Genomic DNA, 408,068 nt, shown 5'->3' on the forward strand with positions numbered 1-408,068 from the left:
TCACACCAGGGGTACGAGACAGGGCTGCCCTCTTTCGCCTCTGCTCTTTGCCTTAAGCATCGAACCTCTGGCCATCGCGCTGCGTGAGCAGGAGCTGATAAAGGGACTCCCCTTCTCGGGGGAACAACATAAAATCTCCCTTTTTGCGGACGATGTGCTAATCTCTGTGGGGGACCCGGGGCAATCTCTGCCGCACATTCAAACTCTACTGTCCAGCTTTGAAGAGGTGGCCGGAGTTAATTTTGATAAATCCTACATCTTGAACTTGACACTCCCGCCGGCCGAGTTAGAGCGATTGCGAACGCTTACACCGTTGGCATGGGCGCCGGCCTCCCTCCTCTATTTGGGGGTCCGATTGACACCTTCTATTAGCTCCCTGTTCGCAGCGAACTTTCCGCCTATGTTATCAGCTGTGAGGGGGGAACTGGATCGATGGAAGCCAAAATACATTACCTGGCTGGGCAGGATCCATGCCATCAAGATGGTCCTCCTCCCTAAATTTCTGTACCTTTTCCAAGCCCTCCCCATACCAATGGAGATGGATTTCTTCTGACGGCTGAAGACCCTCCTGCTGAAGTTCATCTGGCAGGGTGGACGGGCACGCCTCTCCTATACGACTCTGAGGCGCCCGAAGGAGGAGGGAGGAGTGGGCCTCTCGGATATGCACCTGTACTATAAGGCCGCACAACTGCGGGTCTTGGTGGAGTGGTCGCAGCAGGAATCTGAAAAACACTGGCTGCACATGGATAGGAGTGTGGCTGGGAGGTCGATCTGGGACCTGGCTTGGAAGCCCAAGCCAGACAGGCCTAGGAACGCTTACATCAGCACGCCCACAGGCACTGTTCTAAAGGTGTGGGACACGGTGTCGGGAGACGAGCGCTGGACGTCGTTCCCCTCCCCCTTCACTCCTTTGCACTTCAACCCGGCTTTCCCGCCGGCGCTGCAGGAGGGGCCATTTCGGGCTTGGAGGGAGGGCGGCTGTAGGGCCCTTACGCATCTATTCCATGGCATGGAGCCCCTCACATTCGCTAATTGCATGCGGGACTATGGCCTGCCACCCACGGAACACTTCCGTTATGCCCAGCTGATCCATTGGGCTACCTCGCCCGGTCTGAGCGAGGCGGCTACGAGACCACCCTCACCTTTCAAGGCCTTTATTTTACGGACCGCCACGATGAAGGGAACGATCTCCTTTTTATATAAGCTCTTGCTTGGCACAGTGGTCTCCCCTCGTCCCCGCTATCTGGACCACTGGGAAAGTCAGCTGGGTAGGGACATAGCGGAAGGTGAATGGAAAGGTCTCTGGCGGGACATTAAAACCCACAATCACTCAGCGGATCTACGAGACGCCCATTTCAAAACTATGTTTGATTGGTACCTCTACCCCTCAAAACTCCATCGCATATTCCCGGTGACCTCGGATCGCTGCTGGAGGGGCTGTGGCTTACTGGGTGACTTTCGCCACATCTGGTGGGACTGTCCAGTCATCCGTCCTTTTTGGACCGAAATTTTATCTCATATCAAAGACATGTTGGGATACCCGATCCCGGACTCCCTATCCTTTGTTATCTTGGGTCTCCGAGATCCGTTATTGGAGCATCAGACGAAAGCAGACAAACAGATTATGTGGCTATGTTTGGGAGCGGCTAAGCTCACACTGGCTGCGGCATGGAAGAGACCGACGGCCCCGGCTATGTCGCTATGGCACGCGAAGTTATGGAGATTGATGAGCATGGAGAGAATGGTGGACATCTTCTTGGGCAACTTTAAGAACTTTATGTTCCGGGGGGGCCATTAGTCAAGTTCTTATCGAATGGTTTGCCATCTGCTGTCTGTCCATCGGCCTTACGAGCACTCCACCTTTTCCAGGTCTAACTACCCGAGTGATGTGAATGCGTAGCAAAGAGAGAGACTGTGAGTTGGCGCCACCACCTGGGGGAGGGGGGGAGGAGGGACAACGGGGAGATGGGAAGGGGACATAGTTGGGGGGAGTTCTGTATTAGTTGCGGCACTGCATGACGGAGGAGGAACTTGCCTACCCGGGAATCCCCCGAGGTATTTAGTGTAACTGGATTGCCCTTACTCATGGGAAACTCAGCAGAGACATTGAGGATCGTCTGGCGGTTGAAACCCTTAGCCGTCCTTCTTTTACCGGACTCCGCTTTGTGCGGTTAGCTGTAGCTCGAGGCTTCCACTGGGTACGTCGGACATATTTGCAAGACAATTCTTCATTTGACACCCACAAAAGTGAGGTATCATTTTACTCGGGAGACTCAGGGGAACGCTGTGTTGTAGGACACCTGTGCCGTTACAGTGATTCCACACAAAATTATGTGGAAAATGTGGTTTTTTCAGCTGCATTTGAGGTTTGCATGGCATCGTGGGTATGAAAACATTGGGGTGATCCACGCAAGCCCTACCTCATTGGATGCCCCCAGGAGTCTAGTTTCCAGAAATGTTTGGGTTTGGAACTTTCCCAAGATGGCCACCAAGCCATGTTATTGGTAATTTTGAAGTCTCCACAGTACAATTTGGGCCATTTCCTATATCTGAAATTCATTTCACCCTGTGACCTTTCTGTCGCCCCCTGGTGAGCTCCATGTTATGTATTGAAACGACCGGACTCCTTATGAGCCATTGTTTAATCCATCTGGGTGGACCTTCTCCCTTACAGTAGTCCATTTCCTGTTGCAGCCACAATGCCTACCCACACAAGTGAGATACCAATTGTATTGGGAGACCTGGGGGAACGCTGGGTGGGAGGGAATTTGTGGATCCAGGCACATTCCAGATTTTCCCACACAAAAATTTGAGAAGAAAGTGATTTTTTCAGCAAAATTTGAGGTTTGCAGGGGAATCTATGTACTAGAATGTTGGGGAACCCACGCAGGCCATACCTCGCTGAACTCCCCCGGGTTTCTAGTTTCCAGAAATGTATGGGTTTGGTAGGTTTCCCGCGATGTCCACCGAGACCCGGGCCAAAAACCCATGGGACTCCCCTGGCAAAACCAGGTTGGTTGGTGATAGGTACTTTTGATGTCGCCTCAATAGGTTTTGGGCCCTTGCCTGTACCGGGTACTTGACCCACCCATACAAGTAAGGCACCATTTTTCTCAGAAGACTTTGGGGAACACAGGGTGGGTGGAATTTTGTGGATCCACACAGATTCTAGAACTTTCCACCACAGAAATGAAAGGAAAATGTGTTTTGTTTTACACGTTTTTAGGTTTGCAAGGGATTCTGGGTAACAGAACCTGGTGAAAGCCAGTCAAGTCACCCCATCCTGAATGTCTCTGGGTGTATAGTTTTCAAAATTGTATAGGTTTGCTAGGCAGATCTAGGGTTAACAAACTACAGCTAGGCACTTTGCAAAAAAAGGGTAATTTTTCACTGTGAAAATGTGGTGTTTCCACGTTGCGTTTTGGACCGTTTCATGTCGCAGGCACTAGGCCTACCTACACAAGTGAGGTACCATTTTCTTGGAAGACTTTGGGGAAAGCGGGGTGGGTGGAATTGTTTGGAACCACGCATATCCCAGAACTTTCCACCACAGAAATGTGAGGAAAATGTGTTTTTTGACAATTGTTTAGGTTTGCAAGGGATTCTGGGTAACATAACCTGGTGAGAGCCAGTCATGTCACCCCATCCTGGACTCCCCTGGGTGACTAGTCTTTAAAAATGTATAGGTTTGCTTGTGTTCCCTAGGTGATGGCAGAGCTAGGGTTAAAAAAAAATGCAGCTAGGCACTTTTCAAAAAAAGGGGTAATTTTTCACTGTGAAAATGTGGTGTGTCCACGTAGCGATTTGGGCCATTTCCTGTCGCGGTGATGGAGCAAGATAGAAAATAAAATTTTGTTTAAACTCGTGAAGTCACACTTCCATAACATAAATTAATAATATTAATGATTTGTGATGTGTTATGCTAACTCAACCTAGATTAAACTTTACACACGGGGACATTAACATGTGTGCTCATAAACGTGCATTATTGTTGCATCTTTTGTTCGTGCAAAAATAATAAATTAATTTTGTCGTTTTAATTTTGTCATTACTAACTGCGGCAGATTTAAAAGTGGCATGTGCTTATTTTGCTTTCCTTGTCTATGTGATGTCATTTCCACTATTATAGGTGCATATAAGATTTCATGGATTCTTGAAGACTGGTAGATATAAAATGCTGCTTTATTTGTTTGCTTCTTGCTAGGTAACACTAGACTAATTGGGTGGTTTAATCAATTAGTAAACGAAGGGTGGAAACAGAATGAATAATATTTCTTTCATTAATACTTTCCTTGTGTTTGTTTTATACTAGAAAAATAAGTTGCCTGCTTTTGGGCCTAGTTTGCTCGAGTTGCTAAAAGATGAATTTAATTTCTGCAAGAAGCACGAGATGTCCACTCTAAAGTTTTCCATGAAAGTTACATTCACTTAACAATGAAGAAGCGCTGTCACTATTTTGTCGGACGTGGCCAAGGTCAGAAACCGGCAGAAAGAACATTTGATAACTTGGCCTCCGAGGAAGTGAAATGAAACTAGTGATAACTCTTGTTCAAATTTGTTGCAAACTAAGGAAGCTTTGGAACACGTACAATAAAGACAATGGTCTCAAAGAATATGACGAAATGGAAGTTTTGAAATATGGGGTGACATGTCACTTGTCACTCTCGGACCAATGGGACATCGACTTTTGCAGAAAATTTTCCTTTACTTAGAGTAGCTAGCGTAGAAAGGTATAAAAAACCCATGCCCTATGGTTGGCTCTGGCTGTTGCTTTTCAACTTTCGGATGAGGGTGTCGTGCTGACGGACTTTGCTTGGAGCACGTAAGGACCCTTAAAGACTTTACTTTATTTCCATTTATTTAGCTTAGCTAGGGACTTAGGATTTTAGAAATGATAAACTTATAATTTCTTACTTAAACTGTAATTTTCTATGATGTTTCCAAACATGCTTACTATGATTCTAATACAATTTCATTTATAAATTTATATTCTCAACAATCTAAAAAACTAGTTAATAAAATCTTACTTTTGAAACAAGCTGGTCTTGGTTATTCAGGAGCGCAGGTTACTATTAGCTAGATGCCATCGCCATGGTGGTCATTTAAATAGTTAGGATTTGTTCAAATGATGTCATCTTTTACCGCGGTTGTATATAGGTTGTATATAAGTTGTAAATAAGTTGTATATAAGTTTAATTTGGCCACCTGATTCAGTAGGTCAAAATATGTCATATTTGATTAATGGGTCCATGAGTTAGAGTAGTGTTTTATGAAGTAGGTTATAGAGTTAGGTAGCGTTGTTTATGACATATTTCCTATAGGCCGCTGGATCAATTCTTCTGGTAGCAGAGATTGATGGTTGCTAAAGGTAACCAATGTGTTATGGTATGGATATAGGATCGATGTTTAACACATGTTGAGTTCGTTTTTGTGCTATATGTGAGTCGTACCGGTACAGATTGTGTGATGAGAAGGTAGTCACACAGGGCATTTGATCTGTTTCAGAGTAGTGATATCGCCGTGTATCACAAGTGTTGTGGCCGTGCAACACATGCTAGGGCTAGGTGTGAATGTTGTATAGTGAGGATTATCTAAGAAATTTGAACAGCATGAGTATAGGGACTGAGAGCCTGTTATAAAACTCACTGCGATAAAAGTATTAGTATATATTCGAGCTCGAGTGAAGGGTAGGGTAACGTCGGTGCATGATTATCTATAAACAGGTGAGAGTCCTGTACGGATAACGTCGTTATTTCTACTAACGGTGCATGATTTCTATAAACAGGTGAGAGTCCTGTACGGATTTCATGTGTGTTTGAATTTAGGGACTTTTTCCGTGTGAAAGTGCGAGTTTGTTTTGTAAGATATGTTCAAGTGGAACTTTCGAACAGTCACTTAGTTGTGCGTTCTGAGTGAAATGAGTTCATAATTACTTGTTTGAAGGGTAGAGTAAAAAGATTACTGTACTGACAAATGTATATTCTATGGGAATAGCGCCTTCTATTCCGAGCAAGAGAATACTTGAGTGATTGAAATTCTGTCACTTATTAGAGAAACAGACAGATGAGTCTTTATTGTCGTTGTTAAAATTAATTTTCACTGAAAAAGCGTTTTCAAAATGGCGCTGTGAAAAAATTTTGTGAAGGAGGGGTGAGCGCTAAGAGTGAGAAGTGAGAAACCGCAGCTGCTGTGTACGTCACAGAGCCGCGCTGTGATTGGGTGATTTACGTCACAAACTGCGTTCTGATTGGTTCTCAAATTTCTGACGGACTGTAAGTCGATTGGTTTTTCAGAAAATCTCTATTTCTATTGGTTGAGTAAAAAGGTGACGTAGCTCAACTCTCATTGGCTTGTTGGTGTGTTTCGCGCACGGATTGGCTGGCTTAGTGGAACATCCCGGAAATATTTTACGAACAAATTTGTTAATTGAATTTAACTTTAAAAAATGAGTTATCATTTTAAACACGTTGAGAAAAAGGCAACGTTGTTTCAGAAACTTAAAATTTGTATTTCACCTGACAAGAAAATCGAGACGCGAGGTGGTAAATTACTTCATAAGTACAAAACACCTGCAGCGTCTATGGAAGGTGAATATGGTTATCATACTGTTTTGTGGTTTGATATTTGGAAACACTACACTAAGGATGATGGTGTTTTGGCTTGGCCTGACGATGGTTCGTTTAATGTAAAGGTTTTGAGAAATTTGAGGGAGAAAATGAATGCTCTTATTCCAAAACCGAGACCTACTCAATTTGAAGCTTTGGTTGAATGGGAGGATGAGATGTTTCAGTTACAAAGAGAAGCAAGTGGAATTAAAAGACCTCCTAAAATTCCAAGTTATAGAAGGGAGACACATGAAGACAGGATGCGAATGTGGAGACAGAGAAGCATGAGTGAGGGACTCTATTTAATTAGAGAGATGGTTTTAGGTTCTCCTGATGGAAAAAGAACTGAAAAGAAGAATAATGCCCCTGTAGAAAGTGAAACTGAAGATGTAGTTTTAGAAGAAATTTACACTTCAGATAAAAGGAATGAGCCTTTGAGACCTCCTAGGTCATGGTCTACTCCGATGGTTTCTACAGAAACCACACCGAGTGCACCTCCAGTTAATGAAACTTCCAAAATTTACCCAAATAATTCTGAATCTTTTGAAACTCCAAGAAAATCGGAAACTGAGACAAATGCAAATGTCTGTATTGGAGGTAGACATTTTTCACTAATTCCTAGAGAAAGGGAAGCTCCAAAAAACTATGTGAGAGAAGTCAGAAATGTGGAAGCTGAGAATTCTTCTGAGTATTTACGATCAAAGGAAGAATTAATTCGACAAATAACAAAAAGCATGGAAGCTGTGACAGTTCCAGTAACGATTGGTCCTGTTCAACCTGTTTTTGAACAAAGAGAGGTTAATAAGCCAGGTTTGACTGTTCCTTTAAATGCAGAAATTCAAAAGGTTGCTGAAAATTTTTACACAGACATATCTGAAATTAATTCTTCAAAAACGAGAATGCCTGATCTGACTTGTAATGAGGGCTCATTTCAAAATTCACCGATGGGTGCAGAATCTGATGCTGAGTGTTCTGAAGTCAGAGTGTCAAAACCTAAACTTGATGTTGCAAAATTAAAAGCAAATTTGGAGGAATTAATAATTGGTACAATTGGTCCTGACAGTTTAAAATTTTATCGAGATGATGAACTACTGTTCATTTGCAAGAGTATTCAGTGGAAAACAAAAAACAAATATGATCAGTTGGATGAACTGGCAGCAGAACTTCAAATTGATTTGAGCAGGCAAAAGAATTTTGCAAAACATTACAGATTAGACTTTTCAGAAGGTGACATTGAGAATTTGAACTCAATGGGAAGGATTATGCACATAAAAGATTTGATTGTTTACATAAAAAAACTGGGAGAGTTGAGTAAGTGGAGAGTGAAATGGACAAGAAAGAAGGAAGATGAGAAATTGGAAAAATTGTCAAAACAATTTCCAATGAGAGAGATTGCAGGTGGAGGATATGTTCATGTCCCTTGGTCAAGACAGGACATATTACTGTTTACAAATGATTTTCCAAGACTGATAGAGAAGCCTGTTGAGTGGTACAGACAGGTAGACAGGTTCATCAAAGTTTCAAAAGTTCTGTGGATTGATCTGGATGGATTTTGTTGACATTGTTGTCCCATCAGATCTTTGGACAGAGTGTAAAATAGCCATAAGTTGGCCAAAAGTAGAACCTGAGCGAATTAAAGAAACAGGTGCTCCTAATCCAATTGTAATGGACTTTTATGGAAAAGTGATTTACTGGTTGAAAAACAAAATTCCACCAAAAGAGGTTGATTGGGTTAAAATTGAAAGAACAAACCAAGAACCAAAAGAATCAGTTCATTCATTTTACGAAAGGTTACTGTTGATTTTTAAACAATACAGTGGCTATGAAAAACTAGACGAAAAAGATATGAGTCATTTCGTCTACAGATTTGTTTATGGTCTGAAGCCAGAAATTGCAGATATGATTAGGAACAGCATTGTTGGATGGCAAGCACTTTCTGTTGATGACATTTTGAGAAAATCAAAATACTGCAGTGATGAGTTAGAAGTGAGACAGAAGAAGCTCAAGGAGAAAGCAATGTGGGCTCAAGTAAAAGTGGCTGAGCAACAGATTGCTAATCTTGGAAATAAAAACACAAATTTTGTTCAGACTACAAATTTGAATCAAGGTCAAGGAAAATTTAAAGGTAATAATATTATCAGGAAATGTAATCCCAAAGTTGAAGAGTTAAAGCAAAAATTACCTTGTTTTAATTGTGGCGAGATTGGACACTGGAGGGACGAATGTAAGAAGCCACCCAGAAATTTAAAAAATCCATGGTTAAATCCACAGATGCAGAGTGATGTTGATCTGCAGCGACAGCTACAGTTGCGACAGAATATAAACGAATTAAGTCTTCAGCGACAGCTGCAGCAACAGGTGAATCACCATCAGAGTCAATTGCCACAGCCTCCGTTTCCTAATTGTGGGGGAACTCAAAAATATAATTCTGGTGTGGGATTTCAAGGAGATGATCAGGTAATAAAATCCCAAAGGCAAATTGTGCAAAATGCTTCACAACAGTGGGCCATATGTAGGTAAATTGCCAATACCGAATCCTTAATACCGATTCATACCGAATCGGTATTAAGAATGAGGTAAACGTGATGTAGGTAAAAAATCGGTAAACATTACCGATTCGTAGCAAATCGGTATCAAATACCGATTGTGAACAGATCGGTAATAAAAATACATACCGAAAGGCTATTACCGATTCGGTGTTACTGAATCCACACCCAAATTCGGTATTACCGACTCGGTAATTCAAAAAATAGTGTTTTGGTGAATCAGCCAATCCTGATACACCCATTTACTTCCCAAACAGGAAGTTGCCACACCCAGCCAGGTGCACAGGGCCTGGAGCTCACTGTGAGGCAGGCAGGCAGGCAGGAGAGCTGAGGAGCCAGCACCAACACATCCAAGAAAAAAAAAAGGAAAACCACTGAACAAGCATTGAAATGGCAAGCCAGGACAAGGAGAAGGAGGCCGGTGAAAGAAAAAGAAAACTCAAGTTCAGCGACAAGGAGCTTGAGATCCTGATCGAGGATGTCACGCAAGAGTACCACAAGCTGTTTGGAGCCCAGTCCCAACAAGTGCCAGACGCACAGAAGAGGCAAATATGGAGTGGCATTCGGGACAAGATCAATGCCATAGGTGTGACCCTGCGCACCATAGAGGACATCAGAAAGAGGTGGTATGACCTCAGAAAAACAGCAAAACAGAGGATGGCAGAGAGACATAGGCTGGCAGGGAAAACTGGAGGAGGAAAAAATCGAGCCCCAGTACCAACACCACTGGAACAGATGGTAGAGTCCACCATCCAGCGGGAGAGTGTGAGTGGCACAGGAGACGCAGACAGCTCCGCCAGAGCAGCTAGAAAACAAGGTAAGAAGCATGCCCAGCATGCAGCCCTACCCCCTCCCCCACCCCAACCCCCATAGTGGTAAATGTGCTCCCACTCCACACCATGTCTTACTGCTTACCTGCAATGCATTCTGGGTGATGTAGTCAGTGTGAAATCATGATCAGGACTGTCAGAGCAGCTAACACAATAGCATGGTAATAGATTTCGATAGGTCAGGATAACCACTGTGCACTGTTGGCATGTACTTTAATGCAGTGGCAATGCAGACAGAGCATTGAGAATATTTACATTTGTGTCATTTCAGGCGAGTCATCTCGCAGTGCAGCAGAGGGCAGCAGAGGCAGGTCAGCCAGGCCAGAGGGGAGTGGACGGGATGAAGACAGCATGCCTGCAGGGAACACCAGCTCTGCGCCATCGCAGCCAGCCAATCCTCCACCACAGCCATCACCACAGCGCCAGGGAGGTCCGCAATCCCCTCTCACTCAGTCACCACTGCGACGTTCACCAACACCACCACCACCACCACCACCACCACAGTCAGGCAGGAGGCATGCCGTGAACACCCTCCAGCAGATGGAGGCGTCGGACGAGGAGATCAGCCAGCGCGCACAAAGTCCTATCGTACAGAGATCCAACAGGGTGCGGGCAGGTTCTGCATCCGAGGGTGCGAACATCTCATCACGACGCCGCAGGGCAAGGCCAGACAGTCCAGTGGCAGTTGAGCAGGGTGACAGTGTGTTCGATGGACTGGAAGGCAACATGCTGAAGGTCCAGTGCCTGCAATGGAGGGAGATGAAGTCATTACACAGGGAGGTGGCAAACATTAACAGACATATGCACAAGATGGAGAAGGGTATCAGTGCCATGGGGGAGAATATGTCTGCAGGGATGGAGAGGGTAGCAACCTCGGTGGACAACCTCTGCAGCCAGCTGGAGCAGGACCGTGTTGGCATGCGCCGGGAGAGACAGAGACTCCAGGACTATACCAAGTCGGTGAACCGGCTGGCCACTACGACATCACTGATGTGTCGCCGGTCCATCGCCATGCAGGAGGAGATGGCGCATTGCAGCAGGGATGTGGCCAGGGGGATGGTGTCCATGACCTCAGTGCTAGAGCTCATGCAGAATGCAAAGGCCTCTAATATGGAAGGGGGGGGGACAGTGAGGAGGCTACCAGCCGTGGTAGCATTACACCCTCACCCACCGAGTGCAGGAGGCGTAGTGGACGTAATGTCCCAGCACAGGAACGGTCGGACTCACCAGTCTGTGTCGATGGGGAACAAGCACGTGCAGCACGGGGACGCAAGAAGTGAAGGACACTGGCTGTCCACATGCATGTGATGGGTGATGTAACCCATGTCCAATTGGACTATGCTCACAATGCTGGAGGTGTGCCAAATAAACACCTCTACATGTAATTTGAAATGCCTCAGTGTCGTTACTCACTCAGAAATAGTGTGATGTGATCTCTGCCCGTCTATGTCTCCCATCATGTTCAATTGCAGCACCAGCCGCGCTGGGCTCTGGCTGAGGGTTGTCCTCGTCCTCGTCCTCTGACTCAGTTAGTTCCACTGCTGTTCCTTTTTTAGTGGCCAGATTGTGTAGCATTGCACACGTAGCAATGATCTTGCAACATTTGATGGGGCTGTACAGACGCGCACCTCCTGTTTTGTGGAGGCAACGGAATCTGCTTTTGAGCAAACCAAAAGTGCGCTCCACCACGTTGCGTGTGCTCCTATGTGCCACATTGTATCTCCTCTCCCTTCGGGTGGTTGGGTTCAGATATGGTGTGAGGAGAAAAGGCCGGAGGGCATATGCGCTGTCACCTATGATGAGAAGTAAGTTGCATTGATTGGTGTGACCAACAGCTTGTGCCAGGGTGTACATCAGGGTGTGTGACATTTACTTACCAAGTATGTATCCGTCGGCAAATTCACCAGCGAGCAGACGTGTATGTATGCCACTGTTCCTGAAGATGTAAGCATCGTGGGTACTCCCGGGGTATTTTGCCACGATGTCTGTTATTATGTGTTTAGCATTGCAGATCACCTGCACATTGATTGAGTGGGTGGATTTGCGGTTCCTGTAAATATATTCACTTGCTGCAGGTGGGCAGATGGGAATGTGGGTCCCATCGATGCAGCCGATCACGTGGGGGAAGTGGGCAAGTTGATAGAACTCCAGCTTGGTTCTCTGCAGCTCCGCCTGCATACTGGGAAAGGATATGTAATGTTCCATTCTGTCCATCATGGCGTCTAGGAAGGTGTTGAAGAACCGGGATAGGCAGCTCTGTGATACTCCACCCACTACTGCTATCACACCCTGGAAACTTCCTGATGCAAGGAGGTGCAGGCAGCAGAGTACCTGGACATGGGTGGGGATTGCGTGGGCCCTTGGCGTCTGGTGCTCCAGATAGGGTCTTAGGTCCCGTATTAGATCCAGGATGGTTTGTGGGTGCAATCTGTATCTCTCGTGTATTTCTGCCTCTGTCAACTGGAACAGAGTGATGCGTACTCTGTACACCTGCTCCTCACGTCCCCAGATCCTCATTCCTGCTGCTCTCAGGCGTAGCCGCCTTGCTATGAGATAGAGGCCTGCCATAGTGTCCACAGTGATGCATTTTGGGTCTGTTTATATAGACTCCTCCTGTTTACCACATGCTCCTGAAACGTGGTAATTAACGACTCGGTATTACCGATTTTGGTCAAAATCGGTATTACCCGGGTTTGCTACATAGCATATTTGGGGTTATTACCGAATCGTTTATACCAATTCGGTATTCATTGTTTCGGTAATTCCAAGTCGGTAACTAATGGTTATTACCGATTCGTTATTATCGAACCTGTTCGGTATTACCTACATCTCACATGGCTACATTTTTGTCGGTAACACCGAAAATGACCCTTTTTCGGTGTTAGCGATCGGTATTTGGCCACCTACATATGGCCCAGTATTTGTTAACAGAAGGACAGGAAAGTGACTCTGATGATTATTTCTGACGGTGCCCGAGAGAGGGGGAAGAGTGTGTTGTTGGAGCCACTCTTGAGGTTGACCAGTCTGGTCCATTCGTAAACGGGAAAGTTAATGATGTAGACATCACTTTTCTAGTGGACACTGGTGCTACCCGTTCTACTGTTAGATCAGTGGAAATTGAAAACCTACCTCTCTCTGGGGAAACCATCCAAGTTGTCGGAGTAAGCAATCAACAGATCAGAACTGATTTGACTGACCCAGCACCAGTCGAAATTGGAAATTTTAAAGACAAACACAGGTTTGTGGTTTGTAACAGTAGTCCAGTAAATCTATTGGGCAGAGATATATTGTGCAAAATGAATTTCAGAATATATTGTTCTCCTGAAGGAGTTGAATTGCAAACAATGAAGGAAGATGGCTTGTACAGAATGACAATGATGTTGATGGAATCAGAAGAAACAAAATTGTTTCCTGCATTTGAAAAAGAAAATCTGCCAGAAGAGCTCAAGGAAACAGTGAAATCTGAAATTTGGGATTTGACTGGAAATGAGATGGGTCTGATGAAACATGTCGATCCAGTCAAAATTACACTGAAACAGGGAATAGAATTTCCAAATATTCCTCAGTACAAGATGAAAGCAGAGACAATCGAGGGAGTTATACCTGTGATTGAAAAATTCATTAAACAAGGTGTTTTAAAAGAAATTGAGAGTAGCGCTTGTAATTCACCGATCATGGGAATTAAAAAATTGAATGGAACGTACAGGATCGTTCAAGATTTGAGAAAAGTCAATCAGATTGTTGTTCCATGTTGTTCTGTGGTTCCAAACCCATCAGTCATTTTGTATCAGATTCCACATGATGCAGAATGGTACACTGTCATTGATCTTTGCAATGCATTCTTTACTGTTCCTTTACATCCAGAGAGTCAGGAAATTTTCGCTTTCAGATTCCAGAGTAGGACCCTCGCATGGTGTAGAATTCCTCAGGGGTACACAGAGAGTCCTTCAATCTTTAATGAGCTGTTAAAAAGATCTTTGGAAGATTTAGATTTACCTGGCAGGTCAACGTTGGTGCAGTATATCGACGACTTGTTGATTTCTGCTAAAACAAGAGAAAATTGTGTGACAGACACAATAATACTTTTAAACCATCTTGCAGATGAGGGACATAAAGTGTCTCCAGCAAAATTACAGTTTTGTAAACAAGAAGTGAAATATCTTGGACACAGAATTGCTAAAGGAAAAAGACAGGTGACAGTTGAGAGAATAAAAATGATTCAAGCAATGCAACCACCAAGAACACAGAGACAGGTCAGGATGTTTCTGGGGATGGTTGGCTACTGTCGACAATGGATAAGTGGATTTTCAGTAATTGCAAAACCATTACAGAGATTGACAAAATCTGATGTAAAAGATCCAATTGTTCTCAATGAAGCTGAGTTGGAGTCTTTTGAAAATCTGAAAAAGAGCTTATGTCAAGCTCCTGCCTTAGGCATGCCAAATTATGAGAAAGGTTTTGAACTATACTGAAGTGAGAGAGAAGGATGTGCATTGTCTGTGTTAATTCAGAGACATGGGAATCTAAAGAAACCCATTGCATACTTCTCTGCAGTTCTTGATCCTGTTGCAAAAGCCTTACCAGGTTGTTTGAAAGCAGTTGCAGCTACAAGTGTAAGTCTTGAGCAAAGCGAAGGAATCATAATGGGATTTCCTGTTAAAGTATTTGTGCCTCATTCAGTTGAAATACTACTGACGAGAGGTAAAACTCAACATTTAACCAGCAGCAGGTTGACGAAGTATGAGAAAATCATACTAGGAGCAGACAATGTTTCCATTTCAAGATACTTGAATTTAAATCCTTCCACATTATTACCTGATTCTGAAATTGTTGATGAAAATGAAGTGGAACATGAGTGTCTGGATGTCATGGAATTTTGCACAAAACCAAGGCAGGACATTAAAGATGTACCTTTGCCTGAATCAGATGTGGTCTACTTTGTGGATGGCTCCTGTCTGAGGACAGAGGGAGTTGTTTTGAAAGCAGCGTACTCAGTCTGTACAGTTGCAGATGTTGAAGAAGCATCGTGTCTTGAAGGAATTCGTTCAGCACAAGTGGCTGAATTGATTGCTTTAATTCGTGCTTGTGAAATATCAAAAGATTTGAGAGTTACCATCATTACTGATAGTCAGTATGGGTACGGAGTTGTGCATGATTATGGACAGCTTTGGTCTCAGAGAGGCTATTTAACTTCAGCAGGGTCACCAATTAAAAATGCAGTTTTTATCAAAAGACTAATTGATGGTATACAATTGCCAAAAGAGATTGCAATTGTGAAATGCGCAGCACATACAAAAGGAGTGGATTATATGTCAAAAGGCAATGCCTATGCAGATGAAACAGCAAAATACTGTGCGAAAAATTGTCGTGCATACAATCAGGAAAAGAGTAAAGAATGTGATTCAAATTCATTGATGCTAACAACAGCAATAGAGACATGGCAGGAAATCAGGGACTTACAAAACGAAGCAGATGATGAGGAGAAAGATTTGTGGTTAAGAGCAGATTGTAGACCACGTGATGAGGATGGAGTGTGGACTTACAAAGATGGCAGAATAGTCTTACCAAATTGTTTGATTGCTGACATGGCCAGATTGTATCATGGTCCAGCTCACCTTGGAAGAGATTCCATGATCAGACTTTTCCGAGAGACTTGGTTTAATACGAAATTTAGAACGATTGCAGAGTCTCTTTGTCAAAGGTGTTTGTCGTGCCAACAAATGAACCCCAACAGAAAATCAGTTGTAGGTACAGGAGTAATTGGTCGAGAGGGTGGTCCCTTTACCAGGTTGCAGATGGATTTCATTGAAATGCCTCTACACAATTGTTTGAAATATGTTCTTGTGATTGTTTGTTTGTTTTCAAGATGGGTGGAAGCATTTCCTACAAGACATTGTGATTCAATTACAGTAGCAAAACTGCTGCTCAGAGAAATTATCCTGAGGTACGGTTTTCCAGTCACTATTGAGAGTGATGAAGGAAGCCATTTTGATAACAAACTTATGAAACTGATATGTGAGGCATTGAACATTGAGCAGAAAATACACTGTGCATACAGACCAGAGGCATCTGGGGTGGTTGAACAGATTAATGGGACAATAGAAAAACAGGATTGGAAAAATGTGTCTAGAAACAGGTGTAAAGTGGACCGATGCTCTTCCACTTGTTTTAATGTCATTGAGAAGTACACCTGATAAAAAGACAGGTTTAAGCCCACATGAAACACTTATGGGCAGAGTCATGAGGCAAGCTTTTGTACCTGTAGGCAAATTGTTAAGCATAAATGACAGTGCTATTTTGGATTACTGTAAGAGGTTATCTGATATAGTAACTTCTGTGTCTAATCAGCTGGGAACTGAAGCACAATCAGATGAGAAAGTTCAGACACATGATTTGAGACCTGGTGTTTGGGTCAGAACAAAAGTACATCGAAGAAGAAATTGTCTGGTTCCTAGGTGGCAGAAGCCTAGACAAATAATTCTGGTCACTACAAATGCAGTGAAATGCAGAGGATTGAAAAGGTGGATCCATCCTAGTCATACTATTCCAGTGCCTACTCCTGAAAATTCTGATGAGGAGAGTGATTCTACAGAAGATTCTGATTCTGAAGTAGAAAGTGAGAGGAATCCAGATTCAGAAGATCGACAGAGAAGTCGACATCTGGAACCTGTGCCTGTGAATGGAGAATTGACAAGAAAAGATTTGGAAATTATTGAAATAGATTCTGGAGATGAAGAGAATCTGTTAGAAAGAAAAACAACTGAAGATTCAGTTAAGAAGAAAAGTGGAGTAAATTCTATTGAAAATTTTGAAGACAGAGAAGCTGAACCAATTGAAATTTCTGACCAGGAGAGTATCGAAAAGCAGAAGTCAAGCTCTGAAATAATGAACAGAAATCCTGAAACTGGGAAGTTGGAGGTAATTGAAGAAGAGGAAGAAGACGAATTACCGAGTACCAGTGATGGAAGACAAAGTATAGTTCCTGATGGAGTTAAACTGCTGAATAGAAAAATTCCTGAGTCAATCATTGAAGTTTCAGACTGCGAATCTGAAGAAAGTGACGTGGATGGTGAAAGTGGAAGTGCGAAGAAAAGATCTTGGAAGTCAGAAACGAATGTTTCTGAACCAAAAAGAAAATTCTTGAGAAAAACAGATTTTTGGCCAGGTGGAAGATTGAGAGTCAGGTTAATCAAAAAACCAAAGGAGCAGGTGGAAGAAATCAGTAGTCAAAAGGGTTCTGAAAAAGAAGTTGGAGTTGGAAGGAAAATTGAAGTAGTGACAAAGAAGACAAGGAGGATTATAAAGCCAAATCAAAAATATAAATCTCCTGAGTGGACTTATCTAGTAATTCCACCTGTTATTGATATTTACGGTAGCAGTCAAGAGGAAGAAGAAAGTGAAGAGATTAGTGACAATGATTGAAGTACAGAAATTTTAATTGGGGTTTTTGGTTTTTAATTTTGGCAGAAGGCCGAAGAAAACTTGTTAGGTGACACAAGGTCGAAGAAAATTTGTTTAGCTGGAAAAAACTTACTTGTGACATAAGGTCGAAGAAACACTGTTAGAGTTTAAAAAAAAAAAAAAATCTTTTAAAAAGGGGGGTGTAAATAATTAGTAAATAATTAATCATTTTTAAAATAATTTTTAAAATAATTTTTGTTGTTTTCTTTTGAGGCAAAGCTAACAAAAGATGCCTTACGTCAAGGAACAGAGTACTTCAAGGTGTTCCATTTTTAAGAGATGCTGTAAGATGACTCTGGTGTGTGTGCTCATTTTGATTCTGCTCTGGTTAGTTTTAGCTGTTATTATTCCATTTGAAATTAACAAAGATTTTCACAAAGCCAACATGACAAGCAAAGCTTCAGTTAGTCAAAACAAACATAGTGCAACAGGCAAAGTTATTGATCATCGACCTAACATTCACCAGGACAAATCTATTAGTGATTTTTCAAGCAATACATTCACAAGGCTTTTGAGTGAATATGTCAAGGTAATGGATGCAAAAGATTGCTACGTCTGCGTTAAATTACCTGCTTCTGTTTCTGAGGGAGTGACATACAATATGCTTCCTCTTACATATGGTGTGACATGCAGTGTGTTAGCTAGCTTGTTCTATCAAACTGGATGCTTAGAATATTATTATTCAGATTTTCATGAAATTTTTGCAAATTTAAAAATTGAGGGTGCTTTGAATAAGCATAAAAAAGATAAACAGATGAGGGAATTTTTCCTTGTCACTAATGAACTCACTTATGAGTATGCTTACAAGAACAATCTAACCTGCAAATTAAGTGTTGAAGGAAAGAAAATTTTGAACCTAGTTGAGGAGAGGAGAGCAATTTACAAGAGAAATGAAATAGTCAAGCAGACTAAATCTAGGTTCTGGCAAATAGAGGATGAGAAGTTAAATGGCAAAACACTTGATAATGTTGCAATTCACATAGACAAACCAATTAGTGGTAAGCTTTGCATTAGAAGAGACAATACACTTTTTGATCATTATTTTGTGGGTGCAAGCAATTGTGAAGATACATATCAGATCATGGGAGGTTGGGGATTCAAAGGTGGAAAAGATCCAATTTTCCCTGGGATTTATTTTGTTTGTGGTGACAGAGCTTACTACAACCTTCCTGACCACTGGTATGGGACTTGTTATGTTGGGATTGTTTTTCCTAAAATCTTTCATGTTGACAGAGATAGAGAAGGATTGTTCAAAATTAATAATTATGTAAATAGGGCTAAAAGAGAAACTTTCACAGAGATTTTGGGAGATATTTTTGAAGCAGTGATACCTTTAGTAGGTATAACCCTGAATGCAGGAAGAATCAGAAAATTATCCACAATTGTTGACAGATTGTCAACAGATACAGCTGATGGTTTCCAATTAGTGAATGTTGAGGTCATTGCAATCAGATCCATGGTGATTCAAGATCGCCTTGCTTTAGACATACTCCTAGCAAAAGAGGGAGGAGTCTGCGGCATTTTACATGTGCAACATTGTTGCACCTATATTCCCGACGAAAGTAAGAACATTGAGATGTACATTAAGAACATTACAGAAATGCATTCAGAGATAATTCCATTAGAAGAAGAAGATTTTTCAGAAAAACTTTCAAAAAGATTCCAAACAATTAAAAATTGGTTTCATGACATTGGAAGTTCAGTTCTTGGCAAGATTTTGGCACCTTTGATTGTGATAATATTCATATTTGTTCTGACAAAAATTGGTTGTTTGTTGCATAAGAGAAAGAAACAAATGAAGGAAAAGAGAAGAATTTATAAAATCAAAAAAGAAGAAGAAAGGGAGATTGAGTTACAAGAATTACACAGAGCACAATATGACAATTGCAGGGATTTTGCAGAAACAAATTTCTAGAAATACTAATTCAAATGAATTTGAATCATTTTCCAAGAAGTCTAAATTTTCCAAATTTTGGGTTGTGGTGTGGTGATTTGTTAATCACCAGATGAGGGAGTTGATGGAGCGAGATAGAAAATAAAATTTTGTTTAAACTCGTGAAGTCACACTTCCATAACATAAATTAATAATATTAATGATTTGTGATGTGTTATGCTAACTCAACCTAGATTAAACTTTACACACGGGGACATTAACATGTGTGCTCATAAACGTGCATTATTGTTGCATCTTTTGTTCGTGCAAAAATAATAAATTAATTTTTTCGTTTTCATTTTGTCATTACTAACTGCGGCAGATTTAAAAGTGGCATGTGCTTATTTTGCTTTCCTTGTCTATGTGATATCATTTACACTATTATAGGTGCATATAAGATTTCATGGATTCTTGAAGACTGGTAGATATAAAATGCTGCTTTATTTGTTTGCTTCTTGCTAGGTAACACTAGACTAATTGGGTGGTTTAATCAATTAGTAAACGAAGGGTGGAAACAGAATGAATAATATTTCTTTCATTAATACTTTCCTTGTGTTTGTTTTATACTAGAAAAATAAGTTGCCTGCTTTTGGGCCTAGTTTGCTCGAGTTGCTAAAAGATGAATTTAATTTCTGCAAGAAGCACAAGATGTCCACTCTAAAGTTTTCCATGAAAGTTACATTCACTTAACAATGAAGAAGCGCTGTCATTATTTTGTCGGACGTGGCCAAGGTCAGAAACCGGCAGAAAGAACATTTGATAACTTGGCATCCGAGGAAGTGAAATGAAACCAGTGAGAACTCTTGTTCAAATTTATTGCAAACTAAGGAAGCTTTGGAACACGTACAATAAAGACAATGGTCTCAAAGAATATGACGAAATGGAAGTTTTGAAATATGGGGTGACATGTCACTTGTCACTCTCGGACCAATGGGACATCGACTTTTGCAGAAAATGTTCCTTTACTTAGATTAGCTAGTGTAGAAAGGTATAAAAAACCCATGCCCTATGGTTGGCTCTGGCTGTTGCTTTTCAACTTTCGGATGAGGGTGTCGTGCTGACGGACTTTGCTTGGACCACGTAAGAACCCTTAAAGACTTTACTTTATTTCCATTTATTTAGCTTAGCTAGGGACTTAGGATTTTAGAAATGCTAAACTTATAATTTCTTACTTAAACTGTAATTTTCTATGATGTTTCCAAACATGCTTACTATGATTCTAATAAAATTGCATTTATAAATTTATATTCTCAACAATCACAAAACTAGTTAATAAAATCTTACTTTTGAAACAAGCTGGTCTTGGTTATTCAGGAGCGCAGTTTACTATTAGCTAGATGCCATCGCCATGGTGGTCATTTAAATAGTTAGGATTTGTTCAAATGATGTCATCTTTTACCACGGTTGTATATAGGTTGTATATAAGTTGTAAATAAGTTGTATATAAGTTTAATTTGGACACCTGATTCAGTAGGTCAAAATATGTCATATTTGATTAATGGGTCCATGAGTTAGAGTAGTGTTTTAAGAAGTAGGTTATAGAGTTAGGTAGCGTTGTTTATGACATATTTCCTATAGGCCGCTGGATCAGCGGGCACTAGGCCTACCCACACAAGTGAGGTACCATTTTTCTTGGAAGACTTTGGGGAACTCCAGGTGGGTTGAATTTTGTGGATCCAGGCAGATTCCAGAACTTTCCACCACAGAAATGTGAGGAAGATTTGTTTTTTTGAGAATTGTTTAGGTTTTCAAATGATTCTGGATAACAGAACCTGGTAAGGGCCAGTCAAGTCACCCCATCCTAAAATTCCCTGGGTGTCTAGTTTTTATAAATGTATAGGTTTGCTAGGTTTCCATAGGTGCCGGCAGAGCTTGGATTCAAAAACTACAGCTGGGCACTTTGCAAAAAAAGGGTCATTTTTCACTGTGAAAATGTGGTGTGTCCACAATGCGTTTTGGGCCGCTTCCTGTCACGGGCACTAGGCCTACCCACACAAGTGAGGTACCATTTTTCTTGGAAGACTTTGTAAAACGTGGGGTTGGTGGAATTATGTGAATACACACAGGTTTCAGAACTTTCCACCACATAAATGTGAGGAAAATGTATTTTTTTGGGAAAACTTTTTAGGTTTGCAAGGGATCCTGGGTAACAGAACCTGGTAAGTGCCAGCCAAGTCACCCAATCCTAGATTCCCCTGGGTGTCTAGTCTTCTAAAATATATCAGTTTGCTAGGTTTCCCTAGGTGCCAGTAGAGCTAGGGTTCAAATACTACAGCTTGGCACTTTGAAAAAAAGGGTGATTTTTCACTGTGAATGTGTAGTGTGTCCACTATACGTTTTAGGCCGCTTCCTGTCACGGGCACTAGGCCTACCCACACAGGTGAGGTACCATTTTTCTTGGAAGACTTTGGGGAACGTTGGGTTGGTTGAATTTTGTGGATCCAGGCAGATTCCAGAACTTTCCACCACAGAAATGTGAGGACAATGTGTTTTTTTGACAATTGTTTAGGTTTGCAAGGGATTCTGGGTAACATAACCTGGTGAAAGCCAGTCATGTCACCCCATCCTGACCCCATCCTGGACTCCCCTGGGTGTCTAGTCTTCAAAAATGTATAGGTGTGCTTGTGTTCCCTTGGTGATGGCAGAGCTAGGGTTAAAACAGCCGGGCACTTTGCAAAAAAATGGGTCATTTTAATCTGTGAAAATGTGGTGTCTCCACGTAGCGATTTGGGCCATTTCCTGTCGCGGGCACTAGGCCTACCACACAAGTGAGGTACCATTTTTCTTGGAAGACTTTGGGTAATTCTGGGTGGGTTGCATTTTGTGGATCTAGGCAGATTCCAGAACTTTCCACCACAGAAATGTGAGGAAAATTTGTTTTTTTGACAATTGTTTAGGTTTGCAAATGATTCTGGATAACAGAACCTGGTGAGAGTCAGTCAAGTATCCCCATCCTACATTTCCCTGGGTGTCTAGTTTTCAAAAATGTATAGGTCTGCTAAGTTTCCATAGGTGCCGGCAGAGCTAGGGTTCAAAAACTACAGCTGGGCACTTTGCAAAAAAAAGGTCATTTTTCACTGTGAAAATGTGGTGTGTCCACAATGCATTTTGGGCCGCTTCCTGTCACGGGCACTAGGCCTACCCACACAAGTGAGGTACCATTTTTCTTGAAAGACTTTGGAAAACGTGGGGTGGGTGGAATGTTGTGAATACACACAGGTTTCAGAACTTTCCACCACAGAAATGTGAGGAAAATTTATTTTTTTTGGAAAACCTTTTAGGTTTGCAAGGGATCCTGGGTAACAGAACCTGGTGGGAGCCAGTAAAGTCACCCCATCCTGTATTCCGGTCGGTGTCTAGTCTTCAGAAATGTATAGGTTTGCTGGGTTTCCTTAGGTGAGGGCAGAGCTAGGGTTAAAAAAATACAGCTATGCACTTTGCAAAAAAAAGGGTAATTTTTCACTGTGAAAATGTTGTGTGTCCACGTTGTGATTTGGGCCGTTTCCTGTCCCGTGCACTAGGCCTATGCACACAAGTGAGGTACCATTTTTCTTGGAAGACTTTGGGGAACAAGGGGTGGTTGGAATTTTGTGGATGCACGCAGATTCCAGAACTTTCCACCACAGAAATGTGAGGAAAATGTGGTTTTTATTTTACAATTGTTTAGGTTTGTAAGAGATTCTGGGTAACAGAATCTGGCAAGAGCCAGTCAGGTCACCCCATTCTGGATTTCCCTGGGTGTCTAGTTTAAAAAAATGTATAGGTTTGCTAGGTTTCTCTAGGTGCCGGCAGAGCTAGGATTCGAAAACTACAGCTAGGCACTTTGCAAAAAAGGGGTCATTTGTCATTTTGAAAATGTGGTGTGTCCACATTGCGTTTTGGGCCGTTTCCTGTCGAGGGCACTAGGCCTACCCACACAAGTGAGGTACCATTTTTCTTTACAGACTTTAGGGAACGGGGGATGGGTAGAATCTTGTGGATCCATGCAGATTCCAGAACTTTCCACCAGAGAAATGTAAGGAAAATTTATTTTTTCAAACTTTTTTTAGGTTTGCAATGAATTCTGGGTAACAGAACCTGGTGACAGCCAGTCAAGTTACTCCATCCTGAATTTCCCTCGGTGTCTAGTTTTAAAAAATGTATAGGTTTAGGTTTTCTAGGTTTCTCTCTGTGCTGGCAGAGCTAGGGTTAAAAAACTACAGCTAGGCACTTTGCAAATAAGGGTCATTTTTAATTGTAAAATGTGGTGTGTCCACGTTGCGTTTTGAGCCGTTTCCTGTCGTGTGCTCTAGGCCTACCCAAACAACTGAGATACCATTGTTATCGGGAGACTTAGGGTAACACAGAATTACAGAGCAACTGTTATTACCTATTGACTTTTGATGCATTGCTGCCTTCCAAATGAAAGACAATGTGTAAAAAAGAAGTCTATTTGAAAAGTACCTATAATTCTCATGCTAGTATGGGTACTCCCAATTTTGGAAATGAGCAAATATCTACTGTTTCTAAACTCTATATGTTGTTACCATTTCAGAAATACATAGGTGTCTTTCGTACCGATTTTTCCATATATACATTTTCCCAAAATAATTGTTATATACCCAGTAAATAATAAAAAACCATTGCAAGACGCTGCTCAGCTGTTGGCTCTGGGTTCATCGGGTTCTTGGTGAACCTACAAGTCCTATATTTCCCCACAACCAGAAAGGGCCAGCGGATGCAATTTTGTATTGCTTTCAAACAGCTGACATAATTATAAGAAGTTACAAGTGAAAATATTGGCACAAATGGCTGTTTTTTCCAACTAATTTTCCATTTTTCCTATATTTAACTGTTAGTTTCTATTAAGAAACCTTGAAGAAGCTACACAAATTACCCCTTGCGAAATTCAGAATTTTGTCTACTTTTCTAAAATGTATAGCTTTCAAGGATCCATTATTGCTTTTATACCCATTTTTACCATTAACTGGAAGAAGGTTGATAGCACAAAAAATAGCAAAATTGTGTCCCAGAAAATTGACAAAACTGTGTAAACTATTTTGGTTTTCTGACAAAAGCCTGCTTGTCCCTAAAAGCTGGGAATATGGTGATTTCAGCACCACAACCCCTTTTCTGATACCATTTGCAGGGGAAAAAGCAGACGCTTTCATCTGTGGCCTTTTTTTCCCCATTTTTCCCAAGGATAGTAGCTGTATTTTGGCTAATTTCTGGGTCCCCTCTAGGGGAATCTACAAACTCTGGGTACCTTTAGAATCGCATGATGTTGGAAGAAAAGGACTCAAATTTGGTGTGGATACTAAGCTTATGTGGTCAAAAAGTTTTGGGGGCCTAAGAGTGAACTCCCCCAAATAGCCCAAAAATGTTTTAGCACCCGGGGGGGGGGGAGGGTTATGGTGGACAGGCCTAGCAGCGAAGGGGTTAAGGCTTGAAAATGGCCATCACCCACACGCGATAAGAATCATGCATGCACCACAACTCGTGCCACATGCCACGTACAGTGTTGTCATTAATGATGTCCTTTCACGTGTTGGAGCGCTATTTGTAATAATGTCATAGAACATGTAGTTTGTAATGTAAAATGTGAGGTTATTAGTAGTGTATGTTTGGGTATGAGTGATAGTTACTTTAGGGCACACATTGCAGTTTCTTGAGATAGCTATATTTGGTTATTATCAGTGTTTTTGTTAATTTAAATGGTATGTTTTAACTGACATTTTCATCTAACCATAATATCCCTTTAGCATTTGTTTTTTTTCAGTGAATTTTTACGTTTTTTAAATTATATATGTGTATATATATATATTCACTGAAAAAACCATAGGTTATAGACCATATATAGTTAGGAATTAGCATTTAAAAAACCTTATTTTACTCACACAAAACCATTGAAATTCCATATATAGTTAGTAGTACTAACTATATATCGCGCACCCGCAATCCACTGCTGATCTTGTCACATATTACATCATTCATGACATGGTCAGTGACATCACTGATGACATCACTGATGACATCTCAAATGACATCACTGATGACATCACTGATGACATCTCAAATGACATCACTGATGACAACATCCAGTGACTGTGTATTTCTGTAAAGTTAAAATATGTCTTACATATTGAAGAATGAGTGGATGTAGAAGTATCTGGATGAAGGATTTAGTAGGTGCATGCCTGACTGTATGAGTGAGTGGTTAAATGTGTCTCACTGAGTGCATGGGTTAGTGACGAACTGTCTTAATTTGTGCATCATTATGTTTGTTGTTCTGTAAACTGCTGCATGTGTTGATCAGTAGCTATATGAGTAAGTATATGGGTTATTGATTGGTTGCTCAAGTATTTGTATGGGAGACTGAGTGTGTGTGTGGGTGGCTGGGAGGTGTATGACTCTGTGCATAGATGTGTGAGCAGTTAATTCACTAGATGTATGGGTTCAAAAGTGCATGTGGAAACAGCTGTATGGGTGGTTGACTGTGTGCATGAGTGCATTGGTGAGTGAATGGATATCTCAGTGCTACATGTCAAAGTAAGTACATATGTAAAACACAGTACATGTGAGAATTGGCATATATAAATAACTGTGCATAAGAGTCAGTGAATGTGTGAGTGGCTGTATGGATCATTGTGAACTTGTATCAGGGATTGTAAAAGAGAGTAAATATGTGTTAGTATATGTTTGAATAAGTAAGGTGTGTATAACTGTATAGTTGAGGAAATTGAGGTGTGATTGATTCTTTGCATGACTGACTAGGTGTGTAAGTAACTCCATGGATGAGTGACAGTCTGTGAGTGTCTGTTTACACTGAGTGTATCTAAGGTTATATTAGAGTCTGAAGAGGTTCATCGTATAATCACATGAATGATGTCATCAGTGATGTGATCAGTAATGTCAAATGAGATGTCATCAGTGATGTCATTTGAGATGTCATCAGTGATGTCATCAGTGATGTCATCAGTGATGTCATTTGAGATGTCATCAGTGATGTCATTTGAGATGTCATCAGTGATGTCATCAGTGATGTCACTGACCATGTCATGAATGATGTAATATGTGACATGATCAGCAGTGGATTGCGGGTGCGCGATATATAGTTAGTACTACTAACTATATATGGAATTTCAATGGTTTTGTGTGAGTAAAATAAGGTTTTTTAAATGCTAATTCCTAACTATATATGGTCTATAACCTATGGTTTTTTCAGTGAATTGTCAAGGTTTTGTAAATGCTAATTCCTAACTATATATGGTCTATAACCTATGGTTTTTTCAGTGAATTTCAATGGTTTTTTAATAGCAAATATCATAAGCTGTCGATTGTCAAGTACGTAGTAAGAAAAAACATTTTCGTGTTTATGCACACTGATCTGCTTTCAATGCTGCCCCCCCCCCTCATTTCTATGAGGAGTACTCTCTCTTTCCAGATAGTGAAGGTTAGTTAACGCAGGCCTTTGCCCCCGTTGTAATCCGTCGTGCCTGCTTCTCTCTCCATTTGATTGATTGTTATCCAAGCATTTGCAAACAAGCACAGAATCGCCATACTCTGTTTAGTCTTTGCAGATAGTGAAGGATAGGTAAATGCAGACTTTTGTCCCCATTGTAATCCGTCATACCTATTTTTCTCCCCATTGATTGATTGATTGAATCGAGCATTGAATTGTTCGAAGTTGGTTCTCTTAAGGATCTTCTCTGCCTGCAAACGGGGAAGAATAGGAATATTCTCTCTCCCTTTGCAGATAGTGAAGGGTAGGTAACGCAAACCTTTAACACATCGTGCCTATTTCGTTCCTCATTGATTGATTGTTTGCCCGAACATTGACTGTTTGGGAATTGGTTCTTTTTGGAGGTATTCCCTGTTTGCAAATAAACGTAGGAAAATCTTTGCAAGTAGTGAAAGGGTAGGTAATGCGGACCTTTGTCCCCCGTTGTAATCTGTCATGCCTATCTACTCCCCACTGATTGATGCACCTGTTTCACCCGGACCATTTACTAGAGATAGGTCATCTGGCCCGACCAGAGAGCACCCCTAGTGAAAAGGACATATTCAATAATAACGAAGTGATCACTGTATCCTTTTAACAGAAACTTTAGCATGAAACAACCTGGAAAGAAAGGAATAGGAAAACGAAAATCAGTAGGTCACTGATGAACTTTTTATTAAATAACAAACAAAGAAACGATAGCAATACGTAATGATAAAACCTATTATTGTCCTAGAAACAAGAAACGTTAGAAGTAAGCCCGTAATAAGAAACCTGAAAACAGTAAGAGAAACCAAGTGTGACATTGCAACGGCCACAAGGCAACGAGGCTTCATCGCCCCTCACTGCCCCAAAACGTGTCTGTCCCACCGCCTGCCACGGCCAAATAACGGCAAACTGGGAAAGATACAAGTCAGCAGACATCCGCCCCATTCTGGAAACTTCCAAAGTGCAACAGGTTTCCGGCTACGCCCAGCCGGAAGCAACACATATAAGGCGGGTCCTGCTGCCAACCGTCGGCAGAAGATCATCACGTAGGGTGTAGCCGGAGGAAAGGCCGAGGCCAATGGCACCTGTCCAGGGGGATTGCTACGACCACCCTGGAGAGTTGCAAGGGGGGGAATGTCTGTGTCCTCGACCCTCCCCTCTCTCTCCCAGTCCGGCCACCATCAACCAGAGGCCGAGGCCGACGGGATCCGGCCGCGGTGGCGGTAACCCTGGAGAATTGCAGGTTAGACCCTCTCTCTCCCAGTCTGGGCCAGCATCCATGGAGGGCCTGGGAGTGGAGAGGCCACTGCACGAAAGGCCCAGGAGAGGCACCACACGCCAAGGCCTGCCCCACCGGATGAGCCAAGGAACCCGTTCATGGGGCCAGAGCAAAGGGAGTCCGGCCGCCATCCACCGGAGGTCCGGCCCAAAGACGGACGGGACATTTCTTCTTTCTTTTATAATGGCTGCGACAACACTGGGGGGGGATGTCTTGCACATGCCTCCGACCCCCCCCCCTCGTCCTCATCGCCTGGTCCGGCCATAACAAATGTCAAGCGAGACGCCGTGGGGTGCACTGGGAGGGAGAGACGGTGCGAACAGGCCTCTCCCGCCTCCCCAGGTGGAGGCTTCCCAGCTGCACCCTCAGCGCTCCAGGCGCCCGGAAAAGGGTTCTTCCACTGTGGCGATGCTGCAACGTCTCGCCCGGCAGGGTGGAGCCCGTCCGCTCATTTGACCCAGCGATCGCCGGTAGCTACCGAACTCTCAAAATGGCGGTCGACCTGGCAAGAGCGGGCCCAGCATAAAGAAATGGCCCTGTCACTGGTTGACTCCACCACCGTAGTCCTCCACGACCTTGAAGATTCTAGAGGAGCCGCGGGAGTCCCCGACCCCCGCAGACACCCCCGATGGGGAATGACTGCCATGATCGCCCGTGGAGTGACGAAACTGTAGCCGCGGGACGTCGGCGCTCCCATGCTGGCGCCAGCCTCAGTTTGAATGACTAGAATCCTGCAGACCTCAGTTCCGGTGAAAGCACAGTGTGACCCGGTAGGAAAAATTGTTGCACCCCCTCCCCTTTTTGACTGATGGTTCAAACCACCGATCCTTTCCTTTGCCCTTTTAACGGAACTTTGGACTGCCTCCCCCCCCCCCGCGGCGCCCCACGCCGTTATTTGGTGGGCGGCAACTTACTGGACATCACCTTGGTGCAATCCAGATTTCAGCGCGTTCTGCTGCCTTGGAACTATTCGCACAACAGACCGCTACTGACGACCCACCCCCCGGGACGCCCCACGCCGGATACCCAAATCAGTGCGGCACCCAGGCAACATCTTCTGAATTTTCATAATTTGAAAGAACTAGTAACATGTCCTCATCAGGAATTTCCTCTTCAATCATCTCATCAGGAATCTCCTCATGAAAAGTCTGCAATGATGATTCTTGTAACTCTATGGTCTCCAAACATTCGATAAATTCGCCGTCAAGAGATTGATCAAAAAAATCATTCAAGTCATCTCCTCCTTGTGAGAATATTTCATTATTGGTGCTGTCAATTTCAATAAATGTAGTGGATAATTCAAAAGAAATTACCACGGTCTCTTCATTGTTTAAATGTTTTTACTGTTTTTGTGTTGTTGTATATATTTATAAGTTATTAAAGTTTTATATTCCTACTACTTTGTTGGAGTGCTATATATTTTTAATGTGACACATAATTGTAAAAACTTTGATGTACAAAGAGTCATCCCTGGAATCTTCCGCTTCAGGCTCGGTCCCCTCCCCAATCACAATACAGGATGGTTTTCAGATAGTAGGAACGCGTGTGGTGTGACGGATCTCATCGGGTGTGGGCCTTGATCTACTATAACTCCTTTGAAGAGGGGTGATTCTTTACAGCTGGGGCCATAAACTACATCTGCAGGGCTAGCTGATAGCCTGGGACCGGCCTACACAATCGGACACAGAGGAAGAGGAGTGTCAGAGGGTGCGGTAGTGAATAGGGCGAAAGGGAGGTGTCGGGCGGGCACAGGGTGTGATTCTCAGGGAAGAGCAGCGCAGATGGGGGGAGGTTTATTGCCCATGCATAAGACAGAGAGCGGGGGTGACCAGTGCCTGGGGAAGATGCTTGCGAGGGTGGGGAGCCATGCTACGGATCGACAGCGTGCAGAGAGTGGGTCTGGTCAAGGCATCTAAAATGGCTGCCGTGCACGACAAAAGTGTGGCATTTGAAAAAAGGCAAGATGGCGCAGACAATGTTTTTCAACACTTCCTCATTTCCTTCGAATCGAACGTTAACAGACGTTGGGGCATATTACCAAAGTTAAGCGATATTTATCCCTAACGATGCTTAGCAACGAATTTTTTACCGCTAAGCATCGTCAGAAATTATCGCAGATAAACCTTGCTATTATCAAGGTTTATCGCAAATGCGATAAAAAACGGCCGCAGTGCATTAATATCGCTGAAAAGTCAGCGATATTCATGCATTACCGAGCTAATGCTCTTAGCCATGTTATCCACCTCCCATTGGATGACATGGCTAAGAACTGCTCAGGACAGGTGTTACTTTTTGGAGATATTCGCGCTTAGCGCGAATATCTCCAAAAGTTGGTAATAGGAGATAGCGATGTTAGCGACTGTTTCCAGTCGCTAACATCTTGGCATGCCCACTTTGCATGTCATTAGTGATAAATATCACTGACATGCAAAGTGGAGGCCAAGATGGTCGCTATCTCCTACTAGCGGTCGCTAACTGGTGTTAGCGACAGCTACGTAATACGGAGATAATTTTATCTCCGCTTTCTTGGCTTTTAAAGCCAAAAAAGCGGAGATAAACCCCCTTGATAATATGCCCCGTTATCTCTCCCACACTACCGGTCCCCCTGGGCCTAAACGCCGAGATGGTAGGGACTGCATCCCGTGGAGATAGGCCGAGACGTCACTCAGCAGAAAAACAAGTCTATAAACATACAATAAGTTAAAAGTCAATCATTCTTCTTTCCTTGTAGTACGCTCCCCAGTCCACTTCCCGTTACGCTAACCGGGCGCACCCCACCAAAAAAACGATTTTTTTTTTTGCCCCTCCAAAAAGAACCAATTTTTGCACTCTATACTATAAGTCTTTTTTTATACTACAATCACTTCGCTACAACCTCATAAATTAAAAATAAAAATGAATAATGTCTCAAACAATTTTTGATTTCTAAATATAAATTTATTCTTCTGAATTTTCATAATTTGAAAGAACTAGTAACATGTCCTCATCAGGAATTTCCTCTTCAATCATCTCATCAGAAATCTCCTCATGAAAGGGTCTGCAATGCTGATTCTTGTAACTCTATGGTCTCCAAACATTCGATAAATTCGCCGTCAAGAGATTGATCAAAAAAATCATTCAAGTCATCTCCTCCTTGTGAGAATATTTCATTATTGGTGCTGTCAATTTCAATAAATGTAGTGGATAATTCAAAAGAAATTGCCACGGTCTCTTCATTGTGATCCATTTTATTTTGAAATTTCTTGCTGTAAATTGCAGAAAAAAATAATCACTTTCATTTATCGTTTTTAGTAATACATAATATAAAACTAACTTTATCAAGTATTTAGTATAACAGAAGGACTGAAAATGAATAACAGAAAACATTTTTCAAATTATCTTAAAGTGTACAACATAGTTCCCCTTACAAATTAACAACGTACCTTTTTGAAAGTAGGAGAAGTGTTAGTACTGTGTAAATCAAACACCAGAAATTGAGCACCAAAAATTCCTCACAAATGTACCTCAGACAGTAGTATCACAAAATGGCTGTGGTTTCCTCTCATTTTAGATATATACATAACCAATTAACTTTCATCACACTCAAATACAAAACCAAAGTAACATTTTAATTGGTTCTAAATTTCAACACTTTCAAATGTGTTTTCCCCATGCAATTTTCCATAGGACATTTAGATACGTCTACAGCCTGAATGGCTGAACGGAATTACACCAAACTTGGCAAAATGGTACATCAAACCTAAGAGGTCAGTGAGGATCTACTATGCCCCCTTATGGTCATTTGCCCCTTCGCTTTGGCCTCCTCTTGTCTCTCGATCCTACCGAGAGACAAGATGGCGGCCGCTACGGACTGTTTGGAATGTTTACAGACGCCGGAGAACCAATCAGCTTCGCAAAGCTACGTAACGCGAAAAGTACGCGAAGCGGAGCGCTGTTACAGATATATATCTTTTTTTGAACGTTAATTTCTCAAAATCCACTGGAGCACATATATTGAGACCTAGCAAAGGCACATCGGGCTACCAGTCCCTACAATTTTGCCAAGTTTCGTGCAAATCCATTCAGCCGTTCGATTAATATTATTTTTTTTTTTGCCCCGCGGGGCCCTTTTAAAACCTCCACATCAAACCTAGGGGGTCAGGGAGGATCTACTATGCCCCCTTATGGTCATTTGCCCCTTCGCTTTGGCCTCCTCTTGTCTCTCGATCCTACCGAGAGACAAGATGGCGGCCGCTACGGACTGTTTGGAATGTTTACAGACGCCGGAGAACCAATCAGCTTCGCTTCACAAAGCTCCGTAACGCGAAAAGTACGCGAACTGGAGCGCTGCCTGGTCCGCTGTTACAGATATATATCTTTTTTTTAACGTTAATTTCTCAAAATCCACTGGAGCACATATATTGAGACCTAGCAAAGGCACATCGGGCTACCAGTCCCTACAATTTTGCCAAGTTTCGTGCAAATCCATTCAGCCGTTCGGGCTAAAAGTGAGGCCAACCGCCCTATGGAAAACTCAATGTTAAAAACACGTTTTGGGACCCCCCTTTTTTCTCGGCCCCCCCTTGACGAAACCCCCCCAAATTTTCAGGGGCTGCTCAGAAACAAAATGTTCCATTTTCCTGAAAATGTCAGCCAATTCCGTCCACAAACGCCAAAGTTATTAGACATAGAATTTTCAAAAATCCCATAGAGAAAAAATCCTAACTATATATACCTACTGGCGACCGCCAGTAGGTAATATATATACCAATCTAAAAAAACTATAATGACCAAAGGTAAAATGTTTTTTAGTATCAAATAAGCAGACATTGCTAAAATACTCCCTGGCACTGAAGGAAACTATTTTGTGTTTGTAGCTGCTCCTTGTGAAAGAGGAGGGTGCCTTAATTCAAAGTAAAGTCAGTCAAAGGCTGAAGTTGGGTGAGGAGTTGCCCCTTGATGCATCCTCTACTGGGTTGGAGAAAATTGGTAATGACACAACCATAGACAAATGTAGTAAAATCAAAAGGAGTTGGCTAACACAGAACTAAGAAAAACAACCATTATGCCATTTGGTGCCTGCCTTTTGCCTTTGAGTGAGAAAGAAAACAAGAAAGAAAGAAAGAAGAAAGAAGAAAGAAAGAAAGAAAGGAAGCAAGAAAGAAAGAAAGAAAGAAGGAAAGAAAGAAAGAAAGAAAGAAAGAAAGAAAGAAAGAAAGAAAGAAGGAAAGAAAGAAAGAAAGAAAGAAAGAAAGAAAGAAAGAAAGAAAAAAGAAAGAGAAGAAAACAAGAAAGGAATGAAAGGAATGAAAAAAGGAAGGCAAAAAAGAAGAAAACAAAAGGCAAGAAGGAAAAAAGAAGGCAAGAAGAAAAGAAAGAAGCCAAGAAAGAAGGAATGAAAAAAAGGCAAGAGAGAAGAAGAGAAAAGAAGGGAGGCCAGATAAAAGGAAAGCAAGACAGAGGGAAATAAAGACAGAAGGTAAAAGAGAAGGAAGGAAAGAAAGGGTGAGGTAAAGAAAGAAGGAATGAAAGCAAGAAAGAAGGAAAGAAAGCATGAAGGAAGAAATGAAAGAATAAAGAATTAAAGAGAACGAAAGCATAGAGAAGGAAAGAGTGAAAGAAAGTAGACAAGGGAGAAAGAAAGCAAGAATGGAGGAAAGCAAGAAAGACGGAATGAAAGAACGAAGGAAAGAAGTAATGGAAGAATGAAAAAAAATAAAACCGAGAAAGAAGGAATGAAACAAAAAGGAAAGCAAGAAACAAGGAAAGATAGAACAAAAGAATGAAAGAATAAAGGAAATAAATAAAAAAGGAATGAAAGATCGAAAAAAGAAAGAAAAGTAATAACAGAATGAAAGAAAAAGGAAAGTAAGAAAGAAGGAATTAAAACATTAAGATATAAAGGAAAGAAGCAGTGAAAGAAAAAAAAGGATAGCAATAAAGAAGAGATGAGACAGAAATGAAAAAAGGATTGAAAGAAAAAGGGAAAGAAAGAAAGAAGGAAAGAACAAATGAAAAAAGAAGGAATAAAGAATTAAATTAAAAAGTGCTGCAAACTAAACATAATAAAAGCTTTCTTCCTGGGCAAAGTTTATTGAATTTATTTATTTTATTTTAGAAGTTTTCTATAGCGCTGGCCAGACCAGGGTATCGGAGCGCTTTACAGTCGATGTGGAGAAGACAAGTGTAGGACAATACAAACAGAAGAACAACTGGTGAAATGGAGTCCAGAATAAATGAGGTCTGAAGAATTGTCTCTTTAAGAATTAAAATATACAATATTGAAGTCTTTGATAACTTCATGAAGAACAGTTTCAAATGGTGCAATCTGTTATGCTGTGAATTTCTTTTGGAGTGTCCTTTGTTTATCTGAGAAAGTCAGATAAACGAAGGACTTTCCCAAAAGGAATTTACAGCAGCATTGGCAATAGACAGGAGCTGATAAAGCGTGGAAATGGCCTGTACTCACATCTGCTACAAAATGTCCTGCTGTCACATCCCACTCTAAACACGAAGGCAACATCAAAGTAAACAATTAAAAACCAAAACACTAACCCAGAAGGGAACTAGCTTGTGAATGGATGTGCTCCTTGTGAAAGTGCAAAATGCAGTCACACAAAGTTAAGTTATCCAGTGGCTAAAGTGGGTTGACACCAGTGCTGTATGCTCTAGTGTGCGGAAGCAGAATGCAAATGACAGACCAATGGATGAAGAAAGCTGGCTAAATAAGTATTTTGTATATTATTTTGTTGAAAATCAAAAGGTCTTGGCTAAGCCAGATCTAACAACACTCGACCTTTGGAAAGTGACTTACATATCACTGCACAGTGGTCGGGCGACCGCCACTGTGCAATATGTATATTTAGTTATAGATATTTAAACACATGCATTCAAAGTCAGATTTAAACATGTTATGCCGAGAACCCTGTACTGCAAAAAAAGGCAGCAGGACGAATGCATTTGTGTGGAAAGGTGCAGTGTCTTGTTTGTTTTTCTGTGTCACTCTGTCACTCCTCGTACATTCAGCTGCGGAGGTAGTGGGGCCCAGGGGGGGGGGGCAGGACCAATAGTGCTGAGGCATTGCAACCAATTGTCGCACCCCTCCAGAAACGCCAGTGTTTAGCTAGAATTATTTAGGACTTACAATGTATATTTGCCATGTTCATGGTTTGTTAGGGTGTTTTTTTAACAGCTTCAAATTGGTGCTTTGTATCCGGATTACTGCCACCCCATCTGCAGTAGTTGTTGGGCCACTCATTCTTCCTACTTACAATATCTTCCTGCGCTTTCTTTCCTGTCAGGAAAACGGACCGAGGTACATATTTAGCGTCTGGTGAATTTCTGTTTTATTTGTACTCAGTGGTATGTTTTTTACAGTAGACTAGGCTTCTCTTTTACCGACCGGCCTGGATTCTGGGTGGGATTACTGTGTAAAACACCGGAGTTGTTTTCTTGGCAAACAGCTGGGCCTGGGGGACATGACAGGAAATCTCTGTTTTCTCAGCCATTCTGGCAGCCAGCTTGTTCGTCCTTCTCCGGCAGTCCAGAGCAGCTCCCCACTCAGCACGCGATGGCGGGCCTCCACTGCTTTTTAGCACTTCTGACCTTTTCAGCTGTCCTCCTGCAAGCCGAAGAAAACGGTAGGAGTTATCTGCTTACTTTTAATAATTTATCCTGTAATTAACGCTTATTTCCCTTCATTTCAAGGGCAAGTTGCAGGTTTGCTTTCGCGAGTTATTGCAGTGTATCTATCCCGCATGCAGGGAAACAATACGGTCTGAAGCTATGCGCTTTACTTTACATTAGACTCAATAGTCGTTAATTATTGTCTTGGTGTACCAATCCCCAATTTTTCAGGGCTGCTCTGCTTGGAAGTCATTTAGGGGTCGCCAGGGGGCGCAGCTGCGCCCCCGGATTGCCTCTTGCGACCCCTGGCATATCAAAGGAATACCGTTGAGGCTTGTCCCTATGTGGTGCCTCGGTTGGGCTCCACTCCGTTTTCTGTCGAACATTTTATTACACCAATAGTGAATAACATTACATTACTGCTTACCTGATTACAAAGCTCTTAGGTGACTGGTGTCATGTGCTGGCAGTGCCCAGATATTTATCTGCTTTTCATAATCTTTTGTACATACTAGTCTCCACAATGCAAAGCATTTACAGGAATAAGGTTAGGAAAATTGTAATATATATATATATATATATATATATATATATATATATATATTTTTTTTTTCTTTCTATGCGGTCTTTCCTTGAACACGTTTTCCTTTGTGAAGCCACCCTGGAGATATAGGAGAGGTATCTGCACATGCTGTCACTTTCAGCTGTTTATGCACTTAGGACTTGTAACCAGTAGTTGTTTATGAAAACTCACAACGCTATGACCTGTGTGGGCGCTCACCTCATTTGGACTGTATTTCCTCACACTCTTTTGACACAACCCTGTGGATGCCCAAAAGCTTCTGTTACTTGGTTGTGCAAACACATCTGCACACTTTGCAATTGAAGGTGTCATGTTAGCATGGTACGTTTAGACAATCTTGTCTTTGTGAGTTTGTGACTTTTTACATGTGTAAATGACACTGCTGGGAAAGGTTCTTAAATATGCTCCAAAAATGCATTCGTTATTTGATGGGAGTTTCTTTATGGATGTTTCTTCAAATGTAATATTATGCCTTTAATTTAGACATTTGAATGAATCGTTCGGCATATATACCAACATTTGGGAACAGATAATAGGGAAAATCGAGAAGAAAAAATTGGAAAATATTTTCCCCATCGTCCTGCGTTGAAGTGAAGGAGTCTTTATGTGGAAAAAAGCTAAAATAAAGTTTTTTTAAATCTAAATCGTGAATCTAAGCAATTATGGTAATATCCATTATTAATGTTCATGTTAATCAGGGTGCCCATGTACCATTTTTGGAAGGGGCCTGCCTGCACAAACAAATTCTGTATACCCACCTAAGTTCATCTTAATAGCTTCCTCTAGACCAGGTAGTATAATTTAGGCTTCCCGCTAAACAACATTTTTCTATAAATGACTGCGCAATAGGTTATATATTAATTTCTTGGAACTCGGAAGGAAAAAGAGCTGAGTCAGCCATCAACAAGCTGTACGATTTTGTGATCCCCTGAGTTTCCCAGATTCTGCTAGCGCTGCAGTTACCCCCATCTGACAGTTTTCAACAAAGTGAAAAAACATGCTTAGGGCTTATTGTTCAAGTGCACAATCAGTGCTGCAATGGTCAATGTTACCACCACCTTCGCCTACTGGTTGGCCCAACATGTTGATTCTGTGATCTCTGTCGATGGGCGTGTGTCAGAAAACAGCCTAAAACGTGCTTAGAGCTCACCTCCACCTAGAGAGGTGTCATATATGAAGAGTGTTGGACATGGTCCAACCTCAACGAGCCAACGCTACAGCGCCAGACAGTTTGCTTAATCAGACTTTTCAAATTAAGACCCCCAGCTTATTAAAATTCTAAGATGGGGACAACTTCTGCTTTACAAAACCTATGTAAATAAAGCTTTCTACTAAGCAGAGAGCATAAATGCTAATAAAGCAATCTGCTTCGAAAACAGTGTCAAAACTGGATAAGTACTCGTGATTTGGATGTATGTTTACACTACAATCGGGTCACCTCAGTTTAACACAATGCAAATCACCAAGGGCACAAATTAAGATAAACACAATTGAACAAATGGTAATTTATTAATGTGGTTTAAGATTGGAGACAGACCAGTGCAAGATCAATATGTAAAAAAAAGAGGACAGAAATATTAACGTTCTTCAAATTATTGCATGGAAGTTTAGGAAAGCGTGGACTGATTTCCTTCGAACTTGTAGAGTAATTTTTGGTTGTTATCTGAATGCATTGTCGTGCTTAGAGACCAATAAGAGAGTCGGAAGAAAATCAGACTTAACCTACGCCTCACATTGGATGGAATCCTTATTTCGCAAAATTCTGTGGCTGAGTTCCCCAGCCTATGAGATCGGGGGCCATATATCAAGCAAGGGCGATACATTATCGCTGCTTTTATAGGCAGGAATCTGCAGCTAAAGCGGCGATAATGGGCTTGATAATATGCCCTTGTGAATTCCCATAGAAGCCCAGGTTAACACCAGAACTTGGGCTTCTATGGGAGTTCACAAGGGCATATTATCAAGCCCATTATCGCCGCTTGAAAGAAAGTGACTGGGCTATCATGGAGCTAAGAATATACCTCTAGAGCCAACTGTAGAGGCACTCACAACTCACTGTGATGTTGAGTATACAGTAGAAAAAGGAAAGCAAAGGAAAAACTGAGAAATGGTACTCAGAATCACCTCAGGATAACTGGTATCCCATCAATACACAATCATGTGCCCAGTGCCATCATCTGGGGTCCCAAACAACCATCTCCTGACCCTCTTAATTTTCAGAGGGAACAGAGAGAAAGAGTTGTATCCTTCTGTGAGATTCTTACAAAAGGAAAAAATCAGATGGGATTGTATTTAGAGAGTAGGTGAATTGAGATAATCTCTAAAGTGCAGTGCAAACAGAACTGGGAGAAAGATGCGATAAAAAAGGATAAACCACTGAGATGGTATACTAAGCTTACTGATGCTAGTGCTAAAAATCTCTCAAGTGGTTTCCTATTTAAAATCAGTGTGAAAGTGAGAAAAAGATACGAAACAGAAATTAATAACTGTTTCAGTGGTCGACATGTTTCAGCCACTAGGATTGTTCTCCCTGGCTTTCTTCAGGACCTATAATAACCTTTGTCACTGCAATCACAAAGAGCAAAAAGAAGTCATACATACAGTATTACTGCAGATGTACTTGTATTCTAACCCTTGATGTAAGCATGATGTCTGGACTGCATCACTGCTTCTCAAGGGGTAAGCCTCACCTCACTCGGCACCAGCTCAGAGGTGACCTCCACTCCAGTGAAGTTCCTGACTGGGGGTACCGACGGACAGAGCGGGGCCTCTAACACAACTTGAGTGAGGCACAGAGTCAAGACTGAATTGCATATGGTCAGGTCTAAACTGTGGTGGCATGGTGAGCAAAAGAATGATGGATTTAACCCAGATCTCTTAACTGGGGGTGAATGTTTTGATTTGTTCTGAATTCTGTCCATCAATTTTTTGTCTTTTGCTTTCTCGCCCTAAGTGCGCCAGATATGCCCAGACGTGGGCCTTGTGCTCACTGTGCGACTGGAATCAGGCTATCCTGACTGATGAGGGGTGAAACCATGAAACCTGTCCTAGGATGCTTGTTTCTGCTCCAGTTAGGACCTGGCTTGGCAGGTCGGGATGGACTGTTCCCATGAGGCACAGGGTCAAGACTGATTTGCATATGGCCAGGTCTAAACTGGGGTGACATGGTGAGCAAAAGAATAATGGATTTAGCCCAGATATCTTGACTGGGGTTGAAGGTTTTGATTTGTTCTGAATTCCGTCCATCAATTTTGTGTCTTTTGCTCCATCCTGGCTTGGCAGTTTGGTCTGGACTGTTCCCAAGAGGCACAGGGTCACAGCTGATTTGCATATGGCTGGGTCTAAACTGGGGTGGCATGGTGAGCAAAACAACAATGGATTTAACCCAAATCTATTAACTGGGGGTGAATGTTTTATTTCCTCTGCATTTCGTCCATCATATGTGTGTCTTTTGCTTTCTTGCCCTAAGTGCACCAGGTATGCCCAGATGTGGGTCACGGGCTCACTGCGCCACTGGATTCAAGGTAGCCTGGCTGATGAGGGGTGATGCCCCGAAACCAGTCCCAGGATTCTTGTTTCCAGTTCAGGCAGGACCTGGCTTGGCAGTTTAGTCTGGACTGTTCCCAAGAAGCACAGGGTCAAGACTGATTTGCATATGGCTGGGTCTGAACTGGGGTACATTTAAATGTAAATCCGTATTTGTAAAGTGCAAACTACTCACCCTTAGGGGTCTCAAGGCGCTGGGGACCATCATGGAAATTAAGTGAGCTATTGTCCAGAGTCACATGGTGCTGAGCTGAGCTGCCGCTAGAGCCGGGGATCGAACCATGAACCCTGTGCTCCGACATCAGCTGCCCTGGCTGCTGCACGACACCTCTCAAAAGAACAATGGATTTATTCCAGATCTTTTTACTGTGGGTGAATTTTTGATTTGCTCTGCATTCCGTCCATCATCTGTGTGTCTTTTTAGCTCTTAATTTTTGCCCTCGCATTCACAATGAAAAATAACGTAACTCTGTAGCAGTACCACTGCTCAAAGCCTTTGAAGTAACTTTGAAGAGACTCGTTTTAGTTCTTTCACAGTCTCATCATTTCAGAACTGAATGATTTTCAGTATTATATTAAAAAAAACAAAGTTGTTGCTTATTTATTTTATGCAACTAACAGGCATTGACATAGCTAGTAGACCTGGCTTTTTGTATGTACAATGTTACTTGTTGTATCATATATCTAGATACAATGACAGAAACAGCAAAATATCAGTCGGCGGCACACTGTGCTAAGCACAGATTTTTAGCTCATGTGTTTTTAAGCCACACCCTTAAACATGTCACCTACGCCCTTTTGAAAGACCCCCCGCTTTTTCATCCCACTTAAAGCCCTGGAGCTGGACATATAGGTAATGTCCTAATGCCAGCCCATGATATCTTATGGACCGCTGGACACTTGCTATTGACTCGCATTCAGATTGCTACCATAGGACCATATATGCTTGCACCTGAATGCCCACAAATTGAGTATAATGCACCCTGCCTCCTGGGCTATAGGGGGCCTGCCTTATGATTGTCTAACGTATACTAAGTGCAGTGAGGGGATCTTTCCACAAGTGGTATGTGCAGGGTTGAACTTGACCAGGCAGGGTGCTCATACAGGGCTGACATGGCAGACTTGCTGATTTTGGTTTTACTCGGATGAATCAGGGTGTCACAATCTGTGCTACACCCCTGGTGCATCTTTTACATCCCTGCCCTGGGTACCACTGGTACCATATACTAGGGCCTTATAGGAGTTTAAAAGTACTTGCCAATTGGGTGTACCAATTCATATTTATCATTTAAGAGAAAGCACAGGTGCTGGTTCTGGTTGGCAGGACCCAGCACACTTTCAGACCAATTACCACAGCAACTAGCAGAAAAAAGTGTGGGGGGGAATATTACAATAGAGCACTTTACAACACCTGACAAATATGAATGCTCCCCTCAGTGGTTGGAGGCTGTCATTATAACGAGGAAACCCATATTTGACAACCATGAAATATTTTCCAGATTTCCTGGTTCCCTGCAATTTATAGGTTTAAAAATTGCCTTTTTCAATGGAAACAATCTCTTAAAAATACTATTACTACTGCTACACATACACACACGCACGCACACAAACACACACGCACACACATGCACGCATGTGTGTATAAATTCATGGAAAAAACAAAGGTTAAAGTGGTGTCATAGGTGGTGAATTAAGGTAAACGGTAAAAACTAACATTTAAAAACTAAAAAATCCATGAAATTCACCAGTTCTAGTTTAACCTCTAAACTTTAAATTGCTAATCATGTGAAGTCTTAAAGAGGTTAATCCCAATAAGGTGAGTAGAAAATTGTCCATAAGTGTAGCATGTTGAAATACTCCAGGTCCAGATATAGTATGGTGCCACAGTGACTGTATGATGTCATCAGTGATATCATCAATTATATCAATTGAGGTGTAATCATAAATGTCATCAATGATGCCATTTATTGTATTGTGTAATGTAAAGTACTATGTGCAGTCCTAAAGATTGCATGGCGGGCCACAAGTTGCAGGTTTTTTTTGTGTTTTTGAAAAATCTTTTTGTGGGCCATTTATTTAAGGCATCCCAGCCCTGTGAGTATACATAGTGATATCAGTGCATTACACATTTGCTTTTTTATCAACAAAAGGAAACATAGGTAAACAACAAACTGTACATGTGCTCAGGTTGCAAGATATTCCCATTCTTAGTTGTCAAAAGGATCCAGCCCTCTGTCTCATCCCTCCAGACACAACCCCACCAATCCTCTAGGCAAGTGTCCCATGAGAAAAAGGAAATAAAATGCTGTTAGTCATTAACAATGGATTCATCACGGCGCTCTACTGTAAAGAAGAAGGATCCCACTTCTTGGTTGCCTACTCCCTTGTTGTGGTCCTTGTTGTGGTTCTCTAGGTCTTTAAGGTGGACCCATGTCCCTCCTATCCCCTTCTGACTGTTGCCCATGTGAGACAATGTGTGCAGAACCCTGTAACTCTGACCCCTAATCGCCACCTCCATCTGTATGGCCTCCACCAGCATGGCCCAGGATTCTAGATCGTCCTGCAGTTTTCAATCCCGGCGATTGATTATCATGTGTGCCTCCTCTTCTAATGCCGACTCAGTAATCTTTTTCAGCCATAGTGTGAGTGAGATGGCCCTCGTGCTCAACCATCCTATAGACACTCATCTTATGGCTAACACAAGGGCCAACTGCTGTAACCTCCATTGCATCATACCCCCTTTGTGTTGTTTGACAAGCCAGAGCAGACAAACCCAGGGTGACATCTCAACCATCAGTGTTGCAACCATGTGCAGTCGCAGGACCACAGTCACCTAGTATGCATTTACCCTGGGACAATCCCATGCAATATGCAAGAAGGATGCACCCTCTCCTCCACTTCTAGGACAGTTTGTGCCTCTGTCTCTGTTCATGCGTCTGATTTAGACTGGAGTTATGTATGTACGGTGAACATAGTTAAAGTGCGCCAGATTGAACCTGGCATTGCAGTAGGCCCACTTATCCAGCTTGCATGATTTATTCTACTCCCTGTCTGTTAGGGGGAATTCCAAGTCCCCCCCATTCCCTGTGTGCTGCTGGATCAGTCCTGACTCTGCCAACCTTGAGCACACTGCACATAAGTGTCACCAAGTGGCTCTCCATCAGCAATAACTGAAGCATTTCCGTTTGTTGGGGAGAGGTGGGCAGGTTCGTCCAGATCTCCCTCACCGTGCTCCAGATCAGCATAATGCAAGAATTTCCCGCCTCCCACTGCAAAAGCCTCCTGCACCTCGTCCAAGGTGAGACATTTCTCTTTTGGGTAGATGTTGTCTAGTGTCTCACATGCCCCTCTCTCCAATGAACTACGGACATAGCCTCAATATTACAGTTGAAAGGCAAGAGTGCCCAGAGATTGAGCTCCCTGTCGTAGGGAGGGCTTTTGAAGATCCTGCTGGTTGTACACTCCCATGCCTCCACTACTTGTTGCACTAGGTAGGGCACATCTTATTACTGTCTAGAGGCTCTCACGAGTAGAGTCAATAGCAAGTGTGTGCAGTATGTACCACACAGGACTTGCTACTCCAAATGTTTGTCCTCTGCTACCATTGTGATGCATGATATAGTTCAGAGTCATAGTAGTAGATTTCCAGGCCTGGGAGGCCCATGCCTGCTTCCAGGAGATCCCGCTTGAGCAGAGGCACTGCCACATAGCTCCTCTTCCCCGCCCAGATGCGAAAGACCATAAGCTGATGAAGGGTTTTGATAAGGCTAAATGACATGGTATAGAGTGCTTTCTGGATGCATACAAACACTGTGGGGGGGCACTATTTTTGCCACCGTAATTCTCCCTGCCATTGATGGCGGTAATGTGTTTCAGAACTGTACTGATTTTGTCAGGCAACTCACCAGCTGGTCAATACTATATACACTTTGACTGTCCAAAAAGTGTCCAACCATGATGCTGAGGTACTGGAACATCTTGGTCTCCCACCTCAGCCTCAATGGTACTAAAGTCCCTTCTGGGGCCACTCTAAGTGCCCCCCCGAGAGAAAAGAAAGGACTTATGTCTATTTATGCGCTGTCCTGCCACCACTCTAAAATCCTCCAGGTGGGCCAGCAGCAGCGGCACTGCCTCCATGGATGTTCTCAAATGGAACAGAACATCATCAGCATACAGAGAAAGGAGATGCATCATGTCACCCACCCTTATGCAAAACTCCTCCAGCTCTCAGTGAAGCCGCGCTGCCAGGGCTCCAGTGCCAGCCCGAAAAGGAGCGTGGTGAGGGGGCAGCCCTGCTGTCTGACTCTCTGCACATTCCACTCATCAGACACCAAGCCACCAGTTTACACCCTGGTGGCTGTATATGGGAGCCTCACTCACTTGCTGAACTTGGACCCAAAACTCATCTTCCGAAGAACTTGCAGCAGATATGTCCACTATGAAGTTTCAAATGCTTACGTGATGTTCACCCACACCAGGACTAGGTCTCCCCCACTATGGTGTACAGAGTGCATCACATTTGCAACTCTCCTCAAATTGAGGGCTGTACTACATATTAGGATAAACCGCTTTGATCATTGTGAAACAAAGAACAAACCACACCTTGCAATTTCTCCACCAGCACCTTACAGAACATCTTGGTGTCCACATTAAGCATGGTAAGGGGTCGATAGGCTGACAGAGACATCTCATCTCCCCTGGCTTCGGTAGCTTTACAATTACACTCTACCCGAGGGTGGGGGGCAGAATCCCCCATTCCTCACTTCTCGAAAGACTTCAAGCAGTGGTTCTGCCCACTGTGCTACATATGCCTGGTAGCACTCACCCGGGTAGCCTTCGCCAACTGGTGCTTAACCCCTATTCATCTTACTCAGTGCCTCCTACAGTTTCTCCAGAGTGATATCCACTTTCAACTCCTCCATCAGTAAAGGAGGCAGCTCCGGCAGATATTCATTATCTAAGTATCTATTCACTGCATCTGGGACAGCAGCAACACCTCTTCTTTTCAGCTTGCTCAAGTGGCTCCCCAGTGTGTCATTGATAACTCATTGGTATGTGGCCAGAGATCCATCCTGCCTTAGTAGAGCCACAATAGGCATACTGTTCACCTTGTTTTTGAGCAGTCAGGCTAGCAGATTCCCAGGCTTGTCCCCCTCGAGAAGCAGTCAGTGTCTGTTTTCTCATTTTGTAAGTCTACCAAGCGGTTCTCATGTCTCACCCAAGCTCTTTCTGTGGTGCTCCAATTACCCGCAAGGTACTCTGTAATTACCTCCCGGATCAGCTGTCTAAATGGAGCATCCAGTAGGGCATCTGCCTTTAAGCACAAACATGACCGCCCCCTGGGACCTGCATCTCCCCACTCCAAGAGTAGGGGGAGTGATCTGACAGATACCTGCCCTAGTGAGTGGCAGACTGCATTTCCACTCATGTGACCGCTGTCCCTGGGGCACGGTCCAATCTGCTATCAGTGCCATGAGTGGCAGATTAGCACAAATACTCTTTCTTGGTTAGTTGGAGGTCTCTCTAAATATCCTTACACCCTAGGTGTACATGACTGTAGTTAGTGTTTCCGTCATATCAGGTTCGCTAAGGGCATAGGGGCTGCCTTTCCATGTCTGCGTCAAGGACACAATTAAAGTCTCCAACCCACAATAGGCAATATGCCATGTTGTCCGTCACTGGTGTTTGCAGATGCAGAAAAAACGCCCTGTCATCTATGTCAGGGACATTTACATACAATATAGTCAGGTCTACTCCATCTAGTGTCCCCTGCACCAGGACATACCACCCATTCTGATCCACCTTTTTAGTAAATCAACCGAAAGGACGCTCCAAGTGCCACCCAGATAACCCCCCCCACATGAGCGAATGAGGAGTAAGTGTAGGATATAAATTGAACCCTTCATTTTTTCTTTAACTTATCCTTTGTGGGGTGACCCTGTGATGTATTTCCTATGGGAACTGTATCAATATTCCTGCTTCTGACCCTTGTCCGGTTAATAAATCAATAGTGGCCATACAACGGCACAGAAACCCGTTTTCTGATTAGGTCATAGCGCATGCTACCACATTAAGCAAGCACTATTCCTCCAGCCCCCATAGAAAGCATACCGAGTTCTCAAAACAAATCAAACCTCCAGCAACCTGGGAAATCCCCCGCAGCTATTGTTTTGATTTAGCCAAGAACTCCAGTAAAGAATGTAAGAACGACCAGTTCTTATGACATCCTTATTGACGTATTCATGTCCATCCTTACGTCAATCTCGGCACCTTTCAGGTATAAATATTACCGACATTGCCCTAAGCAAACACACGGTGGTGGTGACGAGATTGGAGCAGCGCGACTTGCCGAGGAGCCCAGCTGATAGAGAAAGCCCACGGATGCTGCCCCTCCCTTTTGACGCGCTGAGAGTGAGACGCTGCCTTTTCTCGTGCCGAGAAATCCAGCTCCAGCGTTTCCAGCCACCCTCGCAGGCAGCTGGGATATCAAGTCCTAAGATTGAGATACCAGCCCTCCAGCCTTCTAAATCCCAGGTACAGAACTGAATAACCCCTTACAGAGAATTCTTGAGTCAGACCCTTGGCAAAGCAAACTTAACTTAAACTGCTACTTATCTACTCCCGCCCACGTATTAGGCTTAGGTCAGGTACACTGGGGTAGGCGTAGTTAGAAGCACCAGTTGAGTACGATTAGTCAATGTATATATGTATGTATCTATTTTATCCATTTTAAAGTATCATATGGCTAAGAAACCATATCAATGCTTTTACAGTATTATTTTATAATTCTGCTTTTACTGTATGCACTGTACTTAACCTTAAGTATTGCAATAATAGCGATTCATTTCTCTTGTACGAGAAAAGAGACTGATCAATAAATAACACCTTTTTATTGAACACGCCCGTCTCTTCCTTTTCTCTACAATCTGGTGAAACTAAGAATGCACGTACTGACTGAGTAAAAGAAGTTGTCTTTTGTTTTCACACGACTCTAGAGATATACTCTTGATTAGGGGAGAGCAAAGTTGTCATGTTCTATGGTTGTCAGAAACTAAATCCCTTCTTGTCTATCCAGGGAGGTTAAACTCCTCCTTGCCTATTCGAGAAAGTTTCTAGTGAACTCTGAGCTAGCTGGCACACATAAACTTTAAGTCTAATATCGTCAGTAGAAGACCTAGTTAACCACAGTCCTACGTCTATACTATTGAAGATATTATTCCAATGCGCAGAGCCTATTGAGATAATAGGAACTACACTACAGGGCGCCCAACGGTTTGGATAGGCGATAAATCTAACTCAGTCGTGCTTTTTCACTCAGACCCTTTTTTCCCATAATACTCCAAAGACGTCTGGAGTGGGTGAAAGGTTAAATCCGCCAAACTTAGTAGGAGGAGACTCCTATGTATGGTTCTTGGTTTATTCAACGTTGAAGGATACACTGTTCCAAAATATTGTGCATCTAATCTTTGTTTCCGTAGAAACCTGATCTGCAAATAAACAAAATAACCTTCCTGTCAGTAAAATGTCAGACAGTGAAGTAGAAAGGGAGACAGCTAGAGTAGCAGCTCAACTCCTAGCAGATGACAATAGTCTCCTACAGCAAGACCCGGGGCAATACTCATCCCGGTCAACATAAGGAAAACTATAACTTTAAAACTTATAGAAAATGGGCTGACACCGAGAGGTGGTACAGTAATATTCGTAATTGAGGCACACGAATATCGGCAGACAGAGGTATTCTATTCATGGATAAACTTTCCAGCAGCAAACGCTGTAACAAAGGACTTCCCCTATTACAAAATAGAGGAACCTCCGAATGAGTATACTCCTTTCGAGGAGGTGGAAATACCACTCAAATACCAAGAGCACCTGCTCTTGTTTAATGGCGCCCTAAAACATAATAATCACATCACCAGGCTCGGTCCACTAGGTAGACCAGGAGCAACGTGGCCAGTCCTAGCCGGATACACACCACATCCAGACATTGAAGAAATGCCTGCACCAGATCTTTTAGCACAGCTAAAACAACTAATCAAAATACACAGACAATTAGTCCAATATGTAATGCGGACTTCAACAGTCCAACCAGCTATTAAAATTCCACAGCTGACCCCTACTCAGGGGAACACAAATAAAATTACACCACAGAACATACAGTCCTGTCTAGGTAAAGTACCCGCAAAACGGGAACAAATTCCATTCTGGTTAGCACAAAAAATCACTCAAATAGAGGCGGTATTTCCGGATACCACCCATGTTGAGAAACACAGGATTCTGACTATCTGTCTCCCAATGGGAATCGCACCACATGTGGAGGACTGTGACACTTGGGGTACAGTCTTTGCTTCCATTTACACAAAAACACATGGTGTTCCATCCATGTCAGTAATACCAGATGTGCTAAAACAAATTCAAGATGAATACGGTCCAGAACCGGCCCTAACTCTGGGTATGAAATTACTAAAAGACTTCAAACAAGTCTCAGCAATATTACTAGCCAATATAAAGGGAGAAGCAGCAAATGTGGCGATCCGCCAGAGGTTGAAAGAGACAAATATAGCAGACCAACCATTTGAAATTGCCAGAATCATAGAAAAATCCTATGAAGAACTAGGAAGAGATAGTTTGGGTGGGAAACCAGTGAAACCCCAACTAATTGAAAATCCTGAAAAGGTATTTATTAAAAATAATCTAAACACTCAAAAAAAGAGCTGGGATGGAAATAAACAATGCACTCCGAAGGAAAAAAGATTCCAAACCAGAGGAAGGTCTCCTCTGCGGAGAGAAAGATCTCCGGACCAAGGACGCAAGTCTCCCCAAAGGGAGCCCTCTGTGAAAAAATACAACCTTAGAAATAGGGATAATATAAAAAAACCTGACAGATATCAAGATATTGATACGCGTCCCTCTCAATCTTTTCAGACTTCCTCGCAGAAATCGGAAAGAAGAGGACGATCAGAACACAGGGAAGAGCACGTCAAGTCCAAAGACAAGGAACCTGCTCATCAAAATAAAAAATTACAATTTCCAAAGAAGAAGGTAGCCAGTATTAAAGTAATCAAACATGCCGAGGATACTGAGGACACAGCTGAAAAACGGAGAATGGGCTCAGACAATGCTAGACAGCACAGCAGAAGTGAGCATAGCTCGCAAGATCATGATGAATCATCTGGAGACAGTGGACACGAATGAATACATTCAGGTGGAAACTGCAGATACCAGAGTTAGCAAACCTCATAAAATATATGAAATAACATTGCGTATAGAGGGGGATAAGACTAGGAAAATAAGGGGTCTATTTTGGGATAATCTCTCCAAGGGCTATGACATCCTTCTAGCTGAAAAAGACTGGCCACCAGAGTTTGTCAGGGAGTGCCCTCATGGCGAAGAAATAATTATGCCTGCCTTCTCAAATCATATTCCAATACATAAAAAATATACACTTGCAAGAAAGTGGGCAGTAGCCCAAGCTCCTGCATTATATAAAAACCATGTGGGATGGGATGAGGACTCTCCTCCTCACAAAATCCAGTTAAAATCACAACCTACTGCACAGGGGCAGTACCCAATTAAGCAAGAAGCTAAAAAACATGTAAAAGAGATCCTAGATCAACTTGAATACCAGGGGGTGATTGAAACTTGCACCTCACAAATGAACAATCCTTTGTTTCCTGTCTCCAAACCAGATAATTCATATTGTCTTGTTTCGGACTACAGACACTTGAACTCATGTTGCAAAACTTTTGCAGTGCAAAACTCACACAGTGCAGCACTAATGAATAACATAGTGCGCAAAAAATACAAAACAACATTAGACATCTCTAATGGATTCTTTTGTCAAAATATAGCACCAGAAAGCAGATATTTGACCTCGTTCTCAATAAACGGCTCACAAAAAAAATTCTGTCGTTTACCACAGGGGTTCAAGAACAGCCCAGGATTATTCTCAGCAAGAGTAACAGAGCTACTACAAATATATGATGATGAGGCATTATCCTATGTCGATGACATCTATCTAACAGATGATGACTTGGATACTCACTTGAAAAGAGTGAACACCATAATACTTGGGTTCGCAGCAGAGGGTTACAAATTCAACTTTAAAAAGTCAAGAATTGCCCATCTAACTGTCCTGTTTTTAGGATATGAACTATCAAGTGAAGGCAAAAGCCTGGCTGACAATTTCCTAGAGAAATGTGCTGTAATCCAAGCACCCAGAACACTAAAAAACTTACAATCAATTCTAGGTTTCCTAAATTTCGGAAGAACTTACATTATAAATTATGCAGAGAGAGTTAAACCTCTCTATGATCTAATAAAACCAGATTTTAAAAGAATCAACTGGACTCAAAAACACACAGAAATTTTGAGATCTTTACAAACAGACATGTTAGTTAAAACAAAACTACAAACTCGCGACAACACACGCAATCTTGTGATTCGAGTCATCCCAGGAAGATGCGGATTCACATACCTGACCTCTAATGAGGGAGAAAAGGTACCAATTGCATACAAATAACACTTGTACACAAAAGCTGAAATGAAATTTAGACCAACGGAAAAAATTCTGACCGCGGTACAAACTGCTGTAGCGAAAGAAAGAGCCCTAGCACAAGGTAACCGAATAATCATTGTGACACCAATACCAGCCCTGGAGGCGGTAACAAAGGCAAGCATTCCAAATGCTAAAGCACTACATCCGAGATGGATACAGTGGGCTAATTCTCTTGCTGCAACAGACGTGGTATACGAATTTAATCCTAATTTAAAAACACAAGAATTTCTCCAATATGAATTTGAATGTCCTCTGCCGACCGAAATTCTGCCTCTAGAACATTACGGCTGCATAATATACACGGACGGATCAGCACAACCCGCAGTCGGGGGTAAACAAGCTTACAGTGCTGCGTGCGCGATTGTAAAAGGTCGCTGGCACGAAGGAAAATTTAGGCCACTGGTCACTAAAACGCAATCTCTAGGAGATTGTACAGCTCAGCGAGCTGAATTACTAGCATTTAAGATGGCGCTTGAAAATACCGATCGAGAATTCCCCACACTCATAGTGTGCGATTCGTACTATTGCGTTCAATCTTACAATGAATACTTGCAGATCTGGGTTCAGAACGGTTTTAAAGATGCAAAAGGTGGCACAATCAAGCATAAAATGCTTTGGGAACAAGTAGTTCTTTTACAAAAAGAACTACAAAAGACTCACGTGATACATACACTGAGTCATCAACGTGATGGCGTTCACGTTGCAGGGAATTCATTGGCTGATGAAGCCGCGAAGGCAGCTGTGCAAACGGCTTCCGTAGCTGCCATCACTCGGTCAAAAACAAAAATAGACAGCGAAATATTACAGGCTGTCTGCGCTACGGTAAAAGGTGCGATAGAAACACTCCCGAAAGGCTTTCCAGTAAAGTACTCATACATAACTGATGCGAATAACGTTCCATTTGCTCAAATCCCTGGAGTGGGGGATAGGGCTATTCCAAACATGGAACATAGGTTAGGACTCATTATAGCGGCACACGAAGGGCTTGCTTCTGTACATGCTGGCGTTTCAGCCACAGTATCGTTATTAAAACAGAGATACTGGTGGCCGAAAATAAGAAGACAAACTAGGAACTATGTTCTAGAATGTGAAATATGTCAAAGAATGAAGGTATCAACAGTGAAATGACCAGCCCAGACGCCCCTTCTAATCTCAGATACACCATTAGCCTGTGTTTACCTGGACCACTGCGGTCCCTTACAAAGGGATGGTAACTATAAATATATCATGGTCGCAGTGGATTCATGCACGAGATTCATATAGATGTGGCCCCAGCGATCGGCTGACGCCAGAACTGTTATAAAAGATTTGCGAGTCTTTATCGGCACATACACAATTGGCATGCTGCATTCTGACCAGGGTCCTGCTTTTAGCTCTCGAGCTTATAAGGAGGCCATAACCAGCATGGACATTGCATTGCGGTACTCTTGTCCCTTTCATCCCGAGGGAAACGGAATTGTGGAAAGAAAAAACCGTGACATAAAGCAATCTATAACAGCAAAGGTATTAGGTTCGGGAGCTGGGTGGGTCAAACATCTAATAAGTGTCCAACGTAGTCTTAATAATCTGCCAAGAAATTCTCTGAGAGGTCTCAGTCCGTACGAACTATTGTTTGGGACTAGAATGTTAGTCCAGGACTTAGATAGTCAGACTTCAGTGGTTAAAGAAAAATGCTTTGATATCAAAGATCGCTTGGCTATTTTACAGGACTTAAATGAAACAAGAAAAGACCTGAGCAACATAAAATTGAAACAACAGCCAACAACCACTGAAGAGAAACCACCTGTCCCAGCAAGGCCTGTCTGGATTCCAAAGATCGGGGATCTGGTCAGAGAGAAGATCGCGGTAAAGAAGGAATTTGGGCCTTCTTACAGAAAAGCAGTTCCTGTCTTGTCTGTCAACGGGACAAGATCAGTAGTACTACCGCCCCTTGCTGGTAAAAAGGAGAACCGAGTTGTATCCATCGACCTGGTTAAACCACAATCATGTGGCCGATAACAAGTAGTAGGCCAAGTGGACTCCCGAGAAGCAGCAGAACACCAAAGTTTGCTACATCCACAGAGGTTCAAACTGAAAGACTAATCACATTTGAAAAATCTACAGTGAATCAACAAGGACTATGCAACAAAGCAATAGAACTTGAAGCTCTTAAAACCCAAATCAAAACTTTTCATCACGAAACACCAACCTACAATGAAGTAACAAATGACTATGCTGATGAAACAAAACAAATTCCAAAAGCAAAAAGTAATCCAGAAGCAATTAGAACAATTGACAGAACGGCATCAGGCTACTTCATCAACTTCGATGATTTTTCTGAAGATCCAAGTGAACCAGAAGTACAGCCGACAACAAAAACTTTTAAAGACAAAGCAAAGGAACTTTTTCATCAACTCAAAGAAACCTATCTGATTTCTCCATGGATTGAAATTTGGGTTGCATTTGGTACATTTATCCTCATACTTTGGCTCATCATGGTACTATGCTTGGGACATTTCATTGAGGGAAAATATGCTACAATGGACACAGCAAGCCAGAAAATCAACTTGGTCCTTAAACCACACACATCGCTGAAGGTTAAAGTAAGAAGATTGAAATACGTTGACAAAAACTGAAGTAACAGGGGCAGAATATAACAAATTGATAAGGGATAAAATACCAAACCCATGTCACTTGAGTGCATGCATCATAAAAAGCCAGCAAATGCGGTCAAAATCTTTCTCCGCGTCTAGGGTGATAGCTGCAACGGGGGAGGAACTTTTAGAACCAAGATGGATAATGTTTAAAAAGATTCTAGAATTATCCACAAGCGTTCTACCTTTGAAAAAACCCTGTCTGCTCATAACCAATCAAGTCAGGAATAACTTTATTAATACGAAGAGCAATAACCTTAGCAAAAATATTGCAATCTAAATTAATTAAAGGAATTGGGTGATAATTAGCACAAGAAGAAGGATCTTTATCTTTTTGGGAATTAAACATATCATGGCTTCAAGAAAGGAGCCACGGGCCTCCTTATGAGAAATAAAGTATTGGAATAAAGATAAAAGGTGAGGGAAGAGTAACTGAGAAAAACAAGAATAAAACTCAGCCGTAAAGCCATCCAGGCCGGGAGATTCCCCTTTCGGTAATTTAGTTAGGGCTGACTTAATTTCAGAGAGGAATAAGTCTTTTTCTAATACAGAGCAATCAGGAGAGGGGGAAACATGAGGAGGTAATGCTTAAAAAAAAAGATTCCAGGGCTGTGTCAGAAGGAGAAGATTCAGGAGTGTATGAAGTCCTATAGAAATCCATAAAGCATTTTAATATTTCCTCATCTTTAAAATGATTAACACCATCATCATCTATAATGTTAGTTATTTTAGATCTTTGAGATCTTTGAGATTTAACCTTCAGGTAGTTCGCAAGCAGTTTGTTGCGGCCACCATAAAATTCAGAATAATTTTAAGTAGGACTCCAGAAGCATCTTCTGTCGATTTTCTATTAAAACACAATTTAGCTTGGACTAATTTCTTGAGTGAATCCTCAATGTGACAGGAAATGAGGCATGCTACAATTGCTTAATAGAGGCTAACAAGGAAGCTGTATCTCTGATACATTGTTTCTTTTTCACCGCAACATAATCAACAATGAAGCCTCTAGCTGTAGATTTAAAGGCATCCCAAATAGTATGGAAAGGGATATCGGGAGTAATATTCCTGAGGAAGAAGTTCAACAAAAACTCTTTGAAGCGCTCCAAAAAAGTGGTGTCTTTAAGTGAATAGTTGTTAAAATGCCATCTGCGAGGCTTAGAAGGCTCGGAAGGAAGATCTAAATTAATCAGAACAGCATGATCGGAAATAAGAATAGACACAATTTCTGCATTATTTTGATTAGAAAGAAGAAGAGGACTTAAAAAATGTAATCTATTCTGGATAAAGATTTATGGGTGGGGGAAAAAAGTGTATTCTAGGGTGTCCGGGTGAAATATCCTCCAAGCATCCACCAAAGCACTCGAGCGTGTCATATTCATAAAGGTTTTTTTGCATTTTGTTGGGGTATATCGAGCAGTAGATTTTCTACACGTGAAAGGTGCAGGACCTGATTGAAATCCCCTATCACCAATAAGTTAGTGTCAGCACATGAATGAAGAGTGTGAGACATGAACTGCCAGGATTCTGAGTCAACACCAGTGGGGCTGTATATGTTAGGAAGAGAGAAAGGGGATCCATTTAAAGTGAGATGTAGAAGACGCCATCTACCATACCATCATCAACACTCTCCTCCTTTTCTAGAACCAGAGAAAGGGACTTGTGAAATAAGGTCACCACTCTATTTTTCCTATCCTTAGCCGGGGAACAGTAAACATGACCTACCCATTGCTTTTTGAGAGAGTTAACATCATTTCATTAAGATGAGTCTCTTGGAGCATCGCAATTTTACATTTTAACCTAGATAAATGAGTAAGTACCCTCTGCTTCTTAACAGGATTGCGCAGACCCATCACATTCCAGGAAACTATATGAACATTATCAGTCATAATAACAAAAAAGAACATTAAGTACCACAAATGCAATTTAGAACGGGTAAAAACAGATATAAGTGGGATGAAAACATGCAAAAACTTGCAAATTCAGTATGTAAAACTGTAAGCAGGAAAGTGAATAATAGAACCAATAGGACGAAAGAGTTATAGAGTAATAATGAACCAGAGAAAAAAGAACATTGGAAATAATCTCAAACAATATGCTGAAGAGATTAAAAGAAGAATATAGATAGAAACAAAAAAAAGGAAAGAAAGAAGGGAAAGAGAAAGTAAGAGACCAGAAGGAGCAAATGCTAGAAGAAGAAGAAGGGTTTACCAGAAACCGAGAAAAGGAAAGAAAAGGGACCGAGATCAGAGAGGAAGGGACAGAAAGAGGACAAAGAAAAAGAAAAAAGGAAAGAAAGGAAGGGAGACAGACTAGATGATAGACAGAGAGAGGTTGACATGAAGTTGAAGGACTTCAGTCAAGGATGACAGAATACATATCCAGAGGAAAAGGGGTATCATGTGGAGGCGGGGAGCCGCAAAGGAAAGTCAGACGGCAACGTCCGTAAGCCATCCGGAAGCAACCAGAACCAATATCTATATGAAAAGATGCAGAACAGGGAGCAAAGTAGAAGGTAGAACAGGAGGGGGAACTGAAAACATATCAAGGAAAACAAGCCAATAGCTGAACAAAGGTATCAGGTGGGTAGGTTGACACTCACCAAACATCAGGATTGACTGTAAACTGGAGGAACAGGATGGGAAAGTAGGAGGTAATGGAACATCAGGAAAATGTTTGGATACAGAGAGAGAGAAGTCTGTGGAGAAAAACATGGGAAATGATAAGAAATAGTCTCCAAAGAAGATGAACATAATCAAGTATCCTGCAAGGAAAACAACAAGACTGGACTAACGACAGAGAAAAGAAGACATGTGACTTCAGAACATTAGAGTGTAAGAAGGATCGCACAGAAAATGAAAAAAGACATTACTGTAGCACAAAGAGGTTAAAAAGACATTCCTCAGGAGCCTCCAAAGTCCATCTCATCGCCTTTATGGCAAGAGATAAATTGACGCAGATCTTCAGGACAATCGAAGGAGTAGGAGCATTCTTTGTATGTAACCTTAAAGAAGCATGATGCCCCAGGCCGTATCTAGCATTCATTGATCGAAGCACTGGGCGGGGAGACAGAAATTCTTTGCGACGAGCAGCAGTTGGCACGGGCCACATCCTGAGAAAAGAAAACTTTTTGACCAGACCACAACATCTGCTTTCTGAGCTTGGCCGCCGAGAGGACCATTAACAGCTCAGTGTGTTCCAAGAATAGAACAATTATCCCTCTAGGACGAGCAACCATTGAAGTTGAAGATTGAGCTCTGAAGATAGGACTGATGCAGTGTGCACTTTACAAATTAAGAGTTGTACCCTCCGTGATACCAACAAACTTGGGGATGTGCATTCTCAGAAAGGCGAGCCTATCAGACTCCTCCTTTCCCTGAGGAATACCGTAAATTCGAAGGCTGTTTCTCCTGTGGCAATTTTCTAAGTCCTCCCTTTGAGTCTTGAGGAGAGCAATTTCCTTAGATATGGCTGCAATTTGAGGAATTACATCCTGAGTATCACTAATTCTCTGTTCCACCTCAGAAACCATAGATTCTAGATTGGACCATTTCTCTCCAAGCCTTTGAATGTTAGCATTGGTGTCGATAACAAAAGGCTTAATAAGCTTCAGTTCTGCAATAAGATCCTCCATGGTGATGGGTAGGGGGATTTGGTAGAGAGTTGATTCCTTCTTCTGGCGCTTGGAAGAAGCAACCGTATTTGAGTCCTTGCAGAGAGAGGACATATTAGTTGAGGTACTCTTCTGTCCAAGGGTGGAAGAGGGCTCCATAAGAAAGAGAAGGTTGATAGAGCTCAGAGGGTGTCCAGGGTAGCTAAGGAGCACCGAGGAGAGGGCAAAATACCTCTAATAGTTACCACCACCAGTTAGGAAAAGAGTACCTTCCTCAGTAAAATAAAAGTCAGAGAAACACTGAGTGTGAGATGCCTCACAAATGGCTCAATAACACACAGAGCAAAAAAATCTCCTCAAAACTATGGATGTGACAAAAGCTCCACAACCAGCTAATAACAAAAAGCCAACTTTATCTCCATGACGTTGAGGGGAGCAATAGAAGCACAACGAGCAGACCAGCTCGCAGCTGACCCCATGAGGAAATACCAGTTGAATGAACAACTCCTCATATGCAGTGCAGTATCCAATAAAAATGTATAGTTGGTCACACAGAAGACAAAGTTATAGTTGCAGGAAGAATGTCCAGTGGTGTGACATTTCCTAATTAAAGCCTGGGTTGTGGGGATTATAGGGGTGACGTGTGATAAGTTAAATAATTTTTATGCGTTTTAATTTGTTTTTTAATTAATAATATTTCTGTAATTGGTAATTAATTATGTTAGTTGAGGAAGAATAGAGATCCGGTCTAAGTAAATCATCCCCAGAGTTTGACATGTATTAAACAAAAAGGAAAAAAGCTGAAATTAGGCTCAACTGGAAATGATGCCTTCACCTCAGCAAACTTATCTTAAACAACATTTCAAAACTGGTCCAAGGGAATATGTGTTGTGCAAGACAGCCTAAAAAGCACCAGTGCAGGAAGAGAGAGGCACAGTGCCATAACTTAGTAAACATGGTGCTGTTCGGCTCCCTACCTTTCATACACTGCAACACTAAAACGTGGGTTACTCCGCTGTATTGCATAACAAAGTACTTAGTTTGGCTCTGTATTTTCATATGTACCATTTTCGTGGTACGGGTTTGAGAGAGGATGTATGGTAAAATATTAAATACAAAAATATGAACCTTCAACAGTCAAGAGTAATAGATATTGAATTGTGCAATAACTTGCTTGATGGTAAGCATACAAAGAGGAACTTAGATTTACTATTCTAACTACATATCATTTAACCTGGAAAACATTGTGCACATCGATAGTGGCAGAGGTCGATATTTAAAAGTCTAATTGTGGCGACACAACTTTGAGAGAAATTGAAAAACTGAAATTCCGTGTGCAATAGCAAAGGTGCAAAAAAGAGGGGTGGAAAGATGTTTGACTAAATCGCATCTCAATAAACAATGTTTGTTCTGGCAAACATTTCCTTTCTCAAAAAGGGCTCAAAGGAGTGTAACAAACACTCATTGGAGCCAGTCACTATTGCTTGATCGCTTTGGTGTGCATCATTGTATTAAATGAATCAATATCGGGGTTTCAAACCACTTCAATCTAGACAAATTGACTCACTTAAAGGTATGCCTTTCTTCCAGTGTTCATTAGGAAACAACATGCCACCGAGATTCTACTGAGGCGGAAACGTGCAAATTCAGGGCTGGAGGAGTTCAAGAAAGGGAACCTTGAGCGAGAATGCATGGAGGAGCGATGCTCATATGAAGAAGCCAGAGAAGTCTTCGAGAATGACGATGCCACTGTAAGGTTAAGTAAATAGCACACTGAGTCCAGTTAACAATTGTCTTGTCTAAATGTCTCTATTCAAAGGACAATAAAGTATTTTGATAAATTGTTCATGTCCTTGTTAGGTGATGGAAGTAATCCATGTCATGACATAGGAGGGCACCATACCTCTGTAAACTGCTGTCGTAGATTTCGCATGCCAAATATCCTGTACACGTCCTTCATCAACCAGTTGTCCCTGTAACCAAATTGCCATTTACTGTGGGTGTTACATTATGGCAGTGTGACCCAAAGTCACTCTAAATGCCATTTTATTTATTGAACCATGGTGGTCATTAGTGGACTATGATGGAGTCATATAAAGTCAAGGTGTGTATTTCACTGAGGTGAGGGTAGATCTTAGGAGGCACAAGAGCATGCATTCTCCCAGTTAATACAGACAGTCATACCCCACAGATGCCCCTTTGACTGTAATGGGCAACACGCTAATATTTTTGGGCCTGATTCCGATCTCGGTAGAAAAGGCGTCCGTACAACTCGGTTCCGGAGCGCTTTCCGAGCGAGACGTGCTCCGGGAGTCCGAACGAGCAGATACGATGCTGCCGTAGGCTTATGGGGTGGGTGGGAAAAAGTGTACGTGCCCGCCATACTGTGCATGCCTGGATCGAGGGGACTCATGGGCAGACCCAGTGACAGATTCAGAGGGCCCCAGGTGAAGGGGGGCCTGCTACTGCCCCCCGAAGTAGGCGTCAGACAACCGTTTCATCTAGCTGAAACCGAGGCGAAGCTGCTGTCCGAATTGTGCATCGTACTCGCTTGGTTGGAATTCGGCTCCATAGGACGGCACGATTCTGCTACAAATGAGTCGTACAGACAGGTTCGGGTCCAGGAAATGATTTGGTCGGTGCGTACCCGATCTTCGCATTGTACTTGGTCATGCAGACCTGTGTACGATTCGTTATAAACAAGAGCTACTAGTTGGATCTGGGAAAGCCAAATCCGATTCGGAGGCACTCCGAACGGCATAGGAATTGGGCCTTTAATGTGTAGGATAGTGCTTTATACATGGTAAATGCACCCGCTGTGTGAGCTGCCTCAAAGTGTCTGCGAAGGCTTGGGTCACCAACTCCCCAGAAAGAAATGGAACTAAATGTGATTCACGAATATATAACTCGACAGAGAAGCATAGAAATAGCAAATACATAGTTCTGCACCAAGATAATATTATTTTGTTAGTTGGAGACATGCATGCATAACACACTTGAACAGCTATTTCAAGTTTCCGATAGTTTAGCTACCTTGTAAAGATCACCTTTAAGCTACAGACATTGCTAAACTGCACAGCATGGTTTACAAGAAAGACAAATGCTCACTCTGGGCCTGCTTCATGAAGGCCATAGAGACATTGTATTGTATTTAATTGTATTGTAATGTAATTGCATTAATAGAGTGCTTAATAGCACCGATAATGCACCATCTTTACTTGGGGAATGGTAGTATGATTCTGTTTAGGGGTGGTCAGACAGAAGTGTGTGTCTCTGATGTGGCCTATGTCGGTAGTGTTTCAGTGTTGTCCTTTACAACCATAGTATACTCCTATTGTGTTTTTGTCACTGCACCTTGAAGGATAGTGAACCAAAATGAGTAGGAGATAGGGGCTGTATGGCACTGTTTCTCCTCCCACAATTTTCCATACTTTGAAATTTTTTATTTCCAATTTCCACAATTTCTGCCTAAGATGTATCTGTTCCACTCTTTCAGATGTTTAATGATGACATTTTCCTTTATAACATTTCAGCATTTGTTTTTTATCTTTTAAATTTTGTTTACATTTGTTGTTTAAGTGTAACTTTGTTCTTGTATGAAAGAATGGTCAGCTTGCTGCACAATGTATCTTTCTTTTTTGAGAATAGCTTTGCAGGTCTATCTGGATAAAATGGTGGCCTTGTGAGTGATGCAATATAGAGAGACCTAGAGCTAATATTTTTTAACAGTGTGCCTAATCTAGGAATGAAAAAGAAAAATATATATAATAACAGAAGATAAACAACGCACAAAGTGTATCTGAAAGAAAATATAGTCATCAATGATATTCTTTTTGTTTTTATATTAATTAAACATTATGTTATTAAGCGTAAAAAGCAATTGCATACTATAAACATGATATCATTAGGAATGTCATCAATGACCTTCTGTCATCCTCCATTCGCATCAAAAATCAAACCAACACATGCACACTATGAACTAACTAAATCAAATGTGATCGAAAACAATATATACAATACAAATAATGTCTAAAGTGTACATTAGTCAATATTGGTACAATGTTATTGGCAACAGTAAATTATTGTTGTGGCTAGTTGAGAGGCATCTTCTCTTCCAAATTCATCTACGTACACTTCGGCATAAAAGCTCCTTCTTCAGGAAAGCCACTAGTTACCACTGTATGAATACTTGCAATCACAGGTGCCTAGTTAGATTACATCAAAGAATTACTTGAAGATGAAAACTACAATAGTTCATGATTTGTCACCACCAATCTGTATACCGCATTGAAGAAGCACGGAAATGTGGCCTGAAGCTGTAAAGCGTAATGGGTTAAAATAAAAAATATTTATAGAAAAGCCAAGAAAAATATTAAGGTAGAAGAACTAAAGAAAGCACTAGTGTTTGGATTACAAAGATAAGAGAAATTGAATAGACAAGCTCCTGCACCTCTAAGATGGAATAATCCACTTACCCTGTATATGTTGAGAATGATACAATAACCTCCAAAAATGTTGTATTCATGGGCTTGGCCTTAAATGATCTGCACCTAAATATCTATTGGTGGTCAAAAGCATGTTGATGTTGTGAACAATTTGTAGTATGCAACAAGAAATGCTGAGAGCAATCTCTGTCATGTAAAGCAAGAGGACAGAATACTGAAGACAGTCTGAAAGACTGCCATGGCACTTAAGTCTAAATTAGCATGAAAGGTATGAGCAAATATATCATTGAGAATGTCACGAGTCGTATTAATGAATGCACATTGTAAAAAAACAATAACAAAAAGCCATCTGAAGAGTTGTATGATGTGACTATAAACTCGAGAGGGTGGTTTAGACCCCTATTAAGAAATTACCAAACTCAAATCCATCTCACTCAACATATGTAATATGCTGTGATGCAGAAGTCACAGTGGAAATAAAGATAAAAAGAATTTAACGGGATCACAGGTTTATCTGTTCCCGGGTGTTTGGTGATCGATACAAAGTCCACAACTGTAAGCAAAAGAAAGTAATTTTAATTATTTATTTACAAAGTAAACCAAAAATGAATAAAGAGTGGAGGAATGGATCTTACTGCTGCAGGATTAAGGACAACAGGTGGTAAATGCAGGAGGAAACTCCCGGCAAGTGGTAAAACTCTGGCTGGAGTACACGAGTGATGATTGGATGGGGCAGGCACCTGCTACGGGTTAAAAAAGAGAATGTATGTGATAAATATATTAACAAACGCAACATGGGGAATGGGTAAGTGATTGCAGCTGTAAAGAGTACCCCCTAACTGGCTGGGTGAAGTAGTTACCAGTAGTACTTCTGCTGTGCCACTGTAGCGTGAGTGTTAACCTCCAAGACCCTGCGCAGCTAGTGGGCCCGTGTTTACGGAGTCTGCACCACTATGACATGGGTCTGGGCAGGGGCCTGCTGCGGATGTAGTCTGCGTGCCCTGGGTGGCTTGCACTTAGGCCAAATACCATCTTTATGTGGATAATTTTGTGCAGAATATAGACATGGTGCAAAAAAGTAAAAATTATGTAAAATAGTTATGTGCTCAAAGCCATAGACCACTCTCTGACAGCTTCAATGCACAGTTCATTCTCCATTTACCCTTACAGTCTAGGGTGTTTAGCAATCTTTTGCACCAAATACTGGTGGGAAATCTCCAACCCCAATAGTGGCATATAAAGTATAGTGCATGGGTTTTGGAAATAATTTGACAATCAAGGAATAATTTAAATGTGTGCATAATTACTTTTAGCAGTTTGCAATATTGTAAAACAGTGTTTCTGTGAGATGTCAGACATTATCTTTGCATCCCTATGGTGTAGCATTTCCATGCAGACTGTTGCACAAAAATCTACTAACAGGAAATTCGATGTTTTATTTATTCAGTTTAGGTGCAAGCTTCATAACTCCTTGTTCCACCGGGTGTATTTTTGTTTTGATTTTTTTTTTTAAAACAATTTTTATTGCAGAATCAGAGTTATACAATCATTTGGACAATCCTGTCAGTCTCCACGTATTGCTGGTTGTCAGTCACGAACAGTATCGTACACAGCCATTTAGCCCACATCCCGAAGGTAGGGCGGCGACATCCAAAAATCCACTCAGAGACCAGGCGACAATATCACAGCAACAATATACATTTGACATCAATATAATTAGGCTTGTTTAAAAGATCTGCTTTTTCCCCTACCTACCCAACCCCTAACCCCAACAAAAAACTTATTTTCTCCCGGTCACAAGAAGGAGCAGTGCACCGTTCCCACATCTTCCACCCCACCTAATGGGATCTAGCCTGCGAGCCCAGCATTCTACCACTAGCTCTTAACTCACTCTGCTGTCAACGTCACTCTCCCGGCAGTGGTCGTCTATCACCCCCCCCACCCACTCCCTGTTTGTTCGCTGGTGTGAGCCAAATTCAGGATTTAAACTTGTCAATCAGGAGCCGATAAAACAACATTCGTACATTCGTGCATCATCTGGATTCCCCTATTAGCCCTCTTCTTCTCGGTTTGCCTCCCGTGACCGGTACTCCTGCAGAGCCACCACTAGACCTTCCCAAATCCTTGCTGCCTCTAGACCCTTCTCATCATCTGTGCGAGTCGCCTGTCGAAGCCGGACCATACTTTCACTTCTAGCCCATTTTTCCAATTCCGTTGCCCAGCACCTACTGGACGGGCCCTCCGATGACTTCCAGTGCCAGGTGATCTCTCTCTGGGCTAAAATAAGTCCTAGGTCCATGAATTTACTGGTGATCTTCGTTTTCTTCGTGTGCGGGAACCACAGTAGCAGGCAGACCGCCTTATCAAAAGTCAGCTGTCTATCTGTCACCCCTGTCAATAGTTCTCCCACTTCTGTCCAATACAAGCCCAGCTTCGGGCAATCCCACATCATATGATCCAGTTCTGCCCCCGCTAAGAAGCACCTCGGGCACACCGCCCCCTGCGCGTGGAAATGCCTTTGTATCTGTGTATTTTTGTTTTGATAACAATCTTTTTTCTTATGCTGCCCCTCCTTAGGGAAGGGGCATTATCTATAATTGTCTTAGGGAAGAGGTAAATGATGTTCCTGTGAAACATGCCTTGCTGAATGTAGATTAGGGGCTAGATGTATGACCCTTTCATTTAGCGCCTCGCAATTTGCAACTCATTGAGAGTCGCAAATTGTGTGGTGCTAAATGAAATGTACAACAGTGTTATTACACTCTTTTGCGATTCCCAATGGGGTCGCAAATTGCGAGGCTCATTAAAATGAATGACCTTTCACAATTTGTGAGCCCATTGGGAATGTCAGCCCTCCCAGTGATGGTGGCCAGCTGGGCTCAGCAGACCACCATGTCTGGGACTGCTTTTTAATAAAGCAGCTTTTTTTTTTTTAATGCAGCCCGTTTTCCTTAAAGGAAAACAGGATGCATTTACAAAAAAAGAAATTAAACGTTTTCGTTCCATTTTTTAAGGGCAGGCAGAGGTCCCTGGGAAAAATATTTTTAGAGATAGTCACAAAGCCTAAGGGGTCCCCTGGGGATCCCTTCCAAATTGTGACTGCAGTACCATTATTGAAGAGGGTGGTAATTTGCGACCGCAATTGCATTCACAAAACATTCACAAAAAGCATTGCAGACGCAATTAGGAAGGGAACGCCCCTTCCTAATTGCGACTCGCAATTCCTAAATAGCGAGTCGCAAATAAATAGCGAGTCGCAAATAAATTGCGACTCGCTATATAGGAATTGTACATGGCCAACAGTGATTTTGCATGCGCAAACGGGTTTGCAAACCAGTTTGTGCATGCAAAATTACATCGTACATCTGGCCCTAAATAAATTATTTCAGACATTAGATCTGGTTCACTAACATTAATTCCCATTTTTTGTTGTTGTTTGCCCTAAATAAGAGCACCCGCAGGGGCAATGGAAAATAAAAATAACATAATTCGATTCACTTGTACAAAAACATTTCATTTAATACTTTTCAGTTTTCCATTACAGTGATCCTTGTGGGTCAAATCTAATATCATGTGTTATGGGCTCCTAGCCAGTAGTTCTTAAAATATTTTAGTGCAGACATTCATCATGGAAAGTGGTTCACAAACTGTAAAATCTAAGGGCCTTATTACAAGTTTGGTGGTGTGGTAGTGGGACCTCCTGCCCCGCCAAATCTGTGGTTGAACCACCTGCCAGATTAGGAGTTATCTTCTGTCTGGTGGGCAGTTCTTTGGTGTTCTCACTGCATTGCCTATGAAATAGGCACAGAATTGGCAACATCAAAATGAACACCTGCAAGGCATGCACTGCTGAAGTACATGCCCTGCAGGTTATAGGGTGCATGCTTCCTGGGTGCACAGCATGTGCCCCCCTGCATGCACCCCATGGTGCAGAGGCACAAGGGGGGCCTACCCCCTTTGTTTTCTCACTGCCACACTTTTCGTGGTGGTCACACCGCCATGAAAAGTATGGCAGTGAGGAAAATCATAATATATTTGGCGAGACTGTGGCTGCCCGCCAAGCATATTGCAGCCTCAAGACTGCTGCAACACTGCCAGGAATCCCTGATAGCAGCGGTGGCACCCGGGCAGCCTGACCACCCTGGCCGCGAGCCTGTCAGTATGTAGACCGCCTGACTCGTAATAAGGACCTACGGTTCTTCTTGTTGAGATTAGGCACCATAGCTATTCCCTCTTCACCTATGGATTCCAGGAGAATGCCCTTCCATCAACTACTGCAGTGACAGTAAGAACCTTCCTGGATGTGTCAAAAATCCTGATGACTGGCTGTCTCCCCTAGGATTCTTACTGGTGCTGTACACCATAATAGCCTTCCATACATTCTCTTCCACGGGAAGCTTAGGAATAACCAGTATAAGCTTTATAAGCATTGGTGTCCCAATTATAAACTTCATAACTTTTAAAGATTTCTAACAAACTCGGCCTTTATTAAAACTCACAAACGATTCTACATGTTTTAAATGTGTTTATTGAAACCGGTGTAACTATTTCAAAAGTTCCAAACTTTAAAGGTTTTATCTAAGTTTGTAGCAAACAATGAAAATGTATTAAAAACAATGCACATTATTTTTAAATTGTCTTCTGCAACAATTAAAAAGTAGCTAAAATTAGTGTTTGTTTATTTTGGGTGGCAAATTTTGTCCAGCTCATGGCCAATTGTACATACTTTTTCTCCGTGATCTGGGCAAGGCCCTAACTGACGGCACCAAATAGCCACAGGCACTGACTGAACAACATCACCAATAAGCTTATAAAACTCAGTGAAAGATTGAATATATATACATTTAAAATGCAATACTTTTGCCCACAGACATCAGCTAGTCAATTTGAAAAAAAAACAAAACCATTTTGTTGTCAAATAACAAGTAAGCTGTGTGGTGAAGGGAAAGGAATACACTTTAAGGAATGGAATTTTTAAAATGAGCCTAGCATAATTGTTTATCAAAATTCCAAGGAGCCTGCTGTAACTTTTGGAGGCACAGCAACTGCCATATTAAAGAAGGTTCAGAAAAGGGGGTGGTGATGAACAGAGTGCCTGAATTAAGCAGACCACTCTTACCCAGTCCAAAGATCAGGGCTTGATCCATCACCGTTTTTTAGCTCACTGCACCATCCCAGCTCAGAAATTGGCTATATGCAAATTAGTCTGTTCCTGTCCCAGTGCATCATGGGAACAGGGCAAACCAAACTACCAAGCCAATTCATATAACTGGGAAGGAAACAAGCTACCGGGGACCGGTTTCTGGCATTTCAGCCTCGTCGGCCCGGCTTGCTTGAATCCTGATGGTGCAATGAGCAAGGGACTCACATCTGAGTATACCCTTCCACGCTTATGGTGGACAAAATGATTCAGAAAAGGGGGTGGTGATGAACAGAGTGCCTGAATTAAGCAGACCACTCTTACCCAGTCCAAAGATCAGGGCTTGATCCATCACCGTTTTTTAGCTCACTGCACCATCCCAGCTCAGAAATTGGCTATATGCAAATTAGTCTGTTCCTGTCCCAGTGCAAGATGGGAACAGGGCAAACCAAACTACCAAGCCAATTCTTATACTGGGAAGTAAACAAGCTACCGGGGACCAGTTTCTGGCATTTCAGCCTCGTCGGCCCGGCTTGCTTGAATCCTGATGGTGCAATGAGCAAGGGACTCACATCTGAGTATACCCTTCCACGCTTATGGTGGACAAAATGATTCAGAAAAGGGGGTGGTGATGAACAGAGTGCCTGAATTAGGCAGACCACTCTTACCCAGTCCAAAGATCAGGGCTTGATCCATCACCGTTTTTTAGCTCACTGCACCATCCCAACTCAGAAATTGGCTATATGCAAATTAGTCTGTTCCTGTCCCAGTGCATGATGGGAACAGGGCAAACCAAACTACCAAGCCAATTCTTATACTGGGAAGTAAACAAGCTACCGGGGACCGGTTTCTGGCATTTCAGCCTCGTCGGCCCGGCTTGCTTGAATCCTGATGGTGCAATGAGCAAGGGACTCACATCTGAGTATACCCTTCCACGCTTATGGTGGACAAAATGATTCAGAAAAGGGGGTGGTGATGAACAGAGTGCCTGAATTAAGCAGACCACTCTTACCCAGTCCAAAGATCAGGGCTTGATCCATCACTGTTTTTTAGCTCACTGCACCATCCCAGCTCAGAAATTGGCTATATGCAAATTAGTCTGTTCCTGTCCCAGTGCATGATGGGAACAGGGCAAACCAAACTACCAAGCCAATTCTTATACTGGGAAGTAAACAAGCTACCGGGGACCAGTTTCTGGCATTTCAGCCTCGTCGGCCCGGCTTGCTTGAATCCTGATGGTGCAATGAGCAAGGGACTCACATCTGAGTATACCCTTCCACGCTTATGGTGGACAAAATGATTCAGAAAAGGGGGTGGTGATGAACAGAGTGCCTGAATTAGGCAGACCACTCTTACCCAGTCCAAAGATCAGGGCTTGATCCATCACCGTTTTTTAGCTCACTGCACCATCCCAGCTCAGAAATTGGCTATATGCAAATTAGTCTGTTCCTGTCCCAGTGCATGATGGGAACAGGGCAAACCAAACTACCAAGCCAATTCTTATACTGGGAAGGAAACAAGCTACCGGGGACCGGTTTCTGGCATTTCAGCCTCGTCGGCCCGGCTTGCTTGAATCCTGATGGTGCAATGAGCAAGGGACTCACATCTGAGTATACCCTTCCACGCTTATGGTGGACAAAATGATTCAGAAAAGGGGGTGGTGATGAACAGAGGGCCTGAATTAAGCAGACCACTCTTACCCAGTCCAAAGATCAGGGCTTGATCCATCACTGATTTTTAGCTCACTGCACCATCCCAGCTCAGAAATTGGCTATATGCAAATTAGTCTGTTCCTGTCCCAGTGCATGATGGGAACAGGGCAAACCAAACTACCAAGCCAATTCTTATACTGGGAAGGAAACAAGCTACTGGGGACCGGTTTCTGGCATTTCAGCCTCGTCGGCCCGGCTTGCTTGAATCCTGATGGTGCAATGAGCAAGGGACTCACATCTGAGTATACCCTTCCACGCTTATGGTGGACAAAATGATTCAGAAAAGGGGGTGGTGATGAACAGAGTGTCTGAATTAAGCAGACCACTCTTACCCAGTCCAAAGATCAGGGCTTGATCCATCACCGTTTTTTAGCTCACTGCACCATCCCAGCTCAGAAATTGGCTATATGCAAATTGGTCTGTTCCTGTCCCAGTGCATGATGGGAACAGGGCAAACCAAACTACCAAGCCAATTCTTACACTGGGAAGGAAACAAGCTACCGGGGACCGGTTTCTGGCATTTCAGCCTCGTCGGCCCAGCTTGCTTGAATCCTGATGGTGCAATTAGCAAGGGACTCACATCTGAGTATACCCTTCCATGCTTATGGTGGACAAAATGCTCACTGCTCCATCAGGATTCAAGCAAGCCGGGCCGACGAGGCTGAAATGCCAGAAACCGGTCCCCGGTAGCTTGTCTCCTTTCTGGTGAAGAATTGGCTTGGTAGTTTGGTCTGCCCTGTTCCCATGATGCACTGGGCCAGGGACAGACTAATTTGCATATAGCCAGGTTCTGAGCTGGGATGGGGCAGTGAGCTAAATAACGGTGATGGATCAAGCCCTGATCTTTGGACTGGGTAAGAGTGGTCTGCTTAATTCAGACACTCTGTTCATCACCACCCCCTTTTCTGAATCGTTTTTGGCCACTATAGGTGTGGCAGGGTATACTCAGACATGAGTCCCTTGCTCACTGCTCCATCAGGATTCAAGCAAGCCGGGCCGACGAGGCTGAAATGCCAGAAACCGGTCCCCGGTAGCTTGTCTCCTTTCTGGTGAAGAATTGGCTTGGTAGTTTGGTCTGCCCTGTTCCCATGATGCACTGGGCCAGGGACAGACTAATTTGCATATAGCCAGGTTCTGAGCTGGGATGGGGCAGTGAGCTAAATAACGGTGATGGATCAAGCCCTGATCTTTGGACTGGGTAAGAGTGGTCTGCTTAATTCAGACACTCTGTTCATCACCACCCCCTTTTCTGAGTCGTTTTTGGCCACTATAGGTGTGGCAGGGTATACTCAGACATGAGTCCCTTGCTCACTGCTCCATCAGGATTCAAGCAAGCCGGGCCGACGAGGCTGAAATGCCAGAAACCGGTCCCCGGTAGCTTGTCTCCTTTCTGGTGAAGAATTGGCTTGGTAGTTTGGTCTGCCCTGTTCCCATGATGCACTGGGCCAGGGACAGACTAATTTGCATATAGCCAGGTTCTGAGCTGGGATGGGGCAGTGAGCTAAATAACGGTGATGGATCAAGCCCTGATCTTTGGACTGGGTAAGAGTGGTCTGCTTAATTCAGACACTCTGTTCATCACCACCCCCTTTTCTGAATAGTTTTTGGCCACTATAGGTGTGGCAGGGTATACTCAGACATGAGTCCCTTGCTCACTGCTCCATCAGGATTCAAGCAAGCCAGGCCGACGAGGCTGAAATGCCAGAAACCGGTCCCCGGTAGCTTGTCTCCTTTCTGGTGAAGAATTGGCTTGGTAGTTTGGTCTGCCCTGTTCCCATGATGCACTGGGCCAGGGACAGACTAATTTGCATATAGCCAGGTTCTGAGCTGGGATGGGGCAGTGAGCTAAATAACGGTGATGGATCAAGCCCTGATCTTTGGACTGGGTAAGAGTGGTCTGCTTAATTTAGACACTCTGTTTATCACCACCCCCTTTTCTGAATTGTTTTTGGCCACTATAGGTGTGGCAGGGTATACTCAGACATGAGTCCCTTGCTCACTGCTCCATCAGGATTTAAGCAAGCCGGGCCGACGAGGCTGAAATGCCAGAAACCGGTTCCCGGTAGCTTGTCTCCTGTCTGGTGAAGAATTGGCTTGGTAGTTTGGTCTGCCCTGTTCCCATGATGCACTGGGCCAGGGACAGACTAATTTGCATATAGCCAGGTTCTGAGCTGGGATGGGGCAGTGAGCTAAATAACGGTGATGGATCAAGCCCTGATCTTTGGACTGGGTAAGAGTGGTCTCCTTAATTCAGACACTCTGTTCATCACCACCCCCTTTTCTGAATCGTTTTTGGCCACTATAGGTGTGGCAGGGTATACTCAGACATGAGTCCCTTGCTCACTGCTCCATCAGGATTCAAGCAAGCCGGGCCGACGAGGCTGAAATGCCAGAAACCGGTCCCCGGTAGCTTGTCTCCTTTCTGGTGAAGAATTGGCTTGGTAGTTTGGTCTGCCCTGTTCCCATGATGCACTGGGCCAGGGACAGACTAATTTGCATATAGCCAGGTTCTGAGCTGGGATGGGGCAGTGAGCTAAATAACGGTGATGGATCAAGCCCTGATCTTTGGACTGGGTAAGAGTCGTCTGCTTAATTCAGACACTCTGTTCATCACCACCCCCTTTTCTGAATCGTTTTTGGCCACTATAGGTGTGGCAGGGTATACTCAGACATGAGTCCCTTGCTCACTGCTCCATCAGGATTCAAGCAAGCCGGGCCGACGAGGCTGAAATGCCAGAAACCGGTCCCCGGTAGCTTGTCTCCTTTCTGGTGAAGAATTGGCTTGGTAGTTTGGTCTGCCCTGTTCTCATGATGCACTGGGCCAGGGACAGACTAATTTGCATATAGCCAGGTTCTGAGCTGGGATGGGGCAGTGAGCTAAATAACGGTGATGGATCAAGCCCTGATCTTTGGACTGGGTAAGAGTGGTCTGCTTAATTCAGACACTCTGTTCATCACCACCCCCTTTTCTGAATCATATTTAAGAAGGTGACATAGCAGTTTGGAGGTTGTAGAGCACACATTTGTTTAAATCATGAAGAGTACTCAGAACTCACATGATCAAAACATATCACTAATGATGAAATATCAGCTAAAAGAGGGTTTAGGGAATCCATATAAAGTATATGTTTGGACCATACAGACATCTCAGATTGGCTTTTGTGCTTTGTGATCCCCAAAAAGCTTATAGTAAAATGAGAATATGCATCAACTTAAAAGACCTCAATAGACAGTTATGGCTGGATCATTATCTGCTTCCTCAATAAATGAAGTGATAACTACTTTGTACAAGGCTCAAATGTCTTCTACAATACCCCTTTCATCTACATTCTTCCACGTAGGGTTGTTTGAGGAGTTACATCACACCCTCCATCACTCCTGAGTATGCGCATCATTTTAAAAGATGATATTTAGTCCGGCATCACTCTTTAATGGGATGAGTTTTTATTTCTTGACAAGGCAAAAGAAAGCCTGAACACAAATTGAGCAAGTTCTAAAAATCCTCCAGGAAAAAGTTCTTAGAATGAGACAGAAGAAATACAAATTTATAGTCACTGCTTATTTTGTGCACAAATCCTCAAAAGAATGGGTTACACCTAATAAAGGGATGGTTGAAACAGTTGAACTGCCCCTTTATAAGATTATGCAAGTTAAGTTTGTGATACATTTTGCCAAAAAAGCTGCCATAAATCATTAGGTTGTGAGAAATGAATGGAGTGAATAGTGTGTGGAGGTGTATATGGAATACTATTACTTAGATTGTTAACTACTTACAGTATTCATATTTGACATACAGAGGAGGACAATTCTGACCACTGATCCAAGTGGGTACAGAGTGGAGACAACCTTAGTCTAGGAGAGGAAAGACAAAAACAAACAACGTTTTTTCTTGTCATTCATTAAAAAAGGCAGGTTTGTATTATACTATAACCCAGGAGGTCCAGATTTTATGTTAGTTTGCATGTATTACAAGATGTATGCTTAGAGAATGTCTTTTATACTGGCTCTAAGACTTAGATATACCTGATCTCTATTAAAGGACCAATCTGTAAGGCCATGCCACACATTTTGAGTTGGTTGTGTAATTAAAATAGAACAACCATTAGGAAAGATCTATGCCTGGAAGGAAAAATGTTACAGCTGATTGCCTAGCTACAGAAAACATTCACCTGGAGAAGAGGATGAGAGAAGCTAAATCCTAGGAAATTGAGACCTGAGTAACATTACGGTCCTTATTATGAGTTTGGGGGTCTTGGAGCAAGCAGCCATGTCAGTGCCCTGCTCCAAGACAGCCAAACCATAATGAGTCCGCCTGCCGGATTCCGACTTGAATCAAGGTCGGGCGGTCCTGTGGCAGCTCGCCCACGCCAGTGTGGTGATAAGGCTCATATTTGAGCCTTAGCAAGACAGGGCAATGGAAATACCACTGCACGTTCCTGCAGGGCATGGACTGCAGGAACTGGGAGTGCATGCATACGGGGGAACACCATGTGCCCCCCTGCATGCATCCCCTGGCGCAGAGGCAACAGTTGGCCCTGTAAGGCACCCTTAGTTTCCTCGCTGCCACACTGTGGTGGTGAGGAAATTAGTGATATGCTTGGTGGTTCCGCATTGGCATCGCCTCCATATTACCACCCTCAAACTGCAGCAAGACCGCCAGTGATCACAGATCCATGGCGGTAGCAGTGGTTCTGTGGCGTTCCAACTGCCATAGTTAGAATATGGCAGGTGGACCACCACCATGGCTATGGCGGTCCAATGGACCGCCATAGTCATAATTAGACCCTAAAAGGTATAAGAGGCATTGAAGAAAAGGTTGGGAATACATTATGAGTACTGCAAGATAAGCACATTTACTTTAAGGGTTCACTAAACATGAGCAAAAGGTGAAAGCATTGCATATTTATAGCCTGGTAAGACTGGTTCTAGGAAGTTGAAGACATTAATAGTAATGCTGGTTTGTTAGGGACTCTAGAGCCCAGATTTACTGTCCTTCGTGCAAGGAAGTGCTTACTGAAAATATGGAGCTCTGCTTTGCACAAAAGGCAGACAATAGAGCAGCGCCAGGTTTAGGAGTAGCGAGACATCTGCCAATGATATCATCAGTTGCCCTTATAATAAATCTGGCTGTCCTACGTCATGCAGAGCCATGGCATGCAGGCGAATCTCCACTGTGTTGCATAGATTTTTGAATGAGAGGTACATCCTCCGGTACTAATTCCTATATATATATACACCAGCACAGTGGTCGGAGATGTAAGATGTGTGCTTTAGTCTAGCAAACCTTACATGTAGGTTTATTAGGCAAGATACTGCTTGGCTACTTGCTTGTGCCTGCTCTTTTTTCGTGTTAGGATTTGAGTAATAGGTAGATCGCACTCCTAATAAAAACACTAAGATATTTGTGCTGGCTCAACCCATACATGCCCCCCTTGCATACATTAGTTGGGAAATTGTGCGTAGAAGCTTGAGTACAACTCGATGGACAACTTTCAGTGCAAAATAGTTTTTGCAAGTGAACGTTGATCCATGGCTGATATTTGTGATGCTTCGTGACACTTTTCATCACTTATTATTAGAAGAGTGCCAGTGTAACTCCAAGTAAATCTGGCCCTAGCAGTGTCAACTGGAAGTGAATGAGAGAAGGGTTTGGCAGGCAGGTGTAGAATAAGAGATGGTAGAAAAGGTGAAAATTTGTGTGGTGGCTCATTAAGTTATAAACACACTGAACAATTAACATATCTTTGGCTCCCATTCCATAACCAGATGTGTCATAGAAGAGACTGGTTTTAGACTTAATGAGGCCGATTACGATGCGGCCACATCTCGGTTTAATTCCCAACCGCCGCATTAAAATGCTGGTGGTCGGAAATTAAACTGGCCGGTCATTCTGGCTGGCTTCTGACAGGCTCAAGGAGCCCGTCGACCAGTTGGAGGACGGCTGCTCTCCCAAAGGACGGCCTTCCCGCCCTTGGGATTATGATACTCGGTCTCTGGCAGGCTTTCCATGTGGGACCCCCTTGCCTCTGCAGCCTCCGGTTGGGGGCCGAGGGGGCACCTATGGTGTCCCCCTGTTCATCCCTGCACTGTGTAGCAGGCACCACCAGGTGCCTGCCTCACGGTGCAGGGATGAACACAGACTCCCATTCTTCTATGGGAGCTTGTGTTATGGTCGGTTTACGAGCGCCCATAGAGGATCGGGAGTATGCGACCGAACAGTTATAATGAGGCGGTCGGTTCTGTCGACCATAGGTCGGTAGGTCCAATTTCCGAGACGTGTCGGGCGGGCGTAAGTCCGTCCAACATAATAATAGGCCTAATGTGTCCAGTGAATACATTGTGAAAAAACTGAGATATCCCCTTCTTTTGTTGATTATCAATCTAATTGGTCTGAAGGTGTGTTTGTTGTGCATGCATGCAATCACAATGAAGACATTCCTCAAATATGAATCAAAGTCAGATAAGGATATCCAGAGCTTCTAATAACAGATAAGACGCTCCAATTAACCTCATGGGAAAAACCAAACTATCTAAATATGGTAAACAATTTTGACACATATCACTTTATGACCCGAGGTTTAATGGGTTGGAACAGTGCACTACCAGACTGGTAAAATAGGGCATCTAATTGATTCTGGGGAGCGGGCATGAGTTTGTTTGAAGGACTCTATTCAGAATATGAGGAATATGAGGTGGCAGCATAAAATGTCCCAGAAAATTAATTTTGTGCAGTTGATATTTATATCATTAAGGAGTGGAGAACTTATATTTAACCTGAGCCCAGGGCGGTTGCTGAGAGCCCATTTCAATGTTGATCATGAGCAAATGTGTCTGAAATTAGAAAAGGTCTAAGAACATGCATAAGATAAAAATCAGCATGGCAGAGACAAACGTAACAAATTTCATATGGTAGAAATGGCATGTGTGAAGAAAGATTCAAAATGAGGCCTTCCCATGCCTAGCTTTCAATAATTTTTAAATGCCTCACCTATATCCTACTGAGGGCAAAGATGTGCTAAATGTTTGTGCCCTTGCAGAAACACTCTGATTTTAAGTTTGCAGCCACAAAAACACAAAAACTTTTGTGACCATGAACAAAAAACATTTTAGGAGTCAATAAAATTGTACCCATTCCGAAAATGCGTTTTTGAATCAATACCAGTTTGGTATTTGGAAGCAGTATGTTTTGGGCTTCCCTTCCAAATACTAAATCATTATCAGATGAATTAATAGTTTGAGACCAGAATTTACCTATAGCAAACCACTGAAAAGTTACAACCTCCAAGCTGGGGTGGTAGTTGATTTGGAAAAGGGAAAGAATACCCTTTGGACCTTATCTCCTTTCTGAATTTTGGAAAAAGTTTCTGGGGGAGTAGGCAGTGGCTGTGCGGACCACAGCCGAATCTACAACTCTAGGAATTTAAAAACACAGAATTAAAACAAAAAATTAAAAAAAGCAGTCCTCTTTCCTTTGAAAAAAAACTGGCGGCTGCTTTTCTTAAAAACAAGATACTTCAATTTAACTCAATAACAGACATCGGAGTATGCTGACCCATTCAAGCTACCATCTCTGTGATTGTAGCCAATTGGATTCAGCTACAATGTGAGCCTTAACCTATGAATATTAATTAAGTAGGTTTGATTACTACTCAATCTGATTCCATATTTTTCAAACCAATTCATTAGTACAAAGGTAGGTTTGTAAAAAGGTTTCTGGTCCCAAATTATGAGCGTTAAAAAAATAAGTCTAGTAGAAAATTGTGAATGTATTTTTCAACAAGAAAGTTAGGATTTCAGGCCCTGAGTCTATTTCATTCATGCATAAATTGGTCGAACAGATCCTCGTCAGTTACTTCTAGTTTTTATCTCTTCTAAATGCCACCTGTTAACCTAATGCTAACATTTTTTCTTCCAACAGAGAAAATTCTGGAATAAATATCAAGGTAAGAGAAATATGCTATTACTTAAAATTGTTTGTTTAAACCAAACGTTCTGCTGTGTGCTACATTTGGACCAAAAAGTGCCATTGTAGTATAGGGTGACCCTGCTTTTGAGAACCAGGTATGCAAAATCTTGAAAGAAGTGTAAACAAATCCCACTTATGAGTTGGACATCACACATTAAAAGTGTTGAATAAGAAAAAGCAAGTTTCCTATCAATGTTATTTTGCCTATGAATAGTTCTCTGCATATATATATATATATATTCACTGAAAAAACCATAGGTTATAGACCATATATAGTTAGGAATTAGCATTTACAAAACCTTGAAAATTCACTGAAAAAACCATAGGTTATAGACCATATATAGTTAGGAATTAGCATTTACTAAACCTTATTTTACTCACACAAAACCATTGAAATTCCATATATAGTTAGTTGCACTAACTATATATCGCGCACCCGCAATCCACTGCTGATGATGTCACATATTACATCATTCATGACATGGTCAGTGACATCACTGATGACATCACTGATGACAACATCCAGTGATTATGTGTTTCTGTAAAGTTTAAATATGTTTTACATATTGAAGAATGAGTGGATGTATAAGTGTCTGAATGAAGGTTTTAGTAGGTGCGTGATTGACTGTATGAGTGAGTGATTAAATGCGTCTTACTGAATGCACGGGTTAGTGACTAAACTGTCTAAAAGTGTGCATCAGTATGTCTGTTGTTGTGCAAGCTGCTGCACGTGTTCATCAGTAGCTATATAAGTAGCTATATGGGTTATTGATTGGTTGCACAAGTATTTGTATGGGAGACTGAGTGTGTGTATGGCTGGCTGGGAGGTGTGTGACTCTGTGCAGATCAATGTGTACTTGTATCAGTGATTCTATAAGAGAGTAACTATGTGTTAGTATATGTTTCAAAAATGTAAGGTGTTCTGTGTTTAACTGTATAGATAAGAAAATGGAAGTGTGATTGATTCTTTTCAGGACTGACTAGGTGTGTGAGTAACTCCATGGATGAGTGGCAGAGTGTGAGTGTCTGTATAGGTGTATGAGTGCATATGATAGTGTTGTAAAGATGAGTGATTGTATGTATGAATGATTGTATGAGTGAATGTGTGTGTAGACATAGGAATCAGTGAGTGCGTATGTAGTAACTAGTATTGGTGTGTCAATGGTTTCAAAAATGATACTCTCTATTTAACACTGGGTGTAACGGAGGTTATATTAGAGTGTGAGGAGATGCATTGTATTATCACATGAATGATATCATCAGTGATGTGATCATTGATATCAAGTGAGATGTCATCAGTGATGTCATTTGAGATGTCATCAGTGATGTCATCAGTGATGTCACTGACCATGTCATGAATGATGTAATATGTGACATCATCAGCAGTGGATTGCGGGTGCGCGATATATAGTTAGTGCAACTAACTATATATGGAATTTCAATGGTTTTGTGTGAGTAAAATAAGGTTTAGTAAATGCTAATTCCTAACTATATATGGTCTATAACCTATGGTTTTTTCAGTGAATTTTCAAGGTTTTGTAAATGCTAATTCCTAACTATATATGGTCTATAACCTATGGTTTTTTCAGTGAATTTCATTGGTTTTTTAACAGCTAATATCTGTAGCTGTAAAATTTATTCTTCTTTAAATCCAAAAATATATTTTATATGTTTATGAATAATTATTTTTTTAAATATTTTTTTTTCTTCGTTCCCGCTTCGCGAATCGGGAACCTTACAGTAAAAAAATGTTCAGAAAAATAAAAAAAAAAGTTCTTTTCAGAACTACCTCCCCGTTATTAAAAAATTGGTACAATATTTGGAACTGTGCCAACCTCTATTTCTCTTAGTTCGCTTCCTAGTTCGCTCGCTGGTACGCGAACTGGAAGCGAACCAAAAACAGTAAGTATAAGGGAAGGAAACACACACTTATGTTAAAAGAAAGACAGCTATAGGGGAGTAAACTAGAGATACTATTACCCATAATCCACTACTGATGATGTCACATATTACATCATTCATGACATGCTCAGTGACATCATCAGCAGAGGATTGCGGGTTTTTTGGCACCATGCCTTATCGACGGTTTAATAACGCTGCCTTTTGCTTTATATAAGTTTTCAAATTGTATGAAATATATACCAATAGGTCTTTATGAACCTTTAGGTAGTGCTTTTGTTCATGAGGTCTGGTCGCTTCCATACACATACAGATGTTTCAAAGATGATCAAGAAGTTTATCTGAATGGAGAGGAATGCACTGAGACGCCAGATCATTCACTAATGTGTAGGCACATACAGTTACACGATTCATGCAACAAACAGCGACCAAATATGGCTTGCGTGATGCAAGGCACGCCAGTTCCTGCTATCATCCCCACGTTCAAGTTGTTGCAAAATGGTAGTTATTTGATGCTCAATAATGAAGATTGTTCTGAGTTAATTAAAAGTATTCCTTTTATCGTAACAGTAAGTGAACGGGTTATTTGCTGCAGAAATGTTCTATTTCCTCCCACACATGAACATAGGGAGTTTTCAATCTGGCCACAAATACCAACCTTGGGACACGTTTCAACGGCATGACAAGAATAAGAGCTCTTTTGTTTCAGAGAGAGGTGGCCTTGAGTTCGGCCCGTGAAACTTTCGTACTTCACATAGCGAACACCCGTACACAGGTTTGCCTTTCAATTTCAGCAACATGTTTCCGACTATCTTTAACGCATCCTCCACAAAATCCCTGGCACACTTTTTTAAAGTTGTTACCAGTGGTCTCGTGACTTCATTTGAGAAAATCTTTGGAGTCATCCCTGCTCCCTTTCATTCCATTTTCTCCACTCTGGTTCGTGGATTGCATTTTTACTTGCATTACCAGCGGACGCTCTTGTACTTTTTTACATTTTTAAATATGGATGTCCCTCCTATGCAACCTCCGACCCTGCAGCTGCTGACACTGTTCCGCAATCGCATGCTAGAATATTATGGCACAATGCCGTTGGCGATATTAAGCACGGCATATGGATTATCTTTTCGGTTCTCCTACTTCACCTGTGTCCAGCCTGTATTTCACTGCCTGACCTGTTATTTCGATTGGGCCATTGATTTGTGTCTCTGCGGACCGGTTTCTCCTGACGTCGACTTTAATCAGCTGATGACTCCTATCATTACTCACGAGTTGATTTGTCCTGGCGAAAGGATTATGGCTGTGGCATTGATGCATGGACTACTTGGTCCCTGGAATTTACTGGCGGCAGCACAGTCTTTCTTGGAACACAGCTTTCTTGAAAACCCACCGAGCTGTCCTCTGATGGTGATAGAGGATCCGGTGCTGGGAGAGCACGTATGTTCTTTTCCGCTTTTAAATTGGATGGCTGAACTGTTTTCGGATGAAGACGGTGACTTCCTGTTGGAGGCTGTTGCAGCTTATTTTGCATACACAGTTATGTCATAGACCTTTTTCATGTTTCATATGCTGAGTACTAGCATTTCATTGACAATTCATTGACTTAATTGTCAAGTTTTTATTATTTACCTTGCCTATTGGCTTAAGACTCGATAAAGTACTTGGCTGTTTTATTTTTCTTTAGCATTGAATTTTCCTAGTTTTTAATGCTTTACCTTGCGGACCGTCCACATATAAACTTGCAATCTGCTCTCATGAGATGGCACTTCTATTATCTTATTCAGTTCGTTTCCGGATCATGAGGAGGTGTCATCTAGGTCCTGGATATCTTTACACCGTGTTAAGTTAGCATGGGCTCATTACCGGTTTAAACGCCATTTTTCCTTTTTTGCAACTTCTGCACACGACATTTAGTTGTTGCTTTAGCTTTCAACCTAGTAGTTCATCGTGGTTTACATGAGAATAATATGTTATTGCTCTACTATCTGCTTTGCTTGTTAAACTATATCTGTACAGCGAGTGCTAAAGTTTCAAGAACAACACGATACAGAATTGTTATGAGGTCTGATCTCCACGACTTCATACTCATAACATAAGTGCAACTTCTGCCAATTCTGGGCATGAGGCGGGTTTTATATTGCTTTGCCGAACACACATACACAACAGTTGATGCGGTTCACATGAAGAGAGAGCTGGTGTATGCTGATGTGATTCCTTCAAATCTAAGACACTAAAGTATGGGCACGCCCTAAACCAACACAAAGAGACCTTCTTAGCAAATAATATAATATGTGTATTAGGGAGGGTGAGATATAAGCAGCCGCGGGCCGTGGAGGGAGTTACGATGGGGCAGGGAGGCGGGGAGGGGGAGAAGCAGGGTGGAGCCCTCTCTACCTTGCCCCTCCCCCTCCCCGCCTCCCTGCCCCACCGTAACTCCCTCCACGGCCCGCGGCTGCTTATAAGTGTTGCTAACTCTTATTCATTTACAGCATGTTAACATACTGTCACCATTCGCTTTTTATGTACTAGTAACTATGCTGGTAATTTTGCTACTGATAATATGTGTACTTGTATTCTCCACCCTGCTTCTCCCCCTCCCCGCCTCCCTGCCTCACCGTAACTCCCTCCACGGCCCGCGGCTGCTTATAAGTGTTGCTAACTCTTATTCATTTACAGCATGTTAACATACTATCACCATTCACTTTTTATGTACTAGTAACTATGCTGGTAATTTTGCTACTGATAATATGTGTACTTTTATTATCTAAGGTACTACGCCTGAGAAGACGGCATTAGTAAATAAACATTTCAAATACACATGTGTTCTTCTTAACTCCATGTTCTGGTTTCTAAGAAATATATAACGACCGACTGTTCATGAGTTCCACGTATCCTGAGGTACTATAAGTTCATATTCTGGATTGTCTAAACATTGAGAGTTTGTTATATCCAATGTGACACTGTACCTAGCTTGCTAAATAGTTTTTGATTACTAACGTGAGTTTTGGGACACCCTAATTCGCCGAGGTTCCAATCCTCTGTCCACAGTTCTGTGTGAGAACAGAAACCCTGCGACAGGGGCACCCCCGACCCTTGCTGGACCTTCATCACACTTGCGATACAACTCCAGCAATGCGCCACCTTTACGGCACAGATACATCACGCATCTGTGCTGTTTTTGCCCCGTGATGCGCCGCATTGTAAATGCAGCACACCATAGGTGACGGAACAGCGGCACAGAATGACTAACACATCCCTGGTGATGCGCCAGTCATCATAAATCTATCCCTATGCTTCTTATCTTGTTAGAGATGAACCGCCATATGTATCATCAAAGTTATTTGCATTTCCTAAATAGCGAACTTTAAGGAATAAATAGCGATTCTTTACCATTCCTAGTTTGCGATGAGCTATTTGCTAATTAGCCGAATGTAGCCCAATGAAGCCCAATGTAGCCCAATGTAGCCCAAAGATGGCCGCCAGACACACAAAAAAACAAATGTAGCCCAAATATCAGCCAGATGTAGCCCAACTATAGCCCAGTGACAGAATGACCAATCAGCTTCGCAAACCTCCGTTACGCGAAGCGGAGCGCTGTTACAGATATATATCTTTTTTTGAACGTTAATTTCTCAAAATCCACTGGAGCACATATATTGAGACCTAGCAAAGGCACATCGGGCTACCAGTCCCTAATATTTTGCCAAGTTTCGTGCAAATCCATTCAGCCGTTCAATTATTATTTTTATTATTTTTTTTTGCCCCGCGGGGCCCTTTTAAAACCTCCACATCAAACCTAGGGGGTCAGCGAGGATCTACTATGCCCCCTTATAGTTATTTCCCCCTTTGTTTTGACCTCCTCTTGTCTCTCGATCCTACCGAGAGACAAGATGGCGGCCGCTACGGACTGTTTGGAATGTTGACAGACGCCGGAGAACCAATCAGCTTCGCTTCACAAAGCTCCGTTGCGCGAAAAGTCCGCGAACCAGAGCGCTAACCGGTCCGCTGTTACAGATATATATCTTTTTTTAAACGTTAATTTCTCAAAATCCACTGGAGCACATATATTGAGACCTACAAAAGGCACATCGGGCTACCAGTCCCTACAATTTTGCCAAGTTTCGTGCAAATCCATTCAGCCGTTCGGGCTGAAAGTGAGGCCAACCGCCCTATGGAAAACTCAATGTTAAAAACACGTTTTGGGACCCCCCTTTTTTCTCGGCCCCCACTGGACGAACCCCCCCCAAATTTTCAAGGGCTGCTCAGAAACAAAATGTGCCATTTTCCTGAAAATTTCAGCCAATTCCGTCCACAAACGCCAAAGTTATTAGACATAGAATTTTCAAAAAACCCATAGAGAAAAAATCCTAACTATATATACCTACTGGCGACCGCCAGTAGGTAATATATATATATATATATATATATATATATATATATATATATATATATATATATATATATATATATATATATATAACCAGTCCCAGTGTGCTGAAAGCACTACGCGCACTCGGTAGTAGAGATGCCCAAAGGTTTTTTATTTACTCAATAAACGTTACGCGTTTCGACACCAAAGTGTGTCTTGTCTTGTGTGAGCAAGACACACTTTGGTGTCGAAACGCGTAACGTTTATTGAGTAAATAAAAAACCTTTGGGCATCTCTACTACCGAGTGCGCGTAGTGCTTTCAGCACACTGGGACTGGTTATTGAACTTTCCGGCTTACGGGTTCGCCGGATGACGCGCCACCCGACAATGGGAGCGGGACCCCGGAAGGACCCTTTTTGGTTGCAGCAGTAATATATATATATATATATGAAGTCTGCTTCTGAAACACTCAAGCGTCCCATTGATTTCAATTGAACAGTTCTTCTATTAAGTTTACATAATACATTTATGAAAATGCACGCAACAATTAAAAAAAACTTTGTTTTGCTATCAGCAAAACTATTGACTATCTGTTGTTGTTCCTACATAGAGATGCCATCCGGGGGGAACACTCAGTGACAGTGGGCAACCTCTGTTTGTACTACACTAGACCGGCCCTAAGCTTTAGAGATTTAATTTTGAGTTTGAAGGCTAGTGTTAGAGGGTCAGATGTGCAAAGTATTCTTGTGGTCACAAATACTCCAAATAGGAGCTTGTGACTGCAAAATAGCTTTTTAAGTTGGTAACTTTTTCCTAACTCAGAAAACATGGGTCTAGTAATTAATATCACTATTTGGAATAAGTGTGTTGTAGTTATCCCTTCTAAATAGTGATTCCTATCCAAATATTCCAGGGACCACTGCCAAATCTAAAAAGAAAAAAAAAACTTTTTTTAAACAGTAAACTTTTCATTTCGAACGCAGTCCCTTTACCTCTAAGAAATCCCGGCTACATTGTAAAATGTTTACTTTATTGAAAGGCAATCACATTCATGGTGGTCAGTAGGCCACCATCCCTGCAATGGCCTCCAATCATAGTGAGTCGCCATTTGGGACCTACCTCAATAATATTCATATTTATTTATTTATGTATTTATTTATTGATGGCGATTTATGTAGCGCGAACATTACCCGAAGGTGTCAGAGCACTTTACAAAAGAACCAGTTGTGTTACATACGGACTTTGGATTACAAGAGTTACATAGGAGATATAAACTGAGAAAATTGCAAATGTACAAGTTGTAAAGTCACTCAAGAAAGAAATACAAACAGATACATTCTACAATCACATAGGAATGGTAGTAAGTACAAAGGTCTACTACATATACTAGTGGTTAGAGTTATATATACAAGTGGAGTGAAAGGAGGGAACAATTGCAAATGTACAAGTTGTAAAGTCACTCAAGGAGAGATACAAACATGAGGTTGATCGCGACCAACTATTGTAGTGTAGTTCCTGTATTCCCAATAGGCTCTGCGCATTGGAATAATATATCCTGTAGTTTAGATGTAGGACTGAGGTCGACTAGGTCTCTACTGAATATATTAAACTTAATTGTGAGTGCCAGCTAGCTCAGAGGTCACTAGAAACGTTCTCGAATTCACAAGAAGGGATTAGTTTCTGACAACCGCATAAATATGACAACTTTGTTCCCCAAGAATAAGAAATCAATCTCTAGAGTCGCGGAAACAATAGATAGTTATTTCACTCAGTCAATCATGCATGCTTCATTTCACCAGAGGTGCTGAGAAATAGAGAGACGGGCGTGTTCAATAAAACAGTCTTCTTTCTCAAGCATAAGAAATGAACTGCTACAATCGCAATACTGGTTATAAAGTACAATGCGTACAGTATGAAGAGTATTATAAAATAATACTGTAAAAGCATGATATGGTTTCTAAGCCATAAAATACCTAAAATACATAAAATACATACAGTGATAAATAATGACTAAAATTACTCAACTGGTGCTTCTAAAATACGCCTACCCCGGTGTACCTAACCTAAGTCTAGTACAAGGGAAGAAATAAGTAAGGTATAGCTTAAGTTTAGTATTCTTTGCCAAGAGTCTCTCCAAGAATTCTCTAAGGGTCTAATCAGCTCCATACCTTGGTTTAGAATGTAGGAGGTCTTGTATCTCTCTCTCAGGACTCGATTTCCCAGCAACCCGCAAGGGTAGCCTGGAAACACTGGAGCTGGATTTCTCGGCACGAGAAAAGACAGTGTCTCTCAGTGGGTCTGCTGGAGGGTCTGCTTCCTTCGGCACTTGCTGTAGCAGGGCGTCGGGCAAGTAGATAGTCGAACTGCTCCAAACCACTGTGTGTTTGCTTGGGCAAGTGTGGGCATATTTATACCTTGAAGGTGCCGAGTTTGACGTAAGGTTGGACATAATAACGTCGTCAAAGACTCAGTTCTTTGAAAACTCCATGAGTTCTTGGATAAATCAATATTCAAGCAGGGGGAAGTCCCTGACGGCTGAAGGCAGGTTTTTCCAAGAAATCGTTGTAGATTCTCAGAACTAGTGGCAGTAGCCATGCCGTATGTGGGCTGCATAGGCTAAGGCTAAATATGGTTATGGGCCTGAATCGGGAAAATTACACTAGGGTCCTAAATTCATACACAACACCCACTCCACTTTATTAAGTTCAACATTACTAAATTATAAGTACTGAAACATATCTAAAGCCTGTATTTACAGTCCCACCCAAAATACAAGATTTGCATTTGAAAAGGCTGTACATGAAATGAGTATAAACTGTACGCATTTGAGAAAAGTGTTTACCTATATGATATCTAGCATGAAATTATTAATGCTAACCTAAAGAGTCACGAAATTACATTTATGAAATGCTCTTAAGTATATAAAAAAGTCCAGACCATTCCATAACATAGTATATCAACAGTTATAGTTTTGAGGACAAGGCCAAATATTGTCTCTAAGAAGTGTTCAAAAGAATTCTTGTTCTCTAAGAATAGTTCTACTTTAAGCAGATTACTCTGTGCCATACAAAAGTTATATTTTGGAAGAAAAAAAGTTCAAATTTTAATCGTAGAGTCTAAATTTTAAATAGAGTTCCCAAGTTAGAATGTTTGTTTTTGAAAAAAGCGAAGGTCGGATTTCAGAGTTCAGGGAACGCTCTGTGCAGATTTCAAAATGTATTCTCGGAGTCAGGAGAAAACATCAAATCGTCTAGGCTGGCAAAGAAATCATCTACCATGGTAGGCGAAAGTGGAACTACTTCATCAAGTAGATCAAATGTGCACATATGAGGATCATCGCCGTCAGCGTTTTTGCGCATTAGCAATGTTCGCAATGGCTGGTACCTGTGTGCCTATAGTTTCATTTATCTAACCCTCAGTTAGACTTGCCGGTGAGACTTCAATGAATGCCGTCATCAGGATTGGTAGCCGTTGGGGGCAACACGATGCATAAGTCGTTACCGGACCTAGCAAGGCGTCAACATCCGATGGCAGAACTGATGGAAGTGTAAGACAAATGTCCAACACGCATTCTTCTCCGCAAAGCAGGCATCGTAGAACAGGTAATATGCAATCTTGCCAGATTGGTCTGAATGAAAGGAACCAAGTGGTATTCAGATCTCTTAAACGAGACAAGCCAAGAATCTGTGTAATCCTTTCACGATACCGCATGGCTAGGAGGGCTTGTTCCATGGTAGTCTGGATATCACTGGTGACTGGACTTGCCGTATCGGAGCTGAAGGAATAAAAATAGAATTCCTGCTACGAGTCCAAAAATGAGAGGCAGGCCGCCGAACACAGAGTGCACGAAATTTTGGAAAAATGCCGAGGACTGCTTCAAAGGGTGCTAACAGTTCTGAAAAAATCGTCTTAAATACATGTGCGATGCCGCTGGTATCAGACATGTTTAAGATTTGACCTAACATTTCTGCGAAATGTACTGGGCAGTTTGTTGATAATAACGCATGTATCTCTGCAGAAGTCCTTGCAACTTGCAGATCATAAGTTTCTTTAGACGAGGTCAGTGGCACAGTTTTTTGCAAAACAATGGCTTTCATTCTGCTTAAAGTATCAATTCGTATAGAAGAGATATTCAGTGAAGGCCATAACGCCGACTCCCTATCTGTCTTGCTTTTTGGATACAATACTTGCATACAACAAGTGACCCTGGCTAACACACTAACTAGATACGCTCTTCCTGGCAACATGCCACAACAGCTGTGATCATTGAGCATAACATAGCTGCTATTGGAAAGCTGCCTGAAAACTGGTTCTATCACGGCTGCTGGTGAACCGTGCAGGTGGGAAGAGAGGTTGTTTGAAGAACCTTTTCAGGCTCCGTGTAAAATATTACCTTGACACAAAAGTGCTTAGCGAGTTCTTACAATTTTTACCACTAAGAAATACCTCCTTTCCCCCAATCCAACATTTGTGTGTATATGGTAAATTCCAGGTCGACTTAATGGATTTTTTACTCAACCTTTCATACAGGCCCGCTGGTATGTGTCTTAAGCAATACTGAAACTGGAAAATCGTAACTGGTATCGTGATGGTGCCATGTATTATCCATTCAACGAAACTGTTAATGGTAATCTTTCCAGTTTTTCAATGCTCAGCACCGTATAGTCCGCTCCTCTTTGTGCCAAAGAGATGTGTTTATCTGTAAGGTTAAGTACAGCAAACAATGACGTGGTGTTGATTAGACGCCATGGCACATCGCCTGAACGGAGATTTTGTAACGTCTAGCCTAGCTGCATTGTAGAACGTAATTGGGACTGGCCATGTTGTAACATTAGCAAGTCCTGCTCTATTATGTCAATGGCAGATGACACAATGCTGTCCAGAGAAAAAATTCTGGAGGACAGAGTCGTTAACCCATTGTCTACTACAGAGAGAGCTTTCTCTAAATAATATGATCAATTTCTCGTATTCTTTCTGCAGTTTCCATTTGCGTGATTTTCTATGATTCATTGTAAGCAGCGTATATACCGGCGTATATGAAACGTTTTATTTCTGGGAGTGTAGATTTCTGTAGCCACTCAAGGCATAGCTTTCCTTCACTATAAGTTGTTGCTATCCCTGGATGTTGTCTCTGGGAGTATCTTGGATCTGGTCTATTAACTGTGAACTCATGTGTTTTGTTCAGGAATCTATCTTGACAGTTATTAGTGTCTGTGGGCCAGATTAACCATTTTTTCCAATCACGATTAATTCTGTTGTGTTGTAAAATCTGTTTTACATCTACCTCCTCATCTGCAGTGTTATTACTGTCAGGTGTGGGCTTTGGTATGGACGGTTTATTTAAATCTTTTATCTTCGCTAAGCCAAGACAAGATGTTTGTTGAACAGTGTCATTTAAAAACATTATTTGTTCTGGGATGATGCAGGCTCTGAATAAGGCTTCTAAACCTTGCACCTGCCAATCTTTCGTGCCCCGGACAGTTTTTGTCTCAATGTTGTCTTTCCATAAGTCAAAACCTAATGTAGACAGTTGAGCATAAAAGTTTGCAGAATAAATTTGTTTAGTATTGGTCAACATGTTTTTCATTCCTGTCTTATTTACATTTTTGGAATAAAACGTTTCTGGATTTGTGATGTTAAACCCTGAGAAGTATGGAAACTTTTCATAAAATGTTTTTGAGCTACCCTTTGGTGGCTTTGGACAATGTTCCTCTTGATTATACGTTTAGTATTGGTCAACATGTTTTTCATTCCTGTCTTATTTAAATTTTTGAAATAAAACATTTCGGGATTTGTGATGTTAAACCCTGAGAAGTATGGAAACTTTTCCCTTTGGTGGCTTTGGACAATGTTCCTCTTGATTATACGTAAAAACATTTCTAGGGTTTGCAGATTTATGCAAATATTGGTGACCATAATGATTAAAACAATACATCTGTTCGTAATCTGATGAACCTTTTAAGTATTCATGTTTTGTAAATTTAGCTGACATTTCTAAATCTGTCACCAATCATCAGAAAATGTGCTGGGTGAGACAAACCTTGAACTGGTGTGGAAACTTCAACAGTTCCACCGGGCCATAAATGTCATAATCAGTGTGTCCCATGCTATACCACCAGGTATAGGAATGGCTGTGATGTTCACTGGTGACATGTCTCTTCGTTCACGATGAGATGATTTGTGAGGTTTCAGGAGCAAGTTGATGTTATTACTTGCTGTGTCCATTGTACTGTATTTTCCATCTATCATCCTTCTCAAACTCAAAACAAGAATAAGCCAAAGTACCAGAAAAAGTACACCTAACACAATCCAAAATTCAATCCATGGTGAAACCAGATATGTTTTTTCAAGTTGATGAAAGAGTTTTGTTATTTTTTCTTTGAAAGTTTTATTTGCTGGCGTATTTTCAGGTTCACTGGGATCCTTAGAAAATGTATCAAAGCTGATGAAATAACCAGAGGCAGTTCTGTCAATTGTTGGAATTGCATCAGGATTGTTTTGAATCGTTGGAGCTGCTTCTTCCTTTGTCATATTTGTATAGTCAGAGGCAATATCATTGTAGATAGGATTTTCTTGCCGAACTGTAATTTGGGTCTCAAGAGGCACAAGTTCCATGGCATTGTTGCATAGTCCTTCTTTTCTTACTGCAGGTTTATCAAACGTGATAAGTCTTTCAGTTTGAACCTCTTGGATTGTAGCAAGATTTGGTTGTCCGCTACATCTTGGGAGACCACTGGGCCTACTACTTATTATCGGCCACATGATGTGGTCTGACCAGGTCGATGGACACAACTCTGTTCTCCCATTTACCAGCAAGGGGCGGTAGTAACACTGGTCTTGTTCCGTGGATAGCTAAGACAGGTACTGATTTTCTGTAAGAAGGCCCAAATTCCTTCTTTACCGCGATCTTTTCCCTGACTAGATCCCCAATCTTTGGAATCCAGATAGGTCTTACTGGGACAGGTGGTTTCTCTTCAGTGGTCGTTGGCTTCTGTATCGTGTTACTCAGACTTCTTGTTTCATTTAAGTCCTGTAAAACAGCCAAACGATCTTTGACATCAAAGGGTTTTTGTTCCACCACTGAAGTTTTACAATCGAGGTCTTCGATTATCATTCTAGTACCAAACAATAATTCATATAGAGTGATTCCACCCAGAGAATTCCTTGGCAGATTGTTAAGACTACGTTGGACACTTATTAGATGTTTGACCCATCCATCACCCGAACCTAATACCCCAGCTGTTATAGATTGCTTTATGTCAAGTTTTTTTCTTTCCACTACCGCATTTCCCTCAGGATGGAATGGACTTGAGTCCCGCAATGCAATGCCCAAACTGATCATGGCCTCCCTGTAAGCCCGAGAGCTAAATGCAGGACCCTGATCAGAATGTAGCGTGCAGATTGAGTATGTGCCGATAAAGATTCGCAAAATCTTTTATAACAGTTCGAGCGTCAGCCGAGCGCTGGGGCCACATCCAAATGAATCTTGTCCTAATAGTTATGGGACCGCATCTGTCCATGGTGACGTCTGCGTGTAGAAATTCTAATGCTGTCTAACAATGGTGTCTGTACCAGGCTGGCTACACTGTAGTCAGGTATCTGGTGGTCTGCAAAGCTATGATATCCGTAACAGGTATCACAGTTAATTCCAAATTTGTAAACTTGGACGCTCATTCCTGGCCACCAGTACATCTCTTCTAATTCTATTAGAGATTTTAAGATCCCTTGATGTATCAGACCCTCTCCCATATGTGCTTCGTGAACCAAAGCACCTCTCCGGCTCTTGTTTGGAATTACTCTGTTCCCCACTCCAGGGATTCGAGCAAAAGGAACGGAGTTTGCATCAATTATGTATGTATACGTGAGTGGATAGTTTAGAGGTAATGCTGCATAGCTACCTTTCATTGAGGTTTTTACTGCTAGCAACGTTTCATCGTCTATTACTCTTTTTGAGTGAGTGATTGCAGCTACGGAAGCCGTTTGCACAGCTGCCTTTGCGGCTTCGTCAGCCAATGGATTCCCTGCAACGTGAACGCCATCACGCTGATGAGTCTTTTGGTATACAACCTTTACAACGCAACTTTTACCACGCAGTGCCTTTACAGCACAACTTTTACAATGCAAACCATTACAACGCATTGCGCTGGGGGGCGCTCTAGGATAGGGAATATGTTTAATGTACTATACAACACCTTCCCTACTATCCACGGGACTGGAGTTGGAATAGTAAATTAAACAATTCACTATCCAGCGCCTAAAAGCACTATGCGTTGTAAAAGCATGCGAGGTAAAAGCATGCGTTGTAATGTCATACATCCGAGTCTTTTGTAGTTCTTTTTGCAAAAGAACTATTTGTTCCCAAAGCATTTTATGCTTTATTGTGCCACCTTTTGCATTTTTGAAATTGTTTCGAACCCAGTTCTGCAAGTGCTCGTTGTAAGATTCAACGCAGAAATATGAATCGCACACTATTAGTGTGGGGAATTCGTGATCGGTATTTTCAAGTGCCATCTTGAAAGTCTGTAGTTCAGCTCGTTGAGCTGTACAGTCCCCGAGTGATTGAGTTTTAGTGACCATAGGTCAAAATTTACCTTCGTGCCAGCGACCTTTAACAATTGCGCACACAGCACAGTAAGCTTGTTTACCCCCAATTGGGGGCTGTGCTGATCCGTCTGTATAGATTATACATCTGTAATGTTCTAGAGGCAGAATCTCGGTCGGCAGAGGACATTCGTGTTCATATTGTAGGAATTCTTGTGTTTTCAAGTCGGGGTCAAAAACGTATTCAAAGTCTGCTGCAGCAAAAGAATTAACCCATTGTATCCATCTCGGATGTAAAGCTTTTGCATTTGGAATGCTTGCTTTAACGATCATTATGTGTTTACCCTGCGCGAGGGCTCTCTCTTTTGCTACTGCTGTTTGAACCGCTGTCAGAATTTTTTCTGTAGAAGTGAATTTTATTTCAGCTTGTGTGTACAAGTGTGATTTGTATGAAATTGTTACCTTTTCACCTTCATTAAAGGTCAGGTATGTGAATCTGCATCTCCCTGGGCTGATTCATATCACAAGATTGTGCACATTGTTGCGTGTCTCTAACTGTGTTTTTGCTGTGTTTTGCTAACATGTCCGTTTGTACTAAACGCAAAATTTCTGTATGGTTTTGAGTCCAGTTTGTTGGTTTGAAATCAGGTTTAATTAGTTTGTAGATAGGTTTAACCCTTTCTGCGTAGTTTAGAACATAAGTTCTTCCAAAATTCAGGAAACCTAGAATTGACTGTAAGTTTTTCAGCGTTTTTGGAGGTTGGAGCAGCGCACATTGCTCTAGAAAGTTTGCTGCCAGGCTTTTGCCTTCACTTGAAAGTTCATATCCCAAGAATAGGACGTTGAGGTGGGCAATTCGTGATTTCTTAAAATTGAATTTGTACCCTTCAGAAGCAAACCCTAAGTATTATGGTGTCCACTCTCTTCAAGTGCACGTCCAAATTATCGTCTGTAAGATAGATGTCGTTGACATAAGATAATGCCTCATCATTGTACATTTGTAGTAACTCTGTTACTCTGGCTGAAAATAACCCTGGACTATTCTTGAATCCTTGGGGAGACGGCAAAATGTCGCTGTGTCCCCATTATTGAGAAAGCGGTCAAGTACCTGCTTTCTGGTGCTATGTTTTGACAGAAAAACCCATTTGAAATATCTAATGTGGTTTTATATTTTTTCCGTATGATGTTATTCATCAGTGCTGCACAGTGTGCATTTTGTACTGCAAAAGTTTTGCAACAAGAGTTTAAGTGTCTGTAGTCCAAAACTAGACGATATGTATTGTCTGGCTTGGAGACAGGAAACAAAGGAGTGTTCATTGATGAGGTGCATGTTTCAATCACCCCTTGGTATTCAAGTTGATTTAAAATCTCCCTGACCTGTTTTTTAGCTTCCTGTTTTACAGGATATTGCCTTTGCATTTTTGGTTTATTTTTTAACTGGATTTTATGGTGAGGAGAGTCCTCATACCATCCTACGTGCTTTTTGTATAATGCTGGAGCTACTGCCCATTTTCTGGCATATGTGTATTTTTTATGAATTGGAATGTGATTTGAGAAGGCTGGCATAATTATCTCTTCGCCATGTGGGCACTTCCTGACAAATTCAGGTGGCCAGTCTTGTTCAGCTAGAAGAATGTCATAACCCTTAGATAGCTTCTCCCAAAAGAGTGCTTTTATTTTTCTAGTGATGTCCCCCTCCATCCGGAGTGTTACTTCATATAATTTATGAGGTACACTAACCCTGGTATCAGCAGTTTCAACTTGAATGAATTCATTCAAGTCCACTGTCTCCAGATGATCCTTCAGGATCTTGCGAGCTATGGTTACTTCTGCTGCACTGTCTAGCATTGTCTGGGCCCACTCCCCGTTCTTGAGTTGTGTCCTCAAGATCCTCAGCCTGTCTGATCTTTACACTTGCTACCTTCTTCTTGGTGAATTGAGTTTTCTTATTTTTAGGAACGTGCCTTTCGTCTTTGGACTTCAGGTGTTCTTCTTTTTGTTCAGATCGTCCTCTCCTCTCGGATTTCTGCGAGGAAGTCTGAAAGGTACGAGAGGAACGTGTATCAGTATCTTGATATCTATCAGGTTTTTCTCAAATTATCCCTATTTCTGAGGTTATACCTCTTTTCAGAGGGCTCCCGTAGGGGAGACCTATGTCCTCGTTGGGGAGATCTTCCTCTGGACTGAGATCGTTTCTCTTTAGAAAGTGTTTGTTTACTGTTTCCCCACTTCTTTTTAGGAGTAGTGAGATTATTTTTAATAAAAACTTTCTCAGGATTTTCAGTTAGTTGTGGTTTTAATGGTTTCCCACCCAAACTATCTCTTCCTAGTTCTTCATATGGTTTTTCAATAATTCTTGCAAGTTCATGTGGTTGCTCTGCTATATCTGTCTCTTTTAGCTTTTGGCGGATTGCCACGGATGCTGCTTCACCTTTAATGTTGGCTAATAGTATAGCCGAGACCTGTTTGAAATCTTTTAGTAATTTCATACCAAGATTTAAAGCTGGTTCTGGTCTGTATTCATTTTAAATCTGTCTTATAACGTCTGGTATTACCGCCATGGACGGAACACCATGTGTCTTTGTGTAGATTGCAGCAAAGACTGTACCCCAAGTGTCACAGTCCTCCACATGTGGTGCTATCCCCATTGGTAAACAGATTGTCTGAATTCTGTGTTTCAGGGAATACTGCCTCAATTTGGGTAATTTTCTGAGCTAACCAGAACAGAATTTGTTCCCTTTTTGCGGACAATTTACCAATGACTGATTGTATAGTCTGTGGTGTGATTTTGTTTGTGTTCCCCTGGTGAGGGGTGTGCTGTGGAATCCTTACAGTAGGTTGGACTATTAAGGTCCGCATAACATATTGAACCAGTTGTCTATGTATTTTAATTAACTTTTTTAGCTGAGCCAACAGTTCTTGTCCTGTCATGTTATCAATGTCAGGATGTGGTGTATAGCTGGCTAATACCGGCCATGTTGCTCCTGGTCTACCTAGTGGACCGAGCCTGGTAATATGATTTTGATGTTGTAGGGCGCCTTTAAACCAGAGCTGATGCTCTTGGTAAGTTAATGGAATTTCAACGTCCTCGTAAGGAACGTATTCCGCTGGAGGTTCCTCTACTTTGTAGTAGTGGAACTCATGCGTTCCTTCATTTGCTGGAGGAAACTGAATCCTTGAATAGAATACCTCTGTCTGCCGATATGCATGTGCTCTATAACAAAATTTACTTTACCCCCTCTCGATGATACTCCATTATTTATTAGTTTGTAAGTTATAGTTTTTCTTACATTTGCCGGGATGATTATAACATCCGGGTCATTTTGTTGGAGTGTTCTGTTGTCTAAAACTGCTGCAGCTCTTTCCAATTCCTCGTCACTATCCGACATTTTGTTGACCGAAAGTTTTGCAGAGCAAGTTTCAAGGAAACAAAGATTAGGTTCACAATATTTTGGAACACTGTATCCTTCAACGTTGAACAAACCAAAACTAATACATAGGATTTTTCGTCCTACTCAGTTTTGGCGGATATTATCCTTTCACCCACTCCAGATGTCTACAGGAGTATTTTACGGGAAAAAAGGGGTTTGTGTGAAAAGCACGACTGAGTTACTCTAGTATCTAGCATTAAATTATCGCCTTACCAAACGTTGGGCGCCATGTAGTGTAGATCCTATATTCCCAATAGGCTCTGAGCATTGGAATAATATATCCTGTAGTTTAGACGTAGGACCGAGGTCGACTAGGTCTCTACTGAATATATTAAACTTAATTGTGAGTGCCAGCTAGCTCAGAGGTCACTAGAAACTTTCTCTAATTCACAAGAAGGGATTAGTTTTTGACAACCGCATAAACATGACAACTTTGTTTCCCAAGAATAAGAAATCAATCTCTAGAGTCGTGGAAACAATAGATAGTTATTTCACTCAGTCAATCGTCCATGCTTCGTTTCACCAGAGGTGCTGAACAATAGAGAGACGGGCGTTTTCAATAAAAGTATTTATTGAACAGTCTTCTTTCTAAGCATAAGAAATGAACTGCAACAATCGCAATACTGATTATAGAGTACAATGCGTACAGTACGAAGAGTATTATATAATAATACTGTAAAAGCATGATATGGTTTCTAAGCCCTAAAATACATAAAATACATAAAATACATACAGTGATAAATAATGACTAAAAGTACTCAACTGGTGCTTCTAAAATACGCCTACCCCGGTGTACCTAACCTAAGTCTAGTACAAGGGAAGAAGTAAGTGAGGTGTAGCTTAAGTTTAGTATTCTTTGCCAAGAATCTCTTCAAGAATTCTCTAAGGCTCTAATCAGCTCCAGACCTTGGTTTAGAATGAAGGAGGTCTTGTATCTCTCTCTCAGGACTCGATTTTCCAGCAACCCGCAAGGGTAGCCTGGAAAGACTGGAGCTGGATTTCTCAGCAGGAGAAAAGACAGCGTCTCTCAGGGCGTCAGCTGGAGGGTCGGCTTCCTTCGGCACTTGCTGTAGCAGGGTGTCGGGCAAGTAGATAGTCGAACTGCTCCAAACCACTGTGTGTTTGCTTGGGCAAGTGTGGGCATATTTATACCTTGAAGGTGCCAAGTATGACGTAAGGTTGGACATAATAACGTCATCATAGACTCAGTTCTTTGAAAACTCCATGAGTTCTTGGATAAATCTATATTCAAGCAGGGGGAAGTCCCTGACTGCTGAAGGCGGGTTTTTCCAAGAAATCGTTGTGGATTCTCGGAACTAGTGGTAGTAGCCATGCCGTATTTGGGCTGCACAGGCTAAGGCTAAATATGGTTATGATTTCTACGCCTATGTAAGGATAGGGTGATTTATACCTATATATGGACATGAATCGGGAAAATTAGACTAGGGTCCTAAATTCATACACAACACTATGATTTGATTTTTTATGAACCAACCTATTTCTACATAGGTAAATTCTTAACAATCATTACTGTTTGAAAAATTACCATTTGCAATTTAGCAGTCATTATTTTGCAACCAGATATTTGTACATCTGGCCCAGAGTTACATGCTGAATCAGAAATTACACCTCCAATGGCAATGCTGCATTCCCAATAGTTGCCCTGGGATATTTCAGAAGCCAAAAGCTGTTGAAGTGACTGAGTATTAAACTGCCTGAACATGAGTATTTATTACAGGATTTAGATGTGGTACCTCCAATTCCCATGCTAAGTCTTCATCTCCAAATGCTCACTTATGGTGCAAGTTGCAATACTGGGATATTCCGGCTTCCCAAAATTACTGCTGCTCATGGTATAAGTAATTCTAGATGCAAGGGTACCTATGCATTCAAAAAAAGCTCTCAGAGAAGGTGCTGTTTGCTCCTTTTTCTATAGCACAATCATTGTATGCTCTGTTTTAGAATAAGTGTTATTGCATATAACTAGGTTAAAATTCGGCTGCACTTCCCTTCAATCACAAATATTCAAAATAAAGAAATGTCCTTATTATCTAAGACCAGAAGAAAGTGTTGCTACTTTCATATCTGATGGAATGTGTTCTTTCCCTTGAAAGGTTTTTCATAACTTCCACAATTTTAGGGTTTTTACCTTTACCTTCTCAGGGCTGAGATGAGTGAGAATGTTGACAAGTGATTGGGATGAAGAAAGCACTGGTTTAGTTTTTCCAAATGTGTTAGCGGAATCCTCTAGCTGCAGCAATGATTATGGTACTGCTATTGCCATCCCTCATCCTTAGGCCGCTGCAAACACAGTATACATTGCTATAATATTAATGGAGCACTCTTGATGGTTCCCACTCTCAAATTTCTCCTCTGTCACAATAGGTGAATACCTTTCAAGCCCCGTATTGGTTGTATGACCAAGGGTGTTGAATGACCCTTTCTTAGTTGATCCCTGCTCACATGAAATCAGTCTCCAAAGGATTTATTTCATGAGTGCATGTTATCAAGCAACAGATTTTTTCGGTGTATATGCCTGTTGGCACCACATTCCTCTTACAACTTTCAATCTCCGACTTTAGACCCTCACACTGCACTTTGAATACTACAAAGTAACTATTTAATTATACTCAGCCATGATTGTCAATCAATCCATATTTGAAAATGAACCAGGAGATCATCATGGTTTTTCGCCATGTTCATTGGTCCACTTTTAATAGTAAAAAAACATATTTAAATGCCAAATGTTTCTTGATTATTGTTATTCTAGAGTATCTGCCATGGAAAGGTTTTATCTGTAAAAATAATATCAGACTAGTCAGTTCAGTTCATCTCAGTCAAGCACTCTAACCTCATGCTAACCAAATAAACTTAGCGATACAAAAGGGGATGATGGACAGAGCGTTTGAGCAAATCAAACAATCACCCCCAGTCAACTGATCTGGGTTTAATCCATCACCAATCTTTAGCCCACTCAGCCACCCCATTTCAGACATGGCTATATGCAAATCAGTCTGACCCTGTGCCTCATGGGAACAGTCCAGCCCCAACTGCCAAGCCATGTCTTCCATGGACCGGAAACAAGCATCCTGGGACCGGTTTCGGATTCATAATCCTCATCAGCCAGGCTATCTTGAATCCAGTGGCCAAGTGAGCAAGGGACTCACGTCTGAGCATACCCTGCCACACTTAGGGCGAACAAAGCGATACAAAAGGGGATGATGGACGGAGCGTTTGAGCAAATCAAACAATCACCCCCAGTCAACTGATCTGGGTTTAATCCATCACCATTCTTTAGCCCACTCAGCCACCCCATTTCAGACATGGCTATATGCAAATCAGTCTGACCCTGTGCCTCATGGGAACAGTCCAGCCCGAACTGCCAAGCCATGTCTTCCATGGAATGGAAACAAGCATCCTGGGACCGGTTTCGGATTCATAATCCTCATCAGCCAGGCTATCTTGAATCCAGTGGCCAAGTGAGCAAGGGACTCACGTCTGAGCATACCCTGCCACACTTAGGGCGAACAAAGCGATACAAAAGGGGATGATGGACGGAGCGTTTGAGCAAATCAAACAATCACCCCCAGTCAACTGATCTGGGTTTAATCCATCACCATTCTTTAGCACACTCAGCCACCCCATTTCAGACATGGCTATATGCAAATCAGTCTGACCCTGTGCCTCATGGGAACAGTCAAGCCCGAACTGCCAAGCCATGTCTTCCATGGACCGGAAACAAGCATCCTGGGACCGGTTTCGGATTCATAATCCTCATCAGCCAGGCTATCTTGAATCCAGTGGCCAAGTGAGCAAGGGACTCACGTCTGAGCATACCCTGCAACACTTAGGGCAAACAAAGCGATACAAAAGGGGACTGAGGCACAGGGTCAGACTGATTTGCATATAGCCATGTCTGAACTGGGGTGGCAGAGTGGGCTAAAGAACGGTGATGGATTAAACCCAGATCTTTTGACTGGGTGTGAGTGTTTGATTGATTCAGATGCTCCATCCATCACCACCCCCTTTTGTACCGCTTTTGGCCGCCCTAAGTGTGGCAGGGTATGCTCAGACGTGAGTCCCTTGCTCACTTTGCCACTGGATTCAAGCAAGCCGGGCTGAAGATGGCTGGAATGCCAGAAACCGGTCCTCGGAAGCTTGTTTCCGGTCCAGGGAAGACATGGCTTGGCAGTTCGGGCTGGACTGTTCCCATGAGGCACAGGGTCAGACTGATTTGCATATAGCCATGTCTGAACTGGGGTGGCAGAGTGGACTAAAGAACGGTGATGGATTAAACCCAGATCTTTTGACTGGGTGTGGGTGTTTGATTGATTCAGATGCTCCGTCCATCACCACCCCCTTTTGGACCAAATAAACTTAAGCTTATATTAATTAATACTATTTGACACCAGGAAGCTGTTTTTTGCATTAACAATGAATGAGACAACCACAACACAGCAATATCAAGGAAAGAGGTCTTCTACAGATGAAATCAAAAGTCACTAAATCCAACATATCTTCTTCCCATAAATATAAAATTGGTAAAGGCTGACCAAGGAAATAAGCGATAAGCCTGAAATGACAACTTCCTACATAAGTGCATTGGTGACATTGTGGTGAAGTTTTAAATGTCTGTCAATTTATATTTCGGAATGTATACAAGGCCACATGACATGTACTTGAACAGCTGAAAGGGGGAAATGAAGCCACCAGTTCTTAAACATGTGACAGCATTTACTGTTCACCTTAAGTGCTGTCATTAATTGAGTGATTGGCAATGCATCTAAGTAATGTAAAATGAAGCAGGTTATATTGATTAGCAGTGTCATCAAAATTATATTTTACATTTTTCCTTATCTATTGAGGTCCAAAAATGAGAGACTTATTCAAATGATAATAAGAGTGATCACAATCAAACTAGCTAGGATAAAGAGCATTATGAAGTGATAGTCAACATTTTGGATAAATGGGTTCATACAAAGTCATTAGACAAGACACCAATGTAAGAAACCCCATACCATCAAATACGCATATGCCTTTTTCCATCAAGTTGAATGTAACAATTCCATGATACCATGGCTAAGTACTGCATTCATTCATGCATGTTTTTTCAGGCTAGATCTCTTTGTAATGGTTTAAGGATGACTCATTTCACTGAAATAGTCTTTACACTTGCTGGTTTTCCCCTGAACACTTTACTTTTCTTAGTGGTAATTTCAAAGACGCCAACTGGATCCAGAAAATTACCGGAAAGATTCTCTATGTGCTATTCTGAAAGGGGGATCAGTAGTAGCAATGGAGAAAAACAAAGTGGAAGGCCATCGACCTGAATAGCACTTTTCAATCTAATAACAAGTTTTCTACTAATTGACAGTACTTGTATTATTTTGAGTTCAACTCAAGGAAGATATAAAATGGCAAAAGCAATATAAAAAAAAGTGCAGCAACAGTGTCTCATAGAGTAGAAGATGTAAAGTGCTTTTTTCTTGATTGCAGGATATTGCTTATACGTTCAGTAATTTATGTTTATGTTCAAGAATTTTATTTTGTATAAGAGCACAACAATAAAACATAACAAGATTTGCTGTCAAAAACAACAATGAAATCCCTCAACATATTAAAATGGGAATCATATATGGAGGAATAGCATATAAGAATATCAGGATAACCACTAAATAGAAATATTCCGAAAAAACGGGAGGGGAAAGGGAAAAGGGTTAAAGGTGCCAATAAATAACTTATATATAATAAATTAAAAGTAATTAATAAATCCAGTAAGTGACACTAAGAGCTATGCAGTGAAACTGCTGTCAACTTTTAAATCAGGAATACAATCTATAAAGCACATCATAATATCATCAAGGAAGTTTAGTAATTTCTTCATTCCTCTTTCCACAAATACATAGCAACGTTTATAAAATAATATGTCAAGGTGAACCAGAAGAAAATATTTAGAAAAATGAGATGCAATACAGTTGTGTAATTCGCTTAGGTGTTCTGGGGTCTGTGATGATCTGAGGCCTTTTCCAGGGGATTGCCCTATGATTTGTTGTTTGATAATGTTTTTTCAGGATAATTTTACCATTAATGGAACTTGTTTTCCTTTTAACAATTGCAATGATATACGATGTATTTTATTGTGCATTCTTTTATGACACTTCCTATGTCGAAATAAAGATGAAATGATGATGATGAGAATCTATTATTATCAATGGACAGATGGAATAAAGTGCAATCAATAAATACATTCTTACTATTAATTTTATGAACAAAGCATACACCATTCCAACAAGTGTTGTAAGATAAGTTAGAACTACTGTTCCAATTTGCCAAGATTTTTTGTAAAGCTATTGCAAAATAATGGCGATTTGGTTACCTTTAAGGGAAAGTATTTAAACTCATACACTAAACTACCAAGTATAACATTTTGTATTGAAAGTGGAACATTATCTGGAAAATAGCATTTATCTAGTCCCAAATGAATTTTTATAATTTTTCGCAATACATTTTATAAAGTATCCAACATCCAGAAGATACATTTTTGTATATTAATAAGAACATCAATTAAAATACATAAATTTTTTGAAGCGATCATAATTTTAATAGAATGGAATCTACCCCACCAAGATAAATAAAGTGGATACAATTTTTAACATGATTCATTTTAACCTAGAAGTAAATGAAAGTTAAGTTTCAACGTATCCTTAACTGACCTAGAAAACTAAATATCTATGTATTCAAAGTGCACCAGATTACTTTTTTAAATTAGGTTTATAGCCAAAACCATATACTTTACAAAAGAAAGCTAGTATTGAACTGTCAGTTATATTAACATATAGCACAATATTGTCAGCATTGGCAAAACATTTTACTGCTCATTCAGCACAAAAAAGACTTCAATAGTAGAGTTATTTTCAATTTTAGCTAGAAATGTTTGAGGGTAAAGATATAAAGGAGAAGAAAATGGAACATACTTTATTGTTTCTTCAAATGGTGAAAAATGAGGAAGTTATAATGTTAACAAAAATTGATGCAAAAAGAAACGATATTCAGATGATATTGGAACACTTGGGGCCTATATGATGACATCATTAAGCAAATAACATAAAGTCCTAAAGTCCTAAATGAGCTATTCAAAGGCTTTTATAGCATCTTAAGGATAAGGTGATTTCATTGAAGATGCTTTACTAATTATATTTAAAAAACCTTCTGAGCCTAATTTAGATTTTGAGGCGGGCTAAACTGTCACAAACATGGTAGATCTCCCGTTCATATTTTTACTAGTATATCATATCCTATCACATTTGTAATAAGGTGAACAGGATATCCATCACATTTGTGACAGGGTACCTGTCCACCAAACTCTAAACTCTAAATGACCCACTAGCATTACTGGAGTCTATTCTACCTTTTACAAGGCCTACTTGTTTCATTTTAGTTAATTTGGGGATGAGTTTTTCTAAACTAAAAGCTACACTTTTTGTAAATATTATGCAATCAATATTAATTAATGATATTGGCTAATAATTCTAGTAAAAAGACACATCTTTCCCAGGTTTAGGAATAAGGTATAACCATACCCTGTAAAAAGAACTACTCTGGGGATTATTAGTAATGTAAAAATGGTCATGTAATTGTAATACTTTAGGAGAACATAAATCAGAAAAGTGTAAGTAATATACCTAAGGAAAAACCATCTGGACCAAGGGACTTCCCTTTTGCAAAGGTAATTAGACAACTTCTTCGAGGAATAAATGATCTTCAAAAGAGGAAAGGTCTAGTGGGGAATAATAATTTATTTGAATTTTAAATTTATAAATATTGATTTCATCTAGAGAAGGAAAAGATTCTATAGATTACAACTTAGAATACCGGTTTAGGAAAAAAGCAGCAAAATCTCTAGGAACTTCCTTTGAAAGTCCATCATATTTTTAACTGATTGAATTAACATGAGTGTTCTCTTTCTGAACAATTAAGTACTGAACCAAACATTTTCCCACCATATTTTTATGGCCACAGTATTTTGCCTTAACTCTATTTATATTATCAATTGTAGTTATATATATCCTTTAGTAAGAAAAAAGAAATAAACTTTCATCAGTTATAATGCTTTCTTCGAAGTAAGAGATCAAAATCTGAAAAACTGGTGCATGACCAGAAATCTAGATGGGACTGATTTCAGAATGTAATACACTAGCAGTAAGATTTTTACTGGAAAAATATAATCCAACCTACTGTGAGAATATGCACAGGAGGATAAAAATGTAATGTTTTTAAGTCAGGAGGGCAAATTCTCGAGGAATCCGAGAAGACTCCATGCATTATAATGGTATTAAACATTTCTTGCATTGTATTAGTCAATGCATGTTTATTATAAGGTTATGTGGCTACATTAGCATATGAAGTTCGCAGGGTATGCCCAAACGTGGGTCCCTTTCTCGCTTTGCCACTGGATTCAAGCTAGCCTGGCTGATGAAGGGTGTTACCCCAAAACCGGTCCCTGGATGCTTGTTTCTGGTCCAGGGAAGACCTTGCTTGGCAGTTCAGGCTGGACGGCTCCGATGAGGCACAGGGTCAAGACTGATTTGCATATAGCTGAGTCTGAACTGGGGTGGCAAAGTCAGCTAAAGAATGATGATGGATTCAACCCAGATCGGTGACTGGGGGTGAGTGTCTGAAAAGTTTCAGCGCTCCATCCATCATCTCCTTGTGTTTCCATTAGCAAATCACTCAGACCTCTGTGGCATGTGTCTAGTTTACAAATACCTTAAATCAATGCTAAATTTCTTCAATATCTTTTACAATTGCTCAGTGGGGCACCTACACTGACAATACATTTTTGGTTTTGCCATGATACAATTAAAGAAAACAATTAGTTGAGACCTACTGAGTGCTGCATTAGGATGTGACCCTCACCAGACTAATGTTTCTCTGAATTATAATGTCAGAAACCATGGCAGAAAAAAATCAAGTATGAATGAATGCATTTTTATTAACTGTTCGCGTAATTAAAATCATTGCAGCAAAAGCAAAAACGTCATTAGAAGAGAATCATAATTAAACTAAGCAGTTCCTCCCTCCTGCCCCCAGCACCCTCCCCTACTCACCCATATCATGGCTTTGGGCTCAACGGTATGCCCTTAGGCACGTTATACAGTCCTCAGTGTTATTCAAAATTCATTTTGATTAAAAGCAAATTGTGAAAAAAAGAAAATCAAACTTTTGAAAATACTCGGACTTGATAGTTCTGATTAAAAGAGCGGCACTCCTTGGTGCCTGTCGGGGACCAGCCTGCTTGCTGCAGTGTGATTTGGCGTGCCATGTCAGTTATAGGAGCAGGATTGCATTCCTGCGAGTCCTTTAAGGCGATCCTGATCAGGTGCATGAATTTCCCCAATCTTGCTAAAATCATTGAATTTGATTTGGAAAAGCATAATGCTGAGGCTTCTCTGCAGGTCTTTACTCCATTGACAGTACAGATCAGACGAAGGAGGCGCCGACGTTCATTATTCAGTTTGGGGCAACAGCATAAGAGGTGCAGCCAAGATTCCTTCGGGAAAGAGCACAGACTACATTCTGCATGTTCTCCCTTACATGCCTATGCTGGATTAAAATCAGCGGTGCATAACATTATGAATCTCATAAAAAGTATTTTATTTCGGGCCTTAAGGTCTTGAGCAAAGGATGTTTCATAGATTTGTTTCCTTACTACTTTTTTCCAGGCATTGAGTGAAATTTCCAGAAGCCGTATTCTTGCTGCCTCTAGGCTGGCATGTCAGACTGATCCCACCTCCGAGAAGGTGGATCTCAATTGATATCTTAAGGAGTCTGATGAAGCCCTCAAGATCCTTAGGTATAGCTTAATAAGGTCCCCCTGGCACGTCAGATCTGGCCTCCCGAGGCCAAGTTCCAATCTCAGCCTGGATTTCCTGGGTGTCCTCAGGATATGGAACACTGATTTGTATGCTTTAGCTAAAGTTAAAAAGGCATCCAATGACAGAGGGAAGGCCAAGTGGCAGTAACTGATAGCTGGAAGCAGTTTTGCTTTTAGAAAAGTCAATATTAGTCCAGCCGAAGGACTTAGCAGATGTTGGCTGAGTTGCGTGACATTGTTGGCCTTGGAGATTAGATGTTTCAATTGCATGTTTGCCTTGGCCTGTTCTGAGAGCCAGACCCCAAGATTATTATAGGAAACCACTGTGCCGATTTGCAGATCACCCAGGAGCCATGGTGCTTGGCTTTTGAGGTGGTATCTCCTGAAGATGACTACTTTAGTCTTCCCCTGGTTGACTGTCAGGGAGTTACCCTTATTAAAGCAATCCAAAGCATGTAGGGCTCTTTTAAGGCCCACTTTGGTGTGGTCCATTATTGCTGTGTCATCAGCATATTGTAGTACCGGGAACCTAACACTTCTCAGCCTAGGCGCTACTAAATTGGCACCTTGCAGAGCAGCTCCCAGGTCTGCGGTGTATAGATTTAATAGGATCGGTGCCAACACACTGCCCTGGTGAAGCCCTATGTTTGTGGCAATTTGGGGGGTCACTGTATAGGAACTTGTTTTGACCTACACCCAGGTATCCTCATATAGGGATCTTATTGCGTTCAGAAGTTTAGATGGAATTCCCCAGTTGTCTAATTTTCACCATAACCTTCTTTGATCTACTTTGTAAAAAAGCTCTGATGTAATGGATGATACAGCAAAACAATGGAGGACTTTTCTTCTTCACCTCCTGGTTTGATAAGTGAGCTAACGCAAGGATGGTATTCACAGCTGACGACTGTGACCTGAAACCTGACTGATAGAAGGGGAGAATGCCTTTTTCTTGTGCCCAAGATCCATATCATTCAAGGGGAGATGAGTGTAAGCCTTAGCTTCAAGATCGGTAAGGGCGATAATCCTGTAGTTTGATGGTTTCAAACAGTCGCCTTTTTTAAAGATGGGGACAAGTATGGAGCCCCTCCAAGAATCTAGTGTTGTAGCTGTAAAAAGGATTTGGTTAAAGAGCGGGGTTAGGATTGCTGTCCAAACATCTGCAGTTATTTTAAATACAGGTGCAGGTAACCCGTTTGGCCCTGGAGCTCCATCGTTCCTCATTTTCTGAAAGGTTGTGATAACCATGTTGGAATTTATCAAACATGTCGACCTGCAATGTCCTCGCTTCCCAGGTGCTCTGATCTGTAGAGCCGTTGTCAAAGGGAGCATTCGAATCTTGGAAGTTTATTGCCCCTCTCTCCAGCTCTTTGCTTCAGAGCGACCTTTATTTGAGGGAGCGTACAAATATAGTTGTGTTACGTGCTTTAACCAATCATGCTCGCCACTCTGTTTTCTCGTGGTGGCCCTCGACTGCTCAACTAGTTGATGTGCCTCCACAGTGCGGAAGGGTTCTTTTGTCTTCAACAGAGAGAAAACTTTAAGCCATTCCCTTTCTGTATGTTCCTTTTTGTGTTCCCACAGTTTCTTTCTTAAGGCTGACCATAGAGCGGTAACCAACGGTCCCTCAGTTGGGTTGCCCCCTCTTTTCCTTGCTTGTAATGCCTTATGGAAGGCCTGTTTTCCTTCAAGTATCTGTTTCGGGTGTTGTTTCTTTCCTACAATTGATGGCGCTTTGAAGCACGTACGTTGATGCTGAGGATTTGCCAGATTCAATTGGAGGTCCTCTGCGATATTCTCCCAATCCTTTATAGGTGGTAGATGCGTTGGTGGAGTGCCTTCCTGCTTCAGATCCAGCCAAGCTTGCATCTTATCTCCTATATTTTCTGGCCATTTTATCCTTTGGAGGATTTTATGCTTCTCTTCCCCTCTTGACTCTCCTAATAATTGAAAGATAGTGGCTGTTGGTACTTCAAACTGTATCACAGCTCTCCAGGGCATGCAGTCACTTTTGGCCCTGTCCTTGACTTTGAAATATTTCAATCTAGCTGCGATGGATTCACTGACTATGATGTAGTCAATTCTCAAGATATTCACATAGGGTTTACCTATGCCTTTAGGGTTTTGGCAGTCATTGGCTACAAGGAGTTGTGGTTGAACCCTTTTATGATACATAATAATTCCATGCTTTAAAGTAGATTATCGTTTTGGTCAAGGGGCAAATTTATAGCTGAATACATCATTAGCAGTGGAATACTGGGTAGGGAAATAAGAATAGTGTTCCAACTTGCCTTTTTATAAAATGAGAGATATTTTTACAGAAAATGTAAGAGGGCGGGAAGGTAGGTCTGTGTATTCCCCTGGCGGTATCTAGAATGTTTGCGGAGTTGAGGATGAGATCAGAGTTCAAATATCCTTTTTTCTATGGTTCATGCAGGTTTTCATTAAAATGGCTGCCAGCATTCTTTTTATAATGTAGCAGCAGATGAATGCACATGGCACTTTTACTATGTAAAAAGGTTTTACATATGTTTGTAACTTTTGCGACCAGCTAGTTAATTTGTTTCTACATGATATATTTATATGAAATATCAGACGTTTTACATGTGTTGCATTGTACCTTTCTCTTGCTAAGAGAGTTATCGCTGTTCATGGAGTCTAACATCTGGCTCATACAATACATGACCCTATGGATACATGATATAAGGAAATGGTTAACTAAAAAGATTCCAAAGTTCAAACAGATGATACAATCATACATGATTTAGCATATGGATCGATATAGGATTGTGTGTGAAGGGCAAGGAAGAACAAGGTCACAAGGACCTTAGGATAGTGATTGGGGGTGGAGAGCGATAATAATGCTGAATAAGACCAGCAAAACATCATTCCAATAAAAATTTGAAGAAGAGTTTCTTCATCCTCTCTCTATCCAATCAAGTTGTAAATGACATTGAAACATTGATAATCCTAAATCGCAACGATGAAAAACTTCAGATCCAACTAAACCCCAGTGATACCCAAATCCACCTACTTATAAAGTAAAAGACAGCTACCTATGCAAGTCTTGCTTCTCTCTCTCCCAACTTACCCTGGATTTCCCATGACCCATGATAACAAAGCTCTCCTTCTCACTAAAACAAACCTCAATATGCACAGCTCTTGACCTTGAGGATTTCACTCAACAGGGGATCCCTTGGCTAGATCACATTGATTCTTTATTGAGAATCACTTGTCATTCAATCAATCAATCAATCAATCAATCAGGGTACTTGCAAAGCGCGCGACATACCCGTGAGGGTCTCAAGGCGCTGAGGGGAGGGGGGGGGGGGTGCCGCTATTGCTCGAAGAGCCAGGTCTTGAGGAGTCTTCTGAAGGCGAGAAGGTCTTGGGTGTGGCGCAGGTGGGTTGGGAGGGTGTTCCAGGTTTTGGCGGCGAGGTAAGAGAAGGATCTGCTGCCGGCGGTTGTACGTTCGATGCGGGGGACATCTGCGAGGGCGAGGCTGGCGGAGCGGAGCTGGCGGGTGGGGGTGTAGAAGCTGAGTCTGCTGTTCAGGTAGGCTGGTCCGGCGTTGTGGAGTGCTTTGTGTGCGTGGGTGAGGAGCATGAAGGTGATCCTCTTGTCGATGGGGAGCCAGGGCAGGTCTCTCAGGAGGGGGGTGATGTGGCTGCGGCGGGGGGCATTGACGATCAGTTGGGCGGAGGCGTTTTGGATGCGTTGTAGCCGCCGTTGGTGTTTGGCTGGGATTCCTGCGTAGAGTGTGTTGCCGTAGTCCAGTCTGCTGCTGACGAGGGCCTGTGTCACTGTTCTTCTTGTTTCGGTCGGGATCCATTTGAAGATCCGGCGGAGCAATTGTAGGGTGTTGTAGCAGGAGGAGGAGATGGCGTTGACTTGCTTGGACATTGAGAGGGAGGAGTCGAGGATGAATCCTAGGTTGCGTGCGTGGTCGGTTGGTATCGGTGCTGTCCCTAGAGCGGTCGGCCACCAGGAGTCGTCCCAGGCTGAGGGGGTGGGTCAGAGGATGAGGACCTCCGTCTTGTCCGAGTTCAGTTTCAGACGGCTGCTCCTCATCCAGTCGGCGATGGCCTTCATGACCTCGTGAATGTTGGTTTTGGCGGTGTGGGGGTCCTTGGTGAGGGAGAGGATGAGCTGGGTGTCGTCGGCGTAGGAGATGATGTTGAGGTTGTGGTGGTGGGCCACTTGTGCCAGGGGGGCCATGTAGATGTTGAACAGTGTCGGGCTGAGGGATGAGCCCTGGGGGACGCTGCAGATGATGTCGGTGGCTTCTGACCGGAAAGGTGGGAGGCGGACGCTCTGGGTTCTGCCGGAGAGGAAGGACGTGGTCCAGTCAAGGGCCTTCTCTTGGATTCCGGCTTCTTGGAGGCGTGTCTTTAGGGTGCGGTGGCAGACCGTGTTGAATGCGGATGACAGGTCCAGGAGAATGAGGGCTGATGTTTCGCCGTTGTCCAGTTGGCGTCTGATGTCGTCGGTGGCGGCAAAGCAGGCTGTCTCAGTGATGTGGTTTCATCTGAATCCGGATTGGGACGGGTCCAGGATGTTGTTGTCTTCGGGGTGGCTGGTCAGTTGAATGTTGACAATTTTCTCGATGACCTTTGCCGGGAACGGGAGCAGGGAGATGGGTCGGACATTCTTGAGGTCCTTGGGGTCCGCCTTGGGCTTTTTGAGGAGGACGTTGATTTCGGCGTGCTTCCAGCTTTCCGGAAATGACGCTTTTTTGAAGGAGATGTTGATGACCTTCCGTAGTTGGGGTGCGATAGCCGCGTCTGCTTTATTGAATACGTGGTGTGGGCACGGGTCTGACGGAGATCCTGAGTGGATGGAGTTCATGATCTTGCGTGTCTCGTCGTCGTTGGTGTTGGTCCAGGAGGTCAGGTGGTTGGCGCTGTTGGTGATCGCTGGGGTGGTGGAGTCATGCATCGTTGGTGCGGTTGTGGAGTTGAAGCTGTCGTGGATGTCAGCTATCTTGCGGTGGAAGAAGATGGCCAGTGAGTCGCACAGTTCTTGTGAGGGCGGGATGTCGTTGGCGCTGGTGTCGGGATTGGAGAGTTCTTTCACGATGCGGAAGAGCTCTTTGCTGTTGTGTGCGTTGTGATCCAGGCGGTCTTTGAAATAGGATCTCTTGGCTAGTCTGATGAGGTGGTGATGTCTGCGCATGAGGTGGTGATTCAAGGCACACATCACAAAGAAAACACCGGTAAGGTAAAACTTTATCTTCTTAAACCAACATCTGCACTGGCATCCAACCATGATGCATTTATTCCTAAACCTGTACTTTTCTCACACACTGGACTTAAGCTATCCTACTCATAGCAGCACAACTAATAACAGGTGTATTTGTAAAGCGCACGTTTGCCCCAGCAACAGGGCATCTTGGCGCTGAAATAACAGATGTATATTGTTACCCAACTCAATGGTACTCATTTTATCGACCTCAAATGGATGCAAGGCTGAGTGGACCCGCGGGATTTGACCCTGTGACCATGAGGTCAAACACAGGCCCCTGCAGTGGATGCATTAGTCCACTGAGCCACCAGACCCGGCTGGGGTTTGAGGGCATCACCCTGATAGTATTCCATTTGTTCTCCCTCAAAGCCCACTGTTCTTTAAAATCAAGTTGCATGACATACAAAGTTGTCATCACTGGCCTTCTTGGTAGAATCCCGAATACCAGTGCAAAGACCAAGGAGTCAAACCATTTCAGAGCAGGAACTAGAAAAATGAGATGAAAAGATGACCTACTACTAAGCTTTCTCAGTTGACGCCCCTAAACAGTGAAACAATTTTGCCTTCCAAATCAGACTTACCTCATATGTTGTTCAATTCACAAAATAACTAATGAACCACTTTCTCAAAGCAAATCTCTTCTACCACAGCTAAAGGCTACATAGACCATGACATTCAAGCCTCACATGTCTATGTGGCTAGCTGCTTCTAAATCCTAGCTATGTCGCTTAACATGACTTTCACCTTTCCAGCACCATTCTAGTTCTGCATACATTCCCCTCTGCTGTGCTAAACAATTGTGAAGTACCTTGATACACCAACATGTTTTACTTTTTGTAAATTGTATCCTTGGTACAGTTGTTTTGCACAAAATATGTACCAAATTTACATCAGATTCGAAATCTGTGTCAATTGCACCTCTGATTTAGGTGAAAGCTTCTTAACTTGTGTAAACCAACATATTCTATTTCAGTATTTTCAAGGTCCTTTCGGTAGCCTTTTTTAATTTACATTTTATTAAACATACATTTTCTTATCAGTTTTAAATATGTTTCCCATGCAGCTTTTATAAACTTTAGAACTCTAATATTAGACTTTGCTCAACTGTTACAAAAATATTTATTGTACAGTAGTCTAACACCATCTTTATCACATTAGTGCACACCGTTGCTTGACATAGTAATTTTTTGACAAAAGAAATCTGACATCCTATAAATTTGAAGTTAACTTATGCCCCTCTTCATTTATAATCAATATTTGTTTCACTTGAGTCAAATTGCAATGAACTCACACAACATATTAGCTGCTTCACAGTGATAAGCTTCAATGGGGGAGATCCACATGAGATTTGAAGAGCACCTTTAAAGATATTTCTCTCTGGCAAACATTAAGTGATTCTGTCTTTTTAGTCAATAGTCCACACTCAGAATGTGCAGAACAAATGTTTTATTTTAGTTTTAATTCTAAGGAAAAATCAAATGTATTAATAAATGATTACATTGCCCAGTAATCATCCCTAAGTACCTCCTACATCTAACATTATTATCTGGGGGAGGGTAGGGGGTTGGGGGGAGGTGCAGTGGACTACCTTTGATTGTGAGGTTTTGGAGAATAAGAGACAGGAATTAGTTTTCTAGCTTCGTTCCTCACAAACTTTTATCAATTTGCAGTTCGTGAAGTGTCTGGATGAAACAGTCATAAACTATGGGGCTTGTTATCCCAATAGACCTGTAGCTGTTGTTATTGGCCCAATCGATATTAACAGGCCACTTATAATATGACTGCAGAGATATAGAATAATGAGTTGACCCTACAAATCTTAACATATTGTTCAGCAAATATTTAGTCTATTTGACAATTTTCTATCTGTCATTCATAAGTATATGTCTTTGCAGATGGAGATCAGTGTGAGTCAGTACATTGCAACTATGGGGGCTCATGTGTTGATGGAATTGGCGAATACACATGTCTATGCCTGGAAGGATATGAGGGTAAAAACTGTGAAATTGGTAAGTTCTCATTTAAAGTAAATGACTATTGAATCTAGCTGTGGGTAAGAAAAGCTGATAATAGGGTTTGGAAGGAAAACATTCAGGAAGCCAAAGGAGTGCTGATCAGCAAAGTGGAAGCCTTTTGTCAGTCAACAGGGAAAACACATATTTAGCAGTGAAAGCAGCACTATAAACCTATGAGAAGGAAAGGTGATTCCAGCAGGAATACATGGTGCTGATATTGGCGAATTGAGGATGCATCAGTTCTTTATGGAGCGGAACAGATATTTCTAAAAACCTATCGTGCTCTGTACAACAGCTGGGCTAGGCTGAATAAAGTACAGTTCCCAAATTTTAGGAAAATGTGTCATATTATTTTGATTAGGTCCAACAAGACCAAACCAGGTTTAAGATTGCTTTTGTTGGAGGATTAGCCTCTGACAACTCTCAAGTCTTTTTTCAACATTGTCAGCAAGGCCTCATCTTTAATTCGCCCTATTGCTGCTATTGATTTAGATGCAGAAAAAGCATTTGATAGGATTGGTTATGACTTTATGTTTTACACATTAAAATAGGCTGGATTTCCATCTAAGTTGATCGCTTTAATTTCTCTACTATATTCAGGTCCCAAAGCCTCAATCTTTGTTAATGGTAAAAACTCAGATTATTTTCCACTATTTAGAGGGATACGACAAGGGTGCCTCTTATCTCCTCCTTTCCAATATGGCCCTCATCAGGTTAAAATGTCAGTCTACACTGATGACATTCTTTTATAGTGTTCTAATTCTGCAACCTCTCTCCCACCTATTTTCTCAGCTTTCAGGATATTGACTTAATATTGATAAATGTAAAGTTTTGCCTTTAAATGTGCTATGTCAAAAACACTTTTTTGTCCTCGCTGGTTTTTCTTGGTAATATTCTAAAATAACATATATAGGCTTGTGGTTTCGTCTGACAATTCCTGAAACATTAAAACAACATTTTGACCACATTACTAAAACATTAAATGATACCATGCCCCGTTGGCATCATCTCTTTCTGTCTTGGTGGGGCCGTACAGACTCGATTAAAATGATGCTCACTCCTCAGATTTTATATATTATTTACATGATTCTGGTTCTCATTCCTGAGTATTATTTTAAGAAATTAATTCTCTCTTACTAAAATTTCTTTGGAAAGGCAAACCTCCTCGTATAGCTTTTTCCTCTTTAAAAAAGGCAAATCCAGGGGAGATCTTTGGTTTCCTGATTTCAAAACTTATCATTCTGCATTTTCCCTAAAAGAAGCTGCCCGTTGGCTCTCTTCGGAGCCCCCGTATTTCCTCCGTTGTGGATAAAAATAGATATATTTCTCATTACCCCCTTCGATTTTCAGTAAATCCTCATTTTTACTTCCAATATTTCTTCTTTACGTTCCCCTATCATATCTCATTCCCGCAAACTCTTAATTCCTCTCTTACTGACTTGGTATCCTTCAACTAACTCATATCAACATCAATCCATTTGGCATAATAAATCAATACGAATAAAAAATGTTCCATATATTGGAAAAATTGGCTTTCTAAGGGCTTATGTTGGATCTCCCAACCTCTATTTGACAATGAACCCCTCTCGTTTACTCATCTCCAAACAAAGTTTTCTCTACCAGCTTCCTTTAAACGGCAATATGATCTTCTATGCCCCACCCTTAACCAATACTTTCTTACTTTACCAAACACGTCCAACCTCCCTGCAAACTGTTTTAACCTTTTTCCAATATTAGATACTTCCCCCTCTTCTCCCACTGTATACAAATCCCTACAATTACCCATGGATAGACTCAAACCAAAGATTGATTTGGCTTGGGAAAAAGACTTACTACAATTTTGGCCAACCAGTACTTGCGATAAGTTTTGGTTGAGGCTTCAAAAAAAACTCACGAGCTGCTAATACCACACGAACCCTTTATTTTTTCTACAATTGGGTGCTTTTTCCTCCTGTGATTCTAGAATCTTTCACACCGGACATGTCCTCTACTTGTTGGTCCTGTTCCTGTCCTACTGCTGATTTAAAACACATGTTATTTAAGTGTCCCCCATCCACTAATTTTGGCAATTGGTCCAGTCCCAAATTAAGAAAATGTTCAAAGTTAAGATCCTCATTTCTATAATAAACCTATTCCTAGGCACTCTGTTGCCCAATTAGCCTCAGTCACTATTGAGTTTTAAATTGTTAGACCTATTGTTAGCTGTTGCTTTTCACCTAATAACCTCAAATTGGAAACAAGCAGATAAAGTTACTTTTAGATTCTGGTGGAACGCCTTGTGTTTCCATCATAAACCACACACTAATTATGTCTCCCCTATTTCTCTAGTGATTAAAAAAAATCTCTCATGGCTTCCATTAACCGCATATTTATCCATATCTGCCTCTTCTATTGTTAAATTTATTACTGTAGCAGATGATGTTCGGAAACCACTCTTTGCCTCTTTTTTCTTAAAGGATTAGAAAATAATGTTCTCTTATAGTTTTTTACCATGCTATTTTAGTTTCACTTATTGTTATGCTTCCAGTGGTAAATCATTTATTATTCTTGCCTTTTATTCTTATACTATAAATTAATTATATATTGTTCTTCCTCTCCCCCCTTTTGTCTTGGTTTATAATGTATATATTCCTCTTTTTTATACAGCTTGATAGTCATATTTCACTTATATCTTGTTTTCCATACAACTTTTATGTTAAATAAGATTTGTTGTACTTATTATAATGCTGTTACTTTTCTTGTGTTCTTTAATAAATTCAAACTTAAAAAAAGATTGCTTTTGTTTACATTCTGAGGTGACACAGCTTGACAGCTCTAACTGGATTGCTGCTATTGGAGCATTGTCAAGTATGTTATGCATCAGATTGAACCCTGTCGGAATTGGCACAGTGAGCAAAATATAAGGCTGGAATCTGCCAGATGTCAACATTTACTGTCCATTTGTATTTGAGGACACACTCTTTATTTTATTTGCATAAATACTCTCTTGGTTTTCATATAGTTTTACCATAGTTGTGCCATTTCTTAGTGCTGTAAATTAAACAGTACTCAGTTTTGTATCTTAAAAGGGTGGACTACTCTTGTCATGATGGAACTGCAGATAAGTGCATGATCAGCAAATGTTCAGTTAACTGAACCATCCTGCAGTCATACTTAAATATTATTGGTAGTCGCATACTCAGTGTAAAAGCCTTTGTGGAACTAATTAGATGAAATCTCTTTAGCACGTCTGTTGCTACTGGCAGAAAATGTGAGACATTATAGATCCCTCACAAAAATTAGACAATCTGCAACAAGGAGTGTAGCCAAAGTCTTCTAAATATTTAAAATAATTTGCACACTGTTGTGCTTGTTGCCATTATTATCTAGAAAATCCTAAAGATCAGGAAAAATTATCTTCAAAACAAATAAGCTGCCAATCTCATTTAAATTGGTTATGTTGTTTGAGAAAATTATACCCCAGTAAAATGGGCGTACCAGTGACATTGGTTACTACATAGTACAGGGAAGTTGGCAAAACTTGGAACATGTAATCAGAGAACTCTCGACAGGGGGTTGGATCAGGGTTGATGGTTTGTCTGCCAATGCAGAACATGCAAGGGGAGTGAGGTAAGGTAAACTGTTGACAGGACAGGTTAACCAAATTGTCCATGTTGCAGATACCTGTTGAATCAAGTAGAATCCATTTTAAACTGGTAAACTCAATCCATCTAACTTCTGGTATAGGATGAGCCAGGTTCCCTCTAGCCAGTATGATCCCACAATCCACCCCTTTTATGCCACACAGCTCATAATTGCTTTGCTCTAACTATCCAACCATCTAACTTTGCAATCCTGTAAACCATTTCCCATCTGAAGGCTTTTCCTTTATTTGAACTTCCTTAAAATAAATATTGAACGAATATCTGGAAATCAAGGTCAGCCTGGCTATACCTCTTTTCTTAACTGTGAGTTTTCATGGCTGCATAGCAATTTTGCTATCTTATCAAGAGATCATTTTTTTTGTAATTAAGATGAAAATGCATTTCAATTTCTTGAACTTTTCATAATATAGAGTTTGGGTATATTTCCAATATGAACCATCTCTTTTGCAGAGGGGCCTCGATCACTATTCTAAAAAGTGAATGGTGAAGAAGGCTCAAGTAAACTTCGTGTACACCTTTTCAAAATATGCTGAGAAAATCTGATCATGGTAAAGGAGATGTTCAAAGGAAGGAAGGAACATGAGATGGATAAAAGGGGGATGATACGGAAATGGAAATCAAAAGAGAGCCTAAGGTTATAAGATAAAAAATTTATAATAAGGGAGGGTAGAAGACAATGTGAGAGAGAAAGGAAGAGCAAGTAGTAAGATATGCATTTGAATGATAGTTAAAGCATATACAATTTTGAGAGTTGTTCTTTTGAATGAACAATTTGCTTTCATTTTAAAACATTTCCTTGAGAGAAATTTCCCAATTAACACATTTCGAGCTGCTGTCAGGTTTTAACCTATTTTCCTACCCCTGATTTTTTTATTGGAAATTTCTAAATTAGAGAACCTTGTAAATATGCACTAATTAGAAAATGATGGGACTACCCCATTAAAATATTACTTTTAAAGCACCCCTCTGGAAGTCATGGTCGTGTCTTTCATAACGATGCACATGCCTCTTCGAAATTGCAGGTTCCAATGTAGTTGCAACATAATAGGCTAATGAAGTTTGTTTATCTGCAACTGCATTGCATAATGCAGCCTCCCTTCTCCATATCACAGTATCTGCTCTTCTGCTCTCTGCTATGGTAAAATCTCTGGGTACCTATTTGCATCTCTAGTGCTGCGAGTAGGTTTTTGTGCTTGTTTTATTCACAATGCAGTAAAGACAGGCTCCAATGAGAGAGAGAGAGAGAGAGAGAGAGAGAGAGAGAGAGAGAGAGAGAGAGAGAGAGAGCGAGAGAGAGAAAGAGAGAGAGAGAGAGCTGAAGGAGGAAGTGTTTGACGACTGTTAGGGAGGGAGAGGAGGGAGTTGGGGAGAATGAACCACCATGGGGGTAGGGGCAGCACATAATTGGCCTGCTTGATGGATAAGAGATGGAGTTCTACTTCCCATGGGATGTGCCCCATTTTACATGCTACACCTTATGCCTTCTTACATTGAAGAAGAGGGACAAGAACAAAGACGGAGTCTAGAACCAACCTGCAGCACTAAAGCTCACTTCAGATAGGGGATGGGTCGGCCATATGACTAACAGATGTTAGTTCCTGCGAATAAAGGTGGTGTAAAGTTGTGAATAAACACAGAAAGGTAAATAGTCTTTGGATTATGTTTATTCATAAGCACCCTAACCATCAGCTATCAGCCAGTAACTGACTCTACAAGAATCTCCCCACGTTGAACATTCTAAGTTCTATAAAATACACAAGTAATGGAAATGGAGATAACACTACACATCCTCTTTCTTATAATAAAGACTAAACTTAAATTAAAAAGAATTAAGATGAAAGCATAGATGAAATTGCACATAAAAAAATGAGCACAGAATACAATGCTTTAAATGTACATAGATAAGACATAAAGAGATCTTTAACTAGTATAGTCTTTGAGATAAGATGGAACTCTCTTAATGCGAGAACTAAACCTTTGTGGAGTTACTTTTGCATCATCACAACAAATGGAATCCTTTATATTTGATTTATCAACAAATGTGTAATCCTTTACAATAGGAACACGATTTAAATTCCATATTTTACCATTTTCCAATTTGACTGAGTTTTTAAAACATTTTATAACATGCAGTGGAGCAGAGTATTTTGACCAAGCTAAAGCTCCTACAGGTGCTCTGACCCGAACTACATCACCAACCTCAATCTTCCCTTCCTTTACTCTTTTCCTTTCATCATAGCAAATTTTATTCCTTAACTGAATTTTCTCCTCTCTTACCCTCCAATCACCATTTCCATTGTTTATTAACCCTTTACGCCAACACATCCAAGCTGGACTCAAACTCGTATTAGGAATTCTCCCTTTAAATAATTCAAAAGGAGTTTTCTTAGTAGTCATTTGTGGTGAAAATCTATGTGCTAGAATGCATTTTTGTAATTCCTCCTTCCAATCCATAGAATTTACCCTAGAAAGTTGTACATTCTCCTTAATCACCCTGTTGAACCTTTCCACAGTTTCATTAGTTTCTGGATGATAAACAGATGATCTTTTATGTTTTATTCCACAAGACTTTAAAAATTCTGACATCATGCTCGAGCAAAATTGTGGACCATTATCTGATAAAAGAGATTTCGGAAAACCTTCCCTTCTAAAAACTTCTTTGAGAAAAGAAATAACACATGAAGAAGTAACTTCAGAAACAGAAGAAACTTCCACCCACCTAGAATACAGATCAATCAAAACTATCAAATAAGGTGTACGATGCTCACCAGCAAGAGGACCTACAATATCTATAGCAATGTCTGTTGGAAGATTGCGACAAACCATGGGAGTGGTACGTGATAATAAAATGTTGTCGCTTACCCTAGATTGCAAACACTCTCTCACTTCTCTTTCTATTTCCTGATCCATCCCTGGCCACCAAAATGAACACCGAATTCTTTCCTTGGTTTTAACAATTCCTGAATGACCCTGATGAGCCTCTTCAATCAATCTTCTCCTCAAAGAACAAGGAGGAATTAACTTAGTACCCCTCAATAAAATTCCATTCTCCACTGACAACTCATTTTCAACCAAATGCCATACCTTTTCAAAAGAGCTGTCCCAATTAACCTTTCCTTTGACTAAAGCAATTATTTTCTCAATTTCCGAATCCTTACCAATTTCCTCCAACCACTCATCTTCAAGTATGGCACCAGAAGTAATCTCACATACATTAACTTCATTTTCACATGTTTCATCTTCCTGATCAACTCCCTGAACTCCATCAACCAAACGTGATAGACAATCAGTAAACACATTATCAACTCCTGGTATATAGTCAACACTGAAATTAAACTCCTGCAGACCAATAACCCATTTTCGAATCCTTGACGAAACACTATCTAAACCTTTCATCATAAAAATCTCTCTTAATGGTTTATGATCCGTACAGACTAAGAACCTCATACCGCATAGAAAATTCTTAAACTTCCTTAGTGCCCAATAAATAGCCAGAGCCTCCTTCTCTATGACGAAATAGTTCAGTTCCGCACCCCTCAAACTCCTAGAGGCACAAGCAATAAGTTTCTCTTGACCATTCCTTCTTTGTTTTAAAACAGCACCCACACCCTTGGAACTAGCATCTGTTACTACAAAAGTCTCCTCAAAGGGTACAAATGCTTGCAAATCCGGAGCATCAACCAAATCCTGTTTAACATCACTAAACTCCCTTTGACATTCATCTGTCCACTTAAATTCCTTATTTTTACCTAGAAGATATCTCAGATTGCTAGTTTTCTCTGCTAAATTGTTTATACATTTTCCATAGTATTCAACCATTCCAAGAAATGAAACCACTTCTTCCTTGTTTTTAGGCGAAACCAGATTCTCAATAGTGTCAACCAACTCTTTTTTAGGTGTGATTCCACTTCCTGAAATATGATGTCCCAAATAATTCACCTCATTGACCGAAAACCTACATTTTTCATATTTTAACATTAAACCAGCATTTTCCAATCTTTTCAGCACCATTCTTAAAGTCTTGTCATGTTCTTGTTGATTCACTCCATAAATTAATAAATCATCCTGATAACATTTTACAGATTTTATTCCTTTCAAAATTGAATGCATGACCTGCTGAAAAACTGACGCAGCCGACACAAGACCAAACGGCATTCTCCTATATTTGAATGCACCCATCGGCGTTATAAATGCCGTTAGATCAATATTTGGTGGAGGAAATTTATCCACTACAACTTCCCTGTTTAAAGATCTTAAATCACAGCAGAGTCTTATCTCCCCATTGGGTTTGTTAGCGACAACAATTGGCGCCAACCATTCAGTTGCTTCTACAGAAGTAATGAGCTCCTGTTTTTGCAATTTCTTTAGTTCTTGCTCCACCTTCTCTTGTATGGCTATTGGAATTCTCCTAACCTTTGCAATAACAGGTACAGCATCTTTTTTTAATTTTATACAATGTTTATAACCTTTTAAACATCCTAATTCTGAACTAAAAAGTTTAGGAAATTCTTCCATAAATGTATTTGCTTTAGATTCCACTTCTTGAATTTGTACTTGAGGATCAGAATTTGGATTCAAAATTACACCCAATAAGCGTTGATGTGGCCACCCAATCAAACAATCACCAACTTTTGAAACATAGATTTTACCCACAGTTATTCTCTTCCCAAATTCAATGGAAGCATTAAAATAACCCATCATGGTAATGGGTGCACCACCATATCCACCTGGACACACATCCATTCTACTAAGCTTATTCTTACTTTTAAAATGTTCCTCATAAATTTCTCTTGAAATAATTGTAATACGTGCACAAGAGTAAAATTTCACCTCTATTTCTGTATCATCAATCTTGATCAAACCAGTGGGATGATCCTTGTCGTTTTCAACTTTAATCTGACAAATAACCTCCTTTATCTCTTTGTTAACCACTTTCCTATCCTTTGTTTTACAAAATTTAACAAAGTGTCCCTTTTTACCACAGCCATGACAAACAAAACTCATAGCTGGACAGAACTTTGAGTTAGCCTTATGACCTGTCTTTCCACATCTAAAACAGGTAAAACCAGCTACATTAGTTTCCTCTTTACTCACATTTTTTACAACAGGCTTCACTTCCTTTATTTGAGAAACCTCAACCTTAACCTCTTCCACCTTTTCTTCAATCTTTCCTTTTTCATTTTTTAACTCATTCACACATTTCAACATATGTTCTACTCTTTTTGCTATACCAACTACTTCTTCCAAAGGAGGCTCACCCTTGAGCCACAATTCTTCCCTGATTTTATCTTCTCTACACTTCAAAACAAATTGATCCCTTATACATTCTTCATTCGCAGCACCATACTTACAGGTAGAAGACAATTTCCTTAGAGCAGTAATATATTCTTCCACTGACTCATCTTTTCCTTGTTCACGTTTACCAAAATGATATCTCTCCATAATAGTACTTACACGTGGTAGATAATGTTTATCCAATTGCAATAAACACACTTCATATTCATCCAAACCACTTTGCTCTTGTTGAGACAAATCAGGTAAATTTTCAAGCACTTCCTGCCCCTCACCCCCAAGACAATGTAACAATAAGGAATGCTTCCTTTCCGCACTTAAATTAGTTCCACAAACCTTTGCATGATGTGAAAAAAAAAATTCCACTTACTCCATTTTACTTTAGGTTCACCTGGATCACTCAAAAAAATGGAGATGTGGTCACATTCTGCATTTTCTAGACTTAAAATATATAAACTTGCAGTATACTGTATTTTAAATACTATTGCCAACTTCTCGATAATTATAACTAAATTAAAATTTTCATTGTTGTGCATGAAACATTTGAAATAATCACGAAAATACTACCTTCCTCAACAAAGTCTAAAAATAAAAAAATCAAAAAAAATATTTCATCCAACCATGTGAAAACAATTTATCAATAACAATAAGTTGTAAATATTTTACAATACTAATTTTGAAGTCACTTCTTAAATTCACCACAATCTTTTCAAAATAACGATATGCTTCTTTCTTCTTTGAATTCCGTTTTTGATGAAGAAACAACTTGCTCGAAAACAAACAACCCAAAACGTTCCTTCCTCATTCAATATTATCAAACTGAAATATAAGATTCCTTCAAGTTTCAAGACTAAAGGAATAAAATTTAAAAAAATCCGATTTTCCTCAGCAAGTACAGACGTTTCCTCACGCAGAGATCTTTGCCTTCCTTGCGCTGTGACGTGTCCTCACACAGTGTCTTTAGCCAATCCTGAACACGTTGTCTCACGCTGAACGTTCGCCGAATCCCAGGACTGATTCCACAACGTCATCACTTGGCACAAGCTCACGAACAGAGAAGAGCTCCTCACATGAAGAAAACGGTAACGGTCAAATCCACTCCTTCCCTTAAATATGACTCGTTAAATCATGTTAATAAATTTTAAAACTTTCGAGGTTATACTGTAAATGTCTATTATGAGTTCTTTCCCTTCCTCCACTTCAAATTTCCGCCGCTGGGGAAACAAAGCTTCCCTATTTAAAACTACTGCCGCTGGGGAAAAATTATAGGTCTTCACACGAACAAAACTGTAACAGTCAAATACTCATCTCTTATTAAAATTTGTCGTGTTAACCCATATTATTATCATTAATATACTTCAACACCTTCGATGTTACTATGAAGACGACTGTTTCTCAGTATAACAAAATCCTTCCCTTCCTTCACTTTAAATTACTGCCGCTGGAGAAACCAAAGCTTCCCTTTTAAAACAACAGCCACAGGGGAAGTTCATACAAAGATTCAGATGCACTCTGGTTTAATACAAAACCCAGAAAATGATTTTCCATCCGTCTTAAGCATAAAACGAATTTTCCATAACATTGCAGTCATTCAACTTAGCTTGATGTTAAGGCGCTCTTTTCTTTTCTTCTATCCCGTCCTCATCGCCATTGTAAAGTTGTGAATAAACACAGAAAGGAAAATAGTCTTTGGATTAGGTTTATTCATAAGCACCCTAACCATCAGCTATCAGCCAGTAACTGACTCTACAAGAATCTCCCCACGTTGAACATTCTAAGTTCTATAAAATACACAAGTAATGGAAATAGAGATAACACTACAGGTGGAACTGCAACTCCCAGTCTGACCACAGTCAGCACCTGGGCACCGTTCACAGTCCCTCCCTGGTCTTCACCTACTCTGACTGACTGTCTGAATCAGAACTCCATTTAGCTGTTATTGCAATGACTGCTGTGTGAGGTAGGTATTTCGTTGCTGCACCTGTCTGTTTTTAAATGTCTTTAGAGGTGACTTTAAAATCAAATTCCATTTTCAATTATGTTTTAAGTTAAATGCAGTTCAATATCTATCATTTGCACACATTTTCCCCAAAATTCCAGGAGTTAAATTAAATGTATAATTTGTATAATTTTTTCCAGGCGGGAGACAAAGTATAAGCCCCACTATAGCTCAGTTTTAAGTACCATTTGTGCTCCACCTCTATTACTGATCTGAATAGTTGCAAAATCTGCCCATTATTTCCCCGTTCTGTCACTGCAAAAGGCCCTTCAAATTCATTCCATGTAAATTAATCTCATTATGTTTGACCAAATGTTACAATTCCAGTAGGTTGCACATCCTATGCATCATCAAATATTTTCTAGAATAACAAGGCCCCTTTAAATTTGTTTAGTTTCAACAGAAATTGCTTCTCACTAATTTTGAAATCTACCCTGTATCACCAAGTTGACCAAATACCCGTTAAAGTAAAGTGATGCTGATAATTAAAAAAGTGACAGCAAAAAAGGTGCCCTTTAAAATGTCACCAACTTGTGCTATTTTCTACCATATTCCCAATGGGAAACTCATTCATCGCATTTTTTTCAGTGTGCTGTAATTACTGAAGATCTCGATCCCCTAAACATACACTTTAAACTATAAACTTGATTCCTCACACAACTGTGAAAAAGAAATCACAAACATTCAGCAGCTGAACACAGAGAAAAATAATTAGATGGAATATTGTTGATGATTCACTTAATAGATTTAACAAAACTAAATCGATGTATGTTCCATTACTTGCATTTAAAAACGCCGATTGTAATTTAAGCTAAGCAAAATACCATAATGTTACTTGCGAATTATTATTGATATATGTAACTCATATATGTGTGTTTCAATTATGCTTCAACCTGATAAGTGAATAATTTCACTCAGTTAAGAATAAATCTGAACAATTGAAATTTCAAGGTTGGAATTGGTAAAACAGCCAGTGATTCTCCTAGTGCCAGACAGCTTGTTACTGTTTCCATTTCATGAGTTGATCGTTGCTGTGATATTTGAATTCAATTGGAGTTTTGCTTCCTGCAGTTACTCCGCAGCTCTGCAGCTTGGACAATGGAGGATGTGAACAGTTTTGCAAACCAGTGGAAAGGAGTGTTAAATGTTCATGTGCCACAGGATACGTCCTAGGTGAAGACCAGAAGTCATGCGTGCCAAAAGGTAAGTCAAAACAGGCACCTTTAAAAAAATTAATTTAAGTACACTAGTTCAGGGCTGTATTAAGTCTCATCACCATGCAGAGGGTGAGTTTTACTACAAGACAACTGCAGGCTGGCATCAAAGATCCAACAGAAGGGGTAAGTAGTTTACTACTGCACTTATTAAACCTGCTTGGTATTATATAATTAGGCTTTCCTGTTTTCAGTTTCTATTTTAGGTAAATTCTGGTGGGGTTTTTCCAGTGATTTCAATATCTTAAAAAAACTGTAGTTATCAGTGGTTACACTTTTCCGCGCTATTAAAACCAACAGAAGCAGTGTTTTCCGGTGTTTATGGAATGCTTTGCTTTTATTATTTCTTGCTTTCTGCACTGATAGTGCAGGGCATATAGACAGTGTATATAAGGTCCAAATACATTTTTACAAATCAAACTCATTGTACTACACCATACAATACTTCTTTATGAGTCGTTGGTCATGCGCGATCACTCTTTCCTTCCCATGTAAACCTTTATCTGTGAAAAGGCCCTCTCAACATTTGCACTTGAGATGGACAATGCAAAAACATCCAGTACGCAATTTGCTAACTCTGGTAACCTACATAGCTTTCTATCCCAACACTGGTACACCATAAGATTGTGATTATCTGGGACATGTTCTGCAACACATGCATTGAACGGGCGTATATGCCCTCAGAGCTATTGAAGAGGTAAAAAATGAAGCATTACTTTTCAAGATCCAGAGAAAATTCCCTTTTATGGAAGAGATCTAGAACTTGTGCAGAGCACCACAGTGAGGCTTCATTGACTTCAAATGCCATGGTTGGTGAATGGACATTTGATGCATCATTGCAAGCCATTTCTCATGCATTGTAAAATAAAATGTCCTGAATTGCTCCTCAACAAATATTTGCTTACCAAGTGGCAAGCATTTTAACATGGAACATGTTGCAGTGCCAAAGTTACTAAAAGCGCCTACTCTCAAGGAGATGTTTTACATCTACACCAATTACACTGAACACTTATTAGACAAGGGTTATTTCAGACTCTACTGTTTTGATTATGTCCACTACAGCAATCACGTTTGACTGTAAAAATTTAAGAATGCAGTAGAGTACTTTTTTTCACATCACTATCAAAAAGCGACTGAAGATCCTCACCTTTCTTGCCTTTGGCATTATCACTAAGCAAAAATTCTGTAAACGGCCACCACATAAATAAAATAGCATTCACAGCATCTAGAACTGAGAACTCCTGGTTAAATGACACAAGTGGGATGCATCTTTCTTTGATGCGGCACAAAGCACAACATGAGAAATATTTGCATTTGAGTTCCCATGCATAACGAAACAGTGCACCAGAATGGACTACAAAGTCAATAGCATTCTTCACTAACTCTGCAGATTGCAAATATGCTTTCAGCATACCATATAGCAAGTGGTAAGGATCTCTTACAGGAAAGCACTTCAGCTCAAGTATCGATTTTGACAGGTCATCACAAAACATTTTCATATACATAGCTAAATCAACGTAAATACAAACAATACAAACAATATCACTCCAATCTTTGTTCAATTTAGTAAGAACTTTATGCAGCAGAATTCAAAGGGCCATTGTGTTCCATATTTTCCAAAAGTCTGGTTCCATGTTTTCACCACTATCCCAGAAGCTTGGTGACAGAACTCTTTTCACATGCACCTGTCACTGCACCTTGCATTGAATGTTTAAAGCATGGGGTGTTTGGCAATTCACCTACTATCAATACTGACTTGCTAGAAAAGGGGGCTGATGTATCAAGGGGTTTCAGCCATTCTCTGTCTGTGGGTAAATGTGATAGTACATATTGGAAATATTCTTATGAAACCAGCCATTTTACCTATCAGTGAAAGAATAAATTATAGCCAAAATATAAACTATGATTTTGATATTTCCTGATTTTCTACAGTTTATAAAATATTCAAAATGACCTAAAACATTTGTCTAAACCCTGCAACTTTAGCCCAAAGACTACTAAACTAAAAAAAGCCAATGTGGCCTCCTTAAAAAGCATAATTCAAGTAGAACAATATTAGCCCATTCTTTCTTGCTGCTACCTTATATAACAAAGCTACATTGTATTGGCCCTTTCAGGAAGAAATACAAAAGACACTTTCACTATCTTTTTCATTTCTGTGAATGGCATTTAGTTTGTGGTTCTTGCAGTGTTTTTCAGTGTTTATGTGTTTACGCTGGTGAGGGTTATTTCCCTTTTGGTGGGGTTTTATCAGTTATTATAGGTTTAAACCTAAAACAGGATAGCCCATGTATAATCTACAACAAATTAAGTGGGATAAATGCATGCATTGTTTTCTCGTGAATGCAGTGGTGGCTGCCAACGAATAGCGCAGGTGGGGTGGGGGGATTAAAAAACAAATTGTATTGTGATTTGCCTTACAGCCAGACCATCGCCTTGCCTCTCGTCGTCCTTTGAGGCAGGAAGCACCCAGGCACACAGGCTCTTCTAGGACAATCACAATGCAGCTATGCAGCATTGTGAGTGGTCTGAGCGCTATGGATCGGCACTCAGACAAGGAAAGGGATCCTGTGCATGTTCCTCACCCTGGTGGGGAACATTTGAATTGTGCAGGACTGTTTGACTGGCTCAAGAGGGCCGGCCAGACCATTATGCTCCTTAAATGCCCACCATTTGTCCCTTTGCTGGCTATGATGACAGCCAAGCCCCAGCCCGCCCTGTAAAGCTGCATGACAAAGGGAAAATAAAATGGTAATAACATAGTGTTATTATAATTTTATTTTCCTTTTTCCGCTGCAAAAGATGCAGAGGGGTGGCACTCCTCCGCCTTAGCCGACCACTGAATGAATGCTTGATTTGGCATGACTAATCATAATAACCAACAGAAACCACTGGATTACCCACTAACCTTGGGTTCTGAAGTAGAGTGCTACTCGCTGTGAAGTGCTTCAACGCCTTGTCAGAGGAAGTAAGCGCTATATAAATACAATTGCAATTTTGCTAGAGAAAGTGAAAGCAAAATGTCACTGTGCATAAGGTGACAAGAAATGTAATACCAGCCTTGACTCTGCGCCATAATAAAATATATATTTGGTATTAGGTGGTTGTATTAAGATCTGCCACTCAATAATAGCGTGGCTGATATTTCATTTGTACCTGCCCTAACCCTCAAAATGCAAAAACTCTGGATACATTTATTATTGCTGATTGTAATTTGTGCCGGGCGCCAATGTTTTTCTTAAAAGGCCGTACTAGAGGATATCAGAGTGTTGAATACCAATGATGCTTAGTTTTGATTCCACCTAATGACTCTGGTCCACCGCCAGACAATCCCTCACTCCTTCCCCTCTTTATCTCAGTCACCCAGGTTCTTTTCCTTCCCTGTTCTCCCCTTTGCCACACAAAAAAAAGAAAAGTAAGTGCCGGTTCCCACAACTGAGTGTTGGTAGAACCTACCAGCAACCACTGGCTCAAACTAAGTACTGAAATGGATACACAATCAGGAGTAACATAACCTTTCTACTTGCTCACTGTCCAATTAAGAATGGTGAAGGCAATCCCCATTACTGACCTTATCAAGTTACCATCTGTAGAGTAGCCCACCCCATAATAGACAGTACATTTAATAATTAAACCCATGCCTGAGGCAGCAGCATCTGGCAACTCAGAAGAGTGGCGCTGGGGTGGCAAATGGATGGTGGGTGGATGCATGCATTCAAGGCGAGTGGTGACTATAAATAAAAAAAATTGCCACTTATCTTGATTTCTGCACAGTGTTCGCCGTACTCCTTGCTCCGGTCTGTCTGCTGCTTCTGTCTCTTCTGACGGCCCCTGCCAATTTTCCTAACCAATCCTGGTGCTGCTGTTATACTGGTAACCAGAATGAGAGAAGCAACAGGATTGGAGGGAGCTGCCTCTCTCAGCGCTCTCAAGGGCACTGGAGGCCTATGCTTTCTCTAACCCAGTAGACAGCTTGGTTAGTGAGATTTAAAATGCGCTTGTCTGGCTCGCTGTCGCAAGACATCTGGTCAAAGAGACATGCACACTTGAAGCCGATGTGCACAGCCAGCCCACCACTTCTCCCTGTTGCACCAATGACCCAGCCCCATTCTGACACGCAGTTCGGGACGAGTTGATGAAAAATAAAGTGGCTTATTATTTTTCATCTCTGGGGCTTTTTTGGGGGGCAATTTTGTTAGTGGAACAATGCTCCTCTGCTCTAATAGAGAAGCTGCTCCTGGCCTGAAGAGGACAATAATTGATTCACAACTGTGAACATGAGAGAATAATTCAGGGGAGAACCATGATATATTATGCCAGCATAGGAAGTTACACCTTTATGACCACCTCCGTGATGCCTCCTGTTAAGAGAACCCCATCTTTGAAATGCAGAAAAAATCCAAATGATTTGGAACTAAATTGATAGATTGTTATGTATTCTATGTGAGAACTCAAAATGTATCTAACAAGAATGTATGTTTCCATCCGCATGTACAGAGCACTGCTGTCCTTGTAAAATGCACTTCAATTGAATGTTTATGTTGAGCCTTATTACTTGTGTTTCTGCGATCTTTACAAGATGTTGCATGTTAACAACTATGTCTTGCCTTCCAATCCATCCCCGTTTTGTTTGTATACATAATTTAATTGACATTTATATTAAAACATGCACAACATTATAATAACTATTACTAATGTCCTTGCCCCCACTAACCCCTCTCTTCCTAAAGTCCAGTCCACACCATAGCATATGTATACAACACATAGTAGTTTGAGAAGTGCATTTTGAATCTACCAATACATATACCATGAACTTTATTATATTCCCTTGCAATTCAACCCCATTGTACTCAGTATGGGCACCTTGAAGTAGTTATTCTTCACAGTCAGGATACCCATACCTCTATTTTTTAAACATCTTTTTATTGATTTTACATCATACATTTAACACGGATCATACATTTGTCTTTAGGTTACATATACAGAAAAACACGATTCAATAGGCATCAAATCAATGACCATCGTATCTCGACATGTTTGTAATCAGCATTACCCAGAGTGAGGGTCGTAAGTCTAACTATTTGCCACCCTGGTCATTTTGGATGCCTTTCGACACTGATTATCACCCTACCCATCTCTAAAATCCTTCTGTGGTCCCCATACTTTTCCCCACTTTCTTGGACACCCTCGCCCTTTGTGTACCACTTGTTCTGCGTTTTGGCACCAATCCGTGTTTGACAACCATTCCCTTAATGATGGACGTTCTGTCTTGTCCCATTCCCTGGCATTATTTCTTTTGGCTACCCTTCGTACCTCTATTTTTATGCTCTGGAGCCCTCATATTGGTTTCTAGATGTTCTGGAGCCTTCTTAGCAGACTCAAACTACAGGTGCTCAACCTTGAAAAAGGAATTATCTTTTTGCGAAAAAGTTGCCACAACTGACACTTTAACCGTTTTTGTGAGCAAATATATTGATCAGTTGCCCAACTTTTAACTATGGGATGCAACCCTAAATGAGTGATTTTTACACTGGCATCTAGAAAAGTAACCTCGATGAAAGGTAACACACTCAAAGGCCTAGGTGCTATCCCGAAAAAGTCTGCCTTCAAAAGTGAGACTTGGATGAAAAAAAACGGATTTCTGTTAGAAAATTTCGTCAAACTTCCCAATATATTAAAAAATCAATAGTAACAGTAGAGGTCAAATACCTGCATTAATTGTCAATATTTTAAAATTGTGACTATTGGCTGCCTAATCCTTAGCCACAGTGTTTAGCAAATGACTATGCATTTCATTAACGTGGTTCAAATAGTTCCATGAGAAAAGATAATCCATAGAGAGCTGGAATAGCCAGAGCAGAACACAGAAGCATCTCAGCACACCAACACTTCCTTCCTGGGTGGGACTCTTCAGGCACGGACCTTGTAAGGTCAAACTTCCTTACATTAGACAAAAAGAATCCATGGTCAACCCCTAAAATCAATCAGTCATCACAAGCAGGAACCTGGCAAAATCTTTCATCACAGACTCCAGTAGTGTTCATGGATTTGAGCTGGAATTCACCGGCTGAGGAAGTAGTAAGACACCAGGGTCGTATGAAGGCCATCTCATGCTGAGGACCCTACCAAAAAACAGAACATGACAGTGGAAGGGATTAACTGACAAAATAGATACCATATTTAAGTGAAGTTGATGTTGTAAAAAATAGGTTCCTTGGCTAAACCTATTGTCCATTGTTTGGTGTCTATTGCAAATAATCCGTAGAGCATTTTCAGGAGGGGGAATGGCCATGTAGACCTGTATCTTGTGCTTCATGTTATTGTCTAACCATGCAAGTATGTTTTATGCAGTGCTTATAATACTATTTTATGTCCAAAGTGTGAGGATTGTGGTGTATTTTATGGTATGGTTGCGCAAACGTACCGTGTAGTACACTTGCAAAAGTGTCTTGAGTCCAGTCAGTCTTATTTGTAAAACCTTTAGCTCAACTTTGGGTTGCTGTGGCTTCATGCAGGAAGGCTTAAACAAAGGAACTAGTGTAAAGCATTTAGAGGCACCAAGCAACAAAATAAAGAATTCACAACACGAAATAAATCAGACACCAATTTATAAAAATAGATTATATTTTTATGAACTTTTAGACAGTAAGATGAGCAGAAGCCACTAGAGAGTTCTGGATCTGGGTTTTAATTAAAACTTAAATCTTGACGTTTTAGTCCAAAGCACTAATGAGCATTGATACCTGAAAAGTTTAGAAACTTTTTAAATGTTTGAAAGGGTTGTATTTAACTCCAGCCCGAGTGGGGTGACCAAATCTGACAGGGAGAAAGCCCAGGGAAGCCCTAAGAAGTATTTGGACAGTTACCTGGTCACCAAAGCAGTCTCAATTCTAATTACATACTTCACATCAAGACATCCATAGACTTCACATCAAGACAGCCATAGACTTCAACTTCCTGATGCTGAGGATGCAGAAAGATGCTCTTGGTACTGTGCAATCAAAGGGGTGTCCTTGTGGTTATTCCTCAGTCCATGGGTTAAGTGGGGCAACTTTGGTCACAGGGTCTGTGCCCCTTGAAGGCCTCTTTGAGGCAGTAGAAGGCCAGGTGCTGCTGGACTACCAGTCTCCATACACAGCGAGTCCAGCTGTATCTTCTGGTGAGGGCTGGTGTCCTCTTAGGTGACCAATCTGGACTGAGATGGCACTCCCAGGTTGAGCAGACCTGGGAGCAACTTCTGGCAGTCGATGATCAGTTTCTTGGGGCGCCCAGTGGCGGTCAGCAGTGATTTGCAGAAAGTGGCTACTGACTTGCCAGAATGGGATTCTTCAACTTTGATGACCCTGATGCTGGTTCAAGTCGTCTGACCCTTGGAGTCACTTCTTTGGTCAGAGGCTTGTGAGTGACTTTTCCATGAGCCAGGAGCCACAGCCCTCTCTCTGCTAGCCCATGGGGCATCAGGTTCAGTCTAGCAGACAGTGCAGCCTCTCTTGCCAGGTCCAGGGGTCAGCAGGGCAGTCCTTCTTCAGTGCTCTCTCCAGATTAATCAGGGGTTCAGGGTATTAGGGGTGCCATACTTATACCCAGAAATGGCCCTGAGGCAATGAAGTTCCTAGTCAAGGAGCTACCAGGATAGCTCCTGCCCTGTAACAACTTCCTGCTATATGTGGCATCTAGCAATCCCAGGGTGCAATATTCTGCCCACTTCTAAGATGTCTGAACGCTTCCTTAGATGTTAAGAGCTTGGTAGTCCACCATGGAGGTGTAGCTACCTTGGGGCTACACGCCCATGAGAAAAAAGGGTTGGACACTAGTCTTTCTTCTCTGTTCCCACTGCCAGCCTCTCAACCTGAACAAAGGAACAACCCTTCAGGAGTGTGATTTTCATTTGCCTCTCATAGGCAGCTTCTTCTTGGAATCTCGCCTTTTGGGCCAATTCCCTGAATTGCTCCTTGCAAGGGGGAGGTAATACCTCTCCTCGTGGCAGGCTTCTATTTTTCCAGTGCCTGGTGATCATTGACACTCTTATCCAGGAGGGCAAAAAACTGTCTGGTGGCCAGCAACTGTGTGAGGCCACTGGACAAACTGGTCAACAGAGTGGCAACTTTCTAAAAGTTGCTTTTCTTTAAAAGTTACATTAAATTGGTCTTGGGCATCAAGTCGGTTTTAATGCGGGAATTATTTTGATACCACAAAGTATCCGTTTTAGTAGTCCCATTCAGAAGTTAGCCAGGCTGAGTGGTCAACTGGTAACGCTGTGTTAGCCAAATTGGCTACTAACTTTTCCACAGCAAAAATTACAAATTGGACGTTTAGCTGTGGGGACATATTGAAAGTATGTGTTCTTGTAATGATACATAACTTCCTGCCTCAGCTCAATAGGCCTTTCTTAGGGGATACTTACTTATATTGTTAAAGGAATTGGGGTTTTTACCATTGGTTTATATTGGTATGTCAAACTAGCAGTTTAAAACTGCTCTTCCAGGCTGCTGGGGCAACCTGGGGTCCATTTTGTATTTTGCCCCACACAGGGTGGCCCAACCAGTGCTGCAGCTCTGGGGGGACATTCTGTCTTCTTGCATGCTCTGGGTATCCGTGGTACTATATACTAGGGACTCATAAGTAAGCAAGCTTCTGCCAATTGGGGAAGTCATTCAAAAAACATTTTGTGAGGGGTAGAACACTGAGGTCTGGCTAGCAGACCTCAGTGCACTCTCAGAGTTGAAATACTAGCAGCACCAATCCAAATCTTTGGGGGTGATCATGCACAAAGAGGCATTTCCTTACACTCAGGATCTTATGCTGACTCTGTCAATTCTAGCTCTCATCTACAGGTCTACATCTTTGAGGTCATAGCTGGTTGGCCTTTTATCCTCATGCAGCATGGCTGGTTGTAATAGAACATGAATCTAGTGTAGAATGATGTAGTGGCCTAGCAGTTCTGCATCCACAGTGATGTAATGTGGAGTGGAAATGTGAGCTGCTACAACTAACCTCGGAGTATTTTAGCTATGAATGTCTGTTTATGTAGGACAAACACTAGTGGGAATTTTCCGCTCAAACAGTAAAAGTATTGTTTTTTTGTGAATTGCAATATTGTTCTCAGCATTTTGGTGTTGTTTTCCAGCTTTTCCTTAATTCCCCACACTTAACAAACTTTTAGCACCTGCATTTTAGTGGGAGTATTTCTAGGTGGCATTTCCAACAAATTTTCAATGACCTCTTGTACTTGTAGATGAGGTTTATTTACTGCATGTGTTATTTTTCATTTTCAGTTAATATGGCATGGTATACATAGGTGATGCAATAATAACACACATGGACAATACATATGTGATATTTAGCAATGCAGTAAATATTGCATGCATTTTCGAACTTTTGAACAGACAGACTAGTACATTCTTGCACTATAATAGTGGGTCGGCAAGTAACTACGACTATGCCTGAATCATAATCAAAGTCAAAGTGTGAACTCTGATAACTGCTGTGGTTTGTGATATTTTAATGCTGAGGTTTCAACATGTGTATTCTAAGGTGTCAAGGTTTGTGGTGACTGTTTTTATTGATCGTCAATTGGAGTGCCTTCAGATTCAATGTCGTTAATACCAGGACAAGATTTTGTATCTCAATCGTAAATTCACTTGGCTATTCTTTGCCCCAGGTTGCAATAAAGGTGGCGTTTGTTGCAGTAAAGAAAAGGGAAGTGAAAAGTCAATGGATGAATTTCCCAAATTTCGAGTTTTGGTAAAGAATAAACTGAAGGATAAGACACTGTCATACGAAGAATATTTTTCACTGTCTAATATCTGAGGTCCCCGTGTTTCCAGCATAATTTGCTAATAATCACATACAATCCTTTATTGGATGTTTTTGGATGTGTAAGTCATTGAATACTTGCCTTCCAGTAATCTTACTTCCTTGGTTGTTTTATAGGATTACTTCTCACAATAACTTGGTTCTTTAATTTGTGACCTGATAACTAGACAGAGTTCTAGTCACAGATTTGGTGCACTTTATCCAGTAATTTAGTAATGTAGCAGTCCTGTGATGTAAAATCACCTAGTGTGATTGTAGGATTTATGTCACCAATTCAGCTCCGAGGAGGGGTTCAGCCTTTAATGTGTACTATAGCTGAAAATAGTCTACCCTGAACGATAAATAAGGGTTCAGTACTTTTGGAACAAATGTACATGGTCTTCTGTGCATTGCACACCACCTCTCAGACAACTGGGAGTCCTATCTTCCCAATCGGAATTTGCGATCATGCCTTCTGGCCAAGGCAACCACTAAGCGTATTAAAAAGTCTAGATTGGGGGCCACTCCTTTTCTTATTTGGCGGCAAAATCTTGGAACTTACTTCCATCTGAACTTCGACTTATCAATTGCCACCAGCTATTCAGGAAAAAGCTGAAAACACACCTATTTCCCAAAGCCTGATAAGTTATAGAATCCCCCTCACTACTTGATTTTTCACCTGTAAAGGGCCGTCCGTTAGCGCCGTGATATCCATTCGGATCAATGTTGTGCTTTATAAATAAATATATATATTCACTGAAAAAACCATAGGTTTCAGCCACATTATAGTTAGGAATTAGCATTTAAAAAACCTTAGAAATTCACTGAAAAAAATAGGTTTCACACATATTATAGTTAGCTGGACATTTCACTCATACAAAACCATTGAAATTCCCCCGTTATAGTTAGTTCAGCTAACTATAACTCGCGCGCCCACAATCCACTGCTTTTGACGTCACATATTACATCACTCATGACATGGTCAGTGACATCACTCATGACATCACTAATGACATCCCAAATGACATCACTGATGACATCATCAAGTGAATGTGTGTCTTTCTGAAAAATAAATATTTTTTATATATGTATATCTAAAGGTCGATGGAAGAATAAATGGGTAAATAAGTGTCTAAATAGATTTTTTTTGTAAAATTGATTGTATAACTGACTTAAGTGTATCTTAGTGAATACATGTATTAGCGAGTAATGTTTAAATATTTAAATATCTGTATCAGTGTCTCACTTAGTGTATAAGTGGCTGCATGGGTTGGTGAGTAGCTACATGAGTGTGTATATGGGTTATTAGTTGGCTTTTAGAGTATTAGTATGATTGTCTGTATGGTTCGGTGTGGGATATTACTTAGCATAAAGATGCATAAATGAGTAACTCACTATTTGTATGGGTTTTGAAGACAGCATGTGTGCAGGATTGTATGAGTGGATGAGTGTGTGTATGGGTGTGTTAGTGAGTGAATGACTGTCTCAATAGTGTCTTTATGAGTAAGTACATATGTTTTAAACTAGTATATGTGAGTATTGATGTATATAAGTGGGTATATATGAGAGTGACAGATTGTAAAAGTTCCTGTATAAAGAAGTATGTGTTTCTATAAGTGATTGTTTAAGAGAGTAAGTATATGTATGTTTCTGTAGAAGTAAGTGTAGTGTTGTGTGTATAGCTGTATATGCAAGTACATGGATGTTTGAAAGTTTATTTGCATGTGTGAGTATGTGTGTGAGTAACTCTATGTATGAGTGTAGATGTGTATAGGATGTATAGGTGTATGTGTACATATGATGAGTGAGTACATATATTGGTGACTATATAGAACTGTTGGTGAATGAGTGGATGTGTATGTAGATTTTGGAATTACCGAATAGTTTGTTCTAACTAGTATTGGTATCTCCATTGTTTTGAACATTTTAGTTTCTATTTTTCAATGTGTGTATCGAAAGTTATATTAGGGTGAGAGGAGGTCTGCCACTCTTTCACAAGGATGATGTCATCAGTGATGTAATCAGTGATGTAATTTGAGATGTCATCAGTGATGTCATGAGTGATGTCACTGACCATGTCATGAGTGATATAATATGTGATGTCATCAGCAGTGGATTGCGGGCGCACGAGTTGTAGTTAGCTGAACTAACTATAACGGGGGAATTTCAATGGTTTTGTATGAGTGAAATGTCCCGCTAACTATAACATGTGTGAAACCTATGGTTTTCTCAGTGAATTTCTAAGGTTTTTTAAATGCTAATTCCTAACTATAACGTGGCTGAAACCTATGTTTTTTCAGTGAATTTGCAAGGTTTTTTAAATGCTAATTCCTAACTATAACGTGGCCGAAACCTATGGTTTTTTCAGTGAATTTCAAAGGTTTTGTAAATTATCATTTTTAAATGTATTAATTGTTATATATTTTTTATACTAATTTACTAAATTTTTTATAATAATAATTGTTACCTATTTTACTTTCTAAATTACATTACATATTTTTTATGTAAAATAATAAAAAAACAACATTCAAAAAGTGTTTTCTTTATTTTATATATTTTTTCAATATATTAAAATTAATTTCTATTTTTTTTTGCATTTTTTTGTGGTAAACGTAGAGTACGTGTACCGTCCTCGCACATTGCTGCGCAACTATGATCGTACTGTACGTGTACCCGCGCATACATCACAGATACCTTTTGACGTTATGCATCGCATCGGCGCTTCCGCGTGACATTATGTGCGTTTGAACGGCATACGCTACGCATACCCCGCGATTTTTTTTTAATGCTTAAAAAGATATATGTATGTATTTAATATAAATTTTAAGGCAAAACATTATCTTAGGTTATCATAAAAATAGTATTCATTTAGTTTTAATAAGCATATATTACTTTTAAAAGCAATTATGCAAATCGCAGGGTACGTCGTACGTACTCGCATCGTAAGCGCACCCTACGTGACTTCAAAACAAGAGATTTGATTGGTTCATAATACTTCCTATTCTAACTGTTAAAGGAACCCACCCATTTTAATCATTCTTCTTTGACTTTCACTGAAGAACCACTTCCTTTCTGAAGCTCTTGTGTTTTTGAAGACATCTTTAATATGGCTGCACGCCAGGAGGAATATATATCTGAACACTCTTCAGAGAAGAATTTCTTGCTGAGGATGCACTGCCAAAAAGGAAGGAAGCTCTGATCTGGAAGTTTTTTACATTTCCAGACGGAGAAAAGAAGGTCAATGCAGCCAAGGTCACCTGCAAGGTTTGTGGGACCATGCTTTCTAGAGGTGATCCGAATAAAAAATATTCATTTGGAACCGCCAGCATGGTGAGACATGCGACGACTGTTAATCCCCACAATTATGCGAGAGCTGCATGCGACAGACTGCGGGAACACCCTCCACCAGCTGTAGCCAGCACTTCCACAGCACCATCGAGTCCGCATCCAGACATCCATCCCGATTTTGGAGACCTTATCATTCTTTGCAAATTTTGTAAAGAGACATTATGTTATGGCGAACAGTCCATTGATTTGATTTGCAGGCGCAAACAAGAGCACCGTTGCTCCCGCCGTTAATTTTTTTTATTTATTTGTTCCAGTTGCAGACTGTTTTGTTTGCGCAATTCCCTTTTTTTCCTTAAAAAAAAAAAAAAACACTGTTAAAAAAAAAATACAAAACTACAAAAATGACACAAAAAAGTTCTTTTAAGAACTAACTTCACTGCTCAAAAAAAGAGCTATATTAGTATGATAGTGTGTAAATGTTTTTTGAATGAATGTGTAGTGCATAAATGAATGAAAGGATACATTAGTAGTGTATGGTGAATGTGAAAGTGCAGAACTATAAGGAAGGGCTACAGCATAACTCTATAAGGTGTTTACTTACAGTATACTGTAGTACTTCCGAAGCACATGAATGTAACATATGTACATAAATATGTCACAAGTCTATGCTTCCCTCTGCACTTCTGGTAAACTGCCTAGGTGAATTTGTAAGTGTTAGTGTTTTAATGCAGTGAATGGATTAGCACACACTGTTGAATGGGTCACTACAATACTGCAACATCAGTGACAGAGTGTTTGGTAGAAGTGTAAGGATGCAGACAGGGGAATTGAAGGTATAAAAGACAAGTGTGCAGGTACATACAAGACTGCATGCATAGTGCATAGGCATATATTTACCCTGGATCCTCTACAAGACAGAAAGGAAAGCAAAGTAAAAAAAACCACTGTGTACCAGATTTACAACCCCTTTGCACCACCTTCGCGTCCAAGACCCTCCCTACAAAATTAAAAGTGTGTGGGCCTCAATGACGCCCCTCAAACCCCAGGAACAACCACCCCCGGAGATTTGTGTATTGTGGGAGTCAGGCTGTGTAGCCCTCCACCTAGTGCCCTTGTGAGCACTGGGGACCGCCACGCCCCAGGGCCGGTTCCTGCAGTGATCCAGGGTGCCTACCCCCAGGACACTGCTGTTTGCTATGAGAGGTAGGAAGTCTTGCAGCTCCCGCCCTCCCATAGCAAACTTAGTTTGCATTTTGAAAGACAGAGCAGTGCACCCCCCAAACCAGGCACTCCAAACCAGGAAGTGTTGGCAGCCATCTTGTGTCTCGGTAGAACCGAGGCACAAGAAAACTAAAAACAAGTGCGCAAAAGACACAAAGGGGGCAGGGTAGAAACACCCTGACCCCCTAGGCCTGCTCAGGGTGTCCCACAAGGACCCCCAAGGCCAATTCTTTTTTATTTGTTTACGGTAAAATGGTACGCTCTCCAAAGCCCCGGAAGCCGGCATTGCTTTTACACATGGGGAGATGCTAACTTGCATGTGGAAATGCAATCTTGTTTGGATTTTGAAAGTGAGACCCTATCACTTATTTTTATTATCCTCGGGGACCCCATCCCCCGGGCTTACATGAAACGTTTGGGACCGTAGATGGAGCCCCAATGGCCCCACGGTCCCAGCTGGCATTGCTTTTCCTCAGGGAGAACAACTAACATGCTGCTCCCCCTGAGGAAAAACATTCAGCAGTTTATCCTGCTCTCTCTTCCAAATAGGAATGCAGGGCTCCCACCCTGTCATTGCAAACGGCAGTGTCCTGGGGACGTGCACCCCGGGACACTGCAGGAGCCAGCCCTGGGGGGTGGCGGTCCCCAGGGCCATCTTGGGCTCCAGGAGGGGGGCCACCCGGCCCCCCTCCAATACTTTCAAGAAGCCTCGGGAGTGGCGGTCCCCGGGCTGGGGGGGCCTCAGAGCCCCCCTTAATTAATATTTTAAAGCCCCGGGGGGTAGTGGTCCCCGGGGCTGGGGAGGCCTCAGAGCCCCCCTCAATTAATATTTTAATGCCCCAGAGGGTGGCGGTCCCCGGTGCTGGGGGGGCCTAGCCCCCCAACACATATGCATATACATTTACTGCAGGGCCGTGAGCCCCCTGCACATATATTTAAAAAAAAAAGCCCTGGGGTGGCGGTCCCCGGGGCTGGGGTGCCCTCTAGGCCCCATTATGAAAAAAACTACGTTGCCCGCAGGACTTGCCCCCCCCGGGGGCTAATTAGCACAAAGCGGGCTTCGGGTTTTCTTTTTTTTCACGCGATACGCGTATCCCATGCGCATTCAGCAATTTTATAAGATAAAAAAATTTGTGGAGGGAAGCCTTGGGGGTCCTGTTGGGACCCCCTGAGCAGGCCTAGGGGGTCACACTTGTTTTTTAGTTTTCTTGTGCCTCGGTTCTACCGAGACACAAGATGGCTGCCAACACTTCCTGGTTTGGAGTGTTGACAGACAGTTGACAGCCAATTAGCATGCAGCTTGTGCTCGTAAGGGTACGCGTATAATCCTCTGACGGTACTTCATCCATTGAATTTATCTATGATTTTACTTTTGATTTTCTCAGGAACTACTGCACGGATTTACACCATTTAACAAAAAGTGTCATCTGCAAACCAAACTCTACCTTTTTTGCCAAATTTGGTGTAATTCCGTTCAGCAATTGGGGCTGTAGCCCGTCTTAAAGGTCCCTATGGAAAATTGCATGGGAAAAACACGTTTTGGGACCATTTTTCTCAGCCTCCGCTTCACGAATCACCCCCAAACTTTCAGGGAAGGACCGGGGCAGAACAGGCCATCTTCTAGGAGAATTTCGTCGATCGGCACCAAAGTTATTCCAAATAGAATGTTGCGGATTTCCTATGGCAACTAGGTCCCTACTCTAACTACCTACTGGCAATCACCAGTAGGTTACATATATGCATATTTCAGCGCGCTGGCCCTCGGCGCGCTTTGAGGTGACCCGCTCAATCAAGCGTCCGGAGTCAACAAGGGCAACTGGTGGAAGATTTCAAGGTATTGAAATGCACTCCGTGACTGACGCATTCCTGGAAGGCTAAGCATCGCTGCCAACGCAGTCTGTGACTGCACGGAGGGAGAGGACAACTTTGCCCATATCCCAGGGGCTGGCTGGAAGAGGATTAATGCAGCTTGAGCGTTGGGGGCCAGGGAAGGCGAGTTGTTCCGGCACTTACGCTGCGCTTTCACTTAAACTGCAGTCATCACGTTCTGAACTATGTGCCAGGACCCATGAAGGGATATGTGGGGAGTATTCCAAGAATTTACCTAGTCGGCCACAGATGTCTGCTGGGAGCTGTAGTTCACCGATGTGGGTTGCAGTACTAATTGGACTTTCAAACACGCCCCACCTGGACTGCCACCAATGGGAGAACGATAAGGTGTATTTTAATGCAGTTTGAAGAGGAAGACTGTGTTTGCAACGGTATTTGATAAAGGCACACTCGCCGAAACGCGTCATGCCATTGCCGAAATAAACGTCCTTTCCTGAATCCCCTGCTGTGTCCCTCCGATTACTTCCTTGTGAAGAGATCGTTTCCTGCGTATGTATATATATATATATATATATATATATATATATATATATATATATATATATATATAAAAATATATATTACTTGAACGCCATTTAGACGCAGCCGTGCCTCAGTCACCTCACTCGAACTGAAAAACGGATAAGGCAGACCCAAATTATGTGCAAAAATCAGTGGTTTATTTCATCCAGCAGAATAGCACCCAGCAAGCCCGCATGACGCGTTTCGCCTCTAGCCAGAGGCTTGATCACATGATACATTGCTTAGAAAGTAAGGAGGGTACTTATAGAGTCCAATTGTTTAAATGCGGCGCTTATTGGTTCTGGCCATACCTTTATTGACCCTTTAACGGCTGGTATATATAACAAACTGTGTTAACATCGAGGGCATAGTGCCTGGTGTGGGTTTATGGAAAAAAAACCATTTGGTCTTAAAATAAATGTATAATACAAGACAAGTAATCATAGTATAAAAATTGGGTTATGATAAGGGCAAATCAAATCTCAAAAGCTGTAAACATGAGCCGTGCAAAGACATTTTCAACAATTTGCAATGTGTGAATCTTTGCTGATTACAAGAAACGTGACAATAAATGACATAGTGTCAATGTTTATAATATTATTGCTGTCCCCTAAAAAGAGATTGTTTCCTAAAATACATCATTTAAAATACCTGCCCAATGCAAGCCCATTTATACTAACACCGTAATTCTGTACAAAGAAATCTCAATAGATACAATCATTGAAATCTTTTTGATTTTACCAGACATAAACTAAGACCAATATGGAGCCACAACCCAGTCACTGCAGAGGTCTTCTCGTACAGCATAACCGGACATTGTTCCTTCCACCGCGGATCCAACTAACCCCAAGGACCGCCAACGCCCACCCGGGAATATCGAATCCCTCCTACTTTCTGTGCAATCATCTGCACAACACGCCGATTGATAACGGCACCAGATTAATAATTGCCAATGAATGTGATCTGAGCATCCGCAGCGGAACCGCACCTCCGTACAGTTCCCTCGGAACAAAATTGAGGCGTATTGTTGTTTCATGCAGGCAAATTAATAATGTAATGTCCTGATGATGATCCCAATGTATTTCAGAGCGTGGGATCGAAACGTCGACCTTTTTAAATAGCCATACAGTGAAACCAATGTGTATTACTTTCTGTATGTACTATTTTGGGAAACACTTGTAACACTGATCTAAAAAGTGTTCCTCTAGCTCACTTCTCTTTTGTCTGAAAATTTCTAAATTTCAAAATTTCTAAATTTCTCTCTTGCTCACAAAAACTACTCTCTATCTCTCCACTGTGTTTCCTGTGTTCTGAGTACGGCACAGGACTGTGCCCCAATACACTGAAACGTCGCTCATATATTGAGATGTAACTAATTCATTGATTCATTGTTCAGTTATCAATTAAAAACTCCCTGTCCGGCTGGACTTGGATAAATCTATAACAGCCTATTATGGTCTGTTTGTTATTGGTTCATATATTTCCAAATTGCTTTGGACCGCTGTTCTCTTAAAATAAATAAACTAAGACCAATATATCACCACCAAAATCAATTTAAAGTATTTGTTAAAGTCCAAATTTTTTATCCATTAATGGTCTAGACTTGTCATAAGTGCACATCCTCATAATGAATCCTGCCAATGAAAGTGCTGAAATAGTGCAAAAATGTGTGATATTTATCTTTAAAAACAATTTCATTCAGTATTTGGAAGGATTTGGAGGGAGGAATTACAGTTCTTAATCATTTCATCAACTCCCTTGCCCCAGGATAATACAAAGACAGCTCATTCAAGAATTTGAATTGCATAGAATAAAGTGCAAGGTACAAACAGACAACTAGATATGGACTGCTAGACAATTCCCTTTGATGTATTACAAACAGGTATATAGGTCCTCACTCGCGTTAAGACCTCTTGGTGTCTTGCAGTCCAATTCAATGATATATCTGGTTTCTAATAAGCGGAGCTTTGCATCCCTATCTCCCACTCTTTTGAGTGGCATAACGCAGTCGATAGCATAGTATTGCAAGACCGAAGGATCACTGTTGTGTCGGATCTCAAAATCGCGGGCCACCGGATAGGCTTGGTCTTTACCCACGATGGCCCGGATGTGCTGCAGTATCCGCCTGTGAACGGGCAAGCGGGTGCTACCCACGTACCTCAGCTCACACGGACACTGCAGCACATAGACTGCGAATTCAGTCTTGCACGTCATGCGCTTCTTGATTTTGACAGGACTATCTCTAAAAGGTACAGTGTACTGCGTTTTGTTGCAGCCATGTCTGCATGCTTTACAGACCGAGCACTTCTTGAAGCCTCTGCTCAGAGCGCCCCAAGTCGCGGAAATCGGTTTCTCCAGTAAGTTATTCACCAGATGGTTCGACATGGATTGGGATTTCCTATATGTAATATCTGGTTTGGTGGTAATGAATTTCCCAATAACCGGATCCCCAGTTATAAGATTCCAGTTTTTATAGAAAATCCCCCGGATTTCCTTGTGCTGCTTATTGAATGTCATGATGACCCTAGGTTGGTTTATGGTGTCATCCACTGCAGAGATTTTAGTTATGTTTTTGATTGCCCTGTTATCTTCTCTTGTAACAGTGAGAGATCTATTTATTGCCCGTTGGATAATCTTGCCAGAATATCCCCTAGACACAAATCGTTGTTTACTCTCCTCCTGAGCCTTGTGACAATCTAGATCATTACTGCAGATACGCCTGATCCGCAGCATCTCCCCGAAGGGGATGCTGTTGATAAGGTGTTGGGGATGTTGGCTAGATGCATGTAGCACCGTATTGCCTGCTGTAGGCTTTCTATGGCAAAAAACAACAAGTGATGGACTGAATGTGGATCAATGTCACACACTCCCCCAGTCAAAAGATCTGGGCCCAAATCCATCGTTTTTTTGCACTCCACACCACCCTGGGTCAGATAATGGCTTTATGCAAATCAGCTCTGACCCTGTTGCCCCATGGGAACAGTCCAGTCCGAACTACAACAGCCATATCTTTCCCAGACCGGAATCAAGCATCCGAGGACTGGACCGGTTTCGAGGTAACACCTCTCTTCAGCCCGGCTAGCTTGACTCCAAGTGGTGTGGAGTGCCTGGGACCCACGTCTGGGCATCCCCAGCGCACTTAGGGCGGCAATTGCAAAAAACAACAAGTGATGGACTGAATGTGGATCAATGTCACACACTCCCCCATTCAAAAGATCTGGGCCCAAATCCATTGTTTTTTTGCACTCCACACCACCCTGGGTCAGATAATGGCTTTATGCAAATCAGCTCTGACCCTGTTGCCCCATGGGAACAGTCCAGTCCGAACTACAACAGCCATATCTTTCCCAGACCGGAATCAAGCATCCGAGGACCGGACCGGTTTCGAGGTAACACCTCTCTTCAGCCCGGCTAGCTTGACTCCAAGTGGTGTGGAGTGCCTGGGACCCACGTCTGGGCATCCCCAGCGCACTTAGGGCGGCAATTGCAAAAAACAACAAGTGATGGACTGAATGTGGATCAATGTCACACACTCCCCCAGTCAAAAGATCTGGGCCCAAATCCATCGTTTTTTTGCACTCCACACCACCCTGGGTCAGATAATGGCTTTATGCAAATCAGCTCTGACCCTGTTGCCCCATGGGAACAGTCCAGTCCGAACTACAACAGCCATATCTTTTCCAGACCGGAATCAAGCATCCGAGGACCGGACCGGTTTCGAGGTAACACCTCTCTTCAGCCCGGCTAGCTTGACTCCAAGTGGTGTGGAGTGCCTGGGACCCACGTCTGGGCATCCCCAGCGCACTTAGGGCGGCAATTGCAAAAAACAACAAGTGATGGACTGAATGTGGATCAATGTCACACACTCCCCCAGTCAAAAGATCTGGGCCCAAATCCATCGTTTTTTTGCACTCCACACCACCCTGGGTCAGATAATGGCTTTATGCAAATCAGCTCTGACCCTGTTGCCCCATGGGAACAGTCCAGTCCGAACTACAACAGCCATATCTTTCCCAGACCGGAATCAAGCATCCGAGGACCAGACCGGTTTCGAGGTAACACCTCTCTTCAGCCCGGCTAGCTTGACTCCAAGTGGTGTGGAGTGCCTGGGACCCACGTCTGGGCATCCCCAGCGCACTTAGGGCGGCAATTGCAAAAAACAACAAGTGATGGACTGAATGTGGATCAATGTCACACACTCCCCCAGTCAAAAGATCTGGGCCCAAATCCATCGTTTTTTTGCACTCCACACCACCCTGGGTCAGATAATGGCTTTATGCAAATCAGCTCTGACCCTGTTGCCCCATGGGAACAGTCCAGTCCGAACTACAACAGCCATATCTTTCCCAGACCGGAATCAAGCATCCGAGGACCGGACCGGTTTCGAGGTAACACTTCTCTTCAGCCCGGCTAGCTTGACTCCAAGTGGTGTGGAGTGCCTGGGACCCACGTCTGGACATCCCCAGCGCACTTAGGGCGGCAATTGCAAAAAACAACAAGTGATGGACTGAATGTGGATCAATGTCACACACTCCCCCAGTCAAAAGATCTGGGCCCAAATCCATCGTTTTTTTGCACTCCACACCACCCTGGGTCAGATAATGGCTTTATGCAAATCAGCTCTGACCCTGTTGCCCCATGGGAACAGTCCAGTCCGAACTACAACAGCCATATCTTTCCCAGACCGGAATCAAGCATCCGAGGACCGGACCGGTTACGAGGTAACACCTCTCTTCAGCCCGGCTAGCTTGACTCCAAGTGGTGGAGTGCAAAAAAACGATGGATTTGGGCCCAGATCTTTTGACTGGGGGAGTGTGTGACATTGATCCACATTCAGTCCATCACTTGTTGTTTTTTGCAATTGCCGCCCTAAGTGCGCTGGGGATGCCCAGACGTGGGTCCCAGGCACTCCACACCACTTGGAGTCAAGCTAGCCGGGCTGAAGAGAGGTGTTACCTCGAAACCGGTCCGGTCCTCGGATGCTTGATTCCGGTCTGGGAAAGATATGGCTGTTGTAGTTCGGACTGGACTGTTCCCATGGGGCAACAGGGTCAGAGCTGATTTGCATAAAGCCATTATCTGACCCAGGGTGGTGTGGAGTGCAAAAAAACGATGGATTTGGGCCCAGATCTTTTGACTGGGGGAGTGTGTGACATTGATCCACATTCAGTCCATCACTTGTTGTTTTTTGCGTAGGCTTTCTATGGAGCTTGGTGTGGAGAACCAAATCTGCCACATACACTTCAGTGTCCAAAAAGATCACCGATTTGGCATCAATGTGAGAGGTAAAACACAAGTTTAAACAGTTGTCATTTAGTGCATTTACAAAAACATTTGCTTCTTCAGTAGTACCTCGCCACACCATGAATATGTCATCGATATATCTTAGGTAAAGCGGAACATGTTGTTGCATTGTTGTTTTGTAAGTACTGCCAAGGGTCTGCTCCTCCCAGAGTCCCATGTGAAGACATGCTAGACTCGGGGAGAAGCAAGACCCCATAGCTACCCCTCTAACCTGCTGGTAAATCTGGTTATCGAACAGGAAGTAATTCAGTTCCAAGCACACTTGAATCATGGACAATAACATTCTATTGTGTGCAGAAAAGTTCATTGGTCTCCTATTTAAGTAGAATTCTACAGCCTTAATCCCATCAGCATGTTTGATTGATGTATAAAGAGAAGACACATCAAGGGTTATCAATAAACAGTCAGTGCTCCAGACTACATCATTCACTTTCTTGATAAAATCAGAAGTGTCCTGCACAAATGAAGGGAGTCCTTTTACCCACTCTTGGAGGAAAAAATCGATATATTTTTAAATGTTTTCTGTTGAGCTGTTGATTGCCGATATGATCGGCCTGCCCGGTGGTTTGTTTAAATCTTTATGAATTTCAGGTATTAGATAGAATGATGGGATAACCGGGAAATCCTTCTTCATGAATCTATATTCATCATTAGAAATAAGTTTGGCACTTCTCCATGCCATGAGTTTCTGGTTTTGGTCTTCCCAAGATGCTTTTAAAGTTGACATATTGCTTTTCTTATAGCATGCACCATCTGCAAGTTGGCTTTCAGCCTCAGCTATATATAGGGCACGCGGCCACAACACAATGTTCCCTCCTTTATCCGCTTGGCGAATAATTATGGATTTATCCAATTCCAATTTTTTGATTAAATTGTGGTAACATTGGTTTTTGTTGTTGATCATCATTAGTTTTTTATTTGTCGATATATATAGTTGTTTGAGTTCTTTCACGACCAAATCATGGTACACATCTATATTGTCATGGGTTAACACAGGTTGGAAAGTTGATTTAGGTTTGAATGGAGTATTGCACATCCCTTGGTCTTCCCTTGAGGTTACCAATGGCACATCCAACACCGGTTCCACTTCCTGTTGAAGACTCCAGATCTCATCAAAGGCAACACGATACCGGCTTCCAGCAAAGAGGGGCTTTTTAATGTCCCTGTTTGTTTTTTTCCTTTCTTGGGTTGGAGAGCAAAGAATTTTTGTAGTTTAAGTTTGCGTATGAAACGGTAAGTGTCCATTCTTGTATCCACATAATTGAAGTTGGAAGGGGGACAGTAGGATAATCCTAAGACTAGGATCATCTCATCGTTGGTGGACAGAGTGATGTTAGAGAGGTTAACTACAGATTTTGGATTTAATTCAGATTGGTCTTGGGTTTTGATCTGTTCCACCTGCCTCTGGCAGGTTGATTCGAGCAGAGCTGTTTTGTGCTGGCGGCATTTCCTTCGGGCAAGACGTTTTTGGTTTGCCCGGTTTTGTTTACCTGAGTCTTGCCTAGGACTCTTGGTCTTAAAGTGTCTCGCCGGTCTTGACAAAGGCAGCTTACTTCCTGCGCAAGAGACAGTTTTATTGGCCCTACCGTGGAGGGTCCTGCCACCTCGTTTTCCGCCTCACTGCCCGAAGTTAAACTTGCATCTGTTGATGAAATTGAGACAGATTTGCTGCCATCATTTGGTTGTCGTACTTTTCGTGCCCGGGTTTTTACATTTTCGTACTTTTTTGCATATGTAAAAATGTGGCCATTTAAATAGTCGAGGCGGTCACGCTCAAATTTGAAGGCTTTGCGTTTTTTTATCACATCCTCATCCTTTTTAACCCTCTGCATCATCTCCTTTCTGAACTTATCAGCCTGTTCACTTGGCCCAAATCCTTGAATTTCTATTTCGAGTAAGTCAATTTCTGCTTGTAACTTCACTCGATCGCTCTCAGCGTATTCTACTAGGAGGGCCATTAGTTTTGCCGAACAGTCCAAGTTAGTTTCCGCCCATCTTGTTAACATTAATGGATCTGGTGTTTCATAGCTGGGGGCTAATGAAATTCTCAGCCCCCTCGGCACTCTTCCCACCGCCAAGTATCTCGATAAAGATTTATTTTCCCACCACTTGCCTTGCTCCTTTTTTATTAGTTTCTCCATTTTCTTGAACATGTCTCTCAAAGTGGGGTTGGCTTCAATGGTATTGCCCAAGGGTGTTTGACTAAGCGGGTCCAAATCCCCAGCCGGGGATTTGTCGAACATGCTGCCCGCCGCCTCCCCTCTATGTCGCAACGTATCCGCGGACATTTTGCTGACAACTATGTAGTTGTGTTATTAGGGTCAATGTCAATTCGATAAACCCTCTGAGACTGACGTAGCACTTTTGTCTCGGGACGCCGAATACTAGTGCGCTAATAGAGTCTGCACAACTCCTTACTGGAACTTTGTCCGAAAATGTCCTACCTGTCTCGAGCTGACTTGAAAGCTGTCCGGAACTGAACCGTCACCGATCAGCTGAGACTCCCGTTTGCAAGGCAGGAAATTCACTCGGTGTCCAGGGGCTTCTCGCGGTCTGCTCCTCGCCGAAGCACTGTAGATTAGTGTTTCCGGGTTACAGAAACAACTGCTTCCTGCCGCCAAGCCAATCCAATGAAGGAGGGGTCTGTCTTCCACCACAGAAGCGGATCACAGTGGAAATATTACTTGAACTCCGTTTAGACGCAGCCGCGCCTCAGTCACCTCACTCGAACTGAAAAACGGATAAGGCAGACCCAAATTATGTGCAAAAATCAGTGGTTTATTTCATGCAGCAGAATAGCACCCAGCAAGCCCGCATGACGCGTTTCGCCTCTAGCCAGAGGCTTGATCACATGATACATTGCTTAGAAAGTAAGGAGGGTACTTATAGAGTCCAATTGTTTAAAGGCGGCGCTTATTGGTCTCGGCCATACCTTTATTGACCCTTTAACGGCTGGTATATATAACAAACTGTGTTAACACCGCCAGTAGGTAATATATATATATATATATATATATATTACCTACTGGCGGTCGCCAGTAGGTATATATAGTTAGGACCTAGTTTCCATAGGAAATCCACAACATTCTATTGGGAATAACTTTGGCGCCGGTTGATGAATCTTCGTGAATTTCTCAAAGAAGATGGCCCGCTCCGCTCAGCTCCTTTCTTGAAAGTTTTGGGGGGATTCGTCAAGTAGGGGCTGAGAAAAAAGGGGGGTCCCAAAACGTGTTTTCCCCATGTTATTTTCAATAGGATGATTAGACACGGCTACAGCCCGAACGGCTGAATGGAATTACTAGAACTTTGGCAAAATGGTAGAGTCTGATTCGCAGATCACGCTTTTGCTTAAATGGTGTAAATCCCTCCAGTAGTTCCTGAGAAAATTAAAAGGAAAAGAAATTATATATCTGGGTGGAGCCTAACCACACATCTCATTGTGAGATCTGATTGGCTGTCAGCACTTCATCCAAGAAGTGTTGGCAGCCATCTTGGGACCAATATACATGATAGCACCTCATTAAAAAGCATTGCAGTTAATAGAAGGTTTTAGGACTTTAGTTACATTATAAACCATTTGTTGATGGTACCATACTCATTTTAGGAATTGTGGTGTGTTCTAAGGTGATTTTACCATGTGAAAAAGCCTTCTGCTGGGAAATCATGAATCATGTTTGAAAGAAAACTATTATCTAATGCTTTTCCCACAGTGGTTTGGAAGGGGATCTATAAGCTAAACTGAAAGCATATTTTCTGTAAATTCACATTATCTTTCTCAGTCATGGGAGAATGAAGTCTGACATTCTCAGTAAAACATGTACATCCAACAAGGACAGAGACTGTCAGTTGATTCCTTTGTGTTCTACTGCAGCCTCCTAGAGTGTTCTAAAGAACAACTAGAGCGCTAACAGTCCTACTTATTACACAGGTATGGCACACCTGAAGCCATCTTGATTGGAATAAAGTGGGAACTCTTAAAACATTTCATTTAAAAAGGAACAAAATGAGGGGGTATATTTTGCCATGGAAAGTATGATTAGTGCTGCAGAAAGAAAAAATAGGGCACATTTTGAGTGACTTCTCAAATCCTCTTCTATTTCATTAAAAAATTCTGACATGCAGTCTCCCAAGATGGCCACTAGAGACAAAAGAGCCCAAATGTAGCCCAAATATCACCCAGATGTAGCCCAAGTATAGCCCAATGACAGAATGTCCCAGAGGGTTCTAAAGAACAACTAGAGCGCTAACAGTCTTACTTATGACAAAAGTATGGCACACCAGAAGCCATCTTGATTGGAATTAAGTGGTAAGTCTGAAAACATTTAATTTAAAAAGGAACAAAATGAGGGGGGTAATTTTGCCATAGAAAGTATGATTAGTGCTTCAGAAAGAAAAATTCGGGCACATTTTTAATGACTTCTCAAATCCTCTTCTATTTCATTAAAAAAATTCTGACATGCAGACTGAAACATGTACTTTGAATACCAGCAGCAGACTTCCCTGGTGAGCAGTAGCTTTACTACAGTGATCTAATGAGCAACTAGAGTGCTAACATTCAGAATTTATGGCAAATGTGTGACACATCTGAATGCCTTCTTAATGGAACCAAAGTAAACAAGCATTGAAAATGCAATAGATCACGCCCTCGTTTAAGTTAAAGCCATTCTGTTTGTAATGAGGTGGCTTTTTAGCTTTGCTTTTATTAGTGTTTTTCAAACTTTCGTGTAAATAACATGCATATGTATGCATATATGTATATGTATGCATGCATTTATATTTGTATTTATATAGATATGCAGATTATATATGTTTATATATGTATGTATATATATATATATATATATATATATATATATATATATATATATATATATATATTGAAAGCAACAAGGGGCCCCAATTTAGTCAGCAGGGGACCTCGGGGAGCAATTATTTTCAAACAACAGTGGTCCCATGCACATTCTTAATACAATATCAATAAATATAGACAGAATCAATTCTATATTTTAGAATGACATGTCCAGCCGGACAGAGGTCCTTCACGTTTACTCAATAAACAAAATTCCAGAATTTAAAACAGGGATACCTTCCGCACACCCTGTGTGGTACACAAGCCTGTGCCCAACACTTGCGGGGTGTTAACAGTTGGTGATAGATAGAAAAGGTTGTAAGGCAAACAAGCGTTCTTCTGTTTACATGTTCATTTCACAGAAATTATCAGGTAGCACCATTACAATAATTTAGCAATCAAATATTCGTATAAGGTGCATAAGCAAGTCGACGGCGTTTCGGTCCCCCTAAAGGGTCTTGGAGACCATCATCAGGACAAATAAATAATTGCCTTATTAGCTAAACCTCAAAATGCCTAAAAGAAAAGAACAGGGAGAGAAATATACTCATTGAAAACGATGCAACACTTAATTAAAATAAAAAAACAAGTGACTTTTTGTGCAGTGTGTTTGCAAACATTACCGAGGCATGGTTACCATGAGTGATGAGGTGGCGGCGGCGCGAAGGGACAGGCCAGTAGGTGTTTGTGTCAAGGTTGCTGAATATACCGTCAGTTGCGTGCTTCCCATGAGTGAGGAAGAAGCGACAACGCGGAGGGACAGGCTCGTGGACCTATTCATGCGCGTGTAAGGAATGTTGAAGGTGCCTATTGCGGTAGTACCTATATATCCTCGAATCTCGAATGGGGGGTCAGTGCGGGTACAATTGATCCGGTAGTGCCTAAGGCAAGGCAAAAAATCAAGAGGTGGAGTTTGTGCATGCTTCTACCGCGGTAAAGGAATACATACCGCTTGCCGAGGCAGCGTTCAGTAATTATCAAAAGGAGTTAATACTCAGAATGGCCCGGATCAGCAGCCCTAAATAAATGAGCAATTATCAAAGTTAAATAACATACCCGTGACAGCGCGCGATTTGTGCCATGCACAGATGCTTACCTAGTCGAGGCGAAGGGTGCCGCGTTACCGAATCGTAACCAGGCGACGCCAGGGTAAGCCTATTAGAACAGGAGGTAATTATTAGGGCTTTGATCGTATCGAAAATACAAGGCAAGTACCCTTGTACTGCTGGTTAACTCACCGGTATAGACGGTCATGAGGATATTCCCTGGCGTGCTCGGGCAAACGAACCAGGAAGTAAAGAGGGGGCGGGTGCTCAGTGATTGGACAGTGCACACGTGGTTATTGTCATGAAAATAGAAGAGTGGTGCAGGGAGCGGTCGCCATCTTGGGTGGTACTTGTATGTGGTGATATCACATGCACAGTGACAATTATGACATAATTGAATAAAACATTTATGGACGTTTTTTTCTTTTCGGAACAATTATTTGCTGGGCGCTTTGCACAGGGTGTGCGGAAGGTATCCCTGTTTTAAATTCTGGAATTTTGTTTATTGAGTAAACGTGAAGGACCTCTGTCCGGCTGGACATGTCATTCTAAAATATAGAATTGATTCTGTCTATATTTATTGATATTGTATTAAGAATGTGCATGGGACCACTGTTGTTTGAAAAGAATGTATATATATATACACACATACATATATATAAATGCATATGCATATATATGTGTATATGTGTGCGCGTAGAGAGAGGTAGAGAGGTAGAGGTAGAGAGGTAGAGACTAGTAGAGAGAGGTAGAGAGTAGAGAGTGAGTAGTAGAGAGTAGTAGAGAGCAGTAGAGAGAGTAGCAGAGAGTGAGTAGTAGAGAGTAGTAGAGTGAGTAGTAGAGAGTAGTAGAGAGTGAGTAGTAGAGAGTGAGTAGTAGAGAGTAGTAGAGAGTAAGTAGTATTGTGAGTAGTAGAGATCAGTAGAGAGTGAGTAGTAGAGAGTAGTAAAGAGTGAGTAGTAGAGAGTAGTAAAGAGTGAGTAGTAGAGAGTAGCAGAGAGTGAGTAGTAGAGAATGAGTAGTAGAGAGTAGTAGAGAGTGAGTAGTAGAGAGTGAATAGCAGAGAGAGAGAATAGTAGAGAGTAGTAGAGAGTGAGTAGTAGAGTGAGTAGTAGAGAATAGTAGAGAGAGAGTAGTAGAGAGTGAGTAGTAGAGAGTGAGTAGTAGAGTGAGTAGTAGAGAGTGAGTAGTAGAGAGTAGTAGAGAGAGCGTAGTAGAGAGTGAGTAGTAGAGAGTAGTAGAGAGTGAGTAGTAGAGTGAGTAGTAGAGAGTGAGTAGTAGAGAGTAGTAGAGAGAGACTAGTAGAGAGTGAGTAGTAGAGAGTAGTAGAGAGTGAGAAGTAGAGAGTGAGTAGTAGAGAGTAGTAGAGAGTGAGTAGTAAAGAGTGAGTAGTAGAGAGAGAGTAGTAGAGAGTGAGTAGTAGAGAGTAGAGAGTGAGTAGTAGAGAGTAGTAGATAGTGAGTAGTAGGGAGTGAGTAGAAGAGAGAGAGTAGTAGAGAGTACTAGAGTAGTAGAGAATGAGTAGTAGATAGTGAGTATTAGAGAGTAGTGGAGTAGTAGAGAGTGAGTAGTAGAGAGTAGTGGAGAATATTCCAAAGTTTGGCACAGCACCACTTGCACAACAAGTCCAATCAAATCATATCACTTGGAGTCCTTATTGAAGCGCTGAATCTTGGTGTATATTCAAATGCTTTTATTTCCCTTAAGTTTATGTATCACAGCCAGCCGACGCATTTCGTTCTGTACAGCAGAACTTCTTCAGGGCGTTCTTATTTCCTTCAAGTTATGTCGGTATCCTGTTGTCATATAACTAGATCTTTCTTCCAAATGTTAGACGAGACGTAAGTACATTCTTATTCAAAGTGACTAGGTATCAATTTTACCCACACAATTCTGGCAGACTTGAGTAATTTATAGCATCCTCAAAGTCAGTCTTTCAAAAATTCCTAAGTATAGGACATGATAATCCAAATCCAAATGTTTCTCAAGAAAAGTCATTTTCAATCGTTCGGAAAATCGGCGTTTGGACAGATATGACCCACGGACACGGTTTATGACTTTTCTTGAGAAACATTTGGATTTGGATTATCATGTCCTATACTTCGGAATTTTTGAAAGACTGACTTTGAGGATGCTATAAATTACTCAAGTCCATGGATGCTGCTGGGAACGCCCCCAGCAACACCCATTGCACACCCCTTTAACGCAGGACACTGCGTTAAAGGGACTGATATTTATAAGGCAGGATTACGCCACAAAAAGTGGCTTAGTCCTGCCTGATAAATATCACTCAGCCTTCTGCGCCACCGGAACGTCACAAAAAGTGCATCATTCATGACATGGTCAGTGACATCACTGATGGCATCACTCATGACATCTCAAATGACATCACTGATGACATCACTGATGACATCATCCATGTGACAATCAAATACACCTCATCACACACTAGTATAATCTTTCATCACTCACTGTAAAATAGAAAGTGCCATATTTGAAACCATTGACACACCAATAGAAATTTCTAAACACCCACTCAGTTATTCATAGAACTATACACACATCTAATCACTTACCTATGGATTCAGTGTTATATGCAGTGAATAATCAACAGAACACTATCAAATATACTTATACGCCTATTTCAACATTACACACCAGCACACATTGTATTCAGTTATAAAGACATCCTTCTGACTTATGCAAACAATTGATTATACTTACATTTACTCACCTACACACTTATACAAACACCACTTCATCTATTTATACGGATAGTAACTCACACTTAGTGTGTTATAAAATCACTATTACAAGTATACAGTTATCCATATAGTGACTCATACAATCACTAAGTCTTAGGCACACTTAATTAGATATAACTGTCACATACACTGCCTTTTTTTTTCAAGTTTAATGGAGATGTACCATTGAGAGAAATATTTCATCACCACCACACCCATAAACATATACACTCACTGAAACAACTGTTATAACATGTGGTCTTAACCTCATATACCTACTGAATGAACTATTCACACATTTTTTGGCAATCACACACCCCCCACCAAACCACATCAGCAGTGGATTGCGGGCGCGCAAGTTATAGTGAGTACAACTAACTATAACGGGGGAAGTTCAATGGTTTTGTATGAGTAAAATGTCCAGCTAACTATAATATATATATATTTATATATACATGCGCGGACGTGCGCGGACGTGCGCGGACCTTTGCGTGCGCGAGCTGCATGCTGCTTGGCTGCCAATGTCTGTCAACACTCCAAAACAGAAATTGTTGGCAGCCATCTTGTGCCTCGGTAGACTGAGGCAGAAGAAAGCAGAAAAACAAACGTGTAGAACACAAAAAGGGGAGAGGGTAGAAACACCCTGACCCCCTTGGCCTGTTAAGGTGGTCCCGCAAAGACCCCCAAGGCCAATTATTTTTTTTGTTAACCCGGTATGTTTTTTTAAAAATGACCCCCCAGGGGGACCAAATCGCGGGGGCATAGTGATAAAGAAGTGTGAGGGGTGCCCAATCCCCCCCACATTGCCCCGGGGACCGCCGCCCTCCGGGGCAAAGCAACACAGCCCCCTGGCGCATACTGGAGGCTCCTGGTGGGCTAGTTGGCCCCCAGGGACCCCCAGTATGCAAGGGGAATTAGTTCCCCCTCTTCAAACATGCACGGGGGCTGCGTTGCAGAGAGGTGTAAAAAAGGGTGTGACCTCATTACACCTCTCTGCAATGCAGCCCCCTGGCGCATACTGGAGGCTCCTGGTGGGCTAGTTGGCCCCCAGGGACCCCCAGTATGCAAGGGATTAGTTCCTCCTCTGCAAACGCGCCAGGGGGCTGCGTTGCAGGGAGGTGTAACAAGGGGCATAGCCTCATTTCACCTCTGTGCAATGCAGCCCCCTGGCGCATACTGGAGGTTCCAGGTGGGCTAGTTGTCCCCCAGGGGCTCCCAGTATGCAAGGGGAATTAGTTCCCCCTCTTCAAACATGCACGGGGCTGCGTTGCAGAGAGGTGTAAAAAAGGGTGTGGCCTCACTACACCTCTCTGCAATGCAGCCCCCTGGCGCATACTGCAGGTTCAAGGTGGGCTAGTTGGCCTGCAGGGACCCCCAGTCTGCAAGGGGAATTAGTTCCCCTCTGCAAACACGCCCGGGGGCTGCGTTGCAGAGAGGTGTAAAAAGGGGTGTGGCTTCATTACACCTCTCTGCAATGCAGTCCCTTGGTGCATACTGGAGATTCCTGGTGGGCTTTCAGGTCTTATATAGTTAGGAATTAGCATTAAAAAAAACTTTGAAATTCACTGAAAAAACCATAGGTTTCAGGCCTTATATAGTTAGGAACTAGCATTTAAAAATCCTTGCAAATTCACTGAAAAAACCATAGGTTTCATTCCTTATATAGTTAGGAATTAGCATTTAAAAGACCTTTGAAATTCACTGAAAAAAACATAGGTTTCAGGCCTTATATAGTTAGGAATTAGCATTTAAAAAAACCTTTCAAATTCACTGAAAAAAACACAGGTTTCAGGCCTTATATAGTTAGGAATTAGCATTTAAAAAACCTTTGAAATTCACTCAACAAACTATAAGTTTTAGGGGTGTTATAGTTAGCTGGACATTTCACTCATACAAAACCATTGAAATTGCTCCTATATAGTTAGTTGTACTAACTATATTTCGCGTACCCGCAATCCACTGCTGATGATGTCACATATTACATCATTCATGACATGGTCAGTGACATCACTGATGACATCTCAAATGACATCACTGATGACATCACTGATGACATCATCCACGTGACAATCACATACACCTTTTCATACACTAGTAAAATCTTTCATCACTCTTTGTAAAATACAGAGTATCATATTTGAATCCATTGTCACAGCAATACAAGTATCTAAAAACCCACTCAGTGATTTATAGATGTATACACACATCTAATCACTTACCTGTAGATTCACTCATACATGCTGTCAATGAACAATAGAACACTATCAAAAATACTTATACACCTATATCGACATTACACACCAGCACACATCCTATTCACATATGAAGTCATCCTACTCACTTATGCAAACAATGGATCATACTTACATATTTACTTAGCTACACACTTATACAAACACAACTTCATCTATTCATTTAGCTAGTAAGTCATACTTAGTGAATTATAAAATCATTATTACAAGTATACAGTTATCCATACAGTCACTCACACAATCATTGAGTCTTATGTATACTTATTTATATACAACAACTGACACATACACTGCCTTTTATTTTTCTAGTTTGTTGGACATGTACCATTGAGACATATATTTGCTCATCACCACACCCATAAAGATATTCACTCACCCAAACAACTGTTAGAACATGTAGTTTTAACTTCATATATCTAGTGAATCAAGTATTCACACATCATTGGGCAGTCACACACCTCCCACCGAACCACACACACATTCACTCTCCCATACAAATACTCAGTTAACTAATCAATAACTAATATAGACTTTCACATAGCTAGTTACCAACTGGAGAACCAGTTTACACAACAACTGACAAAGTGTTACAGATATTCACACAGTTTGGTCACTATCCACTATATTTAGTGAGACACTATAAATTGGTCAAGTAAACCGTCACTTACACTGCGACTAAATCCTCCATCCAAATATTTATTTTTATATATCCACTCATTCTTCAATGCAAATTGCTATATATATAATGCATATTTAAATAACGAAGCAAACCACATTCACTGGATGATGTCATCAGTGATGTCATCAGTGATGTCATTTGAGATGTCATCAGTGATGTCACTGACCATGTCATGAATGATGTAATATGTGACATCATCAGCAGTGGATTGCGGGTGCGCGAAATATAGTTAATACAACTAACTATATAGGAGCAATTTCAATGGTTTTGTATGAGTGAAATGTCCAGCTAACTATAACACCCCTAAAACTTATAGTTTATTGAGTGAATTTGAAAGGTTTTTTAAATGCTAATTCCTAACTATATAAGGCTTGAAACCTATGTTTTTTTCAGTGAATATATATATATATATATATATATATATATATATATTCACTGAAAAAACCATAGGTTATAGACCATATATAGTTAGGAATTAGCATTTAAAAAACCTTATTTTACTCACACAAAACCATTGAAATTCCATATATAGTTAGTTGCACTAACTATATATCGCGCACCCGCAATCCACTGCTGATCATGTCACATATTACATCATTCATGACATGGTCAGTGACATCACTGATGACATCACTGATGACATCTCAAATGACATCACTGATGACATCACTGATGACAACATCCAGTGACTGTATGTTTCTGTAAAGTTAAAATATGTCTTACATATTGAAGAATGAGTGGATGTATAAGTGTCTGGATGAAGGATTTAGTAGGTGCGTGACTGACTGTATGAGTGAGTGATTAAATGTGTCTCACTGAATGCATGGGTTAGTGACTAAACTGTCTTAATTTGTGCATCATTATGTCTGTTGTGATGTAAACTGCTGCATGTGTTGATCATTAGCTATACGAGAGGCTATATGTGTTATTAATTGGTTGCCCAAGTATTTCTATGGGAGATTGAGTTTGTTTGGGGGTGGCTGGAAGGTGTGTGACTCTATGCATAGATGTGTGAGCAGTTTATTCACTAGGTGTATGAGTTCAAGACTGCATGTGGAAACAGCTACATGGGCAGTTGACTGTGTGCATGAGTGTATTGATGAGTGAATGGATATCTCAATGCTACATGTCATAGTAAGTACATATGTTAAACACAGTACATGTGAGAGTTGGCATATATAAATAACTGTGCATGAGAGCCACTGAATGAGTGAGTGGTTGTATCGATCATTGTGAACTTGTATCAGGGATTGTATAAGAGAGTAAATATGTGTTAGTATATGTTTCAATAAGTAAGGTGTGTTTAACTGTATAGTTGAAGAAATGGAGGTGAGATTGTTTCTTTACATGACTGACTGGGTGTGTGAGTAACTCCATGGATGAGTGGCAGTGTGTGAGTGTCTGTATACACTGAGTGTATCTAAGGTTATATTAGAGTCTGAAGAGGTTTATCGTATTAGCACAAGAATGATGTCAAATGAGATGTCATCAGTGATGTCATCAGTGATGTCATTTGAGATGTCATCAGTGATGTCATCAGTGATGTCACTGACCATGTCATGAATGATGTAATATGTGACATGATCAGCAGTGGATTGCGGGTGCGCGATATATAGTTAGTGCAACTAACTATATATGGAATTTCAATGGTTTTGTGTGAGTAAAATAAGGTTTTTTAAATGCTAATTCCTAACTATATATGGTCTATAACCTATGGTTTTTTCAGTGAATTTCAATGGTTTTTTAATAGCAAATATCATAAGCTGTCGAATGTCAAGTACGTGGTAAGTAAAAACATTTTCGTGTTTATGCACACTGATCTGCTTTGAATGCTGCCCCCCACCCCTCATTTCTATTAGGAGTACTCTCTCTTTGCAGATAGTGAAGGGTAGTTAACGCAGGCCTTTGCCCCCGTTGCCCCCGTTGTAATCCGTCGTGCCTGCTTCTCTCTCCATTTGATTGATTGTTCTCTTTGGTTCATTCTCTATTTACAAACAAGCACAGAGTCGCAATACTCTGTTTAGTCTTTGCAGATAGCGAAAAATCGTGTAAAAAAACAAAAGGAATCGAGCAAAATCAGTAGGCCACTAATGGGATCTCTTTTTGACCTCCCTAAAATAGAAACATTAGGAACAACCTGTTGATAATACCAATGTGTATGTACATAAGCGGCGTTCATTTGTGTTCACAGTACCCCTTGTTGATTGTTTGAATCGAGCATTGAATTGTTCGAAGTTGATTCTCTTAAGAATCTTCTCTGCCTGCAAACGAGGAAGAATAGGAATATTCTATCTCCCTTTGCAGATAGTGAAGGGTAGGTAACGCAAACCTTTAACACGTCGTTCCTATTTCGTTCCTCATTGATTGATTGTTTCCCCAAACATTGACTGTTTGGGAATTGGTTCTTTTTGGAGGTATTCCCTGTTTGCAAATATACGTAGGAAAATCTTTGCAAATAGTGAAAGGGTACGTAATGCGGACCTTTCTCCCCCGTTGTAATCTGTCATGCCTATCTACTCCCCACTGATTGATGCACCTGTTTCACCCGGACCATTTACTAGAGATACGTCATCTGGCCCGACCAGAGAGCACCCCTAGTGAAAAGGACATATGCAATAATAACGAAGTGATCACTGTATCCTGTTAACAGAAACTTTAGCATGAAACAACCTGGAAAGAAAAGAATAGGAAAACGAAAATCAGTAGGCCACTGATGAACATGAACTTTTATTAAACAACGAACAAAGAAACAATAACATAACGTAATGATAAAACCTATTAATGTCCTAGAAACAAGAAAACGTTAAAATATGCCAGTGGTGAGAGACCAGAAAAACAGTAAGAGAAACCAAATCACCCCTCGCTGTCCCACCGCCTGCCACGCCAAAAAAATCGATAGACTAGGGAAAATGCAAGTCAGTAGAACATCCGCCCCCACTCTGGAAACTTCCAAGGTGGGGCAGGGTTGCGGCTACGCCCAGCCGGGAGCAGCCCATATAAGGCGGGTCCTGCTGCCACGCCTCGGCCAGGAGATCCTAACGTAGGGTGTAGCCGGAGGAGAGGCCGAGGCCAGCGGGACCCGGCCAGGGGATTGCCTTTACAACGCTGAACAGTTGCAGGGGGGGGAATGTCTCCTCGACCCTCCCCTCTCTCTCCCAGTCCGGCCGCGGTGGCCCTTGAGAGTTGCAGGTAGTCCCGCCACATGCTCTTCCGGTCCGGCCACCAACGGTCGGGGGGCCGAGGCCGACGGGATCCGGCTGCAGCCGATAAACCAAGAAACCCGTTCATGGGGCCAGAGCCAGGGGCGTCCGGCCGACATCTACCGGAAGCCCGGCCCGAAGACGGACGGGACACTTCTTCTTTCTTGAATAATGGCTGCGACAACACTGGGGGGGGATGTCTTGCACATGCCTCCGACCCCCCCCCCCTCATCCTCATCGCCTGGTCCGGCCATAACAAATCTCAAGCGAGACGCCGTGGGGTGCACTGGGAGGGAGAGACGGTGCGAACAGGCCTCTCCCGCCTCCCCAGGTGGAGGCTTCCCAGCTGCACCCTCAGCGCTCCAGGCGCCCGGAAAAGGGTTCTTCCACTGTGGCCATGCTGCAACGTCTCGCCCGGCAGGGTGGAGCCCGTCCGCTCATTTGACCCCGCGATCGCCAGTAGCTACCGAACTCTCAAAATGGCGGTCGACCTGGCAAGAGCGGGCCCAGCATAAAGAAATGGCCCGGTCACTGGGTGACTCCCCCACCGTAGTCCTCCACGACCTTGAAGATTCTAGAGGAGCCGCGGGAGTCTCCGACCCCTGATGGGGAATGACTGCCATGATCGCCCGTGGAGTGACGAAACTGTATCCGCGGGACGTCGGCGCTCCCATGCTGGCGCCAGCCTCACTTTGAATTACTAGAATCCTGCAGACCTCAGTTCCGGTGAAAGCACAGTGTGACCCGGTAGGAAAAATTGTTGCACCCCCTCCCCTTTTTGACTGATAGTTCAAACCACCGATCCTTTCCTTTGCCCTTTTAACGGAACTTTGGACTGCCTCCCCCTCTTTTACATTTTCTAGAGAAAACAAAACATTAACCACTACATTAGCATAGCAGTTGACACCAGAACTGTTTTCAAATTGAAAACCAACAACATCTTCAACAGAATCCTTTTTGTTTCTGCTGTGACCCTGCTACAGCACAGGCATTGTCCCCAGCAGTAATTCTGCAATGCCAGTAAGAATAGCTGTGGTGCCTACTGGACTCACTCACCCCCGCGGCGCCCCACGCCGTTATTTGCTGGGCGGCAACTTACTAGACATCACTTTCGTGCCATCTAGATTTCAGCGCGTTCTGCTGCCTTGGAACTATTCGCACAACAGACTGCTACTGACGACCCACCCCCAGGCAACATCTTCTGAATTTTCATAATTTGAAAGAACTAGTAACATGTCCTCATCAGGAATTCAAAAGAAATTGCCACGGTCTCTTCGTTGTTTAAATGTTTTTACTGTTTTTGTTTTGTTGTATATATTTATATGTTATTAAAGTTTTATATTCCTACTACTTTGTTGGAGTGCTATATATTTTTAATGTGACACATAATTGTAAAAACTTTGATGTACAAAGAGTCATTCCTGGAATCTTCCGCTTCAGGCTCGGTCCCCTCCCCAATCACAATACAGGATGGTTTTCAGATAGTAGGAACACGTGTGGTGTGACGGATCTCATCGGGTGTGGGCCTTGATCTACTATAACTCCTTTGAAGAGGGGTGATTCTTTACAGCTGGGGCCATAAACTACATCTGCAGGGCTAGGTGATAGCCTGGACAATCGGACACAGAGGAAGAGGAGTGTCAGAGGGTGCGGTAGTGAATAGGGCGAAAGGGAGGTGTCGGGCGGGCACAGAGTGTGATTTTCAGGGAAGAGCAGCGCAGATGGGGGGAGGTTTATTGCCGATGCATAAGACAGAGAGCGGGGGTGACCAGTGCCTGGGGAAGATGCTTGCGAGGGTGGGGAGCCATGCTACGAATCGACAGCGTGCAGAGAGTGGGTCTGGTCAAGGCATCTAAAATGGCTGCCGTGCACGACAAAAGTGTGGCATTTCAAAAAAGGCAAGATGGCGCAGACAATGTTTTTCAACACTTCCTCATTTCCTTCGAATCGAACGTTAACAGACGTTGGTGCATATTACCAAAGTTAAGCGATATTTATCGCTAACGATGCTTACCAACGAATTTTTTACCGCTAAGCATCGTCAGAAATTATCGAAGATAAACCTTGCTATTATCAAGGTTTATCGCAAATGCGATAATAAACGGCCGCAATGCATGAATATCGCTAAAAAAAAAGTCAGCGATATTCATGCATTACCGAGCTAATGCTCTTAGCCATGTTATCCACCTCCCATTGGATAACATGGCTAAGAACTGCTCAGGGCAGGTGTTACTTTTTGGAGATATTCGCGCTCAGCGCGAATATCTCCAAAAGTTGGTAATAGGAGATAGATATCTTGCATGTTGTAATGCAAATTATTGTGGTATATGGAACTCATACCATAATCTCTCAGGAAAGCAGAAACTGATCCTTTTGGGACCGCCTAAAAAGGCCTAGGGGGTGAGGGGTACTCTACTTTGCCCCCTTTTCACGTTCCGAACTATTTTATTTTACTCTCTTCTGTAATTACACAAAATAGCAGCGATAAGATGCATCGGAGACACACAGTGAGAGAAAGGAGGCCGGAGATGAAGAAGAGATGTCAAATACACATTGGAGATAATATAGTGGCAGAAGGGAAGTAAATATGAGTAAACTTACCATGTAACATAAAAATGTTGCACTCTATACTATAAGTCTCATTTTATACTACAATCACTTCACTACAACCTCATAAATTAAAAATAAAAATGAATAATGTCTCAAACAATTTTTGATTTCTAAATATAAATTTATTCTTCAGAATTTTCTAAATTTGAAAGAACTAGTAACATGTCCTCATCAGCAATTTCCTCATGAAAAGTCTGCAATGATGATTCTTGTAACTCTATGGTCTCCAAACATTCGAAAAATTCACCATCAACAGATTGATCAAAAAAATCATTCAAGTCATCTCCTCCTTGTGACAATATTTCATTATTGGTGCTGTCAATTTCAATCAATGTAGTGGAATCATTCAAGTCATCTCCTCGTGACAATATTTCATTATTGGTGCTCTCAATTTCAATCAATGTAGTGGAATCATTCAAGTCATCTCCTCCTTGTGACAATATTTCATTATTGGTGCTGTCCATTTCAATCAATCTAATGGAATCATACAAGTAATCTCCTCCTTGTGACAATATTTCATTATTGGTGCTCTCAATTTCAATCAATGTAGTGGAATCATTCAAGTCATCTCCTTGTGACAATATTTCATTATTGGTGCTGTCCATTTCAATCAATCTAATGGAATCATACAAGTCATCTCCTCCTTGTGACAATATTTCATTATTGGTGCTCTCAATTTCAATCAATGTAGTGGACAATTCAAAAGAAATTGCCACGGTCTCTTCATTGTGAGCCATTTTATTTTGAAATTGCTTGCTGTAAATTGCAGAAAAAAATAATCACTTTCATTTATCGTTTTTAGTAATACATAATATAAAACTAACTTTATCAAGTATTTAGTATAACAGAAGGACTGCAAATAAATAACAGAAAACATTTTTCAAATTATCTTCAAGTGTACAACATAGTTCCCCTTACAAAGAAATTGCCACGGTCTCTTCATTGTGAGCCATTTATTTTGAAATTGCTTGCTGTAAATTGCAGAAAAAAATAATCACTTTCATTTATCGTTTTTAGTAATACATAATATAAAACTAACTTTATCAAGTATTTAGTATAACAGAAGGACTGCAAATAAATAACAGAAAACATTTTTCAAATTATCTTCAAGTGTACAACATAGTTCCCCTTACAAATTAACAACTCACCTTTTTAAAAGTAGGAGAAGTGTTAGTACTGTGTAAATCAAACACCAGAAATTCACCACCAAAAATTCCTCACAAATGTACCTCAGACAGTAGTATCACAAAATGGCTGTGGTTTCCTCTCATTTGACATATATACATAACCAATTAACTTTCATCACACACAAATACAAAACCAAAGTAACATTTTAATTGGTTCTAAATTTCAACACTTTCAAATGTGTTTTCCCCATGCAATTTTCCATAGGACATTTACATACGTCTACAGCCTGAATGACTGAACGGAATTACACCAAACTTGGCAAAATGGTACATCAAACCTAAGAGGTCAGGAAGGATCTACTATGCCCCCTTATGGTCATTTCCCCCTTCGCTTTGGCCTCCTCTTGTCTCTCAATCCTACCGAGAGACAAGATGGCGGCCGCTACGGACTGTTTGGAATGTTGACAGACGCCGGAGAACCAATCAGCTTCGCAAAGCTCCGTAACGCGAAAAGTACGCGAAGCGGAGCGCTGTTACAGATATATATCTTTTTTTGAACGTTAATTTCTCAAAATCCACTGGAGCACATATATTGAGACCTAGCAAAGGCACATCGGGCTACCAGTCCCTAATATTTTGCCAAGTTTCGTGCAAATCCATTCAGCCGTTCGATTATTATTATTATTTTTTTTTTTTGCCCCGCGGGGCCCTTTTAAAACCTCCACATCAAACCTAGGGGGTCAGCGAGGATCTACTATGCCCCCTTATGGTCATTTGCCCCTTCGCTTTGGCCTCCTCTTGTCTCTCGATCCTACCGAGAGACAAGATGGCGGCCGCTACGGACTGTTTGGAATGTTTACAGACGCCGGAGAACCAATCAGCTTCGCTTCACAAAGCTCCGTTGCGCGAAAAGTACTCGGACTGGAGCGCTGCCCGGTCCGCTGTTACAGATATATATCTTTTTTTAAACGTTAATTTCTCAAAATCCACTGTAGCACATATATTGAGTGAGACCTACAAAAGGCACATCGGGCTACCAGTCCCTACAATTTTGCCAAGTTTCGTGCAAATCCATTCAGCCGTTCGGGCTAAAAGTGAGGCCAACCGCCCTATGGAAAACTCAATGTTAAAAACACGTTTTGGGACCCCCCTTTTTTCTCGGCCCCCCCTTGACGAACCCCCCCCAAATTTTCAAGGGCTGCTCAGAAACAAAATGTGCCATTTTCCTGAAAATTTCAGCCAATTCCGTCCACAAACGCCAAAGTTATTAGACATAGAATTTTCAAAAATCCCATAGAGAAAAAATCCTAACTATATATACCTACTGGCGACCGCCAGTAGGTAATATATATATATATATATATATATATATATATATATATATATATATATATATATATATATATATATATATATATATATATATATATATATGTATATATATATATATATATATATATATATATATATATATATATATATATATATATATATATATATATATATATATATATATATATATCATGGCACTCTACCAGCTCAGTTTCTGAGCTTCTGAGTCATGAGTCATGAAGTATTGAAGTATGGCTTGCCATCAGCCACTGCCACCCAATTCTCATATCCATCTTGCAAGGCTTAGCTTCTCTGGTGGTATATGCAGCTACGGCAGTAGCATAGATGACTCTGCAGTGACCTGCGAAACATGCCACTGCAGGAAGAAGAAGACAGCAGCAGCACAGTGATGGGTGATAAATTCTTTCCTTGCTGGAACCCCAGGTTAGCCCGACCTGCCTGGCTCTGTGGCCTCACAAGACTCTCCAGGGTCCCCTGTGGACTCGGAAGTAGCACAGAGGTGCTGAAGCATTAAGAAACAATCTCTCCCAGCCTGGAGCCTGGGATGCTTTCACCTGTGAAAGTACCTGCCCCCAGAGGTGTAAAATACTATGAAGGCTGAAGACCTGGAAACATCTGTACACCCTCCACTATAGTATCAATTAGCTAAACAAGTAGTGGTCCAAAATCCTATGTAAACTCTTACATGTAAAATGAAGTCCCTACCATCACTGGTCCTACATAATGTTACTACACTGTGGAATTTTTGGACACCGACTTAAGAATTCCCCAGGACATTTCAGTTTTAGGTAAAGATAATGAAATACAAGGTGATCCAGGGGATGAGTGGAGATTTGTCTCGTTGTAAAATGAGAAAAGTAAAGCAGGCACAATTTCAGGCACGCCCTATGGCCTGGATACAACAATTAGAATTTTTTTTACATTCAGGCGGCAGCACAGAGGGCCAATTCACATAACTAATCTGAGACAAAATCCTAAATTTACTACTTTTGGTATTCACATATGGCATTTAGTAGTGGTAAAGTTAGGACTACTAACTTTACTACTACTAAATGCCTTCTGCAGATACCAAAAGTAGTAAGTTTAGGATTTTGTCTCCAGTTAGTAGTAGTAAAGTCAGTAGTCCTAACTTTACTACTACTAAATGCCTTCTGTGAATACCAAAAGTAGTAAGTTCAGGATTTTGTCTCAGATTAGTTCTGTGAATCGGCCCGAAGAAGTTTTCTTTTCATTACCTGACGTATCTGAACCATGCTCACAGGGTGACTTGGATTTGGATTTAGTAGGATTCACTCATTGATCTCTAGAAGAAATATGAGGTGGCCTATCACGGATGGGGTATCATGGACACAGGAGATAAGCAGAAATAACTCAGTGTGAATATTATGAGAGACATTGATGATGAAGAAGGGGTCCTTATGAGCTTACAAGTTCCTGAAGTTCAGGAACAGACACATGGCCTGGAAGAGACAACAGCCAGTATGCAACATCAATTTCAAGAACAGGAGCAAAAAGGCAAAAGTGTCACATTAAAACTAGAAAATATGAATAAACTGAATGCTTGGACACATTTTGCAGATTTGAATCATCTTGGATGGATCACTAGGGTAAAAACCCAGAGGTTTTGTGGTATGTCTCTTCCAGAAAGCTTTCCTAAGGTTATAGGACAAAGATATGGATAGTCAATTTCAGTAGGTCCACAGTTTTCGATTTCAAAACCCGAAGCCAGATAAAATTCCATCCTATCCACGAACAGTTCTAATTTATGTGGGTAACTTCCTACATCGTCAGCTAATTTTTCAAGCCACATGTCCTTCCAATTTACTCAAAGTTGAAGAATTTACCTTTTTGTTTGTTCAGACTTTGTTCTCACTATAACAGATCAACACTGGAAACAATGTCAAATGTAGGGCTCTTTTGGAGATCTGCAGTCATTCTTAATCTTTGCAATAATAACTTTTCATAAGTAGAAAGAGGGATAACTTAGCTTGAATGAGGGCCGGGAAACTCTTGGCTGGATAGGAGTTAGTGAGGGTTAGGGGGGAACACTAGGGAGAGTTAGGGGATTACAGCATTTAAAATATTGGAAGAAAAGATACACATTCATTGCAGCAAATCTGTAACCACTCTAACAACTATTTTTCCAATAAATGAAACCTAATAATTTTAGGAAGAAGGGTGTACCAGTTTAGAAGTGAAATATCAATAGGCTCAGATCTCAATCCAAAATTCATAAGGTGATTGAGGAATTGTTTCATATTCCTGCAGATATTATCTGTATTCAAGGAACACACCTTACTAATCATGATAGAGATGAATTGTGCAGGTTAAGATAGAGGATTTTAGAGGCGATTACATAGGAAGCCCCAAATTAAAGGAGTTGCAACGCTGGTCAAGCACAATGCATGGCAGTGCTTTAACTCTAAAAGCACCAACAAGGGACTTTGGCTAGTTGCCAGGATTGGTAAAACAAAATTCACTACACTATTTTGTATCATTTACACAGATGAGCCAGCATTATTCCAGAGTGTACTTTTGGAGTTAGCGTTACAGGAAGGCCCTATCACATTATGTGACAGCATCAATCTAACGTTATTAACAGAAATAGGCTCAACATGTGGTTTTATTAGATATATGTTCCGCTCTAGAGAGATGTCTCATCATAATATAATTTGCTTCAAAAATTAGATAGTTGGGAATACCCGTAGCTACATTATTAGTATACAAATCAGGATAAAAAAAGAAGTAGGGTGTCTTGGAAAAACTCTTTTAGCCTTAGAAATAGAACCTGGGAAACTGATTCAGGGTAAAGTGACTCCTTCCCAAGAAGAAACAATCTATAGAAAACGTTCTCACCGTCAAAATAAATCTCACAAAAAGAATCTGGGAAAAGAAAGCCAGAGCTGCCTTTACTCTATGGCATAAGTGTTTTGAATATATTGACACATTTGGATTCATTTTGGCTTAACAAGTTTAGAAAAGGGCTGAAAAAATAATGCTGTGGCCTCAACTTTATTTACTCTATTTTTAAAGCTAAAGACCTCCAATTTGAAAACTGTGGGCCTGATTCACAGAACTGGCTTAAGACAAAATCGTAAACTTACTACTTTTGGTATTCACAGAAGGCATTTAGTAGTCTTAAATTAGGATTTTGTCTTAAATTAGGATTTTGCCTTAAGTTAGGATTTTGTCCTAAATTAGGATTTTGTCTTGAGTTAAATTTAAGATAAACTTAAGTTAAACTTAAATTTAACTTAAGACAAAATCCTAACTTAAGACAGAATCCTAATTTAGGACAAAATCAAATCCTAATTTAGGACAAAATCCTAATTTAAGACAAAATCCTAACTTAAGACTACTAAATGCCTTCATTGAATACCAAAAGTAGTACGTTTATGATTTTGTCTTAAGTTAGTTCTGTGAATCGGGCCCAAGGACTCTATTGGTCAGGCCTTTTACGTGTTCTGCGTACAATTTTACACAGACAACTGCATTTCCACAGAAGAAGAGATACCTGTTTACCTTAAACCAGTCGTTAACTCTCAGCTAGCAATAACCCTAGCAAATCCAAATCATGGAATCTCCTTTTAACGTACAAGAATTAGATTAGATAATTTTAAAACTCCCACAGGGAAAAGGAGATGTTTCAGATTTAATCCCATCGGAATTTTACTACACTTTCTCCTGTGTACTTATGCTCGTTTTCTATAAATAAACTAATTTCACTATGGCTTTACATTGCCACTTTCCTAGAGGGAAACTGATATTTCAATTTTCTTGAAGAAAGACAAGGATCCTACACTGTGCTGCTCATATCATCGAATCTCCCTATTCAATTGCAACGCTAAAGAACGCTCAAACTCACTTGTCATTTGACTCATAACACTGATAATGGAATGGTTGATCTGATGCAGCATGGCTCTATCCCTTCCAGGGACATTACTGATCATATTAATTTAGAAACCAGAGCCTTTGATATCCCTGACAAATCTAGCACACCTGTCTTCTTGAGCTTTTTGGATGCTGAGAATGCATTTGACAGGGTCTCAAGGCCATTTTTTTGGGTTGCCCCAAAAAGTTTAGCATTGGGCCTACATTTTATATAGCATTCAGGAACTCCAATCTGGTTTATTGGCTCAGATTGTCTTCACTATCCTTTTGGCTTTTAATGCAGCTGTCTGCAGGATTGCTGCTTATGTTGACGATGGTGCAATTGCCACGTCCAATCCACATTTGTCTGTAAAGTGTACTGAAGAAAAAGCTCAATAATTTAGAAAAGTCTTAGGATATTTTTTTAAATAAGGAAAGGTGCACATTTTTTTAGTCAACATATGATGGCTCAGACAGTAGGATGTTCCTTCAGCTGTATATTTAGCAGTTAAAATATTTACCCAAGCTGAAGAAAAGTTCAAGCTTTATTACAATTCATTTTTCTTCTTTTGTTTTATTGCCAATTACAAAGTCAGACTGTCTTCTGCTAGGTCTTATGGGTTTATATAATGTTATAATAATGGTAAAAATTACTTAAGCTTTTTATCCATTTCGAGTTCTGCCACGATTAATACCTTCTAATTTTGTTCACAAGGTAGAATCCTCATGAAATAAATCTATCTGGCAGTACAAAAACACACATAGAGCTATTAAGCAACTTCAGTGCCACTAAAGATAGGTGGTTGTACCCTACAATGTATCAAGTTTTATAATTTGGTATTTTTCTTTGCAAGGCTATTGCAAGTGTTGGGGCCCACAGAAGAGGAATGGCGCTTACAAGATCTTGTTTGTTAACCATGCCCTTGTTCTTTTTTTTCTACCTGTTACTTCATACGCACCAGATTTAAAACTCTAGCAGTTGATGCCCATATTTGGCAGGAATTGACCTGAAGATTAATGATCCCCCTTCTCAACAAGGTATACTTTAATATGGTTAAACTCGTCTTCCTAATTCTGTGCACAATGCATTTGCCAGTCATGGGTGAGAACTTTGTTGTAAATTTAGGCTGATTAATTGTAGATATGCATTTGCCCTCTTGAAAATATAGTATTCGCTCATTCAATTTCTTCAACAGGTTTTATATGTACTTCCAAATGAGGAAATATTTTTTTAAACCCCAATTAGTAACAATATCAAGTCCATTCCAATCGTTGATCTTGAAGCATTGCCATGAAAAGATGTCCATTGGTCATACTTATTGCTTCTTAATTGGCTGACACCTGATAACTTGGACCACTTTGCTTTCTGATGGACTGTTAACTGGGGTGGCAAGTGACCTAAAGAACAAAGATGGGGGGTGAGTGTCTGAAAAGTTTCAGCACTCCATCCATTATCTCTTTGTGTTTATCCAAGTGGGCAGGGTAATGCCCAGACATGGGTCCCTTACTCACTTTGCCACTGTATTTAAACTAGCCTGTCTGATTAGGGGGTGTTACCCCGAAACGGGTCCCTGGATGCTTGTTTCCGATATAGGGATGACCTGGCTTGGCAGTTTGGGCTGCATTGTTCCCATGAGGAATAGGGTCAAGACTGATTTTCATATGGCTGGGTCTGGACTCGGGTGGAAAATTGAGCTAAAGAACGATGATGGATTCAACCCAGATCTGTGACTGGGGGTGAGTGTCTGAAAAGTTTCAGTGCTCCGTCCATCATCTCCTTGTGTTTGCTTTGTTCACCCTATGTTTGCATGGTATGCCCAGAGGTGGGTCCCTTGCTCACTTTGCCACTGGATTCAAGCTAGCCTGACTGATGAAGGGTTTTACTGCAAAACCGGTCCCAGGATGCTTGTTTCCGGTCCAAGGAATACCTGGCTTGGCATTTCGGGCTGGACTCTTCCCATGAGGAACAGGGTCAAGACTGATTTGCGTATGGCTGGGTCTGAACTGGGATGGCGAAGTGAGATAAGGAATGCTGATGGATTCAACCCAGATCTGTGTCCGGGGGTGAGTCTCTGAAAAGTTTCAGCGCTCCATCTATAATCTCCTTGTGTTTTTTAAGCAAAGTAACAGAATAACAAAATTAAAGATTATTATGAGTGCTAATCTAAGTCATCGGATCCTGACTATGCATTGGCTTCAAAAACATCAATATAAATTATTCAGGATCTCTGTTGAACGCCATGTAAATTGTTCAGCTAAGATTGTTGGCCAAATCCACAGTGCTTTTAGTATCCCGATATGTAGGATGATATGGTTATGTATTCCCCTATATGGAAGATTATATGGTTATGCATTTACCAATCGTCCCAAGATCCAGAATTTCTGGATTCAAGTTTGAAAAACACAAGTAGTTTTCTAGGCATGGCTCTGACTTAAACTCTTAATTCTTTATTTTCTTTTGGATACAACACACATTAGGGGGATTATGCATGTTGTAGTAATTACTGCTTTACTGAATGAACCACCATTAGTGAAGAGTTGGTGCTCTAAATGTATATATATTTGAGCATTAGAAATGACAGTGATTCAAAACAAAAGGAAATGCAAATGTCTAGCAACATCTGATTCTCAAGGTGTCACCAAATACCCAGATGGCATCCTTTAATGCTTGTACTTTGTTACAAAATATGTCTGCACTGTTACCTGTTTTTGTCTTTTTTTATTATGCATCAAATGGTAGATTACGACATCTACGTAATTAATTGTTATTATCTGTGGATGGTTTGCATTATCTTTTCATAAGAAATATTAAAAAACAAACGAATATTAATTAATCATGGTATTGGGCACATATATGACATTGCAACAAATGCCTCTACTCTGCATGCCTTTACCATACATTCTTTACCACTGAGTGCCTTTACCATGCATGCTTTTGAAACAAATTAAAAGGTATTTATCATGCAAGTGAAACGCCTATTATAAATATATATATGTGTGTGTATATATTATGTGTCTGTATATATATATATATATATATATATATAGGTGATCAAGGGCTTACAGGGCCCGAAACGCGTCATGACGGCAATTGTGTTGCACACGAAAGAATACAAATTTGCAAATTACCTGCTGGGTCCGTGTTCGTTTTTCTGGAAGAGTGCAGAGGAAGAAAACGGAGTTCTTGGAATATATATATATACACGATGCAGGACACCCAAATTGAAGATATGCCACACGAGGTTTGTAGTAAGCACTTGGTTTAATGGGGATTTGCTGGCAGCTTTAACCAAACAGATCGTAGCTTCATAAAGTTACCACGCCAGACGCGTTTCGAGAGCTTTGCACTCTCTTCCTCAGTGGCGTATGATGAATGAGTAATAGCGCCAGCGCATTGTGCACAGTCAGTATAAATCACCTGCCTCATGGGGCGTGGCCGACAACACGGCCTTCTGGATGATGTAGTCTTAGTCAGTATCCCAAGTGGGCGCGCTGTTTACTCACAAATAAACTCAAAATTATTCTCCCAAGTGGGTTGAAGTCATCCATCCGTCGGAAAGCTGCCCTGCTTTGTAATCTCCATCGTGCGAGAACGGGTGTCTCCCTGCTTGAGGCACCAGCTCCCTCCTCGTCCATTGTTCGAGAGAGACCCCAGTCAGGAGCCCGCTCAGGACCCGCTCACAAGCGGTGGGTCATCTTCGCGACCGGGAAACAGCCGCTAAACATCAACACGATGCAGGACACCCAAATTGAAGATATGCCACACGAGGTTTGTAGTAAGCACTTGGTTTAATGGGGATTTGCTGGCAGCTTTAACCAAACAGATCGTAGCTTCATAAAGTTACCACGCCAGACGCGTTTCGAGAGCTTTGCACTCTCTTCCTCAGTGGCGTATGATGAATGAGTAATAGCGCCAGCGCATTGTGCACAGTCAGTATAAATCACCTGCCTCATGGGGCGTGGCCGACAACACGGCCTTCTGGATGATGTAGTCTTAGTCAGTATCCCAAGTGGGCGCGGTGTTTACTCACAAATAAACTCAAAATTATTCTCCCAAGTGGGTTGAAGTCATCCATCCGTCGGAAAGCTGCCCTGCTTTGTAATCTCCATCGTGCGAGAACGGGTGTCTCCCTGCTTGAGGCACCAGCTCCCTCCTCGTCCATTGTTCGAGAGAGACCCCAGTCAGGAGCCCGCTCAGGACCCGCTCACAAGCGGTGGGTCATCTTCGCGACCGGGAAACAGCCGCTAAACATCAACACGATGCAGGACACCCAAATTGAAGATATGCCACACGAGGTTTGTAGTAAGCACTTGGTTTAATGGGGATTTGCTGGCAGCTTTAACCAAACAGATCGTAGCTTCATAAAGTTACCACGCCAGACGCGTTTCGAGAGCTTTGCACTCTCTTCCTCAGTGGCGTATGATGAATGAGTAATAGCGCCAGCGCATTGTGCACAGTCAGTATAAATCACCTGCCTCATGGGGCGTGGCCGACAACACGGCCTTCTGGATGATGTAGTCTTAGTCAGTATCCCAAGTGGGCGCGCTGTTTACTCACAAATAAACTCAAAATTATTCTCCCAAGTGGGTTGAAGTCATCCATCCGTCGGAATATATATATATATTCATTGGAAATAACAAAGGTTACAGGGGCATTATAGTTAGTCTCCGATGTCACTCATACAAAACCATTGAAATTCAGCAGTTACAGTTACCTGAGCTAATTATAACTTATGCTGCCACAATGCACTGCTTATGACCTCACATATTCCATCACTCATGACAAATGTCAGTGACGTCACTGATAGTATCATTGCTGACATCTCAAATGACATCACTCATGTTTTTCAAATTCTATTTGCCAACTATAATGTCCATGTCACCTATGATTTTTTATTGAAGTTTTAAGGTTTTTCTATTGTATTTTCTATCCAAAAAGGCTCTCAAAAGCCTATTATTAAGCCATTATGGCCGCTTTAACGGCACTTTCCTAACGCTAAAGCAACGATAATTTTAACGCTGTCCTTGTAAATATGCCCCCAATATCGCGAGAAATACAGCGATAATTTATGTTCGCAAGAGAAAAGCTTATTAATATAAGACTGTGGACTTAACATATAATAATAATAATAATAATAATAATAGGGAGTTTTGTAGAGCGCATGGTGACGCCAGACGGCGTGTCCCCGCGCTGTGATACTGGCGCTAGCAGCGGAGTGCTGAGGAGAACCACTACTGGGCGAAGAGAAATGTTTTTAGTTTAGCTCTGAAAATGGACTCTGAGGGTTCCAGGCGTAACGCTACAGGGAGTTTGTTCCAGCTGGATGTGGCCAGGTACCTGAAGGACCTGCCACCCATCCTTGCTTTGGAAACCTTAGGAATGGACAGGCGTCCCGTGCAAGAAGATCTAAGGGAACGCAGAGGCTCGTATTGTGTCAAGAGATCCTGTAGGGGGAGAGGTCCCCTGCCGTTGACAATCCGGTGACACGTTATCACGATATCAATCCACCTTGCATATTAAACCTGCTTAAGTCTACTTCAGAACAGATGTTAGGATCCGAGATAAACCGCAATTAGCAAGAGTTTTCCTATCGGTCCTCAAATCCAGGGTCGCCTTGTAAATACAACACTATTGTCATACCTCCCTCTTCCTTTTTATATTCTCATAGAAACACCTACCTTGCCACTGAGAACACCTACAATGCAACTCATTGGAGATACGAGGCGAGCCCTTAGCAAACTGGCTGCTAACATGCATTAATGCATCTTAGCGTCACCTAGTAAATAGGGCGATATCATTTTCACCGCATTTTTGTTTTTTTTCATTCTGGCGAAATAGCACTTGTTAATATGCCCTCAAGCTTGCTATGACACAGCGGGAACCTCAACTCCCGCCCTGCCATAGCAAACAGCAGTGTCCCGGGGATAGACACCCCGTGACAGAGCAAGAGCCGCTCCTGGGGGGTGGTGTTCCCCAAGGCTTTCGACTGCTCCAGAATGGAGACCACAAGGACCCCCTCTCAAAATATAAAAAGCCCCGGAGGGTGGTAACCCCAGGGGCTTAGACAGACCTTTGAGCTCCCACACCCATTTATTTTGTAGCACAGAGGAATGGCGGTCCCGGCCTACACTGCCCCTCTGGACCCCCATCAAATGTAATATTTTAGAACCCAGGATTTGCCCTTCCAGGTAGCTAATTTGTAAACAAGAACAGGAGCCCCTGCTTCATTTTTATTTTTATTACGGCGTATCCATGCACCCAACGCACATTTCTCTGTTTTCCCCCCCCCAAAAAAATATTTTTGGGGGACCCCCAAGCAGGTCTAGATGATCAAAATATTTCTTACATGCCCCTTTTATACGTGTTGAACACTTGTCCCACTATTTTCTCGATCATCCCTTCTACCGAGGCACAAAATGGCTGCCAACAATTCCTGGTTTTGAATATTAACAACCATTTGACAGCCAATTAGCATTCACTGCGTGATCGGGACGGTGCACTTACAGTGCGCGCAAGATGCGTGGATCCACCGAGGTCATAGATATATATATATATTTAATGGTAATTTTCTTAGGAACTACTGAACGGATTTACACCATTTAAGCAAAGGGCACAAGTCTGAACCAAGGACTACCACTTTACCAAATTTGGTGTAATTCCGTTCAGCCATTCGGGCTGTAGCTGCGATGAACGGTACCTATGGAAACTGCATGTGGAAAACATGTTTTGGGACCCCTCTTTTTTCTCAGCCACCGCTTCACGAATCACCCCAAGACTTTCAGGATAGGACCGGTCCGGAGCGCCCCACCAGTTTTGAAAATGTCACGAAGATTCTTCAACCGGCTCCAAAGTTACTCCAAATAGAATGTTGCGGATTTCCTATGGAAAATAGGTCCTAACTATATCCACCTACTGGCGACTGCCAGTAGGTATATATATATATATATATATATATATATATATATATATATATATATATATATATATATATATATATATATATATATATATATATATTCACTGAAAAAACCATGGGTTATAGACCATATATAGTTAGGAATTAGCATTTAAAAAACCTTATTTTACTCACACAAAACCATTGAAATTCCATATATAGTTAGTTGCACTAACTATATATCGCGCACCCGCAATCCACTGCTGATGATGTCACATATTACATCATTCATGACATGGTCAGTGACATCACTGATGACATCACTGATGACATCTCAAATGACATCACTGATGACATCACTGATGACATCTCAAATGACATCACTGATGACATCATCCAGTGACTGTGTGTTTCTGTAAAGTTTAAATATGTTTTACATATTGAAGAATGAGTGGAAGAATGAGTGGATGTATAAGTGTCTGAATGAAGGTTTTAGTAGGTGCGTGATTGACTGTATGAGTGAGTGATTAAATGCGTTTTACTGAATGCATGGGTTAGTGACTAAACTGTCTGAAAGTGTGCATCAGTATGTCTGTTGTTGTGCAAGCTGCTGCATGTGTTGATCAGAAGCTATATGAGTGGCTATATGGGTTATTAATTGGTTGCCCAAGTATTTGTATGGGAGACTGAGTGTGTGTGTGGCTGGCTGGGAGGTGTGTGACTCTGTGCAGATCAATGTGTACTTGTATCAGTGATTGTATAAGAGAGTAAGTATGTGTTAGTATATGTTTGAAAATGTAAGGTGCTCTATGTTTAACTGTATAGATGAGAAAATGGAAGTGTGATTGATTCTTTACAGGACTGACTAGGTGTGTGAGTAACTCCATGGATGAGTGGCAGAGTGTGAGTGTCTGTATAGGTGTATGAGTGCATATGATAGTGTTGTAAAGATGAGTGATTGTATGTATGAATGATTGTATGGGTGAATGAGTGAATGTGTGTGTAGACATAGGAATCAGTGAGTGCGTATGTAGTAACTAGTATTGGTGTGTCAATGGTTTAAAAAGTTATATTCTGTATTTAACACTGGGTGTAACAGAGGTTATATTAAAGTGTGAGGAGATGCATTGTATTGTCACATGAATGATATCATCAGTGATGTGACCTGTGATGTCAAATGAGATGTCATCAGTGATGTCATAAGTGATGTCATTTGAGATGTCATCAGTGATGTCATCAGTGATGTCATCAGTGATGTCATTTGAGATGTTATCAGTGATGTCATTTGAGATGTCATCAGTGATGTCATCAGTGATGTCATTTGAGATGTCATCAGTGATGTCATCAGTGATGTCATTTGAGATGTCATCAGTGATGTCACTGACCATGTCATGAATGATGTAATATGTGACATCATCAGCAGTGGATTGCGGGTGCGCGATATATAGTTAGTGCAACTAACTATATATGGAATTTCAATGGTTTTGTGTGAGTAAAATAAGGTTTTTTAAATGCTAATTCCTAACTATATATGGTCTATAACCCATGTTTTTTTCAGTGAATTTTCAAGGTTTTGTAAATGCTAATTCCTAACTATATATGGTCTATAACCTATGTTTTTTTCAGTGAATTTCAATGGTTTTTAAATAGCAAATATCAAAAACTTTAAAATGTCAAGTACGTGGTAGGTAAAAACATTTTCGTGTTTATGCACGCTGATGTGCTTTGAACGCTGCCCCCCCCTCTTTTCTTTTAGGAGTATTCTCTCTTTGCAGATAGTGAAGGGTAGGTAACGCAGACCTTTGCCCCCGTTGTAATCCGTCGTGCCTGCTTCCCTCTCCATTTGATTGATTGTTATCCAAGCATTTACTGTTTTGGAATTGGTTCTCTTTGGTTCATTCTCTATTTACAAACAAGCACAGAGTCGCAATACTCTGTTTAGTCTTTGCAGATAGTGAAGGATAGGTAACGCAGGCTTTAGCCCCCGTTGTAATCCGTTGTGCCTATTTTTATCCCTCATTTGATTGATTGTTTGGCCGAACATTGATCGTTCAGAATTGGTTCTCTTTGGGTGATTCTCTATTCACAAATAAGCAGAGTCGCAATACTCTGTTTAGTCTTTGCGGATAGTGAAGGATAGGTAGTGCAGACTTTTGTCCCCTTTGTAACCCGTCATGCCTATCTCTGCCCCGTTTGTTGGTAGTTGGTTCAACCCGGACCGTTTATTAGAGGTAGATCATCCGACTCCACCCCTAATAAAAAGGACATATATATAAAATGCGGACTAGCCGCTGTATCGTGCAAGCAAACTATAACATAAAAATCCTCAGTAGGCCACTGATGGGATCTCTTTTTGACCTCGCCCAAAATAACGACAAACCCTATGCAAATATTATAAATATATACAACACACCAGCAAAGTAACAGGGTAAAACGTTTTATTAAATAACTATTTACATGGCAGCCTGCTGCAACATCGATCCAAATGCATGACGCTGTTCCTGTCCCTCCTTGTGCAGCAGGTCCGCGGCTACGCCCATCCGGAAGACGAGGCCCCCGGCACGTATAGGGCGGGGCCTTGCTGGCAGCCATCGGCCGAAGAGGTCGTTGGGTGGATGGCCCGGAAGCACTACGGCCACGATGTTGTTGTACTGGCCTTCCCATTCGTGCACCCTGAGGTGGCATCCAGCGAGCCATGGGTGGGGGGGGTGAATGCCTTGCTGATGACCCCCCCCCTCTTATTGCCTGGTCCGACCATCACATATACCTGCGCCAGGAGAAGGCGTGGGGTGCACTGGGAGGGAGAGGCGGCGCGAACGAGCCTCCCCCACCTCCCCAGGTGGAGGTTCCTCTGCTGCACCCCAGCGCTTCACTCGGCCAGCTGAGTTGCGCCCGCTCTTGCGGCACAGTGCCTCGCTCGGCCAACTGAGTTACGCCCGCTCTTGCGGCACAGTGCCTCATTCGGCCGGTTGAGTTACGCCTGCTCTTGCGGCTACAGCGTCTCACCCGCCATCCGGCTGAATTGCACCCACTCTTGCGGAACAGCGACAGACGGCTGCCACGGAGCTCACGAAATGGCGGTCGCCTCCACAGACTTGGGCCTGGCCTGCAAGGATAGCTCTGGGCAACCCTGGAACTCGGACGCTTGACTGCTAGGGCATGGGCCCCATTCCCGAAAGCGTCCCCTCAGCCTTGAAGATTCTACAAGAGTCACCGGGGCCCCCGACTCCCGCAGGCTTCCGGTGGGGAGTGACTGCCATGATTGCTCGTGGAATAGCCACGACGTAGCCACGCAATGGTGGTGCTCTCATGCTGACGCCAGCTTCAGTCTGAAACATCCAGAAACACTGTAGACTACCAATTCAATCAGTTCCGGTGGAGCCCCAACGTGACCCGGTAGGGAAGAACTTGCCCTCCTCTCTTTGACTGATGGTTCTTGTTGCCTGTCCCTTTTATTGTCATTTAACGGAACTTTTTGGACTACTCAAAGGGGTTCTGGTCCGACCGCTGCTTGGTGGAGACATTTTGACTATATTCTGGACCTGCCCGGCCTCGCCCAAAATGACCAGACATCCCTCACTTCCAATTACAGCATACACTCCTTTATCAATATCTTCTTTGATGTTCCTCTTGAATATGTAATTTTGTAGAACCTCATACAGACAAACATTCTCGAGGTAACTGCTTCTATTTGGATAATATGTATCCCACATGTTGGCAACTCCTTGATGTGTACTGGTTGCTCAGCCTTGATATCACGAGATATGTATGCAGTTTTGGAGCACATGGCGGGCGGGGACGGGTACTGATTGAACATTTGGACATCCATATTGATATTAAGTTCTGATGTATTATTGATTACTGTACTATTAAAAATTCGAATTAACGTTACTCATGGTACTTGCCCGGAAATGTATATCTAGATAATTTCATTGTAACTGGTCCTGTCGTACTTTGATTATAAAATTAACGTCCACCGATTCCGCAACTGTTAGACACCTTAATTCCTGCAACCTAATGGCCTGGCCATTACGTTTTTCTACAGTGTAAATGTCCCCTCATCATATACGATTCCAGTTTGCTCCGTGGCCGGCCCACGTGGTTGTAGGCCCGTATTTGTATACTCACATTTTTGCAATAAACAATTTTCGAAGGAAGTATGGAATCAGCGTCATAACAATCGTCTAGTTTGGTTGGGTTTTTGAATAGTGGCTGTTATTCCCAAACAATAGAAAACAGATAATGCAGACCCTTTGCCTGAATTTTGGATTGATTGAAATTTGTATCCGTCACACCTGCCCTTTTTCCAGAATTATTAGAAAATGGTCGACCGTAGCTTAAGGTATCTGCCGAATGTAAGGTGTGGTATTTTGTCCCATAAAATACGACTAATTGAGAAACAAATACACGAAGAGGGAACTCGAATTTAGAGACAAACAAAATGAAACATTTTTTTGCATCATAAGAAGGGGAGGATATGTTACACAGAAAAATAATGCGAAAGGGATAGCCAAGATCTGTTGTATCACACGTTCCTGCAGCTAGTCTGATACATAAGTAGAACCTTTTTCGTGTTTGCGCGCGCTGACATGCTCTGAATGCTGTATCCCCCCCCTTTCTTTTCTCCTCTGTAGGTTACATCGGAGTTCCGACTGAAGAATGGAGTGGACATGGACCGCACCGTGCTCCATGTAGGGAAAGACATAGACAAGCGCTGTGAGATATTGCATGGAGTGCAGACCATCACTGGGAGCGTGAAAGATTGTATGGTATGAATGTGCGCATGGGCCCTGATTTGTACGGTTTGAATGAGTATGTGTGGCGCACAACTGGGTCAATAAAAAAATGCTTTTTGTATGACTGAGGCGGTGATCGAACGGTTAATGGAATGAGAAAAATAAGCCCGAACATGGTATCCGCATGTGAAGGACGAAAAAAAATATAGCGCTTTCCTTACTTAGGAACGACTCTCTCTGGAGCTAGTGAATGGGAGAGTAGCCTACACCAGAAACTTGAAGGGTTATTTCAGTACGACGAACCCGACCCCAACCGATATCCCAAATGCGCACCAGTAAGTAAATTTATGTGCTGACTAAATAAGAGAAGTTAGCTCGGCTCCGCCGCCCACCCCACCCAAAATAACGACAAACCCTATGCAAATATTATAAATATATACAACACACCAGCAAAGTAACACGGTAAAACTTTTTATTAAATAACTATTTACATAGCAGCCTGCTGCAACATCGAACTGAATGCATGACGCTGTTCCTGTCGAGGTAGCATAGGTGGCGGCCTAGGGGTGGAGGACCGTTGTGCAAATAGCCCGGGGGTGACACCACGCGCAAAGGCCCGTCCCCGCGGTCAGCTGCAGCAGGGCGAGCCTTAGCGTTTCACTCCCCGGTCAGCTGCACCATGACTGCCATTGGCGTTCCACTCGGTTGGATGGCCGGGGACCCGCTCCGGTGGCCGGGGTGAAGAGCGGCTGTTGCTGCGGAACGCTCAAAATGGCGGCCGACTCCCCGGATTTGGGCCTGGTCCACTAGAACGACTCTGGTCTACCCTGGAACTCGAATGGACTGTGGCAGAGCGTCCAAAATCCACAAAAAACACCACTGCCAACTCTTCAATAACTTCCATCACCCAGCACCGCATTTCCAAAGGAACAGCATAGCAAGCTTTCGTGGCCTTTAGAGTTTTCGGAAGCAGTTTCCCAAGACCATCACTGCAGCCATTGCAATCCAACAGAGGAACTTTTCCCAAGATCGGCATATCAACAGGGCTGCTGGTGTAATCGGGGCTCTTGCAGCCATTCAACTTAATTGAAGCTTTTTTTGGGGGGGGTGAATGCCTTCCTGATGACCCCCCCTCTTATTGCCTGGTCCGACCATCACATATACCTGCGCCAGGAGACGGCATGGGATGCACTGGGAGGGAGAGGCGGGGCAAACGAGCCTCCCCCACCTCCCCAGGTGGAGGTTCCTCAGCTGCACCCCAGCGCTTCACTCGGCCAGCTGAGTTGCGCCCGCTCTTGCGGCACAGTGCCTCGCTTGGCCAGCTGAGTCTCACCCGCTCCGATGGGGGCTTCCGATGGGGGCAACCGCCACTGTTGCTCGACTATCCCCCATGGATATACCGCTGCCACGGGTGTCCGCCGCCTTATCCACATCTAATGCCGTGAGGGAGGCTGATTCAGTGCATCGGCGGAGGGATACGCCTGCTGTCCCGCTCTCCGGAAGTGGCCACAACATTGTCACAGGATGGTAGTGCTCTCATGCTGACGCCAGTTTTTGTCCGAATTACTAAGAGACACTGTAGACTGCCAACTTGATCAGCTCCGGTGGGACCTCAGCGTGACCCGGTAGGGAAGATTTTGCCTCCCTCGCCTTTGAGTCATGGTTCATGCTGCCTGTTCTTCCTGTTGGCGCTGACAAACTTTTTGAACTGCCGAAAGGGATTCTGGTCCTGCCGCTACTTATTGGAGACATTGAACTATACTCTGGACCTGCCTGGCCTTGACCAAAATGGCTCCAGTATGGGAGCGACTTGCAACTCCTTATGACGTTCTAGTTACTTAGCCTTGACGTTATGGGGGATATATGCGGTCTTTGTGCACATGGCCTGCGGGGAAGGGTACTGACTGGGCATACGGACAACCCTATTGATGTCGATTTTTCATTATTGATTATTGTATTATTAAAGCTTCGAAGTAATGTTACCGATGATACTCGCCCATGGTGTGCGTATGGACGATTTTATTGTAACTGATCCTGTTATACTTTCAATTATAAAATCAACCTTCACTAATCCTGCAACCGTTTGTCACGTTTAGTTTTTTCAATTAAATGGCTCGCTTGTTACATACTCCTATACCCCTGGCTTTTGACCCTTTCCTACGCGCGGTCTGTACTACCGCCCTCGAGCGATCTATGTAATGAACAGACTACCATTGCCGAGACACAAGGGAATGCATCTCAGAGAGATAAGTCAAGTACGTGGTAGATAAAAACATTTTCGTGTTTATGCACGCTGATGTGCTTTGAACGCTGCCCCCCCCCTCATCATTTAGATTACCACCGCCCAATGCACAAAAGCGTACCGGGCGCTCCCCACGGGGCCCTTTTAAAGCCTCCACATCAAACCTAGGGGGTCAGGGAAGATCTACTATGCCCCTTTATGGTCATTTCCCCCTTTGTTTTGGCCTCCTCTTGTCTCTCGATCCTACCGAGAGACAAGATGGCGTCCGGAAATTTTTTTTTTTTTTTTTGCCCCGTGGGGCCCTTTTAAAGCCTCCAAATCAAACCTAGGGGGTCAGGGAGGATCTACTATGCCCCCTTATGGTCATTTGCCCCTTTGTTTTGGCCTCCTCTTGTCTCTCGATCCTACCGAGAGACAAGATGGCGTCCGGAAAATATATACATATATTTATTTTTTTTGCCCCGCGGGGCCCTTTTAAAGCCTCCACATCAAACCTAGGGGGTCAGGGAGGATCTACTATGCCCCCTTATGGTCATTTCCCCCTTTGTTTTGGCCTCCTCTTGTCTCTCGATCCTACCGAGAGACAAGATGGCGGCCGCTCCGGACTGTTTAGAATGTTGACAGACACCAAAGAGCCAATCAGCTTCGCTTCGCGAAGTTCCGTTACGTGTCAAGTACGCGCACCGGAGCGCTACCCGGAGCGCTGTTACAGATATATATATTTTTTTGAACGTTAATTTATCAAAATCCACTGGAGCACATATATTGAGACCTAGCAAAGGCACATCGGGCTACCAGTCCCTACAATTTTGCCAAGTTTCGTGCAAATCCATTCAGCCGTTCGAGCTAAAAGTGAGGCCAACCGCCCTATGGAAATTAACATGGGAAAAACGCGTTTTGGGACCCCCCTTTTTTCTCGGCCCCCCCTTGACGAAACCCCCCCAAATTTTCTCAGAAACAAAATGTTCCATTTTCCTGAAAATTTCAGCCAATTCCGTCCACAAACGCCAAAGTTATTAGACATAGAATTTTCAAAAATCCCATAGAGAAAAAATCCTAACTATATATACCTACTGGCGACCGCCAGTAGGTAATATATATATATATATATATATACATATATATATTTTCAGATGCATTATAGTTAGGAAATAGAATCTGTTTTAAACTTGCAAATTTACTTATAAGCCAAGGGTTACAGGAACATTATTGTTAGGTTCAGAGTTTTACACACAAAACCATAGAAATTCAGCAGTAATAGAGTTATCTCAAGAAACTATAACTCATACCCTAAGGTAACTATAACTCATGCACAGCTTTCGCATCAATAATTTTACAGGAAATGTTGCAGTGATATTATCAATGATGTCATAGAATATGTCATGAGTGATGTAATATGTGGAGTAATTAGCAGTACATGGTGAGGCCACAAGTTATAGTTACCTTAGGGCATGAGTGATAGTTAATTGAGAAAACTACAACAAAAACTGCTACATTTCTATTTATTTTGTGTGGGTAAAATCTGAGCCTAACTATAACATCCCTGTTACCTTTGGTCTTTCAGTGAAATTCGAAAGTTTTCTAATTCTATCTCCTAACTATAACGTCCCTGTAACCTTTGGCTTTTTAAATGAATTTTTAGGGCTTTTTATTGCAAAGTAACATTTAATTAGCCATGCACGTGGGGGTTGGCCACAGGGCCTGGGGCTGAGCACATGGCATGGTCTTTGGCCAACTCCCAATGTCAGCCAACCCACCAATTTTGGCTCAGTGACTCCCTCCCCTGAGCCCGGAACATGTTGTAGGGTATAAGGGTGCATTAACTTCTCCCTGGGCTGATTTTGGCCCCAGGGACCCCAACGGCTCACAGCAGGTGGGAGCTTTTTTAAAGTAAACTCTCACACACTATTTCAGACACGAGTATTTCCTTTCTAGATTCAAGGATAAGACTTACCAATGATGGATTGAGCACAACACTGTATAAAAAAGCTACAGACAGGAATAGTCTCCTTCTTTATAATAGCCACCATCCAATGTCCCTCAGGAGCAATCTACCGGCAGTTTCCTGCCAATAAAACGGCGATAATTTTAACACCGGTCCTTGATAATATGCACCTAAGTTTACTGGTCAAAAAAAGAGCAATGGGCCATATTATCAACAAAAGGCGATACATTATTGCTGCTTTTATCGGCAGGAAACTGCCGATAAAGGGGCGATAATGGGCTTGATAATATGCCCTTGTGAATTCCCATAGTAGCCCAGGTTAACATCAGAACCTGGGCTGCTATGGGAATTTACAAGGGCCTATTATCAAGCCCATTATCGCTGCTTTATTGGCAGTTTCCTGCCGATAAAAGCGGCAATAATGTATCGCCTTTTGTTGATAATATGCCCCTTCATATGATAGTATGTAAAACTTTCCTTTTTTTTGTGTAGCAGTTGTACTCTCTACGCTTGCGCAGCCTCGTTTCGAAGCCCACATTTTTTTCTTTTTCTTCAAGTTCAACAAGCAAACCTATCTTTATTTCAGGTAGTAAATTTGTTGTTTTCTTTTCTCGGGTCGTGTGTGTCATCCACTGCTGAAAGGTAGTGCCGAGGCGCCAAACGTTGAATACGTACTCCGTCCACCGCCATTTTAGTAGTTTTTCCACTGTTATTTTTATTATATCTGTTACTTAGAACTCAGTAGTTTTCAATCCTAGTCTTGAATATCTTACTATAGTATTTCAACATTATTTTTATTGTGGACCGTCATACCCCTCCCCCACAAAATAAAAGAAGTATGTAGTTTTTTTTTATTAACTTTTATTAAAACAATAAATATAAACAAAACTCAATTATAACTATATTAGAAGCAACTAGAAAAATAACTTTAACAACAAACAATATTATAAACAAATTGTTAAATGGACTCCAAAAGATGTTCGATTGGTAATCTGCAAAAAGAAAAATAGAGTTTAGAATTATGTAGATGTGAGTAAATGAGCTGAAGCATTACAAGTTTTGGTAACTCTACGGTTTTACGTGTGCAGTGTGCCTCGTACATTTCAGTTCTGTTATAGTGCTGCATTCAAGTGGTGTCTATATGGAAGTGCCTACTGCGTTACTGACGCCTGTTATGCCGACTTATTTCTAATGCATTGCTATGAAGGCATTGTAGATCTAGGCCTCAGTGCTTACTGTTGTATAAACCTTGCGGCCAAACACTTCAGGCAGTTGAATTCACAAATGATTTTCAATAATTCTTCTACACGTCCAAGCAGACAGCAGTGACTATAAGTTTAAGAGAGAAAGAGAAATGATGTCACTGAGAGTGAGAGAGAGAAAGAGAGAGAAAACAACATTAAAACTGTGTCGCAGAGTCTAGAGTTGAGATTTTTTTCTTGAAAAGTCAGACGTAGATTTACAAGCTCCTTGCGTCACTTTACCCATGTTAAAAGTGACTCAAAAGTGGCGTAATAAGGTTGTGGATCTGTTTGTCAGACTGTTGTAACCTATCTGTTGTCACTGCTCGGAGGTAATTATAGATTTTACAGAGAAGCTGCTGTACACTACGCACTCTGGGCCATATTATCAAGCCTGGGCGATAAAATTATCGCCACTTTATTGGCAGGAAACTGCCTCTAAAGTGGCGATAATGGGCTTGATAATATGCTCTATGGAATTCCAATCGAAGCTCATGTTAGATGTCCTTCACATCTAACATGAGCTTTGATTGGAATTCCATAGAGCATATTATCAAGCCCAGTATCGCCACTTTAGCGGCAGTTTCCTGCCGATAAATTGGCGATAATTTTATTGCCCAGGCTTTATAATATGGCCCTCTCTGCTTTCACAAATAAAGGTAACACTACAGTTTTACGAGTGCAGTGTACCTGGTACATTTCACTTGTAATAGTGCTGCGTTCAAGTGGTGTCTATATGGAAGTGCCTACTGCATTACTGACGCCCGTTATGCCGACTTATTTCTAATGCATTGTTATAAAGGCTTTGTAGATCTAGGCCTCTGTGCTTACCGTTGTATAAACCTTGCGGCCAAACACTTCAGGCAGTTGAATTCACAACTTATTTTCATCAATTCTTCTACACGTCCAAGCAGACAGCAGTGTCTATAAGTTTAAGAGATAAAGAGAAATGATGTCACAGAGAGTGAGAGAGAGAAAGAGAGAGAAAACAACATTAAAAATGTCTCGCAGAGTCTGGAGTTGAGATTTTTACTTGAAAAGTCAGACGTAGATTTACAGGCTCCTTGCGTCACTTTACCCATGTTAAAAGTGACTCAAAAGTGGCGTAATAAGGTTGTGGATCTGTTTGTCTGACTGTTGTGAGCTATCTGTTGTCACTGCTCGGAGGTAATTACAGATTTTACAGAGAAGCTGCTGTATACTACCCACTCTGGGCCATATTATCAAGCCTGGGCGATAAAATTATCGCCACTTTATCGGCAGGCAACTGCCGCTAAAGTGGCGATAATGGGCTTGATAATATGCTCTATGGAATTCCAATGGAAGCTCATGTTAGATGTCCTTCACATCTAACATGAGCTTCGATTGGAATTCCATAGAGCATAATATCAAGCCCATTATCGCCACTTTAGTAGCAGTTTCCTGCCGATAAAGTGGCGATAATATTATTGCCCAGTCTTGATAATATTGCCCTCTCTGCTTTCACAAATAAAGGTAACACTACAGTTTTACGAGTGCAGTGTACGTGGTAAATTTCACTTGCTATAGTGCCGCGTTCAAGTGGTGTCTATACGGAAGTGCTTACTGCGTTACTGACGCAAAAGTGGCATAACTGGATTTTAAATATGCCGACTTATTTCTAATGCATTGCTATGAAGGCATTGTATATGTAGGCTGCTGTGCTTACTGTTGTATAAACACTGTGGACAAACACTTCGGCCAGTTGAATTCACAACTTCTTTTCAGCAATTGTTCTACACGTCCAAGCAGACAGCAGTGTGTATAAGTTTAAGAGAGAAAGAGAAATTATGTCACAGAGAGTGTGAGAGAAAAAGAGAGAGAAAACAACATTAAAACTGTGTCGCAGAGTCTGGAGTTGAGTTTTTTTCTTGAAAAGTCAGACGTAGATTTACAAGCTCCTTGCGTCACTTGACTTTACCCATGTTAAAAGTGACTCAAAAGTGGCGTAATAAGGTTGTGGATCTGTTTGTCAGACTGTTGTAACCTATCTGTTGTCACTGCTCGGAGGTAATGATAGATTTTACAGAGAAGCTGCTGTACACTACGCACTCTCTCCTTTCACAAATAAAGGTAACACTACAGTTTTACGAGTGCAGTGTACCTGGTACATTTCACTTGTTATAGAGCCGCGTTCAAGTGGTGTCTATATGGAAGTGTCTACTGCGTTACTGATTTTTTTGTTTGAATATATTTTATTGGTTTATGTAGGCAGTTGAGTGATACACAGATATACAATGCCAATATAAAAAGATAGGGAATATTTCACGTACATTTGCACAAAAAAGTGGTACAGTGAGGTGGTACAATGGCAGCACTCATCTAAACAGTTACTATGTGTACCAGTTCGCGTATTAGAGAGGCTATGAGAACATTGATAGATAATCTAGCTGCAAAGGATGTAATAGCACTCTGCATGTAGGGCAATGCAACCTCAGGGTGTCATAGGGCAAAGTTCAGTGGGAGGTGGCATGTACTTGTGGCTCTGTTCTGTGTTTACCTAATCCCTGATTTACCGCGTGTGGTAGCGCCAGATGTGGTGTGTAATCAGGAGTACCAAATATCGGATGCGGTCAGTCCTCCAATTCAACATATTCAATAGTCTACTGCGTTACTGATGCAAAAGTGGCACAACAGGATTGTAAATATGGCTATGCCGACTTATTTCTAATGCATTGCTATCAAGGCTTTGTAGATTTAGGCCTCTGTGCTTACCGTTGTATAAAGACAGCGGCCAAACACTTCAGCCAGTTGGATTCACAACTTCTTTTCACCAATTCTTCTACACGCCAAGCAGACAGTGTCCATAAGTTTAAGAGAGAATGAGAAATGATGTCACAGAGAGTGAGAGAGAGAAAGAGAGAGAAAACAACATTAAAACTTTGTCGCAGAGTCTGGAGTTGAGATTTTTTCTTGAAAAGTGAGATGTAGATTGATTTACAAGCTCCTTGCGTCACTTTACCCATGTTAAAAGTGTCTCAAAAGTGGCGTAATAAGGTTGTGGATCTGTTTGTCAGACTGTTGTAACCTATCTGTTGTCACTGCTCGGAGGTTATTGTAGATTTTACAGAGAAGCTGCTGTACACTACGCACTCTGGGCCATATTATCAAGCCTGGGCGATAAAATTAGGCTGAATAAAGGGTCTGCATTTTGAATTTGAATTAATTTTAGAATAATTCATAACTCCAGCCAAGAAAGGCAACAAGTGTGCAAATTTTCCACTGCCTTTGGATGCGGTAGTTTTTACAACAAAAAAGTTTGATAAATGTCTAATAACTAATGTTAAGGACAGTGACGCTTCTGTTTGTTGTTTTTGATAAAGTTGATGGACTGTTTCGTGTAACACAAAAGTTATTCGCAATAAATGCATAGAAATTGAAAGTTTACCAAATTGAAGATCAATATGTGAGCATAGACTGTTTGCTGAAGATGCTGTTGCAGTAGTTGGTGTGCTTGATGCAGACGCAAGTGGGTTGTTCTGCAATCTCTGTGTTGCAGTGAAGCAAAGTTGTTGGGGTGCAAGTTGTTTAAGTGTTGCACTATCTTTGCTGTGCCAAAGGAGGATTTTTTGGATTGATCACATCTTGAAAGAGTTGTTTGGTAAATTTAACAGGTTACTAATGGTTGGTGTGTTTCAGTTAGTATGTGTCTGGACTTTGATGGAATCTTTAAGGGACACTTTAGAGCTTTCATAATACAGAAACACTTTGTACTTAGTGACGTCCAATTCTATTTTGTGAAGAACGGTTGTATTCTACATCTGCCTTTAGAACTAGTGGGAGGGTAGCATTTTAAAGTGTTTGACAGGTTACACTACATGTGTGCATGGAGCTAAAGAAAACTTAGCATTGTTATGCATGGGCATCCTTTCACAGAAAACGTAGTATTCAGGATTGTAAAAGCTTGACATAGGAGTGACTGATGAGTTTTTATATGTCAGTGACAAAAGAAAAACAAGTATGATTGTTTTACATTACAGATATACAGACCTGAAAGACTATGCATGTAAATCCATGAAATCGTTTTTGAAGGTATGGAGGAAAGCAGTGAAAGGGTGTTTAGAAGTAACACTGTCCAGCATAAAAAGTGCATAAGTATGTTTTTAACTAACATATGATCATATGCAAGATATCTAATTAGATATTTGCACACTCCTGCAGTCTAGTCGTGTGTCCAAATTATCTTAAAAAGTAATGTTGAGACACACTTTTTTTCACCTGTTACGATTTGCACAATCCTTTTAGAGTTGGTCCAGAGTTCCTCTAACATTCCTACTTAATTTTCTTTTTGAAATTGAGCAATTATTTTGTTTACCTGTTGAAATATACATGTATTTCTTCCTCTTTGAAGGTCAAGAAGCAACACCGCTCCTCTACACAACATTGTTCAATGGTAGTCTAAAAAGTAGTGGTAATTCCACTGTCACCAATGTAGATATCTGACAATAGAATGAATTATATTTTTACACCAGTATTTCATAGTCCTAATGCAGCCTTATAGCCCGCCGGAGAGGGCTATACCGGCTATTAAAGGCCCTCTCCAGTGTTAAAGGCCCCGAGCCGAAGGCGAGGGCCTTTAACAAGGGAGAGGGACTTTAATAGCCGGTATAGCCCAGCTACGAAGGGCTATAAGGCTATTCGAACATTCTTCCACTAGAGGGTAGAATGCTCGAACAAAAAAGAACAAAGCCTTATTGGAGCGTGAGGGGATTGGAACCCCCTCAGGGTACTTGAAGCCTTTGTTTACAGCCAGAGCTGTGAACAAAGAAACATTGGAATGTTGGAGCTCCAGGCTTATACCAGCCATTATAAGCCCGGAGCACTCCATTGTTTTCAATGGAGCTCCCAGCATTCCAATGTTCTAATAGCCGGTATAGCCCTCTACGGCGGGCTATAAGGCTATAATAAAGAGATAAGGAACATTTTTTGTAGGGAAAAGTTATCTTCTATTTAATAAAAACTCTTGATAGGTCTGAATTTTGTTACTCCGTGAATCATTACCGATTATCTTCCTTAAAGGTTTGGAAGTGTATAGAAAATATTATAGAAATATGATTTTTAGTATGGAGAGTTTACATTTTACGGTACAGATGTCTACATTAGGTACATTACAAAATTATTTAACCCCTTCGCTGCTAGGCCTTTTCCCCTCCTGTGCTAAGGCTTTTTTTGGTGTTTTGGGGTAGTGCGCGCTTAGGCCCTTGTAACTTTTTGACCACATAAGGTATCCACGCCAAATGTGCGTCCTTTTCTTCCAACATCATGTGGATTCTAAAGGCGCCCAGGGTTTGTGGATTCCCTTGGAGGGGTCCCAGAAATTAACCAAAATATAGTGATTTTTTTGTTTTTTTTCAGAAAAAAGGGAAAAACGGGCTGCAAATGAAAGCCTCTGGGTTTTTCCCTGAAAATGTTATCAAAAAAGGGTGTGTGGGTCTGAAATCTCCATTTTCTCAGCTTTTAGGGAATGACAGTCTTTTGTCAGAGAACCGACATTTTTCACACAGTTTTGGCATTTTTCTGGGACATAGCCTATTTTTGCTATTTTTAGAGCTTTCCACCTCCTTCCAGTTAATGGTAAAAATGAGTTTGAAAGCAATAATGGATCCTGGAAAGCTGTACATTTTCGAAAAGTAGACAAAATTCTGAATTCGGAAAGGGGTCATTTGTCTAAATCCATGAAGGTTTCTTTATAGAAACTAACAGTCAAATATTGGAATAATTGAAAATTTGTTGAAAAAAACAGCCTTTTGTCTCAACGTTTTCACCTATAACTTTTTCTAATTTCGACAGCTCTTGGAAAGCAATATACAGTTACATCCGTTAGACCTTCCTGGTTGTGGGGATATATAGGACTTGTAGTTTCACCAAGAACCCGACGACCCAGATCCAAAAACTGAGCAGCAACTTGCAATGGTATTTTTTCATTTACTGGGTATACAGCACTTTATCTTGGAAAATGTATACATGGAAAAATCTGTATGAAAGACACCTATGTATTTCTGAATTGGGTACAAATTATAGAGTTCAGAAATAGTATATAATTGCACATTTTCAAAATTGGGAATACTCATACTAGCATGAGAATAATTGGTCATTTTTCAAAAAGATTTTTTTTTACACAATGTCTTTCATTGAAAGGGAGAAATGCATGAAAGCTTAATTGGTAATAACAGTTGATTTACAAATCTGAATTACCCCAAGTCTCCTGATAAAAACGGTACCTCACTTGTGTGGGTCGGCCTTGTGCCTGCAACAGGAAACGGCGCAAAATGCAACGTGGTCGCACCTCAATTTCCCAGTGAAATCTTGCGCTCTTTGGACAAAGAGACTACCTTTTCTTTTTGAGCCCTAGCTCTGCCAGCACCTAGGGAAACCTAGCAAACCTATATATTTTTGAAAATTAGACACCCAGGGGAGTTCAGGATGGGGTGACTCGTCTGCCTACCCCCAGGTTTTGTTACCCAGAATCCCTTGCAAACCTAAAAATTTGACAAAAAAACACATTTTCCTCACATTTCTGTGGTGGAAAGTTCTGGAATCTGCGTGGATCAACAAATTTCCACCCACCCAGCGTTCCCCCAGGTCTCCCGAAAAAAATGGTACCTCACTTGCGTGGGTAGGCATAGTGGCTGCGACATGAAACAGCGCAAAACGCAGCATGGTCGCACCTCAATTTCCCAGTGAAATCTAGCACGTTTTGGACAAAAAGACTACCTTTTGTTTTTGCGCCGTAGCTCTGCCAGCACCTAGGGAAACCTAGCAAACCTATACATTTTTGAAAACTAGACACCCAGGGGAATTAAGTATGGGGTGACTCGTCTGCCTACCCCCAGGTTTTGTTACCCAGAATCCCTTGAAAACCTAAACATTTGACAAAACAAACACATTTTCCTCACATTTCTGTGGTGGAAAGTTCTGGAATCTGCGTGGATCAACAAATTTCTACCCACCCAGCGTTCCCCCAGGTCTACCGAAAAAAATGGTACCTCACTTGCGTGGGTAGGCATAGTGTCTGCGACATGAAACAGCGCAAAACGCAGCATGGTCGCACCTCAATTTCCCAGTGAAATCTAGCACGTTTTGGACAAAAAGACTACCTTTTGTTTTTGCGCCATAGCTCTGCCAGCACCTAGGGAAACCTAGCAAACCTATACATTTTTGAAAACTAGACACCCAGGGGAATTCAGGATGGGGTGACTCGTCTGCCTACCCCCAGGTTTTGTTACCCAGAATCCCTTGCAAAACTTTGACAAAAAAAACACATTTTCTTCACATTTCTGTGGTGGAAAGTTCTGGAATCTGCGTGGATCAACAAATTTCCACCCACCAAGCGTGCCCCCAGGTCTCCTAAAAAATGGTACCTCACTTGCGTGGGTAGGCATAGTGGCTGCGACATGAAACAGCGCAAAACGCAGCATGGTCGCACCTCAATTTCCCAGTGAAATCTAGCACGTTTTGGACAAAAAGACTACCTTTTGTTTTTGCGCCGTAGCTCTGCCAGCACCTAGGGAAACCTAGCAAACCTATACATTTTTGAAAACTAGACACCCAGGGGAATTTAGGATGGGGTGACTCGTCTGCCTACCCCCAGGTTTTGTTACCCAGAATCCCTTGCAAACCTAAAAATTTGACCAAAAAAACACATTTTCCTCATATTTCTGTGGTGGAAAGTTCTGGAATCTGCGTGGATCAACAAATTTCCACCCACCCAGCGTGCCCCTAGGTCTCCTGCAAAAAATGGTACCTCACTTGCGTGGGTAGGCATAGTGGCTGCGACATGAAACAGCGCAAAACGCAGCATGGTCGCACCTCAATTTCCCAGTGAAATCTAGCACGTTTTGGACAAAAAGACTACCTTTTGTTTTTGCGCCGTAGCTCTGCCAGCACCTAGGGAAACCTAGCAAACCTATACATTTTTCAAAACTAGACACCCAGGGGAATTCAGGATGGGATAACTCGTCTGCCTACCCCCAGGTTTTGTTACCCAGAATCCCTTGCAAACCTAAACATTTGACAAAAAAAACACATTTTCCTCACATTTCTGTGGTGGAAAGTTCTGGAATCTGCGTGGATCAACAAATTTCCACCCACCCAGCATTCCCCCAGGTCTCCCGAAAAAAATTGGTACCTCACTTGCGTGGGTAGGCATAGTGGCTGCGACATGAAACAGCGCAAAACGCAACATGGTCGCACCTCAATTTCCCAGTGAAATCTAGCACTTTTTGGACAAAAAGACTACCTTTTGTTTTTGCGCCGTAGCTCTGTCAGCACCTAGGGAAACCTAGCAAACCTATACGTTTTTGAAAACTAGACACCCAGGGAAATTCAGGATGGGGTGACTCGTCTGCCTACCCCCAGGTTTTGTTACCCAGAATCCCTTGCAAACCTAAAAATTTGACCAAAAAAACACATTTTCCTCACATTTCTGTGGTGGAAAGTTCTGGAATCTGCGTGGATCAACAAATTTCAAAACACCCAGCGTTCCCCCAGGTCTCCCTAAAAAAATGGTACCTTACTTGCGTGGGTAGGCATAGTGGCTGCAACATGAAACAGTGCAAAACGCAACATGGTCGCACCTCAATTTCCCAGTGAAATTTAGCACGTTTTGGACAAAAAGACTACCTTTTGTTTTTGCGCCGTAGCTCTGCCAGCACCTAGGGAAACCTAGCAAACCTATACATTTTTCAAAACTAGACACCCAGGGGAATTCAGGATTGGGTAACTCGTCTGCCTACCCCCAGGTTTTGTTACCCAGAATCCCTTGCAACCCTAAAAATTTGACAAAGAAAACACATTTTCCTCACATTTCTGTGGTGGAAAGTTCTGGAATCTGCGTGGATCAACAAATTTCCACCCACCCAGCGTTCCCCCAGGTCTCCTGAAAAAAATGGTACCTCACTTGCGTGGGTAGGCATAGTGGCTGCGACATGAAACAGCTCAAAACGCAACATGGTCGCACCTCAATTTCCCGGTGAAATCTAGCACTTTTTGGACAAAAAGACCACCTTTTGTTTTTGCGCCGTAGCTCTGCCAGCACCTAGGGAAACCTAGCAAACCTAGAAATTTTTGAAAACTATACACCCAGGGGAATTTAGTATGGGGTGACTCGTCTGCCTACCCCCAGGTTTTGTTACCCAGAATCCCTTGCAAACCTAAAAATTTGACAAAAAAACCACATTTTCCTCACATTTCTGTGGTGGAAAGTTCTGGAATCTGCGTGGATAAACAAATTTCCACCCACCCAGCGTGCCCCCAGGTCTCCTGAAAAAATGGTACCTCACTTGCGTGGGTAGGCATAGTGGCTGCGACATGAAACAGCGCAAAACGCAGCATGGTCGCACCTCAATTTCCCAGTGAAATCTAGCACGTTTTGGACAAAAAGACTACCTTTTGTTTTTGCGCCGTAGCTCTGCCAGCACCTAGGGAAACCTAGCAAACCAGGGGAATTCAGGATGGGGTTACTCGTCTGCCTACCCCCAGGTTTTGTTACCCAGAATTCCTTGCAAACCTAAAAATTTGACCAAAAAACACATTTTCCTCACATTTCTGTGGTGGAAAGTTCTGGAATCTGCGTGGATAAACAAATTTCCACCCACCCAGCATTCCCCCAGGTCTCCCGAAAAAAATTGGTACCTCACTTGCGTGGGTAGGCATAGTGGCTGCGACATGAAACAGCGCAAAACGCAACATGGTCGCACCTCAATTTCCCAGTGAAATCTAGCACTTTTTGGACAAAAAGACTACCTTTTGTTTTTGCGCCGTAGCTCTGTCAGCACCTAGGGAAACCTAGCAAACCTATACGTTTTTGAAAACTAGACACCCAGGGAAATTCAGGATGGGGTGACTCGTCTGCCTACCCCCAGGTTTTGTTACCCAGAATCCCTTGCAAACCTAAAAATTTGACCAAAAAAACACATTTTCCTCACATTTCTGTGGTGGAAAGTTCTGGAATCTGCGTGGATCAACAAATTTCAAAACACCCAGCGTTCCCCAAGGTCTCCCTAAAAAAATGGTACCTTACTTGCGTGGGTAGGCATAGTGGCTGCAACATGAAACAGTGCAAAACGCAACATGGTCGCACCTCAATTTCCCAGTGAAATTTAGCACGTTTTGGACAAAAAGACTACCTTTTGTTTTTGCGCCGTAGCTCTGCCAGCACCTAGGGAAACCTAGCAAACCTATACATTTTTCAAAACTAGACACCCAGGGGAATTCAGGATTGGGTAACTCGTCTGCCTACCCCCAGGTTTTGTTACCCAGAATCCCTTGCAACCCTAAAAATTTGACAAAGAAAACACATTTTCCTCACATTTCTGTGGTGGAAAGTTCTGGAATCTGCGTGGATCAACACATTTCCACCCACCCAGCGTTCCCCCAGGTCTCCTGAAAAAAATGGTACCTCACTTGCGTGGGTAGGCATAGTGGCTGCGACATGAAACAGCTCAAAACGCAACATGGTCGCACCTCAATTTCCCGGTGAAATCTAGCACTTTTTGGACAAAAAGACCACCTTTTGTTTTTGCGCCGTAGCTCTGCCAGCACCTAGGGAAACCTAGCAAACCTAGAAATTTTTGAAAACTATACACCCAGGGGAATTTAGTATGGGGTGACTCGTCTGCCTACCTCCAGGTTTTGTTACCCAGAATCCCTTGCAAACCTAAAAATTTGACAAAAAAACCACATTTTCCTCACATTTCTGTGGTGGAAAGTTCTGGAATCTGCGTGGATAAACAAATTTCCACCCACCCAGCGTGCCCCCAGGTCTCCTGAAAAAATGGTACCTCACTTGCGTGGGTAGGCATAGTGGCTGCGACATGAAACAGCGCAAAACGCAGCATGGTCGCACCTCAATTTCCCAGTGAAATCTAGCACGTTTTGGACAAAAAGACTACCTTTTGTTTTTGCGCCGTAGCTCTGCCAGCACCTAGGGAAACCTAGCAAACCAGGGGAATTCAGGATGGGGTTACTCGTCTGCCTACCCCCAGGTTTTGTTACCCAGAATTCCTTGCAAACCTAAAAATTTGACCAAAAAACACATTTTCCTCACATTTCTGTGGTGGAAAGTTCTGGAATCTGCGTGGATAAACAAATTTCCACCCACCCAGCGTGCCCCCAGGTCTCCTGAAAAAATGGTACCTCACTTGCGTGGGTAGGCATAGTGGCTGCGACATGAAACAGCGCAAAACGCAGCATGGTCGCACCTCAATTTCCCGGTGAAATCTAGCATGTTTTGGACAAAAAGACTACCTTTTGTTTTTGCACCGTAGCTCTGCCAGCACCTAGGGAAACCTAGCAAACCTATACATTTTTGAAAACTAGACAGCCAGGGGAATTCAGGATGGGGTGACTCGTCTGCCTAGCCCCAGGTTTTGTTACCCAGAATCCCTTGCAAACCTAAAAATTTGACAAAAAAAACACATTTTCCTCACATTTCTGTGGTGGAAAGTTCTGGAATCTGCGTGGATCAACAAATTTCTACCCACCCAGCGTTCCCCCAGGTCTCCCAAAAAAAATGGTACCTTACTTGCGTGGGTAGGCATAGTGGCTGCAACATGAAACAGCGCAAAACGCAACATGGTCGCACCTCAATTTCCCAGTGAAATTTAGCACGTTTTGGACAAAAAGACTACCTTTTGTTTTTGCGCCGTAGCTCTGCCAGCACCTAGGGAAACCTAGCAAACCTATAAATTTTTTGAAACTAGACACCCAGGGGAATTCAGGATGGGGTAACTCGTCTGCCTACCCCCAGGTTTTGTTACCCAGAATCCCTTGCAAACCTAAAAATTTGACAAAAAAAACAAATTTTCCTCACATTTCTGTGGTGGAAAGTTCTGGAATCTGCGTGGATCAACAAATTTCCACCCACCCAGCGTTCCCCCAGGTCTCCCGAAAAAAATGGTACCTCACTTGCGTGGGTAGGCATAGTGGCTGCGACATGAAACAGCGCAAAATGCAACATGGTCGCACCTCAATTTCCCAGTGAAATCTAGCACTTTTTGGACAAAAAGACCACCTTTTGTTTTTGCGCCGTAGCTCTGCCAGCACCTAGGGAAACCTAGCAAACCTATACATTTTTGAAAACTATACACCCAGGGAAATTTAGTATGGGGTGACTCGTCTGCCTACCCCCAGGTTTTGTTACCCAGAATCCCTTGCAAACCTAAAAATTTGACCAAAAAAAACACATTTTCCTCACATTTCTGTGGTGGAAAGTTCTGGAATCTGTGTGGATAAACAAATTTCCACCCACCCAGCGTGCCCCCAGGTCTCCTGAAAAAATGGTACCTCACTTGCGTGGGTAGGCATAGTGGCTGCGACATGAAACAGCGCAAAACGCAGCATGGTTGCACCTCAATTTCCCAGTGAAATCTAGCACGTTTTGGACAAAAAGACTACCTTTTGTTTTTGCGCCGTAGCTCTGCCAGCACCTAGGGAAACCTAGCAACCTATACATTTTTGAAAACTAGACACCCAGGGAAATTCAGGATGGGGTGACTCGTCTGCCTACCCCCAGGTTTTGTTACCCAGAATCCCTTGCAAACCTAAAAATAAATTTGACAAAAAAAACACATTTTCCTCACATTTCTGTGGTGGAAAGTTCTGGAATCTGCGTGGATCAACAAATTTCCACCCACCCAGCGTTCCCCAAGGTCTCCCAAAAAAAATGGTACCTCACTTGCGTGGGTAGACATAGTGGCTGCAACAGGAAAAGGTCCAAATCGTACGGTGGTGAATTTAAAATACCCTGAAGCAATATAACCTTGATTTTTTTGGGGGGGGGCACCTGAGTTTTTGGCCCGGGGCTCGGTGGTATTCTTTGGAAACTACCAAACCCAAACAGTTCTGAAAACTAGACACCCGGGGGAGTCCAGGGAGGTATGGCATGCGTGGGTCCCCCAATGTTTTCCTAACCAGAACTCCTTGCAAACCTTAAAATTAGGTAAAAATATCACTTTTCCAAACTTTTTTGCGTGGGATCGCCGTGCCGGCAAAAATGTTCTACCACCCAGCGTTCCCCTTGTTCTCCCGAGTAAAAGGATACCTCACTTGTGTGGGTGCCCCAAAGCAGAACAGGCCAAAAATGAATTTTGAAAAAAGTAGTATTTAAGTTTGACAAATTAAGCCCCCCTGCCTTAGTCACAGACCTTTGGCCCACCCACACAAGTGAGGTATCATTTTATTCGGGAGAACAAGGGAAACGCTGGGTGGTAGGACATTTGTGCCGGCAGCGAGATCCCACCCAAAAAAGTACGGAAAAATCGGTTTCTTGACCTAAATTTAAGGTTTGCAGGGGTTTCTGGGTAGGAAAACATTGGGGGACCCACGCATGCCATACCTCCCTGGACTCCCCCGGGTGTCTAGTTCTCAGAACTGTTCGGGTTTGGTAGTTTCCAAAGATGCCCGCCAAGCCCCGGGCCAAAAGCTCAAGTGACCCCCTCAAAAAATATGATTGTTTGGCTAAAGGTAATTTTTTGGTCTCCACAGTAAGAATTGGGCCTTTTCCTATAGCAGCCACTATGCCTACCCACGCAAGTGAGGTACCATTTTTATCGGGAGACCTTGGGGAACGCTGGATGGGCGGTAATTTGTGCGAGCCCAGTGATGCCACGCTTTCCCACACTAAAAAGTGTGAAAAAAATGATTTTTTCCAGCTAAAATTGAGGTTTGCAAGGGATTCTGGGTAAAGGAACGTTGGAGGATCCACGCAAGCCATACCTCCTTGGAAGCCCCCGGGGGTCTACTTTTCAGAAATGTGTGGGTTTGGTAGGTTTCCCGAGATGGCCGTCTAGCACGGGGCCAAAAACCCAGGTATCGGGAGACCTTGGGGAACGCTGGGTGGGAGGTAATTTGTGTGAGCCCAGTGATGCCACGCTTTCCCACACTAAAAAGTGTGAAAAAACTGATTTTTTTCCAGCTAAAATTGAGGTTTGCAAGGGATTCTGGGTAAAGGAACGTTGGACTTGACATTTCACAATGGTGACAATGTCAAGTCCACCAGCTTTTGCAAGAGGGGTTACCTGGGTTTTTGGCCCCGTGCTAGACGGCCATCTAGGGAAACCTACCAAACCCACACATTTCTGAAAAGTAGACACCCGGGGGCTTCCAAGGAGGTATGGCTTGCGTGGATCCTCCAACGTTCCTTTACCCAGAATCCCCTGCAAATCTCGATTATAGCTCAAAAAAAGCAGATTTTTGACACATTTTTGTGTGGGAAAGCGTGGCATCACTGGGCTCACACAAATTTCCTCCCACCCAGCGTTCCCCCAGGTCTCCGGATAAAAATGGTACCTCACTTGCGTGGGTAGGCATAGTGGCTGCAACAGGAAAAGGCCCAATTCGTACGGTGGAGACTTAAAAATTACCTTTAGTAAAACTATCTTCTTTTTTGAGGGGGTCACCTGAGCTTTTGGCGCCCGGGGCTTGGCGGGCATCTTTGGAAACTACCAAACCCAAACAGTTCTAAAAAATAAACACCAGGGGGAGTCCAGGGAGGTATGGCATGCGTGGGTCCCCCAATGTTTTCCTACCCAGAATTCCTTGCAAACCTTAAAATTAGGTAAAAATATCACTTTTCCAAAGTTTTTTGCGTGGGATCTCCGTGCCGGCAAAAATGTCCTACCACCCAGCGTTCCCCTTGTTCTCCCGAGTAAAATGATACCACACCTTAACAGAGTTACTCAAAAGTCAAACATTCAAGCACGGCTATCTATTCCTCAAAGACACACACATACAGGTTGGATTTGGCACGAGGGCGAGTGATGGTTCAGTACATAAAATTTTATTAACAAAATATTTCAAAAAAATGAAATGCTCTGTCAATAAATAAATGCATAAAAACCGAACCAGTGACTCGCAACTCGTGAGCTGTAAAGCCACGACAAGGCACCAACCGTTTTACAGGCCATTCACGCACCTTTCATACCTGATACAAACCAGACCATTGACACCATCCGGAAGGAAAAGCAACAAATAACAACAATCACAATAAGGGACAAGGTACACCCTACTGCAGAAAGAGAAAAAAAACAAATATTACTGCACACCCATCTAATCCGCAAGCACACACACATACTGGTTGGATTTGGCACGAGGGTGAGTGATGATTCAGTACATACAATTGTATTCGCAAGTAATTTCACAAAAATGAAATACACTGCGTATAATTGAAAGTATGATAAACTGAACCACTGACTCACAGCTCGTGAATGTAAAGCCACGTCAAGGCACCAACCTCTTTACAGGCCATTCATACACCTGTCGTACGCGTGACACATACAAAACATTCACACCGCCAGCCGCGGACCCATCACATTTCAACACTCACACCAGCAAACAGCGCCATTCAAGGGCCCATCACTTTCACACGCCCACATTTCTGACACTGCAGCTACACAAAATGATGGACTGTGTGGAGTGTCACTCAACTAGCAGTGTGTGTAGTGACCAACAGAAAGTAACTACTCACACACCGCCAGCCGAGCGCCAGTCCACCCACACCACCATCCAAGCACCAGACCCTGCACACCGCCAGCCAAACACCACTCAGCGCACACCGACAGCCAAGTACCACTCCACACACACCACCAGCCAAGCATCACTCCACGCACACCACCAGCCAAGCGCCACTCCACAAACACAACACCAGCCAAGCACCACTCCGTGCACAGACAGCCAAGTACCACTCCACGCACACCATCCAGCCAAGCGCCACTCCACACACACCGCCAGCCAAGCGCCACTCCACGCACACCACCATCCAAGCACCAGACCATGCACACCGCCAGCCAAACACCACTCAGCGCACACCGACAGCCAAGTACCACTCCACATACACCACCAGCCAAGCATCACTCCACGCACACCGCAAGCCAAGCGCCACTCCACACACACCGCCAGCCAAACACCACTCCGTGCACAGACAGCCAAGTACCACTCCACGCACACCACCAGCCAAGCGCCCCTCCACACACACCACCAGCCAAGCGCCACTCCACAAACGCAACACCAGCCAAGCACCACTCCGTGCACAGACAGCCAAGTACCACTCCACGCACACCATCCAGCAAAGCGCCACTCCACACACACCGCCAGCCAAGCACCACTCCGTGCACAGACAGCCAAGTACCACTCCATGCACACCACCAGCCAAGCGCCCCTCCACACACACCACCAGCCAAGCGCCACTCCACAAACACAACACCAGCCAAGCACCACTCCGTGCACAGACAGCCAAGTACCACTCCATGCACACCACCAGCCAAGCGCCACTCCACACACACGACCACCAAGCGCCACTCAACACACACCATCCAGCCAAGCGCCACTCCACACACACCGCCAGCCAAGCGCCACTCCACGCACACCACCATCCAAGCACCAGACCATGCACACCGCCAGCCAAACACCACTCAGCGCACACCGACAGCCAAGTACCACTCCACATACACCACCAGCCAAGCATCACTCCACGCACACCGCAAGCCAAGCGCCACTCCACACACACCGCCAGCCAAACACCACTCCGTGCACAGACAGCCAAGTACCACTCCACGCACACCACCAGCCAAGCGCCCCTCCACACACACCACCAGCCAAGCGCCACTCCACAAACACAACACCAGCCAAGCACCACTCCGTGCACAGACAGCCAAGTACCACTCCACGCACACCATCCAGCAAAGCGCCACTCCACACACACCGCCAGCCAAGCACCACTTCGTGCACAGACAGCCAAGTACCACTCCATGCACACCACCAGCCAAGCGCCCCTCCACACACACCACCAGCCAAGCGCCACTCCACAAACACAACACCAGCCAAGCACCACTCCGTGCACAGACAGCCAAGTACCACTCCACGCACACCACCAGCCAAGCGCCACTCCACACACACGACCAGCCAAGCGCCACTCAACACACACCACCAGCCAAGCGCAACTCCACACACACCTCCAGCCAAGCACCACTCCACGCACACCACCAGCCAAAGACAAATCCAAACACAACACCAGGCAAGCGCAAGAGCACGCACACCGCCAACCAAACACCAGACCACGCACACCGCCAGTCAAGCACCAGTCCGCAGACACCGCCAGACAAGCACCAGTCCACAGACACCGGCAGCCAAGCGCCAAACCATGCACACAGTCAGACAATGGACACTACACGCAAACCAACATCATACTTTAGTTTTTTTTTTAAATAAAAGAAAAACAAAAACAAATTGCAAATTGATACAAATCTACTAACTCAACAACTAAATCTAAAAAGACTACACAAATACAAACTTTGAAACTGAACAATAAGTTTTAAAGAATAAAGACCAACCAGTTCACTTTACCACTCATTGATACTCCCAAAAATTCTTTTGCGTGTGGTACAATCTAAAACAAGCAGGTACACACAGCCTGGGGTTTGAAGGGCAGTCGGGGTAGTACATACGAACCTCCTTCCGCAAACCTCTTCGCCAACAGACTCTACATCTCCGACTGGGAAAGTCTTTTGAGATTGTAGGAGGAATTGTATCAGGAAAGTGGCGATCTTTCAATCTGGCAACATCCTCCACCACTCTAACTCTAGGAACACTTGCCTGTTCCACTAAAACAAGGCTGCCTATTACAGACTCCTGAAACTTTACAAAAGTCATCTTTGACTGGGGACAAGATTTCTGGAACACAACAAAAGCATTAAAGGTTGCCAAGTGGAAAAGATGGATAGCCAACTTCTTGTACCAAATGTAAGCCTTACGAAGAGCAGCATACGGTTCCAACCTCTGATCTACTCTGTCAACACCACCCATGTACTTATTGTAGTGCAGTATGCACACAGGTTTGCGCACTTCTGCAACCTGACCCCAAACAGTCACCGGTTCAGTGCTTTCATCATGTATTGTAGTCAACATGTAGACGTCTCTCCTGTCTGAAAACTTCACAGCTAGAAGCTCCTCACAACGCAATGCACTGCACTGTCCCTGAGCAAGCTTTCGACAAACAAGTTCTTTTGGGAAACCTTTACTGTTTGAGCGGATTGTGCCACAAGCAACAGTGTCCACTTTGGCCAATTCCCTGAACAACCGCACACCAGTGTAGAAGTTATCGACATACAAATGATGGCCTTTGTTAAAAAATCCACGACCAAGTTCCCACACAATTTTCTCAGTCACTCCAAAAGTCGAGGGACAACCAGGGGGTTTAATCCTGGATTCCTTACCAGTGTACACCCTGAAATTAGAGACATATCCAGTCTCACTGTCACACAGCATATACAGTTTGATTCCATAGCGTGCCCTCTTACTAGGAATGTATTGCCGAAATACCAAGCGGCCCTTGAACAACAGCAAAGACTCATCCCCTGCAATTTCTTTCCCAGGATAAAAGATCTCAGAAAATCGATCAACAAAATGATCAGGCCGAATCTTGAAAAGACGGTCACAATCAGGGTGATCTCGTGGCAAAGCAAGATTATTGTCAACAAAATGCATCATCCGAAGCAGAAGCAAATACCTATCATGACTCATGACTGCCGGAAATATAGCTGTTGCCATCAAGGGACTAGTAGACCAATATGAAGCCATTGATGGTTTCCTAAGCAAGCCCATCAAAAAAGTTAAACCCAAAAACTTTTTCATCTCCTCCAAATTTGTGGGAGTCCACCGGGTAGCTCTAGCGTGGGGCTTAAGGCTGGCACTGTTCACCCTCAAAAACATTTCAGCATACACATTAGTCTGCTCTACAATCCCTGCCAAAAACACATCATCCATAAACAACTTGAAAAAATCAATAGGCAAAAAGTTTTCAGTGTTCACCCTCCACCCTGGAACACCAGTAAATTCAGGCAATGCCGGCTGCACCATGCCTTGTGCAACCCAGAGGTCAGAACTGTCATCGTCAAGTCTTGCAGCCGCAGGCTGCCGCCCAGCTGCCTCTTGACTCACTACAGCAACTGGAAGTCTAGCAGCCCCAGGCTGTAGCCCAGATGTCTCTTGCCGCACTATTGGCACAGCAATGTCCTCCGCAACCACAGGCACAGCAATGTCCTCCCCAACCACAGGCACATCATCCACACCAAAAGTAGCTTCATCAGCACTCAAAGTGTCTTCATCATCAGATGAAGCCATGTGTAGAGAAAACTCACTACCTGAATCTTCACCTCCCACCTCTGGCTCAGAATCAGAGTCAGACTCTGGACCATGGTCAGAGGAAGAATCAAAAAGCATTCCAACAACTTGCTGAGCAGTAATCCGGCGGCTAGCCATTAGTCTGCACAAACAACTCAACAACCCCAACACTGCGCAAAGTAAGATAATAAATGTAAGACTTTTTCACAAAAAACTATATTTAGAAAAAATATACAATTCACTTACAAGACACAACTACACTCACCAGCACCTACTCTGCAAAGACACAGCAAATAGGCAACGATATCCCACTAGAAAGAAGAAAAAAAAACTTACATCTACAGAAGGACACATCAAAAACAAATGCAAAACATGTTTTACAATCACAACAAACAGAAACCAAACATACTCGTATTACTACAAACTTTGCAAAATAAACAGTTACATTACAATTGAACAAAAAAAGGTCTCTTACCAAACACATGCAACTACAGAAACAGCAGAACAACAGAACCACCAGTAACGGAACCGCACACTGCAACAATCTAAAGAGAAAAAAAAACAATACACATTAGAAGAAACAAACACAACACACATTACAACAGGCCATGTCACAGGGTATGTCACAAATGGGGTGTCTGTCCCCAAGGGGGGAAGATTATAAATCATTATAAACGTGGGCCCCCTGGAAGCAACCCTACGGAGGGCAGAGAGGCCAAATAAAGACACGGCAGAACATACTGAAAACTAATGGGCCCAAGGAAGCAACCCTTGGCCAAGGGGTCGCTCCCTATAAAAAAACAAAAACCTGGAGTATAGTGGGCTTTTCTATCCCCCCGGGACCAGAAACTGTAAAAAAAAACAGCCACTCCGCCCCCAGGGGGAGGGCAGAATAGTCTACAATATTTATAATGCCCCCTGGAAGCGACCCTTGCCCAAGGGGTTGCTTCCTTTATAAATATACTAAAATCCCTGGTGTCTAGTTATGTTATGTTATGTTATGCATATTTATTAAGCGCACAGATGCTCCAGCGAAGGAGCGTCCCGGCGCCCGACAAGGTAGCAGCACAACACAACTAAACAACACAGAACGGAAGAGACAGAGTACTAAGGGAACAAAAAGGTTTTGACAGCTCGGCGAAAAGAAAACAGGTCCCTAAGGGCGCGAATCGCCGGGGGAAGGGCATTCCATAGCACTGCAGCGCGGACTTGAAAAGAGCGTCCACCAGCCCTGCTACACTTAAAGCGGGGGACGACCGCAAGTTCTAGGTCTGAAGATCTTAAAGACCGAACCGGGACATATCGAGACAAGAGCTTGGAAAGGATTGTAGCCGAAGATCCCGTGAGGATCTTGTAGGCAACACAGAGGGCCTTAAACCGGATCCTTTGTGCAATTGGAAGCCAGTGCAGCGAACGCAGGGTGTTAGTGGTGGAGCAAAATCTAGGTAATCCCACCACCGCTCTCGCTGCGGCATTCTGAATGCGCTGAAGGCGGCTAATTTCCGCTTGATTCAGGCCCACAAAGAGGGAACTGGCGTAATCCAGCCTGGAGATCACTGTAGCTTGGATCACGAGCTGCCTAGTGGTGGCATCAAAGTACTTAAGCACGGGACGAAGTCCACGCAGGATGCCGAAACAACAGGCCGCCGTGCGTTTGGTATGACAGACGAAGGCAAGAGTTGGATCCAGCCAAACCCCTAGGTTTTTTAGCTCAGAGACCGGGGTTGGCGTGGGGCCCAGATCCGTTGGCCACCACCTGTCTCCCCAGAGTTCCGTTTGTTTGCCAAAGATCATAACCTCGGTCTTACTAGCGTTCAGCTGGAGACAGTTGGACGTCATCCAGCCGGCGACCGCCCGAAGTCCTTGTTGGAATCTGGGGGCATCCACATCCGCGTCCCCGCTGATCGTGACCGCTAGCTGGGTGTCATCGGCGTATGACACCATGGTCATACCCCACTGCCTGACTACCTCAGCCAGCGGTCTCACGTATAGATTGAATAACGTGGGGCTCAGCGAGGAGCCCTGGGGAACCCCCAGATCCAAAGGATGGAGTTTGGACTGGTATGGCGGGACGGCCACACTGAAGGAACGGTTGGCAAGGAAGGAACGGAACCACTGGAGAGCAAGGCCGGTAACGCCCGCTTCCTCCAGTGGGCTTTTCTACCCCCTCTGGGTCCAGATGTGGCCCAAAAAATGGCTGGACAAGTCTAAAAAAAATGTATGGGCCACTAGGAAGCGACCCTTCCCCAAGGGGTCGATTCCTTTACAATTATAAACAAATCCCTGGTGTCTAGTGGGCTTTTCTGCCCCCCCTGGGTCCAGATCATGTGCTAACATGGGCGATCTGCCCCCAGGGGGGGCAGAAAAGTCTACACTAAATTTTTATGGCCCTGGAAGCGACCCTTGCCCAAGGGGTCGCTTCCTTTACTAATAAAAACACAATCCCTGGTGTCTAGTGGGCTTTCCTGCCCCCCCCTGGGTCCAGATTCCCGAATAAAACGGTCGATCTGCCCCCAGGGGGGGCAGAAAAGTCTAAACAAATAAAAAATGCCCTAGGAAGCGAACCTTTCCCAAGGGGTCGCTTCCTTTTATCAAAATAAATAATCCCTGGTGTCCAGTGGGCTTTTCTGCCCCCCCTGGGTCGAGATCGCTCGCTAAATCAAGCGATCTGCCCCCAGGGGGGGGCAGAAAAGTCTGACCTGAATTTTTGTGCCCCTGGAAGCGACCCTTGCCCAAGGGGTCGCTTCCTTTTCTGGAAAAAACCATCCCTGGTGTCTAGTGGGGCATTACTGGTGCAGGATCGCGACGCTTTGCGCGATCCTGAACCAGCAATGCCCTGCATTGGGACATCAGGGGAGAGGAAACAGTGTTTCCTCCCCCCTGATGCCTCAAGGCACCGAGAAATGGCCCCCCCCACCCCACCGGAGAGCAGGAAACAGACCTACCTGCTCGACGCGCTGGAAGCAAATGGCTTCCAGCGCGTCTAGCACTTCCTGATGACGTCGGCGTGCACGACAGCGCGCTGACGTCACCAGGAAGTTTGGGGGGAGCGGGGGGAGCAGCGCAAAGTCTTCCGCTGCCACCCCCACTACTGCCACCACGATCGGAGCCCCAGGGGGGAGCGACAGCGCTCCCCCCGAGGGCTGTACTGATGATGGAGCGGTTCCTCATCAGCACAGCCCAACCGATGCTGATGACGGAACCGCTCCGTCATCAGCATCGAAGGGGTTAAAAAGATTACCCTTTAAATTATTTGATATGAAAATTTAGATAGTTTAAACTAATACAACCAGTTATATTTTCCAAGAATAACTTTGAAAACGGACTAATAAATGTTGAAAAACTTGCACTTACCAGAAGTATCTAATGAGAGGCAGTATTTGTCGGTCTAAGAAGAATGTCCATTTTCTCAAAAGGTACCTGAAGAGTTAAAATGCAATCATTAATAGCTTTACATTAGAACCCAATTACATTCGTTTAGACTTACAAGTATTCGAAAAAGTGAATATTAATGAATATATTTTCAAAATAAACAATCTTCCCTTGAAAAAGTTTTAAAAACATCTTACATTTGTCATAGTCTTCTAAACGTTAGTAGATTCCACTCTTAAATATTAATTCAAATAGAGGTCTGAGAGGGCCATATGACGCAGCAATAACTATTACAACCATGTACGCATCATTTAAAAGAATACAGGCTTGGGAGTGTCACGTGACGCAGTAATAAATATTAAAACTAATGGGAGAATTAGGAGGGGGCAAATAAGATGAACTAGAAAGCATATATTCCACAAAAATAAAGCAAAACAGAGCTAGGAGGGCCACGTGACGGATTAAAAAAAATAATACTATTATGAACGCACAATTTATATGAATACAGGCTAAAGCACTTGACAGTTCAAAAATACGAAAGCAAAATTTATGCACGGAGAATTTTAAAAAATAGAGTTCTGGAGGACCTTGTTGTCGTAAATTGACAACGATTAGGTTAGCATTCGCTGAAGCTAATGCACCTTTCAATGTTATGTTGCCCGTTTCCAGAGGCCATTTTGTATTACTATCCACCATTTTGTATGCCTTCCATTGCCTCGTGCTCGCCATGTGCTGTGTCCTACCTCTCTGATTACTTCCTCACGTATTCTGCTTAGCAACAATTTTTTTTTGCTTCCTATCAAATATGCGCATGCTCTATCGAGCCACATCTGTTTCTGATAAACCATTGTTGAGATGTGTTTACTCTAAACTGATTAAATCGTCAGCTCCTTTCACTTTTTGAATGTGCTTCGAAAATACCCTTAGATGTACATGAATTTGTCTTCTGTTTGTGCCGCCTATTTTCCGAAACCCCTGTGTGGGTATAAAAAGGACCATGTGCCTTCCTACCTGGGAGTGACTCTGGACTTTAAACTCAGCTGGAGAGACCACATAGAGAAGACCTGCCAGAAAGCAGCAGCCAAACTGGCTGCATTATACCCACTCCTGAAGACCAAGTCGATGCCCATGCAGAGCAAGGTGCGAGCAATCACCGCAATTATTCGACCAACTATGACATACGTTTCACTAGTTTGGAATGGTGCCACCCGCAGCTTCGGAAAGTCCTACAGAGACTACAGAGCAAGGCCCTACGGATCGCAGCAGGTGCTCCTATGATCACACGAACAGCAGACCTGCACAGAGACCTAGACATTGAGATGTTGTACGACCATTTCCTCAAACTCAACAGGGCATTCTACAAAGGATTGGATCAAAAAGAAAACCCACTGATCTGGAAACTCGCAGACATCTCTACAAACCCATTTGACCGCTCCCGCGGCCCATCGAAGCACTAACCTTGTGAAACTGAAACAGCAACGCAGCATCCAAAAACTCATCAGTGCATGAAGGCAAACGCCCAGCAGGTTCGCAAAACTCATCACTGCCTGACGGAATAATCGCCTCGGCAGGCACGCAAAACTGAACACTATCAGAAGGTACTAGATAGAAAAAGACGAGACTCTTTGAGGAAACATGCTGACAATTCTGCAAACTCAATTGACCGCTACCCACGGCCTATCACTAAGCTGACCCTGTGATACAACCTCAACTGTAACAAAGTGTCACACATCAATAAGACAGCCTAAACACCGACTAAAAAATTCAAAATGAATGTGGAGTAATGAGGCTAATGCCTCGGTATCCAAAAACTCACCACTGTCAGAAGGAATCTGACAGACGAAAACAAGACGGTAGACGTTTAGTGTGCTACTTCATGCATTTCCGAAGGGTATTGTCTGAATGTAGTTCCACCCTATGGGGTCTTAATAAACGTTGTCTTTTCTATTCCAGTTTCCGTGCCAACTTCTATTTTAAGATTCACAGGTTTTAGCGGCATGACTAGGCCTTGCTGAAAGTGGATACAACATTGTGACGCAGAAAGAAACATTTATACTATGTGCATACAATTTAAAACCATTGAGGGGTAGGAAAGCCATATGATGGAGAAAAAATATATCATCATGCATATAGAATTTACAGCGGAGGCTGATGTTTAGACGGCTTCTCTTACCTTTGCTTCTGTCGTGTCTTGAAAGGCTGCGGTTTTGCTGAGTCTGGGGTGTTTTGGGTGCGGGCGCCGCCTCCGCGCCTATGGTATTGTGGCTGGGCTGCAGCAGCAGTGGCACCACGTCGAGTGTCAGGAGTCCTCCTCCGCTCGAGCAATCAGTTCGTAGTAAAATCGATGACGAACACTCTGTTTGTCACCGCAGCACAGGAAGGCAAAAGAGAGCGTGCTCACGTCAGTGCCTGCATTATATGGGAACCGCGGGGCTGACCAAACCAAGCCCAGGGCCATCATTGGTAGCGTTTTCGTGGTTTATAAGAATGATGGCCTTGGGGGACATCCCATTGGCTAATGTATTGGTTTCCAGGCTTAGTGATAGCAAGAGTGCTAGGTGTTGGCATGTGGGGAGTGTAGGCGGGCGTGCACTGCGCATGTGCAAGTGTGAGTGTGTGCACGAACAACTAACAACAGTGAGAGATGGGGCGGTGTTATAATGTGCGCAGAGGCAGGCCCAGAATCGGATCTGCAATGAGAGACCACTTCTAATCATTCTCCTTAGCGCGCCCTGAGCTCTGATTTGTCGCTGAGAGGGTGATCGCACCATACTTTGTACTGCTAATCATACTCAGCGAGTACCCGTGCTTACGGTACGAATATGCTTTGACGTTACGCGTCGCATTAAAGCTTCCGTGTGAGGTCATGTACGGCGTTCTGTACACGAAAGGCGGCAATGTTTCTACTTGGTTTAAAACATTTATTTATGTATTGAATGTAGATACTAAGGGCAGACATTTGGGATGACTATGATTTTTTTTTATACTTTTAACAATAATATATTACTTTTAAAACCAATTACACAAATCGCGGTAAAACATCATACGCACTCGTATCGAAAGAGCTGCGCAAGCGCATCATAAGCGTACTGTTAGAAATGGGGGTCTCTAGTTGGCAGGGGTAGGTACCACTGTCCAAATAGGGACCATTGCTTCTAGTCAGGTTAAGGAGGAAATCCTCTGAGATAACCCCTGCTCACCCTCTAGGTAGCTTGGCACGAGCAGCCTAGGCTAACCAGAGGCAATGTGTAAAGTATTTGTACCAACACTCACAGTAACACAGTTAAAACACCACAAACTGACTCCACAATAGTTTATAAAAATAAAGGCATTTAATTTAAACTACACAAGACCAAAACGACGAAAATCCAACATACACAGTTCAAGAATATGGTTTCAAAAGAGTTCTTAAGGTTGCGATAAAATTCTTTAGGTTGAGATAAAATAATCCACAGTCACGTAAAAAGTTCACAGTTGCATCACGTTTAGCTCACAGTACCTTTAGTTGTGACAAAGTTCAAAAAGCAGAAGCTGATACGGTGGAAAACAAGCGATGCGTTGCTCCTGAGACCCTGGGGAGGCGTTTGCGACAGCCCCGCTGCAGCAGCGGGCGTGTTGCGACGAATCCTGTCTGTATGGGGAGAAAGGCCACTTGTATGGATTCCAGTGCGTAGGTTCCGTAGGAAGTTTGTTCTCGCAAAGGCACGATGCGACAATCTTTGGAGTCGCGACGATCTCCGGGGCGACGATGCGCGGACCAGCGGTGATCTTCTCTCTCGCAGCTCCTCGATGCAATGGCTTCGGCGATGACTCTCGCAGCGACGTGATGCGGTCCGCAAGCAGGCGGTGCAGCGATATCACCCAGCAACGACAGGCTCTGCGACGACACTCACAGCGATGTTAGACTTCCCGCACCGATCGGGTGCGTCCCGCAAACAAAGGATGCGACGGCTCTGACAGCGGCAACAGGCGCTGCAATGATCTCGACCTTCGTAGCGGCGGGAATTTCCTCGCACTGTCGGGGATGCGCTCCGCAGCGAGCGATGCGATAACTTTTCTATAGCAAAGTCTCTCAAGCTTAGTTTCCAGCTTCCCAACACAGGTACAACTTCCAGAGGCACCACACAGGGGCCAAGCACTCCAGGAAGGACAGAACTCTCTCAGTAGAGCTCAGGGGAAGCTGAGGGTAAAGTCCTTTTGTTCCTGGGACTTCAGAACAGGGAGCCAGCTTTTCTCAGGCCCTTGGAGATTCCTTCAAGCAAGGGGACACAGCACAAAGTAAAGTCCTTCCCCTCTCCTTGGCAGCAAAGCAACAGCAGGGCAATCCAGCAGAGCAACAGCTGGACAATCTTTCTTATTCAGTTTCAGCTTTCTCCTTGGCAGAGGTTCTATCTTGATTACAGGATGATCTAATTTTCTGTTGTCAGGGGTCCTGTACTTATACCCCTAAAAGTCTTTGTTCTCTTTGTGCAAGTGGTCCCTGAGCCCGGTCTGAAACAGTTCTGGGTGTTTCTTGAGCACTTTGTTTTCCTGGCTTCTCCTTTCCTTTCAGAGTGGGGGCAGGGTTGTCAGCCGGCCAGCATGAGGTGGAGCCAGCATTGTGGAAGGCAGGCACAAATCTATTCAGGCCCAGGTGCTATCTCCTCCCACCACTCAAGTTGCAAATGAAGTCATTGAGCCTTGGGCTGACTCAGCCAGCCTCCAGGGGAATCCCCAGCCCCTGTCACTCTCAAACTAGACAATCAATACACAAACAAGCCAAGGCACACAGGAAGGTCAGACAAGAGAACAGCAACTTTCTAAAAGTGCTGTTCTCAAACACAGGATTCAAACACAACCTTTCCTAAAAGATGTGGTATTAAATTCTGAGTTCAGGGATACTAGACTCTTATGTCCTATCTTGTTCCTATGGGAAGAAATGCTGGTAGCCACTGTCGCCAGTATCCCCCATGCTAACCTATGGAGCAAGATAGCCTTACAATAGTGAAAAACGAAAATGGCTGTAATTCACTACGAGAGCATGTCACCTGCACCAGCACATGCTCTACCTTTCACATACAATGCACCCTGCCCAGGGGGGTACCTTGGGCCTTCCATAGGGGTGACCAATGTGCGCAAAAAGGGAAGGGTTAGGTCTGGTCAGTGGGGACACTGACAAGGAGGACATGGCAGTTCACAGACTGCACACAGGCACTGCGGTGACAGGCCTGAGACACCATTTTAGGGCTACTCATGTGGGTGGCACAATCAGTGCTGCAGGCCCACTAGTAGCATTTGTCATCACCAGCCCTGGCACACTCAGTGCACTTTACTAGGGACTTCTTGGTGATACAAATATGCCAATCATGTATATCCAATCATCATAACAATTTACACAGGGAGCACTTACACTCTGGCACTGATCAGCAGTGGCAGAGTGTCCAAAGCATCTAAACCAGCAAAAACGAAATCCAGAACCACATCAAAAATACAGGAGGTAGAGGCAAAAATATAGGGGGAAACCACGCCAAAGATGCCAGGTCTAACACGTTCGCAAAGCCATTTGACTTTAAAAGTAGAGATTTGACTGGTTCGTAACTTTTCCTATTGCGACTGTTGAAAGTTCCGTCCCATTATAATTATTCGACTTTTACTTTCTAAGAAGAAGTATTTCTTCTGAGAATCTTCTCAAATAAAAGGGAAATCACCATAATAAGAGCAATGGACTCATCTTCCAGCAGTTCTTCAGAGGGAGATTTAATTCCTGAAGAACCTCCAAAGAAGAGGAAAGAATCTCTAATTTGGAAGTTTTTTACTTTTCCAGAAGTGCAAAAAAAGGTTAATGCTCCAAATGTAACCTGTAAAATTCGCCAAACAACTCTTTCAAGGGGTAATCCATGTAAAAAATACTCCTTTGGCACAGCAAATATGGTGCGACACGTGAAGAACTTGCACCCCAACAACTTTGCTCGAGCTACAAGGCGCAAGTTGCATGAGAACCCACCTGCTGCTGCACCAAGCACATCAACTGTTGCAGCAGTATTTTCAGCAAGCAGTTCACACCCACAAATTGATTCTGACTTTGCTAAAGTTAAAATTGTATGCATTTATTGCCATAAACTTTTGTGTTATGGGGAACAGTCTATTGACCTGATAAAACTCAGGATCATTGGTGTTCTCGACATTAGTTTTTTTTTTTCTTCATTCTTTTGTTCCGCTTGGAATTTGTTGAGAAAACACCAAAAAAATACAAAACTAAAAACCCCCCAAAAAACATTTTTTTTTAGAACTACCTTCACTGGTCAAAGAAAGAACTATATTTCTTAGTTAGTGTGTAAAAGTTTGTCAGAATGAACGTGTAGTTCATAAATGAATGAATGAATATATTACTAGTGTAAGGAGAAAGTGAAAGTGCTGAACCATAAGGAAGTGCTACAGCATAAATCTATAAGGTGTTTAACTATAGTATACTGTAGTATGTCCGAAGCACTTGAATGTAACATATGTACATAAGTATGTTACAAGTCTATGCTTCAATTTGCGCTGCTGGTGAAATTGCCTGGGTGAATTTGTATGTGTTAGGGGTCGATTTACAATCCCCTTGTGCCTCTTTTACACAGCAGTTGCGTCACTTTTGTGACACAGTGGTGGTGCAAAAGATGTGCCATGGTGTGTGCTATTAACAATGTGACGCATCTGGAGGGTGCATTACATTGTAAAGCCCTGCGCCAGAAGAGGCTTTCCTGTGCAGAAGGGGGTGCAGCAAAGCCTCCTAAAAGTGACTGAGTGAAATGTATAACATTTCATTCAGTCACTTTTGAGCTTATGCTGCGTCAAAATCTTGCACATGCTTGAAGCAGGTGTAAGGATTGATACAGCATTATGAGCATAGGGCCCCAAGAGCATTGCTGGAGCTGTGTTATACTTGCAACCGAAGTCAAGCAATAATTATTCCAAAAATTACTTTGCAATTTAGTTTTGTTATTATTTTATAATAAGAATATGAAATATAATCTAAAAAATAAAATAAATATATGTATATCAAAAATATAAAAAATTAGTATAAAAAGAAAGACATAATAATTAATATATTTATGAATTATCATTTACAAAACCTTTGAAATTCACTGAAAAAACAATAGGTTTCACACACGTTATAGTTAGGAATTAGCATTTAAAAAACCTTGCAAATTCATTGAAAAAAACATAGGTTTCACACGTTATAGTTAGCTGAACATTTCTCTCATACAAAACCTTTGAAATTCCTCCGTTATAGTTAGCTCAGCTAACTATAACTTGCGCGCCCGCAATGCACTGCTGATGACGTCACAATTTACATCACTCATGACATGGTCAGTGACATCACTCATGACATCACTGATGACATCTCAAATGGCATCACTGATGACATCACTGATGACATCATCCTTGTGAAAGAGTGGCAGACCTCCTCTCAACGTAATATAACCCTTGATACACACATTCAAAAATAGAAACTAAACTTTTCAAAAAAATGGAGATACCAATACCAGTTAGAACAACCTATTCAGTAATCCAAAATCTACATACACATCCAGTCATTCACTAACAGTTCTATATAGGCACTCATACCTGTACTCACTCATCATATGTACTCATACACCTATAGATCTTATTACACACCGACACTCATCTATAGAGTTACTCACACACATATCCACACATGCAAATAAACTATCAAACATCCATTTACTTGCATATACAGCTATACACCCACCACTACACTTACTTCTACAGAATCGTACACATACTTACTCTCTTAAACAATCACTTACAGAAACACATACTTATTTATACAGGAACTCTTACAATCTCTCATTCTCACATGTACTCACATATATACATCAATACTCACATGTACTAGTTTAAAACATAGGTAGTTACTCATAAAGATACTATTGAGACAGTGATTCACTCACTAACACACCCATACACAAACTCATCCACCCATACAGTTCTGCACACACGCTGTCTTCAAAACACATACAAACAGTGAGTCACCCATTCATGCATCTATGCGGTAAGTAATACCTCCCACCAAACCATACAGACACTCATACTGATACTATAAAAATCAACTAATAACCCATATCGACACTCATGTAGCTAGTCACCAACCCATTCAGCCACTTATACACAAAGTGAGACACTGATACAGATATTTACATATTTAAACATTACTCGCTAGTACATGTATTCACTAAGATACACTTAATAAGTCAGTTATACAATCATTTCTTTAAAAAACCCATCCATTTAGACACTTATTTACACATTTATTCTTCCATCGACCTTTAGATATACATATATAAAACATATTGATTTATCAGAAATACACACATTCACTGGATGATGTCATCAGTGATGTCATTTGAGATGTCATCAGTGATGTCATGAGTGATGTCACTGACCATGGCATGAGTGATGTAATATGTGACGTCATCAGCAGTGCATCGCGGGCGCGCAAGTTATAGTTACCTGAGCTAACAATAACAGGAATTTCCAAGGTTTTGTATGAGAGAAATGTTCAGCTAACTATAACATGTGTGAAACCTATGGTTTTTTCAATGAATATATATATATATATATATATATATTTTTTTTTTGTGTAGAAACCCCCTGCTCCGCAGTCCTGACATGGTCCACGACTGCATTCAGGCTGCCCTAACTATACTTACACATTGAGGTTGGGTCTTGTTTGTGTATAATTCCCCTGTTCCCGAGTCCTGACACAGTGCATTTTGGCTGCCTTAAATACACCTACGTATTGAGCAGTCAAGACATGGGCAGTATTTGGCTATTGGCAATATGCACCACAATAAGCATTTAGTCCCTACACTCTAAGATGGCCGCCTTGTTCCAGATGCCGTCTCAGCTCAGACTACTGAGACGCTCTCTGTACTACGTGATGTGACGTGATGAGACGCCAGCCCAGCTACACTACGTGCCGCAGGAAATGAGGAAGATTCATAAGCGCTACCCGGGTGGCTCGGCGTTGGGTAGTTCACTGGAAGACGTCCTCCTAGGACAGGTGAGTGATTTGATAGCTCTAGCATCCGGGTAACTGACGGCATTGGCTTACGGACCGAGTGGGTCCTATTTGGTTGGTGATTAGGTTACCTTGGAACCACCCAGACCCCGGGCACGGATACTTGTGTGCCAGGGTTAGGGATGACCTTTTGGTGCACTAACTGACGGAGGTAGACCAGGACGGGCTACCCCCTCCTCTAGGCGGCAGGTAGTCCCACCAGTGTTACCACGGACCATTTCCCCAAGGAGGACATCCTTGAGGGCCAACTTTCCAAACTATTACCTCCAGTCAGTCCCACACAGCAGCATTGTTAAGTACTCGAACCAGGCCATGCACACTTTGCCCACCACTCTACAAATGCTCTCCCTGGCACGCTCTTGGATGGGGATTGAAGTCCCCTTCACTGCTGGGGTTCCTTTAGCAGCCAACAGCCTACATTTTACCTTCAGTAAGCCCCACGCAGTCAGTGATGTCATTTGAGATGTCATCAGTGATGTCACTGACCATGTCATGAATGATGTAATATGTGACATCATCAGCAGTGGATTGCGGGTGCGCGAGATATAGTTAGTACAACTAACTATATCGGAGGCGTTTCAATGCTTTTGTATGAGTGAAATGTACAGCTAACTATAACACCCCTAAAACCTATAGTTTTTTTCAGTGAATTTCTAAGGTTTTTAAAATGTTAATTCCTAACTATATCAGGCCTGAAACTTATGGTTTTTTCAGTGAATTTCAAAGGTTTTTTAAATGCTAATTCCTAGCTATATCAGGCCTGAAACCCATGTTTTTTTCAGTGAATTTCAAAGGTTTTTTAAATGCTAATTCCTAACTATATCAGGCCTGAAACCTATGTTTTTTTCAGTGAATTTCGAAGGTTTTGTAAATGACAATTTTTTAATGTATTAATTGTTATTTTTTATACTGATTTACTACATTTTTTAAACTATTTCTTTTTAGATATTTAAATTACATTACATATTTTTAATATAAATTGAAAAAAAATGTTTTTTCAAAATATTGAAACTGTAATATTTGTTTTTTTATTTTACATATGTTTTAATTTATATATATTTTATATCGCAGGCAATGATATCCTATGGAAGCACTGACGTCTCTCGTGATAACAGGTGAGTAAATCGGAATTCGTAGTTCGGCTGAGTTTAGAGGAATTTTTTAAACTTCCAAAACTCCACACTTAGAAAAATTTCCAAGTGAAACCAGTCAATGTTAGCCTATGGAAGGAAATTCAAGTTACTGTAACTACGATTAGAATTACTTTTCAGGATCAGTAGTGGGCTGAAAGATGCAGCACTTGAGGTCTCTCCTGATAACAGGTGAGTAAATCGGAATTCGTGGTTCGACTGATTTTTGAGGATTTTTTTAAGTAACAAAACTGCACACTTTGAAAAATTTCCATGTGAAACCAGTCAATGTTAGCCTATGGAAGGAACATCAAGTTACTGTAAGTATGGTTACATTTACTTTTCAGGGTCGGTCCTGGGCTCAAAGATGCAGCACTGACGTCTCTCGTGATAACAGGTGAGCAAATCAGAATTCGTTGTTCGGCTGATTTTAGAGGAATATTTCGCTCAATAGTGAAGGTAGGGGGCGAGGCCTGAGGTGACATGTGTGTAAACACACCCTGTGGCACGTTTTAGGTTGGGGAATATATTCCTCTTCACTCCTGAGGTCACCTGTGAGCCAACTAGCCCACCAGGTACCTCCAGTATGCACCAGGAGCTTCGTTGAAGAGAGGTGTTCAGAGGGCACGCCCCCTTTTTACAACACTCTGCAACGCAGCTCCTTGGCGCTCACTGGAGGTACCCGTTGGACTAGTTGGCCCCTAGGGGACCTCTGGATTGAATAGGAATATATTCCCCAACCTAAAACGCGCCTCAGGGCGTGTTTGCACACATGTCACCTCAAGCCCGACCCCCTACCTTCACCACTGTGCAAACATGCCCCGTAACGCATTCTAAGTTGGGGGATTGATTCCCCTTGCATAACGGGGGTTTCTGGGGGCCAACTAGCCCACCAGGAACCTCCAGTATGCGCCAGGGGGCTGCGTTGCAGAGAGGTGTAAAAAGGGGCATGGCCTCAGAACACCTCACTGCAACACAGCCCCCTGGCGCGTTTGCAGAGGGGGAACTAATTCCCCTTGCATACTGGGGGTCCCTGGGGGCCAACTAGCCCACCAGGAACCTCCAGTATGCTCCAGGGGGCTGCATTGCAGAGAGGTGTAATGAGGCCATGCCCCTTTTTACAACTCTCTGCAATGCAGCCCCCTGGTGCTTTTTCAGAGGGGGAACTAATTCCCCTTGCATACTGGGGGTCCCTGGGGGCCAAGCAGCCCACCAGCAACCTCCAGTATGCGCCAGGGGGCTGCGTTGCAGAGAGGTGTAAAAAGGGGCGTGGTCTCATTACACCTCTCTGCAAGGCAGCCCCCTGGCCCACACTGGAGGTTCTTGGTGGGCTAGTTGGCCCCCAGGGACCCCCAGTATGCAAGTTGAATTAGTTCCACCTCTGCAAACGTGCCAGGGGGGCGCGTTTGCAGAGAGGTGCAGGGAGGGAGCGTGGCCTCCTCCCGATCCTGTTTTTTTTTGGATACTTTTAAGAAGGGGGGCTGTATAGCCCCCCTTCTTTTTCCTTTTTTTTGGGCCCTGGGTACCCCATCCCCCAGGGCCTGACCCCAATTCTTTTTTAACATTTTTTTTACGGGAAGGGGGCCGCGTAGCCCCCCTCCCGTGGCCAATTCCGACCCCGGGGACCCCATCCCCCGGGGCATGGCCAACTATTCTTTTTTTATTTTTTGAGCAGGGGGCTACATAGCCCCCCTCCTATGCCCTCTTAAGGCCCCGTGGACCCCATCCCCCGGGGCCTGCCTTTTTTCTTTCTTTTTTTTCTATTAATGATAGAGGGGAGCCGCGTGGCCCCCCTCCTGGGCAACTTATGGCTCTGGGGATCCCATCCCGCAGGGCCTTCCCTCTCCGTTGGGGACCATGGGGGGTCCCCAAGCCCCTCACTGCCCCTAACGGCTCTCCGTATCCTGCGGGAACCGGCATTGCTTTTCTGCTTGGGGAGCAGCTAACATGCTGCTCCCCATGCAGAAAAGCAATACGCTTTGATTTTTGAAAGAGAGAGCTGGTTTCCTGCTCTCTCTTTCAAAAATCAAAGCAGTTTGCTATGGTAGGGCGGGAGCCGCGAGGCAGTCCCCAGGGCCATCAAGGGCTCCAGGGGGGTGCCGGTCCCCAGGGCCATCAAGGGCTCCAGGAGGGGGGCCGTGAGGCCCCCCTCCCACCTGTTAAAATCCCTGGGGGTGGGGGTCCCCAGGGCTGGGGGTCCGCCACAGACCCCCCCCTATTTTACATAATAGAGCCCCGGGGAGGTGGCGGTCCCCGGGGCGGGTGGGGGGGCTTGAGCACCGCCACACAGGTTTTTTTTTAATTTTTAAAAACAAAGCCCCGGGGGTGGCAGTCCCCGGGGCTGCGGGGGGGCCATGTGCCCCCCGCTATTATAATTACTGGCAGTCCCCGGGGAAGTGTGGGGGGGATTGGGCCCCCAATACTTTTTTTCACTATGCCCCTGGGATTTGGTACCCCCGGGGGCTAATTTGAAAAAAAGCAGAACGGGTTTTTTTTTCACAGGGTACGCGTACCTACGCGTATCCCGCAATTTAAAAAAAAAAACATTTTGGGGCGGCCTTGGGGGTCCCCCTGAGCAGGCCTAGGGGGTCAGGGTGTTTCTACCCTGCCCCCTTTGCGTGTTTTGCACGTTTGTTTCACTGCTTTCTTGTGCCTCGGTTCTGTTCGGACTGGACTGTTCCCATGGGGCACAGGGTCAGCGCTGATTTGCATATCGCCATTGTCTAACCCAGGGTGGTGTGGAGTGGAAAAACGATGGATTTGGGCCCAGATCTTTGGACTGGGGTGAATGTGTGACATTGATCCACATTCTGTCCATCATTGTTGTGTTTGCAGTTACCGCTCTAAGTGTACTGGGGATGCTCAGACGTGAGTCCCAGGCACTCCACACCACTGGAATCAAGCTAGCCGGGCTGAAGAGAGGTGTTACCTCGAAACCGGGCCGGTCCTCGGATGCTTGTTTCCGTTCTGGGATGGACATGGCTTTTGTAGTTCGGACTGGACTGTTCCCATGGGGCACAGGGCCAGCGCTGATTTGCATATCGCCATTGTCTAACCCAGGGTGGTGTGGAGTGGAAAAACGATGGATTTGGGCCCAGATCTTTGGACTGGGGTGAATGTGTGACATTGATCCACATTCTGTCCATCATTGTTGTGTTTGCAGTTTCGGTTCTACAGAGGCACAAGATGGCTGCCAACACTTCCTGGTTTGAAGTGTTGACAGCCAATTAGCTTGCAGCTCGTCCTCTGGAAGGTACGGAGTACACTACAGAGTACAGTACAGAGTACGGTACTTCATCTATAGATATATCTACGATTTTACTTTGATTTTTTCAGGAACTACTGAACGGATTTACACCAAAGCGTAGTTTGCGAACCAAACTCTACCTTTTTGACAAATTTGGTGTAATTCTGCCAGTAGGTAATAGATATATATATATACACACACACACACACATATCTTTACCTGATATGTTAATACCATTTCATTGTAAAGGCATATGTGGTAAAGGCATATGCATGGTAAAGAACTGCATGGTAAAGGCACTGAGTGTAAAGGATATGTGGTAAAGGCACTGTGTGGATAATGCGCATTATAAAGCCTGTTTCCCATTGAGTTTTGTGCCTCAGTGGACTAACTCCAGAAACCGGTGTTTGAAGTCATGGCCACAGGTTTGAATCTCGCCAGGTCTACTCAGTCTTTACTATCTGTTCCAGATTCATAAAATGAGTACCATTGAGGTTGGTAACAATAAACACCTGTTATTCAGTTCCAAAACACCAAAGGGGTGAATGTGTTATTTACAAGTACATGTGTTATGTTATGGTATATGGTACTTGAGTGTTTCCACTTCTTTCCCTCACTTCTCTTAAAAAACTTAAACTACTCAGTAAATATTGCATTGATGGAAAAAGGATAAACCTGTTCTTAAAGATAAACTGGCTTACTTGTGGTATTGTATGCTTTTTCAATGACAAAAAAACACACTGCTACCACATTGTGCATTTTTTTAAATAAATTCAGTCATTCATCAGAATATTGAATATAGAAATGTTGTGTGACATATCGTTTTGTAAATATTGTTTACAAAAATTGTTAAGAACCACTGGCCAAGAGTAATTGACTGACTGATTAACTAGTTCACTCATTCACAGACTCAATGATTCACTGACACATCATGAACTGATTTTGAGCCCGTTTTTTATATTTAGTTTCATGTATCACATATCATTTTTAAAGTAATTTTATTGGACCTGAAATTCCAATAACTCTCTGTTTCAGCACAAATCCCTTGAATTGGGCAAAATGTAAACAAGAACCAATTCATCACAAAAACAAATTGATATGCACACAGTAATAAACTGATTACATGGCAAAAACATGTTGTTTGGGAAACAAAAAAACTGTTTGTTCAAAAGAAACACATTTTTTAGAATTAAAAGTCTATTCATTAAAAATGGATAGAATGATGAGGCACACTCGGCACACAAAAAACAAAGTATATATACAGCTGAAATGAAAAACCTTATTTGCAGTGTGGAGATTTTTGGTATACATTTCGTGAGACTTAAAAATAAAAACAAAAGCTCATCCAAACCCTTTTCTTATACTTGCGCATTAAAACTGCCTTTTCTAAGATGAGTGAATGAAAACAATTATTAAAACTAGAACGTTTTGTATGTATTACAAGCAATATTAGCAGTCAAAAATGAATGCCTCCGTCAACAAAGAAAATGAAAGTATTCAACACTGTGATGGTTCTGCTGTTAAGTTTATAACAAAAAATATATTCTCATTAAAAATAAGAATTATATTATTAATGTTATTGTTATGATTTTTGTTTTTGCTGCTGTTATTGCTATTTTTATTCTTGTGTAAGCCTCTAATGAAAATGGATATACACAATTTAGCATAACACTTTATTTTCACATCAACATTTGCACAGACACATAAACTCACATGAGTATACAGATATTCAAAATGGAGTTGATAAATATTGTTGCCACTATTCCCTTTTAAATCCATATGGCTTTTCTGTATTGGAACACATTTAGCAACCATGAAACATTTCCTGAACAATCAATTAATCAATCAATCAATCAATCAATCAGGATTTATAAAGCTTTGCTTATCACCTGATCCAGGCGCTTGCAGGCCCCGGAGGCTTACTCAAACAACTAGGTCTTGAGGGCCATTCGGAAGTCCAGTAGTGAGGTGATGGTTTGGAGGTGCTGCTGTTCCAGGTCTTTGCTGCGATATGGGAGAAGGAGAGTCCTCCACTTCTCCTTCAGTAGATGCAGGAGTGTTGGCAAGTGAAGAAGTGGCGGAGCATAGTCTTCTCGATGGTTAGTAAAAGATCAGGCGGTGGTTAATGTGGGTGGGTCCTTGGTGTAGAGAGCCTTGTGTGCGTTATTAACAAACTGGATGAACTCCTCCTTAAAAGTACACCCCAAAAAAACAGGTCAAAATGTACTATTTACTGGTAAAAAAAACCTGAGACTAGTATTTTTGCAACCAGTAAAGAATATTACGAACCAACCTATGTACTTACAAGTCCGTTTGTAAAATTGTGATTCAAAGTGTGTCATATTCCATCCTATCTCTTGAATAGTAAGAAGGGAGGCTGAGAATTGAGACTAATTCCAATTTGTGGCCATCACAGGGATGGTGACTTGCTAGATTCAGGCTAGGGAGTTGGAGAAAAAGGGAGACGGGAGCACAGGAGTAGGCAGAGGGGAATTGAGGACAACCTGCCCCACCCAGTCATTTAAGACCAGGTCCCTTTTGGCAGTATCTCTTAGAGTGTATTAAAGCCAGCTAAACTGGTGCCTAAGGACCAAATGTATATAGGCGGGATGGCTGAAGCTCTCTCCCTGACTGCCAGGCGGTTGTGTCTGGATGACAGTAAACAATTCAGCTGAGGGCCTCTCAAACTATGAAAAAGGTAATAAAGGGCCTGCTTGGGGTGCCTGAGGAAATTATCAGGGTCTCCAAAGGCCTGGAGTAGCTGAAATGAATAAAGACAGGCTCAGGATGTTTAGGGACATGCTAGGACTAGCTAAGTGAATGGTTTTTGATAGCCAATTGGGAGTATGAATCAGATGAGTGTAGGTGTCTTTGAGAGCCCACTAATGGATTTTTAAGAGTATGCTGGATGAATCTGAGGGCACACCAAGAGTCTCTGAGGGCAGAACTGGTTTGTTTAAATACCAGTTGGCGGCGTCTGAATGTGAGCTAAGAGACATCTGATAATGCTTAAATGACAAAATTGTGGTGTCTTAGTGGTACGCTGAAAGTCTGCTTGGTGATTCTGAGAGTGTTTTGGGATGTCTCAAGGGAAATTGACCATGTATAGTGACTGGCTGGGGTCTTCAGAACACAAAGAGCTGAATTCCTTTACCATGAGCTCCAATTTGCTAAAATAAGTCTTCAATCTATTAGGCTGCAGAATGCGTGGATTATGCCCAGATTTCATCCTCTTATTATTCAGCAATGCTCATGAAATAAAGAGGGTGCCTTTATAGATAGATCTTACTGTTTAAGGCACTGAATGGCCTCATCAACCAAATTCTTATGCTTGAGGATTTAACTGCCTCTCTAGTGCCAGAACCAAATCCCAAGAATTTTGTAATACCATAACCTGTCAATTCAACAAAAAAGTTCAAATTATTTATGACAGTTATAAATACCCCCAAACTGTGGCTAAATATGTAGATTTGCACACTGATTACCTGTGGGCTGGTCCACTTGGAGAGCAATTCTGCCCATCCAACTGGAGTAAACTTAGTGCTTCCAGGTAGAGTCAATTCCAGATTTCCTCATGACCCATTGCCTGATAGTCCCGCCACCAAGTTCAACAATATCAACCTCTCCTGTGGAATAATGCCTAGCAATTGTGAAGTAGAAGTGGTTACACCACTTTTGAGAAAGGACAATCTTGATCCTAACGACACAGCAAATCCTCACCCAATTACAGGGTAGTCAACACTGGGCAAGGTGCAGGAGATGTGTAGCTAAGCAGCTATCTAGACTTCTCAAAGATTCTTATTTTATCCTGGTTCAGGTCATTACTGTATGACCACGGCTCACTTCTGTTGCCCTTCCCCCCATCTTTAGATCTGACAAAATTTGATTCACTGGATTGTATCTCTCAATCAATCAATCAGGGAATTGTGAAGCGCGCTACTCACCCGTATAGGTCTGAAGATGTTGGGTAGGAGCAACTCCAGTCAGTCGAAAAGCCAGGTCTTGAGGGTCTTACTAAAGATGTGCAAAGTGGGGGCGCATCTGATGTTGATCCGGAGCTTGTTCCAGGTATTTCCCACAATATAGGAGAAGGCTCTTCCACCCATTCTGGCTCTGTGGATGCGCAGGGTTGTGGCAAGCATGAGATCAGCGGATTGGAGGTTTCTCTTGGGTACGTGGAATGTGATTCTCTTGTGGAAATATTGGGGTCCTGTGTTGTGGAGGCATTGGTATGCGTGGCTGAGTATCTTGGAAGTTACTCTCTTCTTGATGGGGAGCCAGTGGAGATCTTGCAGGTGTAGGGTGATGTGTTTCTGTCGAGGAATGCAGAGTTTGAGTCTGGCTGCGGTATTCTGTGTGATCTGGAGCTTGCGGAGCAGATATTTGTTGATCCCGGCATAGAGTGCATTTCTGTAGTCCAATCTGCTGGTTATGAGGTTGTGGGTAATGGTCTTTCTTGATTTTGGGGATCCATTTGAAGGTCTTGCGAAGGATGCAGAGGGTATTGAAGCAGGTGGAGGTAATGACGTTGATCTGTTGGGTCGAGGAGAGGGAGGAGTCGGGAATGATGCCAAGGTTCTGAGCATGGTCCGTGTGGGTGGCGGGAATGCCGAGGGCGATGGGTCACCAGGTGTTGTCCCATGCAGAGTGGGAGGGTCCGAGGATGAGGACTTCAGTTGTCTCCGAGTTGAACTTCAGGCAGCTGCTGCTCATTCAGGATGTCACGTCCTTCATTCCTTCCTGGAAGCTGAGCCTGGTGGTGAGGGGGTCCTTAGTGAGGGAGAGGATGAGCTGGGTGTCGTTGATGTAGGATACTAAGATGAGTCCATGCTGTTTACGATGGCCCAAAGGGGGCCCTGTAGATGTTGAACCGCGTGGGGCAGAGCGACGATCCTTGGGGATCTCTGCAGCTGATCTCTATGGGTTCGGAGAGACAGGGTGGAAGTCTGATTCTTTGGGTTCTTCCAGTGAGGAAGGAGTGGAGCCAGTTGATATCGGTTCCCTGTATGCCAGTGTCAAGTCTGGCAGTGAGAGTGCAGTGGTAGATGGTGCCAAAGGCTGCAGAGAGGTCGAGCAGGATCAGGGCCACGCTGTGTCCTTGGTAGAGGAGAGTGCGGATGTCATCTGTAGCGGCAAGTTGGGAGGTCTCAGTGCAGTGGTTGCAGCAGAATCCAGATTGGGAGGGGTCGAGGATGGAGTTCTCTTCGATGAATTTCATTAGTTAGACTTTTTGGTGGCTTTGCCCGCAAAAAGGAGGAGAGAGATGGGTCGGTAGTTCTTGAGGTCTGTTGGCTCTGCTGAGGGCTTCTTCAGGAGGGGTTTGACTTCTGCGCATTTCCAGTGGTTGGGTAATGTGCCAGCTTAGAATGAGGAGTTGATGGTGCGTTGTAACTCCAGTGCAATGACGGCGGCAGCTCTGTGGAAGATGTGTGGAGGGCAGCGGTCCGTGGGGACTCCTGAGTGAATACCTTTCACGGTCGATTCAGTGTCTTCAGTGGTGACTGGGATCCAGGAGGAGATGGTAGGCTGACTGTCCTTGCTTGGGGGCAGAGTGGGTTTGGTGTCCGGGTCAGTTTATTGAAGTTGTCATAGAGGGATCCTATTTTTAGGTGGAAGTAGAAGCCAAGTTTGTTGCAGAGGTGTCCAAAATTCCAGGAGGAGGAGCAGCGGAGAACGGGGGCCATACCGAAGGCACCGTGGCGTTACTACGCTTCTGCGGACCCCTTTTGAAGCCGGAGACTTCGTTGGGCACTTAGACTCCCTTTCCCCTCTGGAGTTCCCCCGAGGTACACCTTTTTACACTAGGGGTCCGGATTTGTTACTTTTATTGACCTATCATAGTGACAGCGACCTGATATTTCGTGGAAACTTGGACCTTCATTCCACTTGGATTTCAACATTAAGCATTCTGCAGGTACACATTGTGACCCACTGTGACTGCCCTTCAAACTGTTCTTGAAGAAGCACGATATCGAGAGTAACCGCACAGACTAGACTGTCTAAAACATGCCCTGATGAAATTCCCAAGGCACGAATGGGAATGAAACGCGTTGGCTGTGCTGCTGTACATGAAAATAAAGAAAACTTTTACAAATAAGAACCGAAGACCTACAATTCTTTTTGGACTTCCGTATACTATTGACTTCACTGTGTGCGCCTCTCTGCTCTTACACAACCATTGGTCTGATATACATCCTTGGCAGCGGATGGTGAGAGTAGCCGCACCGCCTAATAATTTTGAAACAGACGAAGTGGATGTGCGAAACCTTAGTCAGCTGCTGGTTGCTTCTGTTTATTGTTTGTTGCAGAGGTCCTGGGAGGGTGTGACATCCGTGGCTTCACCTGGGGGGCTTGGTGAATTCCTTCGTGATGTTATAGAGTTCCTTGAAGTTGCTGGCATTGGCGTGGATTTTGTTTTGGATGAAGGTCCTCTTGGTGGATCTGATGAGTTGGTGGTATTCTGTCATGGCGTTCTTGTATGTGGAGCAGTCTTCCAAAGTTTTGCTGTACCTCCAATTCTTCTCAAGACGTCTGTGGGTGCGTCTGGATTCTTGGAGGTCATCTTCACAACTAATAATTCTTAACATCTATGAGCACTCCTTGTCAGAGCTTCCCAGAACCTTTGGAGGTTCAGGAAACAAAAACCAAGTCGAAACTTAATTTGAGAGACTCTCTAGCAGCAGTTCAGGAGTAGTCACAATTTGTTAAAACTCAATAATGAAAAAATATATATTTTCGTACTTGGCCAATCACCCTCGCTAGATTGGTTAGCTGTGGCACTTGGAGTTGGAACTCCCTCAAGCTGCTTCTCCAAAAGCAAAGATCTATGTATGGTAATTGACCAGAAAACTTACCTAAAATCACCAATTAATCCAGTGGTTTCATCCTTCCTCTTTGTCTTTTGAGATGTCATCAGTGATGTCATGAGTGATGTAATATGTGACGTCATCAGCAGTGGATTGCGGGCGCGCGAGTTATAGTTAGCTGAACTAACTATAACGGGGGGATTTTAATGGTTTTGTATGAGTGAAATATCCAGCTAACTATAACATGTGTGAAACCTATGGTTTTTTTCAGTGAATTTCTAAGGTTTTTTAAATGCTAATTCCTAACTGTAACGTGGCTGAAACCTATGGTTTTTTCAGTGAATTTCAAAGCTTTTGTAAATCATAATTTTGAAATGTATTAATTATTATATTTATTTCTTTTTATAGTAATTTCCAAAATTTTTATAATAATTATTTAAGTTATTTTATGTTTAAGTTACATTACACATTTTTAATATAAAAGAATACAAAACAAAATTCAAATATATATATATATATTTTTTTCGATATATTAAAATAAAATTCTATATATTTTCTTTTTGGATTTTTTTTCAGTACTCGTTCGCTACGCATACGGCGATCGCACCATCCTTTGTACGGGTAATCGTACTGTGCGCTAAACCGCGCATACGTTACGAATACGTTTTCACGGTCCGCGTCGCATCGACGCTTCTGCGTGACGTCATGTACGTTTGTACGGTGCACTGTACGCATACCGCGAAAGTTTCCTAATGTTTAAAAAGATATGTCTATGTATTTAATGTAGATATTAAAGGAAGACATTATCTAGGATAATTATTAAAATAATATTTATTAACTTTTAGTAAGCGTATGTTACTTTTAAAAGCAATTACGCAAATGGCGGCGTACGTCGTCCATTCACGCACCGTAAGCGCACCCTACGCATACGCCATGTAACTTTAAAATAAGAGATTTGATTCGATCATAACACTTCCAATTCCAACTTTTGAAAGACCCCACCCATTTTAATCATTCTTTTTTGACTTTCTCAGAAGAACCATCTCTTGTCCGGAGCTCCTGTCATTTGACAAAACAATTTTAATATGGCTGCATTTCTGGAATCCACTTCAGAACATTCTTCAGGGGAGGAATTTATAGCTGAGCAGTCACAGGGAAAAAGAAAAGAGGCAGTAATCTGGACATTTTTCACCTTTCCAGAAGGACAGAAAAAGGTAAATGCCGCGAAGGTCACCTGCAAAATCTGTGACACCACACTGTCAAGAGGAGATCCGAGCAAGAAGTATTCATTTGGGACAGCAAGCATGGTTCGCCATGTGAAACACCGCCATCCTCACAATTATGCAAGAGCTTGCTCTGATAGGCTACGGGAGAATCCATCACCTGCTATTCCCAGCACTTCAAGCGCACCAACCACACAGCCATGGACTCTGCATCCAAATATCAAACCGGATTTTGCTGACTTAATAATCCATTGCAAATTTTGCAATGAGATGCCCTGCTACGGGGAGCAGTCAATTAATTTAATTACACGGCGCAAACAGGAGCACCGTTGCTCACAATGGTAATTTTTTTGTTTGTTTATTTGTTCCTGTTGAACACTGTTTTGTTTCTAATTTATTTTTTTATGTTAAAAAAAGACAAAAAAAAACAGTTATTTTCAGAACTAACTTCACTGGTCAAAAAAAGAGCTATATTTCTATGATAGTATGTTAAACTTTCTGTTTTTTTCTGCACCAGTTGTAATCTGTACGCATGCGCAGCTTCGTTTCCAAGACCACATTTATTTCTTTTTACTCAAGTTTGCCAAGCAAACCTCTCCTCATTTCAGATATTACATTGCCGCTTTCATCTCCCGTGCCGTGTGCCTCATCCGCTGCTACACTTTTCTAATATATTAATAAACATATTCTATCTATATTTATTTGAAACGTATTGCCTGGGGCGCCAAACCTTGATTACATACTCCGTCCTCCGCCATTTTAGTAGTTTTCCTCCGTAATTTTTATTATACCTGCCACTTTCATTTTTATTTCACCCCCCGCCTACCTTCTCTGTGAGCCATGAGATTTCCTGCCACAAACACCACGGTGTTTGTCCTTGGCGTCCGATCTTATCAGACTTGGTCACACGAATACCTAAAAACTAATTTGAAGCATGTAAGCCACAGCCATTACAACGCATGACCGTCACTACAAAGCCATTACCATGCTTATGCATTTATCATGCGTGGTAAATGAATACTAGTCATAAAAGCATGCGTGGTAAAGCAATATGCGTGCTAATGGATTCGTGGTGATGGTCACGCGTGGTTATGACCGTGTTGTAATGTCTGTTTCCCCCAAGACACTGCAGGAACCGGGTCTGGGCGTGGTGGACTCCAGGGCACCAAGCGGAAGGCCACGCAGCCCCCTCACACAATATATAAAACTCCGGGGGGTCGTTGTTTCCGTGGTTTGAAGGGCATCATTGAGGCCCACACACTTAATTCTGTAGGGGGGTGGCTTTGCATGCGAAAGTGGTGCACAGGGTTTGTGAATCTGGTACACATTGTTTTGTTTTACTTTGATTTCCTTTCTCTCTTGTAGAGCATCCAGAGTAAATATAACTTATTGTACAGCCAGTACTTTTCAACCCTACTCTCAAACGTCTTACCATAGTACTTCAAATTATAAATATTATTTCTATTGTGGACCGTCACCCCCCAAAAAAAGACGTATACATTTTTTTAATTAACTTTTATTAAAGTTCCGGGGTGATTCGACAAGCGGGGGCAGAGGAAAAAGGGGTGTTCCAAAACGTGTTTTCTCCATGTTATTTTCCTTAGGAAACTTTAGACACGGCTACAGCCCGAACTGCTGAACGGAATTACACCAAATTTGGCAAAAAGGTAGCCCTTGTTTCAGAAAGAACTCTTTTTGTTAAATGGTGTAAATCCATTCAGTAGTTTTTTAAATATTTATGGAAAAATAAATATATATATCTAGGCAGAGCCCCACCTCACATCTCATCGTGAGATCTGATTGGCTGTCAGCACTTCATCCAAGAAGTGTTGGCAGCCATCTTGGGACAATATACATGATAGCACCTCAATAAAAAGAATTGCAGTTAATAGTAGGTTTTAAGACTTTAGTTACATTATAAATCATTTGTTGATGGTACAATACTCATTTTAGGAATTGTGGTGTGTTCTAAGGTGATTTTACCATGTGAAAAAGCCTTCTGCTGGGATATCATGTCTGAGAGAAAACGATGTTCTCATGCTTTTCCCACAGAGGTTTGGAAGATGATCTATAAGCTAAACTGAGAGCATATTTTCTGTAAATTCACATTACCTTTCGTAGTCATGTGAGAATTAAGTCTGACATTCTCAGTAAAACATGTACATCAAAGAAGGGCAGAGACTGTCAGTTGATTCCTTTGTGTTCTACTGTAGCTTCCCAGAGTGTTCTAAAGAAAAACTAGAGCGCTAACAGTCCTACTTATGCCAAACGTATTGTACACTTGAAGCCATCTTAATTGGAATAAAGTGGTAACTCTTAAAACATTTAATTTAAAAAAGAACAAAATTAGGGGGTTCATTTTGCCATAGAAAGTATGATTAGTGCTGCAGAAAGAAAAATTAGGGCACATTTTGAGTGACTTCTCAAATCCTCTTCTATTTTATTAAAACATTCTGACATGCAGACTGAAACATGCACTTTCAATACCAGTAGCAGACTTCCCTGGTGAGCAGTAGCTTTACTACAGTGATCTAATAAGCAACTAGAATGCTAACATTCTAAATTTATGGGAAATGTGTGACACATCTGAATGCCTACTTGATGGAATCAAAGTAAAAAACTGAAAGTATTTCCTACTGAGGAGACTGTAGTAAATGAGGAAAATAGGAACCTTCATAACAAAGTCTCCCAAGATGGCCACCAGGAGGGGCGTGGCTTGGCTGCCGAGCGGAATGGCTGCCTGAAACCGCAGCTCCGCCGATCGAGCAAATTAATCCGACATTTATCCGCAATTCTGGTGATTTAGCTCGGACCTCTCGTCCCCCGGAGCAAAGGGACTGTGCTCGGGCTGACTTGCAAAAATCCTGGGTCTGTAGACGCAGTCTGTGCAGAGATCGACCCGACACGCGCTGCACCGCGGAGAGGCCTGGCGCATCCAGTGAAGCCGGGGGCTAAAGTGCGACTCCGCCCGGCAATGAGACGCGCCAGAGGGAGGTGAAACGCTAACCCGGATCTCCCTGCGATCTCGGAATACGAGGTAACCCCTGCCGCCTGCGAGGACTCGCGCACGGGGAAGGAAACGAGCATTGCGGCCACTCAGTGAAAGTATCCCTGAAGAAGTACGGGGCGGACTCTGCGACGTACCGCACACAGAAGAGACAGCGGGCACGCAGCAGACGTGCGGTGAGTGTCAGCCCGCGAAACACAGATGCGGTAGGGCCGTGAACTGCATTGGGCTGCTACCTTCAGTATAATGTGAAATCACGGCCATAAATAGCACCACCCTCCCGATCACGCTGAGACCTCGTGGCGCGGGCCCGACATCGGGAGAAAGCGGCGCGAGCCGCCATGTTGGATGGGGCAAAGGCAGCAATAACGGATGCCCGCGGAACCAGTGCCAGGAGCTAAGCAGGGAGCTGATCAGAGCAGAGGGGCCCTCGGACAGAGACTGTGAGTAGAGTGCTGACGGTTGCAGAAGGCCCGTGGTCACTGTCATACCCCCGTGGTTGGTGCGTGCCGAACGTAGGCCCTCGGCAACAAGGAATGTAGGCGCAGCTACCAGGTGCACAGAAAAAAGAGGGAAGAACGGCATACTGACATACTCGAGCCACTTACGCGGCGGACCTGGTAGCGCTGGTGATTAAGACACTGTTGTCAGCGCCGGGTGTAAAAGGCGCGAACCGTCATATTGGATTGGGCCCAGGCAACTGCGGAGAGAGATCCTTAACGCGACAAAGAAAACGTGAAATGTCAACCACATACCAGTAAGTGGCAGAACTGAACTTAGAGCAAATGTATCTGCGTTGCGTGGCTGCGAGGTGGATTGCTTGAGGCAAAGGAGCCATGCTGTAGCCAGCCCACGACTGCAGGTGGAGACTACTGTGGTTGTGGTGTACCTCGGTGCTGGCAGGAAAACCCCACTGGTTGCTGCCGACGGATTGACATACCGGTGTATAGCACAGGCGACTAGTGTGGGAAGACTTAGCAGTGCGGCACAACAGGGAAGTAGTAGTGCGCTGCAGCTAAGACGACGCACCCGCATCGGGTTCGCGGAGGAACGCCGCCATGGGCAAGCCGGACACAAGACAGCCGAAGATCACCTTCGACAAGTCAAAACAGAAAACAACTGGACAAGACCAAGAAGAAGAAGAAGCATTGAGAGAGGAACGGGGCAGTTCGCAAACGGAAGACATCAAATCCATGTTTCAAGAGTTAAAAACGAGCCTGCAAGGAATAGATACCAAAATGGATGCCCTGGCTGCACGTATGGACAGCATCACGAAGAGAATGGATAATTAAGAAGGGAGAGCGGGGGTGCTGGAAACGCGTGTGACTGAAACAGAAGAAAGTCAAACGGACCTGGATAAAAAGGTACGCGGCATGGACAAGGTGCTGGCACTGATCCAACAAAAGAATGAGGAGTTGGAAGCGCGCTCGAGGGTGGCAGAGTCGATGGACATTGAGAACATGGAGCAATATATTGAGCAGATGATGAAGGACCTTTTCGGAACAGGACTATCGCAAATGTTCCTCATAGAGAGGGCTCACAGGACATTGGGGCCCAGGCCCAAGCCGGGAGCACCGCCAAGGCCCATCATTGCGCGCCTCCTCAATTATAGAGACCGTGACACGATACTCCGAATGGCAAGAGACATGGCGGATGTGCCGTACAAAGGAAATAAACTCGCCATATACCCGGACTTCACTCTACAGGTACAAGCTGCCCGCAGAGAATTTATGCCAGCGAAAAAAATATTCCAACAGATTGGGACAAAATATACGTTGATATACCCGGCAAAACTGAGGGTACAGGGCCCGGGCAGACCTGCCTTTTTTTGTGGATGCGAAAGTGGCACTGCAGTACGCGAAACAGCTGGCTAGAGACCAAAAGAACCGGGCGCACCCAGAAGAACAGGAATCGATGGACAGGCTAAGTGACATTAAATGATTGTTATTGTTAAGGTTCAGCAATGGTACTGTCTATAAACTGATATAGCCGTGATAGGGCCTACGTCCAAACCTAGAGTATTATGGGTTACTTGAACGTGGCAGACGGCGGGTGTGCGTATACACATTTACGGGTGGAGGGGGTCCTAGAGCTGAATCATTCAGGCCAGCGCTCGATCACCCTGTCATGAGTACGGGGATAGTGTGAGGCCAACCTGCGTACCCCAGGGGATGATTCCCATTAACAGGTTACTGAGATTGACTCTATATATAGTTCTTGTAGGTGGGGGGGTAACTGGGGGGCTCAATGCACAACCTAATTGGGGGGTTGGAGCAGATGGGGAGTATGGGGCATCAGATTTGGGAAGTTATGCTCTTAATGGTTTGTTTGGAGGCGAGGTATCAGGAGGAATGGTTAGTAAAATAGATCCAGATGATGTAAGGTCCAGGGCAAACTGTAAGAGACAAGTTCACTCATTGTACTGTGATTGGTGGCGTATATTGAGGTCCACTGGGACGTTACCTTATGGAGCATTACCCATGTGTAGGAAAAAGTATAGGACGCTGTATATCCTGCAGAAATTGTTGTGTGATGTCGTGCATGCACGCATATCGGATGAGACTGGTTTGATGTTAGGACACTTTATTTCTGTATACCTGCAGCTGTGAAGCAAATACAATGTATTACCTGGAATGTGCGGGGCATGAATGACAGACGAAAAGCCAAACTAGTACATGCAATTTTACTAAGAAAGGATGTGGACATATGCCTATTGCAGGAGACCCACCTAACTGCCACTACCACACAGCTACTCAGACATAATAGATGGGGAGAAATAGTGCACGCTCCCTATTCAAACTACTCGAGAGGGGTGGCGGTGCTGATCAGAAGGGGGCTACAATGGAAAACTCATGAGGAAGTCAAAGATGCCGAGGGTAGATTCATACTGTTGGTGGGGACGTTATGTGGAATGCGGGTGTTGCTGGTGAATGCCTATGGCCCAAATGATGACAACCCTGATTTTTTCAGGAATTTATGGCACAGAATACAGGCCTGCAGCCCAGCGGCGATTATATGGGGGGGAGATTACAATGCTGTACTTTCGGACACGCTAAACAGACAAGGGGCCACTAGGGAACACCACCCTAGGGCGGCGGAAACACTAGGAGACATTATAGGAGAGGCAGAATTGGTGGACTCCTGGAGGGCACTACACCCGGGGATCCGCAAAGGCACATGCATCACAGCACATAGAGCTGCGTGGTCCCGACTAGATTATTGGTTGTTGTCCAGTGACATCCACACTTCGGCACTTGAGGTGACACACTTTCCCAGGTCGTTATCTGATCACGCCCCGGTATGTCTGACATTGGCCACGCCGTCACAATATATACAACCATTCAGTTGGAGGTTTCCCTCCCGTGCATTGAGGGACCAGGTATTTAAGGAAGAGTTGAGAAAGAAATTGGAAGAGTACTTTGAGATTAACGAGAGCACTGTGGAATCGCCGGGCACGCTCTGGGAGGCTTGTAAAGTGGTGACTAGAGGCAACTGCATGGCGCTGAAAACGGGGGTGTTACGATCAATACGGGATACCCTGGGTAAACTAGAAGCAGAATTGGCCAAGCTTGAGTCTACACTACGGACGGCGCACGAGCTGATTCTAGAACGAAACTCACTCAGTATCAGGAAGAAGCAGACAGGGAAGTGGCATTTCTGAATAAATATAGTCAAGCTAGACGATATGGCGAAGGGGACCGCGCTGGGCGTACGCTGGCGAACATGCTGCGAGCGCCTAGGGGAACGCACTATATCATGGAACTGAGGGGCGTAGATGGTGATCTGGTTAGAGAACCTCCAGCCGTACGGGACACTATGACGGAATATTATAAGAATCTATATACCTCCAAGGTGACGCCAGATGATCAGGTACTGAAAGACTATCTTGATACAATAGCCTTGGTATGGTTCAATGATGGGGCTAGACAATTTATGGACTTACCGTTTACACAAGACGACATAAGAGAGATCATAGCAAGTTTACCGCCGGACAAGGCACCGGGCCCAGATGGGTTGACGGCGGCCTTCTATAAGGAATACGCGGACATTCTGGTACCGAGACTGCACAAAGTATATGAGGAAGCACTAGAATCAGGCAAACTTCCACAGTCGCTGCGTGAAGCAATGATAATTACGCTGCTTAAACCTGATAAGGACCCGACTACTCCAGACTCTTACCGCCCGCTTTCATTAATAAACTTAGATGCCAAGATCTATGCGAAATTGATAGCTGAAAGGCTTAAATACATGATGCCCCACACAGCATTATCGGATCAGTCAGGATTCGTGACAGGTAGATCCACTTCGCATAATTTAAGGGTGTTATTTGGGCTTCTACACTACCTGGATCCTAAGGTGCAAGCCACAGCCGCATTGTTAGATGCAACTAAAGCATTTGATTCTCTAGAGTGGAAATTCCTGCTGACACTTTTTACCCAAATGGGATTCAGTCCGTTGTTTGCAAAGCGGATTAGTATACTTTACAATAGCCCGACGGCCAGACTGCGAATAAATGGGCAAGTCTCTGCTCCTATTGATATAACAAGAGGGACTAGACAGGGCTGCCCCCTGTCGCCATTACTCTTTGCTATTGCGATGGAACCACTGGCGGCACGAATGAGACAGCACCACACACAGCGTGGCATTGGTTTTACATCACGTGGTCTGCTCGTGTCCATGTATGCAGACGACATTACCATATACATGATGAACCCGGCGGAGAACTTTGACCCATTAATGAGAGAAATGGTACGATATAGTGGCCTCACTGGTATAAATATAAAGTGGTCGAAGCCGGTGATGCTGCCCCTAACTGATGGTACAAACAAATGCCACACTGAATTCCCAATAGATTGGGTTACTGATGACATCAAATACTTGGGTAGGATAAGCCGCACGATTCAGGATATATGGCTGTCCAACTATGGTGTAGCTATGGAGTGGCTAGAAAGCAAAGTGACGAAATGGAAAAAGCTGCCATTGTCGTTGACGGGCCGCATAGCTATCCCAAAGATGGTGGTGCTGCCTAAACTGCTATACCTATTTGTAAATATCCCCTTGCCGCTTACAGTGGCGTTTTTTCGCGACTTAGATCCGCTATTATTGAGCTGGTCTGGGCGGGCAAGCAACCCAGAGTTGCCTGGAAGCTACTGACACTTCCCTTCCATCAAGGGGGTCTGGCAGCCCCGGATTTCGAACTGTACGCATACAGTGCACAGGCCCAATATCTACATTACTGGCACCACCCGATCCATTACCAACCCCAGGTGGCTATAGAGGTAGACGTGGCGGCGCCCTGTACACTAAAGACAGCCTTGTACCAGAAATACAAACGTTCACAGACGGACATTGATACCGTGGAGGTGGTGCATTGGGCCTGGTCAGGCATAGCAAAACAGGCGGGCATAACAGAAATATACACTCCGAGCATGCCATTGGAGGGTAATCCATTGCTGGGACCACTGACGGACGCGGCGGTAGCACAGAGGGCGCAAAGCTGCGGACTGAAGGTGGCAAGCGACTTATATCCAGATGATACTTTCTTGACCTTACAAACTATGAGCGCATCGGAGGTGCCCACGGCCTCAGAGCTGCTCCTCTATTATCAACTGAGGGCGGCGTGCAAACACCGATATCCTATGTTCCCTGCGGCACCGCCGACATTGTCAGCTCTGGAGGATGTACTTTCGAATAGCTCCTCTCGTAAACTAATAGCACGCATATACAGAGTCACATAGAACAAAGCACCTGTTACACATACTGACTCAAGACTGCCGTGGGAGATGGAAGCTGGCATTTGTATCACAGAGAAACAGTGGAAATTCTGCTGCACTCAACTTGAACACCTATCTCCAAACTATAGATTGCGGCTGATACATTTTAATTATTTACACAGGACATACCGCACACCCAAACAGCTATTCAAAATGGGATTGCAGGCTGATGCGACTTGCTGGAGGTGTGGGGAGCAAGAGGCTACGTTTTACCACCTAGCATGGGTATGTGGCCCAATACATTGATTTTGGGTGGCAATCTTTCAAAAGATAGGGCAGATAGTGGGAATAGCAATGGACCCAGATCCACTTGTGGCCCTCCTCGGATTTGTGTTGGGCATGCCCAGTGCATCTCAGAAGCTAGTAGCTCTTCTTTTACTGCTGGCCAAGAGGCAGATAGCGGTTCACTGGAAACAAAAAGCTCCGCCAAAAATATCAAGCTGGGTGGGTTCGGCGGTGTACTGTAAGGACCAACTGACTAATTACTGGGAATTAATGCCGCAACGTTCAAGGCCGGTAGACATTTGGCAGCCTTTGGTGGCCTGGATGGCAGGGGCGGTAGAGGATGAAAGCGAATAAACGCATAAGGGGTAGCTGCACTATGCCATAGTGGAGATGGCGGCGAGATGTACCATGGGGTGGGAGTGCGGATGGCGGTTGACGAGGAGTAGACGTAATATTGGGGGAGCTGTTTGGATGGGCGAATGTAGTGTTTCAAGGGCGAACGTGATGTGGTGGAATTTATGAGGTACGAAGGTGGATGTAGTATCGTGTGAGAAGGGCAAAGAACCACGGACAAAGTATAACCAAAACATGGTAATTCAAACTTGTCACGGACCATCATCATATGCTAACCGCCTCTAAGTGTTTTGTTAGTTAACATGTTACATACGAATTTTGGAAGTCTGCACAAGTGTACGGAACTAACCCACAATTAGCGGTGTAACGCTATGCAAATAAGCTGACTGCCTCCGGGTTGTTGGCTGAATAGCAGTGCACCACTTGTTGAAAATAATAAAGGTTTTTGAAACTTAAAAAAAAAAAAAAAAAGATGGCCACCAGAGACAAAAGAGCCCAAATGTAGCACAAATATCAGCTAGATGTTGCCCAAGTTTAGCCCAATGAAAGAATGTCCCAGAGTGTTCTAAATAACAACTAGAGTGCTAACAGTCTTAATTATGACAAAAGCATGGCACACCTGAAGCCATATTGATTGGAATAAAATGGTAACATTTAAAACATTTAATTTGCAAAGGAACAAAATGAAGGGGTTCATTTTGACAAAGAAATTAATGTTAGTGCTGCGGAAAGACAAATTAGGGCACATTTTGACTTCTCAAATCCTCTTCTATTTCATTAACCACATTGGTGCTAAGGCAATTCCCGCTGGGTGCTGAAATGTCTGGATTCCCATTGTTCATGACAAGGTCAGCTCGTCATTAGCACAGCTCCAGTGTGCCTCATGACGAGCTGACCTTGTCATGAGCATGGAAGGGGTTAAAACATTCTGACATGCAGACTGAAACATGCACTTTGAATACAAGCAGCAGACTTCCCTGGTGAGCAGTAGCTTCACTACGGTGATCTATGAGCAACTAGAGTGCTTACATTCAGAATTTATGGCTAATGTGTGACATATCTGAATACCTTCTAGATGGAATCAAAGTAAAAAACTGAAAGCATTTCCTACTGAGGAGACTGCAGTAAATGAGGAAATTAGGAAACTTCTTAACAAATAAATCACCCTAGATGGCCACCAGAGACAAAAGAGCCCAAATGTAGCACAAATATCACCCAGATGTAGCCCACATGTAGCCCAATGACAGGAGTGTGCCAAATACTTTTTATTGTTTGTCGTTTTGCAGTTTTATATAGTGCAGACTTGTCAGGTATGGGAGTGCCTTACATGAGCAGTGGTTACATCACACAAGAACAAATTCATTTTGGTTATAGACATGGGGAGATTAAGTGATTTGACCAGAATCACAGAATGTCGAGCTGAAGCAGAAACTCCAACCTGGTTCCCCAGTTGCAAAGTCTGCAGCTCTGGAAGTAACACCACATCCTCTCCCCTAAGTGCAACATTTAATCAAGTGGTCAATTGGATAAAAAAACATAAAGATAACAAATAATTTAAATGTGCTTTGTCGCTATTTGAAAACTCAAAAAATATGTCCTCATTTTAGTTTTTTAGAGCATTAACCATAATTGTGATGCAAATAAGACCCTCTCATATATGTAATTTCTAAAGGAAATGCTCTAGGTATTACAGTTTTGATTACATCAAGATGAGGTCAGGCGTTCCACACTTTTGTAATAAATATAGAGTATTAGCAATCTAGTTGTTCATTAGGATACTGTTAAGAGGCAGAGGCCAGGGGCACAGACTCTGAAAATTGAAGGCAGGTAGGAGGGTGCAGAGGCAACAATCTGACCACACTGGGCAGGCATGAAGGGCAATGGCAGCAAAACAGACTATGGAGGGCAGTGTAAAGGGGGGCAGGGTCAACAAACCAACAATACAGGACTTGCAAGAGAGGCTGTGGCAATATAATAGACCATTGTGGGCAGAAGGAAGAGGCAGTGGTAGTACAACCATGCCAACAGACCCGATTCAGCTAGGAAATGTCCAATGTTTTTAAGTCCAAATAGGTTTGATCTGTCCCTTGTCTACAATCTCCTCTTTGTCAATGTGAGTCAAGGGGGAAAATCAATACCGTAGTTTTTTTTCAAAATCTCCCTCTTACCAAGTTCAAAATGTTAGCAAGTATGGTACATTGGATCATGGAAGGCAGGTGGAATTGAGGTAGGGACATGGACTCGGATAACAGAGGACAGGAGGGACATGGAGAGGTGCACCAAACTGACCCTAAAGGGCAGGCATTAGGGTTTGCAGCAGCACAATACACCACACAGGGCATGTGGGACGAGAGCGCAGCACAACAATCCATTAAAAGCAATAGGGAGGGGACAGGACCATGCACATGGACAACAGAGAACAGAGGGGAAAGAGGCAATGGTAGCTAGCTGACCATAATGGACAGACAGGAGAGAAAGCTGCAGCATAACGGATCATAAAGGGCAGGAGGGACGGATCAGGGGCATTACATTGGAATAGACAAGCCAGGAGAGAGGGACTAGGGGTCTGCAAATGGAAATAGAGGGCTGTGAAAAGGGGGCAGGGCAGGAGCAGCAAGATGACCATGGAGGTCAGGCAGGATGGGCACTAGAAGCAAGACACACCATGGAGAGCAACAGTGAGACTATAATGGCATACACACAGACCATGGAGGGAAGGTGGGAGGGGGTCAGGGGCAGCTAGCTGACCACACAGGGAAGGTGGGAGGGGCCATGGCAGCATAGAAGACCATGCATGGCAAGCGGGAGGGTTAGTGGCAGCACAATGGCTATGATGGGCAGGAAGGAGGGGGCAGGGGCATGCACAAAGGACCATGGAGGATAGAAGGGATGGTCAGGGCCTGGGCACAGACAAGAGAGTTCAGGGGAAGGGGCCTCACAACAGACCATGCTGGGCGGGCAGGAGGAGCAGTTGCAGCACAACAGTAAAATGGACCATGGAGGACAGGAGGAAGGGGATAGGGGCATGGAATGTGGACAGGCAGGTAGGAGGTGCCAGGGACAGGTTACAGTCATCTGACACTGCTAGGCAGGTGGGAGGGGAGTGGCAGCTCAACAGAACACTCAGAGTAGGTAGGAGTGGCAGTTCCATGGAACATGGTGGGCAAAAAGGATGGAGCAGGGGCATGCACACAGACATCGGAGAGCAGGGGGAAGGAGAATAGGGGCAGCAAGCTAAGCAGAGAGGCTAAGCAGGAGGTCAATGATGGGGCATAGAAATGGACAATGGAGGGCAGGAGGAGTGGACTGGTACATCATGCTAAATGGAGGGGAGTGGCAGCACTTCAGACCATGCATGGCAGGAGGGAGGAGGCTAGTCCATGGATTCAGACAACAGAGATTAGGTAGGAGGTGGATGGGGCAGCAAGCTAACTGAGAAGGCGGGAAGGCCAGTGGCAGAACAACGGCCACACAGGGCTGTAATAAGGGAGCAAGGACACGGACTTGGACAATGGATGGCTAGGAGGAGGGAAGGCAGGAGCAGCAAGCTTGGATAGGGGCAGCACAATGCCAGGCCCTGCTTCCAACCCCTCACCAATCCATTGTGATATGCCATTTCCATTTAATCTTTATTTCGGCGATTTGCCATAAAAGATAGACATAAAATTGATACAAACAAGGGGAAACATCACTGTTACACCAAAATCAAAATAGCACATAGTACGGAAAAGAATACGTCACATGTTCTGTAAAACAATCCAGTGAGTCACTAAAAATTCAGTAAAACAGTCTAAAATGTTACTAATTTATAAATAAAAACAGTATATCAGCTAAAACTAGAATCTTACATATAGTGACATAATACCGAAATTTTGGGGCAAACTAGCACAGACATGGGGCTTAGGGATGGGATACCCTAGAAATTAGGAGCAATCTCTTGTGCCAAACTGCTTCTAGAAATTTGGCCATTGCAAACACAATTGGTTTTGATAAGTCAGTTTTGAGAATTCTGAAGGCCTCAGAGCATTTGCGAAACCCTATATTTTTACATAGTGGAATTACCCAAAACCTTCTGGCCGCAGTGTAGGCACAACAGAAGAAGACTAGATGCAATTCATCTTCAAGCCTACAATTGCATCCAGGACAATTTTCCAGGGACTGCTGCTTCCATTTACTCGTTAATGCTCTTAGCGGGAGAGTACTGTACCGCCATTGGAGGTATAACTTCCTGGCCAAATTTGGAAAGATGTCATCAAAAACTAACTCAAACTTGTAAAAGTCTTTCACCCCAAGAAAGGAGTTAGCCAGAGAATCTGGGCGTGTAGCCTGTATGTGGGATGCCAGGTTACATGCGTAGAAGGTTGCCACCAGTTGTTTACGTGACAAACCCTGGCATGCCACTTCAGGATCGCTCCACAGGGACGAAAGGCCCAGCCGGGCAAATTCAGTTTTTATATATTTAAACCACGGAATGTTCTCTATAGCAGGAAGAGCAAGGATTTCCAGCAATTCCTGCCTATAATTGGCTAACTCAGGAGTGGACCATAATATTCTCCAAAAAGTTAGAGGTTTCACACCCACCACTTCGTCCAAGGGCTTCAGACCTAGGTCCAGCCTGAGAGGCAGGAGTGGTGTGCTTACCAGTAACTTTAGGAGTTGCCTGAGAAACTTATTTTCTAAAATGACCAACTCTTTTCTACAAGCATGTCCCCAGAGTTCACTACCATAGAGGATTGCTCCTCTGGCCTGGAGTCTATAAATCTCCAACGAGGGGGCTAGCGGCCTAATAGATGATCTATTGGAATTTACTAGCCTAATTATTCCCCCTGTTAGTTGCGCCAATCTGAGCTGTGACTTAGCCTGGTGATCGCCCCATTCCAGTTTATCATTAATGGTCACGCCCAGATACTCAAACGTAAAGACTCTTTCTAGTCTATTCAGGCCTATAGATGGATTAGGTCGTGTTTTTTAGGGGGGGATTAAAGATCATATGCTTTGTTTTCATGGCATTTATTTCGAGACCATGCTCCCCACAGAATGCCTCAAACACCTCCAAGATACGCTGGATCCCCATAGGGGATTTTGACAGCAGCAGGGTGTCATCCGCAAACATAATTGCGGGCACCCTGTTGCCGCCGAGCCTAGGGGCATCTGTGTTGGTGACATTGTTTAAAAAATCGATTACCCCGTTGACAAAGAGGCAAAACAGGGTCGGTGCAAGAACACAGCCCTGCCTTACCCCTCTGCCAACGGGAAATCTTTCAGAAAGACAACCCATCCTCCCGCACCTTACCTGTGCATAATTCTGTGTATGTAGGTGAATGATGATGTCTAGAAGAGCGTGGGGGATGCCAAGTTTGGCAAGTACCGTCCAGAGTTTGCTCCGCGGAACCAAATCAAATGCCGCACGGAGGTCGACAAAGACGGTATATAGGGTACCCCCCTCCACCCGCACCGTCTTCCAAAAGAGAAGGGCCAGCCGAAAGAGTTGGTCCGTGGTTGACACCTTACTCCTGAACCCCGCCTGGAATGTACTTAAGACTGAATGGTCCATCATCCAATCCTGAAGGCGGTCAAGAATCAGCCTCGCAAAAAGTTGTTGGGAGACATCAATGAGGCTGATTGGCCTATTGTTGGCTGGGAGCGGAAGGGGAGCCTTTCTTGAAGATAGGTACAATCTCTGCTCCCAGCCAAGTACTAGGGACCGCCATTCCCGCTAGAATTGCATTAAAAACTACTAGCAGATATGGAGCCCAGACCCTAGGTTGGTGCTTAAATAGATCACCCCGGATCTTATCTAATCCGGGGGCTTTTCCTGATGGCAATTTGGATATTGCATTGGAGACCTCCCCTAAAGAAAATTGCATAGACTCAACGCCTTCCAAGGTTAAAGAATGCACAGTTGACCCACCGGGGGAAAAAGGTGTTCAAATGAAGAACCGGCTTGAGGCTTGTGCAGGCCCGGGCCGACCTCTTCATAAAGACAGCGGAAATGATCTTCCCACACCGAAGCCGCAATGTTGGCCTCATCAGCTTGAGTCGGCTCGGCTGTGATATGCATCTTACTTAATGTTAAAAAAAAACTAGAAATTTGCTGAAAAAAACTAAGATTACAGGGACGGTATAGTTAGACTCAGATTTCACTCACACACAACCAGTGAAATTCAGCAGTTATAGTTACATGAGCTAACTATAACTTACACCCCCACAAATTACTGCTAATTACCTCAGACATTACATCATTCATGACATGGTCAGTTACATCACTCATGACATCTCAAATGAGCTGTGAATGTAATGGAACTATAATCTCTAGAACTTTATTTAGGGATAGTGTGTGTATATTAATACCCCTTTTTTTTCTTTTCTTTTGTGTAAAAACAATTATAATACGCAACATGCCCAGATTAATATGGCCGATAGCCTTTCACTTTAAAGTAATGTGTAGTCCATTGTTTATGTTGATGTTTGCAATCCTAAGTATGTTTATTATGAATAAGTCACATTGACGAACATACAGGTATGGCAGTCACGGGCAAGATATGCTGAAATGACATTGTGTGCATATTAACACTTGTTTTCTTTTCTTTATTGAATCAATTCCGGAATTTTGACATTGTGACCAGGCCAATATGGCCACCAGCTTTTTTGGATTAAAGTAATATGTAGTCCTTTTCTTAATGTTGGCAACTGGAGGCATTTGTACATATAAATAAGGATGCTACAATGACGTCTTGTATTGTTAGCAAGGTTCAGATGAGCCGAAACGCGTGGATCACATCCTTTGCAGATTAAATACTTCCAAACTACAACCTGAGTGCTGATTCCTTCCTTGTAAGAGTGAGAGGAGATTAAATACATATATATACAATTCACTGAAAAGACCACAAGTTTCAGGGACATTATAGTTAGAAATAAGCATTTAAAAAACCTCAGAAATTCGCTGAAAAAACCCACAGGTTTCATTGACATTTCTTGGACATTTCATTGTACAAAACAAGAGAAATTTGGCCGTTATAGTTAGTTGTGCTAACTATAACTCGCGTCCCCGCAATGCACTGCTGAATATGTCCCATATTACATCACTCATGACATGGTCAGTGACATCACTGATGACATCACTGATGACATCTCAAATGACATCACTGATGACATCATCTACGTGATCCTCTGATGCACCTCCTCACACCCTAAAATACAGACTACCATTCTCGAGTCCATAGACACACCAATACTAGTACCGCTACAATATTCTGTGCACTGTGCATGCAGCCCTCTAATCAGTTATATAGCATTGATACAGTCTTTTAAATACTCAGTTAGTACCTATGCAGTTTAGGAATCCTACTGTCTGTTCCATGCACTTGTCCATTCACCCATCAAGCATTATGTACGTATCCTATCACTGTGCCAATACCTAAGCACTTATAAATTTAGCATTCACTCACTTTGCAGCACTGAAATTACTCCAGTTATTAGTCATATACTTTAGGAATGGCCTAGCCACTAACCCAGGTACAGGTACAATGTTTTGTAGACTATGCATGCAGATCTCTAACAAGATACATACTAATAAAACGCTCTTCTAAATACCCATTTAATACCTATGCCGTGTTGGAATCCTTCTATATGTGCCATGTATTTCTCCAATCACCCATCCAGCACTATCTACGTATCCTATCACTCTGCCAATACCTAAGCACTAATAAATTTAGCATGCACTCTCCTTGCAGCACTGAAATTACTCCAGTTATTAGTCATATACTTAAGGAATGGCCTAGCCACTAACCCAAGTGCAGGTACAATATTTTGTACCCTATGCATGCAGACCTCCTACCAGCTACATACTATTGATACACTCTTCTAAAACCCCAGCTAGTACCTATGCAGTCTAGGTATCCTTTTGTCTGTCCCATGCACTTGTCCATTCACCCATCCAGCACTATGTACGTATCCTATCACTCTGCCAATACCTAAGCACTTATAAATTTAGCATGCACTCACTTTGCAGCACTGAAATTACTCCTGTTATTAGTCATATACTTAAGTAATGGCCTAGCCACTAACCCAAGTGCAGGTACAATATTTTGTACACTATGCATGCAGAACTCTAACCAGCTACATACTATTGATACACTCTTCTAAAAACCCAGCTAGTACCTATGCAGTCTAGGTAGCCTGTCTGTCCCATGCACCTCTCCATTCACCCATCCAGCACTATCTACATATCATATCACTCCACCAATACCTTATCACTTATAAATTCAACACACACTTTCTTTGCAACACTGAAATTACTCCAGTTATTAGTTGTATACTTAAGGAATGGCGTAGTCACTAACACAAGTGCAGGTACAATATGTTGTACACTGCATGCACACCTCTAGCCACCTACAAACTATTGATACGCTCTTCTAAATACCCAGTTAGCACCTATGCAGTGTAGGAATCCTCCTGTCTATCCCATGCATTTCTCCACTCACCCATCCAGCACTATCTACTTATCCTATTACTCCACAAATACCTAAGCACTTATAAATTCACTATATACTCTGTTAGACCTGCCACCCTTGGTGTGGGTCTCCCTTCCATTTTTACTGTTGCCTCATGCATTTTTGCTGGTGTTAGATGCTTTGGGCACTGTGCCACTGCTGTCCAGTGCCACAATGCGAGTGCTCGATGTTGTAAATCGATGTGTGGATTAGTGATTCCATGAATGGATGTTTGGTTTACTTGTCAGACCCTAGTACAGTGCACTGAGTGTGCTCAGGGCGTGTAATCCAAATGCTGCTGGTGGGCTTGCAGCACTGGTTGTGCCACCCACAGAAGCAGCCTTGTAAAATGTGTCTAAGGTCTGCCATTGCAGAGCCTGCGTTCAGTCTGGTACTGTCATGCTGACTCGGCCAGTGTACCCACTTGCCAGTCCCTACACCTTCCCTTTTCTTCATATCAGTCACCCCTATGGTAGACCCAAGGGCAGGGTGCATTGTAAGTATAAGGTAGGACAAGCCCTGATGTGTGTGGCATGTCCTTATAGTGAATTACAGCCACTTTCGTTTTTCACTATTGCATGGCTACCTGTTCTCCATAGGCCAGAATGGGATGTTAGATTATTACATGTTTATAATCCTAACAGACTCAGGGAACATGGTAGAAATTCAAGTTTAGTATACCTGAAATCAGAATGATAAAATACATCTTTTAGTGAAGTTTGTTTTAACATTCTGTGTTTGCAAATACCACTTTTAGAAAGTAAGTATTTGCTTGTCTAACTATCCAAAGCCTGCCTCTGCTAGGTTGTGTATTCCTTTGTCTGGTTTTGTGAGTGACAGGGCTGGGGGATTCCAAGAGGCAGGATGAGTCAGCCCAGTGGTTAATAGAGAGATCTGCATCTAGATGGGAGGGAGGAGTTGCACCTGAACCTTGAATAGGGCTGTGCCTCCCTTCCATAATGCAGGCTTCACCTCCTGGGGTGCGGCTGATGTCTCTGCCTTGCACTGTGAAAGGAAAGGAGAAGTCTAGTACACTGAGTGCTCAGGAACTGGGCAAAGGCCCCTCTCCTCTCAGAGAACCAAGGATTTGGGGGTATAAATATTCGGATCCTGATCCCATGAAATTAGATCCCTTTTGGACTACAAGAAGAAACCTTTACTGAGGAGAGGAACCTGAAGAAACTGAGGAGAGACTATTCCCAAGCTGAAGTGCTGCTTGGGGGATTGGCCTACAGCGGTTGCCTTACTGCGAAAAGAAGGAGAAAGGAACTTTGTGTACTTTGCTTTCAACTTGTGAAGGGCTTGGAAAAGAGCTTGCCTCCTGCTAAAGTCTCAGGGACAACAGACGTCAACCCCCAGCTCCCCAGAGTTCTTTTGGAAGTGACTGCTGCTGTTTTGGGCCTTCTGAGGAACAGCGTGTCGCAAGGAGCTGGAAGCACGACTCAACAAAGAAGAAGCGTGTTGCCGTTGCTGCTGCTGCCGTCGCATCGTGAATGTCGGCGCTGTAGCTGTCGCACTGCATCGCATCGGGAGAAGCATCCCACAACGAAGAGGAAGCGTGTCACCATCGCTGCTGCTGCCGTCGCAACTCTGAAGGAGGGTGTCGCCGCTGTAGCTGTTATATTGCACCGCATCAAGAGAAGAATCTCGCAACGAGGTTGGAGTGTGTCGCCGTCGCTGTACCTGCTGTCGCAACCCCGAAGGAGGGTGTCCCGCTGGAATTGCTGCACTGCACCGCATCGAAGAAGAGCACCTCGCATCCCTGAGAAGCACACCGCCATTGGAGCTGCTGCTGTCGTATCGTGGATGGAGCCGCTGTAGTTGTCACATCGTGCAGAAGCTTTACGCATCATGGGAGAAGAGTGTTGCCGATGGAGCTGCTGCTGTCGCATCGTGGAACAACGGTGTTGCCGCTGCAGTCCACGCATCGAACCGAGAATTTCTCGCATCCCTGGAGAAGCGTGCCGCATCTGGAAGATCTTCACGTCTTTATTTCTTTGCACCTGAACTTTGCCACATTTCCCTCACTGCGACATGGCTTGGTCGTGGAAGCGCAACGCAACCTAAGGTACATTGACGCAAAGTGTCGCATCTTAAGAACTGAACTGAACTAAGCTAAATTTACCATCTTAAAGTAACCGTATTGTGTATTTTTGTCGTTTATGGTCTTGTGGTAACTCTATATAAACTATACTTATTTTTTATATAAAACCTTGTGTGGTGTCCATCTGTAGTGTTGTCACTGAGTTACTGTATGTGGTCACAAATGCTTAACACACTGCCTCTGAGATAAGCCTGTCTGCTCGTGCCAAGCTTTCAAGGGGGAGAGCAGGGGTTATTTTAGGAGTGTAATCCCCTTATCCTGAGTAGAGGCAAGGATCCCTATTTGTCAGAAGTACCTACCTGTGCCAACTAGAGACCCTCAAATCTAACACACTCTGGGGGTCATTAGGATGACGGACGGACTTAGTCCGCCCCCCATCTTATCGGAATTTGGGACTGCCCGCCATAAGGGCGGGGTCCCGTGGGGGGTATTAGGATGTGTCCACCAGAGTGGCAGGCACATCCTGCATTTTTAGCATTGTGGCGGGCGGTGCTCTCAGCACTGCCCACCACAATGCTAAACATGCATTACAGCATTTGCATAAACAAAGCGGCAGGCACCGTCCCCCCCGTGTGGAACCCCATACCCCTCCTTTACTCCGGGGGCCCGCAGGGGGCCCCCAGAGTGAAGACCACATGCCTTTCCGGGGCAGCATTGCCACCACGGAAAGGCATGTCTGAAAGCCCATGCTAATATGGCTGGCGGTGTCTAATAGACACCGCCACCATATTAAACATTTTCCGCCACGGCCACAAGGCGACAGGGGCGGAAAAGCGGCGGACAGTCTTTCCATCCACCGCGGTCCCCCCGCCATTCTAATATGGCGGGGGGAATTCTAGAGAGGATGTCGGGCCGATTGCTAAGCGCGAATATCTCCAAAAACTAACACCTGCCCTGAGCAGTTCTTAGCCATGTTATCCAATGGGAGGTGGATAACATGGCTAAGAGCATTAGCTCGGTAATGCATGAATATCGCTGACTTTTCAGCGATATTCATGCATTGCGGCCGTTTTTTATCGCATTTGCGATAAACCTTGATAATAGTAAGGTTTATCTGCGATAATTTCTGACGATGCTTAGCGTTAAAAAATTCGTTGCTAAGCATCGTTAGCGATAAATATCGCTTAACGTTGGTAATATGCCCCTTTGCGTTGAAGGGGCGTTCCATAGGTGTTGCTGTGGTGTTCCCATGCAACACCCATAGAAGAAGACACATCTCCAGATTCATGAGAAATCGTAAATCTGGAGATGTGTGTGAATGCAGCGCCATCCTAGAGTTGGTGTAGCAAGGCGCAACGAGGAGAATTGTTTTCATTTCTCCAAATTGTTTCCTCTTTCAATGCATGCTGCATTACACAGCATACATTGAAAGTGGAAAATGCCTTTACTGATTGTTTTTGTGCAGGAAGGTGTCCCTTCATGCACAAAAACAGTTTCTGCACAACACAGACATCCTTGCACCATGGTGCAAGGGTGTATGTGTCACCGCATAACTGCAGTTTCTGCAGCAGTGCAGAGGGAAGCACAGAGTTGCAACATATTCATGTTCATATGTCACATCCCTGTGCTTCGGAAGTGCCACTGTGATGTATTCCTATAGGTTCTGAATCGATCCCCCTATTCCTGACCCTATTTTGGTTAACAAGCCAACAAGTTAACTAGCAGTCAGCCCATGAGGCAGCAAACCCCCATGATGCAGATACCGTTATCTGACGAAGCCACACTACGGCACAGGAACGTGTTATCTGATTAGGTCATAACGCTTGCGATCTAATTAGACAAGCGATAATCCTCCAGCCCCTGATAAGGCATACGGAGTTCTCAAAACAAATCAAACCTATGTCAACCTGGAAAAACCCTGCGGCCATTGTTTTGATTTCATCGAGAACTTCAGCAAAGAATGTGCTAACGACCAAGTCGTATGACATCCTTATTGACGTATCTATGTCCATCCTTACGTCAATCTCGGCACCTTAAAGGTATAAATATTACCGATATTGCCCTATGCAAACACACGCGGTGGTGACGAGACGGAGCAGCCATACTTGCCGAAGCCCAGAGCAGAGCAGACCCCGCTGGCGCAGCCCCGCCTTCCTGACGCGCTGAGAACGAGACGCGCTGCTTTCTCCTGCCGAGAAATCCAGCACCGGCACTTCCAAGCAGCCCTCGCAGGCAGCCTGGAATATCGAGACCAGAGAAAGAGATACCATCCCTCATTCATCCTAACTTCCAGGTACAGAACTGAATAACCCCTCACAGAGAATTCTTTAGTCAGTCACTTGGCAAAACAAACTTAACTTAAACTGTAACTTTCTATTCCCGCCCACGCATTAGGCTTAGGTCAGGTACACGGGGTAGGCGTATTTAGAAACACCAGTTGAGTACGTTTAGTCAAATGTATATATGTATGTAATCTATTTTAATCATTTTAAACCTTCATATGGCTTAGAAACCATATCAATGTTTTTACAGTATTATTTTATACTTCTGCTTTTAATGTATGCACTTTACTTAACCATAAGTATTGCAATAATATTGATTCATTTCTCTTGTATGAGAAAAGAGACTGATCAATAAATAACACCTTTTTATTGAACACGCCCGTCTCTTCCTTTTCTCTACAATCTGATGAGACTAAGAATGCACGTACTGACTGAGTAAAATAAATTGCCTTTTGTTCACACGACTCTCGAGATACACTCTTGATTAGGGGAGAGCAAAGTTGTCATGTTCTATGGTTGTCAGAAACTAAATCCCTTCTTGTCTAATCAGGGGAGTTAATTCTTTCCTGAACATTCGAGAAAGTTTCTAGTGAACTCTGAGCTAAGCTGGCAAACCCAAAACTTTAAGTCTAATATCGACAGTAGTAGACCTAGTTAACGTCTGGTCTAGGCCTATACTATTGAAGGTATTATTCCAATGCGCAGAGCCTATTGGGATGATAGGAACTACACTACATGGCGCCCAACGCTTTTGGAAAGGGCGATAAAACTAACGTAAGACATTTAGAGTAACTCAGTCGTGCTTTCTTACTCAGACCCCTTTTTTCCCATTATACTCCAAAGACGTCTGGAGTGGGTGAAAGGTAATATCCTCCAAAACCTCGCAGGAGGGAACTCCTATGTATGGTTCTTGGTTTAGTCAACGTTGAAGGATACACTGTTCCAAAATATTGTGCATCTAATCTTTGTTTCCATAAGAAACCTGATCTGCAAACAAAAGAAATAACCTTCCTGTCGGTAAAATGGTAGAGAGTGATGATGAAAGAGAGGCAGTTAGAATAGCAACTGAACTCGCAGCAGCTGATACTGCCATACAGGAAGCGGACCCGGATATAATACTCATCCCGGTCATCAAAAGGAAATCTATAACCTTAAAGCTTATAGAAAACGGACTGACACCTAGAGGTGGTACAGTCATATTCGTAATTGAGGCACACGAATATCGGCAGACAGAGGTATACTATTCATGGATAAATTTTCCAGCAGCAAATCCTGTAACAAAGTACTTCCACTATTACAAAATAGAGGAACCTCCTGAAATGTACACTCCTTTCGAGGAGGTGGAAGTACCACTCAAATTTCAAGAGCACCTGCTCTTATTTGATGGCGCCCTAAAACATAATAATCACATCACCAGGCTCGGTCCCTTAGGTAGACCAGGAGCAACGTGGCCGGTCCTAGCCGGATACACACCACATCCAGACATCGACAGGATGTCTGCAGCAGAGCTTTTAACACAGCTAAAACAATTAATAAAAGTACATAGACAATTAGTCCAATATGTGATGCGGACTTCAACAATTCAGCCAGCAATTAAAATTCCACAGCTGACCCCTCACCAGGGGAACACAACTAAAATTACACCACAGAACATACAGTCCTGCCTAGGTAAAGTACCGGCTAAACGGGAACAAATACCATTCTGGTTGGCACAAAAAATCACCCAAATAGAGGCGGTGTTTCCAGACACCACCCCGTTAGAAAAACACAGGATTCTGACTATCTGTCTTCCAATGGGAATCGCACCACACGTGGAGGACTGTGACACTTGGGGTACAGTCTTTGCTTCCATCTACACAAAAACGCACGGTGTTCCATCCATTTCGGTAATACCAGATGTGCTAAAACAAATTCAAGACGAATACGGTCCAGAACCCGCTTTAACTCTTGGTATGAAATTACTGAAAGACTTCAAGCAGGTCTCGGCTATATTATTAGCCAACATAAAGGGAGAAGCAGCAAACGTGGCGATCCGCCAGAGGTTAAAGGAGACAGATATAGCAGACCAACCAGCTGAAATTGCCAGAATCATAGAAAAGTCCTATGAGGAACTAGGTAGGGATAGTTTAGGTGGGATACCAGTAAAACCACAACTGATTGAAAGTCCTGAAAAAATATTTTTTAATAATAATTCAACATCACCAAAAAAGAACTGGGATGGAAACAAACAATCCAATCCTAAAGAAAAGAAATTCCAGTCCAGAGGAAGGTCTCCTCGGCGGAGAGAAAAATCTCCGAACCAAAGACACAGGTCACCCCAGAGTGACCCCTCTGGGAAAAGATATAACCTTAGAAATAGGGATAATCTAAAGAAGCCTGATAGATATCAAGACATTGATACACGTCCCTCTCAATCTTTTCAGACTTCCTCGCAGAAATCGGAAAGAAAAGGACGATCAGAACAAAGAGAAGAGCACGCCAAGTCCAAAGACAAGGAACCTGCTCATCTAAAAAAGAAATTACAATTTCCAAAAAAGAAGGTAGCCAGTATCAAGGTAGTTAACAATGCCGAGAATACTGAGGACACAACTGAAAAACGGAGAATGGGCTCAGAGGATGCTAGACCGCGCAGCAGAAGTGAGCATAGCTCGCAAAGTCCTTATGACTCATCTGGAGACAGTGGACACGAATGAATATCTTCAAGTGGAAACTGCAGACACCAGAGTTAGCAAACCTCACAAAATATATGAAATAACATTACGTATAGAGGGGGATAAGACTAGAAAAATAAGGGGACTATTTTGGGATAATCTCTCCAAGGGCTATGACATCCTTCTAGCTGAAAAAGACTGGCCACCAGAGTTTGTCAGGGACTGCCCTCATGGCGAAGAAATAATTATGCCTGCCTTCTCAAATCATATCCCAATTCATAAAAAATACACACTTGCTAGAAAGTGGGCAGTAGCTCAAGCTCCTGCTTTATATAAAAATCATGTAGGATGGGATGAGGACTCTCCTCCTCACAAAATCCAGTTAAAATCACAACCTACTGCACAAAGGCAGTACCCAATTAAACAAGAAGCTAAAAAACAGGTAAAAGAAATCCTAGATCAGCTAGAATACCAGGGGGTGATTGAAACTTGCACCTCACAAATGAACAACCCTTTGTTTCCGGTCTCCAAACCAGACAATTCATATCGTCTAGTTTTGGATTACCGACACCTTAACTCATGTTGCAAAACTTTTTGCAGTGCAAAACTCGCATAGTGCTGCACTAATGAATAACATAGTGCGCAAAAAATACAAAACAACATTAGACATCTCTAATGGATTCTTTTGTCAAAACATAGCACCAGAGAGCAGATATTTGTCTGCGTTCTCAATAAATGGCACTCAAAAACAATTCTGTCGGTTAGCCCAGGGTTACAAGAACAGCCCGGGAGTATTCTCAGCGAGAGTAACAGAATTACTACAAACATATGACAACGAAGCATTATCTTATGTCGACGACATTTACTTAACAGATGATGACTTGGATACTCACTTGAAGAGAGTGAACACCATAATACTTGGGTTCGCAGCAGAGGGTTACAAATTCAACTTTAAAAAATCCAGAATTGCCCATCTGACAGTCCTGTTCTTAGGATATGAATTATCAAGTGAAGGCAAAAGCCTGGCAGACAATACCTAGAGAAATGTGCCGTACTCCAAGCACCTAGAACACTAAAAAACCTACAGTCAATTCTAGGCTTCCTAAATTTCGGAAGAACATACATTGCAAATTACGCAGAAAGGGTCAAACCCCTTTATGATCTAATTAAACCAGATTTTAAAAGAACCAATTGGACTCAAATACACACAGAAATTCTGAGATCCTTACAAACAGACATGCTAATTAAAACAAAATTAGAAACACGTGATAATACACGCAATCTTGTGATTCGAGTCATCCCAGGAAGATGCGGATTCACATACCTGACCTCTAATGAGGGAGAAAAGGTACCAATTGCATTCAAATCACACTTGTACACAGAGGCTGAAAAGAAGTTCAGTATTAAAGAAAACATTGTTCATGCAGTTCAAACCGCAATAGCTAGGGGAAAAGACAAAGCTGACGGTAGACATATCATAGTCAGAACAGCAGAACCAGCCTTTGAGGCATTAACAACACCATGTAATTTACCAACCACAGCATTGAATCCAAAGTGGATACAATGGGTGAATTCAATCACAACGGACAAAGTATACTACTACTTTGATCCAGAACTAGAAGAATTAAAAAATCTAGAATATGTAAGAACATTCCCTCTGCCAATCGACATTCTGCCTTTACGACATTACGCCTGTGTAATCTATACAGACGGACATGCTCAACCCCCCGTTTGGGGAGAACAAGCATACAACCCCACATGTGGGATTACAAAAGAAGTGTGGCGCGGAGGTAAACTAAGACCTCTATTAACAAAAACACACTCAGTAGAAACTAATTCAGAACAACAGACTGAAATAATGGCATTGAAAATGGCGCTAGATAATGCGGATCGCGAATTCCCGACACTTATAGTGTCTGATTCATATTACTGCGTCAAATCATACAACAAGGATTTGCAGACATGGATTCAAAACGGTTACAAAGATGACACAGATGCAACAATAAAGCAGAAACTGCTTTGGGAACAAATAGCTCTTTTACATAAAGAACTACCAAAGACTCACGTGACACACTCACTGAGTCATCAGCGTGATGGCGTTCACGTTGCAGGGAATTCATTGGCTGAAACAGCCACAACGGTAGCAACTAAATCGGCTTCCGTATTTCGAAAAAAAGCGTACATTAAAATATATTGACGGTGAAACAATGCTGGCGGTGAAAACGTCATCAAAAGACGACTGCTCAGCACTACCGATCAACTATCCACTCAAATATACATACATAATCGATGCAAACTCCGTCCCTTTTGCTCGAATCCCTGGAGTGGGGGATAGAGTGATTCCAAACATGGACAGGAGAAACTTGTTAATCGCAGACGCACATATGGGCGAGGGTCTCAGACACCTCAAACTAAAAGATTCTCTGGAAGAATTACAATCAAGGTACTGGTGGCCAGGCATGAGCCTGCATCATACCATGTTTGTAAAAAACTGCCCAAACTGCAACAGGAATCGCAGTGGTGAGAGAAACGGTGTAATACCGTGTCGTTTCACTCCAGAAAAAATCAACAGTAAAAAGCAAGGCTTGCGATTAACATATACAGGTTAGTTTCCACTTATAATGTAGATCACCAGCACTCGGCTGACGTCTGGACTGTTATACAAGATTTGCGAGTCTAAATGGCATATACGCTAAGAGCATGCTACGTTTGACCATTGTTTTCACTCTAGCCCTCCAGCCTGAGGGGAAACATGGCCAAATGAGCATAGCACAGCGGGAATCTTCTCACTTCCTTCCTGAGGGATACGGGATGGTGTAAAGAAAAAACCAAGGCATAAAGCAATCTATAACGGAAAGGATATTAGGTTCGGGAGCTGGGTGGGTCAAACATCTAATAAGTGTCCAACGTAGTCTAAATAACCTGCCAAGAAATTCTCTGAGGGGATTCAGTCCGTACGAATTATTATTTGGAACTAGGATGTTAATCTCTGACCTCGACAGTCAGACTTCAGTGGTGAAAGAAAAAAGCTTTGATATCAAAGACCGTTTGGCTATTTTGCAGGACTTAAACAAAACAAGAAAAGACCTGAGCAACATAAAGTTGAAACAGCAGCCAACAACCACTGAAGAACCACCACCTGTCCCAGCAAGACCTGTCTGGATTCCAAAAGTCTGGGATCTAGTCAGGGAAAAGATCGCGGTAAAGAAGGAATTTGGGCCTTCTTACAGAAAAGCAGTTCCTGTCTTGTCTGTCAACGGGACAAGATCAGTTGTACTACCGCCGCTTGCTGGTAAAAAGGAGAACCGAGTTGTATCCATCGACCTGGTAAAACCACAATCATGTGGCCGATAACAAACAGTAGGCCAAGTGGACTCCCAATAAGTAGCAGAACACCAAGGTTTGCTACCAGTACAGAGGTCCTAACAAAGAGGCTAATCACATTCGAAACGCCTACAGAAGAACAACAAGGACTATGCAACAATGCAATGGAACTTAGACCTCTGGAAACCCAAATAAAAACATTTAGCAGAGACACACCAATCTACAATGAAGTACCAAGTGAAAATGCAAGACACAGTAATCCTGAAGCAATTGGAACAATTGACAGAACTGCATCCGGCTACTTCATAAATTTCGATGATTCCTCTGAAGACTTCAGTGAATCAAAGACACAGCCATCATCAAAAACCTTTAAAGATAAGCTAAAGAACTTTTGAAACAACTGAAAGAAACATATCTGATTTCTCCATGGCTTGAATTTTGGGTGGGTTTTGGTGCATTTATCCTCATACTTTGGCTCATCATGGTACTAACTTTGGGACGCTTCATTGAGGGAAAATATGCTAAAATGGACACAGCAAGTCAGAAAATCAACTTGATCCTCAAACCACACACATCTTCACACGTCGAGAAAAGAGAACTTTCTTCAGTCAACTTCACAGCCAATCCTATACCGGGTGGGGTAGCATGGGACAACACTGACTACGAAATCTATGGTCCGGTTGAAATCCTGAAATATCCACACCAAATTAAGATCTCATTGAGTGACTTTGTAAAACAAAACTCATTTGCTGATGATTGGGACTTCGAAAGCATTAATAATATGATGTCTGACTTAGTAATGTCTGCTAAATTTACCAAACATGATTATTTGCAGGGTTCTACAAATTATGATAGTATGTATTGCTACAACCACTATGGTAACCATTTTTTACATAAATCTGCACAACCTAGAAATGTTTTAAATTATAATCAATGGGAACATTGTGCAACACCTCCAAAAGGAAGCTCAAGAACCGTCTATGACAAATATTCATACTTTTCAGGTTTTAACACAAGTAATGCTGAAACATTTTATTTCAAATTGTCAAATAAGACAGGGACAAAGACCATGATAACAAACACAAAATTGATATATTCAGACTCATTCTTCGAACAAATGAATACTTTTGGTTTTGATTATTGGGACAAAAATGTTGAATTGAAAAGTGTTTGGGGTACAAAAGAATGGCAAGTACAAGGTATAGAATCTTTGTTTAGAGCCTGCATGATCCCAGAACAAATTATATTTTTAAATGACACTGTTCAACAAACGACCTGTCTTGGCCTAGCCAAAATCAAAGACTTAAATAAACCGTCTATTCCAAAACCAACAATGAACAGCAATAGCTCTACAGATGAAGAGATAGACGTAAACTATGTATTAAACAAAAACAGAACACATCCAGATTGGAAACAGTGGTTGATCTGGCCCACAGATACTAATAACTGTCAAGACAGATTCCTGAACAAAACACAGGGGTTCAAAATGACCAGGCCAGACCCTAGATATCCTCAAAGACAACACCCAGGGATAATAACCACCTACAGTGTGGGCAAATTATGCCTTCAATGGCTGCAAACTTCCACACTGACAGAAATTAAGCAACACCTTACTTCACTTACTGATGGTGCTGACTTGCGTGATTTCATTATGGGACCACGCAAACAGCGTCAAAAGCGTTTCATAGCAGCCTCTGTATATGCAGCATACAACGAGGCCTGGAAGGTTACTCAAATTGAAACAGCAGAGAGAATACGGGAAATTGACCGTATTAATTTGGAAAAATCACTTTCTGTAGTGGACAATGGGTTAATGACTCTGTCCTCCAGAATTTTTTCTTTGGACAGCATTGTGTCTTCAGCAATCGACATAATATCGCAAGACTTACTGTTGTTACAACACGGTCAGTCTCAATTGCGTTCTATTGTACAGCTTGGCTGGACGTTACAAAATCTGCGTTCAGGCTATGTGCCTTGGCGTTTAATCAACACAACGTCACTATTCAATATCTTTAACCTTACTGATAGACAAATCAGTATGGCACAAAAGGGTGCTGATTATACAATCCTGAGCATTGAGAAACTTGAGAGATTACCAGTGACAATGTCAGAACGACCTGTCAGTGAATGGATAATACATGGGATAATTAATATTCCAATATCAACCTTCAGGTTTCAATACTGCCAAAAATATATACAGGCTGGCATGTACGAAAAATTGGGAAAGGGGTACATTAAAACAACATGGAACCTGCCCTATTCACATGCATGTGTCAGTAATAAAGGACAGAAAGTGTTTCTTAGTGGCAATAATTGTGCGATGTCACTAAGCGGCACACTTCTGTGTAACGGAATTAGTTTGCATGGAGCCTGTGAAGGGAATTCAAATAACCTTTCATGTCACCAGCAAGGCGCACCTGCAACAGTGATAGAACCATTCTTTCAAAGACTCTATAATGGGAGTTACATTCTAATTGTAGATCGCAGATGTTGTAGTCTTATGCCCGGGACTCCTTATCTCGTAACTACGACTGCGAAGGTCAAGTGCTGTGGACGCTTATTGTTCCCCAGCTCCTTTCCAGACAGGGAGGCAAGGGCATGGCCCAACTTGAAAATTACTTCTATTCGAATAGATACTTTAAGCAGAATGAAAACAGTGCTTCTTCAGACGCCGACCAGGCTCACGTCATCAAAAGAAACGTATGATCTACAAGTCGCAAGGACGACTGCAGAGATACATTCTTTGTTATCAACTAATTCCCCCATACATTTTGCGGAAATCCTGAACGAAATCTTAAATATTTCTGATACCAATGGGGTCTCACAGGTATTTAAGACAGTATTTTCGATGGCATTAACACCATTCGAAGCCATACTGGGTATTTTTCCAGATTTCGTCCATTCGATTTTTGGCGGACTTCCCCTCATTTTAGGACTGATTGCAGGAATCCTATTCCTAGTCCTTATTTTTCGTTATGGCAAACCATGACACAGACAGAACACCTGCGACAAGGGAAGAAACAATCCTAGCCATTGGATACCGGGACCGGATATCAAAAATCCTGGGACTATCCCGGCTTAGAGACCTGAACATGACTTGGTTTCTATCATTTCGACCAATGTGGCAACGATGTGTTTTACCTGTATTAAGGTGCCTGCTATGCGGAGAAGAATGCGTGTTAGACACCTGTCTGACGCTACAATCGGATGCGCCAATGGATGCAGAAACATTGTTGAGTCCAATCAAGGCTCACGTTTTGTGCTGCCCTCAAAGGCTACCAATCCTGATGACGGCATTCGTGGAAGCTTCACCACTACGATTAAGGGGTAGTGAAGTTCAAGATGAAAGCAGCATCGATCAGGTACAACCTTCTGTCAGCAATCCAAATCAGAACGTCAATGGAGACAATCATGCGCACGAATGCATGGTTACACCTTTTTCCGAGTTAGTGGAACTCTCCCAGGAAGCTGTTGACAGCTTTTTCGAAAGCCTAAATGATATGATGTTCTCACCAGAGCAGAAATAGAGACTTTTGAGCAAGCTCGCACACGGCGTTCCCAACACCCTGAATTTGGCCTTCAACTTTGATAATAAAGTCACATGAACAATTTTCCCTCCAGTTCACGGACAGCAATTTTTTTTCAGCAGCACCCAAAATTTTGCATATTTTTCGGGACACTTATCTTCTGCTTAAAGTAAGAACTATTCTTAAAGAACTAAAAATTCTATTTTTAGATACTTTATAGACATTAGCTGCCCGCTGGTATGTTCATAAATATTTTATTCTGTGATGGAATGGTCTCGAACCTTTTTTCTGTATTAAGAGCCATTTCATGTGTAAATTCTCATATACCAAATAGCAATAATGTATGAAAATGCGTGTTTACTTTAGCATTATTCTACAGCTTGAGTGCATATGTTGCTTATGACTGCATTTTTTCTCAGTATATTTGAAAAATTTCAAAATGCATTTATGTATTTTGGGGTGGTAAGGTATACACAATACTCTATAGTATGTTGTACTATGTTTACTATGCCTAGATTAGTAAATATGTCCATAGTTAGCGTGGAGTGGGTGTGATGTATTCCTATAGGTTCTGAATCGATCCCCCTATTCCTGACCCTATTTTGGTTAACAAGCCAACAAGTTAACTAGCAGTCAGCCCATGAGGCAGCAAACCCCCATGATGCAGATACTGTTATCTGACGAAGCCACACTACGGCACATGAACGTGTTATCTGATTAGGTCATAACGCTTGCAATCTAATTAGACAAGCGATAATCCTCCAGCCCCTGATAAGGCATACGGAGTTCTCAAAACAAATCAAACCTATATCAACCTGGAAAAACCCTGCGGCCACTGTTTTGATTTCATCGAGAACTTCAGCAAAGAATGTGCTAACGACCAAGTCGTATGACATCCTTATTGACGTATCTATGTCCATCCTTACATCAATCTCGGCACCTTAAAGGTATAAATATTACCGATATTGCCCTATGCAAACACACGCGGTGGTGACGAGACGGAGCAGCCATACTTGCCGAAGCCCAGAGCAGAGCAGACCCCGCTGGCGCAGCCCCGCCTTCCTGACGCGCTGAGAACGAGACGCGCTGCTTTCTCCTGCCGAGAAATCCAGCACCGGCGCTTCCGAGCAGCCCTCGCAGGCAGCCTGGAATATCGAGACCAGAGAAAGAGATACCATCCCTCATTCATCCTAACTTCCAGGTACAGAACTGAATAACCCCTCACAGAGAATTCTTTAGTCAGTCACTTGGCAAAACAAACTTAACTTAAACTGTAACTTTCTATTCCCGCCCACGCATTAGGCTTAGGTCAGGTACACGGGGTAGGCGTATTTAGAAACACCAGTTGAGTACGTTTAGTCAAATGTATATATGTATGTAATCTATTTTAATCATTTTAAACCTTCATATGGCTTAGAAACCATATCAATGTTTTTACAGTATTATTTTATACTTCTGCTTTTAATGTATGCACTTTACTTAACCATAAGTATTGCAATAATATTGATTCATTTCTCTTGTATGAGAAAAGAGACTGATCAATAAATAACACCTTTTTATTGAACACGCCCGTCTCTTCCTTTTCTCTACAATCTGATGAGACTAAGAATGCACGTACTGACTGAGTAAAATAAATTGCCTTTTGTTCACACGACTCTCGAGATACACTCTTGATTAGGGGAGAGCAAAGTTGTCATGTTCTATGGTTGTCAGAAACTAAATCCCTTCTTGTCTAATCAGGGGAGTTAATTCTTTCCTGAACATTCGAGAAAGTTTCTAGTGAACTCTGAGCTAAGCTGGCAAACCCAAAACTTTAAGTCTAATATCGACAGTAGTAGACCTAGTTAACGTCTGGTCTAGGCCTATACTATTGAAGGTATTATTCCAATGCGCAGAGCCTATTGGGATGATAGGAACTACACTACACCACAGTGCAGTGCAGCTAAAGAGCTTGCAGTGACATGCTGCAGTACTTCTTCATAAATCTTCACCTATAAATTCACCATACACTACTAATGCATTCTTTCAGTCAATCATGCTGTATACATATATTGAACCAAACTTTCACACATTACCTTGCAATTATAGTTCTTTCTTTAACCAGATAAGGTAGTTCTGATAAGAACTTTTTTTTCTTCTTTTTTCTTTAGTATTTTTTTAATTTTTTTTAACAATTTTGTATTTTTTTTGGTGATTTTTCAAAAAATGAACAAAAAAAGAACAAATAAAACAGGAAACTTTTTGAATTACTTATCATTCCAAAAACAAACACAAAAAAAGAACAACAATGGTTTGGTTGCGCAGCACAAACTGCATCCACCAACTGCTCACCGAAGCATATAAGTTTCTTACACTTCACGCAGTGTTGCTGGAGAAAGGCGAATTCTGGCCTAATGTCCATTGCAGATTTTCCTGAGGATGCTCCAGACGTACTTGCAAAAGCAGATGAGAGGTTCAAAGCAGCTTGCCTCATTTCCTCCTGAGCAAGATTGAGAGGATGTGTTGTCCGGAGATGCTTGTACATAGAAGCAGTGCCACAAGAGTATTTTTTTCACTGCCTCTTGATAGGACTCGGTTACAAATTTTGCACGTCACCTTTCTTGCACTTACTTTCTTCTCTCCAGGTGAAAAAGTGAAGAATTTCCACACAACAGATTCCGGCCTCTGTGGACGTAGTCCCTCCTGCAAGAATTCTTTTTCAAAAGATACTTCCTCCTGCTGCTGCTGTTCAGATGCCATTTTGTTTGATATTTTTTTTAAAACACCAAAAAAACAAGCAAGAAGGGTTCTTGTAGGAAAAGAGATGTCTCTCTAAAGATGCTCCAAAAAGAATGATTAAAATGGGAGGAATCCTTCAATAGTTACAGTGGGAAAATGTCCTGAACCAATTAAATCTTTTTTTTTTAGCTCACATGGGATCCGCACACTCTCCACTCATGAAGCACGCACCCCACGCGACTCCACAAAAATATATTTAAAAATAAGATAAGATTATTATAAGTACAAATATATTATTTTTAGGAATATCTTAGATAATCTCTTGCCCTATGTATAATAAAGACACATACATATCATTTTACATCATAACATTTTTTTTGCAGGAGTCGCGCACCCAGTGTGCGCCAGCATGTATATGATGTCACACGGGACCCACCACCGTGCAAGCGTTGCGTACCGTAATGTGCATGTCTTGTGAATGCGTGGGAGCAGGAGTTGCGGAATGGTCGCATGCCAATTGTACATATCACATAATATTAAATGTATACGATGTAACTGAAAAACAAGCAGCCGCCGCACACCGTACGCCGATCCTTCACGACTGTCATGAGTGATTTAATATGTGACATCATCAGCAGTACATTGCGAGTGCGCGAGTTATAGTTAGCAGAACTAATTATAACGAGGAATTTCTATGGTTTTGTATGAGTGAAATGTCCAGCTAACTATATATATATATATATTCACTGAAAAAATAACATAGGTTTCAGGGACGTTATAGTTACAAATTAGCATTTAAAAAACCTTTGAAATTCACAGAAAAAAACATAGGTTTCAGGGACGTTATGTTAGTTGGACATTTTACTCATACAAAACCATAGAAATTCCGCCCTTATAGTTAGTTGAGCTAACTATTACTCATGCCCCGCAATGCACTGCTGATGATGTCACATATTACATCATTCATGACATGGTCAGTGACATGTAGTTATAGTTAGAACCTAGTTTTCATAGGATTTTTTTCTTTTCTTATTTGCCAATAACTTTGGCGTTGTTTGACAAATCTTCCTGAAATTCTCCAAAATATAAGTCTATCCAGGTCAGCTCCTATCCTGAAAGTTTGGGGGTGATTCATCAAGTGGGGGCTGAGAAAAAAAGGGGGGTCTCATAAGTCGTTTTCTCCATGTTAATTCCTATAGGAAATTTTGCGACGAGCTACTGATCGAACTGCTGAACGGAATTACTCCAAATTTGGCAGAAAAGTAGAGCTTCGTTTAGAAAGCGACCTTTTTTTAAATGGTGGTAATACGCTCAGTAGTTTTTGAGAAATTCAAAAGATAAGAGTCAAATAATCAATTTCCCATAGGAAACTTTGTGCAAGGCTACAGCCAAAACTACTGAACGGAATTACTCCACATTTGGCAGGAAGGTAGTGCTTGGGCCTGAAAGCAAACTTCCTAAAAATGGTGTAAATCCGTTTATAAGTTGCTGAGAAATTAGAAAAATAAAAGTTTCAATATCTGGGCGGAGCCTAAGTCCTGTGCGCCCGTGCCATGTAATTGGCTGCCAGCACTCCAAACGAGGAAGTGTTGGCATTCATTTTGTGGCTTGGTAGAAGTGAGTCACCCAAAAATGGAGAAACAATGGTATAAAACAAGAGAAGGGGGCAGGTTAGAAACACCCTGACCCCGTAGTCCTGCTCAGGGGATCCCAGAAGGACATCCAGGGCCAAAAAAAGCATTTAAAAAAAAAATAATAATGGCGCAATTGGTGCAGGGGTCACGGGTTCCCACTTTTTATTTTAATGAGGCCCTTGGATGGGCTAGGTCTCGGTGGTATTTGTTAAAAAAATAATAGCAAGGGCTCACTGGGGCCATCGCAGTCGTTAGGCTTCACTTATGTTGGAGGGTGTTCAGTAAGCTGTGGAAATAGGTCCCGGGGGTATTTGTTAAAAAATACTTGCAGGGGCTCGCTGGGGCCCCCGCTGTCCCGCGGCTTCACTCATGTTTGAGGGGGGTGCAGTAGACTGTGGAAATTATATCAGGAAAACAACAATGCGCCGTATTGCAGCATTTCTTTAATATAATGTGGAATAATGTTTATTTATTATGCAGTGTTCACTTTTGTTATGGATAGAGTCACTTTGTTACAGGAAATGTATTAATATGTGGGAGGGCGTGTTCTGTATGTGTGCGCAGAACAAAATTAACGTTTAATTGGCTGAGGTGTTCTAACAACAAGCTTAATATTCATTGGGTGCAAACCATCAAAAGTAGAAGTGTTTTCTGCCATTCAGTTCTCTTCCGCAGAGTAGCAAGGACATCTAATTGGCTCACATGTTGTAAGGAGGACATTCCTGAGCTTAATGTTGATTGGTTGCAAACTCTTGAAAGTAGAAGTGTTGCTAGGTGTTCCCTTCTCCTCCGCAGAGTAGGAGATACATCTGATTGGCTGACTTGTTCTAAGGAGAAGCTTCCAGAGCTTCATGTTGGTTGGTTGTGAACAATGAAATTAGAAGTGTTGCTAGCCATTCACTTCCTTTCCGCAGATAGGAGGGACATCTGATTGGCTGACATGCTCTAAGGAGGAGCTTCCAGAGCTTAATGTTGATTGGTTGTGAGCTATTGAAAGTAGAAGTGTTGGCAGAAGTTCACTTCCGATCCGCGGAGTAGGAGGGACATCTGATTGGCTGACGTGTTCCAAGGAGGACTTTCCCAAGCTTAATATTGATTGGCAGTAAACCATTGACAGTAGAAGTGTTGTCAGTGATTCCTTCCCTCTCCGCGGAGTATTAGGGACATTTCATTGGGTAACGTGTTCCAAGCGGGACCTTTCGAAGTTCATTGGCTGTGAAGCATTTAAAGTAGAAGTGTTTGCAGCCATTCCCTACTCATCTGCGAAACAACATGGACATTTTATTGGCTAAAGTGTTCCGAGCACAAGTTTGTGACACACTTCCAAAGGAGTACGTGAAAACAAAGTAGTATAGGGGAGGGTAGGAACATTATTAACTCTGTATAGTGGTCACAAGGTGGTGGACAGGGATTGTGAAGGTAAAAGTCATTTTTTATATATTTTAAGGGCCATTTATTTAATTGCCGCGGGGTGTACAAATCACTGTGGAAAAATAACAGTGTTGTGCAGTGTTATTTCTATCAAGTTTGCGGGTGGGATACTTCCCAGGAACACTATTTACTTATAATGTGGTGTTTACTTTTCTGACAGGGAGGTGTGGTTGCACAGCAAAAATTTCGGTCAAGGTTTGAAACAGTTTTCATTTAGCAATTACAAATAAACTTTCTTCGAAAATTGATACTGTATATATCAAAGGGGTGACAAATACAGAGAAAGATATTCAATGCTCGTATCTCATTTGATTAAACAACATGCTTAAAGCGCTTGTATGAATATCATGTTTGTTGGTTACGCAGGCTGTACAAGAGTTGTTGCCGACCATTGTAGCGGCTTTTCTCTAACTCATAAGGAGCGATCAAGACACAATGTATATTATTTATATTGACCTGCATGGCAGCCATAACCGCCTCCTTAATTAATGTTTTTTGGTGACGATCCCGTCTTGCGTCCAAATAATTTGCGCCCGCTGGGATTGGAGTGGTCCGGCCCAACCTTTTGATGCTTTCCCCTTGAGTTGCCTGCCCCGCCACACCCCCCACGTCCTGATGATGACCCCGTTCTAAGGCCCAGCGGTTACCTACCATTTATTTTGGGGTCGAAACGTCGACTGATTCTCCAACTTTCCAATAGCCTGCGTGACAAACAAACATGATATTCATACAAGCGCTTTAAGCTTAATCAAATGAGATACGAACATTGAATGTCTTTCTCTGTAGCTGGCTCTATGGTGAAGTCAGGGTTTAGTAATGGTATCTTTGCGTAGCTTTTAAGTTGTGAAATTGCATTTTAGATTGTGTTGAAACTTTGCAAATTTTTTCTCACACTGCACTACCCACCCCTCCTTACCCTCTCACTGCTTGGGGCACTGTTTTACTATGAGGATGACGAAATGATATATGCACTACGTTCTGTACTTTGAACACACACTGTGATTAAATAACAAGTGTGTTTATGCAATATATGTACTTTCCTGTATATTTTCCAATATTTCTGATTTAAAGATTTTATTACGTACTGGGACCCCTTTCTCCATGTACCGCTAAGCACCCAGGTCCCAGGGACTATATTGGGTAAACTCCCTCTCCTGTGCTAAATGCATCACAGAATGGGCACGGAGAAATAACTTGTGAAAACGAAACTAATTGCACAACGAGTGTGGTTTATATTGTTTTTGGTTATTGAGTAGTCTATGGCAGGAAGATGTGGTTCCGCCCATTTAGATGTCACGTTTTAGAGTTTACACATGCTCACGTTTTAACTGTTAAATTTGTGTACGTGTTGGGAAAAGTTACAAACTGTGAAGCTGTAAAGGTTTCGATTTCGAACGTAACACGTATAAGGTCCTTAATATCTACAGACATTGGAGAGTTTAAAAAGTGTTACCCAGTAAACTGTGTCATTTGCATTCTCATGATTAAAAACACCTAAATAGAAGACATAAAGACAAATATTGTTCACAATAGAAGAAAAAAAAGTGTTAATATTTGTCATCACTATGCTGTTAAATTAAAAAAAATGCCAGCATTTTTAAAGCGTAAAGATACCCCCGGAAAGGTGTGCCGGCGCTTGGGGGCGTTGGGAACATTAAGCAAGGTTTTACACACAGTGAGATAGTGGTGGGCTAAGATGCTGCTGGAGTCAGGAATCGAACTGTGAAAGCTGTTGTTCGAAGTCAGGTATTATAGGTGCTGCGTCATACTTTTACCACACTTCTATGTTGATTACTGCTAATTAAGTTGAAAACATTGTTAAATTATAAGTAGGGCTCCTTGTTTTCTGTTTTTACTAATTTTTACAGATAAATACAGACAGAAAAGTATTTATTTTCCTCTCTGTATTTATTTTAAAATGTGGATAAAAACGGAAATTGGGTTATTTTTTGAGCGATTCTAAATGCTGTCAATGATGAGTACCAGGCCATTCGGTCTGTCGTTCTAAAAGTAAAAGGGTTAAAACAATAAAAGAATTTGAGTAAAGAGCCTTAAGGAGCAATATATATGCTCGTGTAAGAAAACATGCACATTTTAATATCAAGGTTTTTGTATAGTTTATCATATAAGAGTGTTTATATGACTGAAAACGGTCAGTCCTTCGGCCGTGAGTGCATATTTATCAGACAAATACATGTGGAAATATACTCATTTCAGATTCATTTTTTTCACAAAACCTAAAATATATATGGGAAAGTACAGATACAAATATTTAAAAAAAAATGGATAAATGCATACGGAAATGCCCCAAAAATAAATACCATAAAACCAGGAGCCATAATTATAAGTTATAAAAGACTACTGTTCAGTTTGTTTTCCCTATAAAATGTATACACGTGTTTTTAAAATGTACTTAAAAAATATTATAGGTTATCGGGATATTGTAGTTAGAAATTAGCATTTAAATAACCTTTGAAATTCAATGAAAAAAACCATAGGTTTCAGGGGTGTTATAGTTAGCTGGACATTTCACTCGTACAAAACCATAGAAATTCCACTGTTATAGTTAGTTTAGCTAACTATAACTCATGCCCCCGCAATGCACTGCTCATGACATCACATATTACATCATTCATGGCATGGTAAGTGACATCACTGATGACATCACTGATGACATCACTGATGACTTCTCAAATGACATCTCTGATGACATCACTGATGACATCATCCATGTGAAAATCTGATGCACCTCCTCACACCCTAATTTAACCTTTGAAACACCCATTCTAAAATACAGACTACCATTTTTGAAACCATAGACACACCAATACCAGTTACTACATACCCACTCACTGATTCCTAGGTCTACACACACATCCACTCATTCAGTTATTCAACCACTCACACATGCAGTCACTCATCAATACAACACTATCATATGCACTCAAACACCTATTTAGCCACTCACACACCGCTAATCATCCATGGAGTTACTCACACACCTAGTCAGTCATGCAAAGAATCAATCACACTCCCATTTACTCACCTATACAGTTATACACACACCACCTCACTAATTCATACAGATAGTAATGCATACTTACTCCCTTATATAATCACTGATGCAAGTACACACTCATCCATACAGCCACTCTCACAATCACTCACTCTCCAATATAGTTATTTATATACACCATCACTCACAATATGAACAGTCATGTTGATCTCAGAGGAGTTCATGACCCGTCGGCACAAAGAGTAAAGATATATAAGCAACATCACCAGCTTCTGGTATTTAGTCTGTTCCCCCCTTTTGATCATATACTGTGAATATGTATATTATAATTTTCACAGTATAATGATCACAGTGGAGTTTATGACCTGTCGCCACGAAGATCAAACTTTTTGATGTCCCGGAGAAAAGAAGCTCAGAAAATAATTACCGCTCAAAAGTATTTCGTTATGGATTTTCTGTTCTATAGATAACTTTATTTTACTTTTCTTTTTTGTGTAATAATGGTGTAATTAGTTATATTGTAATAGACTGTCCTATTTTTAAATAAGAGGAATTTGACATTTGTCTGCGCCATCTGTAATACAGCTTACGAAACATTAGAACGTACTTGGTCAGAATTTTTTTCAGTGAGCATATTTTATGAAATTGAAGTATAAAAAAAATACAGCTTTCATACATACTTTGTTACTTTAAATATTTGATAAACCCTAAATTTATTAATGTTATTTTCTAATTTCTATTCTTCTGAATTGCAGTTCCTATTCACATTCTCCCTTCTTATAGAATATATAGTACCAGTGCTGTATATTATAATAGTACTATCCTATATATTCTTAAATGAGTATATGATTTGTTAGCGGAACAGTGTGCGATCTCTAAGCACTACAACACAACATTCCCAAATTCTACGAAATACAAATTTTAAAAATGATAATGCATACATTTCTATCTAATATGAAGTCATTTGTGTTTAACTGTTTTTTACTTGTTCTTCTCACCTCAGATAATGTAGTGGGGGAGTGTTTGTTGTAGCACTTCTATTCTACTTTATCTAAAAGTAACTGATGCCCTTTTATAATATCAAGAATATGGGGCAACACTTTTACAAACTATAGCAGAAAAAAGGAGGGTGTCGCCACGCTTAACTGATATTTTATTAAATTCCATTTTTATTTGTCACTTCTTTGATATATACAGTGTCAGTTTTTGAAGAAAGTTTTTTTGTAATTGCTAAATGAAAACTGTTTCAAACCTAGACTGAAATTTTTGCTGTGCAACCACACCTCCCTGTCAGAAAAATAAACACCACATTATAAGTAAATAGTGCTCCTGGGAAGTATCCCACCCGCAAACTTGATAGAAAGAACACTGCACGACACTGTTTTTTTCCACCGTGATTTGTACACCCCACGGCAATTAAATAAATGGCCCTTAAAATATATAAAAAATGACTTTTACCTTCACAATCCCTGTCCACCACCTTGTGACCACTGTACAGAGTTAATAGTGTTTCTACCCTCCCCAATACTACTTTTTTTCCCGTACTCCTTTGGAAGTGCGTCACAAAATGGCTCACAACAGTGAACCGCTCCCAACCAATAAGGAGCAAACTTGTGGTCTGAACACTTTAGCCAATAAAATGTCCATGTTGTTCCGCAGAAGAGTAGGGATTGGCTGCCAACACTTCTCCTTTTAATGCTTCACGGCCAATGAACATTAAGCTTCGGAAGGTCCCGCTTGGAACACGTTACCCAATGAAATGCCCGTAATACTCCGCGGGGCGAAAGTGAATGTCTGCCAACACTTCTACTTTCAATAGTTCACAACCAATCAACATTAAGCTCTGGAAGTTCCTCCTTATAGACCATCACTCCAATCAGATGTCGCTCATACTGAGGGTAGAGGAAGTGAATGGCTGTCAGCACTTCTACTTTCAATAGTTCGCAACCAACCAACATGAAGCTCTGGAAGCTCCTCCATAGAACACGTCAGCCAATCAGATGTCCCTCCTACTCTGAGGAGGAGAAGGGAATACCTAGCAACACTTCTACTTTCAATAGTTCGTAACCAATCAACATTAAGCTCAGGAAGGTCCTCCTTACAACATGTGAGCAAATTAGATGTCCTTGCTACTCTGCGGAGGAGAAGTGAATGGCAGAAAACACTTCTACTTTCGATGGTTCGCACCCAATGAACATTAAGCTTGTTGTTGGAACACCTCAGCCAATTAAACGTTAATTTTGTTCCTCGCACACAAACAAAACACACCCTCTCACATATTAATACATTTTCTGTAAGAAAGTGACTCTATCCGTAACAAAAGTGAACACTGCATAATAAATAAACATTATTCCACATTATATTAAAGAAATGCCGCAATACGGCGCATTGTTGTTTTCCCAATATAATTTCCACAGCCTGCTGCACCCCCCTCCCAACATGAGTAAAGCCCCGGGACAGCGGGGGCCGCAAGGAGCCTCCGCTATTATTTTTTAACAAATACCCCTGGAACCTATTTCCACAGCCTACTGAACCCCCCTCCCAACATAAGTGAAGCCCCGGGACTGAGGAGGCCCCCAGCGAGCACCCGCTATTATTTTTTTAAACAAATACCCCAGATATCTAGCCAACTCAAGGGCCTCATTAAAATAAAACACGGGAACCTGAAGCCACTGCGTCAACTGCGCCAATTTCTTTTTTTAATACTTTTTTAGGCCCTGGTGGTCCTTCTGGGACCCCATAGCAGGCCTAGGGAGTCAGGGTGTTTCTACCCTACCCCCTTCACTTGTTTTATACCTTTGTTTCTCCATTTTCAGGTGACTCGCTTCTACCGAGCCACAAGAGGGCTGTCAACACTTCCTGGTTTGGAGTGCTGGCAGTCAATCATAGTGATGCTCACACACGGGACTTCGGCTCTGCACAGATATCAAAACTTTTATTTTTCTAATTTCTCAGCAACTACTGAACGGATTTACATCATTTTTAAAAAAGGTCGCTTTTTGAACCAAGCTCTACCTTTCTGCCAAATTTGGGGTAATTCAGTTCAGCAGTTGGAGCTGTAGCTCGTCGCAAAATTTCCTATAGAAATTAACATGGAGAAAACGACTTTTGGGGCCCCTTTTTTTCTCAGCCCCCACATGATGAATCACCCCAAACCTTTCAGGATAGGAGATGACCTGAATAGACTTTTTTTTAGAGAATTTCAGGAGGATTAGTCAAAAGACGCCAAAGTTATAAGCAAATAAAAAATTATTTTCCTATGGAAACTAAGTTCTAACTATAACTACCTACTGGCAACCGCCAGTAGGTAATATATATATATATATATATATATATATATATATATATATATATATATATATATATGTATATTTATATATATATATATTAGGCAGAAAGACGTCTCCAGCAGTCTCGCAGGTATGAAAAGACGAGGCGAACCCAAGTACTGGTGCTAGTTATTTTATTTTGCTATACACCACATCTCCATTACGCGTTTCGGCCAAACAAGGCCTTGATCACATGACAACGTGCAGGGGCGTATGTGCTCCTTTTAAAGTGCTAGTGCCAACAAAAAAGTATTTGTTTAATAGACATGGAAAAAATCCTGTCTAAACAAATTACTGCTTAAGTGCAAGTATGACGTAAAAACCACTGTGCAATGCTCATAATACATGTAAAATGGACCTAGGTATATAACAACTGATGGTACTATCTTTGTCCATAATTATAAATATAAATACATAAATACAATTATAAATACAGATATAAATATAGCAGCAAATATGCGATGTAAACAATCAAAGTGAATTAATATATATATCGAAATTTATATTAAAATTTATGTTATTCCACCATAATGCAATTAAAACTATAGTCCTGTGTGTGTACTTATAGTTTACACTGATGTTTAAAGAAACTGTACCACAAATCGGTTCATCAAAGCATGAAAGTACCCATACCAAAGCCCTGCGTCTGAGTTAAACAATACGCAGGCAAACCCTCAAATGTGTGCGCATAATAGTCGCTAACATTTGCTTAGAAATCACACCCAAGTGGGTAAGGCAAGTAACAGTACACAATGAGCAACAATTGTCATACGTGAAAAATCTGCAATCAATATTGGCAGAATATAAAAAGAAATAGTGCTACCTAATAAAGAATAAATTTGCAAAGTGATATAAAAAAAACAATACTTTTTGAACAATCAGAAAAATGGTTGAGATAGCTAGTATGTTTACATATGTGTGGTTAGTTAATGTTATAAACAGTATTCATAAATATGTGTGGCAGTCCTCCCCAGCATTGAGACCATTAGGGGTCTTGTTATCAAACAATGTTATATGCCTGGTCTCTAATCTTTGCAAAAGCAGCTCACGGTCCCCTTCCCTCCTCTGCGGTGGTACCGTGTCAATGACAAAATATCTCAATGCGGCAGGGTTTTTGCCATGAGACTCCTCAAAATGCCTGGCAACCGGGTACGCAGTGTTGCCGTTGGTAATGGCCCGTAGGTGCTGGAGGATGCGTTTGTATACATGTGGTCTTGTGCTACCTACGTAACGCAGACCACAGGGGCACTCCAGCACATACACTGCGTACTCGGTGCGGCATGTCGGTTGGTGTTTAATTACTGTCGGTTTGTTACTGAATGGAGTGGAGTATTCCTTTTTGCTTACTCCATTTCTGCAAGCTTTGCAGGAGGAGCACTTGAGAAAGCCCTTACTTGAGTCCAACCACGAGCCCATGGTCCTGATCTCAGGGCTGCTACTCACTAGACAGTTACCCATAGTTCTAGCTCTTTTGTAAGCTATGCTAGGTGTGCCCTTAACCTGACCGCCTAATACTGGGTCACTGGAAATAAGTAACCAGTTGCGTTTGACTATATTTCTAATAATCAAATGTTGGTTGTTGAATGTTAGAATGAGACGGGTTTCATTGTCGGCAACTCTGGATGTATCATTCCTGCTTTGGGTATCTATATATATATATATATATATATGTCTGTATCTGTCTGTCAGTTGGTGTCTAAGTGGCTGTATGGGTGTGGGAGTCAGTATGTGATATGATATGATATGAAAACGCTTTATTCGACTTTAAAATACATAAAATCATAAAAGCAACAAGTTCATTACATTAACGAAGTAATTTTTAAAAAATACATATATTTTAGCAGATAATTAAGCTTTTCCTTTTCTTTAAGATACTTTTTGTATTTATTTAGATTTCATCATCTCGCAAGCAAGAAGTGGATTTTGAACCAGGATATGCATTGAATTAACACTTTTTTTGAAGTCTATGCATGTGAACCAATGTCTGAAGATACTACTTGAACTGCTAAACCCTAACTGTCAAAGGCAGAAACAATATACAAAGTCTGATAAAAAACCTTATCTTATAATGAGTAGTAAAAGGTTCTGAAATTGAGGTTGGAGAATGTTTAAGATACTTTATTCTATCCAAAGCCATTTTATGTGCCACTGATGCCACATATTGTTACGTCTAAAAATAATACAGCCTTTCTCTGTAGTTTGTGCTGCTACATAAACATTTGAATTTAACTTTTCAGTGGCTTCTCTGAGCAATTGCTTTTGTGTATATTTAAAATTGATTTGATGTCTTGTTTTGAAGTTTTGTAGCACTAGATGTAAAATAAAAAATAAATGCATTTAATGATCATCTTACTGCATAGTTACCTACTTGTATTACATTTTTTTAGGGGAATTTCCATGTGGGAAACGCCATGCGATCAGACGGAAGAGAGCAGTCTCACCTGATGAGCCAAGTCTGATTGACTCCAAAGATAATTCTAGAGTTCAAGTTGAGCAGCAGAATTTTACAGCTAGTAATAAAACCACCGGCATTGAAAATGTTACTACGGAGATAGTTAATGATACCACCCACGATGAAAATAACACCACAGAGACAGTTGATGACTACTTCGCCTCAAATTCTCCAGATGCCGACAATGATATAGACTCTACTGACGTTGACACTAGGATAGTTGGAGGGAGGGCCTGCTCTCCTGGTGAATGTCCCTGGCAGGTATGTGCTGACTCATCTTTAGTAGTTTTACTATTCCTCATTAGTGATAAATAATATAGGACCTGATCATGAGTACAGCGCTCTTACTGCAAAACCGCTGTGGTGGCAGTCCCTAGAAGACCGCAGTGGCAGCGGTCTCCCACCCGCCATATTATGATGTGACCGCTGGCCCTGCGGTGGTACGTCTGAAAGCGGTGTATATTTTTTCAGATATGTCGATGCTTGTGTGTATATTTTGCCTGCACAAGTAATGAAAGTACACACATGCATGACACATGAACAAATCAGTACTACTCATTGCTGGAGTCTGGACCATATGTGCCCAGTCCAGTCAATGGATAAATGGTACAAAACAGACTTGCCTGGATTTCTGTGCCAACAGGGTTGTTTTCCTTGGGGTCAAGATGCTGCAGTGAAGGGGGGACCTGGAGAAAGGGAACCAGATCAGTGACTTAAGGGAAGAAAAGGAAATGGGTGAGTATGCACCCTAATTCCTTTGATTCTTTCAACTCAGAGGAGGGGGTCCCACTGCCACAGCCGGCTCATCCAAAATACAACTTGGAATTCGGATGGTGGTGAGACTTCTCTGTATTGCCTATGACAGCTGCTTTCCCCCAACTGACGTTGAGATGGTCGGCAAATGGCTGCAAGTCTCGTCAGTTCTCAGTCAGTCTTTTAAACAGCAATCCGACAACCTTGTAATACAATGGGCAGACCGGATGCAACTGTGGAGTTGCAACCACCAAACTCATAATCAGGCCCTTAGTTATCAAATAGTGCTGTTGTTTGTTCTCTTTCTGACTCAAATGTACCCTGCATTTTAACAACAAATCACAATATTAATCCTAATTTATTGAACATGTTCTAGCTCTATACGTTGGAAATTAGCCATCTGAACAATATAAAAATTCCACATTTTAAATGTCCACCAGCAGGTGAATATGTAGCAGAAACAATCATAGCCAAAACTGTGATAACGTTTCTACAATTACAGCCAATGTATCACTATGCCTTGTTTCAATAGTAGCTGTCTGTGAACATCACATAGCTATAGTAAATATCGTGTTACCCTATATGTTACCCCATATCCTCATGTTTGGCAAAAAGTAATCTAACCACTTAGGAACCAAACAAAAGCCAAAGTTGCTGACTGGATAACCCCAGACAGACCAGATGCAGATAAATAGAGTACACATCATATTAGCAACAATCCAGTCTGCTACGAGGCTGTGGTCCCTCAAGAGTGGCGGAGGAGCATTGCCACATTGGCTGAGAGCCAGCAGCTGAAAAATAAAATGATATTTCATTATCGTTTTATTGTTCACCTGCTGGGGGAGCCAGCATGTGCAGTGAGGGGTGGGGGTGGGCCAAGGGAGGGAGGAGTGGAATGCACTGCTAACTGTTTGGCTAGCCTTCTTTGGCTGGCCAAGCTGACATGTGCAGTAATGTTTCTCCAACCCAGCAGTACAGGACAGCCAGGTTGGAGAAAAAGCACAAACCTGTGCCAGAGGGGAGCATCAAACCAAACTGCTCAAGCCAATCCCCATGCTACTCTCATAGCATGAGAGCAGTGCAGGGATTGCACAGGGAATCTTTGATTCTGTGCCAGGGTCTGCTGGGGCTAGGAAGCAGGCATGAGGTAGCAAAAGCAGCAGCAGGTATGTTTTTAAATAATGTATTATTCCACTCCTCCACGCTCCGCTTTCCCCTGTGCTTCTCCGTGCACTCCCCCACACGCTCCCCCACACCCCCTCCACCAGCCCCACCACATTTCTTAAAACCACTAATAGTTTTCTTACAAATATCTTTTGGTAAATTCTGTGCTCATTGTGTTTTTTGTGGTTGATTATTTTTAGGTATGGTTAGGTGCCTCCTTTGTGAAGATCCCTGTCAAAAAAAATTACAACTCATCCACCTTTGAAACTGAGCAGCGTGGCAGTACTTGAGCTTGTAGTACTTAAGCAAAACTACTCCTGGCTTTCAAAAAATTGGGATGATAATGCCTGCTAGCATTTGCTTTTTCGGGCTCTCCACAGCTGAGTGAAGGGCAGCGTTAAATTTGTATAAATTGTGCTTAAAAAAAGGTTCCGGGGTCAGAGGTTTTCTTTTTAGTTCACTGCTGGTACTGCCAAATGCTGAAGTTGCTCACTGTCAAGCTTGCATAATCTTTATTTCGCCTCACGCCTTTTTCTTCCATCGCCCTGTACTTCCAGTCTCTTTATTTTACTCTTGCAGGTTGGTTTTCATCCATGGTTTTGCCCTTGTCTCTGTTTACCTATCTTCCTCTTCTAACTTCTGTCTTCCTTTTCTGCCTTTCTCTGCCTCATCTTGTAAAAATATAATGATGAAAAATATGCTCCGAAATTTGAGTGGTGGCAGTGGCGGAGCAAGGGGGGGGGGGGCACATGAGTTTTGGGGGCGGCAGCCTCCCCCTGCTCTTACCTGCGACATAGCCAGCACCCTCCTGCTCTTACACATGCCACAAGGTGGGCCACCTCAGGTATTGCCAGCACCCCTCCCGCTCTTACATGCGGCCGCAGGGATCACTACGGACAGCGACTGGTCTAACTACGCCACTGAGTGTTGGTGCCTTCCACCACAACCATCAACACACTGGCGGAAGGCTGTCTAAAGGAAGTTGCCATTTTCATGCATTAGCTAGCCAGAAAGCATTCCGGCCAAGGGTCTCAACCTTTAACCAATGCACTTCTGTGACTTATGTTCCAGTTTCCATTTGAAGCTTAGCATGGCGCTGCAGGTGTTTTCCCTACTTGCCTGACATAAGTGTAATATTAAAGGCAAGCATGTTGGTTTCTTTTAGGCTCTCTTGGTGAATGAAAATCAGGAAGGATTCTGTGGTGGGACGATTCTGAATGAATACTTTATACTTACTGCAGCTCACTGCATGAACCAGTCCAAATATTTTGAAGTTGTTGTCGGTAAGTAAAAACATGTATGTAAGAAGGAGCCTTACATATGCTATTATGTCCAGAAGCTTCACTGATTTACATGTATTCTTTTCTGTTGAATATCAAGTTTAATATACATGGATTCCCATCATAAGTCCTTGTTCCGAGTTCCAGACAAATCTGATCAAGGTACAAACAGAAGTCTATACTTGAATCGGGTTTCTGGATTTTGTGGTAGCTACCACACATCCTCTTTTTTTCACCAACAAATTTGCCAGAAAAAAAGGCAAACTGTGGTAATTGGGTGCAAACTCAAATAACACATACCAAGCCTCAGTCCGATCCAGGCACGTCAAAATGGGTGGGGCTGCTGCATCTTGTAATACAGTCAATACCCTACATAAGTGAGATTATCAAAACTTTCGCACAACTCAGAGCAGCACCCATTACAAAAGACTGCTTAGAATAACTGTAAAACTTGTCTTACTTTGAATGTATACTGTACAGAGTAGCAGGAATACAAAGTGGGAAAATTAGGAGAAATAAAAGCATTTATACCTGCTTTCAAGTGGCGTTATTTTTTTCGGTGCAAAATCCTGTCTACTATATTTTGTAAATAGAGTTTTGAGTCAAAAACCACGGGTGGTTACATGGGAACCCCCATTAACACCCATGCAAGAACCCCTTTACACAGATTAAGTAAGTAAATGATTTTACCCTGCCTAGGTGAGACATGTACCCCACTGCAAAGAGGTTGTCCATTCTGAGAAGAAATGAGCCACAGGCGTGATTATTTTGAAAGGACTACATTGCAAAGGAACTACTTCTGAGCTGTCAAAAGAAAGTTGTCCAGGTAAACTAACAATCTCATGCACTCAGATTGAAGGAAAACAGCTTTGTGAATTTCCTAGACCCTGGAGAAAGACTAAAGGAAAGTATGGACAACTGATCAAAGTGATCTTAACAGAGAAACCAAAAGCATTTTTGTATGAGGGTGGCTATATAGAACAGTAAAATATGCGTCTTTCAAATCTAAATGGCCAGCCAATATTGTGGTTGAAGACAGGCTCTGAAAAACGGCATGATCTTGATTTTGAAATGACGATAAACCACAAAGGAACTGAATTAGTGAAGATCCATAATTGGGCATTTTTTTTTGTTTTTACAAGAAAAGTGTTGGCTAAGAAGCCCGGATAATGCAAATCTGTGAGTTTATTAGCCCCTTTGGAAAATAATTATTACTTCTGAATCCACAGGGAGAGCATTCTGATTTGAAAGATTAAACAAGTTTCGAAAATACACTTTTAATTGGCTCTGAGTAGAGTTCACTATAAAAACGTTACAAAATGATCTGTAAAATCCAAGCATATTTTGCCATTTCTGGTCAATTTTTAAAAGCTAAGCTTTTCTACCTCCATGGATGGGAGTACCTGGTTGAACACTAACCTGTATTTGCAGAGGTTCTTGATTGGACCCTGCTGTAGTGATGTCTATACATTCTGGTCCATTGGGGTAAGAAAGTTAGTTTTGTATAAGGATAGGTGCAGTTACCTGTGGAGTTGTTATTGTTAGTATAGATGAATTAAGACCTGTTGTTGAGTAAAAATTGGCCAGTAGAGTGGCGCTTGGGTCTAGCGGTATGGGTATATAGTGGGGATATCAGTGCCATTCGTCCACCACACTCCCCCCACCACAAAGACACCTTACCCGATCTTGGTGTTCACTGCGTAGCTTTATTACTTGTCAATAACACCATCTTTATTAGTTGTTAAAAACTTCCAACTTTTGACCAATTTTATTAACCATCAAAATCTCATTACCGAACATAGGGAGGTGCAGTATACATCTGTGCCACAGGTTATCATGTATTTACAATTCTTTAGCTCTAGATCCCCTCGAGGCGTGTTGTACCAGCAGGACACAACCCAACCTCTTACCGCTTCATCCATATGAGATAACACTGTTGCTTCATCCAAGCACCGGCTACTGGGGTAGAGCCGGAGAGTCCAGGACCACCGGCAGGACGGCCCCCTCTCCCGCCTGCCCAGAGCCCCAATGACTGCCTCCCTGTTGCAGGGTCGGGCAGTTCCCGCATACAGAGGTCCCCCGGCCTTTTCCTGTTGTCCGGACCCCGCCAAACCTACTTTAAAACTTAGGGATGGGTGGGTGGGCAACTGTTCCCGCTGCGCCTTTCCGGCCACTCCGAGCGGTGAGAGGACAAAGAGGGCTACACCCTAGAGTCCGGCTATTTTATCCGCTACAGGGGAGGGGCCGCCAATGCACCTCCTTCTTACACGCATTTCAGGCGTCCCTCCCCCTGCCCACTTTCAGGGAAACGAAACTGTTCCCTCAGCACTAAATCCGACTAAAGGCACCCCTCCCCTAGACGCGGGGGTGCCTCTCATACCCAATAACCTAACACTTCCCTGAAAGAAAGCTAGGTTTTATCTATAGAAGCAAACATCATTACATACTTGGCTGTCTTCCAGATAAAGCTTTCTACAAAGAGGAAACCTCGAGCCTTTAGGTCTGCTTCAGATGAAGCCAGCCAATATAGTTTTGAGTCTAACTGTAGAAGCATTCCTGTTGCTATAGGTGGGGATCATTGGGCCCTCAGCCTATCTGAGAGAGCAGGGGAAATTTGATCAGGTATATTTCAGGATCTATTAAAACTAAACTTGGTACTACTGCACCAGTAACCCCAGGTGCAGGACACTGAGCTATGCAACACTGGCAACAGTAGTATTCGCCTGGGATACTTGTAATGAGGGTCTGACTCAGTAAGGCCAAGTTTTCCTAATATTTGTGCAACTCAGCACTGCACAACTGTTAGAAAAATTGCATGATTGTAAAAAATAGTTCAGGGCTGTATTTACTGTGTATTGTGTACCTAAGCCATCAGTTGCAGTTGACCATAATATGCCATCGTAGTGCAGCACTAGACCTGTTTTCATGATGTGCTGAGGAACAGAGGGGAGGTACACACTCCAGCAAAAATCTCTACATGAAGACAATCGCCCAAGTGTTTCTCATATACTGTATGCAAATTCACTGAAAATACACATTTTATCCATAGGACAATCCCATGATTTTCCTTGCACTACCGTCAAATTTCAGTGGGAAAATTCGTGATTGCAAAAAATTGTTTTTCACTGCATTTGCATCACTTTGCATCACATTGTGTTACTTAGCTTCTCACAGGTGTTCTCACTGATGTGGTAAGGTATGCCTACCTTAAGTATAGAGCAACATCTACACCCTGGATTATCACATTTACTTTGTAACCGGAATTAATAAAAAGCAATAAGAAGGGAGCCATTTATACTTCACTCTTCAAAACCATGGAATGAACAGGACCAAATCCTGCAGGGTCCATATGAGTAGCTTCAGCATTCAGGCCCATGAGCAAAATATATTTGTTCTGATTCATCAAATGTTTGAGCGGTTGGATGCCCTACAATATTTTTTGGAGCTATATTTTTGATTATGTGGAGTAGGTCATGGCAGTATGTACATTTCAATTGTGTAAAAAATTAAACACACTTAATGCTAAATAATGGCTAGTTATTTTTATTTTTTAATTTCGAGCAAAACTTTCTTCACAAACAACTTTAAAATGGATTAGAGCACTTTTTTTTCCAGTTTTTTGCACCGATTGCACAAGTGATTTTCCCAGAATCACAGAATGTTGAGCCGACGCCTTGACTCGAATGTGGTTCCCCAGTGTCAAAGTGATCAGCGCAGGCTGTTATCCCACATCCTCTCACTGGTATATTTGCTATCCACTTTGCTTATCTTTGTGTGTTTCGAACATTTCATTTAGGAGATTACCACAAGACAGTTTAGTATTGACGTCATAACGGGGGGGAACATGGCGGCAGCTAGTTGAGCGGCGGCTGCACCCGCTTTAGCCCTACGCTCCCTATGCTCGCTGTTCTGTATTGAGGAGCCACAATTTTCTGTTTCCGAATGTGAATGCCATTGTATTGGACCCTTGCTGCGATCCAGGACGGTTCTGACTAAGATTAGAACCTGTCCGAGGGAGTGTTCTCGAAGCGTTTTGGAAGTGTCCGCGTTCACGGTCTGAACGCGTTTTTTTTTAAATTTCACCACTGGCCTGAGGCTTTCGTGCTTTGATGGGCTGGCGGGTTACCGCAGTTTCCCTTTCGCCTTTGTCACAGTGGAGAGCGGCAGCACTGGAGCTCCGGAGAGTTCGTAGGGTTCGGAGCCTCCTTCTCCGGGGTACTCGAGGCAGCGGCAGCACTGGTCTCCTCGAGGCCAGGTCGGAGGGTGCTCTCAGCAGCGGCGTGCAGCAGGTGGAGAGTGCAGACGATGGATGATGGACCACGTGCTGAAAGTAAGCACATAAGCCCGACAAACCAAAAACAGACACAGGCAAGGAGGGAATCTTGCGGGGGCACCCAGGTTCATGTGAGATCAGCTCCTCCGGTTTCTAGTGGCCCAAAGAAGGGCAGGAAGCGTGGTGTGAGAGCTCAGACCCCCCCCCAGGGGGTAACAAGTGGGATGGATCAACTCTTAACTGAGGCTAGTAATGTATTGAAGATTCAGGGGATTCCTTCTAACCTTACTAGAGAGGGCAATATCTCTACTTTCTTGGATGGAGAGGTAAAGGCGAAGCGCGCAAAAACACGTATATCTACAAAGGCCCCCCCGATCTCTGGTATTAAAGTAACGCCTTCATTACGGTCATAGTTTAAAGCGCTGCTACAGGTCTTAGACTTGGTGAAAGAGGGGGCTTCCCATAAAGTAGTGTCTGGGGGTGTAAAGACTCCCCTCCCCCCTGGAGCCCTAGATATGGAGGAGCTGGCAGGGTCCCCAGTAGTTGCTGATACCTTGCTCTCCAACAGAGGGGTTCTAGCCACCACCTCAGTTGAAGCGAGCCATACTGTTGAGGGGGGTGAGGGGTCTCCAGGGTTGGAGCAGCAAATAGGGTCGATAACTTTATCGCAGGGCGACACAGAGGGCCTAGTCACAACTTTAGGAAATGGGAACTCTCAGGGTGAGGTAGGCCCCTCAGTGGCCTCCTTGGAGGTCATGCTTACAGCTCTTTCTTTGGATATTAAAAAAGGGTTTGAAGTTTCCACTGCCAATCAAACCGAGATTAGAAGCTTCTGTGAGTCGTTGGAGATTAAAATTGATGTGCTGAATACGAGAACTGTGGCCTTGGAAGACACGGTGGCCGACCTCTCAGTCCATCTTGGGAATGCTGAATCAGACATTACTTCTCTCAAAAAAGAAGCTATAGCTCTTTCGGAAAGGCTAGAAGTATTGGAAAATAACGCTTGACGGAACAATCTTCGTATTCTCAATGTTCCTGAGGGGAGCGAAGGGGCTGATATCAAGCTGTTCGTAATTGGTGTCTTAAAGGAGTCTCTGGACTTGGAGCAATCAGAGGACGATCTGGGAATAGATATTCAAAGAATACACAGGGACCCCTTTAGGAGAAATCCACAGAGATTCAAGCCCATGAAGATCCTGGTTAATTTCCATACTTACTCCCTGAAAGATCAGATCCTCAATCAATCTCTTAAAAAAAAACCCTGAGTGCTAAAGGCTTCCCATTTCAAATAAGATCAGACTTGTCCAGGGCAACTTTGGACAGGCAGTGGGAGTTGGGCAGGAGGCTGGAGGATTTTAGGAAACTGGGAGCTGTCGCACAACTTAAGTTTCCGGCTGCCTTAAAAATCATGCACAAGAATAAAATGTATAATGTTAAAACTATACAGGCGGCCGACGAGCTACTGCTAGACTTGGGCAAAGATGAAGTCCCGTTGAGGTAGATTCTAGTTCTTAGCGGTTCTTTAAAACCTTGTTGATGCCCCAAGCGAACCCGGTTGATGTCTTGAGTGAATGCAGCTCTTTTGTTTAGGTAAGGGTTGCGATCTGTAGATAGTAAGGGGTCTCTACCTGAAAGAGTTCCTTTCCTTCTTTCACCAACTATCTCTTAGAGCTGGAGGTCTAATAATGTGTATGAAATTGGCATCCAGTTTTTGTTGACTTTTAAATGGAATTAAAAGTTGGCATTCTTGTTCATATCTCTTTTTTCTTTTTCTTTTTCACCTTCGGGAGCGAGGGTTAGCGGGAGCCCTCGGGTGCAATTCTCTGGACTTTGTCCAGGCAATTGGGGCAAGGGTTCCCCGGGGGGGGGGGGGGGGTTGGGTAGGCTAGGGCCCGGGGAACAGGGGTGGGTGTTACAGGGAATTTTTTTTAAAAAAATTCCTCATTCTCTTCACAGTAATCTCCTCTTTTTCAGAATAACTTATGGTGTCAACATTTCCGGACTGGATAGGCTGACGTGGATTCTTAGCCAAAACTCGGTACGATGGAGTGGAGGCTACTTTGGTTATGACTAGTCTGCAGATTCTCTCCTGGAACGTCAATGGCCTGCAAACTAGACCTAGAAGGGACAAGATTTTGCAATATCTGCGAGATTCTAGTGTGCAGGTCATAGTCCTTCAGGAGACCCACTTACTAGAATCAGAGATGATCTCTCTTGTCAGAAAGAATAAATGAATCGATTTCATAGTCAGCACAACACAGACTGTGAATATTAGGGGGGTTGCGATCCTTTTTAAGAGAACAGCAAAGGCTCGGCTCCTATCACAGTTGGTGGACCCAGGTGGCAGATGGGTCATTGTGAATGTTAACATCTCAGGGGCACAGACTACCATTGTTGGTTATTATGGTCCTAGCCAAGACGACCCTTCTTCTCTTAAATCTATTTTTTCTCCCCTACTAGAGTTTCCAGAACCAACCATTCTGGCAGGGGATTTCAATATCGTTTTGGATCCATTTCTAGATAAATCACCTAACAGCCGTGCTTTGGTCCCCTCTAAAACCAGGGCCTTTCTACTTGAAGCCATGAGACAATATGCCTATTCTGATATTTGGAGGTTAAGCTCAGCCCATCAATTGGGATTTTCGTTTCGTAACTATAAATATCGGCATCAGTCTAGGATCGATTTTATATTGGTTAGTCAGTCATTTAAAGACATATTTAAGAACATTTCATATCTCCCCTCTCATTTATCCGATCATTCTGCAGTCTGGCTGGAAGTGGAGGGCACAGTTCCTAGTTTTTCTAGGTAATGGTCCTTTGATCGCTCCCTATTGTTGGAGGATGAAGTGATTTCATCTTTGATTTTGGAGACAGAATGGTCCATGAAAATGAACATAGCCTCTGCCTCAATGGTGTGCGTATGGGACGCCTATAAAGCTTTTCTATGTGGCAAAATTACCAGCAGGGCTAGCTACAGGAAAAAATAGATATAGAGAGGAGGTTTCCACTATTGAGGCTGGAATAAAAAGATTGCAATCGGAATTAAATCGATCCAATGGTACCTCCCCTGAAACATCTCAAGAGTTACAAAACAAATTGATGAGTTTGAAAGGACACCTTGAAACAGTGTTAAATACACGGGTACTTCGTAGGTGGGAGGCAAGCAAAATTGCTCACTTTGAGTATGACGAAGGAGCAGGTAAACTCCTCGCCTGGAAAGCAAAGTCCGATCAAGTTAGAAATAACATTGGGTCAATCACGCAAGGCAACCTAACGTTTACATCAGATGAAGATATTCGTAGGGTTTTTCAGTCTTTTTTTTTAAGACATCTACAATGAGGATAAATATGTTGACCACTCTAGTATTGAGACCTGGCTGAATGAGCTCACATTGCCTTCATTAACCACAGACCAACAAGGTTATCTCGATCAACCTATTACACAGGAAGAGGTTAATAAAGCTATTGTGAGCTGTAAAATGGGGAAGGCGGCAGTCCCTGAGGGCCTCCCCTCGGACATTTATGGAGTCCTGGCTAAGGAAATTGTTCCTATTTTGACCGTTCTTTTCAATCAGATACTTCAGGAGGGGTAGCCCCCCCAGCTTCGTAGGATAATGCATCTATAACTCTGATCTTAAAACCTGGTAAAGCTGCAACTAGCTGTGGGTCCTACAGGCCAATATCTATCCTGAATGCTGATTATAAAATGTTCGCCTCTGTTATGGCCACAAGACTGGGGCGAGTAGCTGGAGACATCTTGCATCAGGACCAGAGAGGCTTTGTTAGGGATCGACAGCTCTCAGACCTGACGTATGACTTGATCAGAGCTATTGATATTGTATCTACTCAATCTCTCCCTCCACTCAGCGGTGTTGGGAAACATTCCCTTTTCCTGATGGATCTACAGGATTTACCATTCACTGTATCTTGAAGCATATGCTGTTGTTACTCACCAGACTTAAAACATTGATACCCCCACCCCCGTCCTGAGGAAGACCCGCTGCTGAGGACCACACTCACCCTTACGCAATAGGGTCGAAACGTCGACGATCCTGAATAGGTCTACACCCTACATCTGCCCCCTACACCTGACTCACAGATGAAGTTACACTGTGAAGAAGAACAGTTTAACTAATGTACTGTACGCAACTGTGCTTATAAGGGTAGGCCTGAATATCTTAAGGGAGACCATTTCAACCTATGCCGGTTCCCTAATGTCATAAATATTTGAATTTCCTCAATGTAACGACAACCGCTTCTTCTTTTCCTTTTCTATTCTTTCACATGAGCACTAAAACTTTTCACGTACCACTTTCTCCCTGATGATAACCGTGTGGATAAAACATTGTACATCAAAATACCTAAAGTGTGTTTCTTTGAAATAACTCAATGTGTGACTGAATACATTTAAGTTATCAGTCTTTTGGAAGTGGCCTTGCTATTTCTTTGTGTGCTTATGATCTTATGAACCTAAATGACTACACTCATTCTGTTACTGATACTGATACTGATACTGTTTTGAACTTAAGCTACAACATTCTAGGACCATTGTTTTTCTGTACTGACCGATGCCCATGTCCTTTTGACTTTATAGGGTAACCACATTTATGATAATGTTTGAAATTATATGGGCAGGCCTCCGGCCTGCAAGTAAATTGAACCGAGTCCATCCTGGTCTCGCTGACTGGTGATGCAGAGGTGACTAACTGGAAGATCCAGATTATTGTTAGTAGGCCAACCTTCTCATACCTGGGAATACACATTTCCCTGCTTCCGGCCCTCACCAGGTCCCTTATTCTCACCCTCCATGGTTGCAAGGATGCAGAAAGACCTCACAAAATGGGCCCAGCGGCCCCTTAGTATCCTAGGAATGGTAGTGCTTTTCAAGATAATGGTGCTGTAGCACTGTCTGTGCTTTCTCCAAAGGTTTCCATATGTGATCCCCAAGTAGCGGGTTACTATGATCCGAGCTAAGATATGGGTCTTTCTCTGGGGCAACCAGGTTCCATGCACTGATTTGGGGAAATCTGCTCAGTCCACCTTTGATGGGGATATGGCAGCCTGTTCAAGTTCAAGTTCTGACATTTGTAAAGCGTACTACTCACTCAGAGGGTCTCAAGGCGCTATGGGAAGGGGTTCATTATTTGTCGAAAAGCCAGGTTTTAAGTTCTTTTCTGAAGGAGGTGTGGTTCTGAGTAAGGCGGTGGTGAGTGGGGAGTGAGTTCCATGTCTTGGCAGCCAGGTAGGAGAAGGATCTGCCACCCATGGTGGATTTCCGGATGCGCGGGACTGTGGCGAGGGCATGATTGGACGATCTAAGTTGACGGGTGGGTTTGTAGAAGGACAGTCGAGTGTTGAGGCATTCGGGTCCTAGATTGTGGAGGGCTTTGTGCGCGTGGGTGAGAAGGCGGAAAGTAATTCTTTTGTTAACAGGAAGCCAGTGGAGGTCTTTTAGATGTTTGGTGATGTGATCTTGGCGCGGGATGTCTAATATGAGTCTCGCCGACGCGTTTTGGATGCGCTGGAGTTTTTTCTGTAATTTTGCTGTGATTCCGGCGTAGAGTGTGTTGCCGTAATCCAGTCGACTCGTGACCAGTGCGTGGGTGACAGTCTTTCTTGTCTTGAGGGGGATCCAGCGGAAGATCTTTTTGAGAATGCGAAGTGCGTTGAAGCAGGAAGACGAGACGGTGTTGACTTGTCTGGACATCGAGAGAGAGGAATCTAGGATGAAGCCAAGGTTACGTGCGTGGTCTGTGGGTGTTGGTGCTGCGCCCAGTGCGGAAGGCCACCGGGAGTCGTCCCAAGCTGAGGGGGAAGAGCCTAGGATGAGTACCTCCGTTTTGTCTGAATTGAGTTTTAGGCGGCTCTGTTTCATCCATTCGGCTACTTCTTTCATGCCTTCGTGAAGGTTGGTTTTGGCGGTGTTGGGGTCTTTGGTGAGGGAGAGGATTAACTGGGTGTCGTCGGCATAAGAGATGATGTTGAGGTTGTGTTGACGTGCGATGGAGGCGAGAGGAGTCATGTATACGTTAAAGAGGGTGGGACTGAGTGAGGATCCTTGAGGTACGCCGCAGATGACTTCGGTGGCCTCTGAGTAGAATGGGGGGAGTCGGACTCTTTGAGTTCTCTCAGAGAGGAATGAGATGATCCAGTCCAAGGCTTTTCCTTGTATGCCGATGTTGCTAAGTCGATGTATAAGGGTGCTGTGGCAAACTGTGTCGAAAGCGGCGGAAAGGTCAAGTAGGATTAGGGCCACTGTTTCTCCGTTGTCCAGGAGTGCTCGGATGTCGTCGGTCGCTGCAATGAGGGCGGTTTCGGTGCTGTGTTTGGCTCGAAATCCAGATTGAGATGGATCAAGGGAGTTGTTGGATTCAAGGAAGGTGGCGAGCTGGCTGTTGACGGCTTTCTCGATGACTTTGGCCGGGAATGGGAGGAGGGATATAGGTCGGTAGTTTTTAAGTTCAGAGGGGTCTGCTGTGGGTTTTTTCAGAAGGGCGCTGAGTTCGGCGTGTTTCCAGCTTTCTGGGAAGGTGGCAGAGTTGAATGAGCAGTTGATGACATCACGGAGATGGGGGGCGATGATGGAGTCAGCTTTGTTGAAGATGTGGTGGGGGCAAGGGTCAGTGGGCGAGCCAGAGTGGATTGAGTTCATGAGGCGAATGGTGTCTTCAGTAGTAATTGGGTTCCAGGCGTTGAGGATGTTAGTTGGGGGAGTAGGATCAGAGGGGGGTGGGGAGGGGGGATTGCTTGGAGAGTTCTCAAAGCTGTTGTGGATGTCAGCAATTTTGTTGTAGAAGAAGGAGGATAATGCGTTGCAGAGGTCTTGGGAGGGAGTGATGTCGTTGGATGCTGCCTCAGACGAACAGCTATATTACTAGGCCTCGTAACTAATGTTTTTGAATGATTGGCCCCATGGCGAGCAGACCCACCCTTTCGGACTGAAGTGACATTCATGGCTCATGACAACATTAAGAGGATGATGTGATACGGGGCTCCTGTGCTTACTCCCTTCTGGAGCTTTCAAGGGTGGTATTCTTGGTGTGGAGGTTGGGGCTGAGCTGGATTGGGTGGGACAGGAAGATTACTCCTCAGCCCACCTCTGGAGAGCAGTTGGCTGGGATGGTTTGCATGCCTCATTGACATCTCTAGGATGGGGAATGTATGAAATCGATTACAAACAGGTTCAGGCAGACCTTAATCTGCTGCAATCTCAATTTTATAAGTTCCTACAGCTTCTTTATGCCATGATATCCTATGGGGACTGTTTAAGGGTGCCACCTGCATTTAGCCCTCTGAAAACCCAGCAACTGATGGGGCCCATGATCCAGAGAGGCATTTCCAGCATCTATAAATCCTAAGCCATCATCAATTCACCACATCTACTCATCCCCATGACGTCCAAATTGGAATTATGGGTGGGTCTCCTGGAAAACAGTGAATGGAAGTAGGTCGCTATGGCCCTGAGGGAGCTGACAATTTGCTGAAGGTTCTGATCGATTCAAATGAATTTTCTGCATATCACCTACTTGACACAGATGAGCTTGATGAGGGTTCATCGTAGCCCCTCCCCTGCTTTCCCATGTTGTGGCAAGAAAGGCACTGTCTTCTTTCATGCGGTTTGGTCCTGCCCTGTTAGTGAACTCTATTGGGTTGCCATCTTCAACTCACTTCCCCATGTGTCTATTTTTGGTTTATTGCAAGATCTGGCTAGGAGTTGAAGGGAGCACTGATTGCTCAAAAGAGATGTTGCTTTGGCTTGGAACTCAGCCAACCAGACCTCATTGATAGCGTGGTGCAAGGCATTGGACTGATGTGCAAAAATGGATAAACCAGCAAGTGTGGCTCTGGATTGCCCACGCAAATATAAGAAAATTTGGAACATGTGGTGGGGCTATTACAGTGACCTTTTTGTTAACAATTAATGTGAGGCTTTCACAACTGCTGTGTTTGATTGTGTGTGCTATAAGACTTACTGTTTTCTTTCTGTACGATATCAGTAAAATGTGATTTATTAAGAATTACTTATACTCTGAATTTGCTCAATTTTTTGTGAATATTAATACTTTTTTTGGGATCCCCTTTCAGGAATTAAGGGGCATATTTATGACATTGTCACTCAGTGGAGCGCAGCAAGTCACCTTGCTGGACTGCGTGACAGAGAATGGATATGGAATGTGTTGTACTTAAAGGAATACAGCAGTTTCATTCCTTTTCCCCTACACTGGCTCCATTTTGGCTCCCCAATGCCAACTCTGACACCCTTGCACCATGGTGCAAGGGTGCCTTTTTGCATGCAGGCTTGTGCAAGAAGGGGCACCCTCCTGCACAAAACAATCGCGAGAGGTATATTCCTGCAGAATATAGCATATATAGAAAGAGGAAGTAACGAGGAGAAATACAAACATTTTTCCTTGTTACACCTCTCCTGGGAAGGAGTATCTTTTTAGCGCATCCCCAGGTTTACAAGTTCTGGTACATCTGGCAATGCATCAAAAACCAAGGCAGTTGGGTGGTAACACCCAGGAAATACTCATGGAACACCTCCCTATCACAGATTAAGGCAATGCAGCTATTTACGCTGTGTTGCTTTACTGAAGATTTATGAAGCCACTCAGAGCCACGCAAAGTGGCCTTGCATGGCTTGATAAATCTGATTTTTCAGTTGCGTCATGGATATACCATATTATGTGGTGGAAGCGCGACACAACTGGAGTCATCAATATGGCCCTAAATAAATAATGCATTGACAAAAAATATTTTTCAAAGTATCCCTTGAAACTAAAAATTCTCATCAATGTGAAACTTTTTCTTCTTAGAATGCTAACACTTCATAAATCTATGAGCTGGTAATTTTCCGAAACAGTGGTGCTTAGAGGTTGGCTAAAATTGTTCTGAACATTTGAGGTTGGCCAGAATTGTCCTGAACATTGTCCATGTGAACTTAAGGCCCCATTAGGATGGCGGGCGGATCGCCCCCGCCGGGCCGGTGGTAGTCACCGCCGGCCCTGCGGGGGCGATCTGCCCGCCATCCTTGCAGAAATTACCCCCGCCATATTACAATGGCTGTGGTGTCCGACATGTCGACCGGGCGACAAAGGGTTCAATGGTGGCGGTGTCTGAAAGACACCGTCAGCCATATTAGAATGTGCCTTTGGAAATCCCTTTCCATGGTGGCATTGCCGCCACAGAAAGGTATGCGGAGTCTGCTTGGGGGGCCCGTTGTGGGCCCCCAGGGCCTCCGGGGCATTAGGGGGTGCACAATGGGGGGTGCACTGCGTGGTGCCTGTCACGTTGTGCATTGAAAAGCACAACATGCATTTTTGGCATTGCGGCAGGCGGTGCTTTCAGCACCGCCCGCGCAACGTTAAAAATGCGGGATGCGCCAGAGTGGCGGGCGTATCCTAATGGGATGTACGGAACCACCGCACCCTTAGCAGGCGGTTCCATTTCCCACAGGTATGGCAGGCGGACGAAGTCCGCCCGCCATACTAATGTGCACCCAAGTATTTACCTAGTCAGTTGTTGGCCACTAGTACCTGTTTCCTGATTAAAGTGATAAATTATGCAGAGGTCAGTAAGACACCCTTAACACTTCTTTGTTTAATGCTGGTGAACTGGGACTTCTTGAAACATGTACAGATTCATATCCGTCTCTCCTCCCAGTTCACCAGGTTACTTGGATCTTTGTTCAAGGGTTCCAAATCTAGCCTTATCTTTGAGGAAAGTATTAGTAGTAGTTTCTTGGCTGAGCAAGCTACTTGACTGACCTGTCCTCTTTCTCCTCTATTAATTGCATTGTGCACCTAGCCAGAAAAATCAGGGATGATGTTACAGTCCTTATTAGTTTCAATTTGGATGACATGGCTATCTTTCTACATCAGGAATGTGTGGGGAGTATGCAGTTCCTATAAGGGGGTGTTAGGGTTTCTAATAGGTCTGTATGGGTGGAACCCAAGAGGTAATTCCCTTATTGGAATGGGGGCTTTCACACACTTGAAAGAGTGTCATGCTTCATCATAGGGCTTTTGCTCCTTGTCTAGCTGGCGCTGCAATGCTTGATGGGTACCCTCGAGAGGGCTGTTTCATGGAGATCTTTTTTCCAAAAGAAGCCGTATGTGAAGTGCCTGTGTAGGACCCTAAGTGTAGATGTGTGATTAGTGAGTATAGGAGTGGAGTGTGGCTAAAAAGCAACAGGTGAATCTCAGGACTAAAGACTATTTATTGGGTGAGTGCACTTTCCTATTTAAAAAGAATGTGTGCTACCATGAAAAGTAATGATCTAAGTGAGTCAAAAAAATCAAGAGGTCAACATATTTCTTGCCTCAAATTACCAATGAATGATCTGGACAATTCCGGGGGGATTGAATTCTATCTACACAATGCTTGGAACTATTAATATGCAGTACGTGATCCAGGCATTTGGAGCTTGTTTACAAATTAGACCGCAGAAAAACCTGACTAGGCTGACCTTTTGGACCTAATCAGGTGGACCCAATTGTGGTTAATCTTCTGCCTCCTCGAGGTCATCTAGAGAGGCATGCTGTATTTCAGCATAATAGTCCTTGTGAAAATATTGCAGCAACCTACCCTTCCTCCAGCACCTCGTCCTCATCAAGAAAAGTTAGCTAGACTATTAGGGATGCTAGAGTAATTCTCCTCCATTTCTGGCTATAGTATAATTGTGCTGAATATCGAAGTGTTCTTCTTGAACTCACTAGAGACTACATTTCTTCTGTCCCTTAAGGGAGCAATAATTCCTACACTGTTTGATACTCTAGGTTATGGTCAACAATTGATTCAATATTTTTGTAAAAATTAAATTATTAGAGCCTTTTGAAAAAGGACTTGCAGGCTGAGCAAACTATTTCAATATAATGAATAAACAGGATACATCTGATCAAAATGGCCATCAAACCACCATACTAAGTTCTGTTCCATACTCACTCTGTCCAGATCAAGCCTAATTTTTCTCATATGATGAATCAAATTATAGGGAGTGTTTTTGCCAATGATGAAGTCCCAACTGGAAAAGTGGGTAACAAAGAGCGGAATAAAAAGTACTATAGAATGATATGAAGCCTTACTGGTGCTGCATCTGATTTCAACTGCTCCTAATCTCAGAAGAATGCAATATTCAATATCAGTTTTACTATACATGTGTGTGAAAAATTACATAACATGGGCATAGAACAATTGCCTGATAAATAGCAGCAACATGGATTTGGCATTGTCCCCTGGTAATGATATTCTGTCAATAGGTGTTTGAGAGGTTCATTAAAACCATACATAAAGTTGTCCCTAACTCAGGATTATGGAGTATAGGCACACCCAACACAATTCATATACATTGATTTTCATGGGTTCACTGGTTGATAGGTCCATCATTGCACAACTGTGGAGATTTTAACAAATTGTAGGTATTGAAAACTCAAAAGTCAAAATGCAATATATCTTGCAGAGAGAAAAGTTCTCTAAAAGATGGTAGGTGAGGTCAAGAACTCTGTAAAGACCTTGGGGAACTTGTGAGGAATTTATGGGATTTATTATCCAATTCAATTGATTTATTTGGATTTTTTTAAGGTGAAACGCATCTTGTTTCTAGAGGTGTGCACAGTTATTTAATTACTATACTTGGTATTTTTAATGAATTACAAAGGTATTTATGGTGTTTTACCTCTGCATGTTATTTTTCCACAATTATTACAACAAAAATCAAATGAAAAACTCGGTGCAATGTTTATCTTGAAATACATGTTTAGGTGAGTCCATTGTCACTCACAAATGGTAACTATATTATTATATCTCCAATTAGGGGAAGTTGACACAAAGAAGAAAGAAGGCACAGAATCAGTCCATAAGGTGGAGAGAATAATCACACATCAAAAATTTGTCCTGCAAACCTATGACTATGACATTGCTTTATTGAGATTGAAAGAGCCCATAAATTTCACTCGGTATGTTATCCCAGTGTGTATCCCAGAGGTGGACTTTGCCGATGATGTACTCATGGCTCAAGAGGCTGCAACAGTAAGTGGTTTTGGAGTCATCCAGCAGAGGGGCCAGCAGGCCTTCAAACTCCAAGTTCTCCAGGTTCCATACATTGATAGGCAGCAGTGTATTGAATCCAGCACCTTCGCCATCACAAAGAACATGTTCTGTGCCGGCTATGACACAGAGGTCAAGGACGCTTGCCAGGGGGACAGTGGTGGACCTCATGTTACCCCGTACCGAGACACCTTTTTTATTACAGGAATAGTGAGCTGGGGAGAAGGTTGTGCACAGAAAGGAAAGTATGGTGTTTACACCAAGGTGTCAAAGTTTCACAAATGGATAAGAGCTGCAATGAAGATTAAGTCATAAAAAAAGTAGCACAAAAAGAATTAACAGAGGTAAAATAATATTGTCTGATAACCACTGCATGATAACACACAGATGGGACCTATGCTTCTGGTCTATGCCTCATGATCAGTCACAATAAATCAAGTACAATAAACCTTCAAAAAGTGCCATACTATAAGACACCAAGAAATGCACCATTTATTGACAGGATTGGCCCTTCTGTATTCTGATATTGTATTTTTTTTAATTTTTATCTACTGTGAGAGCATTATACGTTTATGAAAAAAACTGAAATGAATAGCAATAAAAACATGTTCTTACTATCGAGTATGTTTTTAAAAGGACACACACCTTTCTCTGATCAATCAAAAGACTATAACATAGCCCAAGAAAAGGTTCACTGACACAACATCGATGTAAAAAATATCAAGTAAAAAATATAGACAACAAAAATATCGACTCCTACACTTAAACAGGTAAGTACAAAAATATCGACAAAAAATATCGATGTATAAAATATCGATTTTTATATAAATATAAAATAACATATATTAACTATATTAAATATTATATAAAATGTTACAAAATAAAATACATTTAATATACACTTCAATAAAATATAACTAATAAACTTAATAAAAAATAGACACACAAATAATAATGTATACATATATATTTAGGAAAGTGTTGGATGGCAAAGGGGAAAACATTACTATTCCCACTCAAGTGAGTGCAAAAGTAGGGTAAGTGTAGGATAGCGGAGGAATTAAATTTACAATTCCAACTCCAGTGAGTGCAACTGTAGGGAAAGTGTTGAATAGGGAAGGGGTAAAAATGACTATTCCCACTCCAGTGAGAGCAACAGTAGGGAAATTGTTGGATAGCGGAGGAGAAATAATTACTATTCCCACTTCAAAGAGTGCAACAGTATGGAAAGTGTTGGATAGCGGATGGGGTAAAAAATACTATTCCAACTGCAGTGAGTGCAACCGTTGGGAAAGTGCTGGATAGCGTGCGGGTAAAAATCACTATTCCCACTCTAGTGAGTGCAACAGTATGGAAAGGGCTGAATTGCGGCGAGGCACAAATTACTATTCTCACTCCAGTGAGTGCAACATTAGGGAAAATGTTGGATATCAGGGAGACAAAAATTACTATTCACACTCAAACCGTTAAAACAAAAATAAAAAATATTAATAACTTAAAAAATAACATTTATAAATAATAGTTAAAAAATGAAAATAATATATAAAATAAAAAAATAAATACATTTATAAAAAATAATTATTTTAAACTTAAATACGTTTACAAACAAAAAAAGTATTAATACATAAATGTATTTATTTTATTTCCTACCCATTAACACCACACAATAACAAAACACTTTAACATTTCTAATGAAATGTACTTCCATAATTAACCTAATTAATAATTAATTAAAAATATTATTAATAAAAAACGAATAAACATGAATTGACTACACACACTTTAACACTATAATATCCACCACACACCTAAATTAAAGTATAACATAATATAACACAATTTACACTTATTTTTAAATTTAAAACTATTACTATTAACAACTAATAATAAAGTAATTAAAATGTAGTCCCACCCTTTACCACTTTAAAAGTAAAAATAACACACAAAAATAAACAACTACCCAAAATAAATATCAAATAATTAATATTAATTGACAACTATATATTAATTAATTAGATACAAATTACGTCCCACCCTTTACTCCTATAACACCACAACACACACTTAAAATTAATTACACAATTACCATAATTAATTACCAATTAATTATTTAAAATTAACAACACATTATTAATTGATTAATAATAAATTACTTTACACATTTAACACTATAACATCTCAATTAAACAAATATTAATAAATAAAAACAATCAATAAATGTACTATAATTAAATAACTTCCCATCCTATTCCCCTATAAAACCACAACTTGCGACAGAACTAAAAACGCAAAATTCTAATAATTTTTTTTTATAACTACTAAAAATTTTACACTTATATTAAAAGTATAAACAATCATTATACAAAAAAATACGTCACATACATATAAAATATATAATCTAAAATGCAGAACATGAATAAAAAAAACTATTTTTAACAACTATATTTTTGCAAACGATATTAAACACTTCGATATTTTTAAATTGATATTACTTACCGATATTCCTGACAACGATATTCTTGCTGTCGATATTTCTGAACCACGATATTAATGACTCAATATTTGTTCAACACAATATTTTTTACTCGATATTCTGTCTCTGCACCCGAGAAAGTATACATGAATTCAGATGCATTACTTGAAATTAAGCATTAATATGCAAGGGGGGGGGGCATTCTCATTGATGTACTGCCTGGGGTGAAGTCAGAGGGGCCTGGGGTAGGAAAGAGGGGCCCTACTCTACGACAGTCAAAGACCTTCCTGGAAGTGCCCTCCCTCTTGGATAATATTGCTATTGTAACTCAGACCCTTTAAATTAGGGGTGAAATTCACACAATTGTTTTTGTGGTTTTGTGTTTTAATTGAATATTTCGTTTAGATTGAAGGTTACAAGAAATGCATTGTTGTGAAAGCCTCAGTTTAAGACTTTGACAAAGGTGCATAAATAAAGGTGAGAACAGATTTAGTCATAATGTAAATCATTTGTTGGTGGAGGCATACTAATTTTAAGAATTGTGGTGAGTTCTCAGGTGATTTCACTATCTGAAAAATGCTGACCTCCTGCTGGAAGTTGTTGAACCGTGTTGAGCCATGTTTGAAAGAAAACGGGTTTCTCACATGATATTCTCATGGAAATTATGGTAAGTGGCAAAGAAGCTACAACGAGGACATATTTTCTCTAAATTCACAAAGACCTTCCTCAGCCACTGGAGGAAAAATCTGATTTACTGAGTAAAACATACTCCCGAGCAGCAGCAGTCTGACAGATGGTTCCTCAGTGTTCTACTTCACCACAGGTTTACAATGAACAACTAGAGCACTGTGATTCTTTGTTCTTGACAAAAGTGTGGCACATCTGAAAGCCATGTTGCTGAAATAGGAGCTATAGCATTGAAATCAATTCCTATAGAGGAGACAGAGGTAAATGGAGCAAATGACAGGTTTCATTTCGTCATTCAAATTATGGTTAGTACTCTGAAACGATAAAATAATGGGACATTTTCTATACGTTCTCAAATAATTTATTAATCCATGTCAGAAATATGCCTGGAATACTGAGGTAAATGAATTTTCAACAGCAGCAGTCAGTCACTTGATTCCCTAGTGATCCACTGTAGCTTCACTGTAGATTTCTAATGAACAACAACAATGCTAACATTCTATACTCATGGCAACATTAATACCATATTGCTGAATAGGAGAAATTGGGTTCAAAGCCTTTCCTGGGGAGGGGCCTTCCAGTAAACCAGCATTGAGGTGTTGTTGCAGATATGGAAACTCTCAGGTTAAAATTGTGAGAGGAGGTATAGATTTGTAATCATTTATGGCATAATATACTTTTCAAGGGTTAAAAATAGTTAATGAGAGAGATGTACACCTCCATCCAGCAACCCTTTTCTGCTTCTCTATGCTCAGATTATCCTTTCTCTGTCACTCAATATTTTCTTAGTATTTAAATGTTGAGTCTGGTGGCTTAGTGGACTAATGTGTCCACTATAGGGGCCTGTGTTTGACCTCATGGTTATAGGTTCAAATCCTAGTGGGTCTACACAGCCTTTCATCCTTCTGAGGTTGATAAAACCTCAGGTTGATAAAATGAGTACACTGAGTTGGGTAACAATAAACATTTGTTATTCAACACCAAGATACACTTATGGGTGAACATGCACTTTACAAATACACGTTATGTTATAAATACAAACATTTTGGTAGCTATAAAAGGGATTTGCAGTCATCCATTTAAATAGTAGCTGGTAATGGTAGTAGATTTTAAGAGGTGCCGCAAGATGCTTGAATACTGATTTTTATATTTAAAATGAATACATTTGAGTCCCTATAAGTTGTTGGTTTGGCGTTTAATTTTTGTTTACTTTTTCCAATTTCCTTTTTCGATAGTTCCATCTCCCTATGCGAGTTTCCACTCCAAAGTTATTTTTATTGCAAGTTAAATATAAGGAAATTATACAACATATTGAAAAACAAATGAAACAGTATATATATATATATATATATATATATATATATATATATATATATATATATACATTGTCTTTAAAATACTGCTCTGTATACTTTATAAACAACTAAATAGGTGATTAATTGAAACAGATTGGAGCTGCGTTTTTCTGTGACCCTTCCAGCCAGCTGTTATGGAAAGTAAGAATGCACAGTGACGTGTTGTTTGATACTGTATCGATGTTTGTCTCAGGCCCTGCTAGGAATCTCCTGAGTAGATATCGACCGCCTAGGAGACAATCAGAATGCAACACATTTGGTAGTGTACAGTTGTCTGAATCAAAGTTGGCGATATAAGTTTCACTAGGTCTCATAATATGAAAAAATTGTGTAGAGTTATTGATGTGTTCCACTGACCGTCATTTTTTAGCAAGGTTGTTGCTCAAAAAAACAATTGTGTCCCTACCCATCTTCTCTGCCCCAATCCATCAATGGAACAGGAAATGGAGGACTATGGAGGACAAAAAGAGAATTTGAGGCAACTTTTGGAGGCATGCAAACAACATTATATTTTAAGTGGTTCTGTACATTTTACTGTGAGGAAGAATACTTTGTGGCTATATTGTTCAACTTCCTCTACTCCTTTCCCTTACAGAAAAAACATGACTTCTTTATTGCTCTCAGGTTACCACTCAGGTTTCACTCAAGCCCTTGGAAAGTTTAGGCAGTCTAAGCCGCTAGGGAGTTACTGCTGAGCTGATATTAGGACATTAAAATCAACAAAATATTTCTGGGGGAGAGTTGGGGAATGAAGAAGCAGCAGGAACCACATTTAAATGACAGAAAATATTAGAACAGTAAAATTGCACATACATAGGTATTTCTGTATTCCTCTATCAATGTGTGGGAAGTAATGGAACATGCTTGCCTGATCACAAAAAGCATTACTGGGTATATGCACAGTTTCAATACATAGTGAAGAGCAAGAGAGGCGGCCGGTGTCCAGAACAGCAGCCGTGTGAAAGAGGGAGAGGGATGGGTGGGATTTAATGCACATATAATAGCTTGTCTATCATATACCATTCATATACTGCCAATTCTAAGCACCTGGGATCTTCACATCACTGCAGATGTCAGTTGCGAACATGTTTGGAAGAAAATGGGTTCCTCACATTATGTGTTCATGGAAATCACCACTATGGGTTGAAGGTAGATCGTTATTTTGACTGATTTATAGATTATGCATCCTTTTCCGAAATCGTGTTTCCATGTTTCTGTGGACACATCACATCAATTAATAATGCCAATAAAAAGCAATGCTACAAAAATGTATTTTTTGCAATCAGTTGAATTATTCAGTTGAACCAATACCTTACTTCAAGAAGTTACAATTAGCTGGTACAATAAAATAATAGTTTTCTTTATGAACATGTTTAAAATTAAACTATTTTCCTGGACCAATAATAATTGCGAAGTAAACTCAGAGAAAAACTATTTCTTTGCTGTCACCCTTCCCTTGTGGAGTCTGGCACTAAATTAAATGGAATGCATACAAGAAAGGAGCGGACCTGTTTGTGGGCTTGATTAAAAACGAATGTAGGCTCCTAAGTCAGAGATGGTATTAGAAGCACCATGACTCTATAACTCTCACATTACTCTACTTCACTCCTTGTTGAGGTGCTGGCACATGTTTGCTGGAACAGGGTTAGAACACACCTCTCAAATCATGCTCAGCACCAAACATACTACTCATATCCCAAACTACAAACCAAGGGACTTATTTACAAGCCACTTGTGCCGCCGGTGCGTCACTTTTTGTGACACAACTGCAGCACATTTTCCTGTCCCATATTTACAAGGACACATAAAGCCACCATGCATTGCTTTTCCTGTCCTTGTAAATACAGCCCCTTTACATGCAGCACTTTGTGTGAAAGAGATGTTCCATGGTTGTTGCAGTTAATGTTCTCACGCAACACCCATGGAACCTGACACATTCCCAGATTTAGGAGAAATTGTAAACCTGGGAATGTGTGTGAATGCTATGCCTCCCTAGGGGGGGTGTAGGGAGGCACAATGAGGAGAAATGTTTTCATTTCACCTCGTTTGTTTCCTTTTTTTATGAGTGCTGCATTCTGCAGCACACATAGGAAGAGGACATCACCTCTAGCGAATGTTTTTTCTGCAGGAAGCCACCTGCCTGCCCAAAAAGGTGTCCCTTCTTTGAGAAGGTGGCTAGGTATATGCTGTACATACTTTAAAGTGGGCACCCTGTACCAATCCACCCAACCCTTATGATGTTTGAAGTCAAAGATAACCTTATTGAAAGCTATCCTACTGGTAGCTATGGAGAGCAGCCTTCAGGCTTAATCTTGAAGGAATGAAACGCAGCTTCTTTCCCCAGAAAATCAACTCTTTATTGACTAAATGAAGGAAAACCACAAAGTATTTATAAAGAAATATGGATTTATTAATATAACACTCTCTACTATCCTCTACACCAGAGTAGAACAAAAGGCACACAATACTGGATCAATAGAACAGTTGTAAGTAGCATAATACAAAGCGGGCTCCAGGGGGAGACCGAACCATATACTAAAATAGTGGTATAACAATCACGACTCGACTAAAAACAGTGCCTAGTGCACGTAGAATCGCTGGGACCCCAAGGAACCACCCAAGGTGATGATGCTGGAAACCCACAGAGGACAGGTGCAGTGAGGAAACACGACTGCGTGCTCCGTACAACTCTGTGAGAACGTCGCGGGTGCAAAGTTAAAGTTTAAGGACCCTTCTAGGAGGACTTCGGGCAAACCCTTTGGAACTTAAGAGTTTAAAGAGCAACCCCACCAATGAATACCATAGTATCAGAGTTACCTATCCCAAGGAAGCCAGGTGCATAGGATTTAAGTGGCGTCGGAAACTCTTGTCGTTCTCTATGGAAGCTGGTGAAGAAGTACTGCTGCCATGAAGGTGAAAAGGATCAGTGGAATCCAAGCCTGGTTTCTGGATGGGAGGAACCTGAAATCAGAGGGGACAGAGTCTGGGTCACTTCAGAGTGACCAGGGGCTCGGTAGACTAATGCCCACCGATGTTGGGTGCTTCAGGTGCGAAGAAGGGATGCTTGACTCTGCAGCTACGAGGTCCGGGAGGCGTTGAGGATGACCAGGAGGCGGAGTTGAGCTCTTCCATAAAGGATGTTGAGTGCTGAGGGGGGGTCGGTGTCCGACAGGAGCACCAACAAGCCTTGACAACAGCAACCCACGCAGGAAGGACAAACAGGTTACGGTGTGGAACAGCAAGGTTAAGGGGACTCTCCAAGCAATGGAGAGTCAGGGGTCATCTGAAGCAACCAGGGAAGCCTAAGAACAATCAAGATGACCCTCAGGGGGTCCCACAGGTCGCAAGGGGACCTCAAACAAGATTGCAAAGTACGAGCCCACGGAGCATACAGTGCGAGGAGGCCAGAGTTCTTTGGTTCAAATACTGCTCAGGGTCAGGACTACAGGGAGTCCAATGCACAAGCTCAGGAATTGCCAACAAGAATGTGCACTTGCATATGGACGTGGTGCACAAGGGGTTCGGTTTATGCAGCCCCCACGAGAGATACTACCTCTTGTGTAGCTGAAAACTTCGGAGTCCGCAGGAGATGTGCTTTAGGTGCCTGTGAAGCAGGGGAGTGACTCCTTCACTCCAAGGGGGATTCTCTTGTTGTCTTAAGTGCCCCACAAGTCCTGCACGGAGCCTATATGGAGTCAGGCCACAAACTAAGCTTCAAACGGAAAGGGGGGTGAAGTTAAGCCCAGTCGAGGTCCAGCAAAGTCCAAGGTGTCCAGATGATCAAAGGTCAGTGGTTTCTTCTTGTAGAATCTTGTCCATGTAAAATCTAATGTGCTGTAGCCAGCTAACCCATTTTATACCCACGGGAGAGGGTTGGACAGATTCAGGGGACCATCCTAGAGGAGGGGCAGGACAAAGGGGAGGTTACTCTCATGTCCTTTGTCCAGTTTCTCACCAGAGCAGGAGGCAGTGGCTCCAAGAACTGGTTTGAGCTGGACTATGCACAGGGACACCAAATGTGCCCCAGGTGCAGACTTTCAGGCAATCTCAGAGTGCACCCACCCAGCCCGAAAACACTAAATCCTGTCTGGGAGTTTGTCATACCGCCCTGTGACATAATGCCTATTGTGCTGCCTTCCTCTGCTCGAGCGTGGCTCAGCAGCAGGAGGGCAGAAATGCATCCCTAGCTGGCGGGATCCATTTTGCGCTGTCCTGGTCGAGAAGGATGGCACCGGGTAGACGGGTGACCCCACGAAGCTCGCTTCTAAAGGGTGGAATCATACCTCCCACACCAGTTACTGGTGTGGAGGTATGATTCCAATGTGTTTGATACCAAATACAATAGGTTTCTTTGCAGCCAGTTTCGAGATAGCATTTACCGCAAGGTTATAATGCACCTCCACCTATATGTCCGGCTGAGTCACAGCCAACCCGAGAGAATGGTCTCTGAAGGCTGCAGAGAGGTTCTGCTCATGCAGGGGCACCCTCCCACATAAAACCCAGTACCCTGCCTTCAGGATTGATAAGGCCTGCTATAGTGATAACATAAGTGTTAAGTGTAGTGACCATAAGATATAGTGAACCTATATCTAAAGTAAGTGGTGCAAGCACCATCTTACACAGGCTGGAGTAGCAGAACTAGACTTCCATTTTGCATGGCCTCTCATGGGTGGCATAATACATTCTTCAGCCCAAGGAAGGCCTCTGGGGTACCTATTCCCTGGGTAAATGGTGTACCATACACTAGGGACTGATAAGGGTACCCCAGGACCCAATCTGGAGTGTACCAATGTGCATGGGTGTCAATTTTGTGTTGACTTTTTGTATTAATTTTGTAATAAAATACAATGATAAAAAGATATTTGTTGGCTGTTAATAAATACATGAATAATACAGTAAGGACAAATAAAAAGCATTAAATACATGATGTTTGCCAAGGAATAAAGCACATAGATATGTAGGATATAAATAGGCACTGTTTGAATATATAAAATCATTGTCTAACTAATCATATAGTAAAACATGTAAATAATTAAAAAAGAAAAACATGAAAAGGAGGCAAGAGGTAGAGATAGGGAGAATAAGAGGGGAATGTAAGGGAATTGAGAATTAATACATATGTAAATGATATCATGAGAAACGCATATATTATGTAATATTAGTTAGATAAATATACTTATGAATAAATAACATTATATTATATTATATCATTTTATTAATCTTAACTAAATATATTATCATAAGAAACTAATCACCTTGCAGAATTTGCTAGTCAAGGTAGACATGGAGGAGAATATACAGGAACGGAAATAGTGGGAAGAGGAAGAGAGTAACATATAAAAGAGAAATGTGAGACGGTAGAGCCAGGGTATTTATTTGGGAGAAATAAAGATAAGAATAGAGGAAAAGATAATAGTTGAAAGAACATAAAATAGGTAGGAAAGGTATATTAATAAGAAAATGGAAGATGTACTAGGTAAGAGATGGCAAAACAAATATTCAGAGGTCCTAGTTGGATATAGCGGTAGTGAGGAGTGATGCAGTAGCATCATAATGATTTGTTTGGAGGGGTGTCCAGATGTGAAGAAATATATCATGTTGATCCTGAAGATTATAGATTACTCGCTCATGTGATGCTGTTTGTATCATGGCTACTAACCATTCTTCATGTGAAGGTGGAGATGATTTCCAATGAGGTAGTATGCACATTTTGACTGTAGCTAATGCGGTATGGAAAAGACTGTGATGAGGTTTAGAAAGTTTCAGGGAATTTTGTAAATCATGTAAAAGAATGTTGGCAGATGTGAGTGGGAGACATAATGGCATTGTGGAATGTAAAGTCTTGCCTACATAATTCCAGAAAGATTGTATTTTTGGACATTCACAGATAATATGAGTTGTATCACAACTAGAACTGGAGCAGCTCCAACAATTAGTATGGGAAAGTAGACCAGCTTTGTGTAATTTAACTGGTGACCAATGGCAATCATGAAGGATTTTCAACAAACAAAATTTGAGTCTTGCTTCGCGAGTACCTTTATTTCATTTCTCTAGTATCTGTTCCCATTCATTATCTGTATATGAGTTTGATAAGCAAGATTGCCATGTAAGGTGACGTTTTTGAGAGAGGGGTTGCAAAAAGTGGTGCAACGTAAAAGTTTTATAAAGACCAGAAGTTACTCCTTTGTGTTTGCCCAATGTATTTAAATATGATAATATTGATAAATTTTGGAGTGTCCAAGGTGCCTGCCCCAAATGTTTCTTTAGGCATTGTTGGAGTTCGATATGTTTTAAAGATTGTTGTATGGGGAGATTAAATTCCTTTGTGAGAATGATTTAAAATCACCATTATGAAGAGTTGGTCTAGGGAATGAATACCAGCTGTTTTCCACACAGGTCAAGATAAAATTCGACCATTAATGTGAATGCCGTATTATTCCATAGGGGAGCTTTATTTGGGATTTGTGAGTTTGAATCTAATAAACGATGTACCCTCTGCCAAGATTTGTGCAAAGTTGATAAAACTGGATTTTTGGGATCAAGACGACTAGTTTCACTTCCATATAAAAGCGAGAGATCTGGATCTGTCGATAGAAGATGTCTTTCTATATGAACCCATTGTGGAACATCTTTAATCCCTGGTAACAAATAAGATATTTGAGACAAGTGCAATGCTAGGACATAATGTTCAATTGATCGGAGTCCCATTCCTCCATATAGTCGGTGAGCTTTTAGTTTTGCCACAGCAAGGCGAGGTTTAGCAGAGCCCAATATAAAAGGCTTTTATCTCGGAATCTATTAATCTAAGTGTGGGTAAAGGGATGTGGATGGAAAGCATGCCCAGAATGTATATGAAACGCGGGAGAGTAACCATTTTAATAGCTTGGACACTACCCCAGAGAGAGAGCCCTAAAATCTTCCATTTTTTTAAAGTTTTGTTGCATTTGAGAGATCAGAGGATTTAAATTCTCTATGACCGTGCCTTCCAAACATTTGTTGACTAAAATTCCCCAGAATTTTAGATGTGAAGGTTGCCAATGGAAAGGAAAACTGTGTATAGCTGCTTTGTAGTTCCATCAGAAATAGGCAATGCTTCACTTTTGTCCCATTTAATTTTATAACCTGAAAAGGAAAAGAAGTCATTTAAATTTTGAAGAAGAGATGGTATGGATCAGGGAAGATTGGTCAGAGTGAGTAGACTATCATCAGCATATAGGAAAATTTAGAAGTTCCTACTGGAAGATGTATACCTGAAATGTCATCTTATTGATGGATTGTGGCAGCTAGGCATTCCATAGCGAATAAAAAAAGAAGTGGGGATAGGGGACATCCTTGACGTGTTCCTCTTCGGATTGGGAATGTTTCAGACCAAAAAAACACAATTTACCTGAGCAGATGGGTTATCATATAACAAGCACACTTTAGTTATAAATTGATCCCCCAAACCAAATTGTTTCATCACTTGAAAAAGGTATTCCCACTCAATGCGATCAAACTCCTTTAGAAGACCATAATGTATGAGCCAATGTACAAGGATGATTTTGAGAGGATCGTCCTGGAACAAATCCAACTTGAGTTTGGTGTATCAGGGAAGGTAAAACTTTACGGAGGCGAGATGCTAGGATACTGGCCAATATTTTAATATCACAATTTAATATTGAGATGGGGCGATAGCTCCTGCATACAAAGGGATCTTTACCCAGTTTGGGCAGCACAGCAATTAGTGCTTTGTTAGAAAGGGGTCCCAATGAGGATACCTTATCCGCTTCTTGGAATGTGGCATGTAATGTGTCAATAATATTGTGTCCTGCCCATCGATAGAATTCAGCAGGGAATCCATCTTCCCCAGTAGCCTTGTGGTAAGGTAAATGAGTTCTTGCACGGGAGATCTCCTCTTTACTAATTTCACCTTCAAGAAGAGCTCTTCCATCATCATGAAGATGGGGAAGTTCCACTTTTGTAAGAAAAGCAGACATCTTATCCAAATCAATCTGATCACCTGGAGGGTAGAGAGATTAATAGAAAGAGGCAAATTCATTTACAATATCTTGGGGCCTGGTAAGTATATTATTTTTTGCTGTCAGAATAGCTGGAATGGCCATGGTTGCTTCTCTTTGGCGCAACTGAGCAGCCAGTAGTCTCCCTCCCTTTTCCCCTTGCTCATAGTGTCTCCCTATCATTTCTGTTAAGCGTATTCGGCTTTGGTTGTAAAAAGGCTATTCAATGCCATGCAAGCTTTTTCTAGGGACTTACGATGCTGCAAAGTCGGTTTTAGTGTATAAAGGCGAGTATAAGACTGAATGTCCAACTCTAAGGGGCTCATTAGTATGTCGGGCGGACCCCGGCTGACGGAAAGACCGTCCAACGGTTTTCCGCCTGGTCGATGAGTCAACCAGGCGAAAAAGCTCCTAATATGGTGGCTGTGTCTGGTAGACACCGCCATCCATATTAGAATACATGCGGGGACATGCCTTTCCGTGGCCTTGACTTGTGTTGGACGCAAAGTGACGCCGCCCTTTTTCCCAGTGACCCCGTTGGCACATGCAAGAAAGAGAATTCATCCTGAAGAACCGGGATAACCCACTTACTGGGTCTCGGTGGCAGGGGCACCGCCCAAATCTTCCATACATTCCATACTTAGTAAAAGGAGACACAGGAGCCTTCGTCTGCAGGAGGAACCCAGATTTATTTCAATAGCCCGGGCTATGGAACAGAGTCCCAAGCTAGTCAGAGACAAAACCCAGGAGGCTGCTACTTCACTCTGTAGCTTACAAGCCTTTTATACATTTTTCATCGCAGTCTTTTGGCTGTCAGACCATTGTTTAATCAGGGCAGTGTTTACAGTTGATAACCAGATCCAGACGATGTTTGTAGTTAGTGACCTGGTCAAGGCTTGGTACACAGATCATTGTTCACTCGGCTTTAATCAAGGCTCAGTTTTTCAGGTCTTTGTTCAATTGCCTTGGTCAAAGCCTGGTCCTTCAAGTCATTGTTTAATCACCCTGATCAGGGCCCAACTGTCAGACCATTGTCTGGATAACTGATCACGGTGTCAAGGATGTTTACCAGGCTGGGAGCAGGAGATGGAAAACAAGCTTGTTTACACAGGGCGTGGGTGTCTCATGGCTATCTTTCGAACTGCAAAGAATAGGGGGTTGGGTGTGCAACAGTTCCTGGGCAGAAATGCAGGCTGCAAGATGCTTTTTGTCCTGTCAGTTTAGATTTTCCTCAGGCATCAGCAGAAATGACCAGGTGGGTCGTGTGTAAGTGTTTGACATGAGATGGCAATGAAAAAACAATGGAGTCCCGGATGCTAATCAGAAAAACACTTTTCCTCAATCCTTCCAGCTGGGATGAGACTGCCGCTATCCCGACTGAATCCTTTGCACTAAGTGCAAACTGGCCATGATTACGCGAGTACCAGGAGAGGACCACTCCCTTCCCTACAGGATTAGGAAGCCCCTACTGAAAGACATGTGGGATCCGGCTAACTCCATGAGAAATCCTTGGTTACATACGATGATGCCCTGCATCGGTTATTGATTACCCTGACTGCCTTGAACTACACAAGGGAGTCTGATAACACCTTGGTACTGAGGTGGTCCTCCCGTCCTGAAGAAGACCCACAGGATGAGGTCCCACTTACCAACTAGCAATAAGCCGGGTCGAAACGTTGATGCCCCCATTAACCCCTCTTGGACCACGAATAACCCTGATTTGTTAAAACGTGCTAAACAGGATTGTGTAATTTGTGACATTAGAGTTTTTTAACTATGTTTGAATACTAAATGTGGCCAAAAAAAAGCAACTGGAAACAGTGAACCAGTCTGTATTTCTATATCTTTTTTGAAAAAAATCACAAACCTTTGCTCTTTTTACCCACCTTTCAATTTTCAAGCACTTCTCTCTTGCAAGTTCTTAGGAGTGCCCTCCTTATATACCAAAAGTGTCCAAGTATTAAATGAACCTTTAACTTATTGTTTAAAATTGGTGGAAGAAAAATATATTATCCCCTAATAATTTTGTCTGGGTTGTTGCAAAATCCGTTGATTGATTATATTTATTACTGTGAGCAATCGGTGTTCAAGCTCAAAATAAGGAACTAATGATTATAAGCTTGCTTTGTTCAATATCAAATTTTGGTCTAGGACCATTGTTTTCTATAACGAATCATACCCAGGTCCAGTACCTTTTTGGGTCACCCCATTCTTTATATGGTTTCCGTGGTGGCAACGCTCCACGGAAAGGCATGCGGTTCTCAACATGGGGGCCCATAGTGGGCCCCCAGGGATTCTGGGGGATGGCGGGTGCACATGGGGGGTACCTATGGTACCCCCCTGCATTTGACAGTACAACGTGGCAGGCACTGTGCGGTGCCTGTCACGTTGTACTGTCAAATGCACAACTTGCATTTCTGGCGTTGCGGCGCGTGGTGCTTTCAGCTTTCAGCACCGCCCGCTGTAATGTTAGAAATGCGGGATGCGCACGCCAGTGTAGCGGTTGCATGCTAATGGGATGTGCGGAACCGCTGCATGCATTGCGGTCGGTTCCATTTCACTGGGGTATGGCGGGCATACTTTGTCCACTCGCCATGCTAATGACCCCCATAGTCTTTTTGTCCTGCAGCATTCTGTTTATTCACAAGTGCTGCATCTCGCATTAACTGACCCCTGATAGTGGCTTTAACTGCAGCCCAAATAATCCTGCCAGATGTCACAAATCCCTGATTAGTGGAAAGATAATCTTGAAGGTGTACTTGCAACTGGGATTTACCTTTGAGGGTCTTATGTCATTGAATGTTCATGCGCCAGGGTTTACATCCAGGCCTAGAGAGCCCTAATTCCAGAGATAAAATGATCAGATAAAGCTGATTCCAAGATGCAAGATTCTCTAACTAATTGAACCACCTCCTGTGATGTCAAAAAATAGTCCAAGCCAGAAAATGTTCTGTGAGTGAAAGTAAAGAGGGTGTATTCCGCATCTGTGGGATGGCTAAGACGCCAGTGATCAACTAACCCGTTATCCTACATTATGTCCTCCAATTAAGCTCTATCTGTGCCATTGCCTTTATCTAATGGACCTGTTCAATCCAAAATTGGATCTTGTGCTGAGTTCCAATCTCCTCCAATGAGGTACTGTGATGCGCCTATCTCTGTTAATAAACGCTTTAATTGAAGGAAGAATAATTTTTTTTGTTCCTGTCGGAGCTTAGACTGATCCCTATCCATAGTTTGGCAAATGCATAGCGTCCATCTGAATCCACCCAAGTCTTGGACATTGTGACTGGAAGCAATTTTCGAATGAAAGTTGCAACTCCACATTTGCAAGTAGGGCCCGTGTCTGTGGATTCACCTTCGCAAATACTGCTATGAACCACCTTCCCCACTCATTATCTTCATAGTTTATCAGATTCCAATATATTTAAATGAGTTTCCTGCAGCAATGCCACGTCTACGTGTTTTGATTGTAGGTAGGAAATTACTTTTTTCCTCTTAATGTAATGGGTGAGACGGTGGACATTCCGAGTTAGTGTACATAGAGGGTGGGAACTCGTCATGATGAAAATGTGTCATTAAGAAAATAATACAATACACAGAGTCTTATTTCAAATTGAAGAAGAAGAAAATTGAGAGGGATGAAAGAAAGAGAGAAAAGAGAAGAACCCTGGCTCACCACAAAAGCATCAAAGATTTGTTAAATAATCAAAATCGAAAATTTATAGTGTACAAGCTAAATTAATTATAATGTGGAAGTAGTGGAATAATTATTTGAAAAGTAAAAGAATTCAGAAGAGGAAGGGGAGGAAATAAAGATAAAAGAGAGAAATGAGATGAAACGTGCAAATTAGTTATGTAGCAATACTAGAGGTTCTAAACTGTTAAACGTGGGTCTGAGCTCACCCGAGCACCGCCGTAAGGACGAGGCCCATCAGATGTAACAGAGTAGGATGTACAAAAGAATAATGATGAATACATTTGTCCTATAAGATTATTGTGGTGGTATATGCTGATTATAAACAGAAATATCATATGGAATGTAACAACTTAAAATGAGAACCTATAATAACATATTATTATATCTTAGGAACACAAGATAGCATAATGTATATATGATAGAATATAATAATAAAGAGAATTGATACATAGTGAAACGACCTTAAGCAGTATATATTGTGCTCATAAATAAGTATGTGTATGTATATACATATAAGGAATATATTTAGAAAAATAAATATGTCATTATGAATGAAACAATATGTATATTAAATAGGATACAATAGGTGTAATGTACTGTTGCCTAGAATAATACAATAGAGCATAACATATTAAGAGTAGCAGATGAAAATCATGAAAAGGTATATGTGAATCATTATATATACAAAATAAAATAAAATGATACTATAGCACACTGTAGCATGAAATAATATAATATGATATAATATAAGGAAAATACACACCTGGGCAAATACTGAAGGTAACAAACGAAGTACAGGAGGAGGTAAAACATTATATATACAAAATAGAATGATATAATCTACTACCCTATACTGAACAAGATTTGTACATCATTTCGTGTGAGAGCCTGCAGTTTGGTCAAGGTACTTATGCTACTAAGGAAGGGTTAGAAACTAGTTTAAGTCTTTGTTATAGCTTTAGTTATAAGTATTGACATTAGATTGGGTAATAATAGTCTGCATCTGAAGTGGATTTAAGAGGGGAGCTAGATTTGTCTCTACGTGGTTCTTGCTTAAAAGTAGAAAAAGATGGGGGCGTGGCCAGCAACATGGCGGACTAGACGTGTCCAGCCGAAGCTCCATAAGCCTGATAGCGATCCTGGCAAAATCGTAAGCTCACACACATTTTTATGCCTTGCAAGCACAGCCCTGGTGTTGGGGAACAAAGTGCGTAACTGCAGCGGGAAGGTGGAGCGGAGTGTTGACTGTCAACCGCCGAGAAATCGAAGCGCTGGGGAGACATGGCTTGGAAGGCAAGATGGCGCAGGGAGTGATGGCGTAGCTCGGAGTGCGGCGGTGAAGCTTGTCACTGAGGGGCCGGACCGAGCTGTGGTGGCGAAGGATGCAGGGAGGTGACTGCGAACGCCTGCGGTGATCAGTGTGAAGGTCCTCTTCCCCGCCCCAAAGACCGGCTTGCTGTGGACTGTGTGCACGGGTGGCTCACTGGTACGCTGCGGCTCCCGATCAGACTGCGGTCACCTGTTTCCGCAGAGACACTCGAGGGGGAGGGGAGGTAGAGAGCGGCGCGGGACACAAGCAGCAAACCCTATTGGAGCTGCCCCTCCTTTCCCTGCCCCGTCAACGTGGAAGACTGTGGGCGCCGGGTGGTGCGCTAGCCAGTGATCGGGTGCCAGGAACATCCAGGTGGCGTGGATGCAACACTCGAGAGAGCACACATATTGGACCTGTGAGAGGCGGCGTGCCTGGGCGAAAGGAACTGGCACTGGTGCGCTGGAGAAACAGACCCTGGCGCTGTGAAGAGGGCACAGAAGAAGACGTTGTTGCGGTAAGCGAAGTGGTAAGGACGGTCTGCATTGTGCTCGCTTAGAAGGGAAAGCCATAGAGACGCGGAGCACGGATGCCTTGGGGGGGCTAAAGAGAGCACGCATAGCTAATTCCTAAAAGTGTGCTGAGTTGGTCGCAAAAGACCAACGTGGAGAGCATTGCCCAGCGCGAGCATGAAAGGAAGCCCCCCCCCCCCGCTGGGAGATCCAGGAGGCCAGGTATTAGAGAGGCCCTGCAAGAGGGCGTGGAACACACCCTGGGGTGCCTATGATAGCAGAGAACTCCAGGAGAAGTGCTGAAAGATCCGGACCACTCCTTGTTGGTGCCTGAAGAGCCAGGAACAGCAACTGGTAAGGCACACTGCTTGCAGGGTGGAAGGGAGGCCCACTGGAGAAGTGGAGAGGTGGTGGAGTGGACCCGGCAGACGTAAGCGGGTGGTGCCAGCAGACACCAGTGGGCCTACCCCGGGGTTAAGAACTGAGTTGGGACCTGAAGTTTAAGTTGGCTGGTTTTGTGGAGGAGCACAGCAAGGTAAGGATCAGTGCCGCAAGGGGGGACATTACCCTGAACCCTTGGGCGGAGCCGGGATCCCTGGTGGCGCCAGACTGGTGGAAGGTTATGCATACCTATGTTTTTGCAACTTAATACCTTAAACAAATCTGCCGTATTAAAATGTTCCCTTCTTGTTTCCAGATATTTTATTATCACTATGAGCCTTCATTGCTCCCATGTTAAGCCACCTTTGCAGTTTTAGGCTTCCGTCCCAGTTCATTTTAATTTAATGTTGGAAGTAAGTGAAATTTCCTTTTCTTTTCCCCCATATGTTTAGCCTTAAAATTATTTAATCCTAGGAGCGCTCCAGGTGACATACAATATAATATTCTATCTACATGTCATTCTATTGCAAGAACCTTGGATTAATTCATAATTGGCTTTGCCCTTAGATCCCACCAGTGATATTCCTATCAGGGTAGAAATAAGGTTCATACTTTTCCATTTTATGATAACGATTGTGATTGGACCCAAGTGTATAGACAATAAAACACTATATTATTTACTTACACTGACCATAATTATATTAATTAAATGATTTTTTCACTGTATATTTGTTATCTTTTCACTGAATGGTTTCTAATTAATGAACTCACGTCACTTAATGAATTTTGTTGTTTTTGTTTTCTTTTGCTCTACTCTGCTATTTTCTTTTATTCCTTATTGAGATGGACTGATTAATTAACATATATTAGCCAGATTATTTAGAAAGGTGAACAAAACATGTATCCCAAAATGTATTAAATTATATATCAAACACATTGTTCAATGTATAGTCATATATGCAATGGAACTCCCAATGCAATTTGCTAATTTTGATTGTACGTCTATAAATTCATCCTTTTCTGTATTTGAATTCAATATAATGATGAGAGATAGTCATAACATTCTAGGTCTATTGTTAGTCATAAGTTGCAAGATCTGTGGCTTACATCATGTAAGGTCCTGTGGGATATCGTTAAGCCTGCTTGGCTGCAAATGAACCATATTTTTACTCTACATAGAGCATATTATTCTCCACAGAGGTTGTCAAAATTCGTCCAAGGCACCACGGTGGCATGCGCCTGATGTGGCTTAATAGCTGCCTCTGACGCTCATATGTTCTTTGAATGTCCTTTCTTGACAGCGTTTTGGGTTTCTATCAGTAGCCTACTCACGTCATCACTAGATCTCCAAATCTTGATCGATCTACCTCTTGTAATCTTTGGAGTTATGGATGGAGCATGGAGCCCTGCCAAAAATCTTATTTTTTTTCATATCAAAGAATTTTATTATTATAAAAGGCAAATGAAGGTACACAAAATAAATGTCAGTGATACAATTGATAGACAATAAAAAACAGTCAAAATATAGTAGGCAAGAATGTGTTTAAAAATAGACATTCGTAGCCAATAGAGCGCAAAAATCTTCTTTTTTATTCCATCTTATTGGCTAGAAGGGAGATCTGTAAAAGATGGAAAGCTCCTATACCACCTTCCCTTATGGACTGGCGTGCTTCTGTTTTGCAGGTATCAAAGGTTGATCTAGCTAGGGCTCGGAATCGAGATAAAAGATCTTTTTGGTATCTGCTGAAATGGGACCAATAATTTAGACCGGGGTTTTTTTTTTTCCCTGGTCCAATGATTAAGCTGCTGTGGTTTTATCTTCCTGATTTGCCTGTACTCTGGCTAGATTCTCGAGCACGATGGCAGCACTATTCACTTTTATTTTGGTTTCTGTGGTGTAGGTCTCTAGAAGAAGTCGTTTTCTTGCTGATGGGAGACGGAACCTTAAGTATTGTAATCCCTGCCAGTCACAGACTGTGACAGCAAGTCGCTTTCTTTTGACTTTTACACTTGGAACCATGGTGGAGAATGAGGACCAAAAAAAAAAAAAACATTCTAGGTCCATGTCTATGTTTTTGTAAAAATATATATAAACTTTGTATTCCTATTAGAAAGGTGTAACCACAATAAAATTATTCTTGTACCCTTTTTCAGTTGTTTTCGCTATAGATGATTTCCTGACGAAGGCAGATGTGCTGAAACGCGCGTAGTTGTGATCTACCGCTAGCCATCATCAATTTTGTCCAGAAAGAAACAATTATTGAATGCATCAATTGGAATGATTTCTTTCTTTTATGTACATGTTATATCCGTTTATGATTTTGGTGAATATGCATAATTATGCAATTGATTAAGATTATTTATATATAAAAAACGTATCCCAAAAAAAGATTTAATAATAAAATAAAAATGTATTTTTATAATAAATAATCAGTTATTGTTTCAGTCAGTTGTTACTAATGGCTTTCTGTGTGGTTACACTTTACGGTATGAGGCCTAGAATGTTTTAACTCCATATCTAATTGAAAGCTTGCTATTGTTTCTTTAATAAATACTTTCCTCCCTGCGATTAGCAAGCATTTTGTATTTGTAGGGGTCCCCCGTTTTCCAAAAACTGTGAAAGGTGGGCACAGATGGCGCGAGACAAAGACCCTTTCAGAAATAGGGGAAGCTAGACAAATTTGCCAAACCCCTGAAGGGGGTGGATCCCCTCACGTCGGCCTCCATGGATGCGCCGGACAATAACATCCTCCTTCAAGCAATTCGGTCCTCCAGAGAGACACTTGGGGGTAAAATTGATGGCATTAAAATAGACGTTAACCTGCTCCGTCAAGACCTGCGGAATGTCTCCGAAAAAGTCACGCAGGCAAAGCAATGTATATCAGAGATGGAAGACACCATGCATACACTCCAGAGGGAGGTCACAGAGTTGAGGACGGCCACGAAAGTCGTGCTATGGAGGGTGGATGATGCTGAAAATCGGGCACGGAGAAATAACCTCCACTTTATTGGCTTTCCGGAGGCCATTGAGGGAACAGATGCTGGTGCTTACTTGCCACAGTGGATGCTGGATTCACTCCTGGAGGTACACTTCTCGCCGTGCTTTATCATTGAAGGGGCACACCAGATACTGGGGGCTCAGCCTCCAGGTGGGAGCGACACCCCATACGCTGATAGCGAAGTTCCTCAATTGTCAGGACCGCGACCTTGTCCTCTGTGGAAGTCGACAGAAAGGGTAAATTCGGATGAACAACACCAAAATTATGGTGAGGTGCAGAAGCAACGCAAAAAGTTTGACTCTGTAAAAGACAAATTGAGGGAGATGCAGCTCACCTATATACTCTTCTTTCTGGCTAAGCTCAAGGTGATATATCAAGCCAAGACCAAGTTCTTTACCACACCGGAGGAGGCCTGGCACTGGATAGAAGAACGCCCTATGCTCTGGCCAACGGGACCCAGCGGCCCTTTGCTGGGAGAGTACTGATCAGACACAGCAATAGGCCCCGAACACAACGGTTTGACTGGAGGAATGGTGAGACAATGCAGAGTGGGCACAACAGGGCAACACCATGTCGCGGAAGAGGGTCTACGGGCCAGTCACCTCGGACTCAGAAAGCATTCACCTGAGGGATCGTCCTAGCGGACAACCCAGGAGGGAGGAAGCAGCTCTCTAGAAATCGGCAGACTGCACAGACCAGGACATTACTATGGATTCCTAAGAAGATTATCTCCATTTGCAGAACATTAATCTCCTAGAGAACCAGGGTGAGACAGGCACTGCAAATGGCGCAGGCATGCAGACACGCCAGGATGACATTACCGAATGCTGAGCAGTGTTGGGAATGGCTATCTGAAAGGGCAGTAAGCAGACTGAGGTGCTCGACAAGCCACCGCAAGTGTGTAGTCCTTTTCTTTGGTGTGTTTGAGAGTATTCAGAACCGCTCCCCTACGTATTTTTCCCCCTCCCCCTTCTTTCCCCCCGCTTTCCCCTTTTATCTTTGCTGATTGTCTTTTTTTGGGGGGGAGATTTCTCTTTTTGTTTGATTTTTCTTTCGCATTGGTTTATTTGGCGGAGAACCTCCTTGTCTCAAAGACAGTCTGAGACACCGCAGTCTGGGACTTTGGCCTTCTGTTGGTGAGAGGGAGGCATATAGTTCCTAATGGGGGCTGGGAGCAGGGGGGGAGTTAGAGTGTCTAACAGTTGGGGGGTGGGCGACAGACCTCTCCTGATCCACATACGAAAAAGTTGGTCATGTTGTCCCAAGGGAGAGTCGATTGGATGAAGGGTGAGTGTGGGGAGGTGAGGTTGGGAGGGGGATGGGAACGGGGAGTTACTACAGTTATTTGGTAACATGGTAAGAATGTACTTGTTACAAAAACACAGAGAAAGCGAGGGTGGGGGAGGGCCAGAGCGGAAGGAAAAGTTCGACAAGACTCAGTAAGGATGACATTTAATCAGGCCCCATATTCAGTTTTATCATGGAATGTAAACAGCATGGGGAATAAGGTCAAATGAGGGCTTGTGGTGGCGCATTGTAGAAGGTTGAAGCCTGATGTGATTCTTTTACAAGAAACGTACCTAACAGGCATGAGATGTGGCTTTATGGGCCGTAGAGCATATACAATGCTGGCTCATACGGGGTTTTCCACAGGGGCAACAGGTGTTGCCATATCAATAAAGAAAAGACCAACATTCCGTATAGACCGCACCTGGATCAACCCCAATGGAACATATGTGGTAGTGAAAGGGCTGTGGGACAGACGACACATCACATTTATTATTGTGTACGTGCCCCCTAGGTTGCAGAAGCAAACAATGGATAAGTTGGCTGCCATTATTCTGGAAGCTGGTTCTCACACCCACATTATAGGAGGGAACTTTAACGACGTAATGGATCCTACATGGGATCGCACAACAGTCCAAGCTGGAGGCCCCAGGGAGATCCCACTCAAGAGATTTGCAGACACACTGACGCTCATGGACTTATGGCGTAGACAACACCCTCAGACAAAGGCCTATTCTTTTTACTCAGGTGCACACAAAGTCTTTTCACGATTGGACTATATATTCACTTTAGCTGGGGAAATAGGGAAGACTCCTTGCTCACCTGAGGCGGATGCCGGGTGAAAATTTACTTGTCTGCTCATTTAATTAAATAAATTGTGCACCTGAGGCGGCAGCCGGGTGATAGCTTGCTTGGTACTTTTAAATATTTTAGTTAGTTTATCACCCCCTTTCATTTGCGCCGTATTTTGTATTTTATGTGATTCCTGACAAAGCCTAAATACCGCATTGCCTGCACGATCTCCTCCGAGCTAACACAGACGATTAGGTGCTGTGGGCGGAGACGCTTGATCAGTTTCCTTCACGATTTTTGCTGAGGAACTACAAGTCCCAGCGCTCTAGCGCTGCAGAAGGGACTATAAAGGAAGGGAGTGCCTTAGGTCGCAAGATTCCTTGCTCACCTGAGGCGGATGCCGGGTGAAACTTTACTTGTTTGCTCATTTAATTAAATAAATTGTGCACCTGAGGCGGAAGCCGGGTGATAGCTTGCTTGTTACTTTTAAATATTTTAGCTAGTTTATCACCCCCCTTCATTTGCGCCGTATTTTGTATTTTATGTGATTCCTGACAACGCCTAAATACCGCATTGCCTGCACGGTCTCCTCCGAGCTAACACAGACGATTAGTTGCTGTGGCCGGAGACGCTTGATCAGTTTCCCTCACGATTTTTACTGAGGAACTACAAGTCCCAGCGCTCTAGCACTGCAGAAGGGACTATAAAGGAAGTGAGTGCCTTAGGTCACGAGACTCCTTGCTCACCTGAGGCGGATGCCGGGTGAAACTTTACTTGTCTGCTCATTTAATTAAATAAATTGTGCACCTGAGGCGGAAGCCGGGTGATAGCTTGCTTGTTACTTTTAAATATTTTAGTTAGTTTATCACCCCCCTTCATTTGCGCCGTATTTTGTATTTTATGTGATTCCTGACAAAGCCTAAATACCGCATTGCCTGCACGATCTCCTCCGAGCTAACACAGACGATTAGTTGCTGTGGCCGGAGACGCTTGATCAGTTTCCCTCACGATTTTTGCTGAGGAACTACAAGTCCCAGCGCTCTAGCGCTGCAGAAGGGACTATAAAGGAAGATGGCCACCGCGTTGCGCAGCGGACACGAGCAGCGAGTGCGCCTATGTCGCGCCAAAGTCAAGCCTAAGTCCAGCCCATCTGCGCCCGTCCGCGCCAAGGACGGGCTGGGGGCTGCTCCTACTGCCCAGATTCCTAGAACAGGTCAGCTAGCTAAAGACTACATATTATCGTTAAATTCTACATCTAAGCACTGCCATCAGGCCATTAATGTTGATAAGTGGACAGGCCCCATTTGCTGTCTTGATTGCAAACAAATCTTACAACCTTATCAAAGGCCGCCAAAGAAAATCATACATAGGTTCATCACGGAGGGACTCATTAATGCCCGCTCTATGTGCAAGAATGCACTTCATATATATGATCTCATTTCAGAAAAAGATCTGGACTGTCTCCTAGTCACAGAAACATGGCTCAGAGACTGGTCAAATCCTGATATAGTCCAGACTTTGCCTTCTGGCTACCTTATACAGAGACCTGACAGACCCTCTCAGCGAGGAGGAGGGCTGGCTATTATACACCGAGACACCCTCAAATGTTCCACTACGGAATTACCTGATATAAAAGGAGCAGAATGTCTGGGTTTCAGTTTTCAGGCCCATGACTCCTTTACTTTTTCCGGAGCTTTAATATATCGCCCCAGGTCAAGTGACTCATTTTTTAGAAAGTATGGGTGAAGTTCTAACGAATTTAACTCCTAAAGCTGCCAATTTTACCCTATTAGGTGACTTGAATCTTCATCTGGATAGCATCAGTGACCCTAATGTGCTGTGTTTCAAAGATATCATACATGTCGTGGGGCTGACACTACTTACAACAGACCCTACACATAAAGCTGGGAACATCTTAGATTGCATCAGCTCTAATCTAAACACCATTACAGTCTTAGCCCCTTTGACTCTAACCTGGACAGATCACAAATTCATCGCGTTCAGTTTTAGAACCAATGGAAAAAAGGTGACTAAGACAGCTGTGTCGGGCAAAGAGAAGCCTACCCCACGTTGGGCGAAAATTATAGACAACCCAGACCTTACCAGCTGGGTGAAAGAGAGCAGACCATCCCTGCACGGGGAGGTGATTCCTGAAAATCAAAGGTGGATGAGATCCATTGGGGATAGGATGATCTCCCGGGGACCACAAAAGCCGAAATCTAAACAAGGGAAAATATCTGCTCCCTGGTTCACTAGTGGATTAAAAGACTCATTACAAAAAGTGAGAATACTACAGCGGAGATGGCGTAGACACTACAATAGTGATGATCAGGAGGTTTTCAAAATGGCTAGGAGAAACTATCATGCGTCAATCAAACGTGCAAAAGCGACTTATTTTACAAATCAGATTGAAGCCTCACAAAAGAAGCAAAAGGAAATTTTCCAAATTGTAAACAGTTTTAGAAACCCAACATTTTTGTCCCAGGAAATTCCGCCTTTTCAGACCTTTTGTAATGAAATAGCAACGTTCTTCGAACAAAAAATAATAAATCTTACTAAAGATTTCCCCCAAGTCATTCAGGAGGATGAAGAGAGCACTCAGAACAAAGTGTCTCGGCCAGTAGACTGGGATACCTTTGCCATGATTAGTCTGGAAGAATCTTCCCAAGCCATTTCTAAAATCAAGTCCGGTTCACCGTTTGATCCCTGTCCCCCTTCGCTGCTAAAAACGATAAAAGAGGAGGTCAACCCGGTGATCAATTCAATTCTTAATTCATCACTCCAAACAGGAGAGATTCCAGCATCCTGGAAAGTCGCAGCGGTTAGACCACTACAGAAAAAAGCCTTACGGGACCCCTCAGTTCTATCTAACCTACGGCCCATCTCTTTACTCCCAGCACTATGTAAACTTGCAGAAGCCTCTGTCAACAAGCAGCTCTCAGCATATTTGGAGGAAAATAATATTCCTCACCCAAACCAAGCTGGTTTCAGAGCTCATCGCTCTACAGAATCTGCACTTCTGTCAACCACGGAGACCATAAGAGCTGCACTGGATCAGGGTAAGAGGGCAGTCCTGATCCTCTTAGATCTTTCTGCAGCGTTTGACACGGTGTCCCATGCTATTTTATTACATCGCCTGGTCAATGCAGGCATAGCGGGCACCGTGTTAAAATGGTTTAAAAACTTTCTGATGCACAGAAGACAGATCACCATGCTAAGCCATTTCTGTTCTGAAGAGAAGGTGGTTGGGTCAGGGGTGCCTCAGGGCTCAAGTTTGAGCCCTACCTTATTTAATCTGTACATGACCCCCCTGATCGATCTTATCTCATCCTTTAACATCAGCACCATAGCGTATGCCGACGACACTCAATTAGTTCTAGTTTTGGATAAAGACTCAGAAAAAGCCGAACTGGATCTGGAAGAGTGTCTGACGGCGACCTTTGCCTTGATGAACAATAACCACCTCAAATGTAATTCTGCCAAAACAGAAATCTTACCATTTGGTAAAAACAACCTTTTCTCCCCGCGCACCTGTTGGCCAAAAGAAGCAGAAGCCCCGCCAAACACCATTGTGGCAGCACGTAATCTAGCAATAAAATTTGACGAGACTCTCTCATTTAAACAACAGGCTAGAGAAGTTGCTGGTCTTTGCTTTAATATCATAAAGGGCCTCTGGAAATTTTTCGATCTTCTGCCCCTATCAGCCCGTCGCACTGTTGCGATTGCGCTGATTACATCCAGAATAGATTACTGCAACAGTCTCTATGCAGGGGCGGCTAAGTCTGCCCTACAAAAACTGCAGATGGTACAAAACTCGACAGCGAGGCTGGTCCTCAGATGGCCAAGAAAATCTTCGGCCTCGGCCGCACTAGATACGCTGCACTGGCTCCCCAACCAGAAATGCATTCTGTTTAAGGTCCTTATTATTACTTTTAGGGCCTTTCACAAGCAGGGCCCACGATATCTGTACAACAAATTCAATAGATACCATCCCACTCGAGAACTCAAGTCAGCAACTGCCAATCTGATGACTGTCCCAAAATTTAGACTGGCAACAAAAGGAGGAAAAACCTTGGCAGTCATAGGTGCCAAGGCATGGAACAAATTGCCTCACCAACTTCGAGCAATCACCTCCGAACAGAATTTCAGAAAATCCCTCAAAACCTGGATTTATAGCCTAGCGGATTCAGTCTGCAAAACACTTGTTTAATCCCCCCTTTTTAATGCGCTGAGAACAGTAAATTCTACCATCCTTTCAGATATGGAGTCAAAGCGCCATGATGCTCCCTGGAGTGGCCGTGCCCTATATAAATTCCTTTTCATATCATATCATATCATATCATACAAAAGAAAGAATATCTGGCAAGGGGTCTCTCAGACCACTCGCCTTTGTGGCTAACAGCGGGGGCTCAGAGACAACGTCAGGCAGGGGAATGGAAACTGAACTCATGGGAGCTGCAGGATCATCATGTAGTTACAGAGATTAGGGTGGATACTGATATATATTTCCGTGAAAATGTAGGGTCCGTGGATTCCGCCATCACATTATGAGAGGCCTATGAACCTCTCCTTTGGGACAGAGCCCAGAATATTATAACACATAAAAAGTGTAAAAAGAGTGAGGATTGAAGCACAGCTCCTGCAGACCGAATCACAAGTTATTGCAGGCAATGACCCCTCTCTGTTGAGAAGACTAAAACTCCTTCAACAAGAATACCTTGGGCTAGCCAAAAAAGATGTGCAACATGCAATACAAGCTATGCATAGGCGACTGTACCATGCAGGTGACAAAACAGGTAGATTGCTTGCATGGCTTAGCAAAAAAGAGTTGGAAAGCAGATGGGTAGCCCAAATACAGCCAGAAGATAATCAGACCCACGTAACCCCCACTGCAAAAGCACATGCCTTTGCAGGGCACTACAAGGCCTTTTATGCCAAACTTTCATTGGCAGGCACAGAGCAGATCCAGGCATATCTACAATCCATACAGCTCCCTAGGTTAGGCATTAGTGAATCACAGATGCTAGAGGAAAAACTTACGAAGGAGGAAATCATAGAAGCCATAGGTCAGATGAAAACGGGGAAGGTCTTGGGTCCCATTGGGCTCCCCCCGGAATATTTCAAAGAAAACGGGGTACTTTTTAGCCCACATCTTTTTCAGATGGACCTGTCTCTGTAATGCAAATAAGTAAAAGCAAATAAACACATTCCCAAAAAAAACATAGAAACCGATGGCAGAGCTGAATTTTTGTCTTCTTGGGAACGGATAGGTCTTTCCAAGTCTCTGCCACAGTGTCTTGAGTTGCTAAGATTTCTTCTTCTGTTATCCGATAGTTGTTGAGAGAAGTGAGAAGTTGATTGAATGTTGTCTTGTTGTTCAAGTTTTACCTCCATGTCATGTAGTTTAATACAGTCTAGAACTTTCTGTAAGTCTTCTGGTTCATAAAAATCTTTAGAGTCTCCGTTCCTAGAGATTCAAAAATGTGCAGGTTCAAATAATCCATATTTGATATCTAATTGTCAAAGTTGAGGCCGCATGGAAAGAAATGCTTTTCGCCCTTCATTTGTTTCCTTAGAGAAATCAGCTGCAATGTGAATGAGATGACCATCATATGAAAAGGAGTCTTGTGAAGGAGCAGCAGCTAATAATTGTCTTGTTTGTTCATGTCGAAGGAAGCAGGCAATAAGCGGTCTCAGGCGTGCTCCAGGGTCTTTGCGTGGAGGACCAATTTGGTAAGCCCACTGGATTTTTAAAGGTGGATTAAAAGAAGTGCCAGTCAATTTTGGGAGAATGTCACAAAGAATAGCTCTGGTATTTTGGCCTTCGGCATGCTCCGGAAACCCAAAAAAGCAGATGTTGTCTCTTCTGCTTCAATCTACTAAATCAACAATTTTACTTCGAAGAAATAGGAGATCTTGGTCTCTATTTTGTAATGAATCAAGGAGATTCTCCATCACCATTATTCGAGAATCAAGACCTTCAACTATAGTATAAAAATCTGCAATGTCTGCCCTAATTGACTTGGTCTCTGCAGCCAGAGATGTGCTAGTGGCATCCATACCTTCCAACTGACGGCTGACCCCTAAAATTTCATGTAGTATATGTTCCATGGTCTCCGTTGGTATGTGCTCAGCGATAGAAGGTGAAACCTGGGGTGAGCTAGTTGTAGGGGAGGTGCTTCCTTTCACAGGCATGGTGTTGGATTGTTTAAGATCTTCTCTGAAAAGTTGTTTAGAGGGCTTATTCCCATGTTTATTAGTAGACATTCGACTTGTATTTTTTTTTTGCTGTAACTTTTTATAATAAAAAAACATCAAAGAAACAAACAAGGCAATATAACAATAGTGTGGCAATTAGGCGTGCGCTCAAGGAGGACGGGAGATACACGGTAACACAAAACAGAAGTTATCGATTACAAGTAAGGGGGTCGGAGGTGAGAGTTGCATATCAACAATAAGGTACACCACATCATAGCAGGAATGCCGGGTCAGGGCGATTGGGGAGGACTAGAGATCTCTTTAAGTGGGGGCGTACATATATCCCCCGGTACGAGTTCCATTGGTTCCAAATTTTCCCCCATTTTCTGGGTCTACCTCTCGCCACATACACCGTTTTCTCTCTAAACATGCACCAGTCCATATTCTCTTTCCAGGCAGTCACAGTGGGTGGCCTCTGGGACCCCCATAATCGTGCAATGTCTCGTTTGGCTATCATATTGGCAAGAGTCGCCCATCGAAGCTGTGACACATCATAATCATTCGGTCCCCATACATTCAGTAGACATTGTCGGGCTCCTGGCAACATCACTATACCCGTTACATCACTCATAACATCATGTATACGGTTCCAAAAACGCACCACCTCAGGGCATTCCCAAATTATATGAAGAAAGGTGCTAAGGAAACCGCAACCTCGCCTACATAAGCCCTCCGCGGAATAGCCCATATGGATTAGGCGGGGGCCGGTGACATAGATTCGATGGAGGATCTTGAGCTGGACCAGGCGGAGGCGGGCCGGAATCGCGACCTCCCTGGGAGAGGAGATGGCAGATTGCCAGTCCTCGTCGTCTAATTCAATACCATCAGCAATCCAGGTGTCCCTAAGGCGGTCAAGCAGGCTCAACCGGTCATTGATCATCTTTTTGTAAAACAAAGAAATAGTGCTATCGGGCACATGACCATCCAATATATGATCTTCGAGGGGGGAGGAGTCCGGAACGTCACTACCCACAGGAAAAACTGAATTCAAGGTGTGGCGTACTTGAACATAACGAAAGAATTCCCTATCACTCAGCTGATATTCTACCTGTAAGTCCGAAAAGGTCTTTACCCTGCCCTTAACCCAGAGATCACGCACTTTACTAATACCGATCGTATCCCATTTGTCGAACCCTTTCGTCTTCCACAGGCAACCCAATTTTGCGGAGGCATAAAGCGGAGTAGAACGGGTTTATCGATCTCTCCAGCCCATAGCCGCAGTCGCGCTATGCCACACTCGCACGGCTATAGCTGTGGGACCTGAAAGTTGCAAACGGGAGGATCCCGAATAGAGCGCCCTGTTATAGTCACCCCCCGGTAGCAGCCACCTATCCATTTCAAACGCTGGATTCAACGCCGGACCATACATCCCGTGGTTGATGGCAGCAAGTTGGGAAGCCCAATAATACCGCCTAATGTCCGGAAGTGCTATACCGCCATCATACCAGGGAAGCAATAACTTTGGAAGAGCAATGCGCGAATGTCCACCCCATATCAATTGCCGCTGCAAGGATTCTACCTCTCGGAGGTACTTCGATGGAATCACATCAAAACTGTTTTGGAGTGCATATAGAAACCTCGGTAAGGACATCATTTTAAAAAGGGCCGCTCGCCCCAGCGGAGACAACGGTAATTTACGCCAGCTCACTACGTCCGAATGCAAACGTAGGAGTGGAAGGAGCAGATTACGCTCATAGCGGACCGCAGGGTCCAATGAGATAAACACACCCAAGTATTTAAAACCCGACTGCGACACCTGGATAGGACACCCCCGCGGCAGAAGGGGGACACCACCCGCGAGCACATAAATATGGGATTTTGACCAGTTAATAACAAGGCCCGAGTTCTTCCGAAAGGAGTTAAGCACGTCGAACAACACATTAAGCGATTTTTGGGGCGACGTGAGGTATAATAAAATATCGTCCGCGTACAATGAAATACGATCTTCAAAGTTCGAGGTCCAATATATACCCCTCATCGAGGGTTCCCACCGCAGCCAAGCAGCAAGGGGCTCCAGCGCAAGAGCAAAAAGAAGCGGGGATAAAGGACAACCCTGCCGCGTGCCTCTCCCAAGAGCAAAGGGCTCGGAGACCCGACCATTCACCACTACCTGCGCCAGTGGAGTCTCATACAGGAGTTTTACCCAGCTAATAAAGCCAGCGCCAAAGACGAACTTGGCAAGCGTGGCCCAAAGATACGGCCATTCGATTTTGTCGAAGGCCATCGTGGCATCCAGGGATGCCAAGATGGCCGGTTCACGCAATGACGCTGCCCTCGCGAGAACACCATGCAAACGCCGCAAGTTCAATGCAGTGTTACGATGTGGGATAAAGCCCGACTGGTCCGGATGGATCAGGTCACTGATCACCGTAATCAGGCGGTTTGCAAGCAACTTGGCAAGAATCTTAGGCTCAGCGTTCAGGAGCGAGATAGGCCTGTAAGATGCGCAGCGGTCCCGTGGCTTGCCCTCTTTGTGGATCACCACAATGGTCGGAAGACGCTGATCACAAGGGAGGGAGCCAGTCTCCCGCGCAGCCAAAAACATATCTCGGAGATATGGTGCTAGCGTATCAGGGCGTAGTTTATACAGTTCGATGGGAAGGGCATTGGGACCCAGAGCCTTCCCGGAACGGATAGAGCGCACCGCAAGAGCTACCTCATCCAACGAGGGTGCAGCATCCAAACAGTCCCGATCAGACTCTGACAAACAAGGCAATGCGATGTCCCTAAGCAACAACTGAGAATCCTCTTCGGGCCTGTCGGACACCGGGGTATAAACCTCTCAGAAATAATCAGCAAAACATTCAACAATGTCAACAGGGTCAGTCACATGCACACCATCCGATTTCTCAATCACGGGAATGACACGGCTCGCTCTCTCCTTTCTGTCCAACCAGGCAATCAATTTTCCTGCCTTGTCGCCCACATCATACAGTTGTCCCTGCTGTTCCCTACTCATCATCTTGGCTGCATCAGTAACTAAATTTTTATATTCTAATTGCTTGAGACTGAGGATATGTAGTGCGTCTCGAGTAACGTTCCGCTCCAATGCACTCTCTAACTCAGTAATTTCTGTCTCGAGACGGACAACTGTCTCATTCCTACATTTCTTGGCACACCCAATCAAAGACAATGCCTGTCCCCTGATAACAGTCTTGAAGGCTTCCCACAATGAAACAGGCGAGGACACAGATCCCACGTTTTCAGCAAAATACAAATCTAACGATCTAATCAGTTCAGTACGGGTTTTGGGGTTAAGAAGATACCATGGGTTAATCGGGGCCACCCTCCCTTCAGCGCCTGTGTTCAGATTAAAATGAAACAATAGAGGGGAGTGGTCTGATATACCCCGAGCTAGGTGCCTAATCTCCCCAATCGAAGAGGACTGGGCCGCCGGCACCAGGATATAATCCAATCTCGAAAGACTACCATGTGCACCTGAGTGGAAAGTGAACTGCGTCTGCTCTGGATGCATAAGCCGACCAATCTACAAGCCCCAATGCCTCCAAAAATTCACCCAACCAGGACTGTGCAGCTGTAAGGTCTCTGGGTGGATAGCGATCCTCTCTTCCAGAGACGACTTAGTTAAAATCACCTCCCAGTATCAGGACACCCTCCGGGAGACCCAAAACAACTCGCCCCAAGTCTGCAAATGTTGTGGATTGTAAGCCAGGAGGAACGTACACCAATACTAATGAAACGGTTCTCCCCTCCCACCTACCTACAAGTGCGACATATCTACCCCTAGCGTCAAGGACTACGTCATCAACTTCGAGGGGGAGAGAGGTCTTAAGCAATATACCCACCCCTCTAGAACTAGAAGTGAACCCAGAATGAGCAACAAGACGATATCCCCGCCTGTTAAGAGCGTGGCAGGTATTTCCAATCAAATGTGTCTCTTGTAGCAGCACAACATCGGGAGAGAAGCGCCGCAACAGCTGCATAACCACCACCCTCTTTATCCGATCTCCCAACCCATTCACATTCCAGCACAGTAACTTCAACCCCCTACCCCCATCCAAGCCCATGATGAACTCCCATCTCAGAACGAGCACCACACCAATGTCCGAAGCCGTAACAGTTCGTTGCCTTGAAGAAAAGGAAGAAGGAAACAACCCCCACACACTTCCCCCCTCCACCCAGTAATACCCAACACAACTCCCCCCAACCCAGCACCCCTGCATAGACTCAGAAGCCACCCCAACTTGCAGTGTGCCTGTCGCCCTAGCAAAAATAACTAATCTACACAAAGAAACCCCAGAGGAGGGAAGGGTCCCTCTGTCCCCGCCGCTCCCAAGGATACACTTAGAACGATCAAAGAAGTCAGTGAGCCACAGCTGTCCATTGCGTACAGTGTTCAGGACTCGGGCACCATTATCATTCTTGGTCCATTAGGCCCCCCTCAGCGCCACCAGTTTGGTCTCGGCCAGCACGACGGGCAGGCAGCGTGTCCAACCAATCACTCGTTTCCTCAGGCCGGACAAAAAAGAATGTCCGATCATCATATTCCACACGCAGCCGGCCCGGGAACAACATCGCATATTTCAACTCCATGTCTCTGAGTCGCCGTTTCACCCCTTGAAATCCCATTCGTTGCTTCTGAACAGACTGAGAAAAGTCCGGATAAAAATTCACCGCGGCGTTTTCGAACTGCGTAGGACCACTTGTCCGTGCAGCCTGCAAGATGGCGTCTCGGTCCCTGAAGTTAAAGATTCTAGCGATGATCGGAGGAGGGGGGAAACCGGGCTTTGCCTGTCCCCCCGGCACCCTGTGTGCGCGCTCAACCGCGAAGAATTTGCTCAGGCCCTTAGGTGCGAGATGATTGAGGATAAGGTCCTCTACACGAAGATCAGTGGAGAGTGAACTAGAGTTCTCCGGGATCCCAATAATACGCATGTTGTTGCGTCGTGCACGGCCCTCAAAATCCTCCAGGCGACGAGCAAAGAAGTCATTGGCAGTTCTCAGGTTGCGTACTTCTGTTTGCAAGTCGGACATATCCGTCGTGAGGCTGGATGTCTTTAAATCGAGAGATTTAACCTTCTCGTTTGTCTTTGTCAGATCTGTTTTGATTAGATTGACATCAATGGCCACCGTGTCCAGCTTCAGGGCCAAGGCTTCATATTGTTGGCCGATCGACGTCTTGATGCCAGCAATGGCGCCAATTACGTCCTGTAGCGTTAAGTCCGCCGACATAGCAGGGTCGTCGATCGCCTCATCCCGGATTTTAGGTGTGCCACCGGGGGATCCCCTAGGAAGTGTGTAGCGGTCCATGACATTCGTCTGGGCTGAGCCTCCTCGGATGGTGGTCTTGACTTTCCGTTTGTCACCCTCGGGCTTGCCCGTCATGGCGAGCTGAGTGCCCCGAAGGGAAGCTTGAGACCTGGTCCAAATAGCTCTTTAGAGTTCACCCATAAGAACACCAAAGGCAGAGACGAGTCAATATGAGTCCACAGCCTCGCTCTCACTAACCCCAAGCCCAATGAACGGGCATGGGAGCCAACCGCGATCAGCACTCACCCCGATGAGGGGAAACGCTAGGCAGGAGAAACGAAACCGAAAGTGGAGTGGGGCTGTGGGCCGAACTCCGTTAGCCGTTGTTGTTAAATTACTGCCCGGGTACAGCCACAACTCAAGGCCCAGGCGGCTCCACGGAGAAGGCCACAAAATACAGGATGGCGTAACTCGGGAACCCGAGGTCCAAATCTGTCTCTGAAAGCAGCTAGTACATCAGCCGGGCTGCGTCCTCAATGATCTTCATTCAAAATCAGGATATTATCCAGGATAGATGCGGGAGGCGGCGAGGGTCTCGGGAGCCCTGTGCTCACGCGGCCATCACGGATGCTCGCGAAGCTCCTCCCCCGTCTCGACTTGTATTTTTGATCAATACTCTAAGGTAATGTAAATGTGACCTTTCGCGTCTCAATGTGGCTATAACCAGTCGTTTTTATGCCCTTGTGACAAAGATGTTAGACTTAGTGGTGACCTTGGTGTGATAAAAAAGATGTGCAAAGCAAAAAAAACCTGTATTGGAAAGATTTGCTATTGGTTTTCTAGTTGAATTAATTTGAAGTTATATTTCATTCGTTTAGGTTTGTAAAAATGTTGACACAGACCACTGCAGAGATTATTATTAGTAAACAACTGTAAAAGAGAATGAGCAGGTCCTGTTTATAAAAGATAACTGGACAGGTAATAGAAGGCTCTGATAATGATAATGATAATGCAGTAAGTAGCTACATAACCATTGTATTTGAGGGTTAGCTGTATGCCACTGTCATTGATAACCTGGTCTCAATGTATCTTGTCAGTCAAGTATACAAATGAAGACAAGGTTCCAAGAGGAAGATCGCCATGCTTTTGAAAATGTTCACCTCATAAATAAATAATAATAATGTCAGGAGGCTTGTATATATACTGAAGGGTGAGTAAATAAGTTATTAATTAAATTGTTCCTTACCTCTTCCTAGAGTCTCAAGCGCTGTATTGAAGTATGGCCCAAATAAGTAAAAGCGCAGAACTTTTGAAGAAGAATGAGGTAAGTTAAAAATGAAAAAAACTGGATGGCAGGACAAGGATATTCCTGTCATGTGGTAAGGTTACCTCTGCTAGAATAGTAGTATAAAACTGCAATTCTCACAGGAAGCATGAAAATGAGAAAGGTAAATTAGTAATAACATTGTTGCTTACCTCCTCCTACATTCCCAAGCGCAAAGTTGAAGCATGAGCACCATGTGAAGAAATGCGCTGGACTTTCAAAAAGGAATGAGGCAAATTTAAAAACAGCGCATACTTGAATTTCCTGCTTTTTAAGAAGAAGAAACGGTAGCTTGGAACTCCAATTCCCAGAGGGAATGCTGCTTCACGTCAATAAGGGGCGGTCTCTGCAGGAACAAGAGGTGCAGCCACGGCAGGGACAGGAGGCGCGTCTTCGGCAGATGCAGAACTCGAGGAGCGTGAGGAAGACAGAGGCCTTTGGAAGCTCCCTGCTGATGCTGGATTCCGGTAAGGTTCTTCACTGGTTTTTGCCGGAAAGCCGGCCTAACTTGCCTGCGTCCTTTCAGATCTTGTTTGGTGGCAAAACAGAAGCCTAATAGTTGCAGGGAAGAGAGCATCTTTCTTCAGGGTCCCATCTCGCGCCAGAGCTCGCACTTCAAATGGCCATCTTCCTTCGTGGCCAATCACACCCCCCCCAGTGTGTCAATTTAAGGTAAAAAGTAGATAGGCTGGGGTCCTGATTAGCAGAATCCCAGCCATACTAGTCAAAAACTAGTCAAAAACAGTGAGACTTCAAAAGTGAGGGTAACAATAATAAGCAGATCCTACTTTCCTACAGACTCCTGCCAAACGAAAGGACATTAAACTAACTTTGACCAGTTGAGTCTTCATGTTCTAAGTGGAAATATATGGAGAGTCCATCTGCATTGGCATGGTTACTCCCAGGTCTATGTTCCACTGTATAGTCCATTTCCTGTAGGGAAATGAGCCACCTCAAAAGTTTGGGGTTTTCACCCTTCATCTTTTTAAGCCATAAGAGGGGCTTTTGGTCTGCCTGAACAATGAAGTGAGTGCCAAACAAGTATGGCCTCAACGTCTTCAGAGCCCAAACCATAGCAAAGACTTTCCTCTCTATAGCTGACCAACATTTCTCTCTGAGGGTCAGCCTACTGCTTATAAAAGCTACTGGTTGATCCTGACCCTCTTCTTTCATTTGTGATAACACAGCCCCTACCACCAACTCAGATGCATGAGTTTGAATAATGAATTGTTTTGAATATTCAGGACATTGCAGAATGGGAGCAGTACACATGGCCTGCTTCAGGTCATCAAATGCCTTCTGACAGCTAACTGTACACTGAACCTTCTAAGGCATTCTTTTAGAGGTCAGATCATTCAAAGGGGTCACTATGGATCCATATATTTTGACAAACCTCCTGTAGTACCCAGTCAGGCCCAAGAAAGCTGTGACCTGAGTCTGGGTAGTTGGAACAACCCATTCCATTTTGGGCTGGATTTTACTCTGCAATGGTTGAACCTGACGTCCACCCAAAAGGGGGCCCAGGTACACAACCTTACTCTGCACAATCTGTACATGGTGGCCTTGACAGTCAGGCCAGCCTTTTACAGGGCCCCTAAAACATTTCTCAGGTGGACCAGGGATTCCTCCCAGGTAGAACTAAAGACAGCAATATCATCAAGATAAGCTACACTATAGTCTTTCAGGCCTGTGAGAACGTTATTCAACAAACTTTGAAATGTGACAGGAGCATTCTACAAACCAAAGGACATTACAAAGAATTGATAATGCCCACTAGGGGGTTAATATTGCTGTTTGGGGCTTAGCATCCTCAGCTAGTCAGATTTGCCAGTTGCCAGCTGCCAGCTGTGAGGTCAAATATACTTGGCTGAGACCAACGTATCTATAAGTTTATCTGCCCTTAGAATAGAATGAGCATCTGTCCTAGTGACTGCATTGAGACCCCTGTAGTCTAAACAAAACCGCATCTCTCTTTTACCAACCTGGGTGTGAGGTTTGAGTACCAGGACTACTGGACAAGCCCAATGGCTATCTGAGGGTTCAATTACTCCCAATTCCAGCATCTTTTGGACCTCTGTCCTGGTGCAGTCCCTGACATGGTCAGGTTGTCTGTAAATGGTGTTCTTTACAGGTAAGCTCTCCCCTGTGTCCACTTCATGGGAACACCAGGTGGCCTGACTGGGAGTCAGTGAGAACACGTGTCTCTACTGATTGAGGTCTATCCTGCAATCAGCCTGTTGCTGTTCAGTGAGGCTGTCTGCCAAGGCTACACCATCTACTGAACCATCATCAGGGTTCTGTGAGAGGAAGTCTGGGAGTGAGTCACTCTCTTCCTCCTGTCCCTCACCAATAGCCATGAGCAAGCCCATGTCTGCCCTGTCAACATATGGTTTGAGCCTGTTCACATGTAGCCCCCTTTGGGGGCTCCTGGGAGCTCAAGTATGGTATGAAGTCCACTCCATGTATCTTAGAGAGATGCTGGACCACAGGCTCCAACACCCATACCTTCTGTCCTGGCTAGTACACAGTCAAAACAGCCTTTTGGTCATGCCAAGCTTTTTGTAATTCTTGGCTAGCCTCTAGGTTTTTGGATGCCTTCTTCATGTATTCGGCAATCCTGGAGCGGAAACCAAGTACATAATCCACTATGTCCTGTTTAGGTGGTTTGAGAGGTAACTCCCAATCCTCCTTCACTAGAAACAATGGACCCCTAACTGGATATCCAAACAGAAGCTCAAAAGGGCTGTAATCAACCCCCTTCTGAGGAACCTCTCTATAGGCAAATAGAAAGCAGGGCAACAGGACATGCCATCTTCGCCTAAGCTTTTCTGGGAGGCCCATGATCATGCCCTTCGGGATTTTGTTGAATCTCTCAACCAACCCATTGCATTCTGGGAGATAGGGTGTGGTGAATTTGTAATTCACTCCTCACTCCTTCCACTTAGCATTTATGTAACTTGACATGAAGATTGCACCTCTGTCAGTTAAGACCTCCTTAGGGAAACCCACTCTGGAAAATACTCCTAGGAGGGTCCTGGCCACCACAGGAGCTGTTGTGGTTCTAAGGGGTATTGCCTCGGGATACCTAGTAGCATGGTCCACCACCACAAGTATACATATGTTCCCAGATGCAGTTGGAGGATCCATGGGACCAACAATGTCAACCCCAACCCTCTTATAGGGAACCCCCACACAGGTAGTGGTATCAGGGATGGTCTTTGTGCTACCACCTGCCTTACCACTGGCTTGGCAGGTAGTACAGGAGTGACAAAACTCCTTTGTGCCCTCTGACATATGAGGCCAGTGAAAGTGTGGGACATGCCTGTTCCAGGTCTTACTTTGGCCTAAGTGCCCTGCTATAGGTATATATTGTGCCAGTGGTAATAGGAAACCCCTAAACTTCAGAGGTATGACCATTCTCCTGGTGGCACCAGGCTTGGGGTCTCTACCCTCTGAGTAAAGGAGTCCTTCATCCCAGTAGATCCCTGTGGGACCCACTAGCACTCCCAGCAGCAGCTTGCTGTCTGAGGGGTTCAAGAGAGGGGCAGATGTTATGCTCCTGGCTCAGATCTGCCATGGAAGGGCTCCCTGTCCCCAAGAACTCAACCTGATTCCATCAGACGTGCTAAAACAACCTACTTCTCAGGCAGGATAGGAGAAGCCAAGAATTCAACCAAAGAGCTGTTTAAAATTTATAAGGAGATCTCTTTTTGCGGCTCATCTGTTGACCCATCACAGGTCTCGGAAGAATCTTGCAACCGTATCGCTGCTTTCTTTTCTGACAAAGTGGCTACCATCTATTCTGCTTTTACGGGGGGGAAGGGAATTGAGTTTAGAGAAAATACACTGGAGGTTGATGGTGTCAGTAGGTTGGACCATTTCTTTACTCCATCTCCCGACAGGCTTCAGCAGATATGCCGCACCATTAAGTCAGGGTCTCCTCGTGATCCGGCATCACCTAAACTCCTTGCAGAAAGTATCGAGACTCTTGAACCCTATATTAGGGAGGTTCTCGACACATCTTTTAAATCCAATACTGTACCTAAGACTTGGAAACAGGCGGTAGTCCTCCCTCTTCAAAACAAAACGAATCTTAGTTGGGACCGGATGGATAATCTGCGTCCTATTTCACTCCTCCCCTATCTGGCCAAGGTGGCTGAAAAGGTAGTGAACCTCCAACTTATGACATTTGTTGAGCAAGCCAATCTACTTCACCCTACACAATTTGGCTTTCGGTCCCGCCATTCCACGGAATCTGCGCTGCTGATGGCCACTGAGACCATCAGGCAGGGAGTAGATGAGAGTCAAACTATGGCCCTCATTCTACTAGACCTAAGCGTAGCGTTTGACACTGTAGCACATCACACTCTGCTACAGTGTCTAAACAAAGGGGGTGTCACGGGGTCAGCGCTGAGATGGATTCAATCTTTCCTCACTGACCGGGGTTTTCAGGTTAGACAGGGTGAACACTACTCCCGGTTGTTCAATCTTGATCAGGGGGTGCCTCAGGGCTCGGCCCTGAGTCCCACCTTGTTTAACCTTTATGTCTCCCCGGTGGCCACCATTGTTGAAGGCTATGGAATCCAACTGGTGTCATATGCCGATGACACACAACTGGCCATCTCACTATCACGGGCACCAGATGTTGCGGCGGTCAGCTTCAGTGCCGGCATGCAGGAGCTTGCATCCTGGATGTCTGACAACTGCCTGAGGCTGAATGGGTCCAAAACTGAGGTGCTCGTGGTAGGGGGTGGTCCGAATGTGTGGTCATCGGCATGGTGGCCGGCCTGCCTGGGCTCTACCCCAGTGCCTTGTCAACAGGCAAAAAATCTTGGGGTAATGTTTGACTCTGCCCTTACATTTGCTCCCCAGGTAGATCGAGTAGCCGGAATGTGCTTTGGTATACTAAAGAGTCTACGAAAGATCCTGGATCTACTTCCGGTCGATACCAGACAGACTCTTGTGCACGCCTTGGTTACATCAAGATTGGATTATTCCAATCTTCTCTATCTGGGAATAACAGCAAAAAGCCTCAACCGCCTCCAGGTACTGCAAAATGCCACAGCACGGTTGGTGCTGAGGCTTCCAAGTAGAACTGCCTCTAGAGTCGCTCTGAAAACCCTCCACTGGCTTCCAGTAAGGGAGAGGATAACTTTCAAAGCACTATGCGTATGCCATCGTATCATCAATGGCAAGGCACCCAATCCTCTACTATCCCTCATCACTCCCTATAGCCCAGGACGCAGGCTCAGATCCTCGGGTACCGGGCTACTCGCAGTCCCCAAAATTCATAAAACTCGAATGGGTGGCAGATCCTTTAGGCTACTGGCGGCGAAGAGCTGGAACACGCTTCCGATGGAGTTACGTCTCGAACCTTCCGAAACAAAATTCCGCAAAGCTCTAAAAACACATCTTTTTTGCTCAGTTTTGATGTAGCCTCCCTGTTGTGTCTCTTCACTCTCTCTCTTAGCGCGGGGACACGCCGGTGTGCGTAATGCCATGCGCTTTATAAAACTCCAAAATAAATAAATAAATAAATAAATAAATGATCAGGTTCAAGTTCCTCTGAGACAGTTCTTTCACAGGGAATGGAATCATCTCCCTCAGGAGATTGATCCTCACTCTGAGTCTTGAGGGAAGACACTGCCTTACCCCTACTGCTCCTTCTCTTGGAAGGCACCTGGTCTATTTTACCAGGATCCAGGGCCTGTTCAGTGGAAGACATTTTTGCCTGTGACATGGTCACAGCAAACACATGCGCAGAGATGCCCAACATTGATGCATGTGTCCTGAATTCCACTTCGACCCAAGCTGAAAATTCCAAATCATTGCCCAATAAACATTCCACAGGGAGGTCTGAGCTAACCACAACCTTTTTTAGGGCCAGTTACCCCTCCCCAGATAAAATTCACAACTGCCAAGGAATAGTCTGTCCTGACATTGCTTGCATTGGTCACTTGGTACATTTCACCAAGTATGATCTGATCAGGGCTCACAGGGTCCTTAGTCACCATGGTGACCCTGGCTCCTGTGTCCCTGTGTGCCATGGCCTCCTGCACATTAATTAAAGGTTGTTGCCTGTATTTGCCCAGATTACTGGGACTGACAAATATGGAGGCAATATCCATGCCTCCATCACAGACTAGAACAGCCTGAGCTGGTGTTCTGACTAGGCCAGAACCCATCTCAGTTCCCGGGGTCAACCCTACTAAACCCTTGTTTACAGTACCACCACTTGTAGCTGCACTAGGGGGAATAGTTGCCTTAGAATCAGTGGTGTTGGTAGGAGGATCCTTAGCTTTGGCACAATTGGCATCATTAGGCCAATGTGTCTTGTCCTTACCCAGGTAATACCATGGCTACCTTCTGCCTTTTCCCTTGTTAGATTGTGACCTACCCTCAGATGCAGGTTTTTGGGGTCCTGAAGTAGACTTCTGGTCTTTGCCTTTCTCCCCACCCTTATCTGCTGGTTTAGAATCAGACTTCTTTTGGTCACCACCTTGGTTCTGGGTTTTCTGCTTCACGCTGCTTCTGACCCATCTATATGCCTTATTTCCCAATTCTTGGGGAGAAGTCATATCAGAGTCAACCAGGTATTAATGCAACAACTGATTTTGGCAATTATTAAGGATTTTCTCCCTCGTAATTAAATTGTACAAACCCTTGACATCATTCACTTTACTGCCAAGTAACCAGCCTTCCAGAGCTTTAATAGCACAATCTACAAAGTCTACCCAGTCCTGAGTCTGTGTCTTCTGGGTGTCTCTGAACTTAATCCTGTATTGCTCAGTCGTTAAGCCAAACCCATCAATGAGAACACTCTTCACAACTGAATAGTTGTCAGAATCCTCTTCTCTAACAGTGAGGAGCTTATCTCTACCTTTTTTCAGCAAAGGAGAGCCACAAGATAGCTGCTTAATGCTCTTGGGGGACCTTCTGTACCTTATGGGCCCTCTCCAAGGCAGTTATCCATTTGTGGATGCCATCCCCACCATGATAGGGAAGGACTATCTTGCTCAGGTTCCTATGGTCATAAGTATACTCATTAACCCTAGGGACACTGTTGCTGCCACCAAAGGACTCTAGTCCCAATCTCTTTGTAGTCCTTAGGAGTTCTCGGGATTCCCTATCTCGTGCCAACTGCTCTTTCTGGAGCCAAAGCTTGACTTTCTCAAGCTCTAGAAATTGGCACTGTCTATCGTAAGAGTTATCTCTTTTATTGGATATGGAAGTCCCTGCAGAAGTTCCTGAGTGTCGATATTCTACAGAGGGAGATTTAGATCTCCTAGCTAAACTCTGTACTCTTCCTGGTGGAGTAAAGAGAGGGCCACTGGGGCCTTCTCCTCCACCTAATGGAAGATCTAAGTTGTGAAGGTTGGATCATTTTGATCCTCCTGGTTAGGGTTTGAGTCCAGGTCAAAGAAGGTTTCGCTTCCTGGCCTCTCCTCATTCCCTGCACCACCTACTCCATCTACCTCATCAGACCCTGGGGTCTTCCTAAGGTCATCTAGGAGTAACACCTCAATGAGACGTTGGGGGGTTGCATTTTTCCCTGTCCTCAACTTCCTAAACACACACATGGCTTTCAATTCCTGGAAAAAGAAGCCATTGTACCTAGTTGGCAGAGAGCCACTGGCTTATCCTCTAGAAGACATGCTTGTGTTATGCGGTGTAGGTACCTAACAAACCTGGTGGAGGCTAGACTCTCTTGAGTTGGGGAAAGGGTGTGCTACACCCTTGATTTACCGAACTCCAAGTTCAGTAGAACTTACTTATTCAAATCTTGAAGTATTATATGTGCCTAATACTTTTAGTGGTTTTCAGTTAATCACTCAATGAGATTTATCTGATAAAACTATAGCAAGCTTGAATTCCACCGCTGACACCAATGTGAGAAGGTGGCTTGGTACATGCTGTCTACTAGTTAAAGTGGGCACTCTGTACCAATCCACCAGACCCTTATGATGTATGAGGTCAAAGATAACCTTATTGAAAGCTATCCTAGGGGTAGCAATGGAGAGCAGCCTTCAGGCTTAAATTTGAAGGAATGTAAAGCAGCTTGATTCACCAGAATATCACATCCTGAATGACTAAATGAAGGAGAACCACAAAGTAGTTATATATAAATTTGTATTTAATAATATAACACTCTCTACTATCCTCTACACGAGGATAGAACACAAAGTACACAATACTGGACCAATAGAACAGTTGTAAGTAGCACAATACACAGTGGGCTCCAGGGTGAGACAGAACCATATACTAAAATAGTGGTATAACAATCACGACTTGACTAGACACAGTGCCTAGTGCACGTAGATTCACTGGGACCCCAAGGAACCACCCAAGGTGATGACACAGGAAACCCATGGAAGACGGGTGCAGTGAGGAAACACGACCACGTGCTCCATGCAACTCTATGGGAAAGTCGCGGTTGCACAGTTAAAGTTTAAGGACCCTTCTAGGAGGACTTCGGGCAAACCCTTTGGAACTTAAGAGTTTAAAGAGCAACCCCACCTGTGAATACCACAGTATCAGAGTTACCTATCCCAGGGAAGCCTGGTGCATAGGTCTGAAGGGGCGTTGGAAACTCCTGTCGTTCCCAGGAACTTGTTTCCCGATTGAGCTCAGGTGATTGCGTTCCAACTATGACTTCTAGCATCTACATTTTCAGTGAAGGAGTGATGCACTGAAAGCAGCCATCGGTCCATTGGGCAGCTCATTAATTCTGGATTCTACTGCATGTAAGAATTAGCGCTTTGGCCCACCCTAAACAATCATTAAAAATGGCAACCTTGGCAAGGAATTGGCCACGCTGATGATCTCCGTGGGGCTGTGCAACATTTTTGAGACTATTGCCAAGCGGCACAGGTAAGTTGCTTGCTTCTGCCCACTGAGCGTGGTGCATGGAGTCCCATGTACATTCCAAGTGACCGCTTCAGTGCCAGCGGGGCACCAGAGACCCAGTAATGAGAAAGATTAGAAAGTGTTGCAGCCCTGCTCAACACCGGAGCTACGGCGTGATCTTGGGTCCGGCTGGCCGCCACATGGGTGGCATCTTTCACCACTGTGCATGTTGGAGGCCTTAGGCTTAACGCCTGCTTTGAGGTAGGCCTCGTCTTCCGACCTTTATCGTTCATGTTGTTGCACTCGGACACCTGGCACCACACACGAATGGGTCTGCTGCACGACTGCTGGGTTGGCTGATCCCCCCTGCTGCTGAATCGGTCTATAGAGTTCACCTCCCACACAGGTCACAAGCTATAGGGGTTTCTCAAGGATTTGTACATTCTCACCTGATATACCTTCGTAGTACTATCATGGAAAAAGCGCAAACACCCACACTGTCTTATCAGAGTCACCAGCAGTTCACTCCAGTACACAAATGAACTAACGGAAACGCCAGGGGGGAAAGCGGTAAATGAGAACAGAAACACATGCTGGCAGTTTAGCAGATGCTGATGTACTTCCGATTGTGGCTCTTACAGGACATCTCATAGACAACCATCATAGAAGCTATAACATATACACAAAATATTATACACTTTCTAATTTGAATGAGATGTGAATAGTTCAAATAAAGTTTATGATAATTGAGCACTATTTGAATATTTTATCTAGATCAGAATGAGTTTCTCTGACATCAGAAGGCTTTTAAATAATGCTCTTTAAAAAATAAATAAATAACAAATGTAAAGTCTGTATATATGCTAAAATAAACCCAAACATAGCACACATAGGTGGCAGCAGAAACAAACCAAACCTTCAATGGCAACAAAGAGTTAATCTTTGAAAAAATAAGGAATACAAATATGAAAATAAATATTCAGCAACTTGCCTCAGAGCTAATTTAGCCCTGTGTACACAAAGTTATTTATAGCCTTTCTTGCTCGTTCTTTTTTTTTATTTCAAAAGATTTTATTGTTATAAATAAACAAATGAAGATACAGAATGTAAATAAAGTGATACATTTGTGAGCAATATAACAGACCATCAGAAGATGACATCCAATAATAAAACATATGAAATGCACCCATATATAATAAATAAAAGTAGTCTGCTAGAAATAAAAATAGGCATTCATGAAGATCAATCAGCTTAGCATATATGTAAACCATTCACAAATGTATCACTATCAGTTGATATAATCAGAAGAAGAAAAAAGCAGAAAAAGAAGGAAGAAAAGCGAGAGTAAGAGGGAGCAGATGAAAAAAAGAGGATACAGAGAAGAAAGAGGGGAAAAAGGAAAGAAGGATTTCCCAATGAATAAACCTTAAAAATAAGGAATAAATCTGAACAAACAAGACACCATTCAACCAGACATAAGAAAGGGATATTGGTCAACCAACCCTTGTGAGGACAAATCCATGTAATTGTCGAGAGCGGTCCAGACCCCACTAGCAATCGACGGAGAGAGATGAGCTTGATCAACCGAAGTATGAGCACTGCGTAAGAAGGAAACCCAAGCCCACCAAGTATGATACGAAACAGAGGAGAAGGATTTCCATTCCATAAGAATTACTTTCACAGCGACGGTCAAGAGAAGATCTAATAATTGTAGCTCCATGGGTGCTAAGGGGAGAGGAGATGAAGCCGCAAGAGGGCCCAATAAAATTAATGGGAGAGAAAGTTGGAGTTTAATATCAAAGATGAGCATAATATGCTTATGAATGAGGTCCCAATAGGGTTGGAGTAGAGAGCAGTTAAAAAACATATGTGCAAAATCTCCTGGCGATAATCCACAACTCCAGCATAGATTGTCTTCTTTGAGATTGAGCGAATGTAGGCGCACAGGTGTCCAATGAAGAAGATTGATAGAGAAAAATTTAGATTGCATTAACGATGGGGCGATTTTATTGCGAAGAGAAAGTTTGCCAATCATCTGCCATGTATCTGAAGAAATATGTTCAATGATACTATGTTCAAAATGACGTAACCATTTATGTTGAGCAACCGTATGAGGGGAAGATGAAGGCGTAGATAAAAATTTATAAATTTTTGAGGCAACATGACCAGATTTTAACCAAATTTGAAAGAGAGTAACCGTAGAAGAAGTAGGGTGAAGACGTACTTTAGCAAGTGCCACCTTTATTTTAAGAAAAGTATAAAAATCTAAATTAGTTAAGGAGAATTGTTGAGCTAAAGAGGAAAAGGGTAGAGGCTCATCGTTAGGACCATAAAGATGTTTAACCAACGATATCCCTTTAGACGCCCAGTATGAAATCAAGGAAGGATCAATATTAATTTTAATTTTAGAGTTCCGCCAAATAGACGACCATCTAGATTTATGAAGTGGAAACGCTACCAACTTGTCCACTTTTCGAACCGCAGACAGAGTGTCTAAAATGATAGAGCGGGAAAAAGGGATAGATAAGGTAGACGCAGTGCTAAAAGATGCAGTCGGTAACGGAGAAGCCAATTCCTGTTCTATGAACAGCCAGGAAGGCACGTGACTAACGGGACAGGAAAACCAAAGAGCGCCTTGGGAAGCCAAAAAGGCAGTTTGGTATTTATCCCAGTCAGGCAGGTTAACCCCTCCCATATCATAGGGCTTCCGTAAGAATTTATAAGCCAATCTCGCTCGTTTATCATTCCATAAAAATTTAGACGTCAGAACGTCAACTTCATGAAAAAAGGAATCTGAAAGTTTCACCGGAAGCATAGAGGATACAAAGTTAACAATAGGTGTAATCATCATTTTAAGAGTCTGAAGACGACCCCACCAAGAAATGTGTTTCGGTGACCAGGTATCTAAAAGACGGCGCACTTTAAGAATAGTCTGGCTTTTTTTATAGGCAATTGTGTCATATAAAGTAGAACAGAAATAAATACCCAAGTATTTTAAGTGTTTAGACTGCCATTGGAAGCCAGCAGAACCCATATGTGTGGGGAAGCAATAGGCATTCAAAGGAAACAACTCTGTTTTCTCTTTATTTAAGGTGTATCCAGAAACCTTTGAGAAAAGGGCAATCGTATCTGAGATAGCAGGTATAGCCACTGCAATATCATCTGAAAAAATAAGGACGTCATCTGCGTATGCAGCAGTTTTGATGCAGTGAGAACCAAACGAAAAACCTTTAATATCCGGATTCAGCTCAATCAATCTAAGGAGAGGGTCAATGGATAACAAAAATAAAAGAGGGGATAAGGGACAACCCTGTCTGGTGCCCTGGCGAAGATTAAAAAAAGAAGACGTAGCACCATTAACACGTATATTAGCTCTGGGTTGGGCGTATAAGGACATAACCATGTTAATAAAGGAGTCACCAAGATTATGTGCATATAAGACGGCCCGCAGAAATGGCCAAGAAACCTTATCAAAGGCCTTTTCAGCATCAAGCGCCAAGGCCGCAGCAGGGAGAGTAGAACGTTTGGCAGCTCCAAGAATGTGACAGAATGTGTGAATATTATCCCGTGCAAGACGGCCTTTCACAAAGCCAGTTTGAGAGGAATGTACCAATGTAGGAATGAAGGATTCTAATCTCTTGGCCAAAATCTTAGCAAAGATCTTAGCTTCCATATTCAAAAGGGAAATGGGGCGAAAGTTTTTGGGATCTGAATGGTCTTTTCCCTCTTTAGGGATAACCACAATCGTAGCATCCGCCGCAGTACCAGAGACAGATCCATTCTGAATAAAAGCATCAAACACAGACTGAAGCTTGGGAACAATTACAGGAAGAAAGGTTTTATCAAAAAGAATAGGGTAACCGTCAGGCCCTGGAGCTTTCCCCGAGCGAGTAGCCTTAATTGCGGAAGTAATTTCATCAGGAGTGATAGGGCCACCCAAAAGAGTAGTATGTTCCAGAGAAACCGATTTCATAGGAACAGATTTTAAGAATTCTTGACATTGTTCAAATGAGGCCTGATCAGAAGGTGAGTACAAGTTATTGTAAAAATCACGAAAAACCTCAAGAATTTCCCCGTTCTGAAATTTTTTAACACCTAGATGATTAGTAATAGAAGAGATTTGGGAAGACTTAAAGGAAGAATCTTGGAATTTCAACGTAGCTGCGAGCATCTTTCCCGCTCTTTTTTTTTTTAACAATAACCTTTTGGATTTCTGAGCTTGAACCCCAATATAGGCTCTCTTAGTAACTATGGTGTTGTATTTGTATTTTAGAAGCTTAATTGACTGTAGGCAAGATGTATCTTTAGAGTGACGAAAGGAAGATTCCAGAGATTTAATGTTGGTAGCGAGATCTGCAAGTTCTTTTTTAATATCAGCATTCCTTTTAGCCATACATTTGATAGCCTGGCCTCGGAAAGTGCATTTGAACGAGTCCCAGAGAACAATCGGGGAGGCAACTGATGCTTCATTCTCCAGAAAAAAAGTGTCAATCGCGCTAGAAAATTCATCAACCTGGGTAGTGTCATATAAAAGTTCTGTGTTTAACCTCCAAGACCTAGCGTTCGATTTGGGAGCAAAGGACAAGAGAGTAAAAGTAACCGCGGCATGATCAGAAATCAGAATAGGATGACTAATCGGAGAGGAGGAAGCAGGAACAAGGGAAGAGTGAACTAGTAAGTAATCAATACGAGAGAAAGTGGAATGAGGTGAAGAGAAGAAGGAGAAATCACTACCAGTAGCATTATGAAGGCGACATATGTCTTGCAGATGAGAAAGGGAGCACATATTAAGCATTTGTTTATGAGATTTGGGAGGACGAAATTGGAAAGCTGAATTCCTATCAAGAATGGGATCCATTACCAAATTAAAATCACCCCCAACAACAAGGTTACCGGAATGAGGCGTATCATTCAATTTTTTGGCAACTGATTTCCAAAAGGCCGGATCATCCTTATTAGGGGCGTAGATGTTCATAACATAAAGATCAGAAGAACCATCAGACAATCTAGTTAATAACCAACGACCTTCAGAATCGTGATCAGAAGAAACTATGGACAAACCTGAGTTCCTGGAAATCAAAGTGACAACCCCATTTCTTTTGCCACACGCATCAGAACAAACCACGTCTGAAACCCAATCCTTCTTCAAGAATAATGCTTCTTTGGTAGATATTTTTGTTTCCTGAAATAGGACTAAATCTGAAGAGAGAGATTTGCAATAATCCAAGATCTTGGATCGTTTCACAGGATGATTTAAGCCCTTAACATTAAGGGATAACACATTCAAGCCAGGCATTGACTAATATAGCAAACAATAACATAGGTTAAAAATAATAGACAGAAAGCAACCCACATGAAGACAACCGTCCAAGCATTCAACAACAATGTCCAAAAAGGAAAAACCATTGGGGAAATCCGAAAAGAGAAAAGAGAAAAGAAAGAAGAAGAAAGAAGAAAGAGAAGAGCCAGCAGAGAGGGTCTGAAAAAGACCAAATTCATACTAGGGGGGAACGTGGGACGACACCCAGGGGAGCCATCATAAGGAGCAAATAGAATAGAAATCAGCAATTTACAGCCCCACTGTGTAGCAGGACGAAGTATAATTAATAGGGAAGAGATAAAACATGACTATGGAATAAAGTGAAATTAGAGGACTATAAGATATATCAACATGAAATTCTATGAGAACAACCTGCGTATAACATGCATGTAACAATATAATGCATAGGTATAAAGACATGTTTAAGAGTAAATAAAGCACATCCAGAAGACGCTATATATCTATCGGGGAAAAATACATAGAAGGAGTTATATCAATTACGCACTATGCAAGAAGCAAGAGAAAACAATTAATCACTCAATGGACGTAAAATACGTAAAGCTGGTTATGAGAGATGTAGGAATTCATATGAGAATATGGCAAATGTACCTGAATATTCAATAAAATATTAAAGAACTGTAAACTGCACTATTGACATAATCCTTAAATCCAATAAAATTATACATTAAGGAAAGAAATATACATTCATTGAGTGAACAAGCAGAAAATAAATAAGTGAAATAGACAAGTATAAGAAGCATATCACTAAAAACATAACTGGAAAAAATAGGGATCATTGTAGCAATACCAGTAACAAACCATAAGACAGTACCGGAAAGAAATAAATGATGGAAGAGTCAAAATACATAACAGCAAAAGGAACACCAGAATATATCAATCCAACTCATATTAGATGGAGCAAAGGGAAAGAAAGGCCAATTATAAACAGGAAGACAAAGAAATATCATGGAAACTGCAGAGAAGGAATGAACCAAAACATAAATAAAGATAAGAAAGAAAAAGAAAACTAAAATAAACCACTGGTAACCAAAAATAAAACAAGAAAGACAAAGAAACAGTAACAGGACAGTCAAATTAAAAGGTAACCTAGAAAGTTAAGCAGTACCACAAAAAGATTCGAAAAAGGCACAAAGAGAGTACACCAAGCCATGGACAACCTGTAACATAAAGGGAGAGGGGGACAGGTATGAAAAGAACAAAGAAAAAGAAGAAGAACCACATCATCGTAGGAAAATAAAACATCGTATATAAGTTAAGTGACTCAAAACAGAACAATATTCGTGTACCCAGACACCACTACACCAAGGAAAGAAACAAACCTAACAGCTCTTAAAAAGGACAAACACATTACTCTGACATATACTGTCGCAGGCACAGAGGGTCAGGTATAAACGACATCACTAGTTGCAGAACTGTCTGCACCAAGAGAAAAGAGAGGTACAGGAGTAATCAACACAATAGAGGCAATATAGAAAACAAACAATCCACAGGAGATTATAGAGAGTAATGAGAGAATATCTCAAACGTGGTAACGAATGAAACAGCAGAAAGGGAGGAAGAGGAGTGAGAGTGAAGAAAGAAAACATATCGCACATATAATTGAGAACATCAAACAGAAAACTTCAGAACACAGAGAAGCAGTAAGAACGGTGGACCATCATGTCACCACCCAGATCTAAAAAGACAAACTTAAGCGATCTGAGAAAGAACAAACACATAACAGGCCTGGACATCTATCTCAAGTGCCGGAAGTACTAGAAGTACACGAAGCGTCCATTTGAAGTTCCATCTGAAGCTCCATCTGATTATCCAAAAAGGATGCCAGGTCAGCAGGCTCATCGAAAACTCTGGAACGGCCTTTGAAGGTAATTCGAAACTTTGAGGGACCAGAGAAGGAAAAGGGGATATTCATCTCAGATAGTCGCTTCCGTAGGTTTAGAAAGCCCTTCCTTCTTATCACTGTATCTCTGGCAAAGTCTTGAGAAATGGAAATACGATGGCCATTCCAGGAAACATTCTTAACCTTCCTCATGTGCGCCAAAATTTGCTCCGTGTGCTGATGACGCAGTGGCTTAAAAATTATAGCCCTTGGTTGTGAGGCCGATTTGGAGCGGAAGTTGGGGACACGATGTGCTCGCTCTATCTCAAAGTCTCTTTGGAAAGAAATTTGCAATGTAGCCGGAAGCCAATTGGATATAAAATCAATCATAGAGGGAGCCCCTTTCTCAACTTCCTCAGGAAGGCCAAAAATGCGTAGATTGGATCTACGATTGCGATCCTCTTGCTCAGTGAGGTCTCTCCTCAATGCCGCCATTGAACGCTCTAGTTGGCCCATAGCTCTAGAGTGTTTATGCACAACATCTTCTGCACCGCTAATCAGTGTCTCTGTGGCGGAGACACGCAGGGAAAGAGCCTTAAATTCATTCCTGATGGCAGACACCTCAACTTGCAGCATATCCGTGTTTGCTTTGGTTGACTGAGCAATGTCATGAACATCATTCAAACGCGTCAGAATAGTCTCTAACGTGGACGCAGTGTCCTTCTGAGAAGACTCAGGCGTGGGAGATGGTTGTTTCAATCTCTTTAAAGAGGCTTTAGTATCTTTGGCATTTGAGGGCAAGCCCATATTCTCAGCCATACAGGTAAAGAACCAAAAAACAACAGCGTAACAAACACTGCAGATATCTAAAAACAGCAAAAGATTAAGGTGAGTGGGAAGGAGCCCACGTCACTCGAAGAAATTCTCAGCCAAAAGCAATAATAAAGCGCCTCCACAACCAACAGGGCAGAGCAAAATATATTGCCAAATATATGTGAGGAAAAAAAACAGGATATAACAAAACTCCTCTAAAATAAGCCACTGCGTAATAAAGTAAAGCGCTGTCAAAATGCACTATTGAAAAGGTAAAAAATCACTGACCAGATGAGAAACATCGTAAAAGTCACGAAAGGGGTCAAGAATAACCAACCAGAGTCTGTTCCGACTTATTTCTGTCAAATGTGTGACAAGCGCGCTGTCAGCTGAGGAGAAATTCCGATCTCCGTCACAGGAATGCAAGATGGCGACCATCCATCAGAAGTGCCGAGCAGTGTAAACAGCCGGAGAGAAACAGCATTCCACCAGCTGTCAAGGAAGGAGAAAGATCGTAAATAACACACGACGTGCTCCTGCAGGCATAGACGTCTCTCCCGGGATATGGGGTTTCTGTAATCAGCTGAAAAAGCTCAGAGGGCCCCTGTTCATCACGGAGCTCAAGCGCAGACCGCCATGTCACCGCGGCGCGCAAGCCACGCCCCCCCCATTTATAGCCATTCAAGGCTTTCTCTAGAGTTCTAGAAACAAAATCCTTTTATACAATCTATACAAACAATTAAACAAAATAAAAGATATTATCAGGAACATGGCAGTTGGCTTCTGTGTTTGGAAGCAAGGAATGTTTCTAATTTCTAATTTAAAACATTTATAAAGCGCAGCGTGCACCGTACGGTTTCTTTGTCTCCTAGCTGCTTAAATATCCGGAAGTGGCAGAAGTGACAAATTATTACGTCTCCTAGGAAGATTACTTAAAAGTATTATGTCTCCTAGGAAGATGAGTTATCAGTTTCGTTCCCACAGAGGGCTGCAAACACCTTGCGATGATTCAAAATGTGCCTTTATTTATTTAACTGAATGAGAGCAAGATAAGGTTTGGAACTTAAATTATTATTGCGAAGACTACTCGGTGACACAACCTGTAGGCTGGTGTGGGTATGTGTTAAATGCTGTAATGCCTCCTTTTTTAACCTGCTTAGATTATTTTGCAATGTTTGTCTATTTTCTACCTGTGACAGTATATTTTACAAAAGACTCCTTTCTGTCTTCTTCTAGTGTATAGCAGTGCAATGATGTAAATGTGTCTATAATCATGAAAGGTTTCGCCAGTGTGTGAAATGCCAGGCAAATCCTGCTTAACCCTCAGCCCTATCCTATCAGACTTGACTGCACGCCGAGTGCTCTCATTGTTCTAGCAAGCAGAACAGCCTAACCCTGGACGGGCTCACCAGTGTTCACTATTTTAAAGACAAAGAGACTATCCTTTCGTCAGCCCACAACAAGAACTGATAATTTTCAGAGATTCTGCCCTAATAATCTTCCAAGCTGTGTCATCATGCATCTTGGTACATGGCACGGGGTTTGCCCTTTTACCACATACCTCAGTTGTGAAACTATATCATACAGATGGGGTTCCTATTTCCTCTGATCTTCCCCTACAAAGGCATGCAACATAGAGTATGGGAGATAGCTGAGGCATTGGAGATCGTGGGCCTAGCATTTGGAACAGGGCCCTTGGTAGAGGGACTGGCCAACGTGGGAGATCAAGAGAAACTTGGCAATGACCCAACTCAAACAGGGCATGTAAAGAATGCAAATGGCAGCAGAAGGAATCAAAAAAGTAAGAACTTGCAGTCGCAACTGAGGAGGATTGACCGACACACCCACCAGATATCCAAAAACATGTGTGGCATTCCTGAGGTGCGACTAGGCGATCCGTGGGTGATAGAGCCCTGGGATTAATATGCGCATGGCTCAGACTCAATCTCCAATGCACCCCACCGATGTTTGCAGGACTCCGTCCATTGTCATGTAAATTCGAACTAAGGCTCACATGAGCAAGGCGGGGCATAATGCTTACTGTTCGGAGCCTGCCCTATCTGACCCTCTTAAGCCCAACTCCCAATGAGAGTTTCTATTGGTGATTATATGATGTTTTGTGTTATTCTGTTTACTTTTCTTCTGCCAGTTTTTGTTTTAAATCCGATTTAATTGTTCTAATCGTCATTCACTGTATATATTATTTCTGCGTCAGCCAAACACTGATATGACCCCCACCATTCCGAGCTAGAGCATAGAGGGCTCAGCAGCATCCGGTGGAAGTGAGACCCATGGCATGCCTCTGACCCCACCTGGGGTTCTAGTCCCGAGAGATACCACCCAGGTTGACATGGTCACTATGACATTAAATATCCCGGGGCTTGACTCTCCAGTTAAGCAGAGGGTGTTGTACACTGGCTTAAAATAAAAGAGATTGACGTCGCCATCCTCCAAGAAACCCACTTGTTCTCCAGCAATGTACCTTAACAGCATTCCTATTGGTTTCCAACCCAATTCCATGCAACCACTACTACAAAAACAAAGAGTACAGTGATACTTGTATGAAGGGGGCTGACCTTTGATTTGGAATCCAGCATATTGACAAGGGAGGGAGGTGGGTAGGAGTACAGGACAGGATGGGGATCCTGCTTATGTCACGCTACTCCATCTATACTACGAATGAGGGGAAGTTCCAATCTTATGCAGATTTATTACCTAAATTGGCACACAAAGCTAAAGGCCAGATTGTATTCTCAGTTCTGATCTTTATAGTCCTCCTCCCTCTCAAATGGCATAGAGGATCCAAATCTAGCGTACTTGTGATGGGGTAACATCAAAGAGACAATCACTACATGTTGTATTCCTGTGTCCATAGATTATACACTTGCATAGACTACTTTGGTGCCTCTTGGGCATTAAGGCCACAAATAGTCAATACAGACATACTCCCGAAAGTGCTTTCCAATCAAGCGTAAGTCTGGCTCCTTCTGGATACGCTAACCCCCTACACTCAGACCCGAGGATAATGAGATAATGAACTAAATAGCTATTTGAGACGTGGTGAACACCACATAAATGATACTCTAACTATCTATTTTCAGGAGATTGATAATGGCAAAGTATGTTTCAGTGTGCTCTGGGATGCTGAGAAGGTTCTCATCATGGGAAAATTTTTATCTCACTCCACAACCCTTGAGCAGCTCCAGAGAACCTTAAGAACACAGTTGAGCGGAACAGGGTTGCTGCGCTACTTCTCTTGGTCCTCTTAGCTGCCTTTGACATGGTTGACCATGACACTCTCAACCAACAACTCTACGAAGCTGGCATAGAGGGGACTGCTCTCGACTGGATAACATCCTACCTTCAAAACAAACCAAATGTCATCCATACACCCCCTTTCTTTTCCAAATTCCAAATCATACTTCACAAAAGCAGGGTCCCTCAAGGCTCTATCATCACAACCATGCTTTTCAATACCTCCATGAACTCATTAAAAGCACTGATCAATCAGTTTCACCTCACATGCTATAACTATGCAGATAATACACAGATACTCTTAAACTGGAAAGCTCCAAAGACATTGGAAACTCAAAAATGTTCAGTTGGTCCCAGAGGTTTATCAGTGTATGACATACAGCCATGTCAAATTGAATGCTTCCAAAACAGAAATACTCAAATTTGGCGATTGGAAAAATTATGATCCACTCACCGCCTAGCCTGATGAGTTGGGAACATCACCTAAAGTATCTAAGGAAGTAAGAAATCTCGGAATTACCATGGAAGACAACCTATCAATAAAAGTGAACATACTAGCAAGATCAAAATCCATTACTATAAAACCTCTGCCATGCATCTTCGCCCACCTGGGACTTCCACACTAGGTCCAGCCTACTATCTCTCCCATTCTGTCTAAACTCAATTGTGCCAATAGCCTCTACCATGGATCAACTTTAACAACCATGGAAAGGCTACAACAGATTCAGAACTCTGCTGCCAGACTACTCTTACATATAAAGACACAACCCCATATCTCCCCTGCCTTGAAGGCTCTACATTGGTTATCAGTTGTCAGAAGATCCACATTCAAGCTGCTTTGTGTCACCCACAAACTGATACAAGGAACAGGAATAAAATCACAAAATACAGTCAACAAAGGAACCTCTGCTCTTGATCGGCACCTCCCCTCAAAATCCCACAATACAAGAAAGAAAACATAGGTGGCACATCCTTCTCTGTTCAAGCAGCCATCTTGGGTACTCTTTACTGCCAGTGGAGTAACAAAGCCCCCTGCAGCCCCTGTGGTGTGGGGGGCCCTGAGCTCCAGAGTAACCCTGGGCGTAGTGGGCGTAGTGGGGCTACGCAAAGCATCACGAAGTGGGGGTATCTACGCACACCCACACACTTCGCGTAGCCCCACTACGTGCCGCCCGCCTCCCTCCTGCCCTCTTTTAAATGTCCTTAAAATTATTTAAAACATTTTAATGAACGACTTACCTGAGAAGGGGCGTCCCGGGGCTCCCTTTTCCTGGTTTCCCACCGACTTCTTCCTCACAAATGCGCACGCGCGGGCGCCCGCGCATTTCTCGCAAGAAATGCGAGAAATGGACGGAGCATCTGAACAAATCAAACACTCACACCCAATCAACAGATCTCGGTTTAATCCATCACCGTTCTTTAGCCCACTCTGCCACCCCAGTTCAGACATGGCCATATGCAAATCAGTCTGGCCCTGTGCCTCATGGGAACTGTCCAGACCGAACTGCCAAGCCATGCCTTCCCTGGACTGGAAACAAGCTTCCTAGGACAGGTTTCTGGCATTTCTGCCAGGCCTGCTTGAATCCAGTGGCAAAGTGAGCAAGGGACTCACGTCTGAGCATACCCTGCCAAATCGTACTTTACAAAAGCAGGGTCCCTCAAGTCTCTATCATCACAACCATGCTTTTCAACACCTACATGAAGTCATTACTGGCACTGATCAATCAATGTATCCTCTACCTACACTCTTGGGCTCATCTCAAACCTCATTCTTCTATTCTCTCCAATGCACTACCCTATTTTTCACCCTACACCTATCTCAATATTTTATCTACCTCCACTCTCTCACTCATCCCAAACCTTATTCCACTACTATGATCCCCCAAAACAACCTTTCTAGACTCTTCCCTCCTCTACCCCTCCTTGCATCATCTCAGACCTCTTTTACTATTCTGATCTACCAAACAAGCCTTTCTAAAATATTTCATCTGACTCCTTCCCCTCCACTTCCCCTTTACTCACCCCAAACCTCCTTATTCTGCTATAAACTCCCAAAAACACTTTCTAGACCCTTCCCTCTTCTGTCCCTCCACTATCCTTTTCAATCCAAATAACAGATTCACATGTCCACCACTCACATTAATTTCATATTTCCTTATACTAATTCCCCACTAATCCTGTCTGGGTTCCAGAGTAGTGTGCTATCCACCGAAAAGCGCTTCAACACTTCATCAGGGGTAGCAAGTGCTATATTAATACAAACCCTTCCATCTTCTATCCTTCCACTACCCTTTTTCAATCAACATAACAAACTCACATGTCCACCACTCAAATTATTTAATATCTCCCTATACTTTGGGTTCCGAAGTAGCGTGCTACTCGCTGAAAAGGGGTTTGACACCTCGTATGGGGTAGTAAGCGCTCTATAAATGGAATTACAATTACAATTACAGAAGCAGAGAAAACATGAGATCAAATATCCGCCTTCAAGCACATCATCATGGAACCACTTAGCAGTCTGTCAGTCAACAATACTTTATTTGATATTTTTTACTTTATTTGATTAAAAAGTGTAATCGTATTATGTTATGTTAAAAGTAATTTATTGAGCGCACATTCACCGGGCGGATACTTGGCGCTAAGTAGGGGCAGTTGCATTCACAAGGCAGTGAGCTCAATTAAATGCCTTGGAGAATAACCAAGTTTTAAGTCGTTTTCTGAATTGGGCATAAGAGGTGGCCATATGCAGTTTGAGAGGAAGAAGGTTCCAAAATTGAGGAGCCAGGATCATGAATCTGAGGCCCCCGTGTTTCTTACGTTTGAAGGAGTTGAGGGTCAACAGGTTCTTGTTCGAAGAATGTAGGTCGCAAGAGGGGGCATACTGCTGTATCTTTGAAGCGATAAAAGTCGGGCAGAGTCCTGAGAGGGCTTTATAAATGGTGCAGCCTAACTTGAAGAGACAGTGTTAGGACAAAGGTAGCCAATGGAGGCTCTTCGACAATGGTCTAACATGATGGTGCTTAGGCTGACCAGAGATTAGCCTGGCCGCTTGAGTCTGCATCAATTGCAGACAATGCAATTAGTATGCTTGTATACCAACATACAGGGAATTTGCGTAATTATTACACAAAATTACCAGGGCAAGGACAACCTGGGTCAGGGCCTCAGTGGTCAAGAATCTGTTGATCTTCTGGATTCTTCGCAGATTGAAAAAACAATTGGAGACCACTGATCTGATCTGGGCCTTCATAGTTAGATCATTACTGATTACAATTCACAGGCTTTTGACAGAACTGGCTGGGAGTTTAGGACAGTATGGTAATTCTAAAATATAAATTTGCCCTTGCGTGGGGCTTTTGACGAGACTCTACTGCACCTTGTATTTTTCTGCAAATGTTATTATATATATTCAAAACACTTTTTAAATCCTTTGTTGAAAAGCTACAACTTTGTTCAATGTAGGCCAGCTCTGTGACTAAAGAGGAATGGTGTTTGTTTTGCAGTGAGCTCCATTTTAAAATCTGTTATGAAATTTCACAATTTGTTGACTTTTTAACTTTTTTATTTTATTGCACACCTTATTCCACTATGGCTTTTTCAGCTTTTTAGTAAAATTATGTATGTGTCTGTATGCTTACTTTTATGATTCACATTCAGCTATTTACTTTGTACTTGCATCTTGCATCTTACCTGATTGCTATCGCCCTCACCTCAGTACACCACAGGGTTTTCCCGATTGTGGTGGAGGGTGCAGGCAAGAAAGTAACTTGTCTCTGACTGTTGGGGCGTGGCCTAGCGACCAGCGTCACGCTTGCAGCCTACTTCAGCAATATGCCATTCCCATCACGCAGTGGGCGCGCCTAAGGCAAGCCTGTCTTCGCCCGTCTTCGCCCGTCCGCAGCCGGCCGGGGCTAGGGGCCATACACTATGCCCATTTGGTATGCTCCTCTGCATTGGAATTAAAATCAATACAGGGGAATTGGGCTATTGACCCTCGCACCCGGATCAAACTAGACAAGCTCGGGATTTTGACACATAGGGACCCACACCTTGAAACCTCTTATAAATTAGAAATCCACGGATTGGCTGGCCCACCGGTGAGAATCAGCTCGGTTTTGGCAGGGTTTAGTTTGAGCTGGATAACATTCATCCAGTCACTGATAAAACTCATTGTAGATTAAAAACTTGCAACTGATGAGGCAGGTGAGTTGATATTGATCACACTAACTGAAGGTCATCAGCATAGTTAAAAGTTACGACCTCTCTCTTACGCAGGGCCAGAATCAAGGGTAAAATGTACAGGTTGAAAACAAGGGGTGAGAGGGAAGAGCCCTGTGGAACGCCGCAGGTCAGTTTTCTTTTTTCTGCAGAGAAGCTAGCAAGGCGGACTCCTTGGAAGAGGTTGCTGAGGGAGGAGGAGATCCACTTCAGCAACAGACCCTGGATCCCAGCGCTGCCGGCGCAGTTGATCAGAAGGTGATGGTTGACTGTGTCAAAGGCGGCCGACAAATCCAGGAGCACCAGGGCCTGGCTAGTGCCCTGGTCGGCCCACCTTCTCAGTTCGTCCAAGACTGCTAAGATGACTGACTCAGTGGAATGTGCAGGTCTAAAACCTGCTTGATGGGAGTCCAGGTAGTGAGATTGTTCTACAAAGGAACTGAGACAGTTGGCAACATGGGCTTCTAAAATTTTGCCCAAATAGGGCTGCAAGTAGAGGGGACGATAATTGCTAGGGATCGAGGCGTCAGAGCTGGGTTTCTTCAGAATAGGGACAACTTTGGCGTTTTTAAATAAGTTAGGAACAGTACCTTGACCAAGGGAGTTGTTTAGAAGCGATAGGGGGGTGTCCGGACAAGATAGGAAAACTTCTCGAAGGATGTGGGGAGGACAACTATCTGTAGCGGAACCGGAGCAGACCTTTATAAGTAGGGCAAAGAAAACATCTCTAGTGATTGAAGGGAATTTGATCAAGGTAGAGGGAGTTTATGTGTGGGCACAAAGAGGCCAAGGGTAAGGCAGATCTAGGGATAGTGGCCTTAATGGTGACAATTTTCTTGATGAAAATTTAATTGAGAGAGTTGCATAAAAATTGTGATGGAGCAGGTTTTGCAGTGACTCGATCTGGCTTAGCAAGTTCATCCACTATAGAGAAAATGTCCTTGGCTTTATTGGCTGATTTTAATATTTTTGAGGAAAAATATTCTGCTTTGGGCTGGAGGATAGCACTTTTGTAATCTCTGAGTAAGGACACAAAAGCGGCCTTTTTATTGGAGCAATTATCGTGTCTCCACTTACTTTCAGCTTGTCTCAGAGACAGTTTATTTGCTTTTAGGTGGTCAGAGAACCAGCGTTGAGCGTCATGGGGCCTCTTAGTTTTAATTTTCCTCAGGGGGGCTATGCCTGCTCTGGCAGATTCAAGACAAGTGTTGATGTTTTCTGCCTGGGTGTGGGGGGACTCCTCCTGAACAGTGGGGGCTGAGGCAGTTAGCAAGGAGCAAAATTCTTCGATGTCCACCCGACCCCAGTTTCTAGCCATGAAATTTCCTGACAGAGGAACTTTGATTGGGGGACACTGGAGATGGAAAATGTGATGAAATGGTGGTCCAACCATGTACAAGGGGAGATCAGAAGGTGGGAAATTTCCAGGTTGGTAGTCCTTACCTGATCTAAAATGTGCCCCTTGATATGGGTGGCTGCCTTTACATGCTAGGTACAACTCATTCCCGCTAGGAGATCAGTGAGTTCAATGGAGCAGGAGCTTTCCATACATCGTTGGGCCAGAATTTGAAGTCTCCAACTATCAAAATTCTAGAATGATTAACAACTAGTTTGGCGATCATATCGCCCAACAGCTGGGGGAATGAAGGTATGTGATGTGGAGGTCTATGGAATAGAGCACAAATAAAAGAGTAGTGATAGGATTCAACTGTTTGTAAAAGGCTATTGACTGAGTGGATACCTGAAGTCACTAATGAGTTAAATTGATGTTTCTGGTATATTATGGCTGCGACCCCTCCTCCGTCTTTACCCACGGTCTTTTAACCTGAAGGATGTAATAATTGCCTGGGATTGCTGCAAAGACATCAGGAGCAGACTTCGCCGTCAGCCATGTTTCAGAGAGGAGAAGGATATCCGGTTTATCAGCATCTAAGAGATAGCAAATCTCAAGCTTATATTTTACCATCGAACAGGTATTCAGGTAGCAGATTGAGAGTCCCTCCTGTGCCTGATATGTGGGGGTAGAAAGAGCTTACCGATGTTCATCTTTGTTAAGGGGATCCTGGCCATGTGGTTTATAAGAGGTTTCAAGGTGGGGGTCCCTATGGGTCAAAATAATGAGCTTGTTTAGTTTGATCCGGGAGCAAGGGTCAATAGCCCAGTTCCTCTGTATTGATTTTAATTCCAATGCAGAGTAGCATAACAAATGGGCAGAGTGTATGGCCCCTAGCCCCGGCTGGCCGCGGCGGGTGAAGACGGGCGCAAACAGGCTTGCCTTAGGAGCGCCCGCTGCGCGACTGGAATGGCATGTCGCTGAAGTACGCTGCAAGCGTGACGCTGGTCGCTAGGCTCCGCCCCATCAGCCAGAGACAAGTTACTTTCTCGCCGGCACCCTCCACAACAATCGGAGAAACCCCGTGGTGGACCGAGATGAGAGCGATAGAAATCAGGTAAGATGCAAGATGCAAGTACAAAGTAAATAGTGAATGTGAATCATAAAAGTAAGCATACAGACACATGCATCATTTTACTAAAAAGTTGAAAAATCCTGAGTGTAATAAGGTGTGCAATAAAATAAAAAAGTTAAAAAGTCAACAAATTGTGAAATTTCATAACAGATTTCAAAATGGAGCTCACTGCAAAACAAACATCATTCCCTTTAGTCACAGTGCTGGCCTACATTGAACAAAGTTGTAGCTTTTCAACAGAGGATTTAAAAAGTGTTTTGAATACTTACAATAACATTTGCAGAAAAATGCATGGTGCAGTACAGTCTGGTCAAAAGCCTGACGCAAGGACAAATTAATATTTTAGAATTACCATCCTAGAATAATACCGGTCTGAAAACGAATAAGGAGTGACCTATGCCAACACCCAGACCACTTCAGTAAATATGGTTCAATTTCTGAGGATGTCTGAATGGTAACATAAGAACTCGCAAGGGTTTAAGCAGTTTTTCATCTTCCTTTTCCATAAGTGATTTGTTCAGGAACAATAACTTAACATTATGTCTATACAATTTAGGAATAGAAGCAGGATCCGTCAACAGATCAGATCTTCCCAAGATCTCTAGAGCTTCCTTAACATGAGACAGTCAAGGGATTCTAAGACCCTCCTTACAGCTTAGACAGTTCTAATGGTTTGATCAAAGATGGCAGGAGAATTAGACCATACAAAACCCCAGAGTGATAATGGAGTTAGTTTAATAAAATATTCAATATGCAAAAGGCCAAGGTCCTCATGACAAAAAAAACATTGAACAGGAGAGGGAAAACCCAAAACGGCGACAAAGACTTACAGCAGTTTTTAATGACCTTCTAATACAAGGGGTGGTACAGACACAGTGGAGAAGTTTCACTGTACAGTTTTGTTAAAACTTGAAAAAGACTCAATGCCATGTTATGCAAACCGCCCAATTGCTTTGCTCAATACAGATAAGAACATCTTTACCTCTGTGTTGGTTTAGCGACTTCAGATGCTCTGGGCCAGATCAATGTCCCCACAACGAGCTATTTTTATATGGGATGGCCACACAATAGATAGTATGCGGTCTCTTTGATGGAGTGCTCTGACCTTCCTCTCAGTTGACACAAAGAAGGCCTTCGACGAGGAGAACTGGCAGTATATAACCAAGATCCTAAATAAGACCCCTTATGCCCCTGCTTGAAATGATTTATACTAGCAACCTTTAAAAAACTGACCAAATGAATAAAAGTGAATAGCAATTACTCTCTCCAAGTCCCCATCACAAGGGGCACTAGGCAGGGCTGCCCCCTGTCCCTCTAAATCTTTGCACTCGCCTTTCATCCAAATTGTAGAGAACAACCCGGCTATTAAAGGGATATGTGTGGGGGCACAAGAGTTTAAATTAGCGGTGTATGCAGATGATGTATTACCGTTTCTCACAGAGCCAGAGACCTCTATTCCTGCACTGGTAGATGGATTAGCACTCTCAGCTGATTAAATATTGCCCTTACCATTTCTTTCCATTGGTGAGGTAGCATTGTTGTACCCTCAAATTTTTTTTCCCATCCTGATAATGAGGCTTTTATGCACCCATGGTACTTTGATTCTCTGACACGTATAGGTTTTGACCGTCCTGAGGAAGGTGAGACCAGGATTGAGAGTCTTCACCAAAAAGCATGTTGGCACAGAATCAGAAGACAAGATGCAAGGACCAACTCACTTAGTCTCTTTTGTTATCATTGAAACATACTAAGAAGACAAAATGCAAATGTTTTTTTTTTTTTAAAAAGATATGATTACTGTTTCTTCAACAAAAGAGCAAGTGTCCTTGTTTTTAGGTCCTATTGATATTAGGCACCTCTTGTGGTTCTGATCTTGTTTTATATGTTTTTTTTATTTGATGAATGAATGAGGTATGAATGTTAGTGTGAGAGGTTAGTGCGATCAGAGACCAATACAAGGGTTTATGTACCAGAGTGATGTGATGTTTTGATATAGGGGTATGTATTTTTGATGTAACTGTTATGCTTTTGTTAGATACCTTTACATTGTTCTCTAACTATAAGAATTTAATACTTGAAAATAAATCCTAAAATATAAAACAAATTATAAATAAAAATAAAATACCTTTATGTTTAATTTACTAGTTTATGTTAGTTGATTTGATGTTATGTATTTGTTTCGGCTGGTCAAGTATATTAGGTAGGATATTTTTTTTTATATTACCGTTTTATTGTGCCGCTGTTCTCGAGACTCTTGATCTTTATTGAAGGCAGTAAGTCCTCTTAGGGTTTTGGAGGCCACTGGGCAGCAGGACGGATCGTCTTTTGGCACATGATTGTCGAGGGCTACAGACAGGCCAGTAGGGCTCAGGCAAAGCCAGTTGGTTTATGCAGTCTTCTCTGCTGGTTGGATGCTGCAGTGTCCGGCTCTTCCTAGAGGAACTGAAGTTCAGGGATCAGGGGCACCTAAATACTACATTTAGGGGCATTTAAAGAGAATGTGAGGTAGTAGTCAATGGGCTACTTAATTTAAGGTGACTGCACCCTCTAAATACTCAGCCAATGTGGGGGGTGGGCATATCCCTGGTCGAGATTGGAGGAGTCCCACCATCTTCAAGACAGTGGGCATTGAAAAGTGTACTTCACCTTGCCTCCAGCACTTGAGGGGTGGAGTTGGCAGAGGGGGGCACACCTCCTATCCTTTCTATGTTTTCCCACCTGTCCTCCCACCAAAAATGGGTGAGGACAGGAAGGGGGCCTGCTCCCTCTAACAGAAGAGGCTGGCGACAAGGCCTTTGAAGCTCCCCGTCACGGTTGGCTCTTCCTGATCAGGGAGAGGTGTGAGCACCTTCACCCAGGAAAGGCATTGTTCTTGGCCTCAGAGTGTGCAGGCACTCTCCCCATGAGGTCAGAACACTGTCTGGTGGTAGCAGGCTGGCTCAGGCCAGTCGGTGACCACACTAAGGATTGGTAGGTTTCAGGGGACCCCTCTAAGAGGTCCTCTGTGTGCACTTTTTAATAACGTTGACACTAGAATCGGTGCAGGTTTATTATTCTGGGGTGTTTGGTACCAAACATCCCACACTTCAGTGAAGCCATCATGGAATTGGGGAACTCGTAATGGCGAGTGTCCAGCCCATGTGCTTAATATTGGTTCCCTGATCACTTATAATACCCAAGAATCTACAAGGATAATGCAGGGGCATGTCTTCTCATGCAGATATGCCCTCACAGGACATATAGTGCTCCCTGCCTTAGGGATTAGGCTTTGGGGAGCGGTGTCTTACCTAAATCCGATGCAATATTTAGGGGGATGGCACACAGGAATGTGTGCCATGTCGACTCTTTAGTTTTGGCCGCACCAAGGCATGCAGGTCGCAGTGACACTGTGCATGTCCTTGGTGAGGGATCCCTTAGGAAGGCGCTATTCATGCTGTAGCCACTTGAGACCCTCTTTAACCACAAGTCCCTTGGTACCAGGGGTACCTTTTACTGGGGACTTATATGTGACCATAAGGGGGGCCAATTGTGGAACCAAAAGGTACAGTTTAGGGAAGAAGATCTGGCACAGTGGAGCTGGTTGGCAGGGACCCTGGGCACTTTTAGTTGAAATTACATAATTTTCTAGGCAAAAGGTCTGGGCTCCAAAAGAGGTACTTTCCCACACAAGCACAGAACAGCAATACATGTTCAGTTACAACTTGACTCATTACACATTCATTGCTTCCTTGTGTTTTTTAAATCTCCATATACATCTAGCCTGGTAGTTAGTATCAGATCATAGAAGAAACATCTTAATAAGAGTCACTGTGCTTACGGTCACTACAAATGTCGAGAATAAGCTTCAGCACCCAGTGATCCTCAAAAAACATGGGCTTTACCAAGGACAGTTATAATGTCAAGGGTTTGCAAGAGCTGGTGGCAAGGTAGTCGAAGGGAAGAGAATATTGGTAACAAGCTGTCTAGGTTCACGCAGAGAGACAGAAGACAATAGGGATTCAATGTGGGTTCTCTGAACGAGGTAACAAAGAAAGTAAAACAACAGACACTCAGGGGGCAAATTGACATTCAAATCAAACAGAGAACAACATTAATATTAAAAAGTGTGCGGGTAAAGTATTCAGGAGCACTTGGTGGTAAGTTCCTTATCCACAACTGCTGTTACATACAGTGGCTGTGATATTACAAAAAGTAACATAGAGACAACACTTATAGTGGACATGAAACACCACCTATGTTGCCAGTTCCGCCCACAGATCCTGAAGAACACACACACAGCAGTAGCTCTAAAGGAGGAGAACTCAACAAGCAGCCACAATAGACAAGGAGCCATAGAGGAATAGTGCATTAAAGGGAAGAAGGGAAAACAATCAAACAATTCACACATAGAACCAGAACTATGGCAGCATGAAAAGGAACACTGCACACTGGGACTAAAGGAAGCTGAGCAATAAGACAAGGAATATGGTAACAGCATAAAGCAGTGGACGATCAAGGAATCAGGTTGGATTTAATAGTACTAGCTCAGGAAACAAGAATACATTGCAGAACAGTGATAACTCAGGAAACAAGGCTGCACTACAAAATAGTGCAGGTTCAGCATATTAGTATGCACTGCAAAACAGGACTGGTTCAAGAAGCATATCGAGACTGATTGTGTGTCTTTTGACTAATAAACAGAGCAGGTGTAGGTAACAAGGATTTGATACGGCTCAGGAATCTCTGGAAACAGAGGATCAGCTAAACATAAACTCTACATGAATGATCAACACTAGACTGACCCTAGAAGATATTTTAAAAGAGCTCACTAATTATAATATGCCTCAGATGTGATCAAGCTAGCACTTCTCTGTGATAGGTTTACAGATTCTTCCTTAGTTCTTAGCTTTAAAGGCTCACAATTAAGCAGTGACCAGTGTATGATGTACCATGATGAGTGAATCTAGATTTCATCAAAGACACAGAGGCTAGCATTATTCAATAACCATTTTGCAGCATGTTGTCCTTTAATTAACAATAATACATCACAAACATAGTATTCAATTCAAGAGTTTTCAGAATGAGTATATAAGGCCCAACCATGCATTCAAACTTCTCTTTAAAGGCTGTGACGACAAATAAATCAAGAAAATCCCATTTTACTTCATCTAATGTACTTCTTAAATATTGTTTCTTTCTGCCAATCTTCTACTGTATGTTGTTACCTGTAAAAGAAAACATCCTCATAAAACCTGACCTTTAAAACATTAGTATCTATAAAACAATACACTCCACTTGAATCAAAAATAATTGTTATGAACTCACTGGTATTTTATATTTTTATTTATTTATTTTTAAACTACAAAAAAACAAATTGGAAGAGGAAGGTGGTCTAATGCTAGCTTCTGTGTCTTTGATAAAATCTAGAATCTCTCATCATAGGAATTAGAGAATTGCTATTTAATTGCAAGCCTGTAGGCTATTTTTACGCCTATTTAAGCTTAAAAAAACATACTTTTACTGCTGCTACTTTGTTCGTGCACATCAAAACTACACGGTTCATTGGTTTCAAACAAAACTTTGCAAAAACACTATAATTCAACCAATCTGTTTTCAAAATGTCATTTAAAATGTACCAATATTTCTAAGTTCACACCAGATTTTTTCATTACACTTGGCTGTTTTATTACTTTCCTAACCCATCTTGCTATTGTAGCTGATGAGATTGTTTCAAATGGGTTCACATATGAAATCTTAAGTTGTTGCTCACCACTCAGTCTAAATTCTAGCATTCTTTCTTTATACGCTTTGATACAATTTACCACACTTAACTTCATGCAGTCTTCAAATACTGGGTAAAAATACCCCCCAACATTGTTTTTGTTCTTTTCCAAATCTCAAAGTGTGCTCCACTCGGCTACAACACCTGTTAGAAATCTCAAGAGCATTAATATAACATTAATATGACATACTATTATTCTAAATGAAATTAAATAAAGTTGCAATTTTTAGATAATTGCTTCATGAGAAAATAAACATTAGTGGGCAATGAAATAAACAATTTAAAAATGAAATTCACATCCCATAAGGTTTCATAACGAGATTTCAGTTGTCTTTTAAGTCTAGTCTCCTTTATGCCTCTGCAGATTAAAAAATAGTTTCCTGTTGCACAACCATTCACTAAAGTACTCACCAGAAATGACGTGTGGCAATCATGTGAACCATCCACTCAGGGGTCCCAACAGACCCATTCCCCCCCCTACATCTACAACATGGGAACATCACACCAACCAGCACCACCCTGACCCACATCATCAACACCTCCCTCACATCTGCTACCTTCCACGAAGAATGAACGAAGAAATCAATGCCCTGCTGAAGAAGCTCACAGCCAAGCAGAACCAAATGAGAAATTACTGACCCTTCTTGTTGCTCTCCTATCCAGCCAAAAGGATTGAGAAGGCACTCAACAAGCAACTCACAACCCACCTTGAACTTCACCAATTTCTAGGCAATACTCAATCAGTATACAGAAACAGTACTCATCACGGCCACCAATGACATTTGTATCATCCTGCATCTAGGAGAAACAGCAGCCCTGATCCTGCTAGACCTCTCTGCGGCCTGGGACGCTGTCTCCCATAACATCCTCATGAGGAGACACCATGGTATTGGCATACAAGGATCCTCTCTCAAATGGATCTGTTCCTTCCTTTTACGTCAGAGACCAAGAAATTGATATGCAGAGTCAGGGATAATCCCTCAGCTCCACCCTTTTCAACATATACATGACACTGCTTGCTAACATCATCTGATCACAAAACATCACTGTCATCTTCTACGCCAATGACATCCAACTAATATTCTCCCTGAAGGACAAAACAACCACTGCCAGAACGAACTTCACTAACTGCAGGACCATGGTAGCAGACTGGATGCGAACCAGCTACCTGTAGCTCAATGTCGACAAGAAGGAAGTACTGGTCTTCTGCAAGAAGACCTTCCCATTGGACTCTACCTTGTAGCCGTCAGAGCTAGGACCAAAAATCACACCTACAGATCACGCAAGAATTATAGGAATCATTCTCAATCGCAAGCTTAACATGGCGGCTCAAGTCAATGTAGTGTGCACCTCCTGCTTTCACATCCTGTGTATGCTGCAAAAACTCTTCAAATGGTTGCCTCAGAACACAAGACGGACCTTCATGCAAGCACTCATCAACAAGTGGCTGGACCACGGCAACACTCTCTACGCCGAAAACTCTAAAAAACTCCTACACAGACTCCAAACCATCCAGAACTCAAGACTCATACTCGACCTCCCATTCCGCTCCCATAGCACATGCTTCTCAAGAAACTGCACTGGTACCCATTCACAAGGGAAAATAATTCAAACTTCTTCCCACACACATGCAAAGCTCTACACATCAAAGGACCAGAAAACCGGAACAGCTGCATACACTTTCAGCCCTCCCTCAGGAAATAGACGTTCTGACTCGCTCTCACTTGCACACATTCCCTGCATCTGCAAAAGCAAAACTGGAGGTCACTCCTTCTCGTGCATGCCACCCAAGATGTGGAACGACCTCCCTCAACACATCCGAGCCTCCTCCTCACTTCTTTAGTTCCACAAGAATCTGAATACCTGGCTCTTCCTATAAGCACCTTGGTGACCACAAACCTACACACCTACCTAAGTGCCTTGATACCCAAGTTACTCATGTTGGTATTCACAGAAGGCACTTACTCATCAATGAGTAAGTGCCTTCTGTGAATACCAAAATGAGTAAGTACCTTCTGTGAATATCAAAATAGTAGTAAGTTTAGGATTTTGTCTTAAGTTAGTTCTGTGAATCGGGCCCAACCTACTCCATTTTTCCAAACTCCTTCTTATCTGGTTGCCTGGTTCCCGGTACCCATGATTCATCCAATAATTCCTTAGCATCTCCTGAAAGTTCTCAGTATTTGTTTGATCCCTGATAGGCTCCAAATACAAAGGTAGGGATGTTCTTCCCTGTCAGAAACTGGTATCAAAAGTGATTTCTCTATTGCTAATTCCAATGCCCCTGGAAACCGTGCCACTGATATCCAGGACAGAGTCAGAAGAATATCTCCGCATCTCTCTCCCTCTCTCGCACTTGCATCATCACTCTCTGTACCATTGTAAATGGAGGATAGCATATCCCTTGTCTAACTTCAAATTCTGTTGAAAAGCATACACTGCTATAGCTCTGGGATCTGGTCTCCAACTGATGCATTTTGTCACCTGAAAAGTTAATCTGCTTGCAAATAAATCTGTCTCTTTTGGACTTCAGAGCTGCACTATCTGAAATAAATAGGGTCCATCTTCTAATCACTGCAGTCTTTGAGATATCTCAAAATCCAATCTACAATTTGATTATGTGACCGGGTAAAAAAAAAATTTCAAGCTAATTTTGTGTTCCAACCAAAATGATTTTTTTTTTTAATAACTGCAAATTGTTTTGATCTGAATCCCCGTAAGTTATTTATGTGTGTTACCTTGTCCATATGAATCAAAACAACATTGTTCATCAATGTTTTCTTGAAGTTAGTCAAACTGTTAAAGCCTGCTAACATCTTAAGGCAAGTTATGCGCCTTGGACCATCTCCCTCCTGACTCTAAATTGTTCAGCTGTGCTCCCAAAACAGAACTTCTCTAACCAGTCTCGAAAACAAAATCTGGTACATTTCCAAAAATTGCTTTTCCATTTCCAAGCTCATAGCAACCAACGTAACTCCTTCCTTGCCTTAAAAGGTGGAAGTATTTATTATGTCTGCATGCCATAAACCTTTTCTCAAACCTGAGGTTTTCAACTTTTGTGATGTCTTGTAATGTAGGGGACCCAGAAATATCATTTTGTCAGTAAGGTTTCCACCCGAAAATCTAGAAATCCTATGGTTTGTGTCAGAATCAAACCAGATTTTTCAAAATGTATGACAAAACCCACATACTCTAGAAGGTCTCTTAGTCCAATCTAAATGTTTAAATAACTCCTTTTTTTCCTGAGACATTAGCATTATTTCTTATCATGGCACCTCTGCTGATACTCATCACTTAAAGGTCACTGAACACAACCGATTCGAACCGGTCCTGGTTCCTCAGTCATTTTCTTAGGGTCAGCCTTCTTTTCCTTATACAGGAATACTATATTATCAGAACAGGCTTTCTGCGTCGTTCACTAAGTCTGTGGTCCAATTTTACAACTAAGTCAATTAGATCACTTCATGATTCAGGAGGTTTTCAACTTTTGTGATGTCTTGTAATGTAAGGGACCCAGAAATATCATTTTGTCAGAAAGGGTTCCACCTGAAAATCTAGAAATCCTATGATTTGTGTCAGAATCAAACCAGATTTTTCAAAATGTATGATAAAACCCACATACTCTGGAAGGTCTCTTAGTCCAATCTAAATGTTTAAATAACCCCTTTTTCCTGAGACGATAGCAGTATGTCATCTAGATAATCAATTTTACACCTCTTTCCCTTAAGAATATCTCTAACTGGGTGCTGTGGTGCTCAGTCCATTCCCATTTAAAAAAGAAAAGCAATCAGCTGTGGGTAAAAATCTGGGGTACGGACACCTTCTCAACTGTAGCTGGTCTAGCGCACTCCACTCTCAATAAACTTTGAGTTTCTGTGTTTATTGTTTTTTTTCAACTATTCTTTTATAACATTTACCATTTGTTCCATAATAGACCATTCAGAACTGAGGCTGTCTGATCAAATTTGGGTAAAACGTCAAGATGATATTTAACTGCCTTCGACTTTGAGGGATGTTGTAAGTTCTCTTATAGAATTTCCATCATTTTGACTTATATGGATTCCCACTTGGGGGTCAAACACATACCCATAGAATTCATTGTCACAATTCTCTTCAAATAAAATCATCCTCCAAATCATAGAACTCCAGGTCCCTCTTAGTGCCACTAGGACCATTACATTCTATTGTAGTGCTAGGGTCACATCGCTCCATTGGTGCTAGGGCAACCTCTCTCTCTCTCTCTCTATTGCTGAGGACACATTTTTAGCGTTTCCTATCTTATAAATATGTTAATTCTTTTAAATAGGTCAATTGTTCTTTTTGTTTGCTTAAATACGATGCTTTTCAATGTGCTTTGTTTTTCATCAGCACCCTACCTCCTTTTTTACTCCTACTAGGATCCTCATCGTCTGACAAGGTCCGGAAATGCTCCTCTGAAAGATAATGTATTGAATTTTTAAGTGAAGAAGCTTAAACTGCATCTTTCATTGAGATTTCGATGCCTTCTTCATACATGTTCTAATTACCTCCTGATTTAGTTAGCTAGAAAGTAAAATGGATGCTTCTACCTTTTTGTGTCTTGACAACTGATATACCAGCCAGACCAGCTCCAGTATAAACAATATGACATTTGATGTAATAGTAATATAGAGATATGCCTTTTAGCAGTATAATCATACAGTAGCTTTTTCCTTCATCTACACAGTCCTTTGCTTAAACAGAAATACCCAAATGCTTAGCCACCTGTAGATCCATAAAATTCCCCATAGCACCAGAGTCTACCATAATGTGTATGTATCTGGAAAGATCCTCTCATGAAATGTGAGTATACACAAAGAAATGCTGGGGTGCAGGCAGAGAAAACAATTGTGCTAATGTCTGAGAGACTATGAGTTCTGAACTACCCGAAGCACTCTTCTCCGCACGTTTCAGGAGCACTAGTTCCCAGAGACTCCTCTTTTCTTTGGTTTCACAGGACAGTCTCTAAACATGATAAACATAATTTCTTATCATGGCACCTCTGCTGCTACTCATCACTTAAAGGTCCCTGAACACAACCTATTTGAACGGGTTCTGGTTCTTCAGTCATTTCTTAGGATCTGCCTTCTTTTCCTTACACGGGAATACTAGATTATCAGAACAGGCTTTCTGCGTCGTTAACGTCTGTGGTCCAATTTTACAACTAAGTCAATTAGATCACTTCATGATTCAGGAGGTTCCACAACTGCGGCCAGGAGGTCCTTCAAGTCCTCTATAAAACAATGCACTACGTTTAGCTTCTGGACATGCAGCTTCTGACACTGGTCTATTGAAGTTGGAGATATATGTAATTAGATCCTTCGTATCTTGTTTTAAGTTCAACAACTTGGCATCTACTGACTTCATGAATGAATGCCTATAAAAAAGTTTCCGTAACTCAGTCTAAAGGCATTATAGTCATGGAGCAAGGGATCATTATGGTTTACAACTGGAATAGACCTAGTAGCTGCTGTCCCCTCTAAGTAGGATAAAACAAACGCTACTGTAGCTTGTTGAGTAGGGAAACATGAGGCCTTACACATAAAGTGCAGCAGGCACTGGTTAATGAATGTTGCCAATGTTGTACGATGCCCTGTGAGCAGTTCAGGTGAGGCCAAAGGAATGGATGGGGAAGTCGTGACATGAATGACTGGAGCCCCTGTCCCAGAGAGAGTGAGCGGGGGAAAAGTGTTCCCAGGGACCCCCTGATTAGTCCTGGGAGCGGGTTGAAAGGACTCTCTTATTGTTATGTGTCTACCCTGAGAGTAAGTGCTTGAGCCTCCTTTGATTAATTCCCAATCATGTTTGCTAGATCTGCTAAGGTGACATGGGCTTCTCCATATTGCTCGTGCAGAACTTGGACATGCGCTTGGCGTTCTGTTAGATCTCACCTTCATTTCTGCAGGACTGATATGGAGTTCACGAGTTAAATTCCATGATTCACCTACCACGAGGCAGCCCAACACAAGTCAAAGTCAATCTAGGTTAAATGGGGGAAGAGGGAATGGAAAGAGAAAGAATACAGGTACCACAGAGTCAGTGCAGAGCAGTATGTGTTACCCAGACATATTCTATACGCCTCCTGAGTGAAAGAGAAAAGAAAGCGGGGATCAGTGAATCTGCTATAACGATATGTCCTATACATTATCTGGTTATACTACTTAGTACTGATGTAAGAATACCTGAGTAAATCCCCTCTTCCGATCAAGTAGGCAAATGACTATATCTACTGAAATGTTATGCTTTGTTAAAGTATTTGTATAGCACATGGCTGCCCCAGCATTGGGGCATCCCAGCACTAAAGTTGAACACAGAGTGAGGAGACAAAGAGAAAAGAATTAACAGTGGGAAAAAAGCCAGGTCTTCACCAGCCTTCTAAAGGTCAAGTGATCAGGTTTGCTACGGATGTGCAGAGGGAGGGAGTTCCAAAGGGTGGGAGCCAATAGCTTGAAGGATCGACCACCCGCTCTGGCCCTCCATATCCGTGGGACTCTGGCCAGGAGTAGATCTGCCTGACGCAGTGCTCGAGTGGGTGCATACTAAGTACATAAATCATTAAAGATGCCCAAGAGAATCTTATGAGTGATACACAGCATTTTGAAGCGCACTCTCTGTTCTAAAGGTAGCCAATGTAGGCGGCAGAGGAGTTTGGAGACATGACAGTGTTTAGGAAGAATGAAGATAGCGCTGGCAGCAGCGTTCTAAACACGCTGCAACCTATTGATCATGAATTTGTTGGCACCCAGCAATAGCACGTTGCAATAGTCCAATCTGGCCAGGATGGACATTTGGATGATCAGCAGCCAAGTTGGTGAATCAAAGAGACCTCGTATTGGCTTTAGGTAACACAACAGTCCGAATCATTTCCCTGCCACTGATTTGGGGTGGGCCTTGAATGTGAGATCAGGGGAACATCCTTTTCAACGTGGATGTTACCCCGCAGTGTTTTTACGACACGTCCTTTACAACGCAAGTCGTAACCACGACTTGCGCTGGAGGGCGCTAAAGGATAAAGAATAGTATATTTACTATTCCAACACCTTCCCTACTATCCATGGGGACTGGTGTTAGAATAGTAAATTATACTATTCACTATACGCGCCCAACGACGCAAGTCGTTGTAACGACTTTCGTTGTTAAAGACGCGTTGTAAAGGCACGCGTTGAAACGGTACGCGTTGTACCGCCATACATCCGTGGGATCAATATCCATCATTATTCCTAAATTCTACACCACAGGTTTGGGTATGGGGGCATTCCAAAAGCAGGAGGCCACCACTCATTGCCCCAGAGATGGAAATCCCTGCCTACCAGAAGGATCTCAGTTTTGGCCGAATTTAGCTGCAAATAATTAGCAGCCATCCATTCCAAGATGGCTGTTAGATCCTCTTTAAATTTGACCGAGACCTGGCTGGGATTGTTGGAGATGGCGCTCACCAGCTGGGTATCATCTGCGTATGACACCGGAGCCAGCAGAGCCACCGGTCTCACATAAACATTGAATAAGGTAGGGCTCAAGGCTGACCCCTGGAGCACCCCACAGCATAATGGGTGAGTACAGGAGAAAAAAGAAGGGGCAGTAACTTGGAAGGTCCGACCGTCTAGAAAGGACGAAAACCAGGAGAGAGCTTTGTCATTGATCTTCTCCAGGCGTTGGAGCAGGATCTCATGGGAGACTGTGTCAAATGCCACGCTCAAATCCAGCAGAATTAATGCTGTAGTTCTGCCTGCATCCAAGGAGATCCGTAGCTGTTTTATGACCGACAGCAAAGCGTACTCAGTGCTATGCCGAGGCCAGAAGCTGTTTTGAGATGTATCTAGTATTAAATTTGCTTCCAGGTAATGAGTTAGGATCAAATTAACCTTTGATTCTGTGATTTTGTATAGGAGCAGCGAGATTGGTCGGAGGTTTTCTGGCTTGGACACATCTAATGTTTTTTTCAGTAGGGGAATTACCTTGGCATGCTTCCAAGGCTTAGGGACCACCACCGAGGATAGGGATAGATTAATTAGCTCCAAGCATTCAGCCAGGAGACACTGTTGGAATTTTCTAAAAGCGTCAGGTTTCATGGGGTCATCTGGCAACCCTGATTTTACTTTGACAAACAGTGCTTCCACAGCTTTAAGGGAGCTAGAGGGGAGCGAGGCGAACAATTGGTCTCAGAGCCCACAGACACGTTCCTCCCCATGCCACTGGAGGTATCACCTGGGCAGAAGCTACTGTAGATGCGTTCCACCTTCTCCAGAAAGAATTCGGCCAGTACTTCACATTGCAGACTAGAGTATATGAGACTGTCCAAAGCAGAGGGGAGTCTTTACCAGGTCCTTCAAAAGAGAGAATATGGTTTTAGTAAGGTTATTACTTGTGGTGATCAGGTTGGTGTAGTGTGCAACGCTAGTCTTGCGGACCAATTTGTGGTGAGCCTTAATTGCACTTCTGTACTGTGCTTTATCCAGAGGGTCATAGCATCGCCTCCAGGCTCGCTCTAAGACCTTGCAGTTCTTCCTCACTAGACTCAAAGACTCATTAAACTAGACTTGCAAAGTTAGCCTGTGCGCTTTTAGAATGAGTGAGTTTAAACGGGATACAGGTGTCCAAGGCTTGGGTAACTCACCCCCAAAAGAGCACATTGGCCTCCTCAATATTAGTGGATCTTACTGGGAGCCGAGTGCTTAAGGCTGCCAGGAAGGCGGCATGATCCAGTGTGTGCCAGGGGCATTTGAGTGAGGGGTTGCGGTGAAGCTGTAGTTTGGGGCCGGCTAGCGTTAGCCGCATAGAAATTAGAGAGTGATCTGTCCAGGGTATAGGGAAGGGTGCCTGCACCTCCAGGGACTGGAGATTTGAGAAAATTGGGCCAAGAACAATACCTCCAATTCATGTTGATCCCGGGACAATTGGACAATTTGGCATGCTGCCATGTCCCCAAGAAAGTTGAAAATGTCAGGGGCCTCCTGCAGCTCGAGATGGAGATTTATATCACCTATAACATTGAAGTTGGCTGTCTGAAGAGCTAATGTGGTGACAGCATTAGCCAGGGCTTCTCTAAAGGTTTTTGAAGGGCGTAGTGGGTGGTAGATAAGTAGCCTGGAAAGAGTGAAGTTAGCTCGATTTTAAAGAGTGTGCTTTCACAGTCAGGGATGTCTTTGGGGACAAGGCTACAGGTATAGACTGATTTGTGTATAATTGCGATACCTCCCCCTCTCGCCATCACTCTATTCAGGCTACTCATTACATAACCAGAAAGGAGGGCCAGGGCTGGTATGGTCACAGAATCCTCAGAGAGCCAGGTCTCTGTTAAGAATAAGACCTCAGGGGACTGTTCCTGAAGGAGATCAAACACCTCAGTGTGATGTTTAGTCAGCAAGTGGCAATTTAGGCTGAGAATAGTATAGGTCGTGGCATTGGAGCCAGAGTCTGTGGAGTGTAAGTGAGGGCTAGCCCCAAAGGTGCACTGACTACAATGAGGGAGGCAAACCTCCGGGGCCCAACTGTGTTCCCCGCATGCTGCCTCACCTTGCAGAGCAACCAAAGCTTCACAGGAATAAACTCGTCTTTGAGACAAGGGTGGAGCAGAGTGCCTCGCTGCTGTGGATGTCCCGGCGCAGACAGACTTGCATTTAGCCCTACTTTGGCGCGCAAGTGGCACGCCCTCTGTGCGTCCACGCTGTGGCATGCATTAAATGCCTGGAGGGCACAGCTGGCTCCTCCCGGGCTGGTCTATGATTGGCTGGGAACTGGCCAATCAGAGCGAAGCACCGCCGAACAATAAAACTAAGCAAAAGCAGGTAGAAACAGCGTTTTACTGTGCAAAGTAAGCTTTAATGCAAATCAAGTATTAAAATCAGCAGCAGATTCAAAACAATGCCCCTTACTCAAGTAGCATCTAATCAAGGAAAACAAAATAGAGAGTAAGATTTTATTGCAACCAGAATCTAGAACACCTTAAATACCTACAGGTGTGAACGTTAAGCAAACATTGTAACTTTCTGTTCTGGGTGACAAAATGAAGGTTCAAACATAGACTAGAACAGTACAGTGATTATTTGGATCTTGCCACTGGTGATAATTCCAACCCAGCGGGTCCTAAAGAAATGTCTGTCTAGTGGTGTTGTAAGAGCAATCTTGTAATTCATTAGTTCTCAAATCTAGGTTCATGAAACGGTAAACAGCCTTTACAACGCAATTTTTACCACGCAGTGCCTTTACAACGCAACTTTTACAACGCAAACCATTGCAACGCATTGCGCTGGGGGGCGCTCTAGGATAGGGAATGGGTTTAATGTACTATCCAACACCTTCCCTACTATCCACGGGGACTGGAGTTGGAATAGTAAATTAAACAATTCACTATCCAGCGCCTAAAAGCATTATGCGTTGTAATGGTATTCGTTGTAAATACCGCGTTGTAAAGGCACACGATGTAAAAGTATGCGTTGTAACGTCATACAGCCTCATGAAACGAGGTCCCTGATACAATATGTTAATCCTGGCAAAATAAGCCATGTCTTTTATCTGATGGTGAAATATCCGTACGCCTTTCTAAGGCAAAGCCAAATCAGTATGACGCCACGTTGCACCGGAAACCGCAGTGCAACGCGGTCACAGTAGCACGGATCGGCAGACAGGGCTTTCTCGCCTAGCTTTCTATTGCGGCGTTTGGCGCCATACTGATTTGTCTTTGCCGCTGGGTCGGAATTATCCCCAGTGGCAAGATCCAAAGAATCACTGTACCTCTAGACATCCCTGAAGAAGTCAAGGGTTACACACCCATTTCACAAAACACGTGTTGGCCGGCCTGTGAAGTGATACACGATTAGAAACAACACTTCAAGAAAGAACTTTTGTTTTTATCTTTATCAATATAATGTACTATTTGTTCTTTCTACTGATCTGTGTGTGCACAGGGCCGGTTGTTGTTTAAGACAGACTTTTGTCCTGATTGAGGGTTTAAGGGTTTATTCCTCACCTGTAGCACCGCATTCGTAATTGACCTATGAACCAACTTCACACTATTCGGTGAAGCGCCATTTCATATGTGAGAATTGCTGAGGCGGGCACAGACTCGGGCACGCCACCACTATGGTGGTCGCGCTGGTCCCTCGAATCTTGGGGAGGTTGTGCCTTCTGGCACCTCCCCTTTGGGTTTCTCTGTCATGGGCACGGTTGCAGGTGAATCGGAAGCACTTAAAGTGCTTCCGGTTCCCTGGACGTCCCATAGTCCTCGACCTCTGACCCTGACTTCAGGTTGGGTCGCCCCCACGTCACTGCCGCCTGTTCTCCCCGGTCACCTGCTGCCTCCTGCCGCTCGTTTTTTCCCGCCGCTGCTCCCTGCGGCCCCGCCTCCGGGACCCCCCTGTCTCCCCATTCGTCGCTCCGCTCCTGCCACCCAGCTGCTCCTCCCTCCCGTCAGCACTCTTAAGGAGGCCACGCAGCAGCGCAGGGAGCGACCTCTGACCCTGACTTCAGGTTAGGTCGCCCCCACGCCGCTGCCGCCTGCTCTCCCCGGTCACTTGCTGCCTCCTGCCGCTCATTTTTTCCCGCCACTGCTCCCTGCGGCCCCGCCCCCTGGACCCCTCTGTCTCCCCATTCGCCGCTCCGCTCCCGCCACCCAGCTGCTCCTCCCTCCCGTCAGCGCTCTTAAGGAGGCCATGCAGCAGCGCAGGGAGCGGCCTCTGACCCTGACTTCAGGTTAAGTCGCCCCCACGCCGCTGCCGCCTGCTCCCCGCCCCCCAGACCCCCCTGTCTCCCCATTCGCCACCCCGCTCCCGCCACCCAGCTGCTCCTCTCTCCCGTCAGCACTCTTATGCGGATCACGAAGCGACGCGCAGCGGGCGCGCCTAAGGCAAGCCCGTCTGCGCCCGTCTGTGGCTGGACCGCGCCCAGCGCCAGGACCCCTGGCCCCCGACGATGCCAGCCCACGCAACGAACTTACGACGCCGCCACCCTCAACGCACTCAACGCCGGCCAGAACCCCGCCTGCTACCGAGACAATCCGAAACGCACCCTCGGACCCTTCACCTGCCAAGCCTGCAAATTCTCCTGCCTCCGAACCGGCACCATTCCCGCCAAGCCAGGGGCCAGCAGCACTCACCTCAAGTGCATCCTGCTCAACACCCGCTCCATCCACAGACACGTCGTCGAACTCTGGAACCTCCTCGACACAACCTCACCAGACGTCACCTTCCTCACAGAAACCTGGATGAACGCCTCCTCAGCCCCCGACATCGCCATAGCCATCCCGGAGGGCTACAAGATCACCCGGAGGGACCGAGTCAACCAAACCGGAGGAGGCATCACCATCGTCCACAAAAACACCATCCGAATCACGACCAACTCCGACGACATCCTCACCGCCGCCGAGCACCTTCACTTCCAGATACACACCGACCCGAAGACCACCCTCAGAGGCACTCTCATCAACAGACCCCCGGGGCCATGCACACAATTCAGCGAAGCCATCGCAGACTTCATCAACCAGAACGCCCTCACCTCCTCAGACTACATCCTCCTAGGAGACCTCAACTTCCACCTGGAGAACAACAATGACAGCAACACCGCCGCCCTCCTGGGCAACCTCACCAACCTCGGACTCAAGCAACTGGTGAACACCCCCACCCACTATGCCGGTCACACGCTAGACCCCATCTTCTCCTCCAGCAAGCACATCTCCTTCAGCCACTTCACCGGACTACACTGGACAGATCACAGCTGCGTCCACTTCAACTTCAGGAGAACCACGACCCACCACCACCCGCAACAGGTTCCCCGCAGAAGCTGGAGCAAGATCACCGCCGACCAACTCACCACCTCCCTTAGCCAGAACCCTCCCACCAACACGAGAGACCCCAATGAAGCAGCCCGCCACCTCAAACAGTGGCTCACCAACTGCGCCGATGACCTCGCACCACTGAAGAACCCTCCCAGCAGACCCGGCAGCAAGAAAGCCTCGTGGTTCACCAACGACCTCAAAAACTCCAAGAAAACCTGCGCACCCTCGAGAAAGCCTGGCACCACGACCAGACAACGGAGAACATGACAGCCCTCAAGAACGCCACCCGCAAACACCACCAGCTGATCCGCACCACCAAAAGGACAACATTCAAAGAACGTCTGGACAACAACTCCCACAACAGCAAGGAACTCTTCAACATCGTTAAAGAACTCTCCAACCCCAGCGCCTGCAACAACGACATCACACTCTCGCAAGACCTTTGCGACTCACTCGCCTCATTCTTTCACCGCAAGATCACAACATACACAACAGCTTCGGCGCACAGACCACGCACCCCACCAGCGCCCCCCACCACCACCCTCTGCAACTGGACCCCGGTCAGCACCGAAGACACCACCCGCACGATGAACACCATCCACTCCGGCTCCCCCACCGACCCCTGTCCACACCACATCTTCAACAAAGCCGACTCCATCATCGCACCCCAACTCTGGCACATCATTAACAGCTTCTTCGCATCCGCCACCTTCTCGGAGAGCTGGAAACATGCCGAGCTCAGCGCCCTCTTGAAGAAACCCACCGCGGACCCCACGGACCTCAACAACTTCCGCCCTATCTCGCTCCTCCCTTTTCCTACCAAAGTCATCGAGAAGACCGTCAACAAACAACTCTCCGCCTTCCTAGAGACAAACGGATCCCTCGACCCCTCGCAGTCCGGTTTCCGAGCAAACCACAGCACCGAGACCGCCCTCATCGCAGCTACCGATGACATCAGGTCCCTGCTCGACAACGGGGAAACAGCTGCACTCATCCTGCTGGACCTCTCAGCAGCCTTCCACACCGTATGTCACCGCACCCTGATACAACGCCTCAGCAACACCGGAATCCAAGGAACGGCCTTGGCGTGGATCATCTCGTTCCTCGCCGGAAGAACCCAGAGAGTCCGCATCCCCCTGTTCCGATCGGCGGCCACCGAAGTCATCTGCGGCGTTCCGCAAGGATCCTCGCTCAGCCCCACCCTCTTCAACGTCTACATGAGCCCCCTTGCAGCCATCGCACGCCAACACAACCTAAACATCATCTCCTATGCCGACGACACCCAGCTGATCCTCTCCAACGACCCGGCCACCGCCAGAGCCAGCCTCCAGGAAGGAATGAAGGATGTCGCAGAATGGATGAAGCTCAGCCGTCTGAAACTGAACTCAGACAAGACAAAAGTCCTCATCCTGGGATCATCTCCCTCTGCCTGGGACGAATCCTGGTGGACCCCTGCCCTGGGCACCGCCCCCAAGCCAAAGGACCATGTTCGCAACCTGGGCTTCATCCTGGACTCCTCCCTCACGATGTCCAAGCAAGTCAACGCCGTCTCGTTATCCTGCTTTAACACCCTGCGCATGCTCCGAAAGATCTTCCGGTGGATCCCCACCGAAACCAGGAAGACGGTCACCCAGGCCCTCGTCACCAACCGACTGGACTACGGGAACACCTTCTATGCTGGAACCACAGCCAAACTCCAGAAAAGACTCTAGCGCATACAGAACGCTTCTGCACGACTCATCCTGGACATCCCCCGTCAGAGCCAAATCTCTGCCCATCTGAAAGACCTACACTGGCTCCCTGTCAACAAGAGGATCACGTTCAGACTCCTCACCCACGCACACAAAGCTCTCCACGACATGGGCCCCAAATACCTCAACAGCCGCCTCGCATTCTACACACCCACTCGCCAGCTCCGATCCGCCAGCCTCGCCATCGCCTTCGTCCCACGAATTCGCAGATTGACCGCCGGAGGAAGATCCTTCTCCTACCTGGTGGCAAAGTCATGGAACTCCCTCCCCACCCACCTACGGCTGACCCAGGATCATCTCTCCTTCAGGAAACAACTCAAGACCTGGCTGTTCGAGCAGTAGCGACTCCCCCTCCCCCCAGTGCCTTGAGACCCTAGCGGGTGAGTAGCGCGCTCTACAAATTTGCTGATTGATTGATAGTCGGACAATCCAGTCTAAACCGGATTGCCCAAATAGGAACGATAAAGGCTGGGGAGCGAGGAGGGCAGACCCTCTTTTGCCGCTCCCCAGCTTTGGGAGTACTGCTCTTCAAGACCGGGCCTCGGTCAGAGGCCCCCAATTTTTTCCTTTCTCTTTTCAGGGCACGTCGTGAGGAGCTGGGTGAGACACCCAATCGCATTGGGCTGCGGCATGGAGACATCAAGGGCCTTTGGAAAGGGGCATACTGTCAGGGTCTAGCGGATGTGCCAGCCTAAGATATGAAGGAAGACTACATCTCCCATAATGCCTAGCGGAAGGGGGACGTACCGCAAAAGGCATATAGCCGCTTGAGAGGCAAAGGAGTGCGCTCGTGATTCATCCTCGGATTCAGCTGGATATCTCGGACGTCTGTTTCCCCGCGGACTCGCTGCGGAGTTTGTTTGTCCAGTTTTCGAGTAGCCTGACCTGCTTCGTGGCTGCGAAGCAAGTTGTTGTTCTAGCTCGGACGAGCTAGAACGCCTGAGGCAGTTACCGGCTGGTACTGTCATTCGTTTAGTGAGGCGCGAGAGACGCCGGATTGCCCCCTCTGCGCCCTCGCTGTGTTATTCTTCTCTGTGAGGCAGTCACCGGCTGGTGCTGCCATTGTTGTTCTGTGAGGCGCGAGAGACGCAGGATTGCCCCCTCCGCGTCCTCACGGTGGTTCTACGGCCTGAAGCAGTTTCCCGGCGAGTACTGCAGTACTTACCTTGGTGAGGCGCGTGAGACGCCGGATTGCCCCCTCCGCGCTCCCTCGTTGCTCTCGGCTGAGTGTAACCGACCAAGGAGTACTAGGGCCAGTACTCAGCTTGAGACTCCGGTCAGGAAGACGCAGGATTGCCCCCTTCCTGACCGCATCAAGTAAACCGGTGGTAGTTGCTAACATCTTTCCCTTGAGTCAGGGGACGCTGGATTTGCACCCCCCTGGAACTCTACTTCTATTGTTGGTGGTAGTGGTTGTTACCATCCTCCCTAGAGTCAGGGGACGCTGGATTTGCACCCCCCCTGGAACTCTACTTCTATTGTTGGTGGTAGTGGTTGTTACCATCCTCCCTAGAGTCAGGGGACGCTGGATTTGCACCCCCCTGAAACTCTAAAAACTTTTGTTTCCTTTGGGGTATTTCTTTTGTTACCTTTTGTGGAGTAACTTTGCCTTATCGACTTCGTGAGGGGTTTGTGGTTTGGCTTGGAGAACTGAGTAGCTGAGTACCCCGCCCTACTCATCGTATTGCCCCTTTTTTTGACCCATTGTGCAGCAGTAGGAGAGAAGTATCTCCGAAGAGGGACGGGTTCATCTCCTGAGTATTCAGGTATGATTTAAAGGGTAAAGAATAGTATAGGAGCTTAGAGAGAAGAGGGGTGTGTACTAATGTGTCCTTTTTTGTTGCAGGTCCCTCTACCCCTGCTGCTCCTACCCCTACCTATCCCTCGCTTGATTGCCTTGTGCTCTGGATGGTACTATTAGTCAGAGTGCAGGGACATCAGGAGGTGGACCCCATTTGAGCATCGTTCCGACCTCGAGGAGCCAGCAGCCGTGACAGAATCACGAGTCCACGTTAATACACTCCTCCTGTTTGGAAGGATCCTCAAAGTATGGCAACTATGGACGATGTGCTTCAGGCTCTGCTGTTGGTACAGCAGGAACTAGCCATGTCTAAAACAGAAACCGATGCATTAAGAGAAAAAGTAGACAGACAGCAGGGTAATCCTTTTGACGCATCCTCAGGGTCTCGTCAGATACAGGTAACGGTCCCGCCACCTATTCCGTTAGTCAGTCTTGAAAGGTATTCGGGGGATCCTCAGAAGATACAAGCCTTCTTGACCCAGATCACCCTTCATTTTTCTTGTAGGCCTGCCTCGTTCCCCACAAACCTGTCCCGGGTGGCGTTTGCCATTTCTTACTTAACAGGGGATGCAGCCAACTGGGCGGTTCCTTTTGTCAAGAACGACGACCCTATCCTGAACGATTGGTCTGCTTTCCGTTCGGAGTTCGAACGAGTCTTCGATCGAAGAACAACCACTCTCAGCGCAGATAGGAAGCTCTTAGAGCTCCGCCAAGGGAGAAAAGATCTGGTCACGTACATGACCACGTTCAACTGTTTGGTGGCCGAAACCGCATGGTCGGAAGAAAAGCGGATGGCATTGTACTATCAGGGCTTGTCAACGACTTAAAAGACGTGATCGCCCAAATAGACCCTCAACCGACTACGTGTGTTGATCTTATTAACCTCACCCTACGCTTGGACCATCGTCTAGCAGAGAGGGGAGGTGATCGCAAGAAAAATGATAGATATTCAGGCGGACCAGGAGAGCCGTCGCAGTCACCCACAGTGCCTAGAGATAGCGCCCCGGAACCCATGGATGTAGGTGCCATTCGGTCGCCTTTATCCAGAGCAGAACGGGAGAGCCGCTGTACACATTGGTTATGTATGTACTGCGGAAAGAAAGGACACTATGTCAGGGAATGTCCATCCAAACCCAAAAAATCTAAGTCCTTTTGTTCTGGAAAGAAAGTGGCGCTTACCACCAGCAACCTAGGTGAAATCACAGACACAGATCCAACCAGAAAAGAGCCAGAGGGGAAAGTATGGAAACTGACTTCTTTGGCATCTACCATAGACAAACCAATAGTCACTCATATCCTGCTGTCCACACTGTTGCAAACTCAGAAGCAACAACATTTGGTGTGGAGCATGATAGATTCGGGGGCTACTGGTAATCTCGTAGATGAGGGACTGGTACGACGTTTGGGACTGGGACGAGTACCCAATACAAACCCAGAGACTGTGCTGGCGGTGGATGGGACACCCCTGAAATCCGGTCCTATTATTGAACGCACAGAGGAGGTAGTGCTGATCCTAGAAAATAACACGGTAAAACATACAGAGAGCATAGTGTTGAACATTATAGAAGCCCCTCAGTATGAGATTATCCTGGGAATACCATGGTTGGAACTTCACAATCCTTTCATAGACTGGAAAGCGAAAACAGTGAGTTTCGTTTCGGAGGATTGTCAGACCAATTGTATGAACACGCCTACGTCCCACACGCTAGCACTGGCTCGAACCATGCAAATAGCTACGGCAGTAGAGAAAGATACGACCCTGCCGGTTGCCTATGAAGCATATAGGGAAGTATTCAGTGAAGTAAAGGCAGAAGTCCAGATAGATCTGGTAGAAGGAGCCGTGGTTCCGTCTTGTAGGGTGTATGCCTTATCAGAGCCAGAGACCAGACACCTACAGGAATATTTGGCTCACTTTAGCGCTATTGGGTTTATCCGGCCATCCAGATCTCCGGCAGCCTCGCCTCTGTTTTTCACGCCAAAGGCAAATGGCGAACTGCGCACATGTATCGACTATCGCCAGCTGAATAAACAGACTATACGAAACCGCTACCCTCTTCCGCTCATCCCCGTCTTATTGGACCAAGTGAGGGAGGCAGTGATCTATACACGGTTGGATGTCCGTGGCGCCTATCACTTGGTTCGAATACGCGAAGGGGATGAGTGGAAGACAGCGTTCAAAACCCGATATGGACTTTTCGAGTACCTGGTAATGCCGTTCGGGTTGTGTAACGCCCCGGCGGCATTCCAGTACTTCCTAAATGACGTATTGAAGGAATATATCGATCAGTTTGTTATAGTCTACATTGACGACATTTTGGTTTATTCAACATCCCGGGCCCAACACGTTAGTCATGTGATCCTAATTCTAAAGAAACTGTTGGAGAACACTCTCTATTGTAAGCTCAGTAAATGTGAGTTCAGTGTGGAAGAAGTAGAGTTTCTGGGGGTTATATTGACTCCGAAGGGTTTCTGTATGGCAGAAAGAAAGATAAAAGCAGTGCGTGCTTGGCCGGTGCCTAACAGTGTAAAAGAGGTGCAGTGTTTTCTTGGTTTCGCCAATTATTATAGGCGATTTATCCCTCAGTTCTCCTTGTTGGCCTCACCTATAACCAACCTCTTGAAGAAAGGGGTCCCTTTCAGATGGAATCCCGAAGCCATGGAGGCTTTTGAACTTTTGAAAAGAGCTTTTGTCACTGCCCCGATACTGAAGCACCCTCAGTTGGATATTTCATTCGTAGTGGAAGCAGATGCATCGGACTCAGCGGTGGGGGCGGTGTTGTCATAAAGAGACAGAGAAACGGGACAACTGCATCCGGTTGCATTTCTGTCAAAAAAGCTCAACTCCGCCGAGGCTAACTATACCATCTCCGAAAAATAGTTGCTAGCCATAAAGAGGTCATTCCAGGAGTGGAGGCATTACCTCTGGGGAACACAACATCCAATAACCGTGTTTTCCGATCATAGGAATCTGCAGTTCATGAAGACCGCTCGCCATCTCTCCCACCATCAGATGAGGTGGATGCTGTTCTTTGCAGAATATAACTTCATCGTTACTTTTCGCCCAGGTACAGAAAATCGAAAAGCTGATTCTCTCTCTAGACAAGGGGGAGATACGGTACCAGCACAAGAGACACAGCAAGCCATCATTGCCCCAGAAAAGGTGGTGTGTTCAGTAACCGCGGACCAGTTCATAGATTTAGTTAAGAGACAAAGAAGCCAGGCCCAGTGACAGGTATGGAAGGACCAGAACAGTCACCGCACCATGAAACACGGTATACCCCTACATGATGGAAAACTGTTTCTCCCAACACACGCCCTGAGGATGAAGGCGTTCAATTGGTGTCATAACGATGTACTCGCAGGGCATCCGGGGAACAGAAAAACGGTGCATCTGGTTAAACGCCAGTTCTGGTGGGAGAACATGGCAAAGGACGTGGAGAAGTGGATTAAACAGTGTAATACTTGTGCTCGAGCAAAGGGAGACCATTCTACGAGCCGAGGAAAGCTCATGCCTCTACCCACTCCATCCCATCCATGGCACACAATAAGTATGGATTTCATTGTTGGCCTTCCCACTGATCAGGGATGTAACGCAATCATGGTTGTAGTCGACAGCCTAACAAAGATGGGACACTTCATCCCGTGTAAGAACCTGCCAACGGCTAGTCAGACTGCTCAGTTGCTATTGTCTCATGTGGTGCGGATACATGGCATTCCCCGAGTGATCGTCTCTGATAGGGGACCACAGTTCGTGGCACGGTTCTGGCACATGTGGTGTAAGGCTCTTTGGGTGGAAGATGCCCTATCAACCAGCTTCCATCCGCAGACCGACGGACAGACGGAGCGCCTCAACCAGACACTCAAGCAATACCTGAGGTGCTATTCAGAGGAAGCAAGTCAATCCTGGGTCTCTCTGCTATGGCTTGCGGAATTGTCTTACAACAATGCCTGGCACAGTTCCATCGGAGAGACACCGTTGAAAGCAAACACGGGGTTTCATGCAAACACTCTGCCCATTACGGTGCCAGAAGAAGTCCAAAATCATCCCACGGTAGCTGCCCATGTAAAGGCGCTTCTGCTCATGCATCGGCGTATTCAAAAGAACCTGGTTCAAGCCAAGACTTCGTATAAAAGGTGGGCTGATAAACATCGACAGGAGAGCCCTCGGTATGCTGTAGGAGACAAAGTTTGGCTGTCAACGAAAAACATCCGTTTCCGCTATCGCAGCATATTTCATCCGCGTTTCATCGGTCCCTACACCATCCTTCCCCAAATCAATCCTGTGGCTTACAAGCTGAGGTTGCCATCTTCTATGAGAATTCATCCTGTGTTCCACAGCAGTCTACTGAAACCTGCGGGCTCAGCGCGGCGCAGGGCCGCTCCGCCTATCCAGAGGGGCGACCAGATGGAGTACGAGGTACGACGGATACTCGATTCAAGGTTTCGCTAGGGGAAGCTGTGGTTTCTGGTCTCCTGGAAGGGATATCAGCCGGAGGACGACTCGTGGGAACCTACTAAGGGTGTCCATGCCCCTCGTTTGATCCGCTCGTTCTATGCCCGACACCCGCGGAAGCCGGGCACTAGGAGGCACAGAGAAGGGGGGGGTACTGTCAGGGTCTAGCGGATGTGCCTGCCTAAGATATGAAGGAAGACTACATCTCCCATAATGCCTAGCGGAAGGGGGACGTACCGCAAAAGGCATATAGCCGCTTGAGAGGCAAAGGAGGGCGCTCGTGATTCGTCCTTGGAGTCAGCTGGATATCTCGGACGTCGGTTTCCCTGCCGACTCGCTGCGTAGTTTGTTTGTCCAGTTTTCGCGTAGCCTGACCCGCTTCGTGGCTGCGAAGCAAGTTGTTGTTCTAGCTCGGACAAGCTAGAATGCCTGAGGCAGTTACCGGCTGGTACTGTCATTCCTTTAGTGAGGCGCGAGAGACGCCGGATTGCCCCCTCTGCGCCCTCGCTGTGTTATTCTTCTCTGTGAGGCAGTCACCGGCTGGTGCTGTCATTGTTGTTCCGTGAGGCGCGAGAGATGCAGCATTGCCCCCTCCGCGTCCTCACGGTGGTTCTACGGCCTGAAGCAGTTTCCCGGCGGGTACTGCAGTACTTACCTTGGTGAGGCGCGTGAGACGCCGGATTGCCCCCTCCGCGCTCCCTCGTTGCACTCGGCTGAGTGTAACCGACCAAGGAGTTCTAGGGCCAGTACTCAGCTTGAGACTCCGGTCAGGAAGACGCAGGATTACCCCCTTCCTGACCGCATCAAGTAAACCGGTGGTAGTTGCTAACATCTTTCCCTAGAGTCAGGGGACGCTGGATTTGCACCCCCCTGGAACTCTACTTCTATTGTTGGTGGTAGTGGTTGTTACCATCCTCCCTAGAGTCAGGGGACGCTGGATTAGCACCCCCCTGGAACTCTACTTCTATTGTTGGTGGTAGTGGTTGTTACCATCCTCCCTAGAGTCAGGGGACGCTGGATTTGCACCCCCCTGGAACTCTAAAAACTTTTGTTTCCTTTGGGGTATTTCTTTTGTTACCTTTTGTGGAGTAACTTTGCCTTATCGACTTCGTGAGCGGTTTGTGGTTTGGCTTGGAGAACTGAGTAGCTGAGTACCCCTCCCTACTCATCGTATTGCCCCTTTTTTTGACCCATTGTGCAGCAGTAGGAGAGAAGTATCTCCGAAGAGGGACGGGTTCATCTCCTGAGTATTCAGGTATGATTTAAAGGGTAAAGAATAGTATAGGAGCTTAGAGAGAAGAGGGGTGTGTACTAATGTGTGTCTTTTTTTGTTGCAGGTCCCTCTACCCCTGCTGCTCCTACCCCTACCTATCCCTCGCTTGATTGCCTTGTGCTCTGGATGGTACTATTAGTCAGAGTGCAGGGACATCAGGAGGTGGACCCCATTTGAGCATCGTTCCGACCTCGAGGAGCCAGCAGCCGTGACAAATATCGCGGATTTCAAGAGTGGTACTCGCCCGACCAGCGTTGTAGCCCGCAGGAGCGGCTCCAGTCGGTATAGGCTCGTCCTCTACAGCGTGCACCCTCGGCAAAGGGGGTAGAGTCCTGATGTTTTCCAAAACAAAATATGAGTATTGTGGGCTTGCGGGGACGTGCTGCAGGGTGAGAATGGGTTGCATGGCAGAGCCAGGGTGCAATCAGGTGAGTTGTAAATCTCCGTTATGGGAGAGATTTAAAGTCAGCCTCCTGGGCATGTGAGACGTTTTCTCATCGGCACACGCTTATGGGAATTAGAGCATACCGGCCCCTTTCAGGCAGAATGGGCATCTCTCACAACTCCTGCAAGGCAACCATATGCGCTCTGTAGCCCTGCTAGAGAATAGGGCTAGACATCTATTCGTAGCGAAGCCTCATCTGGGCCTTTATCAGGCGGCGATGATTTAAGGTGCGCGGGCCTCAGGGGCACGCGCGTCCTGTCCCCTGAGCTCCGAGCTCAGCACAGGCCAGCTGCGTACATCGGGGCTGAGCCCTGGCATGGGTGCACTGGGATCATAAGACTTCCTGGGTGTGGGACATAGGGCGCCCACTCTCCTACTCTGCTATCTTTGCTAGGTGGCACAGCTGAAAGGCCCAGTTTTGGCTAGACATTTCTGACTGATGCCCAGGACGGGCCTCATCTATGCTTCGCTGGACAAAATTCTCGAGGATAATTACTGCACGTGCGCTCTAGTTACCAAATCATTATCAGCTGCTTTGCAATACAGCTTTTAACAGCTCTTTCTTGGCAGAAGGGCCTGCGCGGAGGCCCTTGTTGAGGTCGAGGGTCAAGTGAAAACGGGATTTCTCTACAGTGCTTTCGCTACAGCCACAGCCTGATTAATACTTTGCACAAGGTGTTAAATCCTATCGCATAAACACAGTCCTCTTCTTCGAGTTACAAACATGGTCGAATTAGGATCGCAATTATTCCCGGGCAATTCTTAAAAAGTGGCCCACTCTTCCGGATCGTGCCCCTTTTATTAAACACTAATTGATTAGTCTCATTGGGCAAATATGATAGATTGGATGTCATCTGGGATCAATCATAGGTTGCTAGTTCCCTTGTGGTTGCTGAAGTTGGGCTACCTCTGGGTGATATTAAGCATGACTGAACCCCGTTGCTATTTTTCTGGTACTTGTAGATGTGTGCCCCCTATAACAGTTTGTTTTCCTGGTGGCTTATTCCAGTGATGGGCAAAATGGCTAATATTTCAGTTTTGTTTACAGTCAGTGTGAGGATATTCTGCTACCGTCAAGGGCCGTTGGTAAGTAATAAATGGGTGCCCCCTAGAGCTCATGAGGTTTTCTGGTCCACTTTGTGTGCCTTGAGCTTTTGCAAGATTTGGTTTAGGGGCCGCTGTAAGGATGGATCTTGGCTGCTTATGTCTGTGTCTAGTTTAAATCCAATTTGGGAATTGCAGCTACCTTCGCAACCTCATGGTTCACTTTAAGAGCCAAAGAGTACTGTAGCTGTGAATGGTACAATGTATTAGTCTTTATGGACACAGCATGACCTTTATTCTAAGTGGAGGGGAGGTCAGATAGTGGGTCAACTATGCTGGCCTGCGGCGGTAAGGTCATGATTGGTGACCATAGTTTGTGGTCCTTTAGAGGGCATCACCTTTATTAAAGGGGATGCCAGAGGGGGAGACAGAGGGTCTCTCATAGAACTCCAAGGGGCAGTTTCAGCCGGTAGGTTGAAGGGGTGCGGTGGGTTGTGGGAACCACGCTTCCAGTAAGCCATGGGCCACCCCCACACGTGCATGCGCTCAAGGACGCATAATGGAAGGGGTGCGTGAGCTGTGGGAGCCACGCTTCCAGGAGGCAATGGGCCACCCCTGCACACACATGCACCCAAGGGCGCAAGGACGCATGATGGCAGTACCCCGTTTATGGAGTTACGAGTCTGGGCGAAGGGGGGCCCCGGGGGAGGTATCTTTCCGGTAAGTTGGACCCCCTTTGCAATATCCCTCCGGTAGGAGTCTAGGGATTACAGCCGGTAGGCTGGCAGGGTGCGGGGGAAGGGAAGCCCCGCTTTCTGGAGGCTGGTGGCCACCCCGCATGTGCATGCGCTCAAGGGTGCAGTGCAAGGAAGCTTATTAATTGCAGCTGCCCCATTATGAAGTTAAGGCTGAGGGCCCAGGGGGGCCCTGGGGGTGGTATGCATCCGGTAAGCTGGACCCCCTACGCAACAAACATTACACCGGAGGGAGTTCTTGGGACGTATCTTTATTGGGATCTGGGGCCGCCAGTCATTGACCTTGCCGTAGGCTCAATAGGGAATACGCAGAAAGTAAATTATCTTCATTGCGTAGCTCATGATAGGAATGAACATGTATTAGATAAAACGTTAAAGTTAGCCAACTGACAGCCCTATACCTATCAATGTATTGGACTTTATGCGCATTTTGTGTACAGAATAAAAATGATATTCATTTACATGTCTTATTGTTTTATGTAATAAAATATGGCTGAGGGTCTACGACCCCTAACCAAACAACTTGGTGTTTGTACTGTGTGATGGTTACCTTGGGAGGAGGATGAGGGAAGGGAGGGCTCCCCATCCAACCAAAGATTCTGTTCGGTGAATGGGAGGAGGGGGAATCTTAGGCGGTACAGACCATATTGCCGAGGCAGGCACGGACTCGGGCACGCCACCACTATGGTGGTCTGCTGGTCCCCCGAATCATGGGGAGGTCGCGCCTTCTGGCACTTCCCCTTTGGGTTTCTCTGTCATGAGCACGGTCGCGGGTGAACCGTAAGCACTTAAAGTTCTTCCGGTTACCCGGATGTCTCATAGTCGGACAATTCAGTCTAAACCGGATTGCCCAAATAGGATTGATAAAGGCTGGGGAGCGGGGAGGGCAGACCCTCTTTTGCCGCTCCTCAGCTTTAGGAGTACTGCTCCTCAAGACTGGGCCTCGATCCGGGGCCCCCAATTTTTTCTTTTCCCCACCCACCATCCCCTAAAGCAGATATTGGGGTCATTTTGTATGTTTACGGGTCAGAAGGAGTAGTGTAATAAGTGTTACGGGGTTATGGTTATGTTGCAATAAAGTGTTTTCTTGAAGTATTTTTCTTAATTCATTGGTTTGTGGTTTAAGAATTATATGTGATTTAATGAAGTGTCTCTGATTTTGAAATTATGTGTAAATAAAAGTGTATTCTTCACTAAGTGATTTAATTGTCAGGAAATGTACTTTGTCGTATTTTCTGTTTCCCTTGTCATGCGGTAAGGTCATGATTGGTGAGCATGGTTTGCAGTCTTTTAGAGGGCATCACCTTTATGAAAGGGGATGACAGAGGGGGAGACAGAGGGTCTCTCATAGAACTCCAAGGGGCAGTTTCAGCTGGTAGGTTGAAGGGGTGCGGTGGGGTGTGGGAGCCATGCTTCCAGTAAGCCATGTGCCACCCCCGCACGTGCATGCGCTCAAGGACGCATAATGGAAAGGGTGCGGAGGGCTGTGGGAGCCACGCTTCCAGGAGGCCACCACGCTTCCAGGAGACCATGGGCCACCCCTGCACGTGCATGCGCCCAAGGGCGCAAGGACGCGTAATGGCAGTACCCCGTTTATGGAGTTACTTGTCTGGACGAATGGGGGGCCCGGGGGAGGTATCTTTCCGGTAAGCTGGACCCCCTTCGCAACATGGCTCCGATAGGAGTCTAGGGATTACAGCCGGTAGGCTGGCAGGGTGCGGGGGGAAGGGAAGCCACGCTTACTGGAGGCTGGTGGCCACCCCGCACGCGCATACGCACAAGGGCGCAGCGCAAGGACGCTTAGTATTTGCAGCGGTCCCGTTATGAAGTTAAGGCTGAGGGCATAGGGGGGCCCGGGGGAGGTATCCATCCGGCAAGCTGGACCCCCTACGCAACAAACATTACTCCGGAGGGAGTTCTTGGGACGTAGCTTTATTGGGATCTGGAGCCGAAAGTCTTTGACCTTGCCTTAGACTCAATAGGGAATACGCAGAAAGGAAATAATCTTCATTGTGTAGCTCATGATGGGAATGAACAAGTATTAGATAACACGTTAAAGTTAGGCAACTGACAGACCTATACCTATCAATGTATTAGACTTTCTGCGTATTTTGTGTACAGAATAAAAATGATATTCATTTACATGTCTTATTCTTTTATGTAATAAAATACGGCCGGGGATCTACGACCCCTAACCCAAACAACTTGGTGTTTGTACTGTGTGATGGTTACCTTGGGAGGGGGATGAGGGAAGGGAGGGCTCCCCATCCAACCAAAGATTCTGTTCGGTGAATGGGAGGAGGGGGAATCTTAGGTGGTACGAAACCATATTAACACCCCCCCCCCCCCTGTTGCTTATAGACTAGAATAGTAAGAGTCAAAGGTAAAATGAATGAACTGTCTCATACAATTTCCAATGTTGTCTTGTAGTCAAAAACAAAAATACAAAATATATATAGAGCCTTTGAAGAATTACTTATTGCTTTAGCTTTGCAGAAATAAGTAGTTTATGTTTTCTTTCTTTACTGTCCTTAAACTAAACACCACCTTGTGAAAGAAACAGACTCCTGATCCTGAATGCAGTATTCAGATAGCACAGTCTCATGTAATGACAGGAAATACATGCAAAGTGGGTTACTGCCAAGTAGCTCGAGGGCCTGCGATCCTTTCAACGGTCTATGTCTCCATTTCTTTGTTGCAGGGAAAATTTCAGAGCAGAACAGAAGCGACCACGCCACATACTGAAGACACCATGATGCTAGGAAAAAGATCAACGAAAACAACGCTGCCAAAGACTCCTAACACGGCGTGTAGTGACCCGGAAGCAGAAAGGTAAAGGGACCGAAAGCTGCAGGTCCGACCACTAGAATGCCAAGCAGCTTCCTGGAGGGCGAGGCGGCTTTATTGCAAAATTGCTCCGCCCATGCGCATGCGGTATACAGATTAGGACAAAAAGGCATGTGAAGTGTTGAATTTTACTGCATAGGAGCAGAATTACCTGTAAAAATGTCACAATTACGACAACTGCTCTTGGAACTTATTATCTGGGCTCTTAAAACTCTGTGTGTCAAAAAAATAGAGAAGAAGCTCTTGGAATTCGTTATGCCAGGTCTGGTGGCTTAGTGGTCTAATGTCCACTGTAATCGCCTGTGTTTTACCTCATGGTCACAGGTTCAAATCCCAGCTGGTCCACTCAGCCTTTCATCTTTCTGTGGTTGATAAAATGAGTACCGTTGGATAACAATAAACATCTGTTATTCTGAACCGTTGGGTAACAATAAACATCTTTTATTCAGCGCAAAGATACCAGTCGCGGTGAATGTGCGCATTACATATACAAATCTTCTCACAGCCGCACACTAAGAAGAAAATGTACTGGTAGATGATTGAACGGCTAGCACGACTTTCTGTGGGACAGCACCAGCCTTGTAGTCCAAATCCAATAGGAGCAATGGATCCTTCCACAATTCACTGTAGCCACTACCAAATCAACACAGTTGTAATATGTTGGGTAACTGTAGACCAGAGGAAAGGGGAATGGTGTAAGAGAAATAAAACAGATACACAGGTGATTGCCAGTCTGAATCACCAGTTCTGCTGTTCATTTAATTCATCTGGTCAGAGTGGCTAAATCCGGAGAGGGGGGGCTCACGGTTTGATCGCTGGCAGCAGCTCAGTATCATGTGACTCTGACCAATAGCTCACTAAGGTGTACATGCATCAAAATAGGTAATTCCGATTCCTTAACTGCGATTATTAAGGAATCGCAAATATGGAATCGCAATTGCGTATGCATGTAGGAATCGCAAAAACAATTGTGATTCCTACACATTTCTTAACTGAGACTTGCAAATTGTGAGTCGCAATTAAGGAATGGCTTCCTATTCATTCCTATGGGCCTAGTGGCCCATAGGAATACATGGGAATTGCATGCTCAATTTGCGAGTACCCAATTGGTACTCGCAAATTGCGCATGCAATTTCAAGGGTGCAGCATCACTATGTCCTGCTCCAAGCAGGCATAAGGTTTTGACACAGTGGTGTCCTAGAAGTGGCGCAGAGAAATCTTGTAGATTTCACTATGTCACTTCTACGAGGCTTTCCTGCGTGGGAACACCCACCCTGCATACATTATACCAGACACAGGTACAATGTGGGGTAGGGCTTTACAAGGAGACACATCTCCCTAGATACGTCACATTATAAATGGGCCACAACGTGGCGCATTGTTTTCGCCGCTGCTGCATCACAAAATGTGACACAACAGCAGGGCAAAAGTGACGCAAGGGGATTGTAAATCTAACCCGCGATTCGCAAATACGCATGTTTTGGGACCAGCAAACAATTTTATAATGTATCACAATTTTTTTTACAAGTCAGAATAGTCTTTCAGACTCATAAAAAACGTTTTGCGATCTATTAAAAATCACAAATAGGAGGCGGTGTGAAAGAGGCACCTTCCTCCTATTTGAGTTTTGCACTGGAAAGCATCAGTGTTTTGTGACTTTAATTGCGGTTCCAAATCATTATTCACTTATCCATCCTGAGTTTGTGGTCTTAACCAATTTTCAAAGGGATCACTGCCTACTTCTCCCCTCATGTGCTCCAAAATGAGATTTTTCTTTTGAACAGCAACATTCATCCTCCATCGCTGCAGACGCAGCCAGTCACAGGGACAACTTGCAACGTCTAATTAATATTCAAAAGGGAGGTCAATTTCCAATGGCTTAATGAAAGTACAGCTTGAGATGAGATCTGTTAATGCATGGGTCCCATCCCATATTCAATACCCTTTCCTAAACTAGCTGGTGTGCAGATTGAACATTCGTGGTTTGCCAAAGGAAATAGTACATCAAGTGACTGGTGTCATTGGCATTTTAAGTGCAAGTGAATAAAAAAAAAAGTAGGTAGGTGGCACAACGTTTGCAGAAATAGTAAAACATTGTAAGGACATAAATAGAAATCTGTGTGTTCTCCTGTACATCCCGTTCGACTTTGGCAATATTCAGAAACTCAGAAAATCAATAAAACAAATATGCCAATGAAACGTACCAGTCCACCCCTCTGTATAAATAAGATGTTGAAATATTGATTGTAGCCACAGAGAACTCGTGCTATCATTGGCAGAGGTCAAAATGTGTCAGGACACAAATAACACATGAATTAGCAACACAATCGCTTTCCACAGCTTCAGATAAAAATAGCAGGATTCAACAATGTAATGCATTTAACTTTTTCATTCATCAATCCATAAAAAATGCCAAAACAACCATGCATTAGGTAATGGATTTTTTGAAAGAGCTGTGATCGGATACCGAAATAACAAGCATTGGCAAAAAAGGGCTCCACTTTCAAAGGCAGGCTCAGAACTTTTTGCTTTGTCAAGGTTAGTTTTCCTGACAGATGCCGTATGTGCGCATGCGCAGTGTGCATCCTGTAAAAGCCAGACCCTTGTCTATGAATGTATACACATACAGAGGCAGCAATATCTGAATATTCTTTTTCAAAGCATATCCAAAATCTTTCCAAGATGGCAGCAGGTATGTGTGCCTATGCATGAAGGTCATCTTGTATTTTTTTCAAAAATATGTTTTATTATCCATTTGCCATTACAAGATGGCAAAACACACGTTGCCATAATAAATTAAGAAACAATGTATGTTTAGGAATTCCATACGAATACAGAGGAGTGAGCAGCCAGGTAGTGGTGTGCAGTTGCCAAATTTAATTTGAATAATAATTAAAAGGAATCAATAAAGTGGGAGACCGGAACAGGAGGGGGTTGTGGAGTAATGAGCAGTCTGGTAAGTGAGCGTCATTGTAGCAAGTGCCTGCTGCTGCAAAAGCAATTTTTTACAAAAACGTTTAGAAACAATGTAGGAGGTAGTAAGAGGAGGGGGAGCAGGAGAGGGGCAAACAAGTGGAAGGAACGTGGAAGAATCCGGGAGAGAGGGAACAGTGTGTGAAAAGCCATGCATTTCCAGGGAGTGCTAAAACCCAAATAAAAATATAGGTCCCTAGTGTCAGCAGTGGAAGGATACAGCTCATCCAATCAAAATGATGGTAAACCAAGTTGCAGTAGTAGAGTGGAAGAAAAATAGGGAGGAAGCAATCAAATCGGGAGCATTGAACTGAGATGGACTAGAACACCATCCAATCAAGGGCAAAAGGTTGACTCAAAGTCCCCTTGATGTATTGTATTTGAGGCAAAACATGTCTTATCTGTTCTAGAATATTGGGAATCAAATGTGTGCATCTACATGTTGACTGTATATTGTTTAAGAGATGTTTTTCTAAAAGAATTGCTAATGGTCTGCCATCTGTGCCTGCAGAGAACATTGGAATTCTTTTGGCAGAAGTGAATCTTTGATCATATATTTTCAGAGCTCAAAGGCCAGTTTCTCTTACCCCTTTGCCAGCCTGAGGTTTGCCATTGTTTGTGAAGAGCCCTCAGCATTCTCTGTCTGTTTTTCTAGTGCCCATCTCTTTGTCCTTTTTGACTATTAAGATTTTCTTGCCAATTACCTCAGCCAGGCACTTGGGAGAAATTGAGGCTTTAATAGTCAACCACCGCTCACATTTTCTCAGACTGCGTTTTCCTATGTGCTGGTATTGGGTTTTGTCCAAAGGTTCAGTCCACATTTCATTTGGAACAAGATATTGTTTCACTTATTTTCTTTCAGAATCCTTGTTCTATCAAATAAGAATTTCAAAAGCTTGATGTCAGAAGAACTTTGTTAATTTATCTTGATAGAACTTTCTCGTTTTGTTATTCTCATTTTCTTTTAGTCACCTTTGGCTCTGAAGGGGGGATAAAACTTTCTACTACCAATATCAGCTGGCTAATTCTTCTACGAATAAAGCAACAGGTCACGAGAGCATTCTGGAACATTCACAAGTGGTATGTTAGCATCAGTGGCAAAATGAAAAGGATTTTTTTCAGAAATGAAATCTGTAGGACAGTCATGTAGGCTACTGCTTACACATTTACTCAACACCATTGTTCCAATGTTTCAGCTAACTGCCCAGGAGGTTTAAGCAAAACAGCTCTACCAACTTTGTTCGTGTTGATTCTTTAATTTAAACGTATATATAGCAATAAAGAACTGTGTAGCAATAATTAATGCATCACACTATCTTGTATTTTGTCTGTCAGCAGGATGAATGTTTGGTATATCAGCATGTGAGTAGGACTTTTTTGACAAAGTGAGGACAATATCCAGTAGGTTGCTATGATTCTTAGAGCCTCACCTTCTGAGATTGGCACAGGGAGAAGGTTGAAATAGTTTTAAAGTGTATGTGTGTGGACACAAGTAATGGCTAGATTGAATTATGAGACCTGCATTATGAAAAACCTTTTATTGGCAGGATTGTTGTGAAATGCGAGTTTGAGATGTTAAGCATTTAGATGACAGTAAAACCTCCAGTGACAGTGACTAAGGTAGAGGAACATTCCCTGGGATATGCCTTGCGGTTCGTCGTAGCTGGGCAAAACTCCACTTAAACAGTCAGGGCCTCATTTATGAAAAGTGACGCATGCATCATTTATGAAAGGTGACGCATCGCTGCGTGAAAACACCGATGCGTCACTTTTCACTGCGCCCTCCTTGCACCACCAGTGATGCATCATATTTACAGTATGACGCATCATTGTGCAAGGAGTTACAGATACGTCAGTATTTCTGACGTATCTGTATGGCGCAAAAGTGGCGCATTGCTGGCAGCCCCGGACTGGCAATGCCGGGCACCGGGCAATCCCCCCGTCGGCTGCCAGGGGTGGGGGCCGGTTTTTTGGACGGGGGCCGGTTTTGTTGCTGGGTGTGGGTGGGGCCGATTTTTGGGACACGACAGTAGTAGTCACTTACTACTTTACTGCATGCCTGCCTCTCTCCTCGCTCCGTGTGGAAAAACGGGTAAAACGCACAACTTAATTAACGTAATACATTGGAGAGCAGCAGTGCCATTTTAGGGGGTGGGTCGCGTGTGCGCACGTCTGCGCTGCCTGCTCTTAGTCTCAGTTAACCCCTTTAGGGCTGGGGGTGGGGCGGGCGCGGCTTTTGGAGGTGACACATGCGCATTGGGGCTCGGGCAGGACCGTGACGAGAGGCCTTCTCTCACTGCTCCATAACTTAATTATTTCTAGCACCCCCGCCCTGCCTTTCCCAGTGTCCCTGCTGCCGAATGTCTGCCAGTGCCGCCCGCCGCCAGGTGAGTGTGGTTTACATTTTTGCAATCAGATTCCTCCTATGTACTACTCACCGAAGGCTGGTCCATTTTTCGCATTCCAGGCCCCAGGACACTGAATGTCTCTTTCGTGACAATTGGAAAAGCTGTATGCTGTTTGCTCCTCCACAGTTTTACCGACTTTTTGCCAGTTCCGATCCAGTTTGGGTCAGGAGTCGATTCTATTTAGTAATTGGGACGTGGCCGCAAGGTTTAGTACTTTCATGAACACTAACAGATTTAAAAAGTCACCCAATAGCAGCGCTGCGCTGTCTCAAAGCATGATGCGCTTTCACAATCGCAAAATATATTTAACAGGCCACACAATCTGCATTGCACTGCGTTTTACTTGCAGAGCACGTCTGTCTTTTTTTTTCTTTAAAAATAGCTTTCTACTTGTGGCGTGATTTACGAGTGGGCTTCAGTTGTTCCACTCGCTGCTCCTGGAAAGATAAAGATAACTGCAAATGTTCATGAAAAGACTGTCGTGTGATGTAAGGCATTCTGATACCCTGCATTGGGATGAGTTGTTGCACTTTCCATCCCAATGTAGAGCACTTTACATAAAAGTACACAAATATTTTAAATACCACTATTTTGCTTTTTCTTTTATAGCACTTTACCACTTCTGTAGTGGTAAAGCGCTATGAAAGAAATAAAACAAAATAGTGGTATTTAAATTGTATTTTGTGTAAATACCAGGAGACCAACAAATCTGAAATTCTTACATTCTCTGGAAGAGAAGACGGAATAAACAAGGAAAATGCCATCACGGAGGCCTCTTGGAAATACTGGGTTGCACTTAGTCCATCAGTGGGAGTTATCTTTACATCATCAAAGCTTTGAACCGTGATTTACAGAGTACTGTTTTTGTTAATGTCAAGGTAAACATTTGATCGAAATTTGGTTGTTAAATATTTCATATTGCCAATTATTATTTCTCATCATATTTATTCAGTATTTTAGTGTCTACAATTGTTATTCAAGGAATTTTATGCTAATATCCTATTATCATAGCACATTTGATTCTTTAATGGGTATGATGTGCTGATGTGCAGGGTGTATCTGAACGTTTCTTTCCTTTTTTCATAATTTCGATTGGTCTTTTTTATGTTTTGTATATCCTTTAGAGTCACATGTGTAATTTAAACTGCATGGTTTGAATGAAGTAGCGTCACTTGCAGTGTTAAAAATTGGTAATCAATGACCGGTTTATTTTGTGCACCATTGAGTTGGTTCAACAGTTATCAAATTAAGCTGTCACAATTGGTTTATGCACATGGGTCGGTTTAACATGGGGGTACATTTTGTTCTGTTCACAGCGTAAAAGCACGTAAATTCCAGTGTTGAATTTCTTTCATTGAGTTTATTTCTAAAACATCTTATGGGTTTTAGGACGGGCAGAGACTTTGAAAGCGTAATTAGTTGAAGTATGTTTTGATGTTGTTTTCAATATATTCACTTTAAGGAAACCTTACTTTACTTCTATGATGTCCCAAACAATTCTTTCTGAATCCACCGCTCATGTATGCCAAACCTCATTTTACTACTGTGATTTCCCTAATCCCGTCCTAGAGACTCGTCCCACCTCCATCTGTCCTTTTACACCTCACAATCCTCATCTCACTGCTGTGATCTCCTAAATAACACTTTCTAGACTATTCCCTCTCCATCCCTCCATTATCCTATTCAATCAAACAGACTCAAATGTCCACCACTCAAAATAACATATATTTACTGATTTTCTTATACTAACCCACCACTAATCGAAAAGTGCTTTGACGCCTCATCAGGGGTAGTAAGATATCTATCTATCTATCTATCTATCTATCTATCTATCTATCTATCTATCTATCTATCTATCTATCTATCTATCTATCTATCTATCTATCTATCTATCTATCTATCTATCTTTTGTTTCCAATCCATTTCATCTAGGTGTGAGGCTCCCAGCCAGGATACTCCAATAACAAGAGGCTTTATGGCCCCTTAACTTCGGTTTTTGTTATGGGCAACAGTTGTGCGCTGCTTCATGGCTTCTGTCACCCCATTAACACCTTCGCCGCTCAGCACATTCCCCTGCTGTGCTGGGGGTATGGTGGATTCAGTGCATTCATGACGAGCTGGGCTCGTCATGAGCGTGTGAGCGCCCTGCTTCATGACGAGCCCAGCTCGTCATGAGCGTGGAAGGGGTTAAAAGTCTTTTTAAAACAAAATACATAGTGGTATATGGATGCTTCACATTGTATTTCATCATGAGTTTCCTAAGAGGATTTGCTTTTCCATAAGATGTGAATAGGTATTTCTTTTATGCAGCATATGATTTGTACAGTACATACTGTGAACTGAGTTGCATTCAGGTGATTGAAAAGAAGTTGTGGGTGCATTTTTATGGCAGGACTTGATTGAGAGCTCTGGAGTTGAGGCAGAGTGCCGTGCTAGTTTCGTACAGTGCCTGTCAATGTGTCCTAGAGGTGTCAAGACTACATGCACTCCAAACCTTGGCCTTTCCACATACCACAGAGACTGACGTGTAAGGCCAATAACATGAGCTCTATCCAGGTGAATAAGCACTATTAGGCAGTTTCTATGATTTACCAGAATTAATACAGAGAGAGAGCTTTGGGTTGGCTCACTTCAACCAGTGCTTTTTGTGGGGCGATCATGGTTTGCCATTTCTTTAGAAGGACTGTCCATCAAGACCATGGCATGCATATCTAAATTTCAAATCTGTCTTAAGACCCCTCATATGGTGCTGCATGTGTGAAAATGCACTTTCTTTTCACGTTAAGTAAAAGCTTAGAGTAGTATTTGCACTGATTATTTGTTGCTGCACTCGCATGCATGGTCGGATACTTGGTGCACATAGCCTTGGCTCTGGTCCACAGAGACCATACACTGCCGCACACAAAGGAAAAAAATTAGAGGGAACATTGGTCAGGACCGTTCTACGGTTTTAGCGAGATTCTACCGCTCTTTAGGTAAGTACCAAAGTCCCGCTGGTTGCATTGTCAGCCCCCCTTTCTCTGCGGGGCAGTAAGTGCTTCCCACAGTGTGCTGGTGTTTCCAGTGGGCATTCTGTGTCTCCTCTGGGATGCTGAGCCCTGTGGGTCTGCAAGTGCTTCCCACAGTGCACTGGTGCTTCCCCTGGGCATTCTGTGTCTCCTCTGGGATGCTGAGCCCTGTGGGGCAGTAAGTGCTTCCCACAGTGCACTGGTGCTTCCCCAGAGCATTCTGCGTCGCTTCTATACCAGCAAGTTAAAGCTGAAATAGTCCTCTTCAATGTTAAAGGGGAGGAAAGAAGTAATACTTTTCCAGTAAAGGTATCTTTGTCATGATGAAACCAATTGCTATTGGACACTTCTCCAAGTAACCTGCCGGTATCTCGAAAGTGCACCCGAAAAGAACCCCAAATGTGTCCAACTTTCTTTTGAAAGGTCAAAGAGCTAAAATCCTAAACGTGTCTCCGAGTGCCACAGTTGCCACACACGCTATACAAATAAATGCACTGAGCTAGGCGGCCTGAGGAGTTATTTCTTAATGAGCACGATAGAAACCGCGATAGAAAGCAACTGTTTATTCGTGCATGGCCCCTAGTTTCTGGATTTAAATACATCTTAAATGAGGCAGTTTTAAGTAGTTGCCTCTTTAATCAAGATCAAATTAGCCTTAAGTTACATAACATATCCGTTTCCCCATAACTGGGACTCAATGAGCAAATAAAACCTTTTATTCCAGAGCTATTTCTTAAGGTGCCCGTGTGCTCTGTATAGAACTCCGCTCTCTCCTGAATGAGGAAATGTAAATGTATTTACATAATAAAGCCAATGCTTATTTCATCGAATAATATGACACATAATTTGAGATTCCATGCAGCATAAATAATTCAAACTCTCCTAGTAATCTTCCAGGCGCTTCAGATAGCAACTCATTTTACTTGCTGTGCGCTCAGTAGCTAGTTAACATTTTTTATTGTTTCTACACCTAGAATAACCACACAGAAGCAAGAGCGACTGGAATAAAACGCAATATTCAGATTGTTTCAGAGTACTGGTGCTGCACAGCAGTATCTAAAGGGGAGGGATGGAGGGACCCCATATGCCACTTCTATACGCTGCATCTTTTTAAGCGGTTGTACATGTTGATGCAGCACATTGATTGATTCAACAAGATAATCTGTGATCTGCCCCGAAACAGTGGCTTCTATTTCCGCACTGTTGTTTATCTCATCAGTACTGCTACCTCGCTCAGGCCGGCAGTCAAATATGTAATCAAACAAATACGCGAAATCTTCAGCAATTTTACACTGACTCACTCCAAAATGGTATAAATAAACCATCATGATGCAGTAAGGAGAGCCTGAGGCCAGACCACATCCATCACTTAAGAGGCATTGATTGTACCGTACAGTAGCAGAAAAACCGCAGCCTCGTAGAAATAACACCGGCCTTCCGCGTTGTAGTTTCTACCTAACTTTTCAAAACGTTCCCATTACAGTTTGCATTGCATTGCCTGCTCAACAATCTTGTTGCTATCTCTGAATAATTGTAATACTGATCTGTTGAGAATGGGACCATATTTACCGTACCACAGTAAATGCCCACCACTGCGACGCCCCCACACACAAGATCACTGAATTGTACTGATAATGTATGTTATGGTTACAAGGCCAGTGTTGTATCTAAAACCCAGTGACGCCATTAAAGCCAGGAAATGCTGGGGAGAAGGGAAAGGAAAGGGGTGAATAATTGAAATTTGGGAGGAGACAGTATAGAGAGATGACAAGAAAGATGTCCTGTTCACTCATAAGCTTGATAAAGGATCCATGTTGCCCTTTAGGAGCAGGTCCAGGTACACCATTGTACAGTAACCCAGGTCTGTGAGGTGCATCACTCATAGATATATCTGGCAAGAGAGTTCTCAAAATGCATTTGTGAGAAAATTCACGCAGGGGCCCTACTGCTTCTCAAACTGTTGCAGCTGGTGGTTTACTGTAACTGAGATCTTCTCCATGATCAGGGTGTGGTACAGCTTGGAAGCCAGTCGATATCTTCCGGCATGTCGCCCATACCCCAATGACCGTTCACTGTTTGCATGTGAATTACAGATGAGCATGTTGTAGATGTTGAAACAGCTGGGCGGAAAAGGAGAAGCTACAGAAAAAGTCCCAGCACCATTAGCACATGTAAAATGTTTTTTAGATACATATTGTTCATACTGACTGCTGAGACATGGTTAGATAAGTCTCTGTCGGCCTCAGATTCCTCTAAATTAAAATCCGGTTTCATCTGCTTTATTGCATCAAAAAAGGCCATTTTTATTGGCTCTTAGGGCTCAGTGCACTTTACTACCACTAACCAGTGCTAAAGTGCTTGCTCTCTTTCCTTTCAAACATGGTAAAATTGTCTTACACCAAATTAGCAATTTTAAATTACTTGTAAGTCCCTAGAAATGTGGTTCTACATGTACCCAGGGACTGTACATTAAATGTTGTTAGTGGGCCTGCAACACTTACTGTGCCACCCACTTAAGTAGGCTATTTAAAGATGTGTCATGTCAAGGCCAGGGCCTTTGTGTTAATTTTTCAAACTTTCTGGCTAGGGTGACATTTCCATGCCTTCTGTCAGCCTGGGTGCTTATGTGTGACGTTCCCATGCTTTCAGGCCAGGGTGCTTAATTATGTGTGCTATTTCCATAGTTGCTGGCCTCAGTGACCTGGAGCTGGAGGCTCATGTGTGACATTTCCATGCTTACGGCCTGGGTGCTTATATGTGACGTTTACATGCTTACGGGCCTGGTGGTGTGACCAGGCCTGGGTCAGTGCCTTGGTGCTTATGTGTGACATTTCCACAGTTTCTGGCCTCCGTCAGTGGCCTGTGTGCTCATGTGCGACATCACATCAGTGCTTAATTTGTGACAACATGAGTGACAATTTACTATGCTTTAAAAGTTAATACAATCTAATATGTAATGAAAAATGTGTTGAAAAATGCTTTGTTTTGGCCTTTCTCTCTCTCAAATTTTCTTGGGGGGTGTTGTGAAGTCAGCACACCAGTAGTTGGGAGTGGGCGGAGCTAGGGGGCCAGAGGAAGAGGAGGAGCAGACACAGGAAAGGGTCAGTTAGGATAGGGCAGGAGTAACAAGTATGTAATAAAGCTCCAGTTATAACAGCCACGTGTGTCTGTAGTTATTGTAGCACGATGCTACAGCTGGCGACGAAGGTGGGATGAAGCAAGCCCCACTGTGCACAAAGCCCTACAAAGACGCCCTGTCCCGAGCAGCTTGCAGCTTTGAAAACGCTGCTGAATGGGACCGCGTTGCCGCCTGGAGATCAAGGCCAACAGCCGTCAAGAGTGACCCCAAGGCCTGTGAGGGAGCAGAGGGGTCGAAGACACGAGCGCCAAACTGCCTGAAGACAAAGCAGTCCGTCGCGCTAAAGAATCGCCTCACGCTGGAAGCGTGTGCCCGGTGTGAAGAGCCTGTGTGTGTGCAGGGATCGGGAGCCCACTCCGACCCTGTGAAGTGCCCAGAGAGGTAGGAAAAGTGCCCCAGAGGTGTGGACGGCGTCCACGACGTGCCGCCAGCAAGCGCTGCCGAGAGCGCCGAAATCCGAGCCCCGGCGACATCGGACATCGGAAAAACCTCACGCCCGATGCGTGAGGTTTAGGAGGTCTTCGACGAAGAAGAGCGGGAACTGTGGAGGCGAGCCGGGAGCCCACCCCGCTCTCACCTAATGTCCGTAGTGGCCAGAGAAGAGTGAATCCTGGGGTGGATCGCCCCACGAAGGTCTACTGTTAAGCGCTGCTGAGCGCGCTGAAATTTGAGGCCGGGTGAGGTCCGACGTTGGAGAACCTCACCCCCGATGCGTGAGCTTTGGCAGGGCCCCGCTGAAGGAGCGCGAAGACCCTGCAAAGTAAGGCGGGAGCCCACCCCGGTCCTACCTGATGTGAGGAGATCCTGAGCGCTGCGAGGAACAAAGATCCCAGCATCCGGCGTGGACCTCATGTGCCCGGTGAGTGCCTGAAGCCTGCCGGTACCAGATTGCTGAAAGTCAATAGAGGGATCCAAATCTCGGGAGACACGAGATTTCAAGCCCGGCGGCCATCTTTAAGTCAGGCAGTCACGGACATCCCCTGTGTGAGAACTAGAAGCGGCCATATTGGAGTCAGGCAAGCAGTGTCTGGAAACAAGCATTGATATAGACACACAAACAAGCACTGGCGAAGGCCATACAAGCATTGGTAAAGGGAAGTCAACAAGCATTGGTGCCTGCAAGGACAAGTATTGGCCAAGAGTGAACAAGCATTGATACATGCAAACAAACAAGCAGTGATACATGCGAGTAGACAAACATTGTTACGTGCCAATCAACAAGCATTGACACATGTAAGTCAACAAACGTTGGACAAACGGAAACAAGCACTGGCAATGACCAAACAAACACTGGCGAAGACAAGTAAACAAGCACTGGTGCATGCAAACAATTGGCAATGACCAAACAAACACTGGCGAAGACAAGTAAACAAGCACTGGTGCATGCAAACAATCACGCGTTGGTACGTGCAAGTCAACAAGCCTTGGTGTGTGCAACTAAACAAGCGCTGGTAAATGCAAAGAAGTAAGCGGGGACAACGGCACGTGGACAACACTGCACAAGTCTTGGCAACCAAACAGAATAAGCACATGCTAACACGAGAGTATATCAATCAACAAGCACGAGCAACCACAAGAGTGACTCAACGAACGAGCATTGACAAAACAAAGATCAGCACGGGTGGAAACGCGAACAGTGAGATACGCAAGCGAATGTGCAGTGGCGAATGTCATGAAGTAACGCGCGTCCATCAAATAGAGGAAGCAACAAACAAACATAAACAAGGACAAAGCATAAGTAATTACAACGGAATCAGCAATGAGCACGAGCCAATGCACGTGTGGGGTAGCCAATGAACACACAACAAGCAAGTGAAATCCAACATTGTCACCAACCATGGACAAGTTCAGGGGTGCAATGTTGACCGAACGCGAGTGCACTGAAGGAAGGACTAGTGAGCAAGCTCAAGCTAGAACACAAACTGAAGCACCTGAAACCCGAGGAAAAGTGGACAGCACAATGCCCCGCTTCTACGACCGATCAGGACCTCCTCTCAGGGCGGGAGGAGACATAACTCAATGTTTCAATCCACATCTTGAAGTATCGCCCCCAGTGGCACGGAGTGACGATTGGATTCAGGGCCTCAAACGGCACTGGTGGCTGGAAGCACTGGACGATTTCTTGAAAGCCAACGGTGAGCAAAGAGAAAGAAAATGTCTAGTGTTACTCCTCCATCTGGTGGGTCCCGGGGGCCGATGCCCAATTAGAACATTTTCCAAGGAAGAAGCAGACACTTATGATAGACTCCAAGAGGAACTCTATGCCCATCTCAATGCACAGGCAGAGGTGGATCATAATCGCATGGTCTTCAACACAGCACAGCAGGAACCAGGCGAACCATTGCCGCATTTCATCATTCGGTTGCAAAGTCTGGTTCAAGGCTGCCATTTCAACACGTTTACGAATGAGGATGCTGTTCGGCTCCGAATAATTGAAGGTTGTGAAAACCCCGAAACAAGACACAAAATACTGAGAGGACATTGGTCGCTAAAAGAAATCATCAAGAAAGCTGAAATTGGGATGCAAGTCCAAACAAGAGGCAAATTGAGGGATGTGCATCTGAGTACAAAACTTCGAAATACCTGGGAAGAGAGAACCCAGAATTCCAACAAACACAAAAAGAGAGAGAGAGAGGGCAGACCAGAGAAAAGACAAAAGAGACAGCGGAGGAGGCACAGTGAAAAGGAATACTCAGAGTCAGATTACTCAGCGTCCGGCCACTCAGAGAGAACCAAAGAATACTCAGAGTCAACCATCCAAAGAACAACTCCCCGGAATCATCCATCCTCCAGGAGTCCCTCAAGAAGTCAGTCACCGCATAACACACGTTACTCTGATAAAGAGGGAGCGTCCAGTGGGACAGATTGCACTCCTGGACAAAATGACATTCTGCACAACCAGTGGGGGAGAAAGACAAACCATAGAAGAAGGAGCTGCAGTGATCAACATAGGAAATCGACGCCGGAACATCAATCACCAAGGAGCGAAGATGAGTCCGAGGAAACAGCTGGCAGAAGGATGCACCACCAACAGATCAGAGACACTAGATCACCAAACAATTGGAGAGGAGAACCAGATCACACAAGACGGACTGGTCCCGCACAACAACAACAACAAGCAAGAAAAGATCCATGCAGTCATGGGCCTCAAAGCATCCCTGGGCCCCGCGACAACGTAGAAACAGAGCGTGGATGGGTAACATCAGGCGAGAAGAACGAAGAGGCAAACGCCTGGGATCAAGCACAAAGAACAGGCACGGAATCTTCAAACAATCTCCCAAATGAGACAACATTGAAGATGTTACGACAAAGACACACGGAGAAGCTGTGCAAAGGCAATTCCGAGACGGAAAGCAGCTCGTCACGGACTACCCGGGTCCGAAGACCACCTGGTAAGACATTCCCAAAGGGACACTCACAGAGGAGACTAACGGAGCACCCCTCTGATTCAGAGAGCATGTCGGTCCGATCCTTTGAGTCGGGAGAATCGTGGTCCCGACAACGACCACACGCAACATTCTTAAAGAAACATTCTCAGCGGGAAGTGAGGGAGGACCCCTCTGACTCAGATAGCATCTCGGTCCGATCCGTTGAGTCGACAGAGTCGGGGTCCCGACAACGGCCATGGCGCCAAGCACCTGAACACATCAGCGAACCAAGGGACACTTTTCCCGTCAAGAGCAACGTGTCTAACACCAATGTCAATGCACACTCGATCACTCCACCAGACAACCTGCCACATCGAGCACAGGTGCATCGCGACGCAAAGACTACACCGTCACCCCGGGTAGGGGCAGCAAGGTTGACTCGAAGGTCCTGGTCCTGGGCCTACAAAATGGAAACAGATATCGTGGCCAGTAGCACTCAAATAAAGACGGACCAACCAGTCGATCTGCAAAGGAAGTCGGACACGCCAGGAGAGCCAAGTCATCATCGGATAAGAACGAAACACACAACTACCCACCCGGTTCCAAGGCTTGCCTGGTCTAGGCGCGAGCAGGAGTGGGAGAAGCAACCCGAGGCAACCAATCAATCTCCGAGTCATACCAAGATGGCCTCCCCAGGTCATACCCCACCGGCTAGCATCCCAGACTCGAAGCAGGAAGACAGCGTTGGTCTCGACCTGACAAGGCAAAATGAAGCAAAAATACAGGCAGATACTTGGAAGGGAACTAGAGTAACATCCCCGTGGAAAAGAGGACGAGCGTCACGTGAGCAAGAGTCAAGATGGAGGACAGACTGCCGATATCAAACTGAGCTCACCATAGGCACCTCAGACACTCAAGGCCCCATCCCTCCAGACATCAGCAACAGAGCTTGTCTATTCAAAGACGAACTATTGGCGAACACTCATCACGACATACGTCCACCCCAGAGACTGATAGTGGAGATGGACTGAGAAGTCAGTATGTTTGTTTGTTTTGTTACAAAGGGGGGAGATGTTGTGAAGTCAGCACACCAGTAGTTGGGAGTGGGCGGAGCTAGGGGGCCAGAGGAAGAGGAGGAGCAGACACAGGAAAGGGTCAGTTAGGATAGGGCAGGAGTAACAAGTATGTAATAAAGCTCCAGTTATAACAGCCACGTGTGTCTGTAGTTATTG

At 43.1% G+C, this 408,068-nt stretch overlaps 1 protein-coding gene across 1 annotated transcript; it reads left to right on the forward strand.

The window, feature by feature from the left end:
* Window positions 1–35,583: 35,583 nt before the first annotated feature.
* Window positions 35,584–296,597, forward strand: LOC144772975 (coagulation factor X-like). Its single transcript, XM_078657698.1, has 8 exons — window positions 35,584–35,741; window positions 58,245–58,405; window positions 75,870–75,894; window positions 111,170–111,283; window positions 123,296–123,427; window positions 276,402–276,727; window positions 279,549–279,666; window positions 295,748–296,597. Exons 1-8 carry the CDS (start codon window positions 35,672–35,674, stop codon window positions 296,293–296,295), a joined length of 1,494 nt encoding a protein of 497 aa, XP_078513824.1. The 5' UTR covers window positions 35,584–35,671; the 3' UTR covers window positions 296,296–296,597.
* The last annotated feature ends 111,471 nt before the right edge of the window (window positions 296,598–408,068 follow it).

Source organism: Lissotriton helveticus, chromosome 8, assembly GCF_964261635.1.
Source record: "Lissotriton helveticus chromosome 8, aLisHel1.1, whole genome shotgun sequence".
NCBI lineage: Eukaryota > Metazoa > Chordata > Amphibia > Caudata > Salamandridae > Lissotriton > Lissotriton helveticus.

What these genes read in the sequence shown, in the direction of transcription:
- LOC144772975 (XM_078657698.1), top strand. Translation starts at nt 35,672, where the DNA reads ATGGCGGGCCTCCACTGCTTTTTAGCACTTCTGACCTTTTCAGCTGTC. An exon ending in TCGAGAATGACGATGCCACT is followed by an intron (nt 58,406 to 75,869) that starts GTAAGGTTAAGT and finishes TTCTTCCAACAG; the next exon opens with AGAAAATTCTGGAATAAATA. An exon ending in ATTCTGGAATAAATATCAAG is followed by an intron (nt 75,895 to 111,169) that starts GTAAGAGAAATA and finishes ATGTCTTTGCAG; the next exon opens with ATGGAGATCAGTGTGAGTCA.